The sequence below is a fragment of the Cucumis melo genome, chromosome 6, assembly GCF_025177605.1.
Source record: "Cucumis melo cultivar AY chromosome 6, USDA_Cmelo_AY_1.0, whole genome shotgun sequence".
Taxonomy (NCBI): Eukaryota; Viridiplantae; Streptophyta; class Magnoliopsida; order Cucurbitales; family Cucurbitaceae; genus Cucumis; species Cucumis melo.
In genome coordinates, this window is record NC_066862.1 from 5611653 (window position 1) to 6180808 (window position 569156).

Consider the following 569156-nt stretch of genomic DNA (forward strand, 5'->3'; position numbering starts at 1 on the left):
TAAAAAATTGAAAACCCATTTGGAATTTCATAAATTCATATAAATTTATGAGAACAGTAGATTATTATTTGTTATAATATTTATGAAAAATTGAAAAACTGCATGCCTTTAGTAGTTCATGGTCTCCACTGTTCTTCCTTTTCATGGTTAACCTTTTAAAATGAATTGAATACAATTTTAAACATCATCTTTATAATCTCAGAATAATTATGCAGGGTTTATCAGAATAATTATGTTTGTTTCTTCAGATATACTGAATATTACTTTGATTACTCATTCATTTTGATTTCTATTTGTAGTCGATTATGGTGGCTCGCTTTGGAAACTTGTTACTTAGCTACTGCCTAAAGCTTTAAATTGCCTTCCGGATGCACCTCAAAATCAGCTTCATTCTTTGTGTTTTCTAATTTCTAGCTCACTCAATTCAGCCATGGAAGTAGTGAGGTAAGTTAAGTTCCCTTTTAGAATTCAAGTTTTGTTGTACTTCTTGTTGGAGTTTAAGAGGCATTTTTGTTGTTGTTCTTCTTCTTGCATAACTGTGGTTGTGGAATTTGGGTTTTAAGTAGTGAAAGAACTTGTATTATAGTTTTCTATGGTAAAAGGAATTGAACCCACTTGCCATATGTTCACTCAATTTGATTTTTTACTGTAAGTTGAGTCGGTTATGGTCATTTTCAAGGGGTTAAACTGCATTTGGGAAGTTGGGAAGGAGTTGAAAGGGATTTTTTAGGCCAGAACTGACTTCTCTCACTTTGCCAGAATTGACTTCTCTCACTTTCTCTCTCTGCACTACTAACTTCCAAAGTTTTTGTGACCGTTTGGAGTTTCATCAAGTGTTTGTGTTTGCTACTTGGTTATGCTTCATAATTGCTTTAGATTCACAAAAATACTATAACCTGTAGCCCTGTAATTCTATCCATTTTAGGAGTTTGAGACCTTTTTGTGTGTAGGAACTAACACAAATTGAATATTTAAAAAGTGAAAAGAAGTTGGGTTTGTAGAAAATAAGTGCCATTTGGTTGAGTTATGACTACTTTTGAAGATGGTTTTATTTTAACTATGACTGCATTTGCTAGTTTGTTTTTTTGGTACTTCATTCACCATCCATTTTCTCTCCATGGTTGAGTTTCTCTCCCCTCATTTATTTTTTATAACATTCATTAGATAGTCAAATCATACAATTACAAAGGAAAAGCTACTTCAATTCATCATCAGTGAACTATTTTTTTCCTTTAGTAAACAATCACTCACATCATTGTGTCATTTCTCTGTCTATTGTCTATAGACCAGGGTTAGTTCTAGTTCTCTTCTAATATTTAATAATTACCAGCTAATCATTTAGGAAATATTGCAGTTAATTGGGTTGTCAACTATACTATTTTTTATCTGTTTTCTGTGTGTGTTTGAAATTTTTCTGATGTCCCCCATCTCCTGTGATTCTTTTCTTCAAAACCAAATAGTAGAAGTATCTTTTGGTTCATCTGTTCCACTTGCTTTGTCCCCTATCCAGGAGTCTAGAAAGTTTTCACCTACAATACGGTGAAAGTAAACCTTCGTATATTGGAGAAACACGCTTAAGGAATTCACTGAGAACATTGAGATCGGTTTCAACAAGGGAAACCTTTGCAACCAAGGGAAGGTTTTCTGTTCCCTTCTCTTTTTTCAATACTTAAAATCTTGCTTAAAATGCTTTGAGGACAGAGCAAAATTTTAAGTAGGGGTTCAGATTGTCGCCTTGCATGTCTTATGTCCTTTGAGAAATTTTCATTTGGTCAAAAATTCCCAAATTTTAAATATTTTCAAATTCTTTATTCTTAAAATAAATACCATGTCTACTTTGCGTTCTAATTTAAAAAAGCATGCATGCCTAACCATGGAGCATGGAGCTTAGAGTTGTGATTGTGTTTCTTATTTGAATATCTTAAATATGTTGAAAATTCATACTTTGATAGCATAGAAATGAGTAGAAGACATACTATCCATTTTCTAAATATTGTGAATAATATATATACTCGATAATATGTGTTGAAAACATACCCTAACCAAAAAAAGATCTGCCTAGCCCTTCGAGTCCAGTCATTTAAGTCAAGTAGAATGCGTTGAGGTCTCTCAGTATCAGAGCTTGTGAGGGGAACTCTTCACTTTTGGCCTAACCAAAACTAGTCATGCCTGGCCCTTATAGCCCAACCGGTTAGGTCAAGTAGAATGCGTTGAGCACCCTCAGTATCAGAGCTTGTGTGGGTAACTCTTCACTTTTGGCCTAACCAAAACAAGACCTGCCTAGCCCTTATATCCCAGCCGGTTAGGTCAAGTAGAATGCGTTGAGCTCCCTCAGTATCAGAGCTTGTGTGGGGAACTCTTCACTTTTGGCCTAACTAAGACCAGACCTGCCTAGCCCTTATATCCCAGCCGGTTAGGTCAAGTAGAATGCGTTGAGCTCCCTCAGTATCAGAGCTTGTGTGGGGAACTCTTCACTTTTGGCCTAACCAAAACCAGACCTGCCTAGCCCATCTAGCCCAGCCAGTTAGGTCAAGTAGAATGCGTTGAGCTCCCTCAGTATCAGAGCTTGTGTGGGGAACTCTTCACTTTTGACCTAACAAAAAGCAGACCTGCCTAGCCCTTATATCCCAGCCGGTTAGGTCAAGTAGAATGCGTTGAGCTCCCTCAGTATCAGAGCTTGTGTGGGGAACTCTTCACTTTTGGCCTAACCAAGACCAGACCTGCCAAGCCCTTATAGCCCAGCCGATTAGGTCAAGTAAAATGCGTTGAGCTCCCTCAGTATCAGAGCTTGTGTGGGGAACTCTTCACTTTTGGCCTAACCAAGACAAGACCTGCCAAGCCCTTATAGCCCAGCCGGTTAGGTCAAGTAGAATGCGTTGAGCTCCCTCAGTATCAGAGCTTGTGTGGGGAACTCTTCACTTTTGGCCTAACCAAAACCAGACCTGCCTAGCCCATCTAGCCCAGCCAGTTAGGTCAAGTAGAATGCGTTGAGCTCCCTCAGTATCAGAGCTTGTGTGGGGAACTCTTCACTTTTGGCCTAACCAAAACCAGACCTGCCTAGCCCATCTAGCCCAGCCAGTTAGGTCAAGTAGAATGCGTTGAGCTCCCTCAGTATCAGAGCTTGTGTGGGGAACTCTTCACTTTTGACCTAACTAAGACCAGACCTGCCTAGCCCTTATATCCCAGCCAGTTAGGTCAAGTAAAATGCGTTGAGCTCCCTCAGTATCAGAGCTTGTGTGGGGAACTCTTCACTTTTGGCCTAACCAAAACCAGACCTGCCTAGCCCATCTAGCCCAGCTAGTTAGGTCAAGTAGAATGCGTTGAGCTCCCTCAGTATCAGAGCTTGTGTGGGGAACTCTTCACTTTTGACCTAACGAAAAGCAGACCTGCCTAGCCCATCTAGCCCAGCCAGTTAGGTCAAGTAGAATGCGTTGAGCTCCCTCAGTATCAGAGCTTGTGTGGGGAACTCTTCACTTTTGACCTAACGAAAAGCAGACCTGCCTAGCCCTTATATCCCAGCCGGTTAGGTCAAGTAGAATGCGTTGAGCTCCCTCAGTATCAGAGCTTGTGTGGGGAACTCTTCACTTTTGGCCTAACTAAGACCAGACCTGCCTAGCCCTTATATCCCAGCCAGTTAGGTCAAGTAAAATGCGTTGAGCTCCCTCAGTATCAGAGCTTGTGTGGGGAACTCTTCACTTTTGGCCTAACCAAAACCAGACCTGCCTAGCCCATCTAGCCCAGCTAGTTAGGTCAAGTAGAATGCGTTGAGCTCCCTCAGTATCAGAGCTTGTGTGGGGAACTCTTCACTTTTGGCCTAACTAAGACCAGACCTGCCTAGCCCTTATATCCCAGCCGGTTAGGTCAAGTAGAATGCGTTGAGCTCCCTCAGTATCAGAGCTTGTGTGGGGAACTCTTCACTTTTGGCCTAACCAAAACCAGACCTGCCTAGCCCATCTAGCCCAGCCAGTTAGGTCAAGTAGAATGCGTTGAGCTCCCTCAGTATCAGAGCTTGTGTGGGGAACTCTTCACTTTTGACCTAACGAAAAGCAGACCTGCCTAGCCCTTATATCCCAGCCGGTTAGGTCAAGTAGAATGCGTTGAGCTCCCTCAGTATCAGAGCTTGTGTGGGGAACTCTTCACTTTTGGCCTAACTAAGACCAGACCTGCCTAGCCCTTATATCCCAGCCAGTTAGGTCAAGTAAAATGCGTTGAGCTCCCTCAGTATCAGAGCTTGTGTGGGGAACTCTTCACTTTTGGCCTAACCAAAACCAGACCTGCCTAGCCCATCTAGCCCAGCTAGTTAGGTCAAGTAGAATGCGTTGAGCTCCCTCAGTATCAGAGCTTGTGTGGGGAACTCTTCACTTTTGGCCTAACCAAGACCAGACCTGCCTAACCCTTATATCCCAGCCGGTTAGGTCAAGTAAAATGCGTTGAGCTCCCTCAGTATCAGAGCTTGTGTGGGGAACTCTTCACTTTTGGCCTAACCAAAACCAGACCTGTCAAGCGCTTAAATCCCAGCCGGTTAGGTCAAGTAGAATGCGTTGAGCTCCCTCAGTATCAGAGCTTGTGTGGGGAACTCTTCACTTTTGGCTTAACCAAGACCAGACCTGCCTAGCCCTTATATCCTAGCCGGTTAGGTCAAGTAGAATGCGTTGAGCTCCCTCAGTATCAGAGCTTGTGTGGGGAACTCTTCACTTTTGGCCTAACCAAAACCAGACCTTTTAAGAGGTTAAAGCCCAGCCGGTTAGGTCAAGTAGAATGCGTTGAGCTCCCTCAGTATCAGAGCTTGTGTGGGGAACTCTTCACTTTTGGCCTAACCAAGGCCAGACCTGCCTAACCCTTATATCCCAGCCGGTTAGGTCAAGTAAAATGCGTTGAGCTCCCTCAGTATCAGAGCTTGTGTGTGGAACTCTTCACTTTTGGCCTAACCAAAACCAGACCTGTCAAGCGCTTAAATCCCAGCCGGTTAGGTCAAGTAGAATGCGTTGAGCTCCCTCAGTATCAGAGCTTGTGTGGGGAACTCTTCACTTTTGGCCTAACCAAGACCAGACCTGCCTAGCCTTTATATCCCAGCCGGTTGGGTCAAGTAGAATGCGTTGAGCTCCCTCAGTATCAGAACTTGTGTGGGGAACTCTTCGCTTTTGGCCTAACCAAGACCAGACTTGCCTAGCCCTTAAATCTCAGCCGGTTAGGTCAAGTAGAATGCATTGAGCTCCATCAGTATCAGAGCTTGTGTGGGGAACTCTTCACTTTTGATCTAACAAAAACCTGACCTGCCTAGTCGTTATAGCTCAGCTGGTTAGGTCAAGTAGAATGCGTTGAGCTCCCTCAGTATCGGAGCTTGTGTGGGGAACTCTTCACTTTTGACCTAACGAAAAGCAGACCTGCCTAGCCCTTATATCCCAGCCGGTTAGGTCAAGTAGAATGCGTTGAGCTCCCTCAGTATCAGAGCTTGTGTGGGGAACTCTTCACTTTTGGCCTAACCAAAACCAGACCTGCCTAGCCCATCTAGCCCAGCCAGTTAGGTCAAGTAGAATGCGTTGAGCTCCCTCAGTATCAGAGCTTGTGTGGGGAACTCTTCACTTTTGACCTAACGAAAAGCAGACCTGCCTAGCCCTTATATCCCAGCCGGTTAGGTCAAGTAGAATGCGTTGAGCTCCCTCAGTATCGGAGCTTGTGTGGGGAACTCTTCACTTTTGGCCTAACTAAGACCAGACCTGCCTAGCCCTTATATCCCAGCCGGTTAGGTCAAGTAGAATGCGTTGAGCTCCCTCAGTATCAGAGCTTGTGTGGGGAACTCTTCACTTTTGGCCTAACCTAAACCAGACCTGCCTAGCCCATCTAGCCCAGCCAGTTAGGTGAAGTAGAATGCGTTGAGCTCCCTCAGTATCAGAGCTTGTGTGGGGAACTCTTCACTTTTGGCCTAACCAAGGCCAGACCTGCCTAACCCTTATATCCCAGCCGGTTAGGTCAAGTAAAATGCGTTGAGCTCCCTCAGTATCAGAGCTTGTGTGGGGAACTCTTCACTTTTGGCCTAACCAAAACCAGACCTGTCAAGCGCTTAAATCCCAGCCGGTTAGGTCAAGTAGAATGCGTTGAACTCCCTCAGTATCAGAGCTTGTGTGGGGAACTCTTCACTTTTGGCCTAACCAAGACCAGACCTGCCTAGCCTTTATATCCCAGCCGGTTGGGTCAAGTAGAATGCGTTGAGCTCCCTTAGTATCAGAACTTGTGTGGGGAACTCTTCGCTTTTGGCCTAACCAAGACCAGACTTGCCTAGCCCTTAAATCTCAGCCGGTTAGGTCAAGTAGAATGCCTTGAGCTCCATCAGTATCAGGGCTTGTGTGGGGAACTCTTTACTTTTGATCTAACAAAAACCTGACCTGCCTAGTCGTTATAGCCCAGCTGGTTAGGTCAAGTAGAATGCGTTGAGCTCATTTAGTATTAGAACATGTATAGTCAAGTTGGTTTCTTTTTTCTCAATCTCTTCTCTAATGAAGCGATACATAATCTCCATGTGTTTTATTATGTTGTGAAATTGGTGATTCTTGGATATATGATGCTATAGTTATCACAATATATTTTCATTTTTGCTTGTTTGATTCTGAAACCATTGAATAACTCTTTTTCTGTCGACGTTTGAAATCCCTATATCACATTTGCCTTATTTGTCAACTAAAGAGCCTTCATGATAGAGATATTAGGGAGCTTTTATTTTTCTTTCGTGTTTCCAGTTGAACATTGATTGACAAATTTGCATGGGAGGGTATTGTGAGCTATATTTGAACAAAAATGTGATTGTTCACTTTTGCTGGCGTGTGTTGTGGAGTTTTCTTTCTTAGCTTGAACGTTATTTCAAATTTTCAAGTTTTGAAACATGAAGTCATAACAAAAGAAAACGTTAACAAGCAAGAAAAAATAGTACACACATACATATATATGTGAATATATGAGTCTAAATTCATGTAGTTTCGCTTTCAAATTTTGAAGAATGAACTGACTCAGTTGAATTCCAATTTTGGTGGTTCCAATTGCACGATCGGGTTGATTTCTAAAAGATGTAGGCTGGAAAAGGAGGTGAGGTAACATGGAATAGAAGAACCATAACCAGAGGAGCACTGGATTCATTGAGAAATGGACGAGAGATTCCATGGCTCCCATTTATGAAACTTTTGATTAATGGCGATCTTGACAGGTAATGTTAAGAGGTTTGGAATACTTCATGAAATTTAAGTTTTATATAGTCCTTAATTTAATGTTGGTTTAGTAGAGATACAAATATAAGATCCAATCTTGGTCCTTTTTGCATTCAATTCTTGTGGATTATTCTGGAAAAAAATTGAAGTCTGCTGATTTTGAGATTATATATAGAAACAACTGTCTTTTTTATCTGAAAATTTTGATGAAATTGCATTTCTCTTTTGTTTGAGTGAGATTCTTCTTTTGAATCTTGGAAACTTTCTTGATTCATGTTTCTGTAATGTTGAATGAGTGTGAAACAAAGTTGGGGGCTGAAATCTTGGAGGAATGTTGGGATGAGGATTTAACAATTAATTCCTCTTTCTTAGAAGAATCTGAATCTATACAAAGGTCTTCTTCTCTGTTTCTAATCATCTGAGGTAATCTTGTAGTTTCCTTAATTCTTGGTGGAAATTCTGGGATACTCTGAAATGATTCTTGCTTTCTTAATAGTTTTTGTTGTTTGTTTTCGTGCCATTGTTGAAAATCTAGAGGTTGTTCTTGGTTGTTTCCATGTTGGGTTTATTGCCAAAACTTACGATCAATAAGTAGAAGAATATGAAAAGAAGAAAGAACATGGAGGTTAACTGGTTCCGCTAGGTTTATCTTCTTTATTGCATTTCAATTTGTGAAGAATTTTACAAAATAAATCTCTCTCAACCTCACTCTTGACTTCTTTTGTATGTAGAAGTTTAAAGGATACGCTTCAACAATGGGCCTGATGGTTACATCAGAAAATAGGTATTTTTTTTTTCTTTTTGTCCTCTACCCTTACAAGCAACATGAAAATTGCTACTTTGGTTTATTTTTCAAGTAGTTCAAATTCGATTACATCAAGGTATCATACGAATTTTTTTTCTCTAACGACTTGGTCAGCATGCTGAAGCATTGCCCGAGGTATGGATCTGTTAAGATTCTTAACAATAAAGACACCAAACAACTAATAATGGCTTGAAACAGAGGCGGTACTCTACTGGATTATATATATATATATAAAGCCAAATAGCATGTAAAACTGTCACAACAACCTAGAAAAACAAGAACAAGATAGTAGAAAATTTACCAGCTCCTCACAATGAGCTGGGAATATCCAGAGGCTACAATAGCCTTTACACCAAAATAACACATAATATAACCTACCCTAAAAGGACCTAAAAGATACTATTTATAGTCTCTCTCAATTTCCACTACCGCGGGCCCCACAACAGTCCTCTTTTTCAGTTGCCTTTTTCTTTTCCATAACTAACCATCAAGTTACCTTTTTACCCCTCCTTTTATATGTGTTAATTATAGGAGGCCTTACAATACCCCTTGGCTCTAAATTCACCTTGTCCTCAAGGTGAAATGTGGGGAATTGTTGATTGATCTGAAACACTGATTCCCACGTTGCTTCAGCCTCGGGTAGCCCTTTCCATTTGACTAACCACTCATTCGCTCCTAGCTCCTTGTTCCATCTGATCTCGAGCACTGTTTCTGGCCATAGTTGGAGTTCAAACTCCTCAGTCAACATGGGATGTTGATGTTGTACTCCCTGCTACTTCCCCAGTTTCAGCTTCATTTGTGAGATGTGGAAAACATCATGGATGGTTGCCCGGTGGTAATTCCAGGCGATAAGCCACTTCCCCAATTTCTTCCTTGATTCTATATGGTCCATAGTATCTAGGTGCCAGTTTCTCACACCTCTTCCTAGTCAAAGAACGCTGCCTATACGGTCTCAACTTTAAGTACACTTCATCCCCAACTTTGAATTTAAGTTCTCTTCTTTTTTGATCAGCCATTTTCTTCATTCTGTTTTGTGCATTATCCAAATTTTTCTTTAAGGCATTCAGGGCCAGATCTCTCTCTTTCAGCATGTCCTCTACCTCATTATTAGGAGTTTTCTGGTGCCCATAGGAAATTAAAGGAGGGGGTGGTCTTCCATAAACCAGTTGGAAGGGAGTTGCTTTTACTGAAGCATGGAAAGTGGTATTATACCACAGTTCGCCCAAGGTATGAATTTATCCCAACTACTCGGCTGCTCGTTACAAAAGTACCTTAGATATGTTTCCAAACATCTGTTTACTCTCTCAAATTGCCCATCAGTTTGGGGATGGAAGGCAATACTTTGATGAAACTCTCTTTTTGGTATTTAAATCTCACTTTACTATTCCCAATATACGGTTTACAAGATCCTTCTCTGTTGATCTTTTCTCCAGATTCAACAGCCAGCTTTACATGAATTTTCTGATGCCTCTCTCCATTAACCTTCTCTTATTTATAGTAGTTCCTCACTAACTAATTTCAGTTACAACTACTAACCATCTAACTTCCTAATATATCACATGTGTTTAATGTGATTTATTTTTTCTTTTATATACAAACTTAATAGGAGGATGTCTAACAATACCCTCCCCTTCTAAATTCACCTTGTCCTCAAGGTGAAAAGTGGGATACTGTTGCTGTATTTCATCATGGATTCCCACGAAGCCTCATGGTCGGGTAAGTTCTTCCAGCGGATTAGGACTTCCCGAGCTCCAGCCTTATTCTTCTGATACTGCAACACTTCTTCTGGTTGTGCTTGCCACTCCAAATTTTCATTGACAAACTGGAGGGTTGGTTGGATACCCGTGCAATCTCCGATAAATTTTTTGAGTTGTGACACGTGAAAGACTGGGTGGATCGAGGAATCTGTTGGTAAATCTAACTTGTATGCCACTGTTCCCACTTTGGCTTGAATCTCATATGGCCCAAAATATTTGGGGGATAATTTTTGGTTTCGTTTCTTTCGTAAGGATAGTTGTCGATAGGGTCTAATCTTCAATAGTACCCAGTCTCCCACATTAAATTCTACATGCCTTCGTTTCTTATCGGCGTATTGCTGCATTTGTTGTTGTGCCAATAATAGTTGCTCCCGAAGAGCAGCCAAAATTGTATCTCTCTCTTTCAGCTGGTTAGCTAAAGTCGAATTAGTAGTGGTGCCGTCTCCATAGGATAATAATGATGGGGGTTTTCTGCCATATAGCACCAGGAAAGGCGAAGTGCCCAGTGATCGATTATAAGTAGTGTTGTACCAATATTCTGCCCATGACAACCATGACACCCATTCTTTTGGTCGCTCACTGCAGAAACAACGGAGATAAGTTTCTAGCCCACGGTTAACTACTTCAGTTTGACCATCCGATTGTGGGTGGTATGCTGTGCTCCTATTCAATTTTGTGCCGGCTAGACGGAACATTTCCTTCCAAAAGTTACTAAGGAAAACCTTGTCACGATCAGATACAATGGATGCGGGAAAGCCATGTAGTCGAACCACTTCCTTTACAAACACATCCGCTACTGATTTGGCCGTGTAAGGGTGTTTGAGGGGCATAAAATGGTTGTACTTACTCAGCCGATCAACTACTACGAACACTACTTCAAACCCTTTCGCCTTTGGTAACGCATCAATGAAATCCATCGAAATGTCGTTCCACACTTGTAGTGGGACTTCTAGAGGGGTTAATAACCCAGCTGGGGATAGAGCCATGGTCTTATTCCGTTGGCAAACTATACATTCTTCACAATATTTCTTGACATCCGTCTTCATACTCGGCCAATATAATTCGCTTGCTAGTCTTTTGTAAGTGCGCAAGAATCCTGAGTGACCTCCCACTACTGAGTCATGATACGTAGATAATATGGCTGGAATTAGTGACGATGATTTAGATAAAACCAGCCGGTCTTTATAATGCCACAAGCCATTTTTTTGCGAAAACTTAGCTTGTTGCTGGTTGGTTTTTTTCTTCTCATCGGTGAACATCTTCTGTAGCATTTCATCCTTTTCAACTTCCTCTTTAATAGTATTGAGATCTACTAAAGTGGGAGCTGATAAGCCAAAATGTAATATCTCATCCGGTTTTCTTGATAGGGCATCAGCTGCCTTATTCTCTAAACCGGGTTTATAGACAACTTCAAATGAATATCCGAGGAGTTTAGCCACCCATTTCTGGTATTGCGGTTGAATAGTCCTTTGTTCTAGCAAGAATTTGAGTGACTTCTGATCAGTCTTAACTATAAATTTGGTTCCCAACAAGTATGGGCGCCAACGTTGGACTGCTAGTACCACCGCCATTAGCTCTCTTTCATAAACCGGTTTTGCTCTATCTCGCATGGCCAGAATGTGGCTATAAAATGCTATTGGTCTGTTTGATTGTGTCAGTACTGCACCCACCCCCATGCCCGAAGCATCTGTTTCGACCTCAAATGGTTTATTAAAGTTGGGGAGGGCTAATACCGGTAATATGTCATTGCTTCTTTTAATCTTCCGAACGCTTCTTCAGCTTCTTTGTTCCATGTGAAACCTCCTTTTTTAAGAAGCTGTGTTAGTGGTGCGGCTATGGATCCATAGTGTTGTACGAATCGTCGATAATATCCGGTTAGGCCAAGAAATCCTCTGACTTCTTTAACAGTTTTTGGTATCGGCCAGTCAGCAATTGAACGTATTTTCTCTGGGTCTACCTCAACGCCTTCCCCTGAAATTATGTGTCCCAAATATTCTATTCTTGGTTGGGCAAAACTGCACTTCTTTTTATTGGCGTACAATGAATATTCTCTCAAGATTGAGAGAACTATTCCCAAATGGCTCTTATGTTCCTCTTCATTCTTACTATAGATCAAAATGTCGTCAAAGAATACCAGAACGAACTTTCGCAAATAAGGCTTGAATACATTGTTCATTAAGGCTTGAAAAGTAGCTGGCGCGTTAGTCAATCCGAAGGGCATGACAAGGAACTCATAATGTCCTTCATGTGTTCGGAAGGCTGTTTTTGGGATATCCTTTTCTTCCATTCTTATTTGATGATAACCGGATTTGAGATCAATTTTAGAGAACAAGGAGGCCCCATTCAACTCATCAAAGAGTTCTTCCACAACCGGTATTGGAAACTTATCCGGAATGGTTGCATTGTTGACTGCTCGATAGTCTACACAAAACCTCCAGCTTCCGTCCTTTTTTTTGACCAGTAACACTGGGCTGGAGTAAGGACTTTTGCTTGGTCGTATTATTCCTGAGGTTAACATTTCTTCCACCAATTTTTCCATTTCAGCCTTTTGATGAAAACCGTATCTATATGGTCTCACATTGATTGGGTCGGTCCCTTCTTTAAGACAAATGTGATGTTCAATCTCTCTTTTTGGTGGTAGTGTTTCTGGCCAATCAAACACATCCTTATATTGTTGAAATACTTCTTGCAGCGATTTTGTTCCCTCGAAGGTGCACTTACTTTCATCTTGTGATGAACTTACTGATTTTGTCACTTCTATTGCTCTACATTCGATAAAGTAACCTTCGTCGTTATCATTCCAAGACTTGCACATACTTTTGAGGCTAATTCGGGCTTTAGTTAGGCTAGGATCTTCCTTGATACAAATCTGTCTACCGCTGTTTGTGAATGTAAAGGTTAGATTCTTCCAATCCACAATAGTGACTCCAAGTGAATGTAACCATTGCATCCCTAATATTACATCCACACCCCCTAATTCTAAGGGTAGGAAGTCTTCGGTTACTTTCCAATCGGCCAAATGGATCTCCACAGCTTGACACACTCCTTTTCCTTGTATAGCTGTTCCGGATCCGAGGATAACCCCATAGTGAGTTGTTTCTTTGGTTGATAGTCGTAATGTTTTTACTAGCTTTTCTGAGATGAAGTTGTGTGTTGCTCCACAATCAATCATCACAATTATTTCTTTGTTCAATAATCTCCCTCTTACCTTCATGGTACCGGGATCATTTAGCCCCACCACTGAATTAATTGATAGCTCAGCGAAATTTCGGTTTTCATCTATCACTTCTAAGGTTGCTAATTGTTTCTCTGCTGTTTCTTTTCCTTCAATAATTTCATACTCTTCATTCTCTCCAGCCACGACAAACATCCTCAATTCGCGTAATTCTTTCATTTTGCATTTATGATCCGCCGAGTATTTTTCATTACAGCGAAAGCAGAGTCCCTTTTCTTTCCGCGCTTGAAATTCAGCATCTGGTAGTCGTCGAAAGTTTGTTTCCTTTCTGACTTCATTAGCGTTCGAGTTTCTTAGGGTAATCGTACGTATTGGAAACGTGGTATTCCCTCTGTTTTCGGTAGTAATATTTCCAGCCGTCGGTTTGCTACTGTTCGTAATATGTGGATTATGTTTCCCGCCGGAGTACCCATTTAATTTTGCTTCATTTCGTACAAGTTCTTTGTTTTCGACCAACTGTGCGATTTGCATCATCTCGGCCAGTCCTTTTGGTCGACCACAGAAAACCTCTGCTCTTATCCAAGGTAATAATCCGTTCATAAATGTATCTTCGACAACTTTCTCCGGTATGTCTGGAAGTGGGGCGACAAGTTTATCGAAGAGATTTCGATATTCTTCTACGGATGATTCTTGTTGGATTCGAAGGAATTTTCCCAGGACTGTTCCATCAAGACTTGATCGGAAACGAATTAGCAGTCTTTCTTTCAGGTTTCCCTAACTTAGAAACTTATCCCTCTCTTCTTGCGATCGGTACCAATTAAGTGCTGGGCCGTCGAAACTAATAGTAGATACTAGCATTTTTTCGGATTCAGTAAGTTTATGAATTTGGAAGTACCTTTCAGCTCGGAATAGCCATGAATCTGGGTCTTCTCCGCTGAACACCGGCATTTCTACCTTCTTGAATTTGCTCCGATCAGTCGCTGGTTCATCGTTATCGGCTTTTCCGTCAACTCGCTCTTCCTCCGCGTTTCGGGTAATTTCGGTCGATTTGCTCGTCGACGCTTCCTTCTCCTTTCCTTTATCAGTTGCAGATTTGTGTGCGGATTCCGTTGTTTTGTCGGCAATTGTTTCCATTAATATCAGCAGGTTCTTCGATATCTCGTTTAGGCTGGATTCCATCGTCGGCAGTTTGCTAATTTCCTTCTTCATCGTGGAAATCTCGTGATCCATTTGATCGAGTCTTTCTTCAATTCTTGTGTGCACCATCTTTTGCTCAGTGATCGACGCTCTGATACCAAAATGACGAAACTCTCTTTTTGGTATTTAAATCTCACTTTACTATTCCCAATATACGGTTTACAAGATCCTTCTCTGTTGATCTTTTCTCCAGATTCAACAGCCAGCTTTACATGAATTTTCTGATGCCTCTCTCCATTAACCTTCTCTTATTTATAGTAGTTCCTCACTAACTAATTTCAGTTACAACTACTAACCATCTAACTTCCTAATATATCACATGTGTTTAATGTGATTTATTTTTTCTTTTATATACAAACTTAATAGGAGGATGTCTAACATACTTCTCTTTAATATGGTTCCCATCTTAGCAAATAATTCCTTCCAAAAATTGCTTAGAAAAACCTTGTCACGATCCGACACAATAGACTTAGGGATTCCATGCTTCCCAATCACCCTATCAATGAAGACCTTAGCAACCTGTTTAGCTGAAAATGGGTGTTTAAGAGTTATGAAATAGACATATTTACTCAACCTATCCACCACTACCATAATGACATTTACCCCACCAGCCAAGGGTAGTCCCTCAATGAAATCCATGGTCCAATCTTCTAGTATTTTCTCCGGAATTGGCAAAGGTTGCAAAACTCCAGCAGGCTTTGTGGCTTCAAACTTATTCCTTTGACAAATATCACACTGCTCAACATACATTTTTATGTCGTTTGCCTATCCAATGTAATTCCCCACTCATTTGTTTGTAAGTCCTTAGGAACCCAGAATGGCCCCCTAAAATGGAATCATGGAAAGTATGCAGCAGTTTGGAATTAGAGAGGATGTTTTTGAGATCACTACCCTTCCTTTATACAATAATCTCTCGTTCTCCCATTTATATTTCCCTCCCTCATCCTGATTCTCCTTCAAGTTTTTTTATAATTTCCTGCAACTCCCCATCCTTTTCCACTTCTTTTTCTACTACTTCGATATCAATTATTCCAAGTGTAGTCATGGCGTTCAACTCGGCTGTCTGTTCCAATTTGGACAAAGCATCGGCTGCTTTGTTTTGCAATCCGGGCTGGTATAGGATTTCGAAATCATACCCTAGCAACTTAGTTAACCACTTTTGAAACTGAGGCTGCACTTCCCTTTGTTCTAATAGGAATTTCAAAGCTTTTTGATCAGAGATGATGGTGAATTTCTGCCTCAATAAGTAGTGTCTCCACTTCTGCTCTACAAGTACCACTGCCATCAGTTCTATTTCATATATAGATTTTGTGTGTGCTCTCAAGGATAATTTTTGGCTAAAGAAAGCTATTGGATGCCCATTTTGTGACAGCATCGTTCCCAAACCAATACCTGAAGCATTCGTTTCCAACACAAAGGGCAAAGACCAATCCGGGAGAGCTAGTACGGGTGTGGTAGTCATGGAAGTTTTTAGCAGTTCAAAGGCTATTGTGGCTTCTTCATTCCAATGGAATGCATTCTTGTGTAGGAGTTTGGTTAATGGGGCTGCAATTTCACCATAGCCCTTCACAAACCTTCTATAATACCCCGTCAAGCCTAGGAAACCCCTTAATCCTGTCACATCCTTGGGTTGTGGACAATTTATCATGCTCTTGATCTTTTCCTCATCCATTTCTACTCCCTTGTTGGAAATTTGATGCCCCAAATACTGAATCTTCGAGTGGGCGATCACACACTAGACACAGCAATAGAGATCAGAAGCGAGAACCCTTGCTGCGAGACCAGGAGCTTTGGCCCTAGAAAGGGGGTCTTCTCTACCTTTGCTCCTTTCCATGATCGTCGATGCACATCCATCTTTGGGTTGGGGACCAGCGGTGCAGCTCTTTAACCGATTATTGACTTCTTAGTCTACCGCTACGCTTCTTTGCTTCATAGGTCTCCTTTCTTTTCGCCAGGGAGATTCAAATTTTCTTCTAACTCAATTTATCGAGCAGTCGTCGGTCTCATTTGCTTAACGGTTTTGGTCTTAAATTCATAATTGGACTGCTAACTTTTTGTATTCGAACCTCTCCTATCTACTTCCTTCGCACCTTTGTTCTCGTATTAATCAGTCCCACCTCACTACTACCAAGCCCATTCGACTTGGCTAACCTATCCTCCATCTTGATGGAGTTGCTTTTCTATCCTTTCTTCTTATCTTAAGATCTGACGAAACCTATTCTCTCGGATGGAGTTAGACTTTCAGTGCTCCTTCTCTTTTTCTCATGGTATTGACATAGGCTAAATGGAAATTCCTTCTATCTTGCACGACTTTATTCTCAGTCACTTCCCTTCTATTTCATTCTCAGTTTCGGGAATCAATCACTCGATGTAGGGAAGAAAGCCAAAGGCCACGTCTTTGCTTTACATATTGAATTTCCCATCCACACGCCACATAGCTATCTCGGTCTTTCTTAGTGGACGATTTACTTGAATACGCGGAATGAAACTAGAATGAGTAGGGCTCAAGGGAATATAAGAAAAATCTACCTTTTCGTAAGAAGATCAAGAGGTGAGAAGATGCGAGATCGGGAGAAAGGCGAGGAATAAGAAAGATACTAGATTTGGGCCTGCTCTGCCGAGCCAATTAACTCAACCTCCCTTGTCGGATGCATCCGAATGCACGATGGAAGACCAACGACAACTCTCTAAGTCCGGATATTCCCAGCAGAGATGGATTTCAATCTGACCTCTAGCCCTATGGTCAAGCTACTAATAACCTTTCTGGTCTATTGGTATGAGAAAACCACCTAGCCTTTATCCTCAAGTTGGAGGCATAATTTGAGAATATGATCTTCCTGATTTTGAGGCTTTCTTCTCTGGCCCTAGCCGAAGAAGTCAGGGGGTATGAAAATAAAGGGGAGCACCTTTCCAAGGATCCTATATTGGTCTATTTTCTCTCCAACTCATGAAAGGAAGGGATAATTGTGCTTATTCCTCAGACCCAAGCTTACGATTGTACTTCCACCTCCCGCACTAACAACAGAAAGATCTCCAAAGGTCGAGTGGCTTGTAGGTGGAGCTCTAGCCGAGTCAACTTCTAACCCTATAGTAGTGAATAGTGAGTTATCTTCCCCTTGGTTACGGCGGATTTGGAACATAGAACTGGGTCGGGTCGATCGGCTGAAGCAAGATCTCTTGTGGGAGATAGATCAGTTGAAGAAGCGGCTACCTCGGCAGAAGAGGTTAGATGGCTTATTACGGGTTACGGGGAATCAAAACTCTACGAATACGGGAAGCATTCCATCTCTAGAATTCTCTCTTTTTCGGGCAAAGATAGAAGCAGGTATTTGAACAAGTCTCGCTCGGAAGCAAGGCTCCGTAGGAGTTGAGAAGCGAAGCGACTGACAAGGCTCGATTCAATTGAGTCGACTGAGTTCTAGAACTATCAAGGAAGAAAGTGAAAGTGGAATTCTCATCAGGCTAAAAAGGAAGAGGACTAGTTCGGAGGACTCATGAATTCTACAGGTCCTTCGAACTCTCTGAATTCCATTCAGAAAAGTCATTCGAAGGGACTCTGAACCACTAAAAGACTAGAAATTGAAAGGAAGAATTGAAAGGACAATCTGATGATCTAGACTTGTGATGTCAGAGAAGAGTGCAAAATAGGAGAGAAGAGGCTCGACCAAAGGTTATCTAATCTTTTCTTGAAAAGGGAGAGGAAGATGGTTGTGATTGTCTCACTGAAATCAACAGTTCATATGATCTCTTTTGAATCGGTCTCGATTCTAGGATGGAGCTGCATGAGAGGAAAGTGTATACTCTTTCACTTTGGGAGTAAGACCAAAGTTCAAGAAGTTGAGTGGTCAACTCTAAAAAGAAAGATGGAAAGAGGGGAGTTGGCTGATAAAGATGGACGATCCTCCAAAATCACCTACTTAAAGTCAGAAAAGGTTAGAAGCCAAGCGCATTTATCTCAGAGAATAAGACAGTACTCCCTAGGACTTAGGTTCTGCTTTTCAAAGACTATTACTTTCATTAGTATCTCCAGACTCCCCCTTTAGAAAGGCGTGCTTTTCCCTCTTTTGAGAGCTAGATCCCATCTTTCAGGGCGAAAAAAAGGATCCTTTCTTCTGCTTAAAGACCACCTGTTTCTTGCATCCCTTGCTCTTTTAGAAGTGGCTGTCGTAGTAGTCGTTCTCGTTGATTGGGCGGATCTCTCTTGCATAACGAAAAGTCTTTTTCCTGCATTTCTTTTTACAAGGAAGAGATCAATAAACAAGGTTCAAAGAATTTGACATAGCGAGACCAGTCCAGAGGACAGAAGTTTTGAGTGAATCTCCTACTAAACCTACTGAAATAAAGATCAAGCCTAGAGAGTGCAGAATTAGACAAAGCCAAGTCAAAACTTAATAGTATTTTGACGTCCAGGTTTAACCAATAAAAGACATTCTCGAATCTGAAGGCTGAACATTCCCCTATTTTTTTTATTGAGTTTTGATTCTTTATCTCTTTCGACATCAAGGGCATCGATGCAAGGAGACTGATGATAAGAAAGGCTCTCCTTGCCCAGTGGCTTCTTTTTGCTTGCCGTTCATGTGGATAATATGTTCTTTGAAAATCTTTCTTATAGAAACTAAGCTTTTGCTAGAAAAAGCTTAAGCTTTAGTCAACATGCCAAAACTTAATTCAATAAGTTCTCACATTAGAAACTCGATACTGCAAGAGGCACGTACAGAGGCAGAATAGGCTCGACCCTACCTTAACAGAATAGGTCGCTCATCTTTGTTCGTGGGGGCTGCTAATCCTGCTAAGAACCTTCTCAAGTAGGAAGCTCTTTCAAAAAATATCTTCCACTGCTTTCTTTTAGTTAGGTCTACATTCATGCCTTGACGATTCACCAAATAACCAAGAAATTTCCCTGATCCGACTTCGAAGGCGCACGAGACTATTACCTAAGATCGAGTTGGTAAGGATTCAAATATCCCTTTCTATTCATTTCTATGATCATAGAGGGACCCTTTTACATTCAGTGGATAAACAAGTCCTTCGAACGGGGGATGAAAGTGGAAAGTCATAGATCTTTTGCTCAATAAATGAGCCGAGCAAGACTTTCCATTCCTTTTTCACGAAAGGCCCTAGGACAAGGCGTCTGACTAAGCCTCTTGTCCAGGTGAGGCAATCTTGTAGTTTCTTTAATTCTTGGTGGAAATTCTAAGATACTTTAAGGTAGTTCTTTATTTCTTAATAGTTTTTGTTGCTTGTTTTCGTGCCATTGTTGAAAATCTTGAGGTTGTTCTTGATTGTTCCGATGTTGGGTTTATAGCAAGAACTTCTTAAGTGTTTCTTGGTTGATTATCAACCATTCTTCCTGTTTGATCTAAAACCCAAATATCCATACCCAAAGTGACATATTCTTGTATAAGAGGTTCTTCCACGCTAATTTTTCATTTACCACACAGGTGCTCTATCTTGGAATTGAAAGGATTCAACTTGAGTTCCTCTCCGCCTTATAGTCATGTAAATCTCATAACTGTAAAAAAATTTCCTCTTTCGTTTCAGGCGTTCAAAGGAGCGGAATTTCTCTCTTTCTCTTTCAGTTGTACGTAAGAGAAGGGATAGAAGATTTTTTAAGGTAGAACGATTAATAAGTAGAAGAAGATGAAAAGAATAAAGGATAGAGAAAGAAGAAAGAACAAAGAGATTAACTGGTTCGACTAGGTTTATCTTCTTTATTGATTTTCAACCTGTGAAGAATTTTACAAAATAAATCTCTCTCAACCTCGTTAGTTGTTGTTTAGATCTTATTTATTATGTTCTTTCGGTCTGAAGGTTCACTTCTTTTTGTTTTGTGGTGCATTGGTTTGGAACCTGGCTTTTCCTTTCAAATCCGAACAACCTCTTTCTATTGTGAGGGCCTCAAAAGCAAAGCACTCCCTTATAACCCTATCAAGTACCTCTTGCTTTGCTGCCTTGCATCTTCGTATATCGTTAAGATCCATCTTCTTATATCGTGAATTGGGATTAAAGGAAGAGAAGAAGAAGTTTCATTGGAATTAACAAGTCCTCTCGGACTTCCTTCCCCTGGTGGGGAGTTTCTACCTCATGCACGAGCCCTTTGACTTTCAAATCCGTCGAGTTTACTCGTTCATCATACATAATATGAATAATATTAGCTTTTCATCTTTGCAAGACTAACCACTAAATCAACAAGAATAAAACCAAAAATTGACCTCGGCAGAGAGGTTTCAAAATCCCCAGCTCTTGTCCCAATGATGTTTGAGGGAATGAGAGCTCCTAGTTAAGTGGTGGTATTGAATCGATCAGATTAGGAAAATATAGCAAGTGTGAGGCGAGAGTGAGCTTTTTCTCTTTAGGTTGGAATCGGTACATCCTCAATATGTAAGGGGACGGCCTGGTCGTATTACCTTCTATAACCACAACTGAAAGGGATGCCTATCCAACTACAACCTCTAATCTTCTTTATCTTTTTATGGGGAGGAAACCTCTTCTTTTCCTGTATCTTTTTGTTCTCGAATTCCTTACGTATCCTTAACTCAGTTCAATCTCGTCGAGAAAGCCTAGAGGCGGAGATAGGACGAATGAAAAAGGAAGGAGTCCTTCCCTACTACCTTAAGGCTGCATTTATCTAATTACTTCACACTGGGTCACGCCTTAGCATATTGATTCCTTGCCCCTTCGATCCCCTTCGAATGAGAAATGTTCTACTTCCGTTTCTATCATTTCATCCTAAACTATTCCCCTATGTGAAACTCTTTAGCTTCTGAAATTCTTTAAACCTCTCAGTCTCCTTCTCCTAGTTCAATTTCGATCCTTCTCATTCCTTAAGCAGGAACTGGGACTAAATTTCCCTCTGGTCGAGTCGCCCCATTTCTAGAACATGAGTCAGGCCAGGTCTGAAGGGCGATAAAAAAGAAGAGGCGAAAGATTGCGGCCTCTCACACTCGGTCAGTATTGCTTCCGAAGTGAAGGAAGACAAGCAGGAAATACCCGATTCATTTCACTCGAACAACTTTTAGGAAAGAAGCTTCCGATTCGTCGATTCGATATCTCCCTTCCTCGAGCGGTTCTTTTGCCTTGCGTTTACAAAATGGCGCAAGTATTCCTCGAGCATGCAGTTGAATCGCTCAGTCTGGCCGTCAGTTTGGGGATGGTAGCTTGAGGATATGTTCAGACTTGTCCCCAAGAAGGAAAATAATTTCGTCCAGAAGGAGCCAATGAATCTACCATCCCTGTCACTCACTATACTTGTCGGGACTCCCCACAACTTAACAACATGCTTAAAGAACAATTGAGCTGTCATTTCTGCTGAACACTGCTTTGTGGTGGGGATGAAGGTGGCGTACTTTGAAAAACGATCAATGATGACTAAGATGGCTTCAAAGTCGCCTACCTTAGGAAGACGGGTGATGAAGTCCATAGAGACACTCTCCCAAGGTCTTGTTGGAACCGGTAGAGGGTCGAGAAGTCCAGCAACCTTTACTTTCTCTACTTTGTCTTGTTGACAGATGAGACATGTCTTAGTGTACTGCATGACATCATCTCTCATATTCGGCCAAAAGTAGCCCTTCTTCAACAGGGCGTACGTCCGCTGCCATCCGGGATGGCCAGCCCATAGAGTGTCGTGACACTCATACAACAATTTCTTCCTTAAGTCCCCTACTCTTGGAACATACAGTCAATTGCCCTTTGTGACTAACAAGTCTTCCTCGACCCAAAACTGTCGTGTTTTGCCCGCCTTCACTAAATTCATGACATTCTGAGTGGCATGATCCTTCTGTAGGAACTCTCTCAAGGTGTCTCTAACCGACCCGCCAATCTCGCTCCCCCGGAGGTGAGCTAACAGACATATGGCAGCATGTTCTTGTTTTCGACTTAGGGCATCAGCAGCCTGGTTGCTCGACCCCTTCTTGTGTTCAAATTCGAAGTCGAACTCGGCCAAAAATTCCTGCCATCTTGCTTGTTTCGAAGTCAACTTTGGCTGGGTAAAGAAGTGGCAGGTTGCACTGTTGTCCGTCTTCGCTACAAACGATGAACCTAGTAGGTATTGTCTCCAGGCCCTCAAACAATGTACTACTGCGAGCATTTCTTTTTCGGACATAGTATACCTCCTTTCGGCTGCATTCAATTTTCGACTTTCGTATGCAATCGGGTGCCCATTCTGTAGGAGCACACCCCCCAATGCATAATCAGACGCATCTGTCTCAACTTCGAAAGGTTTGGTCACATCCGGAATCCCTAGAAGTGGCGCCTCCATCATGGCTTGTTTTAGGCCGTCGAAGGCGGCTTGGCACTCGGGGTCCCAATTCCAGTGAACGTCTTTTTTCAGTAGTTCAGTCAGGGGGCTTGCTCGTTTGGAGAATCCCTGGACAAATCGACGATAGTAATTTGCCAACCCAAGAAAGGAGCGTAACTCCGAGATTGATTTCGGCATTGCCCAGTCGCGTATCGCAGCAATCTTCCCTTCTTCCATTCCAATTCGGCCACACTCTATCACATGGCCTAAGAAATTTATCCGCTCTTGTGCAAAAGAGCATTTTTCTCTTTTGACATACAACCGATTCTTTTTCAATTTTTGAAAAACCTTTTGCAGGTGGTCTCTATGTTCCTCCATGGTCGTACTATAGACCACTATGTCATCCAGGTAGACTACTACGAATTTATCGAGATATTCGTGGAAGACCTGGTTCATCAACGTACAAAAGGTGGCAGGGGCATTGGTGAGATCAAATGGCATTACGAGGAATTCGAACGCACCATATCGGGTGACACAGGTTGTCTTCGGCTCATCTCCCTCTGCAATTCTCACTTGGTAGTACCCCGACCGCAGGTCTAACTTCGAAAAATATTTCGCCCCATGTAAGCGATCGAACAAGTCAGTAATTATGGGAAGTGGATACTTGTTGCGAACCGTGAGTTTATTCAGGGCACGATAATCAATGCACAATCGTGAACTCCCATCTTTCTTCTTCTGGAAAAGAACTGGGGCCCCATACGGAGCTTTTGCAGGCCTAATGAACCCTGCATTCAGTAATTCATCTAACTGTTTCCGAAGTTCAGCTAACTCCGAAGGCGCCATACGATAAACATTCTTCGCAGGCGATTTTGCCCCTGGCACCAACTCGATCTCATGATCAATCATTCTCCGAGGTGGTAAAGACTTGGGCAAACTATCGCGCATCACATCACGGTACTTCTCTAGCACGCGCACGATCTCCTTAGGGACTGTCTCCCTTGAGTTCTCTGACGAATTGAGTCGGATGGCCATAAATGTTGGTTCGTCTCGAGAGAGACCCTTCTTTAGTTGCATGGCCGAGATCATTTTCAACCCATCTGGCTGACGTAGGTCAGTCTGTACAACCGAGGGTGTAGGTCCAGTGATCACCAAACATTTGGCCAAAGGCATTGGGATTACCTGATGTTCGAGTAGGAACTCCATTCCCAGTACCACATCAAAGTCATCCATTTTTACTACTATAAAGTCTACGAGGCCACTCCATCCTCCTAATCTTATCATCGTTCGTTTCACTAGTCCGATGATAGGTAGGGCAGCAGAATTCACGGCTTTCATTCTTCCTGCATCCTTCTCCCAGCGGAGATTCAAACGTTTAGCTTCTGCTTCTGTTAGGAAATTGTGGGTGGCACCAGAGTCAACCATAGTGCTTTTGGTTGGCTTCTCGTTGATCCAGGTGTCAACGTACATTAAGCCCCTTTCCACTGGTGTGTTCGTCTCCCCCACCTTTTTCTAGAGAGCTGACAGAAATTTCAAGGCCCCCATTCGAGGGTTATCAACTTCTTCTGTCTGATCTGCTTCCCTCTCGGTCTGATTTTGTTGATTGTCTGAATCTGAGGCTAAAGATGCCTGGAATGCATTGAAAGCAGTTTTGTTCGGGCATTCCCTGGCCATGTGTGGTCCCTTACATATGAAGCAACTAAGAGGATGATTGGACAGATTCTGGTTACTTGGTCCTCGCTAGGAGTTTCCAGTATTCGATTGATGGGATCTACGATCTCCATTAAAGCGTCTGTCCCCCCGGTAGTTTTAGGAGAACTTGGGCGGTTGTTCCTACTTCCTCCAGATGAGGAACTTGGATGACGTCTCGTATCTTAAGAGTCGTTAGACAGGTCAAACAACCGTTCGGCTGCAGCGTACGCGGACGTGAGGTCTTGAACTCTTTGTTCATATAGCTTTGTCTTCGCCCACGCCTTCAATCCTTCGACAAAACAGAAAACTTTGTCTTTCTCGGACATATCGCGTATATCCAACATCAGTCCCGCAAACTGTTTCACATACTCTCGAATACTACCGGTGTGTTTCAGCTCGCGTAACTTCCGTCGAGCCAAGATCTCGACATTTTCAGGGAAGAATTGTGTGCGAAGTTCTCTCTTCAAAGCGTCCCAAGTATCTATCGCGCAACGTCCTTCCTGCATGTCAACAAATCGGGACCTCCACCATAACTTGGCATCCTCAGACAGATGCATCGTCGCCAACGTGACTTTGGCTTCCTCCGTAACCGTGTTTGTGGCCCTGAAGTACTGCTCCAGGTCAAAGATATAGTTTTCTAGGGCCTTCGCGTCTCTTGCCCCACAGAAGGGCTTTGGTTCTGGGATCTTCACTCTACTAACCGGAATGGCTCCCCCAGCGGGAGCTTGATTTGCCATTGCTCGCATTGTGAGGCTCAGTCTCGCATTCACATCTGCGATTTCGTTTCTGACGACATCGAGGGTAGCTCGAAAATCCTCTGACATGCCGTTTATCATCTCTAACAGCGCCTTTTGAGAGCTATCCAGCTCTTGAACACGCTCCTCAATTTGGGCAACAGAGCCCGTCGAACTGTCTCCACGCTCGTAGTTGACAGTTCTTCCGATATTTATGGTTGTTTCCAGGGCGTCGACCCTTGTCATCAACTCTTGTATCGGAAACCCTTCGACACGGCCAGCTACCGCATTGATCGTATTAGTTTTCTCGGAAATTTCATCGAGACGAGACTCCAAGTAGCGGATGGAGTCGGGAACTTCGACTAGGTAGAGCATCTGTTCTTCTAGCTCTACTAGTCGGTCTTTCTGGGCCTCGCCCGATGGATTCGACGACGACATGTTTCGGTCTTATCGTCAATTAGCCAATTTGGCTCTGATACCACTTGTCACAATCGTAACTTCTCAACACGATTGTGCGGCACTTGTTTAGCTCGATCAACAAGTCAGCCGTTCGAAATTCGGAATCCGCGGACAAACTCGCGGTATGATGTAGCCTCCCTTCTCGTTCTTGAGAAAATGTTTTTATAAAACGGGAAAGAGAAATTAAATAGTTGAAAACATCATAAAGAAAGCATTGAAGACTGTCAATTGCAAAGAAAATAGCTTAACTTGCAAAGAGTGCGATAAGGCTTGGGCGGGGGTCGGACTAGTCATGTACCCCCTATAGTACATATTGAGATTTTTGGCCTTGGCACGCTTGCATATGAAAAAGCCGAAATGTCACACTGTGACTCGGCGACACCTAAACGAAAGAATTAACCTAAACTACTTTCAAGACATAAAGATAAAGTGATTTGGGGGTATTCGGGCATACGGCCATCGGTAAATAATACCTTGGACGATTATGCCCTTGACACCCTGCACACCCTTCTTGCTCAGCAACTCTTTCTAGGTCAAGCTTCATAAAAAAGAATTCTATCTTTTGAGAATTGTAAGACAGCGACTACAACGAAAGCAACTTCCTCCATAAGAATCTGGGGAAATTGATCATGACTCTTGGTCTTCCCTTTTGTATTGACCCCTTCCCCAAGACTTCTTCATTCAGTTTAGACGCGTTCTGAGATCTTTATCGTCAAGATCTTTCGATCAGTACCTAATCCTTTGTTCATTGAGACAGTAAACCAGGCCTAACCCTACATAATCAGGGAAAACAGACTCATTGAATACCTCTATAGCATTTGCAACTAAGATCGGGTTTTGAGAAATCTCACTTCCTCTGGCAATTATCTCAGATACAAGAATTGCTCTTCGATCTCGGTCAATCCTTGGATCTCCTTTCGACACGGCCTTGAATCCTTCGAGGCTAATTTTCATCTTGGGATTCATCTTTAAGTGGGAAGAGAACTCAATAAAAGAGAAGAAGAAGACCCCGTCAGTCCTTCATGATTTAAGAATGATATCGATGAGTGAATTAAGGCTTCTTTTCACTTGTCTATCCGCTAAAGAAGGAAGAAGATCTAAAAGGCCCGGGTATCATCCCCAAGTAAGGTATCCCCGAGTGAGGTTTTCCACCTCCTTATACACAAAGCATCAAGTAATCTTGTTTTTCATCTAGTAGAGTAGAAAGAGATGGTTTGCTTTCAGGTTTTTAGACTAGCTTCATGTGGTTCTTACTCGGTCTCTGTTTATCTTACCACGTTCTAAGAGAAAAAGGAGTAATAACGGCTTTGATGAAAGCAGGTTAAGGTAGGGAGCAGCAGTTCTTTGCCTTCCTCTATCCTCAGAGTTTGATGTTGAAGTTGTCGCTCTTATCGCGATCTCCTTCCATCGGCCTTTCGCGAGGTCACTCTTGATACTTGGATATACAAGCATTGTCATGTAAAGAAAAGGAAATAGAGTTTGAAGTTTGAAATAAACCTTGCCTAAGGAATAAGGATCTCATTTGAGACCGATCGATCTTTCCTAAGACAAGAAAAGAAGGAAGAACATAAAGAAAGCAAGAAAACTTAACTTCTGATGCTGCTATATGAAAGGATCTTATCAACGTCTATGAATGAGAAATCAGAGATCGAACTACCGAATCGGAAAAATGGATTTCTTTCTCTTTTATCGGCAAAGTGAACGAGTTGGAGATAAGTGACCCACGTAAAGGAGGAGCGAGCTCCCCTTCTTCCCTTTCCAGGGATTTAGATGAAAGCATCCCAATGAGAGAATAGATTATTCAACTCTACAGCATCTGGGACAAGAAGGTGAATTACTTCTCTCTTTCTCTCTCTCATTTCCTGAATATGAAATAAGATTTTGATAATAGAAGTCGAAAGGGACTTTTTCGAGTTTTTTCCACTCCTTTTAAGTCAAGCTGCTTTGTTCCCCACATCGAGGTGAAGCTAACCCTCCTTTTCAACTTCAAGACGGATATATGGGGAGATTGAATCTACATTGATTTTTCTGAAATCGTATAGGCTTGACCTCCAATTCCTAGACCTCGTTTTTTTTCTTTAAGAAAGAGACGGGCTAAAATAGAAAGAAATAATTGTTTTCATGGAACCGCGTAGTGGGCCTCTACCTCGACCGGGAATTGACTATTGATACACGATCCAATCCATTCATCCTTTTCTATTCGTTATTGTCTTATTACCAAATCAACGTGGAGGGGAATTCAGTATACGAAAAGCAAGAGAAGAAAGGCAAGCTAGCCTACTGAAGTAGTTTCTCACTCCTGCTCTACCTCTTTCCCCGTGCCTTCAGCCTAAAGCACGAATCTCACTATTGAAATAGGGGAGGAGTTATGTAGTATGAGTGGGCAGAGTCGTCCAAATTAGAAGGTCGGAGGCTGCATGACTCTCATAAAGGCTTCAGAGGTTGAAGTGCTCCACCCGAAAGGGTGTTGGATAGAGAAAAAGTCAAGAGAAGGGACATAAAAAATCTTTGGAGAATGAAGAGGATCAATGAATAAATGAAAGAAGGTTCAAGGAATAGTCTTTTTGTCTTACAGCGGTCTAATTCCCCTTCACAGGCAGGTAGCTCCGAAATTCTGGAGGACCGGTCAGACCTGTCACATCAAGAGACCTCAAAATTCTCAATCTCAAGAACAGGACCTAATACTAAAAAAAAAAGGGAGAAGGTGTTGCTTCATACCTATCCTTTAGAGCTTCTTCTACCCTCTTCTTCAAGATAGCCATCTCTGATGTTGAGTGCGGGCCTAGCCTCTGATAGACCCTCTTTCCTTTGAATTACCCGTGCTTTCTTTAGAAGGATCAAATCACTACCCATTTATGAGTTTTCACTTTTTGAATGAAAGGTGTCGGGTGAAAGGCCCTTGGTTCGAGTAAACCTACTTTGCCGGTAACCACAAAATGGTGGGATAGTGAAAAGAGTGCCCAACACAATAGGCATAGCTTCGTGGGGGTTGACCATACATGAAGCCTATAATGAACTCCCACGCGGCCTTACTCTCTCTCACTCGAGAACTCTTTCGAGCTCTTCTGCCCCTTGACTGATCATTCCTCTTTCTTAACATTTGTTGATTCGTAAATTCCCTACTCAAGACCTTTGACAGGATTACATGGTACGATGACCTAAAATAAAGATGAAGCCCGCACCCTATCAAAACCTCTCGTTACAGCAGGCACCTAGCATTTTTTCTCTCTCTACCCTATTGCTTCCGAAAGGGATAGTTTCTTGGTCATCCCCAGATCCAAACCTCTTTTCAGCCATTGAGGCGGCTGGTAGGATCGATCGGAAGGTGGTCTTAGCATTAAAGAAAAGAACTGACCAAAGAATTTGTGTACTGAAAGTAGAAAAAGTCGAAACTCTATCTGTGTAGTGGCTTTTTCTTATGGTCTGTCTATCCACTAGGGAATAAAAAAAAGTTCAAGGAAGGTTCACCTATCCTACGGAGCCTCGTAGTAGTAGGAGTCTTATTCCTTTATTGAAAAGCATAGAAGAAAGTACATGGTTGGCGGGAGGCTGAGTGAGATAGGTTAGAATCTTAGATCGATTGATAGATATTATTAAGGACAGGCTGGCGGGCAGCTAAGCCGAGTTGACGACCTACTTACTTAATACAAGCAACTCTCAGCCTAGAACCGAAGGATTCGAATCACATAAGAAATGGCTGAATGAATATAAGAACCAACTGGTCCTCCGAATGGGTTAGTGGAATTTCATGAGTCCTTTGGACAGGTTTATATGGATTTTTAGTCTTTCAGGCCACTGCATCTGATATTACTGACCTTGTGGATCCTATTCCAAGTATCGAGCTCGGTAACCTATCTGTCCTTATCTTTTTCTACTTCAAATTAGAGAAAGGTAAGAGGACCTCGAAATGAAAAAAAGTCATCGAGGATGGTTCCTACTAGCTCTCCCCCCGTAAGAACCGCACGTGCAAGTTCCCCCATATACAGCTCAAGGGGATTTTCTCTCGCCTTTGTGAACTCCGTCTCCTTTCTGAAAACCTCTCGCTGGCTTTACCACGCCCTATGAAAGGCTAATATTAAGAAGAGATAGTACACTTCTACTATATTATTATACCTATGAAAGATAGCCTCTTAATACTGAAAGCTTGGTCCTTCGATCCGAACCACCACAATGAACAAGGGAAAGAGATTCTAACTCAAGAGCACTTCACCGCACACTCAGAATTGGCAAATGTAGATCTAAGTATGGGTGAAGGAAGAGTTTAGAGCATTTCATTCATCTTCCTTCGGTCGAACGGGTAGTTAATCCCAGTTAGGGTGTGTGGAAGTCAAAGGAAAGCCCTTTCAAAGAAGATTTTTCTACATTTGTCAAAATAGAATTTTGGTGCACACCGCCTTTTTCATCATCGATAGTCGGACCCGTCCGAAGTCCTCAAATTCTTTGAGTCTCTCATTGTACTTGATTTTCATACTTTTGAAGTTGACCAATCCGCTCTTAGAGTTAGATCAGATCTGGTTTTTGCCATGATGGATATACACGCTTTGGTGGAAGTTAATGCCTACGAAGCAGGGAAGGAGACAAGACTCCTTCACAGAGTTTCTTTGCCATAGTCCATTCTCTCCTTTACCCTCTACGTTCGGACGATAGACTTTCCTCCATGAAAGAAGGATGAGGTGATGAAAGAAGAAAAGCGACTTCCCCATTCCCACTTCTTCAACCTCTTTGACGGGCAAAAGCCCGATCCAGAAATATTGCATGAGTGAAGGGCAATGCCGCTTGTAAAGCTTTTTCGTCGAGTGCGTGATCCGGACAGGACTTGAGGAAGAAACCCCAACTAACTTTGTGCCAGTAGCTGCGGTAAGACGGGGCTTCTTATTCAATTCCCCAGAATAAAGAATAACCCGAGTAAATATATCTAATACGAGAATCAAAGACCTAATGAGACTCTATCTCTCCCACGTCCATCGTTGGTGACGCCATCTTCGATCCTTATTCCAAGGCAAATCAACAGAAAAAGAATATCATAATCGAAGAACCCGAAAGGTAGGCTTTCTCTTCTTGTCTTTTGTCTAGATGAAATGAGATTCTGATCTCAACTGATACAACTTTTTTATGGATTCCTTCCTTTTATCTGGATCTCTTAGACTAAAAGAACTAAGGACCCGTTTGAAGACCTCTTTACCCTAGACGACACTTACCCGAGAGGCGAGTTGGAGCCTTCAGTCAAACAACATAAAGGCTGTCCGAGAAGTCGAGATCTATCGATGATGAAAAAGGCAGTGTGCACCAAAATTCTTCTTATTTGACAGGTGGTTTGGAAATCCAAATAAGTCGAGATCTATACGGGAGAGGAGGTGAGTGGCATATTGTAGGGAGGAAGAAGAATGGATTCTTTTTTTAGATCCACTCGGATCAGTATAACCCCTTCAAATTGTGCACATTTGATTTGAATAGGTGTGGGAATAATAGGCTTCTGTCCTTTATTTTCCCCCTGCCTTTCTCTGAAGGGCGTACAAAAACTTCGAGGCCTCGAGGTTTTCCTTGCCCTCTTATTCCCCTTTATTCGTTTCATTCTTTGTTCATTGATCAACATTGGTGCTTAACCTTGAATACTCATATGAGGAGTGCTTCCTCCGGTTTCGATCTTGGGCAAGACTCTTATTATGATCTGTCAAGAAGAAAAGAAGGAAGTTAGGGATAGAGAAAGTGAAAGTGGAATTCATCAATGAACAAGCAATGACCAAGGCTTATAGTGGAATTTCATGTCTTCTTCGGACAGGTCATCTAGACCTCTTTTATCCACCAAGTCAAAGATTCCACAGGCTAATATGGATTTTTGAGTCCTTCTAGTGCAAAATAAGGGCTGGGGAACCCACATACGGTTTCATCTTAGAGTAGGGTTCTTCCAACAGAAGATGGATCTGGAACATCCTCTTACTAGGCCAAGTCTGACCGTTTAGTCACCTATGAAAATGACCTTCCTAGTGGAGTTAATGAGTTCAAATGAGAAAAGAAGAATTCAAGATTCTTATCTCGGTCACGGCTTCTTGCTCCTCTCTTATTCTCGAGCTGCTTAGCCCCGAATGATGCTTCTTCTTGTTTTTCTCCTTCTTGCTCCATATCATTGCCTCTCTTGGTTAATTGGAAAAAGTGAAGTGCGAGAATAGTAGAAGAAATTCTTCTCATTCTTTATTGAATTGTGCCCTTTTGTCCTTTAGAAAGACTAGAACAAATATAATTATCAAAACAAAGGCCCTACCTGAGATCCGATCTCAGAACTAAGCATACGAAAAAGGGGAAGAACTACAGGTTTTTCTTTAACTCTACTGCCACTTCCTCAGCTGCAACGACTCTTATCTAGCTGCCTCTTTCAAAGCATTAGGCTTCCTCTGTCTCAACAGAGAACTCCGATTTTTTCTCTTTCGCTCCTCACATCTCTTCTCGATTATGATATACTAAGGCCCAGCGGTGGGGAACATTCTTTCCTATCTTTCTTTCCTTAGTCGTCGCGGGGTGAATTCATGCTTCATTCGTTCAGTCGTCATTTCTTATATAAATGCTCTTCTTTCTCATATTTTCTACGATAAACGAGGAGAAATCAATGACTTAGTAGATTGAGTGGAACCAGAATGAATAGAACACACCAAGACGTGGTACGATATCAATAGGGGACATGGGCTAGATGGCTGCTTTCTTCCTCTCCTTAAAGCAAGTGACTTCCTCTTTAGTGACAACGGGGAAGTCCCCCTTAAGATCTGTCATTTTCTTCTTTAGATTCAGCTTGTCCGCCTCTTATGGAGCTACTTTGTTCCATGCTTTCTGCCTATTTCTCTTACCGGGGCAATGAAAGAAGACAGAGTTCCACCCTACGAAATCTAACTCTTGATTGTTCTCTTCTTTGCGTAAAAAGAGGAATAAGGAAAACCTTTCCTTAAGGCTTCAGAAAGATCTCATTCTTCCCTTTTTGAACTCTGACTGAGGCTTCCACCTCACCAGGAAGGAGGTTCATCGACTAATTCCACCCCCACTCGGGCCTTTCTGACTATTTCTTATTCCAAAATTGAGACAGATAAAAGGTGCCACTTCTTCCCCCTTTAATTTTCCCTTTGAATTCCCCAATGATCCTTGTTTTGATTCATTCATGTGAGTGGCAGCAAGAAAAAGAGAGACAAATAATCGTAATTCAGAGCCACAAACGAGTTCATGATAAATGTTTGGTAGAGTACGAACGAAAAGATAAGAAGAAGAGCGATTCCTGGTCCTAGTCGTAAACTTAGCCTGGCCGACCCCAGTAGCCCTTTTCCCTAGGTGGGTGGTTGGAAGCAGCATAATAAGCGTAAGACTTCCCTAGTTGGAGAAGTATGAATAGAGAGAGAGTAAATGAGCCCGCTTAGCTACCTAACTCATCCCCGCAAGGAGCATAGTCTCCCGACCAATCCATAAAATCAGAGAAGTCTCAGTTGTTTTTCGGAGGATGGAATCAAAAGGCAGCAAGAAGGCGCGAAGCTAAGCAACTCTTAAGGAGCGCAATCAATGAACAAGGTCTTGGTCCGTGTGGTGAGGGTTTGCAAACCATTGGTAAATTGAGTTTGAATGAGAGAACACGTAAGTCAATTACAGACAACAAACCGATCGCGGGTCAGGGTAAATAATGAGCTCAGAGAGGTTATGCCGAGATCGTATTGGATCAGAAGAAGTAGAGATCGGATAGGAAGAAAGTATGGAGAGAAAAGTCTGATGATGGATCAGTTGAATAGGCAGAAAACCTCTAGACCAATCCGAATGACTTATGAAATTCCATTAAAAGCCATAACCTTGTTCATTGAAGCCTGGGCTCTGAATTCAATGAGGAAATCCTATGAACAAAGATTACTATGCCTCCAGATCTCTTATTTCAGGCGTGGGATGATTTTGGCTAATGTTAGATGGAAGAATCTCTTTTTCCTACTTTGAAAGGGAGAATGCACAATTGACGCCTATGCAGAATGGAATCGTGTCAAATCACCACCTATTTTGGACATTCAAACTCTATTAACAATAATGAAAAGTCTCTTTACCCCATTGTTCATTGAGGCAGTTATCGGTCCCGTCCCTTCTTGGACAAGTTCCTCAATCACTAAAATCGTCGGGGGTAAGAAAAACTCGAAAGACTTGATTTCATGATTAGGCAGGTGTTGTCCCCAATTAGTGGAATTAGTGAACGTTTTTATAGCCTTCTGTCATGTGGTTAGATTTTTAAACTAACCCAACGTGCGACACTTAGCTAAATAATATGCCAGTGTAGCCAAGTAAGCCTTTCAAAAGGTTAGTGCACCAAGCACTATGAGTAAAATATCGTAGCGGAAGAAAGTTAGTGCAACAAAGCACTTAGAACTCGTGAAAGGTTAGGCAAGTGAGTGTATAAGGGTTTGGAAATGAGAGCTTTGAGGTAAAAGCCTTGCTTTACTTGAGTTGCTAAGGTTGATTACAAATGAGGCCCATAAAGAGTATTTATAGACCTCCACAACCGACCTAGGGCCTTAGTAAGTCGGCCATGGGACATTCTAGAAGTTACAAATACATTTACCCCTAAACAATTGGCTATAAAACAATCTGAACTTTCCATGACACTTCCGACCAACATTGAAGCTCTTTGGACCATCATAGAAGCTTCTAGACATTTCTGAAGGGTGCTAGGTGTCACAATCGTAACTTCTCAACACGATTGTGCGGCACTTGCTTAGCTCGATCAGCAGGTCAGCCGTTCGAAAATCGGAATCCGCGGACAAACTCGCGGTATGTCGTAGCCTCCCTCCCCGTTCTTGGGAAAATGTTTATATAAAACGGGAGAGAGAAAGTAAATAGTTGAAAACGTCATAAAGAAAGCATTGAAGACTGTCAATTGCAAGGAAAATAACTTAACATGCAAAGAGTGCGACAAGGCTTGGGCGGGGGTCGGACTAGTCATGTACCCCCTATAGTACATATTGAGAATTTTGGCCTTGGCAGGCTTGCATATGAAAAAGCCGAAATGTCACACTATGACTCGGCGACACCTAAACGAAAGAATTAACCTAAACTACTTTCAAGACATAAAGATAAAGTGATTTTGGGGTATTCGGGCATACGGCCAACGGTAAATAATACCTTGGACAATTATGTCCCTGACATTCTCCCCCACTTAAACGGTTGACGTCCTCGTCAACTGGCGAAGCTGGAGCTCTTCGGTCTTCTGCATCCACGCTTCAAAATATTCAACAGGTCCTCCACTGGTTACCTCCACGAGGAGCTTCTTCCGCTGCACCAGGAATTTATGTACCTCCCTCATGGGCCTTCTACCAGTCCTTACTCTGTCAGCAAGGGCTTGCTCGACTTCTCTGTCTTCCTCCAGGTCCAGGTTGACAGATGATCGTACGACATTGTTGCACCGTTAAATGGGAGCTTGGTCTTCCACTCGGACTCAAGAGGGCATCGCTCTCGATCTACCCCCTCCTCCATCGGCCTTGAAGCTTCTTTTAGGCACACTCGAGCGATGTCGGCCATCTGTTCCCATTCCTCCTCAACTCTGTGAACTTGAGGGCGGTCCCCTACATAAGGACCATCAGCGAGAGGCGGCAATACAGGATGCCTCTTACCTCTAATCTCAAACGGACTTCTCTTGCTCGGCGAATCTGTCTGAGCACTATGACCGAATTGGGCTACCTTCAACAGTTGAACCCAATTCTTTTGTCCGCCATCAACACAATGATGCAGGTATTCTCCGAGCACACAACTAAATTGCTCGGCTTCAACTTCAGGAGTCTTGGTCGCATCGACGACCCCAAGACTTGGCCCTTCGATCATGGCTTGCTTTGAACCATTCAAGGCGACCTGACGCTCGCGGTTCTCGCTCCACTGAGAGTCTTCTTCTCTCAACGACCCACCTTGGTGGCACTCCCCCACATGACTCAGCGCGCTCATCTGGCTCTGCACAGAACAACACTTTCCTCCCTTGGCATCAGTAAGACTCAGCGGCACCACAGGGAACTCGTATGCTTCATGCCTAGTGACACAATTTTTCTCGAGTCCCTTTGCCTTCGTTGTTCTTACTCGACATTGCCTCGGTCGGTCGTCTGACTTTGGGAGATGCTGCACTCCACGTGGGCAGTCCACCCGCCTCGTGAGCATGGGGAGTGGACATTTACGCCGGACCGTGAGCTTACTCTGGGTACGACGGTCAACACACTGTTGTGGGCTTCTGTCCTTCTTCTTCAGGGAAAGGACACGGGCTCCATACGGAGCTTGTACAGGTATACTACACCCTGTATTCGACAACATCTCTGATGGTTTCCGAAGTCGGGCTAACTCCGACGACGCCATGCGATAAGCATTCTTCGCATGTGCTTTTGCCTCTGATGGCGACTCTACCCCATGGTCGATTCTCCTTCGCATCGACGAGGGCTTGGGCCAACTACTTGGCATCGCACCATGGCACTTCTCTAGGACACACAGAGTGTCCTTGGGGACTGTCTCCCCCGGCTTTTCCAACGCCCCAAGCAGGTCTCAACAGATGGTGGTTCCTCTTGGGTGCGACTCTTGTCTCGTTGCATGGCCGATATCATTTTAAACCCGTTGGGCTGACGAATCTCTGCTTGCACTACCGTGGGGAAAGATTTGGTAATCGCTAGACAATTGGCTGAGGGCATTGGAATGACTTGATGTTCAAGGAGGAACTCCATCCCCAGTACTACATCAAAGTCGTCCATCTTTACAACCACAAAGTCTACGGGGCCTTTCCATCCTCCCAACTTTATCGTCGTTCGCTTCACCAATCCGACGATAGGTAGGGCAATGGAATTCACGGCCTTCATCTTTCCTGAATCCTTCTCCCAACGGAGCCTTAGACGTCTAGCTTCCGCCTCAGTTATGAAGTTATGGGTTGCACCAGAATCAACCATAGTGCTCTTAGTCTGTTTTTGGTTGATCCAGGTGTCAACATACATTAGGCCCCCTTTTGTTGGTACGTGTCTCTCCCCTGACTTTTTCTGGAGAGATGACATGTACTTTATGGCCCTAATTTGAGTCTTTTCGCCCCCATCTATCAGGTCCGCTTCATCCTCGGCTTGATTTGACTTATCATCTGAATCCGCAATTAAAGAGGCTTGAAACGCATGAAAGTCGACTTGTCACAATCGTAACTTCTCAACACGATTGTGCGGCACTTGCTTAGCTCGATCAGCAAGTCAGCCGTTCGAAAATCGGAATCCGCGGACAAACTCGCGGTATGACGTAGCCTCCCTCCCCGTTCTTGGGAAAATGTTTTTATAGAACGGGAGAGAGAAAATAAATAGTTGAAAACGTCATAAAGAAAGCATTGAAGACTGTCAATTGCAAGGAAAATAGCTTAACATGCAAAGAGTGCGACAAGGCTTGGGCGGGGGTCGGACTAGTCATGTACCCCCTATAGTACATATTGAGAATTTTGGCCTTGGCAGGCTTGCATATGAAAAAGCCGAAATGTCACACTGTGACTCGGCGACACCTAAACGAAAGAATTAACCTAAACTACTTTCAAGACATAAAGATAAAGTGTTTTGGGGGTATTCGGGCATACGGCCAACGGTAAATAATACCTTGGACAATTATGCCCCTGACACTAGGCTGGGCGTGTACCGACACATGCCATCCGGGCCTCTCGCACTCATTCCAGCCCCATCTCGAGTGTTCGCGGGCCTTATGGAGTCTTCTCAAGCCTTCCGTCTGTCATCAAAAGTTCTAGAAGTGTTTGAGCCCTTCTCGACAATTGGCGCGCGCCTGTCGCGTACGTGATAACGCTGCGTGCAGCTTGCTGCCCATCATGCGGTGCACGTGCATGGGCGTGGTGCCACGCATCATGCTACATCTGTGTGGGGTGCACGTGCTGCCTACTGTACGCGCCGTGCATTGGCGTGACCTATATGAGGTGCACATGCATCCTACCCCGCGGGCCATGCTTGGGCGGCCTTCTGGTGGGCATGCGCGCCTGTGTACGCATATGGTGGGCTGGCCGCCATGCCATGCGCCACTGCCTGTGCCCATGTTCACAAGATCATATGGTCCTTCTCCCATTCTACATGCTTCCTCCGCCACCATAGTTGTGCTACTTTGCATAGGAAATTCAGGGCATTTGCGATTTTGGCACCATCGTCGACGATTCTTAAGGCCTGATAATACTGCTCATGGCCGAATAGGAAATTCTCCACCATTATGGCATTCCTTATGTTGTTATACATATTGGGTTTTGCCACTTTGATACTGTGGGTTCCTACCACGGTGCAGGATGTGCTAGTGGATGCATCACCATTACTAGCATGTCTAGATTGACATTCTGCATGTACCTCGTCGACGTCTTTTCGCAAGAGTGAAGTTCCTCTTCCATGAACTTCTGTAAATTAGTTACCTCAACAAGAAGATTGGTATCAAAGCCAAACGGTCTCTGTGGAGTATCAGAGCCAATGCTAGACACAGGCGCAACCAATAATGTGATAGATCCTGAAGAGGATAAGTGGTTAGGCCTCAGGACGACGAGAAGAAGCGACACTAAGATAAAGATCATAAATGTCAAACCAATGAGGAATATTGGATGGGCTTGGGATGTCAAGACAAAGGTAGGAGGATGGCAAGGTGAGCTCGATTTCCTCATAGCTTTATGTCACGTGGTTAGATCTGAAGTTGACCCAACGTGTGGCACTTGGCTAAATAATATGCTCGCGTTAGCCAAGTAAGCCTTTCTAGGAGGTTAGTGTACCAAGCACTAAAGATGAATGTGCAACGCGAAAGTATTTGAGATGCTTGATGAGCAAGATAGAATTTGGGAGAATGAGGGAGCTAGGCTTAGCACTTCCTTGGAATCATTCCCTTTATTCCAAGAATGTTCAAATACAAATGGGTTACAATGGGTTTAGTCCCTTGCCAAGGTATTGCCATTTGCAAGTGAACTTACAAGATGAGGCAAGGTTGCCTTGGTTGGCTAGGACATGCCAAGTACCAAGGTTAATTACAAATGAGCCCCCTTACTCCTATTTATAACCTCCACAATCGACCTAAGGGATTAGAAGGTCGGTTGAAGACCTATCTAGAACATCCAAGGTGGTTTGGCCCTTTACAATTGACTCTAGAACATTATGGACCTACCATGACACTTCTGACCATCATCTCATCCTTCTAGACCATCATGGAAGCTTCTAGACGTGTCTAGAGGGTGCTAGGCTAGACGCATACTAACATGTGCCATCCGACCCTCTTGCACGCATTCTAGTCCCATCTTGGGCGTTCGCGAGCCTTCTGGAGTCTTTTTTAGCCTTCCCGTCCGTCATCGAAAGTTCTAGAAGCATCTAGGATCGTCTAGGCCTTAGGCGGACATAGGCGCACGCGCAGAGTGCCACACGCATGATGCTACACGCAACATGGCCGTGGGGCACGCGCATGGGCATTGTTTAGGTGGAAGAACCTTCCCGAAACCAATTGGGAACGTGTCGAAGATCTAGAAGCTTGGAAGTAAAATATAGAAGAATTCAAGCTTCTCCCGTTGACAGGGACGTCAACTATTTAGGTGGGGGAGAATGTCACGAACATGCTTGTCCAGGTCGTTGTTTATCTATGGCCGCATGTCCAAATGCCTTCAATTTATCTTGTCTTTATGTTTTCTTTATTGTGTAGTCTATTACTTTCATTTTCGTGTCGCCGAGCTAGAATGTGACGTTTCAACATTTTCATATGCAAGCCTGCCAAGGATACAAATGTTAAAAATGTACTATAGAGGAGACATACTAGTTGAATCCCCGACCAAGCCTTGTCACACTCTTTGCAAACTAAGATTTTCTTTGCAACTGATAGTCTTCAATACTTTCATTTATGCTGTTTTCAATGATTTCCTTTCCCTCACGTTTTGTAAAACAATTTTCTCAAGAACGTGAAGGGAGGTTACACCATATCGCGAGTTTGTCCGCGGATCGTGTTTGAAGGGTTACGATTGTGACAAGTGGTATCAGAGCTAAATTGAATAATCGACAGTTAAGATCGAAACATGTCGGCGATGAATCAATCAGGCAAGGCCCAGAAAGACCGACTAGTAGAGCTGGAAGAGCAGATGCTTTACCTAGTGGAAGTTCCCGATTCCATCCGCTTCTTGGAGTCCCGTCTCAAAGAAATTTTTTAGAAAGCTGATATGATCGATGTGGTGGCTGGCCGTGTTGAAGAATTACCGATACAAGAGTTGTTGGCAAGAGTCGACACTCTAGAAAGAATAGTTGGAAGAATTGGTAGCCACGAACATGGAAACAGTTCGACGGTTTTTCAAGAAACTTGAAAAACCTTTTGACGGGTCCAAAGAACTTATGAATTCCACTAATAAGACTTCGGACGGCTCAAAGAATTCGAGAAGGACTTCAAACCACTCAAAGAATAGGAGTGTGAGAGAAAGAAGCGAAGCGACTGCCACGGAGCGGGTACTAGAGAGCGGAACCCCAAGATCTCCTTTTGACGACTCCTTTCCTACGAATGAGTCGTAAACTCGAGATCTTTCTATACCCTAGCTTCGAAAAGAGGGAATGGAATTCCACTTTCTTCCTCATGAAAATCCAATGCATTCCGGCATAGTGGCTTTATATTCAACCGTGCTCATTTGGAGGCTTCGCTTGAACCCTCATTGCTACCGTCCTTTGACTTCACGGAAGATTTGGCATTCCCATTATTCTTTCTACTCGTCTTCTTGGACTGGACTTTGGTGATAAAGGGATAGAGAGATTTGGATGAAATCAAAGCAACTTCCAAAGACCAACGAGCATGCCACTAACTGAGACTGATACTTAAGGCTCAAGACAGCTGCACCTCCCCCTAGGGGTAACTCTTTCCCTTCCCTCAACCTCTACAATAGCCCTTGATCCCGTTCTCTGGAGAATAGAGTGCCGAGGAATTGCAAGAAAAGTACCTAATGCGTCATTGGATAGCCACCAATCAAGTGTTCCATCGACCCATAAAGAGAAGACAACTCTTTGTCTACGACCCGCCAAGTACACAGAAAAGACTTCTGATAAGTATGTTCAAAAAGGGTGGCTTAAGGATTTCTTTGTTGGGCCAAAGGAAAAATGACTATTCTGATTATAACTTCCGCAAGCGACGAAGGATTCTTCTTGAATCCTTTGAAAATTCTGCTGATCTTCCTCTTTCTCTCTACTCCTTCTCAATCCCATCTCGCCTCTGTTCTCGCATATTTCATACCCTCGAAAAGTAGCTTTACCCTTTTGCAGCTTGACGAGGTAGAGACCAGAGAGGATAGGTTTGAATATCTCTTTTCTACTTAGTTTTTGGAGGTAATGAGTCATTGCCCGCTCCGTGGGATGCTCCTACCATTTTGATTCCAAAAGAACACCCTTCGTTCGGGCCCCAGCGTCAAATGAGATGATTTTTTGTCTTGTCCCAGGGCATGAAAAGAACAGGAGAAAAGAAAACAAGGATCATAACTTCGTTCTGAAACCTTCGCTATTGCGCGAATATAGTGATCTCAGATGCTCAACTACTTCGCATGAGCATTGCCCTTCGAACATACTGCAAGAGCGTGGGTGAGCGGTAAGCGCCTTTTACATCTTACTTTGTTGCTAAAACTGGGTTTGACGCCCAATTCTTTGATCTAGAAATTGCTTCAATTCTTGATTGAGTTTTTGGATCCTTTTAGCTTGAGAGCTAAGACGAAGCGGTAGCAGTATTAGATCTTTCAGTAGGGGACCTCAGGAGATTTTTCCCAGCAGTAGCATATGTAATGTAAAAAAAGACTATTAAATAACACACAAAGAAATGACAAAGAAAGCAAAGAAAAGAAATCTCTGTCGCCTCTCTCGAATACTCAACTTAACTCTAGGAACTAGGAAGGTTTAATTTCGCTTAGGCAAAAAGTGAAGAATTCCCCACACAAGCTCTGATACTAAGGGAGGCCAACGCATTCTACTTGGCCTAACCAACTTAACTCTAGGAACTAGGAAGGTTCGGTTTCACTTAGGCCAAAAGTAAAGAATTTCCCACACAAGCACTGATACTAAAGGAGCCCAACGCATTCTACTTAGCCTAACCAACTTAACTCTAGCAACTAGTAAGGTCTGGTTTCAGTTAGGCAAAAAGTGAAGAATTCCCCACACAAACTCTGATACTGAGTGAGCCTAACGCATTCTACTTGTCCTAACCAACTTAATTCAAGGAACAAGGAAGGTCTGGTTTCGCTTAGGCCAAAAGTAAAGAGTTCCCCACACAAGCTCTGATATTGAGGAAGTCCAACCAACTTAACTTTAAGAACTAGGAGAGTTTGGCTTCCCTTAGGCCAAAAGTGAATAATTCCCCACACAAACACTGATACTGAGGGAGCCCAACGCATTATACTTGGCCTAACCAACTTAACTCTAGCAACTACGAAGGTCTGGTTTTGCATAGGCCAAAACTATAGATTTCCTCACACAAGCTCTGATACTGAGGGACCCAACGCATTCTACTTGGCCTAACCAATTTAACTCTAGGAACTAGGAAGGTCAAGTTTTGCGTAGGCCAAAAATGAAGAGTTCCCTACACAAGCTCTAATACTGAGGGAGCCCACCGCATTCTACTTGGCCAAACCCACTTAACTCTAACAACTAGGAACGTCTGGTTTCGCGTAGGCCAAACGTGAAGCGTTCCCCACACAAGCTCTGATATTGAGGGAGCCCAACGCATTATACTTAGCCTAACCAACTTAACTCTAGGAACTAGGAAGGTCTGGTTTCGCTTAAGCCAAAAGTGAAGAGTTTACAACCCAAGCTTTGATACTAAAGGAGCCCAACGCATTCTACTTGGCCTAACTAACTTAACTCTAGGAACTAGGAAGGTCTGGTTTCGCTTAGGCCAAAAGTGAAGAGTTTCACACACAAGCTCTGATATTGAGGGAGCCGTCATTCTACTCGGCCTAGCCAACCTAACTCTAGGAACTAGGAAGGTCTTTGTTCGCGTAGGCCAAGAGTGAAAAGTTTCCCACACAAACTTTGATATTGAGGGAGCCCAACACATTCTACATGGCCTAACTAACTGAACTCTAGGAACTATGAAGGTATGGTTTCACGTAGGCAAAAAGTAAAGAGTTCCCACACAAGCTCTGATACTAAGGGAGGCCAACACTTTCGACTTGGCCTAACCTACTTAACTCTAGGAACTAGGAAGGTGTGGTTTCGCTTAAGCCAAAAGTAAAAAGTTTCTCACACAAGCTCTGATACTAAAGGAGCCCAATGCATTCTACTTGGCCTAACCAACGTAACTTTAGGAACTAAGAAGATCTAGTTCGCTTAAGCCAAAAGTGAAGAGTTCACCACTCAAGCTCTGATATTGAGGGATCCAACACATTCTACTTGGCCTAACTAACTTAACTCTAGAAACTAGGAATGTCTGGTTTCGCTTAGACCAAAAGTGAAGAGTTAACACACAAGCTCAGATATTGAGGGAGTCGTTATTCTACTTAGCCTAACCAACCTAACTCTAGAAACTAGAAAGGTCTGGTTTCGTGCAGGCCAAGAGCGAAGCGTTTCCATACAAACTCTGATACTGAAGGAGCCCAATGCATTCTACATAGCCCAACTAACTGAACTCTAGGAACTATGAATGTCTGGATTCGTGTAGGCAAAAAGTGAAGAGTTCCCCACATAAGCTCTAATACTAAGAGAGGCCAACATATTCTACTTGGCCTAACCAACTTAACTCTAGCAACTAGGAAGGTCTAGTTTTGCATAGGCAAAAGTGAAGAGTTCCCCACACAAGCTCTGATATTGAAGTACCCATCACATTCTACTTGGCCTGACGAACTTAACTCTAAGTACTAGGAAAGTCTGATTTCGCTTAGGCGAAAAGTGAAGAGTTTCCCACATAAGCTCTGATATTAAGGGAGCACAACGCATTCTACTTAGCCTAACCAACTTAACACTAGGAACTTCGAAGGTCTTGTTTCGCTTCGGCCAAAAGTGAAGAGTTCCCTATACAAGCTCCATTACTGAGGGAGCCCAACGCATTATACTTGGCCCAACTAACTTAACTCTATGAACCAGAAAGGTCAGGTTTGGCTTAGGCTAAAAGTGAAGAGTTCCCCACTAAAGCTCTGATACTTAGGGAGCCCAACGCATTCTACTTGGCCTAACCAACTTAATTCTAGGAACTAGCAAGGTCTGGTTTTGAGTAGGCCAAAGTGAAGAGTTCCCGCACAAGCTCTGATACTGAGGGAGCGCAATGTATTTAACTTGGCCTAACCAACTTAATTATAGGAACTACGAAGGTCTGGTTTCACTTAGGCCAAAAGTGAAGAGTTCCCCACACAAGTTCTAATACTAAGGGAGCCCAACACATTCTACTTGGCCTAACCAACTTAACTCTAGGAATTAGGAAGGTCAGGTTTCGTTTAGGCCAAAAGTGAAAAGTTCCCCACACAAGCTCTAATACTTAGGGAGCGCAATGCATTCTACTTGGCCTAACCAACTTAACTCTAGCAAGTAGGCAGGTTTTGTTTCGCGTAGGCCAGAAGTGAAGAGTTGCCCATAAAACTCTGATATTAAAGGAGCCCAACGCATTCTACTTGCCCTAAACAACTTAATTCTAGCAACTAGAAAGGTCGGATTTCGCTTAGGCCAAAAGGGAAGAGTTCCCCACACAAGCTCTAATACTGGGGAAGCCTAACCCATTCTACTTATCCCAACCAACTTAACTCTAGGAACTAGGAAAGTCAATTTCCGCTTAGGCTAAAAGTGAATAATTTTCCACACACGCTCTGATACTGAAGGAGCCCAACGCATTCCAATTGCCGAACCAACTTAACTCTAAGAACTAGGAAGGTTCGGTTTCGCTTAGCCCAAAAGTGAAGAGTTCGCCACACAAGCACTGATACTGAAGGAGCCCAACGTATTCTACTTGGCCTAACCAACTTAACTCAAGGAACTAGGAAGGACTAGTTTCGCTTAGGTCAAAAGTGAAGAGTTCCCCACACAAGCTCTGATGCTGAGGGAGCCCAACGCATTCTACTTGGCCTAACCAACTTAACTGTAGGATCTAGGAAGGTTTGGTTTTGTGTAGGCCAAAAGTAAAGAGTTCCCCACACAAGCTCTGATATTGAGGGAGCCCAAAGCATTCTATTTGGCCTAACCAACTCAACTCTAGGAACTATGAAGGATTGGTTTCGCTTAGGCCAAAAGTGAAAAGTTTCCCACACAAAATCTAATACTAATGGAGTCCAACGCATTCTACTTGGCCTAACAAACTTAACTTTAGGAACTAGGATGGTCTGGTTTCGTGTAGGCGAAAAGTGAAGAGCTCCCCACACAATCTCTGATATTGAGAGAGCCCAACACATTCTACTTGGCCTAACAAACTTAACCTTAGGAACTAGGAAGGTCTAGTTTCGCGTAGGCAAAAAGTGAAGAGTTTTCCACACAAGCTCTAATACTGAGGGAGCCCAACGCATTCTACTTGGCCTCACCAACTTAACTTTAGGATCTAGGAAGGTCTGGTTTTGTGTAGGCCAAAAGTAAAGAGTTCCCTACACAAGCTCTGATACTGTGAGAGCCCAAAGCATTCTACTTGGTCTAACCAACTCAACTCTAGGAACTATGAAGGACTGGTTTTGCGTAGGCCAAAAGTGAAAAGTTTCCCACACAAGCTCTAATATTGATGGAGTCCAACGCATTCTACTTGGCCTAACCAACTTAACTCTAGGAACTAGGATGGTATGATTTCGCGTAGGCAAAAAGTGGAGTTCCCCACACATTCTCTGATACTGCGGGAGCCCAACGCATTCTACTTGACCTAATGAACTTAACTCTAGGAACTAGGAAGGTCTAGTTTCGCGTAGGCGAAAAGTGGAGAGTTTTCCACATAAGCTCTAATTTTGAGGGAGCCCAACGCATTCTACTTGGCCTAACAAACTTAACTCTAGGAACTAGGAAGGTCTGGTTTCGTTTAGGCCAAAAGTGAAGGTTTCCCCACACAAGCTCTAATACTGAGGAAGCACAACCCATTCTACTTGGTCAAACCAACTTAACCCTAGCAACTAGGAAGGTCTGGTTTCGTTTTGGCGAAAAGTGAAGAGTTCCCCACACAAGCTTTTATACTAAGGGAGCCCAACGCATTATACTTGGCCTAACCAACTTAACTCTAGAATCTAGGAAGGTTTCGTTTTGTGTAGGCCAAAAGTAAAAAGTTTCCCACACAAGCTCTGATACTAAGGGAACCCAACACATTCTACTTGAACTAACCAACTTAACTCTAGGAACTAGGAAGGTCTAGTTTCGCTTAGGCCAAAAGTAAGGAGTTCCCAAGACAAGCTCTGATACTGAGGGAGCCTAACGCATTCTACTTGGCTTAACAGCCTTAATTCTAGGAACTATGAAGGACTGGTTTCGCGTAGGCCAAAAGTGAAGAGTTTCCCACACAAGCTCTAATATTGAGGGAGCTCAATGCATTTTCTTGGCCTAACCAACTTAACTCTAGTTACTAAGAAGGTATGGTTTTGCGTAGGCCAAAAATAAAGAGTTCCCCACACAAGTTCTAATACTCAGGGAGCCCAACGCATTCTACTTGGACTAACCAACTTAACTCTAGGAACTAGGAAGGTCTGGTTTCGATTAGGCCAAAAGTAAAAAGTTCCCCACACAAGCTCTGACAGTGAGGGAGCCCAACACATTCTACTTGGCCAAACCAACTCAACTGTAGGAACTATGAAGGACTGGTTTCGCGTAGGCCAAAAGTGAAAAGTTTCTACACAAGCTCTAATACTAAGGGAGTCCAATGCATTCTACTTGGTCTAACCAACTTAGCTCTAGGAACTAGGATGGTCTGGTTTCACATAGGCGAAAAGTGAAGAGTTCCCCACACAATCTCTGATACTGAGCCCAATGCATTCGACTTGGCCTAACGTGATACTAAACCCAATGCATTCGAATTGGCCTAACGAACTTAACTCTAGGAACTAGGAAGGTCTAGTTTCGCGTAGGCGAAAAGTGAAGAATTTCCCACACAAGCTCTAATACTGAGGGAGCCCAACGCATTCTACTTGGCCTAACCAACTTAACTCTAGGAACTAGGATGGTCTAGTTTCGCTTAGGCCAAAATTGAAGAGTTCCCCACACAAGTTCTAGTACTGAGGAAGCTCAACCCATTCTACTTGTTCCAACCAATTTAACTCTAGGAACTAGGAAGGTTTGGTTTCACGTAGGCCAAAAGTGAAGAGTTCTTCACACAAGCTCTGATATTGAGGAGCCTAACACATTCTTCTTGGCCTAACCAACTTAAATCTAGGAACTAAGAAGGTCCGGTTTCACTTAGGCCAAAGGTGAATTGTTCCTCACACAAGCTCTGATACTGAGGGAGCCCAATGCATTCTACTTGGCCTAACCAACTTAACCCTAGCAACTAGAAAGGTCTTGTTTCGTTTTGTCGAAAAGTGAAGAGTTCCCCACATAGGCTTTTATACAGAGGGAGCCCAAAGCATTCTACTTGGCCTAACAAGCTTAACTCTAGGAACTAAGAAGGTCTAGTTTCGCTTAGTCCAAAATTCTAAGGATGGAAAAAAAGAGAAGGGGAATAGAAAACCTCCCATTGTAATGTAGTTCTTCATGGAAGCTTGCTTGTAAAGGTCCTAAGTTTGGTTATACTTCATTTTCCTTTATTCCTACAAAAAGTAAACTATAATTTCAATCAAATTTTATTAGAGAGGTTAAACTAAAAATTAAAAAAAAAATGTGTTTAATTTAAAAGAAAGCAGTAAAATTTGGCATTATTTAAGGTCAGTTGCATTGTCTAGGTATCACTTGAATTATCAAAACGACCTAACAAATCTTCGCAGTAAGTTTGTAACTCAGAACCTACCAAAAATTTAAAAAAGGTTGAAGAAAGCACTTCAAGACCTAAAATGTCATGTGTGTAAGTGCAACAAACTTAGTTTTATACAAATCTAACAAGTATTCAAAATGCGTCTAAGCTTTCAAATGACCTAATAACACTTAAGTGTAAGTTCGTAATTCATAACTTACCAAAAAGTTCAAAAAGTGTGGAAAAGGTCCTTTAAGACCCAAAACAACAACGATATGTGTATGTGCAAAAAAACTTAGTTTAAAACAACCTAAAAGGTTTTCAAAATATGTTTAAGCATCACTCAAACTTTAAAAATGACCTAACAATGCTAAGTGTTATTTCGTTACTCATAACCTACCAAAAAGTTCAAAAAGTGTAGAAAAAGCACTTTAAGACCCAAAATGGAAACCAAGTGGTTAAGTGCAACAAACTTAGTCTCAAACCAACCTAAAAGGTGTTCAAAACGTGTTAAAGTATCACTTGAACTTTTACAACGACCTAACAATGCTTAAATGTAAGTTCGTAACTCACAACCTACCAAAAAGTTCAAAAAGTATGAAAAAAGCGCTTCAAGGCCGAAAATGACAACCAAGCATGTAAGTGCAACAAACTTAGTTTCAAACCATCCTCAAAAGAGTTCAAAACGTGTGTAAGCTTTCAAAACGACCAAACAATGCTTAAGTGTAAGTTTGTAACTAACAACCTACCAAAATTTTCAAAAAGTGTGAAAAAGCACTTCAAGACCCAACATGTCAACCAAATGTGTAAGTGCAACAAACTTAGTTTCAAACCAACATAAAAAGTGTTTAAAAAACCCTAACAATGAAGTGTAAGTTCGTAACTCATAAACTACCAAAAAGTTCAAAATGAGTGAAAAATGCAATTTAAGACCCAAAATGACAACCAAGTATGCAAGTGAAACAAACTTAGTCTTAAACAAACCTAAAATGTTTTCAAACCATGTTTAAGCATCACTTGAACTTTCTGAACGACCTAACAATGTTTAATTGTAAGTTCGTCACTCATAACCTACCAAAAAATGCAAAAAGTGCAAAAAAAAACAACTCAAGACCCAAAATGGCAACTAAGTGCACAAGTGTAACAAAATTAGTTCCAAATCAACCTAAAAAGTGGTCAAGACATGTCTAAGTATCACTTAAACTTTCAAAACGTAACAAAGCTTAAGTGTAAATTGGTAACTCATAACTTACCAAAAAGTTAGAAATAGGGTGAAAAAAGCACTTTAAGATCCAAAATGGCAACCAAGTGCGTAAGTTCAACAAACTTAGTTTCAAACCAACCTACAAAGAGTTCAAAATGTCTCTAAGTATCACTTGAACTTTCAAAACAACCTAACAAAGCTTAAATGTAAGTTGATAACTCATAACCTACCAAAAAGTTACAAAGGGTGGAAAAAGCATTTTAAGACCCAAAATGGCAACCAAGTGTGTGTAAGTTTAACGAACTTAGTTTTAACCAACCTAAAAAGAGTTCGAAACGTACTAAGTATCACTTGAATTTTCAAAACAACCTAAAAAAGCTTAAGTGTAGGTTCGCAACTCATAACCTACCAAAAAATTCTGAAAGGTTGAAAAAAGTACTTCAAGACCCAAAATGGCAACCAAGTGTGCAAGTGCAACAAACTCAAACAAACCTAAAAAGTATTCAAAACGTGTGTAAGTATGAATTTTCAAAACGACCAAACAATGCTTAAGTGTAAGTTCATAACTCACAACCTACCAAAATTTAAAAAAGTGTGAAAAAAGCACTTCAAGGCCCAACTTGTAAATCAAGTGTGTAATTTCAACAAACTTAGATGTGTTTGGATTATCTTTTAAAGTTCAAAAGGATAAGCGAGCAAGTTGAGACATTGTCTTGCAAGCAAACGACAATAAGAGGGGAAGACGTCGAGCTGGCTGAAGAGCTCAAGCTTGAGGTAGAGGCAATGAGCCTAGACAATGATAAAAGGGCCTCACCCAAGAAGACGAGGAAAAAAGCCGCCATCAAACATGAGAAGAGGAAGAGAAGCCAGGTTGACGCTTCCACACCTGAAGGAAGCCAACAAGGCGGTGAGGGAGGCAAGGCCCCAAAGTTGAGCATTGCCAAGGAAGTGAAGGTGGAGAAGGACCTCTTTCCTTCCGAAAGCTTTTGGACGCCTCAATTAAGGTGTTTGGATGGAGGAAGTTCTTCAAGGGGACTTCTAAGATTCGGTTGAAGGTTATCAGAAAATTCTACACATCAGATCTCAACCAAGCCGAATACTATGTGATAATGGACGGGAAAAGCATCTACTTCAATGTTGAGGCCATTAACAAATTGTACGACTTGCCCTTTGATGCTAAGACACCAGAGCAGGCGTTAATCACTACAACTTTGAAAAGGCAGGCCAGGGAAGCCTTGAAAACTATCGTGTGGCTTGGGGTGGAATGTGATATCACTCTAACAAGAAATTACCTATTGTACCCACATCGGCTGACCACTAAGGCGAGTATGTGACTGTTTTTCATAAAAAAGAAGATAATGCTAACGCGTCACGACAACACCATCCCACTGAGATATGCAATGATGATTTACTGCATTAAGAAGAAGATAGTAGTCAACCTTGGTGCCATAATAAAAAACTCCATCCTTTCTTCGATGAAAGCACCTAAAGACATTATGCCCTTCCCCTTTACAATTAAAGCTCTTTGTCTGAAAGAGGTTCCTGAGCTTTCAACTTTTTCGCAAGCACCCATTTTTAGTTTTGTATGTTCTCAAGTGACTCTCAACCAAACCATAACGCTCCATCAAAATAAAGAAGAGCAGAGATGCCTCAAAACCCTTAATAAAGTTAAGGGAGAAGAAAAAGAGGCATCTCCTCCGCCGCCACCGCTCAAGAGGAAAAAGTCCCATGATAGCGCATCTAGCTTGCAGAAAAAAGGAAAAGAGATGGAAGCTAGACACGACCATAAACCCTAAACCTCTAGCCATCCTACCCTTATCGCCACCTCCAAAATCCAAATCCTTCAGTCCTCCTCCTCCTTATCCAAAAACTCAACCCCCCCCCACCACCAATCATACCCAACATCCTCCACCTTGTCACCTAACCTTAACAAGCCCTTCTTTAATCAAAAGAGCATTGTTAACGAAGAAGAATTTCTCAACCCTGACAAAGACCTGTAGCGCATTCCTCCCCTCCGCATACTGCAATACATATTTTCGAACGTGCATCTTGCGTGTAAACCCTAGAACCCAAGAATCTCTAAGTCATCTAAGGAACTCAAAAGAATATTAGGGGTTGAGGTTAGGAGAAAGATGGTTTAAGATTGACGCTTCAAGATAGATTGGAAAAGAATTTTAATAAGATTAGATAGTTAAGTTCAAGTGTTATGGAAGATGTGTTGTTTTTAAAATGACAAAAGAAAAGAGTCATCGTAATAAAGGAAGGCCAAAAGAATGTTTGGAAATTGGTTAAGTGTTGGCTATCGCATGTTGCATACTTTAAGCGGCCAAAAGTGTCAAGTGAACCTTTAAAGAGACAAGTTGGGCGGCCAAAGGTTAAGATGTGGTATGGCCGAGAGGTGTCAAGGCTAAATGGTCAAGACAACCACTATAGGACAAGGCTAAATGACCAAGGGTATGCTAGACAAGAAAGCTAGGCATTTAGGAAATGTCAAGAACCTCCAAAGAGGTTAGCATGTAGCCAAGAGGTGGGCTATACGGCCAAGGGGGCAATCCAGCCTCATGCTAGTCAATATTACATGGTTTGTTGAAGGCATTGGGGGAAGTTTGGGAGGTTTGGCGAGCAAAAAGGAAGTCTTAGGTGTTCTTGGTAGCAAAAATTTACTGAAGAGCCCTCAAGGAAAAAGGGATAGGCATCCAAGGATGACCTAAGCAATATGAGGTAAGATGTAAGGTGGAGTACAAGTGGACAACATGCAAGACACCGAAGTTTTGCCAAGTAGGAGAGGTAAGCAGCATGACGTGGAAAGTGATAGGTATGGGGGTGAGAGGCGAGAAGAAAGGTGTTAATTAAGGAGCATGCAAGGATCACTATATCCAACTTTGGATGAATGGTGTTCACAATCTACTCGTGCCAATTGGGCAATTCCACTTGAAAAATCTCATAAGCTAAGTCTACTATCAGGAGAAAGGCTTCCAAGAAGAAAGGATGCCAAGAAGAAAGGTGTTGAAGTGAAGAAAGACCCAAAGGGTCATTTTCGAATGAAAACTAAGCAATGTTGAGTATTTTGGAGCTACAGAACTCTATACTTGAAATTTGTTAATAGAATTTCGAGGTAAACTAGTTAAGACATTTTTAGCAAGTTTGTAGAAGAAAGCTTCTTGATTTGAGTTCTAGATTTTAAGTTATTAAGCTCCAAATTTGAATTAAGTTTTTGGTCGAAAAATCATGTTTCTAGGCAAGGCTAAGGGTGGGCCGAATGCTAGGATGACAGGATGAGATGGAATACAAGTGGGCAACATGACGTAAGATGTTATTTAGGCTTTGGGTCATGGGAGAAGCATCTCCACCACACGGCCAGGCGGCATGAGGCACACGTCTAGGCCATCTAGGGTGCCATGTGTCAAGGGCATATTTGTCCAAGGTATTATTTACCTATGGCCGTATGCCCGAATACCCCTAAATCGCTTTATCTTTATGTCTTGAAAGTAGTCTAGGTTAATTCTTTCGTTTTCGTGTCACCGAGCCACAGTGTAACATTTCGGCTTTTTCATATGCAAGTCTGCCAAGGCCAAAAATCTCAATATGTACTATAGGGGGTACATGAGTAGTTCGACCCCCGCCCAAGCCTTGTCGCACTCTTTGCAAGCTAAGCTATTTTCTTTGCAAGTGACAGTCTTCAATGCTTTCCTTTATGATGTTTTCAACTATTTACTTTCTCTCTCCCGTTTTATAAAAACATTTTCTCGAGAACGTGGAGGGAGGCTACATCATACCGCGAGTTTGTCCGCGGGTTTCGAATATTGAACGACTGACTTGTTGACTGAGCAGAACAAGTGCCACACGATCGTGTTTTAAAGTTATGATTGTGACAACTGGTATCAGAGCCAAATCGGCTAATTGACAGTAAGACCGAAGTATGTCGTCGGCAAATTGTTAGGCTCCCTTTCCACCTACAACAATATTAACCAAACAGCACACACAATACACTAATACTCCAGCAGAATTCACAGAGAATTATATATAAAAGGAGAGTTAAGTTGTAGTTATATTGATATATGGATAATAGTTCACCAGCCACAAAAGATTAACAAAACCAACAAGAAACTCAGCCAAATAAGAGGGCTGTACTCTCCACCATGAACTATGTTCACTCCAAAATGCCTAACGATCAAGATGCCCAACCCTAATACAAAAAGCTCCTATATATATTCCTAATATTCTTATGCTCCTGCTGCCATGTGTCATGAGGACCACTGGTCATCCTAACTACCAAGCTGTCTGGGTGGAATTCCCCTTTTTACCCCTTCTCTTGTAAACTTGAGTGATTGGAGGCCTAGCAATACCCCCACGGAGAAGAGCCACCTTGTCCTCAAGGTGGAATTTGGAAATTGATGTCGAAGCATCGCGTAGGACTCCCACGTTGCCTCATGGCTTGGTTGGTCTTTCCATTGCACCAAATATTCCCAATCACGTTCGGCCTCGTTCCAGCGGCGTTGGATCACGTTTTTCGGTTCCAACACTAACTCCATTTGGTCATTTATCATTGTGACGTCCGGATAAACTGGATGTTGGTCTCCTACTGCTTTCTTAAGTTGCAATACATGGAAGACGGGATGTATTTTAGCAGTTTCCGGAAGGTCCAGCAGGTAGGCGACCTCTCCTACTCGTCCCAACACCGTATATGGTCCAAAATACCTTGGTGATAATTTCTCACAGCGTTTTTTCGCTACTGACTGCTGTCTATAAGGCTGCAATTTTAAGTATACCCTGTCCCCAATGTCAAACACCACGTCCCGACGATGGATATTGGCAAATTTCTTCACTCTTTCTTGGGCGTGCTGCAAATGTCGCTTCAACACTTTCAACATCTCATCTCGAGATTGCAACTGCTGCTCCACCGAATCATTCGGCGTTGTCCCGGTTTGACCATACGAAATGATGGGAGGAGGAGGCTGACCATAAACTACCGCATAAGGGGTATTTTTGATGGACGATTGGTAATTTGTATTGTACCAATATTCAGCCCATGCCACCTTATCACTCCACGACTTTTGCTTTTCTTGGCACAAACATCTTAAATAGAGTTCCAAGCATTTGTTCACTACCTCCGTTTGTCCATCGGTTTGGGGATTGTATGTCGTGCTCCGCTTTAGTTGAGTCCCTTGCAAACGGAATAACTCTTGCCAAAAGTGGCTTAAAAAGACTCGGTCACGGTCGGATACTATCGAGCGAGGATATCCATGGAGGCGCACTACCTCTTTGATGAACACCAAAGCCACTACTTTAGCCGAAAATGGGTGACCCAAGGTAATAAAATGAGCATATTTGCTTAGGCGATCAACTATCACCAATATCGTGTCAAATCCCTTGGAACGTGGGAGGCCCTCCACAAAATCCATGGAAATATCTTCCCAAATACGGTTAGGAATAGGGAGAGGTTGTAACAGTCCGGCCGGAGATAACGCTTGGACCTTGTTTTGCTGGCAAACATGACAGTGATCCACATATTGTTTGATGTCCTTTTTCATCCCGTCCCAAAACAATTCAGCTGCTATCCTTTTATAAGTGCGTAGCTGTCGGGAATGTCCCCCAAGGACCAAATCATGGAAAGTGTGTAATATAGTCGGGATGAAGCTCGAAGTTCTCGAAATAACTAATCTGCCCCTATAAAACAGCTTACCTTGGCGAACCGTATATCGGGGGACACAGTCCGGATCCGCCACAATTCTATCAAATATGGCCTTCAATTTTTCATCCGCTTGTACCTCTTTTTCGATCACTGTAATGTCCAGCAAGGAGGGGACAGTAATGGCATTTAACTCAGCCTCAAATGGCATACGGTACAAGGCGTCCGCAACTTTGTTTTCGGGTCCAGCTCTATAGCGTATTTCAAAGTCAAATCCGATCAGCTTCATCAGCCACTTTTGCACACCGGGTATTATTTCTCTTTGCTCCAGAATATTTCTCAACGCTTTCTGATCAGTATATACCACAAATCGATGCCCCAAAAGGTAATGCCGCCATTTTTCCACGGCCAATACTATGGCCATCAACTCCCTTTCGTAAACAAATTTTTCTCGGGCCGTTTGTGATAGTTTTTGGCTGAAATACGCGATTGGCCTTTTGTTCTGCGCTAACACAACCCCTAACCCGATACCTGATGCGTCGGTTTCCACTTCAAAGGGCAGCTGAAAGTCAGGTAATGCTAGCACGGGAAGTGTTACCATGGCTCTTTTAAGTTGTTCAAATGCTTTCGTTGCCTCTTCCGACCAACGGAAATTATTCTTCTTGGTTAGCTTCGTGAGTGGTGTAGCAATGGCGCCATAATTTGCCACAAACCGACGGTAATACCCGGTCAGCCCTAAGAAACCCCGAAGCTCCCGTATATTCTTCAGTATTGGCCACTCTATCATGGCCTTAATCTTCTCCTGATCAGCTTCCACTCCCTTGGCCGACACCCAATGGCCTGAGTACTCGATTCGGTCCTTCGCAAAATGACATTTCTATCGGTTAGCAAAGAGGCAATGCTGTCTCAATAGCTGAAACACCATAGTCAGATGCTCTAGATGTGTTTCCACGTCTCTGCTGTACACCAGAATGTCGTCAAAAACTTGCGTAAATAAGGTCGAAAAACCTGATTCATCAATGCTTGGAATGTTGCAGGCGCATTGGTGAGGCCGAAGGGCATGAATAAGAACTCGTAATGACCCTCGTGTGTTCTGAAAGCTGTCTTGCTTACATCTTCATCCCGTACCCGGATTTGATGGTACCCGGATTTCAAGTCTATTTTAGAGAAAATACTCGCTCCACTTAACTCATCCAACAACTCATCAATCATGGGAATAGGGAACTTATCCGGTACCGTTGCTCGGTTTAAAGCGCGATAGTCGACGCAGAACCGCCATCCCCCATCCTTCTTTTTTACCATGATAACCGGGCTGGAAAACGGGCTGGTGCTAGGTCGTATAATTCCTGAAGCCAGCATGTCATTCACCAATCTTTCAATCTCGTTTTTCTGGGCGTGTGGGTAGCGATATGGTCTCACGTTAATGGGATCCGTACCTTCTTTCAACTGGATCCTATGGTCGATTCGTCGCATCGGGGGCAGACCGTCGGGCATTTCAAATACATCACTGAATTCCTGCTGTAGCTGTGCAAATTCTGGTTGATAGTCTTCCACAGCATCTGTCACTACTAATTCCCGGTCTTCCTTGGGAATGCCCATGGCACTGAAGTTAACTAGAAATCCTTGATCATCCGGTTGCCACGTTTTAACTAACACTTTCAAGGATATCTCCGTTCTGGTCAGCGAAGGATCCCCTTTTAGGATTACCTTAGTATCTCTGACAACAAAGGTCATGGTGAGGGCTTTCCAATCCACTGTCATTGCTCCTTGTTTCTGCAGCCACTGCATCCCCAGCACCATATCGATGTTACCCAGTTCCAGCGGCAAGAAATCCTCTACTATGGATATCACCGGCAGACCCACGGTGATACCTTTACACATTCCGCGGCCTTGCACTGCCTTCCCGGATCCCATAATAACTCCGTAGTTCGTTGTTTCCGCCATAGGTAATTTTAGATTCTCGACCAGCTTCAGGGAGATGAAATTATGGGTCGCCCCACAATCCACCATGATCACTATTTCTTGGTTCTCCACCGTTCCTTTTAGCTTGAACGTACCCGGTGCTGTCAACCCCACAACGGAGTTCAAGGACAACTCTACCACCGGACTGACTTCCACCATCTCTCCCTCGTACGCACTATCCACCATTTCAACATCTTCTAGATCGTCCGCGACCACACAGAGGTGAAGTTCTTTGTTTTTGCAGCGATGGCCTTTGCTAAATGGTTTGTCGCATCGATAACACAGCCCCTTGTCACGTCGTGCTTGCAGTTCAGAATCCGTCCACCTCCGAAAACCGGTATCCCGTCGTCCGCCCATCCCTGTCACGCCGTTCTGTGAGTTGTTTGCTTGGTTCAGACTCGCAGGGATCCTCTCGGCCAACGTTACTATTTTAGTCGAAGGGGTTTCCACATTTTTTGGCGCGTGTTTTTGGGCCGATTTAAAATCCTTAGCCTATGGGCCGTGCGAAGCCCTAGCTATCTCTAGTTTTTCTTCAGCTAATCGGGCCGCATACATCATGTCCTCCAAGCCCACGGCCCACATTGCAAATACTTCAGTTCTAATAACCGGGTCCAACCCATTCGTGAAGGCCCCTACCAGGACGTTCTCCGCCATTTCCGGTAACGGCACCGACAGCTCCTCAAAGCGCTGCAAATATTCTCCCACCGATCCCTCCTATTTTATAGCCAAGAATCGCGCGCAACCCGTTCCATATTCTCTATTACGAAAACGGTTGTACATTCTCTCTTTTAACTCTTTCCACGATCGGAAGCGTTTCCTATTCTCCGCCCAACGGAACCAGCACAATCCCTTTCCTTCCATGCTGACTATAGCTATCTTTAACTTCTTCTGCTCATTTAGAAGATGCATCTGAAAATAGTGCTCCGCCCTATAAATCCATCCATCCAAGTCTTCTCCATTAAAAACTGGCATCTCCAGTTTTTTAAACTTTATGCGATCTTGCCCTGCCCCCGGTTCTAAACTCAGAGAGGTTTCCCCTTCCTCGTCTCCGTCGACCACATCTTTCGTTCGAATTTTCCGTTTTCCCGTACTCACTCCGGTCAGTTCCGAACTGCTAGGATGTCTTTGGCGATCCTCATACATTTCGGTTAAGATGGCGTGCATTTTCTCCATCGTCTTCTCTAGGAAAGGTATGCGTTGAACCTCTTTTTTGATGGCTTCAATCTCCTTTTCCGACGCATCCAATCGTTCTTCGATTAATTTTTGCGTCATTTTCTTCCACCTCCCCAGGATGTCGAATGGCTTTGATACCAATGTTAGGCTCCCTTTCCACCTACAACAATATTAACCAAACAGCACACACAATACACTAATACTCCAGCAGAATTCACAGAGAATTATATATAAAAGGAGAGTTAAGTTGTAGTTATATTGATATATGGATAATAGTTCACCGGCCACAAAAGATTAACAAAACCAACAAGAAACTCAGCCAAATAAGAGGGTTGTACTCTCCACCATGAACTATGTTCACTCCAAAATGCCTAACGATCAAGATGCCCAACCCTAATACAAAAAGCTCCTATATATATTCCTAATATTCTTATGCTCCTGCTGCCATGTGTCATGAGGACCACTGGCCATCCTAACTACCAAGCTGTCTGGGTGGAATTCCCCTTTTTACCCCTTCTCTTGTAAACTTGAGTGATTGGAGGCCTAGCACAAATCCATCGGGCAAGGCCTAGAAAGACCGACTGGTAGAGCTAGAAGAGAAAATGCTCTACCTAGTCGAAGTTCCCGACTCCATCTGCTACTTGGAGGCTCGTCTCGAAGAAATTTCCGAGAAAGCTGATACAATCGATATGGTAACTGACCGTGTCGAAGGATTACCGATACAAGAGTTATTTGCAGGAGTCGACACTCAAGAAGCAAATGTTGGAAGAACTATTAACTATGAATATGAGGACAGTTTGTCAGGCTTTGTTGCCCACATGGAAGGACGTGTCAACGAGCTAGACAGCTCTCAGAAGACACTCTTGAAGATGATAAATGGCATGTTAGAGGATTTTCGAGCTACTCTCGATGTCGTTAGAAATGAAATCGCATATGTGAACACAAGACTGGGTCTCATAATGCGAGCAATGGCAAACCAAGTTCCGGTTGGAGGAGTAGTTCCCGTTTTTAAGGTGAAGGTTCCGGAACTCAAGCCCTTATGTGGGGTGAGGGATGCAAAGGCCTTAAAGAACTTCATATTTAATCTCGAACAGTACTTCAAAGCCACAAACACAGTCACCGAAGAAACCAAAGTGACATTGGCGACAATGTATCTGTGTGAGGATGCCAAGTTGTGGTGGAGGTCCCGATACATGGACATACAGGAAGGGCGTTGCACAATAGATACTTGGGACGTCCTGAAGAAAGAACTTCACTCCCAATTCTTCCCCGAGAATGTGGAAATCCTAGCTCGACAAAAATTGCGTGATCTGAAACACACTGGCAACATTCGAGAGAACGTGAAACAGTTTGCGGGCCTGATGTTAGACATCCGCGATATGTTAGAGAAATACAAAGTTTTCTGTTTTGTCGAAGAGCTGAAACCGTGGGCCATGACCAAGTTATATGAACAAAGGGTCCAAGGCCTCACGTCAGCGTATGCAGCAGCCGAACGGTTGTTCGATCTGACCAGTGACTCTCAAGATGTGAGAAGTCGCCAAAGTTCCTCACCTGGAAGGAACAGGAATAGTCGCTCGAGTTCTCCCAAAGATACCGATGGAGGTAAAGATTCCGGTAGAGACCGCAGACCTTACCAATCAAACACAGAGAGCACATGGCGAAGGCCAAATAATCGAAGCCCACCCAAGCGTCCCCTTAGTTGTTTCATATGTGGGGGACCACATCTGGCAAGAGAATGCCCGAATAAAGTCGACTTCCATGCATTTCAGGCCTCATTAATCGCAGATTCAGATTATAAGTCGAATCAAGCTGAGGGTGAAGTGGGCCAAATAGATGGGGGCGAGAAGACTCGAATAGGGGTCATAAAATACATGTCGTCTCTCCAGAAGAAGTCAGGAGAGAGACACGTACCAACTAAAGGGGGCTTATTGTATGTTGATACCTGGATTAACCAAAAACAAACTAAGAGTACTATGGTTGATTCCAGTATGACTCATAACTTTATAACAGAGGCAGAGGCCCGACGTCTAAGACTCCGTTGGGAGAAGGATTCAGGAGGAATGAAGGTCGTGAATTCCATTGCCCTACCTATCGTCGGACTAATGAAACAAACGATGATAAAGTTGGAAGGGTGGAAAAGCCCGGTGGACTTTGTGGTTGTAAAGATGGACGACTTCGATGTAGTGTTGGGAATGGAGTTCCTCCTTGAACATCAAGTCATACCAATGCCCTCAGCCAGATGCCTAGTGATTACTGGATCTTTTCCCACAGTAGTGCAAGCAGAAATTCGTCAGCCTAACGGATTTAAAATGATATCGGTCATGCAACTAGATACGAATCGCGTCCAAGAGGAACCACCATCTGTAGAGATTTCGATTGGGGCGTTGAGAAAAATGGAGACAGTCCCCAAAGACAATCTGTGTGTCCCGGAGAAGTGTCGTGGTGTGATGCCAAATAGTTGGCCCAAGTCCTTGTCGATGAGAAGGAGGACCGACCATGGGATAGAGTCGCCGTCAGAGGCAAAAGCGCATGAGAAGTCGCATGACGCCACCGACAACAGTGTATTGACCGCCGTATCCAGAGTAAGCTCATAGTTCACCGCAAATATCCACTCCCTGCACTCACCAGGCTGTTTGACCACCCATGTGGGGTGAAGTATTTCCCAAAGTCAGACATCCGATCGAGGTACTGTCGAGTAAAAACAACGAAGGTAAAGAGACTCGAGACAACTTGTGTCACTGGACATGGAGCATACGAGTTTCCCGTAGTGTCATTTAGTCTTACCGATGCCAAGGGAGGAAAGTGTTATTCTGTGCAGAGCCAGATAAACGTGCTGGGTCATGTGGTGGAGTGTCACCAAAGTGGGTTGTTAAGAGAAGAAGACACTCAGTGGAGTGGGAACCTCGAGTGTCAGGCCGCCTTCAATGGTTTAAAGCAAAGCCATGATCGAGGGGCCAAGTCTTCGGGTCGTCGATGCGACCAAGACTCCCAAAGTTGAAGGCGTGCAATTCAGCTGTGTGTTCGAAGAATATCTGCATCATTGTGTTGATGGCAGACAAAAGAATTGGGTTCAGCTGCTGAATGTAACCTAATATGGTCGTAGTGTTCAGACAGACTCACTGATCAAGAGAAGTTCGTTTAAGATTAAAGGTAATAGGCATTTTGTATTGTCGTCGCTCGCTGATGGCCCTTATGTAGGGGACCGCCCTCAAGTTCACAGAGTTGAAGAGAAATGGGAACAGATGGCCGACATCGCTCAAGTGTGCCTAGAAGAAGCTTCAAGGCCGATGGAGGAGAGGGTAGATCAAAAGCGATGCCCTCTTGAGTTCGAGTGGATGACCAAGCTTTCAATTAAGAGCTCCAGCTTCGCCAATTGACGAGGACGTCAACTATTTAAATAGGGGAGAATGTCAATGGCATGTTTGTCCAAGGTATTATTTACCTATGGCCGTATGCCCGAATACCCCTAAATAGCTTTATCTTTATGTCTTGAAAGTAGTCTAGGTTAATTCTTTCGATTTCGTGTCGCCGAGCTACAGTGTGACATTTTGGCCTTTTCATATGCAAGCCTTCAAGGCCAAAAATCTCAATATGTACTATAGGGGTACATGAATAGTCTGACCCCGCCCAAGCCTTGCACTCTTTGCAAGCTAAGCTATTTTCTTTGCAATTGATCAGTCTTCAATGCTTTCTTTTATGATGTTTTCAACTATTTACTTTCTCTCTCCCGTTTTATAAAAACATTTTCTCGAGAACGTAGAGGGAGGCTACATCATACCGCGAGTTTGTCCGCGAGTTTCGAATATTGAATGGCTGACTTGTTGACTGAGTAGAACAAGTGTAACACAATCGTGTTTTAAAGTTACGATTGTGACACCATGAACACGCAAACAAGGAAGTCATCGGCGAGTCGAACGGCGTGCTAGGGCATGCGAGGTAAGCACACGACTAGGCCCATGAGCCTGCGCGAACACGTGCAGCCTGCTGCCCATGTCCTGCGCACCAAGCAACCCACATGACATTTTTTAACATTTTTGGGTGTTCTAGCAATTTTTTTTTGGAGATTAGGTATTTTCTGAACATTAGGGATTAAGTGGAGTATAAATACCCTATTAATAGGACAAGGGAAGCTTGGTGAATTTTCTCAAACTAAGGAGAAAAGCTTCAAATTTGTGAACAAAACTTGTTTTAAAAGTTATTTGTCAAGCATTATTTCAATTTACACAAGTAATAGCATGTGAGTGATTCATGCATTAAAGTGATTTACTTAAATGCTTAAGATTTCTAAAAGTTGCATTTCAAGTTTTATGAGAAAACTTGTATTTAAATGTTGTGATTAAGTTATGTCAGTGCTATACCAAACTACCTCTAAATGTGCACATAATGATTCCTAACTACTGATGCGAAGGCTTTATAGATGGGACTATTACATTAGTGAAGGTCATAATGTCTATGGGGAAGGTTTAGATATATTGACCTATGTTAAATTATGGATGTATAAGCCAATAGCTGGTATATGATAACTTAATGTATCTCTGAATGATTAAGGAATTTTTGAAATGCTTCTAAAGCTTTACTATGTTATGGTTACAATGATTTATATGTCAAAGCTGAGCATTGAGAATAACTATTTAGAAAACATGTTTTAGTTCAAAACCTTGATGGATTATACCCATGCGGTCTCCGTGCAACGACACGCTTGCTCCGATCATCCCGCCAAACAAAGAGGAACCCCTAACACCACCAACGCAAGGCAATCTCAGTATCCCTGATCCTCGCCAAGAAACATAAATTTGGGAGTGTCCTCTAACTTTTGTACTTATTATCTTTTGTGTTTCTTTATTGTTCTCTTTTGTGCTTGTACGTTTATTTGCTTGTTTCAATATATGAAGTACATGCTTTCCTCGTTTCTTGAGTTTTGCATCGCTTGCATTCGCTTTCTGAGTTTTATTCCCCATGTTACTCGTACGGATAACTTCAATGATATTAACCATGCAACTTTGAATTTAACTTTGTTGTTCGACGTTCAATCTCTCATTACGAAACCTTACTTACCAAATATTTATGGCGTTTTATTAGGCGAGCAAGTTTTACCTCAAACCTCTTATGTAAAATTTTCTAAGTTCATCTTATCATTCACTTTTCAACAATGAGGACCTTGCTACGATAAAAAATTGGGGGGCGTGTGAGGTCCGAGCTAAAGTGCTCGAAAATTTTAAAGAAAAAAAACTTTTTCTCTATTCCTCTTTCAGAATTATAGAGCTCACAACAACAATGGGTTAAAAAATGTGATGAGGTTATTAGAAAAGTTTTTAATGAAACGATTAGTGAATATCACATATAGCTAATAACTTTTAATTTGCAACTATTACAAGTGATTCTTCCCCATTTTCTTAAATAAAAAGCTATTGCTATTAACATCTATCAGGCATAGCAATTTATTTCTACTATAAATTGCTACGACCGATAGATGCTACCAATGACAACTTTTAATTTGAAAACTATGTTATCAGTTCCTATCAAAAGTTACTATCATTGATAGCGCCCTATCAATTGTAGCCACTAAAGAGCGACTTAACATTTTGAAAATTTTTATCAGTTGGCTAATCAATATTTGCTATTTTTTCAAATATTTTATTATTGTGCTATAATTCAATTTATTTTCTAAAGTGTGCTATTTGTTATAGTTTTTCTTTAAAAATTTAGAAATTCATATCATTGTGTAAATAGAAATTGACCTAAAATAAGCTTTCGATGTGAGAAAATCGAAAGGAAATGTACGAACGGTTATTTTCTAAATCGAAAGTTATCACTAGGAACAAATATTAGTAATAACATATATTAGTGATAGCTACTACCACCAATAATAACCGCTATCAGTTATAGTTTTGTGCTATATAAGTAATTATTTTATTATTGTACTATATATTTTTGTGCTATATAAGTAATTGTTTTATTATTGTACTATATATTTTTGTGCTATATAAGTAATTATTTTATTCTTGTACTGTATATTCTATTATTTTTTTTTTGCTTAAACATCGTTTATGCAAATGGTCTATTTCCTTCCACGGAATCTTTTTTTAAATAATGTATTTTTTTAAAGTAATGTCAAAAATGGGATAGGAGGGAAAATATTAATAAAAATAGGGTAATTTGGACGAAGTTGTGTACGGGGAAATCGTGGACTTCAATGATGGCATGTGGACCCCACACCTTTTTCTTTTTTTTGATATATATATATATATATATTAAATATTTAAATCTCCAAATTCCAATTTCTAAAAACATCTTTCCGTATTAAATATCTTTCTAATTTCCAATTTTCAAAAATATCTTTTTTTATTAAATATATTTTCAAATTCCAAATTTTAATCTCCTAAAATATTTTTCCAAATTCAAAACTCTAATATCAAATTCTTTTGAAAAATATATATATTAACAAAATATGTTATTAAAAAATATATATATTAAACAAATATTTGCGATCTACCGATATTAACAAAATATCTAAATTTTTTTAGAATCAAAATATATAATTCTATTCTATGATAAGAATATTTAATTTTTTCTTATAATCAAAATAAAAAGAGTTATGGCAACAGATAATTTTGTTAATATCGGTTGATTGCAAATATTTATTTAATATATTTTTTAATAACATATTGTATTAATATATCTTTTTAAAAAAAATGGAAGATTGAAATTTGAAATTTGGAAAGATATTTAATAAGGAAAATATTTTTGAAAATTTGAAATCAGAATTTGAAAAGATATTTAATAAAGAAATATATTTTTGGAAATTGTAATTTAGATATTTGAATATTTAATATACATATACATATATATATATATATATATATATATATATATATATATATATATATATATATATATATTAAAAAAAAGCAAGTGTGGGGATTGAAGTCGTGGACTCCGTCCACGACTATCAAGCAAAGTCGTGTACCGGCTACACGATTTCATCCCCTATTTTTGTAATATTTTTTCTTCTATCCTTACTTTTCAAAAATACGTTATTAAAAAAAATTCTCCTCCACCCCTTACCACTCTTCAAACGCTACCGTCCACCCCCACAGAGCACAAGCATCCATCGAACCAAACAAATTAGGCTACACCGAGAGGGTGAGAAAACCGACTGATGCAGCAAGGGGAGCAAAATGTTTGAAGCGGCAAGGCAAATTATGAACGAAAAAGGCACGCTTGGAACGACAAAGAGATGTGATAACTAAGGTTGTATTGGGAAAGAGCAGTGTGTGCTCTCTCCACAAATGTTCATTGACCAATCTTCAAACTCAATCAATTCCTTCAAATTCTTCCCAGGCTGCTTCCAACAACAACTCTTCTTCTAATAATCAACACCAAATTCATCAAACAATTACTTTGGCCCAAAACTGACCTCATCTCTCTCTTTCCATTTAAAAGAAAAAAAGATTCTTATTTCTTTCTTTCTGTTTCCCTTTTATTAATTCCCTTTTTCTATATCTATTTTATTTCTTACCTTTAATTACTATCCAAGTTCCTGTTATCAGGTTGTAGCATTTTTTAAGTGAGGAATGCTTCAATGGACATACATTAAATTGTGAAAAGCAATGAAGTTTTCATCAAATTTGTAAACATCCTTACAAAAACAGAGCGCTCAATAGAAGAAAGTTTTAACTCCTAGATTGTTAGGTTTCAAATATTCCTTTTTATAGTGTCGATTTTAAATCTTTTTTATAGTTATTGTATTTGGACTTCTCATTTGTCACAAATGTTTCGATTGTTCATAAGATGAAAACACAAATAAAGAACCCGCTTGAATCACAACTTCTTATATTTCATTGATATTGTTTTGTATAAGAAAGATTATTACTATTTAAGTATTATTGTCGAAGATTAAATTGACTCAAAAATATTCTATTTTTAATACAAGAAAATCATATAATTAATACGTAGTTTCAACCTAGTTAGTTTATAATATTTAATAGTTAAAAGTTGTTCAAAATCACTCTAAAATACTTTAATTTGAAATCGATGTTTAATTTTACACTTCAAAAACAACTATCATACCAAGGGATCTTTGGGAGTCATTCTGAATTTATAGAAGTAATTCTAGAATCACTCCCGACTAATTTCTGAAATGAACTCGATATATGCAAGATAAAAGGAAGATTTTGAAGTTAAATGTGAAAAAAAGGATGAAATACACAGCCACTCATTCAAGCCATGGCTGCAGGAGATCATCGCCTTTGTACTCATCAGCCTCGATCAATTTACTGTAAAAATAATCACACATTAAGAAAAAGCCACCAGTTTGTATCATAAGCCATTCTATATCTAAAATCTATTTAAATATTATCGAGATACCTTGTTGAATGAATCAGAATCAAGCTCGGGTATGGAGTGCCTCAAGGTTGAAGATTTATATCATTAATAACATGTTAGTCACATAAAAACAGAGACAGAGACGGTGACACCCATAATAATAAAGTTGGGTTCTATTCTAATGCAGTGGCGCACATATTCATAAATACTTGCTATCAGTATACAAATTTTAGATACCGTCTACTCTTCTTCACCAAATGCGTCAGAACATCTTCAACATGAGAAAGTTATACGAGGAAACTAGAAGAATTACTTATCCACTCACTCAAGCCGCCATGGCGGCAGGGCATCGTCAGCTTTGCGCTCATGGATAACCTCCAACAATTTCCTGAAAGAATAATGAACACATTAAGAGAGCCACCAGTGTGTATCAATTCATAGGCGCAAAAGAGTGCCAGAGTTAAAGTACCCAGCTAGTCTTCTTCATCAAATGCAGCTGCATCTTTAACATCCACTGTGAAACTATATTCCTGGTCGCAGCCCAAGTACGAATCACACATGAAATAAAGGGTGTACGACTTCTTTCCAGTACCTGCAGGTGCAGTGAAATCAAGCTTGACCTTTGCCTTCCTTTGAAGAGAAACTCTTTTAATCGCTAGTAGCTGGTTACTCTTTGTATCGCCAACAACAAGCCACCAGCCTTCTTCTTTGGCTTTGGGATACCTTAAAGCATCCACAGGCCCAACCTCGGTCCTCCCGTCAAGATCACGCTCAAGTGTAACCTGCAGTGTTATGTTCTCTCCTGCTGCAACATTCTCACCATCTAGTACCTCATATGCCATATCAATATTTGGGAACCGATTGCAAAAGCGTGCAATATCCAGCAACTGCGAATCAGACATCTGAAGTAGTTCACGCCTTTCATCGTCCTCCATTTCCACCAGGTCAAATATTGTCTCTATGTTCTTTCCAGGGTTCTCTTGACATCTCTTGGCTAGCTCCTTTGTGAAATGTGGTAGCTGGAGAAGCATGGAATCCCGCTCCCACAAGCTTTGGGTTACCATTTGACTTACTTCCATTGCGAGAAGGGCAAGGCTCAGCCAACCATTGCTTGAAATGACATCCACCATTGCCTGCAGCAACCTACTGGCTGAAATGACTACCTCTCGTTGATCCAATGCCAAGTTACCACCAACAGATTGCCTTGAGAAATGAGCCTGCAGCAAAGCATTTGCTTCGACATGTGGGTCTGTGCATTTTGGATTTTCGAATGAAAATCGCTGATGATTAATCAATCTACGAATCAACTCTTCTTCACCCGGTCGTATTGGAAGCAATGCATACTCAGAAGTTGAAGCCAGAATCTCCAAAAGACCCTTCATCTTGGTTTTAGCAGTTAAAGAAGAACTGAAACGCTCAATAGTAGTGTAACTGATGTAATAATACGATGCTATCATACCAAGATTAGATGGAGACAAGTCCATGTCATCCTCAATGCCGATGCACTTGCTAGCTTCTAAGTCACTCAACGTATTCTCAACAAGCTCAGAAAGGTGGTCAGAAAGATGTCTATGACTGACACCTTGAAGATTATAATAATTGGGATTCTGAGTAAGCCTTCTGTACATAAGAGTCCACGTAATATAATCAACAACATCTTGCTTGTTCTCAATAATTCCAGCAACAATTTCTGCATTTATATTATCATGGAGAAAATGGTGTAGGTGGCTTTCAACAGGGAAAGCTTCATATAAGAACTTCTTGTAGTATTCTTTATGGGGTGCATGGCAGAGAATGACACATTTCCCAGAATTATCAAGTAGTGGTCGACTAGCATGGCCCATCATCTGCATCAAATCAGTAACAGGATAATCGGTGCGAGCATTTTCTCTTCCATCATAATACTGTGTTCCCATTACTACTACCAAATGGGCTGACAATGGAACATCCCAACACATCGAGCTGCTTATAACACAAACTTGAATCCACCCTGCTTCAAACAGTTGCGTCACAACTTCTTGATCCAAGCTAGACAATCCCTCGTGCAAATAGCCAACTCCATGACGTAAAATGGCTTTCAGCATCTCATCATTGATCTTGTCAACAAAGGGCTCGATGTCTTCAAGAGATCTCAACAAAAATGGCAGTTTCTCTCCATTATCTGCACTTGAGTACGACATTATATCCACCGCTGTCAGTCTGACATGCTTTCTCGTGGGAACAAAGACAATAGCAGGTTTTCCATTCTTTGCATGCTGAACGATAGCAGTGTATGTTGGTTTCGTCATTGCCTGCATTCTGGCTTCAAAATTAGCTATATCCACCCCCTGAATATGAATCTCCAAAGGAACGGGGCGAACGCCAGGCGGGAAATTGAAGAGACCATGAGATGTAGCCCCTATCCAATCCCCAATATCTTTTGCATTTGCAAGAGAAGTAGAAAGAGCCACAATTCAAATCTTGTTCTCAATCTGACTAGCAATATATCTCATCCTCGACACAATCACCTCCAATACAGGACCACCTTGACCCCCAATCAAATGAAGTTCATCAATAATAAAAAGACTGACCTGTTGAACATACTTTCGTTGCTTCCAGCGCGAGATAAAGCATCCCATTTTTCAGGGGTACTAATGATTATTTGACCTCTCTCGAGAAGCTTCAAATCTGTAGCCATCTCCCCTGTTAACTCAACAACACGGATTCCGAGTCCCTTTCCAAACTTCTTATCCCAGTCCCTGAATCGCTCTTTGGCAAGAGCTTCAATAGGGGCAATGTACACAGCACGTAATACGTTGTCCTGTCCTTTCTGATAATTCCTTAGTATGGCAAACTCCGCACATATGGTTTTTCCACTTCCAGTTGGTGCAGCAACTAGAACATTGTCGTCTGTGTTATACAGCACGGTAAAGACTTGAGTCTGAACAGGATTAAAATGCTTGAAATCTTGATAAAGAGCTTCATAAGATGGATTTCTTAATGCAGTCACAGGAAGAGGTTGCAAGTCTAACAGCTCCGTTGGTGGGGGGAACTTTTCTGGCAGAATGAGGTGCCTAAAAGAGACCAGCAAAATAGTTTGTGACCCTAGCCATCTATCTGACACAACACGTATGAAATACTGTGGGGGTAGTGGTTCACATATTGGCACCGTGAAATTCAAAGTGTGATCCTCATCAATGTACTGCTTCTTCAACAAGAAATGCTCACGATGATGTATAAATTCACCATCATTATCCTCCACAAGTACCCAAAACGACTCTACATATTCATGAACCTTGTCCTCCCACTGGAAGTCTGGTGTTATTGTAAGCTCAACTCTCAGAACTGTACGTGTAATTGGCTGAACATGTGCCGCCATATCCAATTTAGGGAATTGATGGATGAACTTATGTAGAGTTCTACCCATTTTGGGGGCACGTATAAGCTCACCTAGCTCCTGCGATGAGAGATCATAATACCGTTCCCAAGCCAAATCCTTCTTCTCAAGCTTCATAAGAATATCATTGGAGATACCATGGAATTGCCGGAGAGGTGTCTGGACACTCCACATCCTTTTACTCACCATCTTGCACAAGTTCAAGGCCTTCTCGGCAAGTTGTGCCCATCCTCGTTTCAGAACAATCTCAAAAATAGCCCGCATAAGCCGTCCAGCACTCTGATTTCATGAAGTTATATTAGTTCAATGAAAACCAAATTAACATAGGCCTTAATATATGAAAAATAAAATTAGTACAGACAATAAAAGAAATTTAAAAAAGAACAAAGCTTGCAAGAGTCCACAAGATGAGTTCTAAATTACCATTAATAACAAAGAATAAGCTTTAATATTGAAGTGTGATAATTCAATTTGTATAAATTCACTGAATGAAGCAAACTAAACCGACCTGAGTTATGAACACCATGTCAGATGTCAGTGACAGCCCTTCCAGCTTTAACTGAGATATATATGCTTGCAGCAAAACATTGATCTTGGCACTGGGTTCCTCCAAGCTTTCCTTGATAGGAATTGGAACACGTTCCAGCAGCTTTGCTAATTCCATTTTTTCATCTTGTCGCACCGTTACTTATTTAAATTCTTCACTCAATGAGAACAAACGACATAGTTCAATATCCCCCATCATTGGCTTCAAATGCTCATTGTAAGTGGATATTGTTCCATGTGTTATATAGTAGTAGCTAGCAATGCGACCCAAGTCTGTAACTTGGAAATACCCACTTTTCCGGTCATACTTCACTAGATTATTTTTATCTAAAATTGTAGCAGCTGAATGAATCTGCAAACATGAAGTATCCCCGTGATAAGAAAAACGGAAGTATCATCATACAAAACTACTATATTAAATAACAATCATATGTTCCCACAAGCTGTTTTTCTCAAACATAAGTGTAAGGCAACATGCATTATTCTGGACAGTCTCCACACGGAAATACGAAGCTTGTTGACTCAGGTCAGAGAGGAATAGAAGAAAATTATTAACTAATATTACAAAGCTTCTCCAGCCTCTAGGTAGTTTTCTCTTTAAATTGTGTCTATTTCCTTTTACTTTTCTACAAAGTAGAACCTCTCATTGATTTTTTTCCACGAGTTCAGTATAGCACCACCCATTATTTTAAAAAGAAACAAACTCTCTTTTCTCTTTTCTTTTTTTTTTTTTGCCCTGAGCGTGAAACTCTACAATAATTTGATAGAAGCTAGAAGTGGCAATAGCTCCAACCCATGAGAGCTTACACAAAACCACTTCAATAGCTTCTATTGGTTCTTTTCATAATAAACTTCCTCGTCATTACTGATCTATTTCTAATAAATGAAACAGTATACCACATATATCAATTTATAATGCCAACTTTCATCTTCTACCCTATTTGACTATTGAAGCTGATCATTCATAAGGATACTAACATCTTAGTATATATAGTTGGTAGAGGTTATTTAAGTCGAGCATCTCTTTTGGGCATTAGGTTGAGGAATGGAGAAACTATTCGGTCCATTGTGATTGAGTGGCCTGGAGAATCAAATGCTTCTTCTGTTCAGCGGACCGAAGCATATCATAAAAACTATTCACGATCCATTTAAATCCTCATTGTTCATATATTCCTATTTTCTTTTCATTCTAGACAACAAATCACAATCATTATAATCGCCGCCTAGCATGTTGTATAGCCACCTTTCTTTTTAATCTTGTTTTGATCTTAAATTGAAGTCTTGTTTCTTTTCTACAAGTAAGAAAATATTTCTGAAATGATAATTATCACCTACATATTTGTTAATATAATTTTCTGAAGTGTTGAATATTAAACGTCTGACACCTAAGACCTAAGATCTCGAACACATGGAAACAATGAACATTCTGCAAATAACATGTAATCCAGCAAAAAACCAATATTAGACATTTTCATGACGACAAAAATAAAGTATTTTGAACATACCAAATCAGCTCTCCTCTCTTCCAATGTTATATCCCTTGTAGGAGCATTAGCTGCTAGTCCATAGAGGGTGGGATTCCTTAGCATACGAACGTACAAGTAAGTATATCCCAACCAATTACACGCTTCTCTGGCATTTTGAACCGTTCCAAGAACAATTTCTGCATTTAATTGATCGGCCAATTTGGACACAAACTAACTTTCAATTGGTAGCTGTTGGTTCATTAGTGAAAGATAATACTGTAATTCACTACGTCCCGTGATGATTATTCCTGTTCGCTCAGAATCAAATTGTGGTCTTCCTGCACGACCCAGCATCTGCATAACATCTAAAGGACTCAACTCAGTCCATGCTCCTTTCTCTGGATTGTAAATTTGGGTTCCCTTGATAATAACACAATGAGTTGGCAGATTCACACCCCAAGCAAGAGTAGTCGTTGAAACCAAAACTTGAATATGACCATCAGCAAAAAGATCCTCAACAAGTTGGCGATCAACCTTTGTCATCCCAGCATGATGAATTGCAAAACCATAGGGTTAAAGGTCTTTGAGATCATTACTTTTAACTAAATCAGTATGAGTGTGAAGAATCTCACGGCTAGCACTTTCCTCCTTTAAGAATCTGCTAAGTGTATCATTGGCAAGAGCAGCATCTCGTATAGCACGAGCTGTTTTGGATGTTTCTTTCCTTGAATGGACAAAGATAAGAACCTGATGCTTTCCTGCAAACGACATTACCTTTTCATAACAGAGATCGTTCATCAATTGGAACCTCTGCAATGGCTTCTTCACCGTTATTCCAATGTACTGTTGATAGAGTGCGACTGGTCTATAGCTATTGTCAAAATGGAACAGACCTTTTTTTGGATCAACTCGCAAAAATAATGCTACATGTTCATAATTAGGGAGTGTGGCTGATAATCCCACCAGGCGGATATGCTCCTTAGTGGTCTCAATTTGCCTCATAGTTCTGACAACTATGCTTTCAAGCACGGGACCTCTGTTATCATGAAGAAGATGAATCTCATCAATAATCAAAAGCTTTACAAGTTGTGTATATGTGCGGTCACCTGACTTCCTAGTAATGATATCCCACTTCTCTGGTGTTGTCACAATAATTTGAGTCTCATCAATCTGTCGACGAGTCAATGTCTGATCTCCACTAAGTTCCCGTACTTTGACACCATAGTCCTGCAAGCGATTAGATATATTGCCAACAACTTTAGCAACAAGGGCTTTCATAGGTGCAACATATACAATCTTATAATCATTGTGGTTGTACGAACCATCTGGATTTGTGTGTAGAGCAATCTGCTGTAGTATAGTTCATGATCAAACTCGAACTCCATGGAATGATGTAATCCATAATCAATCAATCTTGCTCATTAGTTGTCCCATACCACTCCTTCCAATAATATCTTATTTGAATATGGTTGTTAAATATCAACAGATTTCAAAATCTATAGGTATATTCCCATTTTGTATATCAAGTTCTCTTGCAAGCTAAAAAGAAAAAAAAAACTAACCAATGTTTATGAATTATCATAAATAGCAAAACATTAAAACTATTTATAAAATACAGTAAAAGAAATATAGACTACGGAAAGTTTGATAAATTTTATTATATTTTATAGATAGTCTAATATTTTTCTATTTTAAAAATGTCTCGTAGCTTAGACAAAATCAAAATAATTTTAAAAATCAAATTGATTAATCCCAAAATGCACAAATTCAATTGATAATGTCCATTATTTTGAAGGGCCAGGCCCATGGGAGATAGAAAAATTATTTTCATTGATAATGCACAAATTATTTTCAATTGACAATGCCCAAAAATTATTAGTTTGGATAATCGGCTGACGACAAAAAATTATTTTTCAATTTAATAATGGGTAAACCGTTAACATAAATATAGAAAGAATAATAAAATCAATTCACTTTCTATTACTTTTGCTTTTGATTTCAACGTAAAAGAGTCCACATCTGTAAAATAATGATTTTTATATATAAATAAATCATCCCGAGGTGAGACTTTTGACTTGTGGGTAGACTGATTGTTTAAATATACTCTAAATCGAACATGAGTAGGTTAATTATTTAATTATATTATAAATCGAACATATTTAATTAGTTTGCAAACAATATTTGTGATTCACATCTTCTAATACCAATAATTATTTATTAGTCGAGATCCGTCTACATTCACGAATATAAAAAAATTAAGTAACGTTTATTATAATAATTAAAATATTTTTTTTTGGGAAAAATGATGTATTTATAAAATTAATATATACTTGTGTGAATTTGTCTCAAACCAGTCGAAAGGAATGTTTTATTGGTGAAATTTTTTATGAAAATTATTTCCAAAACTAAAAGAATAAGAATCTTCATAATTGATAATTTGATTTGAAAAAAAGAAATAAAAAATCAATCCTATATGTCCAAATACAAAGAAAAAAGAAGTATAGTAGAAAATGGAATAATACAACAAATAAATGCTTTATTTTGTACACAGTAGAAGTCAGATTACTACATTTCAAATTTCAAAAAAAGAACTTCGCTCTCTTCTTCAGAGCTTCTCTCTCATTTCTAATTTCTTCATCTTTCTTCTCAACGGCAACATCTCCCTCCTCTCCCCCCTCTCCCCCCTCTCTCCTCCTTCCCTTCTCCATCGCTCTCTTGTCTCCTTCGTCTTCCTCAGAATCTTCACTCTTCCTTTCTCTCAATTTCCATTCTCTAAAATGAAGCATCCACCCAAGAAACCCTATCTTGCTAAATACCCATCTCGCCGATCCACTGTCATCTTCTATTCCTAGCGCTAACGGCGCCGGAATCAAGGGCGGAAGACCCCTCGGAAACCTATGTCCTCTTCCAAAGAAAATGCTTCACCGTCAGATCCCAAATTTCCAACTCCATGGTTCCCAATTCCAAACCCTCGCCGACGAAGTTGAAGAGCCTCCTCCAGAGACCGTTCCTGAGAATTCCATCCCTGGGTTGTCTGATTCTGTTGTTAAGGTAGTTTACGTGGTGTGGTTATGGGGGTTTTGGTATATTTTTTTCTTAATTTGGGTGGTCAAATGACATTTTTCTGTAATATGAAAAATTAATTTGGTCTTATGTTTGAATCATCTCACAGATTAGAGAAGATGTAAAATCTGGTGTAGAAAATTTAACAGAGGAGTGTGTATCCACAATGGCAGACGTTACTCGGCTTCTGATGAAGGTTTTTATCTTCCTCGTGCTAATATGCGTACCTAAGTGCACCCCTCTCCCTGCAACCATGTAAAATAACGTCGAGGTTCTATTATATTTGAGGTATTTAAGTTAAATTTCTATCTTAGTTAACACCAAGATTCGATTTAAATTTCGAAAAAGCTAAACACCCAGATTCTATATTTATTCCCAATCTTAATTAATATTTTGATGTTTTTCAAAATTTGAAAATGTTGAATCAACCTCGAAAATCTATTTTAAAAAATTGAAAACCCATTTGGAATTTCATAAATTCATATAAATTTATGAGAACAGTAGATTATTATTTGTTATAATATTTATGAAAAATTGAAAAACTGCATGCCTTTAGTAGTTCATGGTCTCCACTGTTCTTCCTTTTCATGGTTAACCTTTTAAAATGAATTGAATACAATTTTAAACATCATCTTTATAATCTCAGAATAATTATGCAGGGTTTATCAGAATAATTATGTTTGTTTCTTCAGATATACTGAATATTACTTTGATTACTCATTCATTTTGATTTCTATTTGTAGTCGATTATGGTGGCTCGCTTTGGAAACTTGTTACATAGCTACTGCCTAAAGCTTTAAATTGCCTTCCGGATGCACCTCAAAATCAGCTTCATTCTTTGTGTTTTCTAATTTCTAGCTCACTCAATTCAGCCATGGAAGTAGTGAGGTAAGTTAAGTTCCCTTTTAGAATTCAAGTTTTGTTGTACTTCTTGTTGGAGTTTAAGAGACATTTTTGTTGTTGTTCTTCTTCTTGCATAACTGTGGTTGTGGAATTTGGGTTTTAAGTAGTGAAAGAACTTGTATTATAGTTTTCTATGGTAAAAGGAATTGAACCCACTTGCCATATGTTCACTCAATTTGATTTTTTACTGTAAGTTGAGTCGGTTATGGTCATTTTCAAGGGGTTAAACTGCATTTGGGAAGTTGGGAAGGAGTTGAAAGGGATTTTTTAGGCCAGAACTGACTTCTCTCACTTTGCCAGAATTGACTTCTCTCACTTTCTCTCTCTGCACTACTAACTTCCAAAGTTTTTGTGACCGTTTGGAGTTTCATCAAGTGTTTGTGTTTGCTACTTGGTTATGCTTCATAATTGCTTTAGATTCACAAAAATACTATAACCTGTAGCCCTGTAATTCTATCCATTTCAGGAGTTTGAGACCTTTTTGTGTGTAGGAACTAACACAAATTGAATATTTAAAAAGTGAAAAGAAGTTGGGTTTGTAGAAAATAAGTGCCATTTGGTTGAGTTATGACTACTTTTGAAGATGGTTTTATTTTAACTATGACTGCATTTGCTAGTTTGTTTTTTTGGTACTTCATTCACCATCCATTTTCTCTCCATGGTTGAGTTTCTCTCCCCTCATTTATTTTTTATAACATTCATTAGATAGTCAAATCATACAATTACAAAGGAAAGGCTACTTCAATTCATCATCAGTGAACTATTTTTTTCCTTTAGTAAACAATCACTCACGTCATTGTGTCATTTCTCTGTCTATTGTCTATAGACCAGCGTTAGTTCTAGTTCTCTTCTAATATTTAATAATTACCAGCTAATCATTTAGGAAATATTGCAGTTAATTGGGTTGTCAACTATACTATTTTTTATCTGTTTTCTGTGTGTGTTTGAAATTTTTCTGATGTCCCCCATCTCCTGTGATTCTTTTCTTCAAAATCAAATAGTAGAAGTATCTTTTGGTTCATCTGTTCCACTTGCTTTGTCCCCTATCCAGGAGTCTAGAAAGTTTTCACCTACAATACGGTGAAAGTAAACCTTCGTATATTGGAGAAACACGCTTAAGGAATTCACTGAGAACATTGAGATCGGTTTCAACAAGGGAAACCTTTGCAACCAAGGGAAGGTTTTCTGTTCCCTTCTCTTTTTTCAATACTTAAAATCTTGCTTAAAATGCTTTGAGGACAGAGCAAAATTTTAAGTAGGGGTTCAGATTGTCGCCTTGCATGTCTTATGTCCTTTGAGAAATTTTCATTTGGTCAAAAATTCCCAAATTTTAAATATTTTCAAATTCTTTATTCTTAAAATAAATACCATGTCTACTTTGCGTTCTAATTTAAGAAAGCATGCATGCCTAACCATGGAGCATGGAGCTTAGAGTTGTGATTGTGTTTCTTATTTGAATATCTTAAATATGTTGAAAATTCATACTTTGATAGCATAGAAATGAGTAGAAGACATACTATCCATTTTCTAAATATTGTGAATAATGTATATACTCGATAATATGTGTTGAAAACATACCCTAACCAAAAAAAGATCTGCCTAGCCCTTCGAGTCCAGTCATTTAAGTCAAGTAGAATGCGTTGAGGTCTCTCAGTATCAGAGCTTGTGAGGGGAACTCTTCACTTTTGGCCTAACCAAAACTAGTCATGCCTGGCCCTTATAGCCCAACCGGTTAGGTCAAGTAGAATGCGTTGAGCACCCTCAGTATCAGAGCTTATGTGGGGAACTCTTCACTTTTGGCCTAACCAAGACAAGACCTGCCTAGCCCTTATATCCCAGCCCGTTAGGTCAAGTAGAATGCGTTGAGCTCCCTCAGTATCAGAGCTTGTGTGGGGAACTCTTCACTTTTGGCCTAACTAAGACCAGACCTGCCTAGCCCTTATATCCCAGCCGGTTAGGTCAAGTAGAATGCGTTGAGCTCCCTCAGTATCAGAGCTTGTGTGGGGAACTCTTCACTTTTGGCCTAACCAAAACCAGACCTGCCTAGCCCATCTAGCCCAGCCAGTTAGGTCAAGTAGAATGCGTTGAGCTCCCTCAGTATCAGAGCTTGTGTGGGGAACTCTTCACTTTTGACCTAACGAAAAGCAGACCTGCCTAGCCCTTATATCCCAGCCGGTTAGGTCAAGTAGAATGCGTTGAGCTCCCTCAGTATCAGAGCTTGTGTGGGGAACTCTTCACTTTTGGCCTAACTAAGACCAGACCTGCCTAGCCCTTATATCCCAGCCGGTTAGGTCAAGTAGAATGCGTTGAGCTCCCTCAGTATCAGAGCTTGTGTGGGGAACTCTTCACTTTTGGCCTAACCAAAACCAGACCTGCCTAGCCCATCTAGCCCAGCCAGTTAGGTCAAGTAGAATGCGTTGAGCTCTCTCAGTATCAGAGCTTGTGTGGGGAACTCTTCACTTTTGACCTAACGAAAAGCAGACCTGCCTAGTCCTTATATCCCAGCCGGTTAGGTCAAGTAGAATGCGTTGAGCTCCCTCAGTATCAGAGCTTGTGTGGGGAACTCTTCACTTTTGGCCTAACCAAGACCAGACCTGCCAAGCCCTTATAGCCCAGCCGATTAGGTCAAGTAAAATGCGTTGAGCTCCCTCAGTATCAGAGCTTGTGTGGGGAACTCTTCACTTTTGGCCTAACCAAGACAAGACTTGCCAAGCCCTTATAGCCCAGCCGGTTAGGTCAAGTAAAATGCGTTGAGCTCCCTCAGTATCAGAGCTTGTGTGGGGAACTCTTCACTTTTGGCCTAACTAAGACCAGACCTGCCTAGCCCTTATATCCCAGCCGGTTAGGTCAAGTAGAATGCGTTGAGCTCCCTCAGTATCAGAGCTTGTGTGGGGAACTCTTCACTTTTGGCCTAACCAAAACCAGACCTGCCTAGCCCATCTAGCCCAGCCAGTTAGGTCAAGTAGAATGCGTTGAGCTCCCTCAGTATCAGAGCTTGTGTGGGGAACTCTTCACTTTTGACCTAACGAAAAGCAGACCTGCCTAGCCCTTATATCCCAGCCGGTTAGGTCAAGTAGAATGCGTTGAGCTCCCTCAGTATCAGAGCTTGTGTGGGGAACTCTTCACTTTTGGCCTAACTAAGACCAAACCTGCCTAGCCCTTATATCCCAGCCGGTTAGGTCAAGTAGAATGCGTTGAGCTCCCTCAGTATCAGAGCTTGTGTGGGGAACTCTTCACTTTTGGCCTAACCAAGATCAGACCTGCCAAGCCCTTATAGCCCAGCCGATTAGGTCAAGTAAAATGCGTTGAGCTCCCTCAGTATCAGAGCTTGTGTGGGGAACTCTTCACTTTTGGCCTAACCAAGACAAGACCTGCCAAGCCCTTATAGCCCAGCCGGTTAGGTCAAGTAAAATGCGTTGAGCTCCCTCAGTATCAGAGCTTGTGTGGGGAACTCTTCACTTTTGGCCTAACTAAGACCAGACCTGCCTAGCCTTTATATCCCAGCCGGTTAGGTCAAGTAGAATGCGTTGAGCTCCCTCAGTATCAGAGCTTGTGTGGGGAACTCTTCACTTTTGGCCTAACCAAAACCAGACCTGCCTAGCCCATCTAGCCCAGCCAGTTAGGTCAAGTAGAATGCGTTGAGCTCCCTCAGTATCAGAGCTTGTGTGGGGAACTCTTCACTTTTGGCCTAACCAAGACCAGACCTGCCAAGCCCTTATAGCCCAGTCGATTAGGTCAAGTAAAATGCGTTGAGCTCCCTCAGTATCAGAGCTTGTGTGGGGAACTCTTCACTTTTGGCGTAACCAAGACAAGACCTGCCAAGCCCTTATAGCCCAGCCGGTTAGGTCAAGTAAAATGCGTTGAGCTCCCTCAGTATCAGAGCTTGTGTGGGGAACTCTTCACTTTTGGCCTAACTAAGACCAGACCTGCCTAGCCCTTATATCCCAGCCGGTTAGGTCAAGTAGAATGCGTTGAGCTCCCTCAGTATCAGAGCTTGTGTGGGGAACTCTTCACTTTTGGCCTAACCAAAACCAGACCTGCCTAGCCCATCTAGCCCAGCCAGTTAGGTCAAGTAGAATGCGTTGAGCTCCCTCAGTATCAGAGCTTGTGTGGGGAACTCTTCACTTTTGACCTAACGAAAAGCAGACCTGCCTAGCCCTTATATCCCAGCCGGTTAGGTCAAGTAGAATGCGTTGAGCTCCCTCAGTATCAGAGCTTGTGTGGGGAACTCTTCACTTTTGGCCTAACCAAAACCAGACCTGCCTAGCCCATCTAGCCCAGCCAGTTAGGTCAAGTAGAATGCGTTGAGCTCCCTCAGTATCAGAGCTTGTGTGGGGAACTCTTCACTTTTGACCTAACGAAAAGCAGACCTGCCTAGCCCTTATATCCCAGCCGGTTAGGTCAAGTAGAATGCGTTGAGCTCCCTCAGTATCAGAGCTTGTGTGGGGAACTCTTCACTTTTGGCCTAACTAAGACCAGACCTGCCTAGCCCTTATATCCCAGCCGGTTAGGTCAAGTAGAATGCGTTGAGCTCCCTCAGTATCAGAGCTTGTGTGGGGAACTCTTCACTTTTGGCCTAACCAAAACCAGACCTGCCTAGCCCATCTAGCCCAGCCAGTTAGGTCAAGTAGAATGCGTTGAGCTCCCTCAGTATCAGAGCTTGTGTGGGGAACTCTTCACTTTTGGCCTAACCAAGGCCAGACCTGCCTAACCCTTATATCCCAGCCGGTTAGGTCAAGTAAAATGCGTTGAGCTCCCTCAGTATCAGAGCTTGTGTGGGGAACTCTTCACTTTTGGCCTAACCAAAACCAGACCTGTCAAGCGCTTAAATCCCAGCCGGTTAGGTCAAGTAGAATGCGTTGAACTCCCTCAGTATCAGAGCTTGTGTGGGGAACTCTTCACTTTTGGCCTAACCAAGACCAGACCTGCCAAGCCCTTATATCCCAGCCGGTTGGGTCAAGTAGAATGCGTTGAGCTCCCTTAGTATCAGAACTTGTGTGGGGAACTCTTCGCTTTTGGCCTAACCAAGACCAGACTTGCCTAGCCCTTAAATCTCAGCCGGTTAGGTCAAGTAGAATGCATTGAGCTCCATCAGTATTAGAGCTTGTGTGGGGAACTCTTCACTTTTGATCTAACAAAAACCTGACCTGCCTAGTCGTTATAGCCCAGCTGGTTAGGTCAAGTAGAATGCGTTGAGCTCATTTAGTATTAGAACATGTATAGTCAAGTTGGTTTCTTTTTTCTCAATCTCTTCTCTAATGAAGCGATACATAATCTCCATGTGTTTTATTATGTTGTGAAATTGGTGATTCTTGGATATATGATGCTATAGTTATCACAATATATTTTCATTTTTGCTTGTTTGATTCTGAAACCATTGAATAACTCTTTTTCTGTCGACGTTTGAAATCCCTATATCACATTTGCCTTATTTGTCAACTAAAGAGCCTTCATGATAGAGATATTAGGGAGCTTTTATTTTTCTTTCGTGTTTCCAATTGAACATTGATTGACAAATTTGCATGGGAGGGTATTATGAGCTATATTTGAACAAAAATGTGATTGTTCACTTTTGCTGGCGTGTGTTGTGGAGTTTTCTTTCTTAGCTTGAACGTTATTTCAAATTTTCAAGTTTTGAAACATGAAGTCATAACAAAAGAAAACGTTAACAAGCAAGAAAAAATAGTACACACATACATATATATGTGAATATATGAGTCTAAATTCATGTAGTTTCGCTTTCAAATTTTGAAGAATGAACTGACTCAGTTGAATTCCAATTTTGGTGGTTCCAATTGCACGATCGGGTTGATTTCTAAAAGATGTAGGCTGGAAAAGGAGGTGAGGTAACATGGAATAGAAGAACCATAACAAGAGGAGCACTGGATTCATTGAGAAATGGACGAGAGATTCCATGGCTCCCATTTATGAAACTTTTGATTAATGGCGATCTTGACAGGTAATGTTAAGAGGTTTGGAATAGTTCATGAAATTTAAGTTTTATATAGTCCTTAATTTAATGTTGGTTTAGTAGAGATACAAATATAAGATCCAATCTTGGTCCTTTTTGCATTCAATTCTTGTGGATTATTCTGGAAAAAAATTGAAGTCTGCTGATTTTGAGATTATATATAGAAACAACTGTCTTTTTTATCTGAAAATTTTGATGAAATTGCATTTCTCTTTTGTTTGAGTGAGATTCTTCTTTTGAATCTTGGAAACTTTCTTGATTCATGTTTCTGTAATGTTGAATGAGTGTGAAACAAAGTTGGGGGCTGAAATTTTGGAGGAATGTTGGGATGAGGATTTAACAATTAATTCCTCTTTCTTAGAAGAATCTGAATCTATACAAAGGTCTTCTTCTCTGTTTCTAATCATCTGAGGTAATCTTGTAGTTTCCTTAATTCTTGGTGGAAATTCTGGGATACTCTGAAATGATTCTTGCTTTCTTAATAGTTTTTGTTGTTTGTTTTCGTGCCATTGTTGAAAATCTAGAGGTTGTTCTTGGTTGTTTCCATGTTGGGTTTATTGCCAAAACTTACGATCAATAAGTAGAAGAATATGAAAAGAAGAAAGAACATGGAGGTTAACTGGTTCCGCTAGGTTTATCTTCTTTATTGCATTTCAATTTGTGAAGAATTTTACAAAATAAATCTCTCTCAACCTCACTCTTGACTTCTTTTGTATGTAGAAGTTTAAAGGATACGCTTCAACAATGGGCCTGATGGTTACATCAGAAAATAGGTATTTTTTTTTTCTTTTTGTCCTCTACCCTTACAAGCAACATGAAAATTGCTACTTTGGTTTATTTGTCAAGTAGTTCAAATTCGATTACATCAAGGTATCATACGAATTTTTTTTCTCTAACGACTTGGTCAGCATGCTAAAGCATTGCCCGAGGTATGGATCTGTTAAGATTCTTAACAATAAAGACACCAAACAACTAATAATGGCTTGAAACAGAGGCGGTACTCTACTGGATTATATATATATATATATAAAGCCAAATAGCATGTAAAACTGTCACAACAACCCAGAAAAACAAGAACAAGATAGTAGAAAACTTACCAGCTCCTCACAATGAGCTGGGAATATCCAGAGGCTACAACAGCCTTTACACCAAAATAACACATAATATAACCTACCCTAAAAGGACCTAAAAGATACTATTTATAGTCTCTCTCAATTTCCACTACCGCGGGCCCCACAACAGTCCTCTTTTTCAGTTGCCTTTTTCTTTTCCATAACTAACCATCAAGTTACCTTTTTACCCCTCCTTTTATATGTGTTAATTATAGGAGGCCTTACAATACCCCTTGGCTCTAAATTCACCTTGTCCTCAAGGTGAAATGTAGGGAATTGTTGATTGATCTGAAACACTGATTCCCACGTTGCTTCAGCCTCGGGTAGCCCTTTCCATTTGACTAACCACTCATTTGCTCCTAGCTCCTTGTTCCATCTGATCTCGAGCACTGTTTCTGGCCATAGTTGGAGTTCAAACTCCTCAGTCAACATGGGATGTTGATGTTGTACTCCCTGCTACTTCCCCAGTTTCAGCTTCATTTGTGAGATGTGGAAAACATCATGGATGGTTGCCCGGTGGTAATTCCAGGCGATAAGCCACTTCCCCAATTTCTTCCTTGATTCTATATGGTCCATAGTATCTAGGTGCCAGTTTCTCCAACCTCTTCCTAGTCAAAGAACGCTGCCTATACGGTCTCAACTTTAAGTACACTTCATCCCCAACTTTGAATTTAAGTTCTCTTCTTTTTTGATCAGCCATTTTCTTCATTCTGTTTTGTGCATTATCCAAATTTTTCTTTAAGGCATTCAGGGCCAGATCTCTCTCTTTCAGCATGTCCTCTACCTCATTATTAGGAGTTTTCTGGTGCCCATAGGAAATTAAAGGAGGGGGTGGTCTTCCATAAACCAGTTGGAAGGGGGTTGCTTTTACTGAAGCATGGAAAGTGGTATTATACCACAGTTCGCCCAAGGTATGAATTTATCCCAACTACTCGGCTGCTCGTTACAAAAGTACCTTAGATATGTTTCCAAACATCTGTTTACTCTCTCAAATTGCCCATCAGTTTGGGGATGGAAGGCAGTACTTCTCTTTAATATGGTTCCCATCTTAGCAAATAATTCCTTCCAAAAATTTCTTAGAAAAACCTCGTCACGATCCGACACAATAGACTTAGGGATTCCATGCTTCCCAATCACCCTATCAATGAAGACCTTAGCAACCTGTTTAGCTGAAAATGGGTGTTTAAGAGTTATGAAATAGACATATTTACTCAACCTATCCACCACTACCATAATGACATTTACCCCACCAGCCAAGGGTAGTCCCTCAATGAAATCCATGGTCCAATCTTCTAGTATTTTCTCCGGAATTGGCAAAGGTTGCAAAACTCCAGCAGGCTTTGTGGCTTCAAACTTATTCCTTTGACAAATATCACACTGCTCAACAAACTTAATAGGAGGATGTCTAACATTACCCTCCCCTTCTAAATTCACCTTGTCCTCAAGGTGAAAAGTGGGATACTGTTGCTGTATTTCATCATGGATTCCCACGAAGCCTCATGGTCGGGTAAGTTCTTCCAGCGGATTAGGACTTCCCGAGCTCCAGCCTTATTCTTCTGATACTGCAACACTTCTTCTGGTTGTGCTTGCCACTCCAAATTTTCATTGACAAACTGGAGGGTTGGTTGGATACCCGTGCAATCTCCGATAAATTTTTTGAGTTGTGACACGTGAAAGACTGGGTGGATCGAGGAATCTGTTGGTAAATCTAACTTGTATGCCACTGTTCCCACTTTGGCTTGAATCTCATATGGCCCAAAATATTTGGGGGATAATTTTTGGTTTCGTTTCTTTCGTAAGGATAGTTGTCGATAGGGTCTAATCTTCAATAGTACCCAGTCTCCCACATTAAATTCTACATGCCTTCGTTTCTTATCGGCGTATTGCTTCATTTGTTGTTGTGCCAATAATAGTAGCTCCCGAAGAGCAGCCAAAATTGTATCTCTCTCTTTCAGCTGGTTAGCTAAAGTCGAATTAGTAGTGGTGCCGTCTCCATAGGATAATAATGATGGGGGTTTTCTGCCATATAGCACCAGGAAAGGCGAAGTGCCCAGTGATCGATTATAAGTAGTGTTGTACCAATATTCTGCCCATGACAACCATGACACCCATTCTTTTGGTCGCTCACTGCAGAAACAACGGAGATAAGTTTCTAGCCCACGGTTAACTACTTCAGTTTGACCATCCGATTGTGGGTGGTATGCTGTGCTCCTATTCAATTTTGTGCCGGCTAGACGGAACATTTCCTTCCAAAAGTTACTAAGGAAAACCTTGTCACGATCAGATACAATGGATGCGGGAAAGCCATGTAGTCGAACCACTTCCTTTACAAACACATCCGCTACTGATTTGGCCGTGTAAGGGTGTTTGAGGGGCATAAAATGGTTGTACTTACTCAGCCGATCAACTACTACGAACACTACTTCAAACCCTTTCGCCTTTGGTAACGCATCAATGAAATCCATCGAAATGTCGTTCCACACTTGTAGTGGGACTTCTAGAGGGGTTAATAACCCAGCTGGGGATAGAGCCATGGTCTTATTCCGTTGGCAAACTATACATTCTTCACAATATTTCTTGACATCCGTCTTCATACTCGGCCAATATAATTCGCTTGCTAGTCTTTTGTAAGTGCGCAAGAATCCTGAGTGACCTCCCACTACTGAGTCATGATACGTAGATAATATGGCTGGAATTAGTGACGATGATTTAGATAAAACCAGCCGGTCTTTATAATGCCACAAGCCATTTTTTTGCGAAAACTTAGCTTGTTGCTGGTTGGTTTTTTTCTTCTCATCGGTGAACATCTTCTGTAGCATTTCATCTTTTTCAACTTCCTCTTTAATAGTATTGAGATCTACTAAAGTGGGAGCTGATAAGCCAAAATGTAATATCTCATCCGGTTTTCTTGATAGGGCATCAGCTGCCTTATTCTCTAAACCGGGTTTATAGACAACTTCAAATGAATATCCGAGGAGTTTAGCCACCCATTTCTGGTATTGCGGTTGAATAGTCCTTTGTTCTAGCAAGAATTTGAGTGACTTCTGATCAGTCTTAACTATAAATTTGGTTCCCAACAAGTATGGGCGCCAACGTTGGACTGCTAGTACCACCGCCATTAGCTCTCTTTCATAAACCGGTTTTGCTCTATCTCGCATGGCCAGAATGTGGCTATAAAATGCTATTGGTCTGTTTGATTGTGTCAGTACTGCACCCACCCCCATGCCCGAAGCATCTGTTTCGACCTCAAATGGTTTATTAAAGTTGGGGAGGGCTAATACCGGTAATATGTCATTGCTTCTTTTAATCTTCCGAACGCTTCTTCAGCTTCTTTGTTCCATGTGAAACCTCCTTTTTTAAGAAGCTGTGTTAGTGGTGCGGCTATGGATCCATAGTGTTGTACGAATCGTCGATAATATCCGGTTAGGCCAAGAAATCCTCTGACTTCTTTAACAGTTTTTGGTATCGGCCAGTCAGCAATTGAACGTATTTTCTCTGGGTCTACCTCAACGCCTTCCCCTGAAATTATGTGTCCCAAATATTCTATTCTTGGTTGGGCAAAACTGCACTTCTTTTTATTGGCGTACAATGAATATTCTCTCAAGATTGAGAGAACTATTCCCAAATGGCTCTTATGTTCCTCTTCATTCTTACTATAGATCAAAATGTCGTCAAAGAATACCAGAACGAACTTTCGCAAATAAGGCTTGAATACATTGTTCATTAAGGCTTGAAAAGTAGCTGGCGCGTTAGTCAATCCGAAGGGCATGACAAGGAACTCATAATGTCCTTCATGTGTTCGGAAGGCTGTTTTTGGGATATCCTTTTCTTCCATTCTTATTTGATGATAACCGGATTTGAGATCAATTTTAGAGAACAAGGAGGCCCCATTCAACTCATCAAAGAGTTCTTCCACAACCGGTATTGGAAACTTATCCGGAATGGTTGCATTGTTGACTGCTCGATAGTCTACACAAAACCTCCAGCTTCCGTCCTTTTTTTTGACCAGTAACACTGGGCTGGAGTAAGGACTTTTGCTTGGTCGTATTATTCCTGAGGTTAACATTTCTTCCACCAATTTTTTCCATTTCAGCCTTTTGATGAAAACCGTATCTATATGGTCTCACATTGATTGGGTCGGTCCCTTCTTTAAGACAAATGTGATGTTCAATCTCTCTTTTTGGTGGTAGTGTTTCTGGCCAATCAAACACATCCTTATATTGTTGAAATACTTCTTGCAGCGATTTTGTTCCCTCGAAGGTGCACTTACTTTCATCTTGTGATGAACTTACTGATTTTGTCACTTCTATTGCTCTACATTCGATAAAGTAACCTTCGTCGTTATCATTCCAAGACTTGCACATACTTTTGAGGCTAATTCGGGCTTTAGTTAGGCTAGGATCTTCCTTGATACAAATCTGTCTACCGCTGTTTGTGAATGTAAAGGTTAGATTCTTCCAATCCACAATAGTGACTCCAAGTGAATGTAACCATTGCATCCCTAATATTACATCCACACCCCCTAATTCTAAGGGTAGGAAGTCTTCGGTTACTTTCCAATCGGCCAAATGGATCTCCACAGCTTGACACACTCCTTTTCCTTGTATAGCTGTTCCGGATCCGAGGATAACCCCATAGTGAGTTGTTTCTTTGGTTGATAGTCGTAATGTTTTTACTAGCTTTTCTGAGATGAAGTTGTGTGTTGCTCCACAATCAATCATCACAATTATTTCTTTGTTCAATAATCTCCCTCTTACCTTCATGGTACCGGGATCATTTAGCCCCACCACTGAATTAATTGATAGCTCAGCGAAATTTCGGTTTTCATCTATCACTTCTAAGGTTGCTAATTGTTTCTCTGCTGTTTCTTTTCCTTCAATAATTTCATACTCTTCATTCTCTCCAGCCACGACAAACATCCTCAATTCGCGTAATTCTTTCATTTTGCATTTATGATCCGCCGAGTATTTTTCATTACAGCGAAAGCAGAGTCCCTTTTCTTTCCGCGCTTGAAATTCAGCATCTGGTAGTCGTCGAAAGTTTGTTTCCTTTCTGACTTCATTAGCGTTCGAGTTTCTTAGGGTAATCGTACGTATTGGAAACGTGGTATTCCCTCTGTTTTCGGTAGTAATATTTCCAGCCGTCGGTTTGCTACTGTTCGTAATATGTGGATTATGTTTCCCGCCGGAGTACCCATTTAATTTTGCTTCATTTCGTACAAGTTCTTTGTTTTCGACCAACTGTGCGATTTGCATCATCTCGGCCAGTCCTTTTGGTCGACCACAGAAAACCTCTGCTCTTATCCAAGGTAATAATCCGTTCATAAATGTATCTTCGACAACTTTCTCCGGTATGTCTGGAAGTGGGGCGACAAGTTTATCGAAGAGATTTCGATATTCTTCTACGGATGATTCTTGTTGGATTCGAAGGAATTTTCCCAGGACTGTTCCATCAAGACTTGATCGGAAACGAATTAGCAGTCTTTCTTTCAGGTTTCCCTAACTTAGAAACTTATCCCTCTCTTCTTGCGATCGGTACCAATTAAGTGCTGGGCCGTCGAAACTAATAGTAGATACTAGCATTTTTTCGGATTCAGTAAGTTTATGAATTTGGAAGTACCTTTCAGCTCGGAATAGCCATGAATCTGGGTCTTCTCCGCTGAACACCGGCATTTCTACCTTCTTGAATTTGCTCCGATCAGTCGCTGGTTCATCGTTATCGGCTTTTCCGTCAACTCGCTCTTCCTCCGCGTTTCGGGTAATTTCGGTCGATTTGCTCGTCGACGCTTCCTTCTCCTTTCCTTTATCAGTTGCAGATTTGTGTGCGGATTCCGTTGTTTTGTCGGCAATTGTTTCCATTAATATCAGCAGGTTCTTCGATATCTCGTTTAGGCTGGATTCCATCGTCGGCAGTTTGCTAATTTCCTTCTTCATCGTGGAAATCTCTTGATCCATTTGATCGAGTCTTTCTTCAATTCTTGTGTTCACCATCTTTTGCTCAGTGATCGACGCTCTGATACCAAAATGATGAAACTCTCCTTTTGGTATTTAAATCTCACTTTACTATTCCCAATATACGGTTTACAAGATCCTTCTCTGTTGATCTTTTCTCCAGATTCAACAGCCAGCTTTACATGAATTTTCTGATGCCTCTCTCCATTAACCTTCTCTTATTTATAGTAGTTCCTCACTAACTAATTTCAGTTACAACTACTAACCATCTAACTTCCTAATATATCACGTGTTTAATGTGATTTATTTTTTCTTTTATATACAAACTTAATAGGAGGATGTCTAACATACTTCTCTTTAATATGGTTCCCATCTTAGCAAATAATTCCTTCCAAAAATTGCTTAGAAAAACCTTGTCACGATCCGACACAATAGACTTAGGGATTCCATGCTTCCCAATCACCCTATCAATGAAGACCTTAGCAACCTGTTTAGCTGAAAATGGGTGTTTAAGCGTTATGAAATAGACATATTTACTCAACCTATCCACCACTACCATAATGACATTTACCCCACCAGCCAAGGGTAGTCCCTCAATGAAATCCATGGTCCAATCTTCAAGTATTTTCTCCGGAATTGGCAAAGGTTGCAAAACTCCAGCAGGCTTTGTGGCTTCAAACTTATTCCTTTGACAAATATCACACTGCTCAACATACATTTTTATGTCGTTTGCCTATCCAATGTAATTCCCCACTCATTTGTTTGTAAGTCCTTAGGAACCCAGAATGGCCCCCTAAAATGGAATCATGGAAAGTATGCAGCAGTTTGGAATTAGAGAGGATGTTTTTGAGATCACTACCCTTCCTTTATACAATAATCTCTCGTTCTCCCATTTATATTTCCCTCCCTCATCCTGATTCTCCTTCAAGTTTTTTTATAATTTCCTGCAACTCCCCATCCTTTTCCACTTCTTTTTCTACTACTTCGATATCAATTATTCCAAGTGTAGTCATGGCGTTCAACTCGGCTGTCTGTTCCAATTTGGACAAAGCATCGGCTGCTTTGTTTTGCAATCCGGGCTGGTATAGGATTTCGAAATCATACCCTAGCAACTTAGTTAACCACTTTTGAAACTGAGGCTGCACTTCCCTTTGTTCTAATAGGAATTTCAAAGCTTTTTGATCAGAGATGATGGTGAATTTCTGCCTCAATAAGTAGTGTCTCCACTTCTGCTCTACAAGTACCACTGCCATCAGTTCTATTTCATATATAGATTTTGTGTGTGCTCTCAAGGATAATTTTTGGCTAAAGAAAGCTATTGGATGCCCATTTTGTGACAGCATCGTTCCCAAACCAATACCTGAAGCATTCGTTTCCAACACAAAGGGCAAAGACCAATCCGGGAGAGCTAGTACGGGTGTGGTAGTCATGGAAGTTTTTAGCAGTTCAAAGGCTATTGTGGCTTCTTCATTCCAATGGAATGCATTCTTGTGTAGGAGTTTGGTTAATGGGGCTGCAATTTCACCATAGCCCTTCACAAACCTTCTATAATACCCCGTCAAGCCTAGGAAACCCCTTAATCCTGTCACATCCTTGGGTTGTGGACAATTTATCATGCTCTTGATCTTTTCCTCATCCATTTCTACTCCCTTGTTGGAAATTTGATGCCCCAAATACTGAATCTTCGAGTGGGCGATCACACACTAGACACAGCAATAGAGATCAGAAGCGAGAACCCTTGCTGCGAGACCAGGAGCTTTGGCCCTAGAAAGGGGGTCTTCTCTACCTTTGCTCCTTTCCATGATCGTCGATGCACATCCATCTTTGGGTTGGGGACCAGCGGTGCAGCTCTTTAACCGATTATTGACTTCTTAGTCTACCGCTACGCTTCTTTGCTTCATAGGTCTCCTTTCTTTTCGCCAGGGAGATTCAAATTTTCTTCTAACTCAATTTATCGAGCAGTCGTCGGTCTCATTTGCTTAACGGTTTTGGTCTTAAATTCATAATTGGACTTCTAACTTTTTGTATTCGAACCTCTCCTATCTACTTCCTTCGCACCTTTGTTCTCGTATTAATCAGTCCCACCTCACTACTACCAAGCCCATTCGACTTGGCTAACCTATCCTCCATCTTGATGGAGTTGCTTTTCTATCCTTTCTTCTTATCTTAAGATCTGACGAAACCTATTCTCTCGGATGGAGTTAGACTTTCAGTGCTCCTTCTCTTTTTCTCATGGTATTGACATAGGCTAAATGGAAATTCCTTCTATCTTGCACGACTTTATTCTCAGTCACTTCCCTTCTATTTCATTCTCAGTTTCGGGAATCAATCACTCGATGTAGGGAAGAAAGCCAAAGGCCACGTCTTTGCTTTACATATTGAATTTCCCATCCACACGCCACATAGCTATCTCGGTCTTTCTTAGTGGACGATTTACTTGAATACGCGGAATGAAACTAGAATGAGTAGGGCTCAAGGGAATATAAGAAAAATCTACCTTTTCGTAAGAAGATCAAGAGGTGAGAAGATGCGAGATCGGGAGAAAGGCGAGGAATAAGAAAGATACTAGATTTGGGCCTGCTCTGCCGAGCCAATTAACTCAACCTCCCTTGTCGGATGCATCTGAATGCACGATGGAAGACCAACGGCAACTCTCTAAGTCTGGATATTCCCAGCAGAGATGGATTTCAATCTGACCTCTAGCCCTATGGTCAAGCTACTAATAACCTTTCTGGTCTAAGCTGCATGGGCATTGCTTCATACCGTCCTAAAAGCGGACTCCTCCCTCGAATGGGAATCTTTTTCCATTATATATATGAGTCAACCTTTTTGTTTCCACTTTTACTATGACTGAATACCGCGCAGTGGGCTCGGTTTCACGCCTAAGCGCCCACCTAGTGTAGGGACTGCGAGAACTATGGCTACAACAGTAAAAGAAAGGGATGCAAGAATAAGTGGTCAAGCCTGAACTTCCCAGGAAGGAGGGCAAGGGAAAGAACTCCTCGTGCTAGGTTGATTTGCTTGCATGGATCATGTGCCAATGCCCTAAGGTCCATCTTCTGGTTGTCTAGACTCTTCAGACTAAGTACCTTTCAATCGAGTCTTTTCGCAAGATGGGGATGGCTCAACATGTTTATCTTCCTTTCATCTTTGAATCTGAAATATCTGATTATAATGTATTTCGGTATTTGAGCTCACCATGGGCAAAACTGTGCAGTGGGAAATGTCAATTTGACCTTAGACAAATCGTGCGAAATGGGCTGAAAAGAGGTATTTGTGCTTTCAATTGTCTTCTAAGGACCATATCAGACGCCAAGTTGACCGAACCCTTGTTTATCCTCATAACTCCGCAGTTGCTTCTAACGGGACTGACCCTAGTTCACGCTAAGATTCAGCCAGGGATCCGGTTGGGCGCGGAGTGCAACGTCTAGATCCCTTTCCGAGGTTCTTTATACTAAACTCATGTGTGAAGCTAATGTCCATATATAAGGAAAGAGACTTTCAAAGTGAACCGAAACCTGTCCTCACTTGACTCTTCCACCCAGAAGGTTGGGCTTGAGTATTTATTTGAGGTTTAGTAATAAGGAATCTCGTCCCCATTTTTTCTTGTCTTTCCTTTAAGCCCTTAAAGTAGGTTCCCAGTCGCTTCGCTTGGCGCCTTTAAGTAGGTGATGTTCTCCGGTCCGTGGTAGTTTAATTGCTCCCGAAACTCAGTAGAAGCTTTACGAGCTGAACGATGTCAAGAAGGAGCTGACTCATTCTCTTGTGACTCATTCAATCCCTTTCACGGCTGGCTTTTCTTCCGAGCCGGATTAGTCTTAGGAAATGGCCCTCAAATTGAGCCTTTATTTATGTAGAATCAGAATTTACGGAATCAGACCTCTTGGGCTCGTATATTTGATTGACGAAGTGGAAATCTTCGATCCCACTATTCATAGTTAGCGCTTAGCTCCGATCCCGTAATAAAGCCATCTACCCTATAGTCGGCAGCTGAAACTCTGTCTCGCTCAATTCATCTTCACCTTTGTCTTTCTTCTGGAAGTCTTTCTCTTTTTGACGCTTCAGGGGACCCCACTAAAGAAGGTCGAACTTCGGCCCGAACCTTGTCTGCTGAACTCTCATCCTGATTGAGGTGAAAATAGAAGCAAAGCCCCCTATCTTTATGGCGGAAAGAAAGCCGTCAGTCAGAATACGGCTGTATCGGAGAGAGGTGCAGAGCAATTAAACTACCACAGACCGATGTGAATAGCACAGTTTAGGGAGAAATGCTAGAGGAAAATAATGGATTTCTAGTCCTTCGGACGTATCAGGAACATCCGAGATTACCACTATCTCAGAATTATGGAATACGGAATAACAAATAACCCTACTAACCCACTACGCGGTCAATCCGATCCTATTCTACCCTGCCCCTATTCAGGTCTAGCGCTTCGACCCTAACCATCCGCGGATCCCACTCCTGGCTGACTCTTTCTTCTTAGAATACAAACTGATCGTAATCTCCAGTAGTCTTCCTTTACCCAACTCGTTCACTCAGTACCCTTCCCCGATCCCTATTGGGAAAGCTGCTTGCGAGCCTAAGAATGAAATACCTTCTCCAAGGCATCCTTATTTTGGCCTAATGGCATAAAGGAACTGAGAATTCTGTCTGAACTTATGAAATTAGCGCGTAGTGGGCTAAATCCGAGTAAACAAAGCCTCTCGACCCCGCAGTTAGGATCAAAGAGGTCTGGAGGACCTATATACTCCGGAGGAGGTGCTCAGTCCTTGTTTTGATCCATATGAACTTTTTTTCTATCTTTGTTCTAGCTTGTTCTTAGTCTAAGAGGTCAGATCCTTATATCCTTTCTTTCAAACTAGACTCCTTCTACTCCGTCCTCCGGACTCGTTCCAGAAGAAAATGACGGTTCTAGCAGTCTGATTCTGTGTCCATTTTGAACATCTCCGACCCCCATAAAGACATAATATCTAAAATCTGATCATGGAAGATCTTTCCGCTGTTATGAAAGAGAAAGCCTATCTTGCAGAAGTTCACCCATTAAGGATGCGGGGCGGAGAATGTTCAAAGCGAGATCTTTTTCGATAAGATAAGAGAACTGCTTTTTTCGGATAAGCTGTTGCCGCTCTTCTCTTAGAGCTCTTTAGTCCCATCCCTACAGATGAATATGGATATAAACAAGTCCAGAGGACGTCCTTTCGGAGTATATAGAGCGAGTGACTCAAAGAAAGAAGGCCCAGCGACTGCCCTCTTTGACTTTCAAAATTCATCCCTTAACCCCTCAGGTCTAGGGCACTACGAGTGGGTTGGATAGAATCTAGGTTTTTGCCAGCGCTTCGGCTTTTTTGCTTGTCCATTTCCTCTTGGGGGCTGGGTTCTTAGCTTAGGAAGTGAGCCCGAAAAGGAAGGGCATCCAGACAAAACAAAGAAAAGATCTGAAAAGAAAGAAGAGATCTTGATAGTTGCGAACCACTCTCCCAATCAATGAAATCAAAGAGAAAAAGAGGGAGCTCAATGTGAACTATAAGTCAAGCCATGGATTGCCTCACGTGAGGCCCTGAATGAAATGAAAAGGGAGGCTAACCCCTGAACTTGGGGGAAGGCATGCCTAGAACCTGCACCTACACAAGACGACTCCACCATTTATAGCATTTCTAGTTTCAGTCAAGCGCTTCCTTGAAGAAGATAGTTTCTAGCTGTCCAAGCGGACTGAAGAAGACCCGCCGGATCAACCCCACGTAGTTGTTTTGGCTGGAACACGTTCGTCGCCGGACAGCCTCTATTCGCCCTCTCCCTGGTGTGGGTCTACCCTGGTCTTGACTAGCCATTCCATTTTACTAACTAGTTTGAATGTCCCCTATTGGTATGAGAAAACCACCTAGCCTTTATCCTCAAGTTGGAGGCATAATTTGAGAATATGATCTTCCTGATTTTGAGGCTTTCTTCTCTGGCCCTAGCCGAAGAAGTCAGGGGGTATGAAAATAAAGGGGAGCACCTTTCCAAGGATCCTATATTGGTCTATTTTCTCTCCAACTCATGAAAGGAAGGGATAATTGTGCTTATTCCTCAGACCCAAGCTTACGATTGTACTTCCACCTCCCGCACTAACAACAGAAAGATCTCCAAAGGTCGAGTGGCTTGTAGGTGGAGCTCTAGCCGAGTCAACTTCTAACCCTATAGTAGTGAATAGTGAGTTATCTTCCCCTTGGTTACGGCGGATTTGGAACATAGAACTGGGTCGGGTCGATCGGCTGAAGCAAGATCTCTTGTGGGAGATAGATCAGTTGAAGAAGCGGCTACCTCGGCAGAAGAGGTTAGATGGCTTATTACGGGTTACGGGGAATCAAAACTCTACGAATACGGGAAGCATTCCATCTCTAGAATTCTCTCTTTTTCGGGCAAAGATAGAAGCAGGTATTTGAACAAGTCTCGCTCGGAAGCAAGGCTCCGTAGGAGTTGAGAAGCGAAGCGACTGACAAGGCTCGATTCAATTGAGTCGACTGAGTTCTAGAACTATCAAGGAAGAAAGTGAAAGTGGAATTCTCATCAGGCTAAAAAGGAAGAGGACTAGTTCGGAGGACTCATGAATTCTACAGGTCCTTCGAACTCTCTGAATTTCATTCAGAAAAGTCATTCGAAGGGACTCTGAACCACTAAAAGACTAGAAATTGAAAGGAAGAATTGAAAGGACAATCTGATGATCTAGACTTGTGATGTCAGAGAAGAGTGCAAAATAGGAGAGAAGAGGCTCGACCAAAGGTTATCTAATCTTTTCTTGAAAAGGGAGAGGAAGATGGTTGTGATTGTCTCACTGAAATCAACAGTTCATATGATCTCTTTTGAATCGGTCTCGATTCTAGGATGGAGCTGCATGAGAGGAAAGTGTATACTCTTTCACTTTGGGAGTAAGACCAAAGTTCAAGAAGTTGAGTGGTCAACTCTAAAAAGAAAGATGGAAAGAGGGGAGTTGGCTGATAAAGATGGACGATCCTCCAAAATCACCTACTTAAAGTCAGAAAAGGTTAGAAGCCAAGCGCATTTATCTCAGAGAATAAGACAGTACTCCCTAGGACTTAGGTTCTGCTTTTCAAAGACTATTACTTTCATTAGTATCTCCAGACTCCCCCTTTAGAAAGGCGTGCTTTTCCCTCTTTTGAGAGCTAGATCCCATCTTTCAGGGCGAAAAAAAGGATCCTTTCTTCTGCTTAAAGACCACCTGTTTCTTGCATCCCTTGCTCTTTTAGAAGTGGCTGTCGTAGTAGTCGTTCTCGTTGATTGGGCGGATCTCTCTTGCATAACGAAAAGTCTTTTTCCTGCATTTCTTTTTACAAGGAAGAGATCAATAAACAAGGTTCAAAGAATTTGACATAGCGAGACCAGTCCAGAGGACAGAAGTTTTGAGTGAATCTCCTACTAAACCTACTGAAATAAAGATCAAGCCTAGAGAGTGCAGAATTAGACAAAGCCAAGTCAAAACTTAATAGTATTTTGACGTCCAGGTTTAACCAATAAAAGACATTCTCGAATCTGAAGGCTGAACATTCCCCTATTTTTTTTATTGAGTTTTGATTCTTTATCTCTTTCGACATCAAGGGCATCGATGCAAGGAGACTGATGATAAGAAAGGCTCTCCTTGCCCAGTGGCTTCTTTTTGCTTGCCGTTCATGTGGATAATATGTTCTTTGAAAATCTTTCTTATAGAAACTAAGCTTTTGCTAGAAAAAGCTTAAGCTTTAGTCAACATGCCAAAACTTAATTCAATAAGTTCTCACATTAGAAACTCGATACTGCAAGAGGCACGTACAGAGGCAGAATAGGCTCGACCCTACCTTAACAGAATAGGTCGCTCATCTTTGTTCGTGGGGGCTGCTAATCCTGCTAAGAACCTTCTCAAGTAGGAAGCTCTTTCAAAAAATATCTCCCACTGCTTTCTTTTAGTTAGGTCTACATTCATGCCTTGACGATTCACCAAATAACCAAGAAATTTCCCTGATCCGACTTCGAAGGCGCACGAGACTATTACCTAAGATCGAGTTGGTAAGGATTCAAATATCCCTTTCTATTCATTTCTATGATCATAGAGGGACCCTTTTACATTCAGTGGATAAACAAGTCCTTCGAACGGGGGATGAAAGTGGAAAGTCATAGATCTTTTGCTCAATAAATGAGCCGAGCAAGACTTTCCATTCCTTTTTCACGAAAGGCCCTAAGACAAGGCGTCTGACTAAGCCTCTTGTCCAGGTGAGGCAATCTTGTAGTTTCTTTAATTCTTGGTGGAAATTCTAAGATACTTTAAGGTAATTCTTTATTTCTTAATAGTTTTTGTTGCTTGTTTTCGTGCCATTGTTGAAAATCTTGAGGTTGTTCTTGATTGTTCCGATGTTGGGTTTATAGCAAGAACTTCTTAAGTGTTTCTTGGTTGATTATCAACCATTCTTCCTGTTTGATCTAAAACCCAAATGTCCATACCCAAAGTGACATATTCTTGTATAAGAGGTTCTTCCACGCTAATTTTTCATTTACCACACAGGTGCTCTATCTTGGAATTGAAAGGATTCAACTTGAGTTCCTCTCCGCCTTATAGTCATGTAAATCTCATAACTGTAAAAAAATTTCCTCTTTCGTTTCAGGCGTTCAAAGGAGCGGAATTTCTCTCTTTCTCTTTCAGTTGTACGTAAGAGAAGGGATAGAAGATTTTTTAAGGTAGAACGATTAATAAGTAGAAGAAGATGAAAAGAATAAAGGATAGAGAAAGAAGAAAGAACAAAGAGATTAACTGGTTCGACTAGGTTTATCTTCTTTATTGATTTTCAACCTGTGAAGAATTTTACAAAATAAATCTCTCTCAACCTCGTTAGTTGTTGTTTAGATCTTATTTATTATGTTCTTTCGGTCTGAAGGTTCACTTCTTTTTGTTTTGTGGTGCATTGGTTTGGAACCTGGCTTTTCCTTTCAAATCCGAACAACCTCTTTCTATTGTGAGGGCCTCAAAAGCAAAGCACTCCCTTATAACCCTATCAAGTACCTCTTGCTTTGCTGCCTTGCATCTTCGTATATCGTTAAGATCCATCTTCTTATATCGTGAATTGGGATTAAAGGAAGAGAAGAAGAAGTTTCATTGGAATTAACAAGTCCTCTCGGACTTCCTTCCCCTGGTGGGGAGTTTCTACCTCATGCACGAGCCCTTTGACTTTCAAATCCGTCGAGTTTACTCGTTCATCATACATAATATGAATAATATTAGCTTTTCATCTTTGCAAGACTAACCACTAAATCAACAAGAATAAAACCAAAAATTGACCTCGGCAGAGAGGTTTCAAAATCCCCAGCTCTTGTCCCAATGATGTTTGAGGGAATGAGAGCTCCTAGTTAAGTGGTGGTATTGAATCGATCAGATTAGGAAAATATAGCAAGTGTGAGGCGAGAGTGAGCTTTTTCTCTTTAGGTTGGAATCGGTACATCCTCAATATGTAAGGGGACGGCCTGGTCGTATTACCTTCTATAACCACAACTGAAAGGGATGCCTATCCAACTACAACCTCTAATCTTCTTTATCTTTTTATGGGGAGGAAACCTCTTCTTTTCCTGTATCTTTTTGTTCTCGAATTCCTTACGTATCCTTAACTCAGTTCAATCTCGTCGAGAAAGCCTAGAGGCGGAGATAGGACGAATGAAAAAGGAAGGAGTCCTTCCCTACTACCTTAAGGCTGCATTTATCTAATTACTTCACACTGGGTCACGCCTTAGCATATTGATTCCTTGCCCCTTCGATCCCCTTCGAATGAGAAATGTTCTACTTCCGTTTCTATCATTTCATCCTAAACTATTCCCCTATGTGAAACTCTTTAGCTTCTGAAATTCTTTAAACCTCTCAGTCTCCTTCTCCTAGTTCAATTTCGATCCTTCTCATTCCTTAAGCAGGAACTGGGACTAAATTTCCCTCTGGTCGAGTCGCCCCATTTCTAGAACATGAGTCAGGCCAGGTCTGAAGGGCGATAAAAAAGAAGAGGCGAAAGATTGCGGCCTCTCACACTCGGTCAGTATTGCTTCCGAAGTGAAGGAAGACAAGCAGGAAATACCCGATTCATTTCACTCGAACAACTTTTAGGAAAGAAGCTTCCGATTCGTCGATTCGATATCTCCCTTCCTCGAGCGCTTTCCTTCGAATGAAATTCGATTCTCACTTCTAGCTCTTGGCTTGTCCTTAGCTAAAGAAGGATGGTTGAAGGCATCAATCATATTTCATTGATCCTTCCGCTCTGTGGGCTTTGTCAGCAACACTTCCAAATGCCACTTATTCCTGTCGCATCCATCTTCAGGACGATCTAGTCACAGGTTTTCACTTGTCAATGAAAGAAAGATTTGTCCTCGGGTGTACGTTGAAATCTTCTATAGTCCACTCCCATCGAGAGTTGGTGAGGGAAGGGAGCGAGATCGCTCCACTTAGTGGGAGAGGATAATGGCTGAACCAGTGGACTTGAATCTCGAATTTGGATGCCTCTTGAAAGGTCGCCCATTTGAAGGACTCAGAAATCCATATTAACCTTCGAAATGTCGGCGATGTCGTTTGTCTGTTTCCACTCCTTCGTGAAATTGAGGGCTTGAGGGTTCTTTCCTGCAAAGGGATGATCAACAAGGTGTGGCAGTACTGGTTGCCTCCCAGAAACAATCTCAAATGGGCTTCTCCCTGTAAATGAACTTGTCTGAGCGTTGAAACAGAATTGGGCTACGTCCAACAGCTGGACCCAGTTCTTTTGCCTTGCGTTTACAAAATGGCGCAAGTATTCCTCGAGCATGCAGTTGAATCGCTCAGTCTGGCCGTCAGTTTGGGGATGGTAGCTTGAGGATATGTTCAGACTTGTCCCCAAGAAGGAAAATAATTTCGTCCAGAAGGAGCCAATGAATCTACCATCCCTGTCACTCACTATACTTGTCGGGACTCCCCACAACTTAACAACATGCTTAAAGAACAATTGAGCTGTCATTTCTGCTGAACACTGCTTTGTGGTGGGGATGAAGGTGGCGTACTTTGAAAAACGATCAATGATGACTAAGATGGCTTCAAAGTCGCCTACCTTAGGAAGACGGGTGATGAAGTCCATAGAGACACTCTCCCAAGGTCTTGTTGGAACCGGTAGAGGGTCGAGAAGTCCAGCAACCTTTACTTTCTCTACTTTGTCTTGTTGACAGATGAGACATGTCTTAGTGTACTGCATGACATCATCTCTCATATTCGGCCAAAAGTAGCCCTTCTTCAACAGGGCGTACGTCCGCTGCCATCCGGGATGGCCAGCCCATAGAGTGTCGTGACACTCATACAACAATTTCTTCCTTAAGTCCCCTACTCTTGGAACATACAGTCGATTGCCCTTTGTGACTAACAAGTTTTCCTCGACCCAAAACTGTCGTGTTTTGCCCGCCTTCACTAAATTCATGACATTCTGAGCGGCATGATCCTTCTGTAGGAACTCTCTCAAGGTGTCTCTAACCGACCCGCCAATCTCGCTCCCCCGGAGGTGAGCTAACAGACATATGGCAGCATGTTCTTGTTTTCGACTTAGGGCATCAGCAGCCTGGTTGCTCGACCCCTTCTTGTGTTCAAATTCGAAGTCGAACTCGGCCAAAAATTCCTGCCATCTTGCTTGTTTCGAAGTCAACTTTGGCTGGGTAAAGAAGTGGCAGGTTGCACTGTTGTCCGTCTTCACTACAAACGACGAACCTAGTAGGTATTGTCTCCAGGCCCTCAAACAATGTACTACTGCGAGCATTTCTTTTTCGGACACAGTATACCTCCTTTCGGCTGCATTCAATTTTCGACTTTCGTATGCAATCGGGTGCCCATTCTGTAGGAGCACACCCCCCAATGCATAATCAGACGCATCTGTCTCAACTTCGAAAGGTTTGGTCACATCCGCAATCCCTAGAAGTGGCGCCTCCATCATGGCTTGTTTTAGGCCGTCGAAGGCGGCTTGGCACTCGGGGTCCCAATTCCAGTGAACGTCTTTTTTCAGTAGTTCAGTCAGGGGGCTTGCTCGTTTGGAGAATCCCTGGACAAATCGACGATAGTAATTTGCCAACCCAAGGAAGGAGCGTAACTCCGAGATTGATTTCGGCATTGCCCAGTCGCGTATCGCAGCAATCTTCCCTTCTTCCATTCCAATTCGGCCACACTCTATCACATGGCCCAAGAAATTTATCCGCTCTTGTGCAAAAGAGCATTTTTCTCTTTTGACATACAACCGATTCTTTTTCAATTTTTGAAAAACCTTTTGCAGGTGGTCTCTATGTTCCTCCATCGTCGTACTATAGACCACTATGTCATCCAGGTAGACTACTACGAATTTATCGAGATATTCGTGGAAGACCTGGTTCATCAACGTACAAAAGGTGGCAGGGGCATTGGTGAGACCAAATGGCATTACGAGGAATTCGAACGCACCATATCGGGTGACACAGGTTGTCTTCGGCTCATCTCCCTCTGCAATTCTCACTTGGTAGTACCCCGACCGCAGGTCTAACTTCGAAAAATATTTCGCCCCATGTAAGCGATCGAACAAGTCAGTAATTATGGGAAGTGGATACTTGTTGCGAACCGTGAGTTTATTCAGGGCACGATAATCAATGGACAATCGTAAACTCCCATCTTTCTTCTTCTGGAAAAGAACTGGGGCCCCATACGGAGCTTTTGCAGGCCTAATGAACCCTGCATTCAGTAATTCATCTAACTGTTTCCGAAGTTCAGCTAACTCCGGAGGCGCCATACGATAAACATTCTTCGCAGGCGGTTTTGCCCCTGGCACCAACTCGATCTCATGATCAATCATTCTCCGAGGTGGTAAAGACTTGGGCAAACTATCGCGCATCACATCACGGTACTTCTCTAGCACGCGCACGATCTCCTTAGGGACTGTCTCCCTTGAGTTCTCTGACGAATTGAGTCGGATGGCCATAAATGTTGGTTCGTCTCGAGAGAGACCCTTCTTTAGTTGCATGGCCGAGATCATTTTCAACCCATCTGGCTGACGTAGGTCAGTCTGTACAACCGAGGGTGTAGGTCCAGTGATCACCAAACATTTGGCCAAAGGCATTGGGATTACCTGATGTTCGAGTAGGAACTCCATTCCCAGTACCACATCAAAGTCATCCATTTTTACTACTATAAAGTCTACGAGGCCACTCCATCCTCCTAATCTTATCATCGTTCGTTTCACTAGTCCGATGATAGGTAGGGCAGCAGAATTCACGGCTTTCATTCTTCCTGCATCCTTCTCCCAGCGGAGATTCAAACGTTTAGCTTCTGCTTCTGTTAGGAAATTGTGGGTGGCACCAGAGTCAACCATAGTGCTTTTGGTTGGCTTCTCGTTGATCCAGGTGTCAACGTACATTAAGCCCCTTTCCACTGGTGTGTTCGTCTCCCCCACCTTTTTCTAGAGAGATGACAGAAATTTCAAGGCCCCCATTCGAGGGTTATCAACTTCTTCTGTCTGATCTGCTTCCCTCTCGGTCTGATTTTGTTGATTGTCTGAATCTGAGGCTAAAGATGCCTGGAATGCATTGAAAGCAGTTTTGTTCGGGCATTCCCTGGCCATGTGTGGTCCCTTACATATGAAGCAACTAAGAGGATGATTGGACAGATTCTGGTTACTTGGTCCTCGCTAGGAGTTTCCAGTATTCGATTGATGGGATCTACGATCTCCATTAAAGCGTCTGTCCCCCCCGGTAGTTTTAGGAGAACTTGGGCGGTTGTTCCTACTTCCTCCAGATGAGGAACTTGGATGACGTCTCGTATCTTAAGAGTCGTTAGACAGGTCAAACAACCGTTCGGCTGCAGCGTACGCGGACGTGAGGTCTTGAACTCTTTGTTCATATAGCTTTGTCTTCGCCCACGCCTTCAATCCTTCGACAAAACAGAAAACTTTGTCTTTCTCGGACATATCGCGTATATCCAACATCAGTCCCGCAAACTGTTTCACATACTCTCGAATACTACCGGTGTGTTTCAGCTCGCGTAACTTCCGTCGAGCCAAGATCTCGACATTTTCAGGGAAGAATTGTGTGCGAAGTTCTCTCTTCAAAGCGTCCCAAGTATCTATCGCGCAACGTCCTTCCTGCATGTCAACAAATCGGGACCTCCACCATAACTTGGCATCCTCAGACAGATGCATCGTCGCCAACGTGACTTTGGCTTCCTCCGTAACCGTGTTTGTGGCCCTGAAGTACTGCTCCAGGTCAAAGATATAGTTTTCTAGGGCCTTCGCGTCTCTTGCCCCACAGAAGGGCTTTGGTTCTGGGATCTTCACTCTACTAACCGGAATGGCTCCCCCAGCGGGAGCTTGATTTGCCATTGCTCGCATTGTGAGGCTCAGTCTCGCATTCACATCTGCGATTTCGTTTCTGACGACATCGAGGGTAGCTCGAAAATCCTCTGACATGCCGTTTATCATCTCTAACAGCGTCTTTTGAGAGCTATCCAGCTCTTGAACACGCTCCTCAATTTGGGCAACAGAGCCCGTCGAACTGTCTCCACGCTCGTAGTTGACAGTTCTTCCGATATTTATGGTTGTTTCCAGGGCGTCGACCCTTGTCATCAACTCTTGTATCAGAAACCCTTCGACACGGCCAGCTACCGCATCGATCGTATTAGTTTTCTCGAAAATTTCATCGAGACGAGACTCCAAGTAGCGGATGGAGTCGGGAACTTCGACTAGGTAGAGCATCTGTTCTTCTAGCTCTACTAGTCGGTCTTTCTGGGCCTTGCCCGATGGATTCGACGACGACATGTTTCGGTCTTATCGTCAATTAGCCAATTTGGCTCTGATACCACTTGTCACAATCGTAACTTCTCAACACGATTGTGCGGCACTTGTTTAGCTCGATCAACAAGTCAGCCGTTCGAAATTCGGAATCCGCGGACAAACTCGCGGTATGATGTAGCCTCCCTTCTCGTTCTTGAGAAAATGTTTTTATAAAACGGGAAAGAGAAATTAAATAGTTGAAAACATCATAAAGAAAGCATTGAAGACTGTCAATTGCAAAGAAAATAGCTTAACTTGCAAAGAGTGCGATAAGGCTTGGGCGGGGGTCGGACTAGTCATGTACCCCCTATAGTACATATTGAGATTTTTGGCCTTGGCACGCTTGCATATGAAAAAGCCGAAATGTCACACTGTGACTCGGCGACACCTAAACGAAAGAATTAACCTAAACTACTTTCAAGACATAAAGATAAAGTGATTTGGGGGTATTCGGGCATACGGCCATCGGTAAATAATACCTTGGACGATTATGCCCTTGACACCCTGCACACCCTTCTTGCTCAGCAACTCTTTCTAGGTCAAGCTTCATAAAAAAGAATTCTATCTTTTGAGAATTGTAAGACAGCGACTACAACGAAAGCAACTTCCTCCATAAGAATCTGGGGAAATTGATCATGACTCTTGGTCTTCCCTTTTGTATTGACCCCTTCCCCAAGACTTCTTCATTCAGTTTAGACGCGTTCTGAGATCTTTATCGTCAAGATCTTTCGATCAGTACCTAATCCTTTGTTCATTGAGACAGTAAACCAGGCCTAACCCTACATAATCAGGGAAAACAGACTCATTGAATACCTCTATAGCATTTGCAACTAAGATCGGGTTTTGAGAAATCTCACTTCCTCTGGCAATTATCTCAGATACAAGAATTGCTCTTCGATCTCGGTCAATCCTTGGATCTCCTTTCGACACGGCCTTGAATCCTTCGAGGCTAATTTTCATCTTGGGATTCGTCTTTAAGTGGGAAGAGAACTCAATAAAAGAGAAGAAGAAGACCCCGTCAGTCCTTCATGATTTAAGAATGATATCGATGAGTGAATTAAGGCTTCTTTTCACTTGTCTATCCGCTAAAGAAGGAAGAAGATCTAAAAGGCCCGGGTATCATCCCCAAGTAAGGTATCCCCGAGTGAGGTTTTCCACCTCCTTATACACAAAGCATCAAGTAATCTTGTTTTTCATCTAGTAGAGTAGAAAGAGATGGTTTGCTTTCAGGTTTTTAGACTAGCTTCATGTGGTTCTTACTCGGTCTCTGTTTATCTTACCACGTTCTAAGAGAAAAAGGAGTAATAACGGCTTTGATGAAAGCAGGTTAAGGTAGGGAGCAGCAGTTCTTTGCCTTCCTCTATCCTCAGAGTTTGATGTTGAAGTTGTCGCTCTTATCGCGATCTCCTTCCATCGGCCTTTCGCGAGGTCACTCTTGATACTTGGATATACAAGCATTGTCATGTAAAGAAAAGGAAATAGAGTTTGAAGTTTGAAATAAACCTTGCCTAAGGAATAAGGATCTCATTTGAGACCGATCGATCTTTCCTAAGACAAGAAAAGAAGGAAGAACATAAAGAAAGCAAGAAAACTTAACTTCTGATGCTGCTATATGAAAGGATCTTATCAACGTCTATGAATGAGAAATCAGAGATCGAACTACCGAATCGGAAAAATGGATTTCTTTCTCTTTTATCGGCAAAGTGAACGAGTTGGAGATAAGTGACCCACGTAAAGGAGGAGCGAGCTCCCCTTCTTCCCTTTCCAGGGATTTAGATGAAAGCATCCCAATGAGAGAATAGATTATTCAACTCTACAGCATCTGGGACAAGAAGGTGAATTACTTCTCTCTTTCTCTCTCTCATTTCCTGAATATGAAATAAGATTTTGATAATAGAAGTCGAAAGGGACTTTTTTGAGTTTTTTCCACTCCTTTTAAGTCAAGCTGCTTTGTTCCCCACATCGAGGTGAAGCTAACCCTCCTTTTCAACTTCAAGACGGATATATGGGGAGATTGAATCTACATTGATTTTTCTGAAATCGTATAGGCTTGACCTCCAATTCCTAGACCTCGTTTTTTTTCTTTAAGAAAGAGACGGGCTAAAATAGAAAGAAATAATTGTTTTCATGGAACCGCGTAGTGGGCCTCTACCTCGACCGGGAATTGACTATTGATACACGATCCAATCCATTCATCCTTTTCTATTCGTTATTGTCTTATTACCAAATCAACGTGGAGGGGAATTCAGTATACGAAAAGCAAGAGAAGAAAGGCAAGCTAGCCTACTGAAGTAGTTTCTCACTTCTGCTCTACCTCTTTCCCCGTGCCTTCAGCCTAAAGCACGAATCTCACTATTGAAATAGGGGAGGAGTTATGTAGTATGAGTGGGCAGAGTCGTCCAAATTAGAAGGTCGGAGGCTGCATGACTCTCATAAAGGCTTCAGAGGTTGAAGTGCTCCACCCGAAAGGGTGTTGGATAGAGAAAAAGTCAAGAGAAGGGACATAAAAAATCTTTGGAGAATGAAGAGGATCAATGAATAAATGAAAGAAGGTTCAAGGAATAGTCTTTTTGTCTTACAGCGGTCTAATTCCCCTTCACAGGCAGGTAGCTCCGAAATTCTGGAGGACCGGTCAGACCTGTCACATCAAGAGACCTCAAAATTCTCAATCTCAAGAACAGGACCTAATACTAAAAAAAAAAGGGAGAAGGTGTTGCTTCATACCTATCCTTTAGAGCTTCTTCTACCCTCTTCTTCAAGATAGCCATCTCTGATGTTGAGTGTGGGCCTAGCCTCTGATAGACCCTCTTTCCTTTGAATTACCCGTGCTTTCTTTAGAAGGATCAAATCACTACCCATTTATGAGTTTTCACTTTTTGAATGAAAGGTGTCGGGTGAAAGGCCCTTGGTTCGAGTAAACCTACTTTGCCGGTAACCACAAAATGGTGGGATAGTGAAAAGAGTGCCCAACACAATAGGCATAGCTTCGTGGGGGTTGACCATACATGAAGCCTATAATGAACTCCCACGCGGCCTTACTCTCTCTCACTCGAGAACTCTTTCGAGCTCTTCTGCCCCTTGACTGATCATTCCTCTTTCTTAACATTTGTTGATTCGTAAATTCCCTACTCAAGACCTTTGACAGGATTACATGGTACGATGACCTAAAATAAAGATGAAGCCCGCACCCTATCAAAACCTCTCATTACAGCAGGCACCTAGCATTTTTTCTCTCTCTACCCTATTGCTTCCGAAAGGGATAGTTTCTTGGTCATCCCCAGATCCAAACCTCTTTTCAGCCATTGAGGCGGCTGGTAGGATCGATCGGAAGGTGGTCTTAGCATTAAAGAAAAGAACTGACCAAAGAATTTGTGTACTGAAAGTAGAAAAAGTCGAAACTCTATCTGTGTAGTGGCTTTTTCTTATGGTCTGTCTATCCACTAGGGAATAAAAAAAAGTTCAAGGAAGGTTCACCTATCCTACGGAGCCTCGTAGTAGTAGGAGTCTTATTCCTTTATTGAAAAGCATAGAAGAAAGTACATGGTTGGCGGGAGGCTGAGTGAGATAGGTTAGAATCTTAGATCGATTGATAGATATTATTAAGGACAGGCTGGCGGGCAGCTAAGCCGAGTTGACGACCTACTTACTTAATACAAGCAACTCTCAGCCTAGAACCGAAGGATTCGAATCACATAAGAAATGGCTGAATGAATATAAGAACCAACTGGTCCTCCGAATGGGTTAGTGGAATTTCATGAGTCCTTTGGACAGGTTTATATGGATTTTTAGTCTTTCAGGCCACTGCATCTGATATTACTGACCTTGTGGATCATATTCCAAGTATCGAGCTCGGTAACCTATCTGTCCTTATCTTTTTCTACTTCAAATTAGAGAAAGGTAAGAGGACCTCGAAATGAAAAAAAGTCATCGAGGATGGTTCCTACTAGATTTCCTCACACAAGCTCTGATACTGAGGGACCCAACGCATTCTACTTGGCCTAACCAATTTAACTCTAGGAACTAGGAAGGTCAAGTTTTGCGTAGGCCAAAAATGAAGAGTTCCCTACACAAGCTCTAATACTGAGGGAGCCCACCGCATTCTACTTGGCCAAACCCACTTAACTCTAACAACTAGGAACGTCTGGTTTCGCGTAGGCCAAACGTGAAGCGTTCCCCACACAAGCTCTGATATTGAGGGAGCCCAACGCATTATACTTAGCCTAACCAACTTAACTCTAGGAACTAGGAAGGTCTGGTTTCGCTTAAGCCAAAAGTGAAGAGTTTACAACCCAAGCTTTGATACTAAAGGAGCCCAACGCATTCTACTTGGCCTAACTAACTTAACTCTAGGAACTAGGAAGGTCTGGTTTCGCTTAGGCCAAAAGTGAAGAGTTTCACACACAAGCTCTGATATTGAGGGAGCCGTCATTCTACTCGGCCTAGCCAACCTAACTCTAGGAACTAGGAAGGTCTTTGTTCGCGTAGGCCAAGAGTGAAAAGTTTCCCACACAAACTTTGATATTGAGGGAGCCCAACACATTCTACATGGCCTAACTAACTGAACTCTAGGAACTATGAAGGTATGGTTTCACGTAGGCAAAAAGTAAAGAGTTCCCACACAAGCTCTGATACTAAGGGAGGCCAACACTTTCTACTTGGCCTAACCTACTTAACTCTAGGAACTAGGAAGGTGTGGTTTCGCTTAAGCCAAAAGTAAAAAGTTTCTCACACAAGCTCTGATACTAAAGGAGCCCAATGCATTCTACTTGGCCTAACCAACGTAACTTTAGGAACTAAGAAGATCTGGTTCGCTTAAGCCAAAAGTGAAGAGTTCACCACTCAAGCTCTGATATTGAGGGATCCAACACATTCTACTTGGCCTAACTAACTTAACTCTAGAAACTAGGAATGTCTGGTTTCGCTTAGACCAAAAGTGAAGAGTTAACACACAAGCTCAGATATTGAGGGAGCCGTTATTCTACTTAGCCTAACCAACCTAACTCTAGAAACTAGAAAGGTCTGGTTTCGTGCAGGCCAAGAGCGAAGCGTTTCCATACAAACTCTGATACTGAAGGAGCCCAATGCATTCTACATAGCCCAACTAACTGAACTCTAGGAACTATGAATGTCTGGATTCGTGTAGGCAAAAAGTGAAGAGTTCCCCACATAAGCTCTAATACTAAGAGAGGCCAACATATTCTACTTGGCCTAACCAACTTAACTCTAGCAACTAGGAAGGTCTAGTTTTGCATAGGCAAAAGTGAAGAGTTCCCCACACAAGCTCTGATATTGAAGTACCCATCACATTCTACTTGGCCTGACGAACTTAACTCTAAGTACTAGGAAAGTCTGATTTCGCTTAGGCGAAAAGTGAAGAGTTTCCCACATAAGCTCTGATATTAAGGGAGCACAACGCATTCTACTTAGCCTAACCAACTTAACACTAGGAACTTCGAAGGTCTTGTTTCGCTTCGGCCAAAAGTGAAGAGTTCCCTATACAAGCTCCATTACTGAGGGAGCCCAACGCATTATACTTGGCCCAACTAACTTAACTCTATGAACCAGAAAGGTCAGGTTTGGCTTAGGCTAAAAGTGAAGAGTTCCCCACTAAAGCTCTGATACTTAGGGAGCCCAACGCATTCTACTTGGCCTAACCAACTTAATTCTAGGAACTAGCAAGGTCTGGTTTTGAGTAGGCCAAAGTGAAGAGTTCCCGCACAAGCTCTGATACTGAGGGAGCGCAATGTATTTAACTTGGCCTAACCAACTTAATTATAGGAACTACGAAGGTCTGGTTTCACTTAGGCCAAAAGTGAAGAGTTCCCCACACAAGTTCTAATACTAAGGGAGCCCAACACATTCTACTTGGCCTAACCAACTTAACTCTAGGAATTAGGAAGGTCAGGTTTCGTTTAGGCCAAAAGTGAAAAGTTCCCCACACAAGCTCTAATACTTAGGGAGCGCAATGCATTCTACTTGGCCTAACCAACTTAACTCTAGCAAGTAGGCAGGTTTTGTTTCGCGTAGGCCAGAAGTGAAGAGTTGCCCATAAAACTCTGATATTAAAGGAGCCCAACGCATTCTACTTGCCCTAAACAACTTAATTCTAGCAACTAGAAAGGTCGGATTTCGCTTAGGCCAAAAGGGAAGAGTTCCCCACACAAGCTCTAATACTGGGGAAGCCTAACCCATTCTACTTATCCCAACCAACTTAACTCTAGGAACTAGGAAAGTCAATTTCCGCTTAGGCTAAAAGTGAATAATTTTCCACACACGCTCTGATACTGAAGGAGCCCAACGCATTCCAATTGCCGAACCAACTTAACTCTAAGAACTAGGAAGGTTCGGTTTCGCTTAGCCCAAAAGTGAAGAGTTCGCCACACAAGCACTGATACTGAAGGAGCCCAACGTATTCTACTTGGCCTAACCAACTTAACTCAAGGAACTAGGAAGGACTAGTTTCGCTTAGGTCAAAAGTGAAGAGTTCCCCACACAAGCTCTGATGCTGAGGGAGCCCAACGCATTCTACTTGGCCTAACCAACTTAACTGTAGGATCTAGGAAGGTTTGGTTTTGTGTAGGCCAAAAGTAAAGAGTTCCCCACACAAGCTCTGATATTGAGGGAGCCCAAAGCATTCTATTTGGCCTAACCAACTCAACTCTAGGAACTATGAAGGATTGGTTTCGCTTAGGCCAAAAGTGAAAAGTTTCCCACACAAAATCTAATACTAATGGAGTCCAACGCATTCTACTTGGCCTAACAAACTTAACTTTAGGAACTAGGATGGTCTGGTTTCGTGTAGGCGAAAAGTGAAGAGCTCCCCACACAATCTCTGATATTGAGAGAGCCCAACACATTCTACTTGGCCTAACAAACTTAACCTTAGGAACTAGGAAGGTCTAGTTTCGCGTAGGCAAAAAGTGAAGAGTTTTCCACACAAGCTCTAATACTGAGGGAGCCCAACGCATTCTACTTGGCCTCACCAACTTAACTTTAGGATCTAGGAAGGTCTGGTTTTGTGTAGGCCAAAAGTAAAGAGTTCCCTACACAAGCTCTGATACTGTGAGAGCCCAAAGCATTCTACTTGGTCTAACCAACTCAACTCTAGGAACTATGAAGGACTGGTTTTGCGTAGGCCAAAAGTGAAAAGTTTCCCACACAAGCTCTAATATTGATGGAGTCCAACGCATTCTACTTGGCCTAACCAACTTAACTCTAGGAACTAGGATGGTATGATTTCGCGTAGGCAAAAAGTGGAGTTCCCCACACATTCTCTGATACTGCGGGAGCCCAACGCATTCTACTTGACCTAATGAACTTAACTCTAGGAACTAGGAAGGTCTAGTTTCGCGTAGGCGAAAAGTGGAGAGTTTTCCACATAAGCTCTAATTTTGAGGGAGCCCAACGCATTCTACTTGGCCTAACAAACTTAACTCTAGGAACTAGGAAGGTCTGGTTTCGTTTAGGCCAAAAGTGAAGGTTTCCCCACACAAGCTCTAATACTGAGGAAGCACAACCCATTCTACTTGGTCAAACCAACTTAACCCTAGCAACTAGGAAGGTCTGGTTTCGTTTTGGCGAAAAGTGAAGAGTTCCCCACACAAGCTTTTATACTAAGGGAGCCCAACGCATTATACTTGGCCTAACCAACTTAACTCTAGAATCTAGGAAGGTTTCGTTTTGTGTAGGCCAAAAGTAAAAAGTTTCCCACACAAGCTCTGATACTAAGGGAACCCAACACATTCTACTTGAACTAACCAACTTAACTCTAGGAACTAGGAAGGTCTGGTTTCGTTTAGGCCAAAAGTAAGGAGTTCCCAAGACAAGCTCTGATACTGAGGGAGCCTAACGCATTCTACTTGGCTTAACAGCCTTAATTCTAGGAACTATGAAGGACTGGTTTCGCGTAGGCCAAAAGTGAAGAGTTTCCCACACAAACTCTAATATTGAGGGAGCTCAATGCATTTTCTTGGCCTAACCAACTTAACTCTAGTTACTAAGAAGGTATGGTTTTGCGTAGGCCAAAAATAAAGAGTTCCCCACACAAGTTCTAATACTCAGGGAGCCCAACGCATTCTACTTGGACTAACCAACTTAACTCTAGGAACTAGGAAGGTCTGGTTTCGATTAGGCCAAAAGTAAAAAGTTCCCCACACAAGCTCTGACAGTGAGGGAGCCCAACACATTCTACTTGGCCAAACCAACTCAACTGTAGGAACTATGAAGGACTGGTTTCGCGTAGGCCAAAAGTGAAAAGTTTCTACACAAGCTCTAATACTAAGGGAGTCCAATGCATTCTACTTGGTCTAACCAACTTAGCTCTAGGAACTAGGATGGTCTGGTTTCACATAGGCGAAAAGTGAAGAGTTCCCCACACAATCTCTGATACTGAGCCCAATGCATTCGACTTGGCCTAACGTGATACTAAACCCAATGCATTCGAATTGGCCTAACGAACTTAACTCTAGGAACTAGGAAGGTCTAGTTTCGCATAGGCGAAAAGTGAAGAATTTCCCACACAAGCTCTAATACTGAGGGAGCCCAACGCATTCTACTTGGCCTAACCAACTTAACTCTAGGAACTAGGATGGTCTAGTTTCGCTTAGGCCAAAATTGAAGAGTTCCCCACACAAGTTCTAGTACTGAGGAAGCCCAACCCATTCTACTTGTTCCAACCAATTTAACTCTAGGAACTAGGAAGGTTTGGTTTCACGTAGGCCAAAAGTGAAGAGTTCTTCACACAAGCTTTGATATTGAGGAGCCTAACACATTCTTCTTGGCCTAACCAACTTAAATCTAGGAACTAAGAAGGTCCGGTTTCACTTAGGCCAAAGGTGAATTGTTCCTCACACAAGCTCTGATACTGAGGGAGCCCAATGCATTCTACTTGGCCTAACCAACTTAACCCTAGCAACTAGAAAGGTCTTGTTTCGTTTTGTCGAAAAGTGAAGAGTTCCCCACATAGGCTTTTATACAGAGGGAGCCCAAAGCATTCTACTTGGCCTAACAAGCTTAACTCTAGGAACTAAGAAGGTCTAGTTTCGCTTAGTCCAAAATTCTAAGGATGGAAAAAAGAGAAGGGGAATAGAAAACCTCCCATTGTAATGTAGTTCTTCATGGAAGCTTGCTTGTAAAGGTCCTAAGTTTGGTTATACTTCATTTTCCTTTATTCCTACAAAAAGTAAACTATAATTTCAATCAAATTTTATTAGAGAGGTTAAACTAAAAATTAAAAAAAAATGTGTTTAATTTAAAAGAAAGCAGTAAAATTTGGCATTATTTAAGGTCAGTTGCATTGTCTAGGTATCACTTGAATTATCAAAACGACCTAACAAATCTTCGCAGTAAGTTTGTAACTCAGAACCTACCAAAAATTTAAAAAAGGTTGAAGAAAGCACTTCAAGACCTAAAATGTCATGTGTGTAAGTGCAACAAACTTAGTTTTATACAAATCTAACAAGTATTCAAAATGCGTCTAAGCTTTCAAATGACCTAATAACACTTAAGTGTAAGTTCGTAATTCATAACTTACCAAAAAGTTCAAAAAGTGTGGAAAAGGTCCTTTAAGACCCAAAACAACAACGATATGTGTATGTGCAAAAAAACTTAGTTTAAAACAACCTAAAAGGTTTTCAAAATATGTTTAAGCATCACTCAAACTTTAAAAATGACCTAACAATGCTAAGTGTTATTTCGTTACTCATAACCTACCAAAAAGTTCAAAAAGTGTAGAAAAAGCACTTTAAGACCCAAAATGGAAACCAAGTGGTTAAGTGCAACAAACTTAGTCTCAAACCAACCTAAAAGGTGTTCAAAACGTGTTAAAGTATCACTTGAACTTTTACAACGACCTAACAATGCTTAAATGTAAGTTCGTAACTCACAACCTACCAAAAAGTTCAAAAAGTATGAAAAAAGCGCTTCAAGGCCGAAAATGACAACCAAGCATGTAAGTGCAACAAACTTAGTTTCAAACCATCCTCAAAAGAGTTCAAAACGTGTGTAAGCTTTCAAAACGATCAAACAATGCTTAAGTGTAAGTTTGTAACTAACAACCTACCAAAATTTTCAAAAAGTGTGAAAAAGCACTTCAAGACCCAACATGTCAACCAAATGTGTAAGTGCAACAAACTTAGTTTCAAACCAACATAAAAAGTGTTTAAAAAACCCTAACAATGAAGTGTAAGTTCGTAACTCATAAACTACCAAAAAGTTCAAAATGAGTGAAAAATGCAATTTAAGACCCAAAATGACAACCAAGTATGCAAGTGAAACAAACTTAGTCTTAAACAAACCTAAAAAGTTTTCAAACCATGTTTAAGCATCACTTGAACTTTCTGAACGACCTAACAATGTTTAATTGTAAGTTCGTCACTCATAACCTACCAAAAAATGCAAAAAGTGCAAAAAAAACAACTCAAGACCCAAAATGGCAACTAAGTGCACAAGTGTAACAAAATTAGTTCCAAATCAACCTAAAAAGTGGTCAAGACATGTCTAAGTATCACTTAAACTTTCAAAACGTAACAAAGCTTAAGTGTAAATTGGTAACTCATAACTTACCAAAAAGTTAGAAATAGGGTGAAAAAAGCACTTTAAGATCCAAAATGGCAACCAAGTGCGTAAGTTCAACAAACTTAGTTTCAAACCAACCTACAAAGAGTTCAAAATGTGTCTAAGTATCACTTGAACTTTCAAAACAACCTAACAAAGCTTAAATGTAAGTTGATAACTCATAACCTACCAAAAAGTTACAAAGGGTGGAAAAAGCATTTTAAGACCCAAAATGGCAACCAAGTGTGTGTAAGTTTAACGAACTTAGTTTTAACCAACCTAAAAAGAGTTCGAAACGTACTAAGTATCACTTGAATTTTCAAAACAACCTAAAAAAGCTTAAGTGTAGGTTCGCAACTCATAACCTACCAAAAAATTCTGAAAGGTTGAAAAAAGTACTTCAAGACCCAAAATGGCAACCAAGTGTGCAAGTGCAACAAACTCAAACAAACCTAAAAAGTATTCAAAACGTGTGTAAGTATGAATTTTCAAACGACCAAACAATGCTTAAGTGTAAGTTCATAACTCACAACCTACCAAAATTTAAAAAAGTGTGAAAAAAGCACTTCAAGGCCCAACTTGTAAATCAAGTGTGTAATTTCAACAAACTTAGATGTGTTTGGATTATCTTTTAAAATTCAAAAGGATAAGCGAGCAAGTTGAGACATTGTCTTGCAAGCAGACGACAATAAGAGGGGAAGACGTCGAGCTGGCTGAAGAGCTCAAGCTTGAGGTAGAGGCAATGAGCCTAGACAATGATAAAAGGGCCTCACCCAAGAAGACGAGGAAAAAAGCCGCCATCAAACATGAGAAGAGGAAGAGAAGCCAGGTTGACGCTTCCACACCTGAAGGAAGCCAACAAGGCGGTGAGGGAGGCAAGGCCCCAAAGTTGAGCATTGCCAAGGAAGTGAAGGTGGAGAAGGACCTCTTTCCTTCCGAAAGCTTTTGGACGCCTCAATTAAGGTGTTTGGATGGAGGAAGTTCTTCAAGGGGACTTCTAAGATTCGGTTGAAGGTTATCAGAAAATTCTACACATCAGATCTCAACCAAGCCGAATACTATGTGATAATGGACGGGAAAAGCATCTACTTCAATGTTGAGGCCATTAACAAATTGTACGACTTGCCCTTTGATGCTAAGACACCAGAGCAGGCGTTAATCACTACAACTTTGAAAAGGCAGGCCAGGGAAGCCTTGAAAACTATCGTGTGGCTTGGGGTGGAATGTGATATCACTCTAACAAGAAATTACCTATTGTACCCACATCGGCTGACCACTAAGGCGAGTATGTGACTGTTTTTCATAAAAAAGAAGATAATGCTAACGCGTCACGACAACAATATCCCACTGAGATATGCAATGATGATTTACTGCATTAAGAAGAAGATAGTAGTCAACCTTGGTGCCATAATCAAAAACTCCATCCTTTCTTCGATGAAAGCACCTAAAGACATTATGCCCTTCCCCTTTACAATTAAAGCTCTTTGTCTGAAAGAGGTTCCTGAGCTTTCAACTTTTTCGCAAGCACCCATTTTTAGTTTTGTATGTTCTCAAGTGACTCTCAACCAAACCATAACGCTCCATCAAAATAAAGAAGAGCAGAGATGCCTCAAAACCCTTAATAAAGTTAAGGGAGAAGAAAAAGAGGCATCTCCTCCGCCGCCACCGCTCAAGAGGAAAAAGTCCCATGATAGCGCATCTAGCTTGCAGAAAAAAGGAAAAGAGATGGAAGCTAGACACGACCATAAACCCTAAACCTCTAGCCATCCTACCCTTATTGCCACCTCCAAAATCCAAATCCTTCAGTCCTCCTCCTCCTTATCCAAAAACTCAACCCCCCCCCCCACCACCAATCATACCCAACATCCTCCACCTTGTCACCTAACCTTAACAAGCCCTTCTTTAATCAAAAGAGCATTGTTAACGAAGAAGAATTTCTCAACCCTGACAAAGACCTGTAGCGCATTCCTCCCCTCCGCATACTGCAATACATATTTTCGAACGTGCATCTTGCGTGTAAACCCTAGAACCCAAGAATCTCTAAGTCATCTAAGGAACTCAAAAGAATATTAGGGGTTGAGGTTAGGAGAAAGATGGTTTAAGATTGACGCTTCAAGATAGATTGGAAAAGAATTTTAATAAGATTAGATAGTTAAGTTCAAGTGTTATGGAAGATGTGTTGTTTTTAAAATGACAAAAGAAAAGAGTCATCGTAATAAAGGAAGGCCAAAAGAATGTTTGGAAATTGGTTAAGTGTTGGCTATCGCATGTTGCATACTTTAAGCGGCCAAAAGTGTCAAGTGAACCTTTAAAGAGACAAGTTGGGCGGCCAAAGGTTAAGATGTGGTATGGCCGAGAGGTGTCAAGGCTAAATGGTCAAGACAACCACTATAGGACAAGGCTAAATGACCAAGGGTATGCTAGACAAGAAAGCTAGGCATTTAGGAAATGTCAAGAACCTCCAAAGAGGTTAGCATGTAGCCAAGAGGTGGGCTATACGGCCAAGGGGGCAATCCAGCCTCATGCTAGTCAATATTACATGGTTTGTTGAAGGCATTGAGGGAAGTTTGGGAGGTTTGGCGAGCAAAAAGGAAGTCTTAGGTGTTCTTGGTAGCAAAAATTTACTGAAGAGCCCTCAAGGAAAAAGGGATAGGCATCCAAGGATGACCTAAGCAATATGAGGTAAGATGTAAGGTGGAGTACAAGTGGACAACATGCAAGACACCGAAGTTTTGCCAAGTAGGAGAGGTAAGCAGCATGACGTGGAAAGTGATAGGTATGGGGGTGAGAGGCGAGAAGAAAGGTGTTAATTAAGGAGCATGCAAGGATCACTATATCCAACTTTGGATGAATGGTGTTCACAATCTACTCGTGCCAATTGGGCAATTCCACTTGAAAAATCTCATAAGCTAAGTCTACTATCAGGAGAAAGGCTTCCAAGAAGAAAGGATGCCAAGAAGAAAGGTGTTGAAGTGAAGAAAGACCCAAAGGGTCATTTTCGAATGAAAACTAAGCAATGTTGAGTATTTTGGAGCTACAGAACTCTATACTTGAAATTTGTTAATAGAATTTCGAGGTAAACTAGTTAAGACATTTTTAGCAAGTTTGTAGAAGAAAGCTTCTTGATTTGAGTTCTAGATTTTAAGTTATTATGCTCCAAATTTGAATTAAGTTTTTGGTCGAAAAATCATGTTTCTAGGCAAGGCTAAGGGTGGGCCGAATGCTAGGATGACAGGATGAGATGGAATACAAGTGGGCAACATGACGTAAGATGTTATTTAGGCTATCGAGCGAGGATATCCATGGAGGCGCACTACCTCTTTGATGAACACCAAAGCCACTACTTTAGCCGAAAATGGGTGACCCAAGGTAATAAAATGAGCATATTTGCTTAGGCGATCAACTATCACCAATATCGTGTCAAATCCCTTGGAACGTGGGAGGCCCTCCACAAAATCCATGGAAATATCTTCCCAAATACGGTTAGGAATAGGGAGAGGTTGTAACAGTCCGGCCGGAGATAACGCTTGGACCTTGTTTTGCTGGCAAACATGACAGTGATCCACATATTGTTTGATGTCCTTTTTCATCCCGTCCCAAAACAATTCAGCTGCTATCCTTTTATAAGTGCGTAGCTGTCGGGAATGTCCCCCAAGGACCGAATCATGGAAAGTGTGTAATATAGTCGGGATGAAGCTCGAAGTTCTCGAAATAACTAATCTGCCCCTATAAAACAGCTTACCTTGGCGAACCGTATATCGGGGGACACAGTCCGGATCCGCCACAATTCTATCAAATATGGCCTTCAATTTTTCATCCGCTTGTACCTCTTTTTCGATCACTGTAATGTCCAGCAAGGAGGGGACAGTAATGGCATTTAACTCAGCCTCAAATGGCATACGGTACAAGGCGTCCGCAACTTTGTTTTCGGGTCCAGCTCTATAGCGTATTTCAAAGTCAAATCCGATCAGCTTCATCAGCCACTTTTGCACACCGGGTATTATTTCTCTTTGCTCCAGAATATTTCTCAACGCTTTCTGATCAGTATATACCACAAATCGATGCCCCAAAAGGTAATGCCGCCATTTTTCCACGGCCAATACTATGGCCATCAACTCCCTTTCGTAAACAAATTTTTCTCGGGCCGTTTGTGATAGTTTTTGGCTGAAATACGCGATTGGCCTTTTGTTCTGCGCTAACACAACCCCTAACCCGATACCTGATGCGTCGGTTTCCACTTCAAAGGGCAGCTGAAAGTCAGGTAATGCTAGCACGGGAAGTGTTACCATGGCTCTTTTAAGTTGTTCAAATGCTTTCGTTGCCTCTTCCGACCAACGGAAATTATTCTTCTTGGTTAGCTTCGTGAGTGGTGTAGCAATGGCGCCATAATTTGCCACAAACCGACGGTAATACCCGGTCAGCCCTAAGAAACCCCGAAGCTCCCGTATATTCTTCGATATTGGCCACTCTATCATGGCCTTAATCTTCTCCTGATCAGCTTCCACTCCCTTGGCCGACACCCAATGGCCTGAGTACTCGATTCGGTCCTTCGCAAAATGACATTTCTGCCGGTTAGCAAAGAGGCAATGCTGTCTCAATAGCTGAAACACCATAGTCAGATGCTCTAGATGTGTTTCCACGTCCCTGCTGTACACCAGAATGTCGTCAAAAAATACCAGCAAAAACTTGCGTAAATAAGGTCGAAAAACCTGATTCATCAATGCTTGGAATGTTGCAGGCGCATCGGTGAGGCCGAAGGGCATGACTAAGAACTCGTAATGACCCTCGTGTGTTCTGAAAGCTGTCTTGCTTACATCTTCATCCCGTACCCGGATTTGATGGTACCCGGATTTCAAGTCTATTTTAGAGAAAATACTCGCTCCACTTAACTCATCCAACAGCTCATCAATCATGGGAATAGGGAACTTATCCGGTACCGTTGCTCGGTTTAAAGCGCGATAGTCGACGCAGAACCGCCATCCCCCATCCTTCTTTTTTACCAAGATAACCGGGCTGGAAAACGGGCTGGTGCTAGGTCGTATAATTCCTGAAGCCAGCATGTCATTCACCAATCTTTCAATCTCGTTTTTCTGGGCGTGTGGGTAGCGATATGGTCTCACGTTAATGGGATCCGTACCTTCTTTCAACTGGATCCTATGGTCGATTCGTCGCATCGGGGGCAGACCGTCGGGCATTTCAAATACATCACTGAATTCCTGCTGTAGCTGTGCGAATTCTGGTTGATAGTCTTCCACAGCATCTGTCACTACTAATTCCCGGTCTTCCTTGGGAATGCCCATGGCACTGAAGTTAACTAGAAATCCTTGATCATCCGGTTGCCACGTTTTAACTAACACTTTCAAGGATATCTCCGTTCTGGTCGGCGAAGGATCCCCTTTTAGGATTACCTTAGTATCTCCGACAACAAAGGTCATGGTGAGGGCTTTCCAATCCACTGTCATTGCTCCTTGTTTCTGCAGCCACTGCATCCCCAGCACCATATCGATGTTACCCAGTTCCAGCGGCAAGAAATCCTCTACTATGGATATCACCGGCAGACCCACGGTGATACCTTTACACATTCCGCGGCCTTGCACCGCCTTCCCGGATCCCATAATAACTCCGTAGTTCGTTGTTTCCGCCATAGGTAATTTTAGATTCTCGACCAGCTTCAGGGAGATGAAATTATGGGTCGCCCCACAATCCACCATGATCACTATTTCTTGGTTCTCCACCGTTCCTTTTAGCTTGAACGTACCCGGTGCTGTCAACCCCACAACGGAGTTCAAGGACAACTCTACCACCGGACTGACTTCCACCATCTCTCCCTCGTACGCACTATCCACCATTTCAACATCTTCTAGATCATCCGCGACCACACAGAGGTGAAGTTCTTTGTTTTTGCAGCGATGGCCTTTGCTAAATGGTTTGTCGCATCGATAACACAGCCCCTTGTCACGTCGTGCTTGCAGTTCAGAATCCGTCCACTTCCGAAAACCGGTATCCCGTCGTCCGCCCATCCCTGTCACGCCGTTCTGTGAGTTGTTTGCTTGGTTCAGACTCGCAGGGATCCTCTCGGCCAACGTTACTATTTTAGTCGAAGGGGTTTCCACATTTTTTGGCGCGTGTTTTTGGGCCGATTTAAAATCCTTAGCCTATGGGCCGTGCGAAGCCCTAGCTATCTCTAGTTTTTCTTCAGCTAATCGGGCCGCATCCATCATGTCCTCCAAGCCCACGGCCCGCATTGCAAATACTTCAGTTCTAATAACCGGGTCCAACCCATTCGTGAAGGCCCCTACCAGGACGTTCTCCGCCATTTCCGGTAACGGCACCGACAGCTCCTCAAAGCGCTGCAAATATTCTCCCACCGATCCCTCCTATTTTATAGCCAAGAATCGCGCGCAACCCGTTCCATATTCTCTATTACGAAAACGGTTGTACATTCTCTCTTTTAACTCTTTCCACGATCGGAAGCGTTTCCTATTCTCCGCCCAACGGAACCAGCACAATCCCTTTCCTTCCGTGCTGACTATAGCTATCTTTAACTTCTCCTGCTCATTTAGAAGATGCATCTGAAAATAGTGCTCCGCCCTATAAATCCATCCATCCGGGTCTTCTCCATTAAAAACTGGCATCTCCAGTTTTTTAAACTTTATGCGATCTTGCCCTGCCCCCGGTTCTAAACTCAGAGAGGTTTCCCCTTCCTCGTCTCCGTCGACCACATCTTTCGTTCGAATTTTCCGTTTTCCCGTACTCACTCCGGTCAGTTCCGAACTGCTAGGATGTCTTTGGCGATCCTCATACATTTCGGTTAAGATGGCGTGCATTTTCTCCATCGTCTTCTCTAGGAAAGGTATGCGTTGAACCTCTTTTTTGATGGCTTCAATCTCCTTTTCCGACGCATCCAATCGTTCTTCGATTAATTTTTGCGTCATTTTCTTCCACCTCCCCAGGATGTCGAATGGCTCTGATACCAATGTTAGGCTCCCTTTCCACCTACAACAATATTAACCAAACAGCACACACAATACACTAATACTCCAGCAGAATTCACAAAGAATTATATATAAAAGGAGAGTTAAGTTGTAGTTATATTGATATATGGATAATAGTTCACCAGCCACAAAAGATTAACAAAACCAACAAGAAACTCAGCCAAATAAGAGGGTTGTACTCTCCACCATGAACTATGTTCACTCCAAAATGCCTAACGATCAAGATGCCCAACCCTAATACAAAAAGCTCCTATATATATTCCTAATATTCTTATGCTCCTGCTGCCATGTGTCATGAGGACCACTAGCCATCCTAACTACCAAGCTGTCTGGGTGGAATTTCCCTTTTTACCCCTTCTCTTGTAAACTTGAGTGATTGGAGGCCTAGCACAAATCCATCGGGCAAGGCCTAGAAAGACCGACTGGTAGAGCTAGAAGAGCAAATGCTCTACCTAGTCGAAGTTCCCGACTCCATCTGCTACTTAGAGGCTCGTCTCGAAGAAATTTCCGAGAAAGCTGATACAATCGATGTGGTAACTGGCCGTGTCGAAGGATTACCGATACAAGAGTTATTGGCAAGAGTCGACACTCTAGAAGCAAATGTTGGAAGAACTATTAACTATGAATATGAGGACAGTTTGTCAGGCTTTGTTGCCCACATGGAAGGACGTGTCAACGAGCTAGACAGCTCTCAGAAGACACTCTTAAAGATGATAAACGGCATGTTAGAGGATTTTCGAGCTACTCTCGATGTCGTTAGAAATGAAATCGCATATGTGAACACAAGACTGAGTCTCACAATGCGAGCAATGGCAAACCAAGTTCCGGTTGGAGGAGTAGTTCCCGTTTTTAAGGTGAAGGTTCCGGAACTCAAGCCCTTATGTGGGGTGAGGGATGCAAAGGCCTTAAAGAACTTCATATTTAATCTCGAACAGTACTTCAAAGCCACAAACACAGTCACCGAAGAAACCAAAGTAACATTGGCGACAATGTATCTGTGTGAGGATGCCAAGTTGTGGTGGAGGTCCCGATACATGGACATACAGGAAGGGCGTTGCACCATAGATACTTGGGACGTCCTGAAGAAAGAACTTCACTCCCAATTCTTCCCCCGGAATGTGGAAATCCTAGCTCGACAAAAATTGCGTGATCTGAAACACACTGGCAACATTCGAGAGAACGTGAAACAGTTTGCGAGCCTGATGTTAGACATTCGCGATATGTTAGAGAAATACAAAGTTTTCTGTTTTGTCGAAGAGCTAAAACCGTGGGCCATGACCAAGTTATATGAACAAAGGGTCCAAGGCCTCACGTCAGCGTATGCAGCAGCCGAACGGTTGTTCGATCTGACCAGTGACTCTCAAGATGTGAGAAGTCGCCAAAGTTCCTCACCTGGAAGGAACAGGAATAGTCGCTCGAGTTCTCCCAAAGATACCGATGGAGGTAAAGATTCCGGTAAAGACCGCAGACCTTACCAATCAAACACAGAGAGCACATGGCGGAGGCCAAATAATCGAAGCCCACCCAAGCGTCCCCTCAGTTGTTTCATATGTGGGGGACCACATCTGGCAAGAGAATGCCCGAATAAAGTCGACTTCCATGCATTTCAGGCCTCATTAATCGCAGATTCAGATTATAAGTCAAATCAAGCTGAGGGTGAAGTGGGCCAAATAGATGGGGGCGAGAAGACTCGAATAAGGGTCATAAAATACATGTCGTCTCTCCAGAAGAAGTTAGGAGAGAGACACGTACCAACTAAAGGGGGCTTATTGTATGTTGATACCTGGATTAACCAAAAACAAAATAAGAGTACTATGGTTGATTCCAGTATGACTCATAACTTTATAACAGAGGCAGAGGCCCGACGTCTAAGACTCCGTTGGGAGAAGGATTCAGGAGGAATGAAGGTCGTGAATTCCATTGCCCTACCTATCGTCGGACTAATGAAACAAACGATGATAAAGTTGGGAGGGTGGAAAAGCCCGGTGGACTTTGTGGTTGTAAAGATGGACGACTTCGATGTAGTGTTGGGAATGAAGTTCCTCCTTGAACATCAAGTCATACCAATGCCCTCAGCCAGATGCCTAGTGATTACTGGATCTTTTCCCACAGTAGTGCAAGCAGAAATTCGTCAGCCTAACGGATTTAAAATGATATCGGTCATGCAACTAGATACGAATCGCGTCCAAGAGGAACCACCATCTGTGGAGATCTCGCTTGGGGCGTTGAGAAAAATGGAGACAGTCCCCAAAGACAATCTGTGTGTCCCGGAGAAGTGTCGTGGTGTGATGCCAAATAGTTGGTCCAAGTCCTTGTCGATGCGAAGGAGGACCGACCATGGGATAGAGTCGCCGTCAGAGGCAAAAGCGCATGAGAAGTCGCATGACGCCACCGAAGTTAGCTGTACTTCGAAAACCATCGAAGATGTTATTGAATACAGGATTTAGTAGACTTGTACAAGCTCCGTATGGAGTCCATGTCCTTTCCCTGAAGAAGAAGGACAGAGACCCACAACAGTGTATTGACCGCCGTATCCAGAGTAAGCTCATAGTTCACCGCAAATATCCACTCCCCGCACTCACCAGGCTGTTTGACCACCCATGTGGGGTGAAGTATTTCCCGAAGTCAGACATCCGATCGAGGTACTGTCGAGTAAAAACAACGAAGGTAAAGAGACTCGAGACAACTTGTGTCACTGGACATGGAGCATACGAGTTCCCCGTAGTGTCATTTAGTCTTACCGATGCCAAGGAAGGAAAGTGTGCTGGGTCATGTGGTGGAGTGTCACCAAAGTGGGTTGTTGAGAGAAGAAGACACTCAGTGGAGTGGGAACCTCGAGTGTCAGGCCGCCTTCAATGGTTTGAAGCAAAGCCATGATCGAGGGGCCAAGTCTTTGGGTCGTCGATGCGCTGTGTGTTGGAAGAATATTTGCATCATTGTGTTGATGGCAGACAAAAGAATTAGGTTCAGCTGCTGAATGTAACCTAATTTGGTCGTAGTGTTCAGACAGACTCGCTGATCAAGAGAAGTTCGTTTAAGATTAAAGGTAATAGGCATTTTGTATTGTCGTCGCTCGCTGATGGCCTTTATGTAGGGGACCGCCCTCAAGTTCACAGAGTTGAAGAGAAATGGGAACAGATGGCCGACATCGCTCAAGTGTGCCTAGAAGAAGCTTCAAGGCCGATGGAGGAGAGGGTAGATCAAAAGCGATGCCCTCTTGAGTTCGAGTGGATGACCAAGCTTTCAATTAAGAGCTCCAGCTTCGCCAGTTGACGAGGACGTCAACTGTTTAAATGGGGAGAGAATGTCAAGGGCATATTTGTCCAAGGTATTATTTACCTATGGCCGTATGCTCGAATACCCCTAAATAGCTTTATATTTATGTCTTGAAAGTAGTCTAGGTTAATTCTTTCGCTTTCGTGTCGCCGAGCTATAGTGTGACATTTTGGCTTTTTCATATGCAAGCCTGCCAAGGCCAAAAATCTCAATATGTACTATAGGGGTACATGAATAGTCTGACCCCGCCCAAGCCTTGTCGCACTCTTTGCAAGCTAAGCTATTTTCTTTGCAATTGATCAGTCTTCAATGCTTTCTTTTATGATGTTTTCAACTATTTACTTTCTCTCTCCCATTTTATAAAAACATTTTCTCGAGAACGTAGAGGGAGGCTACATCATACCGCGAGTTTGTCTGCGAGTTTCGAATATTGAATGGCTGACTTGTTGACTGAGTAGAACAAGTGTCACACAATCGTGTTTTAAAGTTACGATTGTGACACCATGAACACGCAAACAAGGAAGTCATCGGCGAGTCGGACGGCGTGCTAGGGCATGCGAGGTAAGCACACGACTAGGCCCATGAGCCTGCGCGAACACGTGCAGCCTGCTGCCCATGTCCTACGCACCAAGCAACCCACATGACATTTTTTAACATTTTTGGGTGTTCTAGCAATTTTTTCTTGGAGATTAGGTATTTTCTGAACATTAGGGATTAAGTAGAGTATAAATACCCTATTAATAGGACAAGGGAAGCTTGGTGAATTTTCTCAAACTAAGGAGAAAAGCTTCAAGTTTGTGAACAAAACTTGTTTTAAAGGTATTGAAAGCAATTAACAACAACCCGAGACTTACGTGGAAACCCGAGAACCGGGAGAAAAACCACGATACTTTAGTTTTTATTATTTTTCTTATGAACAAAAACAATAGGTACAAAGGGAGTATAAATAGAGTACAATAGGAATAAGAAAGGAAAAGATTTAGGAAATATTTAGGAAATAAAATCTTATATTTTATTTTTTCCAAAAGTATATTTTATTCTTTCCAAAAGTACTAATTCTAACACTCCCCCTCAAGTTGGGAGGTAAATATCAATGAGTCCCAACTTGCTAACGCAAAGGTCGAAGTGTGGTCGGAGAAGCCCCTTGGTAAGAACATCAGCAATCTGTTGGCTTGAAGGAATGTACGGAATGCATATGCTTCCACTGTCAAGTCTTTCTTTGATGAAATGCCGATCAATCTCAACATGTTTAGTTCTATCATGTTGCACTGGGTTGTTAGCAATACTAATAGCGGCTTTATTATCACAAAAAAGCTTCAATGGTGTCTCACATTCCTGATGAAGATCTGACAAGACTTTCTGGAGCCAAATTTCCTCACATATTCCCAGACTCATAGCTCTGTATTCAGCCTCAGCACTGCTCCTGGCCACAACACTTTGCTTCTTACTCCTCCAAGTTACAAGATTGCCCCAAACAAAGGTACAATAACCGGATGTAGACTTTCTATCAATAACAGATCCTGCCCAATCTGAGTCAGTATATGCCTCAATGGTCTTTCTATTTGTTTTTCTAAACATCAACCCTTTACCAGGTGTATTTTTCAAGTATCTCAGGATTCTGTTAACAGCTTCCATATGTTTCTCATAGGGAGCCTGCATAAACTGGCTGACAACACTCACAGCAAAGGAAATATCCGGACGAGTATGGGATAAGTAAATTAATTTACCTACAAGGCGCTGATATTGTTCTTTATCAACTGGAACTTGATCATCAGAGTTTCCTAGTTTACAGTTGAATTCAATAGGAGTATCAGCAGGACGACATCCCAACATACCTGTCTCGGTTAGCAAATCAAGGGTGTATTTTCTCTGAGACACGGAAATACCTTCTTTTGATCTAGCCACCTCCATTCCAAGGAAATATTTCAGATTGCCCAAGTCTTTGATTTCAAATTCATCACCCATTCTCTGCTTTAGTTGACTGATTTCTGTTTGATCATCTCCAGTCAAAACAATGTCATCCACATAAACAATTAGAATAGCTATCTTTCCTGTTTTGGAAGCCTTTGTAAATAAAGTATGGTCAGAGTGCCCTTGACTGTACCCTTGGGACTTGACAAAGGTAGTGAATCTGTCAAACCATGCTCTCGGAGACTGTTTCAGACCATATAGAGATTTTTGGAGTTTACACACCTCCTGACCAAATTGGGCTTCAAATCCTGGTGGGGGGCTCATGTAGACTTCCTCCACAAGGTCTCCATTCAAAAAAGCATTCTTAACATCCAGCTGGTATAGAGGCCAATCTTTGTTCACAGCAACAGATAGCAGGACTCTAACAGTATTCAATTTAGCAACTGGAGAAAAGGTTTCCGAATAGTCAATACCATAGGTTTGAGTGAACCCCTTTGCAACTAACCTTGCCTTGTGTCTATCAAGCGTACCATCTGCTTTGTATTTGAGAGAGAATACCCATTTGCATCCTACAGTTTTATGTCCCTTGGGTAGAGCACAGATCTCCCAAGTTCTATTCTTTTCGAGAGCCTTCATCTCTTCCATAACAGCATTCTTCCATTCAGGACACTCTAGAGCAGTGTAGATATTTTTCGGTATTATGGTAGAGTCAAGGTTTGCTGTAAACGCTCTAAACTGTGGAGAGAGATTATCATAGGAAACATAGTTGCAAATGGGATGTTTAGTGCATGATCTGGTACCTTTTCTCAATGCAATTGGAATGTCAAGAGAGGGATCATACTCATCAAGTTTTCTTGTATGACCCTGTTCAGCTTCATCGTTACTGGTTTCTATTCTAACCTCAGTCTCATCATCACAGTTCTTTTCTTCCATATTTTCAAGAACAGCAATATCAGACTTGTCATTCTCACTCATTGTATTATTAGTACAAGGTTTTGTAGGGTTTTCCATACCTTGGTCTCGAGGAGGTTCGAAATTTTGGACTGGAGCCGGCGGTTGACTAGTAGGGGACCCAACTTCCTTTCTGAGATTCCTCCTGTAATATGTTTTCCAGGGAACTTGGTTTGTGGGTAAGATTATGGGATGAGGATCAATGTCAGACACGGTAATAAGAGTAGGTTCAACAAATTCAAAGGTGTTGTTAGACTCTTCACTCACATTCTCCCCCTGAAGATGGCTAACAGGAAAGTAGGGTCGGTTTTCACAGAAAGTAACGTCCATAGTGACAAAATATTTCCTAGACGGCGGGTGAAAACATTTATAACCGTGTTGGTGAAGGGGATACCCAACAAACACACAGGCCTGAGCCCGAGGGGTAAATTTGGTCTGATTAGGGCCGAAATTATGGACATAGGCGGTGCACCCAAACACACGAAGAGGAACCTCAGAAACAAGACGAGTAGAGGGGTAAGACTCCTTAAGACAATCTAAGGGAGTCTGAAGGTGGAGGATACGAGAAGGCATTCTATTGATTAAGTGAGCAGCTGTAAGAATAGCATCTCCCCACAGGTATGATGGAAGGGAAGTGGAAAGCATAAGTGAACGGGCTACTTCCACAAGGTGTCGGTTTTTTCGTTCGGCCACTCCATTTTGTTGAGGAGTGTAGGCACATGAGGTTTGGTGAACAATCCCCTTGGAGGCTAGAAATTCACTAAGGTTATGGTTTTGGAATTCCCGACCATTATCACTTCGAAGAATTGCAATTTTTGTATGAAATTGTGTTTTGATAGTATGATAGAAGTTTTGGAAAATGGATGGAACCTCGGATTTATCTGAGATAAGGTAGACCCAGGTGAGACGGGTATGGTCATCAATGAAAGTTACAAACCACCGCTTTCCCGAGGAGGTGGTGACCTTGGAAGGACCCCAAACGTCACTATGGATGAGGTTAAACGGTTGTGTAGGTTTATATGGTTGTGAGGGAAAAGAGACTCGATGTTGTTTTGCCCGGATACACACATCACAAGATAGAGAAGAGACATCAACTTTAGAAAAAAGGTGGGGAAATAAATGTTGCATATATGTAAAGTTTGGGTGGCCCAGTCGAAAATGCCACAACATACAGTCTTGTTCAGAAGTGCTAAAGTAGGATGACAGTAAACTAACCCTAGACAAACTACTACATGAGGTATCATCATCAAGGATGTAAAGTCCCCTGCTATGCCGGGCAGTGCCAATCGTCCTCCCCGAGCTCATGTCCTGAAAATAAACCGATTCAGGTAAGAAGATAGCTTTACAATGCAACTCACGAGTGATCTTGCTTATAGATAACAAATTGTAAGACAGTTTAGGGACATGCAAAACATTCTGGAGAGCAAAACCGTCAAAGGGAACTATTTGTCCTTTGCCAGCGATCGGAGCTAGAGAGCCATCGGCTATTCGGATTTTTTCATTACCGGCACACGGGGCATATGAGATAAAGTGTTCTGAAGAACCTGTCAAGTGATCTGTAGCCCCCGAGTCTAAGATCCAGGGATTCTTCCCATCAACGCTAATAAGCCCAAGGGACTGAGGCATACCTGACTGAGCAATGGCACCCAGAGTCGGAGTCTTGGTCTGGCTCACAGTAGGATCAGTTGATTGAGAAGTGCTAGCAGGTGTAGTCTCACTAATGTAGGCACGTCCTGAGTTCTGTTTCTCGTTGGAGGACCGTTTCTTACCTCCTGGGGGACGACCGTGGAGTTTCCAACACTGATCCTTGGTGTGCCATTGTTTCTTGCAGTGCTCACACACAGGAATTGACTTCCCATTATTCTTGTCACTGTCATGATTTGAGGACCGAGCGCTAAAGGCTGCGGAGTCGATGGTAGGGGTAGTCAATACACCCATGGCATTAGTGCGATCCTCTTCCAGGCGGACTTCAAAACAAACTTCCATTAGGGAGGGAAGAGGTCTTTGTCCGAGTATACGACCACAAACATTATCAAATTTGGGATTAAGTCCTGCAAGGAAGTCATAAACACGGTCAGCCTCTTCAAGTTTAGCATATTGTGTACTGTCATTTGGTGTGTCCCAAACTGTCTCTCTGCACAAATCCATCTCTTGCCAGAGGAGAGAGAGCTTGTTAAAATAGGTAGTTACGTCCAGGGTCCCTTGTTTGCAATTATGGACCTGTTTTCGCAGTGTATATAACCGAGAGGCATTCTGTCGTTTCGAGTAAAGGGTCTGAGTTGTATCCCACAAATCTTTTGCTGTGGCTGCATATAGTAAAGGCTTGCCGATCTGTGGTTCCATACTATTAATCAGCATGGACCGAATAAGTGAGTCCTCTCCTTTCCAGAGTCGTTCCAAGGCGTCTCCTGGTGGAGGACGTACAGTCTCTCCAGTTAAGAATCCGAACTGGTATCGACCTTCGAGGAACATCTTTATTGATTGTGACCAAGAAAAATAATTTTGACCATTTAATTTTTCGCCTGAAAAATTCCCTGTAGACGAACCCAAAGAGCCAGTTATATAATTTGACTGTGAATTAGGGAACGAAGTTACCGGGTTCTTGGAATACATCGGCAACTCGGTTGGTTTGGAATGCGTTGAAGATTCGCCCGCTTCAATGTCCGATCTGTTTTGGGGTTGATCAATTCCGTTACCAGAAAACAGCGGTTGCTGTAAAGGGTCAACGTACAGCTGCTGCTTACTGTACTGATTTGACAGATTTACGATTGAGGGATGCTGTCCGGAGCTCGTAGATGGCGCATGAGGATGCGGATGGCCGGAAGGGTTTGACGGCTGGACATCCGACGGCGCGTAGAAGGGAACGGGATGGGCGGTGACGTGAAACGGCGGCGGCGCGTGGGCCCACGCGCCGGACACGAGCGGCGCGTGAATCAACTTCTGGTCAGACGGCGGCGCGTACGGCTGCGGAACCACTCCCGTTGGGTAGATCGGCGGTTTCTGTAGGTTCTGGAGCAGTTTCTCCATGGCGGCGGAGACGGCGGCGTCCACGGCGGCGGCGATTCCGGCGGCGGCGGCGGCGGCGGCGGTGACGGGTTCAGTTTCGATCTGGGTTTCTCCTAGGTTATTTTCTAGGGTTTCGTTATTGCTTTGCTCTGATACCATATTGAAAGCAATTAACAACAACCCGAGACTTACGTGGAAACCCGAGAACCGGGAGAAAAACCACGATACTTTAGTTTTTATTATTTTTCTTATGAACAAAAACAATAGGTACAAAGGGAGTATAAATAGAGTACAATAGGAATAAGAAAGGAAAAGATTTAGGAAATATTTAGGAAATAAAATCTTATATTTTATTTTTTCCAAAAGTATATTTTATTCTTTCCAAAAGTACTAATTCTAACAAAAGGTTATTTGTCAAGCATTATTTCAATTTACACAAGTAATAGCATGTGAGTGATTCATGCATTAAAGTGATTTACTTAAATGCTTAAGATTTCTAAAAGTTGCATTTCAAGTTTTATGAGAAAACTTGTATTTAAATGTTGTGATTAAGTTATGTCAGTGCTATACCAAACTACCTCTAAATGTGCACATAATGATTCCTAACTACTGATGCGAAGGCTTTATAGATGGGACTATTACATTAGTGAAGGCCATAATGTCTATGGGGAAGGTTTAGATATATTGACCTATGTTAAATTATGGATGTATAAGCCAATAGCTGGTATATGATAACTTAATGTATCTCTGAATGATTAAGGAATTTTTGAAATGCTTCTAAAGCTTTACTATGTTATGGTTACAATGATTTATATGTCAAAGCTGAGCATTGAGAATAACTATTTAGAAAACATGTTTTAGTTCAAAACCTTGATGGATTATACCCATGCGGTCTCCGTGCAACGACACGCTTGCTCCGATCATCCCGCCAAACAAAGAGGAACCCCTAACACCACCAACGCAAGGCAATCTCAGCATCCCTGATCCTCGCCAAGAAACATAAATTTGGGGGTGTCCTCTAACTTTTGTACTTATTATCTTTTGTGTTTCTTTATTGTTCTCTTTTGTGCTTGTACGTTTATTTGCTTGTTTCAATATATGAAGTACATGCTTTCCTCGTTTCTTGCGTTTTGCGTCGCTTGCATTCGCTTTTTGCGTTTTAAAGTTTTATTCCCCATGTTACTCGTACGGATAACTTCAATGATATTAACCATGCAACTTTGAATTTAACTTTGTTGTTCGACGTTCAATCTCTCATTACGAAACCTTACTTACCAAATATTTATGGCGTTTTATTAGGCGAGCAAGTTTTACCTCAAACCTCTTATGTAAAATTTTCTAAGTTCATCTTATCATTCACTTTTCAACAATGAGGACCTTGCTACGATAAAAAATTGGGGGGCGTGTGAGGTCCGAGCTAAAGTGCTCGAAAATTTTAAAGAAAAAAAACTTTTTCTCTATTCCTCTTTCAGAATTATAGAGCTCACAACAACAATGGGTTAAAAAATGTGATGAGGTTATTAGAAAAGTTTTTAATGAAACGATTAGTGAATATCACATATAGCTAATAACTTTTAATTTGCAACTATTACAAGTGCTTCTTCCCCATTTTCTTAAATAAAAAGCTATTGCTATTAACATCTATCAGGCATAGCAATTTATTTCTACTATAAATTGCTACAACCGATAGATGCTACCAATGACAACTTTTAATTTGAAAACTATGTTATCAGTTCCTATCAAAAGTTACTATCATTGATAGCGCCCTATCAATTGTAGCCACTAAAGAGCGACTTAACATTTTGAAAATTTTTATCAGTTGGCTAATCAATATTTGCTATTTTTTCAAATATTTTATTATTGTGCTATAATTCAATTTATTTTCTAAAGTGTGCTATTTGTTATAGTTTTTCTTTAAAAATTTAGAAATTCATATCATTGTGTAAATAGAAATTGACCTAAAATAAGCTTTCGATGTGAGAAAATCGAAAGGAAATGTACGAACGGTTATTTTCTAAATCGAAAGTTATCACTAGGAACAAATATTAGTAATAACATATATTAGTGATAGCTACTACCACCAATAATAACCGCTATCAGTTATAGTTTTGTGCTATATAAGTAATTATTTTATTATTGTACTATATATTTTTGTGCTATATAAGTAATTGTTTTATTATTGTACTATATATTTTTGTGCTATATAAGTAATTATTTTATTCTTGTACTGTATATTCTATTTTTTCTTTTTTTGCTTAAACATCGTTTATGCAAATGGTCTATTTCCTTCCACGGAATCTTTTTTTAAATAATGTATTTTTTTTAAAGTAATGTCAAAAATGGGATAGGAGGGAAAATATTAATAAAAATAGGGTAATTTGGACGAAGTCGTGTACGGGGAAATCGTGGACTTCAATGATGGCATGTGGACCCCACACCTTTTTCTTTTTTTTGATTATTTAATATATATATATATATATATATTAAATATTTAAATCTCCAAATTCCAATTTCTAAAAACATCTTTCCGTATTAAATATCTTTCTAATTTCCAATTTTCAAAAATATCTTTTTTTATTAAATATATTTTCAAATTCCAAATTTTAATCTCCTAAAATATTTTTCCAAATTCCAAACTCTAATATCAAATTCTTTTGAAAAATATATATATTAACAAAATATGTTATTAAAAAATATATATATTAAACAAATATTTGCGATCTACCGATATTAACAAAATATCTAAATTTTTTTAGAATCAAAATATATAATTCTATTCTATGATAAGAATATTTAATTTTTTCTTATAATCAAAATAAAAAGAGTTATGGCAACAGATAATTTTGTTAATATCGGTTGATTGCAAATATTTATTTAATATATTTTTTAATAACATATTGTATTAATATATCTTTTTTAAAAAAATGGAAGATTGAAATTTGAAATTTGGAAAGATATTTAATAAGGAAAATATTTTTGAAAATTTGAAATCAGAATTTGAAAAGATATTTAATAAAGAAATATATTTTTGGAAATTGTAATTTAGATATTTGAATATTTAATATATATATATATATATATATATATATTAAAAAAAAGCAAGTGTGGGAATTGAAGTCGTGGACTCCGTTCACGACTATCAAGCAAAGTCGTGTACCGGCTACACGATTTCATCCCCTATTTTTGTAATATTTTTTCTTCTATCCTTACTTTTCAAGAATACGTTATTAAAAAAAAATCTCCTCCACCCCTTACCACTCTTCAAACGCTACCGTCCACCCCCACAGAGCACAAGCATCCATCGAACCAAACAAATTAGGCTACACCGAGAGGGTGAGAAAACCGACTGATGCAGCAAGGGGAGCAAAATGTTTGAAGCGGCAAGGCAAATTATGAACGAAAAAGGCACGCTTGGAACGACAAAGAGATGTGATAACTAAGGTTGTATTGGGAAAGAGCAGTGTGTGCTCTCTCCACAAATGTTCATTGACCAATCTTCAAACTCAATCAATTCCTTCAAATTCTTCCCAGGCTGCTTCCAACAACAACTCTTCTTCTAATAATCAACACCAAATTCATCAAACAATTATTTGGCCCAAAACTGACCTCATCTCTCTCTTTCCATTTAAAAGAAAAAAGATTCTTATTTCTTTCTTTCTGTTTCCCTTTTATTAATTCCCTTTTTCTATATCTATTTTATTTCTTACCTTTAATTACTATCCAAGTTCCTGTTATCAGGTTGTAGCATTTTTTAAGTGAGAAATGCTTCAATGAACATACATTAAATTGTGAAAAGCAATGAAGTTTTCATCAAATTTGTAAACATCCTTACAAAAACAGAGCGTTCAGTAGAAGAAAGTTTTAACTCCTAGATTGTTAGGTTTCAAATATTCCTTTTTATAGTGTCGATTTTAAATCTTTTTTATAGTTATTGTACTTGGACTTCTCATTTATCACAAATGTTTCGATTGTTCATAAGATGAAAACACAAATGAAGAACCCGCTTGAACCACAACTTCTTATATTTCATTGATATTGTTTTGTATAAGAAAGATTATTACTATTTAAGTATTATTGTCGAAGATTAAATTGACTCAAAAATATTCTATTTTTAATACAAGAAAATCATATAATTAATACGTAGTTTCAACCTAGTTAGTTTATAATATATAATAGTTAAAAGTTGTTCAAAATCACTCTAAAATACTTTAATTTGAAATCGATGTTTAATTTTACACTTCAAAAACAACTATCATACCAAGAGATCTTTGGGAGTCATTCTGAATTTATAGAAGTAATTCTAGAATCACTCCCGACTAATTTCTGAAATGAACTCGATATATGCAAGATAAAATGAAGATTTTGAAGTTAAATTTGAAAAAAAGGATGAAATACACAGCCACTCATTCAAGCCATGGCTGCAGGAGATCATCGCCTTTGTACTCATCAGCCTCGATCAATTTACTGTAAAAATAATCACACATTAAGAAAAAGCCACCAGTTTGTATCATAAGCCATTCTATATCTAAAATCTATTTAAATATTATCGAGATACCTTGTTGAATGAATCAGAATCAAGCTCGGGTATGGAGTGCCTCAAGGTTGAAGATTTATATCATTAATAACATGTTAGTCACATAAAAACAGAGACAGAGACGGTGACACCCATAATAATAAAGTTGGGTTCTATTCTAATGCAGTGGCGCACATATTCATAAATACTTGCTATCAGTATACAAATTTTAGATACCATCTACTCTTCTTCATCAAATGCGTCAGAACATCTTCAACATGAGAAAGTTATACGAGGAAACTAGAAGAATTACTTATCCACTCACTCAAGCCATGGCTGCAGGGCATCGTCAGCTTTGCGCTCATGGATAACCTCCAACAATTCCCTGAAAGAATAATGAACACATTAAGAGAGCCACCAGTGTGTATCAATTCATAGGCGCAAAAGAGTGTAAGAGTTAAAGTACCCAGCTAGTCTTCTTCATCAAATGCAGCTGCATCTTTAACATCCACTGTGAAACTATATTCCTGGTCGCAGCCCAAGTACGAATCACACATGAAATAAAGGGTGTACGATTTCTTTCCAGTATCTGCAGGTGCAGTGAAATCAAGCTTGACCTTTGCCTTCCTTTGAAGAGAAACTCTTTTAATCGCTAGTAGCTGGTTACTCTTTGTATCGCCAACAACAAGCCACCAGCCTTCTTCTTTGGCTTTGGGATACCTTAAAGCATCCACAGGCCCAACCTCGGTCCTCCCGTCAAGATCACGCTCAAGTGTAACCTGCAGTGTTATGTTCTCTCCTGCTGCAACATTCTCACCATCTAGTACCTCATATGCCATATCAATATTTGGGAACCGATTGCAAAAGCGTGCAATATCCAGCAACTGCGAATCGGACATCTGAAGTAGTTCACGCCTTTCATCGTCCTCCATTTCCACCAGGTCAAATATTGTCTCTATGTTCTTTCCAGGGTTCTCTTGGCATCTCTTGGCTAGCTCCTTTGTGAAATGTGGTAGCTGGAGAAGCATGGAATCCCGCTCCCACAAGCCTTGGGTTACCATTTGACTTACTTCCATTGCGAGAAGGGCAAGGCTCAGCCAACCATTGCTTGAAATGACATCCACCATTGCCTGCAGCAACCTACTGGCTGAAATGACTACCTCTCGTTGATCCAATGCCAAGTTACCACCAACAGATTGCCTTGAGAAATGAGCCTGCAGCAAAGCATTTGCTTTGACATGTGGGTCTGTGCATTTCGGATTTTCGAATGAAAATCGCTGATGATTAATCAATCTACGAATCAACTCTTCTTCACCCGGTCGTATTGGAAGCAATGCATACTCAGAAGCTGAAGCCAGAATCTCCAAAAGACCCTTCATCTTGGTTTTAGCAGTTAAAGAAGAACTGAAACGCTCAATAGTAGTGTAACTGATGTAATAATACGATGCTATCATACCTAGATTTGATGGAGACAAGTCCATGTCATCCTCAATGCCGATGCACTTGCTAGCTTCTAAGTCACTCAACGTGTTCTCAACAAGCTCAGAAAGGTGGTCAGAAAGATGTCTATGACTGACACCTTGAAGATTATAATAATTGGGATTCTGAGTAAGCCTTCTGTACATAAGAGTCCACGTAATATAATCAACAGCATCTTGCTTGTTCTCAATAATTCCAGCAACAATTTCTGCATTTATATTATCATGGAGAAAATGGTGTAGGTGGCTTTCAACAGGGAAAGCTTCATATAAGAACTTCTTGTAGTATTCTTTACGGGGTGCATGGCAGAGAATGACACATTTCCCAGAATTATCAAGTAGTGGTCGACTAGCATGGCCCATCATCTGCATCAAATCAGTAACAGGATAATCGGTGTGAGCATTTTCTCTTCCATCATAATACTGTGTTCCCATTACTACTACCAAATGGGCTGACAATGGAACACCCCAACACATCGAGCTGCTTATAACACAAACTTGAATCCACCCTGCTTCAAACAGTTGCGTCACGACTTCTTGATCCAAGCTAGACAATCCCTCATGCAAATAGCCAACTCCATGACGTAAAATGGCTTTCAGCATCTCATCATTGATCTTGTCAACAAAGGGCTCAATGTCTTCAAGAGATCTCAACAAAAATGGCAGTTTCTCTCCATTATCTGCACTTGAGTACGTCATTATATCCACCGCTGTCAGTCTGACATGCTTTCTCGTTGGAACAAAGACAATAGCAGGTTTCCCATTCTTTGCATGCTGAACGATAGCAGTGTATGTTGGTTTCGTCATTGCCTGCATTCTGGCTTCAAAATTAGCTATATCCACCCCCTGAATATGAATCTCCAAAGGAACGGGGCGAACACCAGGTGGGAAATTGAAGAGACCATGAGAGGTAGCCCCTATCCAATCCCCAATATCTTTTGCATTTGCAAGAGAAGTAGAAAGAGCCACAATTCGAATCTTGTTCTCAATCTGACTAGCAATATATCTCATCCTCGACACAATCACCTCCAATACAGGACCACCTTGACCCCCAATCAAATGAAGTTCATCAATAATAAAAAGACTGACCTGTTGAACATACTTTCGTTGCTTCCAACGACGAGATAAAGCATCCCATTTTTCAGGGGTACTAATGATTATTTGACCTCTCTCGAGAAGCTTCAAATCTGTAGCCGTCTCCCCTGTTAACTCAACAACACGGATTCCAAGTCCCTTTCCAAACTTCTTATCCCAATCCCTGAATCGCTCTTTGGCAAGAGCTTCAATATGGGCAATGTACACAGCACGTAATACGTTGTCCTGTCCTTTCTGATAATTCCTTAATATGGCAAACTCCGCACATATAGTTTTTCCACTTCCAGTCGGTGCAGCAACTAGAACATTGTCGTCTGTGTTATACAGCACGGTAAAGACTTGAGTCTGAACAGGATTGAAATGCTTGAAATCTTGATAAAGAGCTTCATAAGATGGATTTCTTAAAGCAGTCACAGGAAGAGGTTGCAAGTCTAACAACTCCGTTGGTGGGGGGAACTTTTCTGGCAGAATGAGGTGCCTAAAAGAGACCGGCAAAATAGTTTGTGACCCTAGCCATCTATCTGACACAACACGTATGAAATACTGTGGGGGTAGTGGTTCACATATTGGCACCGTGAAATTCAAAGTGTGATCCTCATCAATGTACTGCTTCTTCAACAAGAAATGCTCATGATGATGTATAAATTCACCATCATTATCCTCCACAAGTACCCAAAACGACTCTACATATCCATGAACCTTGTCCTCCCACTGGAAGTCTGGTGTTATTGTAAGCTCAACTCTCAGAACTGTACGTGTAATTGGCTGAACATGTGCCGCCAGATTTAATTTAGGGAATTGATGGATGAACTTATGTAGAGTTCTACCCATTTTGGGGGCACGTATAAGCTCACCTAGCTCCTGCGATGAGAGATCATAATACCGTTCCCAAGCCAAATCCTTCTTCTCAAGCTTCATAAGAATATCATTGGAGATACCATGGAATTGCCGGAGAGGTGTCTGGACACTCCACATCCTTTTACTCACCATCTTGCACAAGTTCAAGGCCTTCTCGGCAAGTTGTGCCCATCCTCGTTTCAGAACAATCTCGAAAAGAGCCCGCATAAGCCGTCCAGCACTCTGATTTCATGAAGGAAGTTATATTAGTTCAATGAAAACCAAATTAACATAGGCCTTAATATATGACAAATAAAATTAACAGACAATAAAAGAAATTTAAAAAAGAACAAAGCTTGCAAGAGTCCACAAGATGAGTTCTAAATTACCATTAATAACAAAGAATAAGCTTTAATATTGAAGTGTGATAATTCAATTTGTATAAACTCACTGAATAAAAGCCAACTAAACAGACCTGAGTTATGAACACCATGTCAGATGTCAGTGACAGCCCTTCCAGCTTTAACTGAGATATATACGCTTGCAGCAAAACATTGATCTTGGCACTGGGTTCCTCCAAGCTTTCCTTGATAGGAATTGGAACACGTTCCAGCAGCTTTGCTAATTCCATTTTTTCATCTTGTCGCACCGTTACATATTTAAATTCTTCACTCAATGAGAACAAACGACATAGTTCAATATCCCCCATCATTGGCTTCAAATGCTCATTGTAAGTGGATATTGTTCCATGTGTTATATAGTAGTAGCTAGCAATGCGACCCAAGTCTGTAACTTGGAAATACCCACTCTTCCGGTCATACTTCACTAGATTATTTTTATCTAAAATTGTAGCAGCTGAATGAATCTGCAAACATGAAGTATCCTCGCGATAAGAAAAACGGAAGTATCATCATACAAAACTACTATATTAAATAACAATCATACATATCCCACAAGCTGTTTTTCTCAAACATAAGTGTAAGACCACAGGCATTATTCTGGACAGTCTCCACAAGGAAATACGAAGCTTGTTGACTCAGGTCAGAGAGGAATAGAAGGAAATTTTTAACTAATATTACAAAGCTTCTCCAGCCTCTAGGTAGTTTTCTCTTTAAATTTTGTCTATTTCCTTTTACTTTTCTACAAAGTAGAACCTCTCATTGATTTTTTTTCCACGAGTTCAGTATAGCACCACCCATTATTTTTAAAAGAAACAAACTCTTTTTTCTCTTTTTTTTGCCCTGAACAATAATTTGATAGAAGCTAGAAGTGGCAATAGCTCCAACCCATGAGAGCTTACACAAAACCACTTCAATAGTTTCTATTGGTTCTTTTCATAATAAACTTCCTCGTCATTACTGATCTATTTCTAATAAATGAAACAGTTTACCACATATATCAATTTATAATGCCAACTTTCATCTTCTACCCTATTTGACTATTGAAGCTGATAATTCATAAGGTTACTAACATCTTAGTATATATAGTTGGTAGAGGTTATTTTTGTGGCTTATAGGTCCTCTACTCAAGCATCTCTTTTGGGCATTAGGTTGAGGGATGGAGAAACTATTTGGTCCATTGAGATTGAGTGGCCTGGAGAATCAAATGCTTCTGTTCAGCGGACGGAAACATATCAAAAAAACTATTCGCAATCCATTTAAATCCTCATTGGTCATATATTCCTATTTTCTTTTCATTCTAGACAACAGATCAAAATCATTATAATCACCACCTAGCATGTTGTATAGCCACCTTTCTTTTTAATCTTGTTTTGATCTTAAATTGAAGTCTTGTTTCTTTTCTACAAGTAAGAAAATATTTCTGAAATGATAATTATCACCTACATATTTGTTAATATAATTTTCTGAAGTGTTGAATTTTAATCGTCTGACACGTAAGACCTAAGATCTCAAACACATGGAAACAATGAACATTCTGCAAATAACATGCAATCAAGCAAAAAACCAATATTAGACATTTTCATGACGACAAAAAATAAAGTAGTTTGAACATACCAAATCAGCTCTCCTCTCTTCCAATGTTATATCCCTTGTAGGAGCATCAGCTGCTAGTCCATAGAGGGTGGGATTCCTTAGCATACGAACGTACAAGTAAGTATATCCCAGCCAATTACATGCTTCTCTGGCATTTTGAACCGTTCCAAGAACAATTTCTGCATTTAATTGATCGGCCAATTTGGACACAAACTGACTTTCAATTGGTAGCTGTTGGTTCATTAGTGAAAGATAATACTGTAACTCACTATGTCCCGTGATGATTATTCCTGTTCCCTCAGAATCAAATTGTGGTCTTCCTGCACGACCCAGCATCTGCATAACATCTAGAGGACTCAACTCAGTCCATGCTCCTTTCTCTGGATTGTAAATTTGGGTTCCCTTGATAATAACACAATGAGCTGGCAGATTCACACCCCAAGCAAGAGTAGCCGTTGAAACCAAAACTTGAATATGACCATCAGCAAAAAGATCCTCAACAAGTTGGCGATCAACCCTTGTCATCCCAGCATGATGAATTGCAAAACCATAGGGTAGAAGGTCTTTGAGATCATTACTTTTAACTAAATCAGTATGAGTGTGAAGAATCTCACGGCTAGCACTGTCCTCCTTCAAGAATCTGCTAAGTGTATCATTGGCAAGAGCAGCATCTCGTATAGCACGAGCTGTTTTGGATGTTTCTTTCCTTGAATGGACAAAGATAAGAACCTGATGCTTTCCTGCAAACGACATTACCTTCTCATAACAGAGATCGTTCATCAATTGGAACCTCTGCAAAGGCTTCTTCACTGTTATTCCAATGTACTGTTGATAGAGTGCGACTGGTCTATAGCTATTGTCAAAATGGAACAGACCTTTTTTCGGATCAACTCGCAAAAATAATGCTACGTCTTCATAATTAGGGAGTGTGGCTGATAATCCCACCAAGCGGATATGCTCCTTAGTGGTCTCAATTTGCCTCACAGTTCTGGCAACTATGCTTTCAAGCACGGGACCTCTGTTATCATGAAGAAGATGAATCTCATCAATAATCAAAAGCTTTACAAGTTGTGTGTATGTGCGGTCACCTGACTTCCTAGTAATGATATCCCACTTCTCTGGTGTTGTCACAATAATTTGAGTCTCATCAATCTGTTGACGAGTCAATGTCTGATCTCCACTAAGTTCCCGTACTTTGACACCATAGTCCTGCAAGCGATTAGATAGATTGCCAACAACTTCAGCAACAAGGGCTTTCATAGGTGCAACATATACAATCTTATAATCATTGTGGTTGTACGAACCATCTGGATTTGTGTGTAGAGCAATCTGCTGTAGTATAGTAAGGACTGCAACGTTGGTTTTTCCGGCACCAGTTGGAGCACACAAAAGAACATTGTCGGCTTTAAAAAGGGCAGTCTCGTAGACTTTACTCTGCACCCTATTTAACTGTGTCATTCCCTTAAAAGCTGGTTGTGCCCAATCTGGCATGGAAGCAATTTTAACAAATTTCTCATCGCTACCAAAAGGCTTTGCATTCAGTTTAGGTACATGAATCTCTTCATAACCCTTACCGAGATGTCTGTATGATCCATCAGGAAGTACACACTTGTTGTTTGCCATCAAAAGACTACCTTGTTGAAATGCAATACTGTCAAGATCAAGCAATTGGCTCTGTCCAGTCAACCCCCCGTTGTCCATATCTCTCTCAACGGGCTCCCTCCTTCCCCTTTCCGCATCCCCTCCGCTCTCATCTTTCAATCGGCGAGCCTCTTCTCTAATACTCTTCTCTAAATTCTTTTGTCGTTCTTTTGCTGTCGCTCTAGTAGCATGCAGCTGCTCAAGAATTGCAGCTAAATCAGGACCCAGATGCATCATTTCCTCCTCGATTTTTTTTCTCTCTTCTTGGTCTTCAGATCTAGCCAAACGGGTGCACCATACAACCTTCAACCGATTCCGTAGAAGAAATTTTACAAGGCTGAATTTTTCAAACTGGAGGTGCACCAACAACTTAGTCTCAATTTCCCGGTCGTCACCTTCAGCCAGTATCTTCAGTACCTCTTCTGCAAGCTTCTGGCATTGCTGAGGATCAATTTGTTGCTCGTAAGCCTGAGAGATTTTCCTCTGGAGCCAGTAAGCATCAATATCCTGAACATTCAGGTTCATACCTCCATCATTTTCTTGCAAATCGTCGTCATCAATTCCACCATCCATCTGCATAGCCCCAGAACCATTAGGCTCTGCCACATCATCCTCATCTTCTTCATCCTCCTGAACCATGTCAAGATCGCTCTCTTCCTCCTCCTCATTCTCCTCGAATTCCACAGCAACACCTATATCATCATCAAGAGCACCGTCCCCATTAGCAGTGGCAGGCCCAGTAGCATCATTCCCATCTTGATAATCCGTAATAAGCCTCCCAATAGATACCAACTGATCGAATACATTGTTTGGAATAGGATTCAACAATTTCTCAATTTCCTTTTTCTTATCGGGGTTCTTGAACGAATCATTTTTCAAAACCGCCAAAATCTCATCCGCCGCACCACTCACAATACTCAACGGTTGCCCACCCAATTGCTGTTGAATGACACTAAGCATAGCCTCATAAGCAGCCCTAGTCTCCTTAGTCTTGGGCATGTAAACACCTTCTTCAGTAGAAGTAAGAACACTTTCTTCCTGGAGTCGACGGCGCTTACCTTGCTTACTAGGCTGCGGCTCCGCAATGGGGTCGAGCTCTTTCTTCTTCCTCTTAGATTTCTTGAGTTTCTCATCCAATTCCGGAGGTCTACCTCTGTAAGCCCTGTCGCCAAAGCTTTTGGGATCGATTTTTCCATAAAGAGACTCGGGCTCACCGGTAGGTTCATGGGTGTCGCGAGGGCGAGAGTCGGTGGTGAGGACCAAACTGGAGTTGGCTCTGTACTCGTATTGCTTAAAGCGAGCGTGTGCTTCGGCACCACCGCCCAGATGCGCCATGGTAGAAGCTAAAAGAGTTGAAAGAAGAAACTAGGGTTTTGAGGAAAGGAAGAAGACGCTCCCAAACCCTTCGAAATGTAACAAACGGATCAACTTCCCCTTTTCTTTCACGGTCTCACCATACTCTCTGACTTCTCTCCATGTTTGTTTTTCTTTTTTTAAATAAATAAATATTTGATTTAATTTAACCGACTTTTCCCATTAAAAATAAACCACCAATAACTTATATTCACTTCATGATATAGTTTTAAATTTCGAAAATTAAAAAAATAATAATAAATAAATATAACAAATAATAAAGACGGTTGTCTACTTTTAAATTTGTGATTTTAAAATTTTAAAAGATATAGTAATATATGATTACTATTATTATATATATTTTTACTATTCTTACAAATACTTCATTAAAATTTCAGATTTATGTCTAATTGATGGTTAAATTAAAAAAAAAAAACAAAGTGTTAATTAATCTCATGTACACAACATTCTATGTTTTATAGTTTATTAAACATTTTTAGTTTAAAAATCTAATTCAAACTTAAAAATTTAATAACCTATTATTGGACCCAAAAATAAAATTTACACTTCAAAATATGATTATAATATGCAAGAGGATATATGTAATATCTTGATTAGTTGTTTTTTTTTTTTCTTTTTTGATAATGAAATTCGAACCACATTCTATCATAAGTTGATCTACCAGTAAATAAATTATGTGATATTTAAATAAAAGTTATGAGGTTACCGGTTGAATTTATAACAACCCTCTACTTAAAATTTGGTATACTCGTGCTTTGACTTTTAAATATTGTAGAATGATTTAAATCGATAAGTCACACATGTTGATGTTGATGTAGATCAATGAGGAAAAATAAAAACTATATTTTATCAACATAGTAAATCAAAGCTTAAAACGTCGAAAAGATGGATGAGTTGATTTTATAAAAACAATGCTAAAATTTGAAAGTATACGAATATTTTTAAAAAATTACAAAAAAAATATGATAATAAATACAAATTAGAAATCAAATATATTTATATATCTTTTAATCAATTAAAATGAACATTACCTAATATTACCGTAGGATTTAGTATAGGTCTAGGGACTTGACTCCATATAATATATATAAGAAAAACTATTTAATTATTAATATTTATCATTAGCTCAGTGGTTATTTGGCCGTCAGTCTTCGTCAATATGAATACAAACTCAACCCAATTGTATTTTAGAATTACAAAAGTCTCGAATTCAAATGGAATAAGGTTTGTACTAACAAAATATGAACACTACGTTAATTCTTTTATAAAAGAAAATATACTGTGGATAGAATTATTGGGGGATATAAAAAATCAACACTTATATCTAATTCGATAAATGTCAAATACAATAGTAAAAAGAGAGAGTCGATTATATATTTGGAAAAAGCTATCTTCACTACCTTATCCAACCCAAACACCACATCAACTGTCGGAAGAAGGGAAATGGCTTCCATGGCTCAGCAATTTACTGGGTTGCGATGCGTTCCTCTTTCTTCATCGCGTCTCTCCAAGCCATTTTCTTCTAAGCATTTGCTGAACAAGTCCCGTTCGCTTCCTGTTCAAGCTGCAGTTATTTCGGGCCCCATTCCCAGTCCTCAGACCAAGGAGCGTTTCAAGCTCAAGGAGGTCTTTGAGGAGGCTTATGAACGTTGCCGTAATGCCCCTGTAGAAGGCATATCTTTCACTCTCGAGGACTTCCATGCCGCTCTTGAAAAATACGACTTCGATTCTGAATTGGGAACTAAGGTTATTTCTGGGTTTTCGTTTTTTTTTTTCTTTTTTCAATTTTGTATTTTTGTGGGGGCGTTTAGTTGATTATACTGGATGGGTTGTCGTGAAGTATAAAGGGTTGTTAGTTTGATGTTTTGGGAATTGGGATTTCTTTTAGTAGTGGTGGGTTTTGGTTTGTTTATGTTGTTTGATGATTTTTCTTGTTAATTATACTGATTATACTGCAATTTGGATTCTGTAACGTTGAATGTTTTGCTAATTCGATGTTATGGGAATTGGGAAGTAACAGCAATGAGATGCTTGAGGTGCATTTGAAGGAGATTGGGTTGTAATTTATGCAGTGTCTCTTTTCAGGTGAAAGGAACTGTGTTTTGTACGGATAATAATGGAGCACTTGTTGACATTACTGCCAAGTCATCTGCATATTTGCCATTGCAAGAGGCTTGCATTCACAGAATAAAACACGTAGAAGAAGCAGGAATATTTCCTGGCTTGAGAGAGGAGTTTGTTATTATTGGTGAGAATGAATCTGATGATAGCTTGATTTTGAGCTTGAGATCCATTCAATATGACCTGGCTTGGGAGAGGTGCAGACAGCTTCAAGCAGAGGACGTTGTTGTCAAGGGTAAGGTGGGTATTTCTACTCCAATTTGTGGTGCTTTTGTTTGTCTACGTCGTCTGAAATGTGGTCGAGATCGTTGTCTAGTTGGGTAATAGGAAACTAGGAAGTGTTATAGCACTCGCAGCATCATTTACCGAGAGAGGGATGGTTGTTCTATGCCATTTATCACTTCTTGTGCTTTTTTCATACTCGTGTTTCTTTTTTCCGTTGGTCATTCATTTTAAATGACCACTAGACCCAAAGGCTTAAGGTTATAACTTCTTGTAGATGTTATTCTATGCCTGGTATCATTAGTTGTGCTTTTGTCATATTCGTGTATTTTTTTCCATAGGTCATTCGTTTTAAATAACCACTAGAACCAAAAGCTTAAGGTTACGATTTATTGAAAATTTAATTTGTGGAGTTGGACATTTGCGTAAGGCTCAACAAGTAATTACGAATTAAGACAAGAAAATGGCATTTCGCAATGCCATATTAAATCACCACTAAATATATAAAAAAAAAGGTGCTAGGTTACTGTAAATTTTATAATTTATTAGTACTTAACAATTCATATGTAGCCATTTCTTCTGTGTTCAATATTCAGGTGGTTGATGCTAACAAAGGTGGAGTAGTGGCAGTTGTTGAAGGCCTAAGAGGATTTGTCCCTTTCTCACAGATATCAACGGTATTTTCTCGTAGCTATTGAGGACACTCACATTTTGAGAGTTTTCCTGGTTTTATGTATTTATAATATATATAATATACTATAGTTACTGCTGGAGTAAAGCTAATTAGTTTCTCACAATTGTTAATCAATGAATGGTTGGTTGTACGTGGTGTTATTTGCAAAGGCCATGATGATTTTCCACCTCCTTCCCCACAATTGTCAATTGGAAACATTGGTACTATTTTAGTTTTGTTGATGTTAATTATATACTGCTTATTAACGTCATGCCTGTTTTGTCTTTTTATCCTGTAATGTTCCAGAAATCAACTGCTGAAGAGCTTCTCAACAAGGAGCTTCCTCTAAAGTTTGTGGAGGTTGATGAAGAACAATCGAGGCTTGTCCTTAGTAACCGTAAAGCCATGGCTGACAGCCAGGCACAACTTGGAATTGGATCAGTGGTCACCGGGACGGTTCAAAGCCTTAAACCTTATGGTGCATTCATTGACATTGGTGGAATCAATGGTCTTCTTCATGTTAGTCAAATCAGTCATGATCGGATATCGGATATTGCAACAGTTCTTCAGCCTGGAGATACTCTCAAGGTAGTTTAATGCCTTTCAAGTGATTTTAAGGTGCTTCTTACTCTCACGATTTCAAGTTTAACAATGAGCTCTTTTGGCATAGGTCATGATATTGAGCCACGATCGTGAGAGAGGCCGAGTTAGTCTTTCTACCAAGAAGTTAGAGCCCACACCTGGGGATATGATTCGCAATCCAAAGCTTGTTTTTGAGAAGGTATCCTCTTTGCTAGCTAGAGTTATCTATTTCTGTTGTTTTTGTACCGATGCTGCTTGTTCTTTGTTATATGTGGATTTACTTGCACCGGCTAACGTGCTTTGGTCTTTCAGCTACAATGCTACAATTTCATTTCACTAGTTAAAGTGCAACTTTTAATATGGCCAAGGTTTTATGCTTGCTAGGGTAGCAGAAATGCTGACTAATTGCTAGTTCACCGTCACCTTACCATGTCTTTCTTTTTTATTTTCAAATTTTTAAAACTACGATTATTTCAAACTCTTTCTTATAAATTTTTGGCGGTTATCCCTTAAATGTTTTTTTTTATATCCGTGAGTGTCTGAGCCAGCTTAGATGCACCTCAAGTAATCTCACTGGACAACCTATCTGACTCTTGAAACCAAAATCTAGAGTCGTGTGGAGGAATGCTTAAAACCTCTGCTTTACTAGTAAATTTGAATATGGACAGTAGTAAATATTTTGAAAATAGAAAATGATCTTAGAGTTTCTGATCCTTTGTGTCGGGAAGTCTATTGTTAGAGCGCACTTGATAGTTGATAGGAATATTTGCAATCATTGCTTGAAGGCCTATATGTAACCTCGTGTACCTTCAGTTGGGGTTATATCTATCTTTTTTCTAGATTCTTGTTTCCGATTACAGAGTTCATTTCTTATCAAATAGTGAAAGAAAGGAGCAAGAAGCAAAATAGCAAGAGATGTAATTGTAACTTTGATCTTTTTTCCATCTGCAGGCTGAGGAGATGGCACAAACGTTCAGGCAAAGAATAGCCCAGGCAGAGGCATTGGCACGTGCAGACATGCTTAGGTTTCAGCCTGAGGTACTGTACAGCCATCTATCCTTGATATTTCTAAACTGTACCTTGAGAATAAAGAAAAAGTTAATGAGAAATATAATAAAATGGTACATGCCGGAGTTCTAAACCATAGAGTGGAAAGTCATCCAGTCATTCACTTATGGTAGTATAATTGAGTACATGGTTTTATAGTATAGTACTGGCTACGTGACTGAGGATGTATTCTTTATATTGTCTCACCATCCGGCATTAGCTTAAACTCTCTCTATTAACCAACTTGATAAACAATCTACATCAATGCTCAGTAGGGTATTGTGTTGGATGTTCATATATTTTTTGGGTTGATATCCTATGGTTTATGAGAATTCTCGAAGGATAGTGTTGGACATTCCTATGGTTCAAAAGTGTATTGGGTATAAATTTTGGACTAACTGCAAGTCTTTTTTATTATAAATTAGAAATGTTTCTAACAAATTAAGAATACTTTTCTATATGGCCAAAGGTACCATCAAAAGCATTTTAAAGTGCATTTAAAAGAAACAGTTGTTTTTACGATTGTTGAAAATGCTTATAGAAGTAGTACCTCACATGAAAGTCTCTCTGATGTCATTGAAACACATTCCAAGTCCTCACTAGCGATATCAGAAACGAACAATAAATTGGTTTTTTTAGTCATCTGTTGTCGTCTTGTATTTCTCTCTACATCATAATATTAATATGTATATGTTGTTGGATTTGAAATTTAATGGTTGTTTTCTTAACCATACAGAGTGGTTTGACTTTGACTACTGATGGAATATTGGGACCAATTACTCCAGAGTTACCTGTAGAAGGTTTAGATTTGAATGATGTACCTCCAGCTGAAGAGTGAAGATTCAAAGCTTTCATACCGTTGTATTTTGTACAATGTTTCACTTTGTATACAAAATTCTGCCATTGTAATTGGGTACGCAACTTCGTCCATCATGTCATAGCTTAGTGTTGAATGCTTGATGAGAGCCCATGGGCTAGTTCATTTTCATCCTTAATTCTTTCATTTCAGAAACACAGCTTTTCATTGATAAAATTAAAAGAGACTATCGCTTATAATACAAGGACACGAAAAGAAGAGACAAGAAACTTTAAACAATATAGTCTCAAGAATACCATGAACTAAACTGACAAGGTGACCTCTCTCAATTGTAGATTGATTTGTTAGTCTTTTCACAAACGACTCAGTGATAGTTGTCTTTTTCAAAGGATTATTTTGTTAAGTTTTAGAAGCCTCCTTGCAACTTTTGAAGTTTGAATATTTTTTGGGTTTAATAGTTAGAACATAGACTCCTCATTTACAAAGAAAGGAGTAACTTTGTCAAAGAAAAATAGTCTCTTCCTATCCACCTAGGATATCTTGTCGTTTCTAAATGGATTGACGGTTACGTAGTTATAAACATTTCTTTTAAACATTTAGAAAGTTAATTTGAACACATTTTTATATGTTTTGCATAAAATATTAAATATCAAATTTAAAGGTTTGTCTAAAGTGACTATCTTGATCTTCATACCGGCAATTATCTTAGTTGCGAAATTGTTACATTTATGTCATTATTTGCTTACTATCTCATTCTCCATTGTAGAAAAAATCAGAGATGACATCCATTTAAATTACCATCTCTATTTTTACGCTACATCCTCATTGACCCAAAAGTAGGGGTGGTCATTCAAACTGCAAAAATCGAATCATTTCTCAAATAAAAAACCGAATAAAAAACTTAATAAAATCGAAAATGTGGTTCCCCTAATTTAAAGAATTTTGAAACTAATTTAATTCGGTTCGGTTTAGTTTCAATTTCAAAAACCAAATTTGAAATCGAACCATACCACATAAATCAGTTGAACAGGTTCGATTTGGTTTGAACCAATATATCGATTCGATTTTATTTCACACCTGATCCCATTTAATCACCGAACTGTTTCCACCATCACCCAAAAGTTTTAAGTGTATGAACGATGTAACATTCGAAGTCTTCAAAACCGAGAGTAAAGAAAAAAAATAACTTGAGGGATTGGGGTTGTGTGCAATTTCTACTTTAAAAAAAGGGAGTTAAACATATCATCTTGGTGAGTTTTTAAATTTGATATATGAATGGGAAGACAAGGAAGGTTGGACCATCCATTGAATTGCAAATGAGTTCAGCATATCATCTTGTATTTTGGATTGGCCATTCACCACCAAACATCCTTTGTGTGATGGTAAACCATGTGAGGCCACTATCTTACCCTCTTTGTGAACTTCATACCATAAGATAATGTTGTTTTTTTCCTCATGAAATATGGGCAAACCATCCATTTATCTTTTGATATTTTGGGATCTTTATCTATTATTTTCCTTACCATTTGTGGGCTTTATTTTAAAAAAGAGAGAGAAAAAAAAATATTAAATGCTCTTATAATTATCTCTTGATCAGCTATATAAAAGTTTAACACTCACAATAGAAATGTTGTTGATATGAACGTAACTCATTTGTTTAAACATATATTACTGACAGAAAAACAAGTTAAGGTCTATTTGGTAATTATTTTGTTTTTGTTTTTGAAAATTTAAGTTTATAGACACTCGTTTCGCCTCCAACTTTCCTTATTTGTTAATCTATATTATTACAGTGGTTTAAAAAATCAGGCAAAAAAAATTTAAAAACTAGAAAATGTAGCTTTTAATATCTCAAAAATTAATTGTTATAATAAAAATTGATTTGAACCCTAGTTTTGTATTTGTCATGATCTTATGAAAATTATAAAAAAAACTGATAAATGAAAATAAAACTGAGATAAATGTTATGCAATGGGTTGAAACCAAGGGTTAATAAATTCACCTATAATATATAAATATACAATCTTCTACTTCGGTCATATTAAATTTTCATCAACATGATTTGATATTACCAAAAAAGAAAATCTATTAAATTGTTAAAAATATTGCAAATTAATTTGTTTTACAATTATAAAAGTTTGTTTACTCATCAAAATAAATTTTTTAATATTTAAAGTACAATAACTAGAGAAATATAGGATTCAACCTCTAAACTCTACGGTAGAAGGACGTGTGTTGAGTTAGATTTATTTTCGATGATTTTCTACGACTTTTATCTAAATATCTTTACTCTTATTTATGTAGATGATATAAAATTAAGATCTCCATATTTTATCTCGACATCGATATTTTAAAATTTTATCTAAATATCCATCGTGTTTGATGAATTTTTTAATTAGAAGCTTAATATTTATAATAAAAAAAAAAAACAAAATGAAAGAAGGAGAAAGCAAATTAATTAATTAATTAGCTACAAAAACAAAAAGGGTTTATTCACAAAATGATAAAATGAAATTCTAACAGTTACGCAGCGCAGCCATTGTTGGAGACACACATAGCCGAAATTATTATTTTATTTAGGGGTTGAAGAAGAAAAACAGAAATCAAAGTTTAGCGATCCCAAACACAAAGGTGAAGCCTTTCTCCATTGAGTTCCTCCAAATCATCAACCATGGCTATGGCGAGCTTTGCTAGACGGAAGGCCTTCTTCTTCTCCAGAAATGCTTCTCACTCTTCCTCCGTGGATGTTCTCAAGCTCACCTTTTCCAGGGGCTTCGCTTCATCGGGATCTGATGAGAATGACGTCGTCGTCATCGGCGGCGGCCCTGGAGGCTATGTCGCCGCCATCAAGGCTGCTCAGCTTGGCCTTAAAACCACCTGCATCGAGAAGCGCGGGACTCTCGGTGGTACTTGTCTCAATGTTGGTTGCATCCCCTCCAAGGTCATTTCCTCGCTTCTCAGATTTGTTTCTTCGTTTTTTTTTTTTTTTGTTGCGTCTTTTTCTCTTTGTTGTTTTTGTTGAAGTTTTCGATTTCCTTTCGATATGGTGTTTAAGTGGGGTTTTTTCTTTTTTGGTTTGTTTTGTCAACTGCCCTAATGTAATTGCTGGTTTGCTGAAAATCTCAGTTTTTTCTTCAATATGGTTGGATTTTTAGGTTTTGAACTCTATTCTCTTTAGGAAATATGAAATGATTGACTTTATTTTGAGCTTTTTCCTAACCGTTGGTTAAGAAATGATTGAATTTTTTTGTGTTTTTTTTTATGGTATTCTCTGATTGAACTTTCATCTGAAATCAATGGTGTTGAATCAAATATGATAGCGTAGCATGTCTCAATAATGTTGTGTTGATTATCCATTAATGGCTACTCGTTTTGCTCACCACTGATTCAATATTTAGATCATTAGATGCAAGTCCAAGTCTCTTTAACATATGGGTTGCGGTTTATTTGTATAATTTCAGGCTCTTCTCCATTCCTCGCACATGTATCATGAAGCTAAACATGCATTTGCAAACCATGGGGTGAAGTTTTCTTCTGTTGAGGTTGATTTGCCTGCCATGATGGCACAGAAAGATAAAGCAGTCTCTAATCTGACTCGAGGTATTGAAGGCTTGTTTAAGAAGAATAAAGTGAACTATGTGAAAGGTTATGGAAAGCTAATCTCCCCTTCTGAAGTTTCTGTTGACACCATTGATGGGGGAAACACGGTTGTGAAAGGAAAGAGTATTATAATTGCTACTGGCTCTGATGTCAAGTCTTTACCTGGGATCACCATCGATGAGAAGAGAATTATTTCATCTACTGGAGCTTTAGCTTTGACTGAAATTCCCAAAAAGCTTGTGGTTATTGGGGCTGGTTACATCGGCCTAGAGATGGGTTCAGTATGGGGACGACTTGGCTCTGAGGTAACTGTTGTTGAGTTTGCTCCTGATATTGTCCCCACCATGGATGCAGAAGTTCGTAAGCAATTCCAACGCTCTCTAGAGAAGCAAGGAATGAAATTCAAGCTCAAAACTAAGGTGGTAGGAGTTGACACATCTGGAGATGGTGTAAAGCTGACCCTCGAGCCAGCTGCCGGTGGAGACCAGACCACTCTCGAGGCTGACGTTGTTCTTGTTTCTGCTGGTAGAACTCCATTCACTTCTGGACTTGGACTCGAGAAGTTAGGAGTGGAAACCGATAAGATAGGTCGGATTCTAGTAAATGATAGATTTGCCACAAATGTGCCTGGAATCTATGCTATTGGGGATGTAATTCCTGGGCCAATGTTAGCTCACAAGGCTGAAGAAGACGGTGTTGCTTGCGTGGAGTTTTTAGCTGGTAAGACAGGTCATGTTGACTATGACAAGGTCCCTGGGGTTGTATATACACATCCTGAGGTCGCCTCTGTCGGAAAGACAGAGGAGCAGGTGAAGGCGCTTGGTGTTGCCTATCGTGTTGGGAAGTTTCCATTCATGGCAAATAGTAGAGCTAAGGCAATCGATAATGCTGAAGGTATTGTCAAGATATTGGCTGAAAAGGAAACAGACAAGATATTAGGAGTGCATATAATGGCGCCTAATGCAGGGGAGCTGATTCATGAGGCAGCTATAGCTTTACAATATGATGCTTCAAGTGAGGACATAGCCCGTGTTTGCCATGCACATCCCACAATGAGTGAAGCAGTGAAGGAAGCTGCTATGGCAACATACGACAAGCCAATTCATATATAAGACACAGTTAAACGTGTGTTATTCCATTTTTTTTCTTCTTAGTCCATATTTTCTTTTTTATCAAAAGGAGCTTGGAGCTTTGAAATGACTTTCTCGGGTCATTTATTTTCCTTGTCACTCTCTTCAGTGAAGGGTTCGAAGTGTTTCAAATACACATTTGCTGTTTTTCAGCTTTTGTTTCACTCTGATTAAAATAATGTTGTGCTTTTTATACTCAATTTTCAAATAACATGGAATCAGAATATGTTGAAGAGTTGAATCATTAAAGTTCCTTCGAGTTTGCTTCTGTGCAGGAAGGTATGGCAGCAAAACACAAAATTAGAACACAAAGAAGGATTTGTTCATTATAAACCAAAACAATCATTTTCATAACTAAGTGCATTGTGCAGATCAGCACAAGAAAGCAGCAGAACGGGCTGGTACAAGACTTCATACAAATAAACTGGTAATAACAAAACCTTTTTAGTATAAGCATCATCTAAGCTTATGTTTTAAAAAGGGCTCACATTTATTTCATAGGACAGCATAACAATATTTCCCTCAGTTACAGCAACCATACATTTAGCCTCCAAATTAGTTGCAAACCAATGTCGGTTTGTAGTCGATAACAATAACTTTGTCCAAGGAAGAGAGGAACTTATTTGCAAATTCCACGTGTGCGGGATGCGATATATACTCAGCTATGCCCTGCGTACTCTCAAAGGTAGATTCAAAGACGTGAGTGAAACCTTGGTGTAGATTTTCAATGCTAACATCCTTGCCACTGTCATGTAGAAGAAAAGGAAATGCTTAAGGTCATTGATGGATTTTAAAGCTAACATTATATGTAAGTAGATATTTCAAATCCCAAAGAAGTTTCTAAGCTATGTAAATATATTATTTGAGCTAGAGTGAAGTCCAAATGGCATGAAAATTTTGTCTGAGAAGCATTCTTTACCTCTTTAAACCGCTTCCCCCACCAAGAAAGAATAAGAAAACAAAATACTAGCTCAAGAGGATGGACTTATTATCAACTTATCAATATGGATTACATGCATGCTTGTATTTGATTTATAAAATGCTGGAGGTGAGATTGAATGAAGATCAAGATAACAAGATACTGTACGACAGTTCTTCAAAATGGTATAATACTTTTGTCATCATCACTTCATATAAGGATGGTGAATGACGTATAAACCATAACTCGTAAAAGCTATTAAAATGGAAGTCATCCTTCATAAATTTTTATCTTAAAAAAACGAACAATTGACTTACTCTAGAAATAAATCCTCTATGATAGAATATACTAGATGAAAACAAGAGAAAAAAACAACAAAAATAACATTTTCTATTTTGCTCTACCCTTTTTTCTTATTATTTTTGTTGATTCGGTAGATAGATCACTTAGCAACATCACGTAATATTTAGCTAAATAGAAAATACTTATTAGACTTGCCAAGCGTGGTAGATAGCATATCGTTTCTACTTGTTGTCCAGTTATGTTCATGGATACTTGTATCATGATATCTATCTTAATTGCTTGAGCGTTCCAATAGTTTCTTAAGAAACCAGCTTCTAGAAAACGGTTTTGAACAGTTTAGATGTCACTGGTTTTTTGTTCTAAAAAATAGTGAGATAGTTCTGAAAACAGTTCCTCAAACGAACCCCAAAATTTACAAAAGAACCTCGGATACTGTACTCTCCACCTGGATTTTCCAAGTCAGCCTTGACGATTCCTTGTGTGGTCGTCCTCTTGAGTGATTCTTGCTTCGGCCATTTACAAATGATTCTAAAAGCAAGCAATTTTTAAGGTTGGAGAACAGTTAAAGAAACTCTTCCACGATCATCTTGAGATTCTCCATCCAGGTTGAGAATAGAAAGAGAAAGTTCCCCAAATAACCAGGGTGAGAAAAATGGACCAACAGATCCACAAGGCTTGGAATGGGGCCTCTGCGAAGGATTCAAGAATTATTTGTTAGTAGCTGAGAATGATTCAAGAATCATTTATTAGTATTTTCTCCATCGTAACAAATGACCAAGCGCTCTTGGAGGGTTCATTCGGTGAAAAAAGTCTTGCCCTGTTTTAGAGGCGTCGTAGGTTGTGTATCCTCACTAATGGTTGGCTTTTAAGACATCCTTAGACAATTCCCAAATATAATAACTGTATGTATGTAGTTATTCTTTTGCTTTTGAACAAGATTACACTCTCAAATTTTGATATGCGTTCTTTACTTTGCCAACTCATTCTCTTGTCTCTATACTTTCTGGGCTATTCACTGCTTTCTTCATCTCTACAAACTTTGTTAATGTATGCATCAGATGGAGAGGAAAGTCATGAGAATATGAATATAGATAGCTGGCATGCCCCACATCTGGTCGTAAATTCAGCCTTGGAGACCAGCCATCATGTACTAAAATGTGTTCAGAAACCAAAGAATGACTGCTGGTGCATAACAAGTGTCAGGATACGTTCTTGACCCTGGTGCATTTTGTTGGTGGTCGTTTCTCCAGACATGTCAATTTGATTAAGTTTGAGGAGGTTGTTGCTGGTCAAGGATTTGATTATGAGGAAGGGGCATTACATCCCGTGAAAATCAGTCAAATAGTCAATATTGCTAGCTCGGTTTAGTGGTTATATTGCTGACTAGGTGTTGCTCTCCTGAGGCTGAGGCAAAAAATAATCAATATTGCTAACTTGGTTTAGTGGTTATGTAAAGATCTAGTAATACTAGAGGTGGTTATTTCTTAAGATATCAAACATGATGTTTCGGTTAGGTTTGAGGAGCATGCCCCTAGTTAAAGACTTGACTAAAAAGCATCATCCCTTGTATACCAGATATAGCCAAAGTAGCCTCAAGGAATAATCCTCCAAAAATCAAGATTGTGGATCTTTTATCATGATAATTGTTTCATACAAGAGAAGACTACTCCATTTTGTAGAGTTTTATTACAAGTAGGGTATAAAGCAAATTAACCTTAAATATAACCTGTCACTCAACTAACCTCATTCTTCTTACGTCAATCCCTCTCTCAATGCGGATATGGAAAGTTCAAAACCGGTTAATATTTCCTTATTTGTCTAATTTGTTGGTCATGTAAAGGCTAGCCTCCAAACATTATATAAAACCCACGTGTCATTAAATATTCAAGTCCCATATTCCACCCCCTTTCATGATAGTGATAGTTTTTCAGGCTTGGTGTCTTTGACTCTTTGGCTTGAGAGAAATAAGAGTCTTCGATGATAAGAAATGTTCTCGAGAAGAAAACTTTGAAAAGGTTCAATGCTTCTCTTTGGACTTCTGCCACTTAGGATTTTTAGTAATTATCTTTTATCTCACATTCTTTTGAAATGAAACCCATTCCATACTTTTCTTGTGTTTTTAAGCTGATTTTTTTAGCTCCTTTTAGATCGGACCTCTCCTTTAGCATGGCCCCTTTTTACTTTTCCCTTTTTTCTTCTTTCATTCATTCTCAGTCCAAAAGAAACCTGATTTGAAGCCGACTTATCCCTCCAAAACTACTCGACTTTCAACATAAAAATCATTAAGCTCTCGTAATTAAGATGACACCATCAACAAAAACATTAAAGAAGCTAAAACAAAATTCAACAACTCCCAATGCACGAATTAACAATAAGCTGAGAGATCGAAAAATGCGGTTTCTGGAATGATAAATAATTCGTGATAATATGCACTAACATTATTGAATCTGGTAGGAAAAAAAAGGGAAAAAATAAAGAAAGAAAGAAAGAAAGAAAAGAAACGAAAGTTACCACTGGAAAGCCTTCATTGGTTCAATGAGATTGACGAGATTGGCATATCCCTTGATGAGTTGGTCGATCTGTTCCTCTAAGATTCCATCTTTGAATTTCGCAAGCAAAATGTGCTTGACCACGCCTTTGGATTCCCCCATTGAGCTAATTGGGTTGGAAGATTAGGGCAGTTTTTCGAAATCGAAAAAGAAAGAAGAAAAATAATAATTGTGGAAGAAAGTAGTTGAAGGCTAGAAGCCAATAGGATGTGAAATAAAAGCGGTTATTGTTTTGATTGAAATAAAGTGTGTCAATGCTAACATGAGGACACGTTTCAAGTGATGATGCATTTAATCAAATGAGATTACAAACATGAGTATGCCTATCCATGCGAAATTATTCACACTTTATACCAAAATTTTGTATATTTCTGGGTAGAACTTTATCCATATTTATTAGTAACATAATCAAAATCTATTATTAATAAATATTGGTGGTATATGTTGATATAAATTTATCGATATCCATCGATAATAGAAATGGATAGAAGTTCATCGTTTAAAGAGATGGATAGAAATACTGATAATATAAATCGAATGAATTTATTATTAATGCTATATCTGACAAAATTTTGATACATGTCTATCGTTGATACAAGTCTATCAGAGTTTTTTTTCTTATTTTTGTAAATAATTTAACATCTTTTCAATTGTGTGAAAGTTTCTCTTAATAACATGACTCTAAATTATGTTTGAAGTTATTATCTTTAAATAAAGAATTTGTTTTAAATATTTAAAAATATCATCATCTAGACATGTGAAATATGTTGGTTAGTAGTCTATCAGTGCTCATCACTAATATACATTGTATTTTTCTACATTTGTAAATATTTTGATAAACCACTATAAATTTAACATTAATTTTAGATTTTTTAATTCAATTATAATACAAACGAATTGGAAGTATGAACTAGAATATTTATAAACTACAACAAAATTCTATTTGATCAATGCCAATAGGCTATTATATATATAATGATAGATCAAAGTAATAGTATATCGCAAATCTATTACTAATAATGTGAGATATATTATTATATTTATAAATATTTTCGATAATTTTATTATTTTAAAAAAAATTACACACATACATAATTATAGTTGCATGTACAATGTTCGTAGGAAAAATTTATTAATATGTTATATACACTTAGATTATGCCAGACGAAGCAATAAGGGCATTTGGTCTAGTGGTATGATTCTCGCTTAGGGTGCGAGAGGTCCCGAGTTCAATTCTCGGAATGCCCCATGCTTTTTCGTTTTTTAGCACTAATTTTTTTATTTTTCTATGCTCCAAAAACGCAGCACTGGACGTCGTTTCATCGACACAATGTCTCGTTAATAGCCTCCTTTTTCTTTCTTTTTTTTTTCTTTCCTTCAAATTTCCGACAACACACCGCCGGGAAACATCAACTTCCGATCACCGGAATTCTACTCAACTGTTCTTACGCTTTGGAGCTCAAAAGAAGGATACAATTTGAACGGCTGATGCACATTGCTATTACTTATCCCATATCCTGAATCTTTTTGCTGGAAGCTTGAAATAAGGTAGTTGATTATTTGCAGCAGATCTCCACGGCTCTGCTTCGCTCTGTTGATCGATTGCTGATGATAGTGTTACTTGAAGTGGAATTTCTAGCTTTGGTAGCTTCGATTTTTTTTTATTTTGCTAGATATACGATGTTCAAATACTTGGATTCTGTTTAGTTTTAGTTCACTTCCTGTATGCCACTTGAATTTGTAGTTACTTCGCTCTGTTAATCGAATGCTGGCGCCTGAAATTGGTGCTTGAAGTGGAATCTTTACGATCCCAATAGCTTTGGTTTTTTTTTCTTGATATATGATGTTCAGATATTTATTTCGGTTTAGCTTTGGCTCATTTCCGATATGCGTTCGAATTTTTGGTTAAAATCCTTTGCTCTGTAATTGATTGCTGGCGCCTTATAGCGGTTGCTTGAAGTGAAGGAAATTATAGCTTTAATAGCTTTGATTTCTATTTTTTTATATATGATGTTTAAAACTCGGATTCTGTTTGGCTTTAGCTCATTTCCTGCTGCACTTAAATTTGTTGTAAAGATCCTCAGTGATTCTTCGATTATGTGCTTATGGTGGAATTGGCTTTTCACAAGCCAGGGCTTCATTATGTGAGTTAAGAGCCGCCATTGAAAATAACTCGCGGACAAGGAAGCTCTGGACGGCTTATGAATTTGTATTTGTGTGATAATTTATCAGGATGCCCATGCCCCATGGCAGTCGGATTCATTTTTGTCCTTATAGCTAATCTAGATTTTGACGATTTGAAAATAATTTAGTGCACCATTTTGATGTGACTTAAATATTAATGTCTCTGATTTGAAGCTTAACTCTGAGTGGTGAGCTATGCATTCTCTTGTAATTTGCAGGATGTTCCTTAAATGAAGTGGTGTCTATAAAAAATATAGAAGAGAAGAAAAATGAAGAAGTGGTATGGAGGAACGTTAATATTGGCACTTGCCACAATCCTGGCATTGCGTTATGGCCTTATGAATACCCAGCCTAAAAAGCAATCAGCACATGATTTTTGGAGAAATCATCCGGCCAAAGATTCTGATAGTAGAAGCAGCGTGTCTTTGAAATCTAAAGCAGTGAGAGCATCAGAACCTGAACGGCCTCATCTTATAAACGTTGAAGGACTCAGTGATCTAATCGCTCCAGATAATATTACTAAGAGAGAATCAGAGGCCTTACTTTTGTGGTCTCATATGCATCCCCTGTTGTCCAGGTCTGATTTTTTACCCGAAACAATACAAGGGGTTAAAGAGGCTTCCATAGCATGGGGTGACTTATTGTCAGCTATTCAAGCAGAAAAGACCACTAAAATTGGTAATACCAACAACTCGAAGCATGAAATATGCCCTTCCTCTGTAAGCTCACCTGACAAAATTTCACCTTCTGAGGGAATTATTCTTGAAATCCCTTGTGGTCTAGTTGAGGATTCTTCTATTACCCTGGTTGGCATACCTAATGGAGAGCGAGGGGGCTTCGAGATTGAACTTTTAGGCTCTCAGGCTTCTGGAGAGTCAAATCCTCCTGTTATCTTGCATTACAATGTCTGTTTGCCTGGGGACAACATGTCTGATGAATCATTTATAGTTCAAAATACATGGACTAATGAACAAAAGTGGGGAAAAGAGGAGAGGTGTCCAGCTCATCTGTCTGCAAGCTCTCGTAAAGGTATATTTATATGATACATCTGTTAGACCCTAAATACTCATTGTAAAAAAGTATTCATATAATTATATTTAATTTAACCCATTAGTTTAAATTTTTTATTTTAGTGGTGATTTAACTTGTTATAAGAGTAAGAAGTCTTGCCTTCAAGTTCTCTTTAATGTCAAGTCGCTTCTTATTTAGTATTGATCTTTACTTGTTGGAGCTTCTACAAATTTCTAAAGCCCACAAGTCTAAGTATTGATATAATTAAATTTATTGTAACCCATTAGATTTAGGGTTTGGCGCTGATTTAACTCTCACTTACTTGAGGCCCATTTTCTTCCAGGCCTAAGATTAACATTTCTTACGTTAGGTGGAGATGCCAAATAAATGTAATACTTCGAAGAACTGAATATACCCAAGTCTACATTGCCTATCAGTTCTTCAAATGATACGTTAGATAGTGGTTGAGTTTCCATCGTGTCCTTGTTAGTTGGTAGCATGTAGTAAATGATCAAGTTAAGAAGGCTTTTGAGATTCGACTGAACTTGTGGAGTTGGTCTAGTACAACACTTCATCCCATGTCGATGTATTGATCTTAAATACACTCTGCTTTGTCTTTTGTTGTGTAAACGTGAAATTGTATGATAAATCCTCTGGTTGCTAATGTATTTTGGAAATAAATATGACAGTTGATGGACTTGTTCTTTGTAATGAACGTGTTCTCAGAAGCACCAGAGGAGAAAATATCAGTACGCATCATGATAGTGCAGATACCAACCTGACCAATATTTCCGGAGGGCAAGTCCATGAAAGTGCTAATTTCCCATTTATCGAGGGGAATTTGTTCACTGCAACATTATGGATTGGTTTGGAGGGTTTCCATATGACTGTCAATGGAAGGCATGAAACCTCATTCGAATATAGGGAGGTAAGGTATGAGTTGGGCACTCTAATGAACTAATGGTTCTGATAGATATATTTCATTCATTAGTTGAACTAATAGAAGGTGATTTGAAACTTCTGCAGAAACTTGAACCATGGACAGTTAATCAAGTCAAAGTAACAGGCGGTTTGGATCTTCTTTCTTCCTTGGCTAAAGGCCTACCAGCTTCTGAAGATCATGATTTTATTCTTAACTCTGAGCACCTTGGAGCCCCCCCTATCCCGAAGAGAAGACTTGTGATGTTGATTGGGGTTTTTTCTACTGGAAATAATTTCAATCGTCGTATGGCATTGAGAAGGACTTGGATGCAGAATGAGGCTGTACGTAGTGGTGATGTTGCAGTCCGATTTTTCATAGGCTTTGTAAGTGATGCAGTCTGTACGTAGTGGCTTTAGTTTTTTTATCACTATCGTTTTGAAGCCTATAATCTGCAGAGTTCTAATTTTTATATATTGTATTTGATGATTGAGATGTGCTATCTGCCTCTTTGCATCTTCAATTCCGATTTCTTCCATAGATGATCAGCTCAGTATTGGATACTTTTAATACTGTGTCTGTTGTACAGTTTCTGGACAATCTAAGTTCAAAATGTTTCAACTTTTAAGCCACGACCAGTTCTCACAAAGAACCTAATAGAGAAGCCAAAAGGATGTGAACAAATAAATGGTGCTAGTATATATGTAGAAGTGATTGTTATGATTATTTTCCGTTAAAAGCGGTAAAGAAAATAGACACTGAGTTACGTGGAAACCTGAGTACCGCAAGAAAACCCACGATCTGACTTTCTTCTTAATTTCTCATATTAACAAAAAATACAAAGGGGAAAATAAATAGACAACAATATGATAAAAGAGGAAAAGAAATTAGGATAAATCCTTCCTTGGGCCAAGCTCATTAATTCTAACATTTTCCAATATGCCTTTGATCTGATATTGGTTCAAGCAGTTATTGCTGCACACAATACATTCAGTTTCCTGTATTTTTCAATGTGCTCTTTTCTGTATTCATTCTCTTGATCTTGGATAATTTACTGCTGCAGGATAAGAACACACAAGTAAATTTGGAGCTTTGGAGAGAAGTGGAAGCTTATGGTGATATTCAGTTGATGCCGTTTGTTGATTATTACAGCTTGATCACTTTGAAAACAATTGCAATTTGCATTTTTGGGGTATGTGTAAACTTATAACAACCGAGCTTCTCAAACCTTTTTGTTATTTGAAATTATTATCATGTTACTCTTACCGTCCCTGCATAAGTTATCTGCAATCCATCATTTTTCATTTTGACATTTTCAGACCAAGATCCTTCCCGCAAAATATATAATGAAGACAGATGATGATGCATTTGTTAGAATTGACGAAGTTTTATCTGGAGTAAAAAGCAGGCCAGCTACTGGCCTACTCTATGGTCTTATTTCGTTTGATTCATCACCCCATAGAGATAAAGACAGCAAGTGGCATATTAGTGAGGAGGTACCTGACTCAAAACTTGATCTTACATGGGTTTGATTCATTTCTCATATGATAAACTCTTGCTTTTGGTCGAGCTTTTGTTTTGTACATTGTTGAACTACTCAACTAAAAAATTACAATCAATGGATATATTGATATGTTTTATAGTAGGAAAACTAGAGTTTGAAAAGAGGACCTCTTCCTCTTACTATGTAACGACCCAACTCTTTATACTAAGCTGAGGTCGTTACTAAAACGGAACGATGACAAGAGACACTTTTTTTGAAACGAGGGAAGAATAAATTTTCATTAAAAACGGAATATTAAAACACTGAAACATAAACGCGGAAGCAAAACTGAGTCCCCATATGGCATGTCACGGATCCTTCTCTGTCGCTCGCCAGCTTTCCTCTACCTTTACCTTCGCCTGAAATGTTAAACATAGAAAGAGTGAGTATAAACATATACTCAGTAAGGGACCTACTACTAGTCCCGCTAGGTGTCTGTTAACTTCCCATTAGAGTCCTGAAAATGGTACCCAATCTCTGGCACGTTCCCGAACACGTGCAACATGCGCTCCCGTAGGAACGAAAATCTGGTCTTCGGTGTCCCGAGGGAGCACCTAGGACATGCTGGTCTGTAGTGAACCCGGGGGTAACACTAAGACAATCGGGATGCGAGGACCCCGTCGAATCACTCGAATCATATCTATATCCATGCTAGACTGGCGTCCCGTCGAACCACACAGTCCTAAATAGGTGGTGATCCCGAAGGACACCCATGCAGGTACGACTCTAATAGACAAAGTTAACAGAACACCCTATCCATAGCATGTAGCATAACATAACATCATAACATGGCATGAGTATTAATCTTAACGTCCTTAATCATGTGATTAATATATCATGCATTAACAATCATCAACATCAATCTATCAGTCCTTAACATAACATCAGTCATCATCATCAACCATCAACATAATAATCTCAGTCATCATCATCAACATCAACTATCATCATCAATCATCAACATAATAATCTCAGTCATCATCATCAACATCAACTGTCATCATAAATCATCAACATAATAATCTCAGTCATCATCACCAACATCAATACAATGACAGTCATTATCAGTAGCATCAAGTTATGCATTTTAGCTACCATCAATGCATAATCATAATTACATGCGGTCTCTTAAATTCAGTTCGAAGGTCTAGTAGGAGAATCTCTTACCTGGAGATTTTAGCCAAACAAAGGTAGTTCCTAGTTGACAGTAAAAATTCTCCAATTAACTTGATCCTAATCATAAAAGGAAAACTTAGTATCTTAATTAAATGAAATTGGCAATTGACTAACACCCAAAAATTCTCCCAAATTAACTTTCTAAAAATTGGGTTGAAACCAATTCAACCTTGATTGGGAAAAATCCAAGATTTAGATCTTAAAAAGTTTAGCCAATTGAACCTTTAAAGAAACCTCAAATAGATCCAAAATTAAATTAATAAAATATTAATTTAATTTCATTAGCTTACCAAGGTTACTCAGATGGAGGTTGGAAAATCCTCTTATCCTTGATGAAAAATTCATCACTTTAAATCCTCAAGCTTCCAAAGAGACCAATCTTAACTTTAACTGAGGCGGCGACAACAGAGGGTTATCTTAGAGAAGAAGATAAAGAACCTTTTTCTTTTTCCTTTATTTCCATCTTAAGCATTCTAATGCTATTTATAGACTCACATAATAACAATAATAATAATAATTATTATTTCCTTTTCCTTTTCCTTTTAGGATATATATAATAACAATAATATTTATTATTATTATTTTCTTTTCCTTTTCCTTTTAGGATATATATATAATACCAAAAAATATACATATATCTTTATTCCCATTATCTTTCCTAAATCAATGCCTTAATCTTAGGCATTTACAACTATTAGTAATAATAATAATACTTCTTTATTATTATTATTTTTCTCTCACCAAAATCTACAATAAATATATATTTATTTAAACCATTATTCTCTCTTGCAAATAAATATATATCTTTTTTGTCCAATCAAATCAACCATCTCTCTCCTTATGGATTATCTTCTTTTCCAAACAAATATAATTATATTCCATCATATAATTAACTTCACTTTTCCATATTATTAATTAAATATATATATCCATATATATATACTCAATTAATTACAATTCCACAAAAACTAACTTTTCCCTCCAAAATCTCAAATTAACTTAAGTCCTCAATTAATTTAATCAATCAAATCTTTTCCAATAAATCACTTATAACTTCCAACATGAATTATCTTAAACCAACCATAACAACTTCACTCCATAATCAAGATTTATCTTTCTGCAGAATAATTAATTATCATCCACAATAATTAATTATTATTTACCTTTCTTCCAAAATAATTAATTATCTTCTACAATAATTAATTATTATTTATCTTTCTCAAAAATAATTAATTATCTTCCACAATAATTAATTATTGTTTACCTTTCTCCAAAGTAATTATCCTTTTACAAATAATTAATTATTGTTTATCTTTCTCCAAAGTAATTATCCTTTTACAAATAATTAATTATTGTTTATCTTTCTCCAAAGTAATTATCCTTTTACAAATAATTAATTATTGTTTATCTTTCTCCAAAGTAATTAATTATCCTTTTACAAATAATTATATTTTCCCAAAATATAATTATTTTACTTTTTCTCCTTTAATAAATATCCTTTCTCCAAAACACAACTATTTTTTCCTTAAATAATTATATTTCAACAAATATAATTATCGTTTCCTTTAACATAATAATTATATATATATTTCCACATATACATATAATTATTCAATCTCCAACAAACTTTCCACCCCACAATTTAATTAAATAACATCCATAATTATTTAATTAAATTCAACTTCAACAACACTAAAAATCCACAACTTTACTTAATTCTCTTAACCTACCATTTAAACAAAAACTTAACAAACACCACGTGCCAAAACCTCTAATTAATTAAATATTCATCCAAGAAATATTTAATTAATTTCAATTCCCACATAAATCAAATAATTCTCATTAAATGGATTCAAAATAACGCCCAATAAATTATCTTAATTTTTGGGGCGTTACAATCTTCCCTCCTTTAACAACTTTCGTCCTCGAAAGTTCTAATCTTTGAACAGCTTGGGATACTTGGCTCTCACAAATTCTACCAAATTCCAAAATCTTTAATTAAATATACACACCCATGTATATATATTTAATTAATCTAACACAAAACACCAAATACATTCCTTAACTTCTAATTCCACTTAATGTAATACCCATAATAAGTTCCTTAAATTTATGGGGTGTTACAATCTTCCCTCGCTAAGAAACTTTCGTCCTCGAAAGTTTTAGTTCTTGAACAATTTCGAGTATCGAGCTCTCTTGTCATACTCTTGTTCCTAAGTAGCATTGTCAACTTGGTAACTTTGCCATAATATTTTCCTAAGTGCAACTCTCATGTTGCGCAATGCTTTACTTCACTTGACAAAATATTACTTTTCTCAAACACTTTTCTTTCCTTTACACTTATCCAAGTAAAACTTAATTCATAAACCTTCAAAAACTACGTTCTATTTTCCAACTTCAAACTTCGACCAAAAAGGTATTCTCCACCATTTAGCAATCTTTAGAAGTCACTAATTTCTCTTTTCTTGTTTGATAAAGTTCAAACTCATGTCCAACTATTGCTTTCTTTAATGACATCAACTTAACTAGTTATTCTAAAGAAATTCGTTATTTCATCACTTGTACTTTAAACTAGCTATAACTTATCCTTCATGGTAAACTCAAAACAATTTCTTGAAATCTCACCAAAATAACTATGCACTAAAGTTTACTTTGTTCCTTCTCCAGCAACTCAATTCTAAACACCGTCAAATGTGTTTGATATACTTGAACTTAACCATGCCTTTAGTTTCCTTTAAAACCACCAACATAACTAATGTCTTAGATATCCAGTCACAAAGCAGTTCATCAGGCTGAACACGTTCTACTCTTTTGCCTACTCAACCACCTCATTGAGCACCTCTACGTGGCAACATTTTTCTTAAACTTCAACACCAAAACCATCACCATTTAAATCATAACATTCATGCAGTTCTAGTTTAATACAGGCAAGGTCACGTGCATATTCATAATCATGTATCATAAAATACATACCTGGCGAGTGACGAAGGACCGTAATAGCCATATATAGAGACAAAATCAGAGACTCACATCGTAAGTTAGTCTACAGAACCTAAAAGCTGACGCTCTGATACCAACTGTAACGACCCAACTCTTTATACTAAGCTGAGGTCGTTACTAAAACGGAACGATGACAAGAGACACTTTTTTTGAAACGAGGGAAGAATAAATTTTCATTAAAAACGGAATATTAAAACACTGAAACATAAACGCGGAAGCAAAACTGAGTCCCCATATGGCATGTCACGGATCCTTCTCTGTCGCTCGCCAGCTTTCCTCTACCTTTACCTTCGCCTGAAATGTTAAACATAGAAAGAGTGAGTATAAACATATACTCAGTAAGGGACCTACTACTAGTCCCGCTAGGTGTCTGTTAACTTCCCATTAGAGTCCTGAAAATGGTACCCAATCTCTGGCACGTTCCCGAACACGTGCAACATGCGCTCCCGTAGGAACGAAAATCTGGTCTTCGGTGTCCCGAGGGAGCACCTAGGACATGCTGGTCTGTAGTGAACCCGGGGGTAACACTAAGACAATCGGGATGCGAGGACCCCGTCGAATCACTCGAATCATATCTATATCCATGCTAGACTGGCGTCCCGTCGAACCACACAGTCCTAAATAGGTGGTGATCCCGAAGGACACCCATGCAGGTACGACTCTAATAGACAAAGTTAACAGAACACCCTATCCATAGCATGTAGCATAACATAACATCATAACATGGCATGAGTATTAATCTTAACGTCCTTAATCATGTGATTAATATATCATGCATTAACAATCATCAACATCAATCTATCAGTCCTTAACATAACATCAGTCATCATCATCAACCATCAACATAATAATCTCAGTCATCATCATCAACATCAACTATCATCATCAATCATCAACATAATAATCTCAGTCATCATCATCAACATCAACTGTCATCATAAATCATCAACATAATAATCTCAGTCATCATCACCAACATCAATACAATGACAGTCATTATCAGTAGCATCAAGTTATGCATTTTAGCTACCATCAATGCATAATCATAATTACATGCGGTCTCTTAAATTCAGTTCGAAGGTCTAGTAGGAGAATCTCTTACCTGGAGATTTTAGCCAAACAAAGGTAGTTCCTAGTTGACAGTAAAAATTCTCCAATTAACTTGATCCTAATCATAAAAGGAAAACTTAGTATCTTAATTAAATGAAATTGGCAATTGACTAACACCCAAAAATTCTCCCAAATTAACTTTCTAAAAATTGGGTTGAAACCAATTCAACCTTGATTGGGAAAAATCCAAGATTTAGATCTTAAAAAGTTTAGCCAATTGAACCTTTAAAGAAACCTCAAATAGATCCAAAATTAAATTAATAAAATATTAATTTAATTTCATTAGCTTACCAAGGTTACTCAGATGGAGGTTGGAAAATCCTCTTATCCTTGATGAAAAATTCATCACTTTAAATCCTCAAGCTTCCAAAGAGACCAATCTTAACTTTAACTGAGGCGGCGACAACAGAGGGTTATCTTAGAGAAGAAGATAAAGAACCTTTTTCTTTTTCCTTTATTTCCATCTTAAGCATTCTAATGCTATTTATAGACTCACATAATAACAATAATAATAATAATTATTATTTCCTTTTCCTTTTCCTTTTAGGATATATATAATAACAATAATATTTATTATTATTATTTTCTTTTCCTTTTCCTTTTAGGATATATATATAATACCAAAAAATATACATATATCTTTATTCCCATTATCTTTCCTAAATCAATGCCTTAATCTTAGGCATTTACAACTATTAGTAATAATAATAATACTTCTTTATTATTATTATTTTTCTCTCACCAAAATCTACAATAAATATATATTTATTTAAACCATTATTCTCTCTTGCAAATAAATATATATCTTTTTTGTCCAATCAAATCAACCATCTCTCTCCTTATGGATTATCTTCTTTTCCAAACAAATATAATTATATTCCATCATATAATTAACTTCACTTTTCCATATTATTAATTAAATATATATATCCATATATATATACTCAATTAATTACAATTCCACAAAAACTAACTTTTCCCTCCAAAATCTCAAATTAACTTAAGTCCTCAATTAATTTAATCAATCAAATCTTTTCCAATAAATCACTTATAACTTCCAACATGAATTATCTTAAACCAACCATAACAACTTCACTCCATAATCAAGATTTATCTTTCTGCAGAATAATTAATTATCATCCACAATAATTAATTATTATTTACCTTTCTTCCAAAATAATTAATTATCTTCTACAATAATTAATTATTATTTATCTTTCTCAAAAATAATTAATTATCTTCCACAATAATTAATTATTGTTTACCTTTCTCCAAAGTAATTATCCTTTTACAAATAATTAATTATTGTTTATCTTTCTCCAAAGTAATTATCCTTTTACAAATAATTAATTATTGTTTATCTTTCTCCAAAGTAATTATCCTTTTACAAATAATTAATTATTGTTTATCTTTCTCCAAAGTAATTAATTATCCTTTTACAAATAATTATATTTTCCCAAAATATAATTATTTTACTTTTTCTCCTTTAATAAATATCCTTTCTCCAAAACACAACTATTTTTTTCTTAAATAATTATATTTCAACAAATATAATTATCGTTTCCTTTAACATAATAATTATATATATATTTCCACATATACATATAATTATTCAATCTCCAACAAACTTTCCACCCCACAATTTAATTAAATAACATCCATAATTATTTAATTAAATTCAACTTCAACAACACTAAAAATCCACAACTTTACTTAATTCTCTTAACCTACCATTTAAACAAAAACTTAACAAACACCACGTGCCAAAACCTCTAATTAATTAAATATTCATCCAAGAAATATTTAATTAATTTCAATTCCCACATAAATCAAATAATTCTCATTAAATGGATTCAAAATAACGCCCAATAAATTATCTTAATTTTTGGGGCGTTACATACTAAACCCAAAAGTTTAAATCGATAAGCTCAAGTGTAAAACTTTGACTGTGCTCAAGTAGGCCATTGATATTACTGAAGAGGGGAAGGCGGGGATATGAAATTGGACTTCTCGCATGCTAATACCAAATGAAACTATTACTAAATCTGAAAGTTTAAGTAACTATAACAAATACATTATATTTTATATACACACTCTTATGTGTAAATGCAGGAATGGCCAAATGCGACATACCCTCCTTGGGCGCATGGGCCCGGGTATGTCATATCACGAGATATTGCAAAATTCATCGTCCGAGGCCACCAGAATAGAAGCCTCAAGGTAAAAGTACAGGCAACGGCCTCAGCTTTCCTATACACTGCAAAATCAAAATAGCTCTTCTTCTTATGCCTGCCTTATTTGAAACTTTTTTTTTTTTTTTTTTGTCTATGTTCAGCTTTTTAAGCTTGAAGATGTTGCAATGGGCATATGGATAGAGCAGTTCAGCAAGGGAGGGAAGGAGGTACAGTACATCAATGAAGAAAGATTTTACAACTCTGGCTGTGAATCAAATTACATTTTGGCTCATTACCAAAGCCCAAGATTGGTTTTATGCCTTTGGGAAAAGCTGCAAAAACAGTTTGAAGCCACTTGCTGTGAGTAGGTTGATTTGGTAACGATGCGTTTGTTTGTGGAAATCAGTTTTGAATTTATGGGTTTATGGTGTAGATTAGAAAGCCTTCGAGATCAGTTAAAGGGAGAGTTGGTTTTGTTTCATTTTTTGGGACAAAGGGAGAGTTGTAACATGTGAAATATTGAACATGGTTTTATAGAAATAGCTTACTTTGATTATTCCTGTAACTTTATTGATTTTTCTGTATTTCTCATATCAAATATTACAGCATACATGTATATTTATACACAAAATTAAGGTTAAATAAGGGAAGAATAATAGTGTTAAATACAGCATAATCTCCTCCATGATATTTGAGCATAATCTCCTCCATGATATTTGAGCATAATCTACTCCATGATATTTGCTCTAATTTCATTAATACCCTCCCTCAAACTCAAGATGGGAGTGTCGAGACCACCTTGAGTTTGTGAATTAACTGAGTGAAACGAGGAGAATGGAGAGCTTTGGTGAATATATCCGCAGGTTGATCGGTGGTAGAGATGGGTTGGAGATGAAGTGTGTTGCTCTGTAGGTGGTGGCGAACAAAGTGACAGTCATTCTCAATATGCTTTGTTCGTTCATGGAATACATCATTGTGTGCAATCTGAATAGCACTGTGATTATCACAATGAAGAATAGTGGGTGATGTCTGTGGGGCCCCCATATCAGTAAGAAGCCAACGCAGCCAAATTAATTCTGAAGTAGCATCAGCCAGTGCACGATATTCAGACTCTGTGCTGGAACGGGAAACAACAGATTGTTTCTTACTTCGCCAGGAGATAAGAGCGTCACCTAGATAGAAGCAATAGCCAGTGGTAGACCGTCTATCAGTAGGATCACCCGCCCAATCAGCATCAGAGAAACCAGAGAGAACCAGGGAGGATTGGGAGGAGAACTGTAGACCATGACCCAAAGTACCTTTGATGTAGCGAAGAATGCGAAGGACGGCAGTGAAGTGAATTGTACGAGGGGCAGCCATGAACTGACTAACAATATGAACTGCATACGCAATATCTGGACGAGTCACAGTTAGGTAAATTAGGCTGCCAACTAGTTGCCTATACAACGTGGGATCTTCAAGGGGAACACCATCAAAAGGAGTGAGACGCACATTCGGATCCAGAGGTGTTGAGAAAGTGGCAGAATCAGTAATACCAGATCGATTGAGGAGGTCAGACGCATATTTTGCTTGAGATAAATAGTAGCCACTAGATGATGAGGAGATCTCAAGACCAAGAAAATAGTTGAGATTTCCTAAGTCCTTCATCTCAAAATGCTTACCCAGGTAACATTGCAAATCAGATATGGCTTGAGGGTCATCACCTGTAATAATCATGTCATCCACATATAAGAGAAGGAGAACAATACCATTAGGCGTCTGACGAGTAAATAAGGCGGAATCATGAGAACTGGAGGTGAACCCGAGTTGTGTAATGGTTGAACTAAAGGTTGCAAACCAAGCTCGAGGAGCCTGTTTGAGGCCGTAGAGAGCACGGCGAAGAAGGCATACTTTCTGTGGTGGTGGAGTAGTGCCAGGTGGTGGTTTCATATAGACTTCTTCAGATAGGGTTCCATTTAGAAACGCATTTTTAACATCCATTTGAAGAAGGGGCCATTGTTTTGCAGCTGCAATGGCTAGAAGACTACGGACAGATGTCATTCGAGCTACTGGAGCAAACGTTTCTTCATAATCAATCCCATATTCCTGAGAATATCCTTTAGCAACAAGACGTGCTTTGTATCGTTCAATAGAGCCATCAGAGTGCGTTTTTATTTTAAAAATCCACTTACAGCCAATAGGTTTCTTACCAGGAGGTAGGTCAACATAATCCCAGGTGTGAGTTTTGGCTAAGGCTTGAAGTTCATTATCCATTGCTTGCTGCCACAAAGGGTTAGTACTGGCTTCCTTATACGAGGAGGGTTCAACTAAAGACATGATAGTAGAAAAACAATGGTACTCTTTGAGATGAGAAGGAGTTTCTCTTACCCGGGTGGATCGTCGGACAGGTGCATGTTCAGGTTCCTCACAGGGGACAGATGGGAGTTCCGGGAGTGCGGAGGTAGTGTGCGATTCAGTGAGCTCAGATGTGAGTGGGGGACAAGATGTAGTGTTGGATGGTGAATCAGGAGTGGGAAATAGAGGGGTAGAAGGATCAGTAAAGAATGAGTGCGGACTAGATAGAGAGGCATGAAATGAAGAAAGACTAGAAAACATACGATGTTCCCAAAAGGTGACATGGCGAGAAATACGTAATCGTTGAGAGATAGGATCCCAACAACGAAAACCTTTATGTTCGGTGCCATAACCCAAGAAACAACAGAGACGAGCACGAGGTTCCAGTTTGGTATGTTCATGGGAATGTAATAACACAAAGCATGCACACCCAAAGACTTTGAGATGAGAGTAAGTTGGAGGAGTACCGTATAGTCGTTCAAATGGGGAAATATTGTGTATGACCTGAGATGGAAGGCGATTGATGACATAAACAGAGGTGAGGGCAGCCTCTCCCCAAAATTTTTCAGGACAGGATCCAGAAAGGAGTTGGGCACGAACAGAGTCTAAAATGTGGCGGTGTTTGCGTTCCGCTCGTCCATTTTGCTGGGAAGTGTGAGGACATGAGCGTTGAATCAAAGTGCCTTGTTGTGCAAGGAAGGAAAGAAAACGAGAGTCCTTATATTCCATTGCATTATCTGTGCGAAGAATTTTGATTTTGCTAGAAAATTGTGTTTGAATCATATTTGCAAAATCAACATATATTTGATATAAGGAGGAACGATTTCTGAGAAAGTAAATCCAAGTGAATCGAGAATAATCATCAATAAATAACACAAAATATCGATAACCATTAACAGTAGGACATGGAGCAGGTCCCCAAATATCAGAGTGAATTAGGCCAAAAGGTTTATCACATAAAGAAGCAGATTTAGGAAAGGACAAAGCAGGTTGTTTCGCCATTTTGCAATGTAAACAATCAAAAGTATTAAACTGAGAAACATTGTTTAAAAGACCAGTAGAAGTTAAACTACGAAGTTTATTAGAGGATGCATGACCTAAACGAAGATGCCACTGAAATAGAGTGTTATCAGTGACGGGAGCAGAGATGGCTGGAAACACAGGAGAATGTTGTAGGGATGTGAGCTCAAATAATCGACCCACCTTCCGTCCCGTACCAATCACTTGTCCCGTCTGAGAATCCTGAACCTGACAACCATGAGAGGAAAAAATAATAGTAAGTCCGAGATCACATAATTGACCAACAGAAGCTAGGTTGAATGTGAGATTTGGGACATGATAGGTGTTGGAAAGTTTGATGGTGGGTGTATTAACGGTGCCAATGTGGGAAATAGACATGGAATTACCATCAGCAGAGTGGATCGGGGGAAGTGATTGAACAGGAATATGAGATGATAATAAGGAAATGTCAGAAGTCATGTGATTACAACAGGCAGAGTCAAGGAGCCAAGAGGTACCTGGGGTGACAGCAAGAGCAGTAGATTGGGAAGAGATCACCTGTTTCAGTAAATCATGAAGATCAGTCAACTGAAGACTCGAAGGTTCAGTGATGTCAGATGTAGCAGCAGCAACAACAGATGAAGAACCGGCTTTATGGGAAAATTTGGGTTTGTGTGAATGACCAGGAGGGCGGGGTGGGCGTGTTGGACAATTATCCAAAATATGACCTCGTTTGTGACAATACCTGCACTCAATAGTAGGACAGTTAGCAAACTTATGACCATGAAGTTTGCAATTCTTACAGAAGATGGTCTCATTAGCTTGTCGGAGATGAGTAGTTGCAAGGGCGACATCAGAGTGCAGGGAGGAGACAATGCCAAGTCTTTTCTCCTCAAATAAGATTTCTTGAACAGCAGCATCAAGAGATGGCAGAGGATTACGATGTAACAGAGCAGCACGAACGGATTCATATTCTGGTCGGAGACCCATTAATACTTTGATGAGACGAATATGATCAGGGCTAATTTTTGCTTGATCCAACTGAGTCCAAATAGGCTGAAGAGTGGCGAGATATTCATTCACAGATTGTCCCATTTCCTGATTGAGACTAACAAGTGTAGAGTGCAGCTGATAATAATGAGCCAGTCCTATAGACTGAAAACGTGTGTATAGAAAATCCCAGAGTTCTTTTGCACTATCAAAGGCATCAAACTGAGTGTGGATGGCTGGAATAGAAGTATTACCTAACCAAGTGATAATTTGGTGATTTTTGCTGTCCCAATCCTCAAGTCTTTCAATGTACTGAATATCCTCTGCACTGGTTTCATGGACAATAGGTTTGACAGGTTTGGTAATATCTCCCGTGACGATACGCCATAATTTTCGACCTATTAGAAAACTCCTCATTTGGTGGGCCCAGGTAATATAGTTTGTGCCATCAAGGATGGTGCTAATGGGGCGAGCTACGTCATTTTTCTCCATCTCGTCGGACAGAGGGGGCGGAATTAATCTCACGGCTGATTTCAAGTGGTATACAGGAATACAGGAACACAGATTTCAAGTGGGCTAGTGGAGATCTCAAGTGGGCTAGTGGGCTAGTGGGGGTGATATTTTATATGGTTTATATAGTGGGCTAGGAAGGCAGAAGTGGGCTAGTGGGCTAGTGGGCTAGTGAGCTAGTGGGTGTCTATGAATAGGTCTTCGCGGACGAACAGAGGCTGACGAATCGGAGGAGTGGGTTCGAGCCCCACGGTAGGCGGACAGAGATTGAGGTAGAGATCGCAAGGTCTTCGCGGACGAACAGAGGCTGACGAATCGGAGGAGATCTGTATCGGTCGACGATGGCGGACGAACAGAGATGGAGATCTGGGTATTTATGTCTTTGAGTAGCAGACGAACAGAGGTAGACGTAGAGATCTGTAGATCTGTATCAGTTTCGTCTATAAAACTAGTCCTCGCCGAACAATGGCTGAGGCGGGCGAGTAATGGTTGAGGCGAACGAATCAGAGGCTGAGGCAGAGATCTAAGATCTGGAACAGAGGCTGAGGCTGAGAACTGAATGGAGGATGAGCAAGGGTCGACGGCTGAATGGAGGACAAAACAGAGTTTTCCGGCGACAAACAGATTAGGGCTCTGATACCATGTAACTTTATTGATTTTTCTGTATTTCTCATATCAAATATTACAGCATACATGTATATTTATACACAAAATTAAGGTTAAATAAGGGAAGAATAATAGTGTTAAATACAGCATAATCTCCTCCATGATATTTGAGCATAATCTCCTCCATGATATTTGAGCATAATCTACTCCATGATATTTGCTCTAATTTCATTAATAATTCCAATACTATATTTTTTGATAACCCATGTTATTAGTCTTTGTGATATTATAGTCTGTCAACATGAATATAGCTTAAGGGATATGATCTAAACTTTAAGGAATATTTTAGTCTTTTGGTTAACATAAATGTAGCTTAACTGACTTGATCTAAAATTTTAATTCGTTCATAAAGTTATAAATTTAAATTTTCTATTTCACATGTTTATGTTGAAAACTCAATAGATAAATTTTTTTTCTTTGTAATTTCAACAAATTAGTAGTTAATTCTTGAGCTATAATTTTCATCAACATTGTTGTTGTAGACAGCACACTCTCAATGTATTTTTATTGAAGATATTATATTAACGAATTGTGGGCACATAAATGAAGTTGGTGGAGATTTGAAATTCATAGTTAAGAGTGTTCATCAACATCAATTTTCAAACATAAAAGAAAAAAAATCAAATGATTCGTTTAAATTATGCAATTATTTTATTTGACAGTGTCACACTGAACAGATAAAGCGTCGATATTTCACTTGAAAACAAAATATTTAAAAAAATATCTTTTGCAATATTTATTATGCACATTGGCCTGCATTTTTCTAGCAATTCAACATCTACGTACAATGGGGCCTGATTTATTGTTAAGAAAAATAATACACCCTTGGAAGAAACAGAGAGGATGGTAACAAAGGGTCTATTTTTAAATATAATGATGTGAATCAAAATAGTTATATAACAAAATATCTAAGTTCAATCAATAAAAAATCGTGGTAGACTGTTATTTATGTATGTATATGATAGATACAAATAATAGTCTATCTTGATCTATCGTAGTCCGTCACATATAGTGTTCCATTTATAATGATACTTTAAAAATAAAAATAACGGACTTTATGGCATGACATTCGATTAAATTCATGAGATCTTAAATGTGTTATTTATTTGTGGACTTTTTGCTTTTTTGGTAAAATAAGTTTAAAAAATAAAATAATTATTGTTGTAAAAATGAATTAAAAAAGCCCAACCCACGTTGATACATATGATACACTACACTACTAATATATACTTAATACATTGCTAATATCCATTTTGATACATAAGTGATATACAATTGGTTCACTTGATATATAATTGGTACAAAAATTACATACACGTATATACGCTTGGTATCCATTTAATTCATGTTTGATATCCACTTGAAATATCGACATTTGGATTTGTGATAAAAGTTTTTGTTTTTTAATTAAAGAATTGGGAAAATAAAAATATATATTTATTGTAAAATTATAAACTACAAAAACATATTATTATAACACAAACTAAGTTAATCTACATCATAAACACAAACAATTATAACTCAACTATAATGACCTACTAGTATAATAACTTAATCACTGTTACAAATCCCACAAAAAGGGTGTTTCACATTTTTTTTATCTTGTTCATAAAGATGACCTTATTTACAAAAATGTCACATTGGTTTATTTACCCAAATGTCACTAGACACATTGATCAATTAATTGCAATTAAATTTAAACCTTTAATATTTTTAAATTTTAAACAATCTTGCATATAAATATATGTATCGAGTGTATATAAGATGTTTCACTTGAGTTGGTTATGTTTTTTTTTTTTTTTTTTTGCCATACATGCAAAATAGAGGAAAAATGTGCATGAGAATCTGACAAATCCCTAAAATCAAAGTTGCCCTTCACTACAATTTTCTTTTATTTATTAATGAGGCTTTGTGAACGTAGAAAACTCGACAAAACTATTTAAAAGCTACGATAAAAGTTTATACAAAGTTTATAAATGTTTGTTTGCTATTTATCTAAATAGTTTGACATTTTTATAAGAAATTATTATAAATAATGATTTTTTAAAAAATATTTTACAAAACATGACAAAAATTCATATTTTATAATTAATAAACACTCATATCATTTGATAAAATAATAAATTTTTATGTAAATTTTCTAATTATTTTATAAATAATTCAAACCATCATACAAAAAACATTGCAAACAAACCTAATATATATTTGACAACAAGGTTTCGGTACCATAATTATGTCTTAAATACAATCCACCCAGTTTTAATTCAAAATAAAAATCTCTTAAAAAAAAATTTCTAACACAAATTAGGGAATAAATTTTATCCTCGCCACGAGTTTTGAAAAGTTAGGAAAAAGCTATTTTAAGACTAAATTATTTTCATATATATATATATATATATATATATTTTCACATTTATGTCCTTTTGTTTTATTTAATATTAATAAAAATGCTAGAAATTAATGAAGTATCGTAAACTTTTGGATATATACACAGACACACACACACACACATATATATTTTGTAATATTATAACAAATTAGATTATCCATACAAAAATTGGTACTTTAAAGTTATTACTTGACCTATTTAATAGAACTACTTTTTCAAGATAAAATGAGAAATGACAAATTGAACCAAAACTACCATTCCAAGAAGACTTCTCATGTGCTTACACAAATTTCGGGAGGTAAAGCCAAAAACTCATGAGAAAGGGAAATGAAGAATTTTTTGTTTTTTTTGCAAGCAATAGGGAGATCAATCAGTAACATCTGGACGGTCGGAAATTTCAATTGCTCGAATCAACGGCTACAGTGGAGTTTGACCGGCAAGTATAAAGCTCAGGAACTGTCCATAATTTCATATTAGTTTTTAGTTCTCAAAGACAGGAAGGGAAGGAAACCGCCTCTTTCATATCAGTCTTGTTGCTCTCTCTGTTCGCTGGGGGTGATACATACAAGGGCTTCGATTTCTTGTTCATACTATTTCCATAAATCTTTCGTTATTCCATGGCTCTATTCGGACGCCAATCGTCGCTTTCTCGTCGCTTGATTTGGAATTAAGAGGGGAACAATCTTGTTGTAATAAGGATTCATTCCCATTTCAATCATGTTCGAAGCTCACGTAAGGCTTTTGATTTGTTTTTTCATCTTTATTAGATTATACATTTGTGGAGGTTGATACTGAATGTAAACTGGTTTTTTTTTCTCTCTATTTTTTGGCGACTTAGATTATAGAGTTTGGAGTGCTCAATGTTGAGTGCTTATTACTTGACCTCTTTAGTCTTCTAGGTATCCTTTTGGCATTGTTTAATTGTATAGTTGATTACTTGCCAACGATCACGATCATATTGGTGCTCCAAGAGTTTTGAGCTGCCATAGTTTCACATTTGATGAGAATGGATGGTCTTTATCCGAGTATTACACCGCTATTTAATGATTTGGGTCGGTCGCTGGCTGTTTTATGATCTTGGTTAAGTAGGAAAACAGCTGCCTTTTAAGCTATTGGACGTGGTAGAAGGTGAAGTAATGCCTGGGAGGATGAGTTGGCAGGACCAAAAATCAGGAGGAAAAAACGGTAAGGTTAACCGATAAACAATGGTAGGAGGTGTTGTATCTCAAATGGATTATTGTTGGAGTTTGATTTTTTGCTCCTTGCCAGAGTGATGTTCAGTTGATGATCGAAGAGTTTCCACCTTTCACTGAGAAAGACCCTTTTCTTTGGTTTGTGGGAGTGTGTGATGTTTTGTGGGATCTTTAGAGGGAGAGGAACAATAAAGTGTTTTGAGGTGTGGAAAGGGACCCTAGCGAGGTTTAATCTCTAGTGAGATTCCATGTTTCGTTTTGGCTTTGGTCTTTTCTCTCTCTCTTTGAAAATTGTTCTCTAGGCAATATCTCTCCTAGTTGGAAACACTTTAGTGGGGCTTTTTTGGACTTGTTTTTTTGTATGCCCTTGTACTTTTTTCATTCTTTTCGCAAGGAGTTGTTTCTATATATATAATAAAAAATTATCAACAATTATGAAACTTGCTATCATACATCAATTATGAACTGCTTTTCTTTATTGTCTATTGTTGAATAGTCTGATCTAAGCTCTTTGTTCTAGCCACCGAGTTATTGACATAGTTTTTATAGTTATCATGCCTTGATATCCATGTTTTAAATCTCACTAGCTATAGAGATATATGAAATTTGTGATGTTCTTGTGCTTTGACTGTTGTCAATTGTCATGATACTTTTTTATAGGTTTTGCATTTGCTCAGAAGATATCTGGGGGAATATGTCCAAGGACTATCTTTAGAAGCTTTAAGAATAAGTGTCTGGAAAGGTTTGTTGGCCAATTTTTCACTTACTAATATGCTTGGTTTTGTAATGTTGGACCATCTTTTATTTTTATTATTTTTTTTTGTAAGAAACATTGATTATCTGTTATTTTCCAGTAGCCGAATGACCAAAAAGTTAATGCTTACAATTTGGAAAATATTTCGTAGCTTGGTAATCAGAAGTTTTTATTTTTCACATGAAAAAAATGTATTTTTAAATGTACAAGCACATTTGTATTTTAAAAGAAATGGTATTATCGCGTGGTACATTAAGCGTGACACATGAAACAATGCGACTTGCTACCTATTTTGCAGTTTCTGTTATTTTTTCAAATTTGAGATGAGCTGCTAATTCTCTTGATATTTTGTATCATCTTGTTTCATAAATGATAAACATCTCTTGGCTGCTGAAGTGTGTCTTCTATTTGATATAGGTGATGTTGTCCTCAAAGATTTGAAATTAAAGACTGAGGCACTCAATTCACTTAGGCTTCCAGTCACCGTCAAAGCTGGTTTTGTTGGCACTATAACATTAAAGGTAGACAACGTTGTTGCGAGGTGTTTTTTAATTGGTGGTCAAGATATAAGCTATAGTTTTTGATGGGTCACATTCTTCTATCTGATTGCATATTTTTCTTAATCTTAAGGTATCTTTCTTTCCTCTGTGAATGCTTAGGTTCCTTGGAAAAGTTTAGGCAAGGAGCCAGTTATTGTTCTCATTGATCGAGTTTTTGTTCTTGCGCACCCTGCACTTGATGGTCAGACTTTGAAGGTAGGATGCTTATTTCTTTGAGGAATGGTCATTACGATTGGATTTCACTGTCAGAATTGTCCTTTCTTTTTTTCTGTCCTTTTTTTTTCTTTTTTCTTTTTTTGAAAAGGAAACAAAACTTTTTTGTTCTTTGCTTTGAGGGATTGTCCTTTCTTTTAATCATTGGGGTTGCTTGTTTTACTATTTACAGGAAGAGGATAGGGAAAAACTTTTTGAAGCTAAGCTTCAACAGATTGAGGTGATCTCTTTTCCACTGAATTATCTGTAATCATTCAGAGTATAGTACATCTTTAACTTATGTTTTTTAGTTACGCTATCTGTCAATATATTTACATTACATGAACTCCATACTTATTTTTTTCCTCAACATGATACCAAAGGTTTTATTAGATCTTTTGACTTTTCCCTTTTGTTGGAATTTGGATAAGTTAACCTTTGCCAACTTTGTCAACGCATTATAAACAAAGAAACCCCTTAAAGATACAAACTATGTTTAATGGAATAAGAAATAAGACTTTTTATTGATATAATGAAAAGAGATTAATGCTCAAATGATACAACTCTATCATGCTGAGTAAAATAATCATCAAACTGAAGAACATATAAAGGTGCTCGAAAACGAATATATCAAGTAGCTGTTTTCTTTTGATGAAGGTTACCCTTAGTACCCACAGGAGTCTTTTGCTTTAAAAATTAGTATTTTTAATATATTTATTTATAATTTTATTCTTCAAAACCATAAAGGGCGATGCGTGGATTGAAGGGAAAGCTTGCGCCTTCAATTTTCTAGTCTTGGTGTTTAATGGTTGGGATTAGGAGTATCATTCTTGGACATCACTAAAAGAACTAAAGAAGTTTGAGGGAGAAGGAAATTAGGAGTTCAGTTCTTGTTTCTTCTAAAAAAAGTCTCGGTGATGAATTGAGATTTTTTTCTCTAACTTCTTGGTTTTGCATGCACATTTCTTCTCTTCAATATTATTTTCCCAAAAAGGTGTTTACTATGTTAACAAGGTGCTTGGCTTGGTCTTCTTTACTGCATGCAGGAAGCAGAATCTGCAACTCTTGAAGCCATCTCAAGGTCAAAGCTTGGAAATGTATGGCTAAAACTCTATATTTCTTTTCCATGGTTGATTTAGCGGAACCAACCTCCGTTGAGTATATTTAAGCACATTGAGTCGAAGTTGGCTTGAAGAGAACTTTCATTTTATTCACTTTTTTGGACATGCTGCTTGGTCAGTTTTCTGTAGCAAGTTCTTTGTCCACCTCTAAAAAATGACGCATGGAGAAATCGCAAGATGTTTTAGAATCCACATTTTATTTGGTTTATTCTTTGACTGTCCCATGAGTGTCTGTCCAGTTTATTTCTGCTTACCAAGCTTTTGCATATTGTTTCTGTTGCCTAGCGGCGTCTCTTGCTCAGGGAGGCATGTATAGTGCCATGGAATGATAGGAAAACATTGAAATGTTATGAACCATTTTAGGTTATTAAATGGAGTCGTGTCTTTAGTCTTTACCGTCCTATTATGTTTACCAAGGTTCAGTTTACAACTGTTCTGTTTTGCAGCCACCTGGTGGAACTTCATGGCTTGGTTCTCTAATTTCTACAATAATTGGGAACCTTAAGATTTCAATTAGCAATGTACATATCAGATATGAAGATTCTGTCAGGTTGGTGGGTGCTATTTTTGACAATCTTCTGGCCGGTTGTGACCCTTATGATACATTTTAATATTTCTAAACAGAAGTGGAGTTTTTTCTTATTTTTCTTGATCTTGTGATGCAAGATCAATATCCTCAACCCTTCTTTTTAACAACTTTGGTCTGCAGCAATCCAGGATATCCATTCTGCACTGGTGTTACTTTAGCCAAGCTTGCTGCAGTTACCATGGATGAGCAGGGGAATGAAACATTTGATACAAGTGGCGCTCTTGATAAACTTCGCAAGGTTAGCTTTACCTCTCTTTTCATGAAGCTAATGTTCTGTTGTGCGAGATAGTTATGTTAATCTTTCTTGTATGCATGCATGGAGTGCAAAATACATGAATTTTCTTTTTATATGTGCATCCTTTACACCTAAATTGGACATCTTTCCTTCAGTTAGATGGCTAGTTTTCTATGTGTTTTTCTCTTTTTGTAATTTTAGTTTGTATGATTGGATAGATTGTGGACTTTATCTTTGTATCTTAGTTTGTTTTGGATATGACGAGGGTGCTAAGGGGTGTTAACCTAGTTGAGATGTCTTGGTGCACCTTTTGATCCTTGGTTCCTTTGCTCATTGTATAATCCTCTTATACTTTTCGCTTTTGTCTCCTCGTTAATATATTGATAAAAGAGACTGTTCCTTTAAAAAAGAATATGTGCATCCTTTACATACAAATTGCAGAAGAAAGAAATTCTACTTTGAGAATTTGATTATCTTTCCATTTCCCATATTTCTTTTTCTGAAGTGTTTCATAACTTTCATTGGCTTTTTGCTACAATTGTAATGGTTTTTTCTAAGGCATGAACCCTTTGTTTACAGTTAGTGCAACTTGATAGGCTTGCCATGTATCATGATTCAAATACCTTGCCATGGAGTTTGGACAAAAAGTGGGAGGATCTTAATCCCAAGGAATGGATTGAGGTATGCTCTCCAGTTTTAACGATCATGTGACATAGTCACAGATACAGACTTAATTTAGTTTCTGCAGTAAGCCTGACGTTTTGTTTAGTCAAGGCAAACATTATCATTATTATCTTTTGAGGAAACATTTGTTTGAGTGTCAACAGGTATTTGAGGATGGTATAAATGAACCCACTACTGACCATGGATTGGGGCATAAATGGGCTGTGAATCGAAATTACTTGGTTTCACCGATTAATGGAATTTTGAAATATCATCGTCTTGGAAATCTAGAAAGAAATGATCCTGAGATTCCATATGAAAAAGCTTCCTTAGTTTTGGGTGACGTGTCTTTGACAATAACGGAGGTATTGGATCTTTACTTCTTTGGTTAGTTTTGTCGGAATACTTTCATGTTTATGGAATATTACCTCAATTTCTTACCATTTTTTTTCTTTATGGTATTGATTTTTTTGTTTTATTGATTTTATTATTGTTTTCGGTTAAAGCCAAGCCAAAATTTCCTAGGGTGGCTAGAATGATTTGCCTTTCTTGGTTATTATTGCTTTTGATCTATGTGCCTTGGCTCCAAATAAGGATGTTAATAACATTGTAGTTTGTATCCTTGAGTAATAGTCAATTTGGGTGTCAACTTAGTTGAGATAGTCTCTTTGGGTGTCAACCTAGTTAGGATGTCTGAATGCACCTGCTTATTCCTAGGTTATTGTATTACAAATGTATTCTTTATGTCTTTTCATTATCTTAATGAAATTATTGTTTCATTTTCAAAAAAAAAAAAAAAAAAAAAAAGAAGAAGAGAAGTTTCGTACATTGTTAAAACAAAATTAACATTGTATAGAATTTTTCTGCGAAGAAATAATTTTATCATCAATTAATTTTTTGGTAGGCTCAATACCACGATTGGATAAAGCTTTTGGAAGTTGTTTCAAGGTATAAGACATATGTCGAAGTTTCCCATTTGAGACCGATGGTTCCTGTTTTGGTTGCTCCTAATCTGTGGTGGCGCTATGCTGTTCAAGCATGCCTGCAGCAGAAGAAAATGTGGTAATTTAGTTTGCAATCAATTCTCTTCGTTTGATATGAAGAAATTATATTTGTAACTGTGATCCCTGCACCAATAATGGATAAGACTGAACGACTGAATGATTCAATGCATTGGATGTCAGTGCAACTATACAATCTTTATATTCTTGTCAAATTCAATGCCTAATATTGATACTTACACTTTGTCCATTGCTTCTGAATAAGCTATCGGTTTTCTTGGGAGCGAATACGGCAACTTTGTCAACTTCGTAGACGCTATATTCAGCTATATGCTGGTTCATTGCAACGAATGTCAAATACTAGTAACAACGAGATTAGAGAAATTGAGAAGGATCTCGATTCCAAAGTGATACTTTTATGGAGGTACATAAATTATTTTCTGTAGTTATTTATGTGTTAGACTGGTATGAGTGTGTTTGAGTAGATCTTATTGCTAGATGTTTGTTTGTTTGAAAATAAACAGAACTTTTCATTGAAAAAGTGAAAAAAACTAAAGATTGAAGATACAATTATTCTCAAAGAGAGGAAAGAAACAAAGTAAAACTAAGGTAAAACATTTTTTTTTAAACGGAGACAAAAACTTCTTATTAATTAGAACTCAGAGTACAAGAGAGGTACAAAAAAAGAGCAATAAAGAAGTCGTAAGCAAGGGAGACCTGGAGGGATCATGGGGGCACTTGAACATCTCAACTGTGTTGACACTCCGAAAATGCCAATCATCATATCCTGAGCATACAGAACCAAGAACAAACATACAAAAACTAAGGTAGAACGTAGAAATGTAGCTTAATCCCATTTCTTTTCCACAACTCCTATTCACAAGAAGGAAACTCTTCAACATCTGATTTCAATAGTTGAAGATTGTAATATTTCATTTGGTGGAACAATGGTTTCAAAGACACGTGATCACAAAGGATGGATCTTTGAATTCCGTGAATCTCATTAGGGTTTGGTGATATTCTTCTGAGTTGGCGCTTCCGTAGTTTTGTTGGATTTGAATCTGACCTTGGTCATAACTCATGGACCAATTAGAGCTACCTTTGTTTTTGTCAAAATTAAAGAGCTCTAGAGTTCTTCCTTCAGTGTTCTCCATTTGTTTCAGCTGGTGTTGTTTGGTTGTATAAGTCTGGTAGGCTTGGTTTTGGGAAGGCTTCTTTCTTTGGCAGCTTGCAAACCTGTCCTATTATGAGCTCTTTTGCAAGCCTCATTCGCTTTCAAAACTCCTTGTTGCTCAAGCTTCTAATTTTATTCTTTGTCAGAAGTGTCGTTTGGAAAATTTTTGCTCAATGAATTTTGTTCCTGTTGTGCTGATCTTTTCAACGTTTGTTCATTTCTCCCTTGGTTCTTTGTACTTAGAATCATTTCATTGCTTCAATGAAAAAGTCTTGTTTCTGTTAAAAAGAAAATAGTGTAATCGCATTCATTTTGGGAGCCTCATTTTCTTCTCATGGTGGCATTTTTAGAGTTTTTTGGCTTGTTGCAGTGCATTTCTTGTTTTTTTTTTATTTAAATTTTCCTCCTGATTTTTGGTTGGCTAGGATTTATAGGACGTTTCAAAATCCTCTGCTTCCATGATTTGTTCGTTTTGGTTATGCTTGTCTTTAAGATCTTTTCATTGTAATTTAGTATCATTCTATGTTTTTCCTCCCTCCCCTTTTTGCTCTTTGTATAACCCTCGTGTATATTGAGCTTTTGTCTCTCTATTTTTCAATATTAATAATAGTGAGACTTGTTTTCTTTGCATTCCATGTTTTTGGTTAATTTTTCTGTTAAAAGGCATTTGTATTTTTAAGCAGTAGTCTATTTTATTTTATCAATAGAAAGTTTCATTTCCTTTTTGAACTTGAAATTGACGGAACTTCTTTGATTAGTTTGACTTTTTTGCCTTTCCTTTTTTTAAGAAAAGAAAAAAGAGAAAGAAAAATAGATCACAATAAATTGTTGTACAAGTTATTTAAACTAGCGTATATTATGGGAATATCAAAATAGATTGTTCTTGCACAATCTCATCCACGCCAAGCATCCTAGTTGGTACTTTCTTTTCTATGTTCGACTGGGAGGGATATTGGCTATGTTAAATAACTTGATTCTTAAATATTTTCCTTTTTTTTTTTTTCCTGAAACAGAAACTGAGTTTTTTTTTTTTTTTAAAGAGAATGAAAAGAGTAGTATGAGGATAACAAAGCATCAAAACAATTGTAATCGAGTAAATCGACACAGGAACCAAAATATAAGGCACAATCTCTTTAAAACAGAAAAGCTCTTCCAAATCCCATTTAAATCTTGGATAAAATAACTCTGGAAGCTCTTAGATAATTTGTCACCAGTAATATAAGTTGTGGCTGAAACTTAATTTGATGTTGTTGCAACTTACTGTTGTTTAGGTTACTTGCTCATGCGAAGATTGAATCTGTGAAATCAAAAGAAGCAGCTGAACAGAAAAAATTGAAAAAGAGCAGCTGGTTTTCATTTCGATGGTTTGTGGAAATCTTACTCCCAATATTTGATTCAGATCAACTTTCCCAGGGCTACAATTCACCTCTTTTTTTTTCCTTTCTTTTTTTGGGAAAACAATTCTTCTTTTAATCTTGGCAATTTATAGTGGTTTTCATGTCATATTAGGCGTGCGAACTCTGAAGACACTTCTGATGGGGATGCTTCGGAGGGATCACATCTAAGTGTAGAGCAATTGACTAAAGAGGAATGGCAGGCAATTAATAAGTTGCTGAGTTACCAACAAGATGAGGACACACCATCACATTCTGGGAAGGATGGGCAGAACATGGTACAGTTTTTGTTTACAGTATCGATTAATCAGGCTGCTGCAAGAATCGTTAACATTAATCAGACTGAGATTGTTTGCGGAAGATTTGAGCAACTTTCAGTGTCAACCAAGTTAAAACAACGCAGCACATACTGTGATGTGTTGCTGAAATTTTATGGTTTATCTGCTCCAGAAGGTTCACTTGCTCAGGTTTGTTCGCATCTTGATTGGTTTTACTCGATATAATGTTTATTTCATTGTTGCTGACAGATATTTTCCTTTTAATTTTTAACTTTTACATTTAAATTAATTTTCTAATAAGAAATAACACTTTCATTAATGATTGAAATGCTATGAAAGAGTGCAATAAAGTATCCATAAGAGGTAATTGCAAGATTGAGGGAAATCTATAGTTCGACCCTAGAAAAATATCCCGAATTATTTCAAATATCATTAAAGAGAATAGGCAGAAAAAAACTTAGACAAGCAATACTTGCTAAGCCTAGACCAAGTTCAACTCAAATGATGAATTAATGTTCATGTGGAAACTTCCAGATAAAACGGACTTGCTTTTATAACTAATTTATTTGTTTTGTTCTCTATTATTGAAAAATGCTTTTAAATTCGTTTGTTCTGCCTTATTTTGATGTAATCTTTTATTATAACTTCTATTATTACCAGTATTGTATGGATAGGATGAGGATGCTAAGAGGGTGTCAATCTAGTGGAGATGTCGGGTGCGTCCTTGGTCCCTAGGTCTCTTTATTTGTACTCATAGTATATAACTCTTGTACTTAGAGTTTTTTCATTAATAAAGAGGCCGTCTCCTTTTAAAAGAAGAACCCTACTCCTGTGTAATTTATCATTACATTGTTTACTTCAAAGAAAATGTTTTTTAAGAATAAGAAAAAGAACTTTTCATTGATACAGTGGAAAGAGAATATGATTGTGTTAAAGTGTTGATAAATTTCCCTAAACTTGTTAGCTTAAGCTTTGGGGTCAATCTGTGACTTAACGGATTAATACATTATTTCTTATATGGTTCAAATCATTTGATAAAACACTATTTGTAATTTCAACATCCAATAAAATCACTATTTTTTTGAATTCTTTTAATTTCCTTTTATATAATTTTTACATATTGATTTTTTTTTTCAATTCTTGGCTTAATATTTAATAAAATTGGATCATAATTTTACTTTTCTATTCGTAAAATTTGGAAACGAGTCTCTTTATTAATATAATAAAATACGACAAGGAGATTAATGCTCAATGTACAAGGGTATTATACAAAGAACAAGAGGACCTAAGGATCTGAAGGCGCGCCTTGGCATCTCAACTAGGTTGACACCCCTTTAGCACCCTAATCATCACGGTATAATTTATCTCAAGATACCTGGTGATAATCCAAAATATAGCTGACCATGTAAAAGAATAATCGAAGGAGAAATATGAAGAGTCCTAGACAATAATGAAATGGTGTAAATGTTCTCCTTTATTCAATTTGTATGTCCTCACGACCCTTTTTCTTTTTTTTTTGAAATGGAAACAAACATCTTTATTAATAATAATAATAAAAGAGATTAATACTCAAAGTACAAGAGTACTGTACTAAGAGCAAATGACCTCACGACTCTTATAACCAATTGGAGAAACATTCTGTAACTCCTTTGGTTTTGGGCTTTGTTGCCCCCCTTTCTATCTTCATTTATCAACGAAAGTAATTTCTTATACAAAAAAAAAAAAAGAAAAAAAAACCCGAAATTGTACATAAGACTTGATATCTAGATGGATAGGCTCAAAATAAATAAAATAAAATTTGGAGCATAACTTCAGGTTCATTTTTGAATATGGAAATCAAAAGTTGTATTGGGATCTTTATTTCGGTATTTGACATGAGAACAGTTTTATTTTGGAAGATTTGACTTTTAAGAGAAGGATTTCTCTATCTTTATCTTCTTTGCAATGGTTTGAAGAAAGGTTAGTCGAAATGCTTCAGTCTTCTATTGACTAATTCTTTCAAAAGGAAGATAGAAATGAGTTAGAAGTGATTTGGCTAGCAAAATTTTGTACTTAGAAGGGCTGGTTATTGGAGTGTGCTTTGTGGCCTGCTACTGGTGGGAGATCAAGGAATCCTTTCAAAAGACATTTGTTTTGGGAAAGAGGTTGCAAATCTCTTTCAAACTCCACCACTCAAAAAGTTACCCCAACTGCCTTCTTTTAAGCTTTTGTTCATTAAGTCTTGTAAATTCCTTCTACGTACTCCCTTATTGAAGCCTGTGGTTTGAAACTCAGTAGGGCCATTCATCACCAAACAATATACTTTTGTTGGAGAACAGAAATTTCTGAAATTTGTCTGTTGCTTCAAAAGAGGTCTTGCATTTTATTCATTTAACATTGGAGATCTTGAGGCATTTGATTGTGTCCCTTCTTGTTTATTGTGGTTGGAGATTACTTCAGGCCCCAGATTATTTTTGGAGGAAAATGATTCAAAGCATACGAAGGAAAAGTTCTTTTCTTATGTCTGTTGGTTGGTTAGAGTGGTTTGAATCTTTGGGATCGGTTGCTTAACTTTGGGTTGGAGAACATTTGTCATGTGCTATTTGTTTTGGATGACATTGGGGTTGTAGATTTGTGGTATTGCAACAATTGCTTCTTGTCCAATCAAGTTCAGGGCTGGTGGTTCTTTTTCCAAGTTGTCTGGAATTTTTTTTTTCAGTTATCCCCTGTTTCTTGGTAAATTAATTTTTCTGAAAGGTTTTTGGAAGTTATTTTGTTCCAAAATATTATCCCTCCATCCCTTGGGCCATTATTCCATTATTTTGCTTGTTTGGGTTTTTTGGCGTTCCTTTGGCTCGTTCACTTTGAAGATTCAAGATTTTTTGTTTCCTATTGGTGTTTTTGTTTCTAAGATTTTAACTGTATTTTCTCTCCAAATTGTATGCTTAATTGGAGGGGCTCTTATTTAGTTTGCCTATTATTCGTTCGCATGACTCTTGGTTTGTTCTAAGTTTTTTGCATCTTCACTTTGTTTCCTTGTATTTTGAGCAAGTCTCTTTTCATTATGTCAATGCAAAATTTTGTTTCCTTTCAACAAATTTTAAAAAATTTGGATATGAATTCAGTAACAATTTTTGTTAATTACCTAATTGAAAAATAACAAAAAAAAAGGTCATGGTTTAAAATTATTTCTTACATTGACACTTTTGTATTTTATTAACTTATTTAAATTCCTATAATAAAAATTAACATGCCCTTGACACCCAAATATTGTAGGGTCAGATGAGTTTTTCGTGAGATTAGTCGAAGTGAACGTAAGTTGGTCTGAACTCTCACAGACATAAAAATGAAAATTAACAAGTAATTTTCATTAGTATTGGGTAGAGTGCTTGATTCTTATATACTCCTTGGTGGAAGTCTTCTTTTGTGATTTTAAAATAAAGTTTCTGTAGCATGTAATGTTGAATTATTTTCTGTCATTCATCTTATTGTTACAATATCAAAGATATTTGTTTCTGGTCAAAATTGTTCAACAGAGTGTCTCTAGCGAGCAAAAGGCAAATGCATTGGCTGCTAGCTTTATACACATGCCAGTTGGGGAAAATATTGACTGGAGACTATCTGCGACTATTTCTCCATGCTATGTGACGGTAATTATTTACTTTTGAATCTTTATTCAGTTTTTATCATTCAATATCTTTTGAGTTATACTTCATTTGTCTGATCAAGAAAAAGGAAGATGCAATAATGGTAAGAGATTTTGGAAAATATCTTTTGAGTTATAGTCAAAGTTTCCTTTGTTTGTAATTACAGCTTGAACTCAAATTTATACTAGTTGGGCTTTTTTTTTGTAATTTGTTGTGTGAGGAATACCTCATCTCCCCTATATTTGTATCGTTATTTGTGATAATGAAAGTTAAATTTTTTATAAAAGAAGTCCCCTTTGTGCGAGAATTATTGCTATCTGCTTGTAATTGCATTTATCCTTGGATTCAAGCATTTCTTTCTTTCCTAATTTATTATTATTGTTTTTCTTAATGTGACAATATTGATTGCTTGAATTCTGTAGACATTTGCAATCATGACCAAGGTCATTAATGGTTCACTAGTAGATATCCTGGAAGAAAGGGAAAAAAAAAGGAAAAAAAGAAGAAAGAAAAAACATGAGAAGGTTTCAAATCTGCAAGGATAACTTGCCCTTGTCTCATCTTCTGTTTGTAATGTTTTTTGAGACGGAGGCAAGCTTCTTTATAAATAATAGTAAATGAGACTAATGCTCAAAGTACAAAAGTATTATACTAAGAGCAAAATAAGAAAAAGAAAAAATCATCCAAACAAGCTATACAAAGATGAACTCAGGCAATACAAAAGGGAAAAAATGACCAAAACAAACAATAGAAAAGAACAAGATAATAATTTGGACTCTAGGGAAAGTAGTGTGAACACAATTGGATTCGAAGAGCCGTACTTAAGGAGGAGAGAGAATTAAGAATTTTAGTTTTGAAAGGAACAAGACAGAGGAAGTTGAAGAGGAACTTTTAACAAAGAAAGAGAAAATACCGGTTGTGCCTTCTTTTACGGCTGGAAAGTCACCTCAACCAGTCAGCAACCCATCTTTTGGTGATCCTCTCTTCTCCAATCCTTTGAACAGAAAGTTGAACTCTCAAATTAATTCGACTGATATTTTCCTAAAGAAAGACAATGTAGTTCCCGTTTCAATGGATGTTCCTCCTTTCAACCCTTCATTTTCAGTTTCCCTTTCCACTTCTTATCTTCTCTTCAACAAAGTCAGGCTGCAGCGAAAATTTGAAAAGAAACAAAATAAATGCTGAGATCTTCCCACATTACCTCAAGCTGTTTTCGAAGTACTTTATCCAGAAGAAAAAATCAAAGAAGATTTTGGCAAAACGTTCCTTAAAATCTCGGGCTTTTGAAGATCAAGTACCCGATTTGCTTGAGGAAAATTTTGTCCGTTCTCTTTCATTAGCTTATTTCAGCAGCTCCAAGTTGTTTTTAGAGGCTAATCTTGTTTTATTGGAAGTTAGTTGCACCCAAGTTCAAGGCCCAACCCGTTCTTCTAAGTCAATTTCTCATCTCACCCTACCCAATTTAAATACTCTGAGTTCTCTTTGCCTAACTTTAAGGTAATGTTTCTGACGGGCTCTTCGAGCAAAACCCCTTTCAATTAATCCAACAAGAAGGGTAAGCCTTTTTTCGACTCCCTATTCAGCATTAATAGTGAGGAATTGGAGCATTTGAATAGGTCAATTGAGCTTGAAAATCAAAAACATTTTGAGCCTATAGAAATAGATCTTAATGCCTTGTGTCAATGCGAGTAGAGCCAAGATCCGCAAATTTTCCTTCTACAACTCGTTCTTGTCTCCAGTCTTGCGAAATACCAGATCATTTAAAATCAAAAGTTGCCGATTGTTGAATTATTCTAATTTGATTCTTCAGTAGTTTAATGTATTTCTCCTTGATGTTGGTCCGAATTCGGTCTTTCTTCGATTTTCCTTCATGTGGGTGGCAAGTAAAGCCTTCATGCTGATGCTGAGATGGTGGAAGACTTTTTCGAGCTTCCTCTAGATTCAGGAATAATATGGCAAGGCAACTTCGAGGCAGCCAGTTGCATCTTCTTGCAAGTTTTTAGTTTCAAATTGGTTCTTTATGAGAGAATTTTTTCATTATGCTTTGTATCTAGATTTCTACGGTTATGGTTTTGTTTAGCTTGATCTCTTCTGTTTGGAATTTGTTTTTTAGCTTTTGTTGTAGCTGTAGACTGAATTTTTTTCTTTTCTCTTGCTCTTAGTATAATACTCTGGTACTTTGAGCTTAAGGCTCTTTTATTAGTATAAAGTTAGAGGTTTGCCTCCGTTTAAAAAAAGTATATAATTGCCCTCACCGGTTGAAGGGTTCGAGTTGGGAAAAATGTAAAAGGACAAATTTTAGGTTTCTTTTTTAACAACTTGCTTATGATTTTCATAAAATTTTATTTGTGTGCAGATTTTTATGGACAGCTGTGATCGTTTTTTAGAGTTTTTGAGGAGGAGTAATGAAGTTAGCCCCACTGTTGCTCTGGAAACCGCAGCAGCTTTGCAGGTGATATTGTCTAATAACTTTCCACTGCCATTTTTTGAACTAAACTTATAGTACTTGATCCAAAGTGCAGGTAAAATTTGAGAAAGTGACTCGTAGAGCGCAAGAGCAATTTCAAACTGCATTAGAGGAACAGAGCAGGTAACCTTTTTATTTAGGGAAAAAATCATTTTATACATTTAGACTATGGAGGCTATATTGATTAGAACTCCAAACTAAAAGAAGATACCAATCCTTTCTTTAGAGAAAAATAGAAAGTAAACATTCCATTGATAGCGTGGAACAATTTTTTTTTAAAACTAAAACAACTTCTCATTGATATAATGAAAAATAATAAATGTTCAAGTGATGCAAAATCCCAAAAAGAGCGAAAAAGAAAAAGAAAAAGAAATACAAATAACAAATTCAAAAGGAATAAGGCACTGTTAGACAAGCACTTGATCAAAGACGCTCATCCTGGCGTTTTTGGTTTTTGAGTCGATGCTGAAAATACAAAATACAAAGGCAGATAACGAATATGAAAGGAATAAAGCACTTTTAGGCAAGCTCTTGACTGAAAACCCTTATTTTGGCATTGGGATGCCCGGTTGCACCTCTTGATCCCCCAATATTTTTTCTCTATTAATTCTCATTGTATATTTTTCTTTGTACTCCAAGTTTTATATTAATAAAGAAACTTGTCTCTTTTTTAGGGTTTAAAAAAGACTCTTATCTTCGTGCTTTGACTTTTGAGCCTAATTCTTAAAATACAAGATATGAAGGATAGAACTTGAAAATAAAGTACAAGAGAATTTAGAGTTAAATAGGAAAAAAAACATGCTCCAATTTAGAAGCATATATTGAATAGAATTTTTAGCAAAAGACTTGGATAGAAAGTAACAAGAGGGTAGAAGACAAGCTGAACCCATAGGATCCAGCCAAGGAACTGATAAGTTCCTCTGGTTATGCTCAAGCCAAATTTCAAACAAAAGAGTTTTAATTCTATTGGACTCCATACAAGCTGAGATATGTGAAATTTCTATGTTATTGAATAAATCGAAGTACATAATGACCTTTTACACAGGAGAATAAATAGACCTCAAAGAAACCATTAAAGGAAAATACATAAATGAAAAATACTAAAAAAAAAGAAAATAATAATAATCCGTAGACCCTAATTTCCTTTTAACACCCTACCTCAAGCTCAAGGTGGTAGAATCGAACAAGTTGAGTTTGCAAAGAAAGCTTCCGAGTCAAATCAGTAGATTTGTGCTAGAACCAAAAACCTACGAAGAACGAAAACAAGAACTTCGAGGCTAGAAATACAAACCTACGAAGAATGGAACCAAGAACTTCTAGGATAGAAAAGTAGATTCTCGCATGGAGATCTATGACAAAACCTGTGAAGAATGAAACAAGAACTCTTGGGCACAAACAAAGATCCTCGTCAAAAGATCTAAAACAAAACCCTCGAACAGCTGATTTGAAAACAAAACATGAATCCATAAACACAAAGAGTCACAAACAGTGCCCATGAACACCTACGAAAGACTTTGAAACGAATAGAAAATAGAGGCCTAGCAGTTGCGAACCACGAGTGATTCTATGTGTGGATCTACCTCCAGAACCACGAGTGATTCTATGTGTGCATCTGCCTCCATCGACAACCTATCGACATGTCGATGGAGGCAAATCAGGCAGAGCAATGTTGACAAAAGTTTAATAAGACAAAACTTAAAGCTCTGATATCATGTGAAATTTCTATATTATTGAATAAATCGGAGTACATAATGACCTTTTACATAGGAGAATAAGTAGACCTAAAGAAGCCATTAAAGGAAAATACATAAATGGAAAATACAAAAAAAGAAAATAATAATCGAAAATAACAATAACCATAAATGCTAATTTCCTTTTAACAAGATTGACCAACCAAACTTGGAAGATATCTTGGCAGTTTCGAGGTGCAAAGACCTCAAATTGTCTTGCCTCTTGTTATAGGTGAGCCCTCGTAGTTGTCTTGTTAACACTTGAGACAAGTATTAATCTCCCATGTATTTATTGTGAAAAGTTCTTAAATTCCTTTCATTTCTCTGCTTTTGACCACAAAAGCTTTGATTTTAATGCCGAGGAGGGGCCAACCGACAAAGAAAATTGTCCTTGAAAAATTTTGATAATGCTTTTATAACAATTTAGGAAGTATTTCTGTCACTGCAATTTTGTTACTGCCACCAATGAAGAAATCTAAAATGGAAAGTTTTAATAATGCTTTTATAAAACACTTCGGAGCTCTAGGGTTCTTTGTGGATTCCGTAGGATTTTCTGGGGGGTTGCTTACCATGTGGGATAGAAGCAGGATCTTTCTGGTCCTCCTTAAGTCTGGAATTTAATAATTACTCCTTTCAAGTTCTATGGTTTAAATTGGGCTGCCTTCCTCCAAGTTTTATGATTATTCTGCTGCTGATCTCCTCCATCTTCCACATTCCCAAGTTCTGCCGTTCTGCAGTTTTGGAAAACCAGTCTTTTCTGGTTTTGGTTCATTTCTTGTATTGTTTATTTTTCTTCAGTTTTATTTCTTACTTTTTGGCTGTTTTGCATTGTTGTAATTGCTGTACTAGGATTTTCTTTTGCTCTTTGGATTTTCCTTGGTTTAAGATGTTGGCTAGTATGGAAATGCCTCCTGATCCCCCTCCCCCTGCTTCTCTATTATTCTCACTATATAATTCTCTTGTACTTTGAGTTCTACATTTACAAAGAAGTTTGTGCCATATCAGAAAAAAAAAAGAAAAACTTCCTTTGATGTACCTAGGTCTTCCTTTGGGAGGATATCCAAAAATTGCCAATTTTTGGCAGCCTGTCTTGGATAAAGTACAGAAGAAGCTAGATAAATGGAAGCGATTTAATCTTTCAAGAGGAGGAAGACTTACTCTTTGCTCATTGATGCTCTCCAATCTTTCCACCTACTTCATGTCCACTTTCCTCATGCCAGAAAAAGTGTCCAATTCCATTGAAAGAACCATCTTCTTTGCTGGGAACCTCTTTTCATTATATCAATTAAAAGTCTTGTTTCCTTAGAAAAAAAAAGGTTTTTTCTTGGAAGGACTTGAGAGCAATTTAATTTGCCACTGATCATTACCCAAATAGAATATTGACCAGCTTCTTTAATTTGGGAATGCAGCCACCTTCTTTCGTGCCTAAAGTCCCAGCACATTCAGAAAATTCAGCTTCTCACCAGAAAGAATTTGAATCTCAAAGGGCTGATATGTGGGATTCTCAACTTCCATCGTAAATTGTTGATTTCTTAAATGTAATCCTGATAGAGGACCTTAAGTGATTCAATTATGACAGTTTAGGGGTTTAATTGTCACGATTATTAGTTTGAGTTTTAATTGGTATTACCTCCAAAGTTTAGGGGTTTAAACTTGTTAGCTTCCTGTTATTTATGTTGAATACAATAAAAAAAATATTTTTTCTTTTAAATATTACACATGCTAGCTAATTGTTGTTGTGCACAATAGTTGTTGGTGAATCTTTTTTATCCCAACTGTTCTCATTTTTGAGACTTTTGCCTCTGAATATTATACTCGCTCCTTTAATATATGTTCCAATTTTGTATTCCAGATTTGCTTTAGATATTGATCTTGATGCCCCAAAAGTTAGAGTTCCTATCAGATCATGCGCCTCTTCCAAATGTGATAGTCATTTTCTTTTGGATTTTGGTCATTTTATGCTGCGAACCATGGTATCTATGTTACCTCCTTGTATTGCTTTGTTTTATCTTCAAGTCTCTTCCCTTTGTTTATGATATTTCTTCACAGGGTTCCCAGTCTGATGAACGAAGACATAGTTTGTATTCTCGGTTTTTTATATCTGGAAGAGATATTGCTGCATTGTTCAGGGATTGTGGTCCTGAATGCCAGAAATGCTCAGATTATAGTAATCAACCGATTGTTTCTCCTTTACTAAAGGAGGAATCTCACAACGTTTATCCTCTTCTTGATCAGTGTGGAATGGCGGTAATAGTAGATCAGGTAACTATTTCTGGTTGTTCTCCCAGTTTCCTTCACCTATCTACGTTTTTGGTTAAAAGAATATTTATATGTTTATCTGTGATCTAATTTCTTTTTGCTTTTTGGTTCAAGATAAAGGTACCTCACCCAAGTTATCCATCTACACGAGTCTCTATTCAAGTGCCTAACCTTGGAATTCACATTTCACCGGCAAGATATTGCAAACTCATGGAATTATTAAATACTATCTATGGTAAAATGGAGACTTATAGTCAACCCTCGGATACAGGTGGTAATTTTCAACCTGTACTTCCTCCATGGGGTCTTGTGGATCTCACAGCTGATGCCAGAATCCTAGTGTGGAGGGTATGGCTTTAATTAAGTAAAAGAAGTGGACTGGATTATCTTGCACCTTGTTTATAACTTAGTCATACATAATTGTTCAATAATATTTGTTTCAGGGTATAGGCAATTCTGTGGCTCAATGGAAGCCTTGTTATATTGTGCTATCAGGCTTGTATATATATGTTTTGGAATCGGGGAAGTCCCAGATTTACCAACGCTATTTGAGGTTTTTCTTTTGTTTCCTCTCCTTATTTATTTTCTTGGCACTTTGGTTGTCATATTTGAATGTTATCTAGGTTCTCAATTAACTTGTTTGAGTATCAATTCTTTGGGAGTTATGTACTTTGAGCATTATACTCTTTTCATTTCATCAATGAAAAATTTGATTTTCTTTTAAAAAAAATTAACTTGTTTGAGTATTAATGAATTTTCTTGCTAATCAACGGAAAGTTTTGTTTTGGTTATGGAAAGTTATTATTTTATATTACATTTTGGACATTACAGTGTTGCCGGCAAGCAAGTCCATGAAGTTCCATCAACAAGTGTGGGTGGATCGTTGTTTTGTGTTGCGCTGAGTTCTAGAGGCATGGACATTCAGAAGGTATGTTTAATTGATTTGAGGTGTTGTGGGATAATTTCTTTTGTTCGTTTTTTCCTTTTTTGTAATTCTAATTCTACTTCAAATGTACTATTGATTGTTTTGTTAATTCATTTATGTTTTTACTAGGTAATGTATATGTTTGTGGTTTGAGTAATTTTTTCGATAGAGTCTACTCATTTTGAACTTTTTGCACTACGAAATTCTCCGGTTGTTCTATTTCATCCTTAGTTATTTAGAGATCCTTGGTTGTTAATGATCATGGATTCAAGTTGCTATGAGTAGAACAAGTATTTATTCATTTCATCTGATGGAGGATTCACGTTGGAGGATAAAAGAGAAGATCAAAACTTTGATACTTTTTATCTTTGGAATCAGCTTTTGTACGCTTTGACCAAGAGCATTGATTACAGCTTGAAGGAGAAGAAATACTGCAGCGACTAATTGAATCAAATAAAATTACACTAGCAGCTACATTTTTTCTGCTTCAATAATTTCTAATGGTTTATGTTTTTCTAGGCTTTGGAATCTTCAAGTACCTGGGTGATAGAATTTCAGAATGAAGAGGAGAAGAGCTTGTGGACAAAAAGACTTCTACAAGCGACATATCTAGCATCTGTACTTCTATTACTCTCTAATTCTTATATGTTTTTCATTTTATCACTTACATTACTCTCCTTCCTGTTACTTAGTAGCTACTTATTATTGTTATATACAGGCTCCAGCATCGATAGATATACTAGGTGAAACGGGTGATGAGGCATCTCAAATCATCGAGCGTCATACACCTAATATGAAAGCAGCGAATCTTGTTATAAATGGATCATTGATGGAAGCAAAGCTATTGATATACGGGAAGGTACAAATGAATTTTCTGCTTCCTATTCTGTTAAATAGCGACTGTTGTTGGTATTATGTGTTTCTGATACCATATTCTCTTTGGTGCCATTAGAGGTCAATAATTGTTTTATCGTTTCTTTTAGGAGACTAGATAAAATTTCAACATTTTTTTTCATCCAGTTGGTTGAGCAACCTAATGTCTGTCTGCATTATTTTGCAGACTGGAGATGACGTTGATAATAAACTCCATGAGATTCTGATTCTTGAGCTTCTTGCTTCCGGAGGAAAGGTTGGTTTAGTTTCATTGATGTATAGTTTCTGCTTAGTAATAAATTTATTTTTCATGACTTTGTTTCTTTTCCTTTTATTTGTATGCTAACTAAAATGTTAGTGTACTTTAGGATATTTTCCTTTTATTCAGTTTTTTCACATTTGATCTGAATTGGTTTTATTTCTCCTGCTTTGTCCTTTTCTTTTCTATGTTTTTGTTTTGGTGTTTTTGATAATTTATTTTGGTTTTCTTGTACTTTGAGTGTTAGTTTCTTTTCAAAATAATGTTTGTGAAGTTTCAGCAGTTACAATTCTTAATTGGGTTATTGCCTGGGTGATTGATTTTTTTTTGAAATAAGAAACAAACTTCTCAGCAAGTACGGTACAGTACTTCAATCGTACAGTTGGTTACAATTTTTTTTGAAATAAGAAAGAAACTTCTCAGCACCCACGTACAGTATGGTACAGTACCTCAATCGTACAAACTTTTCTTTTCGTTTCATGTTTTCATTGTTACCTTTCCAAAAAAGAGAAAAAGTTGTATGCGGTTATTAGGGTCTAGTTTCTGTTGATAGTAGATATTTCTCAATGATCAACAATAATACCCGAAGGTATAGCAAAGTTTCATTTCTTCCATTTGGAATCATTAAAAACCTAAAAGATAATATCATCATGTACAGTATCTGGAGGATGAAGAGAAGAAGTATCCCAAATCGAAGAAAAGGTCACCATTATTCTTGTTCTTAATTTCAATAAAAGATGGGAGAAATGCACAAATATTCTTTTTCACCCCAATGCATGCTTGCTACTGAACAATTAAGGAGATTGAGAGTTTAAGAAGATACGCTGGCGAAGCCACTAACATGTCCTCAATTGCTTCAAAAGACTTCCAGTACTTTAAAGTTAAGTTGAGTATTGACGTCCAACCACTATATCCTTCTTTAAATTCTGAAAGAGAAGGCTTTTTTGAAACCAAGTCTCTCTGTTTAGATGGTCTTTTGTTTGATTGTTATGGTAAATTAGGAGGGCTAATACTCCAGTTGGGCTTCAAATTCTAGGCAAATTGCAGGTTTTTTTTGGAAATGGGAACAAACCTCGTCATTGAAATTATGACATGAGACTGCATCAATCCCATTAACCCTGAATTTGTGATCAACTACCTTGCCTACAAGGCATCCACCATGGTACTGCCATATAGTACTCACTGTGTGATGGCAAAACTCTCCCATCAGCTGATCATTTGATTGATCAACAAGGGCAACACAGGCCCCACGTATCTTCAATATCGGTCCCCAAACCATTCCCTGAATTGGAAATCCTCCATGGAACAGCTCCTCAGTACATAACTGATCTTGCGGGTTCCATTCACACACCCCTCCACATCACCCTGATTACCAAGGTAATTGAATCAGACAATTGGGTTAACAACGCCCAGATATCAAGAAGTGCATCCGGACATCTCGACTAGGATGACACCCATAGCAACCTCATTCTGACCCATGAGCACATAACCTGGAAATTCTTTACTAAAATTGACATCCACCACTCCTTTTTCTCCTCACCCATACTGATGAAGCTGGCAATGGTGTTCTGAAGTTTTCTTCCCAGAAATGATTTCTCATTCTGCTCTTTTCTTTTACTATTTCAGCATAGCTCCAGGAGGTGGGAATTCAAATTCTTCCAAGGCAGTATTTTCAACCTCCAAAGTCCTTGGACTAGTCTAAGATACCATTTCTCCGACTTTCTCTTAAGTCAGCAAGAATGTCTTTTCATTTTGCAGAAAACAAGCGGCTCTTTTTATTAAGCCCAACTAAAACATAACCTAGTTGAGATGTCCGGGTGTGCCTCCTGATTCTCCTAGGTTTCCCTTGTTTTAGACTTCTTTATTGCTCTCTTTGTATAACTCTCTTGTGCTTTGAGTTCTTATTAATAAAGAAGTTTTAGTCTCCGTTTAAAAAAAAAACCCAGCTAAAACACACATTTCAATGCACACATTTTAAGATCTCACGAAGACATAAAATAAACAACCCTCTCTGGAAGATAGTGGAGGGGACTTGCAGAGTTAGAGAAGATGTAGCTGCTTCTTTTCATTCAAAGGACCTGGATTGGTGATTTCATTTAGGTTATGTTTCCTTGTTTTTTTAAATAAAGTGGGACAGTAATGTTTGTGAAACCTTGTTGGAAATCTCTGTTTCGTCTTCTGTTTTCAATCATAGTTTCTACTTGTGGGGGGAGTTCGTTACTTACGCTCCCTACACCTTTGCTCAAACACAAATGAAGAGAGTGAGGCAAAAAGAACAGTTTTATTTATTTATTGTCCATTTGCTTCTCTTTGATGTACAGTTTTTGCTCAACACGTAGTTGTATGTTATTCCTTCTTAGGATGATAACTTGCCAGGTTGGATACTTTTCCTGGATACTTGTATGACACCGTAAAGCTTTACAAAAACTGGTAAGCCATATACTTATGTCGTGATTGACAGGTCCATATAATTCTTGGTGATGATGATCTTTCAGTCAAAACGAAACTGCATTCATTGCATATTAAGGATGAACTTCAAGGCCACTTATCAACAAATTCACAGTATTTAGCACGCTCTGTGCTATCAAATGAGAGATTATCTTCTTCTCCTGGAACATTTGATCCTAATGGGATACAACCGGCTACTGCAATCATTGAAGAGGATGATAGTTTTAAGGATGCATTGCCTGATTTTTTGTCTCTATCTGATGTTGGCAGTTACGAGTCCTCTGGACGTGAATCTGCTGAGACCATATTTAATGAAAATGATATAGGAAAAGGAAAGGGCATATCCAGTGACATATTTTATGAGGCAGAGGACAGTGAAGATTCTAACTTTGTGGCTGTAACCTTCCTGACGAGGGGCTCGGATTCACCTGATTACGATGGTATAGACACACAGGTACTATTATGATAGTGGTGATAGTTAATTATTTTGTCCAAAATCATGTTTTGTTACAATACTGATTAACATAAACGAAACATTTCAGATGAGTATTCGCATGTCAAAAATGGAATTCTACTGCAACAGACCTACTCTTGTTGCGTTAATTGGTTTTGGTTTGGATATAAGTTCCTCAAATTATGTGGAAGCTAACACAGACTTGCCCAGCTCTTTGGAAGATAAGCCTGTTATGGATAAAGAAAAGGCAGAAGAAAAAGGTCGTGTAAAAGGATTGCTAGGATATGGAAAAAGTCGTGTCGTATTCTACTTAAACATGAATGTTGACAGTGTTTCTATCTATCTAAATATGGAGGATGGATCTCAGCTTGCAATGCTCGTGCAGGAGAGCTTTTTGCTCGACCTTAAGGTGGGCATAATTTATCATCAAGAAAAAGTTTTTGTTTCACCCTATGCACATATTACTGGTCCATTGCTAAAATTGTATTTTTATACATAGTGTTTCACATTGAATTGAGTTTCAAAGCACTTTTTTTAATACTTTTTTTTACTTCTGCAGAATTGACAAGCCATTAGCCTCTCGCTCATTTACAGAAACTGAAATGCTCGAACTTCTTAATATTAGTCTCTGTTCGTTTTTAAAAAAGTTAATTTGTTATTTTCTTTTTCTTACTTTTTATGCGTGATTATTTAAAGAAATGAAAAGCACTGGACATATCTTAACCCCCTCCCTCAAAACAAAAAAAGAAAAGGAAAAAGAATGAGAAACAAAACAAAAGGCTAAAATATCTTTTCCCTTTGTCACCCACTCACACCCCTGTCTCATTGCTCCCTCACACCTCCCTTCCAACCCAAATCTAGCTTCGGGAGAGTGAAATCAAAATTTTGAAATAAGGACGGGTTTTCATTTTTCATTGGGCACTAGTTTAAAAGATAAGAAGAAGAGCAGGAAGAACAAGAGGAAGAAGGGAGGCTAAATGGATAAGTTGTGGTTGATTCTTTGTTTATTATTATTTTTTAATATTTTATTTGTGTGTTTCACCTAATAATTTTTGGTTATTATTTGAACTTTTGTGAACAAAAACAATTTGGGGTTGATCAATAAATTATTGTCCAGTTAGCTTTAGAAAATATTAGAACTTTAATTTTAAGTATCGAAATCCGGTATATGTGAGTTCTAAATTTAGGACCAAGTGGAAGCCAACCCAACCTCAAATGTTGACGTTTATTATTCCTTATTTTGTTCTCTTTTTCTTCTGCCTGTTTACAAGACTAAACAGTTTTTGTATTATCAAGACATCTGGAACCGGAGAGCCTACTTAACATGGTTTTTGGCTTGTATCGTCAAACTTTATCTGTTGTCTCTTATTTGATGTTCAACATGTTTTCATAGTTTGTATTAGTATATGTTGATGGTGCTATGGAGTTGTCAACCTAATTGAGATGCCTGGGTGTACCTACTAATGTTTGATTTTTGGTTTTTGTATTATCTTCGTTGTATCTTTGTACTTTGAGCAATAGTCTCATTTCATTTATTTAATGAAATGACTTGTTTTCCTTTAAAAAGAAAGATTAGCGAGGAGTTCTTGTATTATCAGTATGTTATGTATGCCATCGTTGTCAATATATGATTACAAAAATGCTAATACTTTGATATTTTTTTGAAATGGAAACTAAGTTTTTCACTGATATAATGAAAATTCATTAGATACAAAGTACAATATAAGTAGGATTACGAGGTACACCCGAGCATCTCAACTTTGAAAATTTAGATCTGATTCTCACTTTTACCAACTTTCTAACTGGGATTCTGCTTTTCAGGTCCATCCAAGCTCTCTTTCAATTGAAGGAACTTTGGGGAATTTCAGACTTTGTGATATGTCTTTAGGAGAAGATCATTGCTGGGGTTGGCTTTGTGATATACGAAATCCTGGTGTTGAATCACTTATTAAGGTAACTTGTGTCTTCTTAAATTAGTTATTGTTGCATTAAGACTCCTGTGCGACTGGTATTTGATTTTTTTTCCCATTATCACTTGTAGACTTCAAATGATACTTCTCTTCTCTTTTTCTCTTTAGTTCAAATTTCATTCCTATTGTGCTGACGATGATGACTACAAAGGATATGATTACAGTTTACACGGCCGACTTTCTGCCGTCCGCATAGTTTTCCTTTATAGATTTGTTCAAGAGGTAAAGGAAATTTTTCTCATTGTTTTTGTTTATAAGTTTTAGTCATAAATCAGTAATATTAGTCCATGGCATACAATTGTACATAACTGGAACTTTTTGTTTTAATTATTTTTAATGTTGTGTGTAATTTTCCACTTCCGTAGATTACAGTTTACTTCATGGGACTAGCTACTCCACATACCGAAGAAGCTGTTAAACTTGTTGATAAAGTTGGAGATTTCGAGTGGTTGATCCAAAAGTATGAAATTGATGGGGCTGCTGCATTGAAGCTAGACCTATCACTAGATACACCTATTATTATTGTTCCCAAGAATTCAAATAGCAAAGAGTTCGTAACCTTTTCTCTATTATTATCCATGTTACCATTTTGCATATTTTTTTAATTTGACCTATAATTGATATTGACATAAGACATAAATCGCATTCATAGATTACTTAAACGATAACTTATTGTAAATATAAAAATGAACAAAAATATTACATTCCATTTTGAATGTTTATGTGGTTTTATACCATCTACTATAGAAATATTAGATGGAAAAAGAGGTAACATCTTTCTGAATTTTGGAGATATTTAATGTTTGGAACGCCTGATCAAAGTTCAGGATGCTTTATTTTTAAAAGATTTCTCCAACCCAATTGACTTGGCTCGTCTAAAGCAAGGTTTGGTTGATGAAGGGTTTCCGGTTCCATCTTAGGAGGGGCTTGTAAAGCTACCCCTTGTAACTCAGAAAATTTTTCAAGAAATCCATTCACGCCTTGTTTGTTGATGCTTCAGAGAGAAAACCATATTCAGATTTCACCAGATTTTAAAAACCGAGACTTGTCCACTTTTTTCCCGCGAACGATGGAAGATTCAAGGGGAATTGATTAAACTCATGCTTTTTAGAAGAGAGGCTAGGACGGGGCGAGGAGTTCTTGAAAGTAGTCCAAGGGTTGCAAATCCTCTTGGTGCGAAAAGCCTTTCTCAAAATTTGCCAACTGTAAGACTTTATAAGGAAGTCCAAAAGTCATGGGCCATTAAAGAGCCATTTTTTAAGAGGAGAGAAAAAGAAAAAGGTCAACAAAACTGAAAGGAAAAATGCAGGGGAAGGCGAAGAGCAGCCTTCGGAGAGGAAAAAATTTTTTTTGGTTGAACATAACATACTATTGGTAGTTGGAATTCCAAGTATGAGCACAGATTGAAAGGCATTTATTTGCAAGTCACTTCCTCGTCCTCCTCGAAGTCTTTTGCTTTCACCCTATTGCAGATTCTATGCCCACTGAAATTCTCTCTGTAAAAGCTCCATCTTCCAACTCGTCCTCTGCTGCTCTTTCTTTTTCTTCTCTCTCTTCCTTAGCCAAATCTAGGTCAAAGGCTAAGTCTAAAAAACCATCCAAAATCAAGGATTCTCTCACATCCTCTGGGTTTCACTTGTTTGTTTAATTCGTTTGTACTTTTGTTTATGATTACTCTTTTCGCTCTAAGTATAATTCTCATGTACTTTGAGCATTAGTCTCTTTTGTTAATACATTTAAAGAGGCTCGTATCAATGTTTGGTGCTGACCTCCAAGGAAATATCCAACAACTTTTAGTTGAGGTGCACTTAAAAATATTTCCCTCAATCACTTTGGATACATGCGGTTAAGTCGCTTTTGGCAGAATTATGGTTTTAGAGAAATCAAAGGGTTTTCCATGATAAAGCTTTGTTTGGTTGGATCGCTTTGAAGTTGCCCATAAGAATGCCTCCTCGTGGTGTTCCTTCTCCAAGCCTTTGGCAAGCTATAACATTCAAGAAACGTACTCAAATTGGAGAGCTTTTATCTTCCCATTTTAATTTTTGTCTTGAGATTAAATATCTTAGTGTACTTTTGGCTTAGGCTTTCAATAAGTTTTTTTTGTTGAATCCTTAGTCGGCTGGTGATCATGTCCTATCTTTAATGGCTAAATTTATATTCCTCGACTGATTTTTGATGTTATAAGGATATGATGGGACACTAAGGGGGTGTCAACCAAGTTGAGATGTTTGGTTGTACTTGTTGACTCTAGTTATGCTTTATGCTTTACGCTTTTTGTAGAACCCTCAATTACTTAGAGCATTAGGCTCTTTCATTCTATATATATATATATATATATATATATATATATATATGAATAAAGAGACATGTTTCCTATAAAAAAAAAAAAAGGTGGTTCGTATTCGTTTTAAAAAAAATACATTCCATTTTGAACTTGTATAGTAAAAACAACAGTAAGCTCTTCAATTGAGTTGATAACTGAGGAGGAATGAGAAAATATATTAGATCTAAGTGTCTGGAACCGTTTTCTTCTTCTGTATTCATTTATGCATAATGTTTCTTTTTGGAACACACTTTACATTGATTAATGAAAAGAGACAAAAGTCTCAAAAAATAAGATACAAGATACTACACAAAATGATCAGCAGGCGCACGTAGCCATTCCAACTAGGTTTACATCCCCTTAGCGCTTCATCATATCTGAACATGCTTGAAACACCCCTTTAGCACCCTAGTTGAGATGTCTAGGTGCATCCCCCAATTCCATGATGAGGAAGTTAAGGGGTTGTCAACCTAGTTGAGTTGTCTGGTGCATCCCCTGATCCCATGGCCTCTTTGTTTATTCTCATTGTATATATGTCTTGTACCTTGTGATCCATTAATAAAGAGACCCGTTTTCTTTAAAAGAAAAAAAAAAAAGAAAGAAAAGAAGAAGAATCAGGAAGGAATGCTGATCGTGGGGTTGGGATAATGGGTCTGCGTGGGTTGAAATTAATGAAATTGGATAAAGCTCATTATCATTGGCCCTCTTCGAATGACTTTCTGTCCATTTGTGGCTCACGAATCTGTGATTTTCTCCCTCAGTTTTTCTTCCAGTAGTTTTCTTTCACTTGTGTTGCTGCACACCCTTGCCTTTGTCTTTGTTTGCCCCTGCTGCTCAACACCCAGTCACCCCCATCTGCCGATTGCCATCACACAAGCCTAAGTTTCAAGTTTCTCTGAATCAGTGAATGAAGTCTAACACTATAGTTTTCTCTGACTAAATTTTGGTTTTTTTTTTTTGTTTAACCACATCTTGATGACAAGGTGTGTTTTAGGGGCTGGTAATGATAGGAATGTTATTTGGTAGGATTTTAAGGGTTTTTTAGTAATTAGTTAGGGAGGTTGTCATGGTATTTGGTTATAGATAGGAGTGTGAAAGGAGAAAGTTGAGCAATATTTTAGTCGGTGAGTTAGGGTTTGAGAGAGATCTCAAGATGGGAGGATCCAGGTTTTTTTGTCATTTACGTTTCAATATAAATTGATTGTGTTTTTGTTTCTATCGGAACGTAAAATAAGAACAAAATATTGGTGAGCAATAAATTTCTTCAACTTCATTGAAATATGCCGTGGTAGATCATTTGGAGAAAATCAAGAAACCTTAAATAACCATGTGCTCTCTTTTTCTTGTAGTTTCATTCAACTTGACTTGGGACAGTTACAAGTAACAAATGAATTCAGCTGGCATGGATGTCCAGAAAAAGATGCTTCTGCCGTTCATATTGATGTTCTACATGCTGAGGTAGAGTTGTTGATGGATTTCTTCAGACCCTTTTAAGTATATGTGGAGATCATATTTCCTTTATGTGCAATTGCAGATTCTGGGTGTGAACATGTTGGTAGGGATTAATGGTTGTATAGGTAAACCAATGATTCAGGAAGGCCAAGGACTCGAGGTTTATGTCCGACGAAGCTTAAGGGATGTTTTCCGAAAAGTTCCAACATTCTCACTTGAAGTTGTGGTAATATACTATGTTAAAGCCTTTTTAGTATCTCCTAGGCTAATTTATTTTTTTGCAATTAAATCTGGTTACTTTTCGGTTTATATAATGTTATTTTTCAATATCTTTTTAACACTTCCAGTTGTATACTTTTTTTTTCAAGGAGGAAACAAGTCTCTATTATTATTATTTAAATAAGAAGAGACAAAAGCTCATATTGGGTTATACAATGAGCAAAAGAAAGAGAGACGGATTAGCGGGTGTATCCGGACATCTCAACTAGGTTGACACCCCTGAACGCCCTCATCATGTCAATAAAAGTGAATAAAGAAATAAAGACTGTCCTTCCTCTAGGCTGATAAAAGCTAATACAAAACAATCGGCCCAAACAAAGGATAAACAATCATATAGATAGACATTAGAAAAAATAGTCCCCATTTATGCTAAAGTTCGGTAGAAACAAAAGGCCATCCATCCAACACGCCGTCCAAGACATCAAATTGGAGGGAAGATGAAGGTGGGCCAGTTCAGCGAAATCACTTCCACTTGTACACTTAGAAATTGATAAAAAGTGAACTTTCTTACAGTAGTGATATTAATGTTAAATTTATCCATCAATGTAAGTTTTTAGGTTGATCAGTGATTTAACATACTATCAGAGCAGAATGAGTCCAACCCATGTCATTTCCTCATCATTTAATATTGAATTCCCTTGATGGGTCTTCAACAAAATTTCTCAAGCCCACAAATGAGTGATAATGTTAAAGTATTGATATGATAATAAATTTAAAATAGTTCATTAGCCTAAGCTTTTGGATTAAGTGGCTATTTAACAGAACTATTAATATTAATTTAATTGAGGAAGAATTGAAGGTGGTAAAAAATAACTTCTCTTACTTGGCTCCCATGTTAAGCTACTATTGTACCTAAAATTTAAGTTGATAAGTTTGAGCGTATTTTATGTATCATTTTCTTAAAATAAAATTATTATATAGAAATTTAAACTGATTCACATGGTTGCTTTTTTGGTAGGTGGGTTTGTTGCACGGCATGATGTCTGACAAGGAATACAAAGTTATCGTTGACTGTTTATATATGAACTTGTATGAACAGCCAGTACTTCCTCCAAGTTTCCGTGGGAAAAAATCCGAGTCAGAGGATACAATGCGTCTGTTGGTTGACAAGGTCAATACAAATAGTCAAATCTTACTGTCTCGGACTGTTACAATAGTGTCCGTTGTTGTCAATAAGGCCTTGTTAGAGCTGTGTAATGGCATTCAGGAAGAGTCACCTTTAGCTCTCATAGCTGTAAGTATATTTGTTGAGTAGTATTGGATGTTACTTTTCCTGTAAAGAATGTATGTTGGGGTGCATATTCTATGATTAATGCTTTTTATGTTTATATGATGCATTTTCATCTACAACGTTGTCATGTCTGACTTGGTAGTTTATTTTCTTTTGTGCAGATAGAAGGGCTTTGGGTGTCATATCGTATGACATCATTCCTAGAAACGGACCTCTATTTAACCATTCCTAAGTTTTCTATTCTTGACATTCGCCCTGTTACAAAGCCTGAAATGCGGCTTATGCTTGGGTCATCAACTGACACTTCAAAACAAGCTCCTTTGGAGAATTTTCCATTCCTGAAGAAAAATAGCTTTGGGAATGCATATTCTGAAGGTAACCTTGATATGGATATCCCTGTTGCTACAATGTTCGTATTGGACTATCGTTGGCGGAAGGAATCCCAATCATTCGTTCTACGGGTTCAACAACCTCGGGTCCTTGTGGTACCAGATTTTCTCCTTGCTGTGGTTGAGTTTTTCGTTCCTGCCTTGAGAACTATTACTGGAAGAGAGGAAACAATGGACCCCAAGAACGATCCCATTAGTAAAAACAACAGCATAGTACTGTCTGGTTCAATTCACAGGCAAAGTGAAGATGTAATTGTGCTGTCCCCAAGTAGGCAGCTGGTAGCAGATGCCTTAGGTGTTGATGATTATACATATGATGGTTGTGGAAACACTATTCGTCTAGTGGAAGAAACAGATGGCAAAGGACCACACTCAGGGAGATCTCAACCAATTATTGTTATTGGCCGTTCTAAGAGGCTTCGTTTTGTTAATGTGAAAATTGAGGTACAAGTGCATCCCCACCTATTTACTTTTCTTTTTCAACAAACATCAAGTACTTTTCTATTGATGTAGTGAGAAGATACAACAAATGTTCCAGTGAAACAATCTCTTTGATTTCCTTTTTCGACAAAGATTAAGAATTTTTCTATTGATGTAGTGAGAAGATACAACAAATGTTCAAGTGAAACAATCTCTTCAAAGGGAGTGAGAAAAATAAAAGCTTCCCCATTCTTGCCAATATGCTAGGAGCATAACAAATTAGACAGAGAGTACCATTGTGAGGCTTTGAAATAGCTAAATGAAAACACTCTATCGAAACTCTTTCACTTGTTTGAAAATATCCTTTGTTTCCTCTAAAACCGGATTTTTAGTTATAGGGTTGACACTGTTAACCTGACCCATTGCAAATGAGCACACCACAGAGATACGCGGCCCGTATAACAACTCCATAATATTTCTACTTGCATCACTGTTGAAACCAACTTAATCTTAAAATATTGAATGAGCTTGCATTCACTCCCAACGCATAATAAAGAAACAGAATGCAGGAAAACTGAGGAAAAAACACCATCCTTTGAAGCACCTCTCCTGTGATTAAACCAGAATAGAGCAAGGTCCAGCTAAGCGCATTGAGTTTTTGACTTTAAAGCTCCAAATGACCAAAAATACCTCTTATGGAAATGGAGAATACTTGGTCAATGAACTAATTCTGTTTTCTTTAAAAAAACTGAAAATTCTATAATCGTTCTGTTCTGAAGCTTTGCCGTCAATCATCTGCTAAAACCCAACTTTTTTTTCCCTTTCGAATTGCAGTTCTAGACTGTTATTTACTCGGTCTATTAACTTCTAATTTTTTTCCAATTACTTCATGGAATTGTTTGTTATGTATTACATGTTTTTGCAGTTCTTATTTTCCTGTCCACTGATAAGTCTTTCATTAATAGAATGGTTCTCTCTTGAGAAAGTATACGTACCTGGGGAATGATAGCAGCTATTCTGTGTCCAAAGAGGATGATGTTGATATTATTCTGGATACCCTTTCATCTGATAAAGAGGAGGAGAATACTGCATCCATTCATGAAACATCAGACATTTCAAATATTTCTTCATCTTTGGAAAGTGATCAAAGTACACTTCGTAGTTTCACCTTTGAAACTCAGGTGTGGTAATGTTTGGATTCCATTTTAATATGTTGATATAATTTGACGTCTGTCCATAAATACCCTTAAATTTTAAGTACTTGAGTATATGTGCATCTGTTTGCTTGATTTCTTCCTACTTTCTATTTTTTTTAAAACCTCTTAGCACAAGCTCAGTAAATAGGCAACTGAGCATCTGGAACCCAAAAACCGATGCAGGAAAATAAATGGGAAGAGTTGTTGGTTTTGTCATTTATAGGGGAACAGTAATCCACCCGGTATTAAAACATATTTCCTTTTAATGTATCTGTACAAAATCAAGCTGATTCAATTCAGCTGAAAATTGGGAATTAAATTAAGAATTTTGCTAAGATTGCTTCCTTTCATATTTATTAATTTTTCCACCCCATGTAGACTTTTTGATTAATTGCTTAATTCTAGCAGAAATGGTTGAAAATCCTCTCGTGTAAATTTGAGTCTTTCTCATGGAAAAGAAAAACATTTCTCATTCTTAGTTTGATGATAAAGTACCCTTGAATATCTTCAAATCTTAGCCTTGCCACTAGAATCCTAGCTGCCGTCGTAGGAACCATAGCTATGTTGCCTTGCTTTCTTTCCAAAACTAATCACTATCACTCATCTCCACGACAAAACCCTTGGCTTCGTGCATCCTTCCTAGCCGTCACTCTTTCACTGAAAATCCTTAGAAGCCATTGTACCTCATAAATCACAACGCACTGCTGCTCTTGCACTTTGTTGCCACCATCAAACACAATTTCATCGCTAGGTTTTTGGAGCTTGTTTTGCTTTTTTGGTTGGCCATTTTGTTCTCTCTTTTACACCCCAGTTTGCATCGTGGAACGTTTTTATTCTTGTCTCTATCAAAGAAAAGTTTGTTTCTTGTTAAATAACAGTAACCGGATACAATGATGTAAAGCAGCGGGACAACAAAAAAAAGGTGGTTGGTTTGTCAACCATGAAGTTTCAACGTTTAAGATACCCCACTTATTTCTAATTAAGGTCCATCTGAAAAAAACGGCATTGTGGTGATTATTTTTAACCTTCTCGGGGCGATAATACTTCCTTAGCTAGCTTTGAAGGAATGAAGGGACATTGCTGCAAATTCCCGGCTTTTGAAAGAAATTTCGAATTATATTCCAAGATACGAACCAGCCTTTTTATTCCAACACCAACTAGAACTCACTGCTGAGTTTTATTTGGTTATTGTTAGTATCTGTTTAGTCCTTTTGCTTTCTGTATAATTTCTTGTATTTTGAGCATTAGTCTCTTATTATTATTAGTAAATAGGTTATTCCCTTAGGATTTGGGACGGATGCGGAGTTGGATTATTTTGATGATTGATCTTTTGACACTAGTTTATTTTTGGTGGATATGATGACGGTGCTATGGGATATCTACCTAGTTGAGATGTCCGGGTGCGCTTGTTAATCCTCGGTCCCTTCATTTGAGTGCTCTTTGTATATTTCTCATGTACTTTGAGCATTAGTCTCGTTTTATTTATAAAAGTGGAGATTCATCTCCTTTTCAAAAAAATAAATATGCTTGTCTTCGTTTCGGGAAAAAAAATTCCAAACATCTAGGAATGCAAATTCTCTTTAGTACTAATAGACATACCTAGTTGCAACTTTGCTCCTCGAGGTTTATCGTGCTTCAAACTTTTCCCTCTAATAGCTTGCTTTAATTGTCCACTTAATTCTTTTTTTCCTTAATTGTATATATATTTATGCCAATTACTTAATCATCAGGTGGTTTCTCCCGAATTCACATTCTATGATGGCACTAAGTCTTCTTTAGATGACTTGTCGTATGGCGAGAAACTTCTTCGAGCAAAATTGGATATGAGTTTCATGTAAGAGCATCTAACTTCTTTTTTGTGTGCCTATTTCCCTTACCATTCTACATTTAAATGCATTCATGTCCATGAAAATAGCTCTGAAAGCACTGAATGACAAAGGTCCTAGTATTGTTTGATGGTACCGGTAAGGTGCTGTTTAGGCATTGGTCTGAAATCAAGAACCGTGGGGTTCTTAAGCTCATGGGGCGCAGGGCTGGGTTATTTTTAATCTCTACTTTTTCAAAATGCATATCAATGTTTTGACCAACTTTGTAGGAAGTAATTGTCACAATCATATTTAAATTAGAAGTATGCTATGTGCGTTCTGATAAAAAGTAAAATAACATTATCATGCTCTCAAAGACGTAATTTTCTTTCAAGTATTTTAGGATTTAGTTCGAAAATAGTTCAAACATGGTTCATTTCACCATTTCTTTTGTATGGATTTTTTATAAAGTTTAAAGATTTTAGAAGTATTATTTACAAAGTAGTTTGGTAAAAAGTAACATTGAGAATTGAACTATGCTTTTTTGTGAAGGATTTTTTAAAACTTTCATAAAGTTTATCAATTTTGAAAAGGTACTGTACAAAGTAGTTTAACAACAAGTTCAAACATTGTGAAATAAACTACGTTCCTTTTTTTTTTTCTTCTTTAAGTATTTTTTTAAAATTTTCATATGTTTTAGTAGGTATCTATTAGGCCTCCACTTAATAACGCACATGTAGGAGGGGTAGAAGGGGTAATTCACCCCATCAATTGGTTGCACGGTTAGTTATGTGTGTGTATCAATTAATATTTTGTATTAGCTGGTGATTATCCACAACAAGGAGAGCTCTTCGCTCCTGAATAGGCGTGAACCTTGTATGTTGTAGTCTTACTAATATATTGCGACTCTCATTGGAAGTGTCTTTGTTATAAGTTAAAGTAGTTAATGAGAAAAATGATTACATGGTCTGACCACATCCTTTATGTTATTTTAAAATGAATAAACTAAAAAGGCATGTTTTCAAATATACCAAAAAAACCTAAAGTATATGTATGATATTAATTTTATTGGGGCATTTTCAAATATTGCAAAATGAACCAAAATTTTTACAAAATATAACCAAATTTCAAATCTATCACTGACGTCTATCAATGATATTGATAGACACCGATAGAATATAAGTGTTTATCATTGATAGAATATGAATTTTTTCTATATTTTGTAAATATTTTCAACAGCTCTGCCATTTACAATAATTCCTCAATTTTATTTTAATAAATTCAAAATGAAATAACATTTTCTTTAGTTCATCAAATATGTTAATTTAAAAATACATTATATTTTTAAATGTTAATGAATTAGCTTAAAATTAAATCTGAATTTTAAATGAAAAGTTCCAGTGAATTTTGTGGTCACTGGTTTAAGAAGTCGTATCTTCATTCTACATCCCTTTTCTGAAGAAGTTTCTCATGTAGCAATTGGTGATTATTGTTACCGAGATTTTCTTTTTGAAATGGAAATGAGGCTATTTCATTATTGTTACCGAGATTAGTTGATTGTTTTAGTATATCCATTCTCTCCCTCCATCTCTATTTTTTTAACAACATCCTTCTATTTGTCAGCCTAATTAACAGTTCCTGTCATTTTTTGGTAAATGGTTTAAGTAGTCGTTCCTTCATCATAATGTTGTCTTCCGGAAAAACTGAAGTTTTTGTTCTTGTATTATGGATAGGTATGCATCGAAAGAAAATGATACCTGGATTCGTGCCCTTGTGAAGGATTTCACCATTGAGGCTGGTTCAGGACTAGTTATTCTTGATCCAGTTGATGTTTCTGGGGGATATACATCTGTAAAGGACAAAACCAATATGTCTCTCGTTACAACTGATATCTGCATCCATCTCTCATTGAGTGCCATTTCCCTCATACTTAATCTGCAAAGTCAAGCTGTTGAAGCAATGATGTTTGGAAATGCTGTACCTCTTATTGCCTGTACCAATTTTGATAAGCTCTGGGTGTCACCAAGAGGTTCTTAATTTAACTGGAATAATTAAATTTTTGCTCCGAATAAAATTTGTTTTGAAGTCAACTTTATTAACTAGTAACCATCTAGTATCGAAAGATTTTGGCTGGTTATCCGGTTCTTTGAACCGTAATGAATTGACTACTTTCATTCTTGCAACTGTGTTGGTTTATCCATGCAGAAAATGGGTCCTCTCATAACCTTACCTTCTGGCGTCCTCGAGCTCCATCAAATTATGTTATATTAGGAGATTGTGTGACTTCACGGTAAGTCTTCTAACTTTCTTCTGTTTCTAGAAAATATTTGGTTTTATTACAGAAAGTATTTGTTTTGCTAGAAAGTAGTTGTTTTAATTATTATTTCAGTTGAATGCTTGAAAAAACGGTTTCTCAACTATTGAATAGAGTTTTTTTTTTTTTTTTTTTTGAAATGGAAACAAGTCTCATCATTGAAATAATGAAATGAGATTAATGCTTAAAATACAATAATGGAGACGAAACAAAAATAACCAAACGAAAAGGAAAAGCACAAAAAGAAATTCTGGAACAACAAGAACAAAACAGGAGTAAACCCAGAGCAAAGGAGTTTGGTTTTTGGAGATAATCGAAAGCTACAAAGTAGTGAACGCCCTTTACTGTATTTGGTTCGACAATATTATTTCCATATTGAAGACGTGGAAGCTATGAAGATCGTGATGTCATCAAATACTCAACTTAGACGGTTCTTTAAGGAGATTTCAGAATTCTTGTGTGGCCTTAAGAACAGCTTTCATCTTCGAAACGGTTTTGATAAGTTTGGAAGTACAAGACTCCTAAAATTGATGTCAAAAGTAGGTTCGGTTATGAGATGTGTAGCTTGGAAGAGTAACAGAGAACAATCTTTCATCCATATTTGTTCGGGTGTCCCTCGACAAGGTTGGAAATTCTTTCATGAAATGTTGGGAACTTTCTTGATGAAGCACGATTATTGGAATTGGTGCAAAAAAACATCTCTAGACCTCCCCACAGCTTCATCAAGAAATAGAGCACTTCTTCCCCTGTTCTGATCTCAGAAATTTAGAGTGCAACTCAGTACTGATAAAAAGTCTAGAAGTTTTAAAAGAAGACTTTGATAACCTTGGAGAATCTTTTTAAATAAAAAATAATTATTGATCCATTGTTTACAGAGAATGCTTTGATTAAATTGGCTGAAGGTTCTCTAGAAGAGTTTGTTGGAAAAGAAGAGTTATGGCAAGTAACGGGTTCTTTTCATTTGAAGTTTGAGGATTGGAGCAAAAGTAAACATAGCAAACCATCAGTTTTCGAAGGCTATGAAGGATGGACTAAAATAAACAAAAAACATCCCTCTTGATTATTGGAGCAATTATACGTTCAAAGCTATGGGAGATCATTTTGGAGGTATGAAAAATATCGCCGCTGAAACACTCAATCTAGTAAATGTTTCAAAGCAAAGATTCAAGTAAAAAGAAACCAATGTGGTTCCGTACCAGCGGCATTAGAAATAAAAAATTTCAATCGAGGGAATTTTTTCTTATGCTTTGGTGATTTTGAAATGATAGAGCCTCCTCTATTAACCAAGGGCCATTTATCATTGGAGGATTTTTCAAACCCATTTGACTTGCAAGTAAACCAGACTTTGAAAGATGAAGGACTCGTTGAAGATTCATTCATCTCGGAGGGGGTGGAATATCTAAGATCAATCCAATTTACAAGAAACCCTTTTGAAGCTTTGGAATAAGGAGCTTGCTAGAAATTAGTCTCATCGGTGCCAACGTCGAATACCTCCCGTGAAGCAAGGGTGACTTTAAATTTGGACTCTAGGGAAAGTAGTGTGAACACGTTTACGGGACTTGAAGAGACACACTTAAGGAGGTGAGAGAACAAGAATGTTAGTTTTGAAAGGAACAAGACAGAAGAAGTTGGAGAGGAACACTTTATGAAGAAAGAGAAATATTTCCCTTTCCTCTTCTTCTCTTTATTCCTCCGCAAAATAAGGTTTTAGAGCAAATTCGAAAAGAAAGAAATGTTCTAAGATTTCCTCACATTACCTCAAGCCCTTTTCGAAGTATTTCATCCGGGAGAAAAAATCAAAGAAGATATTAGCAGAACAATCCTTAAAAGCCCTGATAATTGAAGAGCAAGTATTTGATTTGCTAGAGGGGAAACATGTTCATTTTCAATCATTAGTTCATTCCAGTAGCTCCAAGCTGTTTTTAGAGGCTAATCTAGATTTTTTAGAAGTTAGTTGTACCCAAATTCAAGTCCCAGCTCGTCCTTTTAAGTCAGTTTTTAATCATCCTCACCCTACCTAGTTTAAGTACTCTATGCCTAACTCGAAGGTTAAATTTCTGAGAGGTTCTCCAAGCAAAACCCTCTCTTAATCACTCCAGCAAGGAGGGTGAATCCTCAACTCTCTTTCAACGTTAGCAGTGAGAAAGTGGAGCATTTAGATAGGTCAATTGAGCTTGAGAGACAAAAACATTTTAGCCTTCAGAAACAGATCTCAATGCCTGGTTTCAATGCGAGGAAGAGCCAAAATCTTCAAATTTGCCTTTTGCAACTCGCTCTTGTTCCCAGTCTTATTCCAATTAGATTCTTCAGTCTTTAAATGTATTCCTCCCAAATGTTGGACCCACTTCAATCTTTCTTGGATTTCTCTTTGTGGATGGCAAGTAAAGTCTGTCTGGTGATGTTTTGAAAGACCTTTTCAAGCTTCCTCTGGATTTTGGGTTACTATAGCAAGACAGTTACAATAAACTACCGATGACACTCTTCTATTTTGTAAGTATGATGTGAAGATGCTTTTTAAGCTTAAGGAAGCCATCAGGTTATTTGAATGGTGTTTGGGGTAGAAAGTAAATTGGCAGAAACCTGTCCTTAGTGGCGTTAATGTGGGAAAGGATGATTTGATTCAAATAGCAAATTTGCTGGGGCAAGGTAGATCTTATATTTAGGTTCCCTTTTGGGAGGCTATCCTCGACAAAATGTGTTTTGGCAACTAGTCATTGATCGAATTCACAAGAAACTAGATAGGTGGAAAAGATATAACATCTCTAGAGGTGGAAGACATTCACAGCAAGGAGGCTTTTAATTGGTTCGCTAAAGGGAAATTCGGTAACAGCCTAAGAAGCCCTTGGGTCAACATTGCTAGAGTTTGGAGGTCGGTTGACTCATTAGCCTTCTTTAATCCTGATAATGGTCTTAGAATCGGTTTTTGGGCAGATCCTTGGGTTGGTAACACCCATCAAGGAGCAGTTTTCAAGGCTCTTTAGAATTGCTCTTTTGCCCATCGATTCAGTAGCAGCACATGGGGACGATACTTCATCTTGGTCATTGGCCTTTAGAAGAAGTTTGAAAGATGAAGAAATTGCAGAATTTCAATCACTTCTATCCCTCCTCTCAACTAAAAAAATGGTTAATTCTAATGACTTTAGATCATGGTCCATCGATTCCCATGGACGGTTTTTCGTTAAGTCTCTTTCTTCGGCTCACCTAAAAACTGCCTCCCCAATGGATAAACATCTTTTTTCAGCAATTTGAAAATCAGGCAGTCCTCGGAGAATTAACATTTTGACTTGGATTATGCTCTTCGAGTCCCTTAAGAATTTCGCAAAAGAAATCCCCCAATAAATGTCTCTCTCCTTTGATCTATCCTCTTTGCTTGAAGGCTAGCAAAAACCTTCATCACATTTTCTTGTACTGTACTGTCTCTTCCTTTGGTTAGGAAAGGATTTTCTCCTTGTTCAATTTAGTTTGGACTTTTGATAGTTCACTAAGCCCTAGTGTGGTTCAGCTGCTGTCAGGTCCGAATTTACCCAAAAATCTTGCATCATATGGGAAAATTTGTCTAAAGCTTTATTCACAGAATTATGGTTCAAGCAAAATCAACATATCTTCCATGATAAAGCAAGACAAAGGGCAAAAATTATGCGTGCAGTAGATCTTAATACTGCAGCTTGGTGTTCCTTAAAAATGAAGTTCGTTAATTATTCCATTCAAGATATTTACCTCAACTGGAATGCTTTTCTCAATCAAGACTAACCGTTGCTGCATCAAATTCACTACATTGCAGATTTCATAGTCTGAACCTTGAAGTTTTGAAGGATCAGCCTCGTTTAAATTTTGAACTTTGAGATTGTATTTTTTGGTCCTTTTCTGGTTTTTCTGGTCATGTTTTTCCTGTTTTCTGGACCCTTGTAATAGGCTGGACATTATTATTATTGTTCCTTTGCGGTCTTTTGCCTTTATGTTTTTTCGGGATCTGATGCTTGGCGCTAAGGAGTGTCAACCTAGTTGAGTTATCGGGATGCGCCTCTTGATCCCCTAAGACTTCCTCAATTACAACTTCTTTATTGTTCTCATTATATAACTCTCTTGTATTTTGAGTTCTTATTAATAAAGAAGTTGTCTGCATTAAAAAATATATATATAGCAAGACAGTTTGCATCTTCTTGCATGTTTTTAGATTCGATTGGGTTCTTTATGAGAGAGATTTTTCGTTATGCTTCGTATTTAGATTTCTACGGCTGTGGTCCTATTTAGCTTGATTATTTTGTGCTGGAATTCGTTTTTTAGCTTGTCATCTCCTTTGTTGCCTATGTTTAGCTTTTGTTGCCCTAAATTCTTCTCTTTTTTTCTTGCTCTTAGTATGACACTCTTATACTTTGAGCTTTAGTCTCATTTATTAATAATAAATAAAGAGGGCTCCCTCGATTACAACTTCTTTATTGCTCTCTTCGTATAACTCTCTTTGTATAACTCTCTTGTAATGAGTACTAATAAAGGAGTTCATCTCCATTTTAGAAAAAATAAAGAGGCTTGTCTCCGTATAAAAAAATAAATGGTCTAAGAAAGAAAAGACAATAATCTTCTTATCACAAAAGATTCTTTGGTTTCGTTCAAACCAAATTTCTGCCAACGTAGCCTTTGATAAGTTTGCCCAAATAAGTCTCAGACTTTCCTTTGATAAGGATCCCGACAAAACTTGCTGTACATTTAGGCTAAAAGATTCTCCAAAAACCCAACCAACTCCAAAAATTGAGAATAATTTCCACCGACATTTTGCAGGGTAGGAGCAAGTAAAAATCAGATGCTGCAAATCTTCTCCATTTTGCTTGCACGGTGGGCATATTGAGGGTGAAAGGCGACTGTTTGGTAACTTTCTTTGCGTTACTGAAGAGCAGTTGTGGAAGTCTCTATCAAGTGGAGATGAAGTTGAGAGGTGTCTTGTGAGAGATTTGACCGAGAAGTTACCAGAATCTTCCAAAGTCTTCCAAAGACCAGAACCTTCTATCAAGATTGTCTGAGACACTTTTAGTTGACAGTCGGACCATCAGATTTTGAAAATCCAGAATCTCATTATCTTTAAGAAGCCTTCTAAAAATTATGGACCAAGAGGATATCAAGTTATCCCAATGTGTTGCAATGGATTCATTTTGTAGAAGTGCAGTCCTGAATAATTGCGGGTATTGAGTGCAAGGGGAAAGGTTATCAATCTACCCATCAGTCCAGAAGGCAATTCTAGAGCCATTACCAAGTTTGAAAGAGGCCAATGGCTCCACCTTCCTCCAAAACCTTGAAATACTTATCCAAGGGCTCTTTAAACTATGACCAGAATTTCCAACCGTGTGCCTATAAAATGATTATTTTCCGTAGATGCTTCGGATAACTTGCCTGCATAAAGAATCTTCTTCATTCATAAATCTCCAGCCCCATTTGGCTAGAAGAGCCAAATTCTTATTTTGCAGGCCTCCCAAACCTAACCCACCATCAAGTTGAAGCCGAGTAACATTAGCCCATTTAACTAGGTGCTTGACTTTGCTTCCTGAATGCCCTTGCGAAAAAACATTCCTCATTAATCTCTCGAAAGAGGAGGCTAGATAACTGCTTCATGTTATATACAGATGGAAATTTCATTATTCATTGTAAGCACTTTATATACGTTTCCATAACTTCTATAGCTTCTTCCTGGTGCTCTCAGTCTAAGTTTTTTTTTTCCTTCTCTTTTTATTATTACTATTCCATTCAGGATATTTGTCTTAATTGGTATGCTTTTATTTCTTCGGCGTAACTAGGTCATATGCCATTTTGTAATTTGCTTGAATAGTTTATTAATTTTGTTATAGGATACGATGAGGGTGCTATGGGGTTACCAACCTAGTCGATATGTTTGAGTGCATCACTGTTCCCTAGATTTCAAGATTACTATACTTATTTTGCTTAATTCGTTTAATTGTAATTCAAACTTGTTTTTGTTTCCTTTTAGAACTTCCTTTTTTAAAATAATTGAACTTTTCATTGATAAAAGGGATAGAAACTATTGAAATCAATTAACAACAACCCGAGACTTACGTGGAAACCCGAGAACCGGGAGAAAAACCACGATACTTTAGTTTTTATTATTTTTCTTATGAACAAAATACAATAGATACAAAGGGAGAATAAATAGAGTACAATGGGAATAAGAAAGGAAAAGATCTTGGGAATATTTAGGAAATAAAATCTTATATATTATTCTTTTCAAAAGTACTCTAGGGCAAAGCCCTACAAATTCTAACACTCCCCCTCAAGTTGGGAGGTAAATATCAATGAGTCCCAACTTGCTAACGCAAAGATCGAGGTGTGGTCTAAGAAGCCCCTTGGTAAGAACATCAGCAATCAGTTGGCTTGAAGGAATGTACGGAATGCATATGCTTCCACTGTCAAGTCTTTCTTTGATAAAATGCCGATCAATCTCAACATGTTTAGTTCTATCATGTTGAACTGGGTTGTTAGCAATACTAATAGCGGCTTTATTATCACAAAAAAGCTTTAATGGTGTCTCACATTCCTGATGAAGATCTGACAGGACTTTCTGGAGCCAAATTTCCTCGCATATTCCCAGACTCATAGCTCTGTATTCAGCCTCAGCACTGCTCCTGGCCACAACACTTTGCTTCTTACTCCTCCAAGTTACAAGATTGCCCCAAACAAATGTACAATAACCGGAGGTTGACTTTCTGTCAATAACAGATCCTACTCAATTTGAGTCAGTATATGCCTCAATGGTCTTTCTATTTGTTTTTCTAAACATCAACCCTTTACCAGGTGTATTTTTCAAGTATCTCAGGATTCTGTTAACAGCTTCCATATGTTTCTCGTAGGGAGCCTGCATAAACTGGCTGACAACACTCACAGCAAAGGAAATATCAGGACAAGTATGGGATAAGTAAATTAATTTACCTACAAGGCGCTGATATTGTTCTTTATCAACTGGAACTTGATCATCAGAGTTTCCTAGTTTACAGTTAAATTCAATAGGAGTATCAGCAAGGCGACATCCCAACATACCTGTCTCGGTTAGCAAATCAAGGGTGTATTTTCTCTGAGACGAAAATACCTTCTTTAGATCTAGCCACCTCAATTCCAAGGAAATATTTCAGATTTCCCAAATCTTTGATTTCAAAATCATCACCCATTCTCTGCTTTAGTTGACTGATTTCTGTTTGATCATTTCCAGTCAAAACAATGTCGTCCACATAAACTATTAGAATAGCAATCTTCCCTGTCTTGGAAGCCTTTGTAAATAAAGTATGGTAAGAGTGCCCTTGACTGTACCCTTGGGATTTGACAAAGGTAGTGAATCTGTCAAACTATGCTCTCGGAGACTGTTTCAGACCATATAGAGATTTTTGGAGTTTATACACCTGCTGACCAAATTGGGCTTCAAATCCTGGCAGGGAGCTCATGTAGACTTCCTCCACAAGGTCTCCATTCAAAAAAGCATTCTTAACATCCAGCTGGTATAGAGGCCAATCGTGGATCACAGCAACAGATAGCAGGACTCTAACAGTATTCAATTTAGCAACTGAAGAAAAAGTTTTTGAATAGTCAATACCATCGGTTTGAGTGAATCCATTTGCAACTAACCTTGCCTTGTGTCTATCAAGCGTACCATCTGCTTTGCATTTGAGAGAGAATACCCATTTGCATCCTACAGTTTTATGTCCCTTGGGTAGAGCACAGATCTCCCAAGTTCTATTCTTTTCAAGTGCCTTCATCTCTTCCATAACAGCATTCTTCCATTAGGACACTCTAGAGCAGTGTAGATATTTTTCGATATTATGGTAGAGTCAAGGCTTGCTGTAAACGCTTTAAACTGTGGAGAGATTATCATAGGAAACATAGTTGCAAATGGGATGTTTATTGCATGATCTGGTACCTTTTCTCAATGCAATTGGAATGTCAAGAGAGGATCATACTCATCAAGTTTCCTTGTATGACCCTGTTCAGCTTCATCGTTACTGGTTTCTATTCTAACCTCAGTCTCATCATCACGGTTCTTTTCTTCCATATTTTCAAGAACAGCAACATCAGACTTGTCATTCTCACTCATCGTATTATGAGTACAAGATTTTGTAGGGTTTTCCATACCTTGGTCTCGAGGAGGTTCGAAATCTTGGACTGGAGCCGGCGGTTGACTAGTAGGGGACCCAACTTCCTTTATGAGATTCCTCCTGTAATATGTTTTCCAGGGAACTTGGTTTGTGGGTAAGATTATGGGATGAGGATCAATGTCAGACACGGTAATAGTAGTAGGTTCAACAAATTCAAAGGTGCTGTTAGACTCTTCACTCACATTCTCCCCCTAAAGATGGCTAACGGGAAAGTAGGGTCGGTTTTCACAGAAAGTAACGTCTATAGTGACAAAGTATTTCCTAGACGGCGGGTGAAAACATTTATAACTGCATTGGCGAATGGGATACCCAACAAACACACAGGCCTGAGCCCGAGGGGTAAATTTGGTCTGATTAGGGCCGAAATTATGGACATAAGCGGTGCACCCAAACACACGAAGAGGAACCTCAGAAACAAGACGAGTAGAGGGGTAAGACTCCTTAAGACAATATATGGGAGTCTGAAGGTGGAGGATACGAGAAGGCATTCTATTGATTAAGTGAACGGCTGTAAGAATAGCATCTCCCCACAGGTATGATGGAAGGGAAGTGGAAAGCATAAGTGAACGGGCTACTTCCACAAGGTGACAGTTTTTTCGTTCGGCCACTCCATTTTGTTGAGGAGTGTAGGCACACGAGGTTTGGTGAACAATCCCCTTGGAGGCTAGAAATTCACTAAGGTTATGGTTTTGGAATCCTCGACCATTATCACTTCGAAAAATTGCAATTTTTGTATGAAATTGTGTTTTTATAGTATGATAGAAGTTTTGGAAAATGGATGAAACCTCGGATTTATCTGTGATAAGGTAGACCCAGGTAAGACGGGTATGGTCATCAATGAAAGTTATAAACCACCGCTTTCCCGAGGAGGTGGTGACCTTGGAAGGACCCCAAACGTCACTATGGATGAGGTTAAACGGTTGTGTAGGTTTATATGGTTGTGAGGGAAAAGAGACTCGATGTTGTTTAGCCCGGATACACACATCACAAGATAGAGAAGAGACATCAAGTTTAGAAAAAAGGTGGGGAAATAAATATTGCATATATGTAAAGTTTGGGTGGCCCAGTCGAAAATGCCACAACATACAGTCTTGTTCAGAAGTGCTAAAGTAGGATGACAGTACACTAACCCTAGACAAACTACTACATGAGGTATCATCATCAAGGATGTAAAGTCCCCTGCTATGTCAGGCAGTGCCAATCGTCCTCCCCGAGCTCATGTCCTGAAAATAAACTGATTCAGGTAAGAAGATAGCTTTACAATGCAACTCACAAGTGATCTTGCTTATAGATAACAAATTGTAAGATAGTTTAGGGACATGCAAAACATTCTGGAGAGCAAAACCATTAAAGGGAACTATTTGTCCTTTGCCAGCGATCGGAGCTAGAGAGCCATCGGCTATTCGGATTTTTTCATTATCGGCACACGGGGCATATGAGATAAAGTGTTCCAAAGAATCTGTCAAGTGATCTGTAGCCCCCGAGTCTAAGATCCAGGGATTCTTCCCATCAACACTAATAAGCCCAAGGGACTGAGGCATACCTGACTGAGCAATGGCGCCCAGAGTCGGAGTCTTGGTCTGGTTCGCAGTAGGATCAGTTGATTGAGAAGTGCTAGCAGGTGTAGTCTCACTAATGTAGGCACGTCCTGAGTTCTGTTTCTCGTTGGAGGACCGTTTCTTACCTCCTGAGGGACGATCGTGGAGTTTCCAACACTGATCCTTGGTGTGCCATTGTTTCTTGCAGTGTTCACACACAGGAATTGACTTCCCATTATTCTTATCACTGTCATGATTTGAGGATCGAGCGCTAAAGGCAGTGGAGTCAACGGTAGGGATAGTCAATACACCCATGGCATTAGTGCGATCCTCTTCCAGGCGGACTTTAAAACAAACTTCCATTAGGGAGGGAAGAGGTCTTTGTCCGAATATACGACCACAAACATTATCAAATTTGGGATTAAGTCCTGCAAGGAAGTCATAAACACGGTCAGTCTCTTCAAGTTTAGCATATTGTGTACTGTCATTTGGTGTGTCCCAAACTGTCTCTCTGCACAAATCCATCTCTTGCCAGAGGAGAGAGAGCTTGTTAAGATAGGTAGTTACGTCTAGGGTCCCTTGTTTGCAATTATGGACCTGTTTTCGCAGTGTATATAACCGAGAGGCATTCTGTCGTTTCGAGTAAAGGGTCTGAGTTGTATCCCACAAATCTTTTGCTGTGGCCGCATATAGTAGAGGCTTGCCGATCTGTGGTTCTATACTATTAATCAGCATGGACCGAATAAGTGAGTCCTCTCCTTTCCAGAGTCGTTCCAAGGCATCTCCTGGTGAAGGACGTACTGTCTCTCTAGTTAAGAAGCCGAACTAGTGTCGACCTTCGAGGAACATCTTTATTGATTGGGACCAAGAAAAATAATTTTGACCATTTAATTTTTCACCAGAAAAATTCCCTGTGGACGAACCCAAAGAGCCAGTTATATAATTTGACGGTAAATTAGGGAACGAAGTTACTGGGTTCTTGGAATACATCGGCAACTCGGTTGGTTTGGAATGCGTCGAAGATTCGCCCGCTTCAATGTCCGATCTGTTCTGGGGTTGATCAATTCCGTTGCCAGAAAACAGCGGTTGCTATAAAGAGTCAACGTACAGCGGCTGCTTACTGTACAAATTTGACAGATTTACGGTTGAGGGTTGCTGTCCGGAGTTCATAGGCGGCGCGTGAGGATGCGGATGGCCGGAAGGGTTTGACGGTTGGACATTTGACGGCGCGTAGAAGGGAACGGGCTGGGCGGCGACGTGAAACGGCGGCGGCGCGTGGGCTCACGCGCCGGACACGAGCGGCGCATGGGCCCACGTGCTGGACACGAACAGCGCGTGAATCATCTTCTGGTCAGACGGCGGCGCGTACGGCTGCAGAACCACTCCCGTTGGGTAGATCGGCGGTCTCTGTTGGTTCTGGAGCACTTTCTCCATGGCGGCGGCGGCAGTGACGGGTTCAGTTTCGATCAGGGTTTCTCCTAGGTTATTTTCTAGGGTTTCGTTATTGCTTTGCTCTGATGCCATATTGAAAGCAATTAACAACAACCTGAGACTTACGTGGAAACCCGAGAATCGGGAGAAAAACCACGATACTTTAGTTTTTATTATTTTTCTTATGAACAAAATACAATAGGTACAAAGGGAGAATAAATAGAGTACAATAGGAATAAGAAAGGAAAAGATCTAGGGAATATTTAGGAAATAAAATCTTATATATTATTCTTTCCAAAAGTACTCTAGGGCAAAACCCTACTAATTCTAATAGAAACTAATGCAGTTCTAAAAAATCTTCAGCAACTATAGCATTCAAGAGATTAACTTAAATTGGAACGCTTCATTTTTCAAGCTTGATTCTTTCCCGATATGTTTTGCATTTTTGAGTTTTCTATGTTGTGTAATCTTTTAGCTTTCCTCCTTTGTTTAGATTTATTTTGCATCTTGTTCGAGTTATCTTGTGAGCTCTTATATAACCGTCTTGTATATTGAGTTTTTGCCTCCTCATGATCTTTACTAAAGCTACTCATTTCTGTTTCAAAAAAAGAGACTAATGCGTTCTTTTTTTAATATGTATCAGGCCAATTCCTCCCGCACAGGCAGTAATGGCTGTTAGTAATACATATGGACGTGTGCGGAAGCCAACTGATTTCCATAAGATAGGTGTATTCTCCAGGATTCAAGGATTTGAATTTGATGAGAAATCTGATACTGATTGTTCGATTTGGATGCCTGTTCCACCCCTTGGATACACAGCAGTGGGTTGTGTTGTACATGTTGGAAATCAGCCACCACCAACCTATGTTGTTTATTGCATACGTTCTGACCTTGTCTCTTCGACAACTTACTCAGAATGTATACTTAATTCTCCATCAAATTCTTGGTATGGAACAGGGTATAGCATCTGGCGTATGGACAATGTCATTGGATCATTTATTGGCCATGCTTCAACCGACTGTCCAGAGAAAGACCATGCTTGTGATTTGAATCATCTTCTCAAGTGGAATTCAAATCCGGATTACACTGCTTCCAAGGAACCTTCTTCAAATACTGCTTCTGATCATGACACTGTAAGTCATTCAATTTCCCAGGGTGCAACTTCATCGAGATGGGACATTCTAAGATCTATTTCGAAAGAAACTAATTTTTACCTGTCAACTCCCAACTTTGAGAGAATTTGGTGGGACAAGGGTAGTGAAGTTCGTTGTCCAATTTCGATATGGAGACCTTTGGCACGCCGTGGTTATGCTATTTTAGGAGACTCCATAACTGAAGGGTTAGAGCTCTTCATAAATTAATTATCTTTTTCATTCACATTAATTCCATTTCTTGAATATTTTTCTTGTTTCTCGGTCATTACACATTTTTATGAGCTTTTATAAATCTTTGTTATCAACTCATCCTTTCAGCTTAGAACCACCAGCTCTAGGGCTACTGTTCAAAGCTGACAACGCTGAAATTTCAGCAAAACCTCTCCAATTCACTAAAGTTGCTCACATTTTTGGGAAAGGATTTGATGAAGCTTTCTTCTGGTACCCCATTGCCCCTCCTGGTTATGCTTCCTTTGGATGTGTTGTTTCAAGAACAGATGAAGCTCCTCGTCTTGATTCTGTTTGCTGCCCAAGAATGGATCTTGTCAGTCAGGCCAATATTTTTGAGATGCCCATTTCAAGATCTTCAAGTTCAAGGGGTTCTCAGTGCTGGAGCATTTGGAAAGTTTCAAATCAGGTTGATATAGAACTCTGATCTATGATTTTCATTCTAAACAGGTGGTTTCATTTCGTGTGGTGTTCTAAAATAATTGATTAATTACAAAATTTAGTCCCTACACTTTTTAACTTTCTGTCTAGTAGTACTCTCAATGTTAAAAAGAACTTTCAGTTTTGTTCTAATAGGTTCCTCACACTGAGTTTTATGATTAGGGCCTTGACCTATTTGAAATCTTGAAAAATAAATTGGTCTAGGAAATTATGGAACTCTAAATTTTAAATTTTGTATCTAATAAGCCTGTAATTTTTTTGAGGAGGTTGGGTAGGTCAATAATTTATTACATACATAAAATTAAAAATTCAAGGATTTGTTGGACACAAAATTGAATGTTTAAGAAACAATAAGATGTTTATTTATTTTAGACACCTATTAAACACAATTAAAAGTTTAGAGCCCTGTTAGACCATTTTATAATTAATTGATCAAATTGACACAAACGCGAAAGTTTGGGCATTGAACTTTTATTTAAGCAAACTAATATTAGTAAAAAAGAACAACCTTTAATTGTTCCCCTAAATTGGAAGTGTACTTTCTGATCACTTTATTTATTATTTTGGATGCTGTTTAAGTTCTGCATCCAGTTGCTAATTGATTTGTATAGAATATAGATAGGATCCTTTTCATTGTGTGCTTCTGCAGGCATGCACCTTCCTTGCCCGTGCTGATCACAAAATACCATCTAGTCGATTGGCGTACACTATAGGTGGCTCTGCTAAACCAAAGACTCATGAGAATGTAACCGCTGAGATGAAGATTCGGTTTTTCTCTCTGACTGTTCTAGACAGCTTATATGGAATGGTATTGTTCTCCTGGAATTAATATACCGTAATCCAGCATGAGCTGGTTCCTTTGTCCATAATTATTAACTATAATCAAATCTTGGTTTACTCTAGATGAAACCACTTTTTGACACAACGGTGACAAATATAAAATTGGCGACACATGGTTCACTTGAAGCAATGAATGCAGTGCTGATTTCTTCAATTGCTGCATCAACTTTTAACCCACAATTAGAAGCATGGGAGCCTCTTATAGAACCATTTGACGGCATATTTAAGTAATTTACATGCATACTTATAACTTATTCGTCTTGCAGTTCTTCAAATCCTCCATATTTTATTTGCCTTTGAACTTAGTGCTTTTATGGATGGGGTACTATTCGCTAAATGTTCTTTAACTTGCGTATATGTTAGGTTTGAAACATATGATACCAGTGTTGACCAGCCTCCAAAACTTGGAAAAAGAATACGTGTTGCAGCCACCAGCATAGTTAACATTAATTTCAGTGCATCAAATCTTGAAACTTTCATTGGGGGCATCCTTTCATGGAGAAGACAGTTGGAACTTGAAGAACGAGCTCAAAAATTGAATGAGGTATTGATCTGATTGATGATCTTGGTGGTAGGTTAATCCTTTTGTGCTTCTTAAATTATTCCCGTCCTTGCAGGAAGCTGTTGACTACCTTAAACGTGGAAAGGATGCTACATTCTCAGCATTGGATGAAGATGACATGCAAACTGCAGTTGTTGAAAATAAACTTGGCTGTGAGATTTATTTGAAAAGATGTGAGCAAAATTCAGATATAGTTGATAAACTATCTCTTGGTGACTGCATTTCAGTGTGGATTCCACCTCCAAGGTTTTCAGACAGGTTAAATGTAGCAGATGAATCTAGAGAACCACGTTCTTATGTTGCAGTGCAGATTATTGAAGCAAAGGTTGTATGGATATCAGTGATATATTAAGTGATCATTGCTTAGTGGATGTGATCTCTTTATAAAAGCCTTTTGAACGTGAGAACAATTTTTGTTTTTTTTGCAGGGTTTGCCTGTTACTGATGATGGTAATAGTCATAGCTTCTTCTGTGCTTTGAGGCTTGTCATTGAAGGTCAGGTGCCAGGACAACAGAAACTTTTTCCTCAGAGTGCAAGGACAAAATGTGTCAAACCCCTGATTTTAGGAAATAATTTACTGGGTGAAGGCATGGCAAAATGGAATGAACTTTTCATTTTTGAAGTTCCTCGAAAGGTCCTTCACGTTTCTTTTTTTCTTTTTCTGAAAGTGAGATAAGCTTCTTTTATTAAATAGAATCTCAAAGTACAAGAGTTATACAATGAGAATAATAATAATAAAGAAGTAGAGAGAGAGAGATATAGATAGGATCAATATCTTATAATAATAACAGAAAAATATAACCTTCATGAGTAGGGGAGATAATAAAAATGATAGAAAAAGATGAGCACCAAACAAAAGATAATACAATGATAAATGACAGAAATAAAACTGAGGTTTCTTATAATAATAGCAGAAAAATAAAAACAAAGAAAGCACAGAAAAGCCGTGAGGATAAAAGAAAGCTCTCCAATTAAGACAAATATCTCTTTGAGAAAGCCTTCATTTGTTTGGTCAAGTTTTATTTCTCATGCTTGCATGATGTATGTTGAATGATGCTCACTTTCAACAAGTTATTGATTGCATTATCTTTAAGTTATTGTGTTCAAATAATTCCTCGATTGCAAATAATATGTTTTCACCTTTGCAGGGGTCCGCTAAGTTGGAAGTCGAGGTCACAAACCTTGCTGCCAAAGCTGGAAAAGGTATGTCATTTGTTCAACTGTCGAGCCTCTGGCTTATTCTCCCCACCATTATAAATTTTCAAAGGTCATTCTTTCACCTATTTTTTCTCTCATTGGTTGCTTCGATCAATAATAAAATAAAATTTCAATTTTGATTGTCTACAGTGATGATATATTTTCATTCATGATGCTAAGGTAGGTCTAGCTGATCACAGGAAAGATATTGCATGTGAGTTTCAAATCAAGGCCTAGGAACAGTTAAATATTTCCTATTGATTGAATTTGCAACATCAAGAAAGAGGGTTACTTGGTTGCACGGTTGTAGAAAATTCTTTCTAACCTAATATAAAGTTATAAGAGAAAACTTAAAAGGAAATAGAGGAAAAGAAATATTAATCTATTTATATTGAAAGGGACAAAAAGAACACACTAAGATACGTTGAAACCCTAATAATGGGAGAAAAACCACAATAGAGACTTTTCTTATTATTTCTTACGAATCATAAAGATACAAAAGGGAAGAATGAATAGGCAACATGATCCTTAACAGAAAAGGAAAGAGAAACTAGGGTATAATAATTTACATAAATACCCTTAGGGCTTTCAACACACAACAAGCCTCTAAATTCTAACAATTTATCTCGTACCTGTCCCAATGTTGTATATGTTGTAAGCACTTTCAGTCAATTTTTGCATACACGTGGGCCGATTCATTTTGAAGTTGCTTGCAGAATTTTGAGATATTTAAAAAGGACTCTAGGAACCCATCAAACCATAACCGCTCCACCATGCCCACCACCACCGGTCCGCCACCTCCTCCCCTCTACCTTGTTCAATCTATCCATATAGATCAGAAGATTTTCACCTTACATCCTGATGGAACTTGTGACGGAAAATAACGGAGAAAGGGAAAACTTCGTCACAATCCATTTGCATCTCTTGGAAAGCTCTCTCATGGATGTCCTACTCCTTCCATCCATTACACTATGAACCCTGCAACTACAAGTTCTTCAATAAGTTCTTGGATAATGGAGCAACATTATGGCTGGAAAAATTACACAATAAAAATGGTTACTATGTTGAATTCAATCTCCTCTACCTTGGATGCCGGAAAAATTTGTTTATTCCATCGGAGGAAAATAAGCAAGGATGGTTCTCCTTTTACTCCCTTCTCGCTGACTATGTGACTGGCCCTTCCCCACCTCCCATTAAAATACATACCCAGAATGCCACAGTACAATTTTTCCCCAACAAGCCACCCAAACATGAAATGGTTAAGCCAATTCCCAACTGATCTAATTACAGCTGTCCCCCACATTCTGACTGGAAATCAATGGTTATGATACAACGACAACAACTCCAAGACTCCGGCTCACAATCAATCCCTTCCTTGATGACTAGGCCCTTATCCATGCCAGATGCCATTGTTGCCAAAGCCTTATACAGCCATGAAGACTGGACATTGTTTGGAAATTTCAATCTGCAATTCTTGGATGCAACTCTCACTTCTTCACATCTTTGCCATCAAACATCATCTTATGGAAGTTGGATTGATGTATTTAACCTACCCCTAATCGTATGGAATGAGCAGGTTTTCAAGTTCGTAGGCAACCATTGTGGGGGATATGTTGGATGTGCTGTTTTTTTTTTTTTTTTTTTTTTTTTTTGAAAAGGAAACGAATATAGAAAATGAGGCAAAGCTTAAAGAACAAATCAGTAGACGCACCCAGACATCTTAACTAGGTTGACATCTCCTTAGCGTCTATTAGATACCTAGATTAGTATACATGGGTTTATCTTGTATAAGGTTAATTAGATTAATATAGGGTTAGGGGTACAATGGTAATTAGGAAGTTACTAGTAGTTATCGTGTAAGTGTGGTTACTAATAGTTATTATGTAAGTGTGGTTACTAATAGTTTTTATGTAAGTGTGGTTACTAATAGTTTTTATGTAAGTGTGGTTACTAGGGTGGTTACAGCTTGTTATAAATGGAGGGAGGGTAAGTGAGAGAGGGAAATAGTGATCTAGGGCTTAGGTGAGAGTACTCGAGCGGGTGCCTTATACTTGGGTTTATCTTGTATTCTTATAATTACATTATAATAAATTCAGATCTTGTTCTTGTTAGCAAGTGTTGTAACAGCGTCCTCATCATATCCGAAAAATAGTGGAAATGAAATGTCATTGAGAAAGTAAAAATGGTCCAAAACATAAGATATTTACATCAGCAACCTATCATTAACCAAAGACTAAAAGACAACTCTAAACTGGGCAAAAACGGGGCCCTTGCCTAAATCTCCTTAGCTGGACTCAAAATGACTGAACAATAAAAGTTTGCCCTGAGTGGAGTAATCCTGAAATCCTTTGACCATCAAGCAGCATAAGGAAGCATTATGAAAAATGAGCATACTTAAATTGATCAGACCATATTGAATCCTTGAAAACGCATTGATTTCTTTTAAACCATATTTATACTAATAAGGTCTTGACTGCACTATCAAAGTGATGAAGTTTTCCTTTTTCTTTTTTTTTTTTGGATGCGCTAATCAAACTAATATAGGGTGCTATGGGGGTGTCAACCTAGTTGAGATGTCCAAGTGCACCTTCTGATCCTTGGTTACATGCTCATTGTATAATTCTCTTGTACTATGAGCTTTTATCTCATTATTATTATATTGATAAAGAGGCCGTCTCCATTTAAAAAAAAAAACTGATAGAGGGTTAAATTTTCTAGCTGATAGGTTGAAGATTCAATCAAACTCATATGACCTCATACCTGCTTGTTTGTTACTATCAATGGAGCTTGCTGGATTGGAAATAACAGTGAGTATTTGTGGGGTCAATGTTATGACCACCCCAAGTAGATTGGCGATGGCGGCGGCAGAAAGACATGCGGTGGTGAGGGAGTCCACCTTGCCAGCGGCATTCACACAATAAAAAAGGGGAAAAATCCCATTGTTTCCTTAAAAACACAGCCGGCTTACCCAAATTCCCATGATTCTGATAAGTACCAACTTCTTGAATGAATTTTCCGTAGTTTATTGATAGTAAAATCAAATACAGTAGGGACTTGAATTGAGTAAATCTCAATTCAATTTCAATGAATTCCTTGTCTTCTCCGCTCAAGAAGAACAAGATACCAAACTCACTTAAAAGCTACCCCTTTCCCGCCTAAAACCATCTATTTATATCCCCTTCTACCGACTCTTCACTATCCTAACAACTTCTAACAAACTTTCTATTTATAGTCATTTATTACAAAACTGCCATTCCAACTAATCCTTTCTCTTATTTCTTCTACCGTACTGGAATAATATTGGAGGTCTATCAGATTCTTAGGAATTTGACTACTCTGCATGCCTTCCTAATTTGGTGGCAAATCTAGGGCAATCACACGATAAAAAAGGACAAAATTCTATTGTTTTCTTAACAACACAGCTGACCCACCAAAAATCCCATGATTCTCAGCAATTTGAATTTCTGCAGACTTTCCTAATCCAGTGGCAATTAATATTCCATGTGAACAAATTCCCTCACATTCTCCTGCATTGACTTGTCAAAATACCCTCTTAGGCCCCACAAAATCACCATCGCCTTCCTTTAATTAGCCATCATTGGCAATAGTTACTTTCCAAGCTGATTCATCCAATTTGTGCGAAGGAAGAAAACACGTGGCAACACCTAAAAACCAGTTGCAAACATTCTTTGATTAGGAAGCCTACTTGATCAGGCCTCTCTCTCCAAAAGACGATTTTGCCACTCACTCGTTGGAAAATGCTGTTTTTGGAGAAAACCCATCGGAATCCGACCTCCCAATTACTATCTTACCCCCTGTCCCTACTGATTTTCATAGCCCGATGCAACATCCTATCCCATCGAAACAACCTTCAACTAGCGACATTCCATCAACATCAACAGCCACCCCTATCAGTCTTCGAGATATTGCTTCTATACTTTTGCAACACGGCTTGTGTGTCATGGCCATCCCCTCTCTTCCCCCACCAAAGTTGAAGAAGCCTTACACTGCTAACACTGAACGTAATAAACTACAGAGGGAACTTCAAAATCTGCAATCATCAATTTGCTACGATAAATCGTTGGCTTTAGCCAATAGGGAGGGTCCTAACGTTGCTAAATGAAGATCATCTCATGGAATGTTCGTGGCTTGAATTCCTAGAAGAAACGTGCCTTGGTTAAGGGGTTGTTGCAGCAACAAAACTCGAGTATTGTTCTTCTCCAGGAATCCAAACTTGACATTCCTATATCATTAAATCCATTTAGAGCTACGCATTTATTGGCTGGACTGCGATTGATACTTCGGGTGGTCTCCTTATTTTATGGCGTGCACCGGATTTCACTATACAGTTTCTATACATATTTCCTTGGCTGATGATTTTTCTTTTTGGCTCCCAACTGTATATGGCCCATCCGATGGTTTGTATCACAGAAATTTTTGGTAGGAACTTGATCATTTGGCGAGATTGGGAGGCGATTCTTGGATTATTGATGGTGATTTTAATATAACCAGATGATCTTGGAAGAAATCTCACGATCAATCTGTTACAAATAACATGAAGCTTTTCAACCAATGGATTGTTAATTACAATTAAGAGATGTGCCTCTGAAAAATGCAACCTACACTTACTCCAGATCTGGACCTACCCAATATGCCTCATTGATTATTTTTTGGTGGAGTGGATGGTGACAGTTTTTGGGTGTGAGAAGGGACAGTGGCCAGCTTCTTATCTTAGCCTTCCCTTTGGTGGCAACTCTAAATCGATGATTTTCTAGCAACCAATTATTGAGAAGTATTAAACCACCAATTCACTCAAAAGCTTAAGCTTGTGGTTGAAGGCAAATTTAATTATATATCACTAACACTCCTCCTCACTTGTGGGATTGAAATATTTGAAAGGCCCACAAGTGGAAATCAACTTTAATTGGGGAGTAAACAGCAATGCAAGGGCTTAAATACAAGGCCTCCCTGAACCATCTGTTCTATACCATATTAAACCACCAATTCAACTTAAGCTTGTGGTTGAAGGCAATTATATATCACTAACAAGAAGTTCCTACAAGAACTCCATAATTGGAAATATGCCTACATCTCCGAGGGTGGTTGTCATACAGTTATTCAATCCCCTTTCGAGCTTGCCTACTAATTACCTCTCTTTTTCATGCCTTTAATGATGTGATTTGTTTGGAGAAACTGATTCGTGATTTTTTTTTTTTTGGATGGTTCATGGGATGAAAATGGTATGCATAACGTTAATTGGGTTACTACTAAATGCCCTAAGCTTCTTGGTGGTCTTGGCATTGGCAATTTTCGTCATAAAAATTATGCCTTTTTGGCAAAGTGGATCTTGAGGTTTTTATATCAGCACGATGCCTTGTGGCGTCAGCTCATTGTGGCTAAGTACTACTATCCTTCTTATGTTTGGCTGACTATTGTTAGAAGGTCATCAAAGTCCTCGTGGAGCTCCATCTTCTATACTACTGACCTTGTATTTTCTAGGACTTAACACTACCTTGGTACGAGTGACACTCTATCTTTTTGGAAAGATCGATGACATGATTGTGGTATTTTCTCTACGATTTTTTCTCATTTGTTTCATCTCTCTTATACTTCTGATATTTCTGTTTCTGAAGCGTGGCTTGCTGATTCTGAGACTTGGGACTTGCACTCTAGACGTAATTTTATTAATAATGAAATTCAGGAATGGGTATCTTTGTCCACTATTGTCCACAGCTTTTTATTGGTGCAAAATTGGGCACCCTTTTTAGCTTATCGGTCTTAGTTGCCAATTGCCGCTCTTATTGTAATCACCTTTAGGTGCTTGAGGTTTCCCCTTATTTGATTTTGTCAATGAAATGTTTGTTTCTTGTCGGAAGAAATAAAGGGCTCTTAGGAAGGTATCTTATTAAAAAGGCATAATCCGTCAAAATATGATCCTTTTAGCAAGAGACAACTTTTTGTTGATGAGTGGAAAGTGCTTAAGGGATACAAACTCCACAAGATATAACAAGTAACACTCCAAAAGACTAATGCGAACCCAAACAAAAAAGAAAGAAAAAACAGTAGAATGGAAACAAACCTGAACATGATAGAAAAAGATATAACAGGACTTAATGAAGCAAAAATATAGGTGGCTCAATTTAGGTTGATATCTTGAAGGGAGTAGACCTCCAAATATTTGGATAAGGAGCACCGTAGTGAGGTATTGAGGCAAGTTGATTCAAAGACTTCCACATAATAGCTATACTTCATCTTAAAAGACCCACGCGTTTTTTCCAGCCACAATCCATAAAGGAGAACGTTAATCACATTGACCCAAAGTAGATGAGACATTAAAGGAAACCTTCTGTCCTTGATCATTGGGAGTTTCAGTTACACAATCATTGTCATGGCCTTTCTGTTTCGATTTTGTAGACATGAGAGAAAGTCTTCTGTTCCTACTCCTTGACCATTAGGAACCTTTCTGTTTGCCAATGGGCATCTTTGATCAAAGTTTGGCTAGAGGCAGGAGAACCTTCTGCACTGTTGCTTTTATATATTTTTATAGTTTGTTTATAGGATTTGTTGTCATAGTTGCTACTTACTATAAGTGTTGGTGCTTTTATTATGCAGGTGAAGTTGTTGGTGCTCTTTCCTTTTCTGTTGGACATGGTTCAGGTGTGCTAAAGAAAGTTGCTTCTGTGAGGATGGTGCATCAGACAAATGATCTTCATAATATTGTGCCGTATACACTAAAGAAAAGAGTGAGCATTGTGGGAAAATTAAGTTCTCTTGTTGCTCTTGCAAAAAATGATGATGTTGCACACAAACCTTTCTGTATAAAGTTTTGATAGTTCACTATTTTAATTCTTTTCTCAGCAGAACAATCCTGAAGATATCGCCGACTCTGGAACCTTGCTGGTTTCTACTTCATATTTTGAGAGGAGGACAATTGCAAAATTTCAAAGGGATGCAGGAAATGAGAATCTCATTGATAGAGACACTGGTTTTTGGGTTGGGCTTTCTGGAGATGGAGAATGGCAAAGTATCCGTTCCCTACTTCCGTTATCTACAGCTCCCATATTACTACAAGATGACTACATTGCTATGGATGTTGCCATGAGGAATGGAAAAAAGCATGCAATTTTTAGGGGGCTTGTGACAGTGGTAAATGATTCAGATGTTAAATTGGATATCTCCATATGCCATGTATCTTTAATTCAAGGTCACAATGCCTCTTTGGGAACTGGTAGTTTCGATTTTGTGGTTGAAGAAACTTTTGAAAATCAACGTTATCATCCAAATTCTGGATGGGGTGATCACTTACTTGGCTTCCGTCATGACGATCCAGGACATTGGAGTACAAGGGACTTTTTACGTTCATCTAAGGTCAGTCTTTTTCTTTAAAGTGATGATTTGTTATTCATATGGTTGGATTTGATAGTTTCTTAGAAAAACCAATAAAGTAACTGAAATTGAATTCCTGTTCTCTAGTTTCCCTAGTTTCCCTGTCTATACTATTTGTTGTTTTCTCTTGCTCTGAGTTCTTCGTTTTTGGCCTTTATTTTGGTGTGTTCTTTTTCTTTTTTTTGGTTTACTATTTTCAATGTACTTCGCTTCATATCCTTTTCTTATTTGAGATTTATAATTTTGAGCCTTAGTCTTTTTCTTTATATCATCGATTCTTCAGTTCCTGTCTCAAAGATTGAAGCTGAATTCTCTTTTTAGCTGTAGTCACAAGCATCTAACCTTTCCGTTGCTTTTTCTGAAGGATTTCTCTGAACCACCCCTTCCCCCTGGATGGCAGTGGACAACAACATGGACTATTGATAAAACACAATATGTAGACAATGATGGCTGGGGATATGGTCCTGACTTTCATTCTTTGAAGTGGCCTTTAACCTCTTTCAAGTCTTGTAAAAGTTCTTCTGATGTTGTGCGCCGGAGGCGTTGGGTTCGTACAAGACAGAAATTACCTGACCAAGGTGTAAATTCTTTGAAGACTGATTTAACTTCCATAGATCCTGGAGCTTCTGCTAGTTTACCATGGAGAAGCACTTTAAAGGATTCTGATCAGTGTTTACTAGTTCGTCCTTCTACTGATCAGCTCACGACTGAATATGCTTGGGGTCGTGCAGCTTTTGTTGGTTCTGTGTATGCATGTGGAAAAGATCAGGCTTTTACTGATCAGGGATTGCTGGGTAAGCAGGCTTCTCCAAAGCAGGAAAATAGAATTTCCAATCTTGCATTCAAGTTGAATCAGCTTGAGAAGAAGGATATGCTTTTTTGTTGTAATTCTGGAAACAAACAATTTTGGTTGAGTATAGGCGCAGATGCATCAGTTCTCAATACTGAACTAAATGCTCCTGTTTATGACTGGAAAATTTCTATAAACTCTCCGATCAAATTGGAAAATAGACTTCCTTGTTCAGCAGAATTTACTATCTGGGAAAAAACTAGAGATGGGAAATGCATTGAACGACAGAATTGCATAATTTTTTCAAGAGGTAGTGAACAAGTATATTCAGCAGATGCTCAGAAGCCTTTATATCTTACCTTATTCGTTGAGGGTGGTTGGGCTTTGGAAAAGGTAGAAATACAATTCTTTTTCTTCCTCACTATTTTGAAAATTTTACCCTTTGCACCTGAATTTTGCCTATGCGTCAGGGGCAAGGTTTGCCCCTTTGAACTTATAATTTCAGTTTCAAGTGGTTTTCCCATTTAGGAAAAGTTTACTTTTCTCGACTCTTTCGAACTGCAGCCTCTGTCACAATTTTATGGTTTTATTTTCCATTAAGAACGTTTTTTTAAAATTTAAAAGTTAAAAGGAACTCCTACATGTATTTTGGTGGACTTTTTATTTTCTATGCATTGTTCAGACTTAGATATGGAACATGATGTTTTGGTGCTGAGGGGGTGTCAACCTAGTTGAGATGTCCGGGTGCACCTTTTGATCCCCTAGGTCTTTTGCTTTATGCTTATTTATTATTCATAATGTATATAAATCTTGTACTTTGAGATTTCATCATCATTAACAAAGAAGTTTGTCTCCTTTCTCAAAAAAAAAAAAGAAAAAAAAAGGAACTCCTACATGTGGGAACTCTCTATTAGAAATCTTTATTTATTCCCAAACTGTTGTATTGTTAAGAAATATGATTGAGATTTTCTAAGCATGGGACTGTTAACAAACAAAAGTGAGTGTGCATGTTTTAGTAGTGTTAAAAAGACTAGATACTTGGAAAGCCCACTCAAAGTCTGTGAAAGTAGAGGTGTAACTTTTTTCTTTTACATCATATTATATTTGGGAATGACCATTTAATAAACATCATTTCTCTTCCTTCTTAAATACATTGTCAGGATCCCATTCTTCTGCTAGATCCCACGTCTAATGACCCTATCTCACCATTCTGGATGGTTCATCAAAGAAGTAGAAGGTTCTTTCTCCTTGCTGCCTTTATTTTTGTTCACTCTTGTGTGTTTGGCTAAAAATTTGTGTTTGTTACGTCACAAGATTTCATTCACCATTTGTATCCGTATTATTTTATATTTTATGCAGGAGACTCCGTTTGAGTGTTGAGAGAGTAATGGGGGGGACTACTGCTGGCCCCAAAATTATAAGATTTCATGTTCCTTACTGGATCATTAATGATTCGTCTCTATCTTTGGCTTATCGAGTGGTGGAGTTGGAACCCCCTGAAAGTGTAGATTCGGACTCCCTAGTGCTGTCAAGAGCTGTTAAGTCTGCAAAGTTGGCCTTGAGAAATCCTATAAACTCTCTGGACAGGAGACATTCTAGTGTAAGAAGAAATGCTCAAGTCCTTGAAGAAATTGAGGACACAACTCCAGTTCCTAGCATGCTTTCTCCCCAAGACTATGCTGGTCGTAGTGGGGGAGTGCAGTTTACATCTCAGAAAGACACACATGTATCACCTCGTGTTGGCATTTCCATTGCAATGCGCAACTCTGACATTTATAGTGCCGGCATTTCCCTCCTTGAGCTTGAAAACAAGGTGATTTGATGTGCAGGAAAAATTAACTGAGCAGTTAGATATTTCCTACTATGTTTCTCAATTAATTTGATGCTCATTCATACTGCATTGATGTGTCAGGAACGTGTTGATGTAAAAGCTTTCAGTTCTGATGGATCTTATTACAAGCTTTCAACTCTTCTAAGCATGACTTCTGACAGAACAAAGGTTTGATATCTTTACGACAGTTCAATTGGATTGAGTTTCCTTGTCTGGAGTGCAGTGCATAAATAAAGTCCTGTCTCTAAGTTGTGGTAATTCTTTTGCAGTTGATGATAAAGTATATCTAGAATCTAGGAACATGCTTTGATTTCTCATAAAAATATTACTTAAAAATGGGAAGTAAAAATAATGTACATATTATATATTATTCATCTACATTATTGAACCAAATACAAGGTCTTCTTATATAGAGAAAGACCAACAACAAATTAGGAAAAAATATAGACAAATAAAAAATAATAATACAAGAGAAAAGGAAATTCAACAATATTTAAGAAGGGAAAATTCATCATCTCAAAGAAAATAACGAGTACTGAACCATACCATATACATTTAATGGAATTTGCATCAGATAAGAAAATAATCCTTAAATTTATTTATGATTGAAGCCATCTATAAATGGAAAAGAATCTACTGTGTAAAAGGTAAATCATGAAAGATAATGAAATAGAATACTATACGCTCAAGAAATCTTCCTGGATATGGACAAAAGTTCTAGTCAGCTAACGCCCTTCACGCTAATCCATAGATGCCATGCTCTCTCTTCACGCTAACCTATATCTGATTAGGAAGACGTTTGGCGAGATTATTTGATAGTGTTGGTACATTTGAACATGCATGAATGCACTAGCATTGCAGCAATGTGATCAAATGTCTCAAATCATAAAATGATCAGCAAATCCCATCATTTTCTCTAACACAAAAATGCACCTGACTACATCTGTTGATAGCTGTGAGGCATCACCTGAACTGCTTGATTGATTTTGTGAAGTGTGGTATTGTTATTGAGAAGGCCTGGATGTATTTGTTGATCATTTATGCAGTCAAGCACTGACCTGCATGTGATATTGATAGCTTCAGCTTTATAGTTAAATAATATAACTAAATTCCCTCCAGAAAGAACTCTGAACAACTTGAAGTCGGTCGTTCTAGTGAAATAATATCTCAAGATTTTGTCATAGTGCACAACCTCAAAAAGAGTTGATCCATGTGAGACTTACTGCAAATACAATATCTGAGCCTGTATGAGATAAACAAATTAGTCTACCCGCAAGTTCTTTTATCAGCCTTTATTCTTTACTTCTTCAATTTTAGCAGCTTGTGTAAGGTATATTGTACCTATATCTATATATATTTCAATACAACAAAATAATAGAGGGTAGAAACTCCTTACCAGTTTCATAGGTCTGGAAATCCCTCCAAAGAATGACTACCAACCAGCAAGGAAGGAAAGACTCTTTCCTCGGACAAGAATTCTGAGGGATTAGTCTTCTCTCTGACTTTGCACTTATTTAAAGTCCTGATGTTCAATTACAACACAACTTACTGTAGCCTTCACACTCCCAGAAAGAGGAAAGCCTAGAGAAAAGAAAGAACAAGAATGAATTCTTCTTACCTTTTGATTCCAAGTTATTTTGAAGCAACTGAGGCCATAATTATGTTTTCTTTTTCAGGTTGTACGTTTTCAGCCTCACACATTGTTTATTAATCGGCTGGGGTGCAGTCTCTGTTTGCAGCAGTGTGATTCTCAGCTATCAACATGGTTTCATCCTTCTGATCCTCCAAAATCCTTTGGATGGCAGTCCTATGCTAAAGTTGAACTCTTGAAGGTTTCTACCGTAAAACAGAAAAAGTAAACAAATTTATAGAGCTTTGGTTTCTTGTACAAACTTTCATTAATCAAGTTTTTCTTTCCTTCTCTTCAGTTGCGGGTTGAGGGGTACAAGTGGAGTAATCCATTTAGCATTCACAATGAAGGTATGATGCGAATTTCCTTGAAAAAAGATGGTGGAAATGATCCATTGCAACTGAGGGTGGAAGTGAGGAGTGGAGCAAAGTGCTCCCGCTATGAAGTTATTTTCCGTCCCAACACATCATCTGGACCTTACAGGTAAGTTAATCTAAATAAAGTTTCTTAAAGATTAAAACTTAATACCAGACTGTAATTGCTCCACAATGTGTTTTTACTTGTAGGATTGAAAACCGTTCTGTTTTCTTACCAATGCGCTTCCGGCAAGCTGATGGTACCAATGATTCCTGGAAGTTGCTTCTTCCTAACACAGCTGTTTCTTTTCTTTGGGAAGATCTAGGTAGAAGGCGCCTATTGGAACTTCTAATAGATGGTTCAGACTCATCAAAAACAGACAAGTATGACATTGATGAAATTTCTGATCATCAACCTGTTTCTGTCACTGGTGGACCTTCTAAAGCTTTGCGTGTTACTGTAGTTAAAGAGGAGAAAATCAATGTTGTTCTTATTAGAGATTGGATGCCAGAAAATGAACCTGGAAGGTTTTTAAGTGGACGTCATATGTCACCTTTATCAAATCCTCCTAGAATTGATTTTTATGGTTCAGAATCTGCGTCTATCTCAAACTGTGAGTATCATATTATTATGGAATTGGCTGAGCTTGGAATATCTCTTGTTGACCATACACCAGAGGAGATATTATATTTGTCCGTGCAAAATCTTCTTCTAGCATATTCCACAGGTCTGGACTCTGGTATTAGTAGGTAAGGTTGTTACTCTCTTGATTTTAAGACTCCGGCTCTGATCTTGCTATGTAATACTCTTCCCTATGGTTTCATCAATCTCTAATGCTAACAGTCAATACTAGGAGAGAATGATCTTTCTGTATTATGATAGGATTGGTATTAGGGGGTTATTATAATCGTTAGGGGTATATTAGTAATTAGTTAAGTAGTTTGTTAGGAAAGTCGGTTATAAATACAGTGCGTAGGGAAGGGAGAAGATAAACCAAGTGTTCAAGGTATTGAGATGTTAAGAGTCTCACATTGGAAAAATCAAGGAGACTCACACTCCTTATAAGGTCGATGAGCTACTCCACTCATTGCCAATTGGTTTTGGGATAGAACCCTATATTATCAAACACAGAGTACTTGAACCTTCTTTTCCTACTCATTTTATTTATAACCTACTTTTCTAACAAACTACTTAACCAATTAATAATATACGGTTAATGATTCTAATAGCCCACTAATACCCATCCTATCACATTACCTTAAACTGAGCGGTAACAATAGAAATAAATTTATACCACGGAAGCTTTTGTTTGAATTTCTACTACTTTCAGAAATTTGTTTTTAGGATACATTTAAGGGTTTTATTATTTATAAAACTATTGCTCCCCTAGCTTTCCCATACTTGACAGTAGTCTCAATTCCGTTTTTCTTTTTAAAATTAAAATCTTGGTCTTCTTTTTTATTCTTTCAAAAAAGATCTTACTTTCCTTCTGTTCTTGAGTACTCTTCAACCTTGTCATCTTGAATTTTTCTCATTGGAGGCTTGTATTTTGGTCTTAAATTTACAGCTAAGAATGAAACTCTACGCACTTGTAGCCCTTTCCTTTGTTTATTTTTGGGTTGTTAAGTCTCTTTTTGGTCCCTACTCGTGCGTTTGGCTCCCAAAACGGTTTCTCCAGTTTTGGTATTATATTTGGAGATTTAAGTTAGTTTTTTGATAGATTGGTGATTTAGCACTATATTACTTTAATGCATTAATAAGCTAACCAAACTGTATTGCCCAGTACTGGGCAATATTGGAGAACCGCTTGGCTTAAAAATTTTGAGAGGTGCACTTGTTTTGTTGCTCCAAAATGATGTTGAAACTTTACATATGTTTGTTACTTCGTTGGGTGCAGGTTGAAACTTAGAATGTCTGGGGTACAGATTGATAACCAGTTGCCACTGACTCCAATGCCTGTTCTTTTCAGACCCCAGAGGATTGGGGATGAGACTGATTATATCTTGAAATTTTCAATGACAATGCAATCAAATGGTTTAATGGATCTCTGTATCTATCCATATATAGGCTTTCATGTAAGGATTAAGGTGTTTCTATTTTATGTATAAACCATGATTTAGCAACCAGTGAAACTGATTTTTTTTTTTTTCCCTTCTTTTGGGAACCACAGGGTCCTGAAAGTTATGCCTTTTCAATTAACATTCATGAACCAATAATTTGGCGCCTTCATGAAATGATCCAGCTTGTTAATCTCAGTAGATTGCATGATACTGGAAGTACTGCTGTTTCAGTAGATCCAGTTATTCAGATAAGGTTCGTAATCTATTTTATTCTTTGGTTTGGACTGTGGTTTTATATGGACTGCTTTCTTGGAATGGTTTCTTAACGTAACTTGGAAAAACAGAGTTCTTCATATATCAGAAGTTCGATTTAGACTCTCTATGGCTATGTCTCCCGGTCAACGGCCAAGAGGTGTTCTTGGATTCTGGTCCTCGCTAATGACTGCATTGGGGAATACCGAGAACATGCCAGTACGTTTTTTCTTTTTTCTTTTTGTGCTCCGTACTTTCAATTTCTTCTAGATAATATAGAAGCTGAAGCATGTGGCATACTTGGTAGATTTTGAATGAGATGCCCAAACAAAGGTAAAGTGCTTTACTGGCACGTTTTTCTCTGAACAAAAAACAATTCTGCCTCAAATGTATGGAGAAAGAACTTTACACTAGTAAATTAACGGCAATAAAGGAGAATCTGCAGCTCGGAGTGGTATGGTGATTAAAAATTATATTTTCCTCCAAATAAAGGAAAAAAAGTACATAGTTGAATTTGCACGAATTAGAAAAGAAATTATTTCTCTTTAGTGCTGCATGTAGTACAACACCCTTCAATTGGAGTTGAAAGTGTATTGTTCCCAGCACCTCTTTTGTCTTGAAGGTCAGCTTTTTGCAATTCTTGTGTCGTCTCTGTTACCTCGATGAACGAGGGACTAAAGATATGGACATATCCATTAATGTGTTTGTAAATATATATCACTTTAGTTTTATTATTTTCGATTTTGGTACCGTGATGGTTTTTTGACAACTTATGCTCTCCTTGATTAGTCTCATGGGACAATTTATCTAATCTTTTTATGCTTGTAAATTCATGGTATTTTAATAGCCTATATTGGTACCCATGAGAGGTGGCTTGAAATAGTATTCACTTTTTTTATTTTTCAAATGACCACTAGGCCAGCTGTAGAGGATAAGTTTGGTAGTGACATCAAACTAGTAGCTTTCTCGTTAAAATAATAAAGTTTTGAAATAGGTTCTCTTTGGCATAATGCAATTTGTGAATAAATGGTTTGGTTAGATGTTTTAACTTTTGCAAAGTGTACCTACTCTCTGAATGGACTGCATTTGGCTTTCTAGTGATTTTTGAATAATAACATCTCTGGTTCAAACTCCCTTTCAGAATTATATATCTGATTCTTAACCTTTTTTATATCAGATTAGAATAAATCAAAGATTTCGTGAGAATATCTGCATGAGGCAGAGTTTGATGGCCACTAATGCTATATCAAGCATTCGGAAGGATCTCCTTAGCCAGCCTCTTCAGCTTCTCTCTGGTGTCGACATACTGGGTAATGCAAGTAGTGCACTTGGGCATATGAGTAAAGGTGTGGCTGCCTTATCAATGGACAAGAAGTTCATACAAAGCCGTCAGAGACAGGTGTGTGAAAATTTTGCACCAGTTATTTTTAACCTGTGCTGCTGACTTGGAACTCTGTAATTGTACATATAGAGAGAGGGGAAATCACACGTTAAGGGGTTGTCTAAGTCACTTAATTGAGTTCTAAAATTTGGACAGTAGAGTTAATATGTCCGAGGAGTTTAGAAATTTGTGTTTGGGGGTGTAGAGGCATTCAATATGGAGTTAGGAAGTCTATTTTTGGTATCTAGTAAAGTTTTTTTTTTTTTTTTTGCTGAAAAAAGTAAGAGTTAAAAAACAATAAAGGACAAAAGACTAATAAGCTTAACATAATGCAGTATGGTAAATTTAATCCTTTTATCAAAACTTTATAATTATCCATTTTCAAAATCGCCTTGTGTGTCAAATAGAAGTTTTGGTGAAGCTAAATGCCTCACCCCACCCCAAATTACCCTGTTGTTCCTAGGTTTAGATGTGACAACAATAGACTCCTACCAAGTATGAAATCTAGGGTCAAAAGTCCCAAAAATGCATGGCTTGAAACTTAACTTATTGTGTACTCGACTTGAAACGCAAATACATGTCTTTATTGAAATTTATGATTCATATCAAGTCATCAACAAATATATATGACACATTAAAACTCTCACTGCTTTGCAATACTATATGAGGCTGGTGAAAATTGGCAGCTTGCCAGTATCCTACTAGTACTTGATAGGTTTTGGGTTTGATATTGTATGAGGCTGGTGGTAAATGTCATGGTCAACTTATTAGAAACTCAAGAAGAAGTCCTATGTATAGGAAGAAGGATGAACTGGCAAGCTCAATGAGTGGTTTATTTTATATATTTTTATTATTACTTTTCTAGTATAATAAAGGTTCATGAAAAACTATTATGATGTATAATTGTAAAGCAATTATTATGATTTTTATGTGATTCTATTTATTTTTTATGCATCATATGTATTTCTTGTGGCTTCACGTGCATTATAAGTTTCATTGAATACATATATTTAGGTTTCTATACGAGTCTATACTATAAGTTAATGTTTCAAGTCGGTTGGAGTTTATTGTCGTAACATCTCATTCTAAGTTCAATATGGTAGTTTGGGGTGGGGAATGAGCTGAATTTTTTTTCTCTAGTAGGCAAAGGGGAAAAGGAGTTGATTCTTACACTAAATCACAAATTAATCGTGTTTCTCATAACAAAAATCTGAACAATGCTGTCTTTCGATAATTTTAACCGTTACATATATGTCTCGTTTTCAGCATATCTTCCTGTAAATGTGGAGGATGTTAACTGATTTATTTGTTTTGCAGGAGAATAAGGGTGTAGAAGATTTGGGAGATGTTATCCGAGAAGGAGGTGGTGCTCTGGCCAAGGGCCTATTCAGAGGAGTCACCGGTATATTAACAAAGCCTCTTGAAGGTGCAAAAACTTCTGGCGTTGAGGGGTTTGTTCAGGGTGTTGGGAAAGGCATAATAGGTGCAGCAGCCCAGCCAGTGAGTGGAGTTCTAGATCTTCTATCAAAAACTACAGAAGGTGCGAATGCTGTGAGAATGAAGATAGCATCTGCTATTACTTCAGATGAGCAACTTCTACGTAGGAGGCTGCCTCGTGTAATCGGTGGTGATAATTTGCTTCGACCATATGACAACTATAAAGCACAAGGACAGGTACGGTTTAGCTGGTCTATGCAGTTTGATGATTGTACGTGCCAAGACTAATGAACGTCAGCAAGTTATGGAATTGCTATTAGTATACTAATAGAACTACTAATGGAACTTCATTGTCAAGGAACATCGTAGTAGACTCATTAAATTCATTGTAGCCACATCTCTTTTAAAATTCAATATCAACTAAGCGTGGTTACCAAGTCATCCCAAAACATAAGTGCAGCATCTAAAAGTGGATTATCAATTGATGAAGTAGCCCAATCTTAGAATTAAGTTGATAGTTCATTGTGTTTTATAAGAAAAGACCCTCACATCTAGTGTCTTTTCTAAGGATCCAATGATTTTAGAGTATTTTTCGGTGCATCCATGAACAGACTCACAATGCCAACGACATAATGGAGTCAGGTCAGGATGACGGTAGGGAAAGCTATATGAGCTTACCAATACATTGGCTACCGTTTTTGTCTTATCTTTTCATGAACTTTATATTTATATCCATTTAGGTTTAAGCCACTTTTCTCCCTAATATACATATTCATTTCAATAAATCTATGGCATTTTCATTTTAACATAGATCAGTAAGCATTTCTTCTATCGTGGTTTTCAGTGGGAAAGATGTCAACCTGAGCAGCAACAGTATCGAGGAAATTTCTTAAGAATTAGAGATCTTTATAATTTGCGAACTTTACCATTATTCTTGTTGGTTTCTATCATTGTGGAATTTCCTTATAAACTTCTTTTTTCTGTGTATGTGGTGGGGGTGAATCTATTTTTTTCCTTGGTGGCTTTCCTGTTTCCCGCTTGAATACTAATCAAGAAAAAAATTTCCTTGTGAAGGTTATATTGCAGCTGGCAGAATCAGGATCCTTTTTTGGACAGGTTGATTTATTTAAAGTGCGTGGAAAGTTTGCGTTGTCAGATGCTTATGAAGATCATTTTTTACTTCCCAAAGGGAAAATACTTGTTGTCACTCATAGAAGAGTCATGTTGATGCAAGTAAGCTAGCTAATATTTAATTACTTTTTGGTGTCTTCTTTCTTCAGTACGTGATATTTGCCTTCAATGCGTAACTTTTTTCGTTTTGCAGCAACCTTCCACCATCATTGCTCAGCGGAAGTTCAGCCCAGCTAAAGACCCATGTTCAGTATTGTGGGATGTTCTGTGGGGTGACCTTGTGACAATGGAATTTTCACAGGGAAAGAAAGACCATCCAAAATCTCCCCCTTCTCGTCTCATCCTTTACTTGCAAGCTCGACCAACAGAGTTGAAGGAGCATGTTTATGTTGTAAAATGTAGTCGAGGCACTGACCAAGCTCTTCGAGTTTACTCCTCAATTGAGCGTGCAATGAACACCTATGGACAAAATCAATCAAAGGTTTGCTTTGTCTTGGAACCCTATTCAATAGTCCCAATATTATTCATAAAATTCCACTGGTGTGAAACCACTATTCGTAGTTATCATCTTTCCTTATGGGCTGGGTCAGTTCCTTTTAGTCTAAGATTTTTTTTTTCTTCTTTTTGCAAAAAGGAAGCAAAATTTTTAGTCTAATGCTCAAAGATACGATAACCTTTCAAGAGAGAAGAGAAACAAAGTAAAACAAAAGGTAGACCAAACTAATGAGATACAACGAAAAGCAGACTCCAAATGCCTAACAAAGCTACTCAGTTACATTGAGCTTTTGCCTCATCGTGAATATTAATAAAGCTACTCGTTTCCATTTAAAAACAACGAAAATCAAACTCCAAATAAGCAAACTCTTAAAACCTAACAAACCAACCCCAAAAAGTAAGCCAGTGCTATAATTACAAAAACTCTCCAATCCCAACAAAAACCCAGTGAGCAATAGAGGAAAATAATCTTTGACCAAATTGTGAATGTCATTCCACAACTAAATAGTAGCAAGATATTTTGAATAAACAAGGAAACCGAGACTTCATAAATTAGGTAAAATCAATTTCTTTTCAATTCCCGCTTCCATGCTCGTTGCTTGCAAACTGTTGGAAAAATGTAACTTCTTTAAACCCTAAACCCTAAACAAACCACTTAATTTTGGGTTCAATTACTTGAATTTAAACCGGATAAATTTGACTAACAGACAGATTAATAAATGGAGAAAAATATAGATAAATAAATAGCTTTTTCTAGTGTTCTATAGTGTATACGTTCATTGAACTGAATAATCTAAAAACTGGGAAATTGCACTCTTGACTAACTGAGATTTTTTTGGTAATAACGTTCACAAATGGAACTCTACGAATTTCTGCATCACTTGTATTGTAAACCAGAATCTTTACTAAATGATTCAGGATATAATGCTAATGAGAGTAAGGAAACCATATTCACCGATTGCTGATGGTGCTATTGGTGACTACATTCCAAAAGAAGGGACTGTTGACTGGTCTCCTCAGCAGGTTCCTGCATCTGTTCCTTTCACTGTCACTTCTGCTTTCGGCAGCAGCATTTATTGATCCAATGCTTGCGATGTTGAAACGATTTTTACAAAGCTCTTCATCGTGAGAAGATGACATTTGGGAATTAGTATCCCCTTACTTCCTTGCGGAAAGGTGAAGTACATTGCTAAGATCTCTGCTGCGAAAACTTCATACTCTGATTGAGACCTGAACAGTAAGCTAGTCCTCACTTATCTATGTATTATTAGGAACATGATCCTTTGCACTTTGCACATTCTCATGCTTAAACCAGTATTGATATCTGCTTGGCTACATGCTTAAACTTCTTTTCTTACATCTTTTCTTATCTACGAGAAAGTTGAAGAAATGATTTTAAATTTGAAAAATGATTCTACATCACATTCTTAATTAAAATTTTGTGTTTTGATGGTAGCTGGAAAGGAAAAGAAAAAAGAAATTTACTAATATGGGTTAATAATCTTGATTTGTTAATAGAAAACTAAAATATGACAAAGCTTAAATCAGTAGTTTAACCTCCAAATGGTAAGAAATCCTATAATATCTGATCATTTTGGTTTGGAAAACTTTTCAAGTAAAAATGTGATGTCATTTGATAACAACCCACAGAATACATTCGAAATCATGAAAAAAGACAGAAAAATCTTTGGTGATCAGTTTTCTTCCTATGAATTACCTGTTACATGAGTTGATTCATTGATTAAAATAGTTGTCTTTTTTGGGTATATCCAGGTACTCAACCTCCAGGATTCGGTTTGATGAACTTATTCTTTTATAATGAAGAAATTTTGAACTCTGCGACAATTAGCTTCAGGTTTCCAGATATTGTATAGCCATTTAACAACCCTTGTATAGTTAGTTGCATATAAACGATAATATACATGTATATGTATAACAGATGAGACTCCAAAAGAAACATTTTTTTCATCTGAATAAAGAGATTTAAGTGATGTTTGGCATCATCAATTCAACCCAATGCCATACTTCTGTCCTTTTGATGGAAGAAGTTGCTACATCACTGACTAAACAAACACTATTTGGGTTACTAATCACAGTTCGATTGGAGAATGCCCAAGTGTTTTTTCTTTTTCTTTTTTGTTATGTTCAAAGAACGGGAAGGTGATTGATTATGCAATTAACTATGTGAATGAGAATGTGCGGACAGTGTGCATACATGATGCATGTGTTTATACACCATAGGTATAGTAGGTTTTTCAAGTATTTTCTTAATGCGAATCAATTTAAGGGAAGGATATATATGTTTAGTTCTTGAGGAAACTTGCATTTATTTGTCCTAATTTTCAAACTTATAAAGGTTAAATTACAACTTAGTTCCTAAATTTTAAGGTTTGTGTTTATTTGGATTTTTTTCTCATTAAGGTGTATTTCTTGCCATCTAGTCACAAAATTAAAAGTTTGGGTTTCATTATACATAATATTTAAATTTATATATAATATATTAATTAGCTTTAAAAGTGAATTTGTAATGATCGTAGTCACAAAATTAAATGTTAAAAAGAAAAGATTATTCAAAGTTCATTAACCAAATCGATGTAAGTGTCAAAGTTTGGTTAAAATCAAATACATTTGATTCAACGTCGAACATTTTTATGAAGTATTGTTGACTATGTTTTTTAAATAAAAATTTAGTACGTAAAAATTAAAATAAACGAGTTCATCTTATAATTAATAAACAATGCAAAAAAGGTGGGCTTGTCATATTTACTTTTACGCCATTTTCTTCTAAATTATTTAGAGATTATTGCTCATGTCTTCGATGAAAATATGCAAGAAAAGAAAATAAAATAAAAGATTGAGGAATGGGAAAATGAAGAAGAATGAAAAGGGTAGGAAAGTAGGTAATGTGGGTTGTTGACATAAACAAAACAAAACAAAATTCTTATGTTTGATGTTTTTTAAAATCAAGCATATTTCATTTTTATGTTTTATAATAATCTATATTTTTCTTAAATATAATTGTTGAAATATTAGTCAAATCTCAAAACAACACCAATATGAATGTTACCTTTTTTTTAATTTTCGAATTTTTACTTGATTTTTTAAACAATTCATAGAACATAAACAAAACAAAAAAATGAAATCATCTATTGACATTTTTAAGTGTTTAATTTAAAAAATAAATAATTTTGAAACAAATCTGAGTTACTTAACAAACATTTGATAAAGTGTAATTTAAACAATTTTTATTAAGTGTTTACATGTAATTAATTTTTTCTAAAAAACATTCTTTTTCCTAATCAATTCAAACGGGCCTTTAACGATTCAAAAATAAAAACAAAATGCCAATTTTATTCTTTTGTTTTGCCTTTTGATGGATTATCTCCTTCAAGAAGTTCGGTTCGTTTAGATTCCAGTTCCGGTCGGTTCAATTCCCCAATCTGAACCGAAACGAACCAAACCAACTCCACCCAAACCCCAAATTAATGTTTTCCTTCTTAACCTCAGTATTCCCTATCGACCCAACTCTTCAAATCAAATTCGGGAGTTTCGTTTGATTCTTGTTCGATTTTCTTCATCCTTTCCCTCTTTTTCCATACTCAAGCTCGTCACAAGCCACCAAGAGGAGCCGCCGGAGGAGGTAATAGATCTTTTATCTTGAATCCTTTTCATATTTAGTCACATATTCCGCTTCTTCGTGGACGAACTTCCCACGAGAAAGAGAACGATAAACCTGAAGGAACAGAAGGCAGAGATTAATGAGAATAATTAGAATAGACCCATTATGGCTGTATGAAATGGAATGATTGGGTGTGGGAGTCTTTAGTTGATCCAGCTTGAATTTATTAGTAACTTTCAATTTTATGTTTCAGCCGTAATAACTGTTTTCTTCCGTTTGATCCTTGTCTTTTTGACTCTTTGGTAGTTTCTCGTTGTAGCGAACTAATCATTTTAATGAATACAGAAGGTGTGTTAGTGAAACGGGCGGAAATGCCATCTCTACAGACTGCTCTACCTCCTGAGCTTGCTAATAATGTCATTAGGGTTGGTCCCCCTCCTATCCATTTTTTGCAATACAATTTTCTCCTCAAATTTTCTTAACTTTACATGTTGTATCATTGCAGCTTTACCGCGAGTGCCTTCGAAGGGCCAAGTTTGTTGGTCATCGGGTATGGATGTTCCCTTTGTTTTTTATTTTATCTAATCCAATGGCCCCATTCGAGTAATTTTGCATTTGAATAATTTAAAAAGGTTACTGATTCAATGAGAAGTGAAAAGTTAAAGCTTAATACTCCAGGTTAATTGCAATTATCCAATCAATGAGTTCATTCGTTTATTTCTTTATTTGCCATTTGGGTACTGTGCTGCATCAAGCCTATAGTTGAATTCGTGCAGGACATAACCTTACTGCAAAGCTATGTTCTCACTATTCATATCAATCAGTCAAAATATGACTATAGGAATTGAACAATCCACCGAAACATAGTATTTTGTATGTAAAAGCGCCTTTGCTACCTGCCTCCCATGATCATGTTTTAAGTATTTCCAGTGGCTAGGTTGTTGCGCTGGATGTAGAATGATTGCAGACTTGTTAATGGCAATGGAGTTTTAGATATTGGTACAACGAAAGACTATAGAGTTATTCTAAGAAGTTCATATTTTGTTTCTACTAACGTCAAGATTTACTAGTCAAGAAATATACATTACAAGTAGATATTTCTTCACCTTATTTAATGCTAATAATGCTTATAAGTCAAGGACGCAGTTGTACAACCTATAGAATAGATCTTGTTCAAGTAAGGTCATTAATGCTAATAATTTTCTGTATAAAGTTCACAATATTAGGTGTAAAATGGAAATCCCTATTCATTTCACCCGCACTTCAAAGTTAGAAATGATTTGAAAATTAATTGACGCACTCCATCTTGTTGACTGTGATATTAGGTTTCCTCTTTCCTTGACTGTATCCTCTCTTTTTTGCTGAATTAGGTTATAGTTCTTATCTGTTTTGACTTAAAAAATTGTGCTCACATTTCAAATTAGTTGTACCCAGTTACAGGAAGGTGTAGAGGATTCGACATTGGTTCTTTGACACTTGTTAAACTTGAATCCTATCAACTTCTTGCAGCAACATAACACCGAGCTTATTGTCGATATGGTGAGGCAACAATTCAAAAAGAACATGCATGAGACTGACCCAGAGAAGATTCAGAAGATGAAAGATGAGTATGTCTTATGATTGCCTTTTTTCCCTTGTTTCGTTCCTTCTCTTTTTCCACACTCTCTTTCGCAGCCGGAAGTCATATTAAAAAGAAATTTGTAGAAGAATACAAGTAGGAAAGGCATCCGATCAAACCCAAAGTGAAGAGACCACATTTATATTTTCTGATTAGAACTTGTGTGGGTATGGCCCTCACATTTCTGTGTATATAATTGTTTGTTTGCAGGGCTGCTAGGGGACTTATAAACCATATGCTATACGAACATGAGAGAATGTCAGGTCAAAAATTGAGCCAAAGTTCTTGATGTTATATCGAAAATGACATTGAGTGAAAGTTCACCATTGGAACTTCAGTCAGACATTGTAGGAATAAGATGGCTAATGATGAAAGTACTCCTCGGAGGTTGTTTTTGCGTTTCCTTGTTTATTTCTACTATTTGTTCAGAAATCGTCAAATTCTACGGTAGTTGGTGAACGTTTTTCCATCTACAATCTACATTTTATTGCGGAAAGTGGATGTCCAAGGAAGATATGGCATATTGCACATCTCTGATGTCGGGTTCTCTTTTTTAGTGTCTGTTGGTTTCGTGCACTTTGACTATTTTCGTGGAATTTTTTACTACACTCACCTAGTTGTTAAGGTAACTTAGACTATTATATCTTGTATGGATGGTTACTATGGTTTAAACTCGTTGTTTTTTAAGTTTTGTATGATTGGTATTTTTTTTTATGAGATTTATTATGGTAATTGTTAATGGAAATCCAAGGAGAAGAATTGTCGCCTTTTATTTTGTATTATTTGTCCTTATTTTTTGGGGTAAATTAAACACTTGGTTCAATCATAAGCCATTGTATCCAACAACACACTGAAGAATGGGCACTTATATATGGTAAATGGGTAAATTCATTCATTTGCTTCTCAATTTGATGTTGATGGTACAGATACTAGGCAGCATATAGTTGACCTATACTTCTTTTAGTATCGATTCATCACTTTGGCCAATGGCTCATCAGAAGAACATTGAACAAAATTTAAAAAAAAAATTATAAGGAACATATTGTAATAACATCCATGATAAGCCATAGATCATCAATACTTCAACTTCAGAATTTAAAGGTAAAGCTATTTTTTTTTAACTTTTCAATAAAAATTCAAATTATCTTATTTGGTAGGTTAAATTTTAATGAATTTATTATGCTATCTTTACAAATTTAAATATTAAAACACATCTTTTTAAAAAGTTTAGTATCTTTAAAAATTTAAAGAGTAAAACACGTCTTGAATATATTACAAATTTATAGCTATTACATTTAATATTTATATTTGCTCTAAATGAAATATTAATAACTAAATGCAACGAACTCACACGAGAGACCGGTGATAGAAAACCGTAGAAACTTCCATTTCAACAAAAATGACTTCTGAAAATGCCTAACCGGTCCGTACTATATTATTCTCTAAGCTTTCCTTTTGCCTTTTCTCAACTCTACTGGTTCTAACTCAAGAAAGAGTTCAACGAGCAAGCCCAAGAAGAAGAAGAAGAACCTTAAAGCTGCCATTGTCATAACCTACAACCTTTGTGATCACTGAACCGAACCACCAGATCAATGGCTCTCGACGCCGAAGCTGCACCGGCGGCGGAGTTGGCGCTTTCTGATACCGACATCAACTGGAACAGGTTCTCCACCAACTTTCTCTCTACCTTCGCGTTTGTTCCATTTTTCATCAATGTTCTACTAATTTGCTAGCGAAAATCATGATCCTCGCTTCTTTTTGGCTTAGAACGATTATAAGTGTCGGTTTCTGTTTTGGAATATCGCTTAAGGAATGAACGGAAGTGTGCAAGATAGATGTTAACTTCTTCTTGTTTGTTTTACGTGTCTTGATATTCGTTTAAGAGACTGAGAGATGCGTTCTTGATATTAACTTCCGATTGTTGTGGAATTTTGTTTGCTTTGTCTTAGACCTTGGAAGATTTTTGGCAAGAGAATGTGTATTAGGTTCTGATGGTTAGTCTTGTCGTAAGTCTTTCAAAGCATTAGGAATTTGGAGCTTAAACATAGTTAATGTTCTTTAAATGCCGAACTAGGCTTCGGTATGTGAGTTGATCATCACTCGACATAACGTATAATTTTAAACTAGGTGAATTGTGGAGTTCATCTCCACTTTGCTTCTAAGTTCTAACGTCCTTGCCTTCAATAATCTGCACCAGTACGCCTTCACTCTTTTCTTTTGACTTACACTCTTGCCAATGCTACTCTCGTTTTCTTTCAAGATTAAATCATCTGTTGTTATCAAGTGTTGCAAAACCAACTATCAAAGAAAATAGGTGGCCTAAACAGTAGAGAACGCCTTAGCTACGTTCAGATAACAGGAGAGATCATATTTTTTATTTGAGAGAAATATCAGATAATGCGTCAGTTCGGTAAGTAGGTTTATATATATTGCGCCCTCTAATTTCTGGGGCCAGAATCGCTAATAAAATAAACACAAAACTTCAGCACTCGGTGATTCGGAACTAGATAACAGATTAAGGTATTATAACCTGAAGACTTGTAGATTTTCTTTTTACAGATATTTTGGAATGTATTTCCATGCTTTTTGTAATGTTGTATCCATGCTTCTTGTTATGTTATGTTACTGATGACTTCAATTAGGTTGGACAAGACAAAGTTTCATATAATTGGGGCAATACTCTTTACGGCTCAGTCAGCCTTGTTACATCCAACAGCGGTTGTAAAAACTAGAATGCAAGTTGATGGATCTGGGCTTTCTCACATGCGTGGAGTCTCAGTTTTCTGGAAAATATTGAAGTCTGATGGAGTCTCTGGCTTGTATAGAGGATTTGGTACTTCAGCGATTGGATCATTACCTGGTCGAGTACTGGCTTTAACATCACTAGAAGTATCAAAAGACATAATGTTGAAATATACTGAAAATCTGGAAATGCCTGAAGCAACGCGTGTTGGTCTTGCTAATGGAGTTGCAGGCATGATCTCAAATTTAGTTTCATGCATATACTATGTGCCATTGGACGTGGTAGGTGGACCTTTCCTTTCGAGTGTTGCCTATTTCAGATTTTTTTTTTTTTTTCCTTTTGGGTGAAGTAGTTTAGTTCTTGATGAGGGAACACTTAAAGACTCGATTGAAATAAATGGTTCATGGTTCCAAGTTCCCATGCTTAAGCAAACCTATCGGCAATAATTGGCATGTATAGTGTACGTCATCCCTTGAGGTTGGTGGTTCAAGTCTTATACCCTCCATTTTTTTGTACTAAAATAATTTCAAATTTAGTTTTAATACGGAGTTGTTTTTGTTTCTTCACTTGATTTGAAGACAAAAAAATATTTATGGATATAAACTTATTTTGCTTAGGATTGAATGAAGGATATATCAGTGAACTTGATCCTCTCTCCTACTTCACAGTTTATTTTTGCAAGTACATACATTAAATAAGAAGCTTCAATTTTGATCTGTATGTATGACTACTACTCGTGATACCCCTGAATAATTTATACAATGTCAATTGTTGTCCTCAGGTTTGCCAGAGGCTGATGGTTCAAGGGCTTCCTGGAACCACCTACTGCAACAGCCCACTTGATGTTGTCAGAAAAGTGATGAAGGCCGAAGGATTTCGTGGTTTATATAGGGGTTTTGGATTAACGGCTGTAACTCAGTCTCCAGCATCTGCCCTCTGGTGGGGTGTTTATGGTGCTGCTCAACATATTATCTGGAGGTGCAATAATTTTCTAGCATTGGCAAATTTCGGATTAATTTTAATGGCTAAAATCTTGGACTATGGAGTAATCTAATCGTTATTAGGAGCTTAGGATATCGAGATAGCATGGAGAAGAAACCTTCTCACATGGAGATGGTAACAGTTCAGGCCACAGCAGGAATGGTGGCAGGTGCTTGTTCCTCTGTTATTACAACTCCCGTTGACACAGTAAAAACGCGACTTCAGGTAACGTAGTAGTTAATATTAGTTCGCTGCGGTATGAGAGGGAATTGGGTTTCTAAAATTGGATGTGCAACTACATGCGTTTGTATGTACATTGATATGAAATGATGAAAAGACTTCGTCGTTCGTTTTTTTAATGTTTTATCTAGATCTCTCCAATGCAGGTCATCGATAACTATGGAATTGGAAGACCATCCGTGCTCAAGACATCAAGAGCACTTCTCAAGGAAGATGGATGGGTGGGATTTTACAGAGGCTTTGGACCTCGGTTTTTGAATATGTCACTGTATGGAACCACGATGATAGTCACTTATGAACTGATCAGTAAGTCCGGATTTCTCGTTTTTCTCATTTGAAAATTTATGAAATTGACGTAGGAAATTTAGGTTTAAGGAACATAAAAAACACCAGTGACTTTGAAAAGTTCCATTTTAACAAATTGAGAAAATATAAAGAAACATACGCATATGTAAAGAATACCTATACTATTGTCTTCCTCTTTTCATTCATGCTCTATTTTCCATTACTTTCAGAACTTAATTATTTACAAACTTTTCTATTGTCTTCCTTTTTTCATTCATGCTCTATTTTCCGTTCTTTCAGAACTTAATTATTTACAAACTTTTTTCTTTTTTAAGGGTTGTATTTCAAACTTAAAAGAGTCAAGATGAAAGTTTTCAAAGTTTAGGTGGGGTATTTTTTTTTTATAATTTAATCCATTATTAATCATGCTTCTCGTGCAAATTTATTATTATATTTTTATCTATAATGGTCACCGTTTTTCACTTATTCTAAAACAACATCTGACCCTTAGATTTATAATCTATCATGGTGCATTTCTGTTTAACCCTCTAATATGCTTTTCATCAGAGCGACTTTCCTTGAAGGACATTGTGACATCTTGAACGAAGGACATGCAGCGATTTTAGAATGAGTATAACAGTAAGCCAGCAGCTTTTTTTGTTTTGTTATTTTTTTCCCCTCTTTTTTAAAGGTTGGGGTGGTTTGTACGCAGCAGATGAAACATAGAAGCATCTCACTGACACGGGATGGAACTAAACTAGCAGTTGTAGAAACGTAGATCATTCCATCCTTCCTCTCTATAAACTGAAGCAGAGTTGTCCCTTTTTACAATTCAAAGTCGCCTATATCGATTACATTTTGGTTAGAATTGTATTCATGTACTAATAAAACAATGAATAATATTTCTTTGATTTGTAGGAATGTTGCATGCTTGAATCATTGTTTTTCTTTTTTTCCCCTTCTCTTGGGGGGGTTAGTAAACTTCTTAATCTAGCAGCACATGAAATATAGAAGCGTCATTGAGACAGGGCAGAACTTGAGTAGCAATAGTTTAAACGTACATAGATCATTCATTCTTCTTTCTCTAAACTGAATCTTAGAGTTGTTGTTCTTCACCAAATTAAAATCACCGGTATCATGTGTCTGTTCCATTTTGGTTACAATTGTATTCATGAACCAATAGAAAAATGAATCATATTTGATTGATTAGTAAGACTTCTTGCACTCTTGAACCCTCCAACCGAAAAAGGGGTTAATTTGGTGACTAATTAGCCTTCGGCAATGCAAGCAAAACTCAAGCTTCTCCCACCCATAGCCACCTAATAAATTCAGGGTTTGAATTCCTTCGGAGCCTGCTGCTGGTGATTATAGGTATGAATGATGTATGTTCATTTTGTTGGTTAACAATATTACCTCTGATCTCACTATTCTGATGTTACCAAACTTTGGAGTAGGTGAAAGGGCCCACAGTGCTGTAATGATCAGATTAATGATTGATCAGAAGTGTTCGGGAATGAAATGGATGATATTATGGGAAGGAACTGGATTTCTATTTCTATATTCTCCTACGTCGATCGGATCAACCAAGGGAGGCTAAAAATCGTCCACATGTCATGTTGGGCTTAAGTGAAATTACTTGACACACTTGTTGGATGGCTGAAAAAAAGTATAAAATAAGGAAACTGAGACAAGTAGGTATCATGTCTTCAACAAAATGCATGCAACATCCACCAATAGACACGACAACTGCCACGTTCGCTACATGCAGAAAGTCAAGAAAGTGCCAGAAAACTGCATATATACGTAAAAGAAACAAAGAAAAACACACATCAAAACACCAGAATTTAAATTTGTACTATTCTACGATTCTCTTCCTGTAGGTAGCAAGATGCCTGGCCTTACAATCGGCGATACAATACCTAATATTCAAGCTGATAGCACCCATGGAAAGATCAGTTTATATGATTACCTCGGCGATAGCTGGGGCATTATCTTCTCTCACCCGGGTACTCTTTCAAGATCACTCTCAGTGCTTTTTAATTTTCTTTTTTTTAAACTAAGCCTATTTCCTTTCATGTCATAGAGTTGAATAGTATTGTTTAGTGAACGGGTTTTCGAAATATGGCTTTTAAGGACAATGATTGGGTAAAAAAGAAATAAAAACAGTTAAAAGCAGCACCCAAGTTTTCTCAATCAAGAAGCGTAAGGGGTCATAAACGGAAGACTTAAAATCAAGTAGTTACCAAATGGACCTTGATTTGATTTTATACTTGGACATTGAAGTAGCATCGTTGCTTGTTGCTTGTTGCTTTGGCGTTTGCATTTGCATGCAGGTGATTTTACTCCCGTTTGTACCACGGAGCTAGGGATGATGGCTGCTCAAGCAGAGGAGTTCAGCAAACGAGGTGTGAAGCTAATAGGACTATCTTGTGATGATGTTCAATCACATACCGAGTGGATCAAAGATATCGAAGCCTTCAATGTGAGTGTTCCGGTTACTCAATGAATAGCTTTTGCTTTTGATTAGTTAATCCAATTGGATAACATACCTTTGCAGAAAGGGAAAAAAGTCACGTATCCAATACTGGCGGATCCAAAGAGAGAGATCATCAAGCAACTGAATATGGTCGACCCCGACGAGAAAGACCCGTCGGGTGGTGCAGTGCCATCGCGGGCATTGCACATCATCGGTCCAGACAAGAAGGTGAAGCTAAGCTTCTTGTACCCAGCAAGTACTGGGAGGAACATAGATGAAGTGTTGAGGGTTTTGGAGTCTTTACAAAAGGCTGCAAAGCACAAGGTGGCGACTCCGGTGAACTGGAAGCCGGGCAGCAAGTGTGTGATCTCGCCGAGTGTGAGTAATGAGCAGGCCAAGCAAATGTTCCCTAATGGCTACGAAACTATGGAGCTACCATCAAAGAAGGAGTACTTGCGTTTCACTGATGTGTGAAAGCCACCACCATGGTGATTTTGTGTGGCGTCGAATGAAATGATGATAATAGTTGGTAAACTGTATGTTGTTTGTCCCCTTGTTTATAAATGATAAGCAATAACTATATTATATGTATGGTTTGCAACTACTTAGATATGTTATATCCACTACCAAAATGACATGTTGATGCATAATAATAATAATAATAATTTGAGTTTTGAATTTGAAGTTTTCAATTGAAATCTTCCCTAAGAACAGCTGGGGCCAAGGTAAAAGTTGAAATTTTTTTCAGAACCAAACTCAGTTTCTTAATGTGAAATCGTGTGGGGAAAACCTACAAATTTTTTACACTCATTGCCATCCTAAAGCCATCAGAGTAGGTCTTGGAAATGTCGTTATTCACGTAAATTCCTCTGACCAAATTGAATTTTTGGGGCTTCGCTTTGGACTCTCTTGACAATATCTTTGCAGGTTTTTGGGTATTAGCTGTAAACACATTTTGACATCCCCACAACGGAATTGTATCATTGCTATTTAAAATAGAAGGGATATTAATTTTTTCCGCCGTGAAATTTTGCTAATACGTGTCATCTACGGCAATTCTTCTATTAAGAAGTGTTTAAAGAGTGGGGTTGAATTCATTTTCTTTATGACTTATTTGCGAGAAATTTTGAATTATTTTAGTCATTATTTGCTAAAACTAGTTATGTACTAAAACTAAAACCCCAAGATTCTTCATCTGAATATTTTTTACATTTTGCTGTTTGTAATCATTTTCTTTCTTTTAGTCTAGACTCTAGATTAGTGCAATGGGAAACAATTTTGTTTGCCATTGACAGAGGTATGAAAGAAAGCAAGTTTTTAAAAAGTTACTTTAATATGTATGTACAAAAAGGAAAAATTGCATTTTAATTTTTGTTGTTCATAAGGATATATTTAATAATTTAAGCTAATTTTAATATAAAAATAATAATAAATAAAGCAAATATGATGATGAGTGAGGAAATTAGTCAATGTACGGCCCTACTGTGACAGCTTCTTTTTAAACCTTTTTGACGATGTTTGTATGATGTCCCCTCACTCGCACCTTCTATAACGCTCTAAAACGGTGTTCTTTTTTTTCTCTCTTTCTCTCTCTCTCTCTCTCTTCTAATAATTTAAAATTGATACGAAAAAGGTTAGACGCTAATGAATTAAAAATTCTCTCTTTCTAAAACTAATTCTTCTAGTTGGTTAATTTTGTAATTTGAGTTTCGTATTTTAAATACCCCTTCGGAATCGACGATACTAAACGTTAAAATAACCATTCATCCATTTGAATCTATGATGGGTTCACTATAAGATTCTATGCCTCTTCAACTCCATCCTCTTCATACACATAAATACAGGTATAAGCTGACAGAATCCAAATTACAACTAGCTAGGCATATAGCTCCTATGGAAGTTTCATAATGGACTTATAATTAATCTTTCCAAAATAGAAAACCAGCTCGTCAAATAGCCCCTCACAAAATTTATGCTTATGTTGGACTAGACAACTACAGACTTAGACGTTAGATCTTTCGGGGGCTCAAAACAGAAATTAAAAGGATAAACTTAGGTTTTGGTATCAATCTTTTAGAAAAATACTTAGGTGTTAAAGGGTGTGTTTGGGGGAGAGAAAGAATTATGGGCGAAAAGATTATAATAATAATTCTAGTATTATGATAATGTTAATGTTGATAATATATGTTTGGGAGAAAGAATATAAAAGATAGTATTACAATAGTACGTGTTTGAAGAATGATTATAATTGTAGTAATTTAAAAAATAATAATAAAATTTAGATTGGATTATTTGAGTAGGGTAATGTAGGATTGTAAGAAAGTAAAAATAGGATGAAATAGGATTATTTATCATATTTGTTGGGGTAAACACGGTATGATCCAATTTTCTAATTCTTTTTTCCTTAAAACTCCATTCCAAATATTTGACTAGATAATAGTTTTATAGTTAGATTATTATTATTTCATGTATATAAAGATCATAAGATTAAATAGGTCGAGCTTCTAAGTCTATGCTCAATGTAAACCTTATTTTCTATTTAAACTTATCACCAATTATATGGCCAAATTGAAAAGAGAAATTTACCTCCAAAAGTTGATGGAGAAAACACCGCAATTTCAGATTCATTATTGTTCCTCGAAGTTCCAAATTCCTTCCTCTGAGCTGTTCCCCTCTTCCTCCTCCAAAATCAAAATAATCAAACCATTCCAATTTCCATTCAGTTTCTCGTTACTACAAAACATTACTATTTCCATGGCGTCGCCACCGTTTTCCGCCATCTTCGGCCACCGGAATGTCACATTTCCATGGTCATTACTCCTCCTCCTACTACCACCGCTATTACTTTCACCTTCTCTCACATTCGCCTCACCTTGCCGTACTTCCTGCGGCAACATTCCGATTAAATACCCCTTCGGAATCGACGACGGCTGCGGAGCACCTCAATTTCGCCGCATGTTCAATTGCTCCAACGATCTTTTCTTTCTCACTCCCTCCGGTAGCTACAAAGTTCAATCCATCGATTACGACGAACAATCCATGGTGATCTACGATCCGGCAATGTCTACCTGCTCAATCCTCCAACCGCATCACGATTTCACCATGACGGACATTCAATCGATCATAATTCCGCCATCGCCAGACACAGTCTTCGCTCTCCTCAACTGCTCGATCGATTCTCCGATCCTCAACCACTACAAGTACCTCTGCTTCAATTTCTCCGGCCATTCATGCGATGAACTGTACGGGAGTTGCAACGCGTTCAGAGTGTTCCATTTGTTGACGAACAGTACATCGCCGCCATGCTGTTTTACGGGATACGATACGGTGAAGATGATGAGTATGAACATTTTGGATTGTACGCATTACACGACGGTGTTGAATACGGAGAATCTGAAGGGAGTAGGGGCTTTGGATTGGGAATATGGAATGAAATTGAGCTTTTCGGTTGCGAATTTGGGATGTGATCGGTGTTCGAAATCGGGAGGAAATTGTGGATTTGATACGGAAACGGAAGGTTTGTTGTGCCTTTGCTCTGTTTCTTCTAATCATACTAGAGATTGCGGTAAGGCTCTTTTCCATGACATTGCAATTTCTATTTTCTTTTCAATTTTGAAAATGTTATGTTTTGAATTTCATTTTAATTCCATCAATTTCTACTTCTTTAAATTTGATTTTTTTTATTTTTAAAATAGCAAAAATTGAAATTTAAGGGAAACGTTAAAATAGTAAATTGGACAAAATAAAATTTTAGATTCTTGTATGTATTCTATGAGTAAAAGATCGATATAAGTCTATCTATTTCTACTATAGATAAAATTCAAAAATTTTGTTAGTTTATAAATACTTTAATTTATTTTATTATTTTCGAAGATACTTTAAATAACTTGTTTTGTTTTTTACCCTTACTCTTTCTAACTCCAATAAATTTTGAAGACTAAAAATATAAATCTTGAAATCAACCAAAATGATTCTAAAATTTTTAATTTTAATCCATATACTTTATTTAAGTTTATTGTTGATTTTTAAAAATAAAATAAAATAGTAATCAATATCAACATTTTCAAAAATATATTCTCTTATCATCTTCTTTGGTTGAGAAGTTAATTATTTAAATAATTTCGATAAAAATACCTTGTAAGGATAAATTTAATTTTTTAAAATTTACATAAACTAAAATTGAACTTAAAAAAAATAGAATAAGACTTAAAATATTAAATAAATTAATGTTTTTAATCTATTGTTTTAGTATTTAAGACTTACTACTTCAATTTTATAAACCATAAGTCTTCTTTTTTTTTTCTTTTTCATTTTTAGTTTCTCAAAATTTTTGTTTATTAAAAACAAATACCTAATTATATATAGTAAATGATTTAAACACAAAAGTCTTTCTTTCTTTCTTTTTTCATTTTTAGTTTTCTTTGCTAATTTGAAAAACAAATTTTGAAGTTTCAGAAACAAAAAGGAATTGGTTACGGAAGCAACCTTATATTTTCAAGATGTTGGAATCTTTTTAGTTTCAAAAGAAACAAAAACAAAAAACAAAAATCACTTTAAGTTTCATTTTACTCTCTAAACTTTCTAAAAAATACTCTTTTTTATGTGAATTTTTTTCATTTAGTTTTCCCTTGTTTAATGTTATAATTGCATTGACATTTAACATGTTACACACATTAAACTTATGACATTAATTAATTTGTTTCAAAAAAGAAAAATCAGAACAATTATTTTACCAAGTGAAAAAGATATTTTAAATGACCAAAATGATGAACTCCATATAAATATTTCAAATAATTACACACAGTACTTGCTTCTAATTCTCCTCCATCATTATGCATCTTTAATATAATTAAAACATGAATAGTATGCAAGGTTCTTTTTTGTAATAAAAAATTTAATAATGTCGGTCGTTATAGGTTTGAATTTTAGCTTTGAAAATTTTGCATCTATAATTGTAGATTGTTTTTAAAAATATAATAAAATGAACCAAAACATTTAAAAAATATAACAAAATATCGTAATAGACCAAGAATCACCGGTGATGACTATTTATATCGTGATACAAAATAAATATTGGTCAACCGTAATCTAAGACAAATATATTGTGATATTTGCTATACCGGTAAATATTTTATCATTTAAAATAATTTTGTCTTTTCTTTATTAATATAAATAGAAAGTGACAGTGACAATAAAATGTTGCATTTTGTGTTTTCAGTTGGTGGAAACATTCCAAATGGAGGACCAAATCAAGCATCAGTGCTATTCATCGGAGAATTCATATTCTCTATATTAATCATTCTTCATCTTAACTTTATAAGTTTCTAACCCATTATTGAAATATGTTATTAAGAAAGTTGAAGTTGTTAAGAATATTTGATATATCTTTAAATAACTATCAATTTTAAGGACCTATTTTGCGTCCAACGGTGGATCATGAAATGTAGATTTTATGTTATTTGATATATATTCGAATGTTTTTTTAAAATATAACTGATCTATTAGATTAAATGAATGCAAATGAAAATCATGAATACCATTTTATGAAGTCAAAAATCAAACTCGTTTAAATAAAGAAATAAATCAAATTTCATAATATTCAAATTAAAATGTTGATTTGGTACCAAATTAAAATTCCAGCTCAAAATAATTAAAATTTTAAAACATTTATGAGATCTATTTTGTATAAATAATTTCACGTGAAAAAAAAAAATCGAAATTTCATTCATTTTTCTTCCATTTTTTGGTCCACGTTTCTTAGATTTCCTTATTTTAAATTTCAACAAAAAAAGAAAAAACCCAAAAAAAAATCCTAAAATTTCTCAATACTTTCAAACCCACTTAGAAAATCTTAAAATCTTCTATTCCATAAGTCTTATTTTTGTCCCCATTCGGACATTGTTCTTATTCCAAGATCAAAATTGATCAATAAAAAATTTTTTGCTATTTCTAACCCACTAAGTTAAATTTTATCTAAAATGTAATGAAGCCCAGGATCAAAGACAATTTATGATTTAATGCAGTGAGAAATAGTTAAAGCTTTAGAATACTATCATGTTACATAACTTGAAAAAAAACAACAAAAGAATCCTACATTTTTAGTTAAAGGAAAACACTTGCCTCTTATCACGTTCTTCCTTCACTCAACAGCAACATCATACTTTTGGTCTGTCTTCAAAGAACAATCCTGAAATTACAAAAAAGAAAGTCGAATTTGAAAGCAAGATCACAGCTAAAATGAAAAATAAATCATAGAGATGAAAATTTAAGCATCTTCTAATAGTACAAGAGCCGTGAAAGAGCTTTTTTCAACCTCTGCAATAACCGATTCAATGCTATCCTTCGTACAGATGTATATATAGTGGACATCAGGATTCTGCCCGAGCATGGTTTCTAGCGGCCTCACATCATTGTCAAATGGAACGGGTTTCAAGAGGTCCCATTTTGGAGGGTCGGTCCTTTTCTCTAAAACAAATTTGTCTGCAAGATGTTAATGAGAGATAAGGATGACATGATAAGAAGTAATACAATGACTTGGGAACATATACATATACTATTTAAATAGGTTGTAAGTGATAAACTTTGTCAAAACCCAGTACTTTAATCTCTAGTCTACTGATATTCAAAAGTCTGTTAAGGAGGAAAGGGAACGAGCATACAAGCTCCTTGGATCGTCGAAACCAAATATTTGTCGGAAAATATAGAACAAATCAATCATAGATCACAACAAGTTTGAATGCCTAAGAAGTTTAGGTATTTTATATTTTAAACATAAAACCTCTTACAAAAAGTAAAGACACTGGAAAACTGAGACAATGTAAGGGGCGGAGGCATGAAATTTGCCCGAGCTGGGTGGGCATAAAATATGCCCATCCTGCCGTGCAGCTGACTCGAAGAGCAGTTTGTACTGATTTAAAAACACTAAATAGCTTAAATTTAGTCTTGATCAAACCTATGACATGAAGCTTTATCAATGAGAAAGTACGTTTCAGTAGACTTAGTCTATACGTGGGAGCTCCATATGTAACCTGCAGATTTGAAACAAAACACATTGATTATTTCTTTAATATAACACTAACAAATACATTCAAGGAAACAAGGAAGAGTAATAACTACAGAATTTACCAAAATATACACTCCATTTTCCTTGAGGACCCTATAGTTTGTCATCAACTGCTTCAATATGTGGTGAACAGATCAAGAAAGAAAATTTATACATAAAAATAAAGAACCGATAGAAAATCATATAGTCCATCGTTGCATTTTACCTCCAAACTTCTTCGAGCATCCTAGTTGCATTTTCTCGTGAATTATTTCCACACTAAAATTAAAAGTTGCGCACACATAAGCAGTCAATGAAGAAAGGATAAACCTATCAAAACACTCAATACTCACCAATAGAGAGTCTAGGGTACCTGGAAACATCACATAGAAATAGAAACAATCAAAATGTTGTGGAGAGAAAATTGGAAAACAACAGACTCATAAGCACACAAATACACACTAGAAAGCTAGATAAACAGTGCAAGGAGAGAATTAGGAATCGTGTACATGGCAAATACGAACACTGCACCTTTGTCAAGAACGGCGTGGAATGAACATGTTTCAAATTCGCTCATATCACGAACATCCATTCTCACATCTGTTTGATTATAAAGGAACATCAATGAATACTTGAATCTGAATTAAGTTTAAAAATTCACATCATTTACAGTCTAATTCGATAAACAATAATATATTATACAATTCAACTTCAAACAGAAACAGAATGAACTCGAATTCTTCATTGCAAGAAAATACAAGAGGAAAGAACTCAAGGATCATGTGGATCACAAAATGAAGTCTGATAGCTTGAATTTATGAAATCAAACTTACGTAAAATCACTTTCCAAGCTAAATACACAAACTAGGTCACGTAATTCCAACTCCGAAGAACAATAAAACGGCAATTAAACAAACAGGAAGTGAAAAACGTACATTTCAACTGCGGAAGATTACAATACTTTTTCTGCATTGCTTCAATCACAACAGATGATATATCAACATTGACTACATCCTCATAGCCATCATCGACCATACCTTCGCTAAATGCTGCAACAACAAAAAAAGAAAACCACAAGTAATGCAAATAAAACGCTTCTTACACACAAAACAGAGTCGAAATCTATTAAGATAACATCGAGTTAACGGATCTCGTAAAGAAGAACGAATCGAAAAAGGCGAAAATGGAGAAGAAGAAGAAGAAGAAGAAGAAGAAGAAACCTGAGTTGCCGCAACCGACGGCGAGGATGCGATGATGGCGAGAGACATAGAGATTGATCAATGGCGCCAAGGAATGATACTTCTGGTACCAATCGAAGGGGCCAGATTCATTGGAATAGCGATTGTCCCAATACGAGGGCTCGCCGTAGGCCTGCGTACAAGTCTCCGTCGCCATGATTGATGGTGATGATTCTGCTTCTGCTGCTGCTTCTTCTTCTTCTTCTCACACTGATCCGTCGTCTTCTCTTCTTCTTTGAAAATTTGATTGGGTTTTATACGCTCTGAATCTGGAAGGTACTGGAAATGGAAACGGAAGTTGCTTTACAATCGTGGTTTAATTTTCTTGGCTTCGAACAAAAGGCCAAGAAGGGTGTTTTTGTCATTTATCTCTAATATAACGACCTTACTTTATCAATGATTCTCTTAATTTTAAATCTAATGTATAAAAGTTATACTGTATCCAAACCTAATATCACTGATACCATGAAAACATGTCAACTAAATACTCGATTTGGTTAAAGGTTCATCCATTATGTGATTTCATGAAATTACATAGGCCGTAACTTTATATTAATTACAGCTTAGTATGGCTATTACACCAAAAAAATTAATTTTGTCGTCTTACACTTGTTGTCATAGTTTAAATTTTTTTACCTCTTATTCAATAATTGTAGTGAACTGTACAATAGAATTCAAGGAAGCCAAACTAAAAACATATTACGGAAGCCAAAAAGAAAATCTTACTTCAAATAAGTTAGTGGTTTAAGATTAACTCAATATGTAGTGATTTGAGATTAGCTCAATTCGTTAAAGTATATATCTTTAATAAAAAAAATATATATATAAGTTGAACCAAAACAAAACTTATTATAATTTTTTATTATCGATATCTAATTATACGTATATTTTTATGCTAAAACGAGTATAACTCAACTTAGCATCGTGTTGTATTATTAGTTAGATATTTGATCCCCTATCCATGTATACACATATTTCCCAATTACACGTGTTGATTATTGAAATAAATGATATAAAAACAGTACATCAAAATTTCACATGTCAGCTATTGAAATAAATGATATGTAACACATGGTTCCAATTTACTATATGTTATTTATTAAAGTAGTTTAGGTTGTTTTTATTCTCATAACATCTATCGACAAAAAAACGATAAAGGACCTTGATTATTGACATATTCAAAATATAATTATTTTAAATTTCACACATCGACTACTTGAAATAAATGATATTCATACATTAGGATCGACCAAGTTTTATTTTTAGATATATTATGTTTTACTAAATATAAATATTCATATAATATATATATTATGTTAAACTAATAAAAAATAGATGAACCTTCGAGTTTAAGTAAAAAATACTCAAATTTTCAAAAGTTTAAAACTATCCATAAACTTTAAAAAATAGTTAAAAAAATATTCTCATTCGTTCGGAATGAAAATTGTTAAAGTTTTGTTTTTTAAAAAAAGTCATAAATCTCATTGGACTTTTGAAATATTAAAAATACTATTTTAACTGGTCCAAATTTTGCACCAATTTTTTTACCAACAAAAAAATAATAATAAAATAAAATCATCGTTTTTAATTTAGACTATTGACACACAATGGTAAATCAATAACACTAACAAATCTCGATAGTTATTATTGTAATTAACATACAATTAATTGTCAAATAAAAAAATGCATTCAACTATTAACACAAAATGATAGTCGGTAGATCTATCAACATAAGATTTTTTCATACAAGTTATTATTTTAGTAAGTTTCAAGGGAATTTATTTAACTTCCCGAGATTTTATGGAATTTCATATTTTAACTAAGATTTAAAATATATACTCTTACTTTTATAGAAATTTTAATTTGGATAGTTATTTCTAGAAAATTTATAAAAACAAACTATTAACAAAATAAAATTAAATTAGTGAATAAACATTTTGTTATTTTTAAATAAATCTATTATTTATAATATATTTATATAATACAATTTTATGTTTATTTTTTTGTAATTCGAATTTTTCTCGATTCATCTCTTCTATCGATATTTTTGCATTTAGATATCGAACACATAAATGCAAAAATATCGATATAAATATCGAGATATCAATAAGATTTTAAAATTATAGTTTTAACTTAAAATTTTGGTTTGTATTTTGGATGCTAAGGAATTTGGTATACAAATTAGATTAATGGAATTCTCTTAAAAACTCTTTTAAGTTTAGGGACATTTATGAAACTTTTTCATAGTTCCAAATATCTTTAAAACAAAATTTCATAAAAAAACTATGGGTAATAAAATCATGTGTTTTCTTTATAAAAAAAAACATTTCAAACTTTGTTTTGTAATATTGTAATGATATTCTCTAATCAGTATTTAAACATGGTATTGTAGAAGTAGAAGATAACCCAATACAGTACCTTCGGCAGTTAGAGACTATTTGACTCACTGAACGGTGTATTAGTATGTCAGAGTGAGAACATTTGTTATAAGTTGAAATTTTTCAGTAAATGTAAAAAGTAGATAAAGAGTGAACTACGAAGTTATAGGATATGAAAAGTAAAGGAAATGAAGTTTATTGATAAATGGGAGAAGTAGATAAATAGAAGAAGATAAAGTCACTCGATAAATATGCAACTATCAATATACTTGTTTATTACCAACTTAAAAAAGTTGGTGAATAAATGATCCTAAAGCCCTAGATTCAAATCCGAAAGTTTAATGACTTAAAACATTTATCATCTTTAGATGTTAAGTTCTAAAATTTAGTATCACAATTATTGTTTGACACAAACATTTATAAAATTCAAGATAAAAAAATAAAAAAAACTTTTTAAAAATTAATTATATTTTCTCTTTACATATTCCTTGTGTTAGCGACCAATATGGTTCCTCGAGGACTTTCTTATCTCGAGCCAAAGCCCGCGCCCGATTGACCAGTTGAGCAAGATTGCGAGTTGTGGACTCGAACGCGGGTGCGACCACTGGGCAAAGCCACGCCAAGGATTCAAGCCCACTCGAGCAGTGGCATTTCTACAATTTTGGCCTAAAAATGTCGATGGCATTTTCGTAAATTATTATTAGTTTTGATTTCAATTTTCTTCTCTTTCTTTGGTGGCTTTAGAGAAAATAGAAAGAAAAATCCTTTTCCGCCTCACCCCATTTTCCTCGCTCAATTTCTCCCATTGTCGTAGTTCGGTCGGAACAGTAAAATCAGATCTCTGTTTAGCTTCTCGATTCGCCATTCTTAATCAATTGATTCTTGATTTGGTAGGTACGTAACTTGTTTCTTACGATCTGGTGTTTTCAGATTGTTATTCTTTTGCTCTATAGAATTTCGTAGGCAGTACAGTAATTGGCATGCCATATGAGGAATTGATTCCGTTTTTTGTCATTTTGATGGCAATGATCAGAAAACTGAGTTCTTCTTAGTGAGGAATTTGTTAAGTAGTTGACATCCTGTTCAATTAGGCGATTTTTAATTGCTTGAATATAATATGTTTCTTTTTGTTTTATATTTGATTAAACGTGCATTGTGATAGGAATTTGGTCGGAATATGGATGGAGAAATTCCCAACATAAAGAGATGGGTAGTGTTGTATCCCATTTATATAAATTCAAAGAAAACAATTGCTGAAGGAAGACGTATAGGTGTTAGCAAAGCTTGTGAGAATCCTACGTGTGCTGAGATTGGGGATTGCTGCAGTCATCTCAAACTGCCCTTTGCTATTGAGGTTTTTCTAGCAATTATCTGTCATTGATAAAGATCTTACTTTCTCGTTAATTTTTGTTCTTCCTGCTGCCTGTCTGTGTTGAAGGTAGCTGCTGCAGCCTGCATTGAGTTTATGTGAACGTGTGATAATTGATAGAACGTGTTAATTGGGTTGTTTTCTTATATCATTAAGAAAATCAACATTCAAACTAAATCCAAAAATCATTTAGATGTTTGGTTCCTTCGGGGACATGATAATTTAAACCATGTTGGGTAGCCATTTTGTGTTTTAAACGTATGCTTGTTTTCTTCGAATTTTCTTATCATGATTTTCACATTTGAATTCTTAGTCAAATCTAAAAACAAAAACTAAGTTAGAGAAAAATACCTTTTTTTAGTGTTCGAAACTCGGCTTGATTTTTGAAAACATCGGTGGAAAGTGGACAACATAACATGCAAATTCAGAGCTGGAAGTAGAGTTGATAATCTTAGTTTTCAAAGTGTAAAAAAACCAAATGATCATCTGATGGGGCATTATGAATTCACAACCAATAGCTATAAAGTTAACAGTTCTGATTTGTCTTGCATTTTTGCTTTTGTAGCTGAAAATCCACATCTTTTTTCCTTTCAATAGAAAAACAAAGCGAAGTTTTTTGGTTTATATTTACAGCATTCCTGCAGATTGATAAAGCATATCCTCGTGATTTCATGCAAAGAGGGAGAGTGCGGGTTCAGCTGAAGAAGGAGGATGGAACCCTGTCCAATCCAGCTATTACTTCGAGTAAGGCTTTTGCCAGTCTCTTGAAAAAGATTTCTTTCGGATCTTTCTCGTTCCAAAGGAGATATTTAATTTAAAATCTTTTTTGGATTTCAAACCATAGAATTTAAAATTATTTCTTGAACTTTTTTGGTTCAAACCGAGAGTAAAATTTCAAGCAGTTGTCATGTGAGAATGGTCAGTGTGTGCAAGCTAACCTAGACACTCAGTTTTCTAGAAAAGATAGTGTATTACCCAATGGTATTTTGGTCAATTCATCAAGATTGTTGCATAACTTTATGGTTTTTACCTGAAGTGGATTTATAAAGATGAAATTAGGCCATAAAGAAACATTGGAGGCTAGCCAAAAAGGAGAGGTGCTCCCTGAGGGTGAATTCTTCTTCCCATGGATAGACAATAGCGAAAGAATTGTCTATTCTTCGTCAACAAATTACTAACAAACTATTAAATCAAACACATCATACTTATTAACTAAAGAAAATTATTGCTTCTAAATTATTTTTTCAGCAATCATCCCATTTACTAAAAGGGAATTTTTCCTCCAGTTTGATTGAAACACCCTGAAAATTCTGTTTGAGGTTTGTTTCAAATCCAAAGTGGTAACAGCATAGGTCTAATTGGAATGAAACAAAATCCCAGTTTCCACCCTTTTTTTCTGCCTTGGGCCTTAGTGTTAAACTTCCTTCCCACCTACAACAATATCAGCCAAACAGCACACACAACCACAGTAATATTCCAGCAGAATTCACAGAGAAATATATATATGAAAGGAGAGAATAGCTGTAGTTATATTTATATATTGAATAACAGTTCACCAGCCACAAAAGAGTATCAAAACCAAAGGAACTCAGCCAAATAAGAGGGCTGCACTCTCCACCATGAACAAGGTTCACACAAAATGCCTAATGACAAAGATGATCAACCCTAACACAAAAAGCTCCTATATATATTCCTACGCTCCTGCTGCCATGTGTCATGAGGACCACTGGCCATCCTAACTACCAAGCTGTCTAGGTGGAATTCCCTTTTTTACCCCTTCTCTTGTAAACTTGAGTGATTGGAGGCCTAGCAATACCCCCATGGAGAAGAGCCACCTTGTCCTCAAGGTGGAAATTTGGAAATTGATGTCGAAGCAGTGCGTAGGACTCCCATGTTGCTTCATGGCTTGGTTGATCCTTTCATTGTACCAAATATTCCCAATCACGTTCAGCCTCGTTCTAGCGAAGTTGGGTCACGTTTTCCGGTTCCAACACTAACTCCATTTGATCATTTATCATTGCGATGTTCGGATAAACTTGATGTTTGTCTCCTACTGCTTTCTTAAGTTGCGATACATGGAAGATAGGGTGTATTTTGGCAGTTTCCGGAAGGCCCAACAGGTAGGTGACCTCTCCCACTCTACCCAACACCGTATATGGTCCAAAATACCTTGGCGATAATTTTTCACAACGTTTTTTCACTACTGATTGCTGTCTATAAGGCTGCAATTTTAAGTATACTCTGTCCCCAATGTCAAACACCACATCTCGGCGATGGACATTGGCAAATTTCTTCATTTGTTCTTGGGCGTGCTGCAAATGTCTCTTCAACGCTGTCAGCATCTCATCTCGAGATTGCAATTGATGCTCCACCGAATCATTTGGCGTTGTCCTGGTTTGACCATACGAAATGATAGGAGGAGGAGGCTGTCCATAAACTACTGCATAGGGGGTACTTTTGATAGACGATTGGTAGTTGGTATTGTACCAATACTCAGCCCATGCCACCTTATCACTACACGTCTTTTGCTTCTCTTGGCAAAAACATCTTAAATAAAGTTTCGAGTTGTTAACGACCTCCGTTTGTCCATCGGTTTGGGGATGGTATGTTGTGCTCCGCTTTAGTTGAGTCCCTTGTAAACGGAATAACTCTTGCCAAAAGTGGCTTAAGAAGACTCGGCCGCGGTCGGATACTATCGAGCGGGGATATCCATGGAGGTGCACTACCTCTTTGATGAACACCATAGCCACTATTTTAGCCGAAAACGGGTGACCCAAGGTAATAAAGTGAGCATATTTGCTTAGGCGATCAACTACCACCAATATCGTGTCGAACCCCTTGGAACGTGGTAGGCCCTCCACAAAATCCATGGAAATATCTTCCCGAATATGGTTGGGAATAGGGAGAGGTTGTAACAGCCCGGCCGGAGATAACGCTTGGACCTTGTTCTGCTGGCAAACATGACATTGATCCACATATTGCTTGATGTCCTTCTTCATCCCTTCCCAAAACAATTCAGCTGCTATCCTTTTGAAAGTGCGTAGCTGTCCGGAATGTCCCTCAAGGACCGAGTCATGGAAAGTGTGTAATATAGTAGGGATGAAGCTCGAAGTCCTCGAAAGAACTAATCTGCCCTTATAAAACAGCTTACCTTGGCGAACCGTATATCGGGGAACGCAGACCGGATCCGCCACAATTTTGTCAAATATGGCCTTTAACTTTTCATTCTCTTGCACCTCTTTTTCGATCACTGTAATGTCCAACAAGGAGGGGACAGTAATGGCATTTAACTCAGCCTCAATTGGGATACGGGACAAGGCGTCCGCAACTTTGTTTTCGGGTCCAGCTTTATAGCGTATTTCAAAATCAAATCCGACCAGCTTTATCAACCACTTTTGCACACCGGGTATTATTTTTCTTTGCTCCAGGATTTGTCTCAACGCTTTCTGATCAGTATATACCACAAATCGATGCCCTAAAAGGTAATGCCGCCATTTTTCCACCGGCAATACTATGGCCATCAGCTCCCTTTCGTAAACAGATTTTTCTCGAGCTGTTTCTGATAGTTTTTGGCTGAAATACACGATTGGCCTTTTGCTCTGCGATAACATAGCTCCCAACCCGATCCCTGATGCATCGGTTTCTACTTCAAAGGGTAGCGGAAGTCGGGTAATGCTAACACGGGAAATGTTACCATGGCTCTCTTAAGTTGTTCAAACGCTTTCGTTGCCTCTTCCGACCAATGCAAATTATTCTTCTTGGTTAGCTTCGTAAGTGGTGTAGCAATGACGCCATACTTTGCTACAAACCGACGGTAATACCCGGTCAGCCCCAAAAACCCCTGAAGCTCCCGTATATTCTTCGATATCAGCCACTCTAGCATGGCCTTAATCTTCTCCTAATCAGCTTCAACTCCCTTGGCCGACACCCAATGGCCTAAGTATTCAATTCGATCCTTCGCAAAATGACATTTCTTCCGGTTAGCAAAAAGGTAATGTTGTCTCAACAGCTGGAACACCACAGTGAGATGCTCTAGGTGTGTTTCCACGTCCCTGCTGTACATCAGAATGTCGTCAAAAAATACCAGCAAGAATTTACGTAAATAAGGTCGAAAAACCTGATTCATCAGTGCTTGGAATGTCGCGGGTGCATTGGTGAGGCCGAAATGCATGACTAGGAACTCGTAATGGCCCTCGTGTGTTCTGAAAGCTGTCTTGCTTACATCTTCATCCCGCACCCGGATTTGATGGTACCCGAATTTCAAGTCTATTTTAGAGAAGATACTCGCTCCACTTAGCTCATCCAGCAGCTCATCGATCATGGGAATAGGGAACTTATTCGGTACAGTAGCTCGGTTTAAAGCACGATAATCGATGCAAAACTGCCATCCCCCATCCTTCTTTTTTACCAAGATAACCAGACTGGAAAAGAGGCTGGTGCTAGGTCTTATAATTCCCAAAGCCAGCATGTCATTCACCAATCTTTCGATCTCGTTTTTCTGGGCATGTGGGTAACGGTATGGCCTCACATTAATGGGATCCGTACCTTCTTTCAACTGGATCCTATGGTCAATTTGTCGCATCGGGGGCAAACCGTCGGGCATTTCAAATATATCACTGAATTCCTGCGGTAGTTGTTCAAATTCTGGTTGGTAGTCTTCCACGGAATCTGTCACTACTAACTCCAGATCCATCTTGAAAATGCCCATGGCTTTAAAATTAACTAAAAATCTTTGATCATCCGATTGCCACGTTTTAACTAATACTTTCAAGGATATTTCCATTCTGGTCAGCGAAGGATCCCCTTTTAGGATTACCTTAGTATCTTCGACAACAAAATTCATGGTAAGGGCTTTCCAATCCACTGTCATTGCTCCTTGTTTTTGCAGCCACTGCATCCCAAGCACCATATCTAGGTTACCCAACTCCAGTGGCAAAAAATCCTCTACTATGGTTATCACTGGCAAACCCACGGTGATACCTTTACACATTTCTCGCCCTTGCACCGCCTTCTCGGACCCCATAATGACCCCATAATTCGTTATTGCCGCCATGGGTAAATTGAGGCTCTCTACTAGCTTCAGGGAGATAAAATTATGGGTAGCCCCACAATCCACCATGATCACTATTTCTCGGTCCTCCACCCTTCCTTTTATCTTGAACGTACCCGGTGCTGTCAAACCCACAACGAAGTTCAGCGATAACTCTACCATCGGACTGACTTCAACCATCTCTCCCTCGTGCGTACTGTCTACCATTTCAACATCTTCTAATTCGTCTGCAACCACACAGAGGCGAAGCTTTTTGTTTTTGCAGCGATGACCTTTGCTAAATGGTTCGTCGCATCGATAACACAACCCCTTTTCACGTCGTGCTTGCAGTTCAGAATCCGTCCACCCATCCCTGTTGCGCCGTTTTGTGGGTTGCTCGCCTGGTTTAGACTCGTAGGGATCCTTTCGGCCAACGTCACGATTTTAGTCGAAGGGATTTCCGAATTTTTTGGCGCGTGTTTTTGGGCCGGTTTCCCATCCTTAGCATATGGGCTGTGCGAGGCCCTAGCTATTTCCAACTTCTCTTCAGCTAATCGGGCCACATCCACCATGTCCTCCAAGCCCACGACCCGCATTGCAAATACTTCAGTTCTAATAACCGGGTCCAACCCTTTCGTGAAGGTCCCTACCAGAACGTCTTCTGCCATTTCCGGTAACGGCGTTGATAGCTCTTCAAATCGCTGCAAATATTCTCCCACCGAGCCCTCATGTTTTATTGCCAAGAATCGCGCGCAACCCGTTCCATATTCCCTATTACAAAAACGATTGTACATTCTCTCTTTTAATTCTTTCCACGATCGGAAACGTTTCCTATTCTCTGCCCAACGGAACCAGCACAGTCCCTTTCCTTCCATACTGACTATTGCTATCTTTAACTTCTCTTGCTCATTTAGAAGGTGCATCTGAAAGTAGTATTCCGCTTTATAAATCCATCCATCCGGGTCTTCTCCATTAAAAACCGGCATCTCCAGCTTTTTAAATTTTATCCGATCTTGCCCTGCCCCTGGTTCTAAACTCAAAGAGGTTTCCCCCTCCTCGTCTCCATCGACCAAGTCTTCCGTTCGAATTTTCCGTTTTCCCGTACTCACTCTGGTCAGTTCAAAACCACCCGGCTGTCTCTGGCAATCTTCATACATTTCGGTTAACATAGCGTGCATTTTCTCCATCGTCTTCTCTAGGACAGGTATTCGTTGAACCTCCTTTTTGATTGCTTCAATCTCAGCTTCCGAAGCATCCAAGCACTCTTTGATTAGTTTTTGCATCATTTTCTTCCACCTCCCAGGTGTCGAATGGCTCTGATACCAATGTTAAACTTCCTTCCCACCTACAACGATATCAGCCAAACAGCACACACAACCACAGTAATATTCCAGCAGAATTCACAGAGAAATATATATATGAAAGGAGAGAATAGCTGTAGTTATATTTATATATTGAATAACAGTTCACCAGCCACAAAAGAGTATCAAAACCAAAGGAACTCAGCCAAACAAGAGGGCTGCACTCTCCACCATGAACAAGGTTCATACAAAATGCCTAATGACAAAGATGATCAACCCTAACACAAAAAGCTCCTATATATATTCCTACGCTCCTGCTGCCATGTGTCATGAGGACCACTGGCCATCCTAACTACCAAGCTGTCTAGGTGGAATTCCCCTTTTTACCCCTTCTCTTGTAAACTTGAGTGATTCGAGGCCTAGCACTTAGATTTTGTGGAACTACCTTTCACAGATCATATCAATTAGTTATAGCGATTATTTGTGGGTGGGGGATTCTGCTAAATCTATATTTTGAACTCTACTGCTAGATTAACCAAGCAGCTAGTCCCTACTATTGTATCAGTTAAAGTAGTTTGGATAACTGTATTTATCTAACAGATGCTACAATTTGTCAAACTTTTTTCTAAAAGAAAGGGTTTTTCTTTTTGTTAAATTATAAGTTTAACCAGTGAACTTTTATATTTGTACCTACTTGGTCCTTCAACTCTATAAATTGTTTCGATATGTTAAAATCTTATTCTTATTAAACACCTAATTGAAGATATATAAACTTATTAAACACAAAATTGCAACTTCAAGGATATCCTTATAATTTAACCTAAATGTTTCAAAGTTATTCCCCTCCAAGTTCTTATTATCAATAAAATACCATAATTATTACGATTTTACATATGAGATATCTGGGTTTGCAGGAAAACAACTGATGCTTCGTGTAGCCGAACTTGTTCCTAGACATCCTGGGAGGACTAAGAAGCAGGAGCCGGCATCCTCATCAACAGCAGGACCTTCAAAAGGCAAGGGTGGAAGAAAGAAGAAATAGTTGCATTGCCATTATGAAATTTTTAGAATCAGATTGTTATCAACCAGGCAGGCGGTTTCGTTTTCAGGTCTTAGTTCTTAATTATTAACAACCTTTGAGTATTGGTGTTCTACCCCGGCCCTCATCCAAAACGAAAAACTAACACAGTGGTCTGAAAGTTTTTGTGAAATGTCATCGATACTTTTTCTTTAATGGTCGATAAAAAAAAAAAGTCAGGAAAAAGGTATTTGTGACAATTTTTTAAGTGTTACCAAATATCACATTTGGTGTAACATGGGTTTGTTTTGAACAATTTTGTAAAATAGTGGATCAAGAAGTTTTACTAAGATAAAGTTTCATGTTGGACAAAAGGATAGTGGATGGGAATTAAGTTGAATGGTCCACTTTTTTTAGAATCCTTTGAGATTGGACGTGAAATCACCTTTCTATGAATATGATTCACAGGTCTGGAGATTGATAAGTCTGGAAATTTCTCAATAATTTTCTGCCATAGCCAGTTTCTGGAAATATGAAAGTTTTGAGATTCTTTTTTGCTTCAGAACTTTGGGAGAGTTTGTCAACATCAGATATTCGTACAATAGTTTGTGTTATTCTTGGTGGATAGAGATGTCCATATAACCGTCTGATCTACCTTGTAGAGGATGGGAAAATCTCGATTAGGAGGGGAGTGGGGCGAGAGCTCAGCTCTATCAATTTTCAATGCCACCTCAATTATTATTATTATGTAATGCTAACAAAAAGCCCAGAAGAAAGTTTGGAAAATTATTATAAATGACCAAACCACTAAAAATATCTACAAAAAGCTCCATAAAGCTCCATATCTACAAAAAGCTCCATAAAGCTCCATAGAAAGAAAGAAAGTTTTGATGATTTTTATTATATTTTGTAAATAATTTTAATATTTTGTTATTTTTGAAAATGCCTTTGACAATTTTTATTTTAAAATTTTAATTTCATTAACTTGGACCTTTGGATGTAGATAATCTCGTTAGGAGTTTTTACTATGAACTTTCATCAATTATTGTCTTTTAATAAACAAAGATAATGAGTAATTGTTAGGGTTGGTAAATATCCTTCAGTGTTAGAGAATCACAGGTTTGATCGAAGATGAGATCAAATCAAAGACACAGAATGGGGACGGAGCGGAGAAAGAGACGGGAGTATATCGTTGTCCCGTCCTCGACCTCACTACGAATATGTTTTTATTACTTTTAAGATATGTATCTTTGTATATAACAATAGTTTTAAAACGACTATTTGTTAATTTATTTAATTTCATTTTATAATTAAGTTAACTTAACCGTTTTATGAAGTTTATAGTAGAGAGTTGGAAAATTAGCAAAAGTAGTACACTTTTGGTTTTCATTTTAAAAAATAGTACATTTTTTAAAAACACATAAAATTGGCAAAAGTAGTATGTTTTCAACACTTTTTACATTGTTTTGCGACTAAGTTTGTTGCACTTAGACACTTGGTTGTTATTTTGGGTTTTGAAGTGCTTTTTACACGCTGTTTTAACTTTTTGGTAGGTTATGAGTTATGAACTTACACTTAAGCATTGTTAAGTCGTTTTGAAAGTTTAAGTGATACTTCGACACATCTTGAACACTTTTTAAGTTTGTTTGAAACTAAGTTTATTCCAATTACACACTTCGTTGTCATTTTGGGTCTTAAGTGCTTTTTTCACATGTTTTGAACTTTTTGATAAGTTACGAGTTACGAACTTACACTTGAGCATTGTTAAGTCGTTTTGAAAGTTCAAGTGATACTTAGACAAGTTTTGAACATTTTTTAGGTTTGTTTGAAACTAAGTTTGTTGCAATTACACACTTGATTGCCATTTTGGGTCTTAAGTGTTTTTTTTCACACTTTTTTTAACTTTTTGGTAGGTTATGAGTTACAAACCTTTTGAAATTTCAAGTGATACTTATACACGTTTTGAACACTTTTTATGTTGCTTTGAAACAAAGTTAGTTGCATTTACACACTTGGTAACCATTTTGGGTCTTGAAGTTATTTTCTCACACTTTTTGAACTTTTTGGTAGGTTATGATTTACAAATATACACTTAAGTATTGTTAGATCGCTTTGAAAGCTTAGATACTTTTTGAACATTTTTTGTTTTGTTTTTTGAAACTAAGTTTGTTGCAATTATATACTTGGTTGCCATTTTGGGTTGCTTTTTCCACACTTTTTTAAATTTTTGTTAAGTTTTGAGTTACAAATTTATACTTAAGCATTGTTAAATGTCTATGGAGCATTCACGATTAGTGGTAGAAGTAAGGTCATTATCAAAATAATCGACGTTGCATTTCGTCTAGTAAATAGTTGGTTAACGATGTAATATATTATCCCTTTTATCGTGAATCCAACTTCATTATATTCCCACATAATTGGCATGGGTTTTCTATATCAAGACTATCTCTAGAATTTTAGGTATTAAAATTTTCTCTTATAAGAAAATCAATAATAATATAAACGAGGTTTGTTATTTTATTTTTGTTACATAAAGTTTGTATAGAAAATTAGAAGTCAACAATAGGATTGAAGAAGGAATAACAAGTATAATCATAATATGTCTATAAGAGATTATGCGAATCTTGTCGAGGAGATGGTAATTAAGAATATTATAGTATTTTACACATATTCTTAAATTTAACTATTGTGTGCTTAACGATATATAGAAAAAAGTTTCCATCAATGAACCAAGTTTGGACAAGCTAATATGTAAAAAAAAAAAAAAAAAAAAAACTAGGACAAGAAAAAGGAAAAATACGTCAACGAAGATGTCCAAATATTAGCCAATTAAATAGTAAGATTCTCAATGTTACATTTGCATTATATCACATGTATATATTTTTTTTCACATATTATTGATCATATTTAACTACTTTTAGGATGAGACTGTGAATAACAATAAAAATCTATTCTCCAACAATTTTGAGTCAATGCCAGACATGAATAACCTAATGTTGCGTTGACTCAAGTTTGGGTACTCTATAATATAGTGGACGAGTACATGGTGTGTGTGGTTTCATTACACCTTGAAAGAAAGGTTTTCGGTGGGTCATTTTAAATAAGCAAAGGATAGAGTAAAGTCGAATAAATGAAGGTAATTGCACGAAAGTTATTTAAGCAATATACAGGAGATATGTAGTTGAAAATAGAATGTGACAGGGCAAGAAATCTCACATAAATACCTCTTTCAAGAATTAAAGAGATACCCAAATCAAAGAAAAGTTAAAATGACTCGGAGATTGTATGTTGGACAGTTGCAAGATCACTGGGTGATGGCCTTCTATTAGAGATCCAAATGAATATGTGGCCCATATTTGAAAAAAATGAATGAAAAGTGATATTCAGTTCGTATTAGTTTACGAATTCGCTCTTGAAAACCACTTACTCGTTTGTGACTGAGTACACCATTCGATACATGTTACTTGATGCTTGATATATACTTGATGGTTTATGTTTTATGTTATATACTATATATTAGATACTAGACACTCATTACTCGATGCTCAATACTTATCTACGTTTTATTCGTGTTATGTGTTTCTTACTTGATGCTAATACTTAAAGAGAAAAGAAGAACAGTGAAATTCAAAAAGGAAAAAGAAAAAAAAGAAAAAAGAATTTCAGGAGAAGAAAAAAAAGTAAAAATTTGAAGAAGAAATGCAAAACAACAAAAAATTGTAAAAAAGGAAAAAGACAACACTTAAGAAAATGAAAAAAAAAAAAGAAAAGAAAGAAAGAAGCAAAACTAAGAAAAGAGAAGAAGAATGCACTTAGGATTAAAGTGATAATATTACACAATATGATACGACTTAAAGAAAGTACTCACCTTTTCATCTGGGACTCTTATTTGTTGGCCACATTTGCAAATTTCTCAAGATCCTAATACAAACGACACATTTTAGATTTATATATTTAATGTACTAACATTTCTTATGTACCTATTCGAAAAATACATAGATATATAGAACTGCATCTATCTAATTTGTGAAATCCGCTTAGTTATTGTATAGTTCATTTTTAATTATTTTATAATTTTCATTATCGTGTGGTTGAAATTGACTGCACAAAAATATTTACAATAAAATTATACTCAAACATATAATCATATAAAGTTCGATCGGAACTTGAATTAATTGATTCTTGTTAGTTGTTGTATCATCAAGAGGGTGTGACTTTACATTTAGTATGAGAGGTGATATTTGTATGAAATTTAAGTTTGTTTTTTAGTTTTAAATTTATATTTATTTGAAGAGAATTTTATATGGAATTAGTTTTTGTAATTAGCTACATATTTAGTTATAAGTAATTAGCTACAAAATTTACTTACATTGGAATTTGATTTGAGGTCCCATATTTATTCTCCAAATTAATTCAAATTTTAAGAAAAAACAAATTAATTCCTTGAAACTAAAAATCACACGTGGATAATATTTAAAAGGTTCATTTTGGTAAAATGAAATGAAATGAAATAAAATAAAAACAATAAAATAATAAAAGGTATTGTGTTCTCTCTTCTCTGTTTTGTATCTTCGAAATCCAGAAGCCATTAATGCACTTCTTACAGCATACGGATCCATCAGTTCTTCACCCACCAGACGCCATTAACGCTCCCTTCCTCACTCTTCTCCATTCTCTTCCTCCATTTTTGCACTGACCCATTTCTCCATTTCCCCCAATTTCCCCTTCTGCATCTTCTTCTCTCTCACCGCCAAGTAGGGTTTACTGCTACTGTTCTTCGTCTTTCTTCCTTCAGATTCCCGCCTACGACTCGATCCCTCAGTTTTGGTAACTCCCTCCTTTTCCTCCTTTCATATTTCATCGCGTTCTGCTGTGTGGTGCGTCTTCTTGATGTCCCCTCCCTGTTGCAATTTGATTTCCGTCACTTGTTTTTTCTGCATTCTTTCACATCTACTCGAATTTGGGCTCTGTTTGTTTTTCCCACTTAGATCACTTTTGCATCACATATGACTTTTGGTCTGATTCGTTCTTATTGTCGTGATTTTGACAAATCGTGTTGCTTCTTAACTCTCTGTGCCTTTTCTATTGTTAGAATTAGAATGTAATGTATCTGGGGTTTTGCTTGTTGGGAGAGATAAATCGGGTTGTTCTTTTCTTTAATTATGGGCTTTGTTTTTAGGTGCTGTCCTGCATGGATATACAGTACAGTAGGCATTTCACCTGTCGGTTTAACCAATAAACTCTATGGAATAGCCTAGAAGATGAAATCCGACTGCCGGGTTTTGATAGAAGATGTCTCTATCTTCAGATCGTAGACAGAGGTGGTAAAGATAGTTTTTGAACCGGAACTCAACTGTTAGATCAGCCAGCGAAAGTTTTTATTCGCCAAAATGATCAACAGACCACTTGTGCTCACTTACCTGTATCTTCTCGTCTACATTTTGCTGTCATCTGGAGTTATTTTGTATAACAAGGTATTTCAACATCTTTTTTTTTTTTTCTTTATTGATCATATTTAAAATTTATTCCAGTTTTTCTTATTTCATTTCTGTTACTGGTACAAGTAGTAATCAATGATTTAACTATTTCATAATCTGAATGCAAGGTATTACCATACTTAGGCTTGGTTGTTGCTTTCTGCTGCGATTTAAATCTCATTTGGTGCTTATTTCTTCTAATATTGCAGTGGGTGCTCTCCCCAAAATACTTCAATTTTCCTTTGCCTATTACACTTACAATGATTCATATGGGGTTTTCTGGTGCTGTTGCATTCTTCCTTGTTCGCGTGTTCAAGGTATGGCTTTACCTGAAATCAATTTACTGGCTGTTCTTTGTCAACTTTGATTCCCATAGTACAGAGATGGTTGTTAAATGGGGTGTTAGTAACTGCCACTCTTCCTTAGAGGTAGCATCTTTCTAGCACATTTAGTGAGAAAGTTCTACACGGTTTTCAGTCCTTAACAACTAGTAATTGTTACCAGCAGGCAGCAGTGCTTCAATATAAAGATATTGTTGGTCTTGGGTAGCACACTTCATTCGTTTTCCCTCGCTCAGTTGATCTATTCTTTTCTAATTTTGGGTAGCTAGAGTAATTAATCTTGATTCCAAATCTGCAGGTTGTATCTCCAGTCAAAATGACTTTTGAAATGTAAGTTATCTGAGAAATGAAAAAACTGCCGTATAATTGATTTTTGTAGATTTTTTTTGTGTAATTTTTTCCTGTTTTTAATGCATGATATCCATGTTGGACAGATATGCAACGTGTGTCATCCCAATTAGTGCATTTTTTGCGTCAAGTCTTTGGTAAGTAAAGCTGTAAAATTAGTTTCTTGTAATAGTACTCGAGTTCTCATTTTGGAAGGAGGGATATCATTTCTCTGTTTTGTAAATGATGTTTATCTGATACATTGGTTTCATGAATTATAATGTTCTCTTGGTGATGGCTAATAATATTGTGATTTTTTTGTTTGCTATTTCTAGCTCAAGCAAATATGTTTGCTTGTATCATGCTTCAGCATTTTCTTGTGTCTTTCATTAGATAAGCTAGCATATAATCTGAGGTTTGATGCAGATGTTTCTAACACGCTTTAATATTTAAATATGTTAAAGAATGTAATGATTTTCATACTATTTTGTAGGACAGTTTGAGGATCAGTGCCTTATGCGTGATGTTCACAATGGCTTGAGTATTACTAACTACTAACTATTGATATTTCAGGTTTGGTAACACTGCCTACTTGCATATATCTGTGGCCTTCATTCAGATGCTTAAGGCTTTAAGTATGTGGCTTAACTTCATATTTTTTTCTTACTTATAGGATGATTCTCCTTAGAAATGTAAAATAATTAGATGTAAATTTGACATTTCAGTGCCAGTAGCCACATTTTTAATGGCTGTTGTGTGTGGTACCGACAAGTTAAGGTGTGATGTTTTCTTCAACATGGTGCTGGTCAGTGTTGGGGTTGTCGTTTCCTCATATGGAGAGATACATTTTAATGTAGTAGGTACAGTTTACCAGGTCACAGGTATCTTTGCAGAAGCTCTCAGGCTGGTCTTGACGCAGGTCCTTCTGCAAAAGAAGGGTTTGACTCTAAATCCTATCACCAGCTTATACTACATTGCTCCATGCAGGTATAGTAGTTTGATGTCTCTTGACTGGAAGTAGTTGTGTCATTGGCAATGGATTCTTAAGATTTTGTTATGATCAAATAGTAACAATCTTTCCTTGGAAAAATGATTTAACATAAATGTCACTAAAGCTAGAGTGTAAGATTTAGCCGCTCAATTTTTGCTTTTGATACATGCAGTTTTGTTTTCCTGTTTGTTCCTTGGTACCTGTTGGAGAAGCCAGAGATGCAAGTTACTCAAATTCAGTTCAACTTTTGGATCTTTTTTTCAAATGCATTGTGTGCCTTGGCGTTGAACTTCTCTATTTTCTTAGTAATTGGAAGAACTGGAGCAGTTACTATTCGAGTTGCTGGTGTTCTCAAGGACTGGATTCTAATAGCCCTCTCAACGGTCATATTTCCTGAATCTACTATAACAGGGCTGAATATCATTGGCTATGCAATTGGTAATCCTTGTCGAGTGTTTTTTTTCCTATAATGTTTTACTAGTTTAACGTGATTTTCAATTTACCAATCATTCTCTCAATGCAGCATTGTCTGGGGTCCTCATGTATAATTACATAAAGGTCAAAGATGTTCGGGCATCTCAATTATCTTCTGACAGCCTTCCAGACAGAATCGTAAAGGTTGGGGTTTTCAGTTATTCATATCTCATGGCAGTTTAATAGAAAGTACTTCGAGTTCCTTCTCCACTTGATGCAATATTTCGTAGGTTTATATGGTACTGAATGTTTCAATCTTTTTAGGTGGGAAACGATTGGGTGCAAGATAAGTTAGGAGAGATGGGAAAGTAAGACATCAACCAGTGTGAAAAAATTTGATAACACCCCCCTCACAGCGTCTCCAACTCTAAGTATTAGCAAAGATCATATGATTTTTCTCCATTATCGATTCCGAAATTATAGCCACAACAACTAGCTCCCACAATATTCTAGCTTTCCATTTGAAGGGGTATCCACATAAGAGCTGCTCCATACATAGTCAAGTATATTCCTATGTTTATAACTCTAAAGGTATAACCTATTAAATAGATCATGTTCTGGAAAAGGTGTTGAAGTATATTCCTAAGTCGGTTGATAAGTAAAGGTGTTGAAGGCAACATTATCGAGCCTTTAAGATTGGAAGAGAGGAAGTTGCCTTATCGCACCTTCAGTTTGTTGATGATACCTTGCTTTTCTGTTCTGGGAAAGAGGAGTCTTTCCAAATCCTATATCATATGGTCGATTTCTTTGAAGAGATGTCGGGTCAGAAAATTAATAGAAACAAATGCGCACTCTATACGACATTAATTCTGACCAGGTCAAGTTGTAGAGGTGGGCTGAAGCATTTGATTGTGAGGTTGGCTCTTTCCCTTCTTGCGACCTTGGTCTCCTGTTGGGGGGTAATACTAGAGTTCTGTCCTTTTGGAATCCCATTTGTGAGAAAATTTGAAAGAGATTGGCAACTTGGAAGAAAGGGTTCTTTTCCATGGTGGAAGACTTACCTTGATCAAGTCATTATTGAGTGGCATCCCAATGTATTATCTTTCTTTATTTAGGGCTCCTGGCATCTTTCTTTATTTTGAAATACATGCAAGACTTTTTGTGGGAGGGAGTGGACGAGGGTCACGACTCCCATCTGGTTAGTTGGGAGGTAGTGGGGCGCTTGGTGAGTTAGAGGGGTTTAGGAATTGGTAATCTTAGAATCCACAACAAAGCTTTGTTGGCAAAGTGGCTTTGGCGCTTCCATCTTAAGCCCAATTCTCTTTGGAATAGGATCATTGTAATCAAGCATGGTTCCCTTCCTTTTGAGTGGATTATGAGAGGGGTTAAAGCACTTTTCGAAATCCTTGGAAGGATATTTCGATTGAGCTTTCTACTTTTTCTCGATTTGTCTCTTGTTTTGAAGGGGATGGTAAGGAAACCTTTTTCTAGGAGGATAGATGGGTGGGGGAGGATCCCCTTTGTTATGTTTTCTTTTGCATCTTTATCATCTTTCCTCGTTCAAAAATTGTACTATCTCAGAGCTTTTGGTGAGATCTGAGAATTCCGTGTCTTTCTCGTTCAGATTTCATTGAACTTGACCAACAGGGAAACGACGGATGTGGCCTCTTCTTTCCTTATTTGAGGGGTTTTCTGTTAAAGAGGGGAGGAGAGATGTTCGTGTTTGGATTCCTAATCCTAGTCACGGTTTTTCTTGTAATTCTTTATTTGGATTGTTGGTGGACCCCGCTCCCTCTAAGGAGTCGGTCTTTGATGTGATTTGGAGGACAAAGGTTCTGAAGAAAGTTAGGTTCTTTATCTGGTAGGTTTTTCTTGGTCGGGTTAATACTATTGATAGGCTTGTCAGGAGGAGGTCTTTGCTTGTCGGGCCTTTTCTTGTTTGTTGTGTCGGATGGCGGAGGTAGATCTTATCACCTTTATGGGGAGTGCCATTTTGCGAGGTTTGTGTGGTGCTCTTTTCTGCAGGAGTTTGGTGTTAGCTTTGTCGGCTTTAGGAGCGTTAGAGCAACAATTGAGGAGTTCCTCCTCCATCCTCCTTTTAGTGAAAAGGGTGGTTTTTTATGGCATGCTGGGGCGTGTGCTATTATATGGGATATTTGGGGCAAGAGGAATGATAGAGCGTTTAGGGGTAGAGAGAGGGGGCATATATGAGATTTGGTTGTTGGCTAGATATCACATATCTCTTTGGGCTTCGATTTCGAAGATCTTTTGTAACCAACATTTTTCTTGGTCCCCCTTCCTTTAAAAGGGTGGTTTTGGTGGGCTGGTTTTTTGTGCCCTTGTATAAAATGAAAGTGGTTTTCATTAAAAAAAAAAAAAGATCATGTTTACATAAGAATTAAAAGATGTTATTCCCCTTTTGGGTCCCAAGCATGACCAAATACGTTTAAAGATTATGTCAACGACTTGGTAGTTTAAGAGTAGGAAACAACAGATTGCTTTGAATGTCCCAGTTTGTATTACTTAGTCACACAAAGGAAATGGCAGTATAAGGATTGGTTCTTGGAATGAATATCAGGGGTATAATTTCCACTTGCAATAAGAATGATCTAACTTTCTTATGGCCTATGGGGTTCCTGTTTCCAGATCCTTGAGTGCTCTTGTATCTTTGGTAAGTCTCTTGAGAAAGGTCTTTCTTTCATGTCAACTTCCTTGATCCTTACATTGGTTGAGAGGCGGAAGATTGCTATCCAACACCAGTAGCTGAAGCAGAATGGTCAATCTAGGGTTTTTGTTAAAAAATTTAGGTGTTTAAATCACTGTTTTAAGTATCTATTTAGGTTCTAACGACTGATGGGAATGTTTCATATTTCCATACCATTGTCTGTTGTTTTTATGAGCTAGGAATAGGAGGTGAGAATTTTGCTAGAAGTTTAAAGTCTGTCGGGACTCGGAGAACATTACAATTCTAGGTGTCAGATGAAGTATCAATGCATCGTACAAGGCTGACTGTTAATTACTTTCTTGTCGTCATAGTTGTCTACATGGATGTAATAATATCTTTTGGAGCTTTAGTTTTTTCTTTAGGCCAGATGTGAAATATTTTTTAAGGATAAGGAAAAAATTACGAATTGAACTCTTACCTGCTGCTTGATTCAGTTCATGATTTATATGGGAGTGAGATGTATAAAATTGAAATTCCTAAGTATTCTTGGGGAAGTACAAAATTCCGAGTATTTGATGGATTGTATATCTTTTGAGTTTTGGCTTTTGGGTGAACTTGATTGTTTTACAGTACTTGACTACTGTCTATGGGAGTCCTTGATCATTGTGATTTTTTTGGTTAAATTAATAGAATGTTATTTTATAACCATGAAATTGAGGAACTAGATGCAAACGTTGCCTTTAATGTAATCCCATATCTCGAACTTGAAAGTTGATTGAGTTATATCCTATGCTAAATTTAGGGCTTGCTGCAAGTTTTTGTTATATCATACACTGTAGTTCCGCCCTGGGGAACTGTGCCTGTAGACTTATAGTAATAAATTGGTATTGGGTTATTTCCCGGTTACTCTGGGGATACTTGTAGTGAACTTTCTGCTGTGGTCCTGAAAGAGATGTCGTTCTCAAAAACTCTTTGAAAGATATGAAGCTATGTTAGGACCATTTATTAAATATTTCTGTTATTTGATGTTTCCTTTTGTACCCTTGTGATGGAGAAGAATCCGGACAGTGTAATATTCTCTGTTTCTATAGAAAACAAAACAGTGACTTGTTTCTCACCTTTTTTTTAACGATACTTTGACATTTTTTAACTAAACACCTGGATCTGGGGGGAGGCGTTGTTGGTGGTAGTTTATGAATATTCCCTTGGCTATTTTTTAGAGTATTTTTCCTTTCCCTTTGATGATTTTGGCCAGCAGGTCTATGGATATAACCTGCAAAACAAACTGGAAACGGTATTTGCAAACTTATTCTGAGACCTCATAGTCATTGTTAAAATGGTGATGATCTTGGTGTCGATGAGTGCAACTTTACTTTCTTTTTTCATCCGCGGTGTTACCATCAGCAGTTTGTTGCCTTGACCAGTCCTCCAATATTTTCTTAACTGGAATTTTAATGCTTAATACAGGACTGGAAGTTAGAGAAGAAGTCGTCGGATATATTCACACCAAATAGCAACGATGGCAATGGCGGAAACGGTTCATCCGATATGAATGTCGATGAAGAGGCACCTTTACTTGCATCATCAAGGTTGTCGCACATCGGTCGGATGCAGGTTGGTAACCACAACCAGTAGTGATATATAAATATGAATATGAATCACTAGGAAGGAAGAAAAAGAAAAAGAAGAGAATAGGAGAATATTACATGGAAGTTGTTTTGATATATAAGATGAGATGAGGTGTTTTTTAAGGTTTGGAAACAGGCAATTATGAATTCATTTGATTTTGTGGCTTGTCTTCTCCTACATGGAATATAGATATCATTGGGACTGGGGGCAATTGTTGTTATTAGCATATAACAATGAGCTCTTGATTTGAATGTAATACTTTAGGACAATTCTTTTAATGAGTCATGTAATTGTATTCTTTTGATGAGCCAGACCTTTCATTTGGGGCAGTAACTAAATTTTGCAGTCTTTGATCCATTAATACTATATAGTCCCGAAGAAAAAAGTTTCACAATATTGGCAATTTGGAATCCACGATACCTTTTTCTTTTTTCTTTTTTTACTCTTAATAGTAATTTTTTTAGAAAGTAGATGTATTGCTTTGTGTGTTCAGAATTAGGTCAAGATTTATGTTTTTGTTTTTGCTGCTTTTCATTTTTCATTTTGATTTTGATTTTTTTAAAATGATAAATGGAAGCAAAGGAAGACTTAAAAGAAGATACGTGGCAATAATCATAAAGCTATTTTTAAATATAGTAAAATGAACAAACAAAATATCACAAAATATCATTGTCTATCTATAATAAAATATGATTTGACTACTATTTGTTCTATCGTGATATATATATATATATATATATATATATATATAATAGTTTTTCTTGATTTTTGTATATTTAAATGTTTTCAGAAGTTATGGTATGTATTATTTTTACAATCAACTTTAATTTTTAAATAGGGAAACATAATGAATGAAATGGCTGGATCAGAAATTTTTAAATTTAGTTGGAAAACTTAGAACTTTGTAAATACATATTAAATGAAATTATAGCTTTGATTTTTGAAGTTTTTCTTTCTTGGAAAAAAAACCACAAATTTAGTTTTTTTATTTATTAAATTTGTTACATATAAATTGTAAACTAATTAGGATGAAATGTAATTACAGAGTAAGTAATAATTACTTTAATGGTAGACATGGATTAGGATAAAATGTAATTATAGACAGAATATAAATTATAAATACATGGATTATATTTTTAACAATTTAAGCAACCAATGGCAAAATATTTAGTTGCAAAGCGTAAACACCACAACCTATGTGATCCAATCAAATTTGGGAATTTTAGTTTTTTTTACTTCTTCTTATGATAATTACTTTATGCGTTACGAAATGATATTTAAGAAAACAAATAAAGAAAAAAGAAAAAGGAAAAAGGAAAAAGGAAGAACGTGAAATTAGAGGAATCATTCTTCAGCCCATTCCTCCACTCCAAACCATTGCTATCGCGTGGCTCCAACATTCTCCGCCGCTCCCATATACCCTCCTAATAACTGACACGTCTCATCTCTCTTTCTAAAAGACAACACCCAAATTAATATTTGTATTATCAACTTCAATTTTAATATTTTAACTTTTGAGGAAACTATTAAGCAAACTTTGAATTTTAATAGATTCGAATGGATACTTTAGTGGCAATAGTTACTAATAATTGATTATTATATAACTTTTTATTTTGGTTTTTTTATGATATATTGGTCTCTATATATTAATTTTATGAATATTTCAAATATAGTAAAACTAACAAAAATATATATATATAAAATAAAATGTAGTAAAATTTTTATTCTATTATTAAACGATTTTTCATTTCATTATATGGTTAATATTTTTTTAGTTTGGATTGAGTTTTATTATTCTTATTTGTTGTTTTTTTCATTAAGTTTGTTTGGTGAGTATATGCTTTCATTAATTTTGGACATTTATTTTAGTATCAAATCTCATTTATTTAACAATTTAAATTCCTAACAAAAATAAGTAAAGAAGCCAACATGAACTTAACACATGTATGTTCATGTGGGCAAGCGGTCTCGAATTTCTTACATTTAAAATGAGAAATGATTGACATATAATTATGGAAAGTTGATAAAATAGAAAGATTAAAATTACACAACTAAAATTGGACGAAGAATTATTGAATAAATAATATTAAATATACGATACCGTAAGTTTAAGATTTTGGATCCATCAATGAACGTTCCAAAAATGACATCATGATTTTAGTTTGTTGGATCTTAGACGTTGATTTAATAGAAAATAAGAGAGGTAGAAAGACATTCTTACCTTAAAATTATTTATTTTGTCAAAAAGGAAAAGAAAAACAACCATTTCTATTTTATGTACAAGAAGATGAAGAACTAGTCCGAAAGAGAAGCAACAATCACAGCCCCAAATCCAATTCATTTTTCCATCTGTTTCAGTTTTCACATCCATTACTACGATCTGCTTCAAAATTACAACCCTAAACAATTCTCTCTCCGTGAAGAAGAAGAAGAAGAAATTCAAATGTCTCGTTAATACCTCTATACAAGGCAGTTCTTCCGAAACAAGCAAAAAAACACCGGACTAACTTTTCGTTTTCTTCCTTCATCTCTGGCTTTGTTTTTGCAGTTTTTGGCTTGCATGCCGTTTCTTTCATCCATTTCCTTCGTGGGTTTTTCCTTTTGGGCTCCCTCTTTGAGCCATGGCGGCTAAAAAGCTCTGTGAAGCCTTCTCCAAGACCCTGATCGACGAGGTTCAGAAATGGGGTTGTATGAAACAGACTGGGGTTAGTTTGAGATACATGATGGAGTTTGGTTCCAGGCCCACTCCTAAGAATTTGCTCATTTCTGCTCAGTTTCTTCATAAGGAGCTTCCAATTCGGATTGCTAGAAGGGTTGTTGAACTTGAGAATCTGCCTTATGGCCTCTCTTTGAAACCTGCTGTTTTGAAGGTCCCTATTCTTTACTTTTCTGCTTTGCATGTTGAATTGGTTGTTGTGGGTTGTCCCTGAAGAATTAATGAGGATTTTCTGTTTTAGAAATTAGGAATGTGGTAATTGATGTAATTATTTTGTTTCTGTTTCACTTGCTTTCTGATCATTATTTCTTGTGAATTTTCTTCAGAAGAGTCTTGTTGTGTTTGTTATTTACTTGTTTGTTTGAACTTTCCAATTTAGGATGTACATGTTTTTTAGTGTTCATGTTTAATTTAATCGTACAGTGAGTCAGTGAAAGGAATTGGCTCAATTCTGTACAATTATTTAATCGCCCATTCTTTGTTGTTGTTGAAGATTCCCTTTAGCCTTTTTATTCAACCATCCTAAGTGCTTTTGCCGGTTAACTGTTTCCTTCTACTGCTTGTTTTTTTAATTGTTTTTTAAGAGTTCGAATCTTTGTTGTATTTCATATAAAGTCTACATTTACGGCATGTTTTTCTAGAAAAGTACTTGCATGATTACTGAAATGTTTAAATGTTTTAGAGGTTGTTTGGGAACTGTCATCAAAACATTTTTCTCCATTTAGGAATAAAATTTATGGGGAACTGTTTGTGGTAATTGTTTTAAAAGTTGTTTTCAGTTTTTTCTGTTTCTGAAAAATGAACTTATTGTTCATCTTAAGAGTAGAATGCAATCACCTAGTCAGGATCTAATATCCTACGAGTTCTTTTACACCCAATAAGGTCAAACGGGTTGTTCCATGAGATTAGTCAAGGTGCTCGCAAATTAGCTTGAACACCCATAATATATATAAAGTACACAATACTATGAACTTGTACAAGTTCTTTAACCACAATCTTTGAAGGAAAAAAAAACTACTTTTGAACCGGTTTTCCAATCAGCAGTCCATTTGTTTCTTATTAGAGTTTCATGGCGTATGAAAAGGCAGAGTTCTGTATATTATATTTTATAGCACAACCACTGGTTTTACTTTTCTATAAATGTGTTGTTAGGTTCGTGACTGGTACGTGGACTCTTTTCGTGATGTTCGGTCCTTTCCTGAGATAAAGAGTTCAGATGACGAAAAAGAGTTTACACAAATGATAAAGGCAGTTAAGGTGAGACACAACAACGTGGTTCCAACGATGGCTTTAGGTGTTAAACAGCTGAAGAAAGGCCTAGGTCTAAATAATGTTGGGTCTGATCTTCATGAGATTCATCAGTTTTTGGATCGCTTCTACATGTCAAGAATTGGGATTCGCATGCTCATTGGTTGGTTAAATTTCAATTTCCCTCAAGTCCCATCTTTCATGTCTTCCCCTCTCCTTTCTCTATTTGTTTATAAAGTTTTCTTTGATGGGTGGGGAAAAATCTAAATCATGACATTATTTTGAAATTTCTAGATGCTTAACATGTGGTTTGTGGAATTTGATTGTCACTCAGGGCAGCACGTGGAATTACACAATCCCAATCCTCCTCCTGACTGTGTAGGATATATACATACAAAAATGTCCCCTGTGAACGTTGCACAGAGTGCCAGTGAGGATGCTCGTGCAATCTGTTTACGTGAGTATGGTAGTGCTCCTAATATCAAAATCTATGGAGATCCGAGTTTTACATTTCCGTAAGTTCTTCATTTTGACTTTGCTCACATGCTGTTTGCTATAAAGTTTCACTTCACTAGACTTCAATCTCTGTCTTCTAAGTGTTTCTATCGATGTTTATGCCACTTTTTGCCGGTGTGACATGAATATTGACTTAAATCTTTAACTGTTGTTTGCTTTTTCAGTTACGTTCCCACACACTTGCATCTTATGGTCTTTGAGTTGGTTAAGAACTCATTACGTGCCGTGCAAGAGCGTTTTGTGGATTCTGATAAAGTTCCACCTCCAGTTAGAATCATAGTTGCTGATGGAATTGAGGATGTCACTATTAAGGTATTGTTGTTGTGCATCATCAAAGTTAATTCAATGGAGTTTCAATATAACTGACTTGTAGGTATCGGATGAGGGTGGTGGCATACCCCGAAGTGGCCTTCCCAGTATTTTCACTTACCTCTACACCACTGCAAAAGAACCTCTGGACGAACATCCTGATCTGGGAACCACGGAGTCGGTGACAATGGCTGGATATGGTTATGGTCTTCCGATAAGTCGTCTGTATGCTCGTTATTTTGGTGGAGATCTGCAAGTGATCTCCATGGAAGGATATGGTAAGTAGATTCTTGCTGTTTTAGTTTTATAGTTTATTTCAATATTTTCAAGCACATAGTTGATTTCTTTCTTGCTGTTAACATCATGGTTTGGCTTAGTAGTAAAGAGAGATATAGTCTCAATCACCATCAATGAAGAGGTCATGAGTTGAACTTATGGTGATCACCTACCGTTGAATTAATTTTCTTTGACACCTAAATGTTAAGCTGGTCAAAACCATGATATGGTGATAACGGTTGTTATTGAACTGGAAACAGGAACAGATGCATATCTTCACCTGTCTCGTCTGGGGGATTCACAAGAGCCTCTACCATGAGGAAAAAGGAAAGAATCACATTCCTTAGAAGATTTGGTATTGAAATTCATCCAATTGTAATAATTTGGAATTTAGTAACCTTATTCCCTTTCCATTGTATATTTTGCCTTTTGCTTTATGCAAAAAGAGCATTTTCTCACTGCGATTTGTTATTCCTTTCGGCTAACTTTCAGGTATTTCTTTAAATGCCTTCTCGTTTTCCTTTCCTCTGTGATGATAAATAGCTTTTCCATTTCTTTCCCCAAGAAGTGAATTGCTTTTAAATTGAACAACAAAATATATATATATATATATATATATATATATATATATATATATATATATATATATATGTATTTCTTAGTGCAACTCCGTAGATAAGATCGAACTTTCAACCTTTATGTCCGATGAGTTGTGCTCACTTCTCAACAACCAAATACTTTGAAACTTACCTAAACACATGCATAATCTAGAAATTGGTTACACTATTGAATCTAAGGTTAAATTATAAACTTGGTCAGGAGAAAGTTAGAAAGTTTTATATTACCAAATTTGTTATTGGACTATTTTCTAATAATTATCAATATTATCGTTATTTAAAATATTTTTAAATATAATAAAACGAATAGAGCAGCATTAGCATCATAACGTACAACTGTTGTTGGCTAAAATCTCTCCTTTCGAAGATTGTCTGTCTAATTAAAATATTTAAAATATCATTTATTTTCTACTTTTAAGAATATTTAAGATTTAAGATTATATAAAATATACAAACTAAAATGTCTGATCAACTTATGTACAGTAACAATACTTGAGTGTCAAGTGACATTGAATTAAAAAAAAAAAATTGACCATTAGGGTTAAGTTGAAGTGTTATTTTAACTTAATATTATTTAGTTAATAAAAGATTTACAAAGATATCATATTATCTTAAATAAATGTTGTATTGATTAATGATACTTATTATAGATCTTGTAATTATAGTAAAGGTCTGAATCTCAAATAATAATTAAATGGGAATAAGAAATTTGTTGTCACATCAGCATATCATATTCATATAATCACATTAATTTTTCTATTTGTTTTTAGTAAGACAAATTGGAAACTACACCAAATTCAACCTAATTTTCTTTTAGACTTTTCCAATAAATTGAATGCATAGTCAGACGCATTAAATTTGTCACACTGAGTAATTTGATGGGCGTTTAATAATTTTATTCATCACAAATAGTTTGAGGTTCATTTCCATTTGCTTCCTACATTTTTAAATATTACAATTTTATCCTTACTATTTAAATTCGGCCCTAAGTTTCAATATAACTGACTTATTATTTACATTTTTTAACTCGATTTTTCATTAATACTTGTTTTTCTTCTTCCTATATTAATAAATTTAAAATAATTAAATAAATTATAATTAAAATCCGAAACATTTTTTAAAATAACAAAATATTAAAATTATTTATATAATACAGTAAAATCCAACAACTCTATACCTTATTGAAGTTTTTTCCTGCTATATTTAAAATAGTTCCATTTTTTTCTATCTTTTACAATACCCATTTTAAAATTTTGTTTCATAACTACTCTAAATAAATTAATAAACATTATTTGATGAAAATTTTAGGTTACAGGGGTAAAATGTTAAATCTACAAACTAATTTGAAATAAAACTAAAATCTTAGTTAAAATTATAACATTTTGATACTCGTAAACAAAATTAAAACAAAAATCAAAATTTGGATGAGCAACACTTTGAAACCTACACCCAAACCTAAGAACAAAAACGTATTTCTGCCCAAATGCGCATTAAATTTGTTAGGTTTGAATAATTTGGTAGATGTTCAATAATTCCTACGACTTTCCCATTGGCACATTAAATTCATTTGTCTTGAGTAATCTTTTTTTTTTCATTGTTTTTATTTCTTTAATTTTATAATGACATTCAATAATTCTTAATCGTCAACCACTTCAATGGAATATAATTAGCCTCCAACTTTTCAAATATTTAATTTTAAAAGTACTGAATTCTCAATCGTCAACCACTTCAATTGAATATAATTAGCCTCCAACTTTTTAAATGTTTAATTTTAAAAGTAAACCGTTTTAGAAAAAAATTAAAGTATTTGACAATTATTTAAAATAACTTTTTTGAAAAACATATAAGATTTACGTTCGATCATTTTTGTCACATCAACAGCATAAAATTAAAGTTAACCAAATTTGTAGAATTAAACAAAGCATGAATAACAACCATAGTTTAACAAACACAGACAACAACCTTACTATAATAATCTCATGAAAAGTATATCAAGAAGCATGAATCATAGAACTCAGATATAAACAAAAATACAAGACAAACCAAGTGTTCTGAGATACTTGGACCCTCCCCTCTAATCCATACTCCAAAATATTGTTCACCATCCTCCACTTATTTATATAATCAATCCTCCCTAACAAACTATTTAGCTGATTACCTAATATACCCTTGATATCCGATATTAACATACCTATCACATGGTTCATTTTCTTCGCACTCTAGAAATCTCTCTTGAGATGCACCCATCTCCACACATTTCTTCGGAAAAATAAAACGGAAAAATGACATGAATGAAAGCAAAATGAAGTGTACACTAATAAAATTCTGTTGACTCTCATACCTGACCAATTTCATAAGCATTTTGCTTTTCTTTGGGGTCGATAGATTGAGCAATCCAGATCAACACTTCACCTGATGAGTGTAAAGCATCAAGATATCCTCTGTCAACAGATCATCGAAAGACAAATTGTAAAATTCCTCTACCTGCGCATGATAAATATACGATCATAACAGTGGATCTCATTTTCTTCATTGACAAGAAATTCAAATGTTCACCTGGAAGTTTCTTGAAGTACCAATACGAAGATCAACTAAAAAAACAAAAGCAGTTGAAATGAACAGTCAACAACGATAACAGTTGAATACCAAACAAGATGATTCCTTGTAAATTAAAGAACACATTTCGCCTCTACTGAATGGAAATGCATACAAGTGGGGATCCCTGTCAATGTCCAGAGATGCCTTTTTATTGTTGTAACTTTGTTTCCCTCAAAGTGAAAACTAGAAAGTTGAATTCTTTGGTCCTTCCTTTGGTTGTTTCAAAGTAATACCTGCCTGTGATAGAAACAAATGATACCAAGCACAATGGTGTGGGTTTCTAATTTTCGATCAGGCTCTTAGGTTTATCTAACCAAGAATAACAAAAAGAATAAAAAAAATATATTACCTCAGCTGGCAGGAATGAAAAAAAGAAGAGTTATTAAGGTTCAGCACAATAATGTAAAAGATTCGAAGTAATGCATTTAGTTAAGAATTTGAAAGTAATCTTAATATACACAGTTAATTTATAGTACGATAGAATCAAGGTAAGCTTGTCCAAACTCAATCACATGCTTCTGGTAGAAAGTTCAACAAAAAACGAAATAAGAATCATTATTTGTCGGTAAATAAAGATGTGATCCTTCACATACCTTCTGCCTTGGTACATTAGACTATAGATATACCAGTAACAGTCGGGACAATGGCCATTATAGAGGCTGAGAGGCATGGTGGAAATTACACTAATTTCTTTTTTTTTAAAAAAAAAAAGGAAACAAAAACTTATTGATGAAATGAAAAGAGACTACAGAATAAGCAAACTAAAGCAAATATAACCAATTATGGCCTATAATTGTAGTAGCAAAATAATTAAAAGAAGATCCAACAGATCGCTATGAAAGGTTAACCACGTGTGTATGAGGAATCCAAACACCAATATTTCACAAGCCATAATTTTCAGTCATTGATTAAATAGTTCGATAATATAACTCAGATTCTAATAAATCATACATGAATTCACAGGCGAGAGGCTAAATACTCTGAACTTCGTAGAAACTAAATTTTGCTTTTCAACTGCGCCCTACTCCTTACCTAGTGCAACAACTAGTTTTTTCAAGATTGCTTCAGTCGTTAGATGGAAGTTCTCCTCAGCCATCGAAATTGTTCGCCATTTTGCAACTGTGTTTGGATTCTGCATCAACATATCTCTTCAGTACGTTTCTTCTGATTCTCGTCAGTACCCTGCTGAATTTTGAATTTGTAGTAAAACCACGAACACCTGAAGCAAGAATTACTGCCCTGTTCAGCCAAGTTCTAGCAATGTCAACCTTCCTGTAATGCCAAAACCACTTGGCCACAGCAGCAACAATGTGAGTATCATGATCATATTTTTGAAGTGCATCAATGCTCTTGGTTTTACATCGTGGGCAAGGTACCATCTCTATTCAGGCTTCCCGCAAATGCCACTATTTGGACATTCTCGCAGTGCCTTGGCCATCAAAAGATCAGCTTCTTTCTTATTGCCATATCCCTAAAAATGAATTAATCTAAGTCACATCTATGTAAACTATTGAAAGTAAGACAAGGAGCACACCGGTTTACGTGGAAACCCAAGAACCGGGAGGAAAACCACGATATTTTGTTTTATTATTTTCTTGTAATTACAGAGGTACAGTTGAGGAACTTAAATAGAATACAAAGGTAAAGAAAAAAGGAAAAAAAATATTTATTGTAAGTTTTCCATAAATATTTTTTCCATAAATACAAAAACCTAACATACACAAATTCAAGAAACTAAGTACAAAAACAATATTTGTTTTCTCAAACAGAAAAAGAAAGAAAAGAAAAGAAAAAGACCCCATTTCTACGTTTCCTATAAAATTAGTCCGAAAAACCAACAAAAACACTGCCCCAAACATAATTCATCATTCTACCTGTTTAACCCTAAAAATTTCCTCCGAAGAAGAAAAGCAATTGCTTCGTCAATACTTGTATATTTGACTTTTGCTTTATGTAAAATATACATTTCCTCAATCACAATGAATTGGGGTTAGCAGTAACAAATAGGCATTTTAAGATATGCACTATAATTTACTCTTACACTTATCTTGTGCTAATCTCGATAAGTCTGTTTTGATGTGAACCAAATCCTAAAATTACATAAATAGATAACTTTTATCTGATTCGTAACCAAAATTTGCCCATGCACCATGGGTTTGGGTCATAAAGTTAAAGCAGCAAAACAGTAAAAATAATAAAATAAAATCATAAAAAAAAACTAAATGAAATAAAATAGATGCCTAAAACCTTGCCACAAATCAATTCAAACTTCCATCAAAACAAGCTGACACCTGAATCCTGGCATAAGATACCCTACCTAGTCTATATAATTATAATGTTCAGTGTTCAATTCAATTAGTTTTGACAAACAACCAGGTAATTGCATACAGATTCTTTAAAAGACAACATGCATTGAGAGGAGAAGCAATTGAGCCAAATTTGATTGGATCAATTTTGATTAAATGTTATTATTAGTTTAATAAATACACAATAGATGCGTTTCTTTTTTCCGAAAGGAAAGATTCCAAGGAAAGCATCCAAATATTAAACACCATATGATGAATATACACAAACACAACAATAGAATCTACCTTAGGTCAATACATGCACAACTCAACTTGTGAAAGCATTTATACAGTCAGAATATGAGGAAGTTGAGAACTGATAACTAACTTTAAACAATTCCGTATGGAGAACAAAGACAAAAATGTCAAACCATAAAACAAGAAACCAATTCCACTCGTCCCAGTCAGGTTAAGTTGCATACCTATTTTAGTCACTTAGCTCATTGTCGTAAAACTTAACATCGGCATCATTGTCCGTGGAAGCGCCTCCATTGGCAGGATTGACATCCAATGTGTCTATATCAGTCAAACCAACCAGTTGAAGGCAACCCTTCCGACCATCCGATGACCCATCCTCATAGTCAATCAAATCATTCTCATATGCATCGAGTGGCTCCATTCCAGGACAAAGGATTTCCTGAGAAACACATGTATGAGTTTTCAACTCCAGAAGGCTGGTAAAGTGCATATCAAAATGATGATTATATTGGAACTTCATATTACAGGCTAGGTATTACAGATCACATTTGCCATGGAACTGAGACAATCGTTATAAAGCAACAACTTGCCGTCAAACTAGCCAATCTAACAAATAACAATCACCCCTCTTCCGTATCTAGTTTGAAACAAACTCAGCCGTGTCTTTATAAGCAAGGGTTTTCCTGATGAGGCGTTTTTCATAAGGTGCACACTTTTAAACAGTGAAACTCACTCACCTATTCTACAACTTCTTTCCCAGCTTTTTCTTTCCATCTCTCAAACCATATATATCCAAGAACTTCAATTATCAATGTTTTCAAACTAATGATTCTGAAATTTAGTCAAACCCAATGGTAATCTGCTACTATAGGCTGTCGATATTTGGAGATATCCTGTAACTTTTTGAGTCTAGCATGACATAAAAACTATAAATAAATAAATAAAATTTAAAAATTTTAATTAAAAAAGGTAAAAAAAGACTTAACAACTTAAAATCCATGTGGTCTCTTTTAAAGTTGGCCTTAGTGTGCAAGCTTAAAGTCTATCTCTGAGATTAGTGGGGTGCGGCTGTGAGCAGAACGGAAGAGATAGATCTCTGATTACCTAGTTCTTAAAAAGCCAAACAATAATAATAATAGTAATAACAGGAATGAACTTGGTCTTCTTCTTTCTTATGGGGGTAGTTTTATGTAATTAGAGCGGACTTCTCTTACTTTTTTGTTTTTGTTTTCTCTAGTATATTCCTACATTAAATGACAGTGGGTTTCTTACCCAAAACAGGGAGGAAAATTGGTCTTTGGAAGACAGAAGACATGCCTTCCACTAAATGAAGTTTGTGAAATGCAATTCGTTGGAACAAAAAAATAATTTATTGTTGCTTGCTTATAATGGAATCACTTTGCAGTATGCCTTCATACCTCATCTTCTTGCATGCCTTGTTTCTGGGGTTCCACAATCCAATCATCCAATAAGTGTTCCATAAGAATATGATCAAGAGAAACTGACTCATTAGATTGCTTTCTCAGTTGGCGTTCCCGAAGTCGCAGGTTGTAGTGGACGTACAACAAATCAGCCATTTTTCTCTGAGACAAAGTATTGTGCCTTTGACTATGTTCTTTAGCGAATGGGGTCCAGTTGTGTTCAAAACACAAAGATGAACATGTCTGACTCAGTATGCGAACAGCTATTTGTTGCAGCTCTAAGCAACTGATTCCATGTTGTTGCCACCATGCAGCTATTAAAGCAAAAATGGAATTGATGACTACGACTAAACAATATTGTAGAGAAAGGAGTTTGTGTATTACTTTTCCTATGGAATGCATATTAACCTATTAATACTGAAGGATAATGGGAAATATACCTGGATCAAGCTCTGTTCTTGTACTAATAGCCAGCTCAGTTCCAAAATCAGACTTTGCTGAATTATAGTCAGAAATCTGGGACATTGAATATCAAAGAGTGAAAATTAAAGAAAAACAGGGAAAGTCGACAGGCTCATAAAATAGCCTGTTCCGTACCTGCATAGATGCAGAGATCCTTCTAGAACTGTCGGACTCTAGCCGAACTATGCATTCATTAAGTCCACGAGCCACCTCCGAATGCTGCACAAACAAAGGAAATGTAGCTGAGAAAAGAGACCAACAGACCATCATGATTATGCATCAGCAACAAACAGTTATTTTCATTACCGCCACAAAATCAGGACGATATCTGTATGATGGATTTAAGAAAAACGCAGCCATGTGTAAAGGGTGGCAAAATAAAGAATTCCAGTTGTTATCTATCACATTCCAGAAGGGTCCATATTTCCTGGCATCATCACCATGAATGGATTGTATAGCAAACTTGGCTCTGTACATATCATTATATATGGATGAAATTGACAAGCTTTGAACAGAATCAACTTTTTGAAGAACTTGCAATACTGGTTCCACAGATTTACAAACATATTGCACCTTCTTCCAAAATGAAGGATTTAAGACAATCATCTCTACTTCTTGTCCCTCACTAGATTTAGAAAACCTGCTAGAAGTCCACTCACTGGAGACGAACATTCTCCGTAAACTACCTTTGTGTTCTAGCAAGCACTGCAAAGTAGCAAAGCTAGAGGCATTCCGAGTAACTGAAGGCCTCAGAAGTTCCAGTCCCTGGGTGAATTCATTCTTCATAAAATTTAACAACCAGCTCCTATTATAAATAAACTTGGTAATTTTTTGGCACTTTTCCATGCAGTCTTCCACGGATCTCAATTTCAAAAAATCTTCAAGCATGTGATCGACACAATAGGTTGCACATGGAGTCCAGAATAAATTTCTTCTCTTCTCCTCAAGCATTTTCCCAGCAGCTTTATAAATGGGAGTATTCTCAGTGATTACCTAAGGGGGGGAAAACAAAAAGAAACAAAAACAATTAGCTTCAAGGACATCGGCAATTTAGATTAGAAACTACAGGATGATTGCAGCAAAGAAACTACCTGCACCACATTTTCTTCTCCAATTTCATCAACCACTCCATCAAGAACTCTAAACAAGTTTGAAGGGTCATCTACTATTTCCATGGCATCAACTGACGACACAAAGTAAACACCACGGGGGCAAGAAACCAAAAAGTTTATAAAAGCCCTACCATCTGAGCCTTTCCAATTGTCTACCAGAATTGAACAACCAGTAACTGCCCAGGAGGCCTTCAACTCAACCAGGTAAGACTTAATAGTTGCAACTTCCTCCTGTAATAATCGACCAGACATAAGTTGGCATGAAGGGCCAACCAAGCCTGATCCATATTGACCAACTGTCTCCAACATCTTATGAAAGTAAACAGAATTTGCAGATTGAAAAGGAATTCCTGCATAGCAAAAGAATTTGCAAATTGCAGTCATCACTTCTTTCCGTGACCTCCTATTGCCTCCTCTTTTTACTAAAGCTTGTTTCTGCACCTGTTCAGTTTGTCTTTTGGTGGTTTTCAGAAAAACAGAATCTAACCTTGACCTTTTAACTGACGGTTCGGATCCTCCACCAGGGGCCATTCCCCTGAAAGTACTTTTCAAATCTTTGCTCAATCTTTTGTCACCATCAATAAACCTTTCCTTGCTAATATGATGCAGCGATTCCTCTTTCTCTTCTTCTTCTTCTTCATTATCTGATTGCATAAAATAAGCCGATATCTCATTGGCATCAGTCTGTACATGTCTCCTTCCAGTACGATGCCATTTCATATTCTCTTTGATCTTAAGATACACTTCCTCGGGAGCATGTTTGCAAGGAGCCACTTCTCCAGGAATTCTGGCTAGATGCTGTTTAAACCTATTAATACCTCCACTTACTATCTTTTCACAGTAGTTGCACTTTACCTTCTTCTTCCTTTCATCTTGAGCCACACCATGTTCCCATCCAGGATCAACATATCTTAATGACCTCAGAGGGGTCATGTTAGTACCAACATTCCTGTTTCCCATCAGTTGCCTTCCTCTATTTCTATATGTCACATGTGAACCATCTTCTTCATCATCATTGGAATGGAAGTTCAAATAGGACTGTTCATCATCTTCAGATTGCCTTGGTTTCTTATTGGAACGACAACCTTCAAGGTTTTCTCTCATTCTCAAATATACTTCCTCCGGAGCCTTGTCACAATAAGTAACTTCCCCTGAAACTCGAGCTAAATGTTGCTTCAATCTATATATGCCACCACTTACTATTTTCCCACAGTAATTGCATTTAACTTTCTTCTTCTTTTCATCTTGAGCAACTCCATGCTCCCACCCTGGATCAACAAATCCAGAGGTGCGAATAGGGGCCATCATTGCTACAACACTAGGGCCTAACTGAGCCCAAGTCTATGGGCCTCTGTTTAGAGATCGGTCAGTTCATATTTTGAAGCACTTGTCACCACCAGTGAACTCCGGTTACAATTCGATCTCAATAGCTTGTTGATCAATAAAACGGCACCTAAAACATAAGAGTCAGAGAAACTTATGATAAGAAACACCCATTAGGCTATTCAATCTTCATTCCTTTTCATCTTGACTACTAATACCTATTAAAGAAACAAAGAAAGCCCACATCTTGGCATTTGCTTATTTAAACAAAGAAATATGCAAATCAAGATCATAGAGAGAAATAATCTCCATCTCAAAAACTTTGAACTTTAGAGAGCTAAACCTGAGACAAACAGAATAATATTAATCAACCTGATCATCTCAAGCACCACACATGAAATAGCTATGCTATAAGCAAAGAACAAAGAGACTACAGTTCACCATGATCAAGAAAGAGAAGGTTGTCAGTGATGGTATGAAGGAAGCACTGAACAAGTCAGAACCCCTCAAAAAAGTTGAGGAATTTTCAGCGAACAGGTCATACACAGAAAACAGAAACTCTAAACACCATAAATGGAATAACAATTGAAAACAATCGAATGCAGTTAACTTATTCATCGTAACGATAAACAGAAACCGTACAGCCTTCATTAGCTTGAATGTTAATGAATTCCGAGCCCTTTCTGATCATTTTGATTGCAACGACATTCACTATCTTTGTTTGGTATCAGAGAATTGAAAAGGGAATTTGATTTCAAGCTAAAAGGGTTGAGAGAAAGGAGTTTGACGAAGGGCTGGTCGGATCGCTGGTGGAATCGTGAGTCGCGAGTAGAAACATCTGGGTGAGATGGGTTTCAACTCGGCTCCTTACTCTAGGGTTTCTCCTTGAATTAATTATAGTTTTTTTTGGGGGGCGAAGGAAATAAATATTCTATATATTAATGTTTTTTTTTCCTATTAGCAAATGCAAAAAAATTAAATAAGGAAGATAATTGCAATTATACCCTCCCTCTTTTATTTTAGAGATAAGTTTTTCAAAATCTCAAAACTAGCCTTAATGGTATAAATTTGAATTATTATACGAGGTCGAATTTTTAGAACTATTATATAATTAAAAGTTTGGATGTAATTAAAAGGCTTTTTTTAAATATGGAAAAATTTTGACCAAACTCTTTACACTCTTTGAGACAAAATCACTAATATGAAATGTAAATATTTTATCAAATGTTTTGTTTTTGACCCTTTTCCTAATTAAAACTATTAGCATGCTTTAAGAGTGTTTTTTAATTGTCATAATTTTTTTTCCTTTTGGTATTGAACTTACACGAGTTTTACAATTAAATCTACCAGCATATTTTGAAGAAGATTGATTTTGATTGAGATCTTTGTTGCATTGTATTGGTTTAAACTTAAACATTCGATTTCATCAACTTTGGTATTAAACTTACACTAATTTTGCAATTTTAGCCATCGATTCAACTTTCACTAATTCATCAACTAACTTAAAAAAAAATGTGAAAATATAATTCGTTGAAAAAATTGTATAAATTTACGAATTTAATCTTTATAACGTAAAGAAAGTTAAAAATTATTATTTAAAAGCTAAATTTAATCCTACATGATTTGACTATCAAATTTACAACCTATTATTTGATAGAGACTAAATATTAATTATAAACTAAATCACCTAAATTCAAACCTTCTCTAAACACTAAATTTATAACTCAAACCAAAAAAATCCATTGATTAATTATAGTATTAGCCGAAAAGTAGAGTTCTCTTCTGGTTGTCAAAGAAAAAAAGGGTTTCTTTTTTTTTTTTTTTTTGGACCCAAAGAAATTATTAATGAAGGGACAAATTCAATGAGTCAACTCGGTTTCCTCGAAGCGAGACGAGTCGAGTCGACTCGGGCGAATCACCTGAACCAAAATGGAAGCGAAATGGTAACTCAGAAAAATCACAGCAGATTCAACCCTTATTGGTTGAAAAGCTGAAGAAATTGAAAATGGAAGTTTTGTAGATACAACGGAAAAGAGGAAATGGTCAATTTCACTAAAGAAATACCAGCTCAATCGCCGCCGCCGTCATCGCGATCGCCATCACTTCTCGATATGACCACCGCTCCGCCAGAACTGGCATTTGAATATCAATGGGCGAATGGCGATTCTAGTAACTCAAAGGCGGCAACAATGGCGTTCACACCCATAAAAGCTTTGAGATTCTACAAAAATAGTCGATAGAAGAGAGCAGAATGAAGAAGAAGCTGAGAATCAGATACAATAGAAACATGAGTGATAAAATAAAGAATTGGAATCAATAGAGAAGCTGAACAAGCTGCTGCAACGTTCTCAATAGAACTTCAATTAGGCGAAAATCTTCCAAAACGGTTAAGCAAACAGTGATGAAAATTTGAAATGTACATAGAAATTCATTCGGACTTTCCTCAATTGATTGTTCATCTCTACATTGATCCAGAAGGTGTCCGCGGATGGTTTGATAGTACCTCAACGCTTTGTATTCTACTGAATCTTCGAGGAACTCAATTGAATGAGACAGTTGAACAAGACTACCCTCTGCAGTTAGTTTCCTAAATCAGCTACCTTCGTTATGGAGTTCGATTCCCCCTCATAGATCGAAAATGGCGGTTACCTCTTTCTCATGTAGCTTGTATTCTTCTTCTTCAACATTCCTCTCACTAGCAACAGCATCTCCATTACTTTTAGAATATCCATTCTTATCCTTCTCCTGAAGAACAAGATACGCAAGCTGTTCCAATGCGAGAGTAGCTTGTTTCTTCGCAAACGCGGCGTTCTTTATCTTCATCTCCGCAACAGCCCTAGCGTCAAGAGCTGCTCTCCTCATGGATTGAGCGGACACACGAGCCGCAGCGACAATAGCTTTCCCTGATTTAGCATCAACATTTTTCCCGGCTAAAAAGGCGACAGTAGACTCCGATTGACGAAGGCTGACGCCGGAGTCAAAACCATCGAAGAAGACAAAACGAGGATCGGAGCAGAGAGGGCATAGGAAGGTAGAGGAAAATCGAAAGGAAACGCAAGAGAGATGAGAGATTGAAGGACATCTGTAGCACATAACTCGGTGATGAGACGGCGGAGGAGTTGAATCCTCATAAACATCGAAGCAAAGAGGACAAAAACGGGAGAGATTGTGCTTGAGGACACAATTAGTGCAGAGACGACGGAAGGTGGCTTTGTGACGAACATTGTGGAGGATCCAACAGGCGGATTGAGAGATGCCGCACTCTTGGCAGTGAGAAATGGAGTTGGTCTGAAGATGGTTGAGTTGGCGATTCATCGGAGAAACAGCAGCATTCGCCGGAACAGAAACCCTAGAATGGGAGACGAAGAGAGAGAATCCAATGAAAGCCCGGTGGGTATCTGAGAAGAAGAAAGAAGAAAGAAGAAAGAAGAAGAAGAAGAAGAAGACGATTAATTTAATTTAATTTATCTCAATTTTTCTCGTAAAATCACTTCGGCACATATTTAAATTATTTCAAAAGACCAATATTCATTATTTGTTTTGGTTGAATTTGAAGCCGAAGTATTTTATTTCATCAATGAGGCTAAAGTCCCAGTGGAAGACTTCATGCCTCTTTCCTTCTTTCATACTTAGACTATGCCATAGCTATATTTTTTTTTTCTAAAACAAAATTGTATCTCAATTCTCAAGTGGCACTTGTGATGTCATATGTTATGTGGAACGTAATAATTTCATCCATTTTTCTAAACTAATAATAATAGAAAAACTATTTAAAAAATAGAGCAAAAATTCAATATGTATATTTTCGTTTTGTAAATAATTTCAATTTTTTATTTAAAAATACCTGAAAATTTTGTTAAATTTATGTTTTTGTTATATTTGTAGATGACCCTTTTATTGCTCGTGAAAATATAATTATCTTAAATATGTATACGTAAACAACATGCTTAATGATCAGAATATGATGGCCAGACTCTACACTCACATCCTTAAAACAAAAATTAAATATGCAAATTATGTACGACCATTTCAATTTCTATCCTAATTTTTGGAGAAAGATACTTTTTAACACTCAAATTCATAATTGCTTTCGAAACCAATTCCAAATAGAAGATTAAGAATGAACTGAACATTAAAACAAATCCGAACTCAATACCTTGAAAGAACATTATTCGAAGCATATCACAGTAATAAATTATTATGAATAACAAAAAAAAAACTAAAAATTTGGTAAATTTGGTAAATTTCACTATATTTATAAATAATTTCAAGTTGTTTTTATATATTTGAAAACGTGCCAAACAGAAAAGTCTTATCTTTTTCTTTCAGTAATGTTTTATTTTGATTCAACTCCACACATTTTGAACCATCAATTCAAGTTGACTTTTGACTTACACAAGTCAAACATTGTTTATAGAACGGATCACAATTCCAAATTCAAAATGCAAAGGAATTACATTGTAAACAATATAAAGAAAAGAGAGGTTTGACACGTGGATTGAATAGTAAGAAATTGCTAACGCAATTGGCAGCCATGAACAATATCTTCTTCTAAAGATCACATAAACATTAACTTCAATTCCCAAAAGAAGTTATAAGATCACTCAACCAAAAATTCTGAATAATCATAGCTTTTTTCTTTTTCTTCTCTCTACTCTTTATTTCAAAAATGGTCTTTTCCGGTACAGGTTTGAGATGGTGAGAAAATTTTTAAAAAGAAAAATATAACTGTAGAAGAATACCATCGGATTAGAAGATTCGATCACCTCGTAGAGATCCTCCGACTGCAGTTCTCTATAGTGAAATTGACTACCCGTAAGGGTTGGTCAATAAGCATACCTGCAAACACCATCAATAAAAGGAAAAAGCAGAGCAAAGTGCACAACTTGCGCTGAAGGCTAACTCCTAATCAATCTCCAATCATAAATGGATCTACTTCTCCAAGATCAGCAACAAGAGGTTCCAACTTGTCTGTGTCCTCACCATCAGTTGCAAAGTACGTAGGAAATGGAAGGATTGCCGACTTATTGAGTCTCTTGTACATGGCGTCTTTTATAAATACAAAGCTTCCTTCGGCACCGGGGATCTAGAAAGAGGTGGAGTTGTGCACAGCAAAAGCATCAGACAATGATGTCCTAAGAGTAAGATATTTATGTACATAACAAGGACTCTACATAGGGGATCACATCAAGAGTTTAAATTCGGTTTTAGAAGAAACTTACTGGTCCTTTCACCCATATCAAGTTCCTTGCAGGGTCAATTTTGTATATCCACACATTTTTCACAGTTCTCTGCTTTCCACCCATACGCCCAGCCATCTTCCTTCCTTTGAAAACCTGCAAAATAAGCAGGTGTTTCTCACCATCATAAATTACATGGAATACAGTGAAAACAGACTAGAACTTTCTATAAACAGATCATAAATAATTATTCCACACTTTTGGATTTTATTTTCTCTGTATTTAGAAACAGAAACAAGCTTCTAAAATTCGACACAGGTTTCCATGGTTCTATATGCAAAGCAAATCAAACAAAACTCAAGTATGTTCTATTGAATCACGAAACTGAAGAAGATAAGGTAGGTATGTGCAAGAGGATTCAAGATTGTAAGTCTTTTCAAACTTCATAAACATTAAAGTTTCACCAGAAATAAGGCAACAACAAAAAGAATCTTATTTTCAAGATTGTAACCCGTGAAAATTTCCACATGTTGCTCGACAGTAATTCATTCCACAAGCAGAGTTAAATCCGCAAACCATCCAAGGAAGAATTATGCAAATAGACTTTCACCATGCAATTAAGTCATATTTGTTTTGTAACTATATGTTCCCAGCCAATTCTTATTCTCTCCTATGAAATTCCCGTCCATTTGGGACCCTTGCAAATTGACAGAAATAGGACACAGCATGAATATTAAAGAAGCAGCAAAACTCTGAGAATCAGAGGCGACCTAGTAGGCTAACAGTATGTACAACTACAACTACTCGACTAACATTTGAGTTTCAGGCAGCTATTAAGAACCAAAACACCACTCAATCTTAAAAATGGATACCACAATGGAAACATAAACTCACCTTTCCAGGAGCATCCCTCTGACCCGTAGAACCACCGCTCCTATGAGATAATGATGCTCCGTGAGATGCTGGCATTCCTTTGAAACCATGCCTTTTCATCACTCCCTGAGCACAATTAGAGAAAGGATTAGCAATAAGAGGCATCACTTTCATGGAAAAGATTTTATACCGTTTACAAAAGGTTCAAAGAAAACAATTTTGTTACGATAATTCTGGATCTCGTGAAGAATTTTCAGGACACAGATATACAGCTTGATATTACCCAAACAAGCACAAACATGAAAGAAGACAAAGCAACGATCACAGCTCCACATAAATGATCGGCTACATACACCTTTCGATGGGGTTAGCTCCTTAATTTATTTACACATATATATAGTATACTTTTACATCAAGGAATTGCGTTTTTCTTATTATTTGTGTCTCCGGGATGTACATGACCTCATTGAGAAATTGTTCTAACAGGCACATATATCTCACTCTAACTTTGATGGTTAATTTGTATCTTGCAGATCATGCAGCAAGTCAGGTAATTAAATATGCAAGCCAATAAGCAAGTTCAAGCATGTCTAAAACTAGGTTAAATCATGATAAAATATCAATATTTTGGTCATTGTGTATTAATCTCATGTAAATATTTGCTTACTGCTTACTAAGTCTATTATAATGCTTACAACCCAAATTACGGATTTCAATGATACAATTTGGAAGCTGTCAGTGACAAACAGGCATGCATAACTTGTCCAATAGTTGTTTCTGCTAAAACTTTCATTTTAACTCTTCAGTGGACATTGTAGATTTTGGAGTTCAGTTATTAGCGGAGTGGGACACCATGAGGTTGTTCACTTGAGATTTGAGCTAAAGATATTTACTCTTGCGGTTTTAGCAGTCTTTGTCACTTAATAGTTTGTTTTGCTAGATAAGGTCTCTTACATCTATATTAAATGTTCATTTGGTGTAACTTGATACTTTAATTGGCTCTGACTTGCTCTATAAGTTAAAGTTTGAGTTGTAAGTTGGACATCAAAGAAAGTTTTGGGTAGTTAAACATAACAAGTCTTGAATCATCAGTAATGCTTGATGAAAAGGCCAATAGTCCATGTTTTTGATATCACACTATGCAGTGCTACCATGATTAAAATAGCATATTTGAGAATCACTTGAAGAAAATATCAGTACATACAGAATAATGTTGATGAGCATAATTGACTAGAAACGTCAATGCCAAGGAAGAAAGAGAAAGGGAACCAACAAAGTTTTTTACAACTCGCCGCTAGTTTACAGTTATCACTTGTTGCAGTTCAATTTCATAGTTCTGCTTATTCAATTGTCATTGATGATTAAACAGCTTTTAATTGGTACTTTGACCTAAATTCAGAGAGAGACCTGCATTTATATGAATCAATGTTCCCACAATAACATTTAACTGTTTAAGTAATTTTGATATGTTACTGACTTAACCATAATAGCAAATAAGGAATTGAATGAAAAGAAAAAGGAACAAAGGTTGTGAGTTCAAAAAACGAATGGAGTAATGGTGCAATGGATTCACCTGAAAACCTTTCCCTCTACTTATTCCTGTCACATCAACATACTGTCCAGGAACAAAATGGCGGGCGCCAATTTCTGTACCAACTGGAAGAAGTGCATCTTGTGACACTGGGAACTCCTTCAGTTTCCTTTTCAATGGAACACCTTGAGCCCTAAAATGGCCTAATTCAGGTTTACTCAAATGTTTTTCCTTCTTCTGTCCACAGCCAATCTAACTAGCACCATACCATAGAATCTTTGGTCAATAAATTCAAGTCGTAGGCAATAAAATACGTGTCAACTGAAAAAAAAAAGAACCTCAAACATATGGAATTAAAAAGCCTACGAATGTTTATTTCTAGCTAAGTGTATGGATGGAAGTGATGACATGATATGAGATGGTGAAATTCAGGTCGAAAACAACAACGTGCAGTTCAGTTCAGTAGAATAATAAAATCCATGGTATTGCCAGAACAACAGCTTCAAATCCCTCTTACACAATAGAATATATATGTATATATATAAACCACATTTTCGTTGAGAGAAATGAAAAAATATACAAGAGCAAGAAAAAAAGGCTCAACAAGAAAAGAGAGCTCAACCCTAACTACAGACAAGGATTCAGATCCATTAAGCCGAAGTAGCGTCCTTAACATCATTAAGCCAGAGTCCCATTTCATTTCTGCTTTCTTTGGTTACGACTGTGATAGAAACTAACAATGCCAAGGCCAACGAAGTCGGTTTTCTAGGTTTCAGTCATGCTCTTAATTTCAGCTAAGCATCAACAGCAACAAATAGCAATAATGAACACAACACAGACGGAATGAGAATGAGAATAAGAGATTTGAACAGTACCTGTAAAGCTGTGATACCTTCTTTCTCAATAGTCTTGACCTGAGACACAATATTATCATCAACCCAGAGCACAGTGATGGGTATCCTAGCTCCCCATTTATCCCACAACGCCGACATTCCACACTTGACGGCAATAACACCCGTCCGCCTAGAGTTACTGCTCATAGTACCGGGTTTAGCTTCAATAATCGAAGAAGCTGGCAAAGACCCATCGCTAGCCTGAGTCAAATCCTGAGTACTGAAAGCACGGAAGAAGTAGTAACAAGACGCATTTGTCCTCGAAGAAGAAGAATAAGAAGAAGAAGTAACTGAATGAGAAGCGCCGGAATTGATCGAGAGAAGACGAAGACGAGAAATGAGACCTCTAGATAAAGCTGACATGGTGAGAACCAATCACAACGATTATGATGCGAAGTTGGAAAAAATCAGATGGGAAGAAGAATGGTCTGATTCAAATTTTAGGGTTGATTTCGATCTCGGAGAGCGTGGAATTTCATTGTCTTCCTCTCTTGTGTTATGCAACTGATGCAGTGTAAAGGAGCGGCAGCAGACTGCACCTTGGGGTTTAGGGTTCTAAGAAAGCAAAAATCGATAGTATTCAAAATTAATAAATAAACAAAATGGTATATTGCAAAGATTACATCGCAATTGTAACCTTCAATTTTCAATTTTAGAATTTTGGCCCTCAAATTATATGAGACTATGAGTGTTAATATTTGGTTAAATTAGATCTTCAAACTTACGTTAATCTAAAAGCCGTATCATTTTTTATAAGTTTGAGGGTTGAATTTTAGTATTCATGGGTTTAGTTTCTATGATTATCGTAAGTTTGAGGGTTCAATTTTAACGCTCATGGAAGTTTAGGGGTTCGAGGGTATAATCGCAATTAATATTATATTTCGGGATGGTTTTTGCAATTGTCTTAAATAAAAAAGAAATGTAAAAATACCTTGTTGGACACTTGGGGCATTTCCATTTTTCTTTATGAAATAAAACGTTGTATTCGAGTATGGTGAAATTAATTAAAATATATACAAATATAGTAAAATATTGGCATTTGTGTCTATCGTAACACTTATAATAGTTTAACGCATATGGATTGTAATTTTTTTTTTTTTTTACGTTATTGTAGTTTCATGAACAAAAACTTACATAATTTTAATAACTAAATTTATTTAATAAAAAATATCATCCAATGCACTCGTATAAATTAATATTAAGGTCACTTTTACTCGAATGAAAACATAATAGATCAACAAAATAATATGAAGAATGGTACCATTTGATCATTGGGTGCGTTCTTGCTTGTGTTATGCATTTGTACATTTGCGATTGTGGGTCATTACAATTGATATGTCAATGAAATAACATTATGATTGCCACGATTTTTGTTATGGTTCGATAAAAATGGCCTTCGAGTTAAATGATAATTTTACTTATAATTTTTTTTACATAGTGTTTTTATAATTAAAATTGATAAAATATTAAATTAATATAATGTTTTAAAAGAAAATAAACACTACAAAAGATGGGGTACTCCCGACGCCAAAAAACGTCGGTGAAAATGAAAAGTACGTCGAGGATATCCCGACGTACCAAATGGCATCGGGAGAAAGGCGTCGGCATAGGCTGCGTCGGGAATGAGGTATTCCCGATGCAGCCTATGCCGACGCATATTTCGGCGTCGGGAAAACCTCTTTTTCGACGTTTTTTCTTTTTATATATTTTTTAAAAAATATTTTATTTCTATTTTTTTCCTTACAATATTTTGCACAAACATTCACAATAATGTCCGGATTGCTCAAAAAAATTTCCCGACGTTTTGGATTAAATTAAAATAAATTAAGAAATATACAAACACAAATTAAAAAAATAGAATTAAAATGAATAATACGAATAAGTTCACTACAACAAAATATAGTTCTCAAAATAGAAAAAAACATAAACATTAAGAAAAAGTCTCCCAACGAGGTGCGTATGCGCGTTATTCTACACCTTCGGTCCTAAAAATGGTATAAAAATAACTAAGTTTAGTACATAATCATATATTGCAAAAACATAAGAATAATAGAGACATATACGTACCGCATAGCTAGGGATCATGTGGTGGTCTTTGTTGTGCACAAGTCAGTTATTCAATCATCTTTTTCATACTTTCCACTTGTGAAGCTAATGCTTGATGATTTCTATCTTGTACTTCAATCCGTTCCAAAGCTTCATGAAGTTTAGCTTGTAATTCAATCTCTTTTTCTGTGGACTGCAAACAAGATGTCGACGAACTGCCTGCACTCGTCGTTCTGTGGGCCTTCGGCTTGGGTCCCCAACCAAGGCCTTTTGAGTAGCCTGGTCGTCTACCCAACACCTGATCGCATATTTCATCCTCATAGAGTGGCTGACTACCATCTGGGATTGGAGTTCCAGCATTTGATTCTACAACAAATTTTAAAACTATGTTAGGTAACGCGCAAAAATATATAATGAAAGTGGATAATTAATAAGGGCATAACTTACATGCGCATCCTCGGCGACCTGCGACGCGAATGTCCCAACTCAAACGTGTGTTTCCCGGAACAATTCCACACGATCCACCGGCTCCCCTTTTCTTTCAGCGAGCTGAAGCTCATATTGTCGTTGTAGAAACGACTTGGACCCGCTACTATGATTGTAAGACTGCTTCTATCTAGTAGCCTTGTTCGTCCGTGATTTCTCCTGCATTAAAACAATTATATTGTTTATTTCTTATACATATTAAAATTTGTTATCATAATTAATCATGACAAATACATGGAATGCACGACTGATATAATGGTTGCAGAGGAAGTGTCAATCCTCATCACGTCCAACCAATGCGTTTGGTGGGTTGGCACGAGCCTCCTTCGGGTCGCTGTACTTTTTGAAATGTCTATGACAGTCGGTCCGGAACTCTTTAAAGGTCGTGAGCATCTGATGCTCAACAAACATGTTCATTGTTTGATCATTGAAATCAGCAGATGTCGCTCCACAGTTATGGATATTCTAATAGTCAGCAGATGTCGTTCCACACCCTCTAATGAGTTCCAATTTAAATTCAAACATCTCTTGCATGGACACCTTAATCGTCCGTAAGCATCAACGTGAAATTTGACAAATTCTAAAAATTGGGTCACTCCATGTCTATACTCAAGGGATAACTTATTTCTAAGTTTCATCTAACCATTATCCATCGTTTAAGTCCCTAAAACATAAATAGGTTTGATTAGAAACATATCTCTCGCACTCTCTCACATCCATAACTTACTCCCCTGAATTTTCACTATTTTTCAATAACTAACTTCAAACTATAGAGGCTACCATAACTGCACGACAACACAACCTAATTATTAATAACAAAATACTTAAAAATATCTTCGCATCCTACAAACCCCTCCAAACTACAGAGGCTACCATTACTGCAGGATAGCCAACACAAACCTAATTATTAACAACAAAATACTTCAAAATCTTCGCATTCTATAAACCCCTTTAAACTATAAAGGCTACCATAACTGCAGGATAGCCAACACAACCTAATTATTAACAACAAAATACTTCAAGTTATCCTACTACTTTGAAACCAGCAAATTCAAAACAAAAAAGGCTACCATAACTGCATGATAGCCATCCAAAACATAAACAAATTCAAAACAAAAATGCTACCATAACTGCATGATAGCCATCCAAAACATAAACAAATTCAAAACAAAAATGCTACCATAACTGCAGGATAGCCATCTCAAATCAACAATAAAAATATTAAACACAAACAGGCTATCATAAATGCAGGATAGCCAAAACAAAATTTAACACACATATTACATTCAAAACATAAACTATAAATCCCTCCTCCCCCCAATTCAATTTAACTATTAACCCCCCTCTCCCTCCCCCAATTCAATTTTCAATTTAACTATAAATCTCTCTCCCCCTCCCCTCTAATTTCAATTTTCAATTCAACTATAAATCTCCCCCTCCCCCCATTTCAATTTTCTATTTAACTTGAACCCCCTCCCCCAATTCAATTTTCAATTTAACTATAAATCTCCCCCACCCCCCAATTCAATTTAACTATTAACCCCCTCCCCTCCAATTTCAATTTTCAATTCAAATATAAACTCCCCTCCCAATTCAATTTAACAAACAAAAATCTATTCCAAAAAAAAATCCTAAGATGGCGGCGAGGGACGACGACAACGGACAGCGGCGAAAGTGCGACGACTCTCGGCTTCTCCTCTCTTTTCCTCTTTTGGTTTCGGTTTTGTAAAATACAGAACTGAAATGATTAAAAAGGGGATTTCCCGACGCAGTCCTGCGACGTCAGGAAATCCCCCAAAAAGCATCGAGAAAAGGGGAATTTCCGACGCTCATTAAACGGTTTTCTCTACGCTTAAGGCTACGTCGAGAAAAACCCTATTCCCGACGCACTGTGCACGGCATCGGGAATAGTTTGTTTTTTAAAATTAATTTACCCTTTTCCAGACGAATACTTGCCGACGCCTTCGTGATGCGTCGGGAAAGAATATTTTTCCGACACTTCTTCCGACGCGGTGTTGATGGCGTCGGGAAAACCCTTATTCCCGATGTTTTTTATGTCGACGTCCTTTTCGGCGTCGGGAATGCTCCATTTTCTTGTAGTGAAAATGTACGTGAGAATGCAATATTTTTAACCCAAAAATCTTATTTCAAGCGAGGGTATCGAAAATTCTTATCAACTATCATCATTGATTTTGTTGTACCAAACGACCCTAAATGTTACAATCTTGATGTTAGACTCGTTTTTAGCCAACTCACCTACCGATTTTAACAAATACACAATATAATGTCTTTCGTAGTCTAATAAAATACAACTTTGCATGAAAAAATAAGTACGACTAATCATGAATTAATAGTTGAATAATTTATACTATATCTAAAAGCAACCACAATAATATATATATTACATCATTGTTTTGCCCTTACACATTTTAGTAATTCATATTTTGTCATTTATTGTTATTATTTAGATCGATGTGATTACATTCAAAATGATGTTTTATTTTATGTATGAGTTTGATATGGACCATACATTTAAACCTCACAATCAAATAGGAGAGTATATATATGACCAGACAAACACATTATTTGTGTTGTTAAAATAATTTAGGTCGAAGTGGTTTCACGGGATATATCATTTCATATGTAGATGTGAACTATTTTATCGATATAATAATAATACATTGTAATCTAATGCAGACATGTGTTTAAATAGGAAATCATGTGCTCTTCCCTCTAAAGCTCAACACTTTTCTTTAAACAGCTACAACAACATATAAATCCAATAAATGTAAAATACAATTTCATTCACCCTATCATTCATCAAATATTTGTTTATGTACTATGGCGAAATTATTAGCTTTTAAGTGCATTAAATGTGTTATGTCTCAATATTTTCTAAATTCATACTCTACAGTATTTTTTCCTCTAAAAGTTTTGTAGTGATCTTCGTTATAGTTTGACACCAAAGTGATTATTAAAATTGGTTATCAGAAGTAGTTGTTGTAGTGCAATGATAACTGTTGTTGAAATTGGACATTAAAAGTGGTTTTCAATGGATCTGGTCACAATATGTGAAATAGGTCCATATTAGAAATAAAAACATCCAAAAGAAGAAGAAACCATGTTATTAGAAAAAATTATAAATAATTTGACTCGAACAAAACAAAATTAAATTAAACCTCACTTTCCATCATTTTAACATAAATACACACCTCAATGGTGACATCCTAAACAACTTCTAATATATTAGTTGAGACTGAAATAAAAATGTTAATGAATTTCTCGTAAAAATTTACAAAAGTTGATGGAAATTATTATAATTAGTCAATGAAACTTTAAGTTATAAATTAATTAAAATATAGTTAACTATGGCAACACCATTTTCAAAAACATCCTAACGACCACAAGAGTTTTGTTAGATTGACATCCAAGTTCATCAGTGATGGGTCAGTCGGGTTGAATATACTAACAGTCATCCGATTTGAAATATAAACCCGAATTGAGAAGTTGAATCCGACACCGTCCCGCCCCGAAGTTCACTTCAAAATTCATTTCGTTTTCATCGAACATTCGATCATAGCGGCGATTGGAGGAAGGGGTTGGTTCGCGCCTTTCTCCAAGAAAAATGGAATTTGGAGACGAAGATGATGACTGGAACTTGACCCCCGAAGAACTTGATTCCCTCGAGAGAGACGCTGTTCAGAAGATTGCTCAACTTCAAAATTCAGCTTCTTCTTCTTCTTCTTCTTCTTCTTCGTTCAATGCCTTTGTTCCTTGCTCTGCTTCTAATCAACACCCCCATCAGTCTTGTCAATCCAACACCCACCTTAATTCGAGCGTCAATAAGGCCAAAATCAGCAACCCAAATGCCCATGACTCTGCATTTCAACCTTCCCAACTCAATCCCGTACTGGGTTCTCGTTCTCGCGCGGTTTGTGCTTAATCCATGCTTTGATTGTGGTTTTGTAGTGTGTTTTTGTGGTTTTAGGGGTTCCATTTCTGTCATTGTAGCTTCCTAATCTTATACCATTTGTTACTATACAGGTGGAGAACGCCTCTCCCTTGGCCGGAGTATTACCTTCATCAGCTGCGGCAAAAGAACATGTTGGTAAGCTTCGTAGTTTCACTCTCTCTTTCCACTTCGATGTATGATCGTCTCTTTTACTGTAGTTAGTTTTTCTTTTTCTTTTTCTTTTTCTTTTTCAGAAGGCTTAGGAAATGATTACATCCCTGCACGTATTTGAACTGTTTGTTCTTTAGCCTATCGATTCATACTTACTTTGATACCTTCGTATGGTTTTCAAATGCAATTGGGTTATTTCAGTTTTTGATTGGCTCCATCTAATCTATACGGGCTCTTTTTGATGGCCTGGTTTGTACTTTCATGAAATGAAAGCTGAGTTTTTTTAATGAAAAGACAATTTCATATCTCATCTACCGAAGTTTTCCCGATATTGCTCCAATGAAATAATGAGCGGCTAAAAACTGTTTCATCTCTGAATATCTTTTGGCCGTCTGTGTCAGGAGAGGAAGGTGCAAAGGAACGACCTAAGCTTTCTGTCAAATTTTTTCTTCACAGTAGCGGAAACATTGCTGCCAAATTTTCATACGATCAGGTGCATTTTCTAGCTGCCTGCTGCGGTTTTTGTTTTTAGCCACTGCTGATTAAATATGCCTTTACTTGTATATTATTATGTGTATTTACCAGGTACTGGTAGATGCTTTTCGAAAGATCCCTAAAGCCACTTGGAATGGAAAAGAAAGGTTTCCTCTGCTCCCTACTCTCTCTCTCTCTCTCTGTTGATGGTTGTAGTTGTTTGTTACCGTTTGTATCTCTTGAACTTTTGAACCTGCAGATTATGGATGTTTCCAATATCTAGTTTGTCAGTGGCAGAAAGCGCCCTACGTGATGTAGTTGGTTTTAAAGTTGAGGTGGTAACTTGTGCCTCATTACATTTTTCTGCAATCAATCAATAGAAAATAAGATTTATGACTTATGAGAACACTCTGACTTGACATAGTCTATATATTCTAGTGATGTAGTTTAGGTTTTTCACAGGTAGAGAACTTAGATAACCTGGTGCATCGTGCTATCGTAGCAGCTTCTCTACTTCCTGATCTACGAGGTAGACCTTGAATGTTGTTAGAAACTCAGTGTTGGTAACAATTATGTTACGGTTTTCTTATTAGTGAACTATTTAGCATTTTTGGCTTCTTTTGCTCCTTCAGTATCAATTACTTTTGATATTTTGTAGTTTAAGTTTTAGTGTGGTGAAGGGTTACTGGCATTGTGTTCTTGGGCCATGAACATGTGGATACATAAATCATGATGTGTTGATCAAGTGTCTGCTTTAAATTTGTACATACTGAATGTGAATGCTGATAAAAAGAGTTGGATGACATTAATCTTTTCATTTGATTCCTGCTGGAGCTAGTGCAACAAATTCATAGATCTTATTTTTGGGCTTATAATGCCGAAGTATTTGCTCAGTATTCTCTCTCTTTCTCTTCTTTTTTTCTTTTTCTTTTTATTTTCCATATTAGTTAATTTGAGATCCCCCCAACGAAAATTCAGGTCTTGGGTTTACTCCTCGTTGTCCCTTGTGAATCATTTTCTTATTTGGGGGTTGTGTGTATACTGTATCAATGTATATACACGCACTAAATGTTTTGATGTTCTGTATCAAGGTGTATACACGCACTAAATGTTTTGATGGTCTGTATCAAGGTGTATACACACACTAAATGTTTTGATGTTCTGTATCAAGGTGTATACACACACTAAATGTTTTCTATAATTTTGTACAGACAAATATAACAAGTTACCTGCCGACATTGAATCGAAGCTTTTGCCATTTCAGCGGGAAGGTGTTAGGTATGACGTAGTGGAGAGTTCTGTTAGTCGTCATTGTGTTACATCAAGTTCAAGTTTTAAATTTGTTATGTTGTGGTTTTCTTATCCATCTCTATCAATCGTTCCTTTCAGGTTTATTTTACAACATGGAGGTCGTGCTCTTTTAGCAGATGAAATGGGGTTGGGGAAAACTTTGCAGGCAAATAATTCTTTAACTAAACATCGTAAATTGTGTTATGTTATATTTGAACATTTTTTTGGTTTCATGTTTAGCTTTACTAACGATAGATTTAAGTGGATGATTTAACTATTCTATGGAAAAAAAGTGCTGCTATTTGTTTTATGTAATTGTTGGGTTTTATCTTGGACTGTGTAACTTTATTGATCCCATGGGACAATGGGATATCTAATTCAAAGGTAGACAATCAATATAGCTCGAACTCATGAATTCAAATACAACTAGGCTACAATTGGTTTTTTGACAATTGGGCCAATCCATACATCTTAAAAGATGCTTCTAGGATAGTTTTTATCTAGAATTTGGTAGGGGTGACAATCAAAGACCTAAAAAGTGGAGCTGACTGACTGAAATGATTCAAACTAACTTTGGTCAGTGGACTAAGAGTATAATTAGTATTTAGTCGAAGTTAGTTTGCTCATGGCGAAACCAACTTGGTCGGTCGACAAACCCAATGGAGGCTCAAACCAACCAAACCCACCAACCATTAGAAAGACCATTTGCTAATGGTCTTCCTAAGGTATCTTGATTTTTATATTTTTATAAGAAAATAATTTCATTGATATATGAAATTACAAAAGAAGGGATTGTGCTTGGAACTAAGGGAGTTCCAAGATATTTCTCCATTTGATCGAAAGAGTGGAAAGATTATAGGAGCGGTAGAAAGTTGTACATCCACACTAAGTCATAGCCATCAAAAGTGCTTCCTTTATCATTGAATTGTTGATTGTTTTTCTCCTTGTAAGTGATCTTTAGGAAAGCGTGAATCAAATCCATCCATATGGCATTTCCCATCCAAGAAGAGATGACCATTTAGAGTGTAAATAATAAAGCTGCTTATATCATTGGGAAAAGTTGCAAACCATCTAAAGGCTAGAGTGATTTCCTTCCAAAATCTATCTGTGTATCGACAATTAATGAACAAGTGACTCTGAGTCTCATGGCCAGTTGTACAAAGTACTAAACAATGTGGGGAGAGAACCATGTAAGGATTGCGTTGTTGTAATTTGCCAAAAGTATGGATGGCATTGTGGAGAAAAAAATTTAGTTTTCTTGGGCTAAAAATCCACTCAAACAAGGGAAAGGATGGAGCGGTCATATCCAAACCCAAGTCGAGAGAAGAGATTTTTTTTTAAATTTAACATATTTCCAAGCGTCCAGATCCGACTATCTTCGATGGGCAACTTCCATACATTCAAAGAAAAGTAACGGGGATTTGTTGGCTGAATTTATATGGGATTTTATAGCTAGGGTGCATCTCTTGTATATTCAAAGAGAAGTAACGAGACCCTCAATCTTTACTCACATCCATCATATACTTGTCTCTTAATTAGAGTAAATTGAGACCGCCATTTTGTAATTATAGCTTAACAAATTTCGTGACAATTGGAAACCTTTTTGTAGTTAGTTGGATAGACTTCCTTTTCTGAACTTCGATCTTATCAATGAAATGTCTACGTTTGCAATTAGAAAAAAGATTCAGTTGTATTAACTAAGAATGAGTTAGGCCCTTAAATATTTGAAAACTTATGATTTTTTTTAATAAATTAAAATTTTGTGCGTGTGTGTGAATAATCTTGGTGTGGGCATGTGGGGGGATAATGTTCAAGTTTGGAGGTGGGCTTAGGTTGCCTTTGCCAATTAGGTGGAATCAAGAGTCTATGAGAACATCACTAAGAGAAACAAACTAGTGATGATTCTGCTCTTTGTAGAGCAACTAACTAGCAAAGCGTGAACGGACAAATAGTCCATGGGTTAATGTGGATTCTGCTTCCCTAAAGACACACTTTCAAATTTGACTTCCATCTCTTTTACATTGTTTTTTCTCGATATATCATACATCGATGAAATTGTTTCTATTCCACAAAAAAAAAAAAAAAAAAAAAAAAAGAAAAAAAACACTGCTTTATCTCAAAATCATTAGTTTGCTCATATGTACTGCAGGCTATTGCTGTGGCTGCGTGTGTTCGTGATGCTTGGCCTGTCCTCATACTCACACCGTCTTCCTTACGGTTGCACTGGGCTGCAGTAAATATTTTGTCAACTTCAGATCTTTTTAAAAGGATTTTTTTTCTTTATTCTAAAAATTAAATAGATAATTTTTACAGTCTTACATTCTCTTCTGGTTTCTTCAGATGATTCAGCAATGGCTCAAAATTCCCTCATCAGATATACATGTATTCATCGCATCCATGTTCTGTAATGCTTGCCCCTTTGTGTGTGTATGTGTGTATGTACATATGTATATATATATGTGCATGTATGTGTAAAGGTTATGAAGTGAATTTGTATCTTGTACAAAATTTCTGGTGGTGATGGGGTTTTAAAAAGTGGAGGTTTATTTTTACTAGTTTTCCAATTAGGTTGTTTTATCCCAATATTGCGGGTCAAATAAGGGTGGATTTACAATACTCTCCTCAAGCAGCAAAAGCAGCCTTCATCTTGACGGCCTTTTTAACATTATCTCCTACGACGTGGTTCAGAAGTTACAGAATATTCTAATGGCATCGGAGTTTAAGGTACCAGTGCATGTTCTTATGTAACTTCTTCATTCTGTTTTGTTATATCATTTCATGCATCATGTATACCATTGCCTATCTTAAAGGAAGTACCTGTGGACTTCTTCTGTTCTCTCTTGCTTTTGTCCATTTATTTTCCTTGTTGATTGCCATTATAAGGTTTTCATGAGTTAGGCTGGTTTGTTGGTTGTAGTATTACGAACTCTGTTTTATTTGTAATAGTGTGGTTGCAGAAATTATGTATTGATATTTGTGCCTCAGGACTACAAACTGTGTACTTCATATTGTACGCAGTTTCTTTACATCTTGCTGTGCTTCAAAAGAATGAGTCATTGTAACTATTAAATGCCAATGTAACTGATATATCAACCTAGTCCTTAACTATGTCGGCAATATTTCAAGGGGTTTGCTTATTATCTACTCTCAATGTTTATACTCTTAGCACTGATCTAGGTACTTATCAGGTTGTAATTGCAGACGAGTCACACTTCATGAAAAATGCTCAAGCGAAGAGGACAGTTGCTTGTGTGCCCGTTATACAGGTTATCTTGTATTCTTAATGCAGTCTACTCACATCCAGGGAATTTTTATGGCAAGTTTATTTATAGGGTTTAGCAAGAGTAAGGCACCCCTTTCAACTTATGTGTTGAACAAATGTGTGTATCATGCTAGTGCATTTGATTTGACTGAGTTGACCAAGCACATGTTTCTAATAAGTCACATTCTATCAGTTCGAATGGATGCACTTTTGGCAAAGATGGACACATTTTGGAAATTGAATGTATCTCTTCTCTAGAATGTGCGATCTTGGCACATGGGTTTTATTAGGCATTCATTTTCCTCTAAACCCTTACACATTTTGAAATCTTATTTTCAGAAAGCTCAGTATGCCATTTTGCTCAGTGGAACTCCAGCATTGTCTCGACCAATTGAACTCCTCAAGCAGGTAGAGCTTATATGTTCTCTCTCAATGTTATGACTTTATACCCCCTGCGACATTTAATACCATGTCTGATGTCCGTATTTTGTTTACGTCAGTTGAATTTGCTTTGAACTTTGCAGCTGGAAGCTTTATATCCAAATGTATATAAAAATGTTCACGAGTATGGCAACAGATACTGCAAGGGTGTAAGGAACAATAGCTTCAATCTTCAAAAGCTGTTACGTATAGTCATGGTGCTGTTTGAATCACTTAGAAACATCTTCACTTTTAGGGAACTTTTGGATTGTATCAAGGTGCAAGCAACCATGTAGAATTACACAATCTGATGAAAGCAACGTTGATGATCCGCAGGCTTAAAAAGGATGTTCTTTCTGAGCTCCCTCTGAAGCGTAGGCAACAGGTATGCGGTGTTTGTGCGTTGTGTGGATGCGTTGCAGTTGAAGAAGGTCCTGTGACACTTCCTTTTGTTTTCTCAGGTGTTCCTAGATTTGGCTGAGAAGGACATAAGGGAAATTAGGGCTTTATTTTGTGAGGTAACATCAAATTTTCATCGACTTTTGTAATCTTTCTTGAAGTAGCTTCTTTAAGAATTTTCTGATCATTTAGACCCTTTGGCTTTGTGTAGCAACCCTTATGTCTTACAGGAAACTTAATAACGTGTTCTGCTTAATGTTAAATAATAATAATAATAGGAAAAATAGTAAAAGCAAAGACACAAGAAGATAAAAACATCCTCTGGTTGCAAGCAACTGTAGAAGATAACCTATAATGGATACAAGGGTATAGGTGCCACTCTTTAGAACTTTTTAAAACTAGTTTTTGTTTTGTAATATAGAATACTTGTTTTGGAACTATCATGAGTTGGTTTAGTAGTCAGATGTAAATAATAAAGAGCTTAGGCAATGGGTTCAACTCTCAAGCAATGGTGGTCACCTACGTCAAATTCAATGTCGTATGAGTTTCTTAGTCAACTAAATGTAGTAAGACAACCTGTGAAAACAGTTGAGTTGAATGCTAACAAGGTCCAGTCACGGATATGGAAAAAAGAGATAGATGACCTATTTGGATGATTGTTTCGGGTTGATTTTTGTAAAAAATAACCTGTAACTTGGAGAGATGGTTCGAACATAATGGCAAACAGTAGAAGTTACACAGACAATCAAAGTAGGAATAAATGCATAATAATCAGCCAATGTATTCTTTTAAAAAAAACAACTAACGGTAACTATAAAGAAACTACTCTGAACTAACATCTTAATATTTTGCGTTCTTACACTAACTGCACAATAACTATTCAAACTTAATCAAAACCTTAAATCTTGTATAAATTAATTAACTGTAAAGAAATTAATAAGTGTGTGCAGGGGGGAGTAAATTCAATGTTGTTATACTAATGTTGCATGTTTACAGTTAGAGGTTGTTAAAGGAAAAATCAAAGCCTGCAGATCAGAGGAGGTAGAATCGCTGAAGTTTCAACAAAAGAATCTTATTAACAAGGTAACTAATTATTTCATTGCATGTTAAGTGTTAACATGATAACGATAATTCCTGAGTACAATTTTTAGTAGTAACTAATAAGTTCGGCATGGAGGTTTGTAGAGATAATTTGATATTCTTTATTGAATAACTTTGAAAGTTTTCCCTTGCTTAAAGTCTCCAACTTTGTAATGGAACCAGATCTACACTGATTCTGCTGAAGCCAAAATTCCAGCAGTTCTTAATTATCTAGAGACCGTGATTGAGGTATCCTTTTTTTTCTTATGTATAATATATCTTCTTCTTAGCTCTCTTTCACCCAACATGTATACACTCTGTACTGAACCAGCTTGCAGTTATGTGAATGGCTTAAGCTTTACACCTGGGGAAATTGTAGAATTGTCCAAAGCCTCTATATCTTACCATTGTTGCATCAATCCTGGATAATCTTTTTTTTTTATTTTTTATCTTTAAAGATGGTCTTAAAAGAAGTTATAGCCTTAACCATCAATCAAATGGTCAAGTCGCCATATTCCTGGATCACTTTACAACTAATTAAACTAGTTTCTTCCAGCCCGTGGATTTGTCAAATCTACTCATGGCTCTTGTTTTTTGTCTCCTCGTCATTTTTATTTTTATCAGTCTCTACATCTTGAACATCAGTGTGCATGCCATTCCTAAAGAATTCATTGATGATTGAACCCTTAACAAAATAATTCCCACAGGCAGGTTGCAAGTTTCTGGTTTTTGCTCATCATCAGCCCATGATTGATGCTATACACCAGTTTTTTCAAGTGAGGGACTGTATATCTCCTTCAGTTTATGAATCAAGTTTGAGGTTGCTTGAGATCTTATATAAACTCATAATTTCCAGAAAAAGAAAGTGAATTGCATTCGAATTGACGGCGGTACTCCTCCAGCAATGAGACAAGCTCTGGTTTCAGACTTCCAGCAGAAAGATTCAATCATGGCAGCAGTGGTACATTTTTCATTTTGCCAAAACATTCAACAGTTCCTAAATATTAGTTTTAAATGGAAACTAAAATAGCGACTGATAACTAAAATTCTTGCAGTTATCTATTAAAGCTGGAGGCGTTGGGCTAACATTAACCGCCGCAAGCACAGTTATTTTCACCGAGCTTTCTTGGACTCCAGGTGATCTGATTCAAGCTGAAGATCGGGCTCATAGAATCGGACAGGTAGGCACATGCAATATGTTCTAAAAGTTTCAAGTCCAATAATATTAATCCTCATTGGTCACTGGTTTCTAATTCGACATAGTTGCGTTGTTGTTCTTGTTGTAGGTGTCTTCTGTTAACATACATTATCTACTAGCAAATGACACAGTCGATGATATCATATGGTAAGTTACTTTGAGCATTGGCTAAACGATATCTGAGGGCAAAGTAAGCCATTTATTTTCTTTTTACAGGGATGTTGTACAGAGCAAGTTAGAGAATTTAGGACAGGTAACATGGTTCTCAATCCTTAATCTTTTACAAATAATATTTTGAAGGTTTAAATTATTTTTTGGTTCATCACCTTCGCATTCATTGCTAGTCTCTAAACCGTTAAAGTTTCTAGTCCTTCACTTTGGTAAAAAAAATTAAAGCTAAAAGACTTTCAATAAATTCTGAGACTAGTCCCCATTCTTGTTCTTTTTTCTCTCCCTTTAAAGAAACCGATGGTCTCTATGAGCATTCCCTTGTTAATTATTTTTAATAGATGCGCAATTATCATTTTTATATGAAAATTATAGTTTTTTTTTTTAAGGAAACAACTTTTTATTGAAAAAAAATTCAAAGAGACTAATGCTAAAAAAAGACATTAACTTTCAAGAGATGAGAGAAACTGAAAAAAAGCCAAAATTAGACAATACTATTGGGATACAAGGAAGAGAAAAGGTATGGAAAAAATTTAAGATTTGTTGAAAGGTGTACTAAAAGTTCATAGACTAAAAAGGAATGAAACAAAAAATATAGTGATGAAAGTTTGGAGAACTAGAAGATAACGTTTAGAAGTTTAAAATGAAATCGATCAACATGAACATTTCAAGACCGAAATAAGATCTAAACTTTGTTGTACTTTCTGATTTTGTAGCTTGTATTCATAATTAGTGTTTGAACTTGTGAAATTTAGATGCTGGATGGGGAAGAGAACACATTGGAAGTAGCAGTGAAGCAACAGCCAATTACAAGTAGCAGTCCAAATTCAAAGCAAAAGACTTTAGATTCTTTTATTAAACGTTGCAACAATGCAAGTGCTGATACCCAATCCAAGTTGAAACTTCCCAAGCACTAACTAAAACCATTCAAATGTTTGAAGGAGGTAAAAAAGGAAGGTCATTAGAGATGTTTGCTGAGATGAGTTTAGTTAGATTTTGTATAAAAGCTTAAAGTGACCTTAATTATGTATAGTTAGAATTTTGAAGCTAATATCTCCATTTTGTTATGGGAAATTTGGAGAAAGGGTTGAAAGTCGGTCAACCTTATCTTCAATTATATTCAAATTTGGGTAATATATACTTTTGGCTCTTGAGATTTCGAAAACTACATATACAATTCTTTTTTTAATCTTTGAGGTTTTAAAATGGACATCCCTATGCAAACTAACTACCTAAATAGATAACATAATTAAACAATATTTTGAACTCAAAATCAAACTTAAAGTGAGATTCAAATTAACGAATCAAACTTAAAGTGTAGCTTCGAAGCTAATTCAACTGCCTAACCTAAAGGGCTTTACATTTAAAGAAAATGCTCTATTTAAGTCAAAAACAATCAAAAACATAAATGTAGTTTTTGAAACGAATAGAGTTTGTAATTCTTAAACTTTATTGACTAAATTGATAAAAAATTAAATCTTATTAATATTGTCATTAAAACTCGTACCTAGAAAAATAAAAAATTAAAGTTAAAGCACAAATAATGTAAAAAAAATGGATATTCAATTAAACAAAGGTTTAAAGTATGCATCTTGAAATATCAAGTTCAAAGTGCAAAATTTACTTGAAGTTAGTAGATTTATTAATTAAAAATATAACATTTTAGGACTTCGAATAAATTAGACCAAAAGTTTAAGACCTAAACCCTATATTTTATTAAAAAAATAATATTTTGAAATGCTCGAAGTGGTTTTGTTGAAATATCTTGTATTAAGTGATACTTTTCTATTTATCTATCAAACCTGATTTAACAAATTTTTAATAAACTGAAAAGTGAATTCCATGACATAGTTGTTTAGGAAAATCCTTTTTTTCCTTTGAAGGTGGCTACTAAAAGCTCTTAGAAAGAATTTTTCATGTTTAATCCCTTCCATTATTAAGAAGTCATTTGAAGCTTGCAACAATTAAATGTAAGACCTATTCAATAATAAGATATTCTACAATTAATCGTCAAGCCAGTTTAAATGATAACCATGGGAGATCCAACATCAGACAATCTATTTGAGTCAGATATGGTTTATTAACGTACTTAAACAAAAAGAAATATAAAATGAATAATTTTGAACGTTAGGTTTGAGCAATGTGTTGGTATATGTAATTGTGATCAAAATATAAGCATATGTTTGAAGATACCTTTAATACTTATAATTCTTGGCTAACAAAGTCTAACTTTATTCTTGATCAAATATTATGATCAATCACATGCATAATTTATAAATAGAATCATATCTCAAACATTTTTCATAATATGGAAAGGAAATTGCTAACAAAAATATAATGGAAATAAAAAACGTTCATATAACACAATGTCTAACATGATTTTCAATGAATAGTACCATTGATGAACTCAATGACATAATAAATAAATTAGCATTAAAAAAGAACTCCTAATTAGAGTATTTTTTTTCACAAATGGGTACAAATAACTTGAAACGCCTAAATCAACTAACCCAACTCAAATTCCTTGATTGAGTTGAGATTGAAACAACCCTCTAGCTCCAATGGATGAAATTTTTTTAATCCTAATAGTTGGTTTAGGTCCAAAAACTTCTTCATCCCAACCCAACTTAGTATAACTCAAAAAGAAGATGATTAACTTTGTACAAACTCATCAAACAAACTACACTAAGTTTAACTTCTACGAAAAGTACCAATCAAATTGCTGCAGGTGCTAACCTTGATTGTGTCTGCCCCCCTTTTTGTCCAAGATACTCAGCTACAATTCTATCAACATCTTCCACCCCAACTCCAATGCACAGAGGATTTTGCATCTCCATAGAACCCAAAACTCTCACATTTGGTCCATCTCTACATTTTCCCATGCATTTACACCCACAAACAGCAGCTTCATCCCCCATCACCCTCTCAAATTCTTCCATCAATGCTGCTGCTCCTGCCTTCTTGCACTTGTTTCCCATACACACTTCAATCCTCCCTACAGAGGTCGATCGGGTTACACCGATGTTTTCAGTTTTCGAATTGAGAAGTTGGGTTTGCAGTGGAAGAGGCAATGTTGATACATGGATGGCGTTAGTCTTGTATTGATCTGGGAATGGCTGTGAAAGCGCTTTCTTTAATTGGTAGCTTCTTGTGTTCATATGGCCTTCATTGTCGCTGGATTCAGAGGATGAAGATGATGAGTCGTGAATGGTTTTTGTTCGAGCTGCCTTTAGCTTGGCCTTTTCTAGCTTCTTTTTTCTTTTCTGCTCTTTCTCCTCTAATTTTAGCTGTTGGAGTTGTCTTGTCAATGCCTCTCTTGTTTTCTCAATCTGCAATCAAAGGAACAACAATCTGATTAATGAATGTTATCAGCCAAAATAAATGCGCTAAGGAATCATTCATGGTGATCGAGCTTTAGAGTTATCCTCGCGACGATCGAGAGAAAACAGAAGAATTCAATGGTGAATAAATGCGAAGAAATTTCAAGTCCAACTCCGATTAAATTCAACCGGTATAGATCAAGTGGCGCAAGCAAGCAGAATTCGAATTAGTAAACGGATTCCAGAAATTTTCAACTTACAGAGAAGCGATCCGACTGAAATTCGTCGATAGAGCCATGATCGAAACGAAACAACAAGCTCGATTCATAATCCGTAGCAGACAATCCTTTCAACAATTTCAATTTCTTCTTCACCGCCTCCTTCTCCTTCTTCAAATTCCCCCCCTGACAAGTCGGTCCAACATAATACCGCAAATAACCGTCATCGCAGAACCTAGAAGAATCCATTCTCCGACGACTGACGAGCCCCAAAGCTCGAGTTTCATTACCAACCGAACGACCGGAAATAGACAGGCTACAGGGGCCCCGACGGGTATCTGCGTCGTAGACTTCGACGGATTGAGAAAAATCGCGGCGGAAGAGGCCGGGGAGCTGCCGGGAAACGGCGCCGTAGACCTCCATGGATTTGGGGAAAAAAGTATTCGAAATTATTGATAGATTGATTGATTGAAGATTTGGAGGAAAAACGAAACGTTGAGTCGAAATTTGAAACTAAACCGAGAATTGTTGTCAACAAAAGGTCAAAAGGAATGACGTGGAGGATTTTGATTGGATGTATGAGGAGCACGTGGTGACCCTCGTGGACCACGAGCTTTTTGCATTCCCGCGCAAGCGCCTCCTTAATATCTGCCGTTGGATAAAATCTACGTGGATCGGATGGCTGAAAATAAGCCACGTGGAAACACGTAGGATGCTGACATCGATCGGCTTTCAGTTTGAGGCTTTTTGTAGCCATTCGTACAAATAAAATTTGGCTTTAATAATAATAATAATAATAAAAGAAAAAAAGACTAACGTTTTTAAAAACGTGGTTTAAAAAAATGAAGAAAAAAAAAACGTGTTGTAATTTTTTTAAATACACATTTAATTAAATTATTTTAAGGGGTTTTTTAAAGAATATAAAAAATATTAAAACAATTTTCGAAAATAGAAAAAGTGCAGAAGCCCATTATTAAAAGTGTCCCGTCAACAATTGTCATAATATATTTGGTGACGGACGATCGTTTAATTAATTAAGTACACAATCGTGTAGATTTGGAATCATTTTTTTTTTTCAAAATTTGGTATATTATTGTTTCGATTTGTCTTACACGTTTAGATTTGACACCAATTTTTTTTTTTCAAATTTTGGTATAAGATGTTTTAGATTTGTCTACATTTTTTGGGTTCCAAATCTGAAAAAATTCAAAATTTTGGTATAGCTTTTAGATTTAGCTTCGTTTAGGTTTGTCCAAATCTAAATTTTTTTTTTCATATTATACGATATTTTTTAAGATTTTTTATACACGATATTATTCTAATTTAAATTTCTAACCAATTTTTTCAAGGTTTTTAGTTACTTAAATCTAAAAAAATAAAGATGGAGAGAAGAAAAGGATGGGAGGGAAATCTAAAATATTTAAAAAATGGTTATGCCTTTTGTTAGGAAATATTGGTTATATTTAGGAAAGTTTTCTTATTTTTTTTAAATAACAAATTTTTTTAAAATATTTATAAATATAGTACAACTTCGCCACAAAAAAGGTAATAAAATTAGCTACTTTTTAAATATTTCAAGTTTGTCCTTTTCATCTTTTTCCTCTTATTTAAATTTGGAATAACCAAATCTAAAAGATAGAATCTTAAAAAATATCGTTCCAAAAAATTTTAAAAAATTGTTTAGTACTAAATTTTGAAAAAAAAAAATCATGTACCAAACAATAACAAAATCTAAATGTGTAACAAATATATTAAGCCCTTGTCAACAACAGCTTTTTTTTGTATTTTCCATTGCGGGTCTGTGTCTTTTTCACTTTTTAAAATTGTTCAGAGCATAATTATTTTGCCGCATTCTTATATTTTTTAAAAGACCACTACAATTTACAATTTAATAGACCAAATAAGATACTATATGTGTTTATCTGATAAAAACATGATATTTTGTTATATTTTATAAATATTTTAGTTTAGTTTGTTATATTTAAAAACTATCTATACTTTAAGAAACGTGTGTAGAAAAATATATTTTTGGTAAATTTATTTGAATGGTTGGTTGTATGAAAATCAATTTGATTTGTTGGTTGATTCATCTATCACCATCTTAAAATACTTCAAAATATCACTCAAACTTAAAATATATATTTCATGAGAGTATGAAGTAAATATGGAAAAGAGAATTTTAAGAGACTGTTACTCATATCTTAGTCATTGATTATTTTATAAGATTGGTTTATGTTTTTAAAAGTTGAGATAAAGTAAAATAAACAACATTCATTACACCCTTATCACCTCATCTTAAAGGAAAGGAGAAAGGAGGGGGCCTCCAATACCAAAAACCATCTTCTTACAACATAAAACAAATCTCAGAAGAGGTTAAAAGCCGCAATAATACGAACGACTTTGTTTTCTTCTCAAAAGGGCATGACAAGTGTATAATGTTGACAAAATTCTTAACTAACTATAATTGTATTGTTGTGAAAGTCGCAAATTTGAATCATGTCTCTACGATGAATTTTACATATTCATACATTTTTAATGTGTTTTTATATATATATATATATACCAAATTATTAACAAAAACATCTATCCATGTCTATAACGAATGCATAATGAATATTTGTTATATTTATAAATATTTTCAAAAATCCTAGTCGTTGGAATCAACGGCAGTTGCTAACTACTAAAATCTTACCCCTTTTTTCATTATTTATTTAGTTTATGAAAAGTGAAAAATGTAATTGATCTTACAGTTAACCTGCATGGTGAGTTGTGACTTGAAACGCCATGCATGTTTTCCCCCCAGAACCTTACTGAACGGACAAAAGAATGAAAAATGGATTGATATAATGTTCTTGTTGTATTGTACAATTAATAAAATAAATTAATAGAAAGCTTTAAATAATAGGATAAATTAGAAGTTTAGTCTTCTCATAACTAAACTTTCAATAAGAAGTTTATTAGGTCCCTTTAAATTCTCACAATGTTGAAAAATCAATGAATTGAATTTTAATTATCTACAAAGTAAATCCCTAAATTTTAAAATATTTACAAAAAGTAATAAATTTTCAAATTATATTCCTGATTTATTCGTATCTTGGTAAAAGTCTATAACAGGGTCTATAATTATAAAATCTAAAATTTTGCCAAGTACAAATATGCATTAAAAATTAACAAATTATGACAAGTAAATGAAGCTAATTTTATTTATTTAAGAAAGAAAATAAAAGTTTAGGCCATTACTACAAAACAACCAAATATCATATATCAGTACACTTCACTAACATTAACCAATTAATAATGAAATCTATCTTAATCTGCTTCCCTTCTCATTTTCAATAAATATACTACAAAAGATACAAAAGAGTAAATATTTTACATAAGGAGAGAGAGAATAATTGTTTACTTTGTTATGATGATTGTATGCCAACTATCAATCCTTGAGCATGGGATCTTCCAAGCATTTGTCTTGGAACCCATTGTTTTATTTCCTCAAAAGCACACAATGTTTCTGAATCAAGCCCTCCAGCGAACTGCCCAACCAAAACCACTATGTATTTAGATCATGTTACAAAATCGACAAATAGAGAATACAAAAAAAAAAGAAGCGTAGAATAAGAAAGAATCGACACACAGATTTACATGGTTCACTACAAGTGTGTTAGCTACGTCACATCGCAGAGAGAATGTTATTGAATTCAGAATAATAACGCCTCTAGGATTAGAGAGTTTGTTGTTCAAAGCATCGTATTACTGACCTGGTGAGTTCTGTATGCAAAATGGATTCCCTGAAGTAATAGAGATTCATGGTTGGATTCTTTATCGGAACTACGGACCGAATCCAGCTCTGTTTTCACCCTTTTCATGTACATCTTGGCAAGATTCATAGAAGCTTGCTTTATCTGTAAAGGGTTGAAAATCGAAATTATATGTTTTATGAAAATGACTATTCCACCAAACTTAGTATTTGATGAGAGATTTTTTATGTTTTTCAAGTCCTGTACCTTACTCATGATGCCGGAGTCTAGCATCCAATTTGTTGGGAGTTTCAGGTCTTGATAAGAATGCATGACAGTACTCCGAAGTGTGATTAAACGTTGTATGCCTCGCTCCGACCTTTTATTATATGACGATAGAAGGAAAAATCAGGGACAAATATGAAATATTGGTTAATGAAAAGTTTATCAGATGTGTTGGAGTTCTAACTTGTCTAACAAGCTCGCCATCTTCTTCAAGGCTGCCTCACATGGAGAATTAGTGTCATCCTTGTAAAAAGAGATTTCATTTTCCAACAGTTTGAGCGCACGGTATTCTATGGCAGCTTCTCGCATGGCATCAGCTTTTTTCTCAGGCCACTTGAAATGCTTTAACACAGCTCGCTCGTCAGCCTGCAGACAAACATTTAACATCCGATAATATAACAGGAGAGGAGCACGCATGGCCAAAACATTTCAACTCTTTCTCACCATCACTACTTTCACATAGTTTAGGAGTGATTTTCAGTCACTTGGTTAACTTTCAAAATATATTCAAAATCTTTTTTGATGGTATGAAGATGCACTTAAAAATGTAAAACCAGACACTAAATTGATTTTGAATGCATGATTAAAGACATGTTTGAGAGTGATTTTGAACACAAAAAGAAAAACAATTTTAACTATTTCTAAATCACTATTGAGCATGCCCTTAATTCATGCATCCTATTAGCCATTACGGAGTGGGCCTCAATACAACACTACCCCAAAAGTGCTATTTATAGGCACGACAAGAACATAGACTAAACTAACTCAAGCGGCAGGAACATATTTATCACGAGATTCAGTAGTTATTTTATCTGAATGATTGTCATTTGGCGTTTTAATTAGAAAGGAATTAGTGGAACTAACATTAAATCTCAGTTTCTAAAACTTGGGTCCACCGAGAAACAAATGGCATATTCCAAGAGATCAACAACCATTATCAGTGGCACATGGGTGAGAAGTGTTGAGATAAGATAACATATGACTAATGTACGTAGAATTTCAATTTCAGCACAGTAAAGTTCCACAAATGACAAATTTAGATAATCATCTAAAGTTTCTGGTTTCAAGCAAAATGTACAAAGCTGTACAGTTGGCCAGTCGACATCAACAAGGACTTCACCCCAGAATGAACAAAGTAAAAACCACGTCATTCTCAAACCAACAGCTTCTAGAATTTGAGAGCAGAGAATAGATTTTTTTAGTTCAAAAGAAATATAAAATCCAATTCACCGCCTCACATGCCGCACTGCCTAAAGAGGATAAAGTTCACAAAGGAAAATGCCAACGATTTTCTGGATAGATTGAGCAATGGAGTATGGTCCCAAGTTAGAAAAGTTTTGCTTTTGCAGGATGATTCAGCCATTTTATAAATGCTAAAGCCCTCCGATAAGAAGCCGAGCACCCAGCAAGAGTTCCCAAAATAGGTCCTCCTGGGACAATCCGACTTGGAAAAACTATTTAGTTTACAAAATCCATTATAAAGACTCGGGGTCCCTCACTCTCAATTGCCTTTGTCGAGGGGAGAAGGAAAAAAGAAAAAAAAAAGAACAAGAAACAATCCATTCCATAGTAAATTTAGAAGTCAGAAGGGGCCATCTTAGGACAGTCTAAAGAAAAACAATGGACCAGCAGTAGCTATACATTATAGGAAGGCACTAGCGGAGCACAAAGTCTATCACATGCTTTTCTTTTATCATTCGGGTGGAAGATTGAACCATTGACTTCTGAAATCGTAATTGATGTCTTAATCTACTAAACTATGATCGAGTTAGACATAAAATTATCGCATATTAGAAAAGTTGCTTTTCTCCTAATAAACCAGACCATATTAACGAATAATAACCATAAATCTTCTACATTGTAAGACATGATATGGCCCACTACACCCAGAATACTTTGTCTTAAAACTAGCTCTTTCCAAAGATGTATACACAATAAAAAATAATAATAAAACTGATAGAGAAAAAAGAGACAAGTAAAGATTTACCAATGATGAAAGTTGGGAATCAAGCCAATCGACAAACTTGAGGATATCTTCAATGTCCGTATGAGCTGCAACAAGCACCTTGTCAATGAGGCCATTGATGAACTCTCCTTTGGTTTCAATATCTGCTTTTATCTGAAAATTGAAGATGGGACTTAATTTTTCTATCTGGGGTTAGATTTAATTCATCAAATAAACCAAAATCATGGCCTTACGGCTAAAAGATGCGCAGAACGATTCTGAATTTCCCCAACAATGCTATTATGCGCATTGATCGCAGCTGGTTTCCCCAACAACGGAGGATCTCTCTTCCCCTCTTTCTTTCTTAATGAGTGAAAGAGGCGTACGAGGTCAGGAGATTTCTGTGTAGCCGCTGCTCGGGGCATGGACTGGACAGGAAGCGGCGGCGGCGGAGGAGGCGGCGCCGCCCGTGGAGGTGGAGCTTTGCAGTCCAAATCTCTAACATTCCGACACGAACTTGATGGTTGAGTCTCCAACTTTCCATTTTCGAGTTTCTGATTGTCCTCGGTTCTTCGTTGCGATTCCTCTGAAACTGACTTCCTCTATAACCACGAACAGAAAATTGAAAACGATACTGAAGTTCCTTAAAAAAATTCAACGGCAAATAAAAAGTAATTTTCAAAGAAACAATAATGGCGTCCTCTTCCTCACCTTGTCATTATTACTAGCACTAGCGAACTTCGCTTCAGCAGCGGCTAGGTCACGAACGAGCAAATCGTTCTGCGATTGAAGTTCCAAGTTCAAGCTCTGAGACTTACGCAACTCCTCCTTCAACTCCACCAATTGAGACTGCAAATCTTTAATCAAATCCTCCGCAAAATAAAGCTTCTCCTGCAATCCACTCTTGACTCCATTACAATCCTCAACATTCACACAAGAACCAGCAACAGACAAAGAACGCCGGTGCGAAACTTGCTTGAGACCACCACGGTTGACCGTTCGAGCCGAAACTCCAACATTCTCCCCATCCCTCCCCTTCTTAGGAGCATTCGGCGTCAGAGATCTACTAACTCTCGAACTTTGCTTCTTCACACCAGACTGAGGCGTCGATTCAACCACCGATACAGAAACCACCCGCTTCGGTGACTCCATAGCCTTCAAAGAAACCCGCCCACCCCGAGAAGACATCGTAGTAGAGTTCTTTACAGCAGTTGATTTCCCCTTCTGCTCCATTAAAACTTATTAGAAGAGCCGACAATTCACACAGTAGTGGTGTCTCCGCCGCCGCCGCACTGCCTCAATTATAAACCGGCGAATTACCTAGCAGCCACCGCCATGCACCGGCCAAACCTCAACCCAAAAGAGAGAGAGCCAAAATATATATATATATATATATTTGTAATGGAAAGGGAAGAACAGCGAAGCATGAACAACCAAAAAGAAAGGTCTAAAGGCAATGAGGATTTGATTAACAATGGCGATTAAACGCACTAGTCCGCCATTAACTTAACTTAGAATCTTGAATTGAACCAACCAACCAATAGGGTGTTGTTGGTTCCTTTTGTATTCTGAATTTGAAATTTTTTTAGATCGAGGGGGTTGATAATGCCATTGTAGGTTCGACCACTTTTCAATTCTTTGGAATCAAACTTTTATAAATTTGTAACATTGATACCCATTCGTAGACATAGTTTATGATATAAATTTTAAGATACATAACATTTTGTTTACGTCATACTTTTTCATATATTTTACCATAGTAATAATCTTTTTATTGTATTTTTAAAAGATAGGATAATGTATAAAATTACATATCATAACTTTGCAAGAAAATGGATATTAATTAGATGTTTAGGAGAGGATGATTTGTACAAAAATATGTATCCATCACATTTGTATAGTTGAAAATGAGAATGGAAGGTTGTGGCTCAACATCATCTTTATTTATTTATATATTTATTGTTAACTTTTTTGCTTTTTGGGTTTGGTGGAAAGATTTTTGCCAATTGAAAATTAAGCATGAAATGAAAAGGAAATTGGCCCAATTCTCCCCTTTTTATGCTATGCTATTATTGCCTCTTATCTTGATTTTCTTAGACTATGCTAAAGGCCAAATTTTGTCTCTATAACTAGAAATTAGTTTTTAATTAGTATCCTTTTTTAAATAAGCAAAATATCAATACTACTTATAAAATATAGCAAGATTTATCAAAACGATGTATACTTTTTTTAAAAATTTATTGCTAGATTTTGCAAATAGTTACAATATTTTGTTGTTCATGACAATTCTTTTTTTTTTAAATAATTAAAATTTAATCTTTATAGTTTTTAAAAAATAGAGACAAACACAAAATTTACTCTTCATGGTGAGATCGAGTCGAGTGACTTTTTATTCTTTAGTGTGGTTTTTTTTATCTTAAAGCGTAAATATTTTGTTTTTTTTTTTACCATTCTCAAAAAGCCTAAAAAAGTGAATTTTATAAATAAAAAGAAAACATGTGGACTATTTATAAATTTTGAGTTGTTTTCAAATATAACAAAATGAAGTAAAATATTTACGAATATAACAAAATTTTACTTTATATCATTATGTGATGGATTATATATGTATGTCATGATTGAATCATTTAGTATCCTATTGTTGTGTGATGCTTTTTATTTTATTTTATTTGTTTTTAGCACATTAAGAACGGGAGATTTGAATCATATACCTTAGAGACACATACAAATATTAGTTAAGCTTAACTTTTCTCGGTCTTATTGCAAACATTTCACTTGTTATTGGATTAGTTCAAAAGATCAATATCCTCTAATCTATTGTCAAATTTTTTTGAATAAATTAACGTTCATTAATATTAAAAGATTATGAATACATATTCAATAAAAATTGATATTAAAAATGTAAACCTTGAAATATAAATATTAAATAAAATATAATAAAAATCTAAAAAGATATGTATGTATGTATATATAAATAACTCTTTAGTTGTAGAGACTTTGTCGAAATTTAGATAGTATTAGAATTCTAACGGTTTAGAGTTACATCTTTTGAAAAAAAAAAGTGATGAATCATATTTATTGTATTCGTCAAGTGTTTTTAATTACAATATCTCTTTTAACTTTTATAAACGATATTGTAGTTTTATCGTCTACTATTTGACCCAAGCAATTGTTGATTTATTTCACTCATGTTTTCTTCTTCTACAAACCAAGCCGGTAATTTCTCTTAGGATCGAAGCTAATTATCCTAATTAGGTATCCTTTGTATTTAACGAAAACTTTATTTGTAGTTCTTTTTTTCTTTAGAAAACTTTATTTGTTGCTAATTTCTTCCTTTTCTATTTTCTATATATAAAAAAAAAGAAAACATGAATATTATCGTCTCTTTTGTTGAGTACTACAATGTAAAGAGTTGAAAAAGTAGACCTCACGAACAAAAAAAAATATATGTCCTAACTAAATGATGGTAATTAATTGATGCTATGTACCAACTTAAGATAAAAAAGAAGTCGATTGAAATAAATTAATAATCATAATAAGTATTATGCATATGTATGAACTAATTTTTTTCAATGTAAACAAAAATGATTATTATATTATTCTCATTACTTAGGTAAAACTTCTAAAATTTGTCATTTAACCTATAGATCTCAAAAATTAAACTATATATCAAGTTTCCAATATTTTAAAATTTTCTAAATCTCTTTTTTTTTTTTTTTTTTTCTTTTCTACATAGAACAAGTTGGATTATGCAATAACTTTTTTTGAATATTGTTTCAAGAAATAATTAATTTTGTATTACTTTTAATTGCCAAAAGAAAAAACAAAGATGAAGATAAATACATATAAAATTACCAAATTGCCCTTAGCAAAGGGTTTGACTTTGTAATTTGTATATGTGATTTTGTTATGTTGTGAATTAATTTGTTTTAGTATAACTCACAACCACCAACTCTTATCATGTGTCTTGGTCCAATAAAATAAAAAATTCAAATCTTTACATTTGTTGTAAAAAATTTCAAATAAATTATTAAAAATAAAAATGAAACATGTTCTTTTTCCATATGTCCATGTGATGGGTAGGCATGAGGTCACATACAAAATTTGTCACAAACCTAAAAGAAAAAAAAAATGTCTTTGGAAAAATTGCATCAAAATTGGAAATTCCCTACTTGTATTTACTTCAAATTTAGTTCTAATAATTTTTGTGAAAGATGAGGAAATTCATCATTTAAGAGGCTTGTATATTTTAAAAAAATTAAAATATTTTGTAAAATGCAACAAAGTATCGTAATTTATCTGAGATAAAATGTAATGGATTAAGATAAACTACGTATTTGTATAGTTTTTACTCTTTTGTTATATTTATAAATATTTTTAAAAGTTTTGTTATCTAAAATAAATTTTTTTATAAAATATACATAATCATAATTTATATGTATATTATATAAGTAAGAGAACTATATTTTAAATATTTTAGTCTTAAAACTCATTATACTAAACATATACTATAGTTTTTTAAGGAAACAATTTTGGTGAAAATGCTTTTTGAAAAATAATTGAGATTTTTTTTTCTTTGGTTGGTGGTGCTTTCATTATTCCTCCTACCACACTCGTGTTTAAATCATAGAAAATCAAATTATATAACAAGCTAATTAATTGACTTTAAAATTAAGGGATATTTTTAAATATAATAAAATAAACTAAAAAATAATAAAATTTTAAATTTTATCAATGATAGACACGTATAGACTTTTATTATTATACATGATAGAAACATATGAGTGTCTATTGTAGATACAATATTTTGGCTATTTATTTTTTACATTTATTTTACTTTAATTTATTTATTTATTTTTATTACTATAAAAACGGAGAAAAAAGAGAGAATAGGAAGATTTTTTTTAGAAGAAGGGGAGATGAGTTAAAGGGTGAAAATAAAAAAAAAACTATTCTGCCAAAATTTTACCTAGATTGTGTTTAGTTTTTTTTAGGGTTAGGGTATTTTAATTTTGTTAAGTTCAGACCAATTGAATTTATTTCTCGTTAGCCTCTGTATTCTAATTTTGTTGGGTTCAACCAATTGGATATTGTTGCGTCAAATTTTGGGTCTAGAGCGTTTTAATTTTTAATTTTGTTAAAGTTTAGACCAATAGAATCTATTTTTCTTTAAATTATGACTTTTTAGATTAAACCAATTGAATACCAATAGAATAGTGTTACATCAAATTTGCTACAGTCATCAAATCTGCTTGCGTGCTTTAATTTTGTTAGATTTATGTCATTTGAAAATTGTTACATCAAATTACCTATGTTTTAAATTTGATTTAAAGTAAGCCATTTGATTAAAATTTGTTAAATATAGGGTTTAATTTGTTTGTTTTTACTGTTTATTAAATATGTTTGATATTGATTGATTAGATTGGTTGAATGACAGAATATTTATTTCACCACTATATATTATTTACTTTCCAAACATTATTTCTCAAACACTATATATTTCTAATGTAGTATATTATTTCCAATATTTTATTTTTGAATATGTGGATATTATCTCAAACTTGTATTATTTTGCAACATATATTATTGGTTGTATTATTTGTCATATTTGCCAACTATTTTATATTGGAGAAAGAGTAATGTTCATTTATGAATTTTATGGTTAAAATTCCATACATACATGAAATTTCTCAATTTTTAAAAATTAATAAATTATTTTTAAACAAAGTATATCTAACAATTTTATATTTTAGAATGGGACTGAGTAGTGTTTTCTTTAAAATTCATTAATTATTTAGATATATGAGTTTGATATTTTAATATTCTTGAGGTAAATAAAAAAATCTTTTTAAATAAAAATTAAATTCTATTTCTCTAATGGCTCTCATGCCACTCATATAATCATCAATTCATACTTAGTTTTTTAGTTATAAATTGATAACCATGGGACATTTAAAAAATATCAAATAAAAAACTTTGTTTTGTGAAGATAAATTTTGGTGTAATCATTTTTATGGGTGTTGTAGGATACTAATACCTTCCCTACACACAATTGATTCCCGAACCTTAAATCTGAATTTACGCAGCGCCACCAAACCTTTTAAATATTAAAGATTAAATGATTGGGGATGTTGATATCTATCAATGTTTGTTATTGATAAAATCTAAAAATTTGCTATATTTTGTAAATATTTTGTTAAAATTATAAAATTAAAGGTTTATTTATAAATTGTGTAAATGATTTGAATGGTATATCACATTCACGTTTTATTAAGGTATTTAAAAAATAACATAAAAAGAAAAAAAACAAACTATTTATCCTATTGAAGAAAAAATCAAGATTCATTAAACGTGAAATGTAAATATTTGGTCAATTTTTATACTCTTGACAATTTCTTCCTTTTATGTTAAAAGGAACATTTTTAAATATAACAAATTGAAGTAAAATATTTACAATATATATCAAAACTTTATATTCTATCTAATAGACATTACTATAATTTTATCGATATAAATTTTAAATTAAATTATATTACAATCTCATTCCATGATTAGAGACGATCAAATATCCTTCAATATTTTAAATCGAGAATCTAATAAAAAAAAGTGTTTTTCCCATTCACGATATGTTAAATTGAAAGTTATGAAATGAAAACAAATATTTCTAAATTTTTGTATTCTAAAATTCCATATTTTGAAATTGCAATTTACATCCATATTATTGAAATATATATTTCATGGAAAGTAGATTATGTCATGCTGCTTTCTTATCTAAATTTTTGTGATAAGAAAATGCGAAACAATAAATTTAAGAATTGTTCTCGAGTATAGTTTAATAAATCAAATATTTACAAAATACGATAAAATTTTAGAATTTTATAATAATAATAATTAATATGCTTTTTCATAATCTTATCCCAATCTTCTCCCGAATATATACTATCATAAATTCATAATATTATCTATCATAATCTTTATTCCAAACACATACACCATAATACTATGACTATCATAATACTATGATAATCGCATAACGCTAACCCTATTCCATAAATTACTTATTCCTCCAAACGTCCCCTAGTATTTTATTTTATATAATTTGAACAAAAAATTTGCATCGCAAGTTAGAACGCAAAATACAATATTAAAAGTCAATAACCTAATAAACAATACTTATATTTTTAAACCCCTCCCGCCGTTTAAAGAAAAAGAAGAAGAATCAACCAATAATTTAGAGATAGATAGATAAATATAACATAAACCTAAATCATTAACAACATTCAACACTCGAAGTTTAGCCGTTACAGATAATAATATTTTTAATAAGAGTATCAACTTTTAAGATTAAATTATAATAGGAGTTTATCGACGATAAAATATATCACATATATATAGATTTTATTATATTAGTTAATAACCCCTGAGGTCACATGATAACTCGAATGTAAACGCGATCCATCAATGATAATCTTGAAAATGGATCTCGTTTAATTTGATTAGCTTTGTTGTTACAAGATTTCATAATCATAAAAAAAATTTAGAAATTATAATGTTTGGTAATCGCGATAAAAAATTGAAATAATCCACGAATATGTGATCAACAAACTTGACCAATCTTAAGGGAGGAAGAGATGGTGATGGTCAATGTTTGATTATTACATGGACATACAACTTTTTTACTAAGTACTTCTCATCCTTTATATTCATAATAATTACGATAATTTTAATCAAATTCCCTAAAGAGATAAACATTCCTTTTTAACTTTAACAAATACCCAAACCTTATCCAAAATGAAAAGAAAAGAAAAAGAACAAATAACATTCATTTGTGATTGGCCACCTGTCGGCTTGTCATACACGTGGCATACTAAAACTCCATCCAACCTCTAAACACGCCACGTGGCATCTTGTCATCTTCCTCCACGTCGACTCACCGTTTACCGCTTCCCGGGTTTAGAATCCTATAAATACGAACCCCAAATCCCCCAACTTTCTTCCGTACAGTATTCTTCCTCTTACTTTTCTTCATTCGAATCTTTTAACACTTTTGATCACTTCAATTTAATTACTTTCATATTCATCAATCCAATGCCGTCTTCTTCGATTCGAGTTTACCGCCGCCGGATTTCTCTACCGGCAGTGGCAATGGCGGTGACGGCGGTCTTGCTGGTTTTTATGGTGACTATATGTTGGAGCGGGAGTGTGGGACATATGCCCTCGACGGAAGAGGATGCTCGAGATTACCACGAAATGAAGAGCAAAGTGGCGGCGAAAGATGATAAGAAGGAGAAAGATCAGACGGCGGAGACGTGGACGGAATGGGCGAAAGAGAAAATCACCGGTGGACTTGGACTGAAGAATGAAAGGGAGGAGGATCAAGATGACGACGGCGGCGTTAAGAAGGTTACTGATTTCACTTCCGATTCTGCTCTGAAGGCCAAAGACAAAATCCAAAATGTCGCTTCAGGTTTTACTATTATAATTTTCATAGGGTCACTTTGCAATGTTTCAAAATATTTTTTTTCGTTAAAAACATAAATATATGTGCTATGATCACGACAGGAGTGGGACAGTATGGCACTGAAAAGGCCGAAGAAGTGAAGGGCATGGCGGCGGAGAAGGCTGGTGAGGCCAAAGACAAGGCAGCCAAAGTGGGAACGAAAACGACCGAAGCGGCGGAGAAGGCAAAAGAAAAGGCATACAATGCGGCAAAAGAAACCAAGGATAAAGTTACCTCCCTAAAAAACAAAGCAGTAGAAACCTCTGGTGAGGCAACGGAGAAAGCGAAGGAAGTGGGCAATGAGGCGAAGAAAAAAACCGAAGAAACAGCAGAGGAGGCAAAGGAAAGAGCCTCGACGGGAGCAAAAGAGGTGGAGGAGAGAGCAGGAGAGATGAAGGAGAAGGCGAAAGTGAAGGAGAAGGAGGCAAAGGAAAGAGCCTCGACGGGAGCAAAAGAGGTGGAGGAGAGAGCAGGAGAGATGAAGGAGAAGGCGAAAGTGAAGGAGAAGGAGGCGAAGGAGAGAGCGGAGGAGGAGGCAGGGAGGGCAGAGGAGGTAGCAGAGAAGGGAAAAAGATGGGCAAAGGAAGGGTTTGAGGCTGCGAAGGGGAAGGCAGAGGAGGTGGTGGGAGCGGCGAAGGAGAAGATAGGGGAGCAATACGAGGCGGCGAAGAAGAAATCGCAGAGGATTAAAGACGACGTGGTTCGGTCCGAGGTGGAGGACGAGCTTTGAAGAACACTCGGGCAGGGTACGCAGTTTAGTGTTGTTCATATTATGTTTTAAGGACGATGTGAGAGGTTTGTTTGAATTAAATGATGTTTTTGAGGGAAGTGGTTTTTTGGTTATGATGTGGAGTGTGTGTTTGTGTATATAATGAAATGATAAGAAAGGGTTTGTTGTCTAAACCGTTTTTGGTACTCAAATCTTGATTTTGAGATGGAAGAAATGTTGAAAAATGGTACAAATAATTTTAATTTGTTATCCAAAGTGAGTATGATTGAGTTAAGCTTATCCTTTTCTCCATACAATACTCTAATTCAAAGTTCACTTTGTATTAATAATATTCAATACACTATTTTTCTCTTTTCCTTCTAGTACTATAATACCGACGAACAACCCCTATATTTATGAATAACTTAGGGTGTACACTCAATTGAAGGAAAATATTAAAAGGTTGTTGTGATTTTCTTGACGTCTATTACGGGTTCAAGGCCGTACTCGGCATTGGTAGGGTTATTAATGGTGGATTTATTAAAATGATACCCAAAGGAAGTGGGAATCCAAAAAATCAAGAAGCAATTAAAGAAAAAGTAGTTGAGGAGTACTCTTCCACACACGTGTTGTGTAAAATCTCCTAATAATTTCCACGAACAAATCTAAAACGTGATCATGTTTGTCCCATCTTTAAGGTAAGGTTGGACTTGATTCTCTTTAGCATAGAGGTAGTTGGATACACATTCCACTTAGCAACTATTATTTATTTTGTAACTTTTTGGATTAAATACTGTAATATATATATAGAAGTATAAATATGGTGTAAATTTCCCTTTTTATATAAATTTGTACGAATTTGGTAGGTTCTTAGTCTTGTTTTTCTAGTAAGAGATCGAATCTTCCCTTATTTGAGAATGAAATGATGATGCCAGTGATCATTTTTAACTTAATTTGGTATTTTACATTTAATTATATCATTAAATGTTATTATAGTTCATCCCAAACATAGAAATTGAAATTTAATGTTTGAAATATAATGAGTTTGTTTATATTGGAACAATCAATTTCAAAATCCACAAATACAAAAACACGATTTTTATTTGTTAAAATCAATTAAATACTGAATTATCAATAAAGGAATTTTATATTATAAGAGTATATGTGTATGACCCCCTAATGCACAAACCATATAGTAATTTGTAGAAAAAATTTATGCTATTGCAAATTGGTCCTTACACTCCCATAAAACTCTACAAAATTACTATACGATAAAAGAATATCTCCAAAAGAGATAGAGATGAAGAAGAGAAGACATTTTAAATTATTAATATTATTTTATTACAAAAGTAAAGACAAAATAGAACTCTATGATTCACTTATAACACAATTTTCACATTTCCAACACACCGAAAGGTCGAAACGGTGTCGTATTGGGAAGTCAATATCATCAGGTAAAATTCGGAGGCGGAGAAAAGAAAAAGAAAAAACGAATAAAATAATAAATGACCCTTCGAAATAGAAATGAAATTATTAAAAAAAATAAATAAATAAAACGCCCCTTCAAATAAAATTGGAAGAAATAAATGAAACCACGCCACGGAGCGCGTGGCGACAGAACTACGTGGTTGAGATTGAACGTGATGGACACGCGCTGTCCCTGCGGATGGGATGTTGGCTTTCTTTATTACTGAATTGTTCAAAGGCGCGAAGCCAAGTAAAGAAATAGATAATAATTGAAAAATAAATGAGAGAGAGGGATAGAGAGAGAGAGCACAGATTTGGAGAAGAAGGAAGTGGAAGAAGGAGGAGGAGGAGGAGGAGGAGGAGAATGAGGTTAGGGAAGTATGAGTTGGGGAAAACTTTAGGAGAAGGGAATTTCGGGAAGGTGAAGTTGGCTGCGGATGTCCGTACCGGCTGTCGTTACGCCGTCAAGATCCTTGACAAGACCAAGATTCTCCATCTCAACTTCTCCGATCAGGTTTTGTTTCATTTCGTTTTGTTTGTCTTCTTGTTATTGTAATTGTTCAGCGAAGCGAACTGATGTAATGAATCGGAGTTCATTTCAGATTAAGCGTGAAATAAGTACTCTCAAGCTTCTTAGGCATCCGAATGTTGTTAGGCTTTATGAGGTTTGTTTGCGAATCAGCGTGGTTCTGTTGGATTTAGTGAAGAAATTGAACTACTGGTTTTGTTGATTGTGGTTTTTTTTATTTTTTCTGTATGGATGATATAGGTTTTAGCTAGTAAGACGAAGATTTATATGGTTCTGGAGTGCGCTTCTGGTGGAGAATTGTTTGATAGAATTGTAAGCGTGTTTTCTGATGTTGATTTTAATTCCTGTTGGATATAGTTATAGAGTTGGTGAGTTTGAGTTAGGATAACTGTGTGTGTGTGTGTGTGTGTGTGTGTGTGTTTAGGAATCGAAAGGTAAGATGGATGAAGCTGAAGGTCGAAAGATTTTCCAGCAGCTTATCGATGGTCTTAGCTACTGCCATGACAAAGGAGTTTACCACAGGGATCTCAAGGTATTTACACGCGATGTATTTCTCATTTCGTTGAACAATCATTCTTCGTATCGTTTTTATTTGATATTTCTCTTGCCGGTTGATCCGTGTAGTTGGAAAACGTGCTTGTTGATGCTAAGGGAAATATTAAGATTTCTGATTTTGGTCTCAGTGCTTTACCACAGAATTGCCGGGTAATATTCTGTAAATATCTACTTTTGAGATCATCTGTATCTAAATTTAGGCTACTTCTTAATTCGTAGTTGAAGAACTAGAATTGATGGATAGTTTATGAAATTAGGAAGATGGTTTGCTGCACACAACCTGTGGAAGTCCTAACTATGTTGCACCAGAGGTTCTTGCTAATAGAGGATATAATGGAGTCGCCTCTGATATATGGTCATGTGGGGTTATCTTGTATGTTATTCTTACGGCTTGTCTACCTTTCGACGAGACCAATTTGGCTTTACTTTATAAAAAGGTACCTAAACCTAACTGCAAAAGGGGGAAAATGAATAAACTAATATTAAACATATGTCTTGTATTGTTTAGATCACTCTCTCTCTCTATCTGTCTCCCCCTTTAGAAAATATATTTATATGCATCAACGTTCGTTGTAGACTTTGAGGGGGGATTTTCAGATACCCAAATGGTTATCAGCAGGTGCCAGAAATTTGATCAGGAGAACTCTCGATCCCAATCCCAGTACTCGGATTACCATAGCAGGAATCAAAGAGAATGAGTGGTTCAAGACTGACTATAATCCTGCTTCTCCTTGTTATGATGATGATGAGGAGGAGGGTTCACTTACCGATCAGGATGATGCCATCTCAACGCCTGATGAGGTATATGTAAAGAGAGAGAAAGAGAAACAAATCCTTGTTTTTCCCTCTTATCTATGTTATTTAACTGATGAAAATTTGGATTTACCTTTGGCGTAGCCATCTGACGTTGAAAACAGCCCAGAATCTCCTTCTATTATCAATGCTTTTGAGTTAATTGGAATGTCTTCAAGTTTGGATTTATCCGGATTCTTTGAGCAAGAGGTGAGAGTTCAAGAGAGAGACTATTAGACTACGCAATCCATGGGTTCGGTTGCTTGTTCATTTTAAAATCTTACTACTTAATCTTTTAATCTGAATAACCATAGGATGTCTCCGAGAGGAAGACCAGATTTACCTCGAACCATTCTGCCAAAGACTTGCTTGAGAGAATCGAGGTTATCGCAACGGATATGGGATTTCGAGTTCAAAAGAAAAGCGGAAAGGTTGGTACTCGATTCTTAGCATCAAAAGAATCTAGTAGATGTCATTATCGTTAACCCCTCCACGAAAATGGATTAGTTGAAAGCTTGTGGCCATCGTTGTCCGCAATTTTATATGACAAACGGCCCCTACAATTTGCAACCCTTTGCCATGAGGTTACAAAGTAACATGCCCCGTCTCTCTTTCTCACAACATAACTCTAACATAGCTTTCCTTTTCTGCGTCTTTAGTTGAAATTGATTCAAGAAATAAGAAGTCAAAAAAGCCCAAGTAATCTATCATTTGTAGCAGAGGTAAAAAAAAAAAAATTCATTCGAGTTTCTAATTAAATTTTCATGGAACATAATGCTAACAGTTACTTCCCACTACCAAATCTGGTGAGTTATGATTTCAGGTCTTTGAGATAAGTCCATTGCTTCATGTAGTCGAACTGAAAAAATCTTTTGGAGATTCATCAGCTTACAGACAGGTACAAGACAGGACTGTTAAAATTACGTCTTTTACTCTAAAAATTACCTTTTCAACACTTGTACTAAATTTGGAAAACTTGTGCCAAGTAAGGCATCTTCCCCTAACTTCTAACATTCAATTCAATTGAAACCCTGCAGTTGTGTGAAAGACTGTCAAGTGATTTGGGCACAAACCCAGAGCTCGAACGGCAAAATTCAAGCTCATTTGCATTAAACAGTACATGTTAGAATAAATCTATACCCAATTATAGGATTTTTATTAGAATTATTGTTGTTGTTGTTATTTTATAATTTGGGTTGATATCAAGCAAGGCCTTTGATAGGTGCATAAGTGGGTTTAAATGTAGATAATAGATGGAGCCAAATATTAAATGGCAAGAAGCCTCCTTTGTGTATCCCCCTTTTGTATGTAACACCGAATATCCAATGTAAAAGAACAGAAAGTTCATTTGTACAATAGAAGCTTGAGAATATAATCATAGATCTCTCTCCTTTTTTATATCTTCTAAACAAATTTCATATACATTATTACTTCATCGTATTTGGATTCTTCTCATTTCATTTGTAGATTACATTTTTCAGATAAAAATATTAAGCTTTCCAAATGATATTGTTGCACAGGAATTGGCTTGCTTCCTTATATAGACAATTCATTCACAATAATGAGGCTAGGTATGTGGTTCCAAATAAACATAATTTCCATCCCTTGTAGAGACAAATTGGGGTCGACGGCCGAGACTATGTGGCAAGTCGATTGCCGAGTTCTTCACTATAGACCTGTATCAAACCACTGTCGTCATCGTTTTGGAGCTTATGATTGAGGATGGCCTTGTATTGATCATCTCTGTTCTCCAAGCTGCGTATGAATTCGACCTAAGAACAAATAGAATTTGTTAAAAGCTAATTCTCCATTTTTCAAGTTGCATTGATAATCTTAAACATGCAATATTAATTCCTCGGGATAAAGAACATGTAGGTTTGAGAAGTGTGGATGAAAAAATATGACTGGACATTGAAATTTAAATAAAAGATTCCAGTTCTGACATGAGAGGTTGTCGTCAACATGAATATAAGTCAATTGATGTAAACTTATTTTATTAACTTCAAGATTGAAAGATCCGATTTTCACATCTCACACATTGTCAAAAAGAAAATATAAATCATCTTGAAGAATTATTTTAAATGAATAAATTTCTAAAAATATTTACAAATATAGCAAAATATTACAATCTTTATACAATGATATATCTTGGTCTATGTAGATAATTGTGATATTTTACTATATTCTGATTCTTTTTGCTATATTTAAAAATAACTATCGTCTTGTATTGTACATGAATAGAAGTGTAGATTAACCACAACCAGTTAGCTAGGCTTTGGTTTAGTAATGATCGATTTAAACCTTAACTATTATAAGAAAAAAAAACTCATTTGATTTTATGATCATAGTGTGAAACATGTGTTAAAGACTCATAAACAAGTTTCACAGCAAAAAATGAGATGTTTTTGGAAATTATGTGCATAGGAATCTAAATATGCAATTATCATAATTTCACTATCTTCAAACAAGGCAAAGCATTTACCTGTTTTTGAAAAAAGTCGAACTCATCGGAGCTAAGAGAACCATCACTATTTGAATCCAGAAGTTGCATCATCTCTCGTGCATCTTCTCCAGGGGCGCCAACACCAAGGTCTTCCATGACATCGACAAGTTCCTCAATACTTATTCTACCGTCTCCATTCTTGTCAAGAAGGCCAAATACTCGACCTCTTTGGTTGGTATGTATGCCTCTATAGTTAGAGGATGGAAAATCGTTAAGACGTAGAGCAGCAAGTTCAGCTGCAGCCAACATTTTGGCCTTGAGCCGTTTCGCCTAAAAATATTGACAAATATCCACATCAATCTCAAACTTAACAAGCTTGTGCAAATTTTATAGAACAAGACTCAAGTGTATTAAAACATTGAAACAGATACTAATTGTTACTAACTTCTTCTGGATCTGTGAGACCTCCCTTGTATAGTGAATGTGATGCTGTTCCACCGGCTGCCAATTTGTCCATCTCAGTAGTTCGTATTTGTATTTCCATTAACGGTTTCGTCTGGCTCTCGTTGCTCACATCCACAGCCATGTGTAAGCTCTTGTAACCATTGGGTTTTGGGCTTGCAATATAATCTTTAGTCCTATGGGGTATTTCCTTCCACTGTGACTTTATAATTTCACATGCCCGGTAGCAAGCTCTCTCACCCATATCTGTCCCAGCCTTAGGTTTCAATATGACACGTAATCCTAGAATATCGTTAACCTCTTCAAGTTTTCGACCATCTTTCAGGAGTTTCTTCATGGTGCTAGATCGACTTTTATAGCGACCTTTGACAGAAATATCTTCCACCATGTTTGTTAATATAGGATCATTCTTCAACGACTGTGCCAGCTGATCCTTGTATGTTTCAATCAAAGACGTACTTCCCGACTCGTGGCTTCGCAACCACGAATCCACATAGAAGTAAGAGCAAGGAAACAGGTAACGGAAAGAGAGATCCTCCAACTGAAGTGATAAGAAATTAGCTCCAACAGCAAATGCTAACGGCGCATGTATCTTCAAAACCTCAAGAGAAACCATCTGCTGTTGGTATCTTGGCAATGATTGGAGGTTTCTCATCATATCAAGCTTCAAAGCCAGGTCTAAAATCAATGCCCTAATATCATAATACGTAAGACAGAACTTTCTTAAAGCAGCCGAACTATCATCGTCAAAGATATCAACTCTCGAAGGAATGTGCTTCACACGTAAGCTCTCATGCAGTAAATGAGCAGTACTTATACCTATTTGGTTTTTAACTTCTTGAAGAGATATTCCCCCAGCCTCCATAACCTCTCTAAGAATACCAGCAGATATAACTTCTGCATCCATCTGAGATAATGGTTTGTTCTAAAATCTATCAATAACTGAAAGTCTCAAATCTATCAAGTGCAGACTAAAATTCACAGAAAAGGCTATTCGGCAAGCATAGAGCTTCCAATTCCATTAAGAACAATACCTATTGTGATAATAAAGCAAAAATAAGCAACAGAAAGCATTAAGTTCCATCTATTTGTTCTACTAGTTGTTTCAACATCCCCCAAGAATCTAACATCAAGTCTATTCCATAACTAAAAAAGTGTATGCCAATTGGCAGCTGAAATTGCAACTAGAAAATATTGGCATTTGCCAAGCAAGTTTTTTTTAAAAAAAATAAGAAACATATCAGAATGATGTAACGAATTAAGCACATTACAAAAGAGATTTCCAATTGAAAACTAAAGGTGATTAGAGGCTGCTTTTTTTTTTTCACCAATACAAAGCTGTAGACAGAACCAAGTCTATAAAACCATCAAAAAACCGAAACAAGAGTTCATAAAACGCTTGTCAAGCCATGTTAAAAATTGGATTTGGAATTAGAACTGAATGGACCAAGTAGTAGGACTAAACTATTTAACTTTGTACACATGTATATCTTGAGAAGAACAAGGAAACGAAGAAGTAGAAGTAGAACACAATTGTTAATTCGACAAAACAGTGGAAAACCCATCAACAAATCAATAATACACCATGTGGGAATTCTTGGATAAACCCCTGATTTTTAAAATAACTTTTAACAAATATATAACTATACCTTTTAGCAGAAAGCTCTGTAATCTCCTCTAACCATAATCCCCAAAAGTTTCTGAATTCAACTCTACTATGCATTGAATAATACTTGGGTAAACAAACATTCACAATCCACCGATCAATAACAATCAAGAACATTAAGAAGAAAGAATCGAAGAGAGATCAACTTAATTAGTAACAACAGCCAGAGAACCTGAAGATCGGCGAGAATAAGAGCCACACACAAGGCCTTGGAGAGAGGAGAGCGGCCATCGGGAAGCAAAGGCAAACTCTGCAAGATGGGGATTGAGAGCTTAAGAGTGACAAAGAGGATGACAGACGAACTAGTGGAAGTGAGGTTCATTCTATCGGTGAGCTCATTGAAGGCTCCAATGAGTTCCACAACTAATTTTCCGCCGGCCTGCTCCGGTACGGAGGTGGGTAGATCCGGGATGCCGGAAGTGGACGAGGCTCGCAAATACAGAAGGCGGTACCGGGAGAGGGAGTTGAGTGAGCGGCGAGGGTGACGGAGGAGAAGATTGGGAAGGGGAAGGTGATGGGTGTCGGCGAGAGAACGGAGGTAGTGGAAATGGAGGTCTGGGGAAGGATTAAGGGCAGTGAAAAGCTCCATTGTTGTGGGTATTTGAAGCTTAATCTGGAAGGAGCAGAGCCATTGTTGAGTTCGAAAGGAGCTTTCAATGAAAAGAAGAAGAAGAAGAAGAAGCTGCCACTGCCACTCGAATTCTTTGGGAAGATTGATCAAAAGTCAAAACTAAACAAAATCCATAAACTTCTAAGAAACGTCGGAAATTAAAGTTTTCTTAGATCCTATAACATTTGGGTACTATCAAAATATAACTCTTTTTTCTTAATCTTATATTATACATGGATGGTTTTGAATTTAGCTCTCTAAGATTAACTCAATTTTCTTGTTGATGTTAAGAATATCAAAATGAATCAAAATATATATAAATATATAAATATTTATGATCTTATGCTATATTTATAAATAAATTAAACCTTAAACTGTGAAATATTTAAAAAATATCATTTTAAATTTGCAAAAATATCGTTTATTACAGGTGAAAACCATTAAAATTTTATTTAAAAAATAACCATAAACTAAGAAAAGGTTTTATAAGGTTAAAAAAGTTTTAAAATACGTCCATTGATCAAAATTTTACAAGTTTTCTCACCAACCATAATTTAAAATTAAAAACGTGTTTTAAATTTATTTGACTATTAATATAAAATGATAGATGATGGACAAAACCAATCTCAATAGATATTGTTGTGATTAACATACAGTTAATTGTTAAATAAAAAAATGTATTAGACTATTAGTACACGGTAATTGTTTGACTATTGGTGTGAATTGTGTTTTATTCGACTAATTATTGTTTAGTATGTTTTAAAGATAATTTTTATTTTAGAATTTTATTGAAATTTTGTGGAATTTAATGTTTTGACCAAGGTTTTAAAATGTTGATGGATACATCAAAGTCTTAATTTTGGAGAAATTTCGATTACAAAATGTAGGGTATTCAAATAACCAGACAATTCAAACAACCTGAATATCCCAACCCAAATCGTAAGGGGTGAGTTGGGTTGAGTTCGGACTACTTTTTTTAAATTCGAATTGATCACCAACTTATTTCAACCCAAATTTTTAGTATTATTATATATATATATATTATATAACTTATAATTATTATAGTTCATAAGTATTGTCATGGAGTTTGTAATAGATGTGTTGAATTTTAATACTTAACATTTGAGTTGGATGAAATTTTAGTTATTAATATGTATCTTAGATATTATTTTAAGTTTAAAAATATACTTAAAAATAAATAAAAAAATAAACAATCACAACATAACCCAACCCACTCCAATTCTTACTAAAAAAAAGTTTGGGTCAATTGAAAAATCTTTATAATCCAACCCATCCCATTAACACCCTTACCATTATAAAAAATTATATTTTTATTGTTTATATTAATTTTATATTAGCGTAATTTTCATGTTTATCTTTTTGTGATTTGTAGATTTTTTACATCAATTCTCCCTTCTTCTGATATCAAACCTCGGAAAATGTGAAAGTATCGACAAGAATATCGACGCATCGATTTGAATTTAAACTATGATTTTAACTTTCAATAGAAATATCAAAAGTTTGAGGATACTTTTGACATAAACTATAAAACTGAAAGACATTTATCCTTATACTTTCTATAATTTGTCATTTAAAATAAGATTCCTATACTAATGTGTGCATTTTTCAATTAAGAGGAAAATTCTTAATCAAATTCTAGAAAAACAATTACTTTCGGTGGCAGATACATAAATTTTTAGGGGCACTAGATACTATATAATAAACATATTAAAAAATGTTAAAAAAAATATTTTGACGTTTGGCTGATGCTCCAATAACATTCACTACATTTGTAACAATAAATAAAATACTAGCAATTTCCACATAATTTTGCTGTAATGCAAAAATGGATTTAAAAATTGCATAAAAAAAGAATAATACATTTGTCATGGAATATTGTTAGAAGAGTGGAAATTTAGATTAATCTTAGTTAGTTTTGTTCCTCTTTTTTAAAAAAATATTTTTACGACATTATTGAAATCTGTCTGTAAACTTGACATTTAGAGTATTTTAAAAAATAAAACTATTGAAATGTTGCAAAATTTATCTATGACAAATTGACATTTGAAGTCTTTGGATAAATAATATTATTGAATCTTTGCAAAATTATCTCGTAACATTTAATTCTGAAATAAAATAAAATAAACGTATAAAATATGTGAATTTAAAAATTGCATTAAAAAAAAGAACAATACATTTTTAATAGAACCACAATCAAAAAATTTAATTAAAGTAAAGTATTATTTAATATTAATATTAATATTAATATTAAATTTAATGTTAAATAATTTTGTTAGTTTGCAAAATTAATTTGATTTTTTTAAAGGAGTTTGTAAAAAGATATGGATAATAAAAGAAAAAATAAATTTATTGGTGAAAAAAGTGTTTATAAATATTTTACATTCCTCCCTCGATGTGTGTGTGGATACTCCTCTTTCTTTCTTGCTTCTTGTTTCATGGAACTCGTAGTTCCTTTTATTATCGTTCTACGTAGGGTTTAGAAATGGTTTAAACTCCGAAATGCAAGACGGAGAGAATCGCTCCCAATCCTACACCCCTTGTCTCGAAGCGCGAATGATATATCTTCGAAACCTCTTATCCACATCAATCTTCTAAATCCAATCAAAGCCGTTCCAGATTTTGAAATTCCAACAAAATAAAGGGAGTCGATTACGGATTTCACCAATGAAAGCTTCGGCCTCGCCCCATTCAAAAGCTCCATTTAAGTTCAGGATGTGAGTTCTCTCTCTTTCTTTCAACTCCACCTATCAATTCTTCTCTCTTTCTTATAGTTTCCTATTTCTTTATGTTTTCAATCACTATCGAAGTCCGACGGCGGAGAATCTTGTCCCGATCCGTTTGGACATTGAAATCGACGGTCAGAGGTTCAAAGATGCTTTCACTTGGAACCCTTCTGGTAATTCATTACCTTGCTCCTACTTCTTATGTTTTTTTTTTTTTTTGGTCTTTTAAATCAATGTTGATTCATGTGTAGGAGGTTAGTTTATGTTTTTGATTTTTGAGTTTAGGGTTTTCTTTTTTCTCCCTAAACTTATGCTTTCTGACATGGAAAAACTGAATTAATCAATTGCTCGCTGTGTTGCTGATACTTTAATGAAAGACTTTGCGAACTGAATAAATCCTCCATTGTGCTAATTCGTTTTGGTATAGTATTTAGGCCTGAAATCGGTGTTTTTTTGAAAGTGCTTAAAGTGGCACACTAAAGCCCAAACAGTCATTGAGAAGTTACAGGTGTGATGCCTAAATTTGTTTTCTACAAAAATTAAAGTTAGAGTAGATTACATGTTTGGTTTATGAACTTTTTGGTTTGTCTTTTGTGTGTAATAGGAACTTAACCATAAACTTAAAAAAGTACTTGACAAATTTTTTAAATTTCAATTTTGTTTGAAATATAGGTCTACGATGTATTTGAGATTTTTTAAAATTTAATTATAATTCACGGATCTACCGAAAAAAAAGTTGAATTTTATGGCTTACAAGGCATTAGATGTTCAATTTTGTGTACAATAGTTATGTGAATTTTGAATAATGTAATAAAAGTCAAAGGACCTATTAGATATGAACTTAGAAGTTCAAGGATATTTTAGACAAAAAATTGAAAGTTTTGAAACCTCTTAGATACTTTTGAAAGTTTAGAGATTAAACCTGTAACTTTAAACTCATACATATAAAAAGTAGTATTACAAATGATAAGATATTGAAAAATTTAAGAAATTAGAGTTTTTTTATGGGGTAAAAGATAAGAGTTGTGGAGAAAAATAAATATTGTCTTAAAGAATATCTGTTAGTTTCTTCTTCTTTGAAGGATTTAAAAAGAAATTAAAAACAGTGATCTTCATGCATTGAGGGCCCTGGGCGTGCTTCATTAATATTTAATGGTGTCTTGCTTGAAGCGCCTGGGATTTTTAAGCCACTGCTTGAAATAATATTTCTATAAGTATAAGAATTAACCACATCCGCCATTATTTTCATAGCCAGCCCATCGATCTTCAAAGACGCTTTGTCCAAAGACAACATGAGTTCTTAAGGTCCCATTTTGTAACAATTGTTTTTTATTTTTGAAAATTGTACTTGTTTTCTCACAACTTCCATACGTAATAATCATCTTTCTTAAGGAAATATTTGAATTCTTAACTAGATTTCAGAAACAAAAACAAGTTTTTTAAAACTACTTTTCCTAAAATTTGGCATATATTGGTTAGGAAGTAGATAACAAAATAAAGGAACTCATAGGTGAAAGTAGTGTTTATTTATTTACTTTTACAAAACGAAATACCAAATGCTTATCAAACAAGGCCCAAGATTTTTTAACACAGGAGCTTGAGTCTAGGAATTCAGAGGTTATCTAAGTACATTCCAAAACCATAGGCCCCCTTGAGGCTTAGATTGAAAATCCCTTTTTTGTTCTTCTGATAATATATTCAACATCATTATCATAATTTATGTTTATTCTAGATCCCGATTCAGAGGTGGTGGTTTTTGCAAAGAGGACGGTGAAAGATTTAAAACTTCCTCCGGCATTTATAACACAAATTGCACAATCCATTCAAGTAAGGACAATAGTCATCCAAACCTCCCTCTCTCATTCTTCATGGATTTGAATGGTCAGCCTAAACCATGTTTGTTCTTTTTATTAATATTTCTGAATTAAAAATTGCTTAATCTTTCGCTATTAAACTAAGGATAGTCATAAGGGCAGTAGGTGACTTCTTAACTTTTGCAACTGGTTGACTAAAACTAGAAATTACTAAATTCCAGCTGCAACTTAAAGACTTGAAGCACAGTCAGCTAACTAATATTAGCCAGTACAGATGCTAACTAAATACATCAAATTCCCTCCTAATAAAAACTCGTCCTCGACTTTTACGCTGAAATTTGCAGCTGGTCGGGTGGAAAATATTCAAAGATATCAGCTACGTTGAAGATAGGATTGATGTGTATGTGATATGGTAAATCAATCTTGTTTGCATTGTCCCCGAATTTCTTTACTATTCGATAAGGTTTTATCTTGTTTGGCTGTAATTTACTGTATTTTCCAGCCGGAAGTCTTACCTTTCGATGGTATATCATGACTAGATCTTGTTCTTTGAATTCCTTGAATCTTCTATGTTTATCGGCTTGTTATAGCCTTCATTCATCTATTCTAGTTGATTTGCTACATGTTTGTGCAATTTTGCTATCCTTTCCGCCATGTTCTTGGCTTCCATGCTAAGATCAACATTAGAAGGAATATTAGCAAGGTCAACAGTTAATCTACGTAATTTAGTGTAAACAATCTCAAATGGTGACTTCCCTGTTGATCTATTTTTCATATGATTGTAGGGGAACTCAGCTTGTGCTAAAACGAAGTCCCATTGTTTAGGTTTGTCTCCCCGATGCATCTTATGAGGTTTGGCTAGGTTTCTATTGGTGACTTTGGTTTTACCATACCCCTTTTGAGTTCTTGGAAGGCCTAGGATGAAGTCCATGGACAAGTGTTCCCAAATGCCTTCGGGGATAGGTAATGGGATGTAAAGCCCCGTATTTTGCTGCTGCCCCTTGGCAGTTTGGCATGTAAAATAGTGCCTGACAAATTTTGTGACAGACCTATGTAGTTGTGGCCATTAATACCTTTCACTAAGTAGTTGATAGGTTTTGTCAAACCAAAATGTCCTGCTAGGCCGTTGCTCTGAAGTTCTTTAATCAAAGCCTCACAAAGTGATTGTTGTAGAAATGCAAAGAAAATTATTCTTGAAAAGAAATTCATTAGTCAAGGGGAAATCATTACTATTAACATGAACAACACATAAAGATCAACTACTGCCAAAATTGGGGTCATCTTTATAATGATTTGGTAAAGAGCCAAAAGCTACCACTTGAGTCTTTAGAATAGTGAAGTCCTCGGGGGAAGAGTCTCCGGCTCGAAGGGTTGCTCGTAACACCCTTTCCTTTGTTGGTGTTGGCTGGGTTCCTTCCCACCATGAGTCCCTTCTTCGAGAGCTTTGATTCCGAGTTGATGAAGTCTTGGAGAAGTGTTGGAACAAAACACTGAAATCTTTAATCTTTTTATTAATATTTCTGAATTAAAGAATAACGGCCTAAACTTTAGCTTTTATACTAAGGATAGTCATAAGGGCAGTAGGTGACTTATCACCTTTACAACCGGTTGGCCAAAACTAGAAATTACTAAATTCCAGCAGCAACTTAAAGACTTAGAGCACAGTCAGCTAACTAATGTTAACCAATACAGATGCTAACTAAATACATTACAAAACCTTCAAACTTAATTCAATGCCTTTAATCAAATCTTGATCTGCCATCAAATTCGCTCATATATTCTCTTTGGTTTTTGCTTATCAGTCACAACTTACAGAATTTCGATCCTTTGAAGGTCAAGATATGTATACTGGTGAAAAGATCATTCCAATCAAGGTTTGTATCGTTGGCGTTACCGTATCAATCTCTTGATGACTTCCTCCCTTTATCATTGCTCTACAGCTTGATGCCAAATAATTCAATTCTGTTTCTTTCCCAGCTTGATCTTCGAGTGAACAATACAATCATAAAGGATCAGTTTCTGTGGGTAAAGTCGAACGTACTCTTGATACATTTTACTGGAACATATATATTTGTTAAGCTTACTTGTGCAATATGATATGACTTTTAGGACTTGAATAACTATGAGAGCGACCCTGAAGAGTTCTCCAGGACATTATGCAAAGATTTGGGTATTGATGACCCTGAAGTTGGAGTAAGTGAAGTACAATTGAGTTTGTAAATGTACAAAATAATAGAACCTTTTGTTCCAAGTAATTTGGTTTCTTCAGTCATGAAAAGACATCTACTTTAAAGGGATGGATCATCGATGAGCTATTTCCATCTAGTGTCCTGTATGTGTTTTTCTCCAACTGTTTGATACAATGAGAATTTCATTTATTTTTGTGAGGTAGCCTGCAATTGCTGTTGCCATTAGAGAACAGCTCTATGAGGTTTGTTTTTTCTTGCCTGTTAAGCCTCCTTTTCCAAATTACTATATATATATATATTATTTTATTTTTTTTCTCTAGTTCTGTTGGTAATCTGAATGATTTATTTCATGAATGCATCTTCATTTGTCCATGTTCCAGATAGCAGTGCAAAATGTTGCTTCAGCAAGAGAAAGCAGAATGAGCAAGAAGGGCCGCCGAGGGTTTGAGCATGTTCCAGTAAGGTATCAATTTAGATATTCTAAATTGTGCATTGTTTCTTGTTTTCTTTGTAATCAGTTGCGTTGCACTGAGACTAAATGTTTACCCTTTGATCGTGCATTTCTCTGTTTGCAACAGTAAAACTGGAGGTGCTTCGGTGGACTTGGTGAAGTTATTTGGTCATAGATCAAGTGTTGTTCGGTTAGTCTATTCCCTATTTATTTATTTATTATTATTATTTTGTAATGAATAGTCTATCCCTTGTTGCTTATGGATTTTCCTTTTATTTTCTCTCTCTTATCTAACCTAAGAAGTATATGGTGTATAATTCGTACATGATTATTTAATACTGCCAGTTATGTTTGTTTCCTGGTATCGTGTGTCTTTATCTTCAAGAGAGAGAAATCCATGGTGTTTCAACTTCAACCTAGAAGTTTAGGTTGTTTTTGGTTCTTGGGAATCATAAGGTGCTCATGTGAATGACAACTTATCTCAAGTTTTAAAAAGATTCCCACATTTATGAGCTATCTAGACATGCTGAGATGTCTTTCATATGCAGGTATCTCATTTCCATAACACTTGGTGCGGTTATGGGTATCTATATTTTGGGCATAAAGAAAAAGTTATAATTTGTTCCTTGTCCCCTGTTTTCATTTTTTCCTAAGATTAGAGCATACTTTTTTAATTTTAATATTTTTAGGTAGTAGTTTATATTATTATCAATGTTCTTTCTGTTACTGGTGAATCTAAACATAATTCATATCCCTATCTTAATGCCATTATTTATACGCATCGTATCTATTCTCAAGTTTTATTTTAAAAGTTGGTTAAAAAGTACATTAGTCAATGGCTTGTAAAAGTATAAAAATTTCATGCTAATGACAGTATACACTTAAATGCAAAACAGGAAAAGAAAGGACTGGGACATTTACGAACCAATTGTTGATCTTCTATCCAACGAGGAAGTAGATGCCCTTGAAGCAAAAGAAGAGAGGATTGCTCGATGATATACTCTCAGTTGATGTTGATCTTATTGCTTCTATCGTCAAACAAGGTCGACTTTCTCGGTGGAAGTAAATTATTCAACATGGAAAGGAAGTTATTACGGAACTGTTCTTGACGGTTTAACACATCAATTAACATTTCCTTAATGTCCCCCAAGTTAAAGGCTTTTGGAGCGATTCTTCATCGAGTATTCTTGATCTCCATTTAGCTTTGTTGAGTAGGGATATGAACTCTTTAGAACTCAAGGATACACACAGACAGTTGTATATAACCTATAGAGCAGATTCTACTCAAGTAAGGTCGAAGTAGGGATATCAATTCTGATATGGTAGATATTTTGACAAATTTGACTATCTACAAATTGGTATCAAGCTCAAATAATCGCTCGTGGGTAAACTTCTGACATGAGTTCCCGTTCTTATTTGTTGCTTTTGGTAGCATATACTCTGGAACCATACAAATGAAGTAAAGATATTGATATATGCCAAAAGTTCTTTGTTTCCATCATTTGGACCATTTCCATAATGGTCCATTTTTCTCTTTTAAAGTTGGAAAATGAGTTGTGGAAAACTTTGATGATAACATCACAAGGGAGGGTCAGGGTGCAATCTAGACTTAATTTTTTTTTTTTTTTTTTTGTATAATAGAAAAGGAAACATATTATTATTGTTATTATATTATTATCATTATTATTTTGTATTGTGGTGCACTTTTAATGTCTTAAAAATTTAGTCCAAAGGGAGAACTAGTTGTACTTATATCAAGTAAATATTTGGTTGCACTTTTTGTCGCATCTATTTTCGTGCAACCAAAGGCAACTAATGTATTCAGACGATTTACAATTTTTTTTTTGAATATATATGTATTTATTTGCATATAGGTATTACACATATATAGGAAGATCTTTTTGAAATAAGCTACTAAAAGAAGATAAAAGAGTATTTGACACAAGCCAAACATATTCGACAATGAAAATGTTATTCAAAATCATATTATTGTATATCCCAAATCAATTGAAAATGACTAATGAAAATACTTTATTCTAATAATTATAATCAAACAAAAAATGACAACGTGATCTACTTTAACAATCAAATTTCGAGGGACAGATTGTTACACCCCACCAATTTTAGAAGTTGCTATGAACTTAATTTTAATAGTAAATATCAGTGATGTTTGCTTATTTATCAAGTACTTTTTTCTCATATTTTATTGAAAAACTTCATCTATCTCTATCTTTCATATTTACCTAATAGTTTCATCTTTTCTTATTAATCTACTTTTTACATTTTTCAAAGAATTTCATCTTACAATTTTACCTCCAAAATAAAACTTTACTAATTTTAACATATTTATTTCATTAAATGGAGTCCAATCAAACTTAGTTTAGTAGTACCGATACAACTTTCTTTTGAAGAGGTTAAAAGTTCAATTTCCATCCGCATATTTCTACTAAAGAAAACCTTCATTTAGTGAAAGAAACAAACTCTCAATTCTTATTTGCATCAACTTTCATATCGAAAATGGGTTGTTCTTTTCAAAGTTCCTTAAAAGTATAGACAATAAGGTGATAGAACTCCCTTCATGAAACCAATAATGTGGCTAGCTTGAAGTCAATTATTTGATTGATTGAAGGATAATATTAGTGAAAATAGGAATAATAAGAAGATAAAAGATAAAGGTGTGAAAGAAAGTTCTTCACGAGATGCCCATCCAAATCCCTAACTTTCTTCCTCACAAATCTTTGAAAATGATAGAAAGAGACATTCTGTACGGAGTGGAAGAGACTACAAAAAGTGGTGGCAGTTCAATTGAGTGTGTGGCTCAAATTTTGTGTTCAACAGATATTTTTGTGAATTGAAACAAAATATATTTTTAATCAAATGCTTAATTTTGTTTAATTTTCCAATTTTACGAAATATCTTCCTAAGGTATGATATGAAAGTCGACACGGTGGTTTGTCGTGTAAAATCATGAGATATAAAGATTTTGGTTACCATATCTTTTATCTCTTACCCAATCAATTTTTATGGTTGAGTTTTCAAGTTAATTTATTGGAATGATAATTGTATTCCAATTTTTATACGTTAGCTATTAGGATATATTTTCATCTTATTCGAAAAAAGAAAAGAAGTTTTGGGCTTGGAGGCATAAAGAGAATTTACTCCATTTTTAAAAAATAATTTAACCTAATTCATATTATACACTTTTTATCTCTATAATTCAATACCCTAATTTCAACTTGGTTCCAATCGTATTTTTTAGAAGTTTAATTATCATCTTTGTGTATTACTTTATTTAATTTATTCAAGATGTTCTTACTGTTGATAAGGACTAAGGAGTAATTAGATTTGAACAAGATGAGTTATCCGTAAATCCGTGGTGAATGAATTTCTTGATATTTTTATTTTAATAACACGTTATGTATTTTTTTTAGTTTATTTAATAATAAATGGAAGGTAAATTTTATTCAAAGTATAGGAAAAAACAAGATAAAGACTAAAGAGAAACTAATAATTAACGTTTAGATAAAAGACACCGTGACCATTAATTTGTATCAATCAAAGTCTTCATCATATTAAATCATTAAATCATGTGAGTACATTTGATTCTACTTGATTTGGAACACCAAAATTGTCTATTAATAATAAAGCAAATGATTAACAATACAACATGTCATGTCAAGAGTGATATCATCCTTAACTAACTAAAAACAAAAATTATAAATAGGAAAAAAAAAGAAAGAAAGAAAGATGATATGACTAAAAATATTATTTGTAATTTACAGAAAAGAGACTTAAAAATTGAAGACTCTCTCTTCTCAAACAAATTAGACATTGGAAAGTGGTATACATAAATTAATTATAAACTAAAATCTGACCAACCAATCAGATCTGATGAACCACTTTCCTCCTCAAGAGATAAGGTTCCATTTCCTAGAAAACAAGAGAGAGAGAGAGAGAGAGAGAGAGAGAGAGAGAGAGAGAGAGAGAGAGAGAGAGAGAGAGAGAGAGAGGAAGAGATTTAATAAAAACCTTAAATCTCACCATGATTAAAAGCTTCAAATCATGGGGATTCATTTGTGATTATATATTCATTCCCTACACATAATAATTAAATAAACAAAATCATCATCAACTCACAAAATACCCATAGAGAAGATCATCATGTATTGAGCAGCAGCTAGGGCAGCTTAGCTTTATCTACAACAAATTTAAGAGGACGACATTCGTCTGTCGTCGTTGTTAAGAAGACACATTGCAGGTAGCGGTAGCGGTGGTGGCAGCGGAGTTGGCCTTGTGATCTAAAATAGACCACATCACGTGGACGTCTTCATACCCACATGCCATAACCTCTCCTTGGAGATTCCTCACATCCACTCTCTTCTCTTGCTCTAATTAATTAAACAAAAAGAGGAAAAAACCCAATTAAACAAAGCTATGTATGTAAGGGTCGTCACAAGAAGAAGAAGAAGAAGAAGAAGAAGAAGAAGAAGAAGAAGAAGAAGAAGAAGAAGAAGAAGAAGTATAATAATACCTGAGTCGGAGTGAGACTTTTTAGGATCTCGAGGGTTTTGGTTGAAGATGGTGCAAGCTTTTCTGAAGGGAGAAATGATTGTTTTCTTCCAAGAAGCCATTAGTAGTAGTAATGATAATAATGATTTTGTTGAGGTTTGAGAATGTGTTTGGCTGAAAGGCGTTGGAAGTGAAATGGTTCGCAATATATAGAACACCAAAAAAACCCAACAAAATTATTAATAAATAATAAAAGAGAGAGAAAGATGAAAGAAGATGAGTAGGCAAGATCCGAAGGATGAGCAACACAAGCTTTTTATTTCTTATCTTCAAATCATTTTTTTTATTATTATTATCCTATAAGTCAATCTACGCGCATCTCGACTAGTTTTATACAATAACAATCCACCTTTATTTCATTGTTCGTCTTTCAATATTAAAGAAATTCTATTACATATCAAATTCAAGTCAATGTATACGCATAATAGTTAAATTTATCATCATCATAAATATTTTCAACTTGTTCGTCTTATATTGGATATATCGTTGAAATGTTCTCTACTAATATATTTTTTGTCGAAATATTGTTACAAAAGTTTTCTCACATAAATTATAGAACATACGTATGTATATATGACTAAAATCGATAAAAATAAATTTTTTCTTTTTTGTTAAGCTATAGATTTTTGCTTAAAAGTTGTGAGGTTTTATTTGACAAAATTATTTGATGAAAAATATATGAAATATTAAAAAAGAAGATAAAGAAAAGAAAGAGAAAGAAAAAGAAAAAAAGAAAGAGAAGAATAAGAGAGGTGGTGTAATAAGTGGAAGGGAAAGCACATGGCGCACGCTCCCTCACCGTCCTCTCCGACCTTACACGTGAAACCATTCCTTCACTTCTCTCTTTCAATCAATTTTAAAATCAAAACACAAACACACACACTTTTCCTTATTATTATTATTTCTTTTATTTCCTTTTACTTTTATATATATATATATATATATATATATATATATATATATATATATATATTATATTTCTATTTGTTGTAAATTATATTCAATGATTTTGTGGGAGTGGTGTAGGGGTAGGGGTAGGGGTAGGGGAAGAGCTATGGGAAAAAATGTCAATATTTTGATTAAATTAGTTTAATCTATGTCTTCACAAGTTGAGTTATGTTCAAATAGTGGGTGCATATATCGATTTATTATTTATTATTATTTTTTTAATTTTAAACATTTTTGATTTTATCATTGTTAATTTTCGTTCTGTAACAAGTTGTATATTACGTTACTTCTTAGTTCAATTAGCATGTAGAATATATGTTCATATTTTTTTAAAGTTCAATTAGCATGTAGGATATATGTCCATATTTTTTTAAAGTAAAATTGTAATGTTAAATGAAAATTCATGGTTTTTGAAAATGTAATTAATTTTGGGGAATTAATTGTTATGAACAGAAAAAAAAAAGAAACTATTTAAAAAATATAGTTAAAAAAACATAATGGTCGATAAGAGTTTGATAAATTTTACTATATTTTATAAATAATTTCAATATTGCTAATCTTAAAAATGTTTCATTAATTTTTTTTAAAATTATGTAATTGATTTATAATATATATGTAATTAAAATATTCATTCAATAATAAACACTAAATATATATTTATAAGGCTAGATTTATAATTCAACTTTTGAAATAAAAAAAAAAAAAAACTATTTAAAATCACTTTTAAGATTTTAGTGTATGTAATGATGGGATATAGATATAAGATTAGTCAACATTTGTTAATAGGGCATGTTAACATCATCATTTGGTTAGCTTTTATATAAAAGCTATATATAAATATAATTAAGAGTAGAAGAATATGGTGATTTGTATAGAAAACTATGTCTATTATTAAATGATTTATTAAAGGTTTTGGCAATTAAATAGTTTTTCTTAGATGTTCTTTGATATCAAAGGGGCTAATTAATGGCAATTATATTAATTAATTGAAATGTGAAAGATGTAAGTTTGATCAATGGTTTAATTTCATTCATGTAATTTTTTTTTTTATGGTAGAAGTCAATAATTCATTATTTTATATATATAGGCATAGGCAACATTACATTTTTATTTGAGAAAAAATATTTATTAAAATAGTAGTCAATGATTGGTTAATCATTATCTATAATTAAACAATTAATGTGTTACTGTATTTAATCTCCAAATGTACAAAATTGTTGGTAAGTATAATACAATAAAGTCATCTATACCTTGAGGCAAAAAAGAAAAAAAAAAAAAAAACAATGATATCTACTGTATTTTTATAATTATTAAAGACATTTATTATATTTATTTTGGTTTTCTATTTTATTTTTAAAAAATAATTAAGCTTATAAAAATCTAAATTTCGTTATTTTTCTTATGATGTTTTAAAAATCTAAACTATTGTTTCTAAAAACTTATTTTTTTTAATACTATTTAACTAAAATTTTAAAAAATAGTAAATCAAATAGGGAAAAGCAATAATAAAACTAAAAAATAGAAAATTAGAAAGAAATTATCAAGTTGCTTAAATTACTCCCTTTTTAACTTTATAACTTTTGAATCGTGTGTGTGACAACCCAAATTTTCTCGAGATGGATATCTTAATACATGTTTGAGAATAATTCTCAAATGGTTGAAACATTTTGAATCATTCAAAATCAATTTTGATAATATAAAAATTACATTCAAAAGTGTGAAATTAAATACATTAATTTTAAGTATTATTTTGAATATAAAAAAAGTGATATTTAATAATTTTAAATTCAATGTAATTGTAACTTTTGCATTATTTCATACGTACGAGTACTCTACAAGTAATTAGGGTTTCTTTTGGCCTTATTTTAGGTTTTTGTATTCTAATGAAAATTTGTTTGTTCTTCTTGCAATTTATTATATTGTCTTCTCAAATAGTTTTATCATATGTACACAATGTACCTTATATGTTTGTGACATAATTAGGTTGGGAAGGGGGTAGGGGTCCTTAGGGGACATAGTCCTAATATTAGAGCTACATAGCCTCTACCTAAGTGCAAGAACCTAAAAAGAAAAGACTTGAATTCATTTCATATCACTTAAATTTATTGTCCTTTTTGCTTCATAGCATGTCAATTCATTTGGTTACTACATACGTACTCCTTCCATGTTATCAAGAAACAAAACTTTGCAGTTGTCTTAGCTTTTAAAAACTATGATGTGTGTCTTTTGGTGCTTTTTTTTTTCTCGGAGAACGTGTAGGTAAAGGTTTAGATCAACCATTATGATAGATATGTCATTACTGTCTCTGATCCATATATTACATTCATAACTATATTTTTCACTTATCCTAGTCAATCCTCTCACTTAAAAAAGTGACACATTTTGAAGATTTCTACGTCAACATAACTAAGTCAAAGACATATATTAAACTCTTATATATCATTTGTTAAGAACAATGTACCATCCACCATCTTCGAAAATGATACAATTATAACACACTTAATTAGGCTTTTTATAAAAAAAAAAACTATATATATATATATATATATATATATATATATATATATATATATATATATACATACTATGCAAGCTCAAATCCAATAATAATTTTATATAAAATAGAATGTATATAGTTGGATAACCTAAAGTTTTAAATTCCTTTTTGGCTATGGACTTCTATATAATTGAACTATATATCTTAGGTTTATGTACTTTTCTCTGCATCCCTTGGACAAATGGTGAAGTCTATTTCTACTTTTTAAACTAAAGACAAACAACCAAACAAGTTTGAAATCACTTTCTCTCTTGTTTGTGTTAAAGTCTCATTTTGAGCCAAAAAGCATACACATATATATGCTTTTTCATTGGGTGAAAAAGCTGCTTTTGCTTAATTATATATATACTTTTAAATTCATCATTTCTCTTTTTTTTTTCTTCATAAAACGAAATGCCCGTCAATCTTAAATTAGTACTCAAACATATTTAATCGTGTCGTAATATGTATGTAATTTCGTTCTTACTTTATTAAGCGAACTATTATTTAAGATCAATCAAGTTGACTCGCTTCATTGTCAAAGAGAGAGGAGACATTTTATTCTTCAAGAAAAACCATAAATAAAATAATCGAATCACATCTCGACAACCTAAAACATATATATACACTATTTAAGCAAACATCAAACATATCAATCGTATAAATACTGTTTTGATAACCAATATTTTAAAATTTTACATCTAATAATAATAATAATAAAAAAAAAAAAACGAGTTATAAAAAATTAGACAATGTAACTGTTACTTTTCTTTCATCTGACAATGATATAAAACTAATCACGTTATTATAATTAATCCATATTAAATAATTTCTCCCAAGATGGAAACATAATCCAAACACACACATTTCAAATAAACAAGACACATAGTTTAATACATATATTATATGGGGAAAAGTACTGTGAGATGTTGATAACATTATTATATTATAAGTATCAAGTAAACTATAACATATAGTTTAGGGTTAAATTCAATGTGTATGTGTTGTGAAGTGAAAAAGGGTTTAAATTAAAGGTCAAGTGGTGGAGAAGTGGGAACACAAAGATTAAGAATCTGACATGCATTTCACAAAGTTTTGAAGTTTTGAAGTTTTGAAGTTTTGAAGTTTGAAGTTTTTGAACCACAACACACTTTTTTTTCTTCTACCCCACCACATGTAGTATATTGTATATATATATATATATATATATATATATATATGGATGACTATGGAAATGAATGAATTAAATTAATTAAATGACTGCTGCCTGCCATATGCATATTGCATAATAATGCATCTGCTCTTTCACATTCATGCACTCAATCCTTTGTCCCCCACAACCTTTTGCCTTTGTCCTTATAACTACATCTTCAACTTTTGCCCCCACACCATCAATTCACCATATTTTAACTTTTTTTCACTTTTCACATCACCTTTTAATTTGTAGAGTTTTCGAATTTCCACGTTTTTCATTTTTCATTTTTGAGAGATACATACATACATATATATATATATGAGACTTTTTATCACCTAAGTTTATAGTTAATAATTTTGGTTTTTCTAAGTAACTCCCAATTATTGTTTTTACGTATGACGTTGAAAATTATTCATCATTGTCAACGTTCCGTTTACTCCGTTGGAAGATACATTTTTCTCTTGATATTACCTTTCTCTCGATGGTACTTTTATATTCTTGTATAGGTAGAGTTCAAAAGAGGATGTTAAAAGACACTTTGAAAGATGCATTCTAACCGTTGAGCTTTGAAATAGGTTATTTGACGATAAATTTTTTGTAAAAAGTTTTCATTCAAATGGTGAATTGTAAAAATTGAAAGGACATACAAAAAATGATTTACGATTAATTTATTTCAATTTATATATATCGTAGTTTCAACGTAGATTGGCGTTGTTATAATTCTTCATCTTAACTCAAAAGGGTATCATTTATCGATAATTTCATTCATATACACAATGTTTTACACATTAGCTACAACATTAATTAATTAATTAATATACATGTATGCTTTCTAAAAATTTACATAAATTAGATGTGGATTGATTTTTATCAATTAATCTAATGAGAAAGTTCTTATAGGTTTTTGGAAAAAAATTTAAAGTTATAATTAAACTTTTGGAAAGGTCTATCTTTTAGAGTTCTAAAGGTAATCATGTGAATAGTGATCATGATTATTCTTATTCTCACTTTTTTTCTTTTTGTTTCTCTAAATCGTGAACATGCATGGCATATAAAATTAAAATATGGTAAGGTGTCTTTAAAAATAAACTTCAAAATTTATTAAATTAGTTGATAGGTTAGATACAAAATTAAAAGTTCGAAAAAATTTATTATATACTTTTATGTAAATTTAATTTTTTGTAAAAAGAGTTTGACAATTTTTTTTTAAAATTTTTGAATTTTTTTAAATCTATATGGCTAGTTTAATTAATCCACTAAGTAAGATATTTCATTAAATATTCTTTTAACTCTAATTTTGCAATAATAATATTTTCAAGTGTTTAGTTTAAAAAAAATAAATTTTGAAAAAAAAACTATAATGTATGATAATCGCTAAAAATAGATTTTAAAATGCATTTTCAACAATTTTTATCAAAAGATCAGTTTAAAAGAAAAGAATGATTTTTTTGATAACAAATTTCCTTAAGTCAATTCAAATAGAGTCTAAATCGTCACATATACTACAATTTCATAAGAACTAGTTAGATTACAAAATAAAAAATATAAAGACCAAATCGTTATATTACAAATCAAATCGGGAAGACTAAATTATCGAATGGGATGCTTTTTTTCTTTTAAAGAATGAATTTTGAGGATAAAATTTAAGAGTTAAATTGATACCCTTTAAATTTTAGAGCTAATATAATGTTGAGAACTCTAAAAGTGACATTATTGTCCAAAGATAAAGGAACCCTATAACTAAATTATATATATATATATATATATATATATATATATATATATATATATACCCCACACCACTCAAATTCTTTAAAAAAAATTTGGACAAAATTAGAAATTTTTTTAATATATATATATATATATAAATATAAAGTACAAAATGAGTATACGGAATATTTTGGATAAATATTGAGAGCAACAACAATGATAATAATATGAATTAATAGTGGTATTGAATGGGACACAATTTGTACAAACTATCATGTTCTCTTTGCTACTATTTTTCTATACTTTAGCTGGCATTTGGAATCTCTCATTTTTTACGCTCTTTTTCCTCAATTATTATTTCCATTTTATACCATTCAATTAGTAGAGGCCCAAAGAGATGAATAGAGTCCTAAATAACGAGAGATATGTAAAAAACATGTTCGATTACACCTATTCTTAATCGTAAATAGAATGTAAGGACGTAGGGATCTATATGTAAACATAGTATCTATTTAAACGAAATCGAAAACGATATCAACGTTAAATATATTATTGCACACTTTAGTTTCACTCGAGATTGTAAATTGTATATACTTTGAGACATTTAATTTACTATCTAGCTAGTATGACTCGATACTAGTTATCGTTGTACGACACTTGAGTTTTGTACGTGTTTTATTTGTGTAGGTGAAATCAAGTCCAATGAAATTAAACAGTACACCAAGAGACTGCTTTAGGTAATATTATGTAAACGTTATTTGCACAAATTCATTCCTAAAATTGCATAATTAAGTAGTCAAGATCTAAAGTTGAAGATTAATCATATTATATATATCAATACCGATAGAAATGCCTAACTGTGATCTAATGGAAAACTCATCTAAATGCATATATTTGATATTTTATATTAAACAAATTACCAAGACATGCATGAATAGAAAAGAAAAGGGAGAACGTTATAAGGTTGGAGTTTGTTCTTATTCCAAACAACTTTTCAAAATCGTATTATTATTGGTCATTATTCTATTTCTTTTAAATAATATATATATATAGATAGATAAATTAATGGTTTCGGGTTGTTCAGAACAAGACTCAAAATTCAAAGTCCAAACTCAAGGGGATTGAAATAAAAGGCTACAAAATGACCACATGCGTCAAGCTAGTGGAATTTCACCAAAAAGGAAATAATTTAGTTGAACTGGACATTAACTACAACCTCGAAGGCCACATAGTCCTTGACACTATCGATGTTATACGTAGTGAGCATGTGTTGAAAGGTGACCTTATAATTATTCCCATTTTTACAACACACTAAGGGATGAGGTAAGTAAGTGGCTCCAAGTTAATTAGAAACTCTAAACTCTTTTATGTACTTCGTTGACATAAATATTGAAGAATAGTTTAACTTGGTATCACACATGTGTGACCATATTCACGTAGGTCAACTCCGACAACATGGTTCAAATCATAGGAATAGTGAGCTAGAGAAGCGCCCCAAAATTTGTATGTGTGTTTCCCTCGCCAACACTAATAGGAAAAAAAATGAATAGTAATTAAAGATGTGTTTTGGGTCATAGAATTTTGAAAGTAGGAGTAGACCCGTAATTAAGAAGTTACAAAGTACTCCCCTATTTGTTTGACCTAACAGATTCGTAGATTCCATTAATAAAAAACATCAATTTTATAACTTATTAACTGTTTTTACTGTAAGCTCAAGAATTTCACGACTAGTCAAACTTCACAAGTAGTAACTCTCCACTATTTTATCCCTTACTCCAAATATATTTTAAGAGAAAATTAGGGTAGTAGAGAGTAATGAAATTATTATAGGAATAAAATTTACAATATAAAATAAAATAAAATTTAGCAATATTTTATAGTTTCCTTTTATGGCCAATAATTGCATAAACTATACGACTTTTCGAAAGAGAAAAAAAAGAGTCTTTTTAAATATTAGTTTGAAAATATATATTATATTATATTTATTGTAAAACCAATTATTTGTACATTTCAAATTAAAGTGATGCCAGAAAAGTAAATATTGGAATTTCTAGTAATTTGTCATCTAATTTGATCCCTTGAAAATTTATATTATAAAAAATATCGTTATTCACGATTGAGATTAATAAAAGAAATTTTTATAAATATAACAAATTATAAAATATTTACGACGAGGGTAACAAAGTCTATAAATTTAGTCTTTTTTTAAATATTCCAAGTTGTCCTTCCATCTTTCTTCTCGTGATTTTTTTATTGTCTTTCTTCCTTTACTCTTTTTTTAATTGCAATTTCTTTCCATCTTTCTTAGTTGTTTATATTTGGGCAACCAAATGTGATTTCTTTCTATCGTCTTTTTTCGTTAGCTGCATGCATTGTCTTTCTTCTTTTCATGCATTTTTCTCTACGTTGTTTAGATTAGGGTAACAAAAAATATTGAAAAAAATCATTGAACCAAATTTAAGCCAAATCTAAACTATCAAATCTAAACAATCGTGTAACTCAATTAATTAAATGATTGTGTAACCAAATTAAACGATAAAATTGAAAAATAAATCATTAGGGGATGTTGGTGAAATCTTCTGCAGCAAAGAGAATATTTTTTGATTTAGTTAAGATTTACCGAAAGTGAATGTGTTTACAATTCATTGTATTCGTGATATTTTGTTTGATTTTTTGACCTATACAAATACAATGTATTTGTATGCGAGGAATTATCCTTTGTAAAGGGTATACTCAAGTAAAAAAAAAATTGAAAAGAAATATGTAGCAGACGGTTTTGCCATAAATCAAAATATTTTTGGGATTTGCTATTTTTCTATTTGCAATCCAATATGTTGCTATTTTGACGGCTAATTTTGACGGAAATAGCACATTGAAACTAATAGTATATCTTTAGAGATTGTTGGAACAATATAATATTTTTTTGATTTAGTTAAGAATTATTATAAGTGAGTTTACAAATACTGTATTCGTGATATGTGATATTTTGTTTGATTTTTTAATCTCAACAAATACACTCTATATGGACAATTGTCATCCGTGGAGGGGTAAATTCGAGCCAAAAGAATAAAAAAATTATTCTGACAGTTAGTTTTGCCATGAATCAAAATTAATTAACTATTTTTCTTTTTCTATCCATAAATTTGCTATTTCCACGATTTTCCCAATTTGTTAATACTTGATTTTGTATCCTAATAATCAGAGGATGTTGAAACTAAAAGTCAACAATCTTCTGTAACAACAGAATATTTTTTGATTTAGTTAAGATTTATCATAAGTGAACATGTTTGCTAATATACTATATTCGTAATATCTGATATTGTTTTTTATTTTTTGATCTCAACAAATACATTGTATTTGTATGTGAGCAATTGTTCTTCGTGGAGGGATAAATTCGTGCCAAAAAAATTGAAAAAATAATTTTGAGTTTTTCTATTTTTCTTTTTTCTATATAAGATTTTGCTATTTCCACCGTTTCGGATTTGAATTTAGGTAGTGATTTATGTAGTTGGGGCTGAGCTATTGAAGTATTTTGGGCCACCATGGGCTATTGAAGTATGTTGGGCCTCCATGGGCTTTGCATAATAATAGTCTTTCTATGTCCCCTAGCATTTGTTATTTTTCTTATAAAATATTCAACTTTACTAAATTAGAATTTTGTTTCTTTTTAAGTATCAATTGTTCGTATTATATAATCTATTTTTGTATCTAATCATGAATTAACTACAGCCCTCTAAGACTAATTATATGAACATACAACAGAGCTATGGAGAAATGATGAACGACCAATAGGTAACTTGATAGATAAATTAAGATTTAGAATTTTTCTTTTAAACCTCGATTATTAAAATGTTCGATTTAAAACTTGAAAAATAATATTATATACTTCAAACGTATACGAGATCATATAAGTATATACGAGTATATTTTATTCTATATTCTTTTAACTTAACAAAAATTATAAACCTTTAAACTAAAGAAAGGATTCCAATAACACACACTTAACTAAAAATTTTGTAGCTTTTTTTCAAATCTAAATTTAGTAAAACTCAATCTTTGTAAAATTAGCAACAAAATAAGGAAATGGTAAAAAAGGGGTAAAGTGATTAAAATTATTTACGGTTCTTGTTCCGAGGTGTAGGGAGTTATTCTTTAATGGTTTTTTGTTACGTAAATAATTTACTTTTTTTTTAATACTATTATTCTTTAGAAAAAACCAAAGACAAATATTTTCGAACAAAATTAGAAAATATTATACCCAAAAAGAATGAAAAAAAGTTAGTTATTAATCAAATTATAATGTTATATAAGGTAAAGTACATATACCATCAACTATGAGATTTTAAATTTATATTAAATCTCTCACTCTTACACGTTATGTTGAACTGATCAATACGTACAAACGTACGTACATATTGATACATATAATGTGACTAGAGTTAGTCACTCGAATTAAAAACGGAACCAAAATTTAAAAAGAAAAACTAGCTAGGGCGCACACAATAATAAAAGCCATTTAAAGAAAATGAAAGCATATTTGCAAAAGACTAAAGTAATTATCACATGATGAGAAGAGAATCAACCTAAATATGATTCTCTGTTAGAATTAGAAGTAGGTGTGATATTCAATATTAAGAACATAAAATCAAATATCAAATGAGTTGGGTAGAGAAGAATTAAGTTTAGTAGCCTTTTTAGCTTGGAAATGAAAACATATATTAAATTTAAAGCCACCATTTTTATATTAAGAAAATGGGAAAAGGAAAATAAAAAAGCTCCTTTAATTTAAACTATATTTATTTCACATCCCTAACTTATAATTCAAACCATTCATCTTCTTCCATGAATAAACCTAAAATCACACTTTTCCTTTCACTTTTAGCCTCTCATTTCCCCATTTAATATACACTTCATTCCATTCTTGACTGCATCATTGCAACTTTGAACTTGCTTTTCCATTGTGTCTAGATTTTTCAAAAGTTTTATTCTTTCGTAGAGTTTTCTTTGTTTAAATAAGAAGAAGATCGATGTGAACAGTTGTAAGTCATATGTGACATAATTTACAATATCATTATTCAAAATAATATTGAGTGACAACTAATGGACACACAAATTTCGATGAGTAAAAACGTAATGCTACTTAATTAGGTTGAAATTGTCTATTATTGTTTAGTGTCAATGTTCCACGAAAAAAAAAAAAACTTTAACATATGGTTGTTTATTTTTATTTAAATTATTTTTATTTGTTTTCCTATCATGTATAAACGGTGAGACTTATAAGCATTGGATTAGGCGTAGGTCTATGGCTTAACCTAATCACCTCTCTTTTGGTTATATGCATGATTTTTATTAGTAATACCTTTTTTAGGTTAAAAAACGATAATAATGGTAACAACGATCAAAGTAAGTTTAACTCAATGATAATTTGACAAAACTTTCTTTCTCAGATGTTGTAGATTCAATTATATATATAAATATCGATGAGTATTTTTGAAAAGAATTATAAAAATAAAAAAAGTACAAAAAAAGAAAAAAGAAGATCAAATTAAATTTAGCAAATAAACATTTTATGCCTTTTTAATAAATAAATTAAAATGTACGTATAATACAATTACATATTTTGTTGCTTATAGTTTCATGTTTCATGATTTATTTTCAATATATGATGAAAAATGTCAAATAGATATTAAATTATTCATGAAATCATAGAAATATGAACAGGAAATTCAATACTAATATTATGTTTAGATTGAAAGATGAGATTTTGTTATATAAAATTAGAGAATGAGTATGTGTACTGTCTTGTTGAGTACTAAACCAAAGTGACCCTTTTGGCATTAATATTTTAGGGTATTTGTTTATGGTCCCTTTTTGGGTTAGGCATTAAAGAGGGTTTTGAGCTGTATGGCATGAGCATTAGGTTCTCTCATCATCTCCTTCTTACCATTACTATATGTATAATCCATGACATGATCAATATATTTCCTGCCTTTAATATTCTTTCTACATTTTGCTACCTATTAATTTATTTGTACCTAAGTTCAACAATAACAATAATTGATCACTTACTTGCAAAATTTTAATTAGTTTAATCACTTTATAACCTCTCTATAGTAATACTGTGATTCGGTAAAAATTTCATTAGAAATATGCGCCTATCGATATAATAAAAAAGTACCGATAATTTTTCTAATGAGACTCTTTAAGAATTTAAGTTTGTCTATCTAATTAGTACGTGAGATTTCCTAAATTTAATTTACAAGGAAGCTTCTTTGTTTTTTTATAATATAATATTAATTTCAAATGTTAAATGAAAAAGTAGATGACATTTCTCTTCTTTTTATAGGACCTAATGCAACTTATATTCATCAACTTATAGATCACCCAAGTTTGAGAATTTTGTACTTTCAATTTGTACCATATTATTACTTTTTTTCCTCTTCTTGGTTTGAAGTACATCAACTACCAACATGCACCACACACACACACACACATATATATACAATAAATAAGTAAATAATCTAGAAGATCATTAGGTATCACTTTTATCATCTACGAGCACGTTGTTTAAGACAACTTTTAGATTCTTTATCTCACACTCACACACGATTTAACATATTGTACTACTAAACGATACTAACATGTGTGTTAATGCCTTCAACGCAATATATTATCTCGTAAAGAGCTTTAATTTACAAATCTTGTGATATTGTTGATGGAATAACCAAAATAATATATTATGATATCACTCTTAATTTATTTAATTAAGCAATCACTTCTTTAATTTGTATGCCATTTATGATGTAGATTAGCATAGATGTCCTTTGGGAGAAGGAAGCATTATAGAAAGCTTATATACATATATTCTCTTTTCGTTTATATTATTCTCCACAATCTAAACCTGATCATTATTTTTGGTTCATCAAGAAAGTAACTGCTTAATTATTATTAGGATCAACCATTCACGAGTCTTAACACCAAGCTAAATGCCAAAATACATTCAAATTATAATAGTAGTATACATATAACTAAAAAGATTTATTAAAATTAAATAAAATGGTATTGGTAAGATATCAATAATTATAATAATAATAATAATAAAGTTAAGTTATGAGTCATAGTGATCTTAAACTAATTTCTAAGTTTAGATTAAATACAACTCTAAGCTTCAAAAAAAAAAAAAAAAAAATCAAATAAATATTTTAATTACTTTCAATTTCATCACTAAACAACTTTAAAAAAATTCTTTTTAAAAACTCATCGAATATCAAAGTTGACATGTCAATGTCTTATTACACATAAATTCAATTGGTCTAATAGATCCATTAATTTTTCAATAGAAATTGCTCAATATGTTGGAGACTTAGACAACAAATTAAGAATTCAATAATGACGGCCTATTTGAAAATTTTAATGTTAACTACTTTATTATTTAGTGTTTAGGAATGTATTCAATTCAAAGACCAACCTAACAAAATTACTATAGATTATAATTACCCTTAGCTGCCCTAAAACATGGTTAAATATAAAGCCTAAAGAACATCAATATCTTCTTCCAATAGAAAGTATCAAAACCACTTTTTTTTTCCTCCTTTTCCTAACCCTATATGATACCCAAACTATATATATTAATATATATACTTTGCCCAACAAAAGGAATCACAAGAAAATGGATTTAAGTACGGACTATTGTACTCTAAATAATTGATTCAATATTAACCGATAATATAAAGTGAAATTACATCACTTACATATATATGTATAGTTCCTTTTAGAGATTTTTGTTAACTTGTTCCATTCAACCATTTTGGCACTTGACATCATGAAATAGAATATTATCCAACTAGGTGAATTCAGTGATTGACGTTGTCGATATTCCAATTCATTATTCTTTCTCGTTTAAATGAAAATTTATCTGATAAACACAAGCATATTTCATAGACTGATAATTTGGTATTGTTTGTGTGTATGAGGGAAAATGCATACATATTTTCGAATCCACATCTTTAACGATGGTTATTAAAAGACAGTCATATTGTGATATATAGTTTTGGTTGAATGATTTTTGTTTTTTCGTTTAAAGGTTTATATTCGAAGATATTCTAATGTTTTTTTTTAATGGAAAGTATATATTAAAGACATTGAACCAATGAATTTCACTTTAGAACAAAATCGTTAGAAATATGCTTTGTGAACTATAAATAAAGTGTGCTTTTATCCAATGCAACTTTCTTACCTAAAATTAAATAAAGAAACAAATAAATAAACCCCTTATTTTTGTTCGTTGGGCCAAAGAAAATTTTGAATTTCTACCCCAAATTTTATAACACTTACTATTTAACTTTTATTATTGTTTATTTTTTAACCGACTACTTGTTCGTTGGTTGAATAATACAAAATAGATGGTTCGAAATATCTCCGTTCAAATATATGATTTTTTATTTTTATCTTTAAAATTTTAAAAGTTAATACAAATAAGTCAAAATGAGCCTAATTCGTTTGATATAGTCATGTATTATATCAACGTTCTCAATCAATACTGGAGTAGGGTGACAATAATGATAATAATATTATTCATGCAAATTAACATACGGGTCATAAAATTCAAGAATCAAAATGAAAGACTCATTATCATAGTTTGCTAGTAAAAGATAAAAAACCAAACACCTAAATTCAAGAACCATTTATTCTGAAATTAGTAACCTAACACAAATATATATATATATATATATAATAACCATTATTAATAACTTTCACCGACTTTTATTAATCATAAAAATAAAAGATTACAAGAAAAGAGAAAAGAAAAAAAAGATCAGTCAAACCCCAACCCAACCTAACTCCATCCGAGACGAATACACTACACATATTCGAAAACATGATCGTGATATCAAAAGGGGAAGGAGTAATAAGGGAAAGAAATGAGGATTTATATATGATCGAAGAAGAATTAAAGAGAAAGAGTTTGGCGTTCGGGATCGGAAACACGAGCTTCGTAGAATCTAGCAATAAAAGCAGAAGCTTTACGATCAATTCCAGGCTCAGCAACCCATCTACTTCCTCTATCTTCATCACTTGGCCACATCCTTCTTCTCATTTCACCACTTTGATCTTCAAAATAACCTCCATAGTCATTCCCATAATCTCTTCCTCCCATTGGGAAACAACAGCTTTTCAATATGCCACAAAATGAAAAGCACTTCAATGACTTTGATCTTCCCCCCATATAATGACAACAACAATATCAATATATATATTTTCTTTGAGAAGAAAGCACTTCTAATAAAAACTTCCCCCTTCTTCAAATAATAATAATGGTGCCCTTTTCTTTTCCTTTCTAGATCTCAGCTTCCCTAAGCTTTTTTTTTTCTTTTCAAGAGAGAGATGAAGGAATGAAAGGTAATTTGGAGGGGGGGGGGGGGTGTTTGTAGTGATAAATATATATATGTGGGAGAGAATATGATGGTTGCATGAGTTTATATAGTGGAAAACAACAAGCTCTATTGGCTTTTTGCTTTTTGTGAGACAGCTTGTTGAAGGGTCTTCTTTTCTTGTAAAAAATAAATTTAAAATTGGATTATTTATATGAAATGACCTTTTTAAGTATAGGTTTGTTTCAATTATACATCTCATTCTTGCCTTTGAAGAAAAAAAATTATGGTTAAGTTTTATTGTGTATGTTGTATTCTTGAACTTTAGGGGTTTGTTTCAACTATGTGTTCATAAAAATTTTTACTTTTTGAAATTTAAATTTTCACCTTTTCTGACTTTCTCAATTTTGTTCAAAGTATATATACACCTTTGAAGAATTTCCTTTGGATAAAAATAAGATGGGAACTTAGGGGATCCCATTTAATGCAGGTAAAATTTGAAAAGCAAATGTGACGATAATTCTCTTTACGTGATTTAATGTGTGAAAGTTGATTGTGTAAAGAATTTTGTTTATTAACGATATCGTTTGAGATGAAAAGTAATCGGTAAGGATGTGGTCTTAATCAATCTTCTATATACTTATAAATAATATAATGCACATCTTCTAGTGTCATGCTATACGTCACACCATTTTTTTTTTGGAACTAGAGGTAATGTGAAAGGGTATATATATAGATATTCTTTAAACCTAGAACAAATGCTAAACTTCCAAAAGTATTCGGACATAATTAAAACCTACTTAAAGTTCTGGAGCGTTTTTTATAATTCAACCAATTTTTATATTTACTATAAATATTAATGTTCATCATTTAAGTATATTGTATGTCTTTTGTACTTTTTTTCCAACTGATATGTAAAACTCGTAATTCATTTCACTTTAATCAGATAAGGTTAACGAAAGATTTCTAGGACGATATATCAGTTTAAAGGTTAAAATAAAACTTTTTCGATAAATAGTAGGTAGAATTAAAAGCATACATGCACTTTATATATAATACATTTTAGTTTTTTTTTTTCCTTTTTAACCTAAGAAATGAATGGCTAGGATCCAATGATATGACTTGACAGAACTGTTAAGATAAGGGTATGTAGCCTTTGAGATGTAATAAAATGAGACTAAAAAGCACAAAAAATTATTGTCCTCTGCTTTTTTCTTAAACCCTAAACTCTCTTTCTCTCTTTCTCAACTTTTATTTGTTCTTTGTATTCCCTTTTCCTTTTTCACAGAGGGGATTCTCTGCCATAATTCCTCGTTTAAATAATGCCTATGGAAACAACTTTTTTTTTCTTTGCTTCTACACATGATGATGAGTGAAAAACGAACTTCGACCTCGAGATTGATAGCACAAACTTTATATTGATTAAGCTATACTTATACTAACGCGTCTATATATATTGTAACATCGACTTACTTTACATAAAAATAGTTGGAGGAATTACAAATAATAGAAGAAATAGCTAGGAGTAAATGTTGAGAAACAAGAGTGTGAACAATTAGGTTTTTTTTTTAATATCAATCATCCGTGTAACACATATATTTTTTGGTTTGCCCCTCCAACATACAATAAATCGATTGAATGGTTTTATAGCTCGAGCAATTGTGTACTAAAAGGTTGAGCTTAAAGCACCACAACTGATTAATAACATCTCTTTTTTGGTTGGATTTGCCTCTTAAGATATATAGCAAAGCAAAGAAATATGAGAAAATAGAGAGAAGAAAGTGAAGAGGTAAATCTTGTTGTGAATTGAGAGAAATAGAAAGACAAATATTTAAACTAAAATTTTTAAAGATAAACAATTAATAATATAGAAAAGGTTTAACATTTTCTTCTTACTAGCTAGAAGAAAATATTACATAAGAAAATCTCATACTTAAAATGAAATAAATATTAAAAATGTTAGAACAAAAATAACCTAATTTTTTATTTAACATTAAATCAATCTCCACCAACAACAAACAAGTTTTTCTTTAAAGAAAAAAAAAGTAGAGATTTGATAGTACATTTAGGATTAAAATAGTACCAAATGTTTAATTAATTCTCATACTTTATGTTCACTAATAATTTTCATTTGAAGGTATAGTACTTCTAAAATTCAGTTCTCTTGTACTTCACATATATGACTTTGATCAAATCCATCATATCTATTAAAATCTATATAAAAAATTTGAGGTATAACATAATATTCTTAATTAAAAGAACAATGTGTGTGTGTATGTATGAAGTTTGAGAAGTAAGGAAAAGCATGGGGAGAGTTTGCCAACTTCGAAATCACTGGAAAAATTGCAAAAGAAAACTTAAACAAATGAAGGAATGATAGGAAAAAAAGCCTTTGATCATCATCTCTCTCTTTTTCCTCACTGTTTCTCATAAGAAAATCAAAAGGTTCATGCACCCTCTTTGCTTTTAAATAATAATAATAATAATAATAATAATAATAATAATCCTTATATACTTTAAAAATATTTTCAAAGTATAACAAAACTAGAATCAATTGAAATTACTCAAAATCAAGTAAATATTGAAATGCGAATCGATGAAAATTAGAGTTCGATTGAAAATTGTTGAACACAATAAATTTAATATTACAATTTAGACTCAAAATGCTCAATCAACATAAATTTTCGATTAGATGTTAATGTCTATCACTAAACTATATCACAAATTAAGAGTGATATTTGGCTATATCTATAAATAAATTTAACTCTTTTGGTTGTATTTAAAACGAATCACTAATTATATTCTGTAGTAATGATCGTTGAAAAGGGGATTTTTATTTGTTTTGGAGGGTCTTTAAGAATGTTGTCGTGGGTGTGGGTTAGGGTTAGGCACTTTGATAGGAATAATAAAGAAAGGTATTGAAATAGGGAAAGGAGTGGTTGGGTTTAAGGGTTAGGGGTGAAGTTTCTTAAGAAACCTACACAGTGCATTCAAGCTGTCTGTCTACCTTTTAGGAATCTAAAACAAATGCCAATCACATTAATTCTCTCTTTTTGATTTCCCATATTTTCCCCCAATTATTACTTTATTTTATTCCACTTTTGAATGAATAGAAAAGGGATCATTAATTATATTAATTATTTGGTTTTATTTTAATATAGAAATTCAAAGTTAATTATGTATATGTTTGTCTATTTATTAATCCGACACTTGGTAGAGTTGCTTCAAAATAATTAATTTCTCCTTAACAATTAAGTAAAGGTTTTAATTCGTACGGTTTTCTGTTTTTCTTGTAAAAGTTTGAGATAATGAGTGAAGCCTACTAAAGTTGGGCTAAAGAGTAGAACACTAACCCCATATTTAAATCATGCTATGGGTCATCTTGGACAACAGGGTATATAATCGACATTAAGCATTAACGTAAGACTAAGAAAATTACAAGTTTCGTCAAAGAAAAAGTACCCTAATTTTAAGACCAAAATGAGCCTAGAAGAGAGGGTTGGTTTAGAACTTAGCCCGAGCACATATGCTCAGCGAAATGCAAGCCCTAGCCAGCCAAGGACATCGTCCTTAAGACAAAATTCAGGCCTAGGTGAAAAGTTTCTTGACCATGGCTTCGTTTGAGATCGAGCCTAGCAAAATGGCCAATAATGTTGCATGCTCCGACTCAATGATCCATATCCTAATGTATCATCGAAATTCTATGAATGATAACTTAGATCATCTATTCTTATAAATATATCATTATAACTTAAATGTAAATTCTCTCTTTCAAATCCTCAAACTTACGGTCTACACATATGTATAGGTTAGATTTTCTTTAGCATGTGTAGAAACAGCATATGGCTTATATGCAAGTCTAGGAACCAAAACAGAAAGAAGAAAAGATTGAATTTTATTCTTAATTCAATTTGGATCTAAATCCTAGTGATTGAATAAACCAATGTAGAGAAGCTGAACTAAAAGGGCTAGTATAAGCATGATTTTGAATATAAGAGCAATTTGAGACATGATTGTGGATTAACTAAAAAATAATCAACTTTACCCTCAAACCACGTTAATTTTATTAGTTATTATTTTTAAATTCTACCATTTAAAATTTGAAGGTTAGATCGGTCTCTTTTGGTTTACCAAATTCTTTTACTCTCTAAGTTAAATTGCCCACAAAATGAAATGGGATGAGTAGGGAAGCTTTTCTCACAACTTTGTTAAGGGTGTTTTGGTCATTTTGATCTTCAAGATACACAAATTGTAAGGAAGCTACCTTCAACAAAAGGGGTGTGAGATTTATTTCATTGTGTCGTTGACTCAAAAAGGAATAAAAAATGAATATTATTAATGATAAGCAAATAATTGATATTGATTAGTTGAAACATAGAACAAATTACTTTCAAACTAAGTTTTACAATAAACTTGAAGAGTTGCAGGGTCCGTTTTAGATTGACTTAAGAAAAAATGTTTTTCAGAAAACTCATTTTCGTTTAAACTCATTTTTATGATTTCCAAACACTCTAATTTTTTTTTTCAAAATAACTTATTTTTTAAATTAAACACTTGAATCCAAACACACTAACAATAATCCGAATTTCAAAAGTCACTTGGACATCCAAAAATCATAATAGATCTAGAAATTCATATTCATTCATATATTTAATAAATGGGGTACATTTCAATATTAACCAATTAAGTCCTTTAAGATTTAGAATATGTCCAATTTTCCTCTAATGGTATTATTGTTGCAAAAGGAGGGACCAAAGTTCAGTATTTTTGAAATGTCAGGAGTAGTTTGAAAATGAAAGGTAAATTGATAGCTTTTGGGTTTGTGAAATATTTGATTATACTCATTCTTTAGATAGATTTTACCCATCAGATTTACCTTGGTTAAAAAAAATATAAATACATTTTTGTAAACATTGTGGATGTGAATCGGTATCCGATGGCCGGAGTGGAGAATGAGTGGTTGGAATTGAATGAAAAAGGCAACATGGATAACGGATAGACTACTTATTCAGAGTGTCATTATAAAAAATTTCATTTTTATTTTTGCATAGAAAAACAATCCTTACAAATTATAAATCATATATATGTCACCTGTAGATCTCTAGAAACACCGATAGAAGTAAAGGAAAGTGGGAATTAATATCTATCTAATTTTGGGTCCATCTAATTGACTATAGCATCATGTATGTACAACACATTAATCACCATATCAAATATATATTTCATCGAACTTAAAACTTAGTAAAATTAAAAAGAAAAAAGAAGAAAAAGAAAAAAGACCTTTAGAAGTCATTACAGTTTTGAAAATTTCTTGAGGGCATCAGCAGCATTTTGAACATGTTTAGGAACAGGCATATTGCAAAGAAGAGTTACTCTTGCGGTGGATACAACTACTTTTTGTTCTTTCAAATCCTTCCATAATTGTACATCCCATACCTACCAACCATCACATAAATTCCTTCTCAATAACCCAACAATTTACATTTAACCTACATTTCCATGGTTAGCTTAATTATAAGCTTTCACTTTTTAAATCTAAAATCCAAGTTTTAGCTGGCTGCAGGTTCCAATCAAGCTCGAGTTTATAAACTATGAGTTTTGAATTTCTTATTTATGTTTAGTTTCTTTGAATTATAGAATTTAACCACCAAAACGTATTATTGCTCAAAAAGTAACATTTTTAAAAGAAAAACTGCTTCAAATAACAAAACATTAAAAAAAAACAGATTGTCAATAACACCTCTTTCTTACAATTAAAAAAATTTAGACATGAGCTCTATAAGAATCTAATTGAAATTAAATAAAAACCTAAATTGAAAATTTGTTAAGAAAATAATGTTAGGTGGTTATAAAATCAACCTAAAGATGTGTTAATTAAAATAATTTGAACTCCAAATACAAAATTATTAGAATCTAACTACATATAATAGTTGAAGATTAAAATAAAAACTCATTGTCCCAATCGTACTCTAGGTCGGATCAATCTGCCAATTTTTTTACTAGATTATGGAGAATAAATAGGCTAAAATTGAAATTTGGATGTAAATGACCTAAAAATGTGTTATTATATTTTTTGTTCATTTTCTAATTTTCCAAGTGAATATAGAAAAAGAAAACTAGAAAGTAAAACGTCACAGTCAGTTTGGTTGGCTTTGTAAATTTCAATTCATTTAAACAAATAAATAATAATGATGATGATGATGATGATGTAATAAAACGATAATATAATGCGAATTAGGTAGAAGAAGACTACCTGAATGGTTCTACCGACGGTGACCGGAACGGCTTCGGCGATAACAAGCTCGCCGAGGGCGGCGCTCTTCAAATGATTAATACTGAGATGAATTCCGGCGACTCTCTGGTATCCAGACGCCTTGTGAGCACCCATACTTGCAAGAGACTCGGCAATCAAGGCGGATACGCCGCCGTGCAGCACTTTGAACGGCTTCCGAAAACAAAATAAAAGTAGAATCGAGGAATTAAGAAGAGAAGAAGGAAAGAGATTAGAAGGTAAGGGAGTTGGGAATATATAATATAGATCAACCTGGCAGCAGATGGAAGAAACGAGGAGACGGCCGGCGACTTTGTGAGGAGAGACTTGGTGGATCTCGAATCCAAAGGATTGAAGGGGAGCGTCGAGAAGTAGCGGAGGATTAGGATTATCTGTTGAAGACATTTTGAGAAAGAGATTAGGAATTTTGTGGGAGAAGGACAAATACACCTCTATTTTAAGGCTCATTAATAAAGGTTAATTAATTCTGGGAATTGACTAAAATACCCTTAATGTTCGAATGGTTAGTGTGTGTGTGTGTATGAAGGAGTGAATCGGAAATTATTGGAAGTACTAATAATAATAATAATGGATTTTGGGATAAAGTAGTAATGGAGTTGATGGTCCACAATGATGGTTGGTAGGGTTTGTGTGGGTGATTAATGTGTTCAATTACCCACCAAAAACACAATTCAACTACCAAGTCAAGCAATTAATCTTTTAAAAGAAAAGTGATTTTGGAGATGATGAATAGTTAAATATGCTCTTAGATTTATTATTATTATTATTATTATTATTATTATTTTGGTAAGATGTTTTGGATTACAAGTATGGGAAATGAAAAGGTTGAATTGACAACTCAAAGCTTGACGGTAGAGTACCAATAGAGTCTATGAAGCGCAGGGACCATCAAGAATGATATCCACAAGAGGGAGTGAGAACAAAATAATGATTTTACTAATAATTTGTTTTGGTATGAGTTTTGAACACGTGATACAAGAAAAACTCAACTATTTATAGAGGAGATTTTAGATTTAAAATTTTAATTTGGTATTACAAAAAAAAAAAAATTTTGATTGCTAGATTTTTCTTAAAAATAATTGAAATTAACATTGGTCAAAAATAAATGTGCTTTTAAAAAACAATTTAAAAGTAGAAAAGAGATATTAGTTAGTAGGAATGTAAATGGGTTGGGTTGTGTTGAAGATATTCTCAACCCAACCCATATTTTCGAGTCGGTTGAGTTGTCAATAAAAATAACCCAAATTAAATTTTCAACCCAACTCAAGTCAACCCATTTTTTTGTTCGTTTCTAAATTTTTAATGTTTGTAAATGGAAATCATTAAACAAATCGAATATGTTTTGCATCAAGTTAAGAAAAAAAATATTAGTCGTAGGATTGTTTGATTTTTATTAAATAAATAAATAATAATGAAATATTATATATATATATATATTAATTTAGGTTGGATTGACTTAATTTTCAATCCACCAACCCGCAACCCAACCCAAAATTTTCAATCTAATCTAACCCACATTTTAAACTGCTTAAGTTATTCTTAAGCCCCTATTAGTTAGAGATAAAATGTGATTAAGAAAAATATATTACTAATAAAAGTAGTATCATGATTTGTTTTTCTTTATTATTATTAGATAGTTGTAATATAACAATTATTAGATTCAAAATAATTGAGTATATAACAACTTTTTAAAAAAATTGTAAATATAGCAAAATTCGTTAAAATCTATAAGTCTATCACTGATAGATTATGTTGCAAATATTGGTTGATAAATGAACGGTTCTTAGATTTGATAAACGAACGATTCTTAGATAAGTAGTCAACTCAAGTCCTGAACGACTTGATGATTCTTGTATCGGTTTTTCTTATTATTTTCCATGAAGAACTACTACGAAAAATTCACCGTCAAAAGCTTTTATACTTTTTCTTCCTTACTTCCAAAACCGCATAACTTCTCACAAAAGATTTTACCGATATATATATATATATATATATATATATATTAGAATAAATTCTAAGCACTTGTGAGACCATCTTTAAAAAAAAAATCTTAACAATATATAAGAAATAAATCCTAACCACCTGTGGAACCATCCTTGAAACAAAAATCTTAACAAATTTTTTATCAACTCATTAACTAACATTGGTCTATTATTGATAATTGATACACCATAAAAGTTATATTTTTTTAGAAGTTGTCATGTAGTATATACTTATTTATTATTTCTAAAATTATCACCCCTAATAATTACCCTAATATTATTATTACATTTTTAGGTGCATCAAATCTCTCCCTAGTCTTTTTGGATAGTATAGATGAATTTGATGCATCCCAAATACATGCGTGAATTGCTTTCTTACTTTATCTTTTGCTCTTTATTTCATCGATACATTATTGTCCTCTTTTTTCTTTTTCTTTTTTTTTTTTCATATTTGTTTGTATCATTTAATTGACACTAAATAATTAAAACTTTCAGTATTCAATTACTTTTTGACTAAAGTTGTTTATGTTAATAAAATATAAAATTAATATTTTATTAATAGATGCTACTACAGTTTTGTCAAGACCACATAAAAATATTATCCAATGCAATAATTACAAACTTTGTTTTTTAACTATAGATAGATGCTACTACATATTCTTTAACCATGGAGTTTGGTTAAAGTCGAAGGAAAGAAAAAGGAGTCTTAAGTTATTAAACGTAACCTATTGTTCACAACTTGGCAAACCTCTGAAGTGTGTCAACCAAGGGTTGGGAATGTTTAGGAACGGGCATATTGCATAGAAGAGTCACCCTTGAGGAGGCCACAACGTCCCTCCTTTCTATGCTCGAACTTTTCGCCTTCCACAATTCTACCTCCCACACCTACAACACACACACACACACACACATATATCAAATTTTTTAATTTTTGTTATTTTTGTTTATATATTCTCCGAGATGTTTAATACTTTTTATATAATTTAATCTAATTGATGTACCCTCGAAATATTCATTATTGTCCATTTAGTTTTAGAAAAATAAAAAAAAAACAAACAACAATGAATGAGTAAGAGAATTTGACTCTCTAAAAATTCACAGATGCCCAATTTGATAACTATATTGTTTTCTTAAAATTTAAAGAAAATTTCTTTATGGTTTGAATCAATCTTTAAGTAGAAAAAAACTATCTTAGCAAAAACAGAAGTAAGTATTCAAAAACTAATTTCTTTTGAAATTTAGATAATCCGAGTAAAAAGCAGATATGAAAGTAGAAGATTTAGAGCAAATCGAAGTACTATTCATGCAGGAGCTTTGCTCTTTCAAAATCCAAAAACCAATAACGAAGGACCTTTTCTTTACCGAGTTCAGTTGAATTTTTATCTAAGTTTTTCAAAATCATAACAAACTTAATCTGAAAAAACAAAAAGTACAAATCAAATCTATCACCAAAATCAAAAAAAAAAAAAAAAAAAGACAAAAAGAAAGGGAAAGTGTGACCTGAATGGCATCGCCAATAGAAAGAGGGACAGCTTCGGCAAGAACGAGTTCCCCCATTTTAGCACTTTGCAAATGATCAATACTTAGATGAAATCCGGCCACTCTTTTGAATCCCGACGCCATCTGTGCTCCCACGCTCGCCAGCGCTTCCGCTATCATCGCCGATACCCCCCCGTGCATCACCTTAAACATCTGCCACTTTCTTCCAATTTCAATTATTGAATGCATTCATCCTAAGATCATTAATTAATTATTTAAATTTACGATATCGATATCGAACCTGGCAGCACTTCGGAGAAACCACAATGCGGCCGCTTACTCTGTTAGGAGATAGGGTTTCGATCTCGAACCCCATGGCGTTAAGAGGAGCGTCCAGAATCGCCGTTGTCGTTGATGATGATGACGGCGACGGGAGCGGCGGATCATTGTGAGGATTTTGATTATCCATATTGAAAGAGAATGCGAAATTTGTTTGTTAAAGAATAAGAGAGTTTCGATTCGATGGGGGATTGTGGAAGAAATGGGAAGCGATTTAGGCGTCAGAATTGCATTCAAACACATGGCGCCATGATTTTCTGTTAGCACATTTATTTGCTTTTTTTTTCTTTTTTTCTTAAACTTTGAACATTGTTTTGTTTTGATCTTCAAACTCCAAAATATATTCCAAACTTTAATAAAAATTATACCTTTTTGTTAAATATTCCAACTTTTTCTAGGAAAGTGTGTTATTTAAATTTTGTCAAATGAATAAAAATATTTATTAGATATAAAAATCTATATCTTGGAAATATTTTATCAATTTATTATTTATAATAATTTCTTTCGAACAAACTTAAAATTTCTTATAAGGATTTAAAAATTTCTCTCGTAAATAAAATCTTTCATGAAAATCTTTATAAGAATTGAAAATTTGGGTAAAATTCACTAAAGTTCAATTGTGATGAAAATTTTGTGAGATTTCTTTTTTTTTTTTTTAACTCAAAACTAAAAGTTGTAAATGAAAAGAAAAATTTAAAATTTAAAAGTTAAAATTTAATGGGTAAAGAAAAAAACTTAAATTAAAACTTAAGAATTGGAAATGAGTGATTTAGGAAAAATTCACATCATTTTTTTTTACCAAATCTTTTTCGAATGTAATTAGGAAATTACTATGATTTAAGGAAATGTTGTTATCATGCTTTTGTCATTTAAAATAATTTTTCATATTTAGTAATCTACTTTGTAACGATTCTATTCCATTTCTTCTTCTCTTTTTTACATAAAAAAGTTCAAAGATAGATTTATGATGATAGGATTCGAACAATATGTCAAAAATGTTGCCATTATTTGAACAAATTTTAAATGACATTTTCTAATAGTTTGGGATTTTAGCAAACTCAAACCTTGTTAAAATTTGACACAAATCTATCTTCTTTTTAGTTTTTTTTTTTTTCCATTTTTCTAGAGAATTATTGTAATAAATAATTGCCAATTAAATTGGTGGTATTCCCATAACTTCAGTGTTTTGAGATTGAAGGTTGAATCTTCTACTAATATAAATAATGAAAATACTAGAAATTATTGTATTTAGAGCAAAGTACAAAAGTAGATTCATTAATAATATCTAGCAACAAAAATTATGAATTTAACTTTCTTTACTTGCTTAATAAAAAGCCCATTCACAAAGCAAATTGCAAGAGATATATTTTATTCCACATATCAATAATTTTATTTTTTAAATATCAAAATTTTTTCTAAATTGTCACAAAATATATTTTATTCCAAACATCATTAATTTTTTTTCCTAAATATCAAATATATTTCCAATTCCCAATAATTTTATTTCTCCAAATGTCAATATTAATAAGAGGGGAAAAAAAACTAACTAAGATAAAATCATAGCTTATTTTGTAGCCGCCGTCATTTGTTATCTAACAAATATTTAGAAAAAAAATACAGTAAAGTTGATGATCTAAGCTTTCACTCTCTCGACATTATTCCGTGAAAAGGGTATTATTATTTCTTTTCTTCTTCTTCTTCTTCTTCTTCTTCTTCTTCTTTTTTTTTTTTTTGATGTAATTTTTAAGTTCAAATTCTTCTAACTATTTTTAGTTTTAATACTTTTTCAATCTATGTGATAAATCATAATACTTATATTGTTTATGAAGGGATGAAAACCCTTTACAGCGGAAAATATACAGAAACTCAATTTTAATTAGAACCTTAAAAATACCAATACATTGGCAAAAAATATTGATTAAACATGCTTTAAAAAAATTACAGAGAATAAAACTTACGCTCGTTGACGACTCTGAATCTGCCAATCACCAAATTTTTGGGGCACCACCACTTGAAAACCTTCCTATTCTCTGATTGAGATGGTTTGTGGGAACCAAAATTGGAATAAGGGAATGGAGAGATTTTTTTTTTTTTTTTTTTAGAGAGAATGGATAGACTTCTTCGCAGAACTCTCTCCCGTTTGAGAGAAAAAAAAAAATTTGTTACGCAAAAATTCCCTCTTCTTCAGTCGGAAGAAGAGGGAAGTTAGAGAGAATAATTGGGAACGTGGGAAAACCACCCACGTTCCTTATTAAATAAATTAATATTAAATTAATATTAATTAATTAATTAATTATATTAATTATATTAATTAAATAAATAATTAAATAATTAAATCATATTTAATTAATATTTCATTTAAATCATATTTAAATGAATATCTCTCACATAACCTATAGTTTTAATTTAATTAATTTAATTAAATCAAATTTAATTAAATCAAATTAAACAAAACTATTAATTAATGCTCCAATTAATTAATTTCTAAATTAAATATCTTATATTTAATTTAATCCATAATTTGAATCATATTCAAATATAAATTTCTCTCATAACTTATAGTTTTAATATGTATCATATACACATTAAATTTTAACTTATAGTTTTAATATGAATCTAATTCACATTAAACTGATATTTGAACTTATTCAAATATTTTATTCTCTCATAATTTAATTTTGAATCATATCCAAAATTAAATTTATATAATAAAGTCTAATTAAAATATAAACTTTATATTATAATGTATCAATATACATTATATTAATTCCCAAAGTAAATTTGAACATTTCAAATTACAACCAATATAAATAAATCTCATTACTCTTTATGAGCTAGGAAGGGGACCTAATGGACCTACAGATCAGAAGCTACAACGATATGAGATTAATTGGCTAAACTCATTAACCACATTAATCAATATTCGTTAACTGTGTGTACACTCCACTAAAGACTCACAGCTGAACTCTTCTCACTGTAGATATATTTCTGTGTCCACGGATATTGACCAATACCAGTAAGTTAGTCCTTCACAAGTGTTCGTAACTCCAGCTGGGTCAAATTACCGTTTTACCCCTGGGTTACCTCTGGTCCTTAAATACCAGTGCTCCTCTAATGAACAACCTGTTTATGGTCCAACCACTAAACAGAAACCCCTCTCGTGCCATTAAGAGGGTAGGGCCCTTTGTTCAAGTCTCGGAGACACCATTTAAGGGAACACTTATCTACTTACCCTAAAGGTGGGAAGGAGTGAATTCCATCTTGTGTGATTATGTTCCCAGCTCTCCACTCGGTATTGTCCCCAAAATGATAAGAATATTGAGTCGGCAATCTGGCCACTCTCACTCGTATAAATCAAAGGACAATCCCTCGCAAACAGGAGTTCATAATACACTCAGGATTAAGACTAAGTTACCTAGGTCATCCTAATGAAATAGCAATCCAACTAGTTAACGGAGTTACATCTAGTGATTACTATTTCGTGGTCCAGTCTTATGCAAACTCATTGCATAGGATACCCACACTCGCATGTCACATACATGAACGCATTTGATCAATGTGTCTGTATCAAATACAAAGTGAGCCGTATCCATAGTGTTAACAGGATAAGGTACCCAACCTTAACCCTATACTATAGACTCTTTAAGCTGATCTTGAACATTAATCCCTGTATGTCTCTACATACTGTTCAAGACTCATCAAACAGCTTAGGATGTTAGTTTATTGGATTTGGGTTATTAAGACAAAACTAATAAAATAATCAATAACACTTATTGAAATTAAATAATAAAATACTTTATTAATGACGGTCAATTGATTATATTTACTATCTACGAGTTTTAGGACATAAAATCCAACAAACTCCCACTTGGACTAAAACTCTAGTCCTTATGGGATGTACATAATAGAGTAATCCTCAAACATTGGAAATGGTAAAATGTACAAGTATATTACATAAAACGTATATATACAAATACAATAAACTAGGGCATCATCATACCCATTACACATCTCCCACTTGCCCTAGGTTACCTAATGTACATATCTCGTAGACCTAGACTTTCTAGATGACCCTCGAACACTTTAGCCGTGAGAGTCTTCGTCAATGGATCAGCAATGTTGTGCTCCGAAGCGATCTTGGTGACGATCACATCCCCTCGTTGCACAATCTCCCGTATCAGATGATACTTCCTCTCTATGTGTTTCCCTCGTTTATGGCTGCGAGGTTCTTTAGAATTGGCTACTGCCCCACTGTTATCACAATATAGAGTGATGGGCAAGTTCATATTTGGAACAACTTCCAAATCATGTAGGAACTTCCTAAGCCAAACTGCTTCTTTTGCTGCTTCACAAGCAGCGACGTATTCAGCCTCCATTGTAGAGTCTGCAATACATCCTTGCTTGATGCTACGCCATACTACAGCTCCCCCATTTAGGGTGAACACTGATCCCGATGTGGATTTCCTAGAATCCTTATCGGTTTGGAAATCAGAATCAGTGTATCCTGTAAGGATCAAATCCTTAGCTCCATACACAAGCATGTAGTCTCTCGTTCTCCTAAGATACTTGAGAACAATTTTAACCGCCGTCCAATGGTCTAACCCTGGGTTGGACTGATACCTACTGACTATTCCCACTGCATAACAAATGTCTGGCCTAGTGCAGAGCATAGCATACATTAAGCTGCCCACAGCTGAGGCATAGGGAATACGTCTCATATCCTCAACTTCTTGAGGTGTCTTAGGACTCTGTTCCTTAGACAAGTGAACTCCATGCCTGAAAGGTAATAAACCCTTCTTAGAGTTCTGCATCGAATATCGAACCAACAATTTGTCGATATAGGTTGCTTGAGACAGTGCTAGCGTTTTGTTCTTACGATCCCTTATGATTTGGATCCCAAGAACATATTGTGCCTCTCCTAAATCTTTCATTTGGAATTGTGCTGCTAGCCAAGCTTTAACGTCAGTAAGGTAACCCACATCATTCCCAATGAGGAGGATATCGTCCACATAAAGTACTAAGAAAGCTACTTTTCCTTTGTTGATTTTCTTATATACACAAGGTTCATCAACATTCTGGTCAAAACCATAGGATTTGATTGCAGTATCAAACCTAATGTTCCAAGATCTTGATGCTTGTTTCAACCCATAAATGGATCGATTCAGCTTGCAAACTTTTTGCTCTTGACCTTGGGTTATGAACCCCTCGGGCTGAGACATAAAGATACTCTCTTCAAGATTGCCATTCAGAAAAGCAGTCTTGACATCCATTTGCCATATTTCATAATCATAAAATGTGGCGATGGACAAGAGAATCCTTATAGACTTTAACATAGCAACAGGAGAGAAAGTTTCCTCATAGTCAACCCCTTCCCTTTGGGTATACCCTTTTGCCACAAGTCTAGCTTTAAAGGTCTGTACCTTCCCAGCTGAATCTCTCTTTCTCTTATAGATCCATTTGCACCCTATAGGTTTTACCCCTTCAGGTAGATCTACAAGCTCCCACACTGAATTGAAGTACATAGACTCCATTTCAAGGTCCATGGCTTTGACCCATTGGTCCTTATCTACATCATTCATTGCCTGTTTATAGGACAATGGATCCTCAACACCATCATCTGGTATGACAACTTGAGTTTCAGTTAAACCCAAATAGCGGTTAGGTTGTGATACAACCCTCCCACTGCGTCGAGGCATTCTCAACGATTGAGAAGGATGAGATTGACCTGATGTGGTGGTTTCATCAACCCTTGATGAGGGACCAACTTCATCAACAACCCTTGTTGATTCATCAGTAGCTTCACTTAATACTAATTTGCTTCGTGGTTTATGATTTCTCATGTGGTCTTCTTCCAAGAAAGTAGCATTTGTCGATACAAACACTCTATTTTCTTGTGGATCAAAGAATAGACCACCTCTCGTCTCTTTAGGGTAACCAACAAATTGGCATAACCTTGAACGAGGTTCCAACTTCTTGGGATTTGTCACTAATACGTGTGCTGGACAACCCCAAATTCTGAAATGACTTAAACTAGGTTTACGTCCTCTCCATAGCTCGAAAGGTGTTTCAGAAACACTCTTCGAGGGAACATTGTTCAAGATATGAACTGCAGTCTCTACTGCATACCCCCAAAACGAGCTAGGCAATTGAGCGTAACTCATCATTGAACGAACCATGTCTAACAAGGTTCTATTTCTCCTCTCTGATACACCATTTTGTTGAGGTGTACCAGGTGCTGAGAGTTGGGATTGGATTCCATGTTCTATCATATAGTCCTGAAATCTCAAATCCATGTACTCTCCACCTCGATCAGATCGAAGTATTTTAATCTTTTTACTTAATAGATTTTCAACTTCAGTCTTATACTCCTTGAACTTTTCAAGAGCTTCAGACTTATGCTCCATTAAGTATAAATAACCATACCTAGAATAATCATCTATAAAAGAGATGAAGTATTCAAAACCCCCTCTAGCTTTTACATTCATCGGACCACAGAGGTCTGAATGTATAAGTTCTAAAGGCTCTTTGGCTCTATAACCTTTTCCAGTAAAAGGTCTCTTTGTCATTTTACCTTCAAGACAAGATTCACATGGAGGTAATGAAACATCTTTTAACTTGTTTAGAAGTCCATTCTTTACCAATCTCCCGATCCGATCGAGATTTATGTGACCTAATCTTAAATGCCAAAGATAGGTATTGTTATTTGGAGAAATTCTTTGCCTTTTATTTTGAGTATTAGCAGTTCTAAACATCTCATGATTTAAAACTGCTTTTGCTTCATTAGGTCTTAATACATACAAGTTGTTTTCAAGCTTAGCTGAACAAATATGTACACCATTCTTATAAATGAACGCTTCATTCATAGAAAAATTAATTGAGTACATATGTTCAATAAGACAAGAAACGGAAACTAAGTTCCTTTTAATTTTAGGAACTATGTACAAGTTTTCCAAAAACATGAATTTATTTCCGAAAAACAACTTAGCATCTCCCACTGCACGAGCTGAAATGACATCTCCCGTTCCAACCTTGAGTGTCATCTCACTGTCCTCAAGCTGCTTGAAGGAACTAGTTTCTTGTAAAGAAGAACAAACATGGTTAGTGGCCCCTGAATCAAGTATCCAGGCATTTTGGTCATTTTCCACTAAACATGTTTCCAAGACAAGTAAATCATATTTACCTTCCTTTTCTTTCTTCTTAACAAGGTACTTAGGGCAATTTGTTTTCCAATGCTCATCAACATTGCAGTGAAAACATTTCCTCTTGATGGCTACCTTAGCCTTCCCTTTGTCCTCAACAGCAATAGTAGGACCTTTCCCTTTCCCTTCTTTCCTCTTTTGAATTTTCTCAGATCCAGAAGGTGAAGGTACAAACCTCCTCTTAGAATGGGCAACATTTACCTCTTGTTTGATCTGAATGGACGGTTGTCCAAACATCTCTCTAAGAGAGTCCATGATCTGACGTGCAGTGACCATGATCTCATGTTTCTTGCTTAGTATGTCAGACATACTAGCCAAGATGTGGAGGCGAGCCTTGTCATTGGCCTTTGTCCAACGGTCATATGCATCCCTAACACTTTGGGATGCATGTTTAGTGGGGAAAGGAGGACATTCCTCCATTAAGACGAAGCTTAGATCAACGATAACTAAAATCATATTCAGTTTCGATTTCCACGTCGCATAATTTTCACCGGTTAATTGATCTTTTTTAAGCAATGCAATAATTGAGGAAGACATGCTGAAATAGCAAACAATTGACCATATTAGTTATCTTTGTCTTAACCCATTACATAAAACAATCCAATCAATTCAGCAAAAACAAACAATCAAAGAACCCTAATAAAACTAATGATTTAGTTTTTGCAACGATACTTCAGAAGTTTAGAACAAAAATCACCGAAGGGTGATCAATTACTCTTCTTCTGAATTGAGACAATCTCAACTAATTACTAATACCAGAATAACTCTTATTCCTATAGTTCTTAGCTATCGTTGTTCGGTCAAGGATTCATTAACTAACTTAATTCATCCCGTAAGTGTGACCCTACCATTTTCAGATCCCAGAGGTACGCTTCAACAGGCTACCGTTTAGGAAAGACAACTGTTGAAGATTAACCTAAGAAATCCTATCCATTTCTGGAGTTTGCGATGTTCCGACTTATATGATCAAGCCCTCCGAAGGGATGGTCGCTCCAGGACGACACGCAGGCGGATCATAGAAATCTCACGGTGCAACCTAATGGAGGAGACCGTAGGATACGTTGACACGCGTCCTTCTCCCACTTACTATGAACATTTCCCCTATTCACCTTGTTATTGACCCATACAAACACTTTCCGAAAGGAGGCCGCGCCCAGGGCGACACGAAGCCGAGTATGGATCTCACGTGTGAACTCTTAGGGACGTGAAAGCAAAAATAAAAATTGATATATCATATATACCATTTTTCTCCCACTAAAATGTTCTATTAATTTAGGTTTAGTTGCACTTAGCTAAATTCCGGCTAAATGAATCTAACTAAGTCTATTCTTATTATAACACTTATAATAAAACTTTACACTAAAGTTTCTAGGTGTATTAAACCATTTACCTAGTGACATCTTATGCTAATAGGAATAAGGTTAATTCAACGCCGGTTCCGGGTCAGTTCCCAGGTAGGAGGTGTTCCGTAAACCGTCAACTTAAGTACCCCCAGCCTTTAGACAGAACTTTACCGGTGGAGTTCCCTTATAACCTTAAATCCTATTTGTCCTATTTAGTTTCATTAAACTAAAAATAAGACTTAATTCTAATCCTATTAGAATTAATGTGATCTTAGGTCTATTTAATTTTAAACAATTTAAAATTAAACCAAATTAATCCTAAGATCCTACGTTTGCATGCAACTCTTTATTATAGGTTGACGGTTTCTAATAATCAAATTTTATAACTATTATAAAATTAGTTAATTAGCCCTATAATCATACATACTATGGTTTAAATAATTAAAATCAAATTATAATTAAATAAAACCATATTACATGCATACATTATATTAATATAACAATTATATTAAACTATGGATGTAATATGCACAATGCAAATTAATTTTCATCTTTTATTAATATAACAATTATATTAAAAAAAAATATGAAAAACAATCAAGCATACACAATACATTAATTTAAATATAACAAATTATATTTAACTAAGTAATGTCATGCATCATGCTTATTCAATTTCATATATTTAAAATATCAACATATTTTAAATTACTCATGAAATTCATAATCATGCATTAAAACCATACATTATAACATTTATAATATATAAAAATGCATGAACATGCTTAACCTAAGGTGGGATTCATCTAAATGACATCCATAAAGCATTAAATAACAATTGAACCTGTAAAATTGGCCTCTAGGATAAAATAAAGCAATAATTACAATAATAAAGCCTTAAAAAATCCTAAAAGTGCTTTCAAAGCTCCAAAACCGGCCTCAAAACCTTCAAAAAACTTCAAACCGGCTAAAAAATGCTTGAACCGGCCTAAAATAGGAAGAACCGGCCCAAAACCCCTTGAACCGGCACCATATGAAAAAATCGGAGTCGAACCGAGCCGACCGCGCCGAGCCGTCCGTACAGCCGAGTGAACCGAGCCGTCCGTACATCCCGAGCCGAGCCGTCCGTACACCCCGAGCCGAGCCGTCCGTACACCCGAGCCGTCCGTACAAGTGCCGCCGAGCCGAGCCGCGGGAGCCGTCCGTACATCCAGTGACGTCACGATGACGTCATCCCTTCTTCAACCTCCAGCCGCGGATTTTTTTTTTTTTTTTTTTTTTTTTTTTTTTTTTTTTTTTTTTTTCGGTTTCCGTACAGAATCGAAAAACTCTCGTTGATGGCCTTCCGGGTGTCCGTTTTGGGCAAATTTGGTGTCAAAAAACTCAGAAAAACACCCCGAATCCAAAAATTGGACTCTAAATTACAGATTTACAAATTAAAATGCCCAAAAACGCAGGGGCCTTTACATTTTGATCTTATCAAAACAGTAAATCTATGGCCAAAATTACAGAAACATTCAATTGCAAAAACCACATTCATAATGCAGAGATCCCACCTAACCAATGCAAATTTTTAAAATTCTCAATTAAAACTGAGATGGCTCTGATACCAATTGAAGGGATGAAAACCCTTTACAGCGGAAAATATACAGAAACTCAATTTTAATTAGAACCTTAAAAATACCAATACATTGGCAAAAAATATTGATTAAACATGCTTTAAAAAAATTACAGAGAATAAAACTTACGCTCGTTGACGACTCTGAATCTGCCAATCACCAAATTTTTGGGGCACCACCACTTGAAAACCTTCCTATTCTCTGATTGAGATGGTTTGTGGGAACCAAAATTGGAATAAGGGAATGGAGAGATTTTTTTTTTTTTTTTTTTTAGAGAGAATGGATAGACTTCTTCGCAGAACTCTCTCCCGTTTGAGAGAAAAAAAAAAATTTGTTACGCAAAAATTCCCTCTTCTTCAGTCGGAAGAAGAGGGAAGTTAGAGAGAATAATTGGGAACGTGGGAAAACCACCCACGTTCCTTATTAAATAAATTAATATTAAATTAATATTAATTAATTAATTAATTATATTAATTATATTAATTAAATAAATAATTAAATAATTAAATCATATTTAATTAATATTTCATTTAAATCATATTTAAATGAATATCTCTCACATAACCTATAGTTTTAATTTAATTAATTTAATTAAATCAAATTTAATTAAATCAAATTAAACAAAACTATTAATTAATGCTCCAATTAATTAATTTCTAAATTAAATATCTTATATTTAATTTAATCCATAATTTGAATCATATTCAAATATAAATTTCTCTCATAACTTATAGTTTTAATATGTATCATATACACATTAAATTTTAACTTATAGTTTTAATATGAATCTAATTCACATTAAACTGATATTTGAACTTATTCAAATATTTTATTCTCTCATAATTTAATTTTGAATCATATCCAAAATTAAATTTATATAATAAAGTCTAATTAAAATATAAACTTTATATTATAATGTATCAATATACATTATATTAATTCCCAAAGTAAATTTGAACATTTCAAATTACAACCAATATAAATAAATCTCATTACTCTTTATGAGCTAGGAAGGGGACCTAATGGACCTACAGATCAGAAGCTACAACGATATGAGATTAATTGGCTAAACTCATTAACCACATTAATCAATATTCGTTAACTGTGTGTACACTCCACTAAAGACTCACAGCTGAACTCTTCTCACTGTAGATATATTTCTGTGTCCACGGATATTGACCAATACCAGTAAGTTAGTCCTTCACAAGTGTTCGTAACTCCAGCTGGGTCAAATTACCGTTTTACCCCTGGGTTACCTCTGGTCCTTAAATACCAGTGCTCCTCTAATGAACAACCTGTTTATGGTCCAACCACTAAACAGAAACCCCTCTCGTGCCATTAAGAGGGTAGGGCCCTTTGTTCAAGTCTCGGAGACACCATTTAAGGGAACACTTATCTACTTACCCTAAAGGTGGGAAGGAGTGAATTCCATCTTGTGTGATTATGTTCCCAGCTCTCCACTCGGTATTGTCCCCAAAATGATAAGAATATTGAGTCGGCAATCTGGCCACTCTCACTCGTATAAATCAAAGGACAATCCCTCGCAAACAGGAGTTCATAATACACTCAGGATTAAGACTAAGTTACCTAGGTCATCCTAATGAAATAGCAATCCAACTAGTTAACGGAGTTACATCTAGTGATTACTATTTCGTGGTCCAGTCTTATGCAAACTCATTGCATAGGATACCCACACTCGCATGTCACATACATGAACGCATTTGATCAATGTGTCTGTATCAAATACAAAGTGAGCCGTATCCATAGTGTTAACAGGATAAGGTACCCAACCTTAACCCTATACTATAGACTCTTTAAGCTGATCTTGAACATTAATCCCTGTATGTCTCTACATACTGTTCAAGACTCATCAAACAGCTTAGGATGTTAGTTTATTGGATTTGGGTTATTAAGACAAAACTAATAAAATAATCAATAACACTTATTGAAATTAAATAATAAAATACTTTATTAATGACGGTCAATTGATTATATTTACTATCTACGAGTTTTAGGACATAAAATCCAACAGTTTAATACTAATTTTGTAGAGTTAACATATCAACATGGAGATATATTTTAAAAGAAAACAACTTTAGAAACTATAGAGTCATCATCCTAAAAAAAAATATACATATTCCTGATTCTGATAGATCTTATAAATTAAGAAATCAATTTAGGAGAACTACCTGCAGATTCTGGTCTAAGAACTAGAATTTTTGAATATAATTATAATATTCAAGATCAAGTTCGTAGAGCATATCTACAAAAAGATCCTTGTCAACCTCGAAATCATACTTTTACATTCAAGAAGTTTGGGACAAAGTCAAGACGATTTAATCCAATTTGGTTTAAAGAATATCTCAATTGGTTAGAATACTGTTTTTTTTAAGGATGCTACATTTTGTTTATGTTGCTACTTGTTCAAACCAGAAGTGAAGAATTAGGAGGGGAATGTTTTATTAGTGAAGGACTTTCCAATTGGAAGAAAAAAGAGAGATTGGAAACTCATGTTGGTGGTCCTAATAGGGCACACAATCAAGCTTGGGGAAAATGTGAGGCTCTTTTAAAAACAAAAGTAACATATTGAGACTTTTTTAAATAGGATATCTGACCAAGTACGAGCTAAGCATCGAACTCGATTAGGCGCATCAATTGATTGTACTCGATTTTTATTACGGCAAGGTCTTGCATTTCGTAGATATGATGAGACTGATGATTCAAAGAATCAATATAACTTTCTTGAACTATTGCGATGGTTGTGCAACCATAACAAGGATATTGAAGCCGCAACTTTGAAAAATGCTCCAAATAATTTGAAATTGATTGAATTTGATATTCAAAAAGATATAGTAAAATGCATTGCAACTGAAATTGTTAATATTGAGAAAGATTTATTGGATAAATTAGATAATAAACTTATCATGGATCGATTTCAAAACATGAAAACTCGTAAAGGACAATTGTAATACGTATTAAATTAATTAATTTTTGAAGCTATTAATATATATATATATATATATATTACATTTTTTAGTGTGTTTATTATATAGTGTCCCCCTATACAAAATTTATGGATACGCCACTGAGAGAGGGAGATATAGATTAACAGGTGTACGCATGCACATCTCAACTACTTGATAAACCCAAATAGGTTTAGTATAATACTTTAATTAAAAATTAACGTTGTGACTTTTTAAATTTACTAATCTTATATGTTAGATTAATTCTTTTAGGATTTTAACAGAATAAATAACGCATAGGATTGTGAGATTATTAGTTATATATCTCTTAATCACAGCACTGCCTAAAAAACACAGACTTAAATATATAATTAATGAATAGGTGTGGGTAAAATTCTTTGACATAACATACCATTTTCTCATATAACCATAGAAAAAGCTAACATTGGTTTTTTTTTTTTTTTTTTCATATTGACCATAATTAACTACATGCAGAAACTTGAGACTATATATATATACATGTGTGTACTTAAATCTGAAATATGGCTTTTAAACCAATGATTTTTTTTTAACCATGATTTTTATTTATTCATTAAAGTCAATCTCAACTCCTTCTTCTTTCATCTTTGCTTCTTAAGCTTTCATGCATGTTTGATCACATGCGTCTACACAACTTTTTACTTTTATCTCGGCTGCCAAGTTCATAAAAAACAATCCAACATGGTTGAAAACATCCATCAAAACTCTAAAGAGAAAAATCTAATATAAATATTACTAATCTTATTAACTATCACTTACGACAAGATTAATTAACTCTAAAAATTCGATGGTGTGTTATGTCAATCGACGAAAAGATGGGTGTTAAACTTTTTCAATGAAAAAAATAGAACAAAACTTGGGTGTTAAACTCAAACAAATTTCTCGTTAAAATTTTTTATTACATGATAATTTTTTTAAAAAAATTGAAATATAATTTAGTTTATTAGGTATAAAAGACGGGCTGCATAAGACTAGGTGCAACCTTAGTTGCCCAATATATATATATATATAATGATTATGATTGTACATATACAACACATATTCATATTAAGATTAACTTTTAGTTCAACAATTGTAAGGTAGGCTGAGATTAAATCATCAATCTTCAAATGGATAATTGGTCCCTTAGAAGTATTTAATTTTCAAATCAACAAATAAAATTTGTTTGTGGATTATTAACCTTTAATCACCAATCCCACCATAAATAGCACACACACATAATTTGGAATAAGGCAAAATCTGACAAAACATTTCATTCTCATGCAGAATAAAAAGAGAAACAGTATTGTTTACATGTTGTGCTCATAATTAACTACGAAACAGAACATATTCTTCGATATGAAATAATAAACGTTTAAACCAATGGTTTTCATTTTCACCATTAATTTTTGTTTATTCATATATAGAATATCTTGAAAAGCCAAATTCCTTTCTCCTCTCAATATACTTCATCTTTTTTTTCTTTAGCATCAGTTCTTCAGGCACGCTTGAGCACATTCCTTCGAACAACTCTCTACTTTCTTCATATCTGCCAAGTTCATAAAGAGAAAGAAACAATTAAAAAAGATAATTATCCATCAAAACTAGATAAAATTAAAGAAAGAGACCAAATTTTAGCTAGTATATGAATACTACAACTACGTACTCTCTCATTAATTGAGTACTCTCTCATTAATCAAAAGAGTCGTATGCAAGGGATATTAGAAGCCCATAGAAGGAAAGAACTAGACAAATTAAAAGATCACGTAAAAGCATATAGATTGAAACATCGGAAGTCCAAAAAACTTAAACGATTAAAATAGATATATTAATTTGATCCAACAATGTAAAGATTAAAATAGGTACTACTAGAGTACTGGCAAGAAATTAGCTTACTCTGGATTTTCGTGGTAGTGTTCAAATTGCAACGAGAAAGGATACAACCAACTATGCAATATTGGTTGGTATCCATAGGGGAATCCTTAGTGTAGCTGTGGATCCTCCAACAAATAGGCTAAGAATAATCAAACAAATTATAACTAATTTCATTTTTTCCTCAATTTCAAATTTTTTTATGGCTCAAAATTATATATTGTTAAGCACTTGGGTTTATAGAAAATGAGATTGAAACAACTCCGAATATATAGAAAATAAAAAATAAGCACTCTTAATATAAACCACGGTCCTGAAAATTGGATTCAAGTTGAAACGGTATTCATGACGATACTACCAAAAAATGAATGACTTACGACGACACACTTGTCATGCTTCCCTTCACCTCATGTTTTTTGGACAAGATTAATTTCCTCTTATGGTTTAAAACGCCTTTCACGTTAATGCCCTACGAATGTGGAAGACCCAAATTTACGTTACAAAATTGCCGTCACACAAATTTACTTAAACATACCTTTAAATTATCTTTGATATTTTCAACGATTTTTTAGTCATAAATATAACAAATAGACACACCTATAGTGCTACATTAATGATAGACCTAGACCACATCAACTAAAAGGAGTGTATTTTGTTATATTTGTGTTGTTATTTTTTTTCTTTTCAAAATATTACTATATATAGGCTTAAACCATTAAACCTAGGAGTGATCTCTATTGCAATTATTTATTTATTTTTCAGGAAAATATAATCCTTCACCTAATTAGTTGAGTTATCATTCAACAACAAGAATTTTATTAGTATAAAACACACTAGGGCATAACCTGATCAACTGACATCTTACATGTGTTACGCGATCATGAGGTTCATGAATTGAATCACTTTACTCTATTGTTTTAAAATTAATATTATTTGTATATAACACAAATTTTTCAACCATATATTATTAGGAGGAAATTCTAAAAAAAAAACAGTTTGACCTTAATTAGGATAAATAATTTCAATGAGTTTTTAAAATTTTGGGAACAAATGTATATATGAGAGAGGGAGACATAGGTCAGTACGTGTATGCATGCACATCTCATCTACTTGATAAACCCAATTAAGTTTTGTATAATACTTTAATAAAAAAATTAACGTTGTGGCTTTTTAGATTTACTAATTTTATATGTTAGATTAATTCTGTTAGGATTTTAACAGAATAAATAAAGCATATGATTATGAGATTATTAACTATATATCTCTTAATCACAACACCGCCTAAAAAACACAGACTTAAATATATAAGTAATGAATAGGCGTAGGTAAAATTCTTTGTCATAACACACCGTTTTCTCATATAACCATAGAAAAACCAACACTGTTATTATTTTTTTTTTCTTCATATTGACCATAATTAACTACATGCCGAAACTTGAGACTATATATATATATATATACTTAAATCTGGAATATGACTTTTAAATTAATGGGTTTTTTTAACCACTAATTGTTATTTTCATCTTTTCAGCTTCTTAAGCTTTCGTGCATGTTTGATCACATGTGTTCACACAACTTTTTACTTTCTTCTGGGCTGCCAAGTTCATAAAAAACAATCCAATATGATTAAAAACATCCATCAAAACTCTAGAAATAATGAAAAAAATTTAATATAAATATTACTAATCTTACTGACTGTCACTCACGACAAGAGTAATTAATTCTATAAATTTGATGGTGTGTTATATCAATCGACGAAAAGTCAAAATGACAGAATCCATATATGATATATGAATAATAATTAAAATAAATAGTAACGAGAGTATTAGAAAGTTTCTTACCAGGATCTTTCATGATGCTGAATTTGGTGCAAAGAGAAATGGTACAACCAATTTTACAAAAGTCACGGTTGTCCATTCGATTGCCACTCAATGAGTACGATGACTCGGCCCCTACTATTACACACTTCCCAAGGCAAAGCGAACATGGGAGAAAACCGTTTCTGCAGTCATTTATCGTGCAACTTATGTAGCAACTGCCGCTACCAACATCATTCTCCAATTCCGATTTCCCTACAACTAGTAAGCTCAAGATGAAGCATAATAGAATTTGAGTGATCCTTAATTTAATTTGTGTGGTTTTGATGTATTGTGGTGAAGAGTGCTTCTTAAATAAGCACTTGGGTTTGTTATAAAGTAATTCAACATAGCTATTCAATTAGACTGTTGCGTGAACATCCATCCCTCATCATTCTCATTCTAGTTTTGATGTATAAAGCTTAAAAAACACATACAAATACTAACATATATCAAAAAGGAAATAATTAAAGAGATCCCAAACCCAAACAAACATTCAATAAAATTGAAGTACACTTTTGTTGGAAATAAATGAAAAACCAAAAATGGAAATTAAAGAAGAAGGAGAGAATCGTTTCAAGAAGATTAGGGTCTGCAAAAATAATAATGAAAGAAACCAAGGTTGTAATTCCTTACACTAATTATGTCTCAAATCAATTTGTCACAAATTATTTATACATTTTCAATTTATTTTACTCGTAATTTCTAATATTTTTCTTAACATTTTACCTAAACTCAATTAATCAAATCTCCTTTTTACTCGACCTTATTTAAAATTAATTTAATTGCTACATTAATTTTTACCTTAATTTTTTTATTTTATAATTTTGTAATTAACCAACTTTTGTAAAAAAAATATGTTATTTGACTATTTTTTTTAAGTTTTGTGCATAGTTTGATTCAAATAACTAAAGCAATTAGTTAGGGTAACTATTGTGGACGGAGAATTACTAACATTTTTAAAGGTTTCATCTCATTTTGAGACGAATGTTAATGTTAAGTATTATTTTTAAATTAAAAAAAAAAACAAACTATTTTGAATTTTTAACCATTTGAAGAAGTAGTTTTTGCTATAAATAATTCCTTTTTCTTCATCTATGGGCACACAAAAAGAACACAGACTAAAAAAAAACTTAGAAATTTTTACAACTTTCACATCTCTCTTCTTCATCTAAACCTCTAACTTTCATAGTTCGTACTTTTCTTAACATTCATCTCTTCTAAAAAAACAAAGGATCTACAACATCCATTTTAATTTTCTCTTCTAGTGCAACCTTAAATCTTCATTTTTCTCCAAAAAGTTTTCTACAATATCAAAAATCCAAACCCCAAGAAAAACTCTAACTTAGTTGAAGGTGTATGATATGACTTAGGTTCCAATGATTCATACTTCAAACAACAAGAGAGTTTATTGTTTTGAATTTCATCTTATTTTCCTATTTTCCTTTCTTTGACATTTACTTATTTATTATTTCGTGAACTTCTCTTTTATATATATTTTTGTTTATTATAAACATTTGATTCACATTTTTGTTATTTATATTGTTTCTTTTTCTTTGTTAATTTATTCATAGGCTTTATTCTTTGTATATTATATTTTTTTTTATAATTATCGTTTTATATTTAATTCTTTTTTTTTTCTCTTCGTTACATTGATTAATGTTTCTTTTAGTATTTTCTCATTTTTATATGTTATTTAGTATTGTATTTTTTTCACCATATCTATTTATTTTTCTTGTTTTTATTTCTCCATTTTTCTTCTCTTATAATTATTTCTTTATATCTTATTTAAACATTTCCCTTTCTCTTACGATAAATTTATTTGTTTATGTATATTGTTTCATATCTTGTTCATCCTTTTTTACCCATATTTTGTTCTTACTTTTTTTTTTAATATAGTAATTTTGTTTTCTATTTTATTTTATTTATAGATAATTGTTTATTTTACATTTTTATCTTTGTGCATATCCTTATTTAAATGTTTGTATTTACTTTATGGTCTATTCAATATATTCTTGCTAATAGTTGTTTAATTTTTTTTCTTAATATTTCAATTAATTTCCTTTAAAAAAGGATACCAGACGACGAAATCTATAAAATTTTAGAGTCTGATTTTCTAGAATTTTTGTAGTGAGGAAATTGATTCTTTAGAAGTCCGATCTCCAATATGTTTTTTTTTTTTAATTTTGTTAAAATCTCAATATGTTATTTTATGTTTGCTTAATTTATTATAACACTTATTTTTTCTTATTTTTACTTATTTAATTTTTCTATTAAGTTTTATTTTTATTTCTATTTAAAATTTATAAATATCTCTAATTAAAATTTTCAATATCTTAAAATCCTTCTAATTAATTTAAACTTTTCTAAGTTTCAAAATCTTTCTCAAAACTCCTTTTTCTAAAAACCATTTAGAAAATTTTCCTTTTAAGTTATAACATTTTATGTTTTAGTTTAATCTATGATTTCATATGGTTTCCTAATTAATTTTTTATAATAACTTATACCGTTTGTCCTAAACAAAATCTTATGACGGAATATCAATATTATTTGTATATAACACTAATACGACTATAACTCAACTGATATAAACTTGTATTATCTACTTAGATGTTTCTCCAACCCGCTAGTCTACATATGGTCAAAAGAGAATTAATAATAAATAATTATGGAGAACTTCGATGAAACTAAAGAAAAAGGGAGATTCACGTTGTCCTAACAATCGGTGAATATTCTTTTTTTGTTTGTTCTAGTACAAATGGGGTGGAGAAATTTGAAACCTAGAACCTCTTGGTTCTTGACATATATCAGTGTTAGTTGAGTTAAACTATTGTTGATAACAATTGACGAGTATTTTAGACATGATTGGATCGAAACTCTGTCAAACACCAAATAATAACCCATTCAAGTAAGTATTAAAGGTATCTTCAAACCACATGTTTTACATTGCTAATGATATATATTTTGATCGCGATTACATGCACCAACCAATTGTTGATATCCAACTATTTGATTTATATTTCATTTTGTGTACATACACATTAACTATATCTAAGCCAACTATCCTAAGATGATCTTCACCCATTACCACACCCATTACCACTCCTAAGATTGATGGTTAGATCATGTTAGATATCTACCCTCTATAATTGTTGAACTAAAAAAATCAATTCTAGAATATTGCATTAATTTATATCAAATAGTACTCTTCACATGTAGTCCTCGAATGAAATCTTAAATGAGCAAGAGGTTAAACATAGAAAATATTTTCCTAAGAGCCTTTGGTAGCCACTTCTGGAGAAAAGAGGATTTATGAAAGAACCATTTGGAGCGTTTTATCAAAATTATTGAAGTATAATGAATTACTTGTAACAATCAGTTAGAACAATCCATCGGCTGAAATACGACTAAGCTGGCTATAACAGAAATTTAATAAAGCATTTGCTAAACACTTAAACACATTCAGAGAGAGATTAGTATGAGAGAGATAGAGAGGGGGAAAAACCTCATTATCGAATGGCAGGGGAACAACTGCATTCCATTGAAGCTCAGTTTCCATCTTGTTAATTCAACTAATTCTTCCAGTAATGTCATCAGCTGCTTTCTTCTGGCAAGCCATTATTTAGTACGTAAGCTCATAAGCAGATGGCACATCATGCAATGGGTGGCCTTTCCTGTTTCTTTCAATTATCCTCCGTGCAAGGGGCACCTGCTTTCCGACCACAAAGATGAATGCTTTTCCTTTTCCTGTAGCACCTCTGGCAGTTCTCCCAACACGGCGAACATACTCGCTAGGATCACGAGGGAAGTCAAAGAGTATGACGTGATCCACATTTGGAAAATCAATTCCACGTGATGCCCTGTTAGTAGTTTAAAAGAATATATTTTTCATAAAATATTGCTCATTCAACATCCTTCTATGAAAATTAAAGTCTTCTGACGTCTGATGTATTATCATAGCACATTCCCATCTGATTGACTGAATTGTGCATTTAGGTTTTAGTATCAAATAGCATAAATAACTACCCTATATGATAATCAACAAATTAGATGGAAGGTCATGCTAATTACGGTTGAGCTAAGCTTTAGTGCATAAATAAGTACTTATTGTTTACTTTTTCCATACAATTCCCCTGTCCCGGTTAAACAAGAACAAATGTTTCTTTGTAGGTCTTCGTCATTACATGGAAAATGGGAAACGAGATTTCTTGAAGGAAGATGAAAAAACTGGAACCATTGTGATGGGGACAGAAACTGAAGTGAAAATTAACAGAAATGCTACTAATGTAGCCTCTAAGAAAAGAAAATTACAAATTCTCGAGAATTTCAAGAGGTTTGGATTGTTCCACAAACCATTCCTAAAATCAGCGCCTTAAGCCGCTTTAACCTATTGTAATGACAAACAAATTCCTTAGCCAATTCTACTTTTTACACTAATAGTATTTCTGACGTGTTGACATTTTAATTCTTTTGAAATTTGACTTAAATGATCTCTTTAATTTAATCTTATTAATGACTTGTCCATCTTAAAGGGTTTCAACTAGAGTATTTCTTCGAAGAAAAGAATCTAGAGTCTCAACCCAACATATAGTTTTTCCCATGTCCTTTTGTCTTTTCCTGTGAGTTTACTCTTTCCTCTGTCTTTTGTCATCTTATCTGGATCCAGAAATCGCTCTTCTAGGTTCATTTGATTGGAGAAAGTTGCAGAATGATTCGGGTGCTGAATTGGAGACAAACTCCTAAAAGTATTGTTATCAAATCATATGGTGTTGACAAAATTTCCTTGTTATAAGTGTGATTCTGTTGGAAAGATGTGGGTTGTTTGTTTCGGTATTGAACTATTCTGGTTTGTCATGAAACATATAGTTTAGTCTTTTCAGATCCCATAAGTTAAAACCGTGCTTTCGAACTACCAAAGGAAGTTGTTTTTAATTTAAAGGCAATTAGGAGGAAAAAAGCTCTTAGCGATTGAGAGAATATTTTGGTCATTTTTTACTATGTCATGGAATAGTAAAAGTACCTATCAGTGCAAACCAAGAACTTGGATACTTGGTTAGAATGAGAATTGGTAAATGCCTCCATATTTGCTAGCCGTGACTCTCTTGCTAGGGCAGCATGAAATGGAAAAACTTGCAAGCGGCTACCTTTTTTATCAAAACGCTGCAATGCATTTTCAACTTTTCTACATGTCTCAATCTGCAAAATTCAACGACCAAACTAACATAAGAGTAAAAAATTTGGAAAATTTGGAATTTTTCTAATAACTATTGTTCCTTAGTCAAAAACAAAAACTATATTGATTGAGAATGGACCCGAGAGTCTATTCAGCATTCTCAAAGAACATGAAAATAGAAATACGGCCAGTATCCTAGTTTTCTATTTAGTAATTACTGTTTGGCCTTACTTCAAATCTACTCATCAAACCAAATTCAGCAAAATACCGCCTAACCATCTTCAAAAGGTTGGAAGATCCCTATCCTTTTGAAGCTTACAAATCCCAAAATTCCCACTGAATTATTTATACATTACCAAAAACAAACGCATGTTGGTTTTAAGAATTAAGCATTCTCCTGGTTCTTGTAGATTCCCAATGAATTCTTAAGACCTTCCTGGGCACCGAAACAATCTATTTATCTCAACAGTTATTTTGAATTTCAAGTTTTCATTTCCAACAAAATATACTTGTTTGCTCTTCTAGTTCCATTAGTTGCATTGCAAGAGAACTCAAAAGATCGAAAGGAAATAAAGCGGCCAACCAAAAGCAATTCAAGTTGACCTCTTCTTGAGAAACTATGCATCCTTGTATAGTTCTCCCAAGAAACCCTTATCTTCCACTTCCAACTATGGTGGAAAATTAAATATACCCAATCCAGGAACTTGAGAACATCCTTGGTCCTAAACGAAACATAAACATACCTTGTTACAGAAAACAATAGTTTTCGAGACTGGAGTTCCTTCTGCAATCTGCAAGAGGGCATCTTTCTTATTCAAGAAAGCAGCATCCGGCGTCTTGTTCTGCTCCTCTTCACCACTACAATCTACAAGAACCTGAAGAAGAATCAATATCTCGTCACTTTACATTAACTGAAACGGCTTGATATCATTCTACATTTCTTCAATGAGAAAAACATGAATGAGCCAAATTAGACTAATCCATAAATAGATTAGAAATTTCCATTTATATCCTGCTCTTACATGCACTACTGAGACATTTGTGAGCCACCTTCAAATGAAACAATCCAGCATTATTCCAAATAAATTGTGCGGGTTGAAAACAATAATATTAATGAATTTTTTCTATTTTTGTAAAAAAAAATCCAACTTATGTCCCTCCCATCCCACTCCCCTGAACTGCTATCTCCTCCTCCAATTGTTTTGAGCGGTCTGTTAATAGCTAAGAAGTACAAACACTTCTTTGGATAGACCGACACTCCAACATTTCCTGGACACGTATCGGACACTTGTTTAGTGTAATAGGTTAGAAACTAGTTGCACAAAGTCAAAAATAAAAACAACATTTGTTAAACATGCATCAAACACTTCTCAAGTCTATCTTAAATTTTTAAAAGATAACGTATCACATTGTCCTTGTCGTTTCCTATGGGCTATCGGTGTTTCTCATAGGATACGCGCTTTTTAGGTCAATAGATAGAATTTTCTATTTGTACTCTTGAGATATTAGCAAGCCACCTAAAGTTATTAACTATTCATAATAATATTAGAATTTTAGGAAGAAATAAAACGAGAAGAATCGTAAATACAAGTCTTTTTATACAGGGGAAATACCATTTACAGATGAGAAAAAAAACCACCAATGTGAATAGAAATATTATACTCGAGTTTTAAGAAATGAAGACGTACACTGATCTTTTATTCCTGTTCAACAAGAGCATAATACACCTTGCATAACCGGAGAGATTGTCTGACAAGATAAGTACTAATGCACCAATCATCTCCTCACGCACACACACAGCAATCATTTAAACTACCGCCATGGAAAGGCCAGAAGCAACTTTTTCACACAATCAGAGCACTCAGAGCTAGAATGAAGACAATAACTTACCAATTTTCTATATGCACTGACATATGCAGTATCAACAAAACATCTTCTTAGTCAATCAATCTCTGATTGCTGAGGAAAAGTATAAAAAGATGAACTGATATTGATTAAAGACTAACCTCCTCAAGGCTAGGACTTATTCGGTGAACTCCAGGTCCCATGATCACTTCACAATCAGGAAAGTTTTCTACTAATGTATTATATATGTCAACCGGTAATGTTGCAGTCACAAATAGATATTGAGTGTTAACAGGAGCAGATTTCATTAAAGACCGCAATGCAACTTCAAAATCCTCATCATTGAAAAGGATATCTACCTCGTCCATTACAGCACTGTAGCACAAGGTTGTTTGAGTATTAGTACAGGCATAGCATCATATAAATAACTCTTCTAGCAGAAAGCAGGAAATAATTTCACTGGGGAGGCAAGTAGGAGTTAGAAAAATCAGCCACAATTTCAACAAAGTCTGGAGCACAAATACTCAGTGATACCAGCATAGCTGGTTTATTAATGTGGATCAAGGTCAGCCACTGAGAGGCTTTAACTGATTCATTATATGAATAGCATATTGAATATAATATTGAAATGTATTGCGATATCAAACTCAAGGACCTCATGCGACATCAGACAAGTATCCTGTGTTTTTTATTCCATCTTTTCTGATCCTTTTTATACTCTAATATGTATGTTTCCTCTGTCCCGTATCCAAACAAAATAAACACCCTCGTAAGCATAAAAACATACTATGAAGTATGACCCAGCTAGAGGGGCTGAAACTGCATAAATTATTAACTACTTCACAATAATATATAAATTTTCAGCAAACAAGCACAGGATACACATATATAACTAAGAATCAGAATATAAATATCAAAGTTTAAAACAGTTTTCTGCTACTGTAAATTAATCATGTGCTTTTATATAAATAGTATTCGGAATGAAAATTTTCAGTTGGATAAATTACCAAAATTAAAGAGACTTATAATGCAACTTTAAACTTAACTAGAACATAAAATAAATATGCCAACATGAGGCTTTGATAGTTAAGAATATCCTATCCTAAGATGTAGAAAATGCCTGGACAATGGATCTTAGCATTGTTCTTTGTCGTTCACAATTTATGTATAGGAGTTCTCCACAGTTGAACAAATGAACAATAGTCACCTTCCCCATTAATTTAGGCTGGAAGCTTCTCTACCAATTCTGTTGGGGAAGGGACTCCTTGTCCCTTAGCCCAGTAGGCTGCATTTGGTTGGCCTCTTTTGAATGAATCCTTTCTCCTTTCTTAACTAAAATAATAATAATAAGAAACGATAAATAAAAATTATGGATGCATTGATAAATCATGGAATTGTGCACCTAAAGCAAAAATACTTCGGCTGTGTACATTTCATATCTTGAACTGAAAGAAAACTGCTCGATCAAGTTAAAGAAAGCTTCTTACTAGGTCAAAATCAATTAGGACACACTGAAAATGAAAGGAGACTCAATAGAAAGTAACAAAAAGAAAAAAAAAAAAGAGTTCTAGAAGAATAGGATTACCATTTTAGATTTGATAACAGCAAGAAGCCTTCATTTATTAGAAGCATCAAACGACCAGGAGTTGCTATTAGAACATCAACACCTTCTTGTAGATTATCAAGTTGAGTTTTCTGCCGAAAACCGCCTGTCACGACCATAGACCTAAATGGCACACCAAATTTTGAAATGGATCGGCAATTACTTAAGACCTGTGAAATTCACATTGACGTCAAACTTTAACCACTCAATGAAAAAAAATACTGACTTAAATCTTTTAATTTTAAACGAAGCATAATTGGTTATTGGTGCCTACAGGGTCTATTTCTGTGATTTGGCACCTCATGAACCCATTTAAGTTGCTAATATTTTTTCCATTTCTCTCAATATATAAGCCTCTGTTAGAGGCTAGCCATGAGCAAATTCAGAATAGTCTGCTTCCCATTGTTCCATAACATGAGAAAGTTATATTTGAAAGTTATTCATTTCAAGTATTTGAAGTATTTCTCCAGTATTTGGATTTTTACAACAGAAAATTCATAGATCTTATGAAATGGCAAACTCTCATTAACATGAAGCAGAATTTGATTGTTAGTTCATAACAGAAAATGCAGCCATGCAAAAGTGAATTTTCTGAAATAATCAACCAGTTAATAAATTAAGATAAAAAATGATAAAAAATAATGTGACAATAGAAGAAAACTGAAAACTTTGAAACACTCTTAAAGTACTTCTGCAAGAATAATCAACCTGAGAAGCCAATTCTGCAGTCGGCACAATGATAACAATTTGGGGACTTTTTGAAGAAGATTTTCGAACTCCTTCAAGTTCTTCCTGTCTCAGACGCTGGATTAATGGTACAAGATATGCTAATGTCTTGCCAGATCCACTTTGATCAGAAATTATACAACTCTTTCCTTCAATGACTGATGCAAATGCCTTGGCCTGCCATTATTTATTATTCATATAGAAGCACATGTAAGCACTGTGATCATTGCTTTTTGTAGCAAAATACGATACTTTTTTTCTAGTTAGAAGGTTTGCAAACTGAACAAATCAAATCTTCATTTCGCCATATTATTTTAGTATCCACGATTCATGTAAAATACTGAATCTTTTGTCCATACCAAGCTCGTTTGGTCCATTTACTTAACAGGAAAGAGAATAGCACACATACACACACAAAGAGAAACCCAATACATTATCGAGAACTTCAAACTTGCATGGTCCTATGCTAGTTCAGACCATATTTAAAATAAGACCTTTCTTCCTTCCTCCTAAATTCCAAACAACATTAGTGGTCAACCTTTCGACTCATGAAAACTTTAACTAATCCACCTATGAAATTCATTCCAATCTAATTTAGAATACAAGAAATTCATTCCAAACAACATTGGAGGTCAACATTTTCTCCAGACTTTATGAAATATTTAAACAAGAGTTAATACAAGAACAAGTATATTGTAAATTTCACAAATTATGAAATAACACAGGATACCAAGAGACAGGATATAGAAAATAACAGCTTCTCTAAACACTAAATTTTATATATTAATGCACAATGATGCCAATAGGACCAACCATTAAAAAATAAGGTGGCTTTGAGATAACTAATGAACCGTCATCCAAGAGCAAGTTTGACATCCACCAGTGAAAGTAGAAGCAAACTTGGTCCTTCACCAAAGAGATCTAATTTGTTAATGGCACAAACTCTTGACAACACCAAGGAGCTGTAACCTAGCAACCTTGGATAAGGAGTGTGGCACAAAAGATAGACTAAAGAGAAACAGCAAGGAAAAGGGCACCATAAGCGTATGTTGCTTGACTGTCAATAAATTAGATGGCCAAAAGATCTGCTACACCTTTTGATGGAAATAAGAAAACACGAGGTATGAAATTGTGGCAGTTATCATAACAAATCTTAGTTAAATTCTAGAGAAATGTTTCTTCACTCATGGAAAGCAGGAGCATAATTCTATTTATGTCATACATCTTGTACCTGAATCTGTGACGGCCTAATGAAATTTTGCCTCCTCAATGATTCAATCATATATTCAGAGCACCCAAGGTCTTTAAATGACTTTCGGCTATAAAAACCCTTCTCTGAGGAAATTTTCTGTTGTTTACGCTCAGTTGGTTCGTATTCAGAACCATAGGGCCCCCTAGACCCCCATCCTCGGAAGTAAGAACCAGAACCTGATGAAACTAATGGCTCGGATCTTGATAAATTGGGGGCAGTTATTTGATGTCTTTCTCTATCTTGTTGTTCAGATGGTCTTGAATTTTTTTCTACATTTCTCGAGGCATTTATCCTCTTCTTTTCTCCCATAGTTTTAACTTTAGAGCGTGGATAATCAGTTATATGAGGTGACCCATCTTCAGGAGTTGGTTTACGGACATCATTTCTTAATTCTTCGTTTGTCCTAGAACCTTTCGTCACAATTGCCTTAACTTTCTGAGTTTTCAATCTTCCAAAGCTTCCAATAGAAATCCTTTTACGCATTCCTGAAGTCTTAGTATCTGTTTATCAGGAAAATCTCAGTTTGAACTTACAGATAGATAAAACAATGTTCTCTAACGTAAAACAATTGGTAGTAATGATGAAATAAACACCACAAATTTCACTTAATTTAAGAGCTTCGATCAGATTACATACAGATTAGCAAGAAACAATTAGGTCAAGAACTCGCATTCTTTATAACAAAACAGAGATAAATTACAGGATAAAATCCAAGCATATATTTATCCGTCTAACATAGAAATAACTATCATATTAAGCTAAACCATAAAACAAATTAACGACAACTCTACACATAACGAAAATTAACTCAAAAGAATTAAGAGAAGCACCTTCATCATCAACTGTCTCATCTCCATCGTAACGCAATTCCTCCGAGGAAGTAACAGTAAAGTCATCCTCGTCAGTAAGCTGGTAAACTCCAGCAGAATCCACCGATTTACGAGCATAACCAACAACTACACAACCACCAACGCTCACCAATTTGTTTGTGGAAACTGAGCGTAGAGACTGGCTCAGAAACGGCGAGCAGAGGCATTGGCGTCCTAAGTAGCACGATTCGAGGGTACGAGAGGTCAGAAAGTTGGCCGGAGTATGGATGGGAGCTCTGGCCATTGCCGGCGGGCGGCGTAGAGGCGGTGGGTTTTATATACACACTATATATCGTCTTTTTGAAATGGGGTTTGGATTGGAAATTTGGAAACGAGAATGGAATTGCAAGAAAATCTGTAACTCAAAGAAGCAAAATGATATAAACTTCTCGCTGCCGGTGAGAAGTTAGAAGTGGATAGCTCAGATATTATTGCAAAATTAGCATAATGGCGCCAACGAGAAGAGACCATCAGGTAAAATTATAAAATTGCAAAAACAACTCTAAAATATGATGATAATTAGTAATTATAACCTCTAAATTTTCTAATCGCATTTTGAAATTATATTCTTATGTCATACAAATTAAACCCTTTAATTTGTACAATTGTAATAATTACAACGAACTAATTTAACGATATGATTTTAACGTTGTCTATTTTAAGAGAAAGAAAAATGTAATGTTAATATAACTTTTTAAAGTTAAGAGTTATATTGTTAAACATGTTTTCATGTTTTGAAATTTTTATAAGATATTGGGCTACAAGATAAGAACAAAACATAATAAATCAATGATAATATGAAAAGTGAGTCTCATTTAATTGTGTTTCGTGTTGTTTATTTGTGTTTCTTCTTTGTATCAATATGTGGGACTCGCTTTCAAATATGTAATCTAAAAATGCAAATTGTTGAACGAGCGAATTGTGATCAATCTGATTGCATTTGGACGTTGCAAGAGACGGTACTAGTTATCATTATAATATTATTACAGTTTAAAAATTATGAATTTATCACATTTACTAATACTACTATCGTTATTGTCACGATTAAACCCTAACAATAACGATAACCACTAAAATATGACCAATTCATAATTCTAAACAAACACAATAATAAAAAATCATCCAATTATGTTTGCAATAAAGGTCATTTACTAATTTTCATGAGACGTCTTCGAATAAATAAACTAAAATATAACACAGTTTCATATATATTACCAATAGATGTTAATAGACTTTTATCCAAGTTTATCAATGATATTGATAGAATTCTACCGATGTATATCGAATGATTTTTTATTATGGATGGATAAATATGACCTTAATTAAATTGGTCGGTTTTAAAAGTAACAAAATAAATTAAAATATTTACAAGTTATAACAAAATTTTGGATTTATCACTTATAGAAACCGATTTATTGCATATCAATATCTATTAATATTTATTATTAATAGAATCTGGAATTCTAATACGTCGTAAACATTTTGTTTTGTTTTTGTTTTTGTTTTTTTTTTTTTTTTTTTTTTTGAGGATTTTCATAATTAATATTAAAAAAGGTTAGGATGTATTTTGTTGTTATTATTATTACGTATTTTTCTAATACATAGATTAGCTTTTTTCCCCAAATCAGTTAGGATTTTCGATCATCATTTGTCAATCCCGCTCCAAATTTGACGTAGAAAAACCATTGCGCAAAGTGGATAAGGCAACCCCAACTCAACTACAAAACACTATCAAATCCCCAAGAAGAAGGAGACGAGAGAAGCAGGGCGACAATGGCTTCAACCACTGCTCCATGTTCGTTCCTGGGCACTTCCTTTCTAAGCGTATCTTATTCACAGAACATTCTCAACCGTCCCCACCTTCATTTTCCGGCAACTACTTCAAGTTCCGGCCGTCACTCTCTTGTTGTCGAAGCCAAGGCTACGACCAGACGAGAGGACCGTGCAGCTCGCCATTCTCGCATTAGGAAGAAGGTAATTCCACCCTCTAATTTGGGTCAATTTTAAATATTGTGCTAATTCCGCGTTTCTCTTGTTCAACATTGTTCTTCTGTACCTTGAATAGCTTTAGAGATTGGCTGGAAATGGAGGGGGTCTTTTGATTTTTCTTGTAATGGATGTATCGGGGTTTCATTTTATTACCCTATGTTATGTGCTAAACAATTGTTAGTGTACTTCCGTTTGGATATTGTTTTAGTTATCTGTTTATTGTGAACTTCTAAAGGATTGCTTTGATAGCTTATCAATTCATTGATTTTTTTTTTCTCTTTTTAGTTTAGAAGTTCTGGTTAGATTAGCTAATAAGTTACTTGTTTCTTAGAACATTGCCACTACTTCGATACACAAGTCATGGGTTTCTGAAGATTGAGGGAAAGAGGAAACAGAATAAAGAAATTGTTGTTTTTCATTGCAGGGAGTCAAAACTTCAAAATAAAATTAATATACTCTTCTCGGCTTCAAATGATAGTCGTGATAGCAGTAATCAAAACTTGTTTCGTGTTAGGATCTGCTAAGATTTACATTTCTCTCCTTTGGAACTCAGATGACTTGAAAGTAGATTTATTTGTTGGCGAAACCAAAATCTATAGGAAGTAGCTTGTACAAAGAATAGATAGGCAACAAAAGGTTGGACACCAGAACACAAAACAAAATAAGAAAGATATCCCCCATTTTATATATATGTTAGTTAAGATATAAGCCTCACATGAGGATCCACAATTGACTGCAGTGAAAATGGTGAGATGGTGATCGCCCAAAGCTGGAGGCCCAGTATGTTACTAGAACATCAACCCTTCAATTATCAATGTTGAGCAAAAAAAACATGGTTACTATATGTTCCAGCTTGAGTGTTGAATCTAATGCTACCATTCTACAAAGGAATGCGTCGTTTATCAGATCTTTTAGCATTGTAATTCTCCAGTAATGGGACAGGGTAGCATTCTGCATAGGACTTCAGAGACATTAAAAGAGCAACAAGGTAATGCTTAGTGGAGAAAACACTGTTGAAAGCTTTTCCTTGAACCTCTACCAAGTTGCCCAATTACATGCTCGAACTATTTTCTGTGCTCCACTGTTATTCACGTGGAAGATACATGCAGCATGCACAGAACAAGAGGATCATGGCACATGCACCTGCATACAATATGAATCAAGTTCATGCATCCAGTGGATGAGTAGTTTCAAATCCAAATTTTCCTTATCCATGGAACTAAGCACAGAAACTTGCCCAAGATTATTAAGGAGATCCAAATGGAAGATAAACTTCAGTCAGTCGGCCATCTTCAAGGAGATTAGCACTAGGACTTCCTACAGTTGTGGTGATTGGGCGAGATTTAGTAGGTTTAAGTTCAAATGGAAGGTTTTGATCTAAAGATTCAAGCTACTGGATAGAGTTAATTGACACTATTTCTACGAAGCAGGGATTTAGTTGAACATTAAAGAGCTCTGTTGGCCTTGATGAGAGGGAAGAGAATAAGAGTGCAAGAGGTTGGTGAGGCAGTCATTATCATTGAGGGAGCATGTAAGACTGACACTTTTTTTTTCATTACTATCGATGCGGACAAAGTTGGGAATTCTGAATCTTGTGGGTTGGATTCTGATTTCAGCTTTCTTGCATGTTCACTGTTTCCCTAGTTGTAGAATGGTTGTACTTAACTAGGGCAAATTGGAACAAAACACTACATCCTTGACCTGGATATGACACTTGAGAAGATAGCATTTCCATTCATGCCCTACGATCTGTCTTCAACTGAATTTTTTTAAAATACATTTAGAATGGTTAAATAAAGTCAATAGGATTTTTAATGGGAAGTATATCTTCCTGCTCTAACTCAAAGATTTACGTTTACTTCTCTCTATTTAAACATCTGAACCTGTAGTTACACGATCAATTGAATCTTTTTAGTCTTCCTTTTTTCATACATCTGGATCCCTTTAGAACTACTTTGGTTTATAATTGTTGTCTTTATAATAGCAAATTAATCCTTGCGGGTATAGGTGGTAGATACTAAAGTACAGTTCACCTGTACAATCATCTTTTGTCTTAGGTTGAAGGAACAACGGAGAGGCCAAGGTTATCTGTTTTCCGTTCGAATAAGCATTTGTATGTACAGGTTATCGATGACTCCAAGATGCATACGCTTGCGGCAGTTTCTACAATGCAGAAATCAATCTCTGAGGGGTTAGACTACAGTGCTGGCCCTACCATCGTGAGTCACTATAACTAAAACGTAGTTGATTGATCTACTGATGTAGATATATATGTGTATGTATGTGTGTATATATATATTGGTCCTATTATTTTCCATTGGAGTCCTATAGTAATCTTTAGCTTTCATCCACCCTTTTCCAGACTTTGTTCCACTAGTTTGATGTCTATGTAGATCTTCTTACCTATACTAAATAAGATACCATCCATTAAAATCGGCCCACTAATTTGGTCAGATATTCTGAGAGATTTGATTACTGAACTTGAATACATAAATGAAACAGCAAAAGAAAAGAAAAAACTATTACTGCCAAGACCAATAGCTAGTCTTTAAAGGAACATTAAGTTTAGTTATTGTACAGAGCCTTACTCGAATATATGAGTTCTATCTGTATGTCAACAAATTAAAATTTTTAGTCTCTAAAGGCTAAATTTGAAAAAGTTTTGTCTTACTTGTCATTCTATTAACACTGCTAACCAAACCTACGACGTGACAAAGACTGATAGAATTACAAGCCCAAGTTAATGGATGAAATTAAGTTTAGAGACCAAATAGATGTCTTGATCGAAGCAGAATTCTTATTATTATGTGGAAATATGATTGTTACAGGAAGTGGCAAAGAAAGTAGGGGAAGCGATTGCAAAATCTTGTTTGGAGAAAGGAATAACAAAAGTTGCATTCGATCGCGGTGGATATCCATACCATGGACGAGTAGAAGCACTTGCTGATGCGGCTCGTGAACATGGCCTTCAATTCTGAGAATCCTTGTGTGTGTTTTTTTCATATCTTTTAGCTTGGTATTCTGTAACAGTGCCATCATATGAGATTATTTTTCTGTTGATTAGACGAGAGTTATAGTCGTTTGACCTGAAATTAAGAGGGAAATTGTTTATTGATTCATCTTTTCTTGGCATATCAATGTCTCTAGGCCAGTTTAACTAGTGTTTGCAAACATTTAGATGAACAAAATTCAAAAGGAGATGTTCTTTTAGTACAAATAAGGATAGGGGATTGGAATCACATACATCTCCATTCTTGCCACGTATTGATGTCAATTGAGTTAAATTCCTTTTGGCACAAAAAATAAAAAGTTTTCTATTTATAACCTTTAAATGCAAACTACTTGAACATCAATCAAAGATGTGATTATTACCGTGTATCGTTCTTTTTAAGATTGTGACATCTTACCCCTAAAATATTATATGTTTTTTAAATTATAATTAAATCAAATAGTGATCATTTAGAATATTTAGAGTAAATATGAATTCAAGGTATTTTTTTTTTAATTAAACCTCGAACCTCAACGCAAATTTATGCTAGTTGAACTATTTTTGTGTTGGTCATATAAAATATTTTTAAGTAACTTATGTCTAAATTTATGTTGGAATGATTAATAATTAACTGATTGGTTTTTTTAAAATGAAAAAAAGACACTATTGTCATTTTATTTTGTATTGGCACATCTTTGCTAATTTAATGGACAAATCCGTTTGTTCCTAAAGAATTTTAGGTAAGTGGTTATAATAAATAAATAGATTAGAAAAATACTTTCTAATTTACCGTTCTTCCAGAAGGTTTTAGTTAGTTCTACTCTTGCTCTAGTTCATAAGGTAATCATAGTATGCAACAATTTTAAGAATAACAACTAAGTATATAATACTTTAAAAAAAATTGCAAATACAACAAAGTCCGTGATAAACTAATATTTTTAATATGGTCTATTACGATTTTGACCTCTACTTATAATATTTTTAATTTTTACATGTATGTTAATATTTTAACTCCAGTGGATCCATTTCACACTATGATTTAATTGGAATCGAAAGAATAAATAAATAAATAAGATTGCAATGCCATTAATAAAATGGGGTCTTTTCAAAAATATAAAATAACGGCAAAATATTTAAATTTTATAGAACAATTTCAAAAACGACAAAAAATCAGAGACAACGAAAAAAGATCGTTTAGATATGACTACGATTTATATGATCGTTTAGATATGGTTCACGTCATCCTATAATTTATACGATGGCTACAACGCGATCGTTTAGATATAACTACAATTTATACGAGAATGACTACTATTTATCTTTTCAATTTCATTGTTTAATTTTGTTAACGTCTAAATGATTTTTTTTTAAAATTTGGTACACGATTTTTTTAAATTCATACACAATGATTTATTTACACGATCGTTTACTTTTTTTTACGTCATCTTTTACATTTGGCTACTCCATCGTTTATTTTTTTACTACATTTCTCTGATCTAAATGATTTTTTTTCAAGATTACAGTTTTTTATTTTTTTTTACATTTAGTTACTTCAATCTAATGATTTTTTTTAAAAGATTCTTTAGGTAGATTTTGATATTTTGTTGTACAATCTTATACACATACCTATAAAAAAGAAGAAAGACGACGTAAAGAAATGACAGCTAAAAAAGAGAACAGTAAAAAAAAGAAAGACATCGTAAAGGAATAGAAAAACCATATAAAGATTAAAATAATTAAAAAAGAAGAAAGATAATGGTAAAAAATGACAGAAAAGAAAAAGAGAAAAGAAGACACGTGAAACCTAAAATATTAAAAAAAATCGCTGAGACCTTATTACACAACAGTAAATAGTTTAGGGTAAGTTTCCCTAAAAAAATCCTATAAAAACATCATAGTGCTGATAGGAAAAACAGAGGTGGGAGGTTTTGGGCAATGGCGGGTTCAACCGGCGCTAATTCTTCTTCCAATTCTTCTCCTGCTCCTCCTCCCCCCAAAATCCTCCTAGCAAAGCCTGGTCTCGTCCCCGGCGGACCTATTAGCTCTAAGATTGGACGTGGCCCCGGCGCCGACGACGAAGCAGCTTCCATTCGCTCCCGTCTTCCTTCTCTTGGATCCCTTAATCTTCTCTCCGATTCCTGGGATCTCCACATTGACCGTTTCCTCCCTGTAAACAATCTCTCCCTCTCTCCCTCATTTTTTTCTTCCTTTCCCCTCTTCTTTTCATCGAAATTCGAAACTGTTTAAATAAAATGAATTTATTGCTGGAGTTATTCGTAGTATAAGCTTTGCTGTTAATCAGCTGCAGAAATGGGCGTTTTTTTGTTTGTTCTGTTCTGTTCTGTTTAGATGATAGAGTGGATCAGTTGGTTTACAATCATTTTACCACTTTCCAGTTCAGGAGAATTCTTCTCTCCTGGGTTTTTTCTTGCAGTTTTTAATGGGTTTAGGTGGGCAGTTTGATTTACATTACTTTTGCTCTTCCTTGCCAGTTTTTGACTGAGAATACGGAGTTCAAGGTGGTGGGGATAATTGGTCCACCGGGAGTTGGTAAGTCGACGATTATGAATGAGATTTATGGCTACGATGGAAGTTCTCCAGGTGAGATATCTTTGATGCTTTTTTTTTTTTTTTTTTTTTTTTTTTTTTTTTTTTTAAATTTGTTTGTTATGTTTTATTCACTTCTAGATTTATTTGATCATCTTCTTATGTTTTGTCCTTCTTCCATTTCTCCAAAAATTGTTGGTCTCTCTTGATCGCTTGGCTGTGTTTTCCTATTGGTTTTCTTGTCTCTGAGTCCTTGCCTTCACTTACCCTGGTCATTATATGAACATACGAAGCTCTAGAAAGTTTTTTGAAAGATGATTATGGAGGATTTGGAGCTTATTGTTTGAAGACGTCTCTTTTGCATCTATGTATTGGATATATATCTGGAATAATTTGGAGTTAGTCTCAATCTGAGTCCGATTAATTGCCGTTCTTTTATGGGGGAGGCCCTTCTTTGCTGTCGTCATGTGGGGCAGATGAAAGATTTTGTAGCAAGCATGTTCTTTTTACTATTATTTTCAATCTCTAGTCATTGGAAAATGGAGCAATTTTAAGGGGCGAAAGATTCCTTGATCGGAGAAATAGAGCTTACGACATGCCAACACCTCTTTGTGGGCTTTTAGTTCCACTTCAACCTTTTTCCCTAACTACTTTGAGTGTTTTTTTCCTCAATAAGCCCTTGGTTGTAACTTTTTGATTCTAGGCCATCTTTTTTTTACCAGCCTTCTTTTAACTTCCTGCATCAAAATGGAAGTCGTTCTTTTCACTGAAAAAAAATCTTTCAAATCTGATGTTCTTCCTATTATCTTATTCACTTATTAAGGTTACAACCTTCTATGCTTTCATCGCTGATTATTAGTGTAATATCTTTTTCTTGTCATGGACAAAAGATTTATTGTACCCCATTTGTCCTTTTTATTAATATTGGCGCCATCCTTTTGCACGTCCTGCAGGTATGCTACCACCATTTCCAATACTATCTGAAGATGTTAGAGCAATGGCTAGGCATTGTACATTGGGTATTGAGCCCCGAATTTCTTCTGAGAGGATTATACTTCTGGATACTCAGGTGTTTTCCTAGTGAATTTTCTTTTTATTGTTAGTTGAGAACTGGAAATGGTGTGGCCTAATTTTCTTTTTGTACTTCTGGATACTCAGGTGTTTCACTTTCCATTTTAATGTTTCTTTTTGGGTTCTTATTTAAATCTTTTTGTGATCACCTTTATTTTTGTCACCAACAGTAGGAGATCCTTTATCATCTTAGGTGTTATATTGTCCCCTTGGTTGGTCTGGCCTGTGTATATTGTTGGCCTTCTTGTCTTTTGGGTTCAAGCTCCTTTCTGTAATTTAATGTGAGGGCTGCTTGTTCTTCGTTTTTCCCTTGTATATCTTTTCCCCCCTTTTTTGAACAAGATACAAAATTTTTCGTTTAAAAAGTGAAGTCCAATATTCAAGGGATACAAGCTCCAAAACGAGTGAATTGTACAAGCTAATGAAGAATATATGGGAAACTGTACTGCCCTTGTATATTCTTTCATCTTTCTCGAATTCTCAATGAAAGTTTGGCTTCTTATAAAAAGGGAAAAGTTGTGTTATCAAAAAGGGGGGAGAACACAAGTCAAATTATGTATTTTCAGTTTAATATTTATGGTTGTATTACTGTTCAAATCTTGTTCAAATTTTTCTTGAAATTTTCCTTTGTTTCTCTAGAGAATGTATAACAAAGATCCACAAAATAAACTGAAATAGCTGAAGTGAATGAACAATATTCCTTTAGGGGTTGTCTCCTTTTCGTCTTTTTATTGGGTGACAACACACTTTGTCGTCTGAATTCATCACGTGACAGTTGTATAGTATTATATTTTTGTTTTTTACTTACTGTTTTGCATGATAATTTGGTAATTGCAGCCTGTGTTCAGTCCTTCGGTTTTAGCTGAAATTATGAGACCTGATGGTTCGTCCACTGTTTCAGTTATTAATGGAGAATCTCTATCTGCTGAATTGGCTCATGAACTTATGAGTATTCAGGTAATTCCAAAGAGAGACTCTTTTCTATTTGTGCTTCGTAGGGGTTTGGGGGATGAATTGGAATCCGAAGAGAGGTTTAGAGTTTCACTACACGATTATATGAAAACCTTGATTTTGGTGGATTCCTTTTGCTTTGTGGCTTATGGCATCAAAATAGTATCTTATAAATTTCTTCCCATTGCTCTGCAAGGATAATTTTAGCTGGGCATTCTTCTAGCGTCCATTTGCAACATTGTTCTTGTGATATCAGAGGGAGTTCATGATCTAAATATGTGGCATTTGATGTTAACTGTAAGTAGCAACCTTCATCTTAATGATCCCTATGTTTTAACCATATTATGTCATGAATTTTGCTTTGTGTCATTCCTGTATCTTGACACTTATTTCTTCGTTCTTTATTGGCTATTTTGAAATTTGATGCTGTTGCCAATTATTCTCTTTTGCAGGTTGACTTACTTAAACATGGCTTGCCTGACCCATCTTCTCCTATTTCTTCTCATGCACAAAATTCTAATGTAGCATCTGAGAAGGAATACAAAGAAAAAACTTCTACAAGTGAAGAATATTTGGCAACTCCAATCTTTGTTCATGCCAAGTGAGTGTAAACTTTCAAGCTTTTAAGACATTTTTTCAACAAGATACAGAATGTAGTTGATAACTTGCTAAGGATAAGGTCAGTCTCTAAACTAAGAAACTATTACCGATCGCATGAAAGAACTTCCTATAATGCTCAAGCTAGCTAGAGAAACACCATAGACTGCAGACTTCTCGTTCCTGCCAACTCCAAAAAACTGTAAATTATCCTGTCCTCTATAATAAATTTTGATCTCCCAACTCCATCACTAAAATCCTCGGGTTTGTTTTCTGTCATTAAACTTGAAGTAGTAAGTAAAGAAGCTCATAATTTAAGGAGTTTGGTGTACCAAAGCATCTCAGGCGACTTATAGTTTGAGTAACAGAAGAATTAGTTAACAAGCTGAAATAAGATCTACAAGGGAATGCACACCTTCATAACCCAAAAGTTCCAATCCCTCTTAGAAGAATTCTTAATAATTGAATATTTTGCACAAGGAACATAGCAAAAGCAATAACTGATTATATTGGTGGTCTGAGTTTTTCTTTAAATCACGTGCAGAGTGCAAGATCGAGATCTTGTTCCACACAATATCTTGCAACTGAAGAGAGCATTTGCCTACTATTTTAAAACCTCTTCATTTATGGGAGACAAATTTGAAAAAGTCCATAGTGAGCAACTACTCTCCTCTGTGTTTCCTGATACCAGGAATTTAGATGTAGATGGTGAAGATAGAAGGTTGCTTCTCATCCCAAACCGGAACAAGGATGACTCTACCAGAGGTCAATACGAAAGTTTTAACTTAGCTCTATGGAAGCTGAGGGATCAGGTCTGTAGTTCACTTTTACCTTATCTATGATCTACTCATTATATAGGTCTAAATCTCTATTAATTCATATCACTTATTATTCGAGTTCTAATTTTTCAAATACCTAATCTTGTAACTTTGCCTTAAAAATCTATTTTGATTATAAGCACCTAATCAGCAAAATGTCTATATGGTTAAACAAATTAGGTTTTGGTTAGACCCTTTATATATCTAAAAAGCTACTGTGGTAGAAAAGAATCTCCAACATTTCATAACGTGTTCAGGTTCTATCCATGAAGGGTGCATCATTCCCAAGAACTGTTTCGGAACGTGATTGGTTAAAAAACTCTCTAAAGATATGGGAATCAGTGAAGAGCTCTCCTATTGTAATGGAGTATGCCAGAACGCTTCAATCTTCAGGTATGTTCAGGAGATAGGTGGACGATTGTGTTCTTGTTTGTAGTGTCATAAATAGAAGCCATGGCCCTTAGTATTAGGTTTCCATTCTGCATGTTCTAATTTTTTTTTTTAAAACAAAATTTTAAATTAGGGGTGTTTGTACCCGTAGACGGGTTGTTCCGTGGGCTAATTAGATCTTTTATCTCACTGTTCCTACTAGGATGTAGGAATGATGAAAAACAGAATGAACTTTAACATCAAATTCTCATTAGTAGAGAGGAATTCATCCATTAACAAAACAATATAATTTTATAAGTTTGGTTTTCATGCTGACATATATTGACAAAAAGAGAAATAAAGAGAGAAATAGGAGAATTTTGTTTCTTAACTTGTTAACCAAAAAGAGAAGTTGTGTTTAAAGACTAAATAGATGGTCTTTAAATCAATGGTAAACGATGTCAAATCCCAAATGGTTAGTAAGATCTCAATCGCTTGTCTTGGAAAGTGTTCGATACAAAATATGTGAGAGTGAGGCTATCCCCTATGGCTATTGGACGATTATTGATTTGATAGCAAAACAAAGTGATGAGTTTTTCTTTAATTTTCATTTTGTTTTATTACAAATTAGGAAATAGTTGTAATTAAATCGTTGGTTTGTGTATACAGCAGAAGAGAAGGTAAAGTTAACTAAAATAAAATGTAATAAAATCTTTATATAAGTCAACTAACTATATCATTCATTCATTCGTAACTTTAACTTGTAATGGGTGGATTTTGTTTTGTTTAATTTTTATGACGATTAGGCCGAGGTAATTTAAAAATTATTGAAAAAAATAGAGTAGATAAAGAAAGAAATGACAAAAATAGAGTAGTTAGACAAACAATTGTAAAGAATAGAGTGAATTTTAAATTTATGAAGTCGTACACGACTTCTACATCACCACTTGGATCATTTGATCAACCAACGGGGAAGGACTGTATGGTTGATTTTAATAATTGTTGTTGTAGTAGTAGTATCAAGATTTTAATATAATCTTGATGTAATAGATGCATCAAGAAGTTTGATATGTTCTAAATTTCAATTTCAATTGAATTGAAAGAAATTGTTTGTGTACTAAATTTGTAAGTTATCAAAAGTTTTAATTTCAAATAAGTGTGTTTTTTTCTTTGAAACTCATATTATAATTATTAGGATCTAATTTCTTAGTAAAAAATTATCCTACATTTAAATAATTAATTAACAATATCTTATAAACATTTTAAATTGAAATTAACAAGAATTTAAAATTAATTTACAAACTTTCAATTATCTTCGTCACTCTCTACGATGTCATTGTCTTGCTGTCGTCGTCTACATCGCTTGTGTCTACGATCTGTGTCGGCAACATTGAGTTCTTGGATTTGCTGAATAATTTGTTCTACAACTCTCGTGGTTCTGTCACATATGTTTTCCAAAGTTTCTATATCGCGTTCCATGGAGAAAGTTGTACTTCGTCAACAAAATCATATTGAATAATTGCAAGTAATACAACCCAAATTAATCTTTTATTATTATTAATTGCATAAAATGAAGTATATTAAATCTTTACCATACAATGATAGAAAGCGTCCTCTTGGGTGGGTAATTGACTTGTACCAGACAAAATAGTTTTCTGATACGTCAGTTGGCTTGTGGTGGATGCTTCAACCCAAAAATTATATTGCGAATTCCACATTTCGATATGTTTTGCATGAATTCGATGTCAATCCTGATCATGTTTACCCCTCAAATCTATTTGATGTTGGTTCGGATTTATGAAACTAATTATTTGTGGCATTTGTAACATATTAAGCTGTCGCAACACGCGATTTGGTTGATGCTTCTCGACCAAATGAAAACGAATCATTTGACCCACGTAAATCCACATAGTTTGACCACTACGACATCTAAGAGGAAGTGATGTCATAATGTCGAGTGTGTACAATGTCCAATTAATTTGTTGAAAAAAAAAATGTCAGTGGGAAAAAAAAAATAGAACTATAGAACATTCGTATAATATTTTACTATCTAAGACTGTCTCAGCCGATCAAATGTTCATCGATATGTCAGCAACATATTTGCTGACTGTTTAGATGCAGCGAGCACCGCTACATCTATTTGTGAAATAAACCATTAATAAATTATAGATAGTGTAAATTTTATTGAAAAAACATGTATATGAAATAGTACCTGAAACTCAAAGGTCTATTTGAGTCCTGCAGCGTTCTCTGTGGCGCTACAATGGGGAATCTGTCGTATGTCTATACTTGTAGTAATATTAATGGGCCAGCGATCTCTAAGGACTATGCATGACTCGCTCGACATAATTTTCTATACAACCATGCGAGGGTCGCTACGCCCCATGCATACGTACCGGCTTGGTTGAAATCGAATATGAATTGAAGAAACATACAATGAGCCAGAGTGTTTAACTTATCGACAAAAAGAAAGCTTCCAATCAACTGTATGATGTACACACGAGCGTATATCTGAATGCTCACAATGTTTGCATTTGGTGGTAATTCTTGAAACTGTTCTGCTAATCATGGAAGACTCAATTGCTGACCTTTCATGTCATGCGGTACAACTTCCAAGAAATCATCGCATAAAACCTTTCAGTTATATCTCAATGATTATGTCATAGACTCCCTATCCACTGGCAACCCCAACTGTACTGCAACATCCTGCAGCGTGATCGTGCATTTCCCACAAGGCATGTGAAATGTGTGGGTCTCTGATCTCCAACGCTCGACTAGTGCAGTAATCAAATGTCAATCTAACTGCATGAACCCAACCTGGGAAACCCCTACGACTCCAGCAGCCTCTAAGTATGGTGCAATACGTTGGTTGTAGGGGATGGCGCGCTGAGACGCTGCCTATCTCCTCTGACAACTCAACGCGACGATGGATGAGGTATCTCATATGATCTATGATCTATGTGTTGCCTGTAGATATATATGACTCATCAACTGGACTAAGATTCATTCTGCAAATAATATAAAAAATATTTGATTAATTACATGAAGAAAAGTAAGATCTCCTAAAATCCTAATTTAGTATACATTAAACCTTAATTTAACATACATGAATCTACTACAATTTTAGTCACAATGTTTACATTTATTATCAAAGTATACGCAAACGTATATATAAAATTACAGAAGTAGTTCATTAAACCTCTATGAAATTACATAGAAGCAATTACATAACACAATTACATCATAAAATCCTATAATACATCTTAAAACAACAAATGACCATAAAATTACATCAAACAATTTACATAGAAGTAGTTCATTAAACCTTCATAAAATCTTATAATATACAAATCAGTGTCTTGAAGAAGAAGATGCACGTTGAGTACAAGTACATCTGTTGTGTCCTACTTTACAGAGAGTGCATTTGTGTGATAGACCAGATTCTTTCCAATACATTTCATTATGGATCCTGGTAGTTTTTGGTCGACCAGGTCCTTTAAGTAAGTCCGCATTTGGGCAAACTTCAGTGAATGATAACTTAGGTCAATAGTATGGGTGTTAGATTGGATGGAATGAACTGACATAACATCGTTTAAAGTTTGACAACAAGTAGCATTCATCAATGTATGTTGCATACGTCAAATGCATGTAATTACAAACTGCAATTACATGGGAGCATAATATCTTAAACGATTGTCACTTGTTGCATGAATAGGTCCCTTCCATCAAACTCACTACTTGTGTGTGTTGGCCTTTATATGGAGAAATTATACTCATACCCGTGTGAATTTCAAACGTCTGGGTTTTTCTATCAATGGATGTCACTGAATGTGCTGAAGCATGTTTTTCCCATCTTCTTAGCTTTCTCATCGCATATTCTGTATAAATGTCGTCACGGTCAACTGCTTCACTTATCTCATCTCTTCGACGTTTGAAATACAGAATTGTACAATAAAATGTTAATCTAACTAAAGAAGTGATGGGTAACATACGAGCTCCTTTAAATACCTCATTCATACATTCAGTTGCGTTGCTTGTCATCCATCTATATCGATACCCATTATCATGAGACTAGGTCCATTTTTGCAGGTCAATATCTTCAAAAAATTCAAAACTATGGGTTCAATTGTTTTAGTTCTTTCATGGTTCTTATAAATTTGTGCATTTGGTGTTGATTACCTACCTTAAACACCAAATTTTCAGTTGCTTCGATTTGTATTTATTATTGAAGTTGCTAGCAACATGACGAAGACAATATCGATGGAATGCTCAATGTTCACTCCAACCTATCTTCTCATTATTAATGACAGAAAGAATGCTCCTATGCCTGTCGGAGATCAAGCAAATATCATCTCGATCAATAACGTACTGGCATAATGCATAAAGGAATCATGATCAACTGGATGCCTTTTTTCCTTCCACAATAGCAAATGCAAGAGGAAATATATAACCATTTGCATCGATAGATAAGGTAGTTAACATTTTACCTTTATACTTTTCATATAAATGGTTCTGTTGATCTAAATTAATGACCTACAATATTTGAATCATCTATTATAAGACTAAATGCCCAGAAAACTCTTCTAAAAATGGTAGTTGGTACATCAGATAAAAGAAAAAATCAATCAACTCGAGTTCTTGGATTATAATGTACAACGACACTCAACCAGTACGAGAGCTCGTTGTACGATTTCTCTCAATCACCAAAAATGGCAACCAGGGCTTTCCTCTTCGCTTGCCACACCTATTTGTACTTAACAGTGTAACTATACTGTTTTATCATTTCTACGAACACAGACACAGTGACACTAGGATCAACTCTCACTATGTTTTGAATTTCGACACTTATGAAATTAGAATCTAGCTATAAGTGATCTTGTGTTAAGTTTGAGTACAGACATGAGTGCTCTCCTTCCAGTCGACTAATTTCAAACAATCCGTGTCTCTTACGTCTATTTCCACGTAACCTTCAGTTGCAACCATTACTCCACTGTTTGCATCGAACAGACTAAATATTCTGGTTCCATTCGACTACAACAATTTCGTAGTGTTGCGTCACACAATACTTTTTTATGGCTAACTGAAGATCTTTCTTGCAGTCAAATAACATTCTCTTTTGAATTAAATAGGACGTGTCTACAGATTCATTTCTATTTGCCAATGTAGACCCTTGTTCACAAACAAAATTCGCAATGTCTCAAACTATCGTAAATATCTCAGAAGGGATCATTTCGTTCTCTTCTTCCATATTTTCTTTGTTACCAAATAGTTCATCAACTTCTACATCTATATTACTATTTCCATGATTACTAGGTTCAAGAATAACTCTCACAAAGACATATTTAATTGAAGATTTAGTTCTTCTTGAATCTGATAATTATGGAGATAGTGATATAGATGTAGAAGTTGATGAACTATTTGGTAACGAAGAAAATATGGAAGAAGAGAAAGAAATGATCCCTTCTGAGATATTTACATAGACAGATTGAGACATTGCGAATTTTGTTTGTGAACAAGGGTCTACATTGGCAAATAGGGATGAATCTGTAGACACGTCATGTTTAATTCAAAAAAGAATGTTATTTGACTGCAAGGAAGATCTTCAGTTAGCCGTAAAAAAGTATTGTGTGACGCAACACTACGAAGTTGTTGTAGTCGAATCGAACCATAATTCTGTTCGATGCAAACAGTGGAGTAATGGTTGCAACTGAAGGTTACGTGGAAGTAGGCGTAAAAGTCACAGATTAAATCAGTCAGCTGGAAAGAGAACACTCATGTCTGTGCTCAAACTTAACACAAGATCACTTGTAGCTAGATTCTAATTTCATGAGTGTCGAAATTTAAAACATAGTGAGAGTTGATCCTAATGTCACTGTGCCTGTGTTCGTGGAAATGATAAAACAACAATATGGTTACACTGTTAAGTACAAATATGTGTGGTAAGCGAAGAAGAAGCCTTGGTTGTCGTTTTTGGTGATTGAGAGATATCGTACAACGAGTTCTCATACTGGTTGAGTGCCATTGTACATTATAATCTGGGAACTCGAGTTGATTGGTTTTTTCTTTCATCTGATGTACCAGGGACAACCAGTTTTGGAAGAGTTTTCTAGGCATTTGGTCTTACAATAGAATGGTTCAAATATTGTAAGTTATTAATTCAGATCGACGGAATCCATTTGTATGAAAAGTATAAAGGCAAAATGTTAACTACATTATCTAACGATGCAAATGGTTATATATTTCCTCTTGCATTTGTTATTGTAGAAGGAGAAAACGCGTCTAGTTAGTCGTGATTTTTTTATGCATTGCGCCAATACGTTATTGATTGAGATGATATTTGCTTGATCTCCGACAGGTATAGGAGCATTCTTTCTGCCATTAATAATAAGGAGATAGGTTGGAGTGAACCTCGAACATTTCATCGATGTTGTCTTTTATCACGTTGTTGGCAACTTAAATAATAAATACAAATCGAAGTAACTGAAAATTTGGTGTTTATGGTAGGTAATCAACACCCAAAGGTGCAAATTTATAAAACCATGAAAGAACTAAAGCAATTGAACTTAGAATGTCTCGAGTTATTTGAAGATATTGACCTGTGAAAATGGACTCAGTCTCATGATAATGGGTATCGATATGGATGGATGACAAGCAACATAGTTGAATGTATGAATGAGGTATTTAAAGGAACTTGTATGTTATCCATCACTTTTTTTTGTTAGATTAACATTTTATCGCACAATTTTGTATTTCGAACGTCGAAGAGCTGAGATAAGTGAAGCAGTTGATCATGGCAAAATTTATATGGAATATGCGATGAGAAAGCTAAGAAGATGAAAAAAATGGACTTCAACACATTCAGTGACATTTATTGATAGAGAAACACAGATGTTTGAGGTTCACAAGGGTATGAGTATAATTTCTATTATACAAAAGCCAACACACACAAATAGTGAGTTTGATGGAAGGGACCTGTTCGTGCAACAAGTGACAATCGTTTATGATACCATGCTCCCATATAATTGTAATTTGTAATTACATGCACTTGACGTATGCATCATACATTGATGAATGGTACTTGTTGTCGAACTTCAAATAATGTTATGTCAATCGATTCTATCCAATCTAACACCCAGACTATTGGCCTGAGTTATCATTCACCGAAGTTTGCCTCCTCCATCGTCGTGTTGAGTTGTCGAAGGAGCGAGGCAGCGTCTCAGCGTACCATCCCCTTCGACCAGCGTATTGCACCATACTCAGAGGTTGCTGGATTCCTAGGGGTTTTCCAGGTTGGGTTCATGCAGTTAGATTGACATTTGATTACTGCACTAGTTGAGTGTTGGAGACGAGAGACCCGTACATTTCACATGCCTTATGGTGAGTGCACGATCACGCTGCAGGATGTTGCTAATGGATGAGGAGCTTCTGACAGGATCATTGAGGTATAACTGGAAGGTTATATGCAAGAATTTATTGGGAATTGTACCGCCCGACATGTAAGGTCAGAGGTTGAGTCTTCCATGGTTGGCAGAACAATTTCAAAAATTGCCACCAGATGCTGACGTTGAGATACGCTTGTGTAAATCATGCAGTTGATTGGAGGCTTTATTTTTGTCCATAAGACAAACACCCTGGTTCATTGTATGTTTTCTTCAATTCATATTCGATTTCCACCAGATTGGTAAGTATGCATAGGGCGTTGCAACACTTGTATGATTGTATAGAAAATTCTATCGAGCGAGTCATGCGCATTCCTTAGAGATCGTTAGCCCATTAATGCTGCTACAGGTATGGGCATATGATAGATTTCCCATTGTAGTGCCACAGATTACGCTGTAACATTTAGATGGTCAACCTTTGAATTTCAGGTATTTTTTCATATACATGTTTTTTTAATAAAATTTATACTCTAATTTATTATTAGTTTATTTCACAAATAGATGGAGCGATGCTCTAGTTGCATGAATAGTCAGCAAATATGTTGCTGACATATCGATGGACATTTAATTGGCTGAGACAGTCTTAGATAGTAAAATGTTATTCGAATGTTCTATAGTTCTATTTCTTGTTGTCTATTTACATTTTTTTTTTAATAGATTAATTGGACATCGTACACGCCCGACATTATGGCATCGCTTCCTCTTAAATGTCGTAGTGGTCAAGCGATGTATACGTGAGTCCATTAATTTGTTTTCATCTGGTCGAGAAGCATCAACCAGATCGCGTGTTACGACAATTTAATATACAAATGCCACCAAGGATTAGTTTTACAAATTCGAGCATATATCAAATAGATTTGAGGGGTAAACATGATCAGGATTGGCGTCAGATTCATGCGAAATATATCCGGATGTGGAATTCGTGATATAATTTTCGGGTTGAAGCACCCACCATAAGTCAAACAACGATATCAGAGAACTATTTTCTCTAGTACAAGTCGATTACCAGACGCTTCATCACCTAAGAGGACGCTTTCTATCATTGCATGGTAATGATCTAATATTCTTTATTTTATAAATTTAATAATAATATAACAATAATTTGGTTTGTATTACTTATAATTTTTTAGTATGATTTTGTTGACGAAGTACAAGTTTTCTCCGTGGAACACAATATGGAAGCTTTGGGAAACATATGCGACAGAACCACGGGAGTTGTAGAACAAATTATTCAGTAGATTCGACGACTCAATGTTGCCGACACAGATCGTAGATACATGCGGCGACGATAAGACGACGATGTCGTAGAGGGTGATGAAAATAATTGAAAGTTTGTAAGTTAATTTTAAATTCTTGTTAATTTCAATTTAAGATGTTTATAAGATATTGTTAATTAATTTGCTTAAATGTCTAACTTTTTAAAAAGTAGGATAGTTTTTTACTAAGAAATTAAAACTTTTGATATGATTATATACACTTATTTAAAGAAACTTGATCCTAATAATTATAATATGAGTTTCAAATAGAAAATAACATACACTTATTTAAAATTAAAACTTTTGATAACGTATACTTTCAGTACACAAACAATTTCTCTCGATTCAATTGGAATTTAAAACATATCATTTATAGACTTTTCATGCATCTAATACATTGATATTATATTAAATTTCGATATAATAATAATTGTTATTATTATAATAAAAACATAATAAGGTGATTGTGATATGGAGTGGCCGACGTTCTCCTTCATTTAATCTTTAATATTTAAAAGGTTTGGAGTCGTCACCAATCATATTAAAGTGATTGGTTAAAAAAAAAACATTGGTCTACGTAAATTCAGATTTAAGGTTCGGGACTCAGTTGTGTGTAGGGGAGGTGTTAACACCTTACAACACCCATAAAAATGATTACCAAAATTTATCTTTTAAACTAAACTTAGAAGGTTCATAAAACAAAGTTTTTTTATTTGGTATTTTTTAAATATCCCATGGTTATCAATTCATATCTACTAAGAAAAAAACTAAGCATGAATTGATTATTATGTGGGTGGCATGAGAGCCATTAGAAAAATCGAATTTAATTTTTTTTTTTATTTACCTCAAGAATATTAAAATATCAAACTTTGATATTTCGATCTTCATCATACGACTTTAATGGAAAACAATTAATGAATTCTAAAGAAAACACTATGCAGTCTCATTTTAAAATGTAAAATTGTTGATATATTTTGTTTAAAAATAATTTACTAATTAATTTTTAAAAATTGAGAAATTTCATGTATTTATGAAATTTTAACGATAAAATTTATAAATGAATATTACTCTTTCCCATATCAAATTTATAATAATAATAATAATAATAGGAAATAGAAGAATTACATGTTGGAAAATAATACAACCAATAATATAGATTGTCAAATAATACAAGTTGGAAATAACATCCCCATGTTGAAAAATAAAATATTGAAAATAATATACTACATTAGAAATAAAATAATGTTTGGAAAGTAAATAATATGTAGATGGAGAAATAAGTATTCTGCCGTTTCACAAATCTAATCAATTAATATCAACATATTTAATAAACAGTAAAAACAACTAAATTAAACCTTAAATTTAACAAATTAAATCAAATGGCTTAAACCTAAAAAAGCTAACGAAATTAAAACAGAGCAAACCTAACAAAATTAAAATACAAACAGATTTGATGTAATAGTATTCAAATGTCTTAGACCTAATAAAATTAAAACACCCTAAACCTAACAAAATTAAAAACAGTACAACCTATAAAATTTGATGCAACAATATTCAATTGGTTTAACCTAACAAAATTAAAACACAAAACAGATGCATAATTTAATGAAAAATAGATTCAGTTGGTCTAAATCTAACAAAATTAAAATACTATGAACTTAACAAAATTAAAACACAGTAAAATAAAACATAGACAAAACTTTGATGAAGGAATAGATTCAATTGGTCTAATCTAACAAAATTAAAGGCTCGGTAAAACCAATTCAATAAATTAAAACTAAAACAAATTTGAAGAAGGAAAAACAATCTAGTTATAATAAAGGGAAAAGAAGGAAAGAAAAAAAAAGCATACCTTTTGCTAGAATAGTTTTTCGTTTTTCTTTTCATCCTTTTAATTGATCTTCCCTTCTCCCAAAAAAATCTACTTTTCTCTTTTTTTTTTTTTTTTTTTAAGAAAATCTCCTCATTGTGAGAGTGGGTAAGTGAGAAGAATCGTGAAGAGGGATGGGAAAAAAATTGTGGGACTTGTGGAGGAAGTGGTTGAGAGAAAACAGGAAGGAGATATGAAATTTAATTATTGTTTTCATTTTTCCTTTCTAAAAAAATAATAAATTCAAATTCAAATCAACTTAATTTAGTAAAAATAAATAAATAAAATAAAGTAAAGTAAATATAAAAAATAAATGGCCAAAATATGGTATCTACAACTTGCCCCCTTTTGTCCATCTGAAAATATTTAAAGGTGGACAAAGGAAATAAATAAAGTATTTGGGACAAATTTTTATTTTTTAGGGAGAGAATTGAAAAAAATTATCAACCTTTAACTCTAGGGCCAGGTTTGATAAATAAAGAACCTGATAGACAGGCTTCGACCTCAGCTTCAGATATGGGCTCGATTTAATCAAATTCGAAAAGACACCAACCTTAGCTCAAATACTAGGTTTGATAAATAAAGGACTTGATAGACATGTTTTGGCCTCAACTTCAAATCTGTGCTCGATTTAACCAAATTCGAATAGACATCAACCTTAGCTCCAGGACTAAGTTTGATAAATAAAGGACCTGATAAACAGGCTTCTGCCTCAGGTTCAAATTTAGGCTCGATTTAAACAAATTTGAAAAGTTATCAACCTTAACTTCAGGACTAGGTTTGATAAATAAAGGACCTGATAGAACAGGCTTCGACCTCAACTTCAAATCTGAACTCGATTTAACCAAATTCGAAAAGTCATCAACCTTAGTTCCAGGACTAGGTTTGATAAAAATTGGACTCGTCCTACTTTTGGACTGGGTAAAAATTTAATTTTAAAATACAATATTGAGATTTTCAAAGAAATAAATAGCTCACTGCTCCATTCATCTATCCTATTAACAATTGATCAGTATGACTACCGGATAGAATAAAACACAATTATCATGAAAACTTTTTAAGTTGTAGAATTCACCGTTCTTCGAATCAGAACTGCGAAAGATTGCACTATGTTGTAAATATCCAATATTGTTTAGTCATTGGACATCACAAAACGTGAATCCCTTTAAAATGTAGACTCCCATCATAGCAGAATTTGTCTGGACTTGTAGGCACCTATATTTCCTTAAGTCTTATCAAAAGAAAATCATAGCTTTTACTTTGTTTGGAAATACAATAAGTTGTACTGGATCCTTGCTAATTAACAAAATGTAGAATAATAAATTGATGAATCATGAATGTTTACTATAATTTGATAATATTTTAGAAAGGATAAAAGAAAAGAATTGCAAATAAACATATGTTCAATAAAAAAAATGTGACAACGATGCTTGGAATAGGAGTATAAAGAGAGGGTTGAGTGAAAGTTTACACATTTGGAAATAACATTCTAAGAACTAAATGTAAGTTTCTTAGAAATATCATGACTTCTTTCAACATTATGAAACCCTTTAAGAAAATGTCTCATGCATAATATCTTCGAACATAATATGAATTCACACGATCTTTTAACTCAACGCCATCCATATGAGTTAAAAGTAAAGCTCTTTCTGAAAAAGCTTTTTTCACTACGAATGAACCTTCATAATTAAGAGTCCATTTTCCTTGATGATCCTTTTGAAATGGAAGTATTCTTTTTAAAACCAAATCTTCCTCTCGAAAGCTTCGAGGGTGCACTTTCTTATTGTATGCTCGCATTAGTCTTCTTTGGTAAAGTTACCCATGATTTAATGCTGCCAACCGTTTTTCTTCAACGAAATTCAACTACTCATAACGATCTCGTATCCATTTAGCTTCATCTAACTTAGCTTCCATGAGAACTCTCAATGAAGATATCTTAACTTCTAAAGGTAAGACAGCTTCCATACTGTAAACTAAAGAAAATGGTGTTGCCTCTTTTGAAGTACGAACTGACGTGCGATATCCATGCAGCACAAACGGTAGCATTTCATGCCAATCTTTGTATGTTATTGTCATTTTCTCAATAATTCTTTTAATATTTTTATTTGCTGCCTCAACTGTCTCATTCATCTTTGGGCGATATGGAGTCGAATTTTGGTGATTGATCTTGAACTGCTCACAAAGTTCGTCCTTCATTTTGTTATTAAGGTTCTTGGCATTATCCGTAATAATACCCTCTGGGAGACCATAACGACATATCAACTCTTTCTTGATAAACTTGAGCACTACTCCTATTGTAACATTGCAATAAGATGCAACCTCTATCCATTTAGTGAAATAATCAATGGTCACAAGAATAAAACGAAAATGGTAAGGGTGCTGACAAGACATGCAATGAAGATGCTGTTACATGGATCTTATCCATATAAATTTGACACTTTTTACATTCCCTTACATATTTTATGCAGTTTGATTTCATCGTTGTCTAATAATAACCAGATTTAAGTATTTGTCTAGCCATCATATGTCCATTAGCATGTGTTCCACACATTTTTTCATGAAGGTCTTTCATAATTTGTTTTGCTTCTTCCACATCAACACACCAAAGGAGCACCATATTGTGGTTTCTTTTATAAAGAACTTCGCCACTTAAGAAAAAGTTCATGGCCAACCTCCTTCTTGTGCGTATGTCATTCTCTGAAGCTTCATATGGATATTCTCTACACTTTATGTATTGCTTAATGTCAAAATACCATGACTTGTTATCATTTCCAACATTCATGCAATATGCTGGCACATCTCGCTTTGTAATTTGGATTGGATGAAGTTCAAATTCAAGATTAAGATCAAACATCCTGCTAGGGTGGCTAATGCATCTGCCATTCGATTGTCTTCCTTAAGAACATGGTCAAATGAAATCTTCTCAAAATTTTGAGATAATTTTGTAACGTATTAGCTATAAGGCACCAATTTAGCATCTTTTGTTTCCCATTTTTCCTTGACTTGGTGTATCACTAACATTAAGTCACCCAAAACTTTCAACTTTTTAATACTCATATCGCATGCTGCTTGAAGTCCCATAATGCAAGTTTCATATTCAGCGATATGGTGAGGGCATTCAAAACATAACTTGGCCATTAGAAGAAAAACCTTTACTTTTGGAGAAATTAGCACAACTCCAATCTCATGTCCCAACTCATTTGAGGCACCATCGAAAAGCATAGTTCATGTCTCATGATTTGTAGCATTCTTTTCAACTAGAAATATGTTTTTATCCAAAAAATCAACCTTCATAGGCTCGTAATCTACTACTGGTTGAGCAACTAAATGATCGGCAATTGTACTTTCCTTCATTGCTTTTTTAGTAATATAAACAATATCATACTCTGACTACAAAACTTGCCATTTTGTAATCCTTCCAGATAATGAGGTTTCACACAAATGTATTTTATTGGATCCATTTTTGAAATAAGCCATGTTGTATGGTATAACATATATTTCCTCAAACGATGAGCGGTCCATACCAAAGCACAACAAGTTCGCTCTAACATTGAGTATCTTGACTCATAATCGGTAAATTTTTTGCTCAAATAATAAATGGCATGCTCTTTCTTTCCTGCTAAATCATGTTGTCCTCGAACACCACCCATGGAACTTTCTAATACTGTTAAATACAGGATTAACGGTCACCCTGGAGCTGGAGGTATCAGACTGGTGAGCGCTGCAAATACTGTTTAATTTTATTGAAAGCTTCTTCACAATCCTCATTCCATTTTCCTGGGTTGTTTTTACATAAAAGCTTGAAGATTGGTTCGCATGTTGGTGTTAAATGTGAGATAAATCTGGATATGTAGTTCAATCTTCCAAGAAAATTTCGAATTTATTTTTCTATTTTAGGGGATGACATTTCCATGATAGCCCTCACTTTATCTGGGTCTACTTTGATCCTTTCTTCCCTAACAATAAATCTCAATAGCTTTCCCGAGGTTGCACCAAATGTACATTTGGATGATTTAATTTCAATCTATATTTTCTTAACCGATGAAATAATTTTTGGAGTGTGGTTGTATGATCTTCATCTACCTTGGATTTTGCAATCATATCGTCAACATACACCTCTATTTCTTATCATATCATGAAAAAGTGTAACCATTGCTCGTTGATATGTTGCCCCAGCATTTTTCAAACCAAAAGGCATTACTTTGTAGCAGAATGTTCCTCAATGGGTAATGAATGTCGTTTTTTTCTCTATCTTCTTCAGCCATTTTGATCTGATTATATCTTGAAAAACCATCCATGAAGGAGAAAGTTAAGTATCCTACATTGTTATCTACCAGCATGTTGATATGAGGTAAAGGGAAGTTATCTTTTGGATTGGCTCGATTTAATCTCTATAATCTACACACATTCTCACTTTTCCATCTTTTTTAAGCACTGGAACGATGTTTGCTACCAATTCAGGATATTTGGAGACTGTGAGGAACCCAACTTCAATTTGCTTCTGTACTTCCTGCTTTATTTTAATCAGTACATCGGGTTTCATTTTACGTAGCTTTTGTCTCACTGGGTTGCATTTTGGTTTTAAAGAAACTTGGTATACTACAATATCAGTATTTAATGCCGACATATCCTGATAACTCCAAGCAAAAATATCTGAGTACTCATGTAACAAATTGATCAGTTTTTTCGAGATTAACTGGTCAATGATGTACCAATTTTTACCTCTTTTGACTCATCTTGAGAACCCAAATTGATTACTTCAACTAGTTCTTGGTGAGCACCTAGAACCTCATATTCTTCTTCTACCATTCTTAACAATTCTGAGGATATTCCCTCATCATCTTCATCGTCACTTTCCTTGTTAGATTCCATAGTGTATATTAAGGCATCAATGGTAGAACTGAAATTACTAACATATTCATTCTTATGAATATTGTCTATAAAAAAGGTTTAGACTTTTTTATTTAAATTGCAAATGCAAGAAAGAAAGCAAAGAGAAGAAGAAATTAGAATGAATGAAATGAAAATGCGGAAATTTCATTAAATAACAAGAAATCACTACATCAATGTTGTAAAGCAAATAAATACTATGGCTTTGGATAGAGCCATTCGAAAACTAAAAATTTAAACAAATAAAAGCTTAAACATTACTCTTGAAGATCTCTTGAAATTGTAGGTAGATCTATAATATCCCAATTGTTAAGCTCAAAATCAAGTGGACATGCATAAACTGTATTGCCTTCAAATGATGCTTCTTGTGCCACTGCTGCAATCGATAAACTTTCCTTATTCGTTAACAAATCATCCTTCAAATCAGAGTTGTGTGATGAGTAACTTATACTAGCACTCTTGAAAGTATCTTATAATTCTGGTAAAGTTTTATACTTGGATCAAACTCCCTCATCTCCGGCGTTGCCAAACGCTTTTTCTTCTTTTCCTCTTTGAGCCTAATCTTGTCATATATGGATGGCTTATAGCCCAAACCAAACCTCCCATCGTTGATTGGTGTTTTTAAAAGTGTCTCTAAGTTTTGATTTAAAGAATATCCTCCACCTCTCATTATCCTAGTGGTCATAACTTCAACTTTAGACTTGTATGGCTTTATCACTTCATCTACAGTTGCTTCCATCATAGTTGCATGAGCAATTTCAAAAGAGCAAAAAGAACACTTTAATGCTTCCTCTATCGCCTCAACATATGGGGTTGAGACTGGTTTTGTTATTAAGAAATCTTCCTCTTCCATCACGCAAATCAATTTACTCCCAATAATAAATTTCAATTTTTGATGCAACATGGATGGCACCACTCCTGCGGAGTGAATCCAAGGATGTCCTAATAAAAAATTGTATGTGGGTGTTATCTCCACAACTTGAAAGACTATATTGAAAATACATGGGCCAATTTTGATTGGTAGTTCAACGTCACCCATTACTTCTCTACGTGGCCCATCAAAAGCTTTCACAACCATAGTTGTTGTACTTTGAATCTAAATTTTTGGCATTGTTGGACAACGTGGTCTGCAACTCCTTGATGGAATATATAATGTCTGCTTTCATCATACCCTGAATCTTATGTTGGGGTCTAGTTATTCTTGACTAACATATCCTGCTTTAAAAAGACCTTCAAAAAGTGCTTCCGTAGGTATCATTATATCTCATGGACTTCATTTTTGCACTTTTCAGCAAGGCCATCCACAACGTTCACTTTTGAATTTTTATGAATACGCAGTGGATTTTCATTGACATTCGGCTTTTCACCAAATTTTTTGAAGCTTAACCATCTAGCATTAACTAGAGATTGCACCTTTCTTTTCAAAGCCAAACAATTTTCAGTTGAGTGTCCCGCTCCTCCAGCATGGTAATCACATCGAGCATTTGAATCATACCATTTTTGGTAAGGAGGTTGTATAGGAATCATTGAAATAAGAGCTAACTATCAATTTTGAAATAGCTGAGGTAAAAGCTCTGTATAAGTCATGGGAATTAGATCAAACCGCCATATATCTGAATTGGTTTTGCTACCTTGACCCTGTACAAATGGTCGAGGAGAATTTGAGTTAACAGGTTTTGGAGTTTTAGAGAAGGTATGGGCTGGTACATAGCTATTATAAGGGATATGAGAAACATTGCTTATATATGAAGGAAAGTTTTTCTCATATTTTCTTTGGCCAAAAATTGATTTGTGCTTTTCTGAATTAGGAAAACCAATTGCATGAATCTCTCCTTCTTTCTTCTTAGATATTGTTCCTTTCTTTATTCCACTATATTCAGTTGTAGCCTCTGCTAACCTCTCGTGCTTTATCCCATATTCAATTCTTTCGCCAACAACAATAATGTCAGAAAAATTTGTTGATGCATTACCAATCATTTGATCATAGAATGGAGCCCACAAGTTATTCATAAACATAGATGTCATTTCTTTATCCGTTAACGGTGGCTGAACCTCGACAGCCATCTCTCTATCGTTGAGCATATTCTTTGAAACTTTTTGAACTCTTCTTCTCCATCCGTTGCAAGTCTAAACGGTTTGGAGCCATATCAATCACTACAAGAGACGGGGGTACTCCCGACGCACAAATACGTCGACGAAAATGAAAAGTTCGTCGGGAAAGGATATCTCGATGTACAAAACGACGTTGGAAAGAACGTCGGGAGAAATGCGTCGCGAGAGGCTTTCCCGACGCCGTACCAACACGGCGTCGGAAAAATCGCTTTTCCAATGTTTTTTCCCGACGTGGCGTCGGGAAAGCCGCTTTTCCAATGTTTTTTTCCCGACGTAAAGAACGTCGAGAAATCCTTTTTATATACTTTTTAAAATATTTTATTTCTACTTTTTTCCTTATAATATTTTGTTCAAACATTCACAATGATGTTCGGATTGCTCAAAAAAATTTCGCGACGTTTTGGATTAAATTAAAACAAATTAAATATAAATTAAAATAAATTAATAAATATACAAACACAAATTAAAAAAATAGAATTAAAATTAATAATATGAATAAGTTGACTACAACAAAATATAGTTCTCAAAATAGAAAAAACATAAACATAATGAAAAGTCTCCCAACGAGGTGCGTATGCGCGTCATTCTACACCTTCAGTCCTAAAAATGGTATAAAAATAACTAAGTTTAGTACATAATCATATATTGCAAAAACTTAAGAATAATAGAGACATATACGTACTGCAAAGCTAGGGATCATGTGGTGGTCCCTGTTGTGCACGAGTTAGTTCTTCTATCATATTTTTCATACTTTTCACTTGTGAAGCTAATGCTTGGTGATTTCTATCTTGTACTTCAATCCGTTCCAAAGCTTCATGAAGTTTAGCTTGTAATTCAATCTCTTTTTCTGTGGACTGCGAACAAGATGTCGACGAACTGCTTGCACTCGTCGTTCTGCGGGCCTTCGGCTTGGGTCCCCAACCAAAGCCTTTTGAGTAGCCTGGTCGTCAACCCAATACCTGATCGCATATCTCATCCTCAGAGAGTGGCTGACTACCCTCTGGGGTAGGCTGGGATTGGAATTCCAGCATTTGATTCTGCAACAAATTTAAAAACTATGTTAGGTAACGCACAAAAATATATAATGAAAGTGGATAATTAATAAGGGCATAACTTACATGCGCATCCTCAGCGGCCTGCGATGCGAATGTCCCAGCTCGAACGTGTGTTTCCCGAAACAATTCCACACGATCGATCGGCTCCCCTTTTCTTTCAGCGAGCTCATATTGTCATTGTAGAAACGACTTGTACCCGCTACTATGATTGTAAGGCTGCTTCTGTCTAGCAGCCTTGTTCGTCTGTGATTGCTCCTGCATTAAAACAATTATATTGTTTATTTCGTATACATATTAAAACTTGTTATCATAATTAATCATGACAAATACCTGGAATGTACGGCTAATATAATGGTCGCAGAGGAAGTGTCAATCCTCATCACGTCCAACCAATGCGTTTGGTGGGTTGGCACGAGCCTCCTCCGGGTCGCTGTACTTTTTGAAATGTCTATGACAGTTAGCCCAGAACTCTTTAAAGGTCGTGAGCATCTGATGCTGAACAAACCTGTTCATCGCTTGATCATTGAAATCAAGCACAAACAATCGCTACACATTACAAACATAATACATTAGGTTGGTTAAAGTTAGATATGTTTCAAATGAAATCATATATAAATGTGTAGTACATTTAATTACCTGGAGGTCGCCTTTGACGACCTCAATGTATTCTCTCCCAACGTCCGCCCACTTAAGACAGCGGACAGGAAATGTCTTTTGCACACACACGCCTATCGCCTGGCTGAAGCGAACGGCGTGTGGAGAAATAGGCTTCTCCGCTCCAGGGGCGATCGTCATCGGAATGCGCCCATTTATTGCAACGTGGCGCTCTAACTCCAAGAGTCGAGACTGCGCACGTCTTTTAGGAGTCGGAGTCGCTTGTTGAGAAGAAAACTCTGCTCAATAAATCGATAATAAACATATAAAGTTAGAAAAAAGAACATGAAATATTTGTAAGTTAAAATGAAGAAAATTCTTAGACTCACCCGTATTGTCGCCCACAGATGACGACCCTCCCGCGATGTTATTATCTAAATCGTCCTCAAACTGGAGGAACATATCGTCTGTCTCCATAAAATTTGATCGTCGATATGACATAATGACTATGGACATACAAAACAAACATTCAATAGTCTCTTGCATGGACACCTTAATCGTTCGTAGGCATCAACGTGAAACTTGGCAAATTCTAAAAATTGGCTCACTCCATGTCTATACTCAAGGGATAACTTATTTCTAAGTTTCATCCAACCCTTATCCATCGTTTAAGTCCCTAAAACATAAATAGGTTTGATTAGAAACATATCTCTCTCACTCTCTCACATCCATAACTTACTCCCCTGAATTTTCACTATTTTTCAATAACTAACTTCAAACTATGGAGGCTACCATAACTGCAAGATAGTCAACACAACCTAATTATTAACAACAAAATACTTCAAAATATCTTCGCATCCTACAAACCCATCCAAACTACAGAGGCTACCATAACTACAGGATAGCCAACACAACCTAATTATTAACAACAAAATACTTCAAAATATCTTCGCATCCTACAAACCCCTCCAAACTACAGATGCTACCATAACTGCAGGATAGCCAACACAACCTAATTATTAACAACAAAATACTTCAAACTATCCTACTACCACTCATTCAAACCAGCAAATTCAAAACAAAAAAGGCTACCATAACTGCAGGATAGTCATCCAAAACATAAACAAATTCAAAACAAAAAAGCTACCATAACTGCAGGATAGACATCTCAAATCAACAATACAAATATTCAACACAAACAGGATAGCCAAAACAAATCTTAACACACATTTTACATTTTCAATTCAAAACATAAACTATAAATCCCCCTCGACTTCAATTTAACTATTAACCCCCCCCCCCCCCCCTCCAATTTCAATTTTCAATTTAACTTAAACCTTCCTCTCCCCAATTCAATTTTAAATTTAACTATAAATCCCCCCCCCCCCCCAAATTCAATTTAACTATTAACCCCCCCCCCCCCCTCCAATTTCGATTTTCAATTTAACTATAAATCTCCCCCCTCTCCCCCCCCCCTTCAAATTTCAATTTTCAATTCAACTATAACCCCCCCCCCCCCTCCCAATTCAATTTTCAATTTAACAATAAACCCCCTCCCCCAATTCAACCCCCATTCAATTTTGATTTAACTATAAACTCTCCCCTCAATTCAATTTTCTAAATAACCCTAGACCCTAAACCATTCAAATTCCAATTCAACCACAAATTACACACATTCTATACAAAAATACATTTAACAAACAAAAATCTATTCCAAAATAAAATCCTAAAATAATTTTCCTAAAAAAAACCCTAAAACATAAATTTAAACTAAATAAAATTTAATTTTTCACTTACCTAAAGTGGCAGACGGCGGCAAGGGACAGCGGCGAGCGACGGTGGCGGAACACGGAACGGCGACGATGATTCTCTCTTCTCCCCTCTCGGCTTCTCCTCTCGTTTTCCCTCTCGGTTTCAGTTTTGTAAATTACAGAACTGAAACGATTAAAAAGGGGATTTCCCGATGCAGTGTCGCGGCGTCTGGAAATCCCCCTCAAAGCGTCGAGAAAAGGGGCATTCCCGATGCTCATTAAAAGGTTTTTCCGACGCTTTATAATGCATCGGGAAAAAGGGTTTTTCCCGACGCCGTTCCCGACGCACTGTGCACGGCGTCGGGAATAGTTTGTTTTTTAAATTTAATTTACTCTTCTCCCGATGAATTCTTGGTGCGTTGGAAAAGTGTTTTTCCGACGCTTTGCCCGACGCGGTGTTCACGGCGTCGGGAAAACCCTTATTCCCGACGTTCTTTATGCCGACGTCGTATTCTGCGTTGGGAATGATCCATTTTCTTGTAGTGAATGTTGTGTTTGTATTACTTTAGAAATGCATCAGCTAAGTCCTTTCAAACATGAATGTGTGCATTATCTAATTCGACTAGCTAGACCAGTCAAGCTATCCTGGAAGCAATGGTCTAGCAATTTATCATTATTAATATGCGCCGCCATCTTTCTACAATACATTATAAGATGACTCTTTGGACATGATGATCCATCATATTTATGGAATTTAGGAATTTTAAACTTTACTGGAATGATCAAGCCTGGCACCAAGCACAATTGTGTTGCATCTATATTTTCATAGACATCAGTTCCTTTAATTGCTCGCAACCTTTCTTCCAAAACATCTAGATTTTGCTTAGTGGGTGTGTTCTCGTTTTGTCCCATGTCTTGAATTTTACCTTGAGCTTCCAAATGTTCTATACCTGGGACAGAAGGTGGAACAATATACAGTGGATCCGTAGCAACATAGTGTTGAGTGGTTTGAGACTGCGGAACATTCATGTGGCATGGAGTGAATCCTGGAGGATAAATGGGATCATCTGTGTCTTGAACTGGATTGCTTGATTGTGTTGTATCTACAACGACTTTTCCTTTTCCCATTGAAAGCAATTCTAGTATTTTTTAAACTTGTTCCCCAAGATTATTAATCACTTGTCTCATTTTATCCATGTCCTTATCTTGTTCTTCCATGATTCAACTTTTATACCTAGTATTGTAAGGATGGCGAATTGGATTAGGACGAGCTATATTTTCATTTTTTTCAAAATAAAAAATAAAAAATTGAAGTAAAGAGAAGAGGGGAAAGAAAGAGAGAGAGAGAAGAAAATCTTAGAATAAAAGAAATCAAACTAAAACTAGAAACAAACAAAACATAATGAACATTGCTCCTATTGTCAATAGCAAAATAAACAATTAATGAAAATGACCAAAATGTCCGAGCTCTCTGCATATCATCTTCAAGAATCTATTTAGATCATCTGCATGAGGTTGCATTAAGAAAAAATTAACCCTCAAATCAGCTGCCCATTCTGCAAAACCATTTGCTCTTTTGGACACCATTCTGAGAAATTCAATCATCTGATCTACACGTTCCACTAGCACTTAGAAATCTTTCGTTTGCATATCATAATCAAACTTCATTTGCACGTAATCTGTCTTCAATGACTCATATTTCTGCACTATCCTCTCACTTGAATTTTGAAATGCAGTAAATTGGTAGTGTAAGGAATCGACATAATTTTTCAGTATCTCATACTCTTTAAAGCGCTCGACCATCTTCAGATGTAGGCTATTAATAGTTTGACACAAAGAATGATTGTATGCTTCCAAATCCATTATTTGTGTTTCTCATTTTCCAATTGATGTATTCAAATCATTGACAAGCTTGAGAAAATATTCCTTCCCACTTTCTAAATCTTTAATATATTCATCTTGCGACCCCACTGTTGCTTGTAATGTTGTCTTTTCATTTTTCAAACTCCTATTTGCTTTATTCATTCGCCTTATCTCCTTATCTTATGTCTCAAGATTCTTTTCTAACTTATCTTGATTTCTTAAGAAACTCTTAGTCTTTTCGAGTTCGTTTTTGCAAATAAATCGCATGATCCATTCATTGACTTGTCTCTTTACAAAGTTTCTCGTTCTCTTGCTCTAACAGTCGATTTTTCTCTTCTAGTTCTATGCTCTTCTCAATCCATTGATTTGGTTGTTCGAAGCTTGCCTTTTTTCCCCTTTCAACTACCTCTCTTGAGATAACTATTATATTCTTCCTTCTGTTTGTCTGTCATGCCTCGTACCTACTAGTAACTCCTTCATAATGTCCTGTCTTTTATCTTCCTTACAGATTTTCATACGCATACTGCTCGACGTTTTTTTTTCCTTGACAATCTTTAAGATCGTATGAAAGTCAGACTCTTGTAGATTATGAGTTGGTGGTATAAACTGTTTGAGCCGCACCTATCGCAAAACTAACAATGGTGTATAGTTAACCCCTCCCCATGGTTCCAACAAAGAGGCACACTGTGAAAATCTCCACATCTATATATCACCACCTTCAAAGGCATCCATTGAGCCTTCCGTATGACATTTTCAGAAGTCAGTTTTGCAAAGAAAGATAACCAAGCCTCCTTCCTTGGATATGTTGGATCCCAAACTCACTGATTATGTTGCACATTAAGTTCCATGGGCTACTGAAATCTAACCTTGGACATTTAAACTCTGCGGGAAATTTGATATGGCTATGTATTCAAATATATAATAAAGGAACACAACAATTCAATTTTCCTTCCCCTTTATTTCTACAATAGTTAAGAGATCAAAGAGTTTCGACCAGTATAAGTATAATAGGATAGACTCCTCGTTCTATTTCAAAAAACAATCTAATCACTTTCCCATTAACATAACCCTCTGCCTTAGGAAAAATCATTGCTCCGTAAATGCACAATGCCAAGAGTGTAAGACGTTTGTCTTCATCAATGTATGTTTGCGTCATCTTTATTAGATAATCAAATGACACATTCTCTTCCTCACCCTTAACTTTTATATGCTTTTGAATTTCTGTGGACGGTTTCTAAAAACTTTGACAAGCTCCTTTTTGTTGTTTGCTTAGGGTTGAAGAAATAAACAATTTCCCTTTCTTTTTCAGGCATGCTAAGGATAGCTTGATATTTTTCTATGGTTGGCAGTAAATTACATGACCCAAACATGAAACAACCATATGCTGGATCCCAAAAATTAATTATGGCTCTTAAGGCAAAATACTTCACTGGTATGTTGTACTCTGCTATATGTCCATACTTCTTGGAGAACATAAATCTACGCTGAGGTGTCAATGTTTCCCAGATCATCTTTAGGTTCGCTAAATCATTTTATGTAAAAGAGAGTTGGAACTTGGATAGTATTGATACTTGAGAAGAATTGTTTATACCGTCCCCAAATTTTTGTTGCATCTCTCCAGTCCATATAAAAACAAACTTGGCTCATCAAACTCAGACTCAAAAGATGAATGCATCAACATATTGGACATCTTGGTGTTTCACAACTATTTGTTTTTGCACAATTATGACAAAGAGAAAGACAAAAAGAAAAAGAGAAAAAAAATTTGTCATTTCACTTTGCACAAAATAAAATAGGATAAATAAAGACAAAAACAATAATAATAATAATAATAAATAAATAAATAAATTTAAAAAAAAAAAAGTATATAAGGTTTTCATGCACTTGTACGAGGGTCGTAATGAAAAGTAAACACTACTATCTTTATTATACTTTTTTAGAAAAAAAAAATATTTATTTAATTTTAGAAAAGATAAAGGTTTTCATGTACCTTTACAAGGTAAACACTTCCTTTAAAGGATGTATGATTAAAGTCAACGACTCAACAATCAGGATAAATAATGATTTAAATCAAATTTTCCTAACAAATCAGTATTGTGATTGAATCCTTCTTTTTTTTAAAAAAATAAATATATATGATTGTTCGCACGAGATTTCAGGAGAAATTTAATTCGTGGAATCGAACTTTGTATTGATTTATGTATTTAGGATACAATCTCTAATATTTACTCCTTTGATTCTTTCTCTCGGATACAAAAAAGTAAAATTTAGAACTTCGTGGTCTTTGATCTTCAAGAAGTCGTAACTACAAGTCAATTCAAGCTTCAATCTTCTGGAATTCAAGGAAAGTTTGATCTTCCAAGTCTTCGATCTTTCAGAAGGTTGATTTTGAGGTTGATGATAACTTGCGCGTCTTGAGAGTCTTCAGAAGTTTTTGTCTTCAATTCTTCAGAGCTTCGATTCTTCTCTTCAATCAAAGGTCTCCTCAAATGAATGGTAGATGTCTCTATTTATAGAGAAATTTTATGGGCTTTAAGTGGGCTTGGGCCTGTTTGTTTGTTAGGCTTGGGCCTATTTGTCTGTTGGACTTAGGCTTAGCCCATTTGCTTATTGGGCTTGGGCTTGAGCCCACCTGACACTCTGGGCTTGGGCCCATTTGCTTGTTGGGTTCGTGTCCGGGCCCAATTGTTTGACGGGCTTGGTCCATTATTTCTTACCCTAATTTATATTTAGGGCTTAATTAGATCAGGTACAAGAAAGCTTCATTATCCAAACCCAATCAAATTATGATTATCACAATATTTATTGTGATGACGTGGCATAATTTAATTGGCCAAAATTTATTGCTCAACAAATGCCCCCTTTTCGAGATTCGTACACCTGCATGAGTGGATGAATTTCGAAAACAATAATCTGAGATCAAAAATACAAGCGATTTGTTCTTGATTTTGGCTCCCATAAAAAATGTCAAATTAATCACTATGCATTTGGATATGAGTGATTAAAACACTACGTGAAATTTAATTAATTAATTTATTATTATCATTATTTTTAAATTGTAATTGGAAAATTGACGCTTAAAAGTAATAAAATTGGAATATTGTCAATTTATGGATGTAAGTTGTTTATTATTATTATTGACTCTAATGTTATTTTTTTTTTTTTTTGTGTAAAAGAGAAATGGGATGGTAAAATTAGTACTTATTTATTTATTTATTTTATTATATTTTCTACATATTTAGAAGAAAAGAGAAGAAAGAAAAATAATAATAATAATAATAATAATAATAATAATAAAAATAAAAATAAGAAAGATAAAAATGTGTATATGAATGACAATCTTTCTTTTTTTTTTTTTTTTTTAATTTAATATATATATATGTATATATCTTCCTCTTTTGAATTATTATTATTTGTATAGAATATATAGATACATATTTTCCAGAAAACGGAAGAGAAAAAAAAAGAAAAAGATAAATAAATAAATAAAATCTCAAACTTCTCCAAGATTTAAAAGAAAACTTTTTTTTTTTTAAGATTTAGATAAAGATCTCAACAATTTAAATGTTTTAGATGAAGATCTCAACCATTTAAATGTTAAATCTCACCAATTTAAATATTAAATCTCAACAATTTAAATGTTAAATCTCAACAATTTAAATGTTAAATCTCAACAATTTAAATGTTAAATCTCAACAATTTAAATGTTAAATCTCAACAATCCTAGATATGATTTATTTTTAGTCTCTATAAATACGTGAGGCTATGGTGCAAAGAGGCACAACATTCACATCATTTATTGTCAAAGAGGGAGGAAGAAGAAAAAAGGTTTTTCTTTGTTTCATTTTTTTTTTATTGTTGATTTTTTTATTTTGGTTTTTTTTTTTTTTTTTTAATTCCGCCGGCTGTCCTCTGTTAGTCAGCGGCGAAAGAAAGAAGAAGAAAAAAAAAAGAGAAAGGAAGAAGAAGAAGAGGTGCAGAGATGTAGAGGAGAAGGAAGAAAAAAAAAGAAAAATGGAAAAGGGGAAAGAAAGAGAGAAAAAAAAAAGAAGAAGAAGAAAAAGGGAGAAGTAGCAGAGAAAAGAGAAGGAGAAAAGAAAGAGAAAAGAGGGGGGGGGGGGGGGGGGGCGCGGCAGACTAGGTGTTTCTTTCTTCTTTTTTTTTTTTTTTTTTTTTTTTTTTTTAATTTTATTTTATTTTAATAAGTATCTATTTATAATTTTCTTTTTCTTTTTCTTTTTGTACGTATTTTTTTTTCTTTCTTTTTTTTTTTTATAATTTCTAAAAGAAAAATTTCCCCCCCTTTTTTTTTTCAACCCTTTTTTTTTAATCTCTTTCTTCTCTCTCTCTCTCCTTTTTTTTTTTTTTTACTTTTTATTTTTCATAAATGTTTATTGCTATTATTATCATTATTGTTTTAAAATTAGTTTCTTCCCTTTTTGTTAACTTTCCATTTTGTTCGGCATTTTTTTTAGTCTATTATTTATTTACTTATAATTCTTTTTATTTTTTTTTATTTTTTTTTTCTTTGTTTTCTATATATATATATATATATATATATATATATATATATATTTACCCTTTTCTAAAAGAAAGACTTTTCATTTATTTATTTGTTTGTTTGTTAATCCCTTCTTTTTCTTTCTCTTTTTTTTTTCAACTTACTTATATTTTTTTTTTCAGGTTTGCACCAACCAGAAGCTCTATCAAAGGTTGGTTCCATTTTTTTTGTTTACTATTAACGAATTTTTTTTTTTAAAGAAAAAAGAAGAAAAAAAAAATGGAGATCCCATGCAAGTATATATGAAGTTAGATCTCCTGATGCGCTGCTTCTATGAATGTCAACTTTTGGGGTTTGTTCATGATAGACGATGCAACTCTATCATGACGCCCTACTGATTCCTCGACGCCTGGGGTTTGTTTGTGATAGACGATGCAACTCTATCATGACGCCCTACTGATCCCTTGACGCCTAGGGTTTGTTTGTGATAGACGATGCGACTCTATCATGACGCCCTGCTGCTTCCTCGACGCTTGGGGTTTGTTCGTGATAGACGATGCAACTCTATCATGACGCCCTACTGATTCCTCGACGCTTGGGGTTTGTTCGTGATAGACGATGCAACTCTATCATGACGCCCTGCTGTTTCCTCGATGCGTAGGGTTTGTTCGTGATAGACGATGCAACTCTATCATGACGCCCTACTGATCCCTCGACGCCTGGGGTTTGTTCGTGATAGACGATGCAACTCTATCATGACGCCCTGCTGTTTTCTTGACGCCTAGGGTTTGTTTGTGATAGACGATGCAACTCTATCATGACGCCCTATTGATTCGTCGATGCCTAGGGTTTGTTCGTGATAGACGATGCAACTCTATCATGACGCCCTACTGATTCATCAACTCATGGGGTTTGTTCATGATAGACGATGCAACTCTATCATGACGCCCTGGTGCTTCTTCGACGCCTAGGGTTTGTTCGTGATAGACGATGCAACTCTATCATGACGCCCTACTGATTCTTCGACGCTTGGGGTTTGTTCATGGTAGACGATGCAACTCTATCATGACGCCCTGCTGTTTTCTTGACGCCTAGGGTTTGTTTGTGATAGACGATGCAACTCTATCATGACGCCCTATTGATTCGTCGACTTTGTTTTCATATACTCTTTGTTCCAAGACAATGTCATCGACACTAACTTGCTTGTGATGATTTTCTTTTACAGACGATGGTTTACTTCACGGAACGATTCTTGTCTGGAGTTCGACATCTCGTAATACTTTCTGACAGAAATCAACCCAGAGAAGATGGACTTAGTCTCATTGTGGAGAAGCCGTGGGCTGGCGCTTTTGCAGATCATTGGCCACGCTTAGACAACAACTCAGTTCTTCCCAGGTTATCCGTGGAGGTACCCTTGTCCGAGGGAAAAAGCGCATGGGTCTTGCAATCTTCTATCCACAATGAGGCTCCTAATTCTGGTAGAGCTCTCACTCTTGGACAACGTTTAATTGAAGGCCAAACACGTTGGGGTACTGTGACCAAGGTCCCTGGAGAGTTTTGCTTTACTGACTGTTATTGGGAGTGGTTGGAGCTTGTAGTTGGTCGAAATACACGACTTCTTTACAGTACTCGTTTATATGGCGCCGTAACAGCTTCTTTATACACTTATGACCGCAACAGTGATGTTGTTCGAGCATTTTGTGAAGCATGGTGTCCTTCGACTAATACTTTTCATACTATGGCAGGCGAGTTATCCATTTCTTTGTGGGACTTATGGTCCTTTGGGGGTCTTCCCATTAAGGGAGATTTCTACGAGGAAAGGATCCCTTCTTTTAAAGAATTGACCTCCACATCGCGGGATAAGACGAAGTGTCTTCCGACGACCTGTCAATATCTTTTCCAGGCGTATTACTCAATAGTTTGTACGCAGAGGAATGATCGCTCGGCCTCTTCTAAGAATGACTCTCAAGTAACTATTGGCTCTTGGATTTCATTTTGGTATCTTGGATCTAAGAGCTATGATAAGCCAACAACGCGAAAGCAAAAGAAGGCGTCGCGCTCCAAATCTACTCAAAACCCTGATGGTTCGAAGATCCAAGCTCGTGAGTGGTCTTCTAGGGAGAGCATGTTATTCGCAGAACTTGGGATCAGAGATGATTTGAAGGATGAAACGTATTTAGCTGCCTTCTTATCTTGCTGGTTATGCCTTTTTGTATTTCCTCAGAAAGGATCGTTTCTTCGTCCTGGAGTGTTTAGGGTTGCAAGCCTAATGGCCGCTGGCACTATTTATAGTCTTGCAGTTCCAGTTTTGGCGAACATATACCATGGGCTAGGTTTGATAACCAAAGCCTCCAATCCGATAGGACGCATGGACTTTCACTTTCCCATGCATTACGTCCATGGCTGGTTAGCTCATTATTTTGGCACACATTATCCACTTCCCACGGAAGTTCGAGGGCCCAAGATGACTAACTTTTCAGGCGAAGGCGGGTCTATTTATTTTGGCGAATATGAGGCACGCGAATTGATCCATAATGGTGCGAGAATTCAGTGGCACGCTAGCCTCCAGAACAGAAGTAAACATGAACGCATGGTTGATACCCATGATTCATCGTTTCTGCAAACGTCATATTTCGTAAGCATGCGTTCTTGCTACTTGTCCTCTCGTTGCGAAAATACCTGGATCATAACATCATACAGTCCATATCGATTTGGACGACAGTTTGGTTTTTACCAGGACCTTCCTAATGATATAGGGGGTATGTCACCTGCGATCACGCTGGATAATATATTATATCACTGGAGGATATGTACGAGGCGTAACACTTTATCCGAGCTATACTTGCCCGCCCGTTCATTAGAGCCTTGCAAGCATGTGACTCAGCGATTTACAGACTGGTGGACTACGAAGCACGGGACCTATTTTGAGGATAACAGACACCATTTGGTGAGTAGTGCCATTCCTCCCCCTTCACAGCCTAGACTACCGAAGAACCGAGGGAGCAACCTAGGTGGTAAAGAAATTCGATTGGTTGAGGCGATGGCTCCTAATCTTGAGGAGGAGGTAAAGGAGCGTAAAGATGAGAGTGATAGCAGCAAAAGTGATCGTCATTGGAAGAGACCTTTGAAGAAAGCGAAGGTATCAGGTGATCATCCCGACGGAAGGGGTTTAAGTGCTTTGGAAGTTCCTGATGTTCCACCACTGGTTTGCATGTTTTCCCTTCTAATGTTTTTTTTTTTGTTTTGTTCATCTTCTTCCTAAGTGACTTATTAATTGTTTACTTTTGCAGTCACCATTAAACGATCATCTTGAAGGACTTATAGAGCCAGACAGTGATGAATCTTTGACGGGACCTCACGCAGTTGATTCAGCATTTGAGGAAGTTGGTACCTCGAGAACTCCCGTCAATAAACCGACTGAACAATCCTTACGCCCATCTGCTCTTCTCGAGGAGATTCGTCGAGGCAAGATGACAGTGGGGGGAAAAGACCTTGAGAACCCTTCATCCAAAGAAGGTGCCTGTCCTAAAGCATCTTTACAAAAAGTTAGCTCAGCACATGCTCCCCTTAAGTTTTCTGAATTGCCATTAGGCGTTTCTAATAAACAGACTATGAGAAACCCTGAACCTTCTCAGTGGGTTGGTGAAAAGGTGGTTTCAAATTTCTTTCAGAAAACAGCCTTATGTATGTGGGAGGATATCCAAGATAAGATCATGCGAACTCCTTTTGAATATATCCCTAGACTTAGGCCAGAAATAGCGACGGTTCTCTCCGGGATTGAGAAGATTCATGCGGATGGCCTGACTTCTCTTGAAGAGTATCTAAATAGTTACCTTAAGAGGGTAGACAATTTTAACGATGTGCAATCTTCATATTCTGCACAGTTGTCGTCGACGGACAAAGCTCGTCAATTAAATGAGAAGACATCTGCCATCAAGGAAGCTTTGACTTTGGTGAAACAATTACGAGGAGATGCCAAAGTTATTCAGGAAAGAACCGTAGAGTTATCTTTAGAAAGGAAAGAACTGGAGAAGAGACTTCAGAGCATAAATGCTGAATCTGAACAGCTGTCGATCTTATCTTGTGAAAAAGCGGAGGCCATAGACCAACAAGAACTAGAAGTTGCCAAGCTCCAGGATGAAGTCAATACCCTTGAAAGCACCCCTGCTATTACTGAGGAAGCGATTGAGGCACTAGCTACTGTCCGCCAGAGCATGGAAGCTGCACGAGAAGAATTCAAGAACTTCAAGTGGAGGCTTTGATTTATGCCCCCCTTTGCCCCCTTTTTCTTTTGCTGCAAACCTTGTAGATGTGATTTTTTTTTTTGAATTATAATGCAGACGAAATTTTTTTTTTATACATATATATATATATACACATTTACATTTGTTTTGCCGTGTTTTCATATGAGCAGACAATGAAACATGACTCTTTTTTTTTTTAATACATGTGACTGAACTTAAAGTGAACTTTAAGCTGCCTACGTACCCTTTTTATACTATAGGGATCAAGTCATGACGTAGTTCAAAATTTATTTATTTACTTATTATTATAATAATTTTTTTTTTTTGTTTACATAACTGGATTAAGCATAAAACTTCTTGAGAAATCTGCCGTTGATTGGGCCAATTCGTAATCCGTCTTGATCAATGATTTTGTATGCTCCATTCGTGAAAACTTCTTTGACAATGTAGGGTCCGTCCCATTTAGGTGTGAACTTATTTCCCGTATGCCTTGTCGTGATAATAGGTCTTCTTACTGCGAGCACTAAGTCACCAACTTGAAATGATCGGGGCCTTACCTGTTTGTCAAAGGCTTTTGACATTCGTGCTTGATAACATTCGAGTGCTTGTTGAGCTTCCAGTCTCTTTTCGTCAAGTGCTTCCAACTCTTCAAGGCGTAATCTAGCATTGTCTTCAGTAGTTAGCCCTTCTTGAATAGCCATTCTTAAGGAAGGAATTTCTCTTTCTAGTGGGAGTACTGCTTCAACGCCATAAACTAAGGAATAGGGTGTAACACCCGTAGGAGTACGATGGGTAGTTCTGTAGGCCCACAATGCTTCCCCAATCTTTTCTTGCCAATCTCTTTTTGTCTTAGAGACCACCTTTTTAAGCAGACTGCACAAAGTTTTGTTGAATGCTTCTGCCAATCCATTTGCTGCAGCATTGTACATAGAAGACTTGAACTGTTTGAAGTTAAATTTTTCGCATAGCTTGTCCATCAAAGTGTTAGCGAATTGTCTTCCATTATCAGTTACGATGCGATGAGGAATACCATATCTGTAAATGATGTGTGTCTGAACGAAATTTACAATGTTTTCCTTCTTTGCTTCTCTTAATGGCACGGCTTCAGCCCATTTAGAAAAATAATCAGTTCCTGCAAGGATGTAAGAATGACCAGCCGTTGATTTAGGCGTGATAGGTCCAACCAGGTCGAGTCCCCAAGCTTCAAAAGGCCATGAAGCTATTGTTGGATGGAGCGGTTCTGGTGGCTGATGTATAAAATTTGCATGGAATTGACAAGCCTCACAATGCTTCGCAAAATGCATCGAATCGTGGATCATGGTAGGCCAATAGTAACCCATTCTTTTCAACTGATATTGGAGCTTTGGACCAGACTGGTGGGCACCACAAATACCTGAATGAGCTTCCTCTAAGGCCTTTGTCGATTCCTCTTTTCCTAGGCATCGCAGTAGAAGTCCCTCATATGAGCGTCTGTAAAGTGTGTCTTTGTAATAAATAAATCGCGCAGCTCTTCTACGTATTTCAGCTCTATGTCGAGGATCGGTGGGAAGTTTTCCATGCTCCAAATAGTCTATAATGGGTTGGCGCCAATCTTCTTCATCAATTGCATATACAGATATCACATCAGCTTCTTCGTATTGACTTTCAATTGACGGCACAATCCATTTTTGGCAAAGGGAAATGTTTATTGGTATATCTTCCGAGACTGTTAAAGCAGTGGCTAGATTTGCGAGTGCATCAGCTTTCTTGTTTTCTGATCTCGGTATATGCTCCAATATTATGCTGTCGAATCTGTCCATCAATCTTCTAGCATAACTAAAGTAAGGCTTCAAGTCTTGATGTTTTACCTCATACTGATAAGAGAGCTGATTTATGATTAACTTCGAATCGCCGAATATTTCTATGCACTTTATCCCAAATTCTGAAGCCATTTGGAGACCGATAATGAAGGCTTGGTACTCGGCAACATTATTTGAACACAATTCACCGAGTGTGAAGCTATATGGCAACATATGTTTCTCAGGAGAAATGAAGACAATGCCAACACCAGCTCCACTTCTTCGTGCCGCACCATCAAAGAACATGATCCAAGGCTCCATGCTTTCAACAAACAATACTTCCTCATCAGGTAAGTCGTCACATAACTTCCAATTTGATGGAACTGGATGATCAGCCAGGAAATCTGCTAATGCTTGGCCCTTTACTGCTTTTTGGGGGATATATACAATGTCGTATTGTTGGAGTATAATAGCCCACTTCGCGAGGCGTCCCGAGATGACTGGCCTTGATAATATATATTTGACAGGATCAGCTTTTGCCACCAAGTGTATAGTGAAGGCTTGCATATAATGTCTCAGTTTATCTATTGCAAAGAAGAGGGCGAGACACATTTTTTCAATTGGAGAATAATTTAATTCAGCTCCTGTCAGAGTTCTACTTAGATAGTAGAGTGCGCATTCCTTACCCTTATCATTTTCTTGTGCAAGTAATGCCCCGAGTGAAGTCTCTTGAGCCGCAATATACAATATTAATGGTTTTCCAGTTGCAGGCGCACTTAAGACCGGAGGGTTGAGCAGATACTTCTTTATGCTATCAAATGCATTTTGGCATGACTGGTCCCAATCAAAGACTGCATCCTTCCTCATTAGTCTCTGGAATGGTTGACATCGACCTGCAAGATTAGATATAAACCTTCTAATGTAAGCCAAGCGACCTTGCAATCGTCTCAATTCGTGCAGGTTCTTCGGACTTGGCATCTTCTGGATAGCATCAATTTTTGAGTGATCAACTTCGATGCCGCGATGTCTCACTATAAATCCCAAAAACTTCCCTGAAGTTACACCAAATGCACACTTGAGAGGGTTCATTCTTAGTTGATATTTTCTGAGGCGATCAAGTACCAGTTTTAGGTCTTTCAAGTGATCGCATTTCTTCTTGGACTTGACTACGAGATCGTCAACATAACATTCAACGTGTTTATGCAACATATCATCAAAGATCCTTTGCATAGCGCGCTGATATGTAGCACCTGCATTTTTCAATCCGAAAGGCATTACCTTATAACAGTATATACCTTTTGGAGTTCGGAATGTTGTTTTCTCCTCGTCCTCTAGAGCCATTCTAATCTGATTATATCCTGACGACCCATCCATGAAAGATAAAGCTTCATGCCCTGCAGTTGCATCTATCATGATTTCCATGATAGGCAAAGGAAAGTCATCTTTTGGGCATGCGTTATTTAGGTCGCGAAAATCGACACAAACACGTAGTTGGCCATTCTTCTTCCTTACGGGAACAATATTAGCTATCCATGTCGGGTACTTGACTTCACGAATAAATCCAGCCTCAATGAGCTTATTTACCTCTTCCTCGATTTGAGAAATGAGTTCTGGTCGAAATCGTCGTTGGGCTTGCTTGACCGGCCGATGCTCTGGTTTGATTGCTAAGCGATGAACGGCCACCTTTGGATCGAGCCCAGGCATTTCCTTGTATGACCATGCAAAGACATCTTTATATGCTTTGAGTAAGTTTACATACTCATTTTCATCATTGTCAGAAAGTTGGGTGCTTATGAAGGTTGGACGAGGTTCTTCTTTCGTACCAAGATTGACTTCTTTTAACTCGTCAATCGTTGATTGACCCCCATCCTCAAGTGATAACGGAGCTGCTTCGGCATCCTCTTCAAATATATCATGATCAGATGTCTCTTCTATTGTAACATGGTAACAACCTGCCACATCTGGTTCATCTTCTGGTTCATTATCTTCAGGTCGAGTAAAAACAACATCATGTCGCTTTACTTTCAATGAACCCTCTGTATTTACTGAGACGAACATCTTTCTTTTCATTCTTGATGGAAATGCACTACGAATTTCCTCGTCTCCTGTCACTAGGCTAGATTTGTTTGAGACGGACATGGAGGCTTTCTTTTGGTCTCTTGTTACTGATACGCTTAACCTTTTGAAGGCAGATTTTCTTGTGGTCGGAGTTGGGCTGATAGATCGTACTTTCTTTGCACTTGTGTTTAGCCTTTGAAAGGCAGAAAGTCGAGTGGAGCTGCAGGTTGAAACTTGATTACTGTCTTTCGCTATCGATGTACTCACCCTCTGGAAGACTGAAGGACGTATAGCAGAAAAAGCAATGCGATCGAAAACTGAACTTCTTTGACTTCTAACTTTTTTGCCCTCTTCAGAATCTTTGCTTTCTTCAACCGTAATGTGGCATGTATTAGCAACTTTTGCTTTTCCTTTACCAGTTATTCGGACTGGTTCAGAAGACTGATATCCAATTCCAGCTCTGGAATTAGGTATAGAATATCCTTGTTTCTGAAGCTTCTTTTGAGTAGGGGAAAGCTCAGGCCTTTCATCAAATATTTTCACGCTTTTAAGCTCAGTACGAGTTGTAAAGTCATAACCCGCCTTTGCCATCAACTTATATGCCTTTGGGTCGAATCCCTCCACTGTTCGTCTTTCTGGAAGGTATGCTTGTAAGTCCTTTTTCTCAATTTTTTTCGCTTCTCCTTTCTCTATCTTGGTAAGCGGCGCGGTGAAATTTTCCTTTAATATCTCGGTATTTTTGACCGTCAGGTTTTTCGAACATTCTGTAAATGGTGATTCTCCCTTCTTACGTCGGGACAAAGGAATATAACGTAAAACAGGGGGATTTGAGACTTCCTTTTGTAAGGTTGCTATCTTTTCAGCTTCTGGCGCCCTTAACTTAGTTTCGGTCGTCAATTCACCGTTTTGTTGACTATTAAGTGCATCCTCTTTACTTGATTTCTTGCTTGTGATCATTTCTTGCTCGTTCTTAAAAGTGCCCTTAGTCACTGGAACTTCAGTTGATATGATTTCACTCACGTCTTCACTTTTTGTGTAAAATTTTGCATCAGCAAAGTGAGACTCAGCTTTTGTAAATGGCCTAGAGTCAGCATCAACCTTCTTAATTCCCTGTTTATAAAATTTGAAGCATTGATGAAGCGTGGAGGTTACTATTCCATTTTCATGTATCCATGGACGTCCCAATAACATTTTATAAGTAGTCCTCGAATCGATCACATGGAATATTGTGCTTGCCTGCAAATCCCCTATGACGACCTCCAAACGAACAGTGCCTATTGCCCGTTGTGCTCCTTGATTAAAGCCTTGAATCACCAGTTTACTATTTGATAACTCTTCTACTGAGATACCTAATTGATTCATTGTTGACTTGGGTAGAATGTTGACGGCGGAACCGTTATCTATGAGGATTTGATTGAGCTTTTGCTCCCGAACAAACCCTGACACATATAAAGGTCTATTATGGAGCTTTGACCCAAGTAGCAAATCTTCATCACTGAATGATATCGACATACAAGAGGAATCATACGTCATCGCTGGTGATGTAACAATAGTCGAGACATCATCATTTTTTAATATCTCGATGATTGTATCCTTAACTTCTCGCGATTAACAAATCATTTATGCCTAAAGGAAGTAAATCCTCTGGCTTGGGTGTCTCCTCCATCGCATTTGATGGACAAGCGTCCTCCTCCGTCGTACTAGTAGTATGACACGAGACTATTTCCATTGGAAAGTTTTTAGGGAAGAAGTCCTTTAGAATTATCGGTCGTCGTGGTCGAGAAAGCCCCTCACTTTCTTCAATAATCGGTAGAAACTTTCTCAGGTTCTTTCTTGTGTTTCTTCTCTGGGACTTACCCTTGCTCCTGTACGTTCGGTACGCGCCAGATTCTTTTTGGGAAAAACTTTGCTTGCGCTTCTTTCGACGCGTTACCAGCGTCCATCCCTCCTCAACATTATCTACTTGTTTTTCTTCTTCCTTAGGACCATCAGCCCGGAAGTCGTTATTTTGTAAATCCTCCGGTGAAGAATATATAACAACAGGCTCCAACGATCCAAATTGGATTAGACTCCCTATAGCAGACAATCTACTATCTGACTGTATGATTACTGCGGCGTGATTTGTTTGTGCCACATCATCAAGTTCTAGCTCGATTTTTTTGTCTAGAGCTAACTTTAGAATCAACTCCTTCAACACAAAACATTTTTCAACGGGATGACTGATGACCCGATGATATTTGCAGTAATTGGGATCGTTTACTCTCCCCATTTCTGCAGGTCGTTTACATTCGGGGAGTTGAATGAGTTGTTTTTCCAGTAGTTGGTCTAACATGTCAGGTAAATCAGAGTCTGGAAAAGGATAAACTTTTTCTTGCCTTTCTTTTAATGTTGGACGTCTTTTTTCGCCTTCGTCTTGGCGTTTTTCCATTTTCTTTTCCTTTGAGACAAGCTTCAAAGGGGTCGTACTGACGACCATAGCCTCCTTGGTAACACCCTTCAATGCCTTCTGGGTGCTCTTCACTTCTTTCTTTTCTTTTCTAACTTCTGGGACTAAAAGATCATTGTTTCCTCTATTAGCAATACTTAGCTCCATATCATGAGCTCTGGTTGCTAACTCTTCAAAGGTACGGGGTTTTATTCCCTGCAAGATGTACAGGAGTCCCCAATGCATTCCTTGAGTGCACATTTCAACAGCTGATAGTTCGGTTAATCTATCTTTGCAGTCGAGGCTTAATGCTCTCCAGCGATTAATATAGTCAATGACTGGCTCACCTTTTCGCTGCTTGGTTGCAGTTAACTCTATCATGCTAACAATACGTCGGGTACTGTAGAAACGGTTGAGAAAGTCTCTTTCAAGCTGCTCCCAACTATCAATGGATTCAGGCTCCAAGTCGGTGTACCAGTCGAAGGCGTTTCCTTTGAGGGTTCGAACAAACTGCTTGACTAACAAATCTCCTCGTGTACCAGCAGTTTCACAAGTTTCGATGAAATGAGCAACATGTTGTTTTGGATTGCCCTTTCCATCGAACTGTTGAAACTTGGGTGGCTGGTATCCATGTGGCATTCTCATATTGTCAATCCTTTTTGTATATGGCTTAGAATATAAAGAGAATGTTTGAGCAGGTCCACCGTATTGAGTTTTGATGGAGTTTGCAATCATCTCTTGCAGCTGTTGGACAGACAATGATGCGATCGAGGTGGAATTTTGTGGTTGACTTTCTTGCATGATCGCTTTCCCTTTGTTAGCATTTTTTATAGTGTGTGTGTGACTTGATTCAGCAGCGTCACGACTTTCAATGTGATTCTTCAACAATGCGATCTCAAAATCCCTTTCTTCAACCGCCTTCATGAGCATATTAACCTTTTTTTCGAGCTCTGCCATTCTGTCTTCGCTTGTATCCACATCAGTTACCATAACTGACATTATATTTGGCTGTGGAACCTCCTCGTTTGAGCGCTCAGACAACGAGTTGTGTTCGTCCATCGCAGGATTCTCTTTGATTACAATTCCACCTTTTGGTGGCTTAGAGATTTGCTCCCAAATATTCTTTGCAACGTCAAAAGGAGGCATATCTTCAGATGACTGAATCTCCCTTGAGCGGCTACGAGTGTTTGGCCGTTTGCCGATGTCACTGAGAGCTTTGGAAGTGTTACCTTGAGATGTCATGATTTTCTTTGGATGTTCTTCGAAAAGAGAAAGAGATGAAAGGTAGAGAAGGTCCCACCGGGCGTGCCAAATTGTTCGCACGAGATTTCAGGAGAAATTTAATTCGTGGAATCGAACTTTGTATTGATTTATGTATTTAGGATACAATCTCTAATATTTACTCCTTTGATTCTTTCTCTCGGATACAAAAAAGTAAAATTTAGAACTTCGTGGTCTTTGATCTTCAAGAAGTCGTAACTACAAGTCAATTCAAGCTTCAATCTTCTGGAATTCAAGGAAAGTTTGATCTTCCAAGTCTTCGATCTTTCAGAAGGTTGATTTTGAGGTTGATGATAACTTGCGCGTCTTGAGAGTCTTCAGAAGTTTTTGTCTTCAATTCTTCAGAGCTTCGATTCTTCTCTTCAATCAAAGGTCTCTTCAAATGAATGGTAGATGTCTCTATTTATAGAGAAATTTTATGGGCTTTAAGTGGGCTTGGGCCTGTTTGTTTGTTAGGCTTGGGCCTATTTGTCTGTTGGACTTAGGCTTAGCCCATTTGCTTATTGGGCTTGGGCTTGAGCCCACCTGACACTCTGGGCTTGGGCCCATTTGCTTGTTGGGTTCGTGTCCGGGCCCAATTGTTTGACGGGCTTGGTCCATTATTTCTTACCCTAATTTATATTTAGGGCTTAATTAGATCAGGTACAAGAAAGCTTCATTATCCAAACCCAATCAAATTATGATTATCACAATATTTATTGTGATGACGTGGCATAATTTAATTGGCCAAAATTTATTGCTCAACAATGATTTAAACAATTTTAGAAAATGCAAAACTTTGTTTAGAAAAAAATAAAAATAAAAATAAATTGGACAATTTAACTTTCAGATAAAAAAATATGCCAAAAAAACAATGTCGTAGTGTTGGTATCAACTAAACTCCTAAAAGGAAAAGACTCAAATTTATTCCAATACTATTTTAAGAAATAACAAAGACTTAATCTGAGCGAGAATTGTTCATGTGCCTGCACGGGACTTAAAACCCCTCAAAGGTCAACCTACTTCATCCTCAATTCTAATCCTAAAAGGTTGTAGCCCGGGTAGAGGGCTTGTGGGTGTGTGTAAAATGCATGATGAAAAATTTTAAATAAATGTACCAATAAAATTAGTACAAATATTCCATATAAATTAATTAAAAATAAATACATAGTTAAGTGAACCAATGAATTATAATAGAATAAGAATAAAAGATAAAAGAATGTAACGCTCGACTCTCTTACACATTATTTAAAAGTCCCCAGTGGAGCCACCAAGTTGTCGCTACGTGATTGCGACGCGAAGCGACCGACGTCCTCCTTCATTTAATCTTTAATATTTAGAAGGTTTGGAGTCACCACCAATCATATTAAGGTATGATTGGTCACAAAAAAAAATATTGATCTACGTAAATTCAGATTTAAGGTTCGGGAGTCAGATGTGTGTAGGGGAGGTGTTAACACCCTACAACACACGTAAAAATGATTACCAAAATTTATATTTTAAACTAAATTAAGGAGGTTCACAAATCAAAGTATTTTTATTTTGTATTTTTTAAATGTCCCATGGTTATCAATTCATATGAAGAAAAAAAACTAAACATGAATGGATGATCATATAGGTGGATTAGAAAAATAGAATTTAATTTTTATTTAAAATATTTTTTATTTACCTCAAGAATATTAAAATATCAAACTTTGATATTTCGATCTTTCATCGTAGAACTTTAATGGAAAATTTTATGTATATAAAGAATTAATGAATTCCAAAGAAAACACTACTGGATCCCATTTTAAAATATAAAATTATTGATATATTTTGTTTAAAAATAATTTACTAATTAATTTTTAAAGATTGAGAAATTTCATGTATTTATGGAATTTTAACGATAAAATCCATAAATGAACATTACTTTTTCCCATCTCAAATTTATAATAATAATAATAATAATAATAGGAAATAGAAAAATTACATGTTGGAAAATAATAGTTGGCAAATGTGGCAAATAATACAACCAACAATATAGGTTGTCAAATAATACAAGTTGGAGATAATATCCACATGTTGGAAAATAAAATATTGAAAATAATATACTACATTAGAAATATATACAGTTTGAGAAATAATGTTTGAAAAGTAAATAATATGCGGTTGAAGAAATCAGTATTCTGTCATTCCACAAATCTAATCAATAAATTAAAAACAAAACAAATTTAAAGAAGGAAAAACAATGTACATTGTAATAAAGGGAAAAGAAGAAAGAAAAAGAAAAAAGCTTACCTTTTGGTCGAATAGTTTTTCGATTCTTTCTAACTGATATCCCTTCTTCCAAAAAATCTACTTTTCTCTTCTTCTTTTTTTCTCTTCTTATTTTTATTTATTTTTGTTTTTAAAAAAATCTCTTCTGTTTTTATAGGGCACTGAGATATAGTTTTTTTAAGATTGCTGAGAAGAAGACAGGATCATGTTTGTGAGAGTGTGAAAGTGGGAAGAATCGTGAAGAGGGAGGAAAAAAATCATGGAACTCGTGGAGGAAGTGGTTGGAAAAAAACAAGGAGGAGATATAAAATTTAATTATTGTTTTCTTTCTTCTTTTTTCTTTTTTTTAAATAAATTTAAATTCAAATACTTAATTTAATAAAAATAAATAATTAAAACAATGTAATAAAATAAATATAATAAATAAATGGTTAAAATATAGTATCTACATTAATTAATTAAGTTATTAAAATTAAAATCATTCGAATAATATTAAAATCAGGATGTACAACTTCTTTGGAAAATTTAAAATTCATCATATTCTTAACAATAGTTTATCTAACTATTCTATTTTTGCCATTTTTTCTCGACCTACTCTATTTTTTCAATAATTTTAAAAATATTAAAAATCACTATATTTTAATTTCTCATTAAGACCTCCACTTTATACAAGAAAATAAGCACATTTTAAATATCAAAATAACAGAATTTTAATCAAATATGATAGCAATACCAAAGAAATAGCGAGAAAAACAAGGATTTCACTTCCAGATCATCGATGCATAATTTCACGTGTATAAATGAGACTTTTAAATACAAAATTCAATAGTGGTTTTTGACTTCTCATATCCCTTTCTTTATTTACTTTAGAAAAACCATAGTAATAAATCCCTAACAAAGACAATGGTAATTCACAATTAACTTTAAACTACAATTGTTCAAAGATAATAATTTGGATTTTTTTTATTGATCAACGCTTCAAAGTTTTAACGATTCAAATTGACTTTGTTTTTTCTAAGAATAATATTGTAAAAAAAATCGATTTTCCTTTTTTCTCAAAGAAATCTACATCTTCATCATTTTAGGGTTCAATCAAATATCTTAACTTTCAGTTAGAATCTTTTCCTCCAAACTACAGATAATTGCACTTAATACGACCTAAAATATGATGTTACAACAGAAGAAGTATTGACATTCAAAACCAAATAAAAACAAACAAAACGGCTTTCTTCAACCTAATTTTACTCTACCATAGCATCGCCTGATGCTGTAGAACCCGAACTTGAAGAAGATTTCCCTTTATTCTTCTTGCCTGCACATTTTCAAAAGTTGATAAAATTATAATGGGAAGTTGTGCGAAATAAGAATTGAGAGAAGAAATGGGGTAAATAGTCAAGACTTGCCTTTGCTCCTTAATTGCCTGAGCCTTACACTCTTCTTCACATGGAACTTGGTGGACGTCCGGTTGGTGTTTTTAAGTTCTACATTGCCGTATCAGAAATAAAATGAAATTCTCATTTGAAGTCGAACTAATCAGGCACGAAAAATGAAGGCGAGTTCAATCAAGTTGTATCACTAATTGATGTGTCATATACCGAATTGATGCTCTTTCATTTTTCATACACAAATTTTTTTAAAAAAAATGAGAGAATGGATAAACAGAGGTGTAGGGGCTGGAGAATTTAAGTATTATTCTAGCACAAAACATCATAATACTAAAATGCATTCTCAGATAGACAAAATCCGACCTGAGTTGAGCATATAATAAATCATGGAAATGATTCCCAATCACTTTTACAAGAAGCACAAGGATTATTTGTAACAAGTGAGAAATATGCCAAAAGTGGTCCAAAATGTGAAAGGTGGAAGGAGTAATTGAATCCAAAGATACTATGCGAACACACGTGCATACACATACAGAGACCCCAACAAAACGTTGCACCATAGATCACCTTTCTAAGTATTAGTTCTAAATTTCAGTATGAGAACAAAAGCACAGGGCAAAATGGAAAAGAAGATTCCCTATTTCATACAGCTCTCCCATCTAATAGAAAGGTTCTCCATTTGTCATGACAGTTCACCCATTCACCAGGTATAAATATTCTTCCTATAGCTTCGAGTATTTGGGGGGAATCTTTGGCTACAAACAAATAACAGAACATCAACAGCATAGAGAAGCGTTTTAATACTTTTCTTAACAGATTGTCTTTTGCAGCTATCTCATGTGTAAATTATAATGTCCCCTTAAGCAACTATAGTGTAAATGATCCATGTGGCAATAGAAGAGTTTTACGCAATCTTACACAGCTTGAAGCTTGGATTCCCTCCCCCTTTTTCTTTTCTTTTTTCTTTTTAAATATATGTACACTTCGTTATCCACTGAGTTCCTAGTTTATTATAATAAATAATAATTGAGTGGGCAAAAAAGAGCACAGTGCTTAGTGATATGTTTGATTTCTTCTCCATAGCCCTGTCACTAGAATTGATTTCATTAAAAGATTCGGGTACCACAAAACCGAACTTTTGCCCTTTCACACGAACCATTCGTAAATGTATCTTTCCAACTTCAACAACTGCTCCATTAATTAAAAAATTCCTTTAGCTTGAGGAAGTGAGGAAGAAAAGAAAAGCGGAGGCAATAGAAAATATTATATTGAGACTTTGAAGGCATGCTCCGAAGTGATTTTGTAATGGTTTAAGATAATTTTTGTCAGGTACAAAATCATTCCAAAAAGTGTGTCTTAAACATGGCCCTTGTGCAGTCAAAACTGAATTTGATTTTGAATGATTAGGGACATGTTTCAAGGCGATTTTAATTTTTGAACAAGATTTTAACAATTTCAAAATCACTGTAATACATGCCCCGAGCAGTCCAAGTTCTTTGATCAAGTGATTCTTATCCCACCTTCTTATGGATAAGAGATTCCCATCCCACTCTCAGTTTAAACGAACTCACAAAGTCCAAATAGCACTTCTTACAATATGTGTAGAGCATCTCTGTTAAGAAGAAGCTAGCAAGTTGGGTACACTTATCTAACCAAAATTGCCTCTATTATTACGTCATTCGTACAATTAATCGATTTGGCCTCGCTTAAAAGCCGCTTGATTCCTAAACTGACTTAAGAGTGGGAAAAAAACTTAATACCCAGTAACGAAACTAATTCACTCCTCCATTCCAACGATTTAAAATTGGAAGAAACCCCCCATAGGAACTTGACAATTGAAGCAAACAGTTCAAATATGAAATTAGCAATAGCATCCCGATTTCATAACACCATTTAACAATAAGCAGAAGAAAGCTTCATTACCTTCAGCAACAGCCATTTCAACATCTTCCATGTTCGTGAGACCCATCTGTAAAGCTTCCTTCTCTTCCTGAAAACAGTAAGAACCGAAAAAAGGAAAAAAAAAAAAAAAAAAAAAAGAACAATCAATTCGCAACAGAGACACTTTGAATTGAAAATATAAAGTAGAAACAAGAGAAAGCAAAAAAGAAAACCGTACTCTGCGTTTTTTCTTCATCAATTTGCGCTTACGCTTGTTGGATACATAAGTAGGCTGTTGCTTGATCTTGAGCTTCTTGGTCAAAGGATCACCATGGGCGTCTCTCTTTATCTGAGCTCTAACAGCCCGTCTTTGCTTCTGAACTACATTGAATTTCGCCATCGTCTTCAACCTCCGGATTCGTTTCACCAACAAAAACCCTAAATTTGAGATATTTATCGCTCTCCGCACCTTTTTACAAACGGATTATTATTTTAATTTACAATTAGGGTTTTAATCTTTTTTTTAATTGAAAAATTATCAAAAATATTTACTTTATATATAAAAATAGGTGTTCTACAAAATATAAAAAATAAAAAAGGGCAAAATATTTACATCCTACTTAAAAACACAAAGTTTCCTAAAATATCAAAAATAAGCCGTCGTGATTGTTTAGGTATGGTTCAATACAACGTCGCCATTGTTTAGACGTTTAGATATAGTTACAACGCAACGAGATTGTTTAGATATGACTACAACCAAAATCTGAATGATTTTTTTTTTATTTGATAGACGATTTTATGAATTTTTTTAAACTGTTTAATTTATTTGTTTAGATTTGCCTATGTTTAGATTTATTTACCTTTTCTAACGATTGTTATCATTTACATTTACTTAAATAATTTTTTTTCAAGATTTTTTATACACGATCTTTTTGTCTTTTTATATAGAGAAAAAAGAAGAGGAAAAGTAGAAAGACGATGGAAAGAAATCGAAGCGAAAAAACCATAAAGAAAGAAAAACGATGGAAAGATTAAATGGCATAAATAAAAAATTGAAAAAGACAAATCTCACAAAAAAGAATAAAGACGAAATGGCAGTGGAAGACGGAAAAGACAAACTTGGAATATTAGAAAAATAGCAAATAATTTACAAGTAAGTTTCCCTAAAAATAAGGTGTTGTATTTATTCTTTGATAGAGTGTAAATGTTTATCTTCTTTTTTTTTTTTCTTTTTCCTTCCATACTCCTATTTTCCACTATTGATGTAAAATAGTAATAAATTAAATTTTAAATTTAATATTGAAAAAAATATATTTGTTCTTTTAATGAAAACAGCTGAAAATATTTTTAAATGTAATAAAATATCACGATTATATTTGTGACATTTTGTTATTTGTGATAAACAGTAAAATTTTAATATTTTACGTATAAGTTCATTCATTTCTATATTTGAAAATAGTTTTAAAAAATAGTACAAATTTAATGTTAAAAGCAATTTTGAAACATAGAATTAAAGTAAATCAAAACTTAAATTTTAAAAATAAAATTATAATATTTTAAAATTTACCAACTAAAATCAAATCTTGAGAACTAAAAGCGACAAAATGTCTTTTTTTTTTCTTAAAAAAGAAAATATTAACTTTTGAATTTGCATTTTAATTAGTTTTGAAGTTTTCAATTTTGTATCAAAGGGAACAAATGGTTTCACTTCAATTTGAATTTCTCTAACTTAGAATTTAATTTACATAATTGAATCCACCTTTTTTTAATATTCAATCATAACTATTCTTTACAAATTAATAATTGCATCAATTTAATTCATAACCTAATTTTTGTAAACATATTAATGTACCTCTTTGTTATGTTTCGTTTGAACAAAAATCTCATATTACTCCATGTATTTACTCTAATCATCTATTTTGTTAAAGTGACATTCGAAGAAATCTATTCATGTTTGACAATTAATGCATAAATGATTTTCAAAGAAAATCATATCAAATGGTCTAAATATACTTATAAAATTTCACGAGTTTGATTGACTCAAAATATAAGTTTCACACAATATATTGGTCAAGAAAAATACGAAGGAGTGTATAAATTGACACACTTATGAAATGTTAAATTTAAATGAATACAACTTTTAGTTCGGTACTAATTTCTAGTTTAGTGTAGATGTAAACTTAAATTATTCTTTCCGTTTAATGAAGCTTCCGATATGCTCCTCAAAACGACATCTTTCGGTTCATCATTTTAATTTAATAATATTTTTATTTAGACTACACGTTTATTTGGACGTCATAAATTTTGATAAGACGGTTCCTCATATTTTCATAATTATCTTATCCTAGAGACTTAAAAGAGTGTGATATGCTACTCAACCATCAACTATTTTCTATTTTACAGATTGTATTTGCCGTTAATATATTCTATTTTTGACTATGTTCTCACATTGTCATTTTAAAGATTCGACACTACTTTTTGTTGTCGTGTGATTGTTCCAAAATATAGCATGATATCACTGTATAACATAAAAGAACAAAATCTTTTCTTTTAAATTATTGTTGATAAAATATTTTGTTTCAAACAAACAAATAACGAATATTTGATCAATGAAAAGAAAAGAAAGTTAAGTATGAACAAAGTAAACTCGTTTATCCGTACAATTCAATTCTCCAAATACTTCAAATGCAACAAAAACTTATATTATAAGATTTATAAAATATTCAATTGTATTAATTTTTAGATTTAGTTTAGAATTTTCATTTAATTTTTTTATTAGAAATAAAGTTCTTTTTATTGTCAATAATTAAATAAACGTTTTTAAATTGTTCCTAAAAAAACTTAACTTAAAAACACAAATATATTGGTCAGATCTTTTTTAAGTGACTATGTCCAAAAGTGAAATAATTATTGATTTTACTAATTTTAATTCAATAGGTTTGTAATTTCCATTAAACTCAGATTATTTTTTTATTTAAGAAAAAAAAACATATTTTTAAAAAATAAATATTTCATTTATCAAAATTTTAAATAGATAAAAATCTTTAAAATAATAAAAAAAAAATTGCATTTTATTTTTGACTTTTTTTATAAAAGAAAACTATTTACATTTAATTTTTCAATGAAATATAAATATTTGGTTAATTTTTCTATTTTTGACAATCTTTTTTATTTTTCATTAAAGATAAATATGGTAGGACGGACCAAAATATTTACAAAATATAGTAAAATATTATATATATTTAAAATGGATATTAGGATCAAAATCTTGTTATACCGCATTTATGTTGTAACGTTTATAAATATTTTGTTAAATAAAACAATTTTCTTGAATAAATCGAAATAGATAAAAAATAAAACAAAACAAAATGTTATTAATTTAAATATATAATTGAAAAAAAAAACATAAATCTTTTACTTGATTAAAAAGGGTAAAAGCCTTATTTACTAAATTTATTATCTTCTTGTCTTTCTATAACTTTTTCTTTTTTTTATTTTATAAATTCCTAACGACCTCGATATTTCATCAATACATACATCTCTACTAACGTTAATATTTTCAAATTCAAAGACTTAAATTTCAAATCTTTTGATCGAGACTACATGTCCTATATGATCGAACTATTTTTACCTAAACCACATTTTAAGCATTTATTTAAAATAAAATTAAACTTTTGAAAACTTGGACGGTATATATATATATATATATATATATATATATATATAAAGTTGGCATTTTGTGGCATTAGAGATAATTCAAGTACGGTGTGTACGGTCATCCCATCCATCCTTCTCTCTAACACAATAAACATCAATCATTAATTATTGAAATTAAAATAGTTTGAAAAAAAATGGTTACGTCTTATGACTTCTAACTATTTTCACATTATATATTATTATTATTATTACAATTCATTAATTAATTATTAACAACTCCCAATAATATATATATTCTATTTTAATTTCAATTATAATGACATTTTAATTTTAATGTTTGTATGATAATGGGCAAATTAAATTTTCAAGTCTAAGGTTTGATTTGAGAGGATGCATGATAGCTACTTAATTCTGCTAATTAATCCTTAATTGTATCCAATTCTAGAAGTTGTTGTAAGAAAACCCCTCAATTTGTTTTCTTCATACCTAAGGAAGATTCCTCGTTTTACCTAAGAATCGTAGATCAAAAAGTAGTATTCTTCGAGTGGTCGTTTGAGTCGTTCAACTCTTTGAAATGATTATTAATACTTTCATATTAGGATCAATTTGTCAACGTAGAAATAAGTTTCATAAAGTTAAATTACAAATCGAGTTTTTAAGTTTCAGGTTTGTATTTGATAGGTCATAACTATCATATAGGATATTGACCGTGTATTTAACATATTTAATATTTTAGGTATAATATTTAAAGCAAAAATACTTTAAAAGAATTTCAAATATAACAAAATCTATATATGTGATAAAATTTTATTAGTTTTTAGTGATAGACTTCACCACTGACAATTTATATTTTTGATATAGACTTTGAGAGTTAGATCTGAATTTTTTTTTTGTGTTATATTTGTACATATTTTGAACTTGATTGTTATATTTGCAACTCTCTCTTTTCTTAAATTAACAGGTGAGTTTATTAAATATATGTATGTAAATGTGAAATTTTATAGATTGATAGTAAATATTTTTTAAAGTACAATGATTTGTTAAATACAGAATTAAAAGTTTAATAATATTTATGGTCATAATATATATGCATGCATAATTTCTCTCGATAAAAATTAGGTCGCCTACCGATGGATGAGGATAAATTTTCTCACACAAAGTAATTAATTATGTTGGAAAAGACTTTTGTCAACGTTTTAAATTAGCATTGGAAGAAATTTTCTCCAAACGATTTTACATTTACGTCGATAATTGTGAATCGTATCTTTTGGACACTTTCAAACAATCATATATATATCCTAATATTTTCAAAGAATTTTCCCCCCTTTTGATCATTATCACAACATTTTTCAACCTTCATTGAATTTTGCTTCCTCCAATTGAACTCACAAGTGACACATCAACAACATTGTTTAGTATATAACAAACAACCCTAAAGTTAAATATTTTTATAGAAGATTTTCAATCACCATGCTTGACTAACCATATATATATATATATATATATATATATATATATATATATATATATATATATATATATTCCTGTACTCCTTCTACTTAACATATATATTTTTAATTTAATTTTTTACATGATATTTAAAAACTATGGTAATTAATATTCTTGATATTTATTTTTTATTATTGTATTCCCGTAAAAAAAAATGAGAATCAATGGTCAATTTACTATGACATCTCATCAATATCGTAAAAAATTTAAACCTTCAAACCTAAAGAACAACGGTATCTGTTAATTGCAGTTAAATTAAGTTTTTTTTATGTACAATCTCAAATTTTAAGCAATATCTAAATAAACATATATATTGTAAAAGTGGGAATTGACACCTTCCATTAATAAAAATAAAATAACAATACTCTCTCCATTAGTAGGCAAAGGGTATATCTTAATCAATTATATTATTATCACAAATCTCTACCTTTACTTTGTCAAATTCCTCATCCACCACTAACTTAACTATCAAAGTACTTTTGAGCTAACCTTATTCCAAAAACAACTTTTCTTTTTATTATTATTATTATTATTCTTTTTTCATTATTATTTCTCTCTCTCTCTCTCTTATTTTAGAAAAATAGAGATTGTTTCTCCTACCAATCAAATATCTAAAAAGGGAGTAAAATAAATAAATGAAAAAAGAAGAATAATTTTGAGAAATTTTAAATAACGAAGAGTGTCGGTCTTAAATATTATTGCATCATTCCCTCTTCCTTCAAATTATTGCATTAAATAAAAGTGTCGGTCTCAAATATTATTTATCATTCGTTACTAATCGACGTTGATAAATACTAATAAATATCTATCCTATCTATGATCGATAAATTATAAAGTTTTACTATATTTTGATAAATTATTTCAACATTTCTATTGTTTAAAATAATTCGTAGAAAAAAAATTAAAAGATAAATAATAAAAAAGAAAAGGAAGGAGTGCTTACGTGTCCAATTAAGGCAAGCAATTTCATGGAAACAACCAACTTGCATGGGTTGAAATATATAAGTCAGAATCATACTTTAGACTTTTCTTTTTTAATTAGAACATGATTCTATAGTCTATTTTTTATAAATTATTTCGTATCTTCATACGAAGGAAAAAAATCGAAAACCTTATCATATAATATCAATCGATTACATCAAAGTCAAACACAGTTATTACACATGCCCCCATTATTATATATTTTTTATGAATATTTGAATTATATGGTAAAGTTTTGGATTGTATGGTCAAATTTGAAAGAACATGGTAGTCTACACAATTTAATCCAATATGATATAATGTAATTTCATTCATTTTTGTTGAGTCGTATGGTCTTTTGAAACTAAGAAAAATATTGATTGTCGGTCTCACTTAAAGAAAAGGTGTTTTATCAAATAGTTTGATGTCTAAACATTACCAACCCCAAGGAGTTACGATTAATGACATTTAGCTTGATGTTTGGTTGAGTTTAGGTATACCTAGTAAATGTAGACTTAGGTTAGACACAAAAAAAATGTATTGTAGTTAGTTTTAGCGACCTCTAGTGAGATTTTGAATTGAAGTCGTCCTAGCTCAAGTGGGTTATATATTAATTGACTAGATCATGAAACCTAAAGTCATATAGTTCAACTGTGAGTCGCAATCGAACAAAGTTATGATTAGAGAGCTTTATAAAGAGAAATAAAGTAGGTTAGTTATACGTAGCTCGACCAAAAGTAAGATTAAAAGTGACCCAACAAACTCGAATTTAATTATGATATAATATTTGACAATATTCATGATTTCACGTTTTTCTCTCTAATATTATATGATATGACATTAAACAAAAGGTTGATCATGTTTATAGTTTTACTAAATAAAAAATCTACCTTACATTCTATACGATAGTATAAATCAATTGGTCAAGATGTTATTTACCTTTCAACTTTGAAAGCTGAAATTTATTTCTCCGCTAAATAATTTTTTTTGAAAGAAAAAAGATTTGTGAAAATTAAAGTATTTGATATATAGACACCACACATCAATGCATAACATTTTAACCAATCAAACTTAGGACCACATTTGGCTCTTAAGGACAACAAAGTCTCCATATCTTTACAAATGATATTAATATCGACCTCTAAAACGATTGTTTACGTACCAATGTAGTTTTTGTTAGTGCATCAAATATAGGGTAAAAGATTGAGTAATAAATATTTGAGATGATAATGTTACGTACCTTATCCACTAAAAGGGAATATCCATAGTGGTATTTACCTATATAGTACTCGATCGATACTATTCCAATTTATTAGCTCAAACACCTGTATATAGTTTCATTCTCTACCTCCTCAACTGTTTAACTTAAAAAATTAGGAAAGCACGTATATAATTTCAATGTTTATTGACGTAAGACTATTTTTACCAACGCCAACAAGGATGTAGTGAAGAAGACATTTATTTCTTCCCTCGAGATCTTAATTTCAAAATTTTGGTCTATTAAGCAATATTTACATCTTCGTTTAGATACTATTTGGTCCTATACTTTTGGTTTTTAGTTCATTTTGGTCCTATATTCTATAAATTGAAATAGAGTTATTAATCCTAATTCAATACAATTTTTACCTATCCTATATTACTTATTTTTTAAACCAAACATTTAAACAAATAACCCAACTAACCTAACCAATCAAACCCAAAATTTTTGGTTGGGTTGAGTTAATTCATTATTTAATAAAGGTTATTTGGATTGAAGAAATTTACCATTGAGTATGAGTTAGTTCGATCAGTTTTTCGTTCTTAAAGGAGTACAAATTATTGGTTGATTCAATGTTTTAGAATTTCTATAGAAAAAAAAATTGTTAGTTTAGATTTTTTCCAAATCAATGAACCTCCTCTTCATCTAGTCGACTCAATTTTTCGGATTTAAAAGTATTTTGATCCAATCCAATTCAACTCAAAAGTATCTCTAATCAAAATAAATGGAGGTAGAAACACGACAATATTGAAAATAAACCGAAAATGAATCCCAACCAAAGTATAGGGATCAAGTAGCAAATATATAAGAGTAGGACTTTAGATTCCATCAACCACCCAAATCCAAAAATTAAAATAAAATAATAATAATAATAAATGTTTATTATTAATTATTATTATTATTATTTTAAGAAAAAGCCCCAAAATAATTTTCAAATATAAATTCCACAATTCACAGTCGTCTCCATGTTCACATTTCCAAATCACAACAAACTAATAAAAACTCCCACAAAATCCTTCCATTTCCACTCTCCAATGGCGTGCTGTTGATTTTCAAATCCCTTCGCCGTCCTTCACCCCCATCTTTTGACCTCTCTCCAATTCTTATCGTTTTCTCAATCTCCACTTCTCTCGGAGAAATTTCTCACATATCAATACTCTATTTAAACTTATCAATCTCTTCGTTCTCAGTTTCCTGTTTGTTAAATCCATTAATCGTTTCCGTTTTCTTCTTCTTCTTCTTCTTCTTCTTCTTCTTCTTCTTTTTTTTTACTCCATGTGTTGTTCTTAATCTCTACGTGTTTAATCGATTCATACCTGGTTGGATGATTCGTTTCTTCTTCAATTGGAATCGCTATGTCGAACATTCCGACTTCGCTTTCTGAAATCTGCCTCACTTTCTTCCGCCTCACCATGTCCACCGCTGATCCTTGGCCCTTTTCCTAATCTTTACACCGCCGCTAATCGTTTTCCTTTCGCCTCTCTTCTTTTCTTCCGTTTTCCCTCGTTTTTCTCCCTACGATGAGACGAATCAGAGGATTCAAACTCGGCAAACACATCCGTCGGATTTCCAACTGGATTCTCCACAGACGGCGCCGGAACCGGTCTGGATACTCTTTGTTGAGCTCCCCACGCTCAACCAAGCCGATTGCAAAGCTGTTACGCTGGGGAAGGCGATTGACGGACGGAGCGAAATCGATCTGTTCGAGTAGAAGGAGATTGAGTTATGTCCCGTTAGATCGTGATTCGGAGGAGAAAAAATCTGCGGCGGTTCCTAAAGGTCATTTGGCTGTATACGTTGGACAAAACGATGGTGAGTTCCACCGCGTTCTTGTGCCAGTGATTTACTTTAATCATCCTCTGTTTGGGGAGCTTCTGAGAGAAGCGGAGGAGGAGTACGGATTCCAACATCAAGGTGGAATCACGATTCCTTGTCCGTACGCGGAGTTCGAGAATGTTCAGTCGAGAATTAAGTCGGGTTGTACTCGCCGGAAAGCGCCATGGAAGAAGCTTGGGTGTTATGGAGATTGATTTGACGATGACGAAGACATTTCGAAATTCTCGAGGATAGTGAAGGCTTAGACTTTTTCTCCCTCATTTATTAGGTAGATTTTTTATTTTTAAAATTTTAATAAATTATGTGGTAGAGTTGAGTTCCTTCTCAATGTGAATTTATGTACAAACCATTTATTTAAATTTAGGACAAATTATCATTTACTCTTTTTATATTTTAAATTTATATAAAATTATATATTCTTTTATTATTATTATTATTAATCTAAAATTATGTACACTAAATTGTTAAATATAAAATTAATATTTGAGAAATTCTCAAAAATAGTAAATTTGATTAAATATTTACAACTCATAATAAAATTCCAGATTCTATTTAATAGACATTGACTATGGCCATTGATATACATCAATAGAATTCTAAACTTTTTATGATATATATATAAGATTTGATAGGACACAATTGTTTGTAAAAACACGGATATAGTGAAGGAGTTCATTATTATTAATATTATTATTATTTTAAAGCTAGGATTTTTTTTATATATAAAGAAATTATTTATTTATTTTCAAATATTGTAAAATGACAAAAACATTCATTTTGATAATAAAAAAATTGATAAAATATTAGAGGACTGACACGAAGATATTCATTTGTTAAAAAAAAAAAAATCTCAACAAGTGAGCTTTTATTGTAAAAAAATACAACACAAGTAAGAGTGTGTGTATTTATAATTGAAAGAAGAAGAAGAAGAAGAAGAAGAAGAAGAAGAAGACAAAAAGAAAATTGAAGATAATCATGAAACTTTTATAAAAGATAATTGGACTTTTAAATTTAGAAAGTAGGGTTGAAATACAGTGTTTGATCTTAAAATTAAGTTAGTTTAGGTAATGCTTTAAATTTTTTTTTTTATAACCAATCAAAATAGTATACTTTAAAGAAAAATAAATTTTTTGAAAAATATTTTTTCTCTAGTCAATTTATCGAAAATGTCGATATCTTTCTTTATCGTTTGAAAAATAGATGAATCTTGCATTAACTATAAAATCTTGAAATATAAAATATAAATTCTTTTCTAACAAACGGGTTTTTACAAACAAATAATTAGAAAACGAAGTACTTACACTTCGATTTAAAAAAACTAAAAGACAAAAAAGTTTATTACACATTTGTTATTTTTGACAATTTTTTTTATATCCATCATTTGAATGTGAATATTATTATAATTAACTTTCTACTGGTAGAATTAAAATGAAATGTTCCATTTAAAAAAAAAGTTAAAAGACAATATAAAAATAAATTTATAAAGAGAGTTTTTTTTTTAAAAAAAAAAACCTATTTATGATTCGTAGAAAAATTAGAACAAAAATTCATCACTCTTGATATAAATTTTTAATTTTTTAATAATAATAATAAGACAAACTATTTATATTTTATAGAAAAAACTACTAAAAACAAAAATACATTACACCTTAATTTTATTAATATGCAGCGTAAATATTTGGTTGGCTAAACAATTTTTATAATAAAAATAAACAAAATAGGAAAGAAGAGTAAAGTACATTTTGTTTAATTGAGTTGATAAATATATAAATCAACAAAAAGAATAAAAATACCATAAATATATAAACCACTTATTAAATTTGGTTAATTCATAATTAGAGATAACCAATTACCAAAAACTCAATCCCTTCCAAATTTAACTCTAAAAATATATGATAGGTTCATTGTGTTAAATTCATTTTGAAATTAATTTTTTACTTTAATTTATGATATTAAATTTTTATCGACATGTCACGATACCGTACTTTTACGTGTAAACTTTTCCATTATACTATAAAAAAACAAGAAATATAATAAATAAGAAATGAAATACTTTTACATATTAGCATATTACTTATTTTTTAGACCAAACATTTAAACAAATAACCCAACCAACCAAATCGACCAAAATTGAAAAACTAGTTGAGTTGAGTTAGATTCATTATTTAATAAAAGTTATTTGGATCGAAGAAATTTATAATTCGAGCTACAAATGTGCAGTGGTTAGTTCAATCAGTTTTCCAACAAAACCAACAACTATGATTAATTTAATTAGTAAATGTTTAAATCGTTCTCGATCATCAAGAAGTATAAACTATTTGAATAAAAAATGAATTTAACATAACTAATAAACATTTTAACTCGTTTAAAAAGTATAAATATTTATTCACAAATTTAAATATATTTTTCCAATATTTGAAAAATGTTCATAAACGTTTTATCAATCTTTCTATCAAATATTCTTTTTAAAAATAAAGACATCTACGTTTTCATTGACATTTTAGTTTTTTTGTTTATTATTTTATTTTAGGTAATAAAAATTGACTTAGTTAGTTCTTACCAATGATTAATCATTTTTTTTTGTTATCGAAAACATGGCAACTTTTTTGCTTGTTACTTTAAAGGGATTGGAGATCGAATTTCTTCTTCCATTCTATCATTTATTTGCCAACTTTGTCTGGATTCCATTTTTTTATAAGTTTTGGTCTTAATCAAAATAGGTTAGTAGAGTATCGGAATACAGAAATTCAAGGAATCTTTTTGTGGGTAAGTCTGATGAGTCCACAACAGTGTAAAATTGAGTTTTTCATTCGATAAATTTGATCTCCATTCCCTATAAATAAGAGTGAAAGAGTATAGTAAATGTTTATCGCTAAAAAAGTGATAAAATAGAAAAGAAAAAGAAGATAGATTGGGAATTGTTATAAAGTCAAGATCAAATTTAGAGTGGAAAATCTAAAAAAAAAAAAATCAGAACTAATAGAGTTGATTGGTTGAATGGTTAGTGAGTGGGTGTGTGGTTGTATTCATGTATTTGTGTTGGCCACACAATTTCAAATACCCACTTTATATCAATCATTTCTTCCCTTCATCAAATATTTCTCAATACTCATTTACGTTTTTTAATTTTATTTTTTATTCTATCGACACACTTTGTACTTTGGTGAATATCCCTTTCATTTCGGTCCATACGGGTCATTAAAATTATTTTAAATAACAAAACTCTAAAAGATACTTATAAATATTTTGATATCTAAACTTTGTATCTTGTTTTATTTTTGTTCCTGAACTTTTTAAAAAAACATGTTTTGGTCTCTAGTGTTAAGATTCCGTTAACTCTGTGACAGAATGATGAGGATGAGGTGACTTCTATAACTGGATGACTCAAATAAGGTTAATCACTTTTAATAATTTAAGATTATGATTTGTGATTAAAGATTATGTGGTAAGTTGATGTTTTGTCAAAGAATTCAATAAGTCGTTGTCTTCAAGGTTTTGATCGTCTCCATTTTAGTGTATTGTCACTCTACTTCACTTTTCTCAACTCATATGCGAGATATATTTCATCCACGTACAAATTTTTTAGTATACCTCAAATTTGACATACTTTGTGATTCATTGAAGTGCTTTTTTTTTTCTTCTTCTCTCTTCATCTCATTCTTTTTCTTCTTTATGAGATTTTGTGATTCATCGTTGAAATATTTATATGTAACTTCGTTGAACTTATTTTATACATGTGTTGTAATGGATGTTAACATCAATATGCATCCATTTTCTATTTTACTTTTTTTATTCTCCTCAATGTCGTTCTCTTCTGATTTGCTTCAAGATTATTTGAAAAAATAAATAAATAGATAAAGGTGGAGAGGGCACCGAGAAGGAACGAGAGATTTAAGTTTTTGGAGAAAAAAAAGAAAAAAAAAGGAATAGAATTAGTTTTTAAATAAACTCCTATTTAAATCTTAAACAACTTATAAATGGGGTAACTTAAATCACAAATGGAAACCTAAAATCTAAAACAAGATAAAGATAAAGATTGTAGTTAGGAATAATAACTTTGTCAAAATATAAAAATAGCTTTTGCTTTTGCCATAGGTTAGAAGATTTCACAAGTGGTTGTTTAGTTTAGGTATATTTATATCAAAAAAACTAACTTCTTTAGAGTGCTACTAAAACTTTTCCATATATATCCACCAAAGCTTGATTATAACTAAGACTACTTAGAGTTAACCAATTACTCAAAATTGTATTATTTTATTTTAGAATAAATTATTAATAAAATAATGATGGTAAATATCTATTTCTATTTATTTTGTTGTTAAATTCTTGTATGCATGTTTATAATAGATGTTAAAAAAAAATTAAAACATACATATAATTGTTTGTTTAATTAACAATTTAATGAGAGACCATGTTTGTCATTTTGTTTCAATATTTATAATTTTAAAAATGAGTTCATAATTACCCAACGAATGATAGTTTACACATAAATATGATTGATTCTTGATTGATCATTAGACAAAAATCACTTGTCAACTAATTCCTCCAAAATCAATTTGAAATAATTTTAGGTTTTTCTAAAATCATTTTAAAGAAAAGTGATTTTGAAGAGAAAAATTGTCTTTACCATCTCAAAATCACTTCGAAACACACATCTTAAAATCACTTCTAAACACACCTTAATTTAACCAAACAAAGTCTAAAAGCAAGTAACAACGTAGATTTAAATAGATGTACCAACACATCAATTAAAAAGGCATTGATTCAAATCTCTACATCCTCATATATTGTTAAATTGAAATATATATATATAATATATATATATATATATATATATATATATATATATATATATATATATATATATATAACGGTTTTAGACGTCAAATCATTATTAATATTTTATTTAATAATTTCGATGTAATTTTAATATATTTTTTAAAAGATTTTGCTACAAAACTTGATGTTACTTATATTTTTGTGAGGCTAATTTAAAGTTATGCCCTTAGGTAATTCACTAATTTTTTTTGTCTCAAGAATTTTGCTCTCGAGGGTAATCTTTGTATGTCTCTTCGATCTTCGAGTTGAAATTAAGTTAACTTAGAGGTTTTAGTAAATGAAAATTAGGAGTTCTCATCTTAAAAAGATAGTCAATCCGTCCATAAAAAACAATCCCTCCAATCCGTATCCAAATCAAAACCTAATTCGAACATATAATTTAAATTAGTTAAAATATTAATAATTAATTAAAGCTACGAAAGCAATTTCATTCACTTTTATTACTCTTAAAGTTTATATTATATCATTATATTATAATATATCATATTTAAATTAACAAAAACTGAAGTGAGTAAATATTGTTACGACAAACATAAACTCGATCGAGATAATGTACGTTGTACAAATAGAAGTCCAAATCTCCCAACAAGAGGTTAGATCTCTGATTAAAAAGAGAAAATTGTAACGAGCAATACTTTTAGAGTTAACAATCGAATATATAACAACGTTTTAGAAAATAAAAAATATAAAAAAAAATTCTTATATTTGAAAATAGGAAAAAAAAAATTATTCATTTTCAATTTTCATAAAAGTTATTTTGTTTATTTTAATTATTATTTTTTAAATCGTAAAATCTTAGGAAGAAAACCCTCAATCTCACTCGAACTCTCAAAGGCAAGCTCTGTTCCGCCGTGGAGCGGAGGAGTTCTCAGGTGAGCGACCGGCGATGGCGGAAAACTCTTCGGTAAGCTAGAAAGAACATTTACTACTCTCATATCATCTTGCTTCTTTGCTTTTGATGATTTCAATCGTTTTCTCTTGTAATTAATGAACTCTAGACTCCAGCTTTCGGAAACTTTCGGTTGTTTGGTTCAGCGGAAGATGAGAAGCCCAATCTAGGTTTCTCCCTTGGCTTTCTCGACTCTCAACACCCTTCTCTTCCACCTCCACCTCCTTCCCTCGAAGTTCTTTCTTCTGAGGTATCGTTTCGAGTGATTTTGCTCTTCCTTTTGTTTTCCTTTTCAATTTGCGTATTCAACTGTTTCCTTCGGTTACTTGTTATCTGCATGGAGAATTTGGATTTCAACATGATTACGGTTTGTGAACGGGCGTTGATTTACTGTTGTAGGTTTCATCCTCTGTCAAATACAATGTGGAGCCAGTAAGCGTGGGTGAACTTACCTTGTTTAAGGTAAGATGCTTCTTTATTTATTAGGTTTGTTTTTTTCTTTTGGTAGAGTCAGACTGGGGGAAGTAATTTGTGAAAGTGACTAGAAACCTGCTTAAGTAATGGCTTTCTGTTTATGAGAAGTATTATTTGTTTTGTAGCTCCCTTTTTATAACAATGTTTAATTCTAAGTCAAATTCTGAATGCAATGAAAGTAGTTTTTAAAATCATTCAAAATTTGTTTTTGTTTTTGAAATTTGGTTCAGAATTCAATGGTGCTTCTATATGACCTGAAAAACATACTAAAGAAATTGAGAGGGAGCGAGTGTAGCTTTTAAAAATAAAAAATTTATACAGAATCATTATCCAATGGTGCTTAATCTGAGTTTGGTTCTGAAAGGGAGATCTTACATGTAAAAATGTGGCCTCTCACTTGGAAAGAAGATTGAGAGAGTTGTTTTCTCTGATTCTTTTAGCTTTGCTATCTATAAATTTCTGTTCAAACTTCAAAGTATAGCAATTTACTTAGTGCTGTTAATTCTTTGAACTTCTATAGGGGCGGGTCAGCACTCAGGAAGTTTTCTCCCTGTCCAACTCTGATTTAGTTCCTGGTAAATATGAAGGTAATTAGCAATTCCACACTCTCTCTTGGATATTTGGTTCTCACGTATCTGGATTGTGAATGCATGTAACTTTTGGGTTGCAGGTGGGCTTAAGTTGTGGGAAGGTGCATTGGATCTTGTCAAAGCTCTTTGCGAGGAGCTTGAAAATGGGCATTTGTCATTTGCTGGGAAGCGAGTTTTAGAGGTGGGCATCTTGATATTCAGGTGATTCTATATTGTGGAGATTGTTGGCGAAATTATCTGCATGCTAACTTATGTTCATAGAGCATTTTGTTCGTTCATGTGTGTATAGGGCATAGGTTTGTTATAGAATTCTTCTATATCTATTATTTAAGCCTCAGACTATTCATCATAGATGGCAATTACTTATCGTACTTTTGCTCCTGTTTACTTGTAACTGATTGGATTAGATCGTAAGATTTATTTAACATTTCTTATCAGGGATTTATGTCTGTTTTGAAGCAAGTCATTTCTAATCATTTTTATGAGTGGGATAATTAACAAAAGCAGGTCTATTTTGAGGGCAACGGATTTTAACATCTTCATGCACATATTATTATTACATGAAATTGTATGTTGAAGAAACTTAGCATCAGTATATAATGACCTTCTTTAACTGTGTTGCTGACTTGCTACTAATTGATCTTTGGCTGATGATTATGAAAAATTTCGTATTCAAGCGTACTATCAGCCTTATCATTTTTTATTATGAAGTTTAAGTTTGTGTTTTGACTCCCAGTTTTTATGCAATCTGTAAAATCTGCATAAAAAATTGCTGATGAAATTAGTTCTATGTAGAACATTGTTCTAGGTCTTATAATGATCTTTTTGTATGCAAGGAACTGGACTATTTTGTATGTGTTTAATTTTCCTAGTTTTTTAGTATGGAATTGTTTCCTTTTCCTGATGCTTGTTTTCATACCCATGTTGTATTGTAGACTGTCCAGTATCCTGTATACTGTAAAATGAAGTTTCTTCTTGACATAAGTTGAATCTATTTCTCTTTCTCATTGACTTTGCCTTAATGCTTCAGCTTGGATGTGGTCATGGTCTTCCTGGTATTTATGCATGCCTTAAGGTAAATTTATTATTCTGCTTTGTTTCATTAAATTTGCAGATCAATGCTTGAAAATATCTATGGTTTTTTACATTCCTTAACACTACCCTTCCCCTATCGTTAGGATGCCGCTGCTGTACATTTCCAGGATTTCAATGCTGAAGTACTGAGATGTCTTACCATTTCGAATGTTGCTGCAAACCTTTCAAAAAAGTATGAGAGTTTGCCATCTAATCCAACAGAATCTGATGCTGGATCAGCAGTTCGTTACTTTGCTGGAGATTGGAGTGAAATGTATAAAATTCTCCCTTTTGCATCCAACAACGAGGAAAACCTGAATGGAAGTTGTGATGGCTATGACATTGTTTTAATGGCAGAGACAGTTTATTCTCTTTCTACACTTAAAACTCTATATAAGCTTATCACACAGGTAGAACTTATACACATGTCCATCTAATTTTGTATGCTTATAAATATAATTTCTGATTAAATGTTGTATTTCTATTATTTCATTGTATCATTACATAATGGAATTTTGGACACTCTTATAGTGCTTGAGCCGTCCTCATGGAGTTGTATACTTGGCTGGAAAGAAACATTACTTTGGAGTAGGAGGAGGAACCCGGCGCTTTCTATCTGTGTTAGAAAAAGAAGGTAAGTTGGTCTTTCTCTTTCACGCTTCCTGATAAAATTATGCTTTAACATCATACTTCTTCCTGATTGGATGAAGAACTACATTAAAAGAAGTTTGATAAAACTATACACGTTGCTAGCTAAAATATCATGAGTGATGAATGTGGTGAAGGTCATTGGCCAATTTAAGACGACGCTCTTTTATCTTTTTAATAGGAAACAGTGAATTAATTTCATTGATATTGCAAGAAAACCTTCGGATTAGTGAAGCTATGGTTACAAATAGGGGATCTACATTTACAACAATTTATAGCTAAGAAAGTGTTTGATCTGAGAAAAGATTGTCTTCAGTCTTGTTCCTAATTTGTGAAAATACAATATTTAAAAGTTTCAATCGGAGCATGTAGTTTTGGATGCTTCTAGTAATCAGCAACAGTACTACTCCTGCAGCTCCATTTGTTTAGATCATGCCAAGGAGATATAATATTTGTGACATTTTAGATTTTCCTCGAACTAGTTGCCATGCCAAGTAAAGGTTTACATGCATTACTGATATTCATTTATTTTCATAGTTACCACTTCAGTCTCGTTGTTATTATTTATTAATTTTTATTTTTTTTAGTTTTTTCTTTAACTGACTGTTCATCTTCTGCCCCCTTACAGGTGAAATGGTTTCAAAACTGATTGTGGAAGTTGCTGATGGTTCGTCTAATGTTAGAGAAGTGTGGAAGCTCTCACTGAAATAGGTTAGAAATCTTAGTCTTTCACGGATAAGTTTTCTTTTAGTTGATGTTCATTTTCTTGTACAAGGAAGTGATATGAGAAATTCCATTTAGATAAATGCTAATGTAATAACTTATTTTCATTTATGGATACTGATATATACATGAAATTAGTTCTTATTCATATTTTTTCCCTCTCTGGCAATCGACTCTTTTCCAAAAGAACCTTTATTCTACAAAAACTTCTCACAAATTATCAAATATCTTCATGTTTCTTGGGATAGAACCCAAAATATATTGAAAGATAAAAGTTAACTAAACAACAAGATTAAACCAAGTAATGCAAAGTACTTTGACCCTTCCAATGTTGAGATCACTCTAAAATATTGCCTATCTTCTTCATTCTCCTTCCCTTTCATCCATTTATTTGACAAACAAGTATAATGAACTCCTTAGCTAATTACTAATGTACCTTGACTTGGTAATTATCCTTGATGTTCTTGGGCTTCGATTTCAAAAACCTTCTGTAATCATCAACAAAAGGTTAGCTCATAGAATTGAATCAGGGAGTGCTAACTTGAGCTGTAGTTCAACCTATTAGAGATTATGCCTTAGACTACATGACTAGAGGTTTGAATTTCCACCGCCACATGACAGACATTCAAATTTCTAAATGACCAGAATGGAGGCAGTTTTGTTTTTTACTTTTTGAATCGGTGTAAAATAAATAAGGTATATAAGTTCAATATTAAAAAATGAATACGTTTATAGTAGAGTTATGAGGGACGAGCCCTTCATGATTTCTTTCCTGTCTTCAAAATGGATTTTAGAGTTGGTTATAAGTTTAGAGTTGGTAACTTGGTCGTGCTAAGATCAGTAATGAGCTCAATATATGTAGTATGTGTCTGTGTATATATTTCTCGACTGTCTTGGGTGGGTTTGTACATAAAACAAAAATAAGGGTTAGGTGGGGCATGATGAATGAGGAAGAGATAGATGGTGGGCAACTCTCTCAGGTCGAGCGAACTCGACGATGATTGAGAGAGGGCTAAAGCAAAGGGCTTGTAAGAGAATGCTATGGTGATTAGCACCCAGCGGTGATGGGGTTGACAACTAAGAGGAGGAGGGGGTGGCAACGAAGGGCTACAGCCAAGGTGAAGTGAGCAAGAGAGAAAGACGAAACGATTCTGTGGTTGCTATTGAAAGCGTGAAAATGAAGGAGATTAGAGACAACAAATAGATATTGTAGTTGTTTGTAATATATGCATACCACTAGTTCTATTCAGCTTAAACTGATTTCTCCCATCCTACCCTATAATCCAATTGAATCAAACTTTGTGACCTTTTAAGTTCAAACCCATTGATATAATAAGTGTTTGATAGCTGATTTGTTTTTGCTTTAATTTTCTTTTAGGAAAGGGGAAGGTACAGTTTTTTTTTTAAAGTTAAACAATTTGTAAGATCCGAACTCGAATTTTCATTTTTTTTAATGATATAATATTTTAATTAGTTGAGTTGTACTTAAAAGCTGGAGTGAGAATTCAATATGAATACCAGAGTTCATTTAGCAGATTATTTATACTGTTGTTTATTATAAACTAAGTTCTATTGAAACGAAAATTTTATGTTCAAGAGATGTAAATTAGAAAAATCGAACTACATGAACTATCTGTTGGCGAGAGAGTGGGTTTTAATATTTAAAAATAAGGGGACGTTAGAAACAATAAAATGTAGTTGTACGACCAAAGTAATTTGATCACATATAGATAAATATGGATAAACTACACTTTTCTAGTAAACCGTTTATGGTTTAAAATCTACCATATTTATTACCAAACTTTTCTTTTTCGTAAAAAATAAATAAATAAATAAAGGAAGGAAGGAAGGAAGAAAAAGTAGATTAAAAATGAATAAATCCCAACATAAGATAAAATTAGGTATGATGTGATTCTCACACTTTACATCCTGGACAACATGATATCCAACCAAACATGTCTAACATTTCTCATCTCTTTTTATTTTCCAGAAACTAATATGACATCATCTCCTAAAGAAAAGAGATCACAAAGAAAAAGAAAAATTCCATTCATTTCATAATTAAACCTCTTCATCAATCAACGAGAACTAGGGTGGCCATTGGTCAGAGTTGGTTGGTTGAATAAATGTTCAAATCGACCTAAACCACGAAGAAGTACAAATTGATCATTGGTTGGTTGACTATTGGTTTAAGCATTTGAAGATTTTAAAAAAACTTGGTTTGGATTTTTCCGAACCAACACCGACCACCTTTGGTTTCACTGGTTTTGGTCGGTTGATCAATCTCTCGGTCTATCATACTCCTCCCTAACAATAACACACAGAAAAGAAAAAAGAAAAAAGGAAGAAAAAGGAACAAAAAAAAGGGAAGAAATTCTACCAAGCATATAATGGTTTGATCAAACCCTCAATCATCAGACCTACAACGATATATCTTAGGGCAACCTCGATCGTAAGGATTAGCCGGTGGTGGAGCACAACTCCCACTTTTGGTGTAAGGTCGGCCACCACTAGCGCCGTCGCAAGCTGGGTGATCCTTCTTCAAAGCTCCAATGGAGATGTATTTCTTTTGTTGAGCGAGAAACCTTCGGCTTATCTCCGACTCCATCAAAATCTCGTCCTCGCTACCACACTCAGCTATGGAGCCATTGCAAGAATGCGTCGAGGAAGCTCGAACAAGACAAAGATCTTGAAGGAGGAAGAGAAAGAGAAGAAGAAGAAGAAAGCAAGGTTGTAAAGACATTGGCTTGCTTGAGATTCTTCTTCTCATGTTGTTGTTCTGACTTTTGATAGTTTTTCCTTTTTGCCTTATTTCTTTAGTAATGGGAAGAAACTTTATAGATATTATTCCTTAAAATTTGTTTTTCTTTTTCTTTTCTTTTTTTATTTCAAAATTTATGATGGAAGGAAAAAATTGAGAAATATTCATGAGTGGAAGAACCATTAAAGAGAACTAAAGGGACAAAATTTCATTAAAAAAAAAAAAAAAGAAAACAAAAAATGAAAAACCTAACCCAATTGCTTTTGAGTATTTGCTTTTTCATGGTGAAAGTTGAAATTTTTGGGTACACATTTGTGATGCAAAAAATAATTAAGGGGGTAGGTAAGTCAAACCATTACCAATATATATAATTAGTTTTTTTTTTTTGTGAAAAAAACATTTTTAAATATTGTTTTTCAATTTCATATTGTATTTTGTGTTATATCCAATTTTATTCACTCAATAAAAGACTTGAAATGGAATTCCTACTTAATACATTGTTGAAAAAAAATTGTATCAAATACTTAAAAAGAAAAGGGTATTCTTTAATGTTACTGTTACATATATTCCTCTTCACTTAATTATTTGATTAAATTCATTCTATAAGACCATTTTATATTAAAAGAACATGTCATGTCTCATTCCATTTATAAAGAAAAAAAAACCCTTTTTGGATTTTCAACTACTCCCACGCATGAACCTGTTGTGCAACTTTGTCTGTCTTTTCAATTCGTGTGATGTTAATTTTTTAGTACAACTATTAGGGTTAGAGGGTCCAAACTTCTCAGTCAAGAGTGTATGACTTATACCTAGCTAATTGAGTCATGGTCATGTTGTCCATTCCTTCAACCCTAATCGTGGAATCTTATTTGGTAGACAATTATTCCAAACCTTATGTTGATCACTTTGAACAAAGAACGACATGGTGGAAAAATAAAAATTATGCAAATATATCGTCACTCATCCAAGTACGTATTGTCTCCTTTACGAAGTGTGTAATCGTTCATGTAACTCTGTTTTTATTCACTCTCTCTAGCTCGAGCGATTTATAATGTTTTTGGTGCCCAGTCCTTCTTCTCCCCTGTTAAAAATCATGTTGAGTTTTGTGACGATTCTACTAACCCGGTTTGACTTGATATCATCGGGAGAACTTTATTTATAGTTCGATTAATTTTTTCTATAAAAATATATTTGATGCCACATCATTATTTTATAACTAAATTTTAAGCCAATTTAAAAATTAACTCTAGAAAGATAGAAAAATTAAAACTTTGAAAACTTAAAGATAAACATTATTTTAATTAACATTCTTACTGACCAATTATAAACCTTGAAGGCCAAAAACACTTATTCCTTTCATCTTTAATTTAGACATGTGAAGATATGGGTGTGGGTCATAACTCCACTTTGGATGAATCATTATTGGGTGAGAACAAAGCATTCAAAAAGGACCAATTATATTCATTCCATTTCAACTTTGTGAAATCTCTTTAACATTTTTATGTGTTGTGTGAGTGAAAAGAATCATTATTCTTATGGTTGGAATTTTAGTGCCTTACAAGTTTCTTTATTTTGAATCAATGGTAGGGAAAGATTTCAAATATATATTTAAACCAATTGACTTATAAATATCTGGTTAAGTCATGCTTGAACTCTCGAAATTTGGCCTGTTGCAAGTATAGATCAAGTTTAATTTACAAGTTTAACTAGTTCTTGAATTCATATATGTGTCTAATAGATATTTGAACTTGTTTCGAAGCCTCTAATAATATTGGTTTTTTTAGAATCTTTTTTCATGAATTTAATTAGTAAACATATATAATTGATTTGTTCAGTATTTAAAAAACATTAAAAGTTCAATTTTGAATGATAGATAACATATAATTGAAGGTTTAAAGATTTAACAGATACAAAAGTTGAAGTTCATAGAATTATTAGACATGAAATTCAAAGTGCAGATGTACTTATATATTATTGAACACTCTTTAAGGACTTGTTTGACATGATATTAATTAATGTTCGAGGACTATAATTGTAGTTAACCAAAAGTGTATTATAACTAAATAGATGGTTAGTTTGTCAAGGTAGGGAAGAAAATATACTGATATTTCTAAAGATCAAATATCAATTTATATCTATAAACTTTGAAGAGTGTATCGATTTAATTTACTATGCTATATACTTTTCTATTATGTCAGCAATGCTAATAACAATTCAATCAAGTTCATCTATGAATACACTACATTAATAAAGAAGACAATTTATTTAAAGCTATACGTCACGTTCCGTGAAGATCTAACCACGTGACATATAGATTTCAAACTAATAAATGTATCATTTAAATCTTCAAATTTATTTTAAAAAGAATCAAAGTTTAGAGCAAGTTCTTTTTACTTGATTTTTTAAAATCGTGTAAAGATCAACTAAATAAAATCAATATTATCCTAAAATATGATTTGAAGGGGCAAAAGAAAAAAAAAATATTCACATTTTATTATTTGGGTAGATTTATTTAAGGTTAAAAATATTATTTTGATCATTCTAATTTAAAATTTGTTACTTCTAAATTAAATGTTGAATTTAGTTTATATACTTAAAGTGAGTTCAACTCAAACGTTCGATCTCTCATTTCCGCATTACGGTAGTATTAAAAAAATTACTCCATATACTTTAGAATATCTTAAGTTTAGTTCATATTGTTTGTTTATTGGTTTTTTTTTTTTTTTTTTGTTTATTAGCATTTTTCATTCAAAATTTTTAGAACATATTCACATATTCTATTTATTTTGCATCAAAAGTATTATAATTACTAGATATAGTTAAATGGATGAAAATTAATTTAAAGGGACTAAACTTAAAATTTATTAAAAGGATAGTGATTAGAATTTCACAATTTAAAATACATAAACAAAAATTAGATAAACATCGTAATATAAGAATTAGAATGATATTTTAACCCTTATTCGAAAGAAAATATAAATATATATGAACAATGATCGGAAAAAGGGTATGCATAGTTGTGTAAGAAAAAAAAATATACAGAAAAACATTTTTCTCGTCTAGAAAGAAAGAAAAATTATTTTAAATAACAAAACTTTTGAATATATTTACAAATATAGCAAAATATGAACAAGAAATTTTGGACCAATTACAAATTGTGACATTATTTATCAAATTAATGGTCAAAATACAAATAATTGAAAAATAGGATGGGTTAGTACATAATTGATCCAGAAATGGAAATAATTTTGAAAATTATGATATGGTTAATTAGTACATAATAATCATCCAAAAATGGTATTCATTTACATTATGTTACGATAGACCATTATATTTTTCAAAACTAGATTCTATATGTGAGAATATAAGAATTTAATTTCAATAACTCAAAGAAGTTTTTTCTTATAATTATTCTCACATTTAGTGATATTGCTAGGAGCTAAATCTAAAACAAAATGAACAAATAATAATATGCATATATAATTTTGTTCAAGAGCCAAACTTTGAAATTAAAATGATAGAGGTTTAAATAATTCACTCTTCAACGACAAAAATATGAAAATTAGTTCAACAATACTCGACATGTATCAATCTTTTATTTCAAGATGGAAGGGTTCAAATTCACATATTAAAAAAGAAATAGCCGAAAATTTAGATACTACAAAAACCTTTTACAAAAATGACTTTTAAGTGTTTAATGTGACCGATCAACTTCATTTAATTCTTGAATTTCAAAATTGTACAAAATAAACACCAATATAACATCATTCGTATTAACTAGACGTGAATGTAATTTGATATGTAAAAAGTTGATTTTTTTAAATAATGATATATATTACGTCAATCTATATATATATTTTGGGTTAAAGTGAATGGTAATTCATAACATCCATTTTAATCTTTCTAGAGTCGTTACGTTATGAAAAATAATTCTAAAGTTCAAGCATTAAATGATTTTAAAAATTTAGAATCATAATATCGAATCTTTCTCTAATGCTCTTAAGGATATATTTAACATAATTCAACCTATTAGTTACTGCCAAAGATTAGAATAACTCAACAGCCCAAAAACATATGTATTTAAAACCCTACTAATTATCTACCTCCTATAATTACAATTATGGAAAATTATTATTGTGTATGTTCTCAAGGGTAAAAATAAAAAAAAAAATTAAAGAGAGGAAAAATTTGTAAAAATATTACGAAAGGACAAAAATGTAGAACCCAACACCCAATAATGTGAAGAGCAAATTAAAAACCCTTTCTCTTTAAATTAAAGTGCAAATTAAGAGATAACTGTGTTTTTGTAGTTGCAATAGAAAACTTGGGAAATTACTTTTGCAGATTATTATTAAAACTTGATGGGTCTCTATAGAAAGTTGGAAACTGATGTAGTAATTGAAGCTCCAGCATGGAAGTTTCATGAAATGCTTCATAGAAACCCTCATCATGTTTCCAATATTGCTTCTGATAAAGTACAAAGTTGTGAACTACACGAAGGCGAATGGGGCAAAGTTGGTTCGATTATTTATTGGAACTACGTTCATGGTTTGTTTATTTACATTGTTTAATTACTCTATCTATTATTTTTCTTAGCTTCGTCGTCGTGCACTTTTCATATTTTATTTGATTGAATTATGAGTTTAGTCTTTGTTCAACTTTGAAATTTCTGTGTACTATTTTAGTTCATCTATAGACTTTCAAAAGGGTTGGGTAAGTCTTTTGAATTTTTAGTTTTATATATATACCTTATATTTTGGTAGATATTTAGATAGGTTTTTAAGATTAGAGGCATTTTCAAATATAGCAAAAGGAATTGAAACTATTTACAAAATATAGCAAAATCTATCCAAATCATTTTATCTTTTATTCTTGGTTTAAGAATTTGCCTTTGTTTTCTTGAACCTTTTGACCATATGGCTTTCATTATCATAAGTAACCTACTTAAATTCTTTGCTAATTTTTAAAAATATTTTTTAAAAAATTAAAAACTTTAGAACTTAGGGTTTGGATTTTCGAAAATTCTCATAAAAAATTAATAGACAACAAAAAAACAAAACAAAGAAATTGCTAACACATCGGATAGTGCTTATAAACTTAATCTTAAAAAAAATAAATTAAAACCTTAATGGATATCAAACGAGACCCAAACTTTTAATTTTGTTTCTACTAGGTTAGACGATTGATGAACTTTGAAAATTTTATCAAATAGGTCAATAACTTATTAGACTCACCTAAAACCAAAAATTCAAATAAAATCTACCCGAAGCAGTAATATAAAGTCTAAGAATCTATTAAATATTTTTCTAAAAGAAAAAAAGGTTGAAAGGTCTATCGCATATACAAAATCAAAAGTTCAAAACACAAATCGGCCTACACATTTCAGAGATGGCTACACTTATAATTTAATGATTTTACTTGTATTTAAATCAATATTATTTTGCATATCGATGTTATTATATTATTCATTTAATTAATTACGAGCACGTATTGACGAATAAAACACACTCGATCATAAAGACGGGAAGGCTTGCGTGGCGAAGGACCTAATAGAAGCAGTAGATGAAGAGAACAACTCGTTCACATGGAAAGTGTTAGAAGGAGACCTTTTAAATCATTACAAGAGTTTCAGACTTACAATCCAAAGTATTCCAAAGGATAAAGGAAGTGTGATTCATTACACTTTGGAATATGAAAAGCTTCATGAAGATATTGAAGATTCACATACTTTTCTTCAGCTTTGTGTTGATGTCGCCAAAGCCATCGATGCTCATTTGAAGGAAAATAATAATTAATAATAATGAAGGGTTCATTTGTAGAGGTTGAAGAAGCTCCTAAGGCCCCATGAGAATGATTAATTATACTTAAGTAATGATTATCTACTTAAATAATGCTTCTTATATATATATATAGCATATCATGGTTGTGTGTTTGTGAAATATTATAATCTAAATCTCTATGTTATGTGTATGCTTATAAATAAAATTACTGGGAATAAAGTTTGAAGGTTGTTTAATATTTTGTAGAACATTTAAATTTTCCATCTTAGTCGTTTTTTGAACTTTAAAAAAGGATTATTTTGATCCTTTTATTTTTATTTTAACGAGTATAATAACATAGCTTCGGATATGATATGTGTTAACAAGTTGTTAAATTTCAATATACATAACATGATCATAACATATATAATTGAGTCGAGGATGGCACATATTATTGGACATAAATTAAAAAAGAAAATAAAGATTATGAACTAGTAACATAACAAAGACAATTTAACGAGACACTAAAATAGAACAAATTTGTAAGTTTAAAAATCAAAACGTTAAGATAAATAGTGACATAGAGTTATATAGAAACTGAGTTTTAATTGTATTGAGAACATTCGACTTAAGTTCCAGTGAACTTTTATATATTAAAAATAAACTTAAAACAAAAAACAAAAGAACTCGGATCAGTTTTCAATATATACATTTTAGTCTCCAAATTTTTAAGATAGGTTTAAGAGGTACTAGAATTTTTTTTCTAAAAAATTATATAATGATCATATGACCATCGATCAATTTATGTAAGGACATGTGCTCTCTTACATTATCGATTTTTGTATTTTAATATTAATTTTGAAGTGTCCTTTCACAACCATCATGTAGTGATTTAAAATTGTTAAAAGAGATTTTCTTTCAAACATCAGTAATTTTCTTTTCTCAGATATCAAATTTCTTTTTAGATTTCAATAATTTTTTTTCTCAAATATTAATTTTCTTTTCAAATTTCAATAATTTTATTTTTTCAAATAATTTTTTTTAAAATAAAATAATAATTATTTCAAAATTTTAGAAAAAATAAAATATTGTTGTAGAGACCTATTTTTGAAAACTTACGAGCTACAAATATTTTAATACTTAAATGATATGTTTTGAAAATTAAGGAAACATATTTGTGGATAATTCCATCTGAATTTGTTGTGATCTTCTAATCCTTTGACATTTTTCTTCAAAAGAGAAAAAATTTCAACATATATGCTTTTAACCTTTTTTATAATTATCTTAAATCATTCAAAGTCGATCATTTCTAAATTGTCTCCAAATCGATTCTATCAAAATACAAGTTCATTCTTACTAGTCTTTATTGTTGTTGTTGTTATTATTATTATTATTATTATTAATTCATGTGAGTTGAAATATGCTCACTTTAATGATTTTTATTAACTGACCATTGTAATTATAAACGTATATTTATGTCGAAAATTTTGTTTTATATATAATTTTTTTTTTATTGGAACGATATCTAAATATTTTAATCAAATCATTATGCTAAAATGTACATAACTTTACACCCAAAAAGGTCTAAATTTAACCCCCAAAATGTCTAAATAAATTAAAAAAAAAAAAAAGATAAAAGATAAAAGAAAAAAAAATAAAAGGCATTCATCACAACATGGATTTCAACTTCCCCACTCTAGAAAAGGTGAAAATCCACTTGCTTCTTAAACGATAAATAATTATTTCAAAAGTGATTGAGCAAAACTCACCCAATGAGTATCACTTATCATCCATTAATTCCTACTTAATCAATTTGAAATTATTTTTTAATAATTATAAATATAATAATTAAATTCAAAATAATTAAGTATATAACAATATTTTAAAAAAAATAGCAAAATTTATCAAAAACTATCAAAGATAGGAATCTTATCACTTATAAATAAATCATGCAGCAAATATTGGTCTATTACTGATAAAGCATAACAGTTTATCATCAATATAGGTCTATCACTGGTAAACTTTGTTATATTTGTAAATTTTTTAACAATACTGCTACATACTTAATAATTATTCTAAAAATTGCTATCTATTATAATTATTCATGATTTTATATCTTCTTTAAAATCAATTTTAGTTCATGTCAATTTTCACTATTTGAAAAAATAATGCTTGAAAAAATTGATTTTGATTATCTCAAAATCAAGCATTTCCAAACAAACCCTAAAGTTGAAAATCACATCTATCTATTCCTTGATTTCACAATAATAATAATGAAAACTTTTTCATTTTTGGTTTTTAGTTCTTAAAAATTTTGTTTTTTTTTTCCCTCGATTTTCAAGTTCACTTTTCTGAATGAACACGTGACAAAACAAATCAAATATTTGGCTTCGTTTATGAAACATTAGTAAAAAAGAATATAGAATTTATAAGCTTTTAAATAAAAAATAAAATAGTTATTCCACATTAATCATGATGTTATAATTCCACATTAAATTTGATTAAAAAACAAACAAACAAATATATATCATTTTATATAATTCTAATTTTGGTTAAATCATAAAAAATTTCAAGAAAACAAATCTTATTTTATCTAATTCACATTTGATAACATTTTTCTTTTTAGAAAATCTCATTTGATATATCTTTAATTAATTTAGACAACTCTTTAAAAAAGTCTCATTTCATATTAGAGACACTTGCCATTTTATTTGATGTTTATATAAACATGCAATATAATTTTGATTTACGACTTTTTTTTTTAAATAGAAAAATTGACCAACTATTTGTATATCATGAAAATAAAATTATTGACAAACAAAATTTATTCCATTTAATTTTTCTATGAAATATAAATGTTTTATCAAATGTTCTCTTTCTGACAATTTCTTTTTATTTTAACTATATATATTAAATTATAAAATACCTTTTTATCTAATGGTTACATTACATGTATAAATGGCGCTAAATTAAAAAATATATAATAAAACTTTATTTGATCCATAAATTACATAGGGTGAATTCTCTCCTCAAAATTTTTAAATGAAAAGTTAAGTTTTAATATACATATAAATTCTTTTATATTGTGTTATATTTAAAAATACTTTAAAATTAGAATATTTGTAACCGTCCCGATTTGAACTAGGGATGATATAATTGAATTATAAGGCAGGTTGATAATGATATGATAATTGAATAAGGCAGGTTGACAATGATGTGATTATTCTCCATCACATTATAGAGTGAGCTTAGGAGTTTATTTATTTAAAACAAAACAAAATAAAAGAATATAGCATACGTAATTTTGTCTAAAAAAGTCTTTTTTTTCTTTTTAATTATGACAACCAAATACACATTAGAGATTACATTCATATTAGTCAATCAAAATAATTTATGTTCGATTTCAAAACCATTATGTTATATTAATTATCTTTTGATGTCAAAATTGATATTAAAAGTTAAAGTATTCATTTCTTGACCAAAACTGCTCAAGTGAGCATAGTTAGATAGCATTTATGGTATGTATTATATTTTGTTGACCTCTCACATATTTCACTTATTGTACTGAAAAAAATTATAGTTAGTATTTTTCTTTGAAATTTCAAACGTAACAAAAATCTTGTTTTTTTGGTTACCGTATGAGTTACATCAATATTTCAAGTCGAGAAAAGTTATCTAATTATATAAGCTTTGTTAACTTCGATCTTAATTAATATTCTAAAAGTGATAAGTTACTTTGGTTTTGGTTTAGTAGTATCGAGATGAACTCCATTCTTAGAAGTTGGAAGTAATTAAATTTCGTATAAATCTATGGTTTAATTGGGAGGTGTGAAATCTCTCTTTTCTTTCAAAATTATATACTCTTCTTCTTAGCAATTTTCTTTTTAATCTTCGATATATATTGGCTTGATATATTTTTAAAACATTTTAAAATGTAGGTATAAAAAGATAATAAAGAAAAGTACTGTTATATAACCCAAAACTAAAAAAAAAAATGATTATCAAATGAGACAAAAATAAAACTCTAGATAATCGTTGGGTAAACTCTCGTCGTATAACGAATTACAACTCATTTAGCATATTCTCTCTAATTCACTTAATATCGCTTGAACAAAAAAAAGTAAAATATATTTTTGATCCAGATCCCTAGGTCAATTTAGTCTATAATTTTAAAAACAATATAATCAAAGTCTTCAACGTTTATGAAATAATTCATTTTTTTTTTCGAAAGTAGGTACAAATATACTGATAGATGTCTGTCTATTACTAGGTAAGATGTAGTTAATAATATTTGGCTAGAATTGGAAAGTTGTAGAGTGGACAAAGAAGTAAAATCTCACATGTGAGAGTAAAACCCTTTCTATAAATGAGATCCAAGAAGAGATGTTGTTTGGCAGTTAATGTTGCCTTTGTCTTTCTTATAGCCTTAATATATCACTTTATACTCCAAATTAAATTAAAACCAAAATTCTATCTATGGGTCTCTATGGGAAGTTGGAAAAAGATGTACCAATCAAAGCTTCAGCTTCAAAGTTTCATGAAATATTTCATAAGAGACCTCATCATATCTCAAACGTCTCTTCCGACATAATACACGGTGTTAATCTACATGAGGGCGAATGGGGCAAAGTTGGCTCGATCGTCTGCTGGAGATATTTTCTTGGTTTTTATTAATATTTGTTTCTAAGATCACCTTTTTTTTTTTCTTCTTTTAAATGAGTTTTTAAGTGCTTAAAACTACAATATTTTGATACGACATTTATAATCCAAACCTGCAGATGGGAAGTCTAGAGCGACAAAGGAGATCATTGAAGAAGTTGACGAAGAAAACAATGCAATAACTTTCAAAGTAATCGAGGGACACCTTAAAGAACACTACGAGAAATTTAGGTTTAAAATCAAATGCATTCCAAAGGAAAAGGGAAGTATTGTTCATTGGTGCTTGGAATATGAAAAGCTACATGATGAGATTCCAGAAACACATGGTTTATTAATGGATCTTTGTGTGAAGGTCTCTAAAGACCTTGATGCTTACCTTAATGAAGGTGGTGACAAACCCTAGCTATCTTGCTCCATAAATAGAAAAAAGTTCCATATATTTATTTAAATAAGTTGGCTTTTATACTATATGTTGTAATTTGCTAATAGTTATCTATATATAATGTATGTTTAAATTTATAAATAAAGTATGTGAGTGTGTGTGATATATATATATATATGTATGTATGTATGTATGGGATCTCAGCTGTTATAAAGTGGGAGAAATATATTCTTAAATGTATGGATATCCTATGCTCTTTGGAATGTGAAAATAAATAATCTAATTGCTATAGTGTTAACTTTGCGTTCTATGAATAATATAATTTCTATTCTATGAAATGGTAATTCCTTCATATCTATTATTTCTTTTAGCTATTGTTTTAAAATTCAAGTCGAAATTTGAATTTTTTAAAAAATAAAACAATTAGCAAATTATTTACAACAAAACCACTGAAAAGACAAAATTAATTATACCTCATTTTTATATGAATTATAATTTTTTTGTCAAATGTTCTATTTTTTACAATTTCACATTCTTTTGAAAACTATTTTTGTTTTTAAAATTTTACTAAGAATTTAAATCCTCTTCTACTTTAAATTGATACAAATCGTAAAAAAAAAAATGGACTTAAATTTTTAAAATTAATCAAAAATAAAAAACGAAATAGTTAACCGAGCCATCTTATTTGTTTTTCACTTTCCTCGTACCTCATCGGGAAGCAAACTTTGTTCCTCATGCAATAATCCATTTTAGGTGGCTTTCAATGGCTTCTTTTAATTTCCTACCATAAAATCCATCCATTTTAGAGAGTTCGATCTTTTAGAATTTTTATTAGAAGGATCTTTTCAAATTTTTTTTTTGGAGTTTAATTAAGAATTGATAAAAAAAATCTTTCCTTTATTAAAAGGTTATCTTGTCATATATTTGAGAAATTCTGTAATTTTTTTTTGAGAAATTCTGTAATTTTTTTTTAGTTAAAAAATATTTCTCAAATTCTAATATGCCAAAACATATGAATTATTTCATTTGTTTTTCATAAAATAGCTTAAATTTAATTAACAAATCACACATTCATATGCAAACTCTTCTTATTGGATTTACCACTAGTGAAAATTTGAAAATTTTGGTCTTTCTTTCCTCTTGTTTTGTAGGTCTCGATTCTTTGTTTCTTTTTTCTTCTTTTTTTCAATATAAAATTTTGGCCTCAACGAATTTGGATGGAAAAGCGCTTTTAAGACTACAAAGAATACTTTCTCTTTTTCTTTTCAATTTTTTATAATGTTTAATTATTATATGAAAAAGTGACTATGAACCCTCCAAAATTGCTTTTACTATTTTTTACTTTGAGAGAAATAAGACATTAGGCAGTGATGGTACTTATTCCAAAAATGGTTTTAAAATGGTGCAAAAGCTTTCCGAATATAAAACAAACACGATAAGACATTTAAATATTTATAAATATAGCAAAGATTTAAAATGATTCACGGCTAAATTTTAAAATATTACTGTATTTATAAATTTTGTTGTTATTGAATAGAATCTTCTTCTTTTTTTTTTTTTATAATTTCCATAAAAGGCACTTGATTTGTTGTAATATTCTTCCCAGTTGCATTTATTTATTTCTTTCTTTAATCATATGTGCCAGTTTCAACCAACCTTCAATTTGAACTCTCTTTTTTTTTTTCTTAATTTGCATGAGATGTGATTGATGGAAAACATATAGAAATAACTTTAAATTTTTAAAAGATGGAGAGAATAATGTTGGGCATATTTTTCTTTTTACAAAAGGAAAAGAAAAAAAAAAAGAACAAAGAGATAAATAAAACACTAGAAAAAAGGTATATAAATTATACTTTAATTGTATTTTGCTAATTCTTTGATGTTGATCAAAAGTTGTAAATACATCTGTTCACAGGAGATTCCTGGAGAAATTTGATTCGTGAAGTTGAACTTGTGTTGATGTTGTATTTACGTTGATTTGATGGGATATGATTCGATCTCTAGAATTCGATCATCTGATTCTCTCTCGACTGGATGCTTACGCTTGATTTAAAGAAGCGAATCTGATTCTCTCTCGACTGGATGCTTACGCTTGATTTGAGGAAGTGAAACACATGATGTTCTCGAAGTTTGAGACTTGGAAGAAAGCTTGTATCTTCAAAGGAGCTTCAATCTTTGAGGGTGTTCTTGACTTCGAGGGTGTTCTTGAAGGAATGAGCTTCAATCTTCGAGGGTGTTCTTGAAGGAGCTTCTTCGAGGGTGTTCTTGAAGGGTGTTCACTTGGAAGAAAGCTTTTATCTTCAAGGGTGTTTGACTTAGGAGTCTTGGAGAATTCTCTCTAGACCTTCTGAAGTCAAAAATTTTGTCTCTCCTACAAATGAAGAGAACTCCTCTATCTATTTATAGAGTTCGGTGAGTTTTTATGGACTTGAGCCTGGTCTGGTCCATAACCATGGGCTCAATCACATGGATTTGAGTTATATTTTATTTTGGATTAAATTAAGCTTTTGGCTCAGTTGAATTTTAGCCCAATTAAATAATATTTATTTGAACCAAAATAATTAATTTGATCCAATTGCCATAATAAAGACACGTGAAATTGTTCAATTTGTCTTTAAATTTAATTTGGGACACGTGCTTAATTCCAAATACAATTATTTTAATAAATGACGTGGGAATTTGTGATTGATTCCAAAAAATTTTATTCAACAACATCTTTAGAATTTTTAATTGTAATTAATTTTATGTGTTGTCAATACTATTAAAGATCAATAAAAGATCAGATTGATGTGTAATGTGATTAAATATGTGATAAAACAAAATAACAAAGATTATAAAATTTCGAAAATGAAAATTATAAAATTTTGAAAATGAAATAAGTTAAACAAAGATTTGATAAACCAATTGAAACCATTAATTTAAAATCCAATTTAATTAGATTTGATACTTGTCATGATTCTTGAGGTATCAAAGGCTTTGAGTTTTTGTCATATGAAAATCTCACATCAATCTATGTTTCTTGACAACTTTTTTTCATTTAAAAGACTCAAAATCTCAATAACTTCTAAATTTGTTTTTTTCTTTTTTTGGAGTAAAATTTACACTTGATTTTCTTTTCTTGAGGAAAAAACTTTCTAAATTAATATATTTATTGAAAATTTTATGAAAATATTCATTTTTCTTAAAAAAAAAAGTGCATTTTACTTCTTTTCTAAAACAAAAACAAATCAATCTCTTTTTATTTAATAGGATTGTTTAGTCATAATTATAAATTGGTTACACCAAAAAAAGAACTTTCATAAATATCTGAAAATACAAAAATTTAGTTTGGCTGAGATCTATATGTATTTGATGATAAAAAATTATCGGCTTGTACTAAAAAGAATTACCTACAAAAACAACTAGTTGTCATTATGCTTTTTGCGATACCTTTTTTCGTTCTCTTCTTCCCGTTGATTTGAGTTGTGTGTGTTATGGGAGAGTGAAAATTTTTCTATAAAGTGTCCAAGAAGAGAAGGTTATTCTTGGCATTGCCTTTTATCTCCCTAATCTTTCCTAAAATATCACTTTATACTCCAAATTAATTAAACCCACAAATTTTCCCTGATGGGTAGATATGGAAAGCTGGAAATCGATGTCCCAATTAGAGCTCCCGCTTCAAAGTTTCATGAAATGTTTCACAAGAAACCTCATCACATCTCCAATGCCTCCAGTGACAAAATACACGGCGTCGACCTACATGAGGGCGAATGGGGCCAAGTTGGCTCCATCATTTGCTGGAAATATTTTCACGGTAGTTTATTTTACCACTCTTTTCCGTTTGTTTTATAACTTGCTTATGAAACGAATTAATTTTCAAATATTGCTTGAAACTATATATATATATATATATATATATATATATATATATATATATATTGCAGATGGTAAAGCTAGAATAGCAAAGGAGATCATTGAACACGTTGACGAAGAAAACAACTCAATCGCTTTCAAAGTAATTGAAGGAGACCTTACTGAACACTACAAGGATTTTAAGCTTACAATCCAATGTATTCCAAAGGGTAAAGGAAGTGTGGTTCATTGGATCTTAGAATATGAGAAGTTGCACGACAAGATTCCAGATTCACATACTTTGCTGCAGTTTTGTGTTGAAGTCTCTAAAGACATCGATAAACAACTTTGTGCGTATTGATGAACCCTAGCTAGTCATGTTGCTGTGGCATGACACAAGATTTTAGTACTCATCATTTCTCAGGTGTGTCGTTGTTCGTTATATATAAATAATTTGGCTTTTTACTATGCTAAAATTGCCAATTCTGATCTAGCTATATGTATGTTTTAATACTAATCTAAAGTCATGTGTATGTGTGATGATATGTTCTATATGTTGTACTAAATGGCAGAAGTAATATATTCTCTATATATGATAATATCCTACTCTTTGGAATGTGAAATATATAATAATAATATAAGTAATTTCTATGTAATAATTTTGATTTATAAAATTATTTTTCTTTCAAACCAAATGACAATCATTGGAACACCTAATTTGGTGTTAATTCTATGTTTACCATGGTGTTTATAGAATGGTACCAAAAGTATATGAAGTCTATTTAGGTAAAAAGTTAATTCTTTTAAACATTTAAGAAATTAATATTGTCAAACAATAATAATCTATATATTTGGCTGATGAAAGAGAGCTAGAGTTTATATTGGAGGTGTATACTGACGGACCTCCAATCGTATTACAATCCAGTAGAAGAAGGAAAAAGAAGGGAGACGCACGTGTGAATGAGAGAGAGAGGGACAACAATTAATTACATGACAATAGCGGTTAAAAGTGAAGGGAGTTGGGAAGAGGGGGGGATCATTTTGTTGAGGTTTAGCTACCAATTTCCTTGAGAAATCGAAGGGACAAAAGGAGTTGTCTGGTATCAGTCTTGCTTATATTTTACTTGTATCATGTTCTTCTTGTTTCTCTTTATTGTTGTTAAGGATTGAAGTATAAATTATATATCGTACTTTTTGAGAATTAAATCAATATATACGAACACCCATTTTGGTTTCTATCATATGCATCAATTGGGTGTCAGTTTTGGGACAAAACCAACAACGAAAATTGAACCATAAAAATATTATGAAATTCAACAACATAATTTGCAACTGTTTGAAAACATAAACAAAAAAAAAAATATCAATCATCTTTTATGAAAAACTTAATTCAATCATGGTAGTTATTGGAGTTGAAAATTAGGCGACATAAAAAAAATAACAATAAATCAATATCATTAAGGCAATAGATTTGATCTTGGCTTGGTGTAACCAGTTTGGTTTGATACTTATTGAAATTTTAGGTTATCTAACATACATGATGAAATTTGTTATATGCAATGTTACAATATTTCCAAAAACATCACAAATCAATGCACATAAAATTAAAAAACAGAATAGAACGCAAAGTTTGGTAACCCAGTTTGATGTAATATCATCTATGTCTATAATTATAACGTCAAATACAGTGGTAGATAGCATATTTTTCTATTTATTATTATTATTTATTTATTTATTTTATTTACTTACTTTAGTTTAGTTTATTTATTTTTATAAAAGAAAATTGGTTTTGAATTTATGATTTCAATTTAATTTTTTTTAATTATAATAACAAAATAAAATAAAACAAAATAAACTTTAATCTCATGATTCCCCCTTTTCCCCTATTAAAAAAAAAAAAACCTATAACTCATTGGCCTATAAAAAGGGAAAATTAAAAGAAAATTAATTAAAGGAGAGAGATTTATTTAAGGTGAAGGTATAGGTTGAGATTTTCTTTTTAAGGAGAGGGGTAAGGTCAGATTCTTTTTTTTTTCTATTGTAAATTAAAAGAATCTTCTCATTTGTTCAATTTGTTATGAATTGGGAGGATTGAAAAAAGCAAACTAAGAAGCTTTTCTACAAATAAGGTCTTCAAAGGTATTTTCTTTTTCCTTTTTATAAATTATCTTTCTTTTTCTTTTCTCAATTGGATGTTGAATCTGATTAATTTCAATATATTTAGTGATTACTGTGTATTTATCAAATTTGTTTTGTTTGAATTGAGTTTACTATAGCTTTAAATTTAGGGCTTACTATGTAGTATCAGGTTTATTTTAATTGATTTGCATTTTCAAACTATGTATTTCACATATTTCATATTGTTTTATTTCACACTTTGTTTCACATTATTTTATATCACAATATATATATATATATATATATATATATATATATGTATATATATATTCTCAAGATAATATTCCTACTCTTTGGAATGTGAAATATGTAATAATAATAATATAAGTAATTTCTATGTAATTGTGTTTTATAAAATTATTATTATTTCAAACCAAATGACAATCATTGGGAGCTAATTTGGGGTTAATTCTATGTTATTTATCACGGTGTTTGTAGAATGATACCAAAAATATATGAAATCTATTTATGTAAAAAGTTGATTCTTTAGACATTTGAGAAATTAATTAGTATTGCCAAACAATCTATATATTTGGCTGATTAAAGAGACCTAAAGTTTATGTACTGAATAGACCTAGCTCCAATAATCGTATTATAATACAGTAGAAGGAAGAAGCACGTGCGAATGAGGGAGAGGGCTCTAAGGGAGAGAACCACGTTGGTGGGACAACAACTAGCTAGTTACATGAAAATGGTGGTTAAAAGGGAAGGGAGTCGAAGAGAGAAGGGGGAGAAATCACTTTGTTGAGATATAGGTTGCCAATTTCCTTGAAAGGAAGGAGGGATAAAGGAGTCATCTGGTGTCAGTCTTTACTCTTATTTTACTTGATATTGAATTATAAATTTTATGTTATACTTTCTGAGAATTATATCAATATATACGAACAAACATTTTGGTGTTATATCATATACATCCATTGGTGTCGATTTTGGGAGAAAACCAACACCGAAAATCAAACCATAAAAATATTACAAAATTCAATTGTGTCAGTTTTGTTAGGTAAACATAATTTGCAACTTCTTTTAACAGAAATAAAAAAAAAATTATCGATCATCTTTTTATGAAAAACTTAAATCAATCATTGGTAGTGGGGTTGAAAATTAGCCAACATAAAAAAAAAAAAAGAAAAAAAACAATAAATCAATCACTAATTAAGGCAATAGATTTGGCCTTGGCTTGATGGTAATGAGTTTGGTTTTATACTAGTTGAAAGTTACATTATCTAACATACGTGATGAAACTTTTAATTATGCACGACGTCAACATTTCCAAAAACATCATAAATCAATGCATATAAAATTAAAAATCAGAACATAACACAAAGTTTGGTAATCCAGTTTGGTGCAATACCATCTATATCTGTAAATCAGAATTATAAAACATAAAGTAAAGTGTATGTTAAGCAATTACAATTACGCACCTATTTGTAAATAAACTATAGCAAATACAACTATGTACATTTCAATAGCTCAACATGAAGAACGATCACTTAGGTTTCCTCCAAGTATATGAGACTCCCTTGATGAAACTTAAGCTCCCTTAAGTGTGGACTCTCTTTTGCCAAGAACGTTTGTTTTTCTACCTACAAATGAAGTTTGCAATGTATGGATAAACACACTTGGGTTTTAGCACAATCACAACACCAATATGCTTCAAAATGGCCAACACCCTAAAATTGATCGAAACCAATCTTGGTTTAAGTATAATTGTTTTATTCTAATATAAAGATTCATTGAAATTGAGGGGGCTCTTGAGCCAATACGCCTAGCTATGATAAACTCACCCCATTTCGGTTTATTTAAGACGACGTGAATTTAAAAAAGGTATATATATAATTATATCTAAAAGTCAGTAAAAACTTTAGTATAGATATTAAATTATTGAAACTATAAATCAAAATATGAATTAGGTTGTCCTCAAATTTTGGTGAGAAGATTGAACCACAAATCTTAAGATTGATAGTATAATTTCATGTTAGATGATTGAATTTTGTTCACGTTGTCGTAATAAATCGTTTATATATAATTTATATTTCATTATTTGATCCACTGATTATCTCTTTTATTTAACCTAACAGATCAGTTTGCTAAATTTGATCTACAACTTAATGTCATTCCAGTTAATTAATATTAAACAGTATTATTTGTATCCAAAGTTTGTACATAACTATTTGTAGTATTATAATAAAATAACAACATATATAATTACAAGAGATCACAAACGTAGCGTGTATTTCAAAACCGTTCAACATGCTTCCCAAAGATAGTGGCTCATTTGTGGGATTCACCATTCTTAGGTCTAATTTTCATTTTAAAATTTTGGGATCGAATATATATTTAGACTCTATTGACCCTAATACGATAACATATTAAAAAAAGAAAATCAATTTGCTTTGAGAAGAGTAATCTTTTGTATCTTCTAAAAATCATGAGTTTTATCCATATTTTTCTTGCAATCGTAAGTATACACTAAAATGATTTGCAAAGAAGATATCATTTGTTGTAAATACATACGAAAAAGAAAACGTATCAAATAAGTAAAAATAATTCAAATAGTGCAAATAAAGAAAATAACTACAATAGACAAAGACAGACATTCATTAGTGTTTACTAACGTTTTTATTAAATAAATAAATACAATCTCGTCGTAGAAACTTGACTATTATATATATTATATATCTAATTGATTTATGTTAGTGATGGTGAAAGAAGAACGTAATATCTGAAGGAGTGAGTGCAAAGAAAGAAAATCAAAGTGACTAAACCATCATCTCCCATCTCGACATGTCGGCCATACATATCTTCTCCTAATTAATAATACTCTCAATATAATGACAATCAAATTACATTTCATCCGCTAATTAAAGATGAAATAATTACATGTTATTAATATATGACACATCAACAATTAAATTAACCTCTTACGTCTACCAAAATCATCCGTATATAAATTTTAATAATTCACATGAGATTTAGGGTTTTTTTCAAAATAATAATAATAGAAATTTTGATTTTTAAATAACCACTAAAAAACATAATTTATTATACTTGAGTTTTCCACAAAAGGTAAATATTTTACTTTTCTATTTTTAATAAATTTCCTAAAATTTATACTATGAGTAATTTATTGCAATTTAGACGTAAAATAGTTAAAATACCATTTTAATTCCTCCCTAATTTGAATTTTATTTTATTTTAGTTTTTATATTTTTTACAAGAGAAAAGACATCGCAATATTTTTAAAAAATTATAAAAGAAATTTAAAATTCTATTTTAGAGAAAAATCAATAATAAACTATAAATAGGGAAAATTTTGAGATTTTATAAAAAAATATAAAGATTAAAACGGTACATTTTAGACGACATTAAAATTTTAGGCTAAACATATGTTAAGTCGGGTGTTTTTTTAATTTTAATTCAATCCTTTGTGTTTAAAATGTTGGTTTAGTCTTTGTGTTTTAAGTTTTTTTTTAACTTAATTCCTTTCTAAATTTTGTTAATAAAATTACATATGTATGCAAAGTCATAGTGAATTTTCACGTTTTTAGGAGTTCAACATGAACAAGAAGCATGAATTAATATTTTCATTATATCAATAAAAAAAACCATGAAACACAGAACATAATAACAAAATATTTCTAACGATGAATATAATATAAATAATAAACATTTTAACTAATAAATAGAGCACGACTCAATTAGTATAGATATTTATTAGCTTTAAATTTAAATATTTTAAAGAATTTATTTTCAATATTCTACAAAATTGAAACTTCAAAACTTTTAGGAACATGATATTTTAAACTTGGTGCAAAATGTTTAATGAACCCACATAAATTAATTTGGTGAGGAAAATTGTAATAAAAAAGCTTAAAGAAAAGTTCTAATTTCTCCTCCAAGTTAATTTCTAAGATAACCTTTTGATTTTTTCTTTTCCTATAGAAATCTTCACCCAATTCAGCAAAGTATTATCCATGTAAGTTTATAATTAACTTTAAATCATTACATTCACCCAATATTATATTGAAATAGCCTAAAATTGAAAATTTTTAATTAAAATATAAAGAAACGGAACTATTGAAACTTTTTAAATAATAAGAACTTAATTCCAAGAAATAAACATACATTAGGGGCTTCTCTAATTCCTTAGAATAGGATGTGTGCATCAAATGACTCGTATATTGTCTTAGTACAACGAAGATTTTGAAGACAATGAAATTTTATTGAAATAATTGGACTTTGTATATCCAAAAATATATATATATTATATGCTTTTTCAACGTACTCGCACGGGACAATATCAAGGAAAATATTATCAACTGCTAAAAAGTAAATTAATGGCAAAATATTAATCACCAATTGTCAAATCAAACACACTAGCCCCATAACCAAAAATCACAATCATGAATAATGAGAGAAATAGAGAAAGATATCATAGACCACTAGGTAAGGAAAGTGGCAAAATCTTTGAACAAAATCACATATTGTTATATAACCATTAATACTATTTTTAGTATTTATGATATATCGATTTATTACGTCAGCATTACTTAAGAATGATGTGAGATTTCAAATGAAACTTTCCATAGTTTCTAAGTTATATTTTAATTCTCATTCAATGTGCCAACGTTTATAATACTATAAATTAATCTAAAGATAGAAGTGCTCTAAACAAAATCAGGTTCAACTATGAAGTTCTTGTATGATTAAGTCATCCCAAAGGAATTTATAACTAAATTTGTTATGATATGTTAATTCTTTTAATTTTTATAAATATTTTTTAATCATACTCTTGTATATTTCTAAGATCACTCTTGTTGGTATTTGATATTGGTTCATTTATATCCTCTATTAAATTTAAATTTTACACTAAAATAGTGTTTGGACGTCAAAGCTGAGTTATGAAGTCTAAAATTAATATGTTGAAGTTAGTAAGTCTGTGTTTACTATAGAATTTTGAAGTTTCTTGATAAACATACAAAAAGGAAAAAGAAAAGAAGATGAACTTTTTCAATCAATATATGTAAATTAAACTTCAATGATCATAAACAATATTATTGAAATTGAATTATTTAACACTTGTTGGCTAAATATCCTTAAAAGTCGTCATAATTTAAATTTTTATCTTTTTGGTCGATCGATAGCATATGTTGCTCTCAAATTGAGCATTTGAAAGACTTGCCAATATAAATATATATATATATATATATAAACCAATATGTGAGATTTAATATTTTTATATTCTATGTGTATGGTAGCTTTTATTAAATTGATAGGCATATAAAACGATACAAAATCCTTTTAAAGAAAAAAAAAAAAAAAGACTTTCCATGACGTATCTCATAAATATAAAATGGACTTTATTGAAACTAATTAACTTTATTTCTCCCTTTGGGGAAGAAAATAAAAAAGAAAAAAGATATTATATCCTATGAGAAGTCCTCTTTAGAATGTCACACTTGGGAACCTGCATGAACCATTACCTGCCAAGAAAGTTAATGAAAAACTTTGGTAAGTTTTGACCTTTGAGAAGCAAAGATTAGAAAATAGACATGAGAAAAAGAGAGAATTGAACTCACTAGGATCAACGGTTGTTTGTTCAGCAAGTCCGTTGAAATAACAGCTTGCTCCTTGGCTCCTAAACTTTGACCAATATGAACTAAAAGCATAGCTTGCATGCCAATACACTGATACTGGCTCATAGCACTCCCTACCCGGCGACAGCGCCTCGCACGTCCCGTCTCCTCGACCGCACACGTCATCCACTGCCGCCTCGAGCTCCATCAAATCCACCCCTCTCGCCGCCACACACCACAACCTTCCCCTAAATGGCGCATTGTTCTCCACCACTGGTAGCGGATCGTATTCAACCGAAGACTCTTTTCCAGTCAAGTCGATTTGGTAGTTTGGGCTCCCATCTGACCTCAATAGCCCCCAATGTCGCTCTGTACCCGACCCTGGCTTCTGGTTCTCGTCGAAGAGAGCAAATATGAACGTCGGTATCACTACCCCCGGTCTCGCTGGTGTCCCGACCGTGGGCTTTGCTGTTATCCTCTTTACTAGATTTCGATTGTAGGTTGCCGCGTTGAGGAGATTGGCACCTAGTGTAAATAGATATGATAAAAGATAAAGCATACAAATAGGTCATAACTAAGAAAGTCAATTCAAAATAGACCTTTTTGTACGTACCTGGTTGTTCGATATCTCCAGCAGTTGGCCACCCGGTCTCTGATATAACGAGCCGAATATCTGGATAGCCAAGTTTGGCCATGGCAAAGATGAGAGAATCTAGCATTTCATCCAAAAGATTAGTATACACAAGCCCACTTCCTCCATCGATCTGTTCAAAATTTCCATTGAAAAGAGCGAAATCCAAGTTGATATTCATGGGGTTTGCTGCCCATGAAAAGTATGGATACACGTTCGCGAAAAAGAAGGATCTGTTACAAATATATGGGAATTATAAGATTAAATATATATAGCAAGCTTATGCTTGGATCGATTAAATATATGTAGCAAACAATTTTTTGGAAAAAAGAATTCTTTTCGTAACTTTTATCCAACTATTTTTCAACACCATATCAGTAAAATTATGACCTCAAGGTATACGTCTAATAACAAAACTAACCTGGTTTCGTTCAAGAAGTTCAACATCGGAGCCACGACGGTCTGTTGAATATCTGACCTAAACGTCCCTCTCGACGGGGGAAATGTGGTTTCCAAAATGTCCATAGCGACCGGAGTTCCGACTTTAATGGTCTGCAAGTTATTAGCTTTAAGGGAACTCCAAATCCTTCTCATGGCTGGAACAAGATCATTCCAAACTTGACGATCCTTATCAGAATCAAAGCTCAAAACTTCATTTCCGACAAGAATGAAACGAATCATTGTTTGAGGATAAAATGGAAGAACGTTGTTTGAGATCCATTGGTCAGCTCTTGTTTGGTTGTTAGCAATATCTGAAATTTCATTGTTGGGAATCATAATGGAAACTTGAAACTTTGTTTTTGATAAATTGCCTAAGATTTCGTGGTTGGCATCATATAATTTCACTCTTCCAACTTTCATGGAGTTCATCATTTCAATGGCAAGATTCGGAGGTGGAAGATTGTTCCCAAGTTGGCCATAGTTCACTCCTATCTTGCTTGAAATTTCAGCATCTATATGTATCATCATACAAAGAAAAAACTTTATTGTTACATAAATATAATTAGTGTAAAAGTGAGTTTAGTTAAACTTGTTGCTAAAATCCAACTCGTAGCTTTTTTAGGTATTCGGTTCAAATAAATGTTTGTGAACAAAATATAAAGAGATATAAATCAAATTTGTTCTTGATTTTCGAATTTGGCTAAGAATTCAACTGTGTAATAAGGAAAAATGAAAATTGTGATTTTAAAAAATTGTGAGAAAACAAGCACAACTTTATCGTTCGTATAATAGTCAACTCAATCGATTAATATTATTGACTTCTTAACCTTTTGAAAGAAAAATAAATATTAAAAAAGAAAAAACAAGCTAGGTTATGTTATTATCACTAAACTTCAAAATAATGCAATGGTTCCTTTTTTTTTTTTGCAGTACAATAGAGAGTCGGAAGATCTGAATCACAAACATTTTTTTTATTACGAACACTGTACGATAGTTAAACAATGCTTGCTTTGATTTTTTTTTAAAAGTACAATAATGTAATATAGGTATTTCTAGCTTGTTTTTTTTTTTAATCGACATGACATCGTCATTTTGTCAATTAACTAAATGTTTTGAATGGTAAGAACTTTGATCAAGAAAACAAATAAACAATATATTTCTTAAAAGAATTGTCAAGACTCAAAAAAGATCAAAGTGGAAAATAAGAGGGGCAAAGTGAAAGAAATCAGGAGTACTTACCAGAAATAAGAATGAGAGAGAAGAAAAGGAAGAGAGAACAATTGAGAGCAAAAGTTGCCATAGATATTTAACCTAACAACTTGTTTGTTTGAAGATTGTAAACTTAGAAAAACATGTGAAATTATGGCAATGAGTGGCCTCTTGTGGGCTTTTTAAAAGAGAAGGAAGGATGGGTGGATGGATGGATGGAGAGGTTAGTTTAGGGACATAAAGATGGTGAATGAATTAATGACAAAGGAAAGTGATATTCTTTTGAAGAACTAATTCTTACAATGAAGTACACAATTATGGATCAAAAAGGCAAAGGGAACGGGGGGTTTTGTTATTGCAAAAGCCAAAGATTATGAGTGTGTGTTTAATTTTAAAGTGGAAGTTAAAGAAGTGAAGGTGTGAGAAGAAAGGTTATCTTTTTTTTGCTATTTCATTATTCTTTTTGTTTGTTTTTCCTAACATGATTGGAATTAAAGTCTACAAAGTGTGTGTATATCTTTGTGAAAAAATTATGTCTTTTCGAGGTTGCAGTTAGATTGCGTTTGGGTTATGAGTTATCAAACTCAAGATTTTGTTTTCCATTCGGTCTTCCTAGTTTTTTAGTTGAAAATTTTATAATATTTTTAAATTAAAAATTAGATTATTTTTAAATATTGCAAAATGAATCAAAATATTTACAAATAATAACAAAATTTTTGTTGTCTATCAACGATAAACAACGATAAACACTTATAAACTACCATTATCGGTCACTGATAGATGTCTATCAACGTCTATATATCGTTGTATGTTACTAATAGATAATGACATGTTATATTTAAAATATTTTCAGCAATTTTATCGGTTAAAACCATTATTAACCCTAAAAGAGCAAAGATTTTCATTCATATGGTATTTCCCTTTCTCTTTCCTATACGCCCTCTTCTTCTACCTCTTACTGACAAGAACTATCGTTAGCCAACGTTAGCCAATCACCTGATATTGCTCATCATTGAGCACCATTGACAGTTGCTTTCCTCTTCCTGCTTTCTTCTTTGATTTTTTAGTTTCTGAAGTTTATTCATGATGTTTAGAAACGATCTTCAATAAAATAAGAAATAGCCAAAGCAATGGGAATAGTTATATATTGACATGTATGTCATCTTTACACCAAATGCTTTTCAAAAATTATTCAATATGATCAACACAACATAAATGCTTCTGATAAAATTGTGCAAATCACCCCTAAAGTCTGGAGTTTAGTTTAGGAGTGTTGCAATTAACCCCTTGGGCTAAAAGTGGGTGATTCCCACATAGGTAGAAGAAGGGCAAATTTCGTCATAAGAAAAAAAATTTGATCAGATGAATGTTACAGAGTAAAGAGTAACCAAGGAGGAAGAGGAAAAGGTGACCCATTTGCGTGTTTTGCCTGCTTCTTTCCATATCAAACGTGGTGGTCGCCGGTGGGTCGTTGTAGGAATAGTGGCAACGTTTGCTTCCGGTGGGTTCACATCTTTGGTCCAAGTGGATATTGGAGAGTTGTGGAATTTTCAGAAGAAATCTGATTGGCAATTTTGGGAATGTTCTTTGTTGAGTTTATTGAGAGAAAATTCTTGAGCCATTATCCAGCCTTCCCCATTTTTTTCCCTACCAAAAAAATGGAGATATGTGGTTTTTTGTGTCATGTTCTTGAGATGAAAATGGCGATCTCTATGGGTTTCATTTGTCCGTAGCTTGATTTGTCATTACTCATAAAATTTTTCCTCTTCCACCTCGGTTGATGTAACATTCATACGTATGAATGATTGGGATTTTTCTTAGGACAAATTTGCCATTCTCCAACGTTTTTGAGTCACCGAATTTTAACCTAAGGAGTTGATAGCAACACTTCATAAATTATTCTCTCATGTATACTTCCAAAGTCCTTATATGTAAGAAGGCCAAGCCATATATATCTTTCCAACTACTTCACATAATTTGAGTTGATAAGAACTAGGGATAGTATTTGTTGGGAACCTACGCCAGATATAAATAAATGTGATATAAACTAAATTATATTTTAAACTCTCACTTTACAAGTTAGAGTCAAATAAGCAACCGATCATAAAATTACAAATAATAAAGCATAAAGAAAAATGAGAAAAACACCAAGAATTACCTGGTTTGTCCAAACTCGAGACAACATCTAGTCTTTAGCAACTACATGTTCTACTATGATGGAGATTAAAAAGACATCCTCGAATACACCAACAAATCTCTCTTCTCAAATAACCCAACACAAACTATTTGAATTCAATTACCATAGCTCGATAACTTAAAATAAACGATAAAAGAAACTCTTAACCTCCTCACACTAAAATAACACACTTGAATAAATTTTCGTCTGGTGTATTTTTTCTCGTTTGGCAAGAATCTCACGGCACACACACAAAATGTGTGGTGCCATTTCCTTCAGATGCATAAATATGTTTTTATACACTCGTTAATGCCATCTATCTAAGTACCAAAATGGGCGAAGCCTATTATTTCAAAGAAATTCCAGCCATTTGTTTTCTTTTCTTAATTGAAGATGAGTTTGGAGTTTTGTAGACTCCACAATTTCTACCACATCATTATCTTGTTATTAAAAAAAATGGAAAATGAAAACGTTTATAAGCTTCCCTCATGACAATAATTTAACATAAGACATTTCTCACGTCCCATCCAACATAAGGAAGAGCATTGGACAAGAATAATGGAGCATGGGAATTTCCTTCTAGTCTCACAAAGCCCAACGAGCCATCTCAACCCTACTCTCCATTTGGCCTCCACCCTCCTTTCCCTTGGTTCAAAAGTCACTCTTCTTATCACCAACCATGCCCTCAAAAACATCTCAAAAGACCAACTCCCCTCTGGCTTGTCTCTCTCTACTTTCTCTTACAGTTTTGACAATGGTTTTACCTACTCTGACTTCCAGCTTTGGTGTGTCGAGTTTGAGCGCCTTGGTCGCCTCGCCCTCGTCGACCTCCTATCATCCTCCTCACAACAAGGCCTTCTTCCCATCACTTGCATTGTAAATACGCTACTCATCCCTTGGGTCGCTCAGGTAGCACGTGAGTTTCATGTGTCGACTGCAGTTTTATGGATTCAATCGGTTGCTGTCTTCGATGTGTATTACTATTACTTCAATGGCTATAATGATGTTATTCGAAATGGTTATAAAGAGGATGACTCTAACTTGTTGTCATCTAACATTTGGCTTCCAGGCTTGCCTTTGATGAATGTTTTGGACCTTCCGAGCTTTTATGGTTTCTGATGATCATCATGTACTTATTCTCAAGTCGTTTGAGGAGAAGATGCAAATTTTTAAAGAGGAGGATAATGTCCCAATTCTTGTTAACTCTTTTGATGCATTGGAACATGATGCTTTAAGTGCGATCGGGACGTTTAACTTGATCCCAATTGGACCCTTGGTTTCGCTTCCACTTGGATGTGAAGTTTCAACCAAACAACAAAGCATATCATGTTTTCAAGATGGTATGATATATACGGTCTTGTTTGGGTTTTCCTTAAGGATTTTATTTCATTTTTGTACTAGAATTTCAAAATATATCAGATTGAAATAATCTAGAAAGTTCAATAGCTAAAATAAGTTAATTTACTCTAATTTCACTATCATTTTTTCTTCTATATCAGGCCAACAGGCTCGAGAGGATTGTATCAAGTGGCTCAACTCCAAACCTGATTCGTCAGTGGTCTACATAGCATTTGGGAGCATTTCAAAGTTGTCAAAAGAACAAACAAAAGAGATAGTTGGTGCATTCTTAGAATGCAGTTACCCATTCTTGTGGTCCCTTCGCATGGATGACATCCGAGATGAGAATTTAAGCTCATATTTTAATGTTGAACTACAAGCTCAAGGGAAGATAGTGCCATGGTGCTCACAGGTAGAGATCTTGAGCCACCGATCAGTGGGTTGCTTTGTAACACACTGTGGATGGAATTTCACGATCGAGTGTGTAGCGGTTGGAGTGCCGACAGTGGCATGGCTGTTGTGGGCAGACCAAGCCACCAATGCCAAGATGATGGAGGATGTATGGAAGATTGGTGTGAGAGTGAAGAAGAGTAGTGATGGTGAAGGAATGGTAGAAAGAAAGGAGATTACAAGATGCTTGAGAATGATTATGGATATGGAAGACGATAGCAAAGGAAAAGGAAAGCAACTGAGAATCAATGCTACGAAATGGCAACGCTTAGCAATGGAGGCTGCGAATGGTTCTTCTTTTGTGAATCTTAAGGCTTTTGTAAATAAAGTTTGTGATGAAGCAAACTAATTAAAGAATGGTCAGCTTCTTTATTGTACTATGCAACAATCATTAGGACTAAAGCTATATTTATAAATAACATCAGCAAGCCAATAGTAATGCCTGTATCTCAGGTTGTATTACTATTGAGAAGATAAATGTCTTCCTACGTATGTGTCTTTCTAAGATTGATCTGACCTCTTGCTCGAATAGGACATACAACAATAGATCAATTCATTCAAGAAGATTCATTCTTATTAGACTAGTATGAATTAGATTGGTCTGACCTCTTGCTCAAATGTCAAATTCCTGCCGCCAATAGATGTCCCATGCCATGTTTTATACCTGAAAGTGAATGGATTGTTCACTGAATAAGCCACGGCTCTATTCCTATTGCCTCAGGATGACTGCACGCTACAATCATAGCAGCACGACAAAATGGAGACATAAACCATTTTATGTCAGAAAATTATCTACCCATTAAATATATTAATTAGGACACTATGCAAGTTTTAAAGTCTCTCCATAAATAACTTCAATATAACTCAAATGATAATTACCTACAGAGCTGTTCAACTTCTTGTCCTTGAAAATCACAACAGGTCGATCTTAATGTATGCATAATTCATATGAGCATATGAACCTAAAAGGATCAGAAATTTCCAGTATTCCAAGTTTATCAAAAGTTGAGACATTTTCTGACCACTAATTGTTTGAAGCCATTGTTCCAAGTTTCTATTATTTATGTACTCACAAGTCACACACAAGCATCATATCATATCACATAGAAGAAGAAAAGGCAGATCAACAAAGGATCAAATACAAGCAAAGTGGCAAATGAAGTTGAAATAATTGAATGGTGAAGTCTCACTTTTAGAACTCAGGCTAGTTGCAGCAAAGATATTTGGACATAAGCAGAGTATCTACGAATGATCATATAGTTGATTTTCTTTGTTAACCATAATATGTACTGAGCCTCGATTGTGGTTTTAGGATATACAAGCATTTACCTCATAATAATAATAAAATAGATCACAAAACATACTTACGATATCAATGTTTTTCCATTTGAAACAATACCTCTTCACATATAAGTGCTCCATTCCTTTAAGATGAGTACACGTAGCCAAGTGTTCATTACAAAAAGCACGCGTGAATTTACCAAGGACCTCAGCAGCAACAGAATTCATCTGATGAGAGCGCTTAGTTGGTTCAGTTAACCAGTTCAAAATGTACTGTTGTCCATGCTTCATTCATTACAATTGGTCATTAGCTAGGTTTGTGGCAGACTTTGAACTGAATCCTCTGTTGGTCCCTATTGTCAAAGCACTAAGTTAGATTTCAGACACGTATATGTGTATGCATGTGCTAGTCCATGTTTATGCTTTTTAGTGCATGTATGTGTGTAATTTGGAAAATGTTATCTTTTACTTACTCATCAACCCAATAATTGAATGATATGAATCTTGGAATGTAAGAAATTTTGGCCCATTCTGATTCGTCTTGGTAAACCCTCAACTCTTGGCAATTAAAACTCCGCAGTTCCTCCAATTTGGCGAGGCAACCCATGGCTTCTGGAAGCTCTCTCAATTTTCTGCAACTCTCTATATGCAAACTTACCAATGAGTTAAGATTTCCTAACCACTCTGGCAGAGATTCAATGCCCTGAAATCCAACAATTTTCAAGTGCTTTAAGCCAGTTAGGTGTTGAAGCTCATCAGGAAGAGTGCTTTCTGCACTACCAAAATCTATCATTGCAAGATTTTCAAGAGACTTGAGATGCAAAAGAGCCCTAAAATCAAACCCCTCCATGAATCCACCAATTGACAAACTTTTCAAGCAAGTGAGGCAGTGAAATCCTTTTGGCAATTTCTTCAAGCCACTAATTGTTAAAGACGAAAGATTACATAAAGCTTTTATATCTGGGGTTGATGTGAGATCAGAGTGCCCAACAATGGACAATTCATTCACAGAAGTGTACGATTCTAGCCCATGAGATTGAATATTTGTCCACTTTGTGTCATATCCGATCTTGCATTTCAAAATATCAGTGAGCCACTCAATAGTTGGAAAAGTTTTCAAGTGAAGATAATACCAAACCTTAAACTCCTCAAGAGATGACAGATTACCACGTAACTCCTCAGGCAAACCACTCAGGTTGCCAGAGTGTATAATACCAAGTAGTTTAAATGTCTGAAGAGTGATCTGTGAAATTGGGTTGTTGACATCATCAATTTCTAATGTCCTAAGAGCCGAGAAGTAATCAGGTGCAATTTCTAGTCTAGGACAGTCGAAAATTTTCAACTCTTCAAGACAAGGAAAAACTGCAACTTCTGTTGGCACTGCTGCTTCTTCCCAACGTCCAAGATTCTTCATGTCCAAAAGATGAAATCTTTTCAATTTTGGAAACAAACTTCCTTCTTCATATTCGTTTCCATAAAATTCCGTTCCTATACATTTTAGGTTGTGCAATCCAGAAATCTCAAGAACCTTAAGATTAGGTAAATGTCCAAATGTTGGAATTCTTCGACATCTGCTACAATTTTTTAGAGAAATTTGTACCAAATTTTCAACAAAAGTAAGATTTGGAAAAAGTTCTCCCATAAAGTCTTTAACTGTCAAGTATTGAAGATTGTTGTGTGGTTGAAGTCCTTCTAAAACAGAAATGTCATGGTTATTATTATTTTCTCTTTTTTCACTCCATACCAGTTTCAATTTGTACACCCTATCCTTTTTCACCAAATCTGCCCTCATGGCTTCCTCCTTATTTCTTACTAATTCAAGATTGTAAAGCTTTAATTTACCTCTGAGATTCCTCAAGTATCCAAGCTCTTCTATATGGAAACCCTTCTTTGTCCCAACAACAAAAAAAGGCAAGGATTGAAGATCAACCAACCTGCCTAAATACGAAGGCATGTGCCTAGTTGTTGGTCTTTTAACATTCATATAGAAATGTCTCAAGCTGATCAATTTTATGAATTTTTTGGGGGCTTCTCCCCGAAAACAACCCAGCCTCAGGGTCTGCAATTTATAAAGCTTAACAATAGATTTTGGAAGTTTCTTTATCATATTATTTGAGACATCAATATACCTTAGATGCTTTAACCTTCCGATTGAAGTTGGTAAGTTATGTATTTCACATTGGGACATGTTCAGAACACGCAAGCGCTTGAAACCTAAAATCTTGTGGCCAAACACATCTCTATCCAAAAATAGAGAACGCAACTTCTCCATGCTCCTTCTAGGAGGCAACGTTACATTTTGCTCGCAGCCAACCAGGGATAATTGTCGAATTTGAGGAACATCATCAACTAGACCATTAAGATTAGAACCCAATGCTTCACGTTTTGAAACAGAATAAGCAAGATCATGTAGAAGATGATGCATCTTACAGTGTGTAATTTTACCATTCTCATCTTTGACAATATCTTGAAATAAGGAACGGGCCAGCAAGATATTGAAGTATTTATCTCCTATATCTTCCATGGTTTCAGGGCTTACTTTATCAGAAGGTTGAATGAACCCTTCTGCCATCCAAAATTGGATTAGTTGTTCCTTTTCAAAGTTAAAACCCTTGGGAAAATTAGAAAAGTAGGCAAAGCATTGTTTCAATGATGAGTTTGGCAGATGATCCACGCTTAATCTCAAAATAGATGAAACGTCATTTTCATTTTGAAGTGGATTCATTATAAGGGTTTCCAATGTTGACATCAACCAAGTCTCTGTTCTTTTCTTAAATTGTACAGCCCCTCCCAGAACTTTCGCAACCAATGGAATGCCTCCAAACTGCTCTGCAAGCACATTCTTAATAACTTCCAATTCTGGGGTCAGTGGTAATCCATTTGCTGATGCTCTTTCCTTGAATATTGACCAGCATTCATCATCTGATAGCTTTTCTAAATGATAACTGGGAAATGTTTCCATGATTTTTCCAGCTTCCTCACTTCTAGTTGTCACAAGAACTCTATTCCCAATACTATTTGTAATCTTTAGCAGAAGACTCTTGAAATTGTTCCACAGTTTAACATTTTCATTCCACACATCATCCAGCACAAGAAAGTACCTTTTCCCTTCCAGCTCCTTTTGTAGCCTTCTAAGTATAGCATCCTGACTATCCAAACCACTTGGAAAATTTGTTAGAGATTCCAAAATTGCTCTTAAAATCTTCTTTTCATCAAAAGTTGCAGTCACACACACCCAGATAGTTTCATCAAAATGCGCTTTCACAGGCTCATGGTTGAAGACTGCTTTTGCCAAAGTGGTCTTTCCAAGACCACCCATTCCCACAATAGGAATCACAGTAATCCTTTCATGAGTGGCATTATCAACAACAATGTTCACTATTCTGGATATATCAGCCCTTCTTCCTACAACTTCGAATTCATCAAGAAATGAGTCAGTCTCTGGAATTTGGCCATTATCAGCCACTATTTCATTATTCCCCCCTTTATGAATAACCCCAACAGCACTAGCCTCGCCTTTAATCTCATTCAAAACTTGGGTGATGGTTCTAATTTTACGCGCCATTTTCAACCTAAACATCAAGGGATTCGATAACGAAAAGAAATCACGTACCCTTTCCTTAGAATTTCCATTGACGTCCATTTCTCGCCTAAGGTTCTCGTAGGAGAGCTCGTCCAGTACAACTTCGGCATCGAGCACTAAATCCTGAAGCTTAGTCACCCAAATATTGATCGATTCTCGGTCAGATTTTGTTCGATCGACATCGCGAAGAATGGCTTCGAAGAAGAGTAGTGAGTCGAGAAGTTTAGAGAGGTCCTGCTTGAAACCCCAGGCCAGACGGATTTGCTGGGTTGCAAGGTGCAATGTCTTCTTGAGAATCTCTTGCAGTGCAAATGTCCAGACAAAATCAGCCATTTCTGGATTTCTTTAGCTCTCAATAAATGGAAAATTTTGCTGGGTTCTCCATTTGTGTACTGGTAGTGCGGTTTCTCCATGGTAAAAGGAGAAAAACGACTCAGAAAGGTTTCACTTTGAATATTGGAGTCAACTTTTTGTTCTTGCAAAACAGCGACACTGATGAAACAAACAAACAAACAAACTACGGGGAAATTTACTCTTTTTTATTTTTTCTATCAATTGAAAAACCATATACTTTGCAACCATTTTTTTAAGCAAAACAATTTCGAAAAGGTAAAAACCAGAAAATGTTTACAAAATATAAAAAGAGAAAATACCAAAATTACCCAAAAGTCCATAAAAAACATTTGGGTCAACAAGTGATTAATTGATGATTTTTTTCAAAGATTTATATTTGATACTCGATATTTTATAAAGTTGATATTTGATACACAATTTTTTATCAATATTTTTTATATTTGATATACGATCTTTAATCAAATAACACTTCGAAAAAAAATAAGATTTATGATTGATTGAAAACAATATCATGATTTCCAAAAAAATATAAAAGAAAAAACGTAGAAGAAGAGTGAGAAAATAGAAAGGAAAATAAAATTTACACAATAATTGAAGAAATAAGAGGGAAATGAAAGAAAGTACGAAATATTTTTGTATTTTTTATATTTATAAAAACTAACCTATTTTTAATTACTAAAATTATGAAACTTCTTTTCAAGAGTTACTTTAGTAAAAAATATACAATTAAATGAAGACCATTTCCTTATTTGGTTATGTTATTTGGAAAGAAAATTAGTTGATTGTACCTACATAGGTTAGCTTTTTTGTGATGTTTTGTACCATTGGAAGACATTAGTGAAAGTAATGCTAAAATTGGGCAAGTTTGAAAAAAGTATATAAGGTCCATTATTAAGCCTTTCTATGGGTGGTTAAACCTTAGAGAAACATGGGCCTAGGCCCAACAAGCTTTAAGCCCACCTAGAGTAGAGTAGTAGTATAGGTAGCTAATTAGTCTAGTAAAAAAAAAAATTAATTATCATACATTTGGAAGAACAAATCTTTCCAATTACTTTACTTTATGAGATTATTATAATCTCTCTTTTGTCCTACACCTAAAAAGCAACAACTTCTAGTGATTGTTTTGGAAAGTATGATTTATACCTAAAGAGAAATTGTATATTGAATCTTCAATGATTGGAAATTAACCTAAGAGAAAAATATATGATTAAAGGATTTGTTTGTTTTTAACTACATCATAGTTAATAGTACAAAAGTACAAAAGTAAAAGAAGCAACCTTTTTTTACCTTTCAAAATATAATTTCGCTTAATAAACTGTCATTAAAGTTCATTTTAGATTAGGGTTTCTTATTGTTATATCTATACTTCTGGTGATACATTGATAGAAAGCCAAAAGCATGGTACTACAAAATGGAATTATTTCTATTTGTGAATGGCAAACAAGGGTTGCCTTTTTTTTTAGTTATTAGTTCGGATCATAAATAATTCAAACTCTATTGTCTAGGTTGATACATATGTATAGCTCAACTAATTATTTAGTAATTTGGATAGTGTTAAATTCATGAAATCATTATACTTTTGACCGCGTTAGATGAAAATTCACTGCGAAAACTTGTCTTTATTGATGATTTTTTGAGCTAGAAATGCAACCAAAGTCTCAAACAGTTAGTTTCAAGAAATATTATGGATATATAAGTGAGGAATAATGTCTTTCAAGTGAAACAAAAACAAAGCTATACGAAAAACTTTATTGGACAATACCACAACTAGTAGCATCAAGCCATTGACTTAATCAAGTTGGTATATAATCTTCTCGTGTCAGACAAAGAAGTGACCGCGAGACTTGAAGAGTATAGTTATTGTGTGATTAGTTGCGGTTGAACTTCTATCGAATAGTGGTGTATTTTATATGAATTTTCAAAATACAACCAAAGTCCAATAAAGAAAAAATCGTAAATATCGAGTGAGGAACGATATTTCCATTATCATTAAGGTTTAATCGCAATAACCAAGAAGTTTAAAGAATAGATACCTAAATTAAAAGTTCAAATACATTGTCGTTTATAACATCTAACTTATATGAATCATAGGTTAATAATTAAAAAAGATCTCATGAAAAAACAAAGTATATATAAAAAGAAAAATGACGATAAACACCCATTTGATTTCACAATTTCTCATAAGAATTACCCAATATGCATAAATTGAATATCTAAAAAATATTGACACTTTTATTAATATTAAAATACACAAATAATAAACAAAAGAACCCTAGACATCTCTACACTTTATAAAAAGGACATTGCTTTGCTTTTTCAAAAAGAAGAAAAAAAAAACTTTTTTCTTTAAAAACTTCATTTATTGAAATTTGTCTTTCTTTTTTTTTCTCTTTTTTCTTTTTTCTTTTTCTTTGGCACAAAAGAGAAAAAGTTGTTATTTTTAGTTTTGAAACTCTAAGGTCACAATCCTAAAACATCTCTGTCAGGTGGTGTGTTGTTTGGTGAGATTTGTCAAAGTTTTTAATAAGAATCATAACTAAAATAATAATAATAATAGAAAAAGCCTTTTCCTTTTTAAAATTTTTAGTTTAGATAATGCAAAATAAATAATTAAATAATTAAATACCATTGTTATTGTCCCCTAGTGGGGACCTTTGACACCTCACAGCCGCATGTGATTCGACAGAACCCTATACTCTCTAAACTAAGTTAATAAAGTTAGCTTCTCTTGTCGTTTTTATATAACTATCGAAGAAAACATTATTCAACTAACATATAATATTTATTATTGACTTGAAAGTTTGATGTTTAAATCTTTTGTTCCACGTGTTGAGTTTAGTAAATATGTATATTACGAAACTTTGATCTCAAAAGAGAAGTAAGTGTCAAATACATAGTTTACAATTCTCGTGTTAGATATCAATCTTCTTTATTGTTGATATAACATTAGCTATAAAAATATGAGATTTCATCTTAAAAGTAGTCGACGTTAAAGGTGCCTCTTGTATCTTGACAAACTCTTAAAGAAATGTCGTTTTTTATCCTTATGTTTTAAGTCCGATTTTAAGATGATTCCTATTTTTCAGAATATTACATTGTTATTCATGGAATTTTGAGTATAGTATCAATTAATTTCCAATACAATCGTATCTTTAAGATTTGGATTTTGTTATAGATCTTACATTATTTTTTTTACTGAATATCCTTTTTTATTATTATATAGAGTCAACGTCTATAAATTAATTTAAAGTGTTTAATTTTTCACTTCAAAAATAGTTTTAATTAATTAATAGATATTAACATTGATTGAGCTTTGGTGTTTAAAGTATATTTGCTATTATATTGATAAAATCACAAAAAATTAGTTGTAGTAATCCGATAAACATCAACAAATGAATTATTATTCGTTAATGTATGAAATGATATATATAAGAAATTGTTATTTTCAAATATAGTAAAGTAAAAAAGAAAATCTCAAAATATAACAAAATATCAACATCTATCGACGATCACCACAATAGATTAAAATAGTTTTATCATAATCCATCACAAACTGATTATGATATTTTGTTATATTTATTATTTTATTGAAAATAACTTTCTAAATAAGTCGTATGACTATTTTATATTAATACATAATTTAAAATACATTACATGCCATACATATTTTAATTTAAAAAACATACCATTTTAGTTAACAACCCTATAAAGTAAATGTTTTTATTCTTTACTTAATATAACCAAACAATTTCAAATTTAAAATTAGATACAATAGAAATATAAAAGGTTAGATTCTAAAATGAATATTTTCAAATATTGTCAAAATAAACTTAAATATTTATAAAAATATAGAAAAATTTGAGATTTTATCTATATAGTTTGTCAATATGACATTTATAATAATGTATATATAAATTTATTTGTGTTTGAGTTAATACTATTTTATAAATATTTTCTACAAATTCCTATTTATAATAATTTACAATTGTAAAATTTGGCAGTTGAATTAAAAACCCATATTTATTTAACACAATGGAATAGAAAATATCATAGACAATCTAAATTATCAATTAGGTAATAACAACACAACATTTTGAAATTTGAGGACAGAATAGAAATTAAACCAATTTTTTTGGACTAAAAAAGTCATTACATTTCAAAGAATATATATTTCCGGGTGGCGGTAGTTGGGGTTGTGTGTGTGTGTGTGTCGTCGTACGGAGAAAAAAACACACACACGTACGGCTGTCTTGTTTAGACAAGCTTGGCCCTTTCAAGAAGACGATCTCACAAGGGCCTTCAATAGCTTCGGCTGCACATAATCATTCCTCCAACAGCAAAAGGGTCAGTACGGTATGCTTTGTAATTGTATGAAAGGAAGAAGGTTTAGCACATGGAGGGCTACAGCGTAAGCCGTTGCTGGCGCTACTCTCTCTTCACTGTTTTACACTGACCGCAACCCTTTTGTTCTCATAACCCCACCATTGGACTTTTCTTCATTTCCCCCTTTTTTTTTCTTCTCTTTTGAATCAAATGAATGAATGAATGAATTTTATGAACTCCCCATTCTCCCTTTTTCTTAAAGAACGATTCTCACTTCCTTCTTTTTCTTTTATCTTTAGTTAACTAACTCCCTGTTTTTACATTTCCATTTTGATCTTTTTTTTTTCTTGGCTTTTCTTTCCCTCTTTCAGAAATGGAGCATCGAGATCAGAGTAAGTACCCTCTTTAGACTTTTGGGTTTTTGTTCAGTTTTTGTTTCTTTGTGTTGGTTCTTGTTTGTTGAAATTGGTGGTGGTGAAATCTTGGGTTGGTGATTGGTGAGTGTTATTTTTATTTTGAATTTGGGGATTTGGGTTTTTGTGGGTTTTGGAATTGGTTGTTTGTTTGTTTGTTGGGTATGTTTGTGTTGAAGGGTTTTGTTGGGTTTTGTAGGGCAAGAGAACCATGGAGTTCATGTTTGCAACAAATGTGGATGGCCCTTCCCAAACCCTCATCCAAGTGCCAAACATAGGCGTGCACATAAGAGGGTTTGTGGAACAATTGAAGGTTTCAAGTTGGTTGAGTCTGAGGCTAATGCCCTTTTGACTGTTGTTTCAGATGATGATGTTGATCACAAAATCTCCAGTGAGAAGTCTATTCTTTATACTGTGTTCTTTATAGGTTTTGTAAAAGTTGGGTTTAAAACTTCTTGTCTTATCTTTCTTCTTCAGTAGTCTTGAACTTTGGATGAAAAGCAATTCTAGTCCTTGCTATTAACTTTTTTTTAATGAATTATTTAATGGCACCCGGGCATCAGTATATGATTTGTTTATTTACTTGACCATTATGTGTCAACTTGGAGAATTAGTACTTATTAGGTAGGTGTTTTATTTCCAAATGAATTTATGTTAAATGATTGGTGATTGTTAATGAGAATGACTCAAATATCTTGGAAATCCTAGGGTAAAAAACAGAATATTTAAAAGTTGAGGGAACAAAACAAAAGGGATGAAACTTGGAAGTGTAGGGATTAAAGTAGGAAAGTTCATGGACCAAAGCTAAAAAGTTATTCGTTGGGTTCTCTTTAAAGTTACATTTATCTCTCTTTCTCTGTCTTTCTTTTCTTGCTTTTATCTCTTCTTTCTTTTTCCGTTGGAAAGGAGGGGCCTGTGATAATGAAAACTTCTGTGCCTTAAGTTGTTTTTAATTATGTCAGTAAATGCTGCATAGGTCCAAAAGCCTTGGGAGGGAGATGCGGTGACGACAGTGTTGATGGCATGAAAACAAAATCAAAGGAATCTGAAGATGAAGTGTTTTCAGATGCTGTTGCAGAGTTTTCAGAGAGCGTAGGACCAAACAAATCCATGGGAGATGCTTTGTATTCAAGCGCAGCCAAGATGGTGGTGGAGGATGAAATCAGTAGCTCCCGAACTTTGAAAGACAAAGAACTTCATGGTAAGTTTACTGTTTGGGACATATTATTAGCTGTTTGTAGTCAGGTTAGTTTCAAACCCAATTTTGATTTCTTGTTCATTGTTTAGATATGCGTTCGATTATGAAAAAACTTCAACTCGGGTTTCCTGCCAAATATGGTGTATCTTGAACTGCCATTGGCATTGTAGGAATAAAAAATATCAGCTTTTGTGGAATTTTCGAAGTGTACAATAACAATAATTTGAAAGGAATAATTGAAAAAAGAAATTTTTGAATGGGTGAAGGGAAGCACTAATAGTAGATAAGATCATCCTTCATGGAGTGCTGTGCTAGTTTCTTATACTGTTATTAGAGCTGATGAGATTGGTTTTGTTTCTTCAACATAATACAATCTATGTTTTTATAATACTTAGATGTTATTTTCAATCTCTTCAACTGACAACCAAATAGTGGGTCATTCAGTTATTGCAGAAACTACCATCAATCAGTCAGGATGTGAGCAGGAAAAAAAAGTTAATCAAGAATTTGTGAATATTGAGGCTGAGTCTAAAACTCCATTGTCAAGTTCTTCAACTGAAAACCAAAAAGATGAAAGTTCAGTTGTTGCGGAAACTTACGTCGATCCGTTGGGAAATGAGCAGGAAACCAAAGTTAATAGAGAACTTGTGGATCTTGAGACATCAAGCGCTTCAACAGAAAACCAGAATGTGGAAAATTCAGTTATAGTAGAACCAGAGCAGGAAACCAAAATTAATCAAGAATATGGGAATCTTGAGACTAATTTTAGAAATGGGAATTCGGTGATTCCATCCACTGATCATATAAATCCAACTACTACTACAGGCGACTTGTACCCAAATGATCCCGAAACCATAATAACTGCTCTGCGACAACCTCAATGTTCCTTGCCATCTCCTGATAGAATATGTGATGATGAGGACTTAGACTCATGTAATAACTCAACAGAAGTTGCAGCAGCATCTGAAAAAATTGATAAGCCATCACCGAAAATGGAAGAAACTATTGGGATATCTGCTGAGCCGTTGGCACATGATGGAACTTTTCAATCAGTGGTAGACAATGACATGTTCATCCATTCTGAAATCCCCCAAAGTGTTCTTCCAGCAGTTAATCCTCAAAGTGTGGTTGTTTCAAATGTTAAACCCATTGACTTGACTCAAGTGACCTATGATGCTCGAAAAGAACTAGAGGCTTGCAGATCTAACAACTTACTAGAGACTGATATAATAAAAGGAGAGAATGACAATGTCCATCTACCTTCTGTGTCAACTGACTTAAACACTTTAGACCGTCCTGATGCTTTGGTTGAAGATTCTGAGAACCATAAGGAAGTTAAATTAACCAATTGTGTTGTACAGGACCCTCATGAAGGAGTAAGTGATTTAGAAGACAATTCTAAGGATCCCATTCCCAAAGGGAGTTATTTTACTTTGCAGGCAGATCCATTTGATCCAACATCTGAAGTAGCTTCTTTTGACACGAAAATTATGGAAAGTAGGCAAAAACAGGAAGACATGGTCAAGAATGTGTCAGTTGATGTGAAAGGTGATTGTCCTAGTCATAGTGGCCAGGAAGCAGCAGAAATTCCCATTCAAGAAATGAATTCAGCTCAGATTAAAAATGTACCGAGTGAAAATGAAGAGCACAATAAGAGTCAAATCTTAAGTGATGTTGCAATTGGGATAGATAGTATTCCATCAGTCTCCCTTTCTTCAGAAGTTGAATCAGTGGCCCCTTCCAAGAATTCTCTTGATAATCTTTCTGAAAATGTATCAGAAGTCTTGTTCGGTGAAGTTTGGAGAGGAGAGGTTCTTCTACCGGATGATGAGAACAAGGAAGGAGCATGCGGAAAAGATTTTGACACAGTTCAAATTCATCTTCCAGTTGATGCTCATGAGAGAAAAGATAACTTTGTTAATGAAAAGGATAAATTTGACAATTTGAATATAGCTGGAGTTGAAGACAAAAAAGACCCTCCAGAGGAAAAGATTTCAATGGGGACTGATTCCACACCTCAACCTGCCACTAACAAGGAGAATAAATGCATTGCTGTTGCTGAAGAGATAGCAGAAGAATCTCCTCGGAAAATTTCTCTGATTGAAAGCATTGGTTCAAGAAAATTTGACACTAGTTTAGCTTCAGATACTCAGGAAAGTGTAAAGGAAAATGATTGCAGTAGTTCTGTTCATGTGGTATGCCCTAGTGAAGTGAATGCTGACGATGGGCATTATCATATTGGAGACTCCAGCTCAGTTCGAGATTCTTCTGACGTCCATGCCAACAGAGAGGGAAATCTGGTTTCTGTCAGTAATGAAGCTGTCACTGGTAGATCGGACACTTTTCAGGATGGAAGTGTGACACAGCTGGCTGGAGATGGAGTTGCTTTTGAAACTAGGAAAGATGGTGGTGTGAAAACTGACATGAAACCACAGCTTACGTCATCCCTTCTTGATCCTTCAGTCGATGCGATCAGTCAAACTGACAGTCTTGAAGGCAACTGGGGGTCTGTGTCAGGTATTCATATACTTTGTATAAACTGCCCTTGAGATTTTCATTGATAAGATGTTTTTCCAATTGGTGTTTAGCTGTAGTAGTGATTGTTTGATAGTATAGGGTTCCATCTCAAAACAATTGGCAATGAGAGTTGAGGGGGGAGTGTTAGAATTAGTGGGCTTTGTCCATTGGGAGATTTGTCCTAAATATTCTTTCCTTTTTTTATCTCTTTGTACTCGGGTTTCCACTTAAATTTGTGTGTTCTTTGTCTCTACTCTCAATAGTGATAACTGATATATTTTTAGAACAGAAACTTTCTTGATATTTATTAATATGTTTTCTTGATCATGAGGGACAGTGCTCTCAACTCAGTCAGATTTACTAGCTGTTGTTGATGGCGAAGTAACACCGCAAGCCCGAGCTGGAGCAGAGGAAACTGATTTGAGGAAGGCGGATGCTGCACCTGAGAGACAACATTCCGACAGATCTGATTTGTTCGAGCCGCCATCTTTTATGACATTGGTTGAACCCAATGGTGGTGGGATCCCAAATTCAGCCACTACCGAGATCCAGACTGCACGAAACCGAGAGCAGCCAAATCCTACATCCCTACAAGCTGGCTGGTTTCCATCTTATACTCATGTTGCAAACGACTCGCCTGGAAGAAAGAAGAATGAAGCAATCATCGCCAAGGTGACAAACTGGAGTGCAGGAAAGCCACACACTGCTCTCAAGAACCTTTTGGATGATGCTGCGCTCGAAAACAAGCAGAAATCATCACCAACCCCAAAAGATAATTTGGCTTCTATGATTCAGAAAGATGAAAAACCATCAAAAAAGGTCGACTCCATTACGCAGCCGAAATCGCCTACCTCACAGTTAATAAACAGGGAGTTCGCAAATGAGTGGAACTCTCCTGCAAGATATCCATCAGACATAAGGAGAGAAAGGAGAAAAGGTAGGCCATATTGGGCACAATTTGTATGCTGTTCTTCAGTGCATTAGTAAGGTTAGATTGTTGAATGTTGAGATGAATGTTATTTAGCTGTATGATCTTCTACTTCTATAGATTACCCATATATTACTGCTAAATTTTCAGGATGCTTTGGTTTCTATGGCAATTGTTGGCTTCTTTTTTCAAATTCGTACCTTCATTTTTTTCTCTATGTTTGGTTTATATTTGGACATTCCTTAGTGATGTTATGATAAATGGCTTTGATAGTGAGCCTAATTTTTTAGAAGTTTAAATTGTAAGGTCTTTCTGGAATACCAGAAATGTATCCTAATCATTGAATAACTTCATAAAATATATCTACTTCACATCGCATCTTCTTTTGTTGTTAGATTTGAATACATTCAAAGAAAAGCTTGAAATATTTCAAAATGAATCGTTGCTCAACTCTTAAATGACTTATCTACAATTAGGATGGAGATCATCAATGTTGGTAACCCTTCCACTCTTCCAAGCTGATAACATGTATCGAGCTCCTAAAGTAAAGCGACTCCTCGTTCAAAACTTAGAGAATTAGGTTACACGAAGAAGTCTCCTCATTTGAAATTCTAAATTATAAATGTAAAACCTATATGCTAATTATTTTTAAATCAAAGAACTAACAATTTATCCTCTATATTTAGGGAATTGAAACTTTTAAAAGAATAATTGTATCAACTTCATTTCAAAAGGCTTCATTAAATAGATCAAAGCAATTTCTCATCTCTCCAATTACATGATAGTTTTTCTCAAATACTATTGAAAATTAGCGTTGGGCTATTTAGAGCCAATTTTTAGAAGAAAAAGATATCCCAAAAGATTACTGTACTTATGTCAAGTGTTTTCTTCTTTTTCAATAAGTAGATAATAGAACTACGCTAAGCTAACCATTAAAAATATGTTCAAAACCATTTGTTCTTTGAAGCATTCTATTAAAAGTGAATTTTTGGCATGAATACAAGCCTTTTTTTTTCTTTAAAAAAAAAAAAGATAAATATCAAAACATTTTGGTGTAATATTTGCTTTTAGATGTTTATCATGCATTTTAAAAGTTTAAAGAAGAATGGTCTTTTTTTCTCTCTCAAAAATAGCAAGATAAACTAAAATGTGTACAAATATAGGATAAAAATCTATTCATTGATGTATGAAACTTTAAGGAAAAGCTTGAAGCCCTACTGAATGAACATAATCAAATCAAAGTGATCCATGAACTAGTTTGCTATAAGAAAACCTGAATTAAATTCAAAATATCCCTTCATCCAAACCACAAAATACTTAAAATAACAGGTCATCGTTAGATCTGTTGAATGGGTGGTAAAAATATTTCACAAAAAAGTTGGAAAGTAGATGGGGGAAGGGAGAGAGAATAGGTTCAAAACCACTCATAATAAGAGTGAAGAAATCTTCCAAAGACCTGAGAAAAAAGAAAAAGAAAGTTCATAGCACCTCTAAATTGAATTGAATAATCAACAGATTTGAGTCTTTTAAATAAAAATTGCAAATTTCAAGACTTGACTTTGAAAACACAAACACAAATTTGACTAAGCTCCCTTCCTTATAATTTACTTGGAGAATCATCAAAAATACTTGTGGTCTAATAACCTCAATACAAAATAACAAATTGAAGAACCAAAACTCCTAACAGAATTGACTTTCACAAATGTCTAAGCTGTTGAAGGATTCCTCTAAATTACATTCCCAATAAACCTCCCCTCCTTTTTGCCTCTTCCCTCATCAATCATATTAACTAACTTGAGGCTCAAACGACCTTTGTGACTTTTTATTAAGCAGCAATGTCGACCCAGAATGTCCCCCCCCCAAAACAAAGAATTTTTTTTCACCAGTGTTCTCAATATATTCTTCAAATGAGAGAATGTGGGAAATATTGGCTTCTCAACTTGGAAAATGATGGAAAGACCAGAAAAGAAGTCAATAACGCACCAGACCAGATATACATAACCTTCAGTGAATTTTCCCACAGCAAGAACGATCAGATTTTCCCTATAAGCCTCAAGATAGACATCTATTCTCAAGATTGCACAGCCAACCTCTGAAGATGCTCAAAGAATACTTGAAGGCTAACGTCGTCTGTAAATATGATATCTGACCCGGCTGCTATTTCTTGAGCATTGTTGTATGTTGCTGATGGATTCAACTTTGCCAATAAGAATCTAGCCTGCTCAGAAAAACGAGGTAATAAAACAAAGATGTGAACATTTAGCTTCAGATGAATGATAGGTAAGGATATCGTTCATTCATATTCACAATCATATGCATTTATCAAATAAAAACCAAACATCTACCAGCAGTTCTTTAAGAACAGATGAAAAACCCATTGCAGACTAGAAATCAGGATTTGTACCCACAAATTTCTTTCCTTATGTTTGATGCGTCACAAGTATCTATAGCCAGTTTGTATAATTAAAAAACACTATATGAGAAACTATCGGCAAGTTTTGGTTAAAGGAGGTTTTTTAAATATAGGAAAATGGATCAAACTGTTTACAAGTTATAGTAAAATTTTCTACATCCTGATAGAAGTCTATTATCTATTGTTGATAGATGGAAGATAAAAGTCGATTAGTGTCTATCAATGATAGAAATAGATAGAAGTATTATTAATAGATGCTGATAGAAGGATAGAAACTGATAGAAGTCCATCAGTGTTTTCTTTTCTTTTTTTTTTTTTTGCTATTCCTGTAAAAGGTTCGGCATTTTTTCTCTGTGAAAATTTCTCCATAAAAAATGAGACGGTAAAACTAAACAAGTTTATTGTAAAATGAAATAAAATAAAATAAAAGCAATCAAACAAAAGAAACCAAAAAGGCCTTGAACTTTCCTGTAGGAAACTTCAAAGCATATATGTGTAAGAACTGTAGAAAAACATTCAAGCTAAGCATCTAAAATTAAGTAGTCATGTTGTAAGTGCATTTTGAGAGAGGACTGCATAGGGTATTAAAAAGAGACAACATACAACCAGATGTATGATACTACTAGCAAACTGGACTAGAATCCTATACATCACAAGCACAAAATAATTTTTATAGCATTCAGGTTTTTTTGCGTAGCAATATGTGCTGTGAATACAGGCCAAAGCTGCAGATTAAGAGAAAAAGAAAATTAACCTGGGAACCATGCTGATCGCAGACAACCAAACGAGGAACTGGAAAACGCTCATGAATAATAATTTGGGCATCATCATGAGGAGCACTCAATAACTGTGCAAATGCCTGCGGAAAGATAGTTAGATTGATTAAATGGAACTAACAAATGACAGAAGTTGAGGAAATACAATTATCATTTTTTTAATTTATTGACTTAGAAAAAACGTCAGCAAGTAATATAGCCATAAATGGCAGAAGTTCCTAAAATAGCTAATTATAAAATTAAGCTTCATTGAAAAAATTAATTCATTAAACTTCAACTTTCAACAGCAGGAATTCAAGCAAGCACAAACTTGGTGTTCTGGTTGATTTTGGTATCCCATATTTCGCCACTGTGCTATTGTCATTCCATGAAATATGACAACACTGAAATAAGAATCTAGAAGGAGAATGCGATCAGCTGCAATGGAAGCAACATCTAACAATGCCGGTGCAGGGAGTGAATTGAATGAGTACGATATTAGTGATGGCTGAATCATCACAGCAGCATTTGTGATGTTTTCCCTATTTAACAACATCCTAAAATAGGCAGTTTCATCTGGACTGTTGTTAAAAACCTGCACATAGGATCGATCACAAGGATGTAAATCATATTGACATGACTAACTTCAAGCATGAGATCCTATAGATGTAAATACCTGTACAAATTGTGAACGCCTCAAGTTAAACATGAACTGAGGATACAAAGAAAAGCAAGGATTTAAAGTGAAGGAAGATGGATCATCTTTCCGGTAATCACCAAACTTAGAACAGAGGCGAATCAAGGATCGGTCCAACCACCGAATAGCATCGAACCCCTCCTGATAAGAGTAAAGTTTAACATTACTAAACTTATAAATTTGGAGATACAAATAGAACAAATGACCATTAAATCAGCAAGCAACAAAACCTAGTTAGCAGGATGCAATTTCATCCACATCTTGAAGAACTTATAGCTGAGTGCTATCAGAAGAGACATTTGAACACTTGAAATTTAGAAGATACTCAAAATTGACAGTTATTAAGGCTATAATACATGAAATTATTTGAATTCGACTATGTGAGAGAACAAAAGAATACATGGGCACACATAAAAACCAAGCCCACAGAAACTCATTAAAGAAAAGGGACCAACTAAGTAAGATGCAGCCTGAAGAGTAATTACAAAAAATCTTCAAAGTCAAAGCCCAAAGAGAAGAATGTAACCTCACCAAAGACCAAGCCTCGGGGGGTCTCTCTCTAGACCCTTAAACAAACTATTGTTTCTCTCACACCAAAGATCCCATAACAAAGTACACATCCCAGAACTCCATAAATTTGGCTATCATGCTATGATATTTAATCTAGTAAGACTATTTCTTTCAATTTCTTGTTTGTGACCCAACCTCATCCTCTTGACTAAACAATTTGCTTATTGATATGAAGTTCCTGCTTATATAAAAAATAATAATATTATAAATAAATGACAAACAAAAAAAGAAAATTAACATCCTAGGCGGATGTAACAAAACTTGCAGTGTCGTTTTGCAAATGATAGTTGATAGTAATTCCTGACAACGGTTTGTCCATTTCTCTTGTAACATAAAATTTTATCTTCAGTACCTTTCTAAAAGAAATAAATTTCATTAACAAAAAAGAGATGTAAGTTTACAAAGATATTATTCAGTTTTGAGTTAACATTATTAACTAAAGGATGTCTTGAGCAAGTTCCAGAGAGGTCAGGATACAGAAGAAATATTTTCCCGAAGGTTATACGGCCCCTTGAATTCTTCTTGAAATCCCTTTTCCATTTTCCTCTGACCAAACCTCTAAGTCTCACAAAATACCACTCCTGGGTTATATTTTTTTATAGGAAACCAAGCTTTATTAAGAAAGTGAAAGTATACAATGCAGAAAGTACAACCCCAACTACAAAAATGGACTCCTATCCAAAAGAATAACAAAACCATAATTAAAAAATGAATAGTGTAACTAACACCAACAAAGAGACTAAACCTAGCCATCTCCCAAACTTTCTCGCCCAACCTGTTTCCTTAACCCTTCCAAAAATTCATTGCTTTTTCGTTGTTATTTAATGAACCAGAGTGACAATGGGCTGAATATCAGTGGAACATGGCCACAAGGCCATTCCTAAAACTTCAATTGCTCCTCCACAGCAAAATACTCCACAAAATAGCAAAGAAATTGGCGGCCTTAAGTTGGGTCATTCCAGCTGTCCTTTTAAAATGGACTAACAAAGTGAAGTGTTCAAGCCCTCTATGTAACTAAGGCGTCTAGCATAACCCAAAGAATGCTGAAAAGGTCTAGAAGCTTGGGATAACTATCTTGGAAAGGAACAGAATGCTGAAAAGGTCTAGAAGCTTGGGACAACTATCTTGGAAAGGAACAAGAAAAGAATAAACTTTAGGTCCAATTAAACTCAAACAACAAAGCAACTAGGGAAAGGGTGTTTTAAGGATAATCTTTCCCAAATATTGCTCTTAATCACCCCTGATGACAGGTGCAGAATTCCAAGATAAAGATTTTGCTTCTTGGTTTGATGGATTGGAGCCCTTTTAAATATTTTGTCCTTAGGCTCCTTCCTTTCCTCTAGTGTTTGTTTTTTTTTTCTAAAAAAAAAGTTCATTTCCTTACCAAAGAAAATAATAATAAATAATAAATAAATTTGCACTCAAACATCCAAGAAGAGTAGTCCATAGGAAGACTTTCACCTCAAAAACAAATACCTGGTCGTCTCTTTAGGAGAGGATGGCAGTAGCAACTTTCTTAAAAAGGAATTAGCAAGTAAAGGCCCACGGGACTGAGTGTGTCCTTATAATCTATTTCACTGTAGTATCGGATGTCCCCGAAGAGACATTTATTTCACTGAAGTAAATAATCCTCTCACACACGCGCATAACAAAAAGAAAAGTAATTTCGTGGGCTGAGACAAATTTTCAGTTCCTCCCATTCATAACTAGCACCTGAATCCATGCAAGGATCACAAGTTCTGAAATGACAAATGCAAACTTCTCGAGTTCAATACCCCCTCATACTCCACAGTTAAATTCACTATCATTTTCTTTGGAACAGGCTAGACATAGATTTAACAAATTTAGGCTGGGGTGGCTCTCGAAAAGGAGAAAAAAGATTGTTTCATGAAGGTTCAACTAAATAAATGAAATATAGAATTTGAAAATACCTCCATCTCCATTTTCAATGAAGTTAATCTTGCCACAACAACTGCAGCAGCCTCTTGATCAAACCCTTGCACCAATTCCTGAAATCAATACCTCAAATATTTAGCTTTTGACCCAACATCGAGATAGAGAAAGAGAACCAAACAGAGAATTCATCTGTTTGTATTGGCTTCTCATTGTTCATGGAGAGAGAAAGAGACAAATAAAGAAAGTTAAGTGTGTGTGTGTGTGTGCGCATAATGCACTAGATAGGTTAGCAATTACACATTATAAACAAGGGCACATCAAACCAATATACAACCACTTCCGCATATTCTTTTTGAACCCACGCTGACTGATGAGTATTTTCCATGAATAGAAATGATGGTGTTCATTTGTACGTGCAAAATGCCAATTAATTGAATGTTAGAAGTAAAACCAAACAAACCACGATGACTCTACTCTTAAAAAGGTCAATGAAAAAAAACATTTCCACTAATATTTATCAATGAACTAATGGAATTAGTGCATTCAAAGTATATAATAATAAGGCCTTAGGGTCTAAGAATAAAAAAGAGTAGCATTCTAAAAGTCCACCTATTACCTAACCTAGACCTGACTATGCATAAATTACAAAATACAAACTTCATTACTTATCTTCGGAGCAAAATTTCGTGAAATCCAATCTTCCAATTACAGATCACTTTGATGTAATTGAATCATACAAAGCCAAAATTGAAAATGAAATAGATAATCCTGTTCCCACAAGTAATTCCCACAAACTATTTTTTCCTAGTAACTTGGGTTGAGGTTTCTTCAGACATGTACACAATGGAACTCCCTCATGAAGTTTAGCATGACAAGCAGAAAAGCAAGAAGTGAGATCCAAACTTCAAATATGAGAATGAAAAGCGCTCTCTCACCTCTGATTCTTGCAAGAAACAATTAAACATAGTAGTAAACATTAACTATTCTTTGGTTAACTTTTCTCCAATGAAATTTTAGTTGATTATCCCATTGGAAACACTAGCTATCAGAATTGTAGAAATACTGAAATAGAGTAACATTTATGAGCAGAAAATTTTCGAACAGTGTAAAATAAGAAACCTCCGAGCTAACAGCTGTGTCAATCCATCTTCTAGTGACAGTGGTAACCCGAAGCATTGACTGACCTTCAGGATCTTGATAACTGCAATCATGATAATAAATAGGTGCAACTATTTTACACAATACAACGACATAAGTAGCAATACCAGATACTAGTAAATCATCGCAATTGATAGCTTACCTAGTAAGAAACTGCAAATACAACTGTGGATTTGCAGTTCCTGGAGCACTTGACCTATCGCTTGATGAAAGATCAAAAAACACTGTCAAACAAGTGCTTTTGTCAAGGCCACACATTTTCCACATAGTAGTATTGCCCTCCCCAATAACAGTGTCAGCAACAGCAGGACCTTTCTGAATATATGCACAACAAGCAATCATTCCAGGCAGCGATGAGCAAATAGAAAATTTAATATCAAGAAGCAAAAGCCAAAAACAGTGCAAGAATACAACCTTCTCCAAAGATGTGCAAGGTCCAATTATGCCCTGAATCTTGATGTCCTTTGAACAATTGATCTCAAGGGTGCCACTGAAATGTAAAGGTAGGTATCACGTGACATGAAATGATATCCTCTAGGCTAATGGAGGTGGAAAAAATATAGTACAAGAATTAGATACATGTTTCCAAACGTTAATTATAGTTGTCCAAAGTAGATCCAGCAGATGGAGACACACCAGAAGCAACAGCCAAACAAACAATTCATACGACTAAATTTCTTTTTTATATATTCTCCCATCTTATCAATATCCATCATTCCTTCACTGCTCTTGCAAGAATGTACTCTTTAGTCTTTTGTTATGAAAAATGGGACTTCCATAAAGACAAAATTAAAGGATAAATGGGTATACAAAAAAGAGAAGCCCACAAGAAGGGAGTCAACCACAAGAAAGGGCTCTAGTCAAGTAAAATGAGGCCTAACAAATAATTACAGAAAAGCATGAAAACCAAGGCCCAAGGAGAAATACAAAATCTAACAAGGGACCAAACATGGCAGGAGGAACTCTCACTCCCCATAAAGATTTATCATTTCTCTCGCCCTACAGACCCCAATGCACAAACCCTAGCTTGCCACACGGTCTTTCTCACTAGCCAATTATGAAAAGTTCCTCAATCAATTCCATTCAACCTATAGGAAGCTAAAGACAAACACCTCAAAGAAACCATACCAAAAATCCCAAGCAAAGTCACTAACCCCAGAGGATATCAGTCACCTCCCTGCAAGAAATACAACAATGCAGCCTAAATGACTCTCTAGCTAAGTTTTGATCAAGGTGTTAAACTTTTTCATACAAAACCTACCACACAAAGAACTTGACCTTCACATAGGGAGATCTATCTCCCAACCACTCATCGTCCCATACCAAAGGAAACTCAGTCGAGATGACTTCCCCTGGGTTTTTGGAAGTGCCTTTGGTCCCATCGGTCCACTCACCTTACATGAGTACATATTATTTGCATTGTCATACAAATTTAGATCATACCAAATAATTTGTGCAATAGCCCACTTTGAATAGACAATATAATTTGTGGGTTTTATACATTATTCCTACTGGGTTAGTGTTAACTCAATGTTCCTTTTTTTCTTTTTGCTCATCCATATTTTTCACCAAGATTCTAAAATTATATCCAAACATCCAACTTACAACTCAAAGAAAGCAGGAGCTCTAGCTACGCAAGCTAGATTACTAAAAAAATAAACATAAGGATTGCAAATCTTCATCCAATTGAAAATAAAGAAAGTGCAATGGCACTTTATGGGGTGTTGAAATATGAAATTAGAATGACAATAACACGCAATTTTAGTCAACCATAAAAACCCATAATTGAACTCTTTATTTAATACTTCCTTTCAGCTTTTGATTTTTTTTTCTTTTCTTTCTTTTCTTTTTTTCTTTTTTTCTTTTTTTTTTTGGTAATTAACCATTGCTCTTGTTATTAAAAGTAGGCGTGCATGTGTAGTGGATGGATTGTTCCTATGAACAAAAATGTTAGATTTATGCCTTGCCTCTTTCGACATTACCAACAGGTCGAGTCAAGGTTGTTGGCAATGACAAAAACATGGGCTATGTGGAATGGAACAAGGCATAAATCTAACATTTATGACCTAAGATAACATGCAAAAACTAAAACATGGGCTATGTGGAATGGAAGAAACCCCACAATATATTTATAATTATGCACTCACTTAAAGCAAAGACCAAGAGAGTGCTCTCCTTCCTCAAACACACGCTTGAAAGAGTCCTTAAATACAGAATGTCCGAAACTTTCTGCTAGAACAACAAGGCCACCAGTTTTTTCTACTGCCACTTTCATTTCCGCAACACCAACCTATATGTTTAAAAATTCCAATGAATGAAGCATGATCATTGACAGCTACTAAAAGTTAACATAAATGTAATATTATTACAACAAAGTGATTGCATCGCTATCATAGAAACTTAGCCCAACATATTAAAATCTTGTCTATTTAAATACAAAGTGATTGCATCGCTATCATAGAAACTTAGCCCAGCATATTAAAATCTTGTCTATTTAAATCTCTATTCAAATCAAATAATTGTTATGCGACACCAGTTTTACTTCATACCATTAAAAAAGAATTGAATCTTGATGTTCAAATCTTATATGGATTGATTCTATTTAGCTTCAAGTGCTTTTACCTTATGGAACAGTAGACACAAATACTTCGTAAGATGAACTAGGGTAAACAAAATAAGAAACTAATGAACTCATCAGCAATCAGTGTTGAAGATCCGGATGTCCATATATCAGGATATCATTGTGTTGGAAGTTTTGAGCAAATAAACAGAATATCAAAATTCCTTAAGTTAGGCCTCCTTGCCTGAATCATTGTAACTTAAATATGCTACATGAAAATCATGACAACTACGAAAACTTTTTTTTTATAATTTTATGAAAGACAAACTTTCATCAAGAAAAAACACTAGAGTCAACTCAACCTAAATCTACAGCTCTAGGTAAGAAACAAGTTAGGATTCTAATTCTCATGTTGTTTAATACAAAGATTTTCTTGATAGAATTATAAGAAACCAACCTAATGTTACTTTTGTTGCAAATTGCTGAATTTATATTAAAAGAAGACAGATTCCATTTGATGTATATTATATACCAACCTGATCAAGTGCTGATGCAAAAAGATCCAAGACATGGCCTTGGCCAACCAGTTGTTTTGCAAGACTTTCATAGAATTTTACTGCTTTTTTAAAGTAAGGAGCTGCATCCTTATCAAGGTCTTTATGAGAACGCACTGGATCTGATAGATCTTTAGACACAATCTGTAAATGTTCAATCCAATAAACCAAGCATCAGCAATTATAAGTATGAAAGGAATAACAACAATATTGACCATATTTCAATTTTCAATTCTAACTACACAATTGTGCCAGTGAATATTGCATCTAGAACGAAGTCCATGTGAAAGAGAGTAGTTCCCTTCCTCACTCACGTAATTAGATGCAATCATATCTTTTGAATACTTGGGTTGCTGATACACCACAATTGATTATAGAAGCAATCGGGGTAAAGTGATATAATAAATTATGACAACACAAGTAATTACGTGTACCAGTCAAATATGTCAAATATTGTTACAAAATTTTACAGCAGTTATCTAAGTATATGGCCAAATCCTAGTGAAAGTGACAACTTATTACAAACACCAAGAAAGAAAAGGGAGGGGAAAGAAAAAGAAGGAGAAACTAAGTTGGATATTAAAAAGAAAAAGAAAAAGAAAAAGAAAAGCTGTATCATAGTCAAATTAGCCGATGCTAACCTATGCCTTAAGAATGAGTGAGAATATATCTAAAAAGAGGAAGTAAAAACAAAAGATAAAATAGACGCAGTGATGATATCTGGCACTTCTGGTGCAGTTTCCATAAGCTCTCGCACCTAAATCCACACCTTCTGTAAGCCAACTTCGTTGAGTTATGCAAAAGAGGCTTTGAATTGCATTGTTGTAGTCAATGCACGTGACCACAATTTTTAGTGTATGGAACATCTGGATCCAACTTCCAAACTTCCTTGCATATATTTTCTTACACTACATAAATGTATTGATACACCTGTTTCTTATCCAAAAAAAAAAGTATTGATACATACCGACCAAAGCAAAATGAAGGAATGGTTCCAATAGAGAGAGAAAATAACCACCATCCCATAGAATTATCAAACAATTGATTCCAAGGGCATACAAACAATTGATTTCAAGGGCATACAAACAATTGATTCCAACGGATTCCAAGGCCCAACAAACGACACCTTTCATTGAAAAAAAATGAATGAATCCAAAGGCATACAAAAAAAAAAAAAAAAACCAGCCCAACAAAGCAACCCTATTAAAAGAAGGGGACCAACTAAGTAAAATGTTTCCTATGGAAGGATTACAAAAGCTCTTCGAAATCGAAGCCCAAAGAGACACGTGAAATCTAACCAAAGACCAAATCTCAATATGTACCCTCTCCCTACCCCGGAACACACTATCGTTCCTCTCAACCCCAAATATCCCACAAAACCAGGCACACCCCAGCAAGCCATAAAAAAAAACCCTTATCACTAAAGCACGGATGGAGGAGAAACTCCTCAATCATCACTTTGACACTTCGCATCCCTACAAAGCTAATACCGAACTCTCAGAGGAAAGAGCTCCACACAGCACGAGCATACCGGCAATCACAAAAGAGATGATAAGATCTTCCAACAAATCAAGCCACAGAAGGCCCAACAAGCAAAGTTCTCCTCCTAACAAGCCTATCAACGGTGTTAACCTAACCAAGCAAAACTTGTCAAATAAAGAACCTCACCTTCTTAAGAACCTTAGTCCTCTAGACCACATCAAAAACCGACCCCATACAAGGGTCGGATCCAACAACATATTAAACAAAGATTAACAAGTAGAACCCCAACTAGGATTAGGGTTCCAAACACGAACATCCCTTCTCCCCTTCTGAAACAACACCCCTCAAGCAAGGAAAGAAGAGATGCCACCTCCGTCCTTTCCCTATTGGTCAAATTACTACGGAAGCCAAAAGAAAAGGACAAAGTAATCCGACCCAACCAGAATATCCGAGATCATACAATTTTTGGAAGAGTATAAATGATAAATGTGCGAAAATACAGAACAAAGGGTATTCTCCCCCACCCACTTGATTTGGCACTAAAAATATTGGCCGAAAAAGGCCTATATGTTATTCTGTAATCCGTACTAATAAATTGGCTTGAACCAATGCAGATAAGAATTTGAGGAAGAAAACACAAGTCAACGTCGTAAAATGACCAAAATGACACATAGAATGCTATCAAAAGAAATGGCAAGTTCAAAATCAAGTGCAATGAAAAGTTAATAAACAAACCAAAATGAACCGCCACCACGTAATTCTAAACCTCTGTACAAACTTCTAACATACAAAAAATCAAGTAACTTACAAAAATTATTCTTAGCATAAATGTGATCTAGAATTCTAGCACAAATCATAATTTATAATTCAGAAGAACAAAGGCGAGGAAAAGAAATTCTCTTCTTCTTTTTTCTTAGTTACCGTGCCAGGCCCTTCTGTGCATGGTCCCCCAACCAAAGCAATAATTCGAGCACCAGTTCCAGGCAAACAAGCTCCAAGCAAACTTGCTGCAACACTTAATGCCACTCCAGTGCACCGAGATGACCGATTACCAGGAGAAACAGGCCATTGATCCGTTTGAAGTTCATCCAACAACTAGAATTCATAAAAAATATAACCGACTTCAAAAATTGCTCTATCCAATGTGATATTTAACAACCAAAAAATGAACAGAAACGAAACACCAAATGAAACCTACCGAATTGAGAGTATACTCGCATTCAGAAGCAGGCAACAAAAAACGTGTAACACCCGAATTAGGGAATCCATTCTGGACCCCCTTTTGATAAGCTCCAGCAACTCTCCGCGCTCCAACCCCAAGACCCAATTGTTCCAAAACCTGATCCTTAGAAACCTCCTTCGTACCCCGAAACACATACACCTTAGACATATCAGAGAATCCCAATTCATGAACCTGAACCTGAGTCCCAAACGATACAAATCCAACAAGCGCATTATCAGGCAACAACCCGATCGCCCTCTTAAGCTCCGATTTCACAAACCCCAATTCTTCCTCGATCATGCAAGTATCAAGCAGAAAAAGGAAAACCGGGGAGGGATTCGCCTGTTGGGAAGAATCCAGAGCAGGATTAGGATGAGTGGATTGAGGAAGAGCATATTGAACAGTGGTATACTGAGGATAAAGCTCGCCAGGCAGATGGGTCTCAGAGATCATGGCATAATGAGGAGGAAAATGACACCGCTGATAACAGAAAGGACAGATCCAAATCTTAGCGGTGAAGTCGACACGAGAAAACGGGTTAAGAACGGCGGAGCAGGATTTGCAACGGAGAGGCGCATATGGAAGAGTAGGGATCTCAGGGTGATGACGGATCGGAGCGATCGACGCAGCGAGTGGAACAACGCACTTGCTGGCTTCAACCTTGGTACGTGGCCAAACATTCCATGACATACGAACTCCATCGATTCCTTCGGGATCTGCGTTCGCCATTTCTGACATTGTGAATTGAGAAACAGAATTGGAAAATTGTTGATTTTTTGGAATGGGAAGTGGGGTTTTCCCGCTAGTGGAGAAATTGGGTATTGGAAAGTGAGATTGGAAAGAGAGAAAAACGAGAGAAAAAAGGGAATTGAGGCGACCCCTGAGAAATTGCAGAGAAGGGGTCACCGCAGGTTGAAGAAGAAGAGAAAGAGGGAAATTGGAGAAGAGGGGTTGAGATTGAGAGAGATTTGGTGGGCAAAGTCACCTTTGGTCTAACTTTGTGAAATGCGCCAAATAAGCTTAAACGCAAGCATTTATTAGAAACTTCCTTTTATTTCTTTTTGCACATTTGTGACTACAAATTTCCCTAACCTACCACTTTTGCAAACACAACCATCCTTGTCTCGAAACATCAATTATCATTTTAGAGAGTTAATTAGTTTGATCGTTTACGACTCTATTTGTTTGAAAGAAGGGAATGGATTGAATTTGTAATTTTAAACCTATGTTTGAATTGAGCTTTTTGAATCCAAGTTGTAATATCAAATTCATTTTTCCACCATTTTTAACTTGCCCTTATTTTCCACTGTTTTGATGTTTCATGATCTCTTTTTCGTTCCACTCTTGATTCCCTACCTATGCACTTTGTATAATACTAAGTACATTCTAGTCTCTCCATCATCGAAAGTTTTAGTGAAACTTACTTGTCGATTAATGGCAAGAATAGTGAAACTTACTTAGCAAGAATATTAAAATTTAAATAAGAAATTTTGGAACCAATTTGTCACATCCTTTACTAAAATTGCACATTAACTAAAAATTGACATATATCATAAATTAAACAATTTTAATGATGGATACAATTGAATCAAATTAGTTATCTTTATTCAATTAAATATTATTCAATTCTTCAAACATGTGATTGACCAGACCAAACTCAAGTCCATAAAAGAAACTATAAAATATATGAGTTCTCTTCTTTTATGGATTTGGAAATTTTTTACTACAAGACGGCTAGACAATACACCTAATAGGAGTGGTATATTGATTTGGATTGCAAAGACAAGCTACATATATTTGGAGTGAAGATGGACAAGCTCACATATCTCGAGTGAAGATGTACGCCTACATCCAAGGTATGCCCCGGAACTTATCTATATTTTATAGGAATAAAATCGTTTGCCATGATATGGAGCTGAGTATCGCCAATACAGGAGTAAAAGATTTATTGGTTCAAAGAATGAGGGGTGACAATAAAATTACAAATAGTATCATAAACGACTATGGTTGTTCAATACACTCCATTGAAATATTTATATGTAAAAGAAAAGAAACAAACCTTGAAAGAAATCATGATGACGCCCAATTCATCCATTTCCTGACTCTGATGTTGGAGCAATTGATAGAGAAACAACTTATTCGGTTGCTATAAAGTAAACGACTAGAGCAAGCACGAAAAGTAAATGATCCTAACTAGTACAAGTATCATCAGGTCATTAGTCACCGATTGAAAAGTGTTTCGCATTGAAGGAGCCGATTCTAAAATCGGCTCGTGAAAATAAGATTGAGCTGGATATTGATGAAGTAACTCAAAAGAATCATGTTGCTAGATATTGATGAACTAGTTCAAATGAATCATGTTGCAATCAAGATCCTTCAAGTGCTGCTATATGAGCAAAAGGAAAGTTTGATTCAATTTAGGACTTTCGAACCTATACTTGTTCGATTCCAACAAAAAATCACAACTACGAACTCTCAAAACAAAATCAAAATTTGGGTTTTGTTAATGTTTCTTAAAATTTAAATTTACAAAAGTTTAGAAGTTTCTCCAAATCAAATTATGAGGCTTTGTTTATGATTCTTCAAATTCGAGTTCAAAAATTTCATAAAGGCTCATTCAAATGCAAGGTTGAAGACTTCACCAATGTCCCACCCACTTTGAGAATTGTACTGTTACTTTTACACGTACAAGATTGAAGATTTCATCTATGCATCCTTATATTCAAGCTCGAAGGCTTCATCAACACTTTCTCATATTCATATATGCATTCTCATGTTTAAATTCAAAATTTTTGTCTTTTTAAAGAAAAAAAAACTTCATAAAAAAAAAAAACTCTACCTCATTTATAATATGTTCTAGCTTTGAGAGGATGTCGATAGTGCAGCTCTGCCTTTGCTAAGATGACGTCGATGGTACAACTTTGCCTCCATCTCTCCAAACGATGAAGATATCGTATGACAAATGATAGATCGTCCGCCAATAGAAGTTGCCTCTCCAAACGACAAAGATGTCTGACTCCTACTAAGACAGCAAATGCCGGATCATCCCCAAAAGAAATACAGAAAGTAAAAAAAAAAAAAATAGAAAAAAAGAACAAAAATAAGTTTTTTCTTTCATACGTTCTCCTTATGAGGAAAAGAATAAGCATGAGTATATTTATAAGACTAACAAGTACATTTCCTAATAGCATTTGGAATGATTTTAAATTTTTTTAAATAATAAAATAAAATTATTTTGGAATAAAATTCACTTTGGAAATATTTAAACATATTTTAATTTTTTAATTTTTTAAATAAAATTAAAATTCAATTATCTTATGTTATTTTATTTTGGAATAAAATATCGAATTTCACTGTTTAAGATAATTAAGCATATTTAAATATTTTAAAATTTAAATTTTATCCCCAAATTAGAATTAAAATTTATATTTATCTCCATTTTTATCTTAAATTTAAATTGGAGTCATAAATCTAATTTTGTTTGGGTATGTCAAAATTAAATTTGGTTATTGTATCCCAAAATTAAAACTGGTCATTCAAAATTCTTATGCATACAAATTAGGTATTGTAGAAATGGTTCCAAATTTTATCAAAAAAAAATCATCAAATTTAAATTTTTAAATCAAACCCATGTACTAAATTCATAATTTGATTAATTTGATATGTCACAAAAAAACTTTATATTTGAACTTTAAATTTATCTTTTCTGAGATTCACCTACTTGTGCATAAATCTAAAAAAAAATGGGGCATTTGTTGAATAAGAAATTTTGGAACCAATAAAAAATTTACCCGTCGTTTACTAAAATAATTGCATTTCAAATTACATCAAATCTAAAGACAAATTGGTCAATTCTAATGATGTCACACAATTAGATCAAATTAATTATCTTTATTCAATTAAATATTATTTACTCTGCCTAATATCCAATTGGGCCAAAAAAAATAAGTTCAAAGATAAATATGACCAAAATCCATGTGATCGAGTTCATGCTTCTGGTTGACTAGGGTCAAGTAAAAGCTCACTAGGGAACCCTACAAATAGTGGAGTTCTTTTGGGTTGGAAAATTTTGACTCTAGAAGGTTTAGGAATTCTCCAAAAGAGCTAAAAGATTCTCCATCTCCTGAAGTCGACCACCTTCGAAGATACAATCTTTCTTTCAATACTCTAAATTCTCTCCTTTTTTCTCAAATCAAGCGTAAGCATCCAATCGAAATAGGACCAGAGGATCAAAATCTAAATATCGAACCACATCTTATCAAAACACTTATTAAAATAATTCACATGCGTGATTCATAAGAAATCTTTGTTAATTTGTGTATATGTTAATGTTACTTTTTTTTTTTTTTGTTGGGAATAGAAAATAAAAGATATTTTAACCTACTACTCAATAGGGATATAGATTTGACATTGGAGAATTTATTAATGTGTAATTAATAAAGTTATGTTTGCTTGCGACTAGTATAAGGTATTGTTTTGCTAGTCTCCCTTTTCTCATTCCTTGTGTTGTTTTAAGAAATTAGTAAAAAAGATTTAAGAGGACGTAGGAGTAGGGAAGGGTTCTAATGGCTAAAATATCTTCACACCCAATATCAACTTTTCTTTCCATGGAAATTTTAAAGGAAAAAGGTTACACAGGAGAAAAAGATGGGTTGGACAAATGTAGGGTTAAGTTCATCTCTACAAGGAATTCATTGACTCATACATCTTAATATACAACCTCAAGGTTTCTTTTTGTACAAATTTTTAATATTTTTTATATAATATTGATTTTAAGTTTGATGGATTCGATTAATTGATGTTATTTTAATGTATACAAATTATTTTTTTTTACTATTTTTTCTTAATCAATTAAATAAATATACAAAAGTTGGAAAAATTTAAAGGAGAAAATATAAAAATAAAAGAAAAATAAACAGTTTAGGAAGATTTGGGTACAAATGACCCAAATTCTTGGAATGCCTAAAAAGAAAATGTTTTCTAAAAATAGACTAATATCGTAGTAAAACAAATTGTTTGACAAACTCATTTTCAAAAATATTTTATATACAAGTATGTTTAATTTAAAATTATTTCTATCAATATCAAATATAAAACAACTTGCCAATGGCCATTTCGATAGCAAATATTCTTGTGGAGTTAGTGTTTATGAAATTGGCGAGGAATCCTCGATTTGATTGGGTTTGGGGACACAAATATGATCATCAAACCAGGGATAACGAGGATATTTCCGACTTGAGTCGAATATATATGTATATATTTATTATGATATAACTATTAATTTAGTAAATGGAACAAGAATTAGCTCATAGACTCAAATCTCTCTTTACTTCATTTAATTCACTTTTTAGACTCTCGTGCCTCATCTTTCTGATTCATCGTCTCCTTCTCATCTCCCGGACTCTTCACGCCTTGTATCGACCTCTCATCTCCAATATTCGTTGTCTCCGACTCGACTTCTCAATCCCCGACATTCAACATTAAGAATGAGAAAGAAAAAAAAAACAATATTACCCTACAACCTAGCTAATATCAATTAAGTCCCTCTAAATAAAAATGATTTGATCCATGGGTTGGTTGTAAATTTTTTTTTATCCAAATCTAGAAAACACAAGTGTTTCTTTTAAAATTTTAAACTCGGAAAAGAACGAAAAGTATCTTATTTTGCTATTGACAGTACTTTTTTTTTCTCTCTCATTTTCTTTCCATATTTATTTAATTACACCGTATTGACCGAATCCATTTATAATTTATTCGTGAAAAGAGAAGAGATTTGAATTTTATTAAATGTTAATTAATAGTTAAGTATTACCGATATAATTAATTTAATATTAATTCGTAACTTAAAGTTTGAAATTAGATTAGGTCATTCTTGAAAAAGAAAAAAAACGAAAAGAAGTCGGTACCATAAAAAACGAGAGATTTTTGGTTCTGGAACAATCGTGAACTCGCCAGATCGACAGAACTCTCTAGACACTCATCTTCATCCATCGCTATAAAATCCATTTCCCGTTTATCCACACTTCGAGAATCGATCGCCATTGACATAATTCGCTATTTGTTTTTTCTTGCTTGTTTCGCATACTCTATTCGTCTGTCTCTCTCATTCTTCATTTCTTTCTGATTCTTTCCCGCCATGGAGGACGATTTCGAGTTCCCATCTGCAAGCAATGTTGATGAGGAAATGGGGTTGCCTGAGGACGAAGCTGAGAGCCCAGTTCTGAAGGTTGGCGAAGAGAAGGAAATTGGGAAGAATGGGTTGAAGAAGAAACTTGTTAAAGAAGGTGAAGGATGGGAAACTCCCGACACTGGTGACGAGGTTGAAGGTAAACTCATGATTTTTAGTTTTATTTTTAGGTCTTTGAATATATGGGGATTTCTGTGTTGAACGTTACTGAATCTTTGTTTCTGTGCAGTGCATTATACGGGAACCCTTATTGATGGCGCTCAATTTGATTCGAGCCGTGACCGAGGAACGCCTTTCAAGTTCAAGCTCGGGGAAGGTAATTTCGTTTGTAATTTGATGTTCATCTGATGGTTGTAAATGCATGCAATTTGCTTTCTGCGACACAATCCTCTGTTAGACTATTAGTTTTACATTCTGGTTACTTGAACCATTCTGGTTAGATGAACTAGAATACAAAGTTTGGTCCAGCGCTATATTTATTGGGCTTTTGTTGATCTTTCGTAGTCCATGGTCGTTTCTGGTTGTTCTTCCATTTTGTTCTCTTTATGTAGTGGTCTTTTAGCTTGTTTGTTTGAAGTGGATTCAAATTTGCTAGGGATTATATTATCAATTTGCGAGTATGAATATCTTGGATACGAAAGATTGATCCAGCGGCATATTTGTTGGAATTTTGTCGATCATTCTTAGTCCGTGGTCATTTCTAGTTGATCTTGCATTTTGTTTTTGGTTCAGTGGTCATTTAGCTCATATAATGTTATCTATTTCCATCAGGCCAAGTGATTAAAGGGTGGGATGAAGGTATCAGAACAATGAAAAAGGGTGAAAATGCAATTTTCACGATACCCCCGGAATTGGCCTATGGAGAGTCCGGCTCTCCTCCAACAATTCCACCGAATGCAACTCTTCAATTTGACGTTGAGCTACTTTCATGGCATAGTGTCAAAGACATCTGTCAAGATGGAGGAATCTTGAAAAAAATCCTTGTTAAAGGAGATGGTTGGGAAAAGCCGAAGGATCTAGACGAAGTTTGGGGTGGGTTATCCATTTCAATTTACTTTTTTTTGCCTTCTCGTATGGATGGAACTTTTTAAGTATTTCCAAACTAAATGTGTGATCTTTACAGTTCGTTATGAGGCTCGTCTTGAAAATGGTACATTGATCTCAAAGTCTGATGGGGTCGAATTCACAGTTGAAAAGGGTAGGTTACTCATTGCAATTGAAATCTTGTTGTTATCTTAAATTTGAGGGGTGTCTGAATTTCTTGCTCGGCTTATGTAGGGTACTTCTGCCCTGCCTTGGCGACTGCTGTGAAGACGATGAAAAAGGGGGAGAAAGCTTTGTTGACTGTTAGACCACAATGTGAGTGAAGTGGCACATTCTCTTCTCTCGGGTTCTTTTATGAGTTGAATCCATGGATGTGTTGATTCTTACTTATTATTCTATCATTTAATAGATGGATTTGGGGAGTCTGGTAGGCCTGTAGATGGAGAAGAAGGTGCTGTGCCTCCAAATGGTACACTTCAAATAACCCTTCAATTGGATTCTTGGAAAACTGTTACAGAGATCACAAAGGATAAGAAGGTATTGAAGAAGACCCAGAAGGAGGGAGAAGGATATGAACAGCCAAATGAGGGAGCAGTGGTGCAAGGTGATATAACTGTACTTCAGTTGTTCGGTAACTACTAACTATTCGAATTGTAATTTGACTTGGTAGCTAACTACATTGAGCTTCTATTCTTGCCAGTGAAACTTACTGGTAAACTGGCTGATGGGACGATTTTTACTAAAAAGGGTGATGATGAGAAACCGTTTGAGTTTAAAATTGATGAAGGTATGTTGATGTCGGTGATGTCTTTTGACCGTGGAATGATTTATATCATTATGTTTTTACTAATTGAGCTTTAATTTGGAATGTGGAACAGAACAAGTCGTTGAAGGACTTGATTTGGCTGTGAGAAAGATGAAGAAGGGAGAAATTGCATCGGTGACGATCCATCCACAATATGCTTTTGGATCTTCTGATTCATCACAAGATCTAGCTGTGGTTCCTGCAAATTCAATTGTACATTACGAAGTTGAGCTGGTTTCATTCGTCAAAGTATGTCTGAAATATCTATTTGTTGTTAAGTTTCTCACAGGAGAACGTTCCATCAAACTAATACCAACTTTTCTTTTTGCAGGAAAAAGAATCTTGGGACTTGAACAAAGCAGAAGAGAAAATAGAAGCAGCAGGTAAAAAGAAGGAAGAGGGAAACGTTCTATTCAAAGCTGGAAAATATGAGAGAGCATCAAGAAGATATGAAAAGGTATTTTGAAGTTCAACTGAAGTTCAAAGTTGTTACGAACTCTAAGAACAGATTGGTTAACATTTTTGTTCATCATCCAACCGTTTGATAGGCTGTTCGCTACATTGAATATGATACTTCCTTCAGTGATGAGGAGAAGCAACAGAGCAAGGCACTAAAGATTTCATGCAACCTCAACAATGCTGCTTGCAAATTGAAAGTCAAAGACTACAAACAAGCAGAGAAGCTTTGTACAAAGGTTCGCTTTGCGATACTTTCACCTTAACTATGTTGATATAACGATATTATAGGATTTGGTTAGTGGTCTAATATATACGGCTAATTTCTCCCAATCAACAGGTGTTGGAACTTGACAGTAGGAACGTGAAAGCTTTATATAGAAGGGCTCAAGCATATATTCAACTTGTTGATCTTGATCTTGCTGAGCAAGATATCAAGAAAGCCCTTGAGATTGACCCAGATAACAGGTAGCTCGTCTTTAATTGATTCTGCCTTTAAATTTGGGTCCAACACAAATTATTTTTTCAAGAGTCTTTCAAACGTGTCTTTAGGTGTTTGAAATTAATAATAAGTAAATACAAATTTGACCAGACTTCACCCGGTTTGGAGTGTTAGTGTTTCGTAGGTTGAGTAACATGTACTCAGTATAAATATCTTGAGTCAAAGTTTAACAGTTTAACCATAGCAGAACATGTTTTAGTTATGTTAGTGCTCACGTGTGTGCATCATTAACCTTGTTAATGCAGGGATGTGAAGATTGAATACAGGCAACTGAAAGAGAAAGTGAAGGAATACAACAAGAGAGATGCACAGTTTTATGGTAACATTTTTGCAAAAATGAACAAGTTGGAACATGCTAAGTCTGCTGTAAGTTACAAAACCAAATAGCTAATTTCTCAATTTTATTTTATTCTGAAATGAACCCTTTGGAAGTAAGACGTTGTAATTATGGGATTTGCAGAATTCAGGTGGAAAGCAAGAGGGAGTACCAATGACCATTGATAGCAAAGCTTAATGGCCAATAGATTTTGATACTTTAGCTGTCATAGCATCAAACTATGCATTAACGAAATGTAATGTTGTCGTCATGTTTTGGAGAATGTATATTGTCGCATACTCTTTGTATAAAATAAGTCGGGTGTTTTGAAGGGTGTTCTTGTATTGCTTTGTTTGCATTCTCCTTTCATACAAGGGAAGATAATATAAAAATCTCCTTTTATTTTTATTTTATTTTAGTATGCTTCCTTTTATCCATGGATTTGGAACTTTCCCTCGGGAACTTTCCATCAAATTGACGAGCTTCTAGTGCCAAAGTATGCCAAAGTGCTAACACATTTATTGGTCCAAGATGTAGCGAGTTCTTTAGTTATTTATTACTCTACTTAAATATAATAAGTTTAGGTTAAATTCACATAAAAAAAGTTTAGGTTAAATTCACAGTCAAGTTTGATTTTACTTTAATCATTGGAACATGAATGTATATGAGGAAATAATATTTTGCAACATCACGTTAGCTTATTGAATATGTTGGGAAGTCTGTAACCTTTTCCTTGGTTGTACGTTTATTTAGGGACCTTTGTTATTTTGTTTGAAAATTTATGACTGATTCTTATATCTTAATTTAACTAAATTTTGGTTGAGATACATATATACTTGAATTGATTGTTGGGTCTTAATTTTGGTTGATACACATATATGCTTGAATTGAATTTTCGATCATGTACACTTGAAGAATATAGTAGGAAATTAAATTGAAGCAATTTAAAGAGAAACAAAAAGTTCAGTTTCTCAATCAAATTTAGTTTTAGTTTACAAAGGAGTTGGGGGAGAAACTCTAAATTTGGTTGTTTGGTATCGTTATGTTAGGTGAAGTTGTTTTGTTGACTTTTATTGAAGTTATGAAAGATTGAATGAAAATTTTTATAATCATCACTTTTGTGGAAGTGATGATACGTCGTGTATTTATCCGGTCAATCGTGTCGTAACTTTTCAAACGAAATTAATATTCATTTGGACTCTTCGTACTTGAAGTGAAATTTTGTAGAACTTTAAATATCAAAATCTAATATATAAGCTAAAAAATATATTCTTGTAACAATATTAGAAATTTAGGATGGGTTGTTTGTGTTGAAGATGTATTTAAAACTTAGTAAAATAACGTCTTTAAATTTTCGAGAAGTGTTTAAAAAATGCCATTGTCGTTGATTTTGGATTGGAGTCGTTAAAATTTTGTGTAGAAAATATTATGGAGTTATTGAAAAGTTTCATAAATATTATGTAAGCTTAAAAAAATTTCAAACATAATATAATTACACCAAATTTGTAGCACTTAAAATAAAAAGCAAAATTTTAAATTAAAACCATACTTCCAAATTTATATGGATATGTAAATATTTCTATCGAAAATTTTTATACTTTGATATTAATAGAACGAGTAAATTGATATTTTTAATACATTCTAAAACCACGATTACATAAAATAAATATCAAATAATACAGATATAAATATAATATAAATGATAAACATGTTTACTTATTTAAAAATAATAAAATATCTATTTAATGATTTTATTATTTTAGAATTCTTTATAGTTTTCCCAAAAATAACCATCAAAATAGAAAAATCAAGATTTTAAAATATCCATAAACATCGATATTTTAAACCTCGGTTAAAATATAAAAACCCTACAAAATCTCACAAAATCTTTTAAAACAAAATTTTTTTTTATAGAATATACTATAAAACAATAATTAGTCAAACAAAAAAAATCTAATAGACTATCGCTAAATGTTAAAATAGTCATCACATTGGAGATTATAGTTCAAAAGTTGTATTAAAAAGTATAAAGAATTGCACACTTGTTTGTTGTTGGTTTTTTTTTTCTTTTTCCCTACTAGGTTTAGTTTTAGTTCTGGTTTTAGGGTTTTTTCTTTTCTTTTTGTTTCCTTAACCCATGGTAAAAAGTTGCATAGATTTAAGTTTAGAATCTTAAAAGTTGCATAGTTTTAGTCGTTGCATTTTTTTATTCATCCCTTCAATTTAAGTGTATGTTCT

General features: G+C 35.4%; 47 protein-coding genes, 3 long non-coding RNA genes and 2 other non-coding genes across 85 annotated transcripts; 25 read left to right on the top strand and 27 right to left on the bottom strand.

The window, feature by feature from the left end:
* Positions 1-2279: 2279 nt before the first annotated feature.
* On the bottom strand, positions 2280-5806 carry LOC127150009 (uncharacterized). 2 transcript variants are annotated; one of them, XR_007821916.1, is made up of 6 exons: positions 5718-5806; positions 5385-5606; positions 4053-4163; positions 3498-3608; positions 2832-2942; positions 2280-2498 (listed from the first exon to the last, which is right to left on the bottom strand). It is a non-coding gene; the product is annotated as an uncharacterized LOC127150009 (long non-coding RNA). The 2 variants fall into 2 exon arrangements; XR_007821917.1 differs by lacking the exons at positions 2280-2498; positions 2832-2942; positions 3498-3608; positions 5718-5806 and adding an exon at positions 2607-2720 and having other exon boundaries at positions 3831-4163; positions 5385-5645.
* A 5672-nt stretch (positions 5807-11478) lies between these two features.
* Positions 11479-13537, bottom strand: LOC127150006 (uncharacterized). Its single transcript, XM_051086635.1, has one exon. It carries the CDS (start codon positions 13531-13533, stop codon positions 11485-11487), a length of 2049 nt encoding a protein of 682 aa, XP_050942592.1. The 5' UTR covers positions 13534-13537; the 3' UTR covers positions 11479-11484.
* A 170-nt stretch (positions 13538-13707) lies between these two features.
* On the bottom strand, positions 13708-14880 carry LOC127149990 (uncharacterized). The gene is made up of 2 exons (XM_051086588.1): positions 14514-14880; positions 13708-14243 (listed from the first exon to the last, which is right to left on the bottom strand). The coding sequence occupies exons 1-2, from the start codon at positions 14878-14880 to the stop codon at positions 13708-13710; spliced, it is 903 nt and encodes a 300-aa protein (XP_050942545.1).
* A 39932-nt stretch (positions 14881-54812) lies between these two features.
* Positions 54813-56195, bottom strand: LOC127149991 (uncharacterized). Its single transcript, XM_051086593.1, has one exon. The coding sequence runs from the start codon at positions 56193-56195 to the stop codon at positions 54813-54815; it is 1383 nt and encodes a 460-aa protein (XP_050942550.1).
* Positions 56196-65410: 9215 nt separating this feature from the next.
* On the bottom strand, positions 65411-142247 carry LOC103484204 (DExH-box ATP-dependent RNA helicase DExH12-like). 3 transcript variants are annotated; one of them, XM_051086634.1, is made up of 5 exons: positions 140702-142247; positions 139149-140611; positions 137609-137998; positions 134190-137376; positions 133798-134108 (listed from the first exon to the last, which is right to left on the bottom strand). In XM_051086634.1, exons 1-4 carry the CDS (start codon positions 142101-142103, stop codon positions 134194-134196), a joined length of 6438 nt encoding a protein of 2145 aa, XP_050942591.1. In that variant the 5' UTR covers positions 142104-142247; the 3' UTR covers positions 133798-134108; positions 134190-134193. The 3 variants fall into 3 exon arrangements, with proteins under 3 accessions (XP_050942590.1, XP_050942591.1, XP_050942589.1); XM_051086633.1 differs by lacking the exon at positions 133798-134108 and adding an exon at positions 65411-65724 and having other exon boundaries at positions 139149-142247; XM_051086632.1 differs by having other exon boundaries at positions 139149-142247.
* LOC127143817 (DExH-box ATP-dependent RNA helicase DExH12-like) lies at positions 65810-69376 on the bottom strand. The gene is made up of 3 exons (XM_051086598.1): positions 69221-69376; positions 67920-68991; positions 65810-67752 (listed from the first exon to the last, which is right to left on the bottom strand). Exons 1-3 carry the CDS (start codon positions 69374-69376, stop codon positions 65810-65812), a joined length of 3171 nt encoding a protein of 1056 aa, XP_050942555.1.
* LOC103503142 (DExH-box ATP-dependent RNA helicase DExH12-like) lies at positions 69266-71269 on the bottom strand. The gene is made up of 2 exons (XM_051086636.1): positions 70764-71269; positions 69266-69610 (listed from the first exon to the last, which is right to left on the bottom strand). The coding sequence occupies exons 1-2, from the start codon at positions 70845-70847 to the stop codon at positions 69401-69403; spliced, it is 294 nt and encodes a 97-aa protein (XP_050942593.1). The 5' UTR covers positions 70848-71269; the 3' UTR covers positions 69266-69400.
* On the bottom strand, positions 71298-72173 carry LOC127149992 (DExH-box ATP-dependent RNA helicase DExH12-like). Its single transcript, XM_051086599.1, has 2 exons — positions 72047-72173; positions 71298-71951 (listed from the first exon to the last, which is right to left on the bottom strand). The coding sequence occupies exons 1-2, from the start codon at positions 72107-72109 to the stop codon at positions 71298-71300; spliced, it is 717 nt and encodes a 238-aa protein (XP_050942556.1). The 5' UTR covers positions 72110-72173.
* Positions 142248-143493: 1246 nt separating the features above from the next.
* On the top strand, positions 143494-147775 carry LOC103483907 (30S ribosomal protein S1, chloroplastic). Its single transcript, XM_008440752.2, has 7 exons — positions 143494-143888; positions 144228-144503; positions 145082-145162; positions 145465-145746; positions 145829-145939; positions 146692-146778; positions 147524-147775. The coding sequence occupies exons 1-7, from the start codon at positions 143586-143588 to the stop codon at positions 147623-147625; spliced, it is 1242 nt and encodes a 413-aa protein (XP_008438974.1). The 5' UTR covers positions 143494-143585; the 3' UTR covers positions 147626-147775.
* A 2172-nt stretch (positions 147776-149947) lies between these two features.
* Positions 149948-152529, top strand: LOC103483908 (leghemoglobin reductase). Its single transcript, XM_008440753.3, has 2 exons — positions 149948-150545; positions 151066-152529. The coding sequence occupies exons 1-2, from the start codon at positions 150276-150278 to the stop codon at positions 152314-152316; spliced, it is 1521 nt and encodes a 506-aa protein (XP_008438975.1). The 5' UTR covers positions 149948-150275; the 3' UTR covers positions 152317-152529.
* Positions 152530-152634: 105 nt separating this feature from the next.
* Positions 152635-156426, bottom strand: LOC103483909 (stress-response A/B barrel domain-containing protein HS1). Its single transcript, XM_008440754.1, has 2 exons — positions 156068-156426; positions 152635-153079 (listed from the first exon to the last, which is right to left on the bottom strand). The coding sequence occupies exons 1-2, from the start codon at positions 156205-156207 to the stop codon at positions 152890-152892; spliced, it is 330 nt and encodes a 109-aa protein (XP_008438976.1). The 5' UTR covers positions 156208-156426; the 3' UTR covers positions 152635-152889.
* An 855-nt stretch (positions 156427-157281) lies between these two features.
* On the top strand, positions 157282-157353 carry TRNAP-AGG (transfer RNA proline (anticodon AGG)). The gene has a single exon. It is a non-coding gene; the product is annotated as a tRNA-Pro (tRNA).
* Positions 157354-157418: 65 nt separating this feature from the next.
* On the top strand, positions 157419-169782 carry LOC103483910 (hydroxyproline O-galactosyltransferase GALT3). Its single transcript, XM_051086637.1, has 8 exons — positions 157419-157749; positions 158508-159318; positions 159990-160228; positions 160327-160605; positions 161283-161411; positions 161539-161715; positions 169161-169268; positions 169384-169782. The coding sequence occupies exons 2-8, from the start codon at positions 158559-158561 to the stop codon at positions 169588-169590; spliced, it is 1899 nt and encodes a 632-aa protein (XP_050942594.1). The 5' UTR covers positions 157419-157749; positions 158508-158558; the 3' UTR covers positions 169591-169782.
* LOC127150012 (uncharacterized) lies at positions 161987-163491 on the bottom strand. Its single transcript, XR_007821920.1, has 3 exons — positions 163229-163491; positions 162930-162995; positions 161987-162121 (listed from the first exon to the last, which is right to left on the bottom strand). It is a non-coding gene; the product is annotated as an uncharacterized LOC127150012 (long non-coding RNA).
* On the bottom strand, positions 165532-167462 carry LOC127150010 (uncharacterized). The gene is made up of 3 exons (XR_007821919.1): positions 167340-167462; positions 167041-167106; positions 165532-166232 (listed from the first exon to the last, which is right to left on the bottom strand). It is a non-coding gene; the product is annotated as an uncharacterized LOC127150010 (long non-coding RNA).
* Positions 169783-177399: 7617 nt separating the features above from the next.
* Positions 177400-251205, top strand: LOC103483912 (uncharacterized). 3 transcript variants are annotated; one of them, XM_008440757.3, is made up of 64 exons: positions 177400-177842; positions 178964-179045; positions 179475-179578; positions 179717-179812; positions 180003-180050; positions 180856-180906; positions 181377-181480; positions 181640-181757; positions 182334-182435; positions 182582-182782; positions 183322-183479; positions 183684-183842; positions 185864-185956; positions 186102-186453; positions 189780-189893; positions 192247-192342; positions 192413-192480; positions 195940-196060; positions 196137-196349; positions 196461-196694; positions 196790-196899; positions 197178-197274; positions 197791-197889; positions 197990-198130; positions 198332-198400; positions 200865-201305; positions 201394-201714; positions 203127-203258; positions 203384-203497; positions 203641-203825; positions 206948-207056; positions 207133-207276; positions 208288-208563; positions 208722-209393; positions 210335-210550; positions 212296-212399; positions 214104-214399; positions 214576-214660; positions 226441-227136; positions 227270-227588; positions 228270-228428; positions 228524-228687; positions 228824-229004; positions 229078-229347; positions 229451-229657; positions 230172-230226; positions 236833-236963; positions 237079-237588; positions 237971-238789; positions 239557-239633; positions 239756-240209; positions 240309-240395; positions 241904-242059; positions 242156-242340; positions 242424-242963; positions 244112-244289; positions 244385-244527; positions 244619-244745; positions 245704-245925; positions 247225-247581; positions 248419-248577; positions 248669-248956; positions 249889-250207; positions 250744-251205. In XM_008440757.3, the coding sequence occupies exons 1-63, from the start codon at positions 177828-177830 to the stop codon at positions 250048-250050; spliced, it is 12786 nt and encodes a 4261-aa protein (XP_008438979.1). In that variant the 5' UTR covers positions 177400-177827; the 3' UTR covers positions 250051-250207; positions 250744-251205. The 3 variants fall into 3 exon arrangements, with proteins under 3 accessions (XP_008438979.1, XP_008438980.1, XP_016898995.1); XM_008440758.3 differs by having other exon boundaries at positions 249889-250146; XM_017043506.2 differs by having other exon boundaries at positions 237082-237588.
* Positions 251206-252487: 1282 nt separating this feature from the next.
* Positions 252488-254974, top strand: LOC103483919 (uncharacterized). 2 transcript variants are annotated; one of them, XM_008440764.3, is made up of 5 exons: positions 252488-252610; positions 252935-253014; positions 253095-253139; positions 254099-254196; positions 254418-254974. In XM_008440764.3, the coding sequence occupies exons 2-5, from the start codon at positions 252961-252963 to the stop codon at positions 254494-254496; spliced, it is 276 nt and encodes a 91-aa protein (XP_008438986.1). In that variant the 5' UTR covers positions 252488-252610; positions 252935-252960; the 3' UTR covers positions 254497-254974. The 2 variants fall into 2 exon arrangements, with proteins under 2 accessions (XP_008438986.1, XP_008438987.1); XM_008440765.3 differs by having other exon boundaries at positions 252511-252610; positions 252938-253014.
* Positions 254975-255618: 644 nt separating this feature from the next.
* Positions 255619-259377, top strand: LOC103483917 (uncharacterized). Of its 4 annotated transcripts, none has more exons than XM_051086641.1 (7): positions 255619-255870; positions 256850-257231; positions 257732-257928; positions 258015-258156; positions 258303-258477; positions 259024-259095; positions 259169-259377. In XM_051086641.1, exons 1-6 carry the CDS (start codon positions 255800-255802, stop codon positions 259056-259058), a joined length of 1002 nt encoding a protein of 333 aa, XP_050942598.1. In that variant the 5' UTR covers positions 255619-255799; the 3' UTR covers positions 259059-259095; positions 259169-259377. The 4 variants fall into 4 exon arrangements, with proteins under 4 accessions (XP_050942598.1, XP_050942597.1, XP_050942596.1 ...); XM_051086640.1 differs by having other exon boundaries at positions 259172-259377; XM_017043621.2 differs by having other exon boundaries at positions 255627-255870; positions 258318-258477; positions 259172-259377.
* A 727-nt stretch (positions 259378-260104) lies between these two features.
* Positions 260105-261610, top strand: LOC103483915 (1-Cys peroxiredoxin). Its single transcript, XM_008440762.3, has 3 exons — positions 260105-260462; positions 260790-260938; positions 261014-261610. The coding sequence occupies exons 1-3, from the start codon at positions 260345-260347 to the stop codon at positions 261404-261406; spliced, it is 660 nt and encodes a 219-aa protein (XP_008438984.1). The 5' UTR covers positions 260105-260344; the 3' UTR covers positions 261407-261610.
* A 1920-nt stretch (positions 261611-263530) lies between these two features.
* On the top strand, positions 263531-266397 carry LOC103483914 (uncharacterized). The gene is made up of 2 exons (XM_008440761.3): positions 263531-264497; positions 266151-266397. Exons 1-2 carry the CDS (start codon positions 263531-263533, stop codon positions 266258-266260), a joined length of 1077 nt encoding a protein of 358 aa, XP_008438983.3. The 3' UTR covers positions 266261-266397.
* Positions 266398-266930: 533 nt separating this feature from the next.
* LOC103483913 (uncharacterized) lies at positions 266931-269524 on the bottom strand. Its single transcript, XM_008440759.3, has 9 exons — positions 269195-269524; positions 268910-269023; positions 268506-268574; positions 268328-268347; positions 268201-268253; positions 268058-268088; positions 267885-267960; positions 267246-267412; positions 266931-267119 (listed from the first exon to the last, which is right to left on the bottom strand). The coding sequence occupies exons 1-9, from the start codon at positions 269367-269369 to the stop codon at positions 267072-267074; spliced, it is 753 nt and encodes a 250-aa protein (XP_008438981.1). The 5' UTR covers positions 269370-269524; the 3' UTR covers positions 266931-267071.
* Positions 269525-272249: 2725 nt separating this feature from the next.
* On the top strand, positions 272250-280791 carry LOC103483920 (signal recognition particle 19 kDa protein). 2 transcript variants are annotated; one of them, XM_008440766.3, is made up of 4 exons: positions 272250-272484; positions 272753-272944; positions 273604-273703; positions 280204-280791. In XM_008440766.3, the coding sequence occupies exons 2-4, from the start codon at positions 272768-272770 to the stop codon at positions 280329-280331; spliced, it is 405 nt and encodes a 134-aa protein (XP_008438988.1). In that variant the 5' UTR covers positions 272250-272484; positions 272753-272767; the 3' UTR covers positions 280332-280791. The 2 variants fall into 2 exon arrangements, with proteins under 2 accessions (XP_008438988.1, XP_008438989.1); XM_008440767.3 differs by having other exon boundaries at positions 272320-272480.
* A 4018-nt stretch (positions 280792-284809) lies between these two features.
* On the top strand, positions 284810-292554 carry LOC103483921 (probable sugar phosphate/phosphate translocator At1g48230). The gene is made up of 10 exons (XM_008440769.3): positions 284810-285134; positions 285487-285781; positions 285994-286101; positions 286424-286455; positions 286560-286610; positions 287026-287087; positions 287178-287439; positions 287616-287881; positions 287967-288061; positions 291990-292554. Exons 2-10 carry the CDS (start codon positions 285698-285700, stop codon positions 292155-292157), a joined length of 1128 nt encoding a protein of 375 aa, XP_008438991.1. The 5' UTR covers positions 284810-285134; positions 285487-285697; the 3' UTR covers positions 292158-292554.
* Positions 292555-294260: 1706 nt separating this feature from the next.
* On the top strand, positions 294261-297674 carry LOC103483922 (pyruvate dehydrogenase (acetyl-transferring) kinase, mitochondrial). 3 transcript variants are annotated; one of them, XM_008440771.3, is made up of 7 exons: positions 294375-295021; positions 296020-296278; positions 296450-296630; positions 296796-296943; positions 297005-297218; positions 297318-297377; positions 297477-297674. In XM_008440771.3, the coding sequence occupies exons 1-6, from the start codon at positions 294773-294775 to the stop codon at positions 297368-297370; spliced, it is 1104 nt and encodes a 367-aa protein (XP_008438993.1). In that variant the 5' UTR covers positions 294375-294772; the 3' UTR covers positions 297371-297377; positions 297477-297674. The 3 variants fall into 3 exon arrangements, with proteins under 3 accessions (XP_008438992.1, XP_008438993.1, XP_008438994.1); XM_008440772.3 differs by having other exon boundaries at positions 297321-297377; XM_008440770.3 differs by lacking the exon at positions 297318-297377 and having other exon boundaries at positions 294261-295021.
* A 3636-nt stretch (positions 297675-301310) lies between these two features.
* Positions 301311-309496, bottom strand: LOC103483923 (uncharacterized). 2 transcript variants are annotated; one of them, XM_008440774.3, is made up of 8 exons: positions 309357-309496; positions 305949-307422; positions 305164-305850; positions 304993-305076; positions 304836-304911; positions 304393-304709; positions 303199-303413; positions 301311-301902 (listed from the first exon to the last, which is right to left on the bottom strand). In XM_008440774.3, exons 2-7 carry the CDS (start codon positions 307275-307277, stop codon positions 303204-303206), a joined length of 2703 nt encoding a protein of 900 aa, XP_008438996.1. In that variant the 5' UTR covers positions 307278-307422; positions 309357-309496; the 3' UTR covers positions 301311-301902; positions 303199-303203. The 2 variants fall into 2 exon arrangements, with proteins under 2 accessions (XP_008438996.1, XP_008438995.1); XM_008440773.3 differs by lacking the exon at positions 309357-309496 and adding an exon at positions 307935-308203.
* On the bottom strand, positions 309316-310942 carry LOC103483924 (uncharacterized). The gene has a single exon (XM_051086642.1). It carries the CDS (start codon positions 310605-310607, stop codon positions 309918-309920), a length of 690 nt encoding a protein of 229 aa, XP_050942599.1. The 5' UTR covers positions 310608-310942; the 3' UTR covers positions 309316-309917.
* An 848-nt stretch (positions 310943-311790) lies between these two features.
* LOC103483925 (50S ribosomal protein L3-2, mitochondrial) lies at positions 311791-316351 on the bottom strand. Its single transcript, XM_008440777.3, has 5 exons — positions 315752-316351; positions 314919-315128; positions 313367-313471; positions 312515-312628; positions 311791-312378 (listed from the first exon to the last, which is right to left on the bottom strand). Exons 1-5 carry the CDS (start codon positions 316130-316132, stop codon positions 312202-312204), a joined length of 987 nt encoding a protein of 328 aa, XP_008438999.1. The 5' UTR covers positions 316133-316351; the 3' UTR covers positions 311791-312201.
* A 5420-nt stretch (positions 316352-321771) lies between these two features.
* LOC103483926 (uncharacterized) lies at positions 321772-331896 on the top strand. 2 transcript variants are annotated; one of them, XM_051086643.1, is made up of 24 exons: positions 321772-322232; positions 322346-322409; positions 322826-322917; positions 323010-323065; positions 323158-323233; positions 323361-323427; positions 324110-324176; positions 324288-324354; positions 326338-326421; positions 326529-326615; positions 326757-326912; positions 327377-327454; positions 327790-327858; positions 327975-328040; positions 328127-328255; positions 328332-328388; positions 329266-329352; positions 329533-329598; positions 330057-330125; positions 330206-330310; positions 330405-330530; positions 330636-330694; positions 330764-330800; positions 331471-331896. In XM_051086643.1, the coding sequence occupies exons 1-24, from the start codon at positions 321927-321929 to the stop codon at positions 331630-331632; spliced, it is 2232 nt and encodes a 743-aa protein (XP_050942600.1). In that variant the 5' UTR covers positions 321772-321926; the 3' UTR covers positions 331633-331896. The 2 variants fall into 2 exon arrangements, with proteins under 2 accessions (XP_050942600.1, XP_008439000.1); XM_008440778.3 differs by having other exon boundaries at positions 326529-326570.
* Positions 331897-333117: 1221 nt separating this feature from the next.
* Positions 333118-334754, bottom strand: LOC103483927 (diacylglycerol O-acyltransferase 3). Its single transcript, XM_008440779.3, has 2 exons — positions 334296-334754; positions 333118-334044 (listed from the first exon to the last, which is right to left on the bottom strand). Exons 1-2 carry the CDS (start codon positions 334674-334676, stop codon positions 333430-333432), a joined length of 996 nt encoding a protein of 331 aa, XP_008439001.2. The 5' UTR covers positions 334677-334754; the 3' UTR covers positions 333118-333429.
* Positions 334755-336691: 1937 nt separating this feature from the next.
* On the bottom strand, positions 336692-341888 carry LOC103483928 (protein CHUP1, chloroplastic). Of its 3 annotated transcripts, none has more exons than XM_008440781.3 (8): positions 340929-341856; positions 340472-340819; positions 340260-340391; positions 338457-338638; positions 338255-338366; positions 338009-338152; positions 337657-337783; positions 336692-337063 (listed from the first exon to the last, which is right to left on the bottom strand). In XM_008440781.3, the coding sequence occupies exons 1-7, from the start codon at positions 341448-341450 to the stop codon at positions 337661-337663; spliced, it is 1563 nt and encodes a 520-aa protein (XP_008439003.1). In that variant the 5' UTR covers positions 341451-341856; the 3' UTR covers positions 336692-337063; positions 337657-337660. The 3 variants fall into 3 exon arrangements, with proteins under 3 accessions (XP_008439003.1, XP_016898920.1, XP_050942601.1); XM_017043431.2 differs by having other exon boundaries at positions 336883-337059; XM_051086644.1 differs by lacking the exon at positions 336692-337063 and having other exon boundaries at positions 337439-337783; positions 340929-341888.
* A 6333-nt stretch (positions 341889-348221) lies between these two features.
* Positions 348222-349620, top strand: LOC103483929 (late embryogenesis abundant protein D-29). The gene is made up of 3 exons (XM_051086649.1): positions 348222-348684; positions 348780-349087; positions 349175-349620. Exons 1-3 carry the CDS (start codon positions 348306-348308, stop codon positions 349445-349447), a joined length of 960 nt encoding a protein of 319 aa, XP_050942606.1. The 5' UTR covers positions 348222-348305; the 3' UTR covers positions 349448-349620.
* A 992-nt stretch (positions 349621-350612) lies between these two features.
* On the top strand, positions 350613-354713 carry LOC103483933 (CBL-interacting serine/threonine-protein kinase 1). Of its 6 annotated transcripts, none has more exons than XM_051086648.1 (12): positions 350613-351407; positions 351496-351558; positions 351663-351734; positions 351847-351954; positions 352047-352127; positions 352235-352414; positions 352554-352814; positions 352875-352979; positions 353084-353200; positions 353429-353491; positions 353593-353667; positions 353807-354167. In XM_051086648.1, exons 1-12 carry the CDS (start codon positions 351174-351176, stop codon positions 353894-353896), a joined length of 1449 nt encoding a protein of 482 aa, XP_050942605.1. In that variant the 5' UTR covers positions 350613-351173; the 3' UTR covers positions 353897-354167. The 6 variants fall into 6 exon arrangements, with proteins under 6 accessions (XP_050942605.1, XP_050942604.1, XP_008439014.2 ...); XM_051086646.1 differs by lacking the exon at positions 353807-354167 and adding an exon at positions 354290-354713 and having other exon boundaries at positions 350616-351407; positions 352554-352778; XM_008440790.3 differs by having other exon boundaries at positions 350620-351407; positions 352554-352778.
* Positions 354133-358144, bottom strand: LOC103483930 (probable GTP diphosphokinase CRSH, chloroplastic). The gene is made up of 4 exons (XM_008440784.3): positions 357513-358144; positions 355658-356581; positions 355252-355542; positions 354133-354541 (listed from the first exon to the last, which is right to left on the bottom strand). The coding sequence occupies exons 1-4, from the start codon at positions 357927-357929 to the stop codon at positions 354407-354409; spliced, it is 1767 nt and encodes a 588-aa protein (XP_008439006.2). The 5' UTR covers positions 357930-358144; the 3' UTR covers positions 354133-354406.
* Positions 358145-360353: 2209 nt separating this feature from the next.
* On the top strand, positions 360354-366646 carry LOC103483932 (chromatin structure-remodeling complex protein BSH). Of its 2 annotated transcripts, XM_008440786.3 has the most exons (10): positions 360354-360685; positions 360779-360867; positions 362427-362521; positions 364311-364382; positions 364486-364533; positions 364618-364701; positions 364901-364939; positions 365078-365160; positions 365276-365338; positions 366045-366646. In XM_008440786.3, exons 1-10 carry the CDS (start codon positions 360636-360638, stop codon positions 366142-366144), a joined length of 723 nt encoding a protein of 240 aa, XP_008439008.1. In that variant the 5' UTR covers positions 360354-360635; the 3' UTR covers positions 366145-366646. The 2 variants fall into 2 exon arrangements, with proteins under 2 accessions (XP_008439008.1, XP_008439009.1); XM_008440787.3 differs by lacking the exon at positions 362427-362521 and having other exon boundaries at positions 360355-360685; positions 364342-364382.
* Positions 366647-368901: 2255 nt separating this feature from the next.
* Positions 368902-369954, bottom strand: LOC127143768 (uncharacterized). Its single transcript, XM_008440785.3, has 2 exons — positions 369680-369954; positions 368902-369536 (listed from the first exon to the last, which is right to left on the bottom strand). The coding sequence occupies exons 1-2, from the start codon at positions 369777-369779 to the stop codon at positions 369388-369390; spliced, it is 249 nt and encodes an 82-aa protein (XP_008439007.1). The 5' UTR covers positions 369780-369954; the 3' UTR covers positions 368902-369387.
* A 20542-nt stretch (positions 369955-390496) lies between these two features.
* LOC103483935 (1,4-dihydroxy-2-naphthoyl-CoA thioesterase 1-like) lies at positions 390497-392250 on the bottom strand. Its single transcript, XM_008440795.3, has 3 exons — positions 392022-392250; positions 391731-391922; positions 390497-390913 (listed from the first exon to the last, which is right to left on the bottom strand). The coding sequence occupies exons 1-3, from the start codon at positions 392214-392216 to the stop codon at positions 390770-390772; spliced, it is 531 nt and encodes a 176-aa protein (XP_008439017.1). The 5' UTR covers positions 392217-392250; the 3' UTR covers positions 390497-390769.
* Positions 392251-394325: 2075 nt separating this feature from the next.
* LOC103483936 (1,4-dihydroxy-2-naphthoyl-CoA thioesterase 1-like) lies at positions 394326-396380 on the bottom strand. 2 transcript variants are annotated; one of them, XM_008440796.3, is made up of 3 exons: positions 395532-396380; positions 395252-395443; positions 394326-394636 (listed from the first exon to the last, which is right to left on the bottom strand). In XM_008440796.3, the coding sequence occupies exons 1-3, from the start codon at positions 395697-395699 to the stop codon at positions 394484-394486; spliced, it is 513 nt and encodes a 170-aa protein (XP_008439018.1). In that variant the 5' UTR covers positions 395700-396380; the 3' UTR covers positions 394326-394483. The 2 variants fall into 2 exon arrangements, with proteins under 2 accessions (XP_008439018.1, XP_016898988.1); XM_017043499.2 differs by having other exon boundaries at positions 395252-395449; positions 395532-395884.
* Positions 396381-415748: 19368 nt separating this feature from the next.
* On the bottom strand, positions 415749-424394 carry LOC103483937 (DEAD-box ATP-dependent RNA helicase 50). The gene is made up of 8 exons (XM_008440798.3): positions 423869-424394; positions 423018-423538; positions 421769-421963; positions 421043-421230; positions 419619-419832; positions 418356-418487; positions 417460-417635; positions 415749-416299 (listed from the first exon to the last, which is right to left on the bottom strand). The coding sequence occupies exons 1-8, from the start codon at positions 424149-424151 to the stop codon at positions 416062-416064; spliced, it is 1947 nt and encodes a 648-aa protein (XP_008439020.2). The 5' UTR covers positions 424152-424394; the 3' UTR covers positions 415749-416061.
* A 1114-nt stretch (positions 424395-425508) lies between these two features.
* LOC103483939 (50S ribosomal protein L18, chloroplastic) lies at positions 425509-429015 on the top strand. Its single transcript, XM_008440799.3, has 3 exons — positions 425509-425881; positions 427954-428115; positions 428725-429015. The coding sequence occupies exons 1-3, from the start codon at positions 425681-425683 to the stop codon at positions 428872-428874; spliced, it is 513 nt and encodes a 170-aa protein (XP_008439021.1). The 5' UTR covers positions 425509-425680; the 3' UTR covers positions 428875-429015.
* Positions 429016-430779: 1764 nt separating this feature from the next.
* Positions 430780-435551, top strand: LOC103483940 (uncharacterized). Its single transcript, XM_008440808.3, has 8 exons — positions 430780-431054; positions 431378-431486; positions 432386-432501; positions 433341-433460; positions 433662-433751; positions 433907-434055; positions 434596-434863; positions 435127-435551. The coding sequence occupies exons 1-8, from the start codon at positions 430821-430823 to the stop codon at positions 435277-435279; spliced, it is 1239 nt and encodes a 412-aa protein (XP_008439030.2). The 5' UTR covers positions 430780-430820; the 3' UTR covers positions 435280-435551.
* Positions 435552-477616: 42065 nt separating this feature from the next.
* LOC103483941 (uncharacterized) lies at positions 477617-480397 on the bottom strand. 3 transcript variants are annotated; one of them, XM_051086650.1, is made up of 4 exons: positions 480095-480397; positions 479899-479965; positions 477990-478071; positions 477617-477902 (listed from the first exon to the last, which is right to left on the bottom strand). In XM_051086650.1, exons 1-4 carry the CDS (start codon positions 480254-480256, stop codon positions 477890-477892), a joined length of 324 nt encoding a protein of 107 aa, XP_050942607.1. In that variant the 5' UTR covers positions 480257-480397; the 3' UTR covers positions 477617-477889. The 3 variants fall into 3 exon arrangements, with proteins under 3 accessions (XP_050942607.1, XP_008439032.1, XP_008439033.2); XM_008440810.3 differs by having other exon boundaries at positions 477994-478071; positions 480095-480360; XM_008440811.3 differs by lacking the exon at positions 477617-477902 and having other exon boundaries at positions 477989-478730; positions 480095-480325.
* Positions 480398-488189: 7792 nt separating this feature from the next.
* LOC103483942 (auxin-responsive protein SAUR36-like) lies at positions 488190-489456 on the top strand. Its single transcript, XM_008440813.3, has one exon. The coding sequence runs from the start codon at positions 488761-488763 to the stop codon at positions 489268-489270; it is 510 nt and encodes a 169-aa protein (XP_008439035.1). The 5' UTR covers positions 488190-488760; the 3' UTR covers positions 489271-489456.
* Positions 489457-494682: 5226 nt separating this feature from the next.
* Positions 494683-498461, top strand: LOC103483944 (uncharacterized). The gene is made up of 9 exons (XM_008440816.3): positions 494683-494819; positions 494914-495054; positions 495204-495266; positions 495799-495865; positions 495949-496049; positions 496899-496943; positions 497047-497352; positions 497474-497576; positions 498219-498461. Exons 1-9 carry the CDS (start codon positions 494802-494804, stop codon positions 498299-498301), a joined length of 927 nt encoding a protein of 308 aa, XP_008439038.1. The 5' UTR covers positions 494683-494801; the 3' UTR covers positions 498302-498461.
* A 288-nt stretch (positions 498462-498749) lies between these two features.
* On the bottom strand, positions 498750-501156 carry LOC103483943 (uncharacterized). Its single transcript, XR_536632.3, has 2 exons — positions 500694-501156; positions 498750-498801 (listed from the first exon to the last, which is right to left on the bottom strand). It is a non-coding gene; the product is annotated as an uncharacterized LOC103483943 (transcript).
* A 4171-nt stretch (positions 501157-505327) lies between these two features.
* On the top strand, positions 505328-507090 carry LOC103483945 (MLP-like protein 43). The gene is made up of 2 exons (XM_008440817.2): positions 505328-505622; positions 506595-507090. Exons 1-2 carry the CDS (start codon positions 505436-505438, stop codon positions 506867-506869), a joined length of 462 nt encoding a protein of 153 aa, XP_008439039.1. The 5' UTR covers positions 505328-505435; the 3' UTR covers positions 506870-507090.
* A 4154-nt stretch (positions 507091-511244) lies between these two features.
* LOC103483946 (MLP-like protein 28) lies at positions 511245-516361 on the top strand. The gene is made up of 4 exons (XM_008440818.3): positions 511245-511496; positions 511612-511881; positions 515461-515667; positions 515798-516361. Exons 1-4 carry the CDS (start codon positions 511310-511312, stop codon positions 516064-516066), a joined length of 933 nt encoding a protein of 310 aa, XP_008439040.2. The 5' UTR covers positions 511245-511309; the 3' UTR covers positions 516067-516361.
* A 6711-nt stretch (positions 516362-523072) lies between these two features.
* Positions 523073-526356, bottom strand: LOC103483949 (probable glucan endo-1,3-beta-glucosidase A6). The gene is made up of 5 exons (XM_008440821.3): positions 525771-526356; positions 524512-525043; positions 524073-524323; positions 523463-523984; positions 523073-523366 (listed from the first exon to the last, which is right to left on the bottom strand). The coding sequence occupies exons 1-5, from the start codon at positions 525829-525831 to the stop codon at positions 523329-523331; spliced, it is 1404 nt and encodes a 467-aa protein (XP_008439043.1). The 5' UTR covers positions 525832-526356; the 3' UTR covers positions 523073-523328.
* Positions 526357-528488: 2132 nt separating this feature from the next.
* LOC103484205 (UDP-glycosyltransferase 75C1) lies at positions 528489-530192 on the top strand. Its single transcript, XM_051086652.1, has 2 exons — positions 528489-529256; positions 529416-530192. The coding sequence occupies exons 1-2, from the start codon at positions 529001-529003 to the stop codon at positions 530051-530053; spliced, it is 894 nt and encodes a 297-aa protein (XP_050942609.1). The 5' UTR covers positions 528489-529000; the 3' UTR covers positions 530054-530192.
* Positions 530054-535108, bottom strand: LOC103483952 (putative disease resistance protein RGA3). Of its 4 annotated transcripts, none has more exons than XR_007821924.1 (3): positions 531459-535028; positions 531104-531338; positions 530054-530368 (listed from the first exon to the last, which is right to left on the bottom strand). XR_007821924.1 is itself a non-coding variant. In XM_051086651.1 (3 exons), exons 2-3 carry the CDS (start codon positions 534302-534304, stop codon positions 531293-531295), a joined length of 2892 nt encoding a protein of 963 aa, XP_050942608.1. In that variant the 5' UTR covers positions 534305-534396; positions 534599-534954; the 3' UTR covers positions 530873-531292. The 4 variants fall into 4 exon arrangements, 2 of the variants coding, with proteins under 2 accessions (XP_050942608.1, XP_008439051.1); XR_007821925.1 differs by having other exon boundaries at positions 530054-530437; XM_051086651.1 differs by lacking the exon at positions 530054-530368 and having other exon boundaries at positions 530873-531338; positions 531459-534396; positions 534599-534954.
* Positions 535109-539124: 4016 nt separating this feature from the next.
* Positions 539125-544494, top strand: LOC103483951 (uncharacterized). Of its 5 annotated transcripts, none has more exons than XM_008440824.3 (6): positions 539125-539266; positions 539617-539637; positions 539858-540049; positions 540635-540859; positions 541289-543373; positions 543711-544494. In XM_008440824.3, exons 2-6 carry the CDS (start codon positions 539619-539621, stop codon positions 544355-544357), a joined length of 3168 nt encoding a protein of 1055 aa, XP_008439046.1. In that variant the 5' UTR covers positions 539125-539266; positions 539617-539618; the 3' UTR covers positions 544358-544494. The 5 variants fall into 5 exon arrangements, with proteins under 5 accessions (XP_008439046.1, XP_050942611.1, XP_008439045.1 ...); XM_051086654.1 differs by having other exon boundaries at positions 539153-539330; XM_008440823.3 differs by having other exon boundaries at positions 539153-539637.
* A 1052-nt stretch (positions 544495-545546) lies between these two features.
* Positions 545547-558625, bottom strand: LOC103483950 (protein transport protein SEC23). Of its 2 annotated transcripts, XR_001761907.2 has the most exons (13): positions 557585-558625; positions 557308-557481; positions 554887-555048; positions 553938-554080; positions 552205-552280; positions 551933-552105; positions 551752-551833; positions 550668-550745; positions 548146-548307; positions 547801-548064; positions 547469-547573; positions 546285-546519; positions 545547-545757 (listed from the first exon to the last, which is right to left on the bottom strand). XR_001761907.2 is itself a non-coding variant. In XM_008440822.3 (12 exons), the coding sequence occupies exons 1-12, from the start codon at positions 558344-558346 to the stop codon at positions 546373-546375; spliced, it is 2328 nt and encodes a 775-aa protein (XP_008439044.1). In that variant the 5' UTR covers positions 558347-558625; the 3' UTR covers positions 545766-546372. The 2 variants fall into 2 exon arrangements, 1 of the variants encoding a protein (XP_008439044.1); XM_008440822.3 differs by lacking the exon at positions 545547-545757 and having other exon boundaries at positions 545766-546519.
* A 4873-nt stretch (positions 558626-563498) lies between these two features.
* Positions 563499-567324, top strand: LOC103483953 (70 kDa peptidyl-prolyl isomerase-like). The gene is made up of 13 exons (XM_008440830.2): positions 563499-563934; positions 564025-564111; positions 564567-564827; positions 564919-564993; positions 565074-565154; positions 565249-565443; positions 565540-565626; positions 565718-565893; positions 565976-566101; positions 566193-566339; positions 566441-566568; positions 566848-566968; positions 567063-567324. The coding sequence occupies exons 1-13, from the start codon at positions 563745-563747 to the stop codon at positions 567114-567116; spliced, it is 1728 nt and encodes a 575-aa protein (XP_008439052.2). The 5' UTR covers positions 563499-563744; the 3' UTR covers positions 567117-567324.
* The last annotated feature ends 1832 nt before the right edge of the window (positions 567325-569156 follow it).

What these genes read in the sequence shown, in the direction of transcription:
- LOC127150006 (XM_051086635.1), bottom strand. Translation starts at nt 13,533, where the DNA reads ATGAACGGATTATTACCTTGGATAAGAGCAGAGGTTTTCTGTGGTCGA.
- LOC127149990 (XM_051086588.1), bottom strand. Translation starts at nt 14,880, where the DNA reads ATGTATGTTGAGCAGTGTGATATTTGTCAAAGGAATAAGTTTGAAGCC. An exon ending in GGGAACCATATTAAAGAGAA is followed by an intron (nt 14,244 to 14,513) that starts GTATGTTAGACA and finishes TACCAAAAAGAG; the next exon opens with AGTTTCGTCATTTTGGTATC.
- LOC127149991 (XM_051086593.1), bottom strand. Translation starts at nt 56,195, where the DNA reads ATGGGCGGACGACGGGATACCGGTTTTCGGAGGTGGACGGATTCTGAA.
- LOC127143817 (XM_051086598.1), bottom strand. Translation starts at nt 69,376, where the DNA reads ATGGAATTAGCAAAGCTGCTGGAACGTGTTCCAATTCCTATCAAGGAA. An exon ending in ACATGGTGTTCATAACTCAG is followed by an intron (nt 68,992 to 69,220) that starts GTCGGTTTAGTT and finishes TCATGAAATCAG; the next exon opens with AGTGCTGGACGGCTTATGCG. An exon ending in TCGCGCTGGAAGCAACGAAA is followed by an intron (nt 67,753 to 67,919) that starts GTATGTTCAACA and finishes CAAATGCAAAAG; the next exon opens with ATATTGGGGATTGGATAGGG.
- LOC103503142 (XM_051086636.1), bottom strand. Translation starts at nt 70,847, where the DNA reads ATGCTAAGGAATCCCACCCTCTATGGACTAGCAGCTAATGCTCCTACA. An exon ending in AAGAGAGGAGAGCTGATTTG is followed by an intron (nt 69,611 to 70,763) that starts GTATGTTCAAAA and finishes TCATGTTTGCAG; the next exon opens with ATTCATTCAGCTGCTACAAT.
- LOC127149992 (XM_051086599.1), bottom strand. Translation starts at nt 72,109, where the DNA reads ATGGAGTTCGAGTTTGATCATGAACTATACTACAGCAGATTGCTCTAC. An exon ending in TCTACACACAAATCCAGATG is followed by an intron (nt 71,952 to 72,046) that starts GTTCGTACAACC and finishes AATCGCTTGCAG; the next exon opens with GACTATGGTGTCAAAGTACG.
- LOC103484204 (XM_051086633.1), bottom strand. Translation starts at nt 142,103, where the DNA reads ATGGCGCATCTGGGCGGTGGTGCCGAAGCACACGCTCGCTTTAAGCAA. An exon ending in AAGAGAGGAGAGCTGATTTG is followed by an intron (nt 137,999 to 139,148) that starts GTATGTTCAAAC and finishes TCATGTTTGCAG; the next exon opens with ATTCATTCAGCTGCTACAAT. An exon ending in ACATGGTGTTCATAACTCAG is followed by an intron (nt 137,377 to 137,608) that starts GTCTGTTTAGTT and finishes TCATGAAATCAG; the next exon opens with AGTGCTGGACGGCTTATGCG.
- LOC103483907 (XM_008440752.2), top strand. Translation starts at nt 143,586, where the DNA reads ATGGCTTCCATGGCTCAGCAATTTACTGGGTTGCGATGCGTTCCTCTT. An exon ending in ACGTTGTTGTCAAGGGTAAG is followed by an intron (nt 144,504 to 145,081) that starts GTGGGTATTTCT and finishes TTCAATATTCAG; the next exon opens with GTGGTTGATGCTAACAAAGG. An exon ending in AGCCTGGAGATACTCTCAAG is followed by an intron (nt 145,747 to 145,828) that starts GTAGTTTAATGC and finishes CTTTTGGCATAG; the next exon opens with GTCATGATATTGAGCCACGA.
- LOC103483908 (XM_008440753.3), top strand. Translation starts at nt 150,276, where the DNA reads ATGGCTATGGCGAGCTTTGCTAGACGGAAGGCCTTCTTCTTCTCCAGA. An exon ending in TTGGTTGCATCCCCTCCAAG is followed by an intron (nt 150,546 to 151,065) that starts GTCATTTCCTCG and finishes GTATAATTTCAG; the next exon opens with GCTCTTCTCCATTCCTCGCA.
- LOC103483909 (XM_008440754.1), bottom strand. Translation starts at nt 156,207, where the DNA reads ATGGGGGAATCCAAAGGCGTGGTCAAGCACATTTTGCTTGCGAAATTC. An exon ending in CCAATGAAGGCTTTCCAGTG is followed by an intron (nt 153,080 to 156,067) that starts GTAACTTTCGTT and finishes TCTACATGACAG; the next exon opens with TGGCAAGGATGTTAGCATTG.
- LOC103483910 (XM_051086637.1), top strand. Translation starts at nt 158,559, where the DNA reads ATGAAGAAGTGGTATGGAGGAACGTTAATATTGGCACTTGCCACAATC. An exon ending in GTCTGCAAGCTCTCGTAAAG is followed by an intron (nt 159,319 to 159,989) that starts GTATATTTATAT and finishes TAAATATGACAG; the next exon opens with TTGATGGACTTGTTCTTTGT. An exon ending in CCTCATTCGAATATAGGGAG is followed by an intron (nt 160,229 to 160,326) that starts GTAAGGTATGAG and finishes AAACTTCTGCAG; the next exon opens with AAACTTGAACCATGGACAGT.
- LOC103483912 (XM_008440757.3), top strand. An exon ending in TTTCTCCATGCTATGTGACG is followed by an intron (nt 189,894 to 192,246) that starts GTAATTATTTAC and finishes ATTTGTGTGCAG; the next exon opens with ATTTTTATGGACAGCTGTGA. An exon ending in GAAGAGTCATGTTGATGCAA is followed by an intron (nt 248,578 to 248,668) that starts GTAAGCTAGCTA and finishes TTCGTTTTGCAG; the next exon opens with CAACCTTCCACCATCATTGC.
- LOC103483919 (XM_008440764.3), top strand. Translation starts at nt 252,961, where the DNA reads ATGCCATCTCTACAGACTGCTCTACCTCCTGAGCTTGCTAATAATGTC. An exon ending in CCAAGTTTGTTGGTCATCGG is followed by an intron (nt 253,140 to 254,098) that starts GTATGGATGTTC and finishes AACTTCTTGCAG; the next exon opens with CAACATAACACCGAGCTTAT. An exon ending in ATTCAGAAGATGAAAGATGA is followed by an intron (nt 254,197 to 254,417) that starts GTATGTCTTATG and finishes GTTTGTTTGCAG; the next exon opens with GGCTGCTAGGGGACTTATAA.
- LOC103483917 (XM_051086641.1), top strand. Translation starts at nt 255,800, where the DNA reads ATGGCTCTCGACGCCGAAGCTGCACCGGCGGCGGAGTTGGCGCTTTCT. An exon ending in GCTCAACATATTATCTGGAG is followed by an intron (nt 257,929 to 258,014) that starts GTGCAATAATTT and finishes AATCGTTATTAG; the next exon opens with GAGCTTAGGATATCGAGATA. An exon ending in CAGTAAAAACGCGACTTCAG is followed by an intron (nt 258,157 to 258,302) that starts GTAACGTAGTAG and finishes TGTTTTATCTAG; the next exon opens with ATCTCTCCAATGCAGGTCAT.
- LOC103483915 (XM_008440762.3), top strand. Translation starts at nt 260,345, where the DNA reads ATGCCTGGCCTTACAATCGGCGATACAATACCTAATATTCAAGCTGAT. An exon ending in CATTATCTTCTCTCACCCGG is followed by an intron (nt 260,463 to 260,789) that starts GTACTCTTTCAA and finishes ATTTGCATGCAG; the next exon opens with GTGATTTTACTCCCGTTTGT. An exon ending in AAGATATCGAAGCCTTCAAT is followed by an intron (nt 260,939 to 261,013) that starts GTGAGTGTTCCG and finishes ATACCTTTGCAG; the next exon opens with AAAGGGAAAAAAGTCACGTA.
- LOC103483914 (XM_008440761.3), top strand. Translation starts at nt 263,531, where the DNA reads ATGGAGAAAACACCGCAATTTCAGATTCATTATTGTTCCTCGAAGTTC. An exon ending in TAATCATACTAGAGATTGCG is followed by an intron (nt 264,498 to 266,150) that starts GTAAGGCTCTTT and finishes TTGTGTTTTCAG; the next exon opens with TTGGTGGAAACATTCCAAAT.
- LOC103483913 (XM_008440759.3), bottom strand. Translation starts at nt 269,369, where the DNA reads ATGGCGACGGAGACTTGTACGCAGGCCTACGGCGAGCCCTCGTATTGG. An exon ending in TAATCTTCCGCAGTTGAAAT is followed by an intron (nt 268,575 to 268,909) that starts GTACGTTTTTCA and finishes ATAATCAAACAG; the next exon opens with ATGTGAGAATGGATGTTCGT. An exon ending in AAAATGGAGTGTATATTTTG is followed by an intron (nt 267,961 to 268,057) that starts GTAAATTCTGTA and finishes TCAAATCTGCAG; the next exon opens with GTTACATATGGAGCTCCCAC.
- LOC103483920 (XM_008440766.3), top strand. Translation starts at nt 272,768, where the DNA reads ATGGATGGAGAAATTCCCAACATAAAGAGATGGGTAGTGTTGTATCCC. An exon ending in AACTGCCCTTTGCTATTGAG is followed by an intron (nt 272,945 to 273,603) that starts GTTTTTCTAGCA and finishes GCATTCCTGCAG; the next exon opens with ATTGATAAAGCATATCCTCG. An exon ending in CAATCCAGCTATTACTTCGA is followed by an intron (nt 273,704 to 280,203) that starts GTAAGGCTTTTG and finishes CTGGGTTTGCAG; the next exon opens with GAAAACAACTGATGCTTCGT.
- LOC103483921 (XM_008440769.3), top strand. Translation starts at nt 285,698, where the DNA reads ATGATCAACAGACCACTTGTGCTCACTTACCTGTATCTTCTCGTCTAC. An exon ending in TCAGATGCTTAAGGCTTTAA is followed by an intron (nt 287,088 to 287,177) that starts GTATGTGGCTTA and finishes TTGACATTTCAG; the next exon opens with TGCCAGTAGCCACATTTTTA. An exon ending in TTCCAGACAGAATCGTAAAG is followed by an intron (nt 288,062 to 291,989) that starts GTTGGGGTTTTC and finishes TGCTTAATACAG; the next exon opens with GACTGGAAGTTAGAGAAGAA.
- LOC103483922 (XM_008440770.3), top strand. Translation starts at nt 294,773, where the DNA reads ATGGCGGCTAAAAAGCTCTGTGAAGCCTTCTCCAAGACCCTGATCGAC. An exon ending in TGAAACCTGCTGTTTTGAAG is followed by an intron (nt 295,022 to 296,019) that starts GTCCCTATTCTT and finishes ATGTGTTGTTAG; the next exon opens with GTTCGTGACTGGTACGTGGA. An exon ending in GATCCGAGTTTTACATTTCC is followed by an intron (nt 296,631 to 296,795) that starts GTAAGTTCTTCA and finishes TTGCTTTTTCAG; the next exon opens with TTACGTTCCCACACACTTGC.
- LOC103483923 (XM_008440774.3), bottom strand. Translation starts at nt 307,277, where the DNA reads ATGATGGCCCCTATTCGCACCTCTGGATTTGTTGATCCAGGGTGGGAG. An exon ending in GAGAAGAAAATGTGGTGCAG is followed by an intron (nt 305,851 to 305,948) that starts GTAGTTTCTTTG and finishes TCCCCCCCTTAG; the next exon opens with GTAATCACTGAGAATACTCC. An exon ending in GGATCTCTGCATCTATGCAG is followed by an intron (nt 304,912 to 304,992) that starts GTACGGAACAGG and finishes TCAATGTCCCAG; the next exon opens with ATTTCTGACTATAATTCAGC.
- LOC103483924 (XM_051086642.1), bottom strand. Translation starts at nt 310,607, where the DNA reads ATGAATCGCCAACTCAACCATCTTCAGACCAACTCCATTTCTCACTGC.
- LOC103483925 (XM_008440777.3), bottom strand. Translation starts at nt 316,132, where the DNA reads ATGTCAGCTTTATCTAGAGGTCTCATTTCTCGTCTTCGTCTTCTCTCG. An exon ending in GTAGAGGGAAAGGTTTTCAG is followed by an intron (nt 313,472 to 314,918) that starts GTGAATCCATTG and finishes AATTGTGCTCAG; the next exon opens with GGAGTGATGAAAAGGCATGG. An exon ending in AGAGGGATGCTCCTGGAAAG is followed by an intron (nt 312,629 to 313,366) that starts GTGAGTTTATGT and finishes CTTATTTTGCAG; the next exon opens with GTTTTCAAAGGAAGGAAGAT.
- LOC103483926 (XM_051086643.1), top strand. Translation starts at nt 321,927, where the DNA reads ATGGAATTTGGAGACGAAGATGATGACTGGAACTTGACCCCCGAAGAA. An exon ending in GGTTGGGGAAAACTTTGCAG is followed by an intron (nt 324,355 to 326,337) that starts GCAAATAATTCT and finishes TATGTACTGCAG; the next exon opens with GCTATTGCTGTGGCTGCGTG. An exon ending in GGGCTCATAGAATCGGACAG is followed by an intron (nt 330,531 to 330,635) that starts GTAGGCACATGC and finishes TTCTTGTTGTAG; the next exon opens with GTGTCTTCTGTTAACATACA.
- LOC103483927 (XM_008440779.3), bottom strand. Translation starts at nt 334,676, where the DNA reads ATGGAGGTCTACGGCGCCGTTTCCCGGCAGCTCCCCGGCCTCTTCCGC. An exon ending in TTCAGTCGGATCGCTTCTCT is followed by an intron (nt 334,045 to 334,295) that starts GTAAGTTGAAAA and finishes CTTTGATTGCAG; the next exon opens with ATTGAGAAAACAAGAGAGGC.
- LOC103483928 (XM_008440781.3), bottom strand. Translation starts at nt 341,450, where the DNA reads ATGGAGCAGAAGGGGAAATCAACTGCTGTAAAGAACTCTACTACGATG. An exon ending in GTTCTGCGCATCTTTTAGCC is followed by an intron (nt 340,392 to 340,471) that starts GTAAGGCCATGA and finishes TTCAATTTTCAG; the next exon opens with ATAAAAGCAGATATTGAAAC. An exon ending in ATGGCGAGCTTGTTAGACAA is followed by an intron (nt 338,367 to 338,456) that starts GTTAGAACTCCA and finishes ATATAATAAAAG; the next exon opens with GTCGGAGCGAGGCATACAAC.
- LOC103483929 (XM_051086649.1), top strand. Translation starts at nt 348,306, where the DNA reads ATGCCGTCTTCTTCGATTCGAGTTTACCGCCGCCGGATTTCTCTACCG. An exon ending in AATCCAAAATGTCGCTTCAG is followed by an intron (nt 348,685 to 348,779) that starts GTTTTACTATTA and finishes TGATCACGACAG; the next exon opens with GAGTGGGACAGTATGGCACT. An exon ending in CCTCGACGGGAGCAAAAGAG is followed by an intron (nt 349,088 to 349,174) that starts GTGGAGGAGAGA and finishes GGAGCAAAAGAG; the next exon opens with GTGGAGGAGAGAGCAGGAGA.
- LOC103483933 (XM_051086648.1), top strand. Translation starts at nt 351,174, where the DNA reads ATGAGAGAGAGGGATAGAGAGAGAGAGCACAGATTTGGAGAAGAAGGA. An exon ending in ATCTCAACTTCTCCGATCAG is followed by an intron (nt 351,408 to 351,495) that starts GTTTTGTTTCAT and finishes AGTTCATTTCAG; the next exon opens with ATTAAGCGTGAAATAAGTAC. An exon ending in ATGTTGTTAGGCTTTATGAG is followed by an intron (nt 351,559 to 351,662) that starts GTTTGTTTGCGA and finishes TGGATGATATAG; the next exon opens with GTTTTAGCTAGTAAGACGAA.
- LOC103483930 (XM_008440784.3), bottom strand. Translation starts at nt 357,929, where the DNA reads ATGGAGCTTTTCACTGCCCTTAATCCTTCCCCAGACCTCCATTTCCAC. An exon ending in TTATTCTCGCCGATCTTCAG is followed by an intron (nt 356,582 to 357,512) that starts GTTCTCTGGCTG and finishes CCATTATCTCAG; the next exon opens with ATGGATGCAGAAGTTATATC. An exon ending in GTCTCACAGATCCAGAAGAA is followed by an intron (nt 355,543 to 355,657) that starts GTTAGTAACAAT and finishes CAATATTTTTAG; the next exon opens with GCGAAACGGCTCAAGGCCAA.
- LOC103483932 (XM_008440786.3), top strand. Translation starts at nt 360,636, where the DNA reads ATGAAAGCTTCGGCCTCGCCCCATTCAAAAGCTCCATTTAAGTTCAGG. An exon ending in TTTGAGCATGTTCCAGTAAG is followed by an intron (nt 365,161 to 365,275) that starts GTATCAATTTAG and finishes TGTTTGCAACAG; the next exon opens with TAAAACTGGAGGTGCTTCGG. An exon ending in CATAGATCAAGTGTTGTTCG is followed by an intron (nt 365,339 to 366,044) that starts GTTAGTCTATTC and finishes AATGCAAAACAG; the next exon opens with GAAAAGAAAGGACTGGGACA.
- LOC127143768 (XM_008440785.3), bottom strand. Translation starts at nt 369,779, where the DNA reads ATGGCTTCTTGGAAGAAAACAATCATTTCTCCCTTCAGAAAAGCTTGC. An exon ending in AAAGTCTCACTCCGACTCAG is followed by an intron (nt 369,537 to 369,679) that starts GTATTATTATAC and finishes TTAATTAATTAG; the next exon opens with AGCAAGAGAAGAGAGTGGAT.
- LOC103483935 (XM_008440795.3), bottom strand. Translation starts at nt 392,216, where the DNA reads ATGAGCCTTAAAATAGAGGTGTATTTGTCCTTCTCCCACAAAATTCCT. An exon ending in TTTCTTCCATCTGCTGCCAG is followed by an intron (nt 391,923 to 392,021) that starts GTTGATCTATAT and finishes TGTTTTCGGAAG; the next exon opens with CCGTTCAAAGTGCTGCACGG. An exon ending in CCGTCGGTAGAACCATTCAG is followed by an intron (nt 390,914 to 391,730) that starts GTAGTCTTCTTC and finishes GATGGTTGGTAG; the next exon opens with GTATGGGATGTACAATTATG.
- LOC103483936 (XM_017043499.2), bottom strand. Translation starts at nt 395,699, where the DNA reads ATGGATAATCAAAATCCTCACAATGATCCGCCGCTCCCGTCGCCGTCA. An exon ending in TTTCTCCGAAGTGCTGCCAG is followed by an intron (nt 395,450 to 395,531) that starts GTTCGATATCGA and finishes ATTGGAAGAAAG; the next exon opens with TGGCAGATGTTTAAGGTGAT. An exon ending in CTATTGGCGATGCCATTCAG is followed by an intron (nt 394,637 to 395,251) that starts GTCACACTTTCC and finishes TGTGTGTTGTAG; the next exon opens with GTGTGGGAGGTAGAATTGTG.
- LOC103483937 (XM_008440798.3), bottom strand. Translation starts at nt 424,151, where the DNA reads ATGGCCAGAGCTCCCATCCATACTCCGGCCAACTTTCTGACCTCTCGT. An exon ending in TGAGACAGTTGATGATGAAG is followed by an intron (nt 423,539 to 423,868) that starts GTGCTTCTCTTA and finishes CCTGATAAACAG; the next exon opens with ATACTAAGACTTCAGGAATG. An exon ending in CTATTGTTTTCTGTAACAAG is followed by an intron (nt 417,636 to 418,355) that starts GTATGTTTATGT and finishes TGAATTTTGCAG; the next exon opens with ATTGAGACATGTAGAAAAGT.
- LOC103483939 (XM_008440799.3), top strand. Translation starts at nt 425,681, where the DNA reads ATGGCTTCAACCACTGCTCCATGTTCGTTCCTGGGCACTTCCTTTCTA. An exon ending in ATTCTCGCATTAGGAAGAAG is followed by an intron (nt 425,882 to 427,953) that starts GTAATTCCACCC and finishes CTTTTGTCTTAG; the next exon opens with GTTGAAGGAACAACGGAGAG. An exon ending in ACAGTGCTGGCCCTACCATC is followed by an intron (nt 428,116 to 428,724) that starts GTGAGTCACTAT and finishes TGATTGTTACAG; the next exon opens with GAAGTGGCAAAGAAAGTAGG.
- LOC103483940 (XM_008440808.3), top strand. Translation starts at nt 430,821, where the DNA reads ATGGCGGGTTCAACCGGCGCTAATTCTTCTTCCAATTCTTCTCCTGCT. An exon ending in ACATTGACCGTTTCCTCCCT is followed by an intron (nt 431,055 to 431,377) that starts GTAAACAATCTC and finishes CTTCCTTGCCAG; the next exon opens with TTTTTGACTGAGAATACGGA. An exon ending in TGTGGCATTTGATGTTAACT is followed by an intron (nt 433,752 to 433,906) that starts GTAAGTAGCAAC and finishes TCTCTTTTGCAG; the next exon opens with GTTGACTTACTTAAACATGG.
- LOC103483941 (XM_008440810.3), bottom strand. Translation starts at nt 480,256, where the DNA reads ATGGCGAAATTCAATGTAGTTCAGAAGCAAAGACGGGCTGTTAGAGCT. An exon ending in TGATGAAGAAAAAACGCAGA is followed by an intron (nt 479,966 to 480,094) that starts GTACGGTTTTCT and finishes TACTGTTTTCAG; the next exon opens with GAAGAGAAGGAAGCTTTACA. An exon ending in TGAAATGGCTGTTGCTGAAG is followed by an intron (nt 478,072 to 479,898) that starts GTAATGAAGCTT and finishes ACGGCAATGTAG; the next exon opens with AACTTAAAAACACCAACCGG.
- LOC103483942 (XM_008440813.3), top strand. Translation starts at nt 488,761, where the DNA reads ATGAGACGAATCAGAGGATTCAAACTCGGCAAACACATCCGTCGGATT.
- LOC103483944 (XM_008440816.3), top strand. An exon ending in TATATAAGCTTATCACACAG is followed by an intron (nt 497,353 to 497,473) that starts GTAGAACTTATA and finishes ACACTCTTATAG; the next exon opens with TGCTTGAGCCGTCCTCATGG. An exon ending in ATCTGTGTTAGAAAAAGAAG is followed by an intron (nt 497,577 to 498,218) that starts GTAAGTTGGTCT and finishes GCCCCCTTACAG; the next exon opens with GTGAAATGGTTTCAAAACTG.
- LOC103483945 (XM_008440817.2), top strand. Translation starts at nt 505,436, where the DNA reads ATGGGTCTCTATAGAAAGTTGGAAACTGATGTAGTAATTGAAGCTCCA. An exon ending in TTATTGGAACTACGTTCATG is followed by an intron (nt 505,623 to 506,594) that starts GTTTGTTTATTT and finishes TCGATCATAAAG; the next exon opens with ACGGGAAGGCTTGCGTGGCG.
- LOC103483946 (XM_008440818.3), top strand. Translation starts at nt 511,310, where the DNA reads ATGGGTCTCTATGGGAAGTTGGAAAAAGATGTACCAATCAAAGCTTCA. An exon ending in CTGCTGGAGATATTTTCTTG is followed by an intron (nt 511,497 to 511,611) that starts GTTTTTATTAAT and finishes CCAAACCTGCAG; the next exon opens with ATGGGAAGTCTAGAGCGACA. An exon ending in TTGCTGGAAATATTTTCACG is followed by an intron (nt 515,668 to 515,797) that starts GTAGTTTATTTT and finishes TATATATTGCAG; the next exon opens with ATGGTAAAGCTAGAATAGCA.
- LOC103483949 (XM_008440821.3), bottom strand. Translation starts at nt 525,831, where the DNA reads ATGGCAACTTTTGCTCTCAATTGTTCTCTCTTCCTTTTCTTCTCTCTC. An exon ending in TGGAGATATCGAACAACCAG is followed by an intron (nt 523,985 to 524,072) that starts GTACGTACAAAA and finishes TATTTACACTAG; the next exon opens with GTGCCAATCTCCTCAACGCG. An exon ending in ACAAACAACCGTTGATCCTA is followed by an intron (nt 523,367 to 523,462) that starts GTGAGTTCAATT and finishes CTTTCTTGGCAG; the next exon opens with GTAATGGTTCATGCAGGTTC.
- LOC103484205 (XM_051086652.1), top strand. Translation starts at nt 529,001, where the DNA reads ATGTTTTGGACCTTCCGAGCTTTTATGGTTTCTGATGATCATCATGTA. An exon ending in CATATCATGTTTTCAAGATG is followed by an intron (nt 529,257 to 529,415) that starts GTATGATATATA and finishes CTTCTATATCAG; the next exon opens with GCCAACAGGCTCGAGAGGAT.
- LOC103483952 (XM_008440829.3), bottom strand. Translation starts at nt 534,901, where the DNA reads ATGGCTGATTTTGTCTGGACATTTGCACTGCAAGAGATTCTCAAGAAG. An exon ending in TTCAATTATTGGGTTGATGA is followed by an intron (nt 531,339 to 531,458) that starts GTAAGTAAAAGA and finishes CTTTGACAATAG; the next exon opens with GGACCAACAGAGGATTCAGT.
- LOC103483951 (XM_008440824.3), top strand. An exon ending in TGTTGATCACAAAATCTCCA is followed by an intron (nt 540,050 to 540,634) that starts GTGAGAAGTCTA and finishes AATGCTGCATAG; the next exon opens with GTCCAAAAGCCTTGGGAGGG. An exon ending in CAACTGGGGGTCTGTGTCAG is followed by an intron (nt 543,374 to 543,710) that starts GTATTCATATAC and finishes CATGAGGGACAG; the next exon opens with TGCTCTCAACTCAGTCAGAT.
- LOC103483950 (XM_008440822.3), bottom strand. Translation starts at nt 558,346, where the DNA reads ATGTCAGAAATGGCGAACGCAGATCCCGAAGGAATCGATGGAGTTCGT. An exon ending in TTGCATCAGCACTTGATCAG is followed by an intron (nt 554,081 to 554,886) that starts GTTGGTATATAA and finishes TTAAACATATAG; the next exon opens with GTTGGTGTTGCGGAAATGAA. An exon ending in GCGATCAGCATGGTTCCCAG is followed by an intron (nt 546,520 to 547,468) that starts GTTAATTTTCTT and finishes TTTTCTGAGCAG; the next exon opens with GCTAGATTCTTATTGGCAAA.
- LOC103483953 (XM_008440830.2), top strand. Translation starts at nt 563,745, where the DNA reads ATGGAGGACGATTTCGAGTTCCCATCTGCAAGCAATGTTGATGAGGAA. An exon ending in GTTGACTGTTAGACCACAAT is followed by an intron (nt 565,155 to 565,248) that starts GTGAGTGAAGTG and finishes ATCATTTAATAG; the next exon opens with ATGGATTTGGGGAGTCTGGT. An exon ending in TGAGTTTAAAATTGATGAAG is followed by an intron (nt 565,627 to 565,717) that starts GTATGTTGATGT and finishes AATGTGGAACAG; the next exon opens with AACAAGTCGTTGAAGGACTT.